This window comes from Suncus etruscus, chromosome 2 (assembly GCF_024139225.1).
Source record: "Suncus etruscus isolate mSunEtr1 chromosome 2, mSunEtr1.pri.cur, whole genome shotgun sequence".
Lineage (NCBI taxonomy): Eukaryota > Metazoa > Chordata > Mammalia > Eulipotyphla > Soricidae > Suncus > Suncus etruscus.
This window is the reverse complement of record NC_064849.1, coordinates 165433347-166010062: the sequence shown is the minus strand read 5'-3', so window position 1 is coordinate 166010062 and position 576716 is coordinate 165433347. Positions and strand designations below refer to the sequence as shown.

At 36.9% G+C, this 576716-nt stretch overlaps 1 protein-coding gene and 5 non-coding genes across 6 annotated transcripts; 2 read left to right on the top strand and 4 right to left on the bottom strand.

Moving 5' to 3' along the window:
* Positions 1–118014: 118014 nt before the first annotated feature.
* Positions 118015–548637, bottom strand: FER (FER tyrosine kinase). The gene is made up of 20 exons (XM_049769126.1): positions 548575–548637; positions 515956–516094; positions 482524–482790; positions 456914–457089; positions 448168–448265; positions 420724–420907; positions 418603–418740; positions 417808–417927; positions 404045–404167; positions 402239–402428; positions 339127–339219; positions 313868–314071; positions 302631–302753; positions 264374–264430; positions 250470–250585; positions 231932–232026; positions 207911–208034; positions 136812–136966; positions 120940–121062; positions 118015–118364 (listed from the first exon to the last, which is right to left on the bottom strand). Exons 3-20 carry the CDS (start codon positions 482728–482730, stop codon positions 118222–118224), a joined length of 2469 nt encoding a protein of 822 aa, XP_049625083.1. The 5' UTR covers positions 482731–482790; positions 515956–516094; positions 548575–548637; the 3' UTR covers positions 118015–118221.
* On the top strand, positions 154824–154929 carry LOC126002316 (U6 spliceosomal RNA). Its single transcript, XR_007493060.1, has one exon. It is a non-coding gene; the product is annotated as a U6 spliceosomal RNA (small nuclear RNA).
* On the bottom strand, positions 215569–215701 carry LOC126002644 (small nucleolar RNA SNORA51). The gene has a single exon (XR_007493325.1). It is a non-coding gene; the product is annotated as a small nucleolar RNA SNORA51 (small nucleolar RNA).
* On the top strand, positions 362682–362814 carry LOC126002639 (small nucleolar RNA SNORA51). The gene has a single exon (XR_007493321.1). It is a non-coding gene; the product is annotated as a small nucleolar RNA SNORA51 (small nucleolar RNA).
* Positions 442802–443014, bottom strand: LOC126002961 (small nucleolar RNA U3). The gene has a single exon (XR_007493531.1). It is a non-coding gene; the product is annotated as a small nucleolar RNA U3 (small nucleolar RNA).
* LOC126002150 (U6 spliceosomal RNA) lies at positions 453557–453662 on the bottom strand. Its single transcript, XR_007492925.1, has one exon. It is a non-coding gene; the product is annotated as a U6 spliceosomal RNA (small nuclear RNA).
* Positions 548638–576716: the final 28079 nt, after the last annotated feature.

Sequence of the window (576716 nt, the reverse complement as noted above, 5' to 3'; positions counted from 1 at the left end):
TCCCCAATCCAGAAACAGGATGTCACTGTGCTTTGACTGAACTACCAGTGCCTGATATTGCCCAGTCTCCTGAATAGTGAGATGCAGATGCCTCTTGTTTATAAGCCACTCAGTTTATGGTATTTTGGTAGCACAACCCAAACAACTAAGATAAGCTTTCTGGTTTTAAATCATAGCCTCATAACCATACCCTTAGGTAACAGAGAAAGATATGGACTGCAACTTTATGTTAACTCTTTACAGAACAGCATTAGTCTAAAGTAGTTGTGCAATAATATAATCTTTGACTAGCTAAAAAGTGTCTTCTATTTTTTACCAAAAGCAAAAGAAATAAAAGCATCTGTCACTCTACCTGTTATTAATATCAGATGTACGTCTCAGCCTGGGATACATAGAAGAAACAGAACATGTCAATATAAGTCAGGAGACAGATGGTCAGCTTCTTCAACATGTTTTCTTGTCAACTTTGGTAGAACAAATGCTCTTGCTATACTCGAATTTGTAAAGTATATATTTATTTTTGAAGTGAGAATGTCTACTACATAAAGAAAAAAATTTAATAGCAGCTCAATGTTTCTTTAAAATGATATATCTCTAGTGTAGTACTTTTCGAACCTAGCAACCAATTTTATTTGGAAATTGAAAAATGACAGAGGATTATTTTTAGAGCAATATTTCCATTCATGCCCCATAACCTCTGAAGAAGTCAGGCCTGTGATCACATACACAGAGTGCAACAAAATTGTCAACATCTATATTTATTTCTCAAAAAGGAGCATCTAATCAGACATTAGATGATGCCTTTGTGACCACAGCTCTCAAATGGATGAGATTATTCCATCTTACTTCTTTGGGAAATATGATTTACAGCTCCCTTCTGCTTATTTTTCATTCTGAATGTCTATTATGCTGCCTTTTAAAGGTTGTATTAAAATTTTTTTGACTTAATGCAAAGTCAGAAAAAGAAGTTGTTGAGCTGGCAGAAACAATTTGAGGTAGAAAAATCTACTCAGAGAACACACATTTTCAAGATAGGACTGTTTTTCTCTTGGGCCAAATACTTTCTTTGCCTCTCTGGCCTGAGGCTGCCTGCTTTTGGGATGCCAGAGAGGGTCATGACCCAGGGCTAGAACAGAGGGAACAGTCACCTGGGATTCTGGGATTTTTCATGTGCCTTTCATGTCGATTATCTATAAAGATAACTGAATTAGAAAATTATTAGAAATAGTGATTTCCTTCCCAAAGAGCTCCTTTTACTTTGTTTCTCAATATCTGCATTCCAATTCATGTAAATGCTTGCCCACATTTGTCTAGTAACTTTTCACTCTGACCATAGTAGTGCTTATATCCCTCAGGCTGGACTAAGACTAGATCCTTTCCATTTTAAACACAACTTTCCTCCCTGTTATTTTCTCACCTCCAACTGCTTATAAAGTGCACTCTGTATTTTACTAAACAAAAATGTACTATTTCTCTTTTTCAACATTTCCATGTCTTTTCTCTTGCAGTTCTCTATGCCAGGAATGAATCTAATATATCCCATCTACCTATTTCACTTCCGCTTACTCTCCACTCATTCTGTTCAAGCTTTCTCAAACTCTCAAATCGTAGACTTTTCACTAATTCCTTTAGCTGCCTTGTATAAACACTATGTGCTTATGTCTGTTTTCTCCTAGATGAGAAGCTCTTTGGGGACAGTTACAACTTCTATTTTATTTCTCAAGTCTCACACAAAACAGGGCAGGCTCAGAGAAATGGCCCTGAAAAGGCAACTCAGTCCTCTTAGTCGAACTCTTGTTTCTGATCCAGGATAGAGTGAGAATGACAAACACAGAGAAAGTGAGAAGCCTTGGCAAGCCCTGAAGAAGTCATTGCCAACAAATAACATAGCACAAAATTGTCTCCAGTGTCCACTATGGTGTCAGCAGCTACACAACCTTGCAATAGTCCTGAGCATTTTCCTATTTCTGAAGAAAGGCTGATTTTCCTGAAGTATGCTCTTCTATGAACCTTAACCTTTTTGCTGTGGAGAGTGGGTCACCCAAAGGTGTTCTAGGGCTACTTTGATGGATGCCACTTCCAGCAGTGAAGGACTATGTGGTCACCATGTGGTACAAGGGATCAATTCAGGACTCTCCTGCATGCAAGATTTCTCCTTTATTTCCTGGCCACAGTGCAGGCATGCAGACATAGACCTTCCCTAAATCTTCTGAAATTCTTGTCCGGCTCAACTAGGGAAGTTCAAGTCTTTTACAACTTATAAAAAACTCAGCAGCTCTGACTTGAATCTTTTCAAGCAAGAATTATAAATTCATCTTTATAAAGAGTAAATACAAATTTTATTTTAAGCACCATGATTTACATTACCGCTGATAATAGGATTTTATTATGTAATGTTCCAACACCACACTTTCCACAAGAGTGTTCTCCTGCCTTAACTTACTCTCCACCAATCTCCAACCTTCGCCATCTTGGTAAATTTGTTTTAGAGCAGTTCTCAGGCATTGTTGCCTTTATCTATTTGTTATTTTCTTACTATTTCTTTATATTCCACATTAGAGGAAAAAATCTATTTTATTTATCACTCTCTGATTTCAAAAATTCAAAAATCACTCTGATGGGTACTGGGTTGCCAGGATCAATCTGGGGCTAGACAAATACATGGCAAGCATACTAGCCACTGTACTATATATCTGGCCTCTGAATCAGTTTTATGCAACTCTGCTGCTTTTCAGACTCTTTTCTAATAACTCCTGGCTCTATATATCTCAACTCATGCTTTATTCTGGAGCACTCTCCTTACCAAATTCATCTCACCTCATGACCTTTTGTCAAAATTATGGTTTATGGCAGTTAAGCTTATTTAACTTTTTACCCCACTGTCCAAATTTCTAGCAAGCAGTAAAAAAGCATGAAGATATAAAAACAATTGGGAACTTTTATTCAGGAAAATAGGACAACTAGTTAAAATATATTTTTTCATTAATGTATTTCCCATGCACTCATACAATAGTGAGTAAATTTTACACCTACTATGGACCTGATACTTTTCTTAGTACTTAGCAAGGTGCTAAGAATACAGGCAACATACATTGAACTTAGACAAAAGAATTGAGCAAGAAATCAGGAGAATGGGAATTATTTTTAAATAAATTATTTAATGCCATATATAACATACTTGCTCATAATAAAAATTTTTACAGGTAAATGGTAATGAAATTATGTTTTAACTGTACAAAACCAAGAAAATTTGTGAGAATTATTGTATCTTACAATGAAGTTATTGAGTCATTGTCAGAAGGTTTATTAAGCTCTTGTTGCTAGTTGATATTTGTTACTTGTTTTATTTATGAACATCAGGTGGCTTCAAATCCACATAGATGTCTAAACTGTTCTATTTCTAGGAGCATGACAGTATTAAAAGATTTGGAATTGTGGCCATGAGCTAAAGGAGAAACCTTGTATCAGGAACCCTGACTTTGATCTTTTGTACCATATAGTTTCCACATGGTCCACAGCAGAAGAGATTGGAAAAAAGCCTGAAAGCACATGATCAGACAATGGAAAAATTACTCAAAGAATATGAACAGATGAAAATAGAAGTCTTTGATAAGCTCAACAGAAATAATTTAAGAATCATAGATCCAAGAAGAAAATCTCCAGGAAGAAACAACAGTCAAGAACATCATCACAGAGAAACTACGAGAGCTAAAGAATACATGTGACCAAATCCTGCATGCCTTAAGAGTACCAGCTAAAAGAAACCCCAGGAAAAACACCCCAAGACACATCCTAGTCACAATGATGATGGGAGGCATCACTTTCCCCAACTTTAAACTGTATTACAAAGCAATAGTTATCAAAAACAGCATGGTATTGGAATAAAAACAGACCCTCAGATCAGTGGGATAGACTTGAGTACTCAGAGAATGTTCCCCAGACATACAATCATCTAATCTTTGATAAAGGTGCAAGAAGTCCTAAATAGAGCAAAGAAGGCCTCTTCAACAAGTGGTGTTCGCACAATTGGCTAGCCACTAGCAAAAAAGCGAACTTCGACCCCCAGCTAACATCATGTATAAAGATAAAATCCAAATGGATCAAAGACCTCAATATCAGACCTGAAACCATAAGGTATATAGAACAACACGTAGGTAAAACACTCCATGACACTGAGACTAAAGGCATCTTCAAGGAAGAAATTGCACTCTCCAAACAAGTGAGAGCAGTGATTAACAAATGGGAATATATTAAGCTGAGAAGCTTCTGAACCTCAAAGGAAATAGTGCCCAGGATACAAGAGCCACCCATTGAGTGGGAGAAATTATTCACCCAATACCCATCAGATAAGGGGCTAATATCAAAATATACAGGGCACTAACAGTACTCTACAAGAAAAAAACATCTAATCCCATCAAAAATTGGGGAGAAGAAATGGACAGACACTTTGATAAAGAAGAAATACAAATGGACAAAAAGCACATGAAAAATGCTCCACATCACTAATGATCAGGGAGATGCAAATCAAAACAACTATGAGGTACCACCTCACACCACAGAGATTGGCACACATCACAAAGAATGAGAACAAGCAGTGTTGGTGGGGATGTGGTGAGACAAAAAATCTTATCCACTGCTGGTGGGAATGCCAACTAGTTCAACCTTTCTGGGCAGCAATATGGAGATTCCTCCAAAAACTGGAAAATAAGCTCCATATAATCCAGCTATACCACTCCTAAGAATATGCCCTAGGAACACAAAAATACAATACAAAAACCCCTTCCTTACACCTATATTTATTGCAGCACTATTTACCATAGCAAGACACTGGAAACAACCAAGATGCCCTTCAACAGATGAATGGCTAAAGAAACTGTGGAACATATACACAATGGAATATTACGCAGCCATCAGGAGAGATGAAGTCATAAAATTTTCCTATACATGGATGTACATGGAATCTATTATGCTGAGTGAAATAAGTTAGAGAGAGAGAGAAAGACAGAGAATGGTCTCACTGATCTATGGGTTTTAAGAAAAATGAAAGATATTTCTCAACAATTTTCAGAGCCAAAAAGAGAGAAGAGCTGGACGTTACAGCCCAAATTAAGGACCTCACCACCAAGAGTGATGAGTTTAGTTAGAGAAATAACTACATTGAGAACTACCCTAAAAATGAGAATATATGAGAGAAATAGAAAGCCTGTCTAGAGTACAGGTGGGGGCGGGGAGGGGAGGAGGGATATTTGGGACATTGGTGATGGGAATGTTACACTAGTGATGGGGGGTGTCATCATGTTGGTAACCAAGGTGTTTAAATAAAAATATTAATTAAAAAAAAGCTGGAGTGTCCATACTAATATCAGATGACACAAACTTTATACTCAGAAAAGTTTTAAGGGACAAATATGGATAATATGTACTAATCAAGGGATATGTACTGCGGGAAGAAATCACTCTTCTAAACATATATGCACCCAACTAGGGACCAGCAAAGATTTTAATACAATTGTTGACAAATATGAAAAAGGATATAAATAATAACACAATAATTGTGGGAGACCTCAACATGGGAGACCTTTCAACACTTGTAGGTCAATCAGGTTGAAACTCAACAAAATATACTAGACCTGAAAAGAGAAATGCAAGAAGGAGGCTAGTATATATATATATATATATATATATATATATATATATATATATATATATATATATATATATATATATAGAGGACACTCCATCCCCAGAAACCTGGATACACATTCTTTCCAACGTACATGGGTCATTCTCCAGAATAGACCACATGCTGGTACATAAAACATACCTCCATAAAATCAATAAGATAGAAATTTTGCAGGCTAACTTTGCTGACCACAAGTCTCTGAAGTTAGATGTGAACTACAAAGGGACACACACACAAAAAAAAACTTTTAACAGCTGGAAATTAAACAGTCTACTACAACCAGAGGGTCCATGATAAAATCAAAGAGGAAATCAAGACTTTCCTGGAAACAAATGACAATGAAAACACAAACTATTAGAACCTATGGGATACAGCAAAAGCAGTACTGAGAAGAAAATTTATACCTTTGCAAAATTTATACCTAACTTTGCTGACTACAAGTCTCTGAAGTTAGATGTGAACTACAAAGGGACACACACACACAAAAAAACTTTTAACAGCTGGAAATTAAACAGTCTACTACAACCAGAGGGTCCATGATAAAATCAAAGAGGAAATCAAGACTTTCCTGGAAACAAATGACAATGAAAACACAAACTATTAGAACCTATGGGATACAGCAAAAGCAGTACTGTGAAGAAAATTTATACCTTTGCAAGGACACATCAGGAAGGAAGAAGGAACATACATGAATAGCTTAATGATGTAGCTTGTAGAATTAGAAAATGATCAACAAAAGAAATGAATAATGGGGAGACAGAAGGAAAAAACAAAGCTGAGAGCAGAAATCAATGAAATGAAAATCCAGAAAACAATCTGAAAGATCAAAAAAAGTAGAAGTTGGTTCTTTGAAAAAATAAACAAAATTGATAGACCATTGGCAAAACTCACAAATAAAGAGAGGGAGAAAAACCTGATAACGCATATTAGAAATGAAAAAGGGGGAGATCACGACAGATACTGCAGAGATTCAAAGGGTATTCAGAGACTACTGAGAAACTCTATGCCACTAAATATGAGAACCTGGAAGAAATGAATAAATTCTTGAACTCATATAACCTTCCATGGTTGAATAAAGAAGATGTAGTATATCTAAACACCCCCATCACTACTGAGGAAATTAAAACTGTAATCAAAAATTTGCCTCAAAACAAGAGCACAGGCCCTGATGAATTCACGAATGAATTCTTTCAAATGTTTAAAGAGGAACTACTACCAAACCTGGCAGGCTCTTTCATAAAATTTAAAAAACAGGAATACTTCCAAATAGCTTTTATGAAGCTAATATCATCTTGATACCAAAACCAGATAGAGATGCTGCCAAAAAATAAAATTACAGACCAATATCCCTGATAAATACAGATGCAAAGATCCTCAACAAAATCCTGGCAAACAGGATCCAATGGTCATCAAGAAGATCATTCACTATGATCAAGTAGGTTTCATCCCAGAAATGCAAGGATAATTTAACAACCATAAATCTATCAACATTATACACAACATCAACAACAAGAAAAATAAGAAAATCACATGATCATATCAATAGACTGGGAGAAAGCATTTGAGAAGATCCAACACCCATTCTTGATGAAAACTCTCAGCAAGATGGGAATGAAAGGAACCTTTCTCAATATAGTTAAGGCCATCTACCACAAGCCAGTGGCAAATATTATCCTCAATGGAGAAAACCTGAAAGCATTCCCTCTAAATTCTGATACAAGACAGAGCTGTACTCTCTCACCACTCCTATTCACATAGTACTGGAAATCTTTGCTATAGCAATTAGGCAAGAAAAAATATCAAGGGAATTCATATATGAAAGGAAGAAGTCAAGCTCTCACTGTTTGCAGATGACATGATACCCTACTTAGAAAACCCTAAAGACTCTACTAAAAAGCTTCTAGAAATAATAGATTCATGTAGCAAAGTGGCTGGCTATAAAATTAACACACAAAAATCAATGGCCTTTTTATACACCAATAATGATAGGGAAGAAATGGACGTTAAGAAAACAACCCTATTCACATTAGTGCCACACAAACTCAAATATCTTGGAGTCAACCTGACTAAAGATGTGAAGGATCTATACAAAGAAAACTATAAAATTATGCTCCAAGAAATAAGAGAGGGCACACGGGTAATGAAAAAACATACCCTGCTCATGGATTGGCAGGATCAACATCATTAAAATGGCAATACTTCCAAAAGCATTGTACATATTTAACATGATTCCTCTAAAGATACCCATGGCATTCTTCAAAGAAGTGGATCAAACACTCCTAAAATTTATTGGAACAATAAACACCCTCAAATGGCTAAAGCACTCCTTGGGAGAAGGAATATGGGAGGCATTACTTTCCCCAATTTAAAGCTGTATTAAAAGTAATAGTTATTAAAACAGCATGGTTTTGGAATAAAGACAGACCCTCAGATCAGTGGAATAGGCTTGAGTACTCAGAGAAAGTTCCCCAGACATATAACCACCTAGTTTTTGATAAAGGAGCAAGAAATCTTAAGCAGAGCAATGAAAGCCAATTCAACAAGTGGTGTTGACACAACTGGCTAGCCACTAGCAAAAAAGCGAACTCAGACCCCAACCTAACACCATGTATGAAGGTAAAATCCAAATGGATCAAAGACCTCAATATCAGACCTGAAACCATAAGGTATAGAGAATAACACATAGGTAAAACACTCCATGACATTGAGACTAAAAGCATCTTTAAGGAGGAAACAGCACTCTCCAAACAAGTGGATGAAGAGATAAACAGATGGGACTATATTAAGCTGAGAAGCTTCTGCACCTCAAAGGAGATAGTGCCCAGAATACAAAAGTCACCCACTGAGTGGGAGAAATTATTCACCCAATACCCATCAGATAAAGGACTAATATCCAAAATATACAAGGTACTGACAGAACTATACAAGAAAAAAACATCTAACCCCATCAAAAAATGGGGAGAAGAAGTGAACAGACACTTTGTAAAAGAAGAAATGCAAATGGCCAAAAGGTACATGAAAAGATGCTCAACATCACTGATCATCAGGGAGATGCAAATCAAAACTACTATGAGGTACTACCTCACGCCACTGAGATTGGCACACATCACAAAGAAGGAAAACAAGCGGTGCTGGCATGGATGTGGAGAGAAAGGAACTCTTTTTCACTGCTGGTGGGAATGCCGTCTAGTCCAACCTTTATGGAAAGCAATATTGAGTCTAGGAGGATTGAAAATTTAAGACAAGAGAGCATCAAGCCTATCTAAATGTTAAATTGAAATGGAAAGAAATCTGTACCAAAAAGTATAATGAGGACACAGAGGAGGAAAGGAACAAATCAATAGCACAAGGCCATGAAGCCGGCTGGGATTTTATGTAAGATGGCAAATGATTCTGGCCTAGCCTTTGACCTGTTGCTGAGATTCAGCAAAGTGGAGGGGAACGTTCTTGTCTTCTCTGTCACGTTCAAGAAGCTTAAGCATTTCCCTTGTGTGGGCTTTTGAGCACAGGAGCCATTAAACAATTCTAAAAGAAATGACAGTCCACCCGTGTCTGAAGTTATATGATGGAACAGAGACTCCCTGTACTCTAACAAATGAATAACATTTTCTTACTGTTCTCTGAGGTCTCATATTATGACTCATATTATGACACTCTATCCATTTCTGAAAGTCATTTCCACATTAATATCATGCAATTGATTTTCTTTATCCTGTGAACTCCCCCCACCCCACCCCATCTGTCTTTAATTGATTTGGAGACAAACATTATCCCCAGAAAGATATTTACCGAAACGCAAACCCAGAGCTCTATGTGCTCATCCACTTTGACCAAAAAGGTCAAAACTGTATTGGTCAATTCTATGATTAAATTATCTCGGTGCTCATGGTTCAGTTTTCAAAGAAAAGGCCACAGAATGCAGAAGTCAAAAAGTCACTCTGAACTATTTAGACTGAATTATAATTAAGCATAAAATTTCTACACCATTACTTGATTTCATTCTTGTGCTCTTTATACCCCAAAGCACGGATGTATATTAAAAAGTTCCCCCATCCCCCAGCAGGGGCTCATTACAATGAGGTAAGAATTGTTATTCAAAGCAACCAGTCTCCAGCAAATTTCAGGCATGGTGATGGCCCAGCAGTTATGCTGAATGGGGGAAGGATATACCCAATGGTGCTCAGGACTTACTTCTGGCTGTCTACTTAAGGTCAGATTATTCCTGGCAGATTCAGGATACCATATGGGATATAAGGGTCAGTCCTAGGTGTGCTTCAAGCAATGCAATCAATCACCTTACCAACTATTTTGTCTCTTTGACCCCACAGCATATACTCTTAGCAATTAAGCCAAGAATCTGTACTAAACAACTGTATATGCAGAAATTAGAGTTTGCTCAAATAAGTACAGTTTGCTAATAAATATGAACTGGAAAACCTTGATGGCACATAAATAACAGTAACAGACCTTGACAACCTTAAAAGATTCCTCTGCCCAGGGGTGTGGGGGAAAAGGGATGCTGGGCATAATAAAATAGAAGACACTCTCTCTCCCTTCTCTCTCTCCCTCCCTTGTTCTCCTCCTCTCTCTCTGTCTCTCTCTGTCTCTCTCTGTCTCTCTCTGTCTCTCTCTTTCTCTCTCTCTCTCTCTCTCTCTCTCTCTCTCTCTCTCTCTCTCTCTCTCTCTCACACACACACACACACGTGAGCTCATGCTTCCAGATTTCTATCCTTAAGGAACAGATCAGTAAAAGACCAAGATTCTAGTCACTGGAGTGCTCAGGATAATCCCTTAGAATGACACATTGACATGGGACTCATCTGTATGTGCCAGGATTGCTGACACTGTCCCTGAGTATTTTATCTATGTTTCTCCTGGCTCCATGAATCAAGCATGGTCAATTCTTCCTGCTAAGCTACAAGCTTCAGCTACTGGTAGCAATAACAACAGTGACTACATTGAATCTCTCAAGCCTATTGTTTCAGGCTGATAGACCATCACTTGTTTAGAAGCTGCCTGATTTCTAGAGTGCTACATATTACACTAGACATTGATTTTCATTTTCCAATGGAAGACTTTCCTACTAAAGCTCAGTGAAGCATTTATAATTTGTTACAAAACACCATGTTTTTATTCCCAGAGATAAAGCTGGGTCAGGTTTCTTTATGGATTAAAACATGCTGCAGGGCAGTAAAGAAGGAAAAAGAAATGTTACAGTATTGAAAGTGGGCTGACAAAATAAATACTTCAAATATAGATTTGGTCTTATATTACTACACAGATTTAAAATTAAATTTAATATTTAAGAATCTTAAAATATTTTTAGATAATTCTAAAAATCTGTTGGGAAAATATTGTTGAAAAATGAAGTATGTGGGTCAAATCTCACATATGTAAACAATTAATTGCGTTTTTTTATTGTGGTGATGGTCATTAAAATTTTATCTAAATCTGTTCTCTTTTTCTGTGAAAAGCTGCCAGTTTTTTTGTGTAGTAAGCATAAAATATACCAATGATATATAATCTGCATTACAATTTGTTTATTATTGTTATTATTACTTGTTTGGGCACCAACCCAGTAGTGCTCTTGGCTCTGTGCTCAGGGACCACTATATTTTTTATATCACCATGAGATACAGTTACAAAGCTGTTTATAATTGAGTTCAATTATACAATGTCCAACACCCATCCCTTCACCAGTGCATATTTTTGGTCACCAACACCCTCAGTTTGCTTCCTGTCCTCCCTGGGCCTCTTCCCTGCCTGCTTCTATGATTCTCTCTCTCTCTCTCTCTCTCTCTCTCTCTCTCTCTCTCTCTCTCTTTCTCTCTCTTTCTTTCTCAGTCTTGCACTATCTCTCTTGTTCTTTCTCCCTATCTTTCCTTTTCTTTCTCACACTTACTCCCTTTTTTTAATATAATTTTTATTTTGATAGTAATGGCTTACATATTCTTGACAATAATATTTTAGGTACATATTTACATAAAATCAGGGGGGATTTCCATCACCAATTTGTCCTCCCTACACCTCCATTTTCGTCCTACCTCCCATATTCTCTTCCCTCACCCCTGGGGCTGCTAGAATATGTGGTCCGCTCTGTACCTCGCCTACTACTTAGTAGTCTTGCACCTGTTTGGTCTTGGTGCCTCCCTTATTTTCCCCTCTAACTGGGAGGCAGGACTAGCTAGTTCGTTACGTGGTTTTGTTTGAAGAAGAGAAAAGTAATAAACTGGAGTAAAAGTCTAAAATGCCGAAAATGGGCAGAATCATTCTAGAGGCTCTCATTATTGGCTTGAGAGACAAAGGAGAAAAAGGTGAAATACTCCACCAGTACAAAAAGAAGTGTCAAATATCCAGTGAGGACTCCAACAATAACTATAAGCACCAAAAAAAAAAAAAAAAAAAAAAAGCCATGGTCTTGAGATAAGAAACATGGCAGAGCACATAAAGAAAGAAAAGAAGAGAAAAAAAATAAGTATAAATGGGGGCAACAACTTCAATAACCACACCAAAACAAAATAATCGACCAAAAATAGATAGGTAAATAAAAATAATAATAATAATAATAATAATAAATGAAGATAAAAAATAATATATAAAAACAAACAATGTTTTGTGCTTTTTGCTTTTTTTTCCCCCTCCTGCCCCGACACAGTAAATATTGGGGTCATTCAAAAAGAAATTCAGTTGGCCTAAGAGATATGGGGTTTCTCCATCCTTGGAGTATATTGTCATGGGATTAACTATAGACTCTGTTCAGGATCATTTACTTTCCCGGTGGTGCTTTTGTGATGTTTGGAAGACTTCTGCTTCTTCCTGGGTGATAAAATCAGACCTCTGTGTCTAGAGATCTCAGTATTTGCACAGGTCCAGGAGTGGGACTTATGATGAAGTCTTTCTTTGTAGTTCTAGAAGTTTTGTTCCCTTAGTGTCATTTTAATCCATCTTCTGTGGTTGGTGATCTTGGTCTTTGCACTGAACTTAGGATGGCACCTAGGTTAGCGTCTTTCTTTGTGTTTTCAGAGGCCCCATTCCATTGCAATAGTCTCTGCCAGACCTTTGGAACTGGGAATTATGGTTACTGTACAGGTCATAGTTCAAACCCTAGACTAGACTTTTTTATTGGTCCCAAGATACATACAGACTGGTCATGGTTCTAGCAGGCAGTCATCTGTAAATCGCAATCTTGGCTTTTGGACCTACCAAAGGGTGACAAGTCTTCTGATTTTGTCTTATCGTTAGCTGGTAAGGTAGGATAACCTGCTCCTAGGTCAAGTTGTTCCCATTTTCCTCATTGTAAGGATATCATATTAGAGCTGGCATGTGTTGGTGACCCAGCAGTATTAAGGCTGTCCCGGATGGGATTTGTTTCCTGCAGCTGTTGTGAAGAACTGTGCCGTTTCTATGTCTGGGATCCAGGGTTCAAGGCTGGACGGATGATGTCTAATCACCTGAGGTCTAAGTTGAGTCCACGTGACATATTTTCAAGGTAGGAGATATCCCTGTATTGTAAATAACTATGAGTTCCTATCCCTAGTAGATAAGAGCTCTTTTTCATATGTAAGATTTCCCCTTTTTTTAGTGTGCCTTTGCAGGGAGAAATGGTGCTACATTATATTGTCGGTGTATTTGGGGGTGGACAGAGAGGAAAACAGAAACAGGTCATACACCCAAAAAAGATAAAAATAGGAATAAAAATGTATGTGCTCACATATGTATATGTAGAATAAACATTTTTTAAAAAATGAATTAACAAAGTATTTAAAGGACCAACGTGATGCAAAAGACTACCTTACATTTGGGGAAAAGCAGGTAAAGAGGTGGTGTAATACAGGTCTTATACTTACGTTGGAAGTACAGGTTTTCTCATTGTCTTTTGGATTTTTCTTGTGGTGTGTGGGTTCCCAGGCATCTTTCCATCACACACCCCCTGACTCTGCGGCAGGGAGGTCTTGGAAAAGTTCTTGCATTGGGGATACTTTTGAAACTAAGTCTGGTTTCAAGTAACAGTCCACTTTAGGGGGAGTTGGTAGGGAGGGCCACGCAGCATGAGTCTGCAGGGGAGTTGGCTGCCTTTTCTTGCAGGGGGCGAGGTGTGGGTTTGACTGGGTGTCCCTTTGCTTGGATGCTGGGTACTGGTTTGTTGGGGTAGGAGGTCAATCTTGATGCCTAATAGATTAAGGACTAAGGGTGAAGAATTTTAATATGGTAGGAGGTCTGGATGGGATTGAGGGGTGAAGGGATAGTTGGATTTCCAAAGAGGGGAAAGGGGAAGGTATATGGAAGGGGTAGGAAGGGAGAAAAGAGAAAATACATTAGAAAGAAAGGGAGAAGAGAAAAGGAAAAAAGAAAGAGAAGGAAAAAAAAGAAAGAAAAAATAAAAAAGAAAGTAGTGAGAAGAGAGGAGAAAATAGCAAGGGAATGCTAGTTTGCTTGAATGTGTTTGATGAGTAGAGCCTGTAGTTTAAGTCTGTATGTTGCAGTTGCTGCTTTGGTGGTCTGATTGGTCACGTGCTTCAATTCCTAAAAGAAGGTATAACCTAGAGATAAAGTGTATGTTAAAGAGTTTTCTCGGGACCATCTCGTAATGCAAGCTGGGTATGGTATTTCGTGTGACTGAGCCCCAAGCTGCCATCTTAGTTTGTCCACCCTTTTTATCCAAGATTGCCTGTGGACAGAAAAGCTGAGAGGTTATTTTAAATATATTAAGATAAAGGCATTAAAACATAGTGTTATAGGATGTTTCCATTGGAGTCAGTGATTTCTCGTGGTATTCTTTTCCTGTAATGCTGTATATGATCTCTAAGGGATTATTATGGGCCTTTGTTGTAGAAGGCTGATTACATACCTGTTCTCTCTATGCTGCTGTTTCTGGTGTTGCTGGTTTCTTTGTGGTATAATGTGTAGTCAAAAGTTTGTGTTGTTCCTTTTTCATGTATTTTGGGCACTGCTCCTGAGTATATTTTGATTATTACAGTGTTTGGAGTTTCTACCCTGTTAAACCCTGTTATTTGATTGTTGAGTATTAATTGTGTATAAGATGTGTGTTCTAGGTGCTTCAGAATAGTGCTATCATTCTGTGTTTATCTTTTATCTTCTGACTTACTTTGTTTAACATGTTCTAGGTCCATCCACATTGCTGCAAAGTCTGTGCTTGTATCGTTTCTGACTGCCATGTAGCATTCCATTGTGTATAGATACCACATCTTAATGATCCATTCATCTGTTGTTGGACATCAAGGTTGGTTCCAAGATTTGGCTATTATACTGAGTGCTGCGATAAATAGTGGGGTGCACACATATTTTGGAATGAATGTCCTTCCAACTTGGGGGTATATACCTAGGAGAGCAATTGCTGGGTCAAATGGAAGCTCAATTCTGAGTTCTTTGAGCACTCTCCAGACAATTCTCCATAGGTGTTGGACTAGGGGGCATTCCCACCTGCAGTGGATGAGAGTTTCTTTTATACCGCATCCCCGCCAACAGAGATTGTTCCCATTATTTTTGATGTGAGCCATCCTCACTGGTGTAAGGTGGTATCTCATTGTTGTCTTGATTTGGATCTCCCTGATAATGAGTGAAGGTGAGCATGTTTTCATGCTCATGTTGGCCATCCTTCCGTCTTCCTCAGAGAAGTGTCTATTCATTTCATCTCCCCATTTTTATGGCTTTATTTGGTTTTGGGGGGCTCAGCTTTCTAAGTGCTTTGTATGTTCTAGATATCAGCCCTTTATCTGATATGTCTAGTGAAAAGATTTTTTCCCATTCTGTTAACTGTCTTCTTGCATTAAGTAAGGTTTATTAGAAGGAAAAGCTGACAGTTTTTATGTGACTCATCATGCTAAAACTTAAGAATTTATAGTTTTAGATATTGTTATGTAGATTCTGAATTTTTTGGTTTATATGTGGTGTCAGAAATCAAGCCCGAGTCAGCAACATGCAAGGCATACATCTTTCCTGATTATACTGTTTCTACTTAGCCTACTATGCAGACTTCTGAATTTTAGAGATGAGCAAAATTGGAATCTACTGGAAGACCATTGGGTGAGTGGCAGCTTAGTATGCCAATGGAACATTCAGAAAAGTTTTATACTGAGGCCAACATCAATCTTCATGACTGTTTTTGCACTGCTCAAGGCTTTCTCTGGAAAGGATTTGGCTTGTGCTTTAGATGTATGGCTGCAGATATCTAGTAGAATGCAAAGAAAATTGTCTTTATTTGGATTCTTCAAAAGCCAAACCTGAGAGAAAGATTTAAGTATAAATAAGTGGCTGACCATAGAGAGTTCTGGGAGGGAAGTGGGAAGTAAGATAGAAGTAGGAAGTCAGTAAAGAAAGTGCCTAAGGTACATGGTCATGGTGGGAAATTGGGATTTAGTCCTGCCAAGAATCTAAGGGTACAATCATTTAACCTTGATTGGGATGGGCAAAAGCTGGCTTACAGCTCATTGTTCCTCATCTCTTACTCATTGGAGGCTGCTACCACAAACATTAATTTAAGTCCACTTTATACTTATTGATACACAAGATCTTAAAACAAAGAGACAGTCAGGCAGTGTGGCAGATAACAAAATGCAAGCAGTTTGGTGTGCTGAAGTGAGATAAGGAGATACAGATGAAGACTGCACCTGTATCCTGCCATCAAATGATGGGCACCAGGTTTGTGAGTAAGAGAAAAGACATTGTTTCTGTCCATACATCCTTTGCATATAAGCAAATAAACATTTCTTTCAGTTCTTGAATCTGAGATCATATATAACAGCATTGACACTGTTTGGTTCTGTGAGAGGGTTCGTTTGGACTGCAGACCTCCCACTTTTTGCTGTGTCTTCACACTGAGGGGGATGACCCAGGGTGTGTTGGATGAAGCAAGATAAGGTATAGGATGGACCCAAGATGCTCACACAGAAATGAAAGTTGAAACTAAAAGACACTTGTGAGATCACCTTTGATATGGTATGGACCATAGAGAGCTGTTCTGGTCAGTATAGCTGGCTAGTACCAGTGAGTTCCATCAAGAGTCCTCACAGAAGTCAGATATTCTGCATCTAAGACTAACATTCAGGGGTGGCAGTGGAGGAGCCTAAAGCCCAAAGCTAGTATCCCAAAGATCAGACAATGACAGAAGAATCATGAACTTCAGGCGAAGTGGTTTTACTACTCTCTGGAACTAAGAGTTTAGACGTTCCTTCTTATTTCCTATAATCTTGGAACACTATTCAAGAACTAAACTTTAAAATAATTAAAAAGAAAACTGGAAAACTCAAAAGTAAAATTAATAATCCAATAATGTACACAAAATATGAGAACACAAATTTGACAAAAGAAGATATATGGAAAGTGAACATGTACATGAAGAGATTGTTTAGAAGGAAATACAAAATAAAACAGCGACAAGATGACATTATACTAACTCACTGAGATGGATAAACACATTTGTTTTGGGTGGCCTGAAAGTTACAGATTACTTCAAGTAGGTTTGGGGTAACTAAGGGGTCCTGGGGGTTGAACCTGGCTTGATTGCATGCATAACAAACACTATATCTGCTATACTATATCTCTGAACTCTGATGAATAAAAAATTTGAGACAATTTATGCAGAGCAATCAGAACTCTTTTACTAGTAAGAATTGCTATTAAGAATGCAAAATAGTACAGCCACTTTGGAAGATAATTAGCATGGTTCTGTAAAAATTAGCACTTGACTCAACCATTCCATTCTTAAATATCATCCAGGAAAAATAGCTGAAGATGGTAGAGTAGGTCAACTATATTTTTATTTTTTGTACCTTGTCTTTTTTAAAATACTTTTTATTGAAACCATTGTAATTTATAAAGTTCTTCACAGTTGAGATTCAGTCATGCAATCCCACCATCAGTGTCAAACTCTCTTGACCAATGTCCCTAGAGTGCATTCCATGCCACCACCACCGTGTCCCCCAGCCTGCCAACATAACAGGCCTGTTCTTAATTCTGGTTATTAAAATTTTGGCCCCATAATTTCATTGTTCTTGACTCTGGCATGAATATTTAGTTCTATCTTTTCTCAACACCACCAGTGCAAAAAGGAACAACTTTAAAGTTATAAAGTCAGAGAATGATTTATGCATTCAGTAGCATGACTATTCTAGTTAATAAATTGAAAAGTGGTTGTACATTGTATAACTGTAACTAAATCATGAGCAACTTTATCTGTGAAAAAAAAGTAGTATGAACAACCTTGTCGCTATGGTGTTTAAATAAAAAAATAATTTAAAAAGACAGAAAAATATTAAAAGTTGTTAAGAGAGTAAACCTAAAATAATCTTAAAAAGAAGAAAAAGCTCCAGAGTGGTAGCACAGTGGTAGAGCATTTGCCTTGTATAAGGCTGACCCAGGATGGATGCAGGTTCCACCCCCAAGAATCTGATATGGTCCCCCTAGCCAGGAGTGATTTCTGAGTGCAGAGCCAGGAGTAACCCCTGAGTGCTGCCAGGTATGGCCCCCAATAAACCAAAACAGAACAAAACAAACAAAAAAAGAGAAGCAGAAGATCTGTAACTGTTTAAGGGTATATAGTAATAATACACTTGTAAATACAAAGATATATCCACAGAAAGTTCTTTATAACTTCATTAGTTATAATTTTTCCCAAGGAAGAATCAACATGTTTGTTAACTGCAAATGGACAAATTGTGAGACATTTAAACAATAAAATATTATTCAGCAATAAGGAAAAATGTGAGGCTGATGTGTAAAACTTAATGCATAAATCTTAAATGTGTTCTTTAACATGAAAATAAATGCAAAGTGCTGCATTTCAGATGATTCATTCATTATTTTAAAATAATTTTTATTTTGACCAAAGAGTATTACAAGTCTTTCACAGTAGTATTTTAGGTACATAGTGACATTGAATCAGGGTCATTCCCACAACCAATGTTGTCCTCTCTCCACCCCTGTTCCCAGCATGCTTTCCATATCCCCCTCCTTTGACCCCCTCCCTGGTTGTTAGGATAAATGGTCCCCTCTGCGTCTAGCTTGTTGTAGATTGAGTATCAATTTTGTTGTAGTTAGCTTTGGATTTGGTGTTCAAGTCTGATCATTTTTTTATTTCTACTCGATGTTCATATGACTGTTTGGTCTTGGTGCCTTCCATTATTTCCTCCTCAATTTGTAAGGCAGAACAATATGGTTCAAGTTATGTGTTTCTGTTTGAAGGTGAAGAAAAAAAAGAAAGAAAAGAATAAAGGAGAAGGCAAACATTCAAACAAGCAAAAAACGGAAGGAGTCCTTCTAGAGACTATAAATATCAGTTTAAGAAAAGAAAGGGGAAAAGAAGGGAAAACCTAAAAATAATACAAAAATATCAAAGAAAGAAACCCAAAAAACACCACAAAAATAAAGATGACAACCAAATAATAACCACGGTCTACGAATAAAAACAAAACAAAGCAAAAAAAAAAAAGCAACAACAACAATAACAAAAATATTAATTTGTGCTAATTCTTTTTTATAGGAACATTAAATATTGGGGAGATTAGAAAGGAAATTTTCTTGGCCTAAGAGATACGTACAGGGTTTCTCTGCCCTTGAAGTATACTGTCATGGGTATAACTACAGGCTCCGTACATGCTCTTTTTCTCTTCCCTAGGTCCTTTTGTGATGTCGGGAAACTTTATGCTCAGTCGTGGATGATAAAATTAGGCCTTTGTAACTAGAGATCTTGGTATTTGTACAGATCATAATGGAGCCTAGGATGGAGTCTTTTTTATGGTTCTAGAAGTTCTGTTCATCACTGTTGTTTTAATCAGTCTTTTGTACTTGGTGGTCTTGGTTTTTGCACCGATCCTAGGATGAAGCCTAGGATAGAGTCTTTCATTATGCTTCCAGAAGTTCTGCTCAGTTGTAGTTGTCTCAATAAGAGCTCTGAAATTAGAGATCTTGGTTATTTGTACACATTGTAGGCCAAAGCCTATCTTAGGGTTTTTTTTATTGGACCCAGGGTAAGTTCTGCCCAGTCGTGATTGTCACAATCAGTCTTCTCTAGTTAGCAATCTTGGCTTTTGCACAGATAAAAGGATGACAAGTCTTCTGATTTAATCTTATAGTTAGGTGGTGATGTCAGACGAACTGCTCTTAGTCCAAGTTGTTACCATTTTCTCATTGTCAGGATGTCATATCAAAACTGGCACATGTTAGTGTCAGAGCAGTATTAAGAATGTTCCAGAGGGAGTTTGGTTTCTGGGGAGAACTGTGTCAGTTTTATGTCTGAGATCTAGGGTTCGGGGTTGGATGGTTACTCTCTGATCACATGGAGTCTAAGTTGGGGCCACATGATATATGTTCAAGGTGGGAGGTGCCCCTGCATTGTAAAATGTATAAGTTCTTATCCCTAGTAGATAAGAGCTTGTTTCTATACATAAAATTTATCCTTTTTTTAGTATGCCTTTGCAAAAGGAAAAATATCAAATAGTGCTATATTTATATTGCTGGTGCATTTGGGAATGAGAGTGTCAGGCTCCATCATTTCTGTGCCTTGGTTTTGACCTGAGCTTTTCTCCTAGGCAAGACTTTTTCTTGTAGGTTTCTTGTCGCAAAACCAAAACAGGTGAAGTTAGGAATGAGAAGAAAACAAAAACAAGACAAATATACACTCACTCATACACACACACACACACACACATATATAGGGAAAAATAAATAAAAATGAGTTTAAAAAAAGTAATTAATAAACAAAATGATGCAGGAGAGACTACCTTACATTTGGGGATAAACAGGTTAAGAGGTAGTGTTACAGAGGTCTTAAAGTTATAAAGAAAATCTAGGCTTCCCCATTGTCTTTTGAGATATTCTTGTGGGGGTTGGGATACAGGGCACATTTTCATCACACACCCTGGTCTTGTCGAGTTTGAAAAATGATTTGAGGCAGAAAGGGCTTGGGTAGAGTTCTTGCACTGGTGGTCTTCTGGAGCTGGGTTTTAGTCATTTTATGTGGCATTTACTATAGCTGAAGAAAGAGGATAGAAAGAAATAGAGAAACCAATTAAGAGTTTGCCATGACTGAGAATGGACGATAAGATAATTACAAAAGAACAGGAAGCTCTATATGGAGTAAAAGGATCTATCTTCATATTTGTTATTGTAGTCGTTACACAGCTATGTTTTACAGTGTGAATCAATTTACTTAAAAGCAGTGGGAATCTTGTCCCATTTGCCATTAAATAAAGTTCTTTCAAGATGATTACTGGTTAGCCAAATGAGGTTTAACTTATTTTGGTTTATTCGTTAGTGATTTTAGCTTTCTCATGACAGTTTGTGTCACAGAATGAAAAGCCTGGGGAGAAAAACAAAACAAAAAAATTAGAAGTGAGTCAAATATAAAGGGTCACTTGTTATTTTTGTTTGTTTTGGGGCCACATCCATTGATGCTCAGGGGTTACTCCTGGCTGGGCGCTCAGAAATTGCTCCTGGCTTGGGAGACCATATGGGATGCTGGGGGATCGAACCGTGGTTGATCCTAGGTTAGTGTGTACAAGGCAGACCTTCTACCGAATGTGCCACCGCTCCAGCCCCAGGGTCACTTTTTAAGTTTGCAGGTATCTTACTTTGCCATCAGCCAGACAATTCAATAAGAAAGTTCTGTCTTGAATGGGTGTGTCTTTTATTTCCATCTTGTCTCTGACCTAAACTTGAGTTGAGGGGGAAAAACGTAATATTCTGTGACAGTGATTGCCAACAAGGAGATGTCAGAGAAGCAAGGAGAACACATAAAAACAGCAACATGGTTTTATCAGAGAGAAGATAATTTGAGATAATTTAGTAGAATTCCAAACAAATGAGTGGGTGTAAACATGAATATGGCCCTGAGCATTGCATTTCTTATTCATACCTTCGTGTTATCTCTGTATAACATACAGAGAATATAACTATAATCTAATGTATTACAATTTCGTGTTTTGTTGCCCTCTGTTAGATGCTGAAACTTACCCTTTAGCCTAAATTTAATTTTGTTGGTTATATTTGTGAATGGCATGCTACTGAAATGCAAAGAAGCTTTTCCAAATATATATTGCTCTGTAGTGACTTATATTTTCTTCTTTATTTGATAGAAACCTATTTTCTCTATAGAATTTGGGCTTTAGTTTTTCTTTATATTTTTCCTTGTGTCTTTCATGAAGGTGAAAACCCAAGATATTTAAGTCAGAGCACATTGAAAATTCAGAATCATGGGTCTGGCAACATGCTCGCTCATTGTGTTCACACATCTGACAATTATTTCATTTTACAGATTAGAAAGTAAAATGGTATCATTCTGACTTGATTTAAACAGCAAGAAGAGAGTAAGAGAAAGAGAAAAGGAGATAGCAAAAGTAAGTGAGATGAGACCCAAACATTTAATGTACGCCTAAAAGTAAAATCTTAATTTTTGCTTGGTTACAGTTTTTCATTATAGCCTTCTAAACTTGAGTACATGCATAAAATATTCTAAATGTATTTAATGTGTTGATATAAGTACAAAAAAACTTTCTTCTTTCTTCCTTTCTTTTTTATTTCCTTTTTCTTTCTTTTTTCTTTTCTTTCTTTTTTCTTTCTCTTTTTCTTTCTCTTTTTCTTTCCTTCTTTCTTTCTTTCTTTCTTTCTTTCTTTCTTTCTTTCTTGTTTCTTTCTTTCTTTCTTTCTTTCTTTCTTTCTCTCTCTCTTTCTTTCTTTATTTCTTTTTCTTTCTTTCTTTTTCTTTCTTTCTTTCTCTTTCTTTTTCTTTCTTTCTTTCTTCTTGCTTGCTTTCCAAACCTGGTAGTGCTCAGGGGTTACTCCTGACTTTATGCTCAGAAAACCCCTGGGTCCCATATGGTCAGGAGTAACCCCTGAGCATTCCAGGTGTAGCCCCCCTCCCAAAAAATAAGAAATAAATTACTCCTGATTCCAGATATCAAAACTGGGTCAGGGTACGCAAAGCAAAAGCTCTACCAACTATGATATCTCTCCAGCCCCAAATTCCCACATTTTATATAATGAGAGAAGTTAATTAAAAGTTAAGATCTTTTTGGCAATAGTTAGTTCTTCAGAGAGGAGCATACTGACTTCAGAGTTAGATACTGAAAAATTACAATTAGAGACTTAAAATGATGCAAGTTTCGCAAAGTACGGCCACTGACAAATTTGTTGCAAGCAGGTTGTTGCTTTGCATCTTTCTCTCTTAATGTGACAATTAACAGACTTACTCACAAAATTGTGAGTGAATTAATAGAAAGAATGACACTAATGTTTGCAGTTTTAAGCACCCAAAACTACAAAGCTGCCTCAAAGGAGAAAATGTTTTCTAGAGAACATGCTTCCAAATTTTGGCTTATTTAGTGTGTTAAACATCATGAAAGGCTGAGCTCACATAAATTTTACAAAGATCTCATTGTGTTAAAAAAATAACAAGGGTCAGAGTCGTCCTGCCTACAGACAGTGGAACGGGAAGATTTCTGCTGTGTGTCAGAAGCAGGGCACATCTTGTGACTTTTCTCTGCTCTGCTTTGACCTGGTATCTTGAGTTTTGGCATCCTTCACTGAGGGCTCATCTTCTTCAGAGGTGAGTCATCCCTCCTACAAGGGGTGGAACCAGAGGAGCACGGCCACTCAGCTTTACTTTGCAGCCATGAACATCATCTAGCCAATGAATACCACAGCATGTAGAAAAAATCCACAATACAAGTGTGACAATGGGAAAACAATGCAGGCCAACACCAGGCATAGAGAATGAAGATGCAACTCTGATGTGCCTAAAATGGCCAATCACTTAGTTAATCTCTCAGTTATGGAGTTTAAAGAAGAAATATGAAGAATGCTCATAGGAATAAAAGAAATCATAGATCGAGTTGAAAGAAACACTAATAAGAATCAAGAGGATATAAAGATAGAAATTAGAAAACTCCAAACTAAAATAACAGGTCTGAAAAACTCAGTACACAAATTGAAAACCTCAATGGAAAGCCTCTCCAACAGGGCAAAACCAGCTGAGGATAGAATCGGTGAGCTGGAAGGTGAGATGCATAACAACTCTATACAGCAGAAGAGATTGGAAAAAAGCCTTAAAGGAAATAACCAGACAATGGAAAAATTACTAAAAAATGTGTACAGATGAAAATAGTCTTAGGACTGGAGAGATAGCATGGAGGTAAAGTGTTTGCCTTGCATGCAGAAGGTAGGTGGTTTGAGTCCCGTCATCCCATGTAGTCCCCCTGAGCCTGCCAGGAGAGATTTCTGAGAATAAAGCTAGGAGTAACCTCTGAGCTCTGCCGGGTGCGACCCAAAAGCCAAAAACAAAACAAAACAAAACAAAAACAAAAACAAAAAAAAAAACAGAAAACAATAGAAGTCTTTGATAAGCTCAACAGTAACAATTTAAGAATCATTGGAGTCCCAGAGACTCAGGAAGAAAATCCCCAGGAAAAATCAATTGTCCAGGACATCATCACAGAGAAACTACCAGAGCTAAGGACTACATGCATCCAAATCCTGCATGCCCAAAGAGAACCAGCTAAAACAGACCCAAGGAATAGCACCCTCAGGCACATCTTAGTCACAATGACGAATCCCACAAAAAAGGAATAGAATACTAGAAGCAGCAAGATCAAAAAGGGAAGTTACATTCATGGGAGCATCCTTAAGATTTACAGCAGACCTGTCACAAGAAACCCTCAAAGCCAGAAGGCAGTGGTGGGACATAGTGACAAAACTCAATGAAATAAATGCTTTGCCTAGAATCCTAGAATGCCTAGAATCCAGCCAGAGTCACTTTCAGGTTTGAAGGAAGCATATATAACTTCATGGATATACAACAGCTCAGAAACTTTGCAGACTCAAAACCAGCCTTAAAAGAAAAACTGAAAAGTCTGCATTAAGATAAGACTGACCAACAGACACACCAAATTTCTACACAAAGATGGCACTATGTCCATTACAATTATCTCTCTCAATGTCAATAGACTAAATACACCACTTAAGAGACACAGAGTGACTAAATGAATCAAAAAACTGAAATCAACCTTCTGCTGCCTACAAGAAACACACCTGAATAATCAGAACAAACATAGACTCAAAATCAAAGGCTGAAGGAAAATCATCCAAGCAAACAACACCCTTATAAAAGCTGGAGTGGCCATACAATATCAGATGGCATAAACTTTAGACTCAGAAAAGTTGTAAGGGACAAAAATGGATATTTTGTACTAATCAAGAGATATGTACAACAGGAAGAAATCTCACTCCTAAACATATACACACCCAATGAGGAACCAGCAAATTATTAATACAATTGTTGACAAATCTGAAAAAAGATATTAATAGCAACATAATAATTCTGGGAGACCTCAACACTGCCTTGTCACCCCTTGATAGGTCAACCAGACTAAAACCCAACAAAAAATACTAGCTCTGAAAAGAGATGTGGTAGAAAGATATATATATATATATATATAGCACATATATATGGCACACATATATATGGCACTCCATCCCCAGAAACATGGATAAACATTCTTCTCCAATGCACATGAGTCATTCTCCAGGATATGCTAATCCATAAAACACATCTCCATAAAATCAAGAAAATAGAAATTTTGCAGTCTACCTTCACTGACCATTGTGGTCACCGAAATTAGATGTAAACTACAAAGGGACACAGAAGAAAAATTTAACACCTGGAAATTAAACAGCTTACTACTGAACAACCAGTGGGTCAGAGAGATCAAATCAAAGAGGAAATCAAAACACTTTTGGAAACAAATGACAATGAAGACACAAATTATCAGAATTTTTAGGACACAGCAAAATCAGTACTAAGAGGATAATTTATAGCTTTTGCAAGCACACATCAGGAAGGAATAATGGGCCTACATGGATAGCTTAATGACACAGCTTATAAAATTAGAAAATGATCAACAAATGAAATAAAAAATAGGTAGACAGAAGGAAATAATAAAGCTTAGAGCAGAGATCAATGAGGTGGAAATTCAGAAAACAACCGAAAGATCAATGAAAGCAAAAATTGTTTCTTTGAAACAATAAACAAGATTGATAAGCCACTGGAAAAGCTCACAAAAAATCTAGTGAGAGAAACTTGATAAACTGGATTAGAAATGAAAAGGGGGAAGTAGGGGCCGGGCGGTGGCGCTAAAGGTAAGGTGCCTGCCTTGCCTGCGCTAACCTTGGACGGACCACGGTTCGATCCCCCGGTGTCCCATATGGTCCCCCAAGCCAGGAGCAACTTCTGAGCACATAGCCAGGAGTAGCCCCTGAGCATTACCGGGTGTGGCCCAAAAATCAAAAAAAAAAAAAAGAAAAAAGAAAAGGGGGAGGTCACAATATATATTTCAGAGATTTAAAGGATAATCAGAAACTACTTTGAGAAACTCTATGTCACAAAACATGAAAATCTGTCAGAAATGGACAAATTCTTGGACTCTTATGATCTTCCACAGTTAAATAAGGATGAGGTGGCATATCTAAACAACCCATGAGGAAATGAAAATGGTGATCAAAAATCTTCCCCAAAACAAAATCCCAGGCCCATAATGAATTCATTTAAACCTTTCAAGAGGAACTTCTACCAATACTTTTTAAGGCTCTTTTGTAGAGTTGAAGAAACAGGAACACTTCCAAATAGTTCTCTGAAGCTACCATCACCTGATACCAAAACCAGACAGAGATGCTGCCAAAAATAATTTACAAACCAATATCCCTAATGAACACAGATGCAAAGATCCTCAACAAAATTCTGACAAATAGAATTCAATGCATCATCAAGAGGGTCATTCACCAAACCAAGTAGGTTTTATTCCAGGAATGCAAGGATGGTTTAACATTCGTAAATCAATCAACATAATACACCATATCAACAAAATAAAAACAAAAATTATATGATCATATCAATAGATGCAGAGAAAGCATTTGATAAGGTCCAACACCCATTCTTGATCAAAAAAAACTTATCAAGATCAGAATGAAAGGAACTCTTCTTAATATAGTCAAGGCCATTACCACAAACCAACCGCAAATATTATTATCAATGAAGATAAACTAAAAGCCTTTCCCCTAAAATCCAGTACAAAACAAGGCTCTCTCATCACTCTCACCACACCTATTCAACATAGTACTCTAGTTGACAGTTTTTTTTTGGGTGTGCGCTCCCTAAGCCTCTGAGGAGACCTTCAGGTATTCAGAAACACAGACAGGCACAGGATAAGTTTCCCTTGAAGTCCTCAGAGTGATCAAAGGCACGGCAGAGCGGAGCCTTCGCAGGTCAGAGAGCTCAGCTTATTGGACAGCGACCCCCCACAGCCAGAATTTACTCACTGGGCAGCTTCAAAATGAAGTTTTTTGGGGGTGCGCTCCCTAGGCCTCTGAGGAGACCTTCAGGTATTCAGAAACACAGACAGGCACAAGAGAGGTTTCCCTTGAAGTCCTCAGAGATATTTAAAAAATCTTAAAGACTCTGCCAAAAATATCTCCTAGAAACCATAGATTTATATAGGAAAGTGGCAGGCTACAAAATTAATGGGCAACTGTTAATGGCCTTCTTCTGATTTTTTTTTTTTTGGTTTTTCGGGTCACACCCTTTTGATGCTCAGGGGTTACTCCTGGCTAAGCGCTCAGAAATTATCCCTCGCTTGGGGGGACCATATAGGACGCTGGGTGATCAAACCGCGGTCCTTCCTTGGCTAGCGCTTGCAAGGCAGACACCTTACCTCTAGTGCCACCTCGCCGGCCCCGTTAATGGCCTTCTTATACACTGATAATGATAGAGAAGAAATGGACATTAAGAAAACAACCCCATTCACATTAGTGCCCCACAAACTAAAATATCTTGGGGTCAACTTAATAAAAGAGGTAAAGGACCTATACAAAAAAAAAAAAACTACAGAATCCTCCTTCACGAAATAATAAGAGGACACAAGAAAATGGAGACACATATCCTGCTCATGGATTGGCAGGATTAATATCATTAAATGACAATACTCCTCAAAGCATTGTACAGATACCCATGACAGTTTTTAAAGAAGTGGATCAAAAACACCTGAAATTTATTTGGTTATCCAAAAATTATTAATTTTATATGTTTAGGGTTTTTCAATTTTCTAAATTTTGTGGATCAGTAGTAAGTCAAAAGATGGTTTTGTTATGATCTCAGTCTTTGTAAATTTATTGGTGATTGTTTTGAGAATGTTCCTATGCACTAAAGCAAAATTTAAGCAGGGCTGTCTTATTTTCTGATTGAGCTGTTTATGATTGTAAGTGGGGGTATTAAAATTATTACCACTATGTTACAGTCAAAATCACCCTAGGGTTTTTGTTTTGTTTTGTTTTATTAATATCTTTATTTAAACACCTTGAATACAAACATAATTGTGTTGGGTTTCGGTCATATAAAGAACACCCCCCCTTCACCGGTGCAACATTCCCATCACCAATGTCCCAAATCTCCCTCCTACCCTAGAGTTTTATGTAAAAAGTTAAAAATGAATTAAGGGGCCGAAGAGATAGCATGAAGGAAAGACATTTGCCTTGCATGCAGAAGGTTGGTAGTTCGAATCCTGAAATCCCATATGATCCACGAGCCTGCCAGGAGTGATTTCTGAGCTTAGAGACAGGAGTAACCCCTGAGCGCTGCCAGGTGTGACCCAAAAACCAAAAAAAAATTTTAAATGAATTAAAACTAAAAAAGTAAAATAATTAACGAATACATAATTATTCATAATTATATTATTAATAATCATTATTAATATTTAGTAAGAGGTGTGGGGTCTCTGAATTAGGGAAATGCCTGAAGAGAAAAAGGAGAAAGGGGAAGAACAACAGCTGGTGGAAAAGACAATAGTTTAGCATTTTTTCAACCTCTGGCAGCAAAGTTCTGCCAAATTCAAAAAACCCAAAGAATACCAAAGAGGAATTGACTCAAAAAGACCAACACCAAGACACATGAAATCACCAGGAAGTAGAAATCCTGAACAGACCAATTTAAAGCAAAAAAAATTGAAGCATTAATAATAAAAAAGTCTCCCTAGAAACCTGTGTCCAGATGATTTCTAGCAAACCTTCAAAGGAGATTTTCTTTGCAGGGCACTTGAAAGACATTTGGGCTGTTTCAATTTTTGCTAGTTGTGAATAAATCTCTAAACAATTTATAGAAATAATCTTCCTGAAATGTAAAACTTATGGATTTCTTTTCATTCAAGGTCACAGAAGCTTTAAAGATTCTCCAACTCTTTTTTGTTCCGTTGTTTGTTTACATGTCTGTTCGTGTATTTGGGACACACCTCACAGTGCTCACTACTTGCTTTTGGGTCTGCATCCAGGAATCCTGGAGGTTAAGGTGACTGTCAGGGATGTGGAGGATCAAACCCAGGTCAGCCACATGCAAGGCAAGCACCCAAACAAAGCCAGTTTCTCTAAACTGTTATCATTCATATACTTTGCGTATTTCTTGAAAAGTTCACAAAAAGAACCCAACTTAAGTGATAACTGCTGTTATTTCCATTTTAAATATAGACTAGTTTTAATATATATTTAATGCCTTGTTTCTTGAAAGTGTTAATTCTCAGTAAAAATTGTGAAATTTCATAAATATCTTTTGTTTACAAGTTACCTGTAAGCTCAGTTTAACAAATAATTGAAAATAACAAAGAAATGTTAAAAAAAAAAACCTTAATTTAGGCAGTGAATTTCTTTTCCAGCATGGCTAATAATTCAGTGTTTTGTGTTTTAGATTTGAGACCATGTTTTGCCAAACTACCCAACTTGTCAGAATCACAGTTTTATGACTGGCAGAACTGTCCTTACTTTTAAGTAAATCAAATAAAAAACAACCCAGTGATTTTTCTGCTAGTGAATTATTGTTTATAATGTTAGAAATCACAAATAGAAATTCCTCTGTGGGTATAAAGACAAAGTAGCTAATGTTTATAATGGAAACAGTTGACAAAACAGTTAAAATCATTGGCAATTTATCACTGCTAATACACAACAAAGTGCTCTTGTAAGAAAATAAACACCCTGAGTTAGAAGATCAGCAATATCTTTTTGTTCATTTGTGGTCTGGCAGGCAGCAGCAAATATAATCCAGGCTTTGAAATCAGAAATGCTTTGCTATTATTTTTTGCTGTCACCTTGGACAAATTGTATTTCTACATTCCAGCTACCATGCTTATAAAATGGACATTTTTAATATATCTGTTCACAGTCTATTGAATTTTCATAGTATATCAGAGAAACAAAAACAGTAAGAAACTTATTCTGTGGAATTTGATTTACACAATTACAGAGGTTAGCTTAGCATTTCAGAATCCACAGGACAGAACCTTAAACTGTAATTACTTCCTTTTCCACATAGAATCATAAAAGAGTTTATTGTTAAAAGTATACAGACTATCCAGAAGACTATTTCAAACCAACTCACTGTAAAATTTAACTCTATCTACAAAACATCATTATATTTTATACCACAATTAACATCTTGCTATTTTCTTGTATAACTAGTAACTGTCGTCTAACCAAATGATACATCTCAAGCACCAATGTCACAGGTGTCTATAAGGATAAGGGAAATCATTTTAGCACTTTTTACCACTCAAGAATTAGGTATAAATTAGAATTTTACCACTCAAGAATTAGGTATAAATTGGCATCTGTGTGGCTTTGAGAAAATCATGTATTTCAGATTTCTTCATGAGTAAAATGAAAGTACTCAAGACGAAAATCACCAGTACTTTTTTTTATTTTATAAAATATATGATTACTAGCAGCATTAAAGGAAAGTGTTGGAGCCCAACACAACCAACTGTGAAGAGAAAAGAAAACCACTGATAGTGATAAGAAAATGTGACTGACACACACCTTTTCATTGGAAAGTAGACTGAGGCCCACAAATCCCAAATATTTATGGATCTGGATTTTCTCTCCAGCACAGTTGAGCCTCTGAGCACTGCCAAGGATAGCTCTGGTGGAACCAAAGCACTACAAGGATTTATCCCCAAATTTAAGAGCAAACAACTGTGAAAATGCCTGAATCAGAACTAATATGCAAAATTCAAGAGAACCTAAATCAACCTTTTAAATCCCCCAAACACTCATTTTATTTGCATAAGATAAAAAAATTTGGTGTTCATTTCTTAAAATATATCTTTGATCTCTGGAGTCACTAATTTGTAGATTAAGTAACAGATTGCTAATGAACATGGTTCATGTAGATAATTTTCCTCTTAGTCTTACTCTCCTTCCATTTTTATACCCTTCCTTTCTCCTTTTCTTTAACTACACAGATTGTCAGTTAACCAGTAATTGACTAAACCTAATACAATGGCAAAATTTTATTTTGTGGAAAGTGAAAGAGAATGAAGTAAGTATTCCAAGATTAGAATGAGAAGCAAGCTGGATAAAGAAATAGAAAGGGGTTTGTAACTGAAGAGCAAGATAATTTCTTACCCCCACTGGAAGTCATGTCTACAAGTCTGTTCCCAAAAATTAAGTTTTAAAGTCGAGCCCAACCCCTCTGTCTTCCTAGGGTTTTATATTCAGGGATTCTTATGAGAAGTAGTAATAAAAGTCTAACCCTTGAACGTTAGATGTTTTTATGGAACACTACTGTAACACGTATTCTATGCTATGATAGAGTTGAGAGTCATTGGCTCCAGTTCCTCATTCGCAGGTAGCAGTTTAGTGTTTACTTTTATTCATGCTCACTATAATCTAAACAAGATAGTCTTCTTTCTATCTAAATCTGAAGGGACAATCTGGGGATAATTTAGGTTACCACCCAATGTTTCCATTATCTGCTCAAAGGTTCTAGCCTCCTTGGAACACAGAATTTTGAAAAGGCATCGTTTTTGACATTTACTAAGAACAAAAAATGGAAATATTCTGCTGTGACAGGAAGCAAATTAAAGCAGGGAGACCTGCCTATTTCCCCGAGGAAAACTGAAGTGCTTGGCCTACTGATCGCAATCCTTCCTTCACACAAGAAGAAGAAATGAGGGCGAACTCCCTTGGAAACTTCTGAGAAGTTTGCTCCAAAACACTTCCATACCAGCATGCAAGAGCACTGTGTCACACAGTCACAGTGCTCCCAAGCCACATCTAGCTTCACCCAGCTTCACCTAGCTCAGGGGTCTCAAACTCACGGCCTGCGGGCCGTTTGCGGCCCTCCGTACAACATTTTCTGGCCTGCGGCTGGCCTTCAAATATTGCAGTATTTGCGAGTATTCGCTTACCAAATAAACGCAAAAAAATCGCATTAGTAAGAAAAATATCGCATTAAACATTCGCATACCCCGAGCAGTTCCGTTCAGGGTATGCAAATGTTTAATGAGATTTTTTTTGCGACTTTTTATTGCAAATATTCGGTAAGCGAATAATCATTAATACTTTCCGCCTAGTGCAGACGTCATTTCCATTGCTCCTGCCTGATGTTCCTTGCATTATTGGAGGCCTAAGGGACAGAAGGGAGAGAAGTTTATTACAGAATTAGATTTTGTCATACCTTCATCTTGACTTCATCAAAGCCTGCAGTGAAGAGAAAGATTGATGACAGCACAGACAATTTCAGGAAAAGTGGGAGAGGCAGTATTTCTTTGTTGAGCACAGGGGCATCCCCACATGTCTTATTTGCTCAGAGAAAGTTGCAGTGCACAAGGAATACAACCTGAAACACCATTATTCAACTAAACATGCTGAGGAATGTGCAAAATATCAAGGAAATGAGAGAGCCAAGTGGGTTGCCAGTCTTAAAGCATGTCTAATGAGGCAACAAGATTTCTTCAAGAAAGCAACCAAAGAGAATGTTGCATCAGTCGAAGCTAGTTACATGGTTAGTGAGATGATTGCTAAGGCAGGGAAACCATTCACAGAAGGAGAGTTTGTTAAATGCATGTTACAGGCTGCAAGTATTATCTGTCCAGAAAAGAAAGGTCAATTTAGCAAAAATCATTCTTTCTGCCAACACTGTGGCAGAGCGCATTTCTGACATGTCAAATGACATTTATCATCAACTGTGTGAGAAAGCCAAATGTTTTGATGCATACTCAGCTGCTCTTGACAAGGGCACAGATATAACAGACACTGTGCAGCTCACAATTTATGTCTGTGGTGTTGATTGCAATTCTGAATTGACAGAGGAGCTGCTCACAATAATTCTAATGCATGGCCAGACCACCGCTAATGAGATATTTCAGCATCTGTGTGATGCAGGCTAACCATGGAAGAGGTTTGTTGGAATAATAACTGATGGAGCGCCATTGATGACAGGGAGGAAAAATGGACTGGTGGCACTTGTTCAAAAAAAAAAACTTGAAGAGGAGGGTGTAGAGAAGGCCATTGCTCTTCACTGCATTATCCATCAGCAGACACTTTGCAGTAAATGCCTGCCGTGTGACAATATGATGTCTGTTGTTGTGAAATGCATCAACCAAATCATATCCAGAGGCTTAAAGCACAGGAGGATTCGTGCTTTTTTAGAGAATATGGAGTCAGAATATGGAGATGTGCTCTATTTCACGGAGATACGTTGGCTCAGCAGGGGAAATGTCCTGAAAAGATTTTTTTCAGTTGAGAGAAGTGAAAACCTTCATGGAGATAGATGGGAATGCTGTTTCTGAGTTGAGTGATCACAAATGGCTCATAGATTTAGTTTTTCTTGTTGACATCACACATAAGCTGAATGTACTAAACAAGATGTTACAAGGCCCAGGGCAGCTTATCAGTGCTGCCTATGACAACATGAGTGCATTCTCCACAAAACTTGTGTTATGGAAATCCCAGCTCTCTCAGATAAACCTTTGCCATTTCCCAGCATGCAAGGAACTTGTGGATGCAGGCATACCATTCAGTGGTGAGAAATACGTTGGTGCTATTTTTAAGCTAGAGAAGGAATTTGATCACACATTTGTAGACTTCAAAAAGCACAGAGCCACTTTCCAAATTTTTGTGGACCCATTTTCCTTTGATGTGCAAGATGCCCCTCCTGTGCTTCAAATGGAGCTCATTGACCTGCAATGCAACTCTGAAACTCAAAGCCAAGTTCAGGGAGATTAGAGGAAAAGCAGACATGCACGGGCAATTTTTGAGAGAGTTGCCCCCCAGCTTCCCTGAGCTTTGCCAAATGTTCAAGCGCACCATGTGCCTTTTTGGGAGCACATATTTGTGTGAAAAGTTATTCTCCACATTGAACTTCAATAAGTCAAAGTACAGATCTAGACTTACTGATCATCTTCAAGCCATACTGAGGGTCTCAACTGCTTCTTCTCTAAAGCCAAATGTGGTTCAGATTTGTGAGAAGAAGCGCTGTCAAGTCTCTGGCAGCAAGGAATAGGCAAAAGATGCCATGTTCAGAAGAACTGTTTATGATCCTCACTCAATGTTCTATTCATGTTCAGAAGAAATAATTAAAGCTGTTAATAATGACGTTTGAGGACTTTTTTTGTGTGAAATCCCTTATGCGGCCCTGCCTCACCCTGACTTTGTCTCCTGCGGCCCCCAGGTAAATTGAGTTTGAGACCCCTGATCTAGCTCTATCCATCTGGGTAAAGTGTGATTCCGGACTCTGGATTCAGCAATAGGAAGATTTTCTATTTCAGAATCTATTTTGTGACATGTGGCTACCAATGTCAATTGGGTTTTGTTTGTTTGTTTTTGTTTTGGAGCAACACCCAGTGACGCTGAGGGGTTACTCCTGGCTATGCGCTGAGAAATAGCTCTGATTTGGGGGATCATATGGAACACCAGGGAATCCTAGGTTAGCCGAGTGCAAGGCAAACGCCCTACCACTCTCCCCCCCAATGTCAATTGTTTTAAGGGTAGCTTTTTGTTTTTCAGAGGAGTATGACTGATTTAGAGTAAAATTGGAAGACTCTACGATTGGTTACACTTATGTAGGGTCCTTGCATAAGATCATTTAATAAAAATGTTGGTGGAGAGAAAAGAATTCTGATCAACTAGTCTTGATATCTATCCTTTTCTTTAACGTTGCAGTTTTCAAAAAACCATCGACAGTGAGGACTTACTGTATTCCTTTTATCTGTTGCCCTTTATTGCCCTCTGCCATATTCTATAGTTATGATTTATAGAAGAGCCATCTGTTCTGCTTTGCAAATTCACTTGGCTAGAATGCATTATTATTGTAATCATTGTTTCAAACAATACTATAAGCACTGTGTCATAAAATGGTCTTTCTTCTCTCACATGTATTTTTGAGGAAGGAGTTATGGTCTGGGCCTTTTTGTACATTTTTTCTGGATATTACATGTTAAGTAGTAAGAATTCTCACTGTAACTCCTCCTTTCCCATGGCTTGAAACTGAATTCCCTTGTTTCCTATTTGCATTATACCAAACAAGAAATTACTATTCCTCTTTTGCAAAACTAATTCAACCCATTTATAAATAATTTATATTTATATAACACATTACTTACATACTATGAAATGTTGACTATATTTTGATTTTCTACTTACAATTTTAGAATTAAAATTACAAATAAATTAATTGCATTTTATCTTTTTGCAAGGCTGAGGTAAAAACTAATGACATACATAACAGAATTTTCCCCATGGTAATTAGAAACACTATAGCTTCATTATTTAATCCCCAAGGACAGAGTAAGTAATTACGCTGTATGAGTGAGTTGTAGTATAAAGCTCATTTTAATTTTAAAAAATCACATATGAGAAATTCATTAAATAAATTTTAACAATATATGTGCTTAAAAGTATAGAACAATATTTTAAAGGTCTTCAAGATCACACTAGTTTTCAGTAAGTGTATTTTTTGTTCATTCCATTTACAAAGGGGACACTGTTTTTTCATAGTTATTATATGTTGGTGGCATTTACATTGTGCACTGTTGTTCTGAAGGTAGTGGATCATTTTGTAAATTAGAAAGCCATCCCCTACTCATGGGGAATTTTGTTTGTAGGAATTTATTTTGAGAGGATGATAAATAGGAATTTGGTGTTTGTCCTACAGATGTATCCTGCTATACACTTGGAATTGGCTGAGGATTGGTGCACAGATATATAACTTTATTTTCAACACATTGCTCCCCATGTGGAACTTGTTGTATGTTGTATTGTGACAACTGTAAAATGTGATACAACTGCATCTAGCACTGGTTTTAGTGAAGTATTTTAATCAAATTCAGGGTAGACTCAATCTGTTTTGCAAGAGAATGGATGCCAGTGTAGGTGTTACCAGATCAATGAAACAAGCTGCAAGTTTAAATGATGTGCAGGTTGCAATAAGTGTGAAGGGAATTGGGCAACCCACTATGAACAGAACAAGTCAGGAAAAGTTCATCTGATTAACACACCTGGACAGCATCAGTAAATTAATGGTTGGCTTTAAAAACAGAATTTTGAAGCTTTTCTTTAGGAAGGGGGTCAAAGAGTTTTATAAATAAGAAATCTGGTCATCAGAAAGTAAAAGAAATTATGTCAGGCACAAAGTATCTGTACTCTTTGAACATTACATAATACAATTTGATACAGTTTGAGCTGAAGTTACAACATGTCTTAACATTCTGCTCTAATGAATTGTTAGAAACAAATATTCAAGGAATACTTATTCCTTGAATCTAGAGGCTTCTGGTTCATGCTCTGTCACAGAGAACTCTGAAAAGAATTTCTCTATGGATCTTTAGACTCCAGGCACATCACATGATATTGAGGGGTTGATATTTGGAAACTCTCTCAATACCATGGGATCACGTTTCTGCTTCCTTGAAGAAAGCCTAGCTTGCTGCAAAATGTGTAAAGTGCAGGTATCATCTGAAAATCCCCTTCTTATACCTTGGGATTAAAAATTGTATGATGGAGAAAACATAAGTTGGAATTACATGTGAATATACTTGTATAGATTATTTTTTCATTGTTGGGTTAAACCATCTTGGAATAAGCAAATTATAGATTTCTATTGGTTGATTTCCAACTTTCAGAACTTACGATATGAAAAGGGACTTGATTTTGATATGGTAAATGTACTATAATTAATACTTCCCACAGAGGTCAATGGAAGCCAAGGGGTGACTGTAGTTAAAATTTGGAAATGTTAAAGTCAGAGAATAACAGTCTTTGCTATTTCTCAGTCTGCCCACGCGGTACTTTGGGGCGCAAGGACCATTCCAGGTGATATTCATTCAATAAAACTGGCAGTTCCATGATTAGGCCTGAGGATATGGCGCTCCTCAAGTTCTGAACTGCCAGGAGCTACCAGGTCTACATCAGGTGTGACTCACGAGGCGTGTGGTTCTGGAAATTGAACTCACAGGTCTTGCTTATGTTCTTACCCTCTCTTATGTCTTCAGACCCCGTGGGAGAAGTTTTTCCATTTTTAGTGAAACAAGATAGTTTTTATTAAAACTTAGACATTAGGAGAGAGAAAAAGAGAAAATACATGTTCAAGAGAGTACATGGGCTTCTCTAGACTGGAAAAATGTCATAAAGCATGAGGCATAGAGAAAAGTAAGCAACGTACATACTCAAGGGAGAACATGAGCTTGACGAGCAGGCCTGTAAAGAGAATTTTTAATGATGTTAAATGCCCTAATGTCCCACACTGGACAATGTGTTAATTAAAAAAATAAGAAAAAATCCTCAATATCATTTCCCAAAGATTTAAGTTGTGGAGATAGGTGAAAGGACTGGAGAACATGCTAATTATGTGAAAAGTTGGGTTTAGTCTATAGCACTCATTATGTGGTCCCCAAGCACAACTGGTACTGACCTTCAAAACAACCTACGAGAATTACCTCTTGAACATGATTAGGTATGGATTTTGCAAAAAAAAAATATAGAGTTGAGATTGGATATAATCTAAGTGAAAATATATGTTGGTCTCTTCACTTTCTACCTGGGACAAAGCATCAGTAGCCTTTGAAGACACTGTCCTTGGACATTCTCCCTTAGCAACTTTCATCTGATGTGTGTGGTCCTTTATTCTACGCACAAAGAGAAGAAGGTCCATAGAAGAGGCCGGATTAGGGCTACAGAGCTTGTAATACTTCCTTATACCTTCATTCATTCAGAAAAAAAGTATTATGTTACTCTCTAGAAGTATGTAACTCAGGTAGGTAAAGCTTTAGACTTGGGGGTAGGACACAGTCTAACACTAATACAAATTCTGAATCACTTACCTAACTTCTTTAAGCTTTTAAATTTAGCACCTCTGTCTAGAAAATGGCATAATGATGATGATGATGATGATGATGATGATTCATTTTATTCTCTTTCGGGGCTAAGCAAATAGTAGTTGGCTTAACTTCAATGAGGATTATAATGATGATCATGAATATAGGGGTTGCTTACATAATCCTTACCATGTCCAGACACTTTTCAAAGGCCAAGGCATCTACTAGTTCATTTAATTCCCATATTCCAATAAAATCTTTGTTTTACAGAGAAAATAACAGGCTAAATGGTGTCTTGCTGACCTAAAGATAGCAGTGGTAGAAGAATAGAAGAGAACTCTGGGTAGCATCTCCTAACCTCCAAACACTCTCTTCTCTGAGATGATCTATAAAATCTTCTACCTTCAGAGTAGATGTTCAGTACATATTTCATTATGGGAAGACTGGAAAATGTGATGGATGCTTGCAGTATAAAACACATACTGATTCTTTCTCTGAAAAGTAGGATTATCTGCATTACAAATAGAAGTTCAACCTTATAATGAAGATCAAATCTGAATTCTGTTAAGTTACCTAAGTCTTGAGGTAAAAAGTTAATTGTTTGGACCAGAAATCTCAAGCAGGACTGTTATGTGTACGTGTACGTGTACGTGTTCGTGTGTGTGCGTGAGTGCGTGCGTGCGTGCGTGTGTGTGTGTGTGTGTGTGTGTGTTAAAAAGGAGGAACAGAGGGAGAAAACAGGGAGAGGGCTGAGAGGTGACAGTCTAGAGGTCTAGAGATGGGAGTGGGAGCAAATATGGTAAATTACAGGTGTTCAGACTAAACCCCTTTTTCAACTGGCTGGAAAGGGGAATTTTTCTTTCCAACAGACCATTGGTTCTGATTGATGATCAGAATAGCTTCTGCTAGGAGAAGTTGACAAAGACAATTTAGAGGGTAGAGAGAAAGAGAAATTGAGCCGTGAACTGCCACACTCACATCTGCGACGGAGTTTCATGGGCCTCGGCTTGCCTCGCAGACACGTGTCAGTGCTTGATGTAAATGCAGCGACCACCACTGTTTTACTCTTCGGTGACGACCAGATCAATGGCAGCTTTTCTGACCCCATCCGTCACCCCTGGAGCAGTCTGTGAGTTATGAGGCTAAAATCCTAGCCCTGAATCTGGTGATGGGTGAGTAGACACAGCAGCTGAGCCTCATTGTACTTACGAGGGAAGGGTCAAAGCCCTATTCTTAATTCTTTCGCAAAGCCTGGAAGCTCCCGATACTTTCTCTGAAAAGCAGGAAATTCTATCCTACAGCTACTTTAATTCACAAACAGGAGGCCTCTGAGTGGAGCACCAAGTCCACTTTTCATGCCTACAACAGGCATGATGCTTTTATTACACCACCTAAAATGAGAAGGGGGACACTGTTCACCTCTGTAGCTTTCATATACAATCCAACAAATCCTGACCCTCCTCATTTATTACCCACAGTCTACCTTCCAGATGCAAAGCTCTCAGGCAATGCATATTTACTTGCTTTTCACCAAAGCAAGGCAAGTCGAGCCAAATTCCTAGTAAGGAGAATACACTGTTCCTGAAGATAAATAAATAAACAACCCGTGAGAAACAGTGACTCAGACTCCATTTTGTCTCGGTTAAAATGAATGGCCAGCCTGTCTCCACTACCAGAAACTATAAAAGAGAATCCAACTCACTAATTCCTTCTTATTAAAAGAACATCTTTTCAATGATTTCACCAATATACTCTGTTTTCTCCTTATTGATGATTTGGGAAGAAATAAGCTATTTGCTGAGCACAGCATTGTAAGGCGATCCCTGTTAAACAGCGCCAAATCTTAAATATATGACCTAAGTTTTATCTTAATAACTCTGATATATCTCATATATGGGATGGAAATTAACAGGGTAAAGGAATAAGAAATGGCCAAAGGGCAGCAGAACCTGAGAACCAAGTGTACAGAAAAGCATGGAGGATGAGGGAATGAGGTGGGTGCTGTGGGGACTTGATAATAGTGGAGAGAAGCAGACTATCTGTTGGTGGGGTACTGAAAAATTGTATGAACAAAAGCTTATAATTATAAAACCTAAGACAAACTTGTGAATTATAAATTACAATGCCTCAGATAATTTTTTTAAAAAATAAAAAGAACAAAACTTCTGAACTTTGAAAAATCAAAACTTTCCTCCTTTCTTGACCCAAATCAAAAGTCATATACTCAAACACATTTTTTTTGTTGTTGTTATTGGTTTGTTATTTTATTTTGGAGCTGGTGGTATTAAGAGGTTACTCCTGGCTCTGCACTCAGAAATAGCTTCTGGCAGGGCTAGGGACCATATGGGATGCCGAGGATCAAACCTAGTAGGCTGCATGCAAGGCTATATGCCCTATCTGCTGTGCTATTGCTTCGCCCCCCCCCCCAAATACTTGTTTTATTGATTATATTAGAGTCTTATTATTTCTTAGCTGTTATGTTCCATATACTTCATTTGAAAGGAACAATCCCTTGAATTACTTCCTTTCCTCCATCACCCTTGCTTTCTCCTATGTCTAAGTCCCTTTTGTTGCACATATGACTATTTAAGCCTCCAAATTTTATGTCCTTTGATTGCTCTTAATCTCATCCAGATTTTTCCCTGTCTTGACAGAACCAGAGTGTAATTTTTGAGGATTAAATGTGATTACGGTGTTTTTATAGTCATAACTCATGAATGACTTCATGCTGCTTCTCTGAAATCCAACTTTTTACTATGATTCCAATCTCCATTCTATGTGTTCTTTATTCTTCTCTAGATGGTTCTACTGAACTTTTAACAGGTTTTGGACTTGCCATACTCCATATTGCATATAAGTTAATTTTATTATTATAGTTTAGGTACATTGTCACAGTGGTATAAAAACAGATATGATTTATGAACTCTATCACCCAAGGAAGGGTCAACACCCTCCACCACTATTCTTATGTCACCTTTATTTCTCTTCCTCCTATTGCTTAATAATCTGTCATCTTGTGATTGAAGATCAGGATTTTTCATCATTAGACACTGTCTATTAATTTAATTTGTCTCTCTCTATCTCTCACATGAATTATATAATCTGGATTTTTTTTCTGCCTCTAACTTATTTCACTTAAGGAAATAACCTCATACCTCTAGCTGTTGCAGCAAACTGTAGGATTTTTTCGTTCAGACCAATGGAACAGAATTGAGAGCCCAAAGATAAACCAAGGTTTATGGAAAATTGATAGATGACAAAAGAGATTGGTGCATGAAGTGGCTGAAGGAAATCTTTAACAGATGATATTGAGAAAACTTGTGTCAAGTTGTATGTAGGCTGCATGTGTTTATGTGTTGGGACATGCATACCGTGTGGTCCCAAGACCTGTAGAGAAAATCTACAGAAATATTAAATTTTTTTCTCACTTATTGAGTTCCCAGAGTCCTGAATGTGAGTATTGCTGGAGTTCAGAAAAAATATGCAAACAATTTTCTTTAGAAATTGACATCTAATTGCTATAGCAAATACTTCCAGTACTATGTTGAATAGGAGAGGTGAGATGGAGCAACCTTGTCTTGTACCAGAATTTAGAGGGAAGGCTTTTAGTTTTTCTCCATTGAGGATAATATTTGCCTTTGGCTTGTGGTAGATGGCCTTGACTAGATTGAGAAAGGTTCCTTTCATTCCCATATTGCTGAGAGTATTTTTTTTATCAAGAAAGGGTGTTGGACCTTAACAAATGCTTTCTCTGTGCCTATTGATATGATCATGTGATTTTTATTTTTCTTGTTGTTGATGTTTTGTATTATGTTGATGAATTTATGAATGTTAAACCATCCTTGCATTCCTGGGATGAAACCTACTTGATCGTAGTGAATGATCTTCTTGATGAGGCATTGGATTCTATTTGCCAGAATTTTATTGAGGATCTTTACATCTGTGTTCATTAGGAATATTGGTCTGTAATTTTCTTTTTTGGCAGCATCTCTGTATGATTTGGGTATCAAGGTGATGTTGGCTTCATAAGAGTTATTTGGAAGTGTACCGTTTTTTTAATTTCATGAAAGAGCCTGGCCAGGATTGGTAGTAGTTCCTGTTGCAAAGTTTGAAAGAATTCAGTAGTGAATCCATCAGGGCCTGGGCTTTTGTTTTTGTACAGACATTCGATGACCATTTTAATTTCCTCAATGGTAATGGGGATGTTTAGATATGCTACATCTTACTTATTCAACCATGGAAGGTTGTAGGAGTCAAAGAACTTATTTATTTCTTCCAGGTTCTCATATTTTGTGGCATAGAGTTTCTCAAAGTAGTCTCTGATTATCCTTTGAATCTCTGCCATATCAGTAGTGATCTACCCTTTTCATTTCTAATATGAGTTATCAGGTTTCTCTCTTTCTTTGTGAGTTTTGCCAATGGTCTATTAATCTTGTTTATTTTTGCAAAGAACCAACTTCTGCTTTTGTTGATCTTTCAGATTGTTTTTTGGGTTTCCACTTCATTGATTTCTTCTCTAAGCTTTGTTATTTCGTTCTGTCTCCCTATTTTTGGTTCCTTTTGTTGATCATTTTCTAGTTTTATGAGCTGCATCATTAAGCTATTGAGGTATGCCCCTTCTTCCTTCCTGATGTGTGCTTGCAAAGCTATATATTTTCCTCTCAGGACCGCTTTTGCTGTGTCCATAGATTCTGATAATTTGTGTCTTTTTTGTCATTTGTTTCTGGGAAAGTTTTGATTTCCTCTTTGATTTTATCTCTGCCCCACTGGTTGTTCAATAGCAGGCTCTTTAATGTCTAGTTGTTAAAGATTTTCTTCTGTGTGCCTTTGTAGCTCACATCTAATTTCAGAGCTGTATGGTCAGCGAAGGTAGCCTGCAAAATCTCTATCCTCTTTATTTTATGGAGGTATGTTTTATGTGTTAACATGTGGTCTATCCTAGAGAATGACTCATGTGCACCAGAGAAGAATGTGTATCCAGGTTTCTGGGGATATATTGTCCCATATATATCTTCTATGACTCTTTCTTTCAGTTATCTTCTCAGGGCTAGTATATTTTGTTGGGTTTCAGTCTGGTTGACCTATCAAGTGTTGACAGGGTCATTTTGAGGTCTCCCACAATTGTGCTATTATTGATGTCCTCCCACATTATTATTGTGTTATTATTGATGTCCTTGCTATAGAGATTAGGCAAGAAAAAGATATCAAGGAATATCAAGGAATAGGAAAGGAAGAAGTTAAGCTTTCATTGTTTGCACTGTTTACTATACTTAGAAAACCCTAAAGACTCTACCAAAAAGCTTTTAGAAACAATAGATGCATATAGCAATGTGGCAGGCTATAAAATTAGCACACAGAAATCAATGGCCTTTTAATACACCAATAATTATAGGGAAGAAATGGACATTAAGTAAACAACCCCATTCACATTAATGCCACACAAGCTCAAATATCTTGGAGTCAACTTGACCAAAGACATGAAGGGCCTATACAAAGAAAACTATAAAATTCTGCTCCAAGAAATAAGAGAGGACACAAGGAAATGGAAACACATACCCTGCTCATGGATTGGCAGGATTAATATCATTAAAAGGGCAATATTCCCCAAAGCATTATACAGATTTAATGTGATCCCTCTAAAGATACCCATGACATTCTTCAAAGAAGTGGATCAAACACTTTTGAAATTCATTTGGAACAATAGAAACCCTTGAATAGCTAAAGTAATCCTTGGGAAAAGGAATATGGGAGGTATTCTTTCCCCAACTTTAAACTGCATTGTAATGCAGTTCACTGTAATAAGAAATAGTTAGCAAAACAGCATGGTATTAGAATAAAGATGGACCCTCAGATCAGTGGAATAGGCTTGAGTACTCGGAGAATGTTCCCAGACATACCATCACCTAATTTTTGATAAAGAAGCAAGAATTCCTAAATGGATCAAGGAAAGCCTCTTCAATAAGTGGTGTTGTCACAACTGGTTAGCCACTTGCAAAAAAGAAAACTTAGACCCCCAGCTATTTTCATGTAAGAAGGTAAAATCCAAATGGATTAAAGATTTTTATATCAGACCTGAAACCATAAGGTATATAGAACAACATGTAGGTAAAACACTCCATGGCATTGAGAAAAAAGGCTTCTTTAAGGAGGAAAAAGCACTCTCCAAACAAATGGAAGCACAAATAAACAGATGGGACTATATTAAGCTGAGAAGCTTCTGCACCTCAAAGGAAATAGTGCCCAGGATATAAGAGCCACTCACTGAGTGGGAGAAACTATTAAGCCAATACCCATCAGATAAGGGGCTAAGATCCAAAATATACAAGGCACTGACAGAACTTTCCAAGAAAAAAATAATCTAATCCGGGGTCGATGTGGTGGTGCTAGAGGTAAGGTGTCTGCCTTGATAGCGCTAGTCTAGGACGGACCACGGTTCAATCCCCCAACGTCCCATATGGTCCCCCAAGCCAGGAGTGACGTCTTAGCGCATAGCCAGGAGTAACCCCTGAGCGTTACCGGGTGTGGCCCAAAAACCAACCCCCCCCCCAAAATAGGGAGAAGAAATGAACAGACACTTTGACAAAAAAGAAATACAAATGGGCAAAAGGCACATGAAATAATGCTCCACATCACTAATCATCAGGGAGATGCAAATCAAAACAACTATGAGGTACCATCTCACACCACAGAGATTGACACAAGAGATTGAGAACAAGCAGTGCTGGCAGGGATGTAGAGTGAAAGGAACTCTTATTCATCACTGGTGGAAATTCCATCTAGTCCAACCTTTATGAAAAGTGATGTGGAGATTCCTCCAAAAGCTGGAAATCAAGCTCCCATATGATTCAGCTATACCACTGCTAGGAGTATACCCTAGGAACACAAAAATACAATACAAAAATTCCTTCCTTACACCTATAGTCATTGCAGCACTATATACCATAGCAAGACTCTGGAAACAACAAAGATGCCCTTCAACAGACGAATGGCTAAAGAAACTGTGGTACATATACACAATGGAGTATTATGCAGCTGTCAGGAGAGATGAAATTGTGAAATTTTCCTATACATGGATTTACATGGAATCTATCATGCTGAGTGAAATAAGTCAGAGGGAGAGAGAGAGAGAAAGAGAGAGATGCAGAAATAGTCTCCCTCATCTATGGGTTCTAAGAAAAATGAAAGATATTCTTGCAATAACTTTCAGAGACAAAAGAGAGGAGGGCTGGAAGGTCCAGCTCACGACATGAAGCTCACCACAAATAGTGGTGAGTGTAGTTAGAGAACTAATTATATTGATGTAACTATCATAAGAAAATGTGATTGAAAGAGGAAAGTAGAAAGCCTGTCTAGGGTACAGACTGGGTGGGGTGGGGAGGAGGGACACTTGGGACATTGGTGATGGGAATGTTGCACTGGTGAAGGGTTTTTTTTATATAAAATATATCACAAATAAATATCCTTTACAAAAAAAAGAAATTGACATCTATACAAGAAATGCTGATGAGAGGAGTCCATCAGTATCCTACTATAAATCAAGGTGATTAGATTTCATTTAGTCATAGGAGAAAATCGCATTAGCATTACACAATGTGACATTCAGTCACCACATAAAAACCACATTTGTTTCCTAACCTATGAGTCACCCAAAGGACTATATATTAATCCACAACTGGAAGAAGCAAGTGAGAGAAAAATCTCAGTGCTACCTGGAAAAATGGATTTATCTGTTAGTACTTTCTGGAATAAAGCTGAGTTGAGTTACAGGTAGCTGAATTGTACTGTAGCCTTCTGCGCTCCCTGTAAAGTCACTGTCCAAGTGGGTCTTCAAAACTGTTAGAAGAACAGCTAGTGGCTGCAGCAAAATTTTAGACTCTCTTGGAGGTTTGCCATGATATTTATTTTCTCCTAACATTCTTGTTTGAAGAACCACTATTCTACTTCAAAATTACCTTGTTATTTTTTTTTTATTTGACATTGTTTAGAGGCTGTGAGACCATCCTAGAGGTACTGAATCAGCACTGAGGAAACAAACCAGAGAGAGTATGGAAATGGAACTCCAGAGAACTGAATTTTCCCAGTTTTCCTTCCCAGAACTACACCATTCACTAAAATATTGCCAAAGAAAGGAGGAAGAAGAAGCAAGAGATAATTTCCCATGGACCATAATGCCAGCAACAGAAGCTCAACTCTGCTACATACTCAAAGTTGCATTTACACAAATAATCTGCATTTCAAGCCTAGGGAGAATCTCATCCCATCCTGCTTCATATTGGGACTGCAGAGCCAAAACTCAATCCTGAGTCTTGGTAGGTGTTCAAAGAAGGCAGGATGTTTTGCAGGTCCCACTTTTCTGCCTTGACTCTCTGATGATCTCACACCATCCACTGCTCAATTGGTTGAGTCATTTCAAAGCATTCTGGAACCAATCCTTTGAGTCCTAATTTATGCCAAATTAATCAGCAACACATAGTGTTTCATTCAGTGATCTTGTTTTTCATGGCCTCTGTCCTTTCCTCATCTGCAATTGTAAGCAAGAGCAGCACTTGAAATCATTGTTTCAAGAAAGAAATTTAAATTATTTGTTAAGTTATTTATTATTTGAATTATTATTTAAATTATGCTTGTATTTTGGAAGCAATAACTTCCATTTGCTGCTTATTTCAACTCTGCTGGTTGTGAGCCTCAGATGAGGGACATTGGGGTATGAGGAACAAATAGTAAAGTTCGTCTCTTTGATGTACAAGGGTCTCAGAGCAATTTTAACCTCCCTGCTCCCTAGACATAATACTTATTTTATATTCTATATATCACTCCTTCCTTCTCAAACTTACAAAATGATGCAGTCATTTCCAGGAGGAGTAACTTGATTTTCGGAAAGAAAGGCTATAAATTGTTGGCAGCCTGAGTAAAGTGGCATTCCAGTATTACACAAAAATGTCTTGATTCCTTTCTGACTGATGTAGTACCATGGTGTGAAAAACAGTAAGAGAGAAATCTTGTATGAATTGTTGTGATTACCTTGGATGAGGAAACCATCATCAGTGGTAGCTACCACAATGGGTGGGTATGAACAGAAATACATGTAGGAAAAGGATAAGTGTGAGACACCCCAAATCCTGATCCCATGAATCTTAAGTGGAAATACTGTATTCACAAACGAAGTCTTTGAGAAGAGGTACTTTGGCCAGCACGACCCAGGATTGCTCCTGAAGCAAAACTTCAGGGACCAAACAAGGTTTGTTTTCCAGCTAAGCATTGGATTGTGATTTCATTCCAAAAGAAGCCAAATGACATTAACAAGCTAATGCACTCAGCAAGATCAATTGGGTTTCATTCATCTTGAGATGGGTAGTTTCCTCTGGGCTTTGTTCAGATTCATTTAGCCAGTCCACATAAGAACTTGAGCCCAGAATTTAGTGATAATTATACAAGATGGATGCACAAGTCAGAAAAGCTGGAGGCAGCACCAGAGCAGATAAAAGAAGAGTGTCTAGGCTATTCTGTATTGTAGAGTTCTGTAGTGTTGTCAACCTCTTGTGCAGAAAAACTAGGAAGCCCCAGGCAGAGAAGGAAGGTAAAGAATGAGGGGGAAAGATAGGTAGCTATAAGAGGCAGCTATGATGATAGGAGAATTAAAAAATAATTTGGTCTGAAAAGAACTTGAGGAGGGGGCTAAAGAGGACTCTAGAATCAAGACAGCTGTCAGATATCAGGAATTGTGTCATGTGGGTGGATATTTGGAGATCTAATAACAAAATAAAATGAAATATTTTGAAGCTGATGGACAGATAGTACAGTAGTAAGGCACTTTTCTAGCACATGAGATATGTGGATTCAATCCCTGTCACCACATATGGTCCTCTAAAGCCTACTGTTATATGAGCACATAGCTAGGTGTAAGCCCCAAGTACAACTGGGTGTGGACCAAAACAAACAAAAAATTTACTTCATAGTAGTTGGCATCCGCTCCAGTACTTTCTTTTCCCAGGCACCCATTTCAGACAACAACTATATCACATGGTATTCCATCTCAGAGAAGGGTTGTTATTATAGTAGATATGTAAGGAGGAAAACACTTCAAAAACTTGAGCCCTGAAGTTTTCCTTACCTCTCTTTTTCGGAGAGACTTTTTAATGTGTGAAAAGAAAGTCCTCTGCTTGCCAACCCTATGCTTATGAAGATGGAGCACCCCAAAGAACAGGGATAGATAGAAAAATGCTGGTGGGCATGTCTACAGCCTAAATGGAACCTGGTCCTCTCTGGTACCCAGGGGAGCTACAAGCCACATAAACAATTTCCAATGCAGCTTTAGTGGTTTTGTGTGACCCAACAGGGGAAGCAACAGATGGATACAGCAGAGAACTGAGGACCTCTAGCCTTGCAAGTATCTTCCAGGATGGAAGGAGAGACAGGTTGCAGCATATTCCAAGTGGAATTCTAGAGAATGCAAAGTTTGTGTTTAGGGCTAAGAATCAATGCTGTCAAATGATTATATTATGACATAGCTTTGAGTCCTCGCTTCAGTCTCCAGATTCATCTGCCTTATGTTGGACCTGGAATATTGCCCCATTCCATTTACTTTCCTCTCAATATATTTCCTTTTTTAGCTCTAAGTTTCCACCATGGTATCTTTATCAACCAAGGAGTATTTAAATTGATTCTATATACTAGTTTTTGTAAGTAATGCTGCAATTTTTTTTAATTTTGTGTTTTTATTTCCCTTAGACAAATTACTAAAAATGAATCTTTTGTAAGGACTTCATATTGCTTTCCATGACTATACCAGTCTACATTTACACCAAATGTTTCATTTCTTCATAACCTCACCAATACTTGTTATATTTTGCCCTTTGTTTTGTTTTCTTTGGGGGGGGTGTACACTGATAGTGCTTTGGGTTTATGCCTAGGTCTGGGCTGAGATATTAGTCATGGCAGTGTTAGATGACCATATGCAGTTTGAAGGAATGAACTGGGTGGGATGTCCACTTTCAGGACACATGCCTTATATTTTGTAATAACTCTCTGTCCTATGTATTGTCTTTTGAAAATGATATCCATATTCAGGTAATTTGTGCATACTTAATTGCATTATTTTGGGGGGACAGTAGTCTCACTTATTTGTTTTTTATTTGTTGCCATCAGGTTCAGTGCCAAATTAAAAATAATTATCCCAAGACTAATTTCTAGGAGCTTACTACTTACATTTTTTCCCAAGGAGTTTCATAACTTTAAATTTTATGTTGAGGTTTGTAATTAGTTTTTAATTTAGTGCAATAAAAGATAAAGTGGATCAGAGATAGTACAGCAGATGAGGCATTTTAATTGCACGTGGCTGACTAGGGTTCCATGCCCAGTCCAACATCTGATCCTCAGAGCCCTGCCAGAAGTCCTTGAGCATAGAGCCAGGAGTATAAGCTGAGCAATGCCAGGTGTAGCTACCTAAAACAAAAAGCATAAAGGTATACTTTCATAACTGTTTTTTCTATGTCTGTGGAAAATGTATTTAGTTGGAATTTTGGTCAGAAAAGGATGTACTAGTGCAGAAAATCATGCTGTTTCCATAGATGGGATCCAAAGTTCAAGGGTTAATAACCCATGTCTGATGGTCTAAAGCCTAAGCCAAGTCACTATAACAAATGTTCAGGGTGTAAGGCCCTACTGCAATATAAGATTTATGAATTCCTATCTCTATTAGATAAGAACTTGTTTTCACACATAAGATTTCCCCCATTTTACTGTGCCTATGAAAAAAGGAACAAGCCACATGATACTACTGGAGCATATGGGGTAAAAATAATAAGCTAAACAATCCCTATAACCTGGTTCTAACATGAACTCAGAACCCAAGAGAAACTCATCTATTAGAATTTTGTACTACATGCCACCCTCAAAAAAAAGGAGTGGGGAAAACTATACAAGGAAATAGACAATAAGAAATATACCTATTGAGGAAATACACCTAAAGAGATATATGAAGGAGATATACATATCCCCTTTAAGTCTTCTGAGATAATCTGAGAGTAGGGGTAAAAATCCAGAGCACAGCTTCAGCCTTTGACTTGATCTTGTAGAATCTGAAAAATGGCTCCCAGTAGCCTCATGTCAGGAAATGTCCTCAAGCTGGGGATTTCTCAAAAAACAAACATGGTGCTAATATGGTAGCAAGCAATTGTCTACAGTGAAGGGAGGTGGGAGATAAGGGGCCGCCCAGAGCAAATTGGTAGCAAATTGATAGCAAATTGGTAGCAGTGGTGGAGGCAGCTTCTTCTCAGGCTGAGGCAAGGTGGGCTGGGAATCTGTCTGTTTGCTTTGGGAGCTGGTTGGAAGCAGTTTGGGGTGGAGGGAATGTTGTGGTTCCTGAGGAGTTAAGAACTGAGGGTAAAAAGAGTTACCTAGGGAGAAATAACAGATGGGGGTTATATAGTGAAGGGCTAGAAAAGGAATTATAAAGTGGCAGGTGGTGGGGGATGTAGGAAGGGTTCTATATAATAGAGAAAAGACAATACACAACATAGACAGACATTATGTCTATTACAGACAGACATTAGACAGGCATTGAGATGACCAACACATACACTCAGTACATACATCAACAGACACTGAGGAGAAATACTTTTTTCTTTCAACTATATATTTATGCATTGTAAATTCAAAATAACATATTTTAAAATTAGTTTATTTGATCTTAATTTACAATATTATAGAAGTCAGGGGTTTAGCTTTACTCTTTCATAACTTGCATAGTTCTTAACATTCCCAACACCAAAGCTACAGTACCATACCACCATCAAAATTATTTCTTTAGCTTCCTTATTCTTCCCACCTGGAATCCACAATTGTTTTTCTTATTTAATTTAAGTAAAACTCAATTTATTCAGTATCACAATTGTGTCTCAGAAAGTTAAGTACCTCAGAATCAACTTAACTAAGGAGTGACTTATATGAAGAAAATTACAATACACTGCTTCAAGAAATAAAAGAGGTCTTGAGGAAATAGAAACACATCATCTGTTCATGGATTAATGTCATTAAAATGGCAACACTCTCTAAGTATTGTACAGATTCATTGTGGTTCCTATAAGGATTCCCATGACATTTCTCAAAGAAATAGATCAAATTCTTCTGAAATGTATATGATACAATAAGCTTCTATAAAAATATAAAGCAAACCATGAGAAAAAGGAGATAGGAAGCATAATCTTTCCACAACCTTAAATTGTACTGCTAATGGTAATAATTAAAACAGCAGGGATTTAAATACAGACAGACTCCCAGATCAGTGGAATAGAACTGAACATCCTGAAACAAATGCTTAGGAATATGATAAATTAAGTTTTATAAAGGAGCAAAAAATATGAACTGGAGTATGGAAAACCTCTTCAACATGCGATGCTAGGAAAACTGGTCAGCTATTCACAAGGAAACAAACGCAGACTGCTTTCTAACTCCACATACAAAAGTCAAATCAAAGTGGATTAGAAACCTTGATATTAAATCTAAAATAATAAGATACATACATAATAAGGAAAATGTGGGAAGAACTTTCAATAACATTGAAACTAAAGGCATCTTCAAGGTTGAAACTCCACTGACCAAGCAAGTGGAATCAATTATAAACAAATGGGACTGCATTAAATTAAGAAGCTTTTGTGGGCCCAGAGATAGCACAGCGGCGTTTGCCTTGCAAGTAGCCGATCCAGGACCAAAGGTGGTTGGTTCGAATCCTGGTGTCCCATATGGTCCCCCGTGCCTGCCGGGAGCTATTTCTGAGCAGACAGCCAGGAGTAAGCCCTGAGCACTGCCGGGTGTGGCCCAAAAACCAAAAAAAAAAAAAAAAAAAAGAAAAGAAAGAAAGAAGAAGAAGCTTTTGTATCTCAAGAGAAATGATGACCGGGACACAAAGATCACTTATGAAATAAGAAAAATTATTCACCCAATATCATCTGATATAGGGTTAATATCTAAGTAATGTAAGACATTGCGAGGGCCTAACTAGAAAAGCAACATCCATCCCCATCATAAAATTGGGTGGGGGAAGATGAAGAGGAATTCTTCAAAGAAATATAGATGGCCAAAATGCACATGAAAAATTTCTCCACATCATTAGTAGTAAGGGAGATATTAATCAAAACAATGAGACACTATATCACACCAGAGATTGGCACACATAAAACCGAGAACAACCAGTGCTGGCATAGAGATGTGGGAAGAAAGACTCTTATCTGCTGCTAGGAATGTAGACTGGTCCACTTTTTTTGGAAAACAATATAGATATTCCTCAAAACCTAGAAATTGAGCTTCCATTTGACTCAGCAATATTGCTCATGGAAATATATTCAAGGGGCTCAAAAGCATAATTTGGAAAAGACATCTGCACTCTTCTTTTCATAGCAGCACTGTTTACAGTAGCCAAAACATAAAAACAGCTGAAGTGTCTAAGAACAGATTAGTGGATAAAGTAGGTATAGCATATACACAATAATGGTATACAATGCAACTGTTGAAAAGATGAAGTCATGAAATTTGCTTGTACCTGGATAGACATGGAGAGTGTCATGCTGCGTGAAATGAGTCAGTGGAAGAGACAAACATAGAATGACTGTAGTCATCTGAGTGATATTAAAAAAACATAGTATAAGAATAATATTCAAATATAATGGAAATGATGGGAGTGTGAGAAGTGCAGTTAGGACAGAAAAGGGACCACAGTAGCAAGGATGGCTGTTAGTGATCATTCTGGACAGAACCTGGGAACTGAGAAAAACTAAAGGGAGATGTCTGATAACCTCCTTCAGTATGGAATTGTAAACAATAGTGCCTAAAAGGAAAAAAGTAAAGTGGAGAGGGACAGAGGGAAGGAAAGTGTTGCCATAGAGGCAGGATGGAGCTGGAGGTGGGGAGACGGGAGGGTAACTGGGGAAATTGGTGGAGGGAAATGAACTTTGGCGAAAGGATGGGTGTTGAAACATTATATAACAAAATATCAACTATCGTCAGCTTTTAACGTATCTCATAGTGATTTTATCATGTTTTTAAGTAAAGTTAATTTATTGCAGAAAAGGATCTCTGGATGGGTCAGTCTAGAAAACATGGTCTAGCAGGACCCAGTACCTTCTCAAAGACTCCATCTCCAAACCAGCCTGTGAGAGCTCTGTGGTTCCAGCTTAGTCCTTTTTTTAAATTTATTTATTTAAGCATGTGATTATAAAAATGTTCATAGGTGGAGTTCAGTACATCACCCTTCCATCAGTGTAACATTTTCCCGCCACCATAAGAACACCCGCTTTCACTCTCATGGCCATCACACCAATTGTTATGACCTTCACCCATTCATTTTCCCAGCCCTACATTGACATCTATTATATAATGAGCTAAAGGTATTGCTTTATTCTGTGGACATGGAGATTGTAACCCCACCCCTCCCTTTCCTCCTGTGTAACCTTACCTACAAGAGAGACCTGCCCATTTCTGGTCGGGGTCTTTAGTAGGTAACAAAAAGGTTTGGCCTCAGGGGCAAAAGGGGATTTGCATGGACAGAGGATGGAGAAGTAGCAGGAGAGGAGATGGCCGAAAGACAAGTTAGAATGCAGGGCTGAATAAGGATCCAGCATAAATGGTTATAGTAGGCCACACATGTTGACCAGGGCCTGAATAAAGCTGATATTTCTTGGAACCTGTCTGTGGATGATTTCCTCGCCTCTTCCTGAACCTGCTAGAGGGGGTTGCAGACACAAGTGGCCTGGGTTGGAGAAGAAAGGCCCCTCCATCACCATCCATCACCATCCACCACCATCCAAGCCCATCCAAAGGGCACTAATGAAATGGGAGATAAACTAATTTGTGTGACTTTTGTGAGCATTACTTCCTTCTATAAGTACAATCAAGGTATGTGTTAGATTTGCTTGGAGGCAATGGATATAGTTGTCCCCTGAAATTTTGCACAGAGTATACTTATACAACATATTTCAATTACTTTTATTGTCATGATTGACATAAAAGGACTTAACATATTTGCTCCCCAAATTTCAACAGTACTATAAATCAAAGAATAATAGCTTAATGAAGGGGGAAAAAGTGTCAATTGCTTTATACTCCAATTTCTCCATCCTCCCTCTTTTTAGCATTTGAAGACTATTTCCAGGTGCACCTTCTATGCATTGCAAGGATTGTGAAAACCATTGGGGGGAGGAAGAAAGAACGAGGAGACACAGATCAGAGTAGAGTCTGCATGCCACGTTAGACTGGAGGCTGACTGAAAATAGATATTAGACTAGAAGCAGGGGAAAATGGGTAATAGACTTGCTGCATTAAGTAGACAAGTTCAAAATCTTTTTCAAGCTAGTTGGGATTTCTATAATGTATTCTATTTTTTCTTAAACCAGAAACAACTTACTTTTGTTGTACATAGGCCAATGTCAACTGTCATTATCTTATAAGCCATCAATAATGCTGTTGCTTTCTACAAGACAATTTTCTCTCATTGCCTTATTTTTCACACAGAAGCTAACTTTGCTTTGACAAGACTTGATCCGTTTCTTCTTTGTACCTTCCCGACTCATGGAGGGGTACATACAACAGAGGTGTAGGTTTCCACCATAGGATGTTTTGTCTCTGCTGACTGACCTATCTTTGGCAATCACTCATTCTTCCCTCCAAGGGAACTCCAAGGTATAAAGCAAGATTTATTCTTTATCTCGCCATCTGGGTTTCTAAAAATCATTTTCAAACTATTACAAAGAGTAAGAAAGTTTATCATTAATAAAAGAGACAAAACAGCAACTCCTCTATCAATAATATGCTTCAGGGGAATAATGAGAGCACAGCTTAATCATGAGTGTGTAGCATGTGTCTCAGTCTACAGTGGAGAGTCAGGGAGAGAGCAGGGAGTTGTGAGGGCCTAACAAAGGGACAGAGCTCTTAATCTGCTAGTAATCTTCAGCTTCAAGTCACCTACCTTGCATCTTTTGTGGTCAACTTCTTGCCCCCAAATGCTGGGGAGTTAGAAGGAAATAAAAATAGCAAAGCAATTTTTCATTCTGCGTCCTGAACTGTCTCCAGAGGAAGGGTCAAAATGAACATATGGAGCACAAGCAGACAATTTCTGATATGTATCTGAGAAAACAGCCCTGTTTCAGCTGTTAGTGAGACAGATCATTTTTTAAATTTCCAGACAAACCATTCTGACCGTTGTCATGTTTTGATGTATAGTTGATACTTGAAAACATTATAGGCGTGAGAAAGCTAGAACTCTTGTAAATAGCTTATCAGCAATTCAAAGCATAGAAATAAGATTGCTGGTTAGGCCACCCTAAGGTTCTGCATGCTGGATTTTTTTTTCAGTGTGTAACAGTCCTATTCATTGCAGAATTTCTGAGCAGAATTGCAGTGGTATGAGTAGGGTATTGAGGGGGGGGTGGCTGGAAAAGGGCAATATATTTTTATAGCAGTGCAGAAAACAGGGTGAAGAATCCTTTGGGGTGGGGGAAGCCAAAGTTTCCCAAAAGCCAATTATTTGCACATGACACTTGACAGTTACTATGACTACACATCCCCTGGATTAGTATTTATTTACTCCTTAAATTCTTTTATTCAGTTCATTTTAAGTGGATATTATCTCATTGGTTTGATGGGATGGATATAATTTTTATTATAGATATTAAAAGTATATATACCTATAAAAATGACGTATCACCTAAATCTTCTCTGGGATTACCTAGCATGCTTAGAAAGCTGTGGAGTTTCTTTGGGTGCAATGAGCCATTTTAAGTTTCTAAATATCTTGCTTTTAATTCTTATAAGCCCCTTGGGTGTCTGTCAAAGACATTCAATATCTGTATATGACTCGAATGATAGCTATGCAGGTGCAAAACTGCTGATTTCATAGAAAAACCAATTCACTATTTTTAATGTGTGAGACTGATTTATAGTACTTTTAAATTTGTTTTATGAGGGTATAAGTAGGTTTTCTTCAGATTCCATCTGACCCAGAAATACTGCTTCTGGGAATATATTCTAATGGTCCAAAACATAATGCAGATAAGACATGACATTCCTATGTTCATTGTAGAATTATTCCCAATAGCCAAAATCTTAAAACAACCCAAGTGCTTAAGGACATAGAGTTCATAAAAATGGTATAACTACACAATGAAATCCTATTCAGTCTTTTGGAAAAAATGAGCTTATGAAATTTGCTTATAAGGTATGGACATGTAGAGTATTATGCTGAGTGAAATGAGCCAGAGGGAAAAGGACAGACAGAATGATTGCAATCATTTGTGGAATATTAAAAACACCAACAGAATGTGGATATCCAAGAACAATAGAAGCATGGACTAGGAGAATTGGTTCATGGTAAGAAGCCTGCTATGAGGAGTGTTGGGAGGGCAATTAGGACAAGAAGAGACACTATGACAATGATATTTGGAATTATCAATCCGGACAAGAACTAGGTGCTGAAAGGAGGTAAAGTCATATGCATAATACTCTTTCAGCACCACAGTGCCTAAAATAAACAAAAAGGAATAAAGAAAAGGGTCAGGTTGTGGGGTGAGTGAAAGGAAAAACTGAGGATATTGATGGCAGAAAATGTGCACTTGTGAAGGGATGGTTGTTGGAACATTGTTAACTGAATCAATTTTTAAAAGTGTTTAAATAAGGTTTTAGTGGTAAAAAGTTTAGTATTCTTTGGTACATGACACTCCTCTATAAGCTGAAGAAAGTAAACCATCTCACTGATTTGTAAGTACTATACAATATAGTTCTATTCTATTATCTATGTGAATAAATACAGAACTATTAATTTGAAACATGTACCCCATGTCTATTGTAGTACTATTTATAATAGTGAAGAACTATAAACAACACAAGTATTCATTAACAGCATGATACTAAAATAAAGACAAATCCCCAGATCTATGAAATAGGGTGAATGTCCTGCGACAGATCTTCAAGTATATGATCTTCAATAAAATAGAAACAAATATGAAGTGGAGTAAAGAAATTTGTAGCCAAGCTGAGTAGGGCAGCACTGAGAGGTGCTTCAGGGTGACTCCAGAGGAGGCTGGGAACTAGGAATCAGTGAAGAGTGGGGACTCAGAGACCGAACACACTCGAGTTATAGAAACTCAATCCGCTTTATTTGGGTTTCTGCTTTATATTTAATTAAAAATGATCAATAGTATGAACTTGGGTAGGTCAAGCATGACATATTTGTTAGCATAAGATTAACTATTATGTGCCAGCACAATCATTAGACAGCCATCTAAAATTACATGTATTTTATAAACTCTTTGTCATCAGTTTCATTTACCCTAAACAAAAATCAGAAAAATACTATTCTTTCCTCTTGGATATCATTTTTACTAGTCAACTATTAAACAACAACTATTAAACAAACCCATTGTCTATTAATGCTAAACCAAGAAACTATTGTAAAAAGAGGGCAGATGTAATTAAAAGACCAAACATTCTCATAACCTACACATTACTAAGTAACTGGCCAAAAACTGTTATAGTTGATTCTACCAGCTTGGAAAAAATATTATTGTAGATTCTTCCATCAGCTTAGGGTAAGAAGAGTGTTTTTTTTTTAACAATTCTTGTTTTTATGCAAAGGGCAAAGGCACACCGTTTTTTTTTTTTTTATCTACTAGGCATTGTTAGTTCTCATTATGCAATAATGTTTAATAAGCTCATTGTTGCTATTCTGTCAAGTGCTAACCTAGGGCACAAGTGGTCTTTTCTCCGCAGTGTCTGCCAGGACTGCACTTGTCCAGAGGGGAGACTAGGCCTACAGCATAGCAGTCCTACTGGTATTCAGCCATCATGCCTGTAGGCCTGGTGCAAGGAAAGCCTCTTCAACAAGTGGTGTTGTGAAAACTGGTCAAATACATGCAAGAACATGAACTAAGACCTTTTTTTAGTACCCTTCCCAAAATCAAAATGACTTAAAGATCTTTATATCAGACCTGAATCCATTAAGTATACAGAGGAAATATAGTCAAAAATCTCTGTGACATTAAAGTTGAAGGAACCTTTAAGAATAAAACTCCCTGACCAAGAAAATAGAAGAAAGATGACTTACAGCCTTATTTTAAACTAAGAAGCTTCTCAAAGGAAATGAAGACCAGAATACAAAAGCAGCCCACAGAATCAGGGAGACTGTCCATCACTCCTCTGATAAGGGGTTAATATCAAAGATATCAATTATATGGGGTAGATATAAAAAATAAAATAGTAAAGATATCAAATGGTATCAAAGTTTTATCAGGCATGGTAGGGCATCAAGAAGAATAGTGCTGGCATGGATATGGGGAGAAAGATTTTCATTTTATCTTGGTAGGAATATTGACTGGTCCAGTTTTTCTGAAAAAAAAATCACAATATGTACATTTTTTAAAAAAGCTAGGAATTGAACTTTCCACTTCTTAGAGTCTAGAAATTTTTGGAATCCAGCAATTTTACTTCTTGAAATATACTCTACGCCCAAAAACAAAATGGAGAAAAGCCATTGCATCTCTATGTGATTTGAAGTGCTATCTATATTAGGAAAAACCTGAAAACCTAAATGTCTAAGAAAAGACAAATAAAAAAACTAAGGTATGGCACTAACCACTTACCTACAGAAAAAACAGTCAAGCTCCTTTACCAAGCTCCAAAAGTAAATTATGGCTGGTGAGTATTTTCATATATTATGGTCTGGGTTGATACTTCTGGGCATTCTAGAATGGGTGATAGTATATTCCTTCTTCTGTATGAAACCACTTCTGTATGAAGCAGCCCAGTGTCACACCCTTTATGATTTTTTTACAGCAATGGCCCAGATCTACAACTTAATCTTATCAAACTCCGAGTCACTAAATTTGTTTCAGAAGTGTATATCCTGCACTGCACAGCCACAGGTTTTGACAGCTTAGAATTTTTTAGTAGTATCAACCTAGTAGTATCACAAGAAATTTGATGGGAAAGTTCCATAGTAATCTCGCAAGCTCAGTGAGCCAAAACAAGAACTCAGAGGGCTCAGCTAGAATCAACCAGATCCCAATAAATCCTCAGACACTCACTTTTGTAACACCATGAAGAGATATAATAGTGAACAAAAGGGTTGACTATTTTGATCTAAGTTTTATTAATATCATTTGCCTTTGTGCTTTAATAAACAATATGAACCAAATTAGTGTCTACAAGAAAGCAGGCTAGGTGTGGGTGGGAAAGTGGGATATTGAGGAGGAATGGTTACACTGATTGTGGAAATGATGTTTGAGCACTTAATGCCTGAAATGATTGTATTATAACGATTTGGTAAGTACAATGTTCTAATAAAAATTTAAATAAAAAAGAAATGATGGTATGTATACAATGGAAGATTAATTAGCCATAAGTAAAGAGAATTGTGCATTTGCTGCTACATGGAAAGACCTGGAGAAAATCATGCTGAGTAAAGTTAATCAGAGGTAGAGGGAAAAAGAGAGAATGATGGCTCTCATAAAGAATCATAGTGGTGGAATAATGAATGCCCAAAAATAGTGAAAATAAAGGGTATGAGAACTAGTATTTTGTATGGAACATGCCTGTTCAGGGCACTGGGAAATAAGATGGAGTGGGAAGGCAATGAGTAATTGAGGAAAGTCATCAACTGGGAGGAAGAGCTGGTGCTGAAAAGTTAGGTATACAACACTGTCAGCAGCAGTACTATAAACCGCAGTGCAAAAATAAGTCTGTTTCTTTAAAAATCACCATTTCTAAAGTGACACTGGTGGAGAGGAGGTAAATGGGAACAAGAGACATTGATGGATGGAAGTAAACACCAGTGAAAGGACCAGCATTGAAATATGGTATATCTGAAACCTAATCATGAATAACTTTGTAATAAAAATAAATAAATAAATAAATAAATAAATAAATAAATAAATAAATAAATAAATAAAAATAAATAGAAAATATCTTCAATGTTAAGGTGAGAGAGAGTATAGCATGTAAAATGGTTGTCTTATACGTGGCCGATCCTGGCTAGATCTCTGGTACCATACGTGGTTCCCTGAGCACCACCAGGAATAATCCCTAGCACGGAGCCAGGACTCAGCCCAGAGCACAGTTGGGATGGTTCCCAATACAAAAAAAAATCAATAAAACTCCCAAGATTATGGTGATTTATTATTCAACCATAAAAATTAACCTGAAGATTATTTTCAGATACTCTTTTAGATATTAGCAAATGCATAATCTCATTTACTTTTAACAAAGCATATATGAATAAATAATCTTATGCATTAGTAGAAAGAAGAATTAGTGAAAGAAGAATCAGCTTGCTGGCTTCCAGCAAGAGAAATGATGAGGATTCAAGAATTCTAAAAGCTGGCAATTGGCTAAAATTCAGACTCATTTGAATTTGCAGGTTGGCGTGGGGGACAAAATTCAATCCGCAAAAAGTGCTGAGGATAGTTCTCAGCCTTCTACGTGGGCCAAGGTCCATAGAGTGTATGGAATATAGTGATCACAGAGCAAAGTTTGAGATGGGGAAAGTAGAGGCAGGGAACAATCACCTATGGCTTCTTGGGTATTCTAACCTTAGGTTCCACAAGGGGGCTTATGGATATTATTAACTACAGTCTGACTGTGTACAGGCCACTGAAAGTTATTCAAGCCTGGGAATCTTTCGTCGGAATCCGAGGCTCCTTGTTTGAAAGTCATCATTTGATTGCAGTCATTTTGAAAGAGATCTCTGGAGAAAGCCAATGGGTGGGGGGAGAGAGCACACTTCACCTTTATGTGATGCCCCTGATTACTACACACACCAACAGTCTGGGCATTCTATGCTTTGGTTTGCAGATGGAGGATCAAGGCTGAGAGTCATTTGCTCACCCTTCATGGCAGTGCTTGAGCCATATTTGGAAGCCTGCTCAGTTGGGTGCTGCCGTTCACCTATTTTTTTTTTTTTTACACCATCTTACTGTCTTATGTCAGTCGAGTGAAAATAGCAGCATGACTTCCCTGATAGGAGACATTGCCAAAGTGAAAGAAGAATCAGCTTGCTGGCTTCCAGCAAGAGAAATGATGAGGATTCAAGAATTCTAAAAGCTGGCAAGAGTTGCTGAAAGCCCCCTCCTGACCTCCATAATTAATAGAGCACATCAGAAACCACCTGCTTGGGAGCTAGAAAAGGTTGACTCCAACAAGCCCCTAGATTTCTTTCACACTCTTTGTTCCTTTGGGTTGTTTTCCAGTTATTAGGGACGACACAGGAATCACTTGCAAAGCCAGCTTGAGGTTCCCAAGCCCCCGCACCAGAAATATAACCTCTGAGAACATGAGGTTGCCGCGTTTTCTTCCCAACAGTCTGAGTCTAGCTGTGCCTTTTGCTCTGGGGCCGAAGGGGAAAGAACGTTCCTATTTCCTCTCCTGACCTGAGAGGAAGTTGCTAGGAGAATCGGCCTTGCTTTCTTGACAGCCCGACTTCTGACCAGGACAATGTACCCTCCACTGGTGAGCCACCGGCTGTCTCCAGAGGAGCCAAACGCGGGAGCCCCTCAGAGTGTGTGGGAGCTGGTGTGCGATCCCAACACTGCAATGAGTAGCTTGTCTCAGGCAGCCCACTTCTGGGACGTGTGTGGAGTGATCGGCAGAGCTGCTCTGCGCAGTTTTGTTGGTGTTCTCGGATTCCCGAATTTCCGACCTTCCTCCCCTAGATCTAGATATGAGGTTAGTTCCGGCAAGGCTCACTGATTAATTTTCGACATCTCTGCTCTCCCAGGACGCTCATTTCTCAAGCCAGCCTCTTCCTGACATTTTTTCCCTCTTTCTGTATTATCCTCCCTGCTTTCCTCTGAGGTTCAGATTTCATTAGTGATGTGAGTTGATAAAGACGGACAAGCCATCTCCGATTCCATGTATGATTTAAAATTCACGGCTCTAATTTAATCTCTCCTTTGATGTTTCTCCTTGAGAGGCTATGTAATCAGTTGGGTTTTCTTGGCTGCTGTTCAAAACTCTAATTTTTAGCTATGGGGTCACCATCTTTGCCCTTCTCCAGGCTTTCCCCAGAGCAATCAGTCTTAACAAGCATTCCATCTACCTGAGAAAAATGTCTTTTTTCTTATTTTTATTGCAGCATAAATTTCTGGTTCCTCTGGTGCATTGATCTACTGCCAGCATGTGGTAGACTAGAAGGCCCTGATTGCAGGCTGGCTGCCCAGTACTGGCTGTTGGCATGTGCTTATCATAGGACTAGTGAGAGTCTGTGGCAGTAGTGTGGGCAGCTACTAGGCCTGGTGCTTGTTTCTGAGGGGTTGGGGAAATGAGTTCTAAGATACTAAAGGAAACTCATTTCAGGAAATTTCCCAGAGGAGCTGGTTTCACTGCTTCACTTATATTCAGTCATTTCTGAGCAAAAGATAATCATATGGTAGCATATTTTTGAGAGGTTCCTTGCTTAAAAATCTGGATGGAGGGGGACTGGGGAGGGTAGTCCTGTCTCTCAAAGATGTATGCTTCCCATTGCCATCCTTTGTAACTGACTGAAAAATCTTGTTCTGAGGAGAAGAGGCTGGTTGGAAGAGAGAACCTAGTGTTCGTTGGAGATGGGGTGGGTCTGCAGGCAGGTTCAAGAACACGTGAAATGGCTGCTTGGGAGTCTTTGAACAGTCTAAATGCATACACACAAGGGTCAATAGGGCTGGAGTGTAGGGCGTTTTCTTGTAACGTGGCTGATCCAGGATGGACCTAGATTCAATCCCTGGTGTCTCACATGGTCCCCCAAGCTAGGAGAGATTTCTGAATGCATAGCCAGGAGTAACCCACCCCTGAATGTCACTAAATGTGGCTCCAAAACAAAAAAGAAGAGTCAGTAGATGTGGATATATGTGTGTTTGGGTAAAGATAAGTGAGTGTGTTTATGTGTAAGATAAGAGGGGTGAAAAAGATATAGATGGGACACAAATATTTCTAGGTTCCGTGGAAGACTATGGAGAAAATCAATATGTCTTCTTTCCTCACAAAGATTTTAGTATGAATAGATTTCAACTTCAAGAGCAGGGCAGTAGAAGTAATTGGTCAACTGGAATCTCTAAACAATTTTCCAGGAAAAGCTATTGTAAATTTTTAAAAAGATAAAATTTTTGAATAGGTTATATCTTAAAATGATACAGAAAATAAGCCACATTAAAAGACAACTGTGCCGAAGCCCATGTATTCACTCCCTACTTCTTTCCCCATTTATTTTCTGGAGTTTATCTGGAGACAATTACAAGAAAATGATGTCGATATATTTCAGTTTTATAAGTGAAAGGAGGGTCAGAGTGATAATATAATGAATAGGACACCTGTCTTGCATGCTGCCAGCATGGGTTGATTCCATACACTCCTTTTCTCTGCACCCCACCAGGAATGATCCCTGAATGCGTCGCCAGTAGTAATTCTTGAGCACCACTCTGTGAGCCCCTGGGAAAACCCACTATGGACACATTTCTTCATCTTTCTTTTTTTAAATAAAAATATTTATTTCAGAAATAGTTGTGTAAACTAATTTTATCTTGATAAGTAAATAAATACATACATAAAACCATTCAGGCCAACAGCTTTGTTGGAAGTTCTTTTTGTTATTGTTTTCAGTTTGGGGCATCCCCAGAGGTGGTCAGGCATTGTTCTCGGCTTTGTGTTCACGAATCACTCCTGGCAGGCTTGGGAGACCATATGAGATGCCAGGGATTGAACCCAGAGCACAAGTCCTACCTACAAGTACCTACAAGTACTATCACTGTGGTCCCCAAAGTTGAAGGTTTAAACAGCAGAAAGACCATAGTTTGTAGAAATATCACCTATTTAACTATATTCTACAATGAATATTTATTTATTTATTGGGGGGGCACATTCGGTGGTGCTTAGGGCATAACTCCTGGCCCTGTGCTCAGGATTCATTCATGCAGGCTTGGGATCAGATGGGATGCTGGGGATGGAACCAAGGTCAGCTGTGTGTAAGGCAAATGCCCTACCTGATGTGCTATTGCACAGGTCCCAACAATGAATATTTATTTATACTTTCATTCTCATATGCTGATGTATTCTTCTACCATTATACCCTTACATGATTTTGTGTTTTAAAAATATAATGCAAAATAAATTCTATTTATCATAAAACTTAACTGCTGTACAGTCATCTTCTATATTCATGGGTTAATATATCTTTAGATTCAACCAACAGAGAACAGAAAATTAGGGCAGTAATTACACATATAGCATATGATGGTAATATGCCTCACCCAAATATGTAGGCATTTTATAGTTATTATTTTCATAATAATACTGTATAATAGAAACAATTAACTAATTACTTTTATAAACAATATATAAATGGTATAAGTATTTCAGCAAAAAATTGTAGGCTGCATGCAAATATTCAGCAAATATGAATACAGTATATAAGAAACTTGAGCATCTATTTATTTTGGTATGGGTGGTTCTAAAACAAATACCTCCTTACTAAGGTAATGTTCACTTCACAGAAGCTATTACGGAGCTTATGTTTCTTGGATCTCTGAGAAGAGGCACTAAGATGCTTATTTCTTCTAAGGGTTTTTTGTGAATTGTGTCCTTTGTGTTTCGATGTAAATCATCAAATCATCTGCAAATAGATACACTTATTTTTCAATCTAAATTATTTTTATTTTTTATGATTTATTACTGTGACAAGGACTTTCAGAACTGTTTTCGGGGGGGGGGCGCACTCAGTGATGCTCACCCAGGGGTTACTCCTAGCTATGTGCTCAGAAATCACTCCTGGATTGGGGAACCATATGAGACACCAGGGGATTGAACCACTTACCAGTTGAGACACCACTCCGGCCCCATCTTTCTAACTTTTGAAATAAAAATATATAAAAGATGGATATCCTTATTTTGTGTGTGGCTATTAGATTTTTTTTTTTGGCATTAGTGTGATGTTGGTTGTGATTTTGTTATAGATTGCCATTACATCTTAGGATGTGTTCCTTTTTATTAATTTGTTAAAGTTTTTCTTTTATCATGAATGGATGAAAAGAATATTCTCTGTATCTATTGGTATAATCACATGATATTTTCCCCCTTTTTGAGGGCGAATATAACATTAGTTTATTTGCATATTTTCATCCAACTGGATCTTTCTTTCCATTTATGTATGAACCAGATGTCTTGGCTTATAATTTTCTTTGTCAATATTTCTGTCAACTTTGGGCATTAAGAGAATATTTTCTTCACAGAAGCTATTTCTTGGGTCTATTGGAGAGGCACTAAATCTTTGAAATTTTGGTAGAAATCATTAACGAATCTGTTTGCTTCACATGAACAATGGTTCACATCAAACCATTACTGCTTCAATGTCCTTATTTGGGATTTATCTGGTCAATTTTTCTACTTCCTCTTGATTCAACCTTGAATGAATAAAAATTAATCCATTTATTCTACGTTCTCTACTGGAGCAGAGTTGTTCATAATAACCTCTTTTGATCTTTGGTGTTACTTTGGTATTTGTTGTAAATTCTTTTTTATCTCTGATATTTGTGTTTTCTCTCTCGTTTATTCCTCATGAGTTTTGCTAAGGGTTTGTCAATATTATTTATTCTTTAAAAAAACTGCTTTCATTGATTCTTTGTCGTGTTTCTTGATTTTTATTATTGATTTCACTCTTATTTTTATTAGTCTTTCTATTTACTTTGAGATTACTTTGTTCTTTCTTCTAATTTCTTTGCTTATTGTTTGTTTTGTTTTGTTTTGGGCCACACCCAGCAACTTTCAGGAATTACTCCTCTCTCTGCACTCAGAAACCACTCCTGGCAGGCTCGGGTGTACATATAAGATTCTAGGAATTGAACCACAATCGGCCATGTGCAAGGCAAATGCCCTACTTGCTGTGCTCACTCAGGCCCCTTTTCTAGTTTCATACACTGTGAGAATAAATTATTAATTTAAGGCTTTTATTTATTCCTAATGTAAACTATGATATATTACTATGAATTTACCCTCTCATTCTACTTTTGCAATCATTTCTTTATTAAACTTTCTTCCCCTATCTTCTTCTGAAATTTTTATTCTAAAGTAGTTCTTCCCATTATTGTTAATAATATACTTTACATTCTCTATATTATTTTTCCATTGTTTCTTTCCCCCTCTTTCTCTCTCTTGTTTTTACCACACATGGCAGTGCCTTTTTCCTGGCTCTGTACTAAGATAAATCATGGTGGTGCATATACTGTGCAGAGATCTAATTATAATTAATCATGGGCAAACAAAATAACATTGTTTCCTAACTATCTCTCCAGCTCTCCCTCCCTCCCTCCCTCCCTCCTTCTCTCTCTCTCTCTCTCTCTCTCTCTCTCTCTCTCTCTCTCTCTCTCTCTCTCGTCACACCTGGCAGAACTCAGGGGTTACTCCTGGCTTTATGCTCAGAAATTGCTCCTGGCAGGCTCGGGGGATCATATGGGATGCCAGGATTCGAACCACTGTTCTTGTGCATGCAAAGCAAATGCCCTACCTCCATGCTATCTCTTCAGCCCGTCTCTTCTTTCTTACTGAAGCTATTTCTCATATATTTGTATCACTTATTTAACTTTCAACTTCATTCTTTCTGCTGTGAAACTTGCTATTACATTTGCTACTTTCTTAATCTTTATTTTAATGAGTTCTTTCATTTCTTTTCTCCATTAGGCTCTTTTAAAGTTCATTGACTACCTGTTCAACTCTTTTCAGCTCTTTTCATATTTATACATATATGTTACTATATAAATATGAATATATATATAACTACATATCTGACTATGAATATATGACTATATCTACACATATGACTGCTGACTAAAGGTAGATTAAAATGAGCAAATATAGTTGGGAAGTTTTCTGGACTTTTGTCACCCTCTGTTATACCTAAGTCCCTTGGCACTATATAATCAGAGAAGTATGACTGTTGCTGTTTACCACTATTTTGGGGCTTCCGTCAACAGTATGTGTGGTTTGATGTTTTTCTCCAGTCTCTAGTGGGAGGCAGTTGGCATGAAGGCACTCACTCATACCTGTAACAATTCTTATTTATCCTGGACAAACAGCAGTGCTACAGAGTCTGGGGACTTTGTATTTGTCTCTGTGCAGGAATGTGACTGTACCTGGGAACATATACTGACATCTAGGCCTCCTCCTTTATGGCAGGATCTGTGCCATTGTCCTTTTGAAAACATAAGCCTTTCAGCAATTGAGGATATTTCCTATTATTTCTAGTGTGTGGAAAGTTTCATCATTGGAATCTTTTATAAATTATATTCTCTAAGATGATTGAATAGATTTTTAGTCTATTGACATAATTAACTACCTTTTTGTTTTAATGACTGAGACAACTTTGCAATCCTGCAATAAAATCTATTTAAAAAATCCATGACATATTTGTAGATTCAATTTGCCACTTATTTATTAAAGAATTTTAAAATCTTTTTTATATTTTATTTAAACACCTTGACTACATACATGATTGCGTTTGGGTTTCAGTCATGTAAAGAACACCACCATCACCAGTGCAACATTCCCATCACCAATGTCCCAAATATCTCCCTCCTCCCCACCCAACCCCCGCCTGTACTCTAGACAGGCTTTCTATTTCCCTCGTACATTCTCATTATTAGGACAGTTCAGAATATAGTTATTTCTCTAACTAAACTCATCCCTCTTTGCGGTGAGCTTCATGAGGTAAGCAAACTGGAAATCAAGCTCCCATATGACCCAGCTATCCCACTCCTAGGAATATACCCTAGGAACACAAAAATATAATACAAAAATACCTTCCTTACACCTATATTCATTGCAGCACTATTTACCTTAGCAAGACTCTGAAAACAACCAAGATGCCCTTCAACAAACGAGTAGCTAAAGAAACTGTGGTACATATACACAATGGAATAGTATGCAGCCGTCAGGAGAGAGGAAGTCATGAAATTTTCCTATACATGGAAAATCTACATTCTTGAGAAATATTGAGTGAGAATTTTTCTTTTCTTAAAATATAATTATATTTATTTGATATTAGTCTTATGATGGTCACAAAATAACCCGAGATAAGAAGGTTGTTATATATGCCATCAATGTTTGCTAGAGTTCAGCTAGAGTTCTGGGTCTGCAGTTTTCTTAAAGAGTACACATTCTAATTCAATATATCTAATACTTAATTTTAAATACAAAAATAGTTCAGACCTTAAAAATGACTTACTGCTAGTCCTTCTCAGGCTGTTTTAGGATATCTAAGAAACAGATATACTCTTACAGTTTCTATAGGGCAAATATACCCTGAGTCCATTAGCAGACAGAGACAGCACACACATGTAGAATACAGACTAATATTTCAAAGGAACACAAATGTAAAGATCCTTAACAAAATACTAGCACGTCTATTCCAACAACTTAACAAAAAGAAAATACTCTAAGACCACGTTGTATTGATTTCAGGAATGCAAGGATGGTTTAACATGTGCAAATCAATCAGCATAATACAAATATAAACAACATGGTCATATCAATAGATACAGAGAAGCCATTACAAGATATAGCACCATATCTTAATAAAATCTTAACAAAATGAGATTGAAGAAACTTACCTTAACATAGTGAAAGCCATTCACCACAAGCCCACAATACATCTTTTTGTTTTGTTTTTAAGGAGATATCTTTTTATAATTTTTATTGTGGCCATAGTGAATTACAAATCTTTCACAGTAATATTTAAGGTACATAGTGACAATGAATCAGGGATATTCTCACCACCGGTAATGTCCTCCTCCACTCCTGTTCCCAGCATACATCCCATATCTCCCTTCTTTACACCCCCCCCCCCCAGAATACTAGTGTAACTGGTCCTCACTTCTACAGCTTGCTTTGGATTAGATATAGATTCTGTTGTCATTGACTTTGGGTTTGATGTTCAGGTCTGATCACTTTATATTTCCAAATAAATGTTCATGAGTGTCTGGACTTGGTACCATCCATTTTCCCCCCTCAGTTTATGAGGCTGAACAAGATGATTTAAGCAATGTGGTTCTGTTGGAGATATAGAAAAAGAAAAAGGGAAAGAAGAAAGAAAAAAAACTAGGTGTTATAAATACTAATTTAGAAGAGGGAAGAGAAAAAAAGAAGAAAAGGGTAACAAAACAAAAAGACAATAACAAACAAAAAACAACAAAGCAATAACAAGAAAAATACAAAAACAAAAACAAAAAGAACAAATAAAAATAAAGCCAGCAACTAAAAAAAGAGACAAAAACAAACAAAACAAAACAAAACAATGACAAAAAATAGTCAAAAAACCCCCAACCAACAACTACATAAAAGGTTCTTCTTCTTCTTCTTCTTCTTCTTCTTCTTCTTCTTCTTCTTCTTCTTCTTCTTCTTCTTCTTCTTCTTCTTCTTCTTCTCCTCCTCCTCCTCCTCCTCCTCCTTCTTCTTCTTCTTCTTCTTCTTCTACCTCCTCTTCCTCTTCCTCCTCCTCTTCTCTTCCTTCTTCTTTCTTTTCTTCTTTTCTTCTTCTTCTTCTTCTTCTTCTTCTTCTTCTTCTTCTTCTCCTCCTCCTCCTCCTCCTCCTCCTTCTTCTTCTTCTTCTTCTTCTTCTACCTCCTCTTCCTCTTCCTCCTCCTCTTCTCTTCCTTCTTCTTTCTTTTCTTCTTTTCTTCTTCTTCTTCTTCTTCTTCTTCTTCTTCTTCTTCTTCTTCTTCTTCTTCTTCTTCTTCTTCTCTTCTTCCTTCTTTTTATTCTTTGCAGTTGTTACAGTCAAACCTCTGAGATTGGAGATCTTGGTTTTTGTACAGATCCTAGGCCAAAGCCTTGGCTAGAGTCTTTTTTATTGATCCCAGGGTAAGTACTGCCCAGTCTTGGCTGTCAATGTCAGTCTTCGGTCGTTGGTAATTTTGGTTTTTGCACAGTGTCTTCTGATTTTATCTTACCATTAGGATGTTCTGCTCTTAGATCAAATTATTGCTGTTTCCTCTTTGTCAGGATGTCATATCAAACCTAGCGTAAGTTGGTGCTAGAGAGGTATTAGGAATTTCCCAGGGGGAATTTGGTTCCTTGTACTGTTGTGTAGGAACTGTGTTGGTTCTATGTTTGAGGACTAGGTCTCAGGATTGGACGATCACTGCCAGTCACATGGAGTCTAAGTTGGGTCCACATGACACATGTTCAGGATGGGAGGCGCCCTTGTATTATAACATTTATGGGTTCTTATCTCTAGTAGATAAGAATTGGTTTCTATACATAAAATCCCCCCCCACACTTTTTAGTAAGCCTTTGCAAAAAGGAATGGTGTCATATTATATTGCTGGTGCATTTGGTGTAAGAATGTCAGGCTACATAATCTTTATGCCCTGGTTTTGGCCTGAGCTTTCATCTGAGGCAAGATTTTTTTTTGTATGTTTTCATACCAACAGAGCCAAAGCAGGTGAAGTTAAAGAGAAAAAACAATCTATGAATATATACTAAAATAAATAAATAAAAATGAATTTAAAAAAAGAATTAAAGGAAAGAAGGTGTTTAAGGGGCTGCTTTACATTTGGGAATATACAGAATAGGAGGTATTGGTATAGAGGTATTAAACTTACAAAGAAAATATAGACTTCCCCAGTAAGTCTTTTGAGATATTCCTGTGGTGGGGTGAAATTCATGACACATTTTCATCACACATAATGGTCTTGTTGAGTTTAAGAAGTGATTTGCATCCATTGAGCTGGGGGTCCTTCTGGAGCTGTATCAATAGTATGCAACAGTCCACATTCGGGAGAGGGAAAAGAAGGGCCACAAAGCTTGAGAGAGTAGGATTGTTGATTGTAGTTTCTTGCCAAGGCACAAGATGTGGGGCTGAGGGGGTGCTCTTTCTATTTGGGAGCTGGGTGGTGGTTTATTGGGGCAGGAGGTTGGTCTCAGTACCTAATGGGTTAAGAACTGAGGGTAGGAACTTCAAGGGAAATTTTTCCTGCCTGTGCCTGACTGCCTGTGTTTCTGAATCCCTGAAGGTCTCCTCAGAGGCCTAGGGAGTGCACCCCAAAAAAACTGCATTTTGAAGCTGCCCAGTGAGTAAATTCTGGCTATGGAGGTCGCCGTCCAATAAGCTGAGCACTCTGGCCTGTGGAGGGTCCACCCTGCTGTGCCTTTGTTCACTCTGAGGACTTCAAGGGAAACTTCTCCTGCCTGTGCCTGTCTGCCTGTGTTTCTAAATCCCTGAAGTCTCCTCAGAGGCCTAGAGGGCACACCCCCAAAAAACTGCATTTTGAAGCTGCCCAGTGAGTAAATTCTGGCTGTGGAGGTCGCCGTCCAATAAGCTGAGCACTCTGGCCTGTGGAGGGTCCACCCTGCTGTGCCTTTGTTCACTCTGAGGACTTCAAGGGAAACTTCTCCTGCCTGTGCCTGTCTGCCTGTGTTTCTAAATCCCTGAAGTCTCCTCAGAGGCCTAGAGGGCACACCCCCAAAAAACTGCAGTTTGAAGCTGCCCAGTGAGTAAATTCTGACTGTGGAGGTCGCCGTCCAATAAGCTGAACTCTCTGGCCTGCAGGGGCTCCACCCTGCGTGCCTTTGTTTACTCTAAGGACTTTAAGAGAAACTTCTCCTACCTGTGCCTGTCTGCCTGTGTTTCTGAATCCCTGAAGGTATCCTCAGAGGCCTAGGGAGTGCACCCCCAAAAAACTGTTAACTAGAGGCAGCAGAAGAGCGCAGCTGCTTTGCTTCGCAGCTGCACACTCTTCTAACCAATGAACCCCACCACAACACGCAGGAAAAACCACACTACAAGCGTGACAATGGGGAAAACCTCGCAGGCAAACACCATGCACAAAAAATGAAGACAAAAGCTTGGATGACCTAATAAATTCCAACCACCTGATTAACCTCTTGGATAAGGAACTTAAAATAGCAATATGGAAGATGTTTGAAGAACTCAAAGCAAGCATAGATCGATCTGAATAGAACACAAAGACAGAAATCAGAAAACTCCAAAATAAAATAACAGATCTGAAAAACACGGTAGCTCAACTGAAAACCTCAATGGATGGCCTCACCAGCAGGGTATCAACAGCTGAGGAGAGAATCGAAGTATTGGAAGATGTGATGCAGAAAAACTCAACACAACAGAAGAAATTGGAAAAGAACCTTAAGACAAATGAAAAGGCAATGGAAAAAGTACTCAAGGCATACGAACAGATGAAAATAGAAGTCTTTGATAAACTCAACAAAAACAACATAAGAATCATTGGAGTCCCAGAGACCCAGGTAGGAGATCTCCAGGAAGAATCATCCCAGATGGATTTACTAATAAATTTTTTTCAAATCATTCAAGAGGAGCTACTACCAATCCTAGCCAGGCTCTTCCATGAAATTGAAAAAACGGGAACACTCCCAAACAGCTTTTATAAAGCCATCATCACCTTGATACCAAAACCAGACAGAGATGCTGCCAAAAAAGAAAAGTACAGGCCAATATCCCTGATGAATGCTGATGCAAAGATCTTCAACAAAATCCTGGCAAATAGGATCAAATGCATCATCAAGAAGATCATACATTACGACCAAGTAGGTTTCATCCCAGGAATGCAAGGATGGTTTAACATTCGTAAATCTATCAACATCATACACATCATCAACAAGAAGAAAAATAAAAATCACATGATCATATCAATAGATGCAGAGAAAGCATTTGTTAAGGTCCAATACCCATTTTTTTATTTATCAAAACTCTCAGCAAGATGGGACTGGAAGGAACCTTTCTCAATCTAGTTGAAGCCACCTACCACAAGCCAATGTCAAATATTATCCTCAATGGAGAAAAACTAAAAGCCTTTCCTCTAAATTCTGGTACAAGACAAGGCTGTCCGCTCTCACCACTCCTCTTCAACATTGTACTAGAAGTTCTTGCTATAGCGATCAGGCAAGAAAAAAATATCAAGGGAATCCAGATAGGAAAGGAAGAAGTCAAGCTCTTATTGTTTGCAGACAACATGATACTCTACTTAGAAACCCTAAAGACTCTACCAAAAAGCTTCTAGAAACAACAGACTCATATAGCAAGGTGGCAGGCTACAAAATTAACACACAGAAATCAATGGCCTTTTTATACACCAAGAATGATAAGGAAGAGAAGGAAGTCATGAAGGCAATCCCATTCACAATATTGCCACACAAACTCAAATATATTGGAGTCAACTTGACCAAAGATGTGAAGGACCTATACAAATAAAACTATAAGCCCTGCTCCAAGAAATAAGAGAGGACACACGGAAATGGAAACACATACCCTGCTCATGGATTGGCAGGATTAACATCATTAAAATGGCAATACTCCCCAAAGCATTATACAGATTTAATGCGATCCCCTTAAAAATACCCATGACATTCTTCAAAGAAGTGGATCAAACACTTATGAAGTTCATCTGGAACAATAAACACCCTCGAATATCTATAGCACTCCTAGGGAAAAGGAAAATGTGAGGCATTACTTTCCCCAACTTTCTACTGTACTACAAAGCAATACTTATCAAAACTGCATGGTATTGGAATAAAGACAGACCCTCAGATCAGTGGAATAGGCTTGAGTTCTCAGACATTGTCCCCCAGACATACAAGTACCTAATTTTTGACAAAGGAGCAAGAAATCCTAAGTGGAGCAGGGAAAACCTTTTCAACAAGTGGTGCTGGCAGAACTGGTTAGCCACTTGCAAAAAAGTGAATATAGACCCCCAGTTAACATCAAGTACGAAGGTACTTTCCAAATGGATTAAAGACCTTGATATCAGACCCAATACTATAAGGTATATAGAACAACATGTCGGTAAAACACTCCATTACATTGAGACTAAAGGCATCTTCAACAAGAAAACTGCACTTTCCAAACAAGTGAAAGCAGAGATCAACAAATGGGAGCACATTAAACTGAGAAGCTTCTGCAATAGTGCCCAGGATACAAGAGTCACCTACCGAGTGGGAGAAACTATTCACACAACACCCATCAGATAAGGGGATAATATCCAAAATATACAGGGCACTGACAGAACTTTACAAAAAAAAATCTAATCCCATCAAAAAAAGGGGAGAAGAAATAAACAGAAACTTTGATAAAAAAAGAAATACAAATGGACAAAAGGTACATGAAAAAATGCTCCTCATCACTAATCATCAGGGAGATGCAAATGAAAACAATGATGAGATACCACCTCACACCACAGAGATTGGCGCACATCACAAAGTATGAGAACCATCAGTGCTGACGGGGATGTGGAGAGAAAGGAACTCTTATCCACTACTGGTGGGAATGCTGTCTAGTCCAACCTCTATGGAAAGCAATATGAGGATTCCTCCAAAATCTGGAAATTGAGCTCCCATTTGACCCAACTATTCCACTCCTAGGGATATACCCTTAGAACACAAGAATACAATACAAAAACCCCTTCCTCACACCTATACTTATTGCCGCACTATTCACAATAGCCAGGCTCTGGAAACAACCAAGATGCCCTTCAACAGACAAATGGCTAAAGAAACGGTGGTACATATACACAATGGAATATTATGCAGCCATCAGGAGAGATGAAGTCATGAAATTTTTCTATACATTAATGTACATGGAATCTATCATGCAGTGTGAAATAAGTCAGAAGGAGAGAGAGAGACGCAGAATAGTCTCACTCATCTATGGGTATAACTGCACTTTGTGGTGAGTGCAGTTATAGAAATAACTACACATAGAACTACCATAATCATGTGAATGAATGAGGTAACTGGAGAGCCTGTTTGGTGTAAGGTGGGGGTGGGGTGGGATAAATGGAGATTTTGGACATTGGTGGTGGGAATGTTGCTCTGGTGAAGGGGGTGTTCTTTACATGACTGAAACCTAATTACAATCATATTTGTAATCAAGATGTTTAAATAAAGAAAAAAAATTAACAATATTCAAAAGAAAAAAACTGAGGGTAAAGAGAGTAAAGAATGATAATAGATCAGGATTTGGGGATGAGTGGATAGAAGGATTTCTGAAGGGAGGAGGGAGAATATATAAAAGGGGTTATATACACCTTGGGCATGGATTGTTTACATTTTAGGTTTGGCAATCAGAGAGAAGTCCACTGTCTACAAACTCATGCCCATGTAAAGACAAATATTAATGATCTATTCCTAGCTTGTTGTTGGACGACTGACCCTCATAGGCTGGGTCTGAGCTCTTAAGAAATAATTGAGTTAAGAAAAGATAATTAGGGGCCAGAGAGATACATGGAGGTAAGGCATTTGCCTTTCATGCAGGAGGTCATCGGTTCAAATCCCAGCGTCCCATATGGTCCTCCATGACTGCCAGGAACAATTTCTGAGCCTGGAGCTAGGAATAACCCCTGAGCACTGCCAGTTGTGATCCAAAAACCACATAAAAAAAGAAAACATAATTAGTTGATATATGGATTAGGAGAGAAAGGAGGGGAAAACAAAAGATAATAGAGAAGAGAAAAAAAGAATAATTAAATACTGTAAAAATAAGTTAAAAAATATTGGGCTGGTTGGAGTGTTGGAGGATTTTCTACTTTCAAAGCTTTTTCTCACCGACGAGGGTGGGCTTTGCTAAACAAAGGTTTCAGGGTTACATAGTGGCTGAGGATCAACTCAGTTTTTACATCTAGAATACTAAGCAGTGTGGTATTGAGGACTATAAGATGTGACTATCCTAAGTGGTATCATTCGCTGCATCTTAAGTATAGAGGTACTTTTCCTATGGAGCAACTGACAGAGAGGGCAATATTAAACATAGATTGAATTGACAAAGAAGGTGGAGCCCGACTGAAAAACTGTGAGTGCTGCCTGTGCGTCTGTCTACTATCCTCTTGCGTGAACCTCTTGGGAGTGGGCTGAAAAGAGGCGCAAGAAAACTCGCTCTCCCAGAGGCCATTTCCAGGGTGGGACTTCAGAACATAAAAACCAGCTAGGCTTTGCAGAAGCTGGGTCCCCTGTTTCTGACATCAGGCTGGGAAAATCCACGAAACTATGCCTGCCGAGTGGAGCCCGACTGTGAAAAACTGTGAGTGCTACCTGTGTATGTCTGTCTACTGTCTTCTTGCATGAACCTCTTGGGAGTGGGCTGAAAAGAGGCTCCAGCAGAGCATGACTGCTTCGCCTCGCTACGCGGCCATGCGCTCTTTCTAAGAAAAGAACACCATCGCAACAAGAAGAAAAAAATCACACTAAAAACTGTGCTGGATCACAGAAGCAAGCATTTCTCTCCGGACTGTCTTCTCTGCTGCGTGCTCAGGCCTAAGATTTGATCCAGTGTGAGGCTTCATCCATGGAGGACTCCGCTCCCTTAGAGGCAAGTCAGCCCTTCCAGAAAGGGCAGAGCCAGAGGAGTGTGCTGCCTGCATCATATAGCCTATGAATACCACCACAACACGTAGAAAAACCCACAATACAAGTGTGACAATGGGGAAACAATGCAGGCCAGCATCAGACATAAAGAATGAAGATGAAAATTCTGATGACCAGATAATGACCAACCAACTAATCAACCTCTCAGATAAGGACTTTAGATTAGCAATATGGAAGATCCTCAATGAACTCAAAGAAACCATGGATCGAGTTGAACAGAACACTAATATGGAAGATCCTCAATGAACTCAAAGAAACCATGGATCGAGTTGAACAGAACACTAATAAGAACCAAGAAAATATGAAGACAGAAATCACAAAACTCCAAACTGAAATAACATGTCAACTAACAGGCCTGAAAAAGTCAGTAAACGAAGTGAATGACAAAATGCATAAGCTCTGGGACTGAGAATAGACTTGGTGCTCTGGAAGATGAGATACATAACAATTCCATACAGCAGGAGAGATTGGAAAAAAAAACTTAAAGCAAATGAACAGACAATGGAAAAAGTAGTCAAAGAATGGGAACAGATGAAAATAGAAGTCTATGATAAGATCAACAGAAACAACTTAAGAATCATTAAAGTCCCAGAGACCCAGGAAGAAAATTTCCAGGAAGAATCAATGGTCAAGAACATCATAAAAGAGAAACTTCCAGAGCTAAAGAATATATGTGATCAAATCCTGCATGCTCAAAGAATACCAACCAAAAGAGACCCCAGAAAAAACACCCCAAGACATATCCTAGTCACAATGACAAATCCCACAAAAAGAGACAGAATTCTGAAAACAGCAAGATCAAAAGGGGAAATTACATTCAAGCAAGCATCCTTGAGATTTACAGCAGACCTGTCACCTGTTCAATGCCAGAAAGCAGTGGTGGGATATTGTGACAAGACTGAATGAAATGAATGCTTCACCTAGAATACTATACCCAGCAAAACTCACTTTCCGGTTTGACGGAAGAATACATGGATTCACAGACAAAAAAACACCTCAGAAACATTACAGACACAAAACCAGTATTAAGAGAAAAACTTAAAGACCTAATTTAAGACAAGACTAACCAAAAGACACACCAAATTTCAATATAAAGATGGCATTAAACCCCAGGACAATTCTTTCTCTCAATGTCAATAGACTAAATGCACCAGTCATTTTCTTTTTCTCTTTCTTTTATTTTTTTTTATTTTTTTATTTTTCTTAACACCACCCATCACCAGTGCAACATTCCCATCACCAATGTCCCAAGTCTCCCTCCTCCCCACCCGACCCCCGCCTGTACTCTAAACAGGTTCTCAATTTCCCTCATACATTCTCATTATTAGGACAGTTCAAAATGTAGTTATTTATCCAACTAAACTCATCACTCTTTGTGATGAGCTTCCTGAGGTGAGCTGGAACTTCCAGCTCTTTTCTCTTTTGTGTCTGAAAGTTATTATTGCAAGAATGTCTTTCATTTTTCTTAAAACCCATAAATGTGTGAGACCATTCTGCGTTTTTCTCTCTCTCTCTCTGACTTATTTCACTCAGCATAATAGATTCCGTGTACATCCATGTATAGGAAAATTTCATGACTTCATCTCTCCTGACAGCTGCATAATATTCCATTGTGTATATGTACCACAGTTTCTTTAGCCATTCGTCTGTTGAAGGGCATCTGGGTTGTTTCCAGAGTCTTGCTATGGTAAATAGTGCTGCAATGAATATAGGTGTAAGGAAGGGGTTTTTGTATTGTATTTTTGTGTTCCTAGGGTATATTCCTAGGAGTGGTATAGCTGGATCGTATGGGAGCTCGATTTCCAGTTTTTGGAGGAATCTCCATATCGCTTTCCATAAAGGTTGAACTAGACGGCATTCCCACCAGCAGTGGATAAGAGTTCCTTTCTCCCCACATCCCCGCCAACACTATTTATTCTCATTCTTTGTGATGTGTGCCATTCTCTGTGGTGTGAGGTGGTATCTCATCGTTGTTTTGATTTGCATCTCCCTGATGATTAGTGATGTGGAGCACTTTTTCATGTGTCTTTTGGCCATCTGTATTTCTTCTTTGTCAAAGTGTCTGTTCATTTCTTCTCCCCATTTTTTGATGGGATTAGATGTTTTTTTCTTGTAAAGTTCTGTCAGTGCCTTGTATATTTTGGAGATTAGCCCCTTATCTGATGGGTATTGGGTGAATAGTTTCTCCCACTCAGTGGGTGGCTCTTGTATCTTGGGCACTATTTCCTTTGAGGTGCAGAAGCTTCTCAGCTTAATATATTCCCATCTGTTAATTTCTGCTTTCACTTGCTTGGAGAGTGCAGTTTCTTCCTTGACGATGCCTTTAGCCTCAATGTCCTGGAGTGTTTTACCTACGTATTGTTCTATATATCTTATGGTTTTGGGGCTGATATCGAGGTCTTTAATCCATTTGGATTTTACCTTCATACATGATGTTAGCTGGGGGTCTAAGTTCAATTTTTTGCAAGTGGCTACCCAGTTGTGCCAACACCACTTGTTGAAGAGGCTTTCTTTGTTCCATTTAGGATTTTTTGCTCCTTTATAAAAAATTAGGTGATTGTATGTCTGGGGAACATTCTCTGAGTATTCAAGCTTATTCCACTGATCTGAGGGCCTGTCCTTATTCCAATACCATGCTGTTTTGATAACTATTGCTTTGTAGTAAAGTTTAAAGTTGGGGAAAGTAATTCCTCCCATATTCTTTTTCCCAATGATTGCTTTAGCTATTCGAGGGTGTTTATTGTTCCAAATAAATTTCAAAAGTGCCTGGTCCATTTCTTTGAAGAATGTCATGGGTATCTTTAGGGGGATCGCATTAAATCTGTACAGTGCTTTGGGGAGTATTGCCATTTTAATGATGTTAATCCTGCCAATCCATGAGCAGGGTATGTGCTTCCATTTCCGTGTGTCCTCTCTTATTTCTTGGAGCAGAGTTTTATAGTTTTCCTTGTATAGGTCCTTCACATTTTTAGTCAAGTTGATTCCAAGATATTTGAGTTTGTGTGACACTATAGTGAATGGAGTTGTTTTCTTAATGTCCATTTCTTCCTTATTAGTATTGGTGTATAGAAAGGCCATTGATTTTTGTGTGTTAATTTTGTAGCCTGCCACCTTGCTATATGAGTCTATTGTTTCTAGAAGCTTTTTGGTAGAGTCTTTGGGGTTTTCTAAGTAGAGTATCATGTCATCTGCAAACAGTGAGAGCTTGACTTCTTCCTTTCCTATCTGGATTCCCTTGATATCCTTTTCTTGCCTAATCGCTATAGCGAGTACTTCCAGTGCTATGTTGAATAGGAGTGGTGAGAGAGGACAGCCTTGTCTTGTGCCAGAATTTAGAGGAAAGGCTTTCAGTTTTTCTCCATTGAGGACTATATTTGCCTCTGGCTTGTGGTAGATGGCCTTAACTATATTGAGAAAGGTTCCTTCCATTCCCATCTTGCTGAGAGTTTTGATCAAGAATGGGTGTTGGACCTTGTCAAATGCTTTCTCTGCGTCGATTGATATGATCATGTGATTTTTATTTTTCTTGCTGTTGATGTTGTGTATTATGTTGATAGATTTATGGATGTTAAACCAGCCTTGCATTCCTGGAATGAAACCTACTTGATCATAGTGGATGGGGGTGGGGAGGACATTGGTGATGGGAACGTTGCACTGGTGGTGGGTGGTTTTCTTTACATGACTGAAACCCAAACACAATCATGTATGTAATCAAGGTGTTTAAATAAAAAAAGTTACCCAATCTACAAAAAAAAAAGAATTGACAAAGAAGAGTAAAGAAGAGAGGGAAAGAAGAAGTAGAAGGAAAAAAGAGGAGAGAGAAAGAAGAAAACAAAAAGGAAGTAGTAATTTTCAAAAAGATGTTTGATGATTGGGACCTGTAACATAGGACTGTGGTGCACCATTGACTGTTTCTGTGGTCTGAATGATCATATGCTTTGTGTCCTAATAGAACTCATAAACAAAAGGAAGTGGTTAAATTATTTTATTTTTATTTTATCGAGAGTATTTTATCAAGACATTGTCAAAATGAGCACTGTATATGGTATCCAGTATGATTGAATACTGAGATTTAAAATTAGGGTGTCTATACTTTGTTTCTAAGGATCACTGTGGACAAAGAAGCTAAAGGGTTATTTTATACCTAGTAAAATTAAGGCATTAAAACATACTGTTAGTATTCACTATAGTGGGTGTCCTAGGGTTCCAATCATATTCTGCACCTGGTTTAGTGAATAAATACATTAGGGCATCATTATAGATCTTTGTAGTTAGAGGTTAATTAAACCACTGTTTCCATCATTGCTGGTCTGTTATAATTGATATCCGCAATTTTGTGTTGCCCCCCCCCCTTCCATTTCATTTGAACAATTCTCCTTCTTATATGGCATCTATGGTGTGTGGAGTTTTTACACTTCTGACCCTTGAATCTTTTCATGGAGTACTATATGTAAATGTGATATATATTCTAAATACCTCAAAGAAGTTCTATCAATTCTGTATTTATCCTTCTTCTTCTGGCTTACTTCATTTAACATAATATTTTCTAGGTCCATCCATGTTGCTGCAAAATCCATGATTGTATTATTTCTATGCTATGTAGTATTTCTACTGCTATGTAGTATTCCATCGTGTATAAGTACATCTTCATGATCCACTCATCTGTTGTTGGTCATTGAGGTTAGTTCCAATTCTTGGCTATTGTGCTGATTGCCAATATAAAAAGTGAGTGTATTACATACTTTGGAATGAATATCCTTCCATTTTGGGGATAGATACCCAGCAGTGCAATTGCAATTCTGAGTTTACTAAGCACCCTCAATACTGTTTTCCATAGGGGTTGGACCAAGGCTGCATTTCCACCAGCAGTTCCTTTCTTACCACATCCCCACCAACAAAGATTGAGCAGTTATTTTTGATGTGTGCCACCCTCACTGGTGTAAGGTGATACCTCATTGTTTTCTTGATTTAGATTTCCCTAATGATGAGTGATGGTAAACATGTTTTCATGTGCCTCTTGGCCATCTGTTGGTCTTCCTTGGAAAAGTGTCTATTCATTTTATCTCCCATTTTTCTATGGCTTTATTAGGTTTTGTGGAGCTCATAGTTCAGAGTGCTTTGTATATCCTAGATATCAACCCCTTTATCTGATGTGTTGAGTGTAAAATTTTATCCCATTCCATTAGCTGTCTTCTAGTTTTAGCCAGTGTTTCTTTTGCCATGCAGAAACTCTTTAGTTTGATATAGTCCCATTTATTTAGGTTTGATGCTAAAATTCCTGCCATTGACAATCCATCATCAAAGACTTTTTTAAGGTATATGTTTGAAGTGTTCTTCCTATTTTTTTTCTCAATGAACTTTATAGGGTCACGTTTGATTTCAAGGTCTTTAATCCATTTTGAGTTGATTTTTGTGTGAAAATCTTTATTTTCTAACAGGTGGTTATCAAGTTGTTCTAACACCATCTGATGAAGAGATTGTCTTTGTTTCATCTCAGGTTCTTGGATCCTTTGTCAAATATTAGTTGGCTGTATATTTGAGGGTATATCTCTGGATATTCTGTTCTAACCCACTGGTAGTATCATGTTTTATAATAAAGCTTCAGGTTAAGTAAAAAAATGTCACCCAGTTTCTTGTTTTTCAGTATAAATTTGGCTAATCTAGGTCTTTTTTGGTTCCAGATAAACTTTATAATTGATTGTCCTAATTCCTTGAAAAATGATGTCTGAATTTAGGATAGGTTTTGCATTGAATCGATATAGTAATTTAGGTAAGATAGTCATTTTGATTATATTGATTCTTCCGACCCATGAGCAGGGGATGGTCTTCATTTTCCTTAGATCCTCTTCAATTTCTTTCTGTAGCATTTTGAAGTTTTCATGGCATAGGTCTTTCAATTCCCTTGTAAGGTTGATTCCTAGGTACTTGATATTTTTTGATACTATTTTAAATGGGATTGACTCCTTAATGTCTTTCTCCTCTGTATAGAGGAATGCTATTGTCTTTTGTGTATTGATTTTGTAGCCAGCCACTTTAATGTTATGGCCTATTGTTTCTAGGAGTTTTCCTGTGGATTCTTTAGGATTTTCTATGTATATCATCACATCATCTGCAAAAAGAGATAGTTTGACTTCCTCTTTCCCTTCTCTTGTCTGATTCCTATTGCTTGGACTTCTAAAACTATGTTGAATAAGAAAGTGGGCAGCCTTGCCCAGTTCCTGACCTTAGGGGAAAAGCTTTTCAGTTGGTTGTGGTTTTTTTTTTTTTATAGATAGCTGTAACTATTTTGAGGAAGGATCCTTTCAACCCTATTTTGCTGAGTGTTTTCAGCATGAAATGGTATTATATTTTGTCAAATACCTTCAGCGTTTTGATTGATATGATGTGGTTTTTGTCTTTTTTCTTGTTGAAGTGATGTATGATGTTGATTGATTTGCCTATGTTGAACCATTCTTGCATTCCTGAGATGAAACCCACTTATATAAAAATCTTTTTGATGTATTGTTGGATTCAGTTTGTTAAGATTTTGTTGAGGATTTTTGCATATATATATTCATTAGTAAGATTGGTCTGTAGTTTTCTTTCTTGGTGGTGTCTTTGCCATCTTTGGGAATGAGTGTGATATTCTCTTTATAGAAGGAGTTAGTAAGGATTCCTGTCTTTTCAATTTTTTTGGAAGAGCCTAAGAATCAGTGGTTGTAATTCTCGGAATGTTTGATAAAATTCACCTGTAAAACCATTTTGGACCTGGACGTTTGTTCTTGAGGTGTTTCTTAATTACTGTCTCAATTTCCTTAGATGTGATTGGACTGTTTAGTCTTTCTACATCCTCCTTATCAAGTCTTGGAAGGTGATATTTTTCCAGAAATCTATCAGTTGTTCAGGGTTCTCTAGCCTAACTGAGTACAGTTGTTCATAATACTCCCTCATGATGGCTTGGATATCTTGGGGTTTTGTTGTGATCTCTCCCCTTTCATTTGTGATCCTATTTACTTGGTTGCTTCCCCCCTTTTTGGGTGAGTTTTGTCAGTGGTTTGTCTATCTTGTTTATTCTTTCGAAAAACCAACTCCTGGTTTCATTAATTTTTTTGTATTGTTTTCTTTGTTTCTATGTTGTTTATTTCTGCTCTGGTTTTTATTATTTCTTTTCTTCTGTGTTTGGGTTCCTTTGCTGCTGTTTTTCCAGATTCTTATGATGCCCTTGTAGACTGTTAATTTTGTCATTTTCTTCTTTTCTGTATTGCTATGAATTTCCCCTAATTACTGCTTTTGAATGTCCCACATATTTTGACAATTTGTTTCTTCATTGCCATTCGTCTAAAGGAATCTTTTAATATTTTTCCTTGATTTCCTCTTTGATCCAACTGTTGTTGAGTAGCATGTTGTTTAATCTCTAGGTGTTAGATTTTCTCCACAGTTTCTTTTTACAGTCAATCTTGATCTCTGGTAGAGTTCTTCTATTAAACCTTATATTTGTGGCATTGTATAAATTAGATTTATAAATTAGATTTATAAGGTATGGTCTATTCTAGATATTCTGCACTTGAGCAGAATGTGTATTCTACTTTCTTGGGGTGGAGTGACCTGTATCCAGCCATTAGACCTATTTTCTCTAATTTCTCGTTTAGGGCTTTTATATCTTTGCAAGTTTTTTGCCTGGTGGATCTGTCTAGAGGTGATAGTGGATTATTGAAATCTCCTATTACTATCACGTTTTCTTCCCTATGTATTTGTAGGTTTGTGAGCAAATGCCTTACATATTTTGTTGGCTCTACAGTCCGCACATAAATATTGAACAGTCAGTACTTCCAAGTCTAATGTTCCCCTGATGAGTAAGTAGTGACTTTGTTGATCTCTGAGCACTTTCTTGATGTTGAGTGCAATTTGACCCGATCTAACAGTGGCCGTCCCAGAATTTTTTTGTTTTCTGCTGGCTTAAATAATTGATTTCATCCTTTTATTCTAAGCCTGTGTCTATCCTATTCTTTTAGGTGTATTTCTTGCAGGCAGCAGATTTCTGGTTTTTGTTTTCTAATCCAAACCACTACTTTGTGCCTTTTACTTAGGGAATTTAGCCCATTGACATTTAAAGAGATTATTGATAGAGTGGGTTGTTGAGCTATTGTATTGAGTAGAGTGGTTGTTGTTACAATTGGGGGTTTGGATTGTGTAATACATCTTTGAGCGTTTCATTTAGAGTTGGTCTGGTTAGCACAAATAGTGTGAGTTCTTTCTTGTCTGAGAATGTTTTTAATTCTCCCTCCAATATGAATGAGAATTTTGCGGGATTGTGGACTCTAGGTTGGAAGTTTCTTTCATTCAGTAGTTTAAATATTTTACTCCACTGTCTTCTTGCTTGAATTGTTTCAAATGGGAGGTCTGGTTTGAGTCTTATTTTCTTCCTTTTTTTGAGGGTTTTTCTCCCTCTTACTGCTTTAAATAATTCATCTTTCTCTCTCTCTCTCTCTCTCTCTCTCTCTCTCTTTTGCCAATTTGATTACCATATGTCTTGGTGTTGATCTTTTAGGGTCTATTTTTATTAGGGACTCTTTTTGCCTCCTGGATTTGTTTGGGTTATTTTTCCCAGAGGGTGAGAAAATTCTCTGCTATTATTTCCCTCACTACTTGTTTTACTCCTTTCCCTTTTTTCTCCCCTTCTGGTATTCCTACAATTTGTAGGTTATATCTTTTATCTTTGTTTATTAGGTACCTAACTTTTTCCTCCAATGTTTTGTCTCCTGCTTTCTTATTGACTTCTTTGTCATTGTTGTTTTGCTGTTTTTCTTTAAGTTCCTCTATACGTTCTTCTAACTGTGTGATTCTGCTATTATTGGATTGCTAACATGTTTTTTAAGTTCCTTAGTTCCCTTAGTTCCAGTTGTATGTATTCTTTCATATTTTGTAAAAGTTCTTCTTTGAGTTGGTTGAATTGTTTATCTATAGATTTCTTAATTTCAGAGGCTATTGATTCCTTGATTTCCATTGCTAAGACATTCATTTTCACTTTTGGTTCTCATCTATTGGGCACACGTGCTTTGGTGGACTTTGAAACTCGATAGGGGTTCTCTCCATTTCCCCAGCTGTTAGTGTCTTCCTTAGTTTGCCCATATTTCTTTGCATCTGGTGGTTTTAAATGTTGAGTTTTCGGGTTGTTTAATAAAGTGGTCTGCTGTACTGATTGTATTAGAGGTGCTTGGGATATATTCGATTTAGAGTTTATTTTTCTATCCATGTTTCTTGTCTAAGTATGATAGGGGCATTACAAGCTGCTTCAATGTTTTTCTATCCTGTTTTATGGGCTGTGGATTATCTGAGGAAATTGGATGTGGGGTCTGGGCTGACTAGACCTATATGGTGTAAGTTAGGCAAGTCTGAGAGTTTTGAGGGTTCAGCGGGAAGGGGCAGGGTGTTCCCAGACCTGGAAGTGTGATTCTTGTCTGTTCCCTGGTTCCCACACTCAGTGTCCCCAGAGCTGCCTGGGAAGAGGCGGTGAGATGGCATCTCCCACGTGCTTTCTTCCAGCCTTCCTGGGCGGCGAGATGGCTATTCCCCCCACAATAAATCTACTCTATTGGAAAACTGAAAGACTTCCCTGTCAGATCAAGCACAAGAGAATTTTATCTACTCTAACAGGAAGAACATACCATAGCAATTAAGCAATATATCTATCTATCTATCTATCTATCTATCTATCTATCTATATATATATAGAGAGAGAGAGAGAGAGACATTCAGATAGGAAAGGAAGAAGTCAAGCTTTGGCTCTTTCTGGATGAAATTATACTATATTTAGAAAATCCTAAATTCTAAATCTCCTAGAAACAATACACTTTTATAATGAAGTGGCAAGCTAAAAAATTAAAATGTACAAGTAAAAGTTTATGATTTTTCTGCATTCAAATAATGAAATAGAAGAGAACAAAATTAAAAAAATATTCCATTCTCAACAGTGCCTTAGAAAATTAGGCACCTTAGAAAAAAATAGGTAAAATATGTACACAAGGAAAACCACAAAGCACTACTTCAAGAAATAAAAAGGACATGAGGAAAGGCAATTTGTCTCACATTCATAAATTGAGAAGATATAGCAAAAATAAACCCTTATTCATAATTGACTTTCTGGTATAGCTGGTATAGCTGCTATGGAGACAGTATGAAAATTTCTTAAAAACCTAACCTAATAGATTTTACATAATTTTCAGTGTTCTCACTTCTCAGAATCAATCCCAAGAACATAAACACTTTAGTTCAAACAGATACATCAATATTCTTGATCACTGCAGTATTTAGTTAAATAGCTAAGCCATGAAAGCCAGCCATAGGTCAAGTGACTGATAGATAAGGATAGATAGAAGGAATCATCCTTAATATAGTTAAATCTATTTACCCAAAGCAATAACTAACGTCATACTCAAAGGATTACTTTAACATTAGCCATAAGAAAAGATTTTCAATGTCATTTTACATTTACAGAGTAAACTACACATTACTATTAATAAAATATAGAAGACTGAAGAAAATGTAAGCACATCAACTGTTACAGATAATACAGTGGATCATACAGCAAGATAAATATTTACAAAATGTCGGTACTTCCCAGATTCATCATAGTTTCTATTGAAATGCTTATGAAATTCTTTAGAGATATAAACCAATTGTTGTTCAAATTTATGTGGACTAATGATCCCTCACACGTAAATATATAAAACAAGCTTAGGAAAATGATGGAAGGCTTTTCTTCTCTTAACTTCAAATGATACTACACAAGTATAGTAATAAAGATAGTGTGATTCAGTAAATAGAGGAGAATTGAAAGTTCAAAGACAGCCTCTCAGCTGTTGGGGTCAGCTAATGTTTTGAAAGTTGCTGGGAGTGTAAAATGGAGCAAGGAAAACATCTTCAACAGATAGTGTTGAGAAAACTGGTCAGCTGTGTATAAAATTAAATGCAGGACCATATATCTCACCAGGAACAAAATCAACAACAATGTTGAAGACTTTGATATCAGGCATGAATACATAAGCATGAAAAATATGAGGAGAACCCTTCATGATATTGAATATAGAGGCATCTTAAATCATCTTCCATGATTCCACATTATTGGCCAAGTACATGGAGACACAGATAACAAATGGGACATCAAATTAAGAAACTTCTGCACTGTGAAAGAAAAGATGACTAGAATAAAGAGACACCCTACATACTTGCAGAAAGCTAAGCTTACTTAAGCTTACTGCTAAGCTATAAAAAATGAAATGCAATTGCTGTTATATGGATGGAAGTATAGTAAACCATGCTGAATGAAGTTAGTAAGAAGGATATACAATTATCACTTTCATATATAGGCTATAAAGAAATATAGTAAGAGGCCAACAAATTGCCAAAAGAAATAAAACCAGAGCATTAATCTACAGAACTGAGTTTATGAAGAAGGTTAGTAGGGGGAGTTTTTGGGAAACTGGTGAAGGAAAATGGACATCTTGGTGGAAAATTTAGGATGACTGGCCAGAGAAAGAACAGGTGTTTTGAGCCTGGATGCAATTCTGAGACAAGTGCTGCCATCTTGCTAGCACAGGCAGGCTGACTGGTGCTTTCCCACTGTCACTGGAAGACCAGTCATTCTGTATCAAGTCATCTAACTCCCAAGACCAGGCAACTGTGGTGGGCAGAGTCTTACTCTATCCAGTCAAAGACCCCACTTCCTTAATTGTGGCTTCTCATCAATCTTTCCTATCCAGCTTGAATTGTCTCTTGGGTTTTTTTAGAACCACAAATATCTTTTTACTTCAGACCTCACAACACATACCTGTGATTGAAGTGAACTCCCAGTCTTTGGCATGGTTCTGGCTGTATCCAGGCACATCATGCTAATAATAATCCTAGCTTCATCACCTATCTATACCACATAAAAATTCACAAGGCAGTGATACTAAGATATCATAGAATCCTAAATAATAGCCAGAATATAGGCAAGGTCAATGACATTGCAAGTCATGACACTGAGTTCTATAGATGGGTTACAAGAGGATAACCACTGAGTTTACAAGAGTTTTTTTTTTAAATAAGATTTATTATAACCACGGAGTTTACCCATCTAAAGATGGGTTACAAGATTACAATTCTGAGTTCTATAGATGTTCTATTGTGATCTATCTGTAGAATTTAAAACAATTAACCAGAAACAGCAAAAGTTTTCTGGAATAGCTCTGGCATAGAAAAAAAGAGCAACACTCATCTCAGAGCTCCCCCAGAAAGCTCCTTCAGGGTGTGGGATGTTGAGCTACAAAGATGTACCCTCTCTCCCAGACAGCAACAGATAGAATTGGAAAGCAGTGTAGAAACAGAAAAAAGTAAAGATAATGGTCTGAGGGCACAACCAGGACTGGTTAGCTCCATAACATCTCAGATAACGACTTTAGAGATACTCTGATGAGGATGTTTAATGAGTTCAAAGAAACAATGGCACAGGTACAACAAAGTATGAGTCCAGAAATGAGAAATCCATCATCAAAAATGGGAGAACTGATCTCCAGCTCCGTATATGGTCTCTGGAGACCTGCTAGTGAGTGCAGAGTCAGCAGCAAGACTCTGCACAGCGAGGTGTGGTCCTAAAATGAAACAATATAAATGAAGTGATAGAACTCAAGTTTGATAGGCTTAATAATAAATTCTGTGGAAAACTTTAGGAACAGTGTAGTAGCAACTGAGGATAATTTCACTGAGCTTCAAAATGGGATTCAGAAACCAACCAAAGATTTAAAATAATCATAATATAAATGAACAGCACATCAGATAATGATGAAATGACAATAAAATCATTGGAGTCTCTGAGAACAGAAAGGAAAATTCAAAGAATCATTAGTCAAAGAAATCATAATTGAAAGATTCAGAGTTAAGGAGTGGATGCATCCAGATTTAGGAGGCCTGAAAACTGCCAAAGTAGGTCCAAGTAAAAATACTCCAAGACACATTTTAATTAGGATGACAGAAACCAAACACAGGAATAAAAAATTGAAGCAGTTAGATCAAAGATGAAACTTACATACTAAGAGCTTCCTCAAGGCAGCAGATTTTTCACACTGGACTCTAGAGCCAGAAGGAAGGGAAGAAATACAGTAAAAGTAGGACAAAAATAACAAATCCCAAACCATCAAATCATCAACGAAATAAGATAAATATCTCACCAAGAATACACTATCCAGCTAGATTAGAAGGAAGGGCACAAAGTTTATAGATAAGCAACAGCTCAGGAACTTTATAGCTTTGAAACCAACTTTGCAAGAAGTGTTTTCAGGGTGCAGAGTCTTTAAAGACAAGACAAACTTTATAAACATTCATAACCACGACAGGAAAATTAGAAATTTCACTCAATGTTAATTACCTAAGCTTGCCAATCAAGAGACTCAGAGTAGTAGGATGGATCAGAAAACTGGACCCAATTTTCTACTGCATACAAGAGAATCAGTTTAGTAACCAGGTTAAACACACTCATTGCAAGCAAATAATTCCTTTGAAAAGTAACAATTGGGGCGTGAGCGGTGGCTCAGCGGCAGGGCATTTGCCTGGCACGCGGCTGACCTAGGATGACCGCGGTTCAATCCCCGGAGTCCCATATGGTTCCCCAAGCCAGGAGCTGCTTCTGAGCGCAGAGCCAGTAGTAACCCCTGAGTGTTACCGGGTGTGGCTCAAACCCCCAAATAATAATAATAAAAAAGAAATAAAAAATGTAACAATCTAAACGTTAAGAGGGTCTGTTATATCAGCAGGCTGTGGGGCAAAGGGATGATCTCCGGGAACATGGTGGAGTGAGTTCTGAGGCGGGAGTCTCCATGCCCCAAATCCAGGGCACTGGAGAGACGTGGGTCTGGAAGCAAACACCAATGCAGGAAAGAAACCACTCACGGTTGAGATAAAACAAATCAGGAACTTCCACGCTCAAGCCTTCTGCTCCTAAGAAGCAGAGAGCTCAGTGGTGGACAACCGAATCGCAAATGGTTTTCTCCTGAGATCAAGGGTCTTTACTGAAAGGATGGTCTAAGGCACCAAGCCAAAGGAAGCTTCCGTCCAAAGTGCTTCTGAACAGTGAGTAGTAACAAGCGCATCCTGAGTAGGATGGAGCCGGTCCAGCCAACGGAGGTCGACACTGGTGGTGATATTGGCCCCGATTCATCCGTAGAAAGAACCGAACTGTGAAGGAGTTTGTAAATCCAATGGTTTCAGTAAAAGAAAATAAAGTCTGGTAACTGTTCTTCTATCAGACATTATAGACTTCAAGTTTAAAAAGGTTATAAGCCACAGAGATAATCATTTGTTAATGATCAAGGGTGTAGGATGCTATGAAGAACTTATATCCTTAAACATTTTTAAACATGATGATCGAATATAAAAATATTTAAATCAACTGCTAAAGGAGATGCAGAGCCTCAGTGAAAGAAAATCTGACATCTTGGGTTCTGAGTCGGACTCTCGTGGTGCAATGTGGCCTCCACACCAAGGTGCAGAGGCATCTTAGGGCCTCCTGTCTTCTTGTGCTCGTGCTCTCAGAGTGTGGGGACTGCTGTGCTGTGGAGATCTTCCCCAGACCTGCGGAGAGTAGTAACACGTCTCCCCTAACCAAGGGGCTCTGCTGTGATCCTCAAGCTCTTCAATTTTACAGTTTTCTAAATCTATGTTCCCTTTATCAAAGTTGGATTCCAATTTAGTATAACTTTTCAGCAGAAACCTGCTTGCCTTTCCATTGGCAGCTACCACCCTCTTCCGTTTCCAGTTCTCTTTCCAGGGGCTGGGACACCCAGTAAAGGTCAAGCCCAGTGGATTGCACAGGGGAGTATTGGGATTACAGGTTCCAGGATGTCTGGTAACCGGTTCTTCCACTCTTTCCTGCTTTAGCACCGGTCCCCAAATTCTTCATCTCTCCTAAAAAGATAGCAAGTGAATAAAGACGCAAATTGTTGTATCTCTACTGGGAAGATTCCAGAATACTTCTTCCTGATTTGGAAGCTTATGGAAGATTATGGCAAGCTTCTAATGTTTCACAATGTCTTTTATAGAAGTGTGTGTGTGTGTGTGTTGCTCTAGGATTGTAAAAATAAAATTTTCTCCTCTTTACTAAGAATTTTTGGTGAAATTTTATGTATTTTTAATGCTATTTTTCTCAGTTGTTATAATAATGCACATTGATAGATATCACACAACCCGTCATTCTTTCTTGGAATTAATAGAAATCATAATGAATATTTTGTAATATTATTCAGTGCTGAATTGAATTTTTGTTTACTTTGATAAAGAATTGGTTTGTATTTTTTTTCAGTTTTTGTTTTGTATGGCTCAGGGGCTATTTCTGTCTCTACATGTAGGTAGAGGATTATATTTGTTTCTGAGTATTCAAACCGGGTCATGGCTGTCATAACTGCATATAAAGCAAGTGATTTAGCTATTGTGCAATCTCTTTAACCCCTTTAATTTTTTGTATATCGTTTTGATTTGTTTGAAAAAATTATATGAAAAGAAGTGAAGAACTATTTTTTATTTCTCTGAATACGTTTGTAAGGGTTTATTGCCCTTGAAATCTAGGAGGATTCTCACTCAGTCCCCTACTTTTAGGCCTGCTGTTCTCTCTTACTTTTCTGTTTTTGGGTCACACCTGGTGATGCTCAGTGGTTACTCCTGGCTATGTGCTCAGAAATCGCTCCTGGGGACCATATGGGACACGGAGGGCCGTGTTCCATCCTAAGTCAGCCATGTGCAAGGCAAATACCCTACCACTGCGCCACCACTCCAGCCCCTGCTATTGTCTTTGTGCTTAGGTTTTTATTTAACGTTTTGCCTTTTTTAGAACTTATTTTAATAAATTATGTTTATCAGTGGTAATGAAATGTATGAATTCTGTGTCCTCCAGTCTTGCACAATAATTTGACTTTGGTATAACCCAATATGCCCTAATTGTGTTCTTATGAGTGCCATTCAGTGCAATTGGAGTAGGTGTACGCTCTTGTGAAACTACTACTGTAGCTATAACAGTGAACTGGCCACCACTATGAAGCATCATAACATTAGTCCTGTCTACCTGAACTTTGCTTATGACTACTCATAGCTTCTGACAATCACTAGTTTTTCCCATTTCTATTGTATTATTAAATAAATATTACCTAAATAAAGCATTCAGTGACTATCCTTTTGAAATTTTCTTTTCTATAAGGGGATTTTCCTGAATTTCATTTGAGTTATTTGGCTCAATGATGCACTCTTTTATATTGTTAATAGCATTTCATGGCATGAAATTGCTGACTTACCTGTCCAACATCTGGGGTAGTTTCATCTTAAGTTTAATTAAAATATAATTAACAAATTATATTTTTCCTGGTTAGAAGTTATATTTAAATTCCTGTGCTATTGCATGATTTAAAGTAAATGGAATATTTAAAAGTTGTAGTACTACAACTTGCTAATATAGTTCTAGCATTTCTCTCCAAATCCTACAAACTTCATTTCTGATTTTCCAGAAGATTTGCTGTGAATTTAGCCATAGTAAAGGTAAAATTAAATTCTCCCATCTTTAAAATATCAAAAAATACAACTATGAATATTTAGGTATAGAATTATGAATGAAATAAGTTTTTGATTTTCTGGAATAAGTGCTCTGAGAAAATTTTAAACTGATTTAAATTTATTGTGCAAGAGAGAAACGTGGGTAAGGTAGAAAAGTGGATGCTGAGTTAAATTCTTTGCTCTGAAGAGATAGTAAACATTTCAAAAAGCTGATCCAGGTATAAATCCACAGCACTGTTATAGACCCCATCCTCCATTAGAAGTGGCGCCTGAGCACAGAGCTAGGAGTCAGCAACCTCAAACTTCAAAATGTATGCACATTTAAATGCATAAATATGTTACTGATCACAGAACTAAGTTTCTAGTTCTATAGGGTGTCTAATTCTCCTTGAATTAGTTTTTTCAAATTGTATTTCCCCCCACAAAGTTGTTAAATTTAAGTTGGGTTTAGCTTTGCTTTTCAAATTTATAAGCATAAAGTTCATGACATTTGCTTATTACCTTTTCAATTCCTGTTATTTCTATTACTTTTACAGCTATACTTCCAAAGATTCTTAATTTTTTTCTTAATGAATATCATAAGCTTGTTTCAAAAGAATCAACTCTTTGTTAACCCCCAAGATTTTTTAATATAAATAATATAGCAAGAATGACAATTTATAGAAATAAGAATATTTTTGTAATTATTTCCAATTACAGAAAAACACTACTGCCCAGACAAGATTCATGATTCAGGGTATCCAAACAATAGAACTATTGCTATACTGAATAGAGAATGTGTTTATATAAGGGTTGATGCTGTACACTGAAGGATGGCTGGCTGTATCTGTTCTCTGCCTAGAACATTCCAGTAACAGTTATTAACAGTGGTCCTAAACATATGAAGGCATCGTTAACAGTCCCTGGATCAAGGGGGACAAAGTCTCTCCCAAAGGAGAATCACATGTATCTATGTCTTCTATGTTCAATCATAGAAACATAAAATTCAAGAATCTTTTGTTTTCTACTTTACAGTTAATTCTTTCTCCTTTACATTTAATACATGAATTTTTAGTCTTTTAATTTTGAATATATGTATTCCATTTTCTTTTATTCTTTTTGCTTTGCATGTCAAGAAACAGTGAAATTTGGGGCCGGCTTGATAGCACAGCAGTAGGGCATTTGCCTTGAATGCAGCAGAACCAGGATGAATCTGGTTTGATCCCGTGTCCCATGTGGACCCTCAAGCCAGGAGCGATTTCTGAGCGCATAGCCAGGAGTAACTCTTGAGCATCACTGGGTGTGGCCCCAAAACAAACAAAACAAAGCCATAGTGAAATTTACTGCCTGATGGCTATAATTAACATATTTTAGATGTGGTTTCCTTTATTTGCTCTTCATAAAATCGTGAGAAATGTGTAAGAAAGGTGTGAAAAAGGTGGAAGAGCAACGAAGTAAAGGTAAGTAGAGTGCTTTTATTCTGTTGATTTTCATTTTTGTTTTCTCTGTGTATCAAATCTTCATAGGCGAGAAGTTGATTTAGCTTGACATGAAAATAAATTTTGACACCAATACTTGTCTCCTTATTTGATTGAGATGAAGCATACTAGTCAGAAAGATAGTGTAGGAGTCTAGACCCCTGCCTTACATGTGTCCACCTCTGATTGAACCCCTAGGGGCATATGATCTCCTAAGGACAAATGAATGTATCCTTGGAGGAGGCCCTTGTGACTTGAGAACTCCTTGGCTTCATCAGGCCTGAGTAGCAACATATCCATGGCCTTGATTTGAATTTCTAGTAATCACCTGAGTATTGTTTATGTGATAAGAAGACATTTCCATCTCTGACTGGTATTCCCTGGATGACTAAAGAAAGGAAGAGTTTTGAAAAAGAAATGTCTGAGCTTTCAATAAGACAACATGACAGGGCTTCATTTCTGTGTTCAGAGATATAAGGAGCAATGGCAGACCTCACTGCCTCCCCCTACTCCCTCTCACAAGACTCAGACACAGTAAGTGTATTCCTTCAAGATTCACTGTGCCAGAATTGTCCTTTTATATTTGAAAGGGATGAGGCAAAACTGCAGGCAGAGGGGAGGCCTCTGGGAACTGGCAGCTTGGCATGAAAACCCAACAGACTTATTCTTTGGCTTTTCTCAATTTAAGAAGGGAGTGCACATGCTCGCGTGCGTGTGTGTAAAAATGACGTTTCTATGTATGGAATAAGATGAAGCTATAGTGAGAGCTGAGAAAAGGAAGCCAGAAGAGAATAGCTTCTAAACTTGTCAATACCTTTGCTTCCTCTGACATTTATTTTTCTATTAATTTTTGGCATTTTTATTATTGTGATAGATCAATTAGCTCCTCACAATGTTCTAGTCCATTGACCTTATCATTTAGCTATCCTATGAGGCCACTGTCTCCACAGGGATACTGCAAAAGAAACATTTGTAATTTTGAATTACCTAAGTCTAGAGCTGGGGAAACATTAAAAGGCTTAGTTTGGATAATAACCAGCACATTAGATCACTGAACCTTTGGGGAGATTTTTTTTTTTAACCTCATCACTCATGAATTCTGACCGCTATGGTGTAAAAGTCAAAAGAACAGACCTCACCCTACACAAGTTAAGGGACTCCAACCTCACTAGGCAATCACAAAAATCTTAGCACTGTCTTGTAAAGATTGTTGGACCAGATTTGTTGGTGGCAGCCACAAAACTGGACTGTGAATGACTCTGGGAGACGTAGCTAAAAATTATCAGAGCCTCCACAGTTAAAGACTAGAAAATAAAGCTGAGGAATGGAAGGAAACCATTGTCTTTGTCATGCTCATATTGCCCTACAGCAGGATAGGAAGGGCAATAGAACCTTTGTTCTTCCAAGCAATAGATTACAGACCACCTGTACTTGTGCCATCATGTACCTACCCACTAAGTACCATGGTTCAGACCAGTGTTTCACAAGTCTGATATGGTCGAAAGTTCTTCATCTCTGGCTTGGGGCAAATGCTCTCCAGATTTCCTTTCTGATCTTTCAGTCAGTCTTGGGAGAATGGATTCAACCGAATAAAGGACACAGATCCTTGTATTCTGTAGAAGGGCACTTGGAATTATTTAGCAAATAAGACTTCAATAGATCCTAAAATATTACAAGGTCCAGATTTATTTAGAGTGAAGGAACAATGTTTCTTGGTGTAAATAAAGATGATAACACAGAAAAGAAAAAATAAGCTAGGCTGGGAGAGAGAGCAAGAATTTACAGCAGACTCCAATTCTTGTGCATTGCCTGAAAGATTAGCACTCCAAACACCAGACTTCCTCTGTAAGCATATTTATGCAAGTTGAATGGCGTTGATTCCCAGCCACAGAAAACATCCACTTCTGAGGCAGAGACCTCAATGCTGTTTCTCTTTTGTCCTCATTACTCTCTCTTCACCAACTTTGCCATCTCTTCCTTGCCACTTACCTGCCCTCTGTGCTGTCTCTATCTTCACCCCATCTGTCTGTTCTCTGATAGCGACCTGTCTACATGTGTGTATGTGTGTGAATTTATAAAAACCACAAACTTTCCCTTAGCTGTTTTGGGATTTATGCCCTATTCAAGTGAAGTTTTGTGAAATGATAGATTGGATTATGTATGCCCTATACAAATAAATTTTGTGAGAGGGCCAAGGAAGGACTTGATTATATGACCCCTGCTCCACACTTGCTTCATGCAATCAGAATGAAAAGAAAAAAATTTAAACTAAGAAATTATTTAGTTCTTCCTCACTTTACTGGTATGAACTGTGGTCTGGTAGTGATTTGGTTTGTTTAAGTTTAAAACTGATAGTCCAACAAATTATTATCCCCTGGTCCTCTGGGTTTCTACTTCCTAGACTGATTTTTTTTTTTTTGACATTATATGCATTTAGAACTACTGGTAGCATCCTCCCTTCATCATAATCACAGTGTTTGGCCTAAGTGTGCTGTGAAATCAGATTTAGAAAGTTTGAAAAGACCATAGATTCAACCTGTTTTGTTTTCCTTAGTTTTTGTAGTTACTATTGAAATGACTAGGGCTTATATATTTGGTTGAGGTACACCAGAGATTGTATCTGTTGTATAAAGGCTCCTAGCATCAGGGAATGCACTGAATAATATAGTGCGGCTCTGGGAATTGAACACTAGGCCTTTTGTATGCAAGGCATACATAGCACTAAGACAGACTTAGATTTTTTTTTAAATGTTCCTAGATTAAAAAAAGTTTTTAATTGAATACGAAAGCATCAATGCCTTTCAATGAAACTAGTTATGAGGACAGAAACAGTATATCAAGAAGGGTACTTGCATGAGGCTGACCTGGGTCTCTTTGCTATCCTATACAGTCACCAGAGTACTGCCAGGAGAAATCCCTGCATATAGACCAGAAGTGGATACCTGCACACTGCTGGATAAAGTCCTCTCTACCCCCAAGTCCAAGATAAACTACATCTACATCTACATTTTTTTTTTTGCAAGCAACATCAGAAATCAGCTTCAGGGTAGTATACAGTAAAGTGTAGAACTTTAACTAGGATAATGGCAAGGTATTTTAGAAGTGCTGTTCATCTATTATGAGGACTAAGATTTTAGTCATATGGCACACTTTCTTGTTAATTTCTACTTCTTGTGTACCTTGGTCCTAACGAATTAAATAAAATAATAATTGTCTAGGTGCTGTCAGAAATAAACTTGCAACACATGCAACTAAGAGCTATAGGACAAATAAAATCCCATGGGCCCAGAGACACTCATGGTAAGCATACTACAACAGCAGGGAAGAGAAAGAGAATGGTAGTCATTGACACGAAAATGAATAGGGTCATCTTACAACAGGGGTCTCAAACTCGCGGCCCTCGGTACAACATTTTGTGGCCCGCGGCCGGCCTTCAAATATCACAGTATTCACGATTATTCGCTTACTGAATAATCACAATAAAAATCGCATTAGTAAGAAAAATATCGCATTAAACATTCGCATACCCTGAGCAGTTCCGTTTGGGGTATGCAAATGTTTAATGCGATTTTTTTGCGATATTTTTTTCTTATTAATGTGATTTTTTATTGTGAATATTCGATAAGCGAAACCTTATGCAGCCCTGCCTCACCCTGACTTTGACTCCTGTGGCCCCAGGTAAATTGAGTTTGAGACCCCTGTCTTACAATAAAACACAGGTTTTTTTTGAGGCGGGGTTTGACTTTTTAAATCCAAACTCAGGGATAAGGAGCCTGGTCTTGGAATCTGATGGCTATTATTTATTTATTTATTTATTTATTTTTGAAAAAATAAAATTTGAATTAAAAATATTAAAATTGAATTACCCTGAGATATGCAGTTACGAAGTTGTTGATGGTTGAGTTTCAGACTTGCAATGTTCTAACACCCATCCCGTCCTTCACCAGTGTACACTACCTGCCACCAATGTCCCTAGTTTTCTGGCTTCTCCTTTTGCACCTTACCAGTTATTTTAGAAAACCTTTCTATTGCCTGATGAAAAGTTAGACTCTTGGCTCTGTGATCATTCATTTAGGTACCAGGCCAGGTGAGGGTGCACACCTATAACTCGTGCATCCAACTTTTCTTTCCAAATATTCTTCTGAGTCATGTTTCTCCCCGTAAGTCATCCAGTTATATCTAAATAGTTTTGTTAGGAAACAACAGAGGTAGAACTTGAACCACATCTCGGTTTTGATTTCTAAATAGAGGGAGCAATGGTTGGACTGTAAGCAAGACATAGCCATTATCATCAGGAATCATAAGCTTAATTACAGAGAAGCTAATAATTTTTATGCAATGTTACATCCCTATGAGGCCAGTTTCTATGGAAACCTCTCCTCTTTTTCCTTCACCTAGAACAGTTATATGAAAGATAAAGAGAAATGTAAACACATTGGAAAGATAAAACAAGACAAGGCAGATAGGCTGTTTTACATTTATTAGAAGAATACAGTAAAAAAAGATTCTGCAGACCTATGAATGGTAATTGATCTATTGGTAAAAAAAGCTATTTGAAAAATGATTTAAGTTTACAAAGATGATGAAACCATGTTTTTAAAAAAGTAAAAATCAATGAAAAAACTTACAATGTTAGCCAAAGTTAGCATATTTCTTCTGACCATAACAACTAACAAATAAATAAGTGTTAAATACAGATCTGAGTGAAAAATGTCAGACAGACAAGTTTCATATATTTAGCTCTCATTCATTTTTAGACTTGTTCACAAAGCCAGATAAACTCACCAAAGGCCTTACTTGCATGTTTTACATGTGACCTTTTTATAATAAGCAGCCTATTTCCAGTGTTTTCTTTGTCTACTTCAAAATATATTATTTTAAAACAACAACATAAAAGATTAAAAGGTGCTTAACCTGACATTAACCTGTCCATATATTGGCACTAAAAGGAAATTTTGTAAACTATGGGAATTCTTTGATCAAAATAATGCTTACAAATGGGTTTTAATGGAGGACTACCTGGGGGCAGGCTCCTGGAAGAGGGCACCAACCAGAGTTACATTCTTACAACTACTGGTGGGCCTGGAAGGCAGTGCTTATAGCTATGAGTTGTCCACAGTCAAATGAGTCAGGCACCATTTGTGCATTTCACCTTTGCTCTCAATGAGATTATATCTCTGAAGAAATGCTAGTAGGGGAAATTGGAAAGCTAACTTTTATTTTTTATGAATTTATTTAACTATCCCTACGTATTAAATAGGTTGACTATAAGGGTTTCAATTTGATAGGAGTCTTGAGCCACACCTGGCAGTGCTCAGGGATTACTCTTGGCTGGCTCAAAGAATCAAGTTCAGAGACTGAAGTTGGGTGGCTCTATGCACAGCAAGTGTCCTACCCATTGTACCATAAATTTCAATATTTGAAGGTACTCAACCAATCAAAACAAGTAAAACAGACACAAAACTGTCATCAAATAAAATGAGCAGAATTCACACATTACCACCATCTCCAATTATATTCAGGTTGCTTAATGGGCTAGCTAATTTAAATAAACATAAGTTAAACATATAATCTATAGATGCCTAATTAATAAAGACATTTCGGTGAAAAATCTTAATATTAAATGATATAACATGAAAGACAAATCATTCTTAGGCAGTACACACTGATTACTGGACTATGGTGAGATCACAGAGTGGTAATGGGTTACTGACTCTATGTTGAATAAAGCATTCAAATGACTCTACATTGGGCACTTGGACCATGAATGTGAAACAACCAAGATTCCCATGCCACTAGTTCTTTTCTCTTTGTCTTGATTTTGACTGGATGTTCACGATTTATATCTGATACTGGATTTAAAACCATAAGGTTATAAAATATACTTGTTCTGTGCAATCTGGTGAATCTGTGGAAATTATCTGCTTGACAATAAAGTCACAAAAGAAAAACCATTAAAACATGTATTTTTATGCATTATGAATATAAAAGTTCTCTAGCATCGAAGAAAAAGTTATGACACATTTTTGTTTCTGCATGCAATGGAAACAAAGCAATTCAGATAGGCAGGAAATGGACCTCCATAGTAACCTATAATCTAGATACAAGAACCCCTGCTCTTTGGATTAGAACATATTCACAGTTTATAGTGAGCATAGTTCTGGGCACTATGTCCTCTGCATTTTCTTGCAACAGGGCACCATTTTACAAGTTGAAGACAAGTTTATTTCTTACCAGTTAAATTTGTAAATAAAATATTTATATGTAATTATGTATAATTTTTTGCTTTTGCAATTTCCCCGCCTCCCTTCTGTATTTAAAAACTATTAAAAGCACAAAATGATGAGCCGGGAAAGCCGGTAAAGCCTGCTATAATTGTCTATATGAATAGAACCCAATAATGACAGATCCCAGACCCTTAGTCCTTAAGGTGTTGAATTAAGGGCACCAAGAAATTTCAGGCCCCAATTTTAGGAAGGATTTAGCTTTTTTTTTTTTTTTTTTTGGCTTTGTCAAGAAGTCCTCAGATGATATAAAAGACCACAAGGATAAACAACTTTGTAAGAACTATATGAATAAATCTTAATACTGAGAGTTGGGGCTTATATACAACTTTACTTCTCATACTCAGAGTTTTATTGTTCCACTGTGGAACTAAGATTTATTACCAACTATACTTGTTCTGTTTTTGGTTAGAATATTGACATTTCCAAGTGATATATATCCTATGTTTTCAAAATAAAGTATTATATCCTTTGACTAGATAATTGCCTAGATGTTACATTTTTTGAAAGAATGTTTTCACTGAACACAACGGGGTGAAGTATTTGAGTTGGTTTAGATACCTCAAATATGGCTTCTGACTACAGCTAGCATCTAGAATATGCTATTCTAGTCTGATACTAAAGTCATTTTTAGGTGACAGGTGTGATGCTTGGCTGTATAGAAGGTTGCTGCTCTGTGGGACTTAAAAAGGCAAAGCTGATTATTTAGCACTATGGTCTGTGGGGTACATGTGTCTCCATAGACTGGTGGAATTTGAATTAAGGCTATTCATTGGCTTCTTTTCTGAAGTGATGGAATAACTTTTTTCCCCTCTCATTTTGGCTTTGGGACCATACCCTGCTGTGCTCTAGAAATTAATTCTGTTCAGCACTCAGGAATTACACCTGACAGTACTGTTAGACATTTATGAACAAAAGGATGTGAAAAAAGCAACAAAACTCACCAGTATAGAAGCAACAAAACCAACCAATATAAAAAAGTAGGTTCAAGTGTTTAAGGTAAATACCAGTGTTCCTTCGGAGCTAAATCACCAAGGAGTTTACTAACCCAAGTCAATAGGTTGCTTCTTTTGACACTCTGCTCACAGTGCTCTTCCTGTCCTGGAGAAAAACCCCAGAATCCTTTACTGTTAAATGTCAACTGTGTTAACTGAGCAGTTTAATTGTCCTATAGTGAACGGCTGGTGACAGCCAGCAAGCATCCTTTCTATGCTAAGCTGCCTCCTGGACTGAGTGTGCAGCTGATCTGGGGCACGGCTGAGAGGTGGGTGATCCAAATAGCAGGGTCTCCTATTGCTTAAGGAGGGAATCATGTGCCCAGGCCAATTTCTATCCATGTATCTAGGACATGCATCAAGAAAACCTCATGATAGAATCTATTTTGATAAAGCAGAGATCAAAAACTGAAAAAAATGCTAACCTAAAAACCAAACATAAACAAAGTGAAAAAAATCAAACATACCCCCAACAACTGGCACTCAGCATAGTTCCTTGCATCTGTCACGGCAGATGTTCAAGAAAAACTACCCGTGCGAAAAGAAAGAGGGAAGGCATGTCACAAAAGTATTAAATAATTCTGCTACCTGTCAGGGTCATAACATAGAACATTTTATTACTTTATGAAACAGTACATCTGTCTGTGTCGTAATGCTTGGGGAGAGAGCTTAGAAATGGAAGATTTGACTTTGTTTTAGAGAGAGACCTCAACATGCTTGTACACATTTTCTGGCAGAGAAGAGACTAAATCTGCCTTTATGTTGCAAGCATAGACACCTGTAAGGTACTTTTTTTTTCTTTAGCAACAACAAAAACATCAGAGCTTTCCATTTTCTGTGGTGCTAGCTGCTCAAAGGTGCCATTGCTCAACCTCCTGTGGGGAGGAGTGAGTCCACCTACACCACATGTGTTGCCTTCCAGAGAAACAGGAAGACAGATTCTTGCTGGTTCCTTCCTGAGGTTCCAGGAAGCATCAAGAAAACAAACTCATTATTAACGTTAGTGCCCTTTAAAACATGTTGTAGAGACTAAAGAAGCGTGCAGTATTTAATAACATGCAGGGTTAAGTCCTGAAAGCATCCACTTTTAAGTATTAAGTTTCCTTTGTTGATACTGGGTTTCTGCTCTGGTCAGTTTTTTGTTTTTGTTTAGATGACAATAGGCAGAGCTCAGGTCTTATTCCTGGCTCAGCACTCAGGAATCACTCCTAGAGGGCTTAGGGAACCATACTGGTTTACGGTGATTGAATTCAGGTTGGCTGTGCAAGGCAAGATGCCCACTGGACTATCTAACGCCCGTGGGCTGGTCAGCTTGAATCACTTCATATACCCTCATTGAGATTGTCCTTAATCTCTTCTAATTATCCTTCCCCCATCTCTTTTTTCTGCCTTCTGTATATTATTTTAGGGTTATGAGATATTCAAGTCATTTCTGAGATTTACTTTCTGAAATTCCTTTCCCTCAGATATCCTAGGGTAAGGTCACTGAACATAGGTATTAATTGCTATTTTCTTACCCCCCTGCTGAATTATCTACTTTCCCAGTGTATTAAGGTCCTTCCTGAGAACAACTATTACCTGTGGGTGAAAAGGTAAAGCAGGGATGATTGAAACATGCTGTCAGTTAGACCAGATTGGGTTAAGCCTCACTGCAAAGATTTCTAATAAAGTATGAATCATCTGTGATCTGAGCTTAAGAAAAATTTAATGTAACTAAATATAAAAGAGATATTATGTTCTTTTTTAAAAGTCCAAATATTGGGGACTGGAGAGATAGCATGGAGATAGAGCATTTGCCTTGCATGTAGAAGGATAGTGGTTCAAATCCCGGCATCCCATATGGTTCCCTGAGCCTGCCAGGAGCGATTTCTGAGCATAGAGCCAGAAGTAACCCCTGAGAGCTGCTGGGTGTGACCCCCCCCAAAAAAAGTCCAAATATTGTACTTCTAAAACTTAATCAAACAAAAAAGACCAAGAGGCATAGTCATGCCCAGGAGTTGCCAGAACAATGAATAAGTGTTTAGTTTGTTCACAAGGTTCACACAGTTAGGGCACTTCTTTTTATGCATTTTCTTTTGACTCCAATATCTCTCAAATTTCCAGTAGGAAATAGTCTGGTATCAAGGCATTTTTCTTAGGCTTTCCAGTGATATGACCTAAGTCTGCTGCACTGCAATTGTTCCACTCTGTAAGAGATCTATCATCCTACCTTCGAATAATGGGTTCTTTCCTCTGACTTTGGAGGTGCTTGCTTCAGCAACTTCTTTAAGTACTGATAGCTGAAACCTCTGCTTGTAACTTTTGTGTAGGTGAGACTCACTATATGTTTAGTATACTGAGAATCGCAGTTCTTTTACTAGGCAGCTAAATGAGCTTTAATGTCTGTACTTAACAATTGAGTAAGTAGTTTTTGAATCTATATGAGGCAGTAGAATAGATGAAATATCATCCATATAGCATGTATGTGTTCTATTACTGCATTATTTTTAAAAGGGAATTTTATAGGACCCTAAGAATATATCAATATCTCCTCTTTTTTAGGTTCTTGGACATGAAATCTTAACTTTAAAATAAAATAATTTGAAATATAGTTCTGGATTCTTCCAAATAATAATAATGATAATCACAATTGAAAATAAAACTAATCAAAAAGGGGCTGGAGCAATAGCGCAACGGTAGGGCATTTGCCATGTACGCAGCTGACCCAGAATGGAATTGGGTTCGATTCCTGACACCCATATGGTCCTACAAGCCAGGAGAAATTTCTGAGTGCACAGCCAGGAGTAACCCCTGAGCGTTACTGGGTGTGGTCCCGCTCCCCCTCAAAAAAAACTCAATCAAAAATACTTCATAAATTCTGGTATATATAAGCAAGTAAAAATAAAAGTGAATACTTTATTTTTCTGACAAACTTACATGCTGACTTGACAGTATAATGAAAATATAACAAACTTATTTTTATATAAATTTCTTTCCATGAAAGAAATGAAAAAATAATGAAAACATGGATATTTTATAATTTTTATAATCTGTACCTGACTGCTCTTTTAATTTATTTTTTGAGCCATGCCCTAAATTGTAATAAAAATATTATATCAGAACTTTCCAAATTTATTTGTCCTACTTTTCAGAAAAAAAAATTACTGAGTGGCCAGAGACCCTCTAGAAAACTACTTTCTCTAAATGAACAAAACAAATTGCCTCCCACTAATGTACCTGAGGCTTCTCCAGCCACCTGTGTCATTCTAATTTTTCCTGGGGGGGAGGGTGACATTGCCCAAGTGAGAATCACTGCTTAATTATATGAGTAAGAGAAATTTTAATAGAAATCAGTTCTGTGGATAGAAGTATCTGAAATATTACTGGTGGTGTGATTAAGAGGCAGACTATGCACAAAATGAAAGGGTTGTATTAACAATCTCTTCTCAGTTAAAACACAGCAATCTCCTTTTGAAAACAAATGGCTACAAAATCCTGAAATAAAGTATGTAAAAATCTTGGTTTTCAGGGACTTTAGACATGGAGAGTTGTAAGAATCCAAAAGAGAAGTTGGCTGAAATAGGGCTATGGTGACAGATGACCTAGACCTGTATTTCTTCCTGCTAATATCTGTTCATCTCATGACAAGTTGCTCATGTGTAACATCCATTATAATTAAAACACTTGTCTGAAAACAATCTTACACAGTATTGGAAAGTCGTAGTTATTTTATTTTGAATTTTGAGTCACACCTGATCAGGGCCTACTTCTGACTCTGCACTCAGGAATCAGTTCTGGGAAGGCTTGGGGGAGCATATGGGGTGCTGGAAAGTGAATCTTGGTGGGCCACATGCAAAGCAAGTGTCCTACTCATCTATCTTGTCCCAAGTCATAGTGGTATGTGTATATATATATCAGAATGGCAAGACTGAAATGTGACTATGACATAGACAAGAAAAATATGCACTATATACACAGTGGCTCTTAAAGAACATTAAGATGACCTTAATACCTAAACTTTTTGTTTTCTTTTAAAAATAATTCCCGAATGAAAAATAATTGTTATATGCAAGGAACAGAAGCTACAGAATTAGGCTCATGCTCTGATCACATGGTAAGATGCTTAAATAATACTGTCTGTATGTAACTTGATATCCAATAGAAAAAACCTTCATAGCATATACTAAATCTAGGAAATAAAGAAATGATCACCTAACACCTTTTATAGTACCTAGGAGGAGAATGGGCTGAAATAAAGCTCTGGTTTTGAACTTTTAACAGAACCTGTTAATCTTTATTATTATTTTCCTGAAAAAAAAATAGGTTAGTTTGTGTGAAGGAATTTTAGATAACACAAAATTAATTTTAGGTTTCACATGCTGGTAACAAACTGAAAGCTTTCTTTCCTTGAAAAATGACTAGCTGCCTAAATATTTCCTCATAAAAGCTCCTTGGTGACTCAAGACAGAAAAATGCAGGTAAAAAGCATCCTGCCTAGACTTATGCACACTTTGCCCCATTCATAAATTTAGTAATTATGACAAGAACTATACCAAAATGTTGTCTACAAGTCTTGGAAACCATCAACACCAAGATTGTGGTCTGGGTTAGATTCAGACCAGTGGTAATTTGAATTACGAGTGTTTTCATACTGAACAATCCATAGGATGCTGTGCATTTCTGAAGACTTTCTTTCTCAACATCAACTTGTAAACTCAGAAGAGTATTTCTGTGTGCTCTGGGAGATGGATTAGCTTCCTAAAGTACATAATTCTAATAATTATCAGCAACAGAAGGAATGAATAAATTATGCTTTAAGCACAACAAAATTAACAGTAAAATTGCTTGACTAACTTTTTCTTTTTTTTTTTTTTAATATAATTTTTATTTTGATCATAGTGGCTTACATATTGTTGACAATAATATTTTAGGTACATATTTACATAAAATCAGGGGGGATTCCCATCCCCAAATTGTCCTCCCTACTCCCCCGTTTCTGTCTTACCTCCCATTTCCTCTTCCCTCACCCCCAGGGCGGCTAGAATATGTGGTCCCCTCTGTCTCTAACCAACTACTTAGTAGTCTTGCATCAGTTTGGTCTTGATGCCTCCCTTATTTCCCCCTCTAAGTAGGGGCAGGGGTAGCTAGTTCAAGTTGCGTGGTTTTGCCTGAAAAAGAGAAAATAAATAAACCGGGGTAAGAGTTTAATACCCCGAAAATGGGCAGAATCCTTCTAGAGGTTCTCATCATCGATTTGGGAAATGAAGGAGAAAAAGAAGTTGAAACACTCCACCAGTACCAAAAGAAGTGTCAAATATCCAGTGAGGACTCCAGCTATAACGATAAGCACCACAAAAAAACAGATAAAAAATAAACCAAAACAAACTAAAAACAAACACAAACAAACAAAAAACACGCCGTGGTCTTGAAATAAGAAACATGGCGTAGCACATAACGAAAGAAAAGAAAGGAAGAGAAAGAAAAGAAAGAAAAAAAAAAAAAGAATAATTGGGGCCAACAATTTCAATAATCACATCCAAACTGAGGAATCGACCAAAATAGCTAGGTAAATAAAAATAATAATAACAATAATAAATGAAGGTAAGATATATATATATATATATACATAACCAAGGTTTTGTGTTTTTTGTATTTTTTTTTTCCCTCCTGCCCTGGCACAGTAAATATTGGGGTCATTCGAAAAGGAATTCACTTGCCCTATAAGATATGGGGTTTCTACGTCCTTGGAGTATACTGTCATGGAATCAGCTCTAGTCTTTGCTCAGGATCATTACTCTCCAGGTTGTGGTTTTTTTTTTTTTTTTTTTTTTTTTTTTTTTTTTTTTTTTTTGGTGTGTGGAAAGCTTCTGCTCTGTCCAGTGTGATACCGTCAGAGCTCTGTGTTTAGCAGTCCCAGTATCTGTACATATCCTGAGGTGGGACTTATGGTGAAGTCAGTCTTTGTGAATCTGGAGGTTCTGTTACCTCAGTGCCATTTTAATCCATCTTCTGTGGTTGGTGATCTTGGTCTTTGCGCTGAACCTAGGAAGGCATCTAGGATAGCGTCTTTCTTTGTTCTTCCAGAAGCCCCTTTCCGTTACAATTGTCTCTGCCGGACCTTTGGGACTGGGGATCATGCTTATTGTGCAGGTCTTAGTTCAAACCCTAGACTAGGGCTTTTTTATTGGTCCCAATATGTATACAGTCTGGTCGTGGTTCTAGTATCCAGTCATCTGTAAATCACGATCTTGGCTTTTGGACCTACCAAAGGGTGCCACGTCTTCTGGTTTTGTCTTGTCGTTAGCTGGTGAGGTAGGCTAAACTGCTCTAAGGTCAAGTTGTTCACATTTTCCTCATTGTCGAGATATCATGTTAGAGCTGGCCCTTGTTGTTGACCCTGCAGTAATAAGGCTGTCCCAGATGGAGATTGTTTCTTACAGCTGTTGTGAGGAGCTGTGCCATTTCTATGTCTGGGATCCAGGGTTCAAGGCTGGTTGAATGGTATCTAATCACCTGAGGTCTAAGTTGATTCCACATGACATATTTTCAAGGTAGGAGATAACCCTGTATTGTAAACAACTATGAGTTCCTATCTCTAGTAGATAAGAGCTCTTTTTTTTTACTATGTAAGATTTCCCCTTTATTTAGTGTGCCTTTGCAGGGGGAAGTGGTGCTCCATTATATGTCGGAGTATTTGGGGTGGACAGAGTGAGTAACAGAGATAGGTCACATACCCAAAGACGATTAAGAAAAAAAAAAGGAAATAAAAGTGTATGTGCCCACAAATGTATATGTAAGGCAAACATTTAAATAAATAAGTTAATTAAAAAAATATAAAAAAATTAAAATGAGTTAGCGAAGTTTTTAAAGGACCAATGTGGTGCAAAAGACTACTTTGCATTTGGGAGAGAACAGGTAAAGAGTTGGTGTATTACAGGTCTTATGCCTATGTTGGAAGTACAGTTTTCCCATTGTCTTTTGGATTTTTCTTGTGGTGTGTGGGTTCCCAGGCATCTTCCAATCACACCCCCTGCCCCCCTTCAGATTGGTAAAAATTTGCAGCTGGGAGGTCTTGGAAGAGTTCTTGCATTGGGGATACTATTGGACCTAAGTCCGGTTTCAAGAAACAGTCCATGTTAGGGGGAGTTGGTAGGGAGGGTCTCGCAGCATGTGTCCACAGGGGAGTTGGCTGTCTTTTCTTGCAGGAGACGATGTGTGGGTTTGGTTGGGTGTCCCCTCGCCTGGGTGCTGGGTACTGGTTCATTGGGTAGGAGGTCGATCTTGATGCCTAAAAGATTAAGGACTGAGGGTGGAGAGTTTTAATATGGTGGGAGATCTGGATGGGATTGAGGGGTGAAGGGATAGTTGGATTTCCGGGGGGGAGAAAGGGGAAGATATATGGGAGGGGTATGAAGGAAGAGAAAAGAGAAAATACCGTAGAAAGGGAGAAGAGAAAGGGAAAAAAGTAAAGAGAAGAGTAGAAGAGAAAAAGAAAAGAGAAAAAAAAATAGAGAGAAGAAAGGAGAGAATAGCAAGGGAATGCTGGTTTGGTTGAATGTGTTCGATGACTAGAGCCTGTAGTTTAGGTCTGTACATCGCAGGTACTGCTTTGGTGGTCTGACTGGTCACGTGCTTCGATTCCTAAAAGAAGGTTTAACCTAGAGATAAAGTGAATGTTAAAGAGTTTTCTCGTGGCCGTCTCATAGTGCAAGCAAGGTATGGTATCTCGTGTGGTATCCCGAGTTGCCATCTTAGTTTGTCCGCCCTTTGTATCTAAGGGCGCCTGTGGAAAGAAAAGCTGAGAGGTTATTTTTAAAATATAGTAAGGTAAAGGGATTAAAACGTAGTGTTATGGTATGTTGCCATTGCATTACGTGATTTCCCGCGGTGTTCTATACTTGTGTTCCTGTTTACGATCTCTAAGGGATTATTGTGGGCCTTTGTTGTAGGAGTCTGGTTACATACCTGTTCTCTCCATGTTGCTGTTTCTGTTGTTGCTGTTTTCTTTGTGGTATAATGTGCAGTCAAGAGTTTGCATTGTTCCTTTTTCATGTATTTTGGACACTGCTCCCACGTATATGTTGACTATTACAGTGATCGGAGTTTCTACCCTGTTAAACCCTGTTATATGATTGTTAGGTATTAGTTGTGTATAAAATATATGTTCTAGGTGTTTCAGAATAGTGCTACCATTCTGTGTTTATCTTTTGTCTTCTGGCTTACTTCGTTTAACATAACATGATCTAGGTCCATCCACGTTGCTGCAAAGTCTGTGATTGTATCATTTCTAACTGCCATGTAATATTCCATTGTGTATATGTACCACATCTTAATGATCCATTCGTCCGTTGTTGGACACCTAGGTTGGTTCCAAGATTTGGCTATTATACTGAGTGCTGCGATAAATAGTGGGGTGCATATGTGTTTTGGAATGAATGTCCTTCCATCTTGTGGGTATATGCCTAGGAGGGCAATTGCTGGGTCAAATGGCAGCTCAATTCTGAGTTCTTTGAGCACTCTCCAGACTTTCCTCCATAGGTGTTGGACTAGGGGACATTCCCACCAGCAGTGGATGAGAGTTCCTTTCATACCGCATCCCCGCCAACAAAGGTTGTTTCCATTATTTTTGATGTGGGCCATCCTCACTGGTGTAAGGTGGTATCTCATTGTTGTCTTGATTTGGATCTCCCTGATGATGAGTGAAGGTGAGCATGTTTTCATGTGTTTGTTGGCCATCCTTCTGTCTTCCTCAGAGAAGTGTCTATTCATTTCATCTCCCCATTTTTTTATAGCTTTGTTTGCTTTTGGGGGGCTCAGCTTTCTAAGTGCTTTGTATGTTCTAGATATCAGCCCTTTATCTGATATGTCGAGTGAAAAGATTTTTTCCCATTCTGTTAGCTGTCTTCTTGCGTTAAGCAGGGTTTCTTTTGCCATGCAGAAGCTTTTTAGTTTGATGTAGTCCCATTTGTTTATATTTGATGCTAACGTTCTTGCCATTAGTGCTCCATTCTCAAAGACCTTTTTGATATATAGGTCTTTGAGTGTTCTGCCTATTTTATTCTCAATAAACTTTATGGATTCGGGTCTGATTTCAAGGTCTTTGATCCACTTTGAGTTGATTTTTGTATAAGGAGTAAGGTATGGGTTGATTTTCACTTTCGTACATGTGGTTTTCCAGTTGTACCAACACCATTTGTTGAATAGGCTTTCTTTGTTCCATTTCAGATTCTTGCCTCTTTTATCAAATATTAGTTGGCTATATACCTGGGGGTTTATGTCTGGGAATTCTGTTCTGACCCACTGGTCTGATGTCCTGTCTCTGTTCCAGTACCATGCTGTTTTGATTACTATGGCTTTATAGTATAGTTTCAAGTTAGGTAAGGAGATGCCTCCCAGCTTCTTGTTTTTCAGTATTTGTTTGGCTATCCTGGGTCTTTTGTGGTTCCAGATGAATTTTGTGAATGCTTGTTCTAATTCTTTAAAGAATTGTGTCTGGATTTGGATAGGGATTGCATTAAATCTATATAGGAGTTTGGGTAGGATAGTCATTTTGATTATGTTAATTCTACCTATCCATGAGCATGGGATGTTCTTCCATTTCTTTAGATCATCTTCAATTTCTTTCTGGAGTGTTTTGAAGTTTCCCTGGTATAGGTCTTTCACTTCTCTTGTAAGGTTGATTCCTAGATACTTGATATTTTTTGATACTATCTTAAATGGAATTGTATTTTTAATCTCTCTCTCCTCAACTTCATTGTTTGTATATAGAAACGCTACTGTCTTTTGTGTATTGACTTTGTAACCAGCCACTTTGCTGTATTGGTTAATTGTTTCTAGGAGTTTTACTGTGGACTCTTTAGGTTTTTCTATGTATATCATCATATCGTCGGCAAAGAGAGATAGCTTGTGTTCCTCTTTCCCAATTTGAATTCCTTTGATTTCCTTCTCTTGTCGGATTGCTATTGCTAGGACTTCTAAGGTTATATTGAATAAGAGTGGAGAGAGTGGGCAGCCTTGCCTAGTTCCTGATCTTAGTGGGAATGCTTCTAGTTTCTCACCATTGAGTATAATGTTGGCTGTAGGCTTTTCATAGATAGCTGTAACTATCTTGAGGAAGGTTCCTTCTAACCCTATTTTGCTGAGTGTCTTTAACATGAAAGGATGTTGGATTTTGTCAAATGCCTTCTCTGCATCGATTGATATGATCATGTGGTTTTTGTCTTTCATGTTGTTGATGTGGTGTATAATGTTGATTGATTTGCGTATGTTGAACCAACCTTGCATTCCTGGGATGAATCCCACTTGATCGTGATGTATGATCTTTTTGATGAAGTGCTGGATTCGGTTTGCTAATATTTTATTGAGTATCTTTGCATCTATGTTCATTAGTGAGATTGGTCTGTAGTTTTCTTTTTTGGTAGTGTCTTTGCCTTCTTTGGGAATGAGTGTGATATTAGCCTCATAAAAGGAGTTGGGGAGGATTCCTGTTTTTTCTATGGTTTGGAAGAGCCTATGGAAAAGTGGTAGTAACTCTTCTTGAAATGTTTGATAGAATTCACCTGTAAATCCATCTGGGCCTGGGCTTTTGTTCTTAGGGAGTTTTTTAATTACATCTTCAATTTCCTCTGAGGTGATTGGTCTGTTTAGGATTTCTAGATCTTCCTTTTCCAGTCTTGGCAGAGGGTGTTTTTCCAAGAATCTATCGATTTCTACTGGGTTCTCTAGCCTAGTTGAGTATAGTTGTTCATAATATGATCTCATGATATGTTGTATTTCTTGGGGTTCTGTTGTAATCTCTCCCCTTTCATTTGTGATCCTATTGATTTGGGTGTTTTCTCTCTTTTTTTTGGTGAGTTTTGCCAGTGGTTTGTCTATCTTGTTTATTTTTTCGAAAAACCAACTCCTGGTCTCATTGATTTTTTGTATTGTTTTCTTGGTTTCTATGTTGTTTATTTCTGCTCTGGTTTTTATTATTTCTTGCCTTCTGGATGTGGTTGGACTTCTCTGTTGCTGATGTTCCAATTCTTTGAGGTGATCTTTTAAACTGTTGGTTTTGTTATTTTCCTGATTCTTGACATAGGCCTGAATTGCTATGAGTTTCCCCCTAATTACTGCTTTTGCTGTGTCCCATAAATTTTGACATGTTGTCTCTTCATTGTCATTTGTCTCAAGGAATCTTTTTATTTCTTCCTTGAGTTGTTCTTTGATCCAGCTGTTGTTGAGCAGCATGTTGTTTAATCTCCAGGTATTAGTTTTTCTCCATTGCTTCTTCTTGACCTCAATTTTGAGCTCTGTGGCATAGTGATCTGAGAGGGTACTTCTAATGATCCTTACCTTTGTGGTCTTATATAGGTTGGCTTTGTATCCTAATATATGGTCTATTCTGGAGAAGGTTCCATGTGGGCTTGAGAAGAATGTGTATTCTGCTTTCTGGGGGTGGAGGGCTCTATATAAGTCTATTAGCCCTAAATCTTCTAATTTTTCATTCAGAGCTCTTATTTCTTTGCTATTTTTCTGTTTGGTGGATCTGTCCAGTGGTGATAGTGGAGTATTGAGGTCCCCTGCTATTATCACATTTCCCTTCATGTGTTTCTCCAGGTTTGCCAGTAGTTGCCTCACATATTTTGCTGGCTCTACATTAGGTGCATAGATATTGACCAGGGTTAGTGTTTCTTGATCTAATGTTCCCCTGATCAGTAAGTAGTGACCCTCTTTGTCTCTGATCACTTTCTTGAGGTTGAATGCAATTTGGTCTGATATAAGAATTGCTGTCCCTGCTCTTTTTTGTTTTCCATTGGCCTGAATAATCACTTTCCATCCTTTTATTCTAAGCCTGTCCTTATCCTGCATCTGTAGGTGTGTTTCTTGCAGACAGCAGAAGTCCGGATTATTTTTCCTAATCCAGTTCTCTACTATGTGTCTTTTAATTGGAGAGTTTAGTCCGTTAACATTTAGGGAGATTATTGAGAGAGAGGATTGTTGTGTAGTTGTGTTGTGTAGGGTGGTTTTTGTTACAATCGGGGGTTTGGATTGTGTAATTCGTCTTTGAGTAAGTCGTTTAGGATCGGTTTTGTTTGCACAAATAGTTCAAATTCGTTCTTGTTTGAGAATGTTTTTAGTCTATCCTCCCATATGAATGTAAGTTTTGCTGGGTATTGGACCCTAGGTTGGAAATTTCTTTCATTCAGTCGTTTAAATATGTCATTCCATTGTCTTCTTGCTTGAATTATTTCAAATGGGAGATCTGGTTTGATTCTTATGTCCCTACCTTGGTACTGGAGGTTTCTTTTCTTCCTTATTGCTTTAAGGAGTTCTTCTTTCTCTTTGTTTTTTGCCAATTGGATTACCATGTGTCTTGGTGTTTGTTTATTGGGGTCTATCTTATTGGGAACTCTTTTTATTTCCTGTATTGGCATTGCAGTATCCTTCCAGAGGGTGGGGAAGTTCTCCGCTATTATCTCTCTGACTACTTGTTCTTCCCCTTTCCCTACTTCCTCCCCTTCTGGTATACCCACAATTCTTAGGTTGTTTCTTTTGTCCTTTTTCATTAGATACTGGACCTTTCCTTCCAGTGCTTTGCCTTTCATTTCTTTGTTGGTTTCTTGATCATTTTTTGTTTGCAGTTTTCCTTCGAGTTCTTCAATGTGTTTCTCCAATTCTGTGTTTCTGCTTGTAAGGCTTGTTACTTTGTCTGTTAATTCCTTCACTTCTTTTTGTATGGAATCTCTCATGTTCTTTAACATTTCTTCTTTAATTTGGCTGATTTGTTCATCCATAGATTTCTTATACTCGATAGCTAGGGTTTCTCTAATTCCTTTTATTAATTCTTGCATTTCCTTCCTCATGGCTGCTTTTAGGTCTTCATCGCGTGTATCTGTGTATTTTGGTGGACTTGGAAGCTTGCAAGAGTTTGTCACCATATCTCCAGATATTAGTGATTTCCTTGATTTACGCATATTGTTTTGTATTTAATGGTGTGTTTTAGAGTGCTGTGCTTCTAATTTTCACCTGTTTTGATCCCCTGTGGTGTGGGAGTTGGTTCCCTCCCTGAGGGTGGTTCTAGAGGGACTTTTGGGTGAACTCACTGAGGTTTTGATCCTCCTGTACTCTTTATGTGGCCTGGTTAGTTGTTTTCCTCTTTTGTTGGCAGCTAGTACTGGCCCTTTCCTGACCACAGTGGTGGGGGGCACTGTTTCTCCTCTCCTTTTTCTCCTCTCCTCTACTAGTTGGAAGTCAGTCTTCCTCTTTATTCCTGTCAGCAGGTGTAGTTCCGCTTCTGGCCACACTGGTTGCGGGCGCTGTTGAGCCTGACTCTCTGTTCCCTCCCTTATCTGGGGGTCAATGAAGCTCTGCTCCTCCGAGTTTCCGCGGAAGAAATTCCCCCAGTCAAGCCCTCCCGGTAGCTGCTCTCAGCCCTAGGGGGGGTCTCAGGTCCACTCTGGGGCTCGGGGCTAGGTTGCTCTAGGTTACCTAAAGGTCCAGGGGGCAGGCCCAAGCTCACCTAGTCTATTCGTCCCACCTGTCCCAGCTGGGCAGGTGACTCCGGCCCACTAGGTACTAAGGAATGTCCTCCCCAGTCTATGCTCGGGTCAGGTGGGATGAACTCTGGGGCCTGGAAGTTGAGGCAACGGGTGGTGTGGTCTCTGTGCCAACAAGCTGGCCTCTGCAGTCTATGGGGGGGGGGGGGGGTCGCGCGCAGGGTGGCTGGCGGCTGCGGGTCGTCCACGTGTGAGCGCCCTAAAACAGTGCACTCACCATGGACGCCGGGGTTCCCTACTCCCCGTTGGCGCGGCTGGCCTCTGCAGTCTATGAGGGGGGGGGGTCGCACGCAGGGTGGCTGGCGGCCGCGGGTCGTCCACGTGTGAGCGCCCTAAAACAGTGCACTCACCATGGACGCCGGGGTTCGCTATTCCCCGTTGGCGCGGCTGGCCTCTGCAGTCTATGAGGGGGGGGGTCGCGCAGGGTGGCTGGCGGCTGCGGGTAGTCCACGTGTGAGCGCCCTAAAACAGTGCACTCACCATGGACGCCGGGGTTCCCTACTCCCCGTTGGCGCGGCTGGCCTCTGCAGTCTATGAGGGGGGGGGTCGCACGCAGGGTGGCTGGCGGCTGCGGGTCGTCCACGTGTGAGCGCCCTAAAACAGTGCACTCACCATGGACGCCGGGGTTCGCTATTCCCCGTTGGCGCGGCTGGCCTCTGCAGTCTATGGGGGGGGGGTCACGCGCAGGGTGACTAACTTTTTCTTAATGCATGTGCCTATGCTAAATTTAATATTCAATACAACTGATATAATCTTGAAAGACTCCCTATGAGTTATTAATCCTGAACTGTACCACTGCCTGCTTTGGGATAAAGAATAAAATAGAATTTAAATGCTGCAGATGTCACAGTGTTTTGAAAAGCTTCTTTAATTTAAGCACAGAATTATGGTGTGAATTCCAAATTCTAACAGCATGGATGAGTGAATAAATATCAATGACAGATTCATACTTGATACCAGAATGAAAATATTAAGCTTCAGATTCACAAAATGAAAACCAAAACTATTTCATTCTCACTCCTTGTAAAGAGTATAATATTAAAACTGTTAAGTGAAGAAAAGGTATTTTCTCTATACAAAAAATATTATAGAAAAATTAACTTGGAAATTCTAAGAAAGAAATCTCATTTTATATTATTTTTCCCCCCGGTTTTTGGACTACACATGGTGACACTCAGAGGTTACTCTTCGCTCTGCACTCAGAAATCGCTTCTGGAAGGTTTGGGGGACCATATGGGATGCCAAGGATTGAACCTAATTCCGTCCCAGGTCGTCTGCATGCAAGTCAAATGCCCTACCACTATGCTATTGCTCCAGCCTCATATAATTTCATTTGGAGGCTAACAAGTACCTGAAATCACAGCATTTAATTTTAAGAGTTGAAAATACTTTGATTTATCATAGTATAGACCATTAGAAGAAGTTTCTATTTAATTATAGCATTTGACTGATGGGAAAATATGATTTTTAAAAAGAAAAGCTCCATCTATTGAAATATAATTTTGAGAACAAGTTTATTACATCTTTTCACAGCCTGAATGTAGTACTCTTTAAGTGTGAATAAAATTTGCAAGGAGGTTGAAATGATAGACACAAGCCGTTTTTCTCTTCAGTATTATCTTTTATCCCTTTGAAGTGCTGGGTGTAAGGTCTGCACAATGAATTTATAGGCATCGAACTGTGGAATAGGGCAGAGGGAATTTCTATCTCACAAACTCTTTGGATAAATGTCGACCAAATAATCACACAGTGCTACTTATCTGGGCACAGGCCATAGCGCTTACAGGAAGCTCCTATTTACCCCTGAGCATGACCATTTCCTATACACACGCATTTATCCTGAGAAGCGAATATATACAGAATATAGGGTAAGTTCCTTGAATGCAACTGACTTAGGTCAAGAGAACATATTTTTACTTCTTCACACAGTTTTCATATGAGACAATTCCAAAACTCTGCACACATGACAGCTAAGAGTAAGAGTCTTCAGGTAGCAGTAGAAGAGTAATTTGAGGGAGAAAGTTGGACTAGGGGAATTCTTTTAGATCAACAAGGTTCATTTGACTTATTAACTATTCATCACTCACACATTTAATGGTAGTTTGTATACAGGTATAACTATGAAAGTGTATTCACACAGATGTGTCTAAGATTTAGGATCATGGAATTCTAATAGCTGGTACATATGAGGCACTATGTACATATGGTACATAGTGAGTTAAATTCTTGGTTGTCTCATTTGAGGTGAAGGTACTAAACCAAAATGATGTTATTTTTATGGACCTATATGTTTTTTCATTTCTTTAGTAAAATTTTTTGTTGCTCTATCAACAAACTCCTGAAAACACTCCACAGACCCTTCTCACAAAATCTGAGCATAAAATTAGGATATCTCTCTTGAGGGTATTTCTAAGGCATAACTGGTAAGAGGCAGATTTTGTACTTTCATTTCTTTAGAATACTACTCTAGATGTTTTATACTAGACCACCAGCTCAGACATACTTCTTGTTATATCTTTTTTGAGTGTACCTCTAAAGCTTCTGCCTTCACTCCTAGTAAGTTCTAAGTATGCTCGATGCACTATTTTCTGATGCTTAGATAAGGAAGAAGGAAACAACCATCTTATTACTAACATTGGAACGTGCTAGTTTATATACTATGTTTATTTCTGGCAAGAACAAAATAAAAAAAAACTTCCAGAGATCAGGTCCCCAGTATAAATTGATGTTCACAAGTATAATCTTGCTTTGGCTAATTTTGGTTGGAATGTGTCTTTCTAACATGACACTGCAGTATAGCTGATAGCACCACTGAATATGGTCTGCGGGTGACATTGGAGAGCAGCAGTCCATGAACTGTGTCTAAAGTAGAAAACCTTCAAAAAGCATCATTGTCTTAGTGTGAAAAGATAGGCTTGGCTGCCTGTGCTTTTACTCTATTTACAATGGCCAGAAATGGCAGGATTGCTGTGGAGATCCATCCTTGGCCCTTAGTAATAGGCCTTTGGTAGGATTGCCTCCTATTTGAATGCATTTGCCTTAATTGTTTTCTTTCCCTTCAAGTGACACAAACTTCTTTAAAAAATAGTTATTAAAAATTAACCTTAGCAGACTGTTGCAGGTAATGTGGTACAAATTCACTGTGAATGAGAAGAACATCCCTGTGCTGAAGGACAGAGTTTGGGAGGCTGAGGCTGCAGCTGCTCCAGCTCTAGGAGAATTTCTTCTTGATGACAGTGAGTTCTTTCTGAAGGTCACTGAACTTGGGGCGTTTGTCAGGGTTATAATCCCAACACCTTAACATAATTTTAGAAATATCCTCCGGACAATTCAAAGGGGCTGACATTCGGTAACCTGCAGACCCAAAAAGAGGAGAAATTTAGAACGGAGAAAATGCTCACATTATGCCATTTGTAAATTTTTGAGCCTTATATTACAGAAATAAAAGAAACCAAATTCCATTACAAGGCCAACTGATATTTTTTCCTCCAAAGGTGATTCTGAATTCAAAGTTATAGGATTATAGAATTACCTTTAAATTCACAAAATCCATTTTATGTATGTTCATTTTTCAAAAAACAAAGGTCAGTTTTAGAACAGGAAAGTACTTATTTTAGTTGCTCTAAGTATTAGCATTTAAGATTTACTTTTAGCATCTGTAGGCAGTTTGAAAAATTCATCTCTAGCCTAGGTTATAAAGTGAGAAAGAGTTAAATGAATCAACATGAGATAGTTAAAAAGTTGTTCATAACTGAGTTTCAGTCATAAACTGTACAATACCTTTCACCAGTGGACATTTCCCATCACCAATGGCCCCAGTTTCGCTTTTACTCTCCCCACTGCCCTCTTCCCTGTCTGCCTGCCTTTATCTTTTCTTTTTCTTTTTTTTTTAACTTTTAGACACTGTGGTTGCAATATTTGCACTTTCCCTCTTCTCAGCACCCAGTTCTGTCCAGAGTGATTAGTTCCAACTTTGACTGTCACTTTGATTCTCTCCCCTCACTGTACTCTCTCCTTTTTGTCCCCTATTTGTCCTAGGTCCTCCTGACCCTCATCTGTAATGTGGATGTTATAACCATACTATTTCTTTATTTTTATACCCAGAAATGAGTGCAATCATTCTATGTCTATCCCTCTACTTCTGATTCATTTCGCTTAGTGTAATACTCTCCATATCCGTTCATGTATAAGCAAATTTCATGACTACATTTTTTCCTAACAGGGGTGTATCTTTCATTGGGTCAAGGTACCAATTCTGGCCTCTAGAGTATATTCTTAAGAGTAATATTTCTGGGTCATATGGAAGTTTACTTTACATTCTTTGAGAGATATTCACATTGTTTTCCAAAAAGGCTGGACCAACATTCTTATTCCCAATGAGAAACCCATTCTCCCTACATCTGCACCAGCACTGGATGTTCTTGTTCTTTGATGTGTGCTAGTTTCTGTGATGTGATATGATACCAACATTGTTGTCTGGATTTGCATCTCCCTGATTATGGAGATATATATGTGGAGCTCCATATATATATATATATATATATATATATATATATATATATATATATATATATATATATATATATATATATATATATATATGGAGCATTTTTCATATGCTTTTTGGCCATCTGTATTTCTTCTTTGAGAATATACAGAATTTCTCTTCCCTTTTTTGACAGAATTAGATTATTTTTCCTAGTTAAACTCTACTAGTGCCTTATATATCTTAGATATTAACCCTTTATCACATGTATATTGAGTGAATAGTTTCTCCCTCTCTGTGGGCAGTCTTTGTATACTAGTCACTATTTCCTTCAAGGTGCAGAGGTTTCTTAGTTTTACAAAGTCCCATTTATCTTTGTTTCCACTTGCTTGATCAGTAGTGTTTCAACCTTGAAGATGCCTTTATCTTCAATGTAATGGAGAGTTCTACCTATGTTTTATTCTATATACCTATAGTTTCAGGCCAAGAAGATCTTTTTCAATCTTTTTCAATGGTACTGTGTGTTGGGTAGTGAATATGGACCTATCAGCTATGGAAAGTTTGAAGTCCATGGAGGTAAAAGGTATAACAGAAACCAGAAATTCTTTCTTCTCAACCCTGTCCTAGTCCAGGCTACATCTAAGAGAACAAATACAAGGGCATTTCCATGTGGTCAAAAGCACATTTCTACTGACAGCTAAGATACAGGCATGTGCGAGAAACAATGTTCACATGTCTGATGCGGTACTGCCATCAAGCTTACTTCAAGTTACACACTTCTCAACAATGGAATTGCCTCTTTCACATTACTCTCACTGATGCATTATTGCTAAATAGTCCTGAAGTGGTTGTTTTATAGTTGTGGTGCTGCTACATCAGTGTGCCAAGATCCTCTCACTATTGTCATTGTGTTTCATTATTACTTCTTCCCTTAGCCTCCAAAGCTCTAGTGGCCATGTCTATCAGCGGTTGTCTAGTTCCTTTCTTTCTTTATATTCTGCATCTGAGTGACATCATCTGGCATTTCTCTTTTATTTTATGACACTCCTTTTAGAGTGTGTAATACCCATACAATTTCTTCTTGAGGGCTACAGTCCACTTTAAAGTAATATTAACAGTGTCTGTTTGGCATAGATTCAAGTAGAGGAGGGACCCTCAAACTCCTGTTTCCCTTGAAAATGGTGAAGAATAGAACCTTGTACATTTCATCCTAGGCAAACAAACAAACAAACAAACAAAAACAGAAAAGAAACTTGTGGCTGTCTAAAGTGATGGGATGGTTGAAAGCTTGTTTGTTTTACTGTATGAGAGTCATGCCACCCTTGGATTCTAGGAAGATTTTTCAATTCTCAGCTCTCTATGTACTTCAATAGTGTGTGCCTTCCCCATCAGGATACCACTATGGATGGATGTCAAGACAACTGACCCTTGTCGTAAACTCACCTCTTTCCACTTGCTCCCTTGCTTGCTGATTTGTCATTCCGGGATATGGGCAGACTCCCAAGCTGAAAGTCTCCCAGAGGAGGATGCCAAAGCTCCATACATCACTTTCAGAACTGTATCTCCCTGTGAGGTAGACAAAACCATTACCAGGTGAGTGGAGACAGAGGAAAACATTTTCTGACTATACATCAGTCACAAATGAGCACATTTAAACTTAACCTCCTCACTACTTTTTAGTGAAGTAACTAATCATCTTACCCACTCCACTACTTTCACTTTTTAGGACTTGCATTATTACTTATTTAATAAATAATTTTAGGCTTCTAACTTATCCAAACCACTTTCCAGATCAGTTTTCTGTATCAAGAACTTTTACCCATTCATTCACAGCCAGCAAGGTGGATGCTCACTTTTCTGTGGGATCTTAATGAGATGGATGGTTTACATAAAGAAGATTTTTAAGTTTGTCTATGTGAAAGCCTAGAAGATTAAATAAGTAGGATTTCTGTAATTTTATCTACTGATAGCATCATTTTCTTTCTATTAAACCACAAACTTAAAGCAATAAGGAATTTCTTAACTTCCATTTTTTTATTTAAAGATATATTTACAGATATTCTTACATGCTTAAAGGTCTAATTTTCTCCACTGGTGGTTTCATTTATGGAAAATACACTTTTCTGTGTGTTTAGAATAGAGTTAGAACTAACATAGCTGTTTGAAAAAACATCTCTAAATTACATGCTGCCCGTTTCCTGACAATATCTTGGTTGCACCTGCCAGGCTGAAGTGAGAACAGTGGATAGGGTGCTTGTCTTGCATATGGCTGACTGGTGTTCAATTCCTGGTATCCCATATGGTCCCATGAGCCCAACCAGGAGTAATCCCTGAACACCATGAAGTATAGCCCCAAAACAAAAAATAAAAAATAAATAAGGTATGAGCCAGGATAACTCTCCTGAGGTGAATTCACACAACCTAACTCCAAAATGCTGACCCCCTGAATTTCATTTTGTGGAAGAATTTAAATAGGCTAGAAATAACTTACAAAGGTACAGAGACCATTTTGCTTCATCTCTACCTCACAGTTGATCTTCACAATAACCTTGCAGCCTTATGAATTAGAAAATGTAGGCACAGAAAGAAGTAATGGCTTGCCAACGTGATGCAGCTAATGAAACAATGGCTTGAGAAGGATGATAGTGAACAATCAAGGACTTCTCTCATTAGAAATCCTGTCTTCCTCGGTTTTCAGAGGACTTAATTACAGCAGACTGACTAAACCAAAGACTGCATCAGTACCAAAACCTCAAGAGAAATATGAACATTTCATTTTTATAAATTACAGATGATTTTACCCTTCACAAAATACTTTTAGGTGACAGCATTCTGAGGAGGATCATAGTACATGCTGATGAGGGTAGAAAGCAAGTAAGCATGTAAGCATTCTGTGTATAGAAAATAGGGGAGTCGATGTAAACATATGTAACAGATGGGTAGGGTCTCCCTGTTTTTAGGCCAACGGTTTTTCCTTTCTAGTTTCCCCAACTTTTGCTGCATCTAGGCAAAAATCCTGCCAATCCCCCTTTTTCTTCTTTTATAATCTTTTAAATAGGGGCTCCTGCCTTTTTCATAGAAGCTTAGAACATGGATTACTTTGTTTTACCTCATATTTCTGCATTTTTTAAATAAAATTACAAAATGGAAGAAAGAAAGAATGGGGGCAGGGGCCAAGTGGTCTCAGGTGCATTGGTGGAGAAAAAAAGGACAAAACTGTATATCCAAGTCAAAGTCAACAACAATAGAATCAAGTCTTAAACTTAACAATCTAAACTTAAACCGACCTGTTGTACAGGCAGGCCTGAGCATAAGGGTGGTGGTACAGAAGCTCTCTGGGATGACTGGTGGAGGGAGGTCGACACTGGTGGTGGGACTGGCCCTGATACACTGTCTGTCTGAAATTCAACTATGAAAGACTTTGTAGATCACAATGGTTTCCATAAAATAAAGTAAGAACTGAGAGTGTGGTTGAAGCCACAAAACACTATGCCCATTTAAGGAATCAATGAAAGGACTCAGACCTGTGATAGAAAAGAATTATGAAATTAAAATATTTCTCTTAAAAATTAAGATAAAAGTATGTGTTTGGGCAGTATAAAGTCAGAATGCATGCTTAGCATGAGTGGGATCTGGATTCAATCACCAGCAAGACATGCTTTAGCAGCATTGCACTCAGAGTGAATCATCAGCCTGATTTACACAATACCACTGGAAGTGGATCCTGGACCTCTGAAAACCCAAAGGAGTATTTGTCTTGGGAAGAGGTGAATTAAATGGCTAGAGTCAGGGCAGGAGAAGAAATAAATCTATTCCATTTCATGGACAAATAAAACTATGTCCATTTCATTGCTATTACGGTACTATCCTTCCTTCCTTCTTCCTTCCTTCCTTCCTTCCTTCCTTCCTTCCTTCCTTCTTCCCTCCCACCCTCCCTCTTTCTCCTTCCTTCCTTCCTTTCCTTCCTTCCTTCTTCCCTCCCACCCTCCCTCTTCCTTCCTTCCTTCCCTTCTTCCTTCCTTCCTCCCTCCCTTCCTCCCTTTCTTCCTTTCTTCCTCCCTCCCTCCCTTTTTCTTTCTTTCTTTCTTTCTTTCTTTCTTTCTTTCTTTCTTTCTTTCTTTCTTTCTTTCTTTCTTTCTTTCTTTCTTTCTTTCTTTCTTTCTTTCTCTCTCTCTCTTTCTCTCTCTCTTTCTTTCTTTCTTTCTTTCTTTCTTTCTTTCTTTCTTTCTTTCTTTCTTTCTTTCTTTCTTTCTCTTTCTTTCTTTCTTTCTTTCTTTCTTTCTTTCTTTCTTTCTTTCTCTCTCTCTCTCTCTTTCTTTCTTGCCACACCTGGTGGTGCTTAGGGCTTATTTATAACTTTGTGCTCAGGCACCATTCCTATCAGTGTTCAGGGGACCATATGGGATAGAACATGGGTTGGCTGTGTATAATACAAGCACTCTACCTGTCATTCTATTGCTATGCCTCCCTATTGCTTTACTTTTAAAAATCAATCCAAGTAAAACAGTAGAGAGATGGCTCAGTGGGCTGAAAAGCAAGTTTTGTATACAGCAAGCCTAGGTTTGATCTCAGTACTATATGATTCCCCAGAGCACTAAAAATCTAGGGGTGGCTTGAGTACTGCTAGGTTAGGTCCTCAAACCAAAACAATCAAAGCAAAATAAATCTAAACATATGTATCATCTTTAAAAATAAAACTATTATTCTATTGTCATTAAATTGATTATAAACTAATAAAATAACAATAAAGTTTAAGTGAAATTGCTCAAAGTGAAAGTTTTATTTTTCTTTATATTTTTAGATTGCACATTTCAGAGATTTGGGCAAAATTTCATGTCTTCTGAGACAAGACTCAAGAAACTGGGGAAAAGAAAACCCTTGGTCATAACACCTATCAAAAACCAGTAAAATATCTAAGGGTAAGAAGTATAAAAAAAGAAATGGGACCTTAGGCTGGAGAGATAGGGAAGTAGGTAGGATGCTTGCCTTGCATGCTGCTGACTAGGCTCTATCTCTGGCATCCTATAAAGTCCTCCAATACCCCCAGGAGTGATTCTTGTGTGTAGAGCCAGGAGTAACCCCTGAACTGTGCTGAATGTGGTCCAAAAACAAGAAATGGGACATTCTAAATATACCTGCACATTATAATTATAAATTATAGAATAAATCATATAAAAATATAAAAATTTGAATCACTTTTTATTTATTGCAGCCTGTATGAACAGAAATAAACTTCTCAAAGGTTCCCTGACTCCTGTATGGCTCACAGGAAATACCACATTGGATTGGTAATCGATATTCCAACTTCTTCCACACCTACCACTAAAATCCTCATCACTTTCTCATCCAGGTTGTTTCCATTATAAAAAATGAGCGATGAGGGGCTGGAGCAAAAGCACTGCTGTAGGGAGTTTGCCTTGCACGCGGCTGACCCAGAATGGACCTTGGTTCTATCCCTGGCATCCTATGAAGTTCCCAAGTCAGGAGTGATTGCTGAGTGCATAGCCAGGAGTTAGTAACCCCTGAGCATCACTGGATGTGGCCCAAAAATTAAAACAAAAAAATTAGTCATTAAAGACTCTATGACTTTACACCTGTCTTTATTACTTAAAAGCATTTATTATGGTTATCAAAGAGATTTAGATTTAAGTTTGGTTTGTAATTTTTTTGTTTTTGTTTTTGGGTCACACCTGGCAGCACTCAGGAGTTCCTCCTGGCTCAATGCTCAGAAATCGCCCCCGGCAGGCTCGGGCGACCATATGGGATGCCGGGATTTGAACCACTGTCCTTCTGCATGAAAGGCAAACACCTTACCTCCATGCTATCGCTCCGGCCCCATGGTTTGTAAATATTTTTATTTGTAAATACCTATGATTAAAAATATAGTTTTTTTAACCTTTTCATAACTACTCAACAGTAAGAGGACTTAAAATATATTATCATAAAGATAATCTGGAAAACATGGTGACGAATAAATTTTAGATAGCTGACTTTTACTGGTAAGCCCTGAGGAATCTCTGGAGTCCAGTTACAGCTCTCCTTGCAGGAATGCTTCACTAACAATATCCTCATCCTCACTCTCACCCCCCCCCCCATCATCATAATGATCTTGAACAGTGGTCTGTAATCTAAAGGAAACCTCTGTGAAAATCCAAGACTATCATCCTGTCTTTTAATAGTTTGTCCTTCATAGGAATACACCCTAGAGTAATGGGGAACACATATCACACCACATTAGACTAATGAAAAACAGGACTCCAATATTTGTAGAGGAATGTTTTTCCTTCTTTAACTTTCTTAAATTCATAGAGGGAGGGCAAAGGGGAGACCACTGGCAGTGTGTTGAAGGGCAAGGGGTGAAGCACTCTGCTTTGGGTATTTGTCTATCTTCTTAGAGTTCCAGTCCAGTATTCTACCACTAATCTCTTGTGAGGTTAGATGGTACCTATGCTTGAGAAAATTAAAATGAGTAAAAACATGTATGAGGGTTCCAGTTTCCAACTTCAGACTGCCAAGTGGCAAAATGCAGCCAGACCATGGTAAATACCAATGGATTGTAAGGTAAGTGATAAACTGAAAAGTATTTTGATACCTCTTATTTAATAATTAGCCGAGTCAGTTTTGGAAGCAGTACTACCCTGCTCCCTTTCTCCCTTACTTTCTTGGGCTTTCAGCTTTTAAAAATCAAACACTGCACATATCTTATTTATTTATTTATTTATTTATTTATTTATTTATTTATGATCTTTATTTAAACACCGTGATTACAAATATAATTGTAGCTGTATGATTACAGTCATGTAAAGAACACCCCCTTCACCAGTGCAGGATTCCCACCACCAATTTCTCAGATCTACCTACTCCCCACCCCACCCACACCTGTACTTGAGACAGGCTTTCTTTTTCCCTCATTCATTCACATTGTTATGATAACTTTCAGTGTAGTTATTTCTCTAACTGCACTTATCACTCTGTGTGGTGAGCTTCATGTCATTAGCTGCACCTACATGGGAGGATGGGGGGAAGTAAGGGTTGGGACTGAGGCAGTAAAATATTAGAAATGAGCTTTGTAGGGCAGAATCAAGGTCCCAATACAAGATGGATATTTTGGATATATAGAATCTATGCACACAATACTATCAATATGAAAACAAAGAGAAAAAATTTCCACTGACTGTCCCAACATAAACCAGTGCTAGAACAGCTTGCCCTCCTCCCAGAGCGCATTCCCATTAGTGTAGGGAGAGATAGGGGGAAAGCCTGTTGACCCCTATAGAGTCCACCTAGACCGGTGCCCAGGGAAAGACTGAAGTCCAGGGGAGAAAAACCCTATACCTGGCAAGAGCTGGTCTCCAGAATCAAAGAGGAAACCGGAAGCCAGATGTCTGCCCGCCCTCCTCCCCATGCACCTCCCCCCTGGAGTACAGAGGGAGGGGGGAACCTGAGGACCACTAAGAGTCCACCTGAACCCACTTCTGGCCATCTGAGCTGGCACCCAGGGAAGTCAGGGGAAAAAGACAAGGACGACTGGGGGCCTCACATATCTAAATTGTAGTCAGTCACTGTGGGAAAAATTTGGGCCATGGAAGTTTGTTCACAGTTAAGTCAAAGCCTTGGGAACATCTGTAGAGCTAACAGTAAGGCCCTTAGAAATGGGTTTATCTGTTTATTCCCTTGTACTAGCACCTGGTACTAGCTCTCTATTTAGTAACTGCTCAATTAAATGGATGGAAGTATCTGGAACAAGGCACTAAGAGAATCTGTTTCTAGTAAACTGCAAGTATTTTATGCATGTACCGATACATCTGTGTATCTACCAGACACAAATCTACATTAAGGCCATTTTCTATGGGTCCCTTTCTGGCAAGAGTTTCATTGACAGGAACAGGAACATAAGGCCATATCCCCTTGGTCATACTGCAAGGTTAAGCCTTTTGGCTGGGCTTTCCTATGGACGAAGTGGGTAGTGTCTAAGAATTCTGGACCACATGGTTGTCCAAATATATATAGATTTCTAGGGCCTTCAGATGCTAATAAGAGGGGGGAAGAAATTATTTTTGAGAGAATGTAAAATTAGTTCTTGCTAGTACATTTGCCTTGAAGGTGGCTTCATTTAACTTCACTTGAAAGTGGACCATTAGTATCACTAAGATTCTTTTTTTTGTTTTTTGGCCACATCCGGTGACGTCCGGAGTTACTCCTGGCTATGCGCTCAGAAATTGCTTTTGGCTTGGGGGACCATATGGGATGCTGGGGGATTGAACCACAGCCTGTCCTAGGCTGGCACATGCAAGGCAGATGCCTTATTGCTTGTACCACTGCTCAGGCCACAGTATCACTAAGATTCTAAGGTAAATATTTTCAAGAGAGAAATAATTTGTCTTTTTGTAAAAGGCTGGGTTTCTTTGGGAGTGAATACATCTAGCTGTGCTTAGGACTTATTCCTTGTTCTGTGCTCATGAATCACACTCCTCGTAGGGTTTGGGGGAACATATGGGGTGCCAGGGATCAAATCTGGGTCTGAGTCTGGCTTATACAAGCATGCCCTACATGCTAGTGTCACTTGTAGAGGAATTTTAGTTTATGATTATAAGAAAGCACACAATGCTTCTCTGGCTAGCACATGGGAAAACAAAGTTAAGGCTGAGGATTCAATTCATTCTTGCAGGAGGGAGAGATAGTTCAGGTGGCAAGGCACTTGCCTTGATGTGGCTGACCAGGATCAATCCTGGCATACCATAAGGTTCCCCTAGGACCAGCAGAAGTAACCCCTGAGCATGGCTGGGTGTGACACCACCAAAAAAACAAACAAAAAAAGCCCAAAATAATCTTCATTGTTAGAAAGTACAATGTCTATTCCATATCTCATCATGATAACTACTGGCATTCAGAATATAACTACATAATGGTATCATTATGTAAAATGGTAAATGCTACAACATGAACAAATATAAAATATTATTCTAAGGGGCCGGGCGGTGGCGCAAGAGGTAAGGTGCCTGCCTTGCCTGCGCTAGCCTTGGACGGACCACAGTTCGATCCCCCGGCGTCCCATATGGTCCCCCAAGCCAGGAGCAACTTCTGAGCGCATAGCCAGGAGTAACCCCTGAGCGTTACCCGGTGTGGCTCAAAAAACCAAAAAAAAAAAAAATATGAGACGCCATTTTCAGGGAGGGACTTCAGAGCATAAAAACCGGCTAACCTTTGCAAAAGCTGGCTCCCTGTGTGTGACACCAGGCGGGGAAAATCCGCAAAAGTACACCGGCCCAGTGGGGCTTCAGCTGTGAAAGACTGTGAGTGTGACCTGTCTATGTCTGTCTACTGTCCTCTTAGCGTGAAACTCTCTTGCGAGTGGGGCAAAAAGAGCCTCCAGAAACCTCGCTCGCCTAGACGCCATTTCAGGGAGGGACTTCAGAGCATAAAAACCCCGGCTAACCTTTGCAAAAGCTGGCTCCTGTGTGTGACACCAGGCGGGGAAACTCCGCAAAAGTACACCGGCCCAGTGGGCTCAGCTGTGAAAGACTGTGAGTGTGACCTGTCTATGTCTGTCTACTGTCCTCTTGCGTTGAAACTCTTGCGTGTGGGCAAAAAGAGCCTCCAGAAACCTCGCTTGCCCAGACGCCATTTTCAGGGAGGGGACTTCAGAGCATAAAAACCGGCTAACCTTGCAAAAGCTGGCTCCCTGTGTGTGACACCAGGCGGGAAAAATCGCAAAAGTACACCCGGCCCAGTGGGGCTCAGCTGTGAAAGACTGTGAGTGTGACCTGTCTATGTCTGTCTACTGTCCTCTTCGCGTGAAACTCTTGCGAGTGGGGCAAAAAAGAGCCTCCAGAACTCCTCGCTTGCCCAGACGCCATTTTCAGGGAGGGACTTCAGAGCATAAAAACCGGCTAACCTTTGCAAAAGCTGGCTCCCTGTGTGTGACACCAGGCGGGGAAAATCCGCAAAAGTACACCGGCCCAGTGGGGCTCAGCTGTGAAAGACTGTGAGTGTGACCTGTCTATGTCTGTCTACTGTCCTCTTGCGTGAAACTCTTGCGAGTGGGGCAAAAGAGCCTCCAGAAACCTCGCTTGCCCAGACGCCATTTTCAGGGAGGGACTTCAGAGCATAAAAACCGGCTAACCTTTGCAAAAGCTGGCTCCCTGTGTGTGACACCAGGCGGGGAAAATCCGCAAAAGTACACCGGCCCAGTGGGGCTCAGCTGTGAAAGACTGTGAGTGTGACCTGTCTATGTCTGTCTACTGTCCTCTTGCGTGAAACTCTTGCGAGTGGGGCAAAAAGAGCCTCCAGAAACCTCGCTTGCCCAGACGCCATTTTCAGGGAGGGACTTCAGAGCATAAAAACCGGCTAACCTTTGCAAAAGCTGGCTCCCTGTGTGTGACACCAGGCGGGGAAAATCCGCAAAAGTACACCGGCCCAGTGGGGCTCAGCTGTGAAAGACTGTGAGTGTGACCTGTCTATGTCTGTCTACTGTCCTCTTGCGTGAAACTCTTGCGAGTGGGGCAAAAAGAGCTCAGAGGAGCACGGCCGCTCCGCTTCGCTACGCGGCCGTGCACTCTTTCTAAGGAAAGAACTCCATTGCAACAAGAAGGAAAAATCACACTAAGAACGGTGCTATATCACAGAAGCAAACATTTCTCTCTGGACTGTCTTCTCTGTTGCATGCTCGGGCCTAAGATTTGTCCCAGTGTGAGGCTTCATCCACGGAGGACTCCCCTCCCTTAGAGGCAAGTCAGCCCATCCAGAAAGGGAGGAGCCAGAGGAGTGTGCTGCCTACATCATATAGACAATGAATACCACTACAACACGTAGAAAAACCCACAATACAAGTGTGACAATGGGGAAACAATGCAGGCCAGCATCAGACATAGAATGAAGATGACAATTCTGAGGACCAGATAATGACTGAACAACTAATCAACCTCTCAGATAAGGACTTTAGACTAGCAATATGGAAGGTGCTCAACAGACTCCAAGAAACCATGGATCGAGTTGAACAGAACACTAATAAGAACCAAGAAAATATGAAGGCAGAAATGACAAAACTCCAAACTGAAATAACATGTCAACTAACAGGACTGAAAAAGTCAGTAAACGAAGTGAATGACAAAATGGATAAGCTCTGGGACAGGGTATCAGAAGCTGAGAATAGACTTGGTGCTGTGGAAGATGAGATACATAACAATTCCATACAGCAGGAGAGATTGGACAAAAAACTTAAAGCAAATGAGCAGACAATGGAAAAATTAGTCAAAGAATGGGAACAGACGAAAATAGAAGTCTATGATAAGATCAACAGAAACAACTTAAGAATCATTGGAGTCCCAGAGACCCAGGAAGAAAATTTCCAGGAAGAATCAATGGTCAAGAACATCATTAAAGAGAAACTTCCAGAGATAAAGAATATATGTGATCAAATCCTGCATGCCCGAAGAGTACCAACCAAAAGAGACCCCAGAAAAACCACCCCAAGACACATCCTAGTCACAATGACAAATCCCACAGATAGAGACAGAATTCTGAAAACAGCAAGATCAAAAGGGGAAATCATGTTCAAGCAAGCTTCCCTGAGATTTACAGCAGACCTGTCACCAGAAACGCTCAATGCCAGAAAGCAGTGGTGGGATATTGTGACAAGACTGAATGAAATGAATGCTTCACCCAGAATACTATACCCAGCAAAACTCACTTTCCGGTTTGATGGAAGAATACATGGTTTCACAGACAAAAAACAGCTCAGAAACTTCAGAGACACAAAACCAGTCTTAAGAGAAAAACTGAAAGACCTAATCTAAGACAAGACTACCCAAAAGACACACCAAATTTTGAAATAAAGATGGTGTTAAATCCCAGGACAATTCTTTCTCTCAACGTCAATGGACTAAATGCACCAGTTAAGAGACACAGAGTGGCTAAATGGATCAAAAAACTCAATCCAACCTTCTGCTGCCTACAAGAAACGCACCTGAATAGTCAGAACAAACATAGACTCAAAATAAAAGGCTGGAGAAAAGTTATCCAAGCAAACAACACCCATAAAAAAGCTGGAGTGGCCATACTAATATCAGATAATGCAAACTTTATACTCAGGAAGATTGTAAGGGACAAAGACGGACATTTTATATTAATCAAGGGGTACGTAGAGCAGGAAGAATTCACTCTCCTAAACATATATGCACCGAATGAGGGGCCAGCAAAATATTTAATACAACTGTTGACAAATCTGAAAAATAATATCAACAACAACACAATAATTGTGGGGGACCTTAACACGGCTTTGTCAACACTGGACAGGTCAACCAGACTGAAACCCAACAAGAATATACTAGACCTGAGGAGAGAAATGGAAGAAAGAGGCCTAGTGGATATATATAGGACTCTCCATCCCCAGAAACCTGGATACACATTCTTCTCCAATGTACATGGGACATTCTCCAGGATAGACTACATGCTGGCACATAAAACATACCTCCATAAGATCAAGAGGATAGAAATTTTGCAGACTACCTTCGCTGACCACAAGGCTCTGAAATTATTTGTGAACTCCAAAGGGACTCAGAAGAAACACTTTAACACCTGGAAGTTAAACAGCCTCATGCTCAATAACCAGTGGGTCCGAGATGAAATCAAGGAGGAAATCAAAAGGTTCCTGGAAACAAATGACAATAAAGACACAAACTCTCAGAACTTATGGGACACAGCAAAAGCAGTACTGAGAGGAAAATTTATAGCTTTGCAAGCACACATCAGGAAGGAAGAAGGAGCTTACCTGAGTAGCTTAATGACACAGCTAATAGAACTAGAAAATGCTCAACAAAAGGACCCAAGAATAGGAAGACAGAAGGAAATAACAAAGCTGAGAGCAGAAATCAACGAAGTGGAAACACAAAAAACAATTCGAAAGATCAACGAAAGCAGAAGTTGGTTCTTTGAAAAAATAAACAAGATTGATAGACCACTGGCAAACCTAACAAAGAAAGAGAGGGAGAGAAATTTGATAACTCGTATCAGGAATGAAAAAGGAGAGATCACTACTGATATGACAGAGATTCAAAGGGTAATCAGAAACTACTTTGAAAAACTCTACGCCACTAAAAATGAGAACCTGGAAGAAATGGATAAATTCTTGGACTCTTATAATCTTCCACGGTTGAAGGAAGAGGATGTAGCATATCTAAACACCCCCATCACCATTGATGAAATTAAAACAGTAATCAAATGTCTGCCGAAAAACAAAAGCCCAGGTCCAGATGGATTCACTAATGAATTCTATCAAACTTTCCAAGAGGAATTACTGCCAATCTTGGCAAGACTCTTTCATGAAATTGAACAAACAGAAACACTTCCAAATAGCTTTTATGAAGCCAACATCACCTTGATACCTAAACCAGACAGAGACGCTACCAAAAAAGAAAATTACAGACCAATATCACTGATGAATGCAGATGCAAAGATCCTCAACAAAATCCTGGCAAATAGGATTCAATGCCTCGTTAAGAAGATCATCCACTACGATCAAGTAGGTTTCATCCCAGGAATGCAAGGCTGGTTTAACATCCGTAAATCTATCAACATAATACACAACATCAATAACAAGAAAAATAAAAACCACATGATCATATCAATAGATGCAGAGAAAGCATTTGATAAGGTCCAACACCCATTCTTGATCAAAACTCTCAGCAAGATGGGAATGGAGGGAACCTTTCTCAATATAGTGAAGGCCATCTACCACAAGCCAGTGGCAAATATTATCCTCAATGGAGAAAAACTGAAAGCCTTCCCTCTAAATTCTGGCACAAGACAAGGCTGTCCTCTCTCACCACTCCTATTCAACATAGCACTGGAAGTACTTGCTATAGCGATTAGGCAAGAAAAGGATATCAAGGGAATCCAGATAGGAAAGGAAGAAGTCAAGCTCTCACTGTTTGCAGATGACATGATACTCTACTTAGAAAACCCTAAAGACTCTATCAAAAAGCTTCTAGAAACAATAGACTCATATAGCAAGGTGGCAGGCTAGAAAATTAACACACAAAAATCAATGGCCTTTCTATATACCAATAGTAATAAGGATGAAATGGACATTAAGAAAACAACCCCATTCACAATAGTACCACACAAACTCAAATATCTTGGAATCAACTTGACTAAATATGTGAAGGACCTATACAAAGAAAACTATAAAACTCTGCTCCAAGAAATAAGAGAGGACACACGGAAATGGAAACACATACCTGCTCATGGATTGGCAGGATTAACATCATCAAAATGTCAATACTCCCCAAGGCATTATAGATTTAATGCCATCCCTCTAAAGATACCCATGACATTCTTCAAAGAAGTGGATCAGACACTTTTGAAATTCATTTGGAACAATAAACACCCTCGAATAGCTAAAGCAATCATTGGGAAAAAGAATATGGGAGGAATTACTTTTCCCAACTTTAAACTGTACTACAAAGCAACAATTATCAAAACAGCATGGTATTGGAATAAGGATAGGTCCTCAGATCAGTGGAATAGGCTTGAATACTCAGAAAATGTTCCCCAGAGATACAACCATCTAATTTTTGATAAAGGAGCAGGAAATCCTAAATGGAGCAAAGAAAGCCTCTTCAACAAGTGGTGTTGGCACAATTGGATAGCCACTTGCAAAAAATTAAACTTAGACCCCCAGCTAACATCATGTACAAAGGTAAAATCCAAATGGATTAAAGACCTCGATATCAGCCCCAAAACCATAAGATATATAGAACAGCACATAGGCAAAACACTACAGGACATTACAGGCATCTTCAAGGAGGAAACTGCACTCTCCAAGCAAGTGAAAGCAGAGATTAACAGATGGGAATATATTAAGCTGAGAAGCTTCTGCACCTCAAAGGAAATAGTGCCCAGGATACAAGAGCCACCCACTGAGTGGGAGAAACTATTCACCCAATACCCATCAGATAAGGGGCTAATCTCCAAAATATACAAGGCACTGACAGAACTTTACAAGAAAAAAACATCTAACCCCATCAAAAAATGGGGAGAAGAAATGAACAGACACTTTGACAAAGAAGAAATACGCATGGCCAAAAGACACATGAAAAAATGTTCCACATCACTAATCATCAGGGAGATGCAAATCGAAACAACGATGAGATACCACCTCACACCCCAGAGAATGGCACACATCACAAAGAATGAGAATAAACAGTGTTGGCGGGGATGTGGAGAGAAAGGAACTCTTATCCACTGCTGGTGGGAATGCTGTCTAGTTCAACCTTTATGGAAAGCGATATGGAGATTCCTCCAAAAACTGGAAATCGAGCTCCCATATGATCCAGCTATACCACTCCTAGGAATATACCCTAGGAACACAAAAATACAATACAAAAAACCCCTTCCTTACACCTATATTCATGCAGCTCTATTTACCATAGCAAGACTCTGGAAACACAAGATGCCCTTCAACAGACGAATGGCTAAAGAAACTGTGGTACATATACACAATGGAATATTATGCAGCTGTCAGGAGAGATGAAGTCATGAAATTTTCCTATACTGGATGTACATGGAACTCTATTATGCTGAGTGAAATAAGTCCAGAGAAGAGGAGGAAAAATGCAGAATGGTCTCACTCATCTATGGGTTTTAAGAAAAATGAAAGACACCCTTGTAATAATAATTTTCAGACACAAAGAGAAAAGAGCTGGAAGTTCCAGCTCACCTCAGGAAGCTCACCACAAAGAGTGATGAGTTTAGTTATAGCAAATAACTACATTTTGAACTGTCCCTAATATTGAGAATGTAATGAGGAAGGAAATGTAGAGCCTGTTTAGGTACAGGTGGGGGTTGGGGGGGGAGCGAGTGGAGATTTGGGACTTGGGTGATGGGAATGTTGCACTGGAGATGGGTGGTGTTCCTTTTATGACTGAAACCCAAACACAATCATGTATGTAATCAAGGTGTTTAAATAAAAAAAATATATATATATATATATATATTATTCTAGGAGACACACACCAAAGACCATGATTCTATTTGTGTATACTTAATATAGCACAGGTTGTGGATATGAATTAGGCTCATTTTGCCTCCAAACAAATATTCTTAAAGCTTTACCTGGAAACATTTAGAGTTCCTCCAAATGGTAAACATTTTCTAAATGATATCTAAGTGATATCAAATACCTGCACAGAATAACTAAAAACAGATATTTAAACAAATCCATGGACAGCATGCATAACAGCACTACTCACATAACTGTACTACTCACAATGTCCAAAAGGTAAAAGTGTCCAATTATAACATTAATGGATCACTGAAAAGACTGTAATAAATTCATAAAATGGAATATTATTTGGCCATGAATAATGGTAAACGCTACAACATGCAAGAATATAAAATGTTATGCTAGGAAGCACACAGTGAAGATCATAATTCTATTCATGTGAAATATTTAAAATGCGTAAATTCATGGCAACAGAAAGAACATATGTGAATGCCAAAGGAGCTCGTCGGGTAGTAGGCAGGGGTGTCCTGCTAAGCTAAAATTCTCTTTCTAATTCTCTACAAATTACTTTTATGAATTTAATATTTTTGAGCATGTTCTCACTATTACCCATTTAAACATAACTTAAAGACTGTATTGTGTTTATATTGAATATGTGCTTTATAGTTTTCTTTTATTGAACATTTATTTATGCTATTCTGAGTGTTTAACAATGTAAGTATACTTTATTTTATATAAAGTAAATATGGTATATATCATATCATATATCACCAATATACATGAAATTGAAGAATGAGTCCCAAAGCCGAAGCAACACTTTAGCATGACTATTAAGATCATCACTTTGTAACTAGAAAGAAAAGTTCTTCGGCTCCACAGTCATATCTAAAGTGCAAATGAATGTGTGTATATGTTAAATAGAGACTCTGCTCAGTACATTCAGTGAAATTTGCGCTCAAATTCACAAGCATGAACATTATACAGTGAGTGTGGCTCCTTGGAAATTTTTGTATTGTGTTTGTTTTGGGGCCACACCCAATGATGCTTAGGGGTTACTCCTGGCTCTGCACATGGGAACTATTCCTGTTGATTCTCAGGGGACCAGATGGCAGGCATATCAGGGATCAAACTGGGGTATGCCACATGCAAGATGAATGTTCTTTCCACTGTATTATTGCTCTGGTCCTGAATCCTTAAATGTTTTTCAATTCAGTTCTCCTCCCTGTAATTTGCCTGTTAGTATTTTGAGCTGATGAAATACTTTCTAAATCTCTTTTTTTAACCACCAAAAAGAAAAATAAATGATTCTTACCATAATTAAGAGCTTCTGGTGCAGTCCATTTAATGGGAATCTGCTTTAAGCCAGAGGATGAATACACACCACCATCCTCCTGACGAGACATTCCAAAGTCACTGATTTTTAAAACATTATTTTCACCTACCAAGCAGTTTCTTGCAGCCAGATCCCTAGGTTACAATAAGAAATAGAAAACACCCATTAACACAAATTGAAAGCTGCTTTCACATTTATGACTTCCACACTTTGCATTTCTGCATTTGCAATGTATTTGTAATGAGGTTAAAAATGCTTGTGATTTGCCAGTCCTTCCCATCTTTTCTGTCATGGGTAAAACCATCCACAAGAATATTTGCATATTGAGCAGGTCACATGCTAATTTTCTAGGAACCAGATAGATTTCCATTTAAATAGAAAAATACTGATTCTGGGGTTAAGAACAAAACTCAGAGGAGCAGCTGAGCAAATCTGGCATCATGCTGTCAGCATCACTTTCCAAGAGTAGCACTTCTCAACAAGACCTTCTGGATGACAGAGTATTCTCCCTCTGTACTGCAGTGTCCACAGGGAGCCAAGGGCCTTATGTTGGAAGCAGACACTCACACACAACTTGTATCACAGGGAAATAACTCTTAATTGTGTTTACATTTGGTTGACTTAAATAACTGTAAATAATCTTTGGCAGTGAAATCCTAGCGCTACCGGGCCTGCCCGTTGCATTGGGGACAGGCAAAATTCTGCCTGCTCTCCAACTGCATCTTTTGTATATCTCCATAGTTTGTCGCATAGTCCAGAGTATATCAAGGAAGTGAGTAGAGAGCCACAGGGAACCAGAGAAAGAGAACAGTTAGTTAACTCATAGAGAAAGCAAGGAGCAAACGATAATTGCCTTTAATTAGCAAAGGCTTTAGATTTCATTCAAAGTGAGCTGAGAGGCACTAGTAAAGTTCTGCCTTGTGAAATGTCATGATCTGACTCAGATTTGGAAGGACGCTGGGGTGGAAATGGATTGACAGAACCAGATAGACTCCTTAGAAGACTATTTCTGAAGTGCAGGAGAAAAGGTCCTGCACTAAGAAGACAGTGGTCAGCTATCAGATTCAGACAATATTTTACAAGCACAATCAGAATTTCCTGGTAGGTTTGATGTGGAATAAGAGAAAAGAAAAATGGTAGATGACCGTGAAGATATTTTGAACTTAAGCAGCAGAAAGAATTTAACTAACATTTACTAAAATGGGATAGACAAGGGAGTTATTTTATGTAGTTATATTATTCTGCTCTTATAGACTATTGTACAGAGTATGAAAATAATTGTGAGATTACAGGTATGAAAAGAATGCAGGGTAGTTTTAAACCTAAATATTTTATAAATATTGCTCAAGGACTTTATCACTGTACTCCTCAAAACTTTGATATTCTGCATGCATAACACATCCTAGTTTTTCTAAGACCTTTCTCACTTCATAACTTTGAATAGAAATATTCTAAACATCATGTCACAGGCTTCACTGAATCCACAGCTTGTAAGATTTATGATTTTGTCTTATAATCAATTTGCAATACATTATCTTCAAATATATAAAAGGTATTTCAAAGAGAAAATCTAAGCAATAACACAATTGAGATTACAAATATCTTCAGGATCTGAAGCATTGCTTTTTCTATACATTTTATAACTCTATAAATACACACAAAATTGGAGATAAATATCCAATGCTTCTCATTAGACCAGAATGGCTATACCAGAGTTGGTAGAAATAAGTTAGCATCATTCAGGGGTCCTCAAGCTTTTTAAACAGGGGGCCAGTTCACTGTCCTCAGACCATTGGAGGGTCTGACTATAGTAAAAACAAAACTTATGAACAAATTCTTATGCACATTGCATATATCTTATTTTGCAATGAAGAAACAAAACAGATACAAATACAATATGTGGCCCGCGGGCCATAGTTTGAGGACCACAGGTATGACCCCACTTTCAATTATTCCTTATAACTGAGTAACAATCACTAGTTTCACTTTCAACTTTAGAAGACATTTCTGAATATAAAACATGATTCATGACTTGCAAAAAATTAAAAGTCTAATGATATGACTGCCTTATTACATAGGAGGTAGGCTAAGAAACTGAAATATATGAATATCCGATTGGTGCTAATGATATTTCCTAAGGATATTGAATTAACTTTGATATCATTGAATATAATATCAAAGAAATTATTGCTTTATATTTCAGCAGAGATCTTGGAGGTATTAGTAAGCTGACATTTTCTCTTCTAAATCTGCTAAGATTTACTTTCTTTTTCATAATAAAGAACCTTGGGAAAAAATCCAAGGCTAAAATTAAATCTGTAATTCATTCCCAGTCTTCATATGTTGCATGAACATCCATTGAAAGAGTGAGATAATAGTAACTGCTAGACAAAATAAGTGACAGTGATAAGCTACCTCATTTATCTACTTAGCTTCATCTCCAAGAAGGAAATAACAAGTTTTACAGAACATAAGTTCCACTTATGGGACAACTGGCCACAATAATTCCTAGCTCTGCCACTTTTTCTTTGTGTAGCATTGATTTATTAAGTTACACTATACTCATCTACAAAATACAGCCAAGGCCCAGGGAAATAGCTACAAGGGATACAGTGCATGCTCATCCAAGTTTGGTACTTAGGACCACATGGTCCCTGGAATACCACTGGTAGACCCCGGTAGCTACTGGTAGTTAACTGGTAATAACTGGTAGTCTTAGTAGCCCCTGAATACAATTAGGGTAGTTCTGATAGCTACAGCACCATTAGACCATTAGATAGGCTCTAGAAATATAACAACAAGTGAGTAGAGCTGGGAAAAACAAAACTAAAATAACTGCTCGGGTCTCCAATCACTGTTTGAGATAATAATCTCTGAAATAAATAGTAGGGTTATGAGATAATGTTTGTAAAGTACAAATGTATGACTTAAAAGAAGTCTTAATAAGCTATCATTATCATGTTGTAAGTTCTGTGGTTTATATATTTTTACCAGCATCGCTGGTGCTATAAAATGCCCTGAAATACTTAAAAATAGACATTCTTGCAATAATAATTTTCAGACACAAAAGAGAAAAGAGCTGGAAGTTCCAGCTCACCTCATAAAGCTACCCAAAGAGTGATGAGTTTAGTTAGAGAAATAACTACATTCTGAATTGTCCTAATAATGAGAATGTATGAGGGAAATGGAAAGCCTGTCTAGAGGACAGGCAGGGGTTGGGTGGGGAGGAGGGAGATTTGGGACATTGGTGATGGGAATGTTGCACTGGTGATGGGTAGTGTTCTTTACATGACTGAAACCCAAACACAATCATATATGTAATCAAGGTGTTTAAATAAAATAAAATATATTAAAAAGAATATAAAAATAAAATAGCAATAGTTACCAAAGCATTGTACAGATTTAATGATATCTCTCTAAGTATACCCATTACATTTTTCAAAGAAGGGGATCAAAGACTCCTAAAATTATTCTGGAACAATAATTGTCCTCAGGGTAGCTAAATAAATCCTTGGAACAAAGATGGAAGGCATCACTTTTCCCAACTTTAAATTGAACTATAAAGAATAGTCTTTAAAACAGCATGGTATTGGAACAAAGACAGACCCCCTGATCAATGGAATAGATTTGAGTATTCTGAGACTGACCTCCGGGTATATTACCAATTACTCTTTGTTAAAGGGGCAAAAAATAACAAAGTAGAGCAAAGAAAGCCTGTTCAACAAGTGGTGTTGGGAAAACTGATCAAATACATGCAAAAAAGTAAACTCAGAACTCTTTTATACCATACACAAAGGTCAAATTCAAAATGGATTAAAGACTTTTATACTAGACCTGAAACTATAAGGAAAACATAAGCAAAACACTTCATGACATTGAGACTAAAGGCATCTTTAAGGAGGAAACATCATTGTCCAAGCAAGTGGAATAAGAGATAAACAAATAGCATTACATTAAAATGAAAAGCATCTGCACTTCAAAGGAAACAGTGACAAGAATATAAAGGATACCAAGGAATGGGAGAAACTATTCACTTTAAACCCATCTGATAAAGGGTTAATGTCTAAGCTATATAAGCTATAGACAGAACTTAACAAGGAAAATAATCTAACCCATCAAAAAAATGGGAAGAAGATATGAAAGACATTTTCTCAAAAAGAGACACAGATGGCCAAAAGCACATGAAAAAATGCTCCACTTTACTAATAATCAGATACATGCAAATTAAAAGACAATAATAAGGAATTTTATTCACATCACAGAAGTGAAACACATCACAAAGAACAGAAACAACCCGTGCTGGTGTGGATTCGAGAAGAAAGGGACTGTCACTGATTGCTGGTGTGTATGCTGTCTGTCCATCTTTTCTGGAAAAACAATTAGACATTCTTCAATATCCTGGAAATTAAGCTTTCTTATGAACCAGCAATACCACTCCCTAGGAACACACATAACACAATACAAAAATGACCCTCTGCACTCCTATACCATCACAGCACTATTACAATAGCAAGAATCTGGAAAGCAGCCCAGATGCCCAACAACAGATGAATGGCTAAAGGAAACTGTGATACATCTACACATGGATATATGCAGCTGTTAGGAAAAATGAAATCGTGAAATTGTCTATACATGGAAGGACATAGAGATTATTATGCTAAATAAAATGAATCGAGTTAGAGGGATAAACACAGAATAAGCTCACTCATTGTGGGATATAAGGAAAATAATAAAAGACCGCGTGATGATGATATTCAGAGACAATAGAGATGAGGATTCTAGGAGGACCAGTTCATGGCATATAAAATTCATAGAATAATACGCAGACACTAAATAAAAAGTGGTACCACTTTGAGTACAATGGATGATCTTGAGATAATCATACTAAAAGAAATGAGTTAAAATTATATAATGGGTTTGACTTATTTTTAAATATGAGCAACAAAGTAAACAAATTAACAAAACGCAAAACATTCCAAGATTCAATGAAAACTACAGTGGTTATTAAACAGGATAGTGAGAGAGGTATAAGAAAGAATATATAATGAAGTTTCTTTTTTGTGGTGGACTATTCACACTAAACCCCTTAAAACTCTACAAAATTATAACCAATAATAAGATAACAAAAATTATAATTAAGAGATAGAGATGTTTTATGTTCATAGAGGTTCCTCTAAAATTCTTAGGATAACAATTATTCTCTAATAAGTTTAATACACTTCCAATTTATTAAGCATAAGTCTTTAGAATATTAGACAAGCTGACTCTAAAGTGGGTATGGAAATGAAAAGATTCTAAAATAACTGAAATAATTTTAATTAAGGAGTACAAAGTTGAGAGATTTAACCTAACTTTTTTAAACTTCACAGGAAATTTAGATATCAATGCAGTTCAGTGGAACAGAAGTTTCAGAAACAGATCTTATTTTAATGGTAGTACAATAGCAGCCCAGGGCACATCTTCCAGTCCTGGTTAATGCAACATGACTCTCTTGGGGTTAAAGACAGTGCTCTTTGACAGAGGAGCTTTAATTTACTTAATAAAGGCTTACTTCTTTATTTCACTGCAGCACCTGTGGCCATTTGCAAAATATTAGGGTTAATACTTTCCTTGGAATAACATCTCTGGTTTAAAACTATCTATGTGCCCTTTGCCGTAATTGTCTTCAGAGGTTCACCTTCTCAAGATACAGGGTTATAGTTCCAGAAGGAACCAATGCAAAGCTAATTCACAGATAACTCTAATGTAATAAAAGTAGCATTCCAATCACATCGACTAAAAAGTTTCTTCTTTTAATAACGTTAAGTAAAAGGAAATGGTATCTTTTGGGCTTGTTTTATGAAATTAAAGTAAAAAAAGTAGGCCTCGGGCAAACTAAGTGTACTGCATGCTTTTGCCTAAAACTCCAATAATCATTAAAGGTGTGAGAAAAAAACAGATATAATTCTCTGACTGGGAAATGAGGCAGACATACATCTCTCTTTTCTTCTTAGGTGACTTTTCCCAATTCTATTCACCTATATCCAAAAGACACAAGCAACTGCGAATCAGTGTTAGAATGCACATACTAGAGCAATTCAAGTGAAAAGTTCTCATATGGGCGATGTCCTTCCTTGGAGGTGACAGTGATAGCTGCAGCTGCCACATGCTGAGGAATCTAACAGCAAATAGTGCTGTCTGCCGAAAGGAGATGGAAATAGCTTGGTTATATCTTCCAGGTAATCTTATATGAAGATTCAAAGTCAGATTTCTCAGTGTGTAGCAGAGGTGTTTTATAAGTCAAACATTCGATAAGGCAGCCTAATTAAGGTCAAAATGAGTCCAGAGAGAAGTTGCAAGAAATCCTCGGCCAGCAGGCAATGATGTGTGTAAATTTTCTTTGCTCAGCATCCCGTTTGGCATCGTGCTTGTGGTCAGCATTGTCTCTCAGAGGAAATATCAAGGTAAATCAAGAGGTGGGAGGCCACCCTAGTGTTTTCTTTGCTAGGTTGCTTTACCAGAATAATGTTTACTTCTTATGGCTATGATGCCATAAGTACTTATGTGGAACAAAGAAAAGAATTTTAAATAATCAATTTTTTTGGCAGAAGAACTATTCCTGCTGTGTCTGGCTAATACACATCGATACGTATCAATGCTTAGAACACTTAAGGGACAACATCCTCCTTCGTGTCTTAAGGCTTCCTCATTCTGACTAGATGTGAAATGAAAACGAAGCCCAGAGGGATGGGAATAACTGAAACTAATTTCATGTGTCTATTTCAAGTTCTCATCAAACAAGCAGAATTGCATTCCTTTAATGTGCAATATATTTCTATTTCGATGTTTGGAAATTTTCTGAGGATATTATAGAGGTATAAAGTAGCACTACTGAAATATTCCATCGTTTATTAGTTCTTTGATCTTTAGAAGTATACCTACTCCAAATTTCAGTGTTCCGATCTGTAAAATGGGGATAAAAGTAGTTTCTACTTTATAAGGTTGTCAAAGAATTAAGTCATATATGTAATTGGAAAACAGTGAGGGCTCCACAAATGTTACTGAGGAACAGATATAAAACTGCATATTTATCACAATAAAACTTGAATTTTTATCCTCAAAAACTACATGCTGGGAAAAATCACTATCTTCCCTTCCCCCTTGAAATTAGGCAAAATTTTAATATAAATATAATTTGTTTTCTTTTAATACAAACATAAATTCTATATTTGATTCTCCAAATGGAAAATGTAGCCCTATACCACTCTTTTAATGTAAATTATTAGAACACATAATTGAGAGATATACAGTGCATAGCCTCCAGAGAGTAAAATATAGAGAGAAGTGTTTTGAAGGAAAAAAACTCAGAAAAACAGAAACTTGGCTGAGGAGAGCAGACTTTGGTAGAGTATGAGGGAGTTCTCATGAAAAAAAATTTCTTTGGGCACTGGGTAAATTTTGTTTTGTTTTGGGGACCACTCCTGGTGATGCTCAGAGTAAAAAAGCCCTGGCTTTGTATTCAGGAATGACTCCTGGCAGTGCTCACGGAACCACATAGAACGCAGGAGATTCAACCTAGGCCAGTTGCATGCCTGTCAAGCACCTACCTTTTGTATTATGATTCCTATCCATTGGGGAAGGGGGCACTAGAAGAATCTGAAATCCTTGGTACACCCTATGTTAACCTCTCAACTTTAACATTTTGCAGTGCTCTGGGTTATCGGCACTGCCTTTTTGAAACTATACTTTGAGCTATTGCTTTGGGAAAAGGGGCTGATGAAGAGTTTTTCAGTTGGCACAAAAGTACTACTGCTAACGAATAAAAGTAAAACCAGGAGGCTGGTTCAATTGTGCCACAGGATGTGGTCAATTTTCTACATGCTCCAGCACTCAATGCAGACTAAACCCACTTTACTAAATTGGGTTATAACTAAGAAAAATGTCTCCCAACCCAAGCTAGAATAAAAGAAATCATTTATTAAGCACATACTGTGTGTCAGGCATGGTACCAAAAGTTTTAGTTATTGCTGCTAATTCCTATTTGAATGTCTCTGTTGCGTAAAGAAACACAGATTAAAAAACCTGCCCATGAAAACACAGCAAATAAATGGCTGAGTAAGAAATGGAACCTGCCTGGCTCCAAAGACACTGTTCTTTCAACCTCCTTTAGTGCTCTGTGTTCTTTTGGCTTCTTTGGAATATTTTTCATTTTATACTGTCAAAAACTATACTTTGTACCTCTCAGGAGATAGATTTTTGCTTTTTTGACTTCTTTCCTATATAACTTCATGAAACAGAATGACTGACTCAGTTTTTAGATTGTGGAATACAGAATATATTGAGAAGACTAAAATATGCATTGTTTTTTATTTTATTTGCTGCTTTATTTTTTATTTCCATAGAAAGACACATAAACAATTTCTCAAAATCATTTGCTATCACTCCCACTTCCACAGTGTGCCATACATACTCACACTGGGACTAAAATTAAGATCTAAAGGTACATAAAAAAAGAGAGCAACGGTGTAATCTGTGATGCACATGGTGCCATAATGAGCTCCAGGATCATTTAAATCTTTATAGTCTGCAAAATGTTCAGGTACTAATGAGCAAACACTGATTATGATGCAATGCACCTACATTTAGAGCCTGGATCATCTGCAGGTGGTTAACTCCTTATAAGATTATCTTCACTGTGCCAAGGAAGCCACCAACTCTGCACATTGCTAAGAGGATCACTTATGGACTACGCACCACAGATGCTCTGCTTGTCTTATCTCACAGTAAGACACAGTTACAATACTTGCACTCTGTCCTAGGGTTTAATGAATCCTAATAGACTCAGGCCACCTATTAAGCATCTGGGAAGTAGTCTTCCACTTATTACACTGGCACAGAAAGTGTACTTAGAACAACTCGAGTTCAGCACAAAGAGAAAAATACCTAATCATATTTGCTCTGACACAAACATCCTGTTAATGGAAAACAGTCTTCAGTGTTTATAGGAATTCAAGGTAAGATGACTGCCTTTTATGTAGCTCAGCAAGTCTTTCCTTGTAGCCATTTACATTCTTTTAAAATAAAAATTTTTATCATTAGCATTTCAATTTCTAATGCTGCTTTATGTTTATGAAGTGATATCCCAGGTGAGTTGATAATAAATTTCCCTTCAGACTTGTGATTGCTTTCTGTGTATGTAATTTAAATAGGAGAGTCTAAAATATGAATACAGGTCTATTTTATAATAATTCATTTTTATCTTGAAACAATGATCTAAAATTCAATTGCTTTCCTGTCTCTCTATTTTCTTTCCTTAGTCAGGAAAATTTGCTTTATCTTTGTTCAATTTTAATTTTATATTATGTTTGATAAGACCTTATTTTTGTGGTACTATATTAAGACTTGAGTTTATATATGTAGTTATTTTTCTCTTCAGGTAGTTCTATCAAACTTTTAAAAATATTCAACAAATGCTCTTTTAGAAAAGCTATTATTTATTTTGTGATAGTTTGATATGATCAAAACAAAATCCACAGTTTGTATTCATGGAAGAACAATGTCCATGCAAATATCAATTTTGCATATACATGAGTTTTTTGACTACCTAATAAAATCTGTCTTAGCAATTTATAGGCCACAGTTATTTCAAATAAAAGGTGTCTGAAAGGCTCAAGAAGAACAAAAGAGTGACTTAAACACATTTAAAATCTATTTTCCAAAGACTTCTGGCAATCTTTAAACCAGAAGAGAAAAAAATATGGTAACTTCTTATTAAAGTTCAGTAAAAGTATATGGCCATGAGGTAAAATTTTTATCACAGGATCTTGATGAGATTACATGCGGAATAGTTACCTATGTGGGAACTTACCAGTATATAAAATGTTATATTTTCATGAGACAGCAAGTATTTTAATGTCATCAATAGAATTTTAGGTAAAAACTTTTAAATATTACAATGCATTTTAAATTTAATTTTATTAACTTATCTTTGATTTACAATAATACAAGATTTTGGGAGAATAACTTCATCCCTTTATATGTATACAACTCTCACCACAAGCAGAGTTAAATATCCAATCCCATTACATTATTCAAAATGAGCCTATCTATCCATACCTTGTTCCTTACCCCTTTATGTCTGCTAACCACCATTTTTCTTCTAATTAATCTATGGGTTAATTCCATTATAATTTTGCTGCTTGTTTACTTTTTATTTATATTTTATATAGGCTAAGCCATCTGGAAACTTTTGCTTCATAACTTATCTTGTTTTCTGGAGAGTAAAAAACTACCTGAGTAGTTTTTCATTTAGTGTACAAACTATATATATATTTTTATCTAACACAAAGTTTCTGCCCTTTCTTCTGCAATATTAGCTTTAATATCCTTTTATTGTGAATCTATGTTTCATACTGTTTAAATATCTAATATGTTTTTCTATAGAAATATAGATGAATCATTTTCCCCCATTCAGCCACTGTGCTTTTGTTTTAGGAGTTCTGATCATTCATATTTTGAAATATTACCGATATATGGGACTTTATTAGTTCTACAATTATGGCTTGTCTTATATTTTGGGTATTTTTGGTATACATGAGCTTCTGTCTACATTTTCCTTTGGCTGTTTTTCATTCATAACTATCTCACTGCTTCCGTTTTCTTCCAAATTTTTGCTTCAGTCTTTTGCTTTGATTCAAGATCTGAATCAGAATCTCTGTAGACGAGGTGTTTTTTTTCCCCTGCGTATAGTGACTCAACTATAGTCTAAACAGTTTCTGTCTTCTTCTGTAACTTGTGCCACAATGGTTCAGTTTCCTTCTCTCATCTGGTCCAAACCATGAGCTATTAGGCATCCACCTTAAAAAATGCAGGTACTTGGATAATTCAGACATCTCTTAGTGGTAAATGATATGAATTGTATGAAGCAGTTAATTGAATTCAGGTTGTGTTTAAGTGGTCTTCCTCAAATTTTGTCTATTCTTCCAAGCTTTATGGGCATGCCCAATTAAAAGTATTTATAAAATAAAGTAATAGCTATATTGGAAGTTTTCTTATTAAGATATATTTAGGTATAAACAGTCATTAATTTGATTCTGTTATGTGTTGCAGATAAAGATAACCAAATTTCTTTAAACATGGTCCATTTTTATAAGAATTGACAGTTATGTAAGGACATAAATTACAATATTGAAAACAGACTTAAAGGGTTATCAGTAAGTTCTTAGAAATATGTATAGTATAAAAATATTTACATGAAAGTTTGTACATCTCCATTCTTTGTAGCTATGCTAATCAAATGACATTGAAGAACAGAATGTGCTAGAACTAATTTGATGAAGATCTATAATGTTAACCTCAAATACTTTGGAAGACTCTTGGTACCTGGTAAAGAAGACTGTTCACTCAGGCTTTTTCACAATAGCTAAGACTTAGAAACAATCTAAGTGTCCAAGAACAGATGAAAAGATTAATAAGCTAGTTTATACCCACAAAGTAATACTATGCAGCTATATGAAAAGATGATATTTGGGGCCAGAGTGATAATGCAGCGGTAGGGCATTTGCCTTGCATGAGGCTGACCCAGGATGGACCTGAGTTCTATCCCAGGCATCCCATATGGTTTCCTCAAGCCAGGAGTGATTTCTGAGCACATAGCCAGGAGTAATCCCTGAGTATCACTGGGTGTGGCCCCCCCCCAAAAAAGATGGTTGACATGCAATTTTCCAATATATGAATGGAACTGGAGAGTTATATTGAATGAAGGCAGCTGGAAGGAGAATGCTTTTGGGCATGTTATTCCACTACTAGAAATATCGTGATCTGTTTCATATGTGGGCTATGAAAGCATACATTGTAGAAAAATAACTATACCCCAAAGCAAAAGAACCTGAGAATTTGTCTACAGAACTGAGTTTACAAAGATAGGAGAGTTGAGGGGTGAGCAGGAAGAGACAATTGACAATGATGGAGTGTCACAGATACATCTCTAGTAGAAGGTATGGTGGTTCAAATATTAAATACACTGTAACCCTGTAACCCTGCCATTAACACTGTATTAAAGTAATATTGTAAATCACTGTGCTTAAATAAAATTGGGTGGTAATTGATGTAAAAGAGATCAATTGATATAACAAAAGGCTGGCCTCCGGAAGGCAGGAAGGCTATGAGAGACCCTCCAGGCCTGGTCAAGCTACCAGATGAGGGAAGTAAATAATGTGACCTTAATTCGAGAATAATATAAAGTAAAAAAAAAACCCCAAACATTCCACTGATTCCAATTTAAAATGTACAACCAAACTGACAGAACAAAAAAAATAAAAATGGCATTATTGCTGGGTCCTATAGTGTATATATATATATATATATATATATATGTGTGTGTGTGTGTGTGTGTGTGTGTATGTGTGTGTGTGTGTGAATACATATATAATTGAATACTAAGCATCTCTACGAAAGAAAAAAATCATACAATTTGCTGCAGTGAATGGAACTAGAGGATATCTGTTTTTTTTTAATAATATTTTTTATTTAAACACCTTGGTTACAACTAGAGGATATCTTGCTGAATTAAATCAGTCAGAAAGAAAGGGTTAGATACAGAATATTCTATCTCATATGTGAGACCTAAAGATATATTGCAAGATAGCAACAATGGGTCAATGGCAATGCAATGGGAGAGCTGATCATAGACTGAGTTGGTTATAGAGAGGGGGTTGAATGGGAGGGACACTGGGATCCTTCGGGGAGAAGATAGGTATTTGGAGAGGAGTCTGATATTAGAGTTATATGCATGAGAAACCATTATTAATAGCACTGTAAAATCACAGAATACCATTTAAATAATGAAAATAAAAAAGAAGCTCAACAAGGTGATGGCTGTTTTAAACTATGATTGAGATTTTATGTAGCAATAGAATACTGGCTATGTGCTCAGAAGTCGCTCCTGGCTTGGGGGACCATAGAGGATGCCAGGGGATTGAACCATGGTCCGTCCTAGGCTAGCGCAGGCAAGGCAGACACCTTACCGCTTGTGCCACTACTCTAGCTCTGATAGCTAATGTTTTAACAATAAATAACATTGTGCTGCATTAAGATGAGAAGGGCACAGTTGGGAATATTACTGGTTCATAGGCCTGAATCAGTGATTTGTATCTTTCTCATCCATATGCAAGAGAAAAGGATCATAGGTCCTTCTTCCTACTGCTTGAATTTCCTGGCTCAGCTTCTAAACTTCAGCTAAACTATTTCCTTTAACTAGCCTTCATTACACTACAAAACTGAATTTTCCCTCTTTCAAAGTTTTAGGCATTAACAACTGCCAGGTTATTTGATTGGAATATCTTCTAGAACTGCTACTTCAGCTTTCCCTCCAGAAATTAATATTCCCGGGGGACTCCACCAGCACCAAAGTTATAAATTTATGAGAAGAAAAATAAATTGGAGTACCAGACAGATGAAAGCTAGCTAGTTTCGAGGTAAACTTCCCCAAGATATTTTTAGAAAGATTTGTGTTACATTAGACAAATCACAGTGACTTATGTGACCCAAATCATCAATAAATGAAGTATCCTGAGGTTATGTGGTATCCCAAAACAGACAGTTGTGATACAAAATTTGTAATTACTTCCATTAAAATGATGTATGTATTTAGCATGTATTTAGCATGATTAGTTTGGTGCTGTTCACGGCAAACCAGTGGTGATAATTTGTTACTACGGAAGTGACATTCTTATGATAAATGATTTATTGGTAATATGACATATCAAATATAATTAGTTCAGGTAACATTCCATACATTTGAAAAAGCTTATTGACTTGGAAATTTAGCTCACAGGGCTGAGTGCTTTCTTTGCATGTGTGAGGCTGGGATTAATTCCTAATAATGCATGGGATCCTGAAGACTACGAGGGCTGTTTGTAAGTATCACCAGGTGTGACCTAAGTCCCCGACCCTTTCCCCCAAGGAGATTATATAAAAGGGAAAGAGATGGAGAGCAGCAAACAATAAGAGTAAAGCAATAATTATATCATTCTGTTTAAATAATTGTTGATTCATTTTTTTAAATACAAAGGAATCAAAATCTTAGGTTTCAAAATCCTACAGGAGGGAGGAGGTAAGAAGGAATAAGAAAAAGAAAATAGGGCTGGGAAGGTGGCGCTAGAGGTAAGGTGTCTGCCTTACAAGCGCTAGCCAAGGAACGGACCGCGGTTCGATCCCCCGGCGTCCCATATGGTCCCCCCAAGCCAGGGGCGATTTCTGAGCACATAGCCAGGAGTAACCCCTGAGTGTCAAACGGGTGTGGCCCAAAAAAAAAAACCAAAAAAAAAAAAAAAAAGAAAAAGAAAATATACTGAAGTCATTATACCGCTCACATAAGAGAACAAGATTAAATTGTAAAAAAAAAACTAATAGAATCCATATCAGAGATGTCTCTGTCGATATATTTCCAATGGCAAGAGAACAAAAGAGAAAAAATACGTAACCATTCAAACTAAAGAGCTTCTGTACAGTGAAAGAAAAACTAAAATGAAAATGGAAACTACTGAATGGGAAAAGGTATATGCAAATCACATGCATTAATGTCCAAATACTTATAAATTATATACTATATGTACTCATGATATGACAACAAAAGCACTCCAATTATAAAGTGAATACATGATTTATTTAAATAGACATACAGAAGGTCAACAGACCTATGAAAAGATATTCTACTTCTTATTAGGGAAATGAAAATGGAAGACCACAATGAATGAACACCACTAGTGGTAGGATTGATGCTTGAACATTTAATACTTAAAATGACTGAAAGAATTCCTGAAAGAACAATCATTTAATAAATCACAGTGTCATAATAAACATGCTATAAAAAAGAAAAAGTATTGCTATATGTAGCAGGATAAATAAATTTTGAGTATATTACATTAAGTGAAATAAATAAGCCCAACAAAGGAAAATACCATATTACTTCAAACAGAAACCTCACAAACAAACGTAAAGGAAACAAAAGCAAGTCAAATAAAATCTAAGATTCTGATAACAGAATGATAGTTACAGAAAACAAGAGTATATAGCTGGGGATAGACAGTCACTCTATCTAGTATAGTGGCTACTGGATATAGCTTTTGGTGGTGTATCTAGTGTGGCATGTACATTGATCAAGGTATGAAATTAAACCTTAAACGCATATAACTACATAAATAACCTCATTTTAAAGATGATCTGATATAATGAGCATATGCTACTTTTATACACTCTTGCATTTGAGTAAATCAAATGCAGTAGTGACAATATTTCTAGCAGTAAGTAGAATTCAGGGAAGGGAAGATCAGCTAGAATTAAAACAAACAAACAAACAAACAAACTATTCTATACGTATAAAAATAGATCCCACCTACAAGGTAATTAATGATATTCAATGGGAGATGCAGCAAAGTGAGAAGACAAAGGAAATTATACTGAGTTAAAGAAAAACACCCTCACAGTTCAAAACAGGTACAGAACTGATTCAGATGGGGCATCAGATCAAACAAAATAGCAGTATCAGCATGGATTTGTTGAGAAAGCATTAGAAGCAATATTGCACAAAAACCAGAGTAGCTGTCTTTTCTAAGAAAATAGCAACTTAACTAAGAGTCATAAAGAAATATGGAGGCCACATTTGAGTATTTTGCTAACTCTATTACTAATAGAGAGGGTTGTAAAACTTTCATTTGTTGTAAACAGATGATTTCTTTATTTGTTTTTTATATTAATATCTTTATTTAAACACCTTGATTACAAAGATGATTGTAGTTATGTAAAGAACACCCCCCTTCACCGGTGCATATTCCCATACCCAATGTCCCAAATTTCCCTCCTCCCCACCCACCCCCGCCTGTACTCGAGACAGGCTATTTCCCTCATTCATTCGCATTGTTATTTCTCTAACTACACTCATCAATCTTTGTGGTGAGCTTGTGGTGAGCTTCATGTCGTGAGCTGAACCTTCCAGCCCTCCTCTCTCTGTCTCTGAGGATTATTGCAAAATTATTGCAAAAATGTCCTTTATTTTTCTTAAAACCCATAGATGAGTGAGACTGTGTCTATCTCTCTCCCTCTGACTTATTTCACTCAGCACAATAGTTTCCATGTACATTCATGTATAGGAAAATTTCATGACTTCATCTCTCCTGACGGCTGCATAATATTCCACTGTATATTTGTGCCACAGTTTCTTTAGCCATTCATCTGTTGAAGGGCATCTTGGTTGTTTCCAGAGTCTGGATATTGTAAATAGCACAGCAATTTGGAACAATAAACACCCTCGAACAGCTAAAGCACTCCTTGGGAAAAGAAATATGGAAGGCATTACTTGCTCCAACTTTAAACTGTACTACAAAGCAATATTTATCAAAACAGCATGGTATTGCAATAAAGACAGACCCTCATATCAGTGGAATAGGCTTGAGTACTCAGAGAATGTTCCCCAGACATACAGTCACCTAATTTTTGATATAGGGCATGAAATCCTAAGTGGAGCAAGGAAAGCCTTCAAAAGGTGGTGCTGGCACAACTGGTTAGCCACTTGCAAAAAAAGGTGAACTCAGATCCCCAGCTAACACTATGTACGAAGGTAAAATCCAAATGTATTAAAGACCTTGATATCAGATCTGAAACAATAAGGTATATAGAAAACACATAGGTAAAACACTCCATGTATTGAGACTAAAGGCTTCTTTAAGGGGGAAAAGCACTCTCCAAACAAGTGGAAGCAGAGATAAACAGATGGGAATATATTAAGCTGGAAAGCTTCTGCACCTCAAAGGAAATCGTGCCCAGGATACAACAAATGATTATTAAGTAGGCAATGATGTTATTCCATGTAAAGTTGTGTTTATCCCACTGCTTAGTTAATAGAAATGAAGCTAATCAGGTGCTGAGAACAAATGATTTTGCTTGTTTAGTTTTGGTTTTAGGATACAGCTGTCAGTACTTGAGGTTACTCCTGCTTTGTGTTTAGGAATCATTTCAATGATGAACAGGGGACTATATGTCACATTCATACCTTGGTCACATTCAAGGTATGCACCTTATCTGCTATACTCCAGTATAAAAAATGTACTGAGAAAAAAAGGAGCTGGAGTGATAGTACAGAGATTAAGAGGACTGAATTGTACTTGGTTGATCCCAATGTAGATCCGTGGCATTGCATATTGCCCTATGAGTATTGTCAATGAGTGATCCTGGGCTACATAGGTAGTAGTAAGCCCTGAGCACTGCTGAGTACAGACTATACCAAAAAACAAACAAAAACAAAACAAAACAAAACAAAACAAAAACAAAACAAAAACAAAAACAAAACAAAAACAAAAACTTGTTTTAATTTTAGAACAAATATGTTATACTTGGTTTTCTGCTGTTTAGTTATTTTAGTTAGCATATTCTCTTAATAGGATATTATATTAGGCAAAACAACCATTGTGTAGACAAGAAATGTTTTGCATTTGAAGTTTTTCTATATTCCCTTACATTGCATACAGAATAGACATTGCAATCTCATCCACTAGCCAAGTGATGAACAATAAAGTTATTTTCAAAACCTATACCGGTATATTATTCTTAAAATTTCTCTTTATATTTTAAATAATACTTCTATTTGATTAAAAAACAAGACACTAAGCTTTGCAGTTTTAAAGTGTTCAACATTTTCTTTAAAATGAAACTGAATGATAGGTAATAAAAATGATCTTATTCTTTTTCTGAGGTAGAAGATGAGCACAAGCATATTTTTATACTGATATCCATTTTCCCACAAAAATTGTCTTGCTGCATTCTTTCCAGTAATAATAATAAGAATTCCACTCATGCTGAACTATTAGTTCAGAAAGATTATTTCAGGGGGAATAAAACTCTTTCTGATCTCAATATATGTGGCAGAAAGATAAAAAAGCAAAACCTAAAAAGGGGTCACTGTCCACTAAAAACATCTATTTGTTTTACTAACTTGCTAAGAATAAGAATGCTCAACACGTGCTCACTTCAGCAGCACATATACTAAAATTGGAATGATATAAAGAAGATTAGAATGGCCCCTGTGCAGGTTAACATGGAAATTCGTGAAGGTTCCATATTTTTTTTTAAAAAGAATGCTCAACACAGTGTCAGTAAATAGGGGATAATATAATTACAAGAAATAAAGCAAAGCTAGAGTTTGTAAGTCTACATTTATAGAGTAGATGAACAACAAACTTCCTACCCATAGAAATTTTAAGTTTTTAGCATAGATAGATAGATGACAGAAGTTCTTTGAGAATGTTAAAAAATGGGTAAGATAATTGATAAACAAACATTTTTGGGTAGCTAATATGTAGCAAGCATCAGGGATCAAACATGATTCATAATCACCCTTTGTTAGTACTGTAAAAGCTCCTAAGGAATACGCTCCTAAGGACAGGCTCTTGCCTCTAAAAAGCTTTAGTAATAGCAATGAATAATTGGGAAGAATGCAAGGAAAGGTTGTAATGATAAATGCTCCAGTGATTAACACTAAATGATCGTGTATTTTTTGAGCAATTACCCAGATATGGAAACCATATTTGACATTATGTATGAAAATAAAAACTTTTCAATCACATAATGTTATTTCTAAACTTTTAAATTAAGTTCTAGTTAAAATTAAATGTGTGTTGCTTCAAAGCCAAAAGTTGGGGTAGGGCAGAGAGCTAAAAGAGTTGGAGGGCATGCTCTTCTTGCATGGGGCCCATGTTTGATCCCTGAAAAGCATCGTCTCTCAAGCACCACCAGAAGTGACGCTGCTATAAATCAGGACTAGCCCCTAAGTAATGATGAGTATGACCTCAAGCCCTAAAAGATAGTAAAAGATTTCAACCATAAAAAAATTTGAATTCAAAGGGTTATGTATTTTAATCCTATGTACTTCTGAGTTTTCACCAGGAAAAATACTTTATATTTTTTAAATACAGACATGAGAAATATATGCATCCATTGACTAAATAAATGCTCTTAGTTAAAAGTTTATGAAAAGAGGAATGACAAAGGTAGATCATTTAAAAGGGTTTCACAGTGTATACTATTCTTCAGGAAGAAAGGAATAGAAATGAAAAGGATGTTCTCAAAAATAGGCAACAGGAAGTATTCTAAACAGGAGGTATGTACAGCATGAAATAAAGCAGAAAAATAAGCCAAGATACAAAGGATAGACTCAGAAAGAACCTCAACTCGCTGAAAGAAGAGTCAAGTACTGTGTGGGCTTTAGATCTGATAGCAAAAACAAAACTACAGAAGTGAAAAACAAAACTTAGGAGAATATCTTTGTGATTTTTTTCATCAATGAAAAGCATGTTCTATATGAGAAAAAAACCTGATAAATTAAGACTCCAGTAAAAGAAATACTTTTTCTTTAGAAAATAAAAACTACATAAAATATTTGCAAAATAACTATATAATTAAGGAAACCCAAAATTACATATAACAAATATTTAGAACTTAAGAAAACAGCCTGTGTTAACAAAATAAGCAGAATTAGTCACTAGGAAATAAAAATTAAATAGAAATTAAAACTAGAAGAGATAATGTGACACATACACTATTGTGAATAATAATCAAAAGACAAACAGTAATTAACAGTGTTGGTAAAAATCTGAAGGATATGCAATTGTTATATGTGGTTGCTGGGCATACCAAATGAGTTATCACTTTAGAGACACTTAGTAGCTTTTTTTTGGACCTGCCAATTGTGCACAGAGGGCCAGAAAGACAGTATTTGGCTAAGGGGCCTGATGGTTCAATGCTAGGGCTATTGGTACTGCTGAGTCAAGTAGTATAATATTTGTGTAAATAAACAATAATTGTGTAAATAATTTGTGCAAATAATTCTAAACAAGTCACTTCCAGCAATGGCCCAAACCAGGTAGTCCTCAAAATCAGGGGTCACATAGTGCTAGGATCAAACTAGGAGTCCTGCACAAACAATTAATTTACTTGTTAACCCTAAGCAGTCTACCTAGGTGCTGGGTAGATTTATAAACCAAAAATATCCCATGTGGAGCAAGAGCAATATAACAGTGGGCAAGGCACTTGCCTTGTATATGATCAATTGGGCTCAATCCCTGGCATCCCATCAGTAATTCCTGAGAGCAGAGATAGGAGTAACCCCTGAGCATTGCTAGGTGTGTCCAAACAATAAACACAATTTTTTCCTATGGAATTCACTTATTAGTTTATAGACATACACCCAATCAAAAATATAGTCATGTAGATAGACAGATGAATCTTCATAGCACCTTTGTTTATAGTAGCGCCAAACTAAATAATCCACATATATAAACTGGTGATTGGAAAACTATGAGTACATCTGTAGAATGGAATACTACTCAGTTAAGAGACTTACATTATCAATACATGCAAGAATTATTTTTAATGGAAAAACTACAACAAAACATTATAAACACTTCTCAAAAGCTAAAAGAAAGGAATTGAGCTTTCATATGACATGGATATTCCACTTCTTAGAATCAGCCTCAAGGGCCAAACTATTCAGAAGGCCTTTTGTGTTCCTATGTTCATTGCAGTGCTAGTCACAATAGCCCCAAACTGGAATAATTCAAGTGTCCCGGAACAGATGAAGTAACTATGTCCATATACACAATGGAACAATTCATCTATAATACTATTCATCTATAAGAAAAGATAAACTCATGCAATTTACTGTTACATGGATATATCTGGAGAGTATCATGATGAGTGAACATAATCAGAAAGAGAGGGACAGGGACAGGATGATTTCTCATATGTGGGATATAAAAGAATAGTAGAGAAATAATAAATGCACAAAGGAGACAGAAATTGAGAACTAGTTTTTGGAGGAAACTATCCTGGAGCGGGGATTGGGAAAGGAACTCTGGGATGATGATAGAGGAAGTTGAGCATTTTAGTGGAGAGTGTATTCTGAAATGTTTCATGTGATAAAACCTACTAATAATGTATTTTAATCCATTTGACTAAAAGAATGTAAAAATGGAAAAAATACACATTGATTACATTTAAATTAGATATTTAAAAATCTACTCCATAGAAATAAAAAATAGTTTTGTCATTCTTTTTTTTTTTAATTATTTTTTTATTGTTGATTTTTTGGGCCACACCTGGAGGTGCTCAGGGGTTACTCCTGGCTGTCTGCTCAGAAATAGCTCCTGGCAGGCACGGGGGACCATGTGAGACGCCAGCATTCAAACCAACCACCTTAGGTCCTGGATTGGCTGCTTGCAAGGTAAATGCCGCTGTACTATCTCTCCGACCTCTAGGTTTATCATTTTTAAAGCCAGAAATAATAGGAATCTTAACTGTAAAGCCAGCTCAAGAAAAGTTTTTGGAGAAAATGGGAATATAATCTTGGTTATATGATATAGATTTTTGCTAAAACTCATCAAACTATACCTGAAAGTTGATTTTTTCAGTTGAATTTCACCTATATTGCAGTAAACAAACAAAAATACCCCTCCTATCATTATAAAACTAATAGCTTTTACGTTAAATAAAGAACTTGAATTTACTTGTTACTATGGGATTTCTGTACATGTAATTTCAAAATAATATAATTATTTCATAGTCAAGTAACTTACTACATTTTATAGTGTACAAAGAAAATAAAAGTACTAAAGTATGACTTCTCTTCAATATACTAAAGTGCTCCCCAAAAGAAACTTCCTTCCTTATTATCCTAAAAAGTTTTATTAGGGGGGCCAGAGTGGTGGTGCAGGGTGTAAGGCATATGCTTAGGAGGCACCGCTGTTGGATCCCGATCCCCCGGCGTCCCATGTGGTCCCCCAAGACAGGAGCAATTTCTGAGCGCATAGGCAGAAGTAACCCCTGAGTGTCACTCGTGTGGCCAAAAACAAAACAAAACAAAACAAAACAAAACAAAACAAAACAAAAAAGGGAAGTTTTATTAGGATATTTCCATGTCTGGCGCTCTTAGAGGAAAGGAGACAGGAGGTGCGTGCGTGCACGTGAGTGTGTGTGGTGTGGTGTGGTGTGGTGTGGTGTGGTGTGGTGTGGTGTGGTGTGGTGTGTGTGTGTGTGTGTGTGTGTGTGTGTGTGTGTGTGTGTGTAGCTTTATGGGCCACACCGGGTGATGATCAAGGGTTACTCCTAGCTATATGTTCAGATATCGCTCCTGGGTTGGGGGACCAGGGGACCATAAGGGAGAAATCGCTCCTGGGTTGGGGGACCATACGGGACACTGGGGGATCGAACCATGGTCTGTCCTAAGTTAGCGCATGCAAGGCAAATGCCCAACCACTTGCGCCACTGCTTCGGTCCCTACAGTAGCTTTTTTCTAACACTGTTTAGTTAAGTGGGATATAAGTATTTATCTCTTCATCCCATTTTTTCTTTTAAATAAAAATCAAACTAAAATCCAACAAACTATATTTGTATTACTTAACATTAAGATTATAATTCCATTAGAAGCTGTGATTTGCACCAATACCTGAATAAAGATAGAGATGTTCTTATTTTCTTTGAAATTAAAAAAATAAACAATTGGTGACCTTCTCTAACAGTGGTATTCATGGGCACAGCAGTCACGCCCAAGGACTGGGCATGAGATGTAGTGCTACTCAGACAGAGGCACTGGAGGTGACCAAGAAAAAAAAAAAAAAGAAAAAGAAAGTCAAAACCTGGGAAATGCATGGAGGGGGTCCGGTGGTGAAAGGAATCACAACTGGGTCTTGTGTGTGCAAAGCATCTGCTCCCACCTGAGCTGCTGTCCTGGCCCTCTCTAGTGACACTGATGCTCAAAACAGAGATTTGAATTCATGTCATTTAATGTTTAATAACTCATTATTTATATTTCTTATAAAATTTCAGATTTTAAAAAATACTAATAGAACAAAAATGTCTTGTGAGGGCTGTATTTCTGAAAAAGAACATATTTCTTCTTAGATGACTAATAAATTACTGCTAGATTTTCATGGCCTTAACATATAAAAGAACTGCAAAAGGGCCAGAGAGATAGCATGGAGGTAAGGCGTTTGCCTTTCATGCAGGAGGTCACTGGTTCGAATCCCAGAGTCCCATATGGTCCCAGGTGCCTGCCAGGAGCAATTTCTGAGCCTGGAGACAGGAATAAACCCTGAGCACTGCCAGGTGCGACCCAAAAACCACACACACACACACACACACACACACACACACACACACACACACACACACACACACACACAGAACTGCAAAAATGTTAATTATGAAAGTATTATAAAGAAACTATTAGAAAGTACAAATAAAGAACCTTTAATAAACAATGAAACTGGATTCAGAACTTCATTATAACTCAGTGTTACTGAATATATGAGATCCAAACAACTACCAACCTTTAAAATGTGCTTGTCAAGATGGCAGAGAATGGGGTGGGAGGGAATCTGGGAACACTGGAGGAAGTTGATACTGGAGGTGGAATTGCTGCCAGAACATATGTCTAAAACTCAACTCTTAATTAATTGGTAAATCATGGGTCTTTAAATTAAAAAAAGAAAACATCAATGTAAAACAATAAATGAAGCAATAAATCTCATTTTACTCCTATATATATATATATATATATATATATGATTGAAATTCAATCATGTCCAGTTGATTTGCAATGTTATTTGTAGCCATGAGGGAGTGTCCTTGGGCTGGGGTCCTTCTGGGCCTGAATAGATAGCATTCCACAGTCCATGATTAGGAGGGTAAGAGGAAGAACCATAAAGCATGATTCAGCAGGTGTATTGGCTGTAGTTTCTTGCTGAGGCATGTGATGTGGGGCTGGGAGGGTTACTTCCGATTTGGGAGTTTGGTGGTGGTTTATTGGAGCAGGAGGTTGGTCTCAGTACCTAATGAATTAATAACTGAGGGTAAAGAGGGTTAAATAAGGAAGTGTGATGGATCAGGATTGGGAGATGAGAGGATAGATAGATTTCTGAAGGGGAGAGGAGGAATAATACATAAGAGAGGATATATACAGTTTAAGCATAACTTGTTTACATTTTAGGTTTGGCAACCAGAGAGGAGTCCACTGCCTACAAACTCATGCCCACATAAAGACAGACATTAGTGTTCTATTCCTAGGTTGTTGTTGGAGGCCTGACCCTCATAGGCTGGGTCTGAACTTTTGAGATATGATTGAGTTAAGGAAAGATAAAAAAAATTGGTTAAGATATGGCCTAGGAGAGAAAGGGGTGGGAAACAAAGGATAAGAAAGAAGAGAAAAGAAGAATAAGTAAATATGGTAAAAATAAGTTAAAGAGAATTGGGCCAGTGTGTTGGTACTGGAGGATTGTCCTCTTTGGAGGCTCTTCATCACTGACAGGGGTGGGCTTTGATAAATAAAGGTTTCAGGATAATATAGTGGCTGGAGCTTTTTAGAATAAGCACAGGTTTCACATCTAGAATATTAAGCAATGTGGTGGTGAGGACTATAGCATGTAGTTATCTTATGTAGAATTGTCTGCTGCATCTTAAGTATAGAGTTACCTTTCCTAAGGAGCAATTGATAGCGAGAGCTTTTTCTTTTCTTTTCTTTTTTTTTTTAATAGATTGAACTGATGAGACTTCCTTTTTCCCTCTCTCCTTATTCTTCCTCACCAGCAGACACTTTTATAAGATTCCAGTTAGGACAAAAAAAAAAGAAAAGAAAAAAAAAAAGGAGGGAGGCAGTTAGATTACTTGTCCCTCTAATAATTATCACTAGAAAAAAACCTTCCATAGCAGGTAAATTAAAATTATTCAATGGCCTGTTATCAGCACAGATGATCTACTTTTTAGATTATTGCAGTTACATTCTGTTTTTGTTCAGAGGCAGTATGAGAAGTTTGAAGAGGGTAGGTTGGTACTATTCATAGACTGTAGTTCATGACTGCATTCATAATTTGACCTTCAAACGTCACTGAATGAAGTATGTTTTCAAGTAAAAGCACTTTCCTTTGGCACCTGTCTATCGAGGCTACAACTCCTGAAAAGAAATGGGACATAAGATACATTTGACACTGCTTCTAGAATGCTGCCACTCACGACTATCACACACTCCACAATTTTCACTTTAAGATAATTATTATACCATAGTCTTATACACTGACTTATGTTTTTCTTGACTACACATATTGTCTTTCCTGTAAAATTTTAATTTTTTCAAAGTCCTATTCTAGTGTAAAATCTGATAAGCATTTGTTCACCCATCCATTAGTTCATTTAAATCAGGGGTCCTCAAACTTTTTAAACAGGGGGCCAGTTCACTGTCCCTCAGACCATTGGAGGGTCTGACTATAGTAAAAACAAAACTTAGGAACGAATTCTTATGCACACTGCATATATCTTATTTTGCAATGAAGAAACAAAACAGATACAAATACAATATGTGGCCCACGGGCCATAGTTTGAGGACCACTGATTTAAATGATGATATAAGGGAAGAAGAAAGATCACTGAGGAAAAGTAAAGATTATTTCTGATTAGTAAAACTGAAAAAGGAAATAAAAGATATAACCCCCTTGGAGAACGAGTAATAATTTACAATTTTTGAAATTTAAAAGTATATATATATATGTATACTTATATATTTCCACTATAAGAGCACTCCTATATACTTTTAGGAAAAAAAATAAAAGAAAATATAGAGCAGGTCAAAATGGAGGGAGTGGGGGAAAACTGCCATTATTTAACTGGCTAGTCCGCTTTTCTTCAACTAGGTAGAGATACATACTATTCATTCTATACTGAAATACTTAGTAGTTTGCATGCATGTTTTAAAACACTGATATATTAAAATATCTAATAAGAATTATTCATACCATAAATTATTTTGATAATCTAAAACTTTTATGACAATTACTTGAAGTTTTCACCACATGGAATACAGTTTTACTCCAGATATTTTAATTTTTAGGATGAATAATGTTTTAATGAAGTAAACTATGAAAGAAAGGGAAAGAGAAGGCCAAGAGATCAATTAAGTCCAGGGTGAGGTGGGAAATGCCTTATGTTCAGATAGTAAGATCTCTCTTCTCAGGATAGTCAGTGGATCCTATTTCTATGAAAGTCAGTTTTAGACTGATTGCATATTATCAAAAGGAAATGTTGAGCCATTAAAGATTTCTTGGGAGAGGTATTAAGAGGAGAGCTGCAATTTAGAATATAATTCAAGCAAAAAATAGATGAATTGAAGGGACCATAATTCTAGGTGCTTTTAGTGAAGTTTTCTTGCTATTTTTTCCAATTAATTTGTTTCATACACTCCCTGGCTTCTTTAAAGAAAATACAACCTATTATTAAAATAGAATTATTTTTTTCTAACCCAACTTTTCCCATTATTATTCATCCACCTACATCCTATTCACTCTTTAAAATATAACTCAAGCATCATTACCTAGACAACGTGCTTTTTCTTGGTGTTACCAGAGTACAACTTGGCATGTATCTGTCTGAATAGTACAGCTCTGTAAAGAAACATGTCTGGGGCCTTGCTACCAGAATGAACACCAGGCATATGCTATATAGTGGTCTGTAAAAACTGAATAAATGAAAGCTCCCAAGTCTCTGATATTCAAATGTTACTTAAATGGAGAAGCAAAATTTATACTAGATTGTGAACAGACAAACTAAAACCTACAACTTAAGAAAGAATGAAAATCCATAAAATAGAAAATCACTAAGGAAAATAAGTCTATTTTTGAAACGTTCTCACAATAGGAAATCTATCAAAGCTAACAGCATTGGAGCACAGAGGCAGACTCATTAGAGAACCGCTTGAAATGCTCAATATTAAAAAAAATCAGAACTCACTGCCAGTGATCAAATAAAAATCACTAGCAATGTACACTCCAGAAGAAAAGTCCAATAAGATGAATGCTTTTAAAAATTACAGTCCAGGCACGGCAGATAAAGGGAAACAGAATTTAGAACGGTGGAGATTTTACAGCTTTCTATTGCTGTCAGCAGTAAATTACATTTTAAAGTGTTTCGGTAGAAATAGTCACTAAGAAAAACTGTGTAACACTGAACTGATAGCATATTTTAAAACATAATAGTGTGTCTCAGAAGATAATAAAGACTTGATTCAATCTAATTTTGTATATATTTTCAATTCATTGAAAAATAGTAAGTACACAAGCTTGACTAGTTTGTGGAGATAAAAAGGAGACTCTGCTCAGCTTCATCACAACGTAACCAGCACAGAATTCGTATAGCTTAGCACTTTTCGAAAACTAGCCTATCTTGCATTAAATGGCTTATGAGAAATAAATGGCTGGGTTTCAGTTTATATTCTTGTCAATGATAAAACTATATTAATATAGGGCCCGGAGAGATAGCACAGCGGCGTTTGCCTTGCAAGCAGCCGATCCAGGACCAAAGGTGGTTGGTTCGAAATCCAGCGTCCCATATGGTCCCTCATGCCTACCAGGAGCTATTTCTGAGCAGACAGCAGGAGTAACCCCTGAGCATCGCCGGGTGTGGCCCAAAAACAAAAACAAAACAAAAACAAAAAACAAACTATATTAAGATAGCTTACATAATTAAAAAGCATAGCCCACTTCCTCCTCTCTACCAATCCTTCTACCAGCAAGTAAACAAAGAATTTGTCTTAGATACTACTTTTTTTTTCTCAAGATATCAACTATCTATCCTCTTGGTCTCTATCCTTCATCTCCTTTGAGAGATAGGACGGAGGTAGGGCGTTTGCCTTGCATGCAGAAGGATGGTGGTTTGAATCCTGGCTGGCCGGAAAGGCGGCCGCCCCCTCGCCCGTCGCGCATCACATGTTCGTGGGGCACCTGGAGCTACACCACTGCAGACGACCTTTCTGGGTCAGGGTTTCCCTGCGTAGCAGAGCAGCTCCCTCGCTGCGATCTATTGAAAGTCAGCCCTGGACACAGGGTTTGTTAAAAAGAATAAAACAAAACAAAACAGAATCCTGGCATCCCATATGGTCCCCGGAGCCCGCCAGAAGCGATTTCTGAGCATAGAGCCAGAAATAACCCCTGAGCACTTCCGGGTGTGATCCAAACACAAAACAAAAGTCCTTTATCTCCTTTGCTATTTCTTTCCCCTGGTTTTTGTACCACATCTGCCAGTGCTCAGGGCTGACTCCTGGCTCTGTGTTCTGGGATCTATACTGTTGGGCTCAGGGAACCAGACAGAGCTGTCAGTGATCAAACCTGGGCTGATCACATGGAAGGCAAGCATCCTACCTGCTGTAGATTATTCCAGCCCCTGGCCTATCTCCTTGCTTAACCCACTGTAATTTGATGTCACTCCTGGCACATTATTCATGTGCTCCTCCTTCCCTATGGTCACATGTAATAGTCACTCGAGAATTACTTTTCTTCATTTTTTAGGAGGGTTGTAGACTATTGATGAACAACTCTTGAGAATCCTTTAACTTCTATGACATCTTTAGCTATAACCTCTTGATATCTTATCATAAAATTCTTAAACGTGAAATTTCTTCAAACTGAATCCCAGATGCTCTTTTTAGTTCAATCTTCAGTCTCTGTCCATATGATTTCATTATGCTTCTATTGCCACCTGTGTGCTTATTGTGCTGTTGGTTGTAAAACAAATCCCCCATGTTGTGAGATCACCCCAGGCACCGTATTTCTAACCCCCACACAGATGGGTCTGAAGAAGCATTGTAGTAATGAAGGATTAATAAACCAAGCCAGTCAGTAGAGAGTCATGGAGCCAGCCTGCTTTTCACCTTGGGGTCTCTGTCTGACCCCAAAGCCAGAACTATTCTTTCTTTATTAAACCCAGTACAAAATTCAAAGAGGCAGGGTAGGGTGGACCCAGGTGGACTTCTAAATATATATCAAAGGAAGAGGTTTATGTATAAGAGGAAGATGGGGGGATGCCTTTGTTTTGGGTTAATAGTCGGGTGTCATCTTCTAGTTGGTGACGGAGTAGTGAGCATAGGTACCTTTTGTTTATAATTCCTAGATATTTATCTCTTTAGATCCTTTAGTTCCAAGGCTTAATCTGTTTGCCTCAAGACATCAGTGTTTAACTCTTCTACATCATCTTGCTTCATTTTCTATTTTCTTTTAAACATTTTATTGAGATCCTGTGGTTTACAATACCATTAATAATGGTTTTCTTTTTTTTTTTTTTTTCTTTTTTGGTTTTGGGGCCACACCCGGCGGTGCTCAGGGGTTACTCCTGGCTATCTGCTCAGAAATAGCTCCTGGCAGGCACGGGGGACTATATGGGACACTGGGATTCGAACCAACCACCTTGGGTCCTGGATCGGCTGCTTGCAAGGCAAACACCGCTGTGCTATCTCTCCGGGCCCTAATAATGGTTTTCATTTAGATGATTCCTATACCACACCCATCACCAGTGTACTCACCCCCTCAAGGACTCCACTACTTTTCCCCTCAGCCCTCCCCCAATTCAATTATGTAGATTGGTTCTTCCCATTGTGTCGCCTTTGTCCCTTTAAGTTCCACATATGAGAGAGATCATTCTGTAATAATTCTTTTCGTTTTGGCTGTCTTTAATTAGTATCTTCTAGTTCCATTGATGTTGCTGCAAATTGCATGACTTAATTCTTTGTTAGAGCTGGCCAGCTCATGGTAAATACAGAAAAGTTCTCATTAATTGCCACCTCTGCCATGTTGCTATTACAAAAAAATGGTATCATCCCTCAGTTGCTGAGTTCATACTACTGACTAAGATTTCAATATATTTCTACCTTTATTTTCTATTCATGAAAAACACTGTTTATCCTGCCAAGTTTTTTCTTTTTACAAATTCAACTAGTTTTTATTCATAAAGTGATTCCATCCACTGTCACCTCAATTTCTAGCTTGTCTCTGATACCAATGCATTACATTGAGGAGTTTAATTCTACAAGATAAATTGATATTTCATCACTTTTTGTTAGGATTCCATTTGGTCTCCAGAAAAAAGTTCAAATTGCAGTAGTTTTCAGGGATTTTCATGATTTGGCTTTTGTTCTTCATTCTTTTGGTAATCTCTTTTATTTAATAATTATTACAATCTATTTTTTTATATTTTAAATTAGAACTGTTTTCTTACCTGATTCAAAGTGAAAATACCTTGGTGAAATAAAGATATAATCACCTATCTAATCTACCAGCATAGTTTATAGTTTGTGCCATAAAAGGGCAGATTCTTAAAAGTTCATGTTGATTTGTATAGCCTATCACTTTCTATAATACATTTATAATAATATTTAATATGTTTTAAAATTTTGACAAAGTATCAAGCTCAATGGTATAAAAGTCTCAGAATTTGTTTTTAGTTATATGAAAAAATCAAGACAATAGTTTCTGACAGCTGTTTTGCTCATGTATTTTCAAAAATCGTTAGATCTTCTTGCAGGGTTTCTTTGTACTTTTGGCTACAATTAACTTATTGAAAGCAAACTATTCCAAACAGTTGCATTATAGGACCATTTAGCAATGTATACTCTACTGTTCTCTTTTTAATTTCTTTTTTAGGAGGAGTGAGAGTCACATCCAGAGGTACTCAGAAACTACACCCTGCTCATTGCTCAGGAAAACAGGTGGGCTTTCTTCCTTACTTGGCTTAATACTTGCTAAAATGACAAAATATTTCTAAATTTTGGCTTTGGTCTTTGTAGCCTAAATATGATTCTCCATTAAAGAATTTGCATCTCCTTTTAAATTTTGAGAATTCTTCATATTTTTCAATGGGTTCATATTAACCTTGAACCTACATATGCTGTTTTTACAGTTTCTCACATTAATCACATCTTCAGCAGTGACACCAGTTACTGAAGATACATTAACACCTTTCATTTCTGAGCACATGTACCAGTTAGCCTTTATAGAATTATGTGGACGATATAGCAAGAGAATGTGATGAATGCCATTTTTAAGTGAAAACTCCTATGTGGTGAAATGAGTCAAAGGGAGAGGGACAGAGACAGAATGACCACTCTCATTTGCAGGATATAAAATAAAAGAGTATAATAATAATACCCAATGTCAATAGAGGTGAGAAGGAGTGCAGTTAGAGCAGAAAGGGGACCACTATGGCAATAGTAGTTGGAAATTAAATGATCAGTGGATAAGAACTGGTGCTGAAAGGAGGGAAAGTGATATCCATGATACCCCTTCAGTAAAATATTGAAGCCACTTTCTAAAAGGAGAAAAAAGGAAGAGAGAGTAAAAGAGAGAAAGAGAGAGAGACAGAGAGAGATCAGCTAGAGCAAAGGGGTAACTGGGGGCATGGGTGGTGGGAAATGTGCACTGGTGAAGTAAATGGGTGTACGTTTTATGACTGAAACTCAATCATTAACTTTGTAACTCTATTTTACATGATTTGATACAGATTTTATTTAATTAAAAATATAAATGTTCCTATGTAACTTTCTAGTTCCCTTCTGCCATGTCATGCTTAGTAGACTAGGTGAGCTGGTAGATTCCCAAGATGGAATCTCCCTGTATTTTTCAGTAACTGTTTGGAAGAGAATTGCTCTACAGAATTATAGGACTTATAGCATATTTTCTATTACCCAGGTTACAGTGTTTATTATTATATGATTATAAACTTTCTTAGCTAACAGAGGAACTCACCATTATTTCTGATAGCTGGTTTTGAAGGGCTCCCATTTAAATTTTTTTCATTTCAGATCTTTAAAATGCTATGACAGGTTGAATATTTTTTGCCACCTTTCATCCCAAGAGATGTCTACATATTAATCAGGCTCAATCAGAAAAAGAAAATATGACAATAAAAGCAAGATTGAGTCACATCAAGACTTCACTTTTTAACAGAGCAAAGATAAAGTAGTACATGCCTTTATTTTAAACCTTGCTTACATATATATCAGGAGTAACTATAGTCATAATGGCTTCTCCAAACCTAGAAACAAAGAAAACACATGGACTAGAAAAATCATGTGTTAAAAATCATAGGAAAAATTACTGAAAAGAGAGGAATAATGAATTGCTTCTCAGACTTGTAATTCTATTGTCTCTAGCAAAGAGTCCGTAATGTTTTGAATCCAATTCATTAATTTTTGCAATGAGTAAACAGAGCCTGAAAACGAAAGTGATATTCCTAAGTGAGATGCGACATAATGCAACGGCAAAGACAAGGAATCTTGAATTCAGGTGCTGATTCAGACTTATACACTAGTACCTGTATTGCTATGCACCTCATTTTCTTTCTCTGTAAAACTGGGACAATAACATGACCCACTTTATAATGGAACTGAAGTAAGCACGTGTAAAACATTTCAGAAACATAGTAAGTGCTATCCAAATGTTTAAAAACTAGTTTGTTATGCAACAGTAAATGAGTGGGTATTAGAAGTCAATTATGGTGGGGCCGGGCGGTGGCGCTAAAGGTAAGGTGCCTGCCTTGCCTGCGCTAGCCTTGGACGGACCGAGGTTCGATCCCCCGGTGTCCCATATGGTCCCCCAAGCCAGGAGCAACTTCTGAGCACATAGCCAGGAGTAACCCCTGAGCGTTACCGGGTGTGGCCCAAAAACAAAAAACAAAAAACAAAAAACAAAAAAAAAAAAAAAGAAGTCAATTATGGTATTGACCTAATCCCTTTCCCCTACTGGATCCTTAAGGCCAGAAATTAAATACTTACTTGGTAGCATGCTTTATTAGTAAAAATGGAATCATAAGAAATTTAAGTATTTTAGAAATACTTTGTTGGAATTTTTTAAAGAATAAGGAACTGAAACAGTTATAGAAAACTTCAAAAAAAAATCACCTAAAGTTTCTTCACTTGAAATACCTTCCTATTTAGTTCTGAGAAGGAACTAAATCAATGGATTGGTAATTTTATTAGTTATGTTGTAATGGTACTTTTTCACTGGAAATGCAAATACATGTCTGATTATATTGTCCTTTAATGTAAAATACGAGGCTAATAGTTCAATCTCCAGAAATAGCACAACACACTATAATGGAATTTTATTTGCTTCATTACATCATAAATGAAGACTTTATGCACAATTTCACTTGTGCATAAAGGTCCCCTTGCTACCTAATGAATTCAGCTAATTCTAAAAACTATGCTTCTCAAAGTTAGCTGTGTAAAAATACAAAGCTATGGATCCTTTCCCCTGTAGTTCTGCTACTGTTTTAAACCTCTATTTTATTAGGTCAGTTAATCTCTTATTTTTTGAAGACAAAAATAAGTTTTATTATATAATTTTTATTTTGACCATATTGGCTTACATATCTTTCACAGTAGTATTTTAGGTACATATTAACATTGAATCAGGGGAATTCCTATCACCAAATTTGTCCTCCCTCCACCCCTGTTCCCATCTTGTGTCCCATATCCCCCACCCTCACCCCCTGGGCTGCTAGAATAAGTGGTCCCCTCTGTATCTAGTTTACTACTTAGTGATCTGTTTGGTCCTGACACACTCCCTTATTTCCCCCTCTATTTGAGAGGTGAATTAGATAGTTGAAGACAAAAATATTTTAAAGATAAAAATATAGACAAATATTTGTATTTAATATTTAATATTTGCTTCCTCTTTCTTTAGAGATATTCTGCATAAGTGTTTATGCATATAAAAGAAGACATGAAGTTCTTCCTTTTGTTTTTAAGGTTAGAGGATAGTGTGCTTGTTTCATCCTACCAGCAAATATTCTAGCATCATAGGATTTACACTGATGCATCTATGATCCACTAATAGGTAGTATCATAATTTATATAACTAATGCTTAACTGTTGGATGTTACACTTTATTTTTTTGCAATCTGTTCCTTTATGAGGCACTATTATGAATACATTAAGCACTTGATTATACATCAATTTGCAAATCTATAGTTAGTTTTAGAAAATATATTCTTAGAAGAGAAATTTCTGGGATAAAACAAATGAAAATTTGCAATGTTCTGGAGGTATTACTTGATGATAAAGTAAGCCCTCAGTTGAGTGATCTTAAACTATTTCTCAGAGAATTTCTACAGTTCTCACATCCACTAACATCACAAGCATGTCTGCTTTCTCATTTACTTTGACTCATCTAATTTTTTTTAAATTATAACATAACTGCAAAAGAAAAATAGTATACATTATTTTATTTCTGAATTTCTTCCACAACAACTGTTCAATATTTTCAAATATGTTTACTATATACTTAAATACAAGTAGACTGAATTTTATTGTTTGTCTTTGATTCATTTTCCTGTTAATTGTTTTTTAGACTTCCTTTATGAATTTTATTCCACAAAGTTGATTTTTATTTCCTTATTTCAAAAATCATTATTACTGAACTCCGTAATTTGTGATATCTACTACACTCCCCATCATTTTGTCCTTTCATTTTGTTCTTGATCTTCTCCCTTTAAAAAAAAAATCTCCTTTCGAGTTCCTTCCAAAACATTATTTCTGAGATAGTGACACATACAGCATGGTAACTGAAGTCTTGCCAAATATATATTTGCCATATGGGGTGACATTTTAAACCCTGACACTACTAATCAAATACTTCATCTATCACTTATAAATTGGAAAAGATTTTGTATCTTGGAGATAGACAAATAAGTGATGTATATTATGTTTTTATAATTCAAAGGCTGTTGAATATGTGGCTACTTGCACAAAATTGTTATTTTGGATGTGGCTAAATGTCACAAAACCATAATTTGGACTTTCTGGCATAAGTAAAAGATACTGAATGTAGAAAAAATGAATAAGACAACTTAGATAATTAAAATAATTAAGAGAATAAAAAGGAATAAATATTGATATAGACAGACACCTAACTGTTTCTAAGATTACTCAAGTCAGTATCGTGTACATTTACATATGTATATATAGTACATATACATATAGTATATACATAGTTAATTTCCTTATGCTTCAAGTGAGTAAGAAAGGAGTTTTCTTCTGGAATAGCAAGGGGTTAGACCTGAATCTTACTTCATGGTTAAATAATAACTATCCTTGCACATGGCTGACCCAGGATGTACCAAGGTTCAATTCCCAGTGTCCCATATGGTCAACCTCGCCAGGAGTGATTTCTGAGCACACCTGAGTGTCACCGGGTGACAAAAACCAGAAAAAAAAAGAATTTTAGGTTTCTTTAGTATTGACTACTAGAATATAATTTGATTATTTATTTATTTATTTATTTATTTATTTATTTATTTATTTATTTATTTATTTTGTAGTCACAAGCAGCTGTGCACAGAGCTCACTCCTGACTGTACTTAGAGATCATCCATTAAAGGCTTGGAAGAACTTGTCAGGGCTTGAACCCAGTTAACAGCATGCAAGGCAAGCACCCTACCCACTCTACTATTGCTTCACCGAATAAACAATTTTAAAGCTCTGTATTTGCCATATCTTTCTACAAAACACTAGATTTCACATAAAGTTGAAAAGAAGCTTAAAAGCTATATTTATTAGTCACTGAAAGGTCTTCTGCTAAATTGCTTCCCATTCTCTAGTACTGGGACTCTTATCTTTATTTAAAATTTCTTTTGTGTTTATACATTGTTTTGCTATTTTGTTATATAAAATAGATATTAAAAAGCAATTATATATTGATAATATAGCCTATAATAAGACAAAATTATTGAGACTTCTATGTTCTATGATGGGTCATAACCAACAATTTGAATTATGCTTGAGTCTATATGCTCTTCTTTCATTAACTGAATCATTCTTTGAAGTCATTGGATAAATATGCCCTAATATGTCCTATAATACCATACCATATACTGAATGTTCTTTATATTCCTTCCAAAGAAATACTGGGGGGGGGGTGTTAGATTCAGTGGTGCTCAGGACTTACTCCTGGCTCTGCTCTCAGTGATTACTTGTGGCAGTGCTTGGGGTATCATATGGAATGCTGGGGATAGAACTGAGGTCTAAGGTGTAAGGAAAGCACCATATCTCCTGAATTATTGCTCTAGTCTTTCCAAAGGAAAGATGAATTCTTAATACATGAGACAAGAAAGGATGCTATTCTTTTATTTTTCTGAAGTAGAGTTCATATTTTAATTAAAAAATAATTGTAGAGTCCCTAACATTCTACCTCTTCTATCAAAACAACTCAGATTAAATCCTTTCATGTAATTTCCACATCTACATAGGAGCTCAGCCTCAAACAAGGTAATTACATTTGCAATTCATAAAATAAGAATGTTAGAAAGGGATGTTGGGTCAGACACAAACAAATGAAGAAGCATACCTTGAGCTTTTAAATGCTCTGATATAGATCATTGGCAACTTACTTTTAAATCTTGTTGCTAATTTAAGCAAAAAGAAATTTGCAGCAATAACCCTACTAACTGTAAAATAGAAAGTAAATACAATTTTAGAAAATTTCTCCTTCTAATGTTCAGTTTCCTAACATGGATGATATTTTCTCTGCTCAGTTATTCTTTAAAATATGAATTCAAAAGGGATCACTTTAGAAGATGACTCATTAGGGCTAACTAGGTGAAACAGTCTAGAAGCTCTAGTGGGAAGAATATGGAAGGAATTGCAAGATGTCTCCCATGCTGTATGCCTATCTTAACCCTGGTGACTCTTCTAGACCAGGGGTCTTCAAACTTTTTAAAGTGGGGGCCGGATTATGGTCCCTTAGAGAGCTGGAGGGCCAGACTATGTGAGCTACTAATTCCTGCTCACACTGCACATATCTTATATAAATAAAATGAAAACCATTTATAAATAAACAGATCACGCACCAGTATTTCAATGGGAACTGTGGGCCTGCTTTTGGCTAATGAGATGATCAATGTCCGGTTCCATATTTGTCACTGCTAGCCGTATCAAGTGATGCAAGTGGGCATCACTTAATCTTGATCTGGTTGGAGATTTCAGATGTTTCATTCTTGAAAAAGTCTGTTCACAGGCATAAGTGCTACCAAAGATGGTTACCATTTTGAGTGCATGGTTCCTGATATTTGGATATGTCTCAGAGGGGAGAGATGCATAGAAATTCAAAAGGTTACTTGACTTAAATGCGTCTTTCAGAGAGTCACAATTCTGCAGTTCAGCCAGTTTCATTTGGTAAATTGTAAGGACATTTTCAATCTCAACAGAAAATGGGTTACGAAAAAGCTGTATGTCCTGTTCATGGAGATGAAGCTCTTTGAATCTAAATTGAAACTCCTTTTGCAACAATTCTAGTGAAGCCGGACATGTTTCCTTTGGGAATGCAACCAATGGGTAGTCCGCTGACAGGTTTTGAGTTGTTGGGAGATGACTGAAGTTTTCCTCCTGTACTTGTTTGATGAGAAGGCCTAATTTTACTTCAAATACTTTCACATGCGATGCCATATCACAGATTAGCTTCCCCTTGCCTTGAAGTTGCAGATTGAAACTTTTGAGTAGCTCTGTTATAGCTGTCAGAAAGGCAAGGTGCCATTTCCATTCTGCATCACTGAGCTCTGGTACTTCTTGGTTTTTTGAAAGTAGAAAAGCTTTAATCTGTGGAAGTAAGTCATAGAAACGTTTCAAAACTCTCCCTCTACTAAGCTAACGGACTTCTGTGGGCGGAGGCGGTTGACGTCATCCCTGAGAAACAGTGACACTGAGTGTATATGCTGGCAGGTATCTTGGCAACCAAACAGCGCTCACTGGTGGTGGGCCGGATCAGACTCCTCTGCGGGCCGCATGTGGCCCGCGGGCCGTAGTTTGAAGACCCCTGTTCTAGACTAAGGAATCTATTCTGGTCCATTGAAACAGCAGATGAAACTGTTAATGTGTTAGCTACATGAATGGACACAATATATGGTGCATATGCCTATAGGAAAATTACAATTATATGTCTTTCCTACCTGGAACTCAAATATAGCTATATAACTTCATAAAATTTGAAAGTAAAAGTTACCATGTGTAGGAAATTTATCCTAAGATAACCTCATGATTTGGTGCATGCTTTGACAATTTTTCTGTCTCTATGATTATGGAAGCAATAGATTATCTTCCTGTGTTCCTAAATAAATATTGTGAGACCCTCTGAAGTTCCTAAGATTCTCATGTTGTCTATTACTGCACTATATGGCTTGTTCTAAGTAAAACAGAAAGCAAAGCTTTTCTATCCGGTCATTGCTGCAGCATGGGTGACACTTGTAGTCAATTAGTCTGTAATAGCCCTATAATCCTATAAACCTTCAATCGGTTCAATGCAGAGAAAACACAAAGATGTTGATTATTTAGGTTTTTCATTAACACTTGAAACTCTTGGGTTTTTCTCATTACTAAAAAATATTTGAAATACTTTCGATAAAACAGGATGTTGTTAACATGGCTTTTGGAAAAATGAAGACAAATAGCTGAAGCTATATTTCAAAGATATCAACTTTTTATTTTATAGCGACATACATAATTGATTATTTTAGGTATATAGAGGGGGGTCACTCTTATGATCCTGACCTAATTAGGTCTCCATAACTCTTTATTTTAACATTTTTTTATTTTTATACTATTTTTTATTTAAACACCTTGGTTACAAACATGATTGTGGTTATGTTTCAGTCATATAAGATGACATGCCCCATCACCAGTGCAACATTCCCACCACCAATGTCCCAAATATCCCTCCTTCCCTCCCCACCCCCCACCTGTACTCAGACAGGCTTTCTATTTCCCTCATACATTCTCATTACTAGGATAGTTCGCAATGTAGTTATTTCTCTAACTAAACTCATCACTCTTTGTGATGAGGTTCATGAGGTGGGCTGTAACGTCCAGCCCTCCTCTCTTTTGTCTCTGAAAATTGTTGAGAAATGTCTTTTATTTTTCCTAAAACCCATAGATGAGTGAGACCATTCTGCGTCTTTCTCTCTCTCTCTGACTTATTTCACTCAGCATTATGTAGCTCCTTATCGTTGCTCTTAAGAAGGTACGAGTTGTGGGCCCGGAGAGATAGCACAGCGGTGTTTGCCTTGCAAGCGGCCAATCCAGGACCAAAGGTGGTTGGTTCGAATCCCGGTGTCCCATATGGTCCTCTGTGCCTGCCAGGAGCAATTTCTGAGCAGACAGCCAGGAGTAACCCCTGAGCACCGACGGGTGTGACCCAAAAACCAAAAACCAAAAAAAAAAAAAAAAAAAAAAGAAGGTACGAGTTGTATAATGTCACCAAGTTTCTAAATAAAGTATGCTATGAAAAGAGGGGATTTGGAGTTTTCCTGAGTATGGATCTAGAGTTCAAAGTGTGGCACTAAATGTGAGTTAAACAGAAGCAATGAGTTAAAGATACAGGACTATTCTGCAACTGTCCATTCACAGAAATGATAAACATTTTTATAACTACAACATAAGAACCCCAGTCCCCAATTTGTTATATATACTATATTATTAGATGATTCATAATATGAAAGGCACTTTCTGGGAACCCTGAAATATTTCCAGGTATAGGAGATTTCAGCACTTTTCTGTCAAAAAAAAAACACAACAAAAAACAAAACTAAACAACAACAACAACTCCAAAATGTTAAAAGAAGTATTTTAATATTTTAAGTCCAAGATTTTAATAAAAGACAAAATTAAAACCTAAATAGTTCAATTAGCTTTGATATTTATTAATCTTTTCCATTTGTTCTAAAAGTAATCTATTGCTATGGATGACAATTTGGGGGTGGTGGTTTGGGTCACATCCGGCAGTGCTGAGGGGTTACTCCTGGCTCTGTGCTCATATTAAATCCTTTCATATAATTTCCATACCTACATAGGAGCTCAGCCTCAAACAAGGTAATTACATTTGCAATTCATAAAATAAGAATGTTAGAATGGGAAGGCAGGCAGAGGGGACCATTTGGGATGCTGGGATTCGGACCACCATCCTTCTGCATGCAAGGCAAATGCCCTACCTCCATGCTATCTCGCCATCCCCATATGGATGAAAATTTTAAGAAATTTTCTCATGTAGATCTTTAATAAAACTGTTTTTCTACATTTGTAAACTCTAAGATAAACTCTACTGATACTCTCTGCCATGAAATTTAGATGAAAATTTGCTCAATATATGCATGAAATTAACCAAATTTAGGATTTATAGTCTGATAAATTTATTTATTTATTTATTTATCTATTTTTTTGGGCAATACCTGGTGGCGTTCAGGGGTTACTCCTGGCTTTGTGCGCAGAAATCATTCTTTGTAGGCTTGGGGGACAATGTGGGATGCCGGGAATTGAACCTGGGTCCGCCCTGGGTCTGCCATGTGCAAGGAAAATACCCTACTGCTGTGCTATCATTTTGACCCCTAGAGTCCGATAAATTTAAAATGTTTTTATTATTTCATAAAAGATGTTTTATACTATTTTATATGATTTATAACTTAATATAATGGAAATATACCTTTATTTTATTAAAATACTTCTTATATAGCCCCCACTTTTTCTTCCTAAAGCATTATTTGAATCACTATTAAACCACTAGTACATTACTCTTCTTTTATATAGTTTTGGGGTTCACAGAGTAATAGGTTTAAATTATGAATAACAAAAACGAAATAGTCTATAATAATATTTCATGTTACATAAGTAGCATTGTTTTGCTTACTAGGCATGAAATATATCTGCAATTTGAACTTTGGAAGAAGTCAGAGAAAAAGCTTTAGTCTTTATTTCTGATATGATTCAATAACATTGTCACCAGTCAGCTGGTAATTTATAGTTGTGCTTCCCTTAATTCAATTTTTTTTTATTGCAATCCATCTAGCACTGTGTAGATCCTGTCAGCTAATTGGCTGCCCATCTTTCTACCTTATATTTTAGCCATTGTGAAACTGAGAAATTTCTGATCAATTTTTATCCTCAGGTCAATTTATCAAAATGCTAAGCTAAGCTTCAGAATATGTCAGCAAAATGTGTGTTCCCAAATCAACCCATCATTTCAGAAAAAAAATGGGGGCTTGCCCATAACAGGACATACAGTTACAGCAATTTTTATGCTGATTTAAGCAGAAAACCTCTAAATTTTAGTGGGGAAAAATGAAATAAAAACCAATTCTGACATCTAAAAATGAAATGGGAGTCAAGCTATATTTCCTTAAAATGTTTCCTTGGTAATGCTCAATAAGAACAATTTTCCTGTCTTTTATAAGTTATGAGGATTAAGAGGTAAAGGCAGAGTTTCTGTCCTTCAGGGACTCAGGACACAAGGGTGAGGGGTTGTGCAGTACTGGTATTCAGAAAGACAACTGTGGGAGGTAAGGAAAACATTTTGATGGATAACATAAAATAAAATTTTGAAAGCTCTTCTATATATTTCTTTATTCACTGTTTCCTCTGTCGTCCCACTGCATCTATCTCTTCGATAACTGTTACTTAAATGCTATTCTAGTTTATTCCCACTTCTCTCCAAACTTTATAGACAATTTTATTATTTCCTTTGACTTTTTTTTGGGGGGGGGTCACATAGGCATCTGGAGAGCACAGCTTTACATCTTTCAACTCCATAATCCAACTAGTTCTCAGAGCTTTTTTTCCCCCAAGAACCACATGTATCTTGGACTCAATTCCAAAACAAATGTAAAAAAATAAATCCCTTAAACTTTTTTGTTTGTTTTTGGGCCACTCCCAGTTGTGCTTAGGGTTTACTCTTGGCTTAAGGTTCGCTTCTGCTGGTATTCTGGGGACCATAAGTGATATGGGGAGATTGAACTAGAGTCAGTGACAAGGCAATGATCCACCTCCTACATTATTTCACCTGCCTACAACTATCAAATCTTTCCTTCTTCATAAAACCATTTCTGAATAGTTTCCTATGGTACTTTATTCCACGTACTGACTTGGGCCCTTACTTGGAAACCTACTATCAAAATCCATGACTTTCCTTTCTTTTAGCACATAACCATTCTACCTTTGAATAATTGAATCCAAGCTCCTGAATCCAACCCTTCTTTGGCATTTGCATTTGATGTGTCATTGCAGGCACTCATTTCTTGCTGAGACAGCTGTGATAGCCTAACTACTCATAGAGTAGCTGACTTCACAGCACCCAATCTGTGAAATATCAGATGGGAACTCAGGGACAGTGACTAAAAGACTGTGGGAGTAAGTGAAAAAAAAATGGGAAGAAATTTTTGGTGCAATAACACTGCTTTAAACAACAAAAAATAGCAGAAGTTTTGGTGACATAGCTAATATTAAATTATTTTAAATGGGGCCGGAGATAGCATGGAGGTAGGGCATTTGCCTTGCATGCAGAAGGACGGCATCCCATATGGTCCCCCATACCTGGCAGGAGCAATTTCTGAGTGTAGAGCCAGGAGTAACACTGTGCGCTGCAGGGTGTGACCCCCACAAAATTATTTTAAATATCTTCTCATAGTTCTTGATAATACTATAAGAAGCATTTGAGATGATAGTGAATGAAAAAATTATAAAAGAACTCACAGACCTTGGGGCCGGGCGGTGGCGCTAAAGGTAAGGTGCCTGCCTTGCCTGCGCTAACCTTGGATGGACCGTGGTTCGATCCCCCGGTGTCCCATATGGTCCCCCAAGCCAGGAGCAACTTCTGAGCACATAGCCAGGAGTAACCCCTGAGCGTTACTGGGTGTGGCCCAAAAACCAAAAAAAAAAAAAAAAAAGAACTCACAGACCTGAAAGTATCTTATGGAGATAGATTTTGTTTTTGCTTTGTTACCATATCTAGCAGTGTTCAGGGCTACTCCTGGCTCAGTACTCCCGTACCAATCCTGGTGGGGGTTCGGGAACCATATGGGATGCCAGAGATTGAACCTGGCTGGGACTGTGCCAGATAAGTGTCTTATCTGCTGTACTCTCTCTCCAGCATATGGAGATGAAGTACTAGGAGATGAGTTAATATCTTGTGTTAGTCAGAAAAAACAGCTCTTCCTCTTCCTTTTCTATATGTACAGCCCTATTCAGCTCATCTGACCAACTTTCTGCTTCTTCTCAAAGCAATTCTCTCCAGTTAATTTTCTGGAGACTAAAGTCTTCTGGCTTTGAGGTATTATATGGGAAACTTGGAAGACTCAACCACTTAATCAGATTAAAGAAATTGGGCTGTAGGATAGGCCCAAAAGACCTTGAGAAGAAATGAGGGCAGGATCTCCTTCAAATCACTGAATTAATCTTTTGTTTTGGGGCCATATCCAGTGGTGCTTAGGGCTTACTCCTGGCTCTGTGCTTAGAGATCACTCTTGATGAAGATCAGGGGACAATATGGAATGCTAGGGATCAAATCTGGGTTGGCCATGTGCAAGATAAGTACCCTACCCACTGTACTATCACTTCAGTATCTGAACCAATCCTTTGGCTAGTGGGTCAAGTTTATAAGGAAAAGTCTAGAATAAAATGTGGCAGAAATATCAAGCCCAAAGATTGGACGAGAAGTAAAAGCAGTTCTTAATCATTTTTATTTTCTCCAAGGGCTTAAGCCACTAGTGTACCACAAAAGGTGCTGATTTTTTGGTGTGTTTTTGCCATTTTTTGACCTTTGACTGTTACCTGGTGTCAGACTCTTTCCCACTGGCTAATTGTTTACTTTCTGTTGCCTCTGAATGGGAAGCTTGCCCTACACTTCTATTAAACCAAATTCCTAAAAGCCTGATCAAACCTATTTTAGAGATCTTTGAACAGAGAAAAAAATGTAAGTTGTCGACAAATATGATAGGGAAACCAATAAGATATCCACTTCTATTTATCAGAAAATCCAAAGAGACAATCAATGACTACATAATACATGGGAACATTGGTTTAACTTCAAATAAAGATTAAAAAAGCCTCTGGGAAAAATAGTCTTACTAGCCAAAACAGAACATTGAAACTCTTCTTGACTTTCTCTTAGAACTTTCCTTCTCTAAGAGATTTTTCCTTATTAGCTCTCAACTAGGAAAGACAATTCACTTATTAAAAAATAACCCACTGTGGTAAAACATAATAAAATTATATTTTTGAGGGGCTGGCGAGGTGGCGCTAGAGGTAAGGTGTCTGCCTTGCAAGCGCTAGCCAAGGAAGGACCGCAGTTCGATCCCCTGGCGTCCCATATGGTCCCCCCAAGCCAGGGGCAATTTCTGAGCGCTTAGCCAGAACTAACCCCTGAGCATCAAACAGGTGTGGCCCCCAAAAAACCCCAAAAACAAAAACAAACAAAAAATACTTTTTTGAATAAAGAGAATGTAGAAAATACTAATTTAGTTATTGCATTAGATGCATCAGATGTATGGTCTGTATTACTTGAAAGTCACCTTAGGATGTGATTTCTTAAATTCATATTGACAAGACTAAAGTACTATTATGACCATAAAATATTCTATGCTACACCTCAGCAATTATTATAGAGTTGAGGGTAACTTGTTTAGACAAATAAAAAAGAGGTAATTAAATCTTTGCCCAGTGATCCTTATGTTTCTAGTCTTAAACAGTACTAAAAAAACTATTTGGCTTATTAAATTTATAAATGTAGACAAACTTGGGAAGGCATGGATGCCAAAAAGCTTAGGAAGCCTAAAGTACTGAAAATATATGCATACTCATTAAACCTTTGTTCTTTCACCTATAAAATGATACATATCATCCTTAGTTACAATCAACAGCAAATAAGATTGTGCTTGTTTTAAAACAACTATGAGGTACCATCTCACATCACAGAGATTGGTGCACATCACAAAGAACGAGAACAAGCAGTGCTAGCAGGGATGTGGAAAGAAAGGAACCCTCTTTCACTGCTGGTGGGAATGCTGTCTAGTTCAGCCTTTATGGAAAACAATATGGAGATTCCTCAAAAAAGTGGAAATTGAGCTCTCAAATAATCCAGCTATACCACTTCTAGGGATATACCCTAGGAACACAAAAATACAATACAAAAACCCTTTCCTTACACCTATATATATTTATTGCAGTGATATTTACAATAGCCAGACTCTGGAAATAACCAAGATGCCCTTCAACAGATGAATGGCTAAAGAAACTGTGGTACATATATACAATGGAATATTATGCAGCTGCCGGGAGAGATGAAGTCATGAAATTTCCCTATACATGGAAGTACATGAAATCTATTATGCTGAGTGAAATAAGTCAGAGGGAGAGAGATATAGAAGAGTCTTACTTATCTATGGATTTTAGGAAAAGTAAAAGACATTTTTGCAATAATTCTCAGAGACAAAAGAGATGAGGGCTGGAAGGTCCAGCTCACAATATGAAGCTCACTACAGTAAGTGGTGAGTGCAGTTAAAGAAATAACTACTCTGACAACTATAACAATGTGAATGAATGACGGAAGTAGAAAGTCTGTCTACAGTACAGGCTGGGTGGGGAGGAGGGATATTTGGGACATTGGTGATGAAAATGTTGCACTGGTGAAGGATGGAATTCTTTACATGACTGAAACCCAACTACAATCATATTTGTAATCAAGGTATTTAAATAAAGATATTAAAAATGATTGTGTTTGTTAAAGTAATTTCTAAGCTATATGTAGCTACTAAATGTAAGTGCTGCCGATATTCTCAGGACTGTCTTTAAAACAGTATAATTTAGATGATAATTCATGAAAAATATTCTAGTTTTGTATGTTTTATATGTGCTAGCTAACCTTGCATATATTTTCAAAACACAAAACTAGAGAAAAACTAACTAAAACTCTTAACAAAAAAAATTAGAAATTTTTTTGCCTATTAGTGATTAAAATTAACTTTTATCCACTTTTTGTCCCTGGGGGCAGAAGTGATAGCATAGCAGTTAGGAAGTTTATTCTGCAAGGGGCTGACCCGGGACAAACCCAGGTTCAATTCTGGACATCCAATATAGTCCCCTAAGCCTGCCAGGAGCAATTTCTGAGTACAGAGCCAGGAGAAACCCCTGAGTGCTTGCCAGTGTGACCCCAACATAAAAACATAACAAAACAGAATTAACTTTTATCCAGTATTATAGGCTAAGGAATCAGGTTGTACAAGAGAAATTTACAAACTGGCCTTCGTTTTTTATTTTTGAGGGCATATAATCATATAACTTAGTAATATAATTATAAATTGACCATGCTGTGACAAAAATAATCAGAAATAGCAAGATGTCAGTTAAAGTGTATCTCAAGGAGTGTGGTCAAATGGGTGAAGACTCAAAACAAGCTACAAATTAATGGAAATAAATAAGGACTGGAATGCAGAATCCTAGAGATATTTGTCAGATAACTTTCATGTGTTCTCTGTCAAAAACATATTGCATCAGGGAATCCATAACTGCTAAAAATTACATCTCATTTCCCTTGCTTAATGCCTGTCAAGATTTTAATCTATAGCTAAAATATCCAAGCATTTCTCCTTGACAGCCAGTTGAACCACTTGAAATTATTTATTTGATAAATTATATAAAAATACCAAATGCATATGTATCAACTAAATAAAGGAAACCAACAGCATAAAAGTAGAAAACTATATGTTCTGTACTAAAAGTCACTTTACACTCTAGAATAGTCCAAATCTAAAACAGCCCAAGTATCCAATGACAAATGAGTAGATAGAGAAGATAACAGAATGCTATGCAGACCTGGAAAAAAAGATACAATCTTGCACTCTAGTAAAATGTAGATGGAATTATCAGGTGTCATTCTGAAATCCAATAAATGCAAAGGAGAAAGAAATATACATACCACTGATAAGAAAGAATAAGCTAAGTTCAATGTACATAAACCCTTTAACTTTGACCACTTAACTATTGTTAACCAGTCAATAGGAATGGTGGACTAGGAAGAACCTATGGAAAGGGGTAGAAATTGGCACGTTAGTGGTGGGTGTGTGGCAACATTACAAATCTAAAATATAAACATTTACACTTTTATAAACTAATGCTACCTTAATAAATGAAAAATAAAAGACAACATTAAAATTAGCTATACAATCTGGGGAGTTGCCTGCTTCTCTAGGTATAAAAATAGAGTAAGAATAGTTCACATATCAAGATTTTTGTAAGCATTATGCCTACAGTGCTTAAAATACTGTGCTTTACCATAAGCATTACAGAGGTATTATCCCTCATCTCATTATTATCTCTCCAGCTTTTAGCTTTAGACATTTTCCCACCTAGCTTGATTTCTTGTTTCAGCTTCAACTACTTAACAGTGTCTTTGGTAGCTAATGAGATGATGACCTTTCTGGCTGTCATTCATACTATAGTTTATTGAGCAGCTCCATTCAGCAATGCCTTCCTGATTGACTACTGAGGTAGGACCTGAAAAGTGACAAATAAATTATATGTGATCTTTGTTCTTAAGTAGTTCATAATCTAATGAGAGAAACACTTTTGTTTAAAGATAGCCGGTAAGATCCCTTTGAATATTAAGACTGAGCTATTTGTCAAAAACATTCTAATATCCCCCCTAGACAGTATGACTCATTCTTCCTGGGTTTTAGTCTTATTTCTAGAAATATATCATTGTAGTATAATTATATTTGTTTGCCTATGTGTGATTATGTGGCTTTTTCTAGAACAGACTGTGAACTGCCAGAACAGAGACTGTAAGTTCCTCTTCTCAGCAATTACAGAACTGGATAGATTTCCTGACTCAATTGCATATAATGAAAACATCATTACTCAACTCACTATTACTTGATAAATATATTGGTCAAACAATCTAGTTTAAATCTGTGTGAAAGCCAATTCTCAAACTTAAAAGCAAAAATATAAATTTAGTTCCCTAATTTGAGACTGACATCTAACTAGCTAGGATGGGGAGAACTGTATAATCCTTAAGCATTCCAGTTTTATAAATGACAAGAAATATTTATGATTGTAAAATCTCCCTTCCTTGATGTTTTTATTTTCCACATAAATCTGATAAATTTTATAAAAATTCAGTTTCTTTATTTTTATTTGAATGTGATTACTTTTTACAAATATATTTTTAAAATATAAATATCAACATTGATTTATTTGGGTCTATCAGTGTCTAATATTTAATTCCAAAGATTAATAAAGAAAATGCCACATGTAAAACTTTTATTTAGGTATCTGACATTATTTCTTATTATAACAACACAATGTAATATTTAAAATATTTTAATTAATTTTATGGCTTAAAATACTATTAATAATGGTTCCTCATGCACAACACACATCTTTCAGTAGTGTACGTACTTCCCTCTCCCAAGGACCCCAACACATTCCCTCTCAACACATCCCACTCCAAATCAGCTGTTTATCAGTTGTTCCATTAGTTAACTTTGAACTTTTATTGTTTCCTTGCTCCCTTGTTGTGTACCTTTAAGTCTCACTCTTTCTCTTCACTCAGCTGATGGACCTCCTGAAGCTCCAGCTATGTTCTACACACTGCATGATTCTGTTCTTTCTTAGAGCTGCATAGCACTTCATAGCATATAACAACTTCTTTATCCATTCATTTATCTATAGTTGAGCATTTAGGTTGAGTCCATATCTCAGCTATTGCACTAAGTACACCAATCAATATAAGTGTGTCTATATTTATGTTTGAATACATTTTCTATTTTGTGAAATTTATCAGTTCATTTCTTTCATTTGAAAAATATTCCATTTTCTATAGTGATTTCAGTTTCTTGTAAAATTCAGATTTGGAAAAATAACAAAATAAAAAAATTATGTTATGCTTACAACTCACCCCACCCCCATTGATTAAATGCTGCTGGTTTAGAAAAAAAGCTTTTGTGTTCTAGGGAGGCAGAGAGAATGGAAAAAATCCTGCAGACTCATTTCCTATGTCCCCCAGGTGGCAATTCACATGCCAATCCCTGATTCCACCACCCCTGGGCAACACTTCTGTGCTCCAGTAGGCTGCTGTAGTGAAAAGCCCCACACCCTGCAGCCAGAAAGACCAAAAGATACGAGCTGTGGAAGCAAAGGTGTCAGAATATTCCAGACACCCACCCACTCTCAAACTTCAAGCAAAAGGCATAAACCACATAATGAAAGTCAACAGCATCACTAAACACCAATCTGATCTGATCCTCTTTTAGGTTAAATGTAAATCTAAGACAATGAAAAAAAATGGAGATTAGCAGTGCCATCAGACCTCTGTAATACGCTTGATGAAGAATTTAGGAAAACAATCATAACAATGTTCAACAGTCTGCAAATGATATTCAAGCAAAAAAAAAAAAGACTTGAAGAGAGTTTGTTGGGAAAAATATTGAAGACATCATCCAAATTGTTCAAACAACTTAAAATGCAACAGGAAACCTTAGATGTGATAAAGATGAAGATGAAAAGTGAACAGGTACACTTGAAGATAACATAAATAACTATACTAAAAAAGAAAGGAAAATAAAAAAGAGGCAGGAATATGAAATGACTGTAAAAGAAAGTATGGGCAATGACAAGAGGAACAATTTATGAATTAGGAATGCCAGATGAGAATAGGGAAGAGAAGAAAGGCTAGTGTAAGATACATTGGAAAGAAATAATTTTGTATTGATGTTATAATAAATTTTCTATTTTGAAAATTATATAATCTTTTCCTTTTCATTTAAAAATGTATTATTTTATATAGTGATTTCAGTTTCTTATGAAGTTCAAATTGGAAAATTACTAAAGTATTAAAAATTTTACATTATTCTCATATACTACCTCCTAACCATATTCCCATTGACGAGGTACTAATGGTTCAGAAAGAACCTTTTGTTTTCTAGTGGGCAGCCATAGTGGAAAAATCTCACAGACTCAATTTGCAGGTACCCATGCCAATACCTGACCCACATACCACTCTAATATAGAGATCAAAAATATTGAGAATAAAGGATCATGAACAGAGTCTATAGTTGATCCCAAGACAATATACTCCAAGGGTGGAGGAACCCCATATCTCTTAGGCCATGTGAATCCCTTTTCGAATGACCCCAATATTTACTGTGCCTGGGCAGGAGGGGAAAAAAAAACACAAAACATTGTTTATTTTTCATATATTACTTTTTATCTTCATGTACTACTATTATTATTTTTATTTACCTATCTATTTTTGGTTGATTTCTTTGTTTTGGTGTGGTTATTGAAGTTGTTGCCCCCACTTATACTTATCTTTTTTTCTCCTCTTTTTTTTTTTTTTCCTTCAGGTTTTTGGGTAGCACCTGGTAGTGCTCAGGGGTTATGCCTGGTTCCAGGCTCAGAGATTGCTCCTGGCAGGCATGAGGGACCATATGGGGCGCCGAGATTCGAGCCGATGACCTCCTGCATGAAAGGCAGACAACTTGCCTCCATGCTATCTCTCCGGCCCCTTCTTTTCCCTCTTTATGTGCTCTGCCATGGTGCTTATCTCAAGACCACGGCGTTTTTTTGTTTGTTTGTTTGTTTTGTTTTGTTTTTGTGGTGCTTAGCGTTATTGTTGGAATCCTTAATAGATATTTGACACTTCTTTTCGTAGTGGTGGAGTGTTTCACCTTCTTTTTCTCCTTCGTCTCTCAAACCGAAGACGAGAGCCTCTAGAAGAATTCTGCTTATTTTCGGCGTATTAGACTTTTATCCCAGTTTATTACTTTTCTCCTCTTCAAACAAAACCACATAACTTGAACTACCTACTCCTGCATCCCAATTAGAGGGGGAAATAAGGGAGGCATCAGGACCAAACAGGTGTAAGACTACGAAATAATAGGATAGGTACAGAGGGGACCACATATTCTAGCAGCCCTGGGGGTGAGGGAAGAGGATATGGGAGGTAGGACAAAAATGGAGGAGTAGGGAAGACAAACCGGTGATGGGAATCCCCCCCTGATTTTATGTAAATATGTACCTAAAATATTATTGTCAACAATATGTAAGCCACTATGATCAAAATAAAAATTATGTTAATATAAAAATATTTTGAATGTTTTAGTCAATTCTATAGTTTAATTATGAATCATGGGTCTACTTACTAACTAGAGGAAAACTAACATCTGTGATTAAAATCCTCATCTTTAAAAATGTATCAGTAGAAATAAATTTTAAAGACTGACTATAAGCTACATTTTATGCAATTTATATACCAAAATTTATTCATGTAATTCTTGCAACAATATAAATAGATAAATAAAATATGGATGATACTTAGAGACACTGGACCAGCAGCAGCAAGCCAAGAATTAAACAGTGTCTGAGAACAAATCTAATTTAGTTCTCATGTCTCGGTACTTTAATTAACAATATGCATGATGTTAACTAACTAGTTCAATGATAATTTGGAGGCCCTGAGCCAAAATAAAAGAAATATATGAAAATACATAGAAAAGCAGATACAGATTATTTCTTGGTTTTAGCAACTAACACTATATTGGCATATTGTAATATTCAATTTTTATTACTGACAAACTAAAATTACTCTCAGAAGTGTCACTAATAAGAGAAAAGATGTAGGGGCCAGAGAGATAGCACAGTGGTAAGGCGTTTGCCTTAGACACAGAAGGACGGTGGTTCAAATCCCGGCATCCCTTATGGTCCCCGAGCCTGCCAGGAGCGATTTCTGAGCCCTGGAGCCAGGAGTAACCCCTGAGCACTGCTGGGTGTGATCCAAAAAACCAAAAACCAAAAAAAAAAAAAAGAGAGAGAGAGAGAAAGATGTATAACAAACCCAATAAACACATCATCTTTTATATTAGATAGAAAAACTTATTCTATGTTGTAAAGAGTTTTTAACTGATTTTTATTTTTTTGTATCATACCAGGCATTATTACATAGGGAATACTCCAGGCTTAATGCTCAGGGTCAGTTCTGGTAGTGCTTGGGAAATCATGATGTACTAGTGATTTAAATCAGGGCTCCTGTATAGAAAGCATACACTCAATTTTTTTTTAACTATCACCCACCGTTTTTAAAAATAAGAGTTCTATATGTGTAAATAAAGTAGCTGAAGGAAAACATAATAAGTAGTATTGCTCATGTCAAAGCTCATTACATGCTTAATAGTTATCAACGCTTCTCTGTTGCCTTTAGGGATTACAGGGGGAAAGTCTTATGTTAAGGCATGAGATTCTTGGGGTTGATGGGAAAACACACTCTATCTGTGGAAATATATTAGCATGGAACAAGATAATATTCAGTAAAGTGTCTCAATCTTTAATCCTTGAGGATTTTTAAAATCAAAGTAAGCAACTAACGCTTTTGGATGGCTCAATTTAAAAACAAAATCAAGAGTTTCGGTTCTTCAATTTCTGCTGCTTACTAGTAGATAATTATGTAACCTTGTGTTCAGTAAAAATATTACATACACTAGCACATGAATACATATAATAAATGTAAAAGAACCATAAAATAAAAATCAGTTTTCTACAACTTTCTCCTGTAACAGACATATATTATTGACTATTTGGGAATACAGAATTGAATAGAACAGTTGCTACATAGAAAAACACTCAGTGGGTGTTGGATATAGAGAAGAAAAATACAACAGAGCAAGTGATACTTAGGAGAAGCAAAGAAACACCTCTAGGTAAGTACACTCAAATGTCAGAAATTCTAACTTTATTCCATACACAGACAGTATCAGGCACTGGGAATTTTAAGTAAAGAGATCCCCTCATTCTCAGAGAGTCTAGTAGAGCTGAGCAGTCTACTGCTATGAATTCATTGTGGCTGCTACTATCACATGTGACATCTTAAGTTCTATTAATTCATAAAAAGAGGGCCTATCATCGTGATGTATACGCTAGAGTATTAAAAATATCAGAGGTGGATTATATTAATTTTTACTTGAAAATTTATGTTAATATATCAATATCATTCAATAGAGATGTGAGATGTTTCCCCAAAAGTGACACTATTGAGAGGTCACTCATGTTTAGATGAAAACACATACAATAAGTATAAAAATAATATTTTCTCTTGGAGAAAATTTTAGGTCCACATTGAATAGTACTCAGGACTCACTCCTGCTCTGTGAGAAAGATTTATCTCTGATAAAATATGTGGGACTGTGTAGAGATCTGGGGATCAAAGTATCATGTACATGTAATATACCTGCTGCATTATCGCTCCATATCCCTCTCCTTCAACACATATATTAAAATATGTAAAAAGTAATCTTGGAAATATCCCAAATAATAATAAAATAATTATACACAGGTTTCTGTGTATTGAGAGATGTGATTTCCAGAAAAGAATTAAGAAATCAGGAACTTTATTGCTGGCTGATGAACTCATTCATCACTTTTCAAACAGAACCTGAAAACTTTTTTCCCTCAATCCTTATGTTGCTGTTTTCATAGTTCCTATAAAAATGCAGAATCATGAACCTTATGTAAAGGAATTTTCCCTTCCCAATTACATACAATTTCTTCATATCACTGAATTCTTTTTGCCTTCAAAACAGCCTTTCTAACCAGTGAATACTAGTTTTTTGTATTTTTCCCCCAATTAGCCTTGTTTAATTATAAACAATTAAAAACTATATGATTACAAGACTGAACTAGCACAAAACACAATGTTTGGCAAGAAATTAATAACCCAGTAGTATCTGCCATATGAATAAAACAGAGTAGGTCTGAAGAGGCTTATTTATTACATTTTTAGACACACCTGGTAGTGCTCAGTGCTTACACCAGGCTCTGAACTCAGGGATTACACCTGGTAGGTCTCATGTTACTATATGGAATACCAGAGATAGAACCCTGGTGAATGACTTTGCAAAACAAAGCAAGTGCCCTGTCCATTATGCTATCTCTCCAGCTGTAAAAGCTTATTCTAGTTACTCAATCTCTTAAAAAAAAAAAAAAAAAGGAACCAAAGAGATAACATGGAGGTAAGACATTTGCCTTTCATGCAGAAGGTCATCAGTTCGAATCCTGGCATCCCATATAGTCCCTCGTGTCTGCCAGGAGCAATTTCTGAGCATGGAGCCAGGAGTAAACCCTGAGCACTACCGGTGTGACCCACCAAAAAAAAAAAAAAAACACAAAATAAAAAAAATAAAAAAGTATAATGCCTTAAAGAAAAGTAATCAAATTTACTTAAATTAAAATTTTTCCTGGTACCCAGACTTGAATTGTGAAACAAAGGCCTCAAATTTTATTGTTTTCCAAATACCTTTGTCAGTAATGGAAAAGATAAGGAAACAGGGAAAAAGCAAGAAGAACATCACCTGCATTGCTTCTTCTGAAGGCCAGAGAAGGGACTCCCCTTCAGTGCTGCCAGCAAGGCCGATAGCTGCAAACTTACCTTTTCTATAAAGCAATAAAATGGGGAAATGGGGCTCAGATTCAGGTGCCTGAGTGAAAATGCAGGGGAGAAGAAAGTGTATTTTGGACTCGGGTAGTGATCCTACACCACAAACTATTATTTCTCTACTGTAGTTTCTCTATCATTCATTCATTCATTCATTGCGCCACAATCTACAGTGCTCAGGGCTCACAATTCCTGGCTCTGCACTCAGAAATAGCTCCAGGTAGGCTCGGCATCTGTTAATCTCTGCTGTCACTTGCTTGGAGAGTGCAGTTTCCTCCTTGAAGATGCCTGTAGTCTCAATGTCCTGGAGTGTTTTTACCTACGTGTTGTTCTATGTATCTTATGGTTTCGGGTCTGATATCAAAGTCTTTCATCCATTTGGATTTAACCTTCGTACATGATGTTAGCTGGGGGTCTAAGTTGAATTTTTTGCAAGTGGCTAGCCAGTTGTGCCAACGCCACTTGTTGAAGAGGCTTTCTTTGCTCCATTTAGGATTTCTTGCTCCTTTATCAAAAATTAGATGATTGTATGTTTCCGGAACATTCTCTGAGTACTCAAGCCTATTCCACTGATCTGAGGATCTGTCCTTATTCCAATACCATGCTGTTTTGATAACTATTGCTTTGTAATACAGTTTAAAGTTGGGGAAAGTAACTCCTCCCATATTCTTTTCCCAATGATTGCTTTAGCTATTCTAGGGTGTTTATTGTTCCAAACGAATTTCAAAAGTGCCTGATCCACTTCTTTGAAGAATGTCATGGGTATCTTTAGAGGGATAGCATTAAATCTGTATAATGCCTTGGGGAGTATTGCCATTTTGATGATGTTAATCCTGCCAATCCACGAGCAGGGTATGCATTTCCATTTCCGCGTGTCCTCTCTTATTTCTTGGAGCAGAGTTTTATAGTTTTCTTTGTATAGGTTCTTCACATTTTTAGTCAAGTTGATTCCAAGATATTTGAGTTTGTGTGGCACTATTGTGAATGGGGTTGTTTTCTTAATGTCCATTTCTTCCTTATTACTATAGGTGTAAAGAAAGGCCATTGATTTTTGTGTGTTAATTTTGTAGCCTGCCACCTTGCTATATGAGTCTATTGTTTCTAGAAGCTTTTTCATAGAGACTTTAGGGTTTTCTAGGTAGAGTATCATGTCATCTGCAAACAGCGAGAGCTTGACTTCTTCCTTTCCTATCTGGATTCCCTTGATATCTTTTTCTTGCCTAATCACTATAGCAAGTACTTCCAGTTCTACGTTGAATAGGAGTGGTGAGAGAGGACAGCCTTGTCTTGTGCCAGAATTTAGAGGGAAGGCTTTCAATTTTTCTCCATTGAGGACAATATTTGCCTCTGGTTGTGGTAGATGGCCTTAACTATATTGAGAAAGTTTCCTTCCATTCCCATCTTGCCGAGAGTTTTGATCAAGAATGGGTGTTGGACCTTATCAAATGCTTTCTCTGCGTCTATTGATATGATCATGTAAATTTTTATTTTTCTTGTTATTGATGTTGTGTATTATATTGATAGATTTACGGATGTTAAACCAGCCTTGCATTTCTGGGATGAAACCTACTTGGTAATAGTGTATGATCTTCTTAATGAGGCATTGAATCCTATTTGCCAGGATTTTGTTGAGGATCTTTGCATCTGCATTCATCAGCGATATTGGTCTGTAATTTTCTTCTTTCGTAGCATCTCTGTCTGGTTTAGGTATCAAGGTGATGTTGGCTTCATAAAAACTATTTGGAAGTGTTCCCATTTTTTCAGTTTCATGAAAGAGTTCTACCAGGATTGGTAGTAGTTCCTCTTGGAAAGTTTGAAAGAATTCATTAGTGAGTCCATCTGGGCCTGGTTTTTGTTTTTGGGTAGATACTTGATTACCGTTTTAATTTCATCTGTAGTGATGGGCGTATTTAGATATGCTACATCCTCTTCATTCCACTGTGGAACACTGTAAAAGTCCAAGAATTTATCCATTTCTTCCAGGTTCTCATTTTTAGTGGCATAGAGTTTCTCAAAGTAGTTTCTGAATACCCTTTGAATCTCTGCCATATCAGTAGTGATCTCTCCTTTTTCATTCCTAATACAAGTTATCAAGTTTCTCTCTCTCTCTCTCTCTCTCTCTCTCTCTCTCTCTCTCTCTCTCTCTCTCTGTTAGTTTTGCCAGTGGTCTATCAAATTTGTTCTGCATTCGTTGATCTTTTGGATTGTTTTTTAGGTTTCCACTTCGTTGTATTCTGCTCTTAGCTTTGTTATTTCCTTCTGTCTCCCTATTTTTGGGTCCTTTTGTTGAGCACTTTCTAATGAGCTGTGTCATTAAGCTATTCTGGTAGGCTCCTTCTTCCTTCCTAATGTGTGCTTGCAAAGCTATAAACTTTCCTCTCAGTTCTGCTTTTGCTGTGTCCCATAAGTTTGTGTCTTTATTATCATTTGTTTCCAGGAAAATTTTGATTTCCTCCTTGATTTCATCTCGGACCCACTGGTTATTCAGTATGAGTCTGTTTAATTTTCAGGTGTTAAAGTTTTTCTTTTGTGTGGCTTTGTAGTTAACATATAATTTCAGAGCCTTGTGGTCAGCAAAGGTAGCCTGCAAAATTTCTATATTCTTGATATTATGGAGGTATGTTTTATGTGCCAGCAGTAGTCTATCCTGGAGAATGTCCCATGTACATTGGAGAAGAATGTGTACCCAGGTTTCTGGGGATGGAGTGTCCTATATATATCCACTAGGCCTCTTTCTTCCATTTCTCTCCTCAGGTCTAGTATATTCTTGTTGGGTTTCAGTCTGGTTGACCTATCCAGTGTTGATAAAGCTGTGTTGAGGTCCCCCACAATGATTGTGTTGTTATTTATATTATTTTTCAGATTTGTCAACAGTTGTATTAAATATTTTGCTGGCCCCTCATTCAGTGCATATATGTTTAGGAGAGTGGTTTCTTCCTGCTGTACATATCCCTTGATTAATACAAAATGTCCATCTTTACCCCTTACAACTTTCCTGAGTATAAAGTTTGCATCATCTGATATTAGTATGGCCACTCCACCCTTTTTATGGGTGTTGTTTGCTTGGATAATTTTTCTCCAGCCTTTTTTTTTTTTTTGAGTCTATATTTGTTCTGACTATTCAGGTGCATTTCTTGTAGGTAGCAGAAGGTTGGATTGAGTTTTTTGATCCATTTAGCCACTCTGTGTCTCTTAACTAGTGCATTTAGTCCATTGACATTGAGAGAAAGAATTGTCCTGCGATTTAATGCCATCTTTATATTGAAATTTGGTGTGTCTTTTTGTCAGTCTTGACTTAAAGTAGGTCTTTCAGTTTTTCTCTTAAGATTGGTTTTGAGACTGTAAAATTTCTGAGCTGTTTTTTATCTGTGAAACCATGTATTTTTTTCATCAAACATGAAAGTGAGTTTTGTTGGGTACAATATTCTATGTGAGGCATTCATTTCATTGAGTTTTGTCACTATGTCCCAGCACTGCTTTCTGGTCTTGAGTGTTTCTGGTGACAGGTCTGCTGTAAATCTCAAGCATGTTCCCTTGAATGTAATTTCCCTTTTTGATCTTGCTGCTTTCAGAATTCTGTCTCTATCTGTGGGATTCGTCATTGGACTAGGATGTGTCTTGGGGTATTTTTCCTGGGGTCTCTTTTGGTTGGTACTCTTCAGGCATGCAGGATTTGATCACATATATTCTTTAACTCTGGAAGTTTCTCTCTCTCTCTCTCTCCTGTCTGGAAGTTTCTCTCTCTCCTCTCTCTCCTGTCTCCTCTCCTCTCTCTCTCTCTCTCTCTCTCTCTCTCTCTCTCTCTCTCTCTCTCGTGGTTTTTGCGTCACATCCGGCAGTGCTCAGGGGTTACTCCTGGCTCCATGCTCAGAAATTGCTCCTGGCAGGCACGGAGGACCATATGAGATGCTGGGATTTGAACCGATGACCTCTTGCATGAAAAGCAAATGCCTTACCTCCATGCTATCTCTCCAGCCCCTGAAGTTTATCTTTAATGATGTTCTTGACTGTTGATTCTTCCTGGAAATTTTCTTCCTGGGTCTCTGGGACTCCAATGATTCTTAAGTTGTTTCTGTTGAGCTTATCATAGACTTCCATTTTCATCTGTTCCCATTCTTTGACAAATTTTTCCATTGTCTGTTCATTTGCTTTAAGTTTTTTTTCTATTCTCTCCCACTGTTTGGAGTTGTTATTTATCTCATCTTCCACAGCACTAATTCTATTCTCAGCTTCTATTACCCTGTTGGAGAGCTCATTGATTTTGTCCTTCAATTCGTTTACTGAGTTTTTCAGGCATGTTATTTGACCTGTTATTTCAGTTTGGAGTTTTGTGATTTCTGTCTTCATATATTAGTGTTCTGTTCAACTTGATGCATGGTTTCTTTGAGTTCTTTGAGAATCTTCCATATTTCTTGTCTAAACTCCTTATCTGAGAGATTGATTATTTGCTTGGCCGTTTTCTGGTCATCAGTTTTGACATCTTCATTCTCTATGTCTGATGCTGGCCTGCGTTGCTTCCCCATTGTCACACTGTATTGTGGACTTTTCTACGTGTTGTGGTGGTATTCATTGGCTAAATGTTGTGCGTAGCCAAGGTCCTCTGGCTCCGCCCTTTCTAGGTGGGCCTACTTGCCTCCAAGGAAGGGGAGCTCTCCGTGGATGAAGCCTCACATAGGATCAAATGTTAGGCCTGAGCACGCAGCAGAGAAGACAGTCCAGGGAGAAATGCTGGGCTTCAGTGATCCAGCTCAGTTCTTAGTGTGATTTTTTTCTTCTTGTTGCAGTGGCGTTCGTTCCTTAGAAGGAGCGCACGGCCGTGTAGCGAAGCGGAGCTGCTCTTCTGGAGCCTCTGTGAGAGCGAATTTTCTGGGCCCTTTTTGGCCTACTCCCAAGATATGTAGGAGACAGGACAGGAGACAAACACACACAGGAGCACTCACAGTTTCTCACAGTCGGGCCCCACTGGGCTGGCGTAGATTTTCCCAGCCTGAGGTCACAAACAGGGGACCTGCCTTCTGTGAAGTAATGCTTATCATCTGTTTTTACTTTAGGAAGCAGTTCCTTGGTGCTCTGGCCCCTTGAATGAGCCTCTGGAAGAGCAGATTTTCTGGGCCCTTTTTGTCCCACTCCCAAGAGGTTTAGGAGATAGGACAGGAGACAAACACACATAGGCAGCAATCACAGTTTCTCAGTCAGGCCTGTTTATACTCTTAACAGCAGCTCACATTTATGGAGTCATTAAAATGTTCCAGGCGCTGTGCTAAGTGTAACCTCTAAGAAAACTCTCTAAGTGCTATCATTGTACTATTTTGCAAATTGTATTAGGTATGAATTTTGAGAAAGCAGGAATGGACTGAAATTATATTATTTAAAAAGTCTAACAGGAAGAAATCCTGAAACATAATTGCAGATTTTTAAAGCCTTTAAATATAATTACTCTCTAAGAAAAACAGTAAACTTTTATGTAAGTAAGTCATTTGTAGAACTGTATGAGATGTTTAAATCATAGTTTTCATAGTGACTATTACATTATGGCTATATTATTATTCAAACAATAGTTCACAAATAATTTGAATCTACCTTATTATATACAGAATTCCATCTATTGTATATAAGAGTAAAAAGTACATCCAATAATTTAGTCTTTCTCTAATGTCTTTTTCTAGGACCTTGGGGACAGAAAAATTGATTAAAGAAATAAAAACATTATTGCTTTAAAACTTCCTTCTGATTAGCAGTCAACTTCTGTCTTGAAAGAAAAGCTGCTGTTTCTAATCTTGCATTTTTATGTTATTAAATACTTTTTCTTCCAAAGAAGTTTAAGTAATGAATTCGATGTCCCTTATCTGAGATCTTATTAGAAGGCTGCATCTCTTAGGAAAGGTACGAAAAAAATCCATTTAAAATACCTGAAGTTGGGGCTGTAGCGGTGGCGCAAGCAATAGGGTGTTTGCTTTGCACATGCTAACCCTAGGACAAACTGCAGTTCAATCTCCCATCGTCCCATATGGTCCCCCAAGCCAGGAGAGATTTCTGAGTGCATAGCCAGGACATAGCCAGGAGTAAGCCCTGAGCGTCACTGGGTGTGACGCAAAACCCAAAAACCAACCCCCCCCAAAACAAAACCCAAAACAAAACCCAATAAACTGAAGTTGGAGTGATAATACAGCTAGTAGGGCACTTGCTTTGCACATGGTCAACCTGGGTTTGATGCCCAGCTCCCTTATGTTTCCTGAGCACAGAGTCAGGAAGCAGCCCTCGAGGACCTCTTCATGTACTATCTGGCCCTGTTCTCTGGATGTTTTAAAAAGCCTATTAATTTCTATATAAATTTTTATAAATTGTCACTTTCACTTTACTCTTCTCTGTACTTCTGAATAATTTTTATTTACATAAGGCAAAGAAGTAGAAATAATAGTATTCTTAAAAGTGCAACTTGTCTTTACTTAAGCCATGTACTTGTTTTTACTTAGGAAGATTGACATCCCAATAACAGCATGCCAGGCAAATGTTTTATGTGAATGAAACAGTAACAATTATCTTGAAATAGTGTGGCAATCTGCAATCAGGACATCAGTTAAGATAGGATATAAATATCCATTTGTTTCCAGAAAAGGCAAAAATGCAGCAACCTAAACAAATAATTTGAGGTAAATTGGTTCAATTCATCATATATAGGTAGACTATATAATTGAGTGATTCATTCTTTGATACTTTTTATCGTGTACACTAAATTATACTTGCAAACAGAAATAAAACAAATATTAATACTGTTATTTTAGTTTTTGATCATCTTCCAGTGCTTTCTCCTTAAAATGGGAAAAGAAAATATATGCAGCAACAGTAAAAGTCAAAGCTTTTACCAAAACAATAGCAAAAACAATTCCATTATAATCTTAATTTATAATTAGTAGAATTACATTACCATCATCTATCCGTAAAGAAAGCCAGCCAAAAAGATAACCTCACAGGTATCTGCTAGCTAGTTTAAGTTGAACATTTTTGGAGGTGTGGTGACCGCTTCAGGACACCAATTTCATAGTCCTCAGTGCTTAGAAGAATAGATTCTTCCTACTAGAGGAAGAACACTACTGTTCTTCATTTGATGGCTTTATCTGAATTCTTTCATAATTATCATTGTCAAGATTATATTCTAATTGCATTCATATGTGCTTCATTTAATTTTAAATAAAATAGCCTTAAATGGGAGTTTTGTATTTGTTTTAGAATTCTGAGAACAGCATCTTTTGAATAGAACAGACCAGCAAAGAATGGCTTGAGTAAGGATTAAAAAAGCAAAGGATTTATAGCAATATTTTAATAAGATATTTTTATATAATCATGGATTATAAAAATAGTTACCACAAAATGTAAGAAAAATATTACAAACCCTATAAAGTCACTGGAAGCTGAAAATTATATTCCTTCTGAAAGAACAGAAGTTTTTCCTGTCAAAACACCACTAAATCTTGTCTGGCAGAGTACTAAAATAAAGTTTACTAATAAAGAGGTCTAAAAATAGCTTGAGCTATTTTCACAATTTTAAGTTGAACAGCCTCAGGATAAGGGAACCGTTATTATCAATGAATTTCAAAAAAGTGTGAGATAGAAAGGTAACTTATTAATAAGCCACTTAAAATCTGCCTAGGCAATTTGCTACAACGTGGATGGAACTGGAAGATGCTATGTTAAATGAAGTGAACCAGAAAAAGGACAAACAAAATGATATCACTTATGTGAGGTATTTAGAATAACTGGATGAAAGAATGCAATGGTTTAAAAGAGTCAAGTATTACCTAGATCACCACTGGCTCCACAGAAGGGAGAAGGAAAGAAATAGACTGGAGGAGAAGGAAAGAAAGACACATGAAAAATAGTAGGGTTGGTTTAGGTGTCAAAGGGACATAGATTACATCAGTGGTGTTAAGGAATGAGACACCTAAATATCCAAACCACAGACTCAACAACACTGAAATCAGGAGATCTAAACAAACCTAAACAACAGAGAACATTGGAACATTGGTGGTGGGAAGTTAACACTGGTGGTGGGATTGGTGCTGGGACCACTGTATGTATAAAACTCAACTATGAACAACTTTAGAAAATGGTGTTCTAATAAAATAAAAAATGAAAAAAAAAAACTACCTACGTAGGGTTTAAGTATGTCTGTACTATTTGCAATTTCCTATTATTTTTATATTTCCACTATAGTTTAAAGAATATTTTGCCTAACCAATGGACTATTTCTAAAATTTCTTTTGTCCTGATAAGTGAAAATTTTATTATTCATTTACGTATTTTAGCTTTGATGTTGGTATACCTATCTTAAAGGGATTACTCTGGATCCAGGAACCATTTCTAGCAGGGTTTAGGGGACCATATTTGCTGGCGGGTGTGTGTGTGTGTGTGTGTGTGTGTAGAATCCCAGTAGACTGCATGCAAGGAACACTCTTTAACTCCAGTACTATTCTCCTTCCCTGGAAAATTTTTAACTGGGCAAATCTCCACTATCAAAGCTCTACAGAAATGAATGCCTAGTAAATGGCACCAACTACTGTTCTCTGTTGATTGCTCTAATCCAGTCTCAGAGGACAGAGCGTGGAAAACAGAAGGTTAAGTACATTTCTAAGTCAACTGTATTCTTTTTATTTTATTTTTATTAAAATTAATGTATTTACAAAGTCTTTCATAATTGGGTTTCAGACATAATGAATCAATGCCAATCCCACCACCAATATCAACCTTCTTTCATCAATGTTCCCCGAGTGCATCCCATACCCTTTACCTTCCCACCTCCCAAATGTCAGTATAATAGACACATTTAAAGTTTAGATGGTAGGTCTCTTGATTCCATTTTTGTTTACTTTGGCTTGGGTATTTAAATCTGTCCTTTTTTTTTTTTTTAAATCTCCACCAATGCACCAGAGATTGCTTGGCCCTTGGCACCCCATCTTTGCATATTTGTATTTCTCTTCCCCCAATCAGTTTCTTTCCTTCTACTTGTTATACTCTAGGATCAAGGGTGTTCAAGACAACTCCCATTTAGACCATTGCATTTCTTCATGCAGTTATTCTAAACACTACATATAAGTTAATAGTGTTCTAATGATCTGTTCACAGGCCAGAATTTCCAGTGGACCAAGAGTAATTAGAAAAATCTAAATATTCCATCTAGATTTGACTTAAAAATCCACAGTTTCCTAAATATATAAGATAATTATTAATCCACCTTCACTGTTTGGAACTTAATCCTTTGCTGCTTTATGGAATTGTTCTGAGCTGGGATTCAAGGATGCCGTACACAGCAATTGCAGGACAGAGGCAACTGGCCAGCCCTATACTATGGAATTGTGTGGGAAAGGAGATAAAGATAAGAACAGTAAAAGAGGGGGCCAGAGAGATAGCATGAAGGTAGGGTGTTTGCCTTGCCTGTAGAAGAATGGTGGTTCGAATCCTGGTCCCCAGAGCCTGCCAGGAGCAATTTCTGAGCATAGAGCCAGAAGTAACCCCTGAGCTCTGCCAAGTGTGACCCCCTACCCTCCCCCAAAGAACAGTAAAAGAGTCTTATCTCTACAATAAACAATCCCTCAAAATCAGCATTCATTACATGGTTTAATTTTTGCTTCAGAAAGACATAGAAAATAGAAAGTTAGTTGGTCATAAGCAATAAAATAGGGAAGATGGAATAGTAAAATTTTAGCTTTAATGCTTTTGTTTAGTTTCACAGATTTTACCATTAATTTGATCTAGGTTTGACTTAGCCTCTTACAAGTTATATAGCTTGTTCTAGAATAAAATGAAGGTAAATAACATCATTCTTAAATGCTTAGATGTCAGAGGTACATACCAAATAATAAGTGTTCAAGAAACCTCTCTGAGGAGAATGCTGGTACATTATCAGAAATGATATATCTATCAGAAATTATCAGAATTATCTATCAGAAATGATATAACTATGCTGTTGATTAAAACAGGGGCAGGTACTTAAATAATACAGCAGCACAAGAACAAATAATGAGAGCAAGTAAATATAGGAGGAAAGACAAAGGCTCTGGTATGGGTATCTGGAACTGACTCCATTTCCTTATTACATTAATGCACATCTGTCTAAACTTCTAGACAATGAATTTTGTGTGATAATTCTTTTACAATAAATCTCCTGTTACTCAAGTTAACAGGCAGGTTTTGTTTTTATATAATTCAATAGGCATTAAAAGAATAATGGTAGCAAATACTTTATATTCTTTACCATAAAATGTTTTTTGACCTTCTAAACTATAAATGTATCTACTGGAGCCGGAAAAAATATTATAGGAAAAATAAATAGGTAAATTTTCTTTTATAGTTCCTTTTTTACTTTTTCTCTTTTGTGGGAGGTTATATGCCATACTCAGTGATGCTCAGGGGAATCACTTTTGAGAGGGCATGAGGGACCACATGGAGTACCAGGATTAAGACAAACTGAGTGCATGCAAGGCAAGTACCTTACCCGTTAGGTCTGCAGCCTCAGTTTCTACGTAATATATGTTCAACATACAAGTCATAATCAAATAGCAAAGTAGCTTTAATGTATCAAATTTAATTGCCTGTTTTTGGTCTCCTCATTTCAAAGGACTTCATTCTGTATATTGAACAGTTTCAATTTTCTGAATGGAGTTTTATATAAGAGGAAACTTTTCTATCTGTAACTATAAATCATCTGTTTGCTGACCCTTGATACCAAATCTCTTACTTTTGTTTTCAAGGAGGAAGTTAGATACTTTGGTACTTTAACACAAGCTAAGATGCCAATTCTTAACAGGAGTTAAGAGATAAAAGATCTTTTCCATTACTGAAAATATTCATGTGACTAAGAAAAAGTCTCTTAAATAAAATGAATGCCAATCACATACTAGTAGGCAAACACTAAACTTTAATGAAAACACAAAAAGTTAATGTAGAAAAGAACCATATAATTTAAACATTTACTGACAAGCTGAGGAGATAATTCAGGGATTAAAGCTCAAGATGCTGATACAAGTTTGATTACTGGTACCAGAGTACCCCAAGAATTTCTGAGTGAGTTCTGATGGGCCCTGAATACTTCTATGATGAGCCAGGTATCAGCATCATGGCATCTTTGAGTCCTTGCATTTAACAGTCTGACTTGGTGGCAGATTTTTTTTCCAACAGTGGCCCCTAGCCTACCTAAGTCTTTAACTGACGCCAGTGTGTAGGCATAGGTAGGTATAGAAAGGCTGAAAATCACTGATGTACTTCCATGGTTATAATTCTGGATCATAAATCACTAACTGAGGTTTCAGTCCACAGACAAAAAGGTTGAGGAATGAAGTCCTAAGCAATGTATGGGACCCTACTCCAAAGAAATATCTAAACTAAAGTTATTGAGCAGTCATTGCTGTACTAGAGCAAAATTTGTTTAAGAGCTAAAAATAAAGTACAGCTTAACATACTCAAAATTGTAATCAAATGCTGAAACAAGAAAATCAGTATAAATGCTTAGTCAACTGAATTGATCACATTTATATGCTAATCTTGTGTTTTTAATTAACAGATAAAGCAGAAGGGGTATCTAAACAATAGTGTACAAAAATAGAAAAATAAATTTTCCACCTCTAATTAAATGGAGAAGCAATAACAAAGCATTGCTGCATTCAGCAACTACTCATTAAAAAGGCAACAGAAACACCTTTATAAAACTATATTTCACAGGGTTCAGCATCTTCTTCTGGTTTTACTCATAAAGAGTCCAAATGCTGAATGTAAGGTGAGCCATCACTCCATCTACCAACTGACCTCCTGTCCTGAATTTCCTAAAAGATCAGAAAAGGAGTATTTCTAAGGAAAGCAGTAGAATCCAATGGAGGTATCTGACAAGAAGATGCTAGAACAGAGGTCTCCCAATTTATTTAGCTTACTATCCAAACTTCCTCTTTTCATTTTTTTTATTTTTTTATTTGTAATCAGGGTTTCTGGGAGGGCTTGGAGACCACAGGGGTGAACTGGGGTTTGAATCCTTGTCAGAATCATGAAAAGCAAGAGCCTAATCCATTATATCACCTCTCTAGTTCCTTAAAGAACAACAAAAACAGATATCAGTTATGGTCCTCCTCCACCCCATATAGAAATTTCCCTCCTTTAAGCAAACACAAAAAGTGAATCCCAGTGATACTTGAAGCCACTACTACACTTCTTTTGATGCCAATCCCCACTTTGAAGTGTTATCTACTTTGAATACTATAATAATAATAATAATAATAATGTTGAATAATACTGCTCTAGATCTACACCAATGTACTTAAATTAAAAATAAAAGTCAAGTTTCATAGTATTCTAACAGTAACAATTAGCTATATTAAGTATTTTGTTGGGTTTACAACTCAATAGTATTTAGGGCTTAATTCTACATCTGCTTTAAGGGATCACTTCAGGCACTCTTGAGGGATCATATTGGGTACAGGAGAGTAAACTCAGATCAGCAGTGTGCAAGACCCAACTTACCTGCTGTACAATTGCTCTGTATTGTAAATAAAAATAGAGACCCCCAAACTTTATCAATGTACTTGACATACTATATAAAATACAAAGAAATTTCACATTATCTATAGAATAATCATAAAGAAAATACAATAGACTGTAAAAGTGAAATGCAAAATAACTAGTAATTCTCATTATAACAAGAAATAATTTAAGATGGAAATTTACCAAGTGTCAAGAGAAATCTCTTAAAAGAAAATTCAAGTACATTTTACAAAAGCAGGTTTTTTAAAAGCAATTACTTGTTTTCTTTTTATAGCTTTCATTTTATAGCTGTCAAACTTTTTCTGTAATGATATATTATATCTGCTACCTTAAAATAATTAAAATAACAAAAGTTAAAAACTTATCTCTCAAAAGTTAGGAGACTATTTTGAGGATAGCTAATTCTAAATATTTTCAAGTATGAAATTCCAGTGACATATAATGAGTAAGACAAAGAATAAAAAAGAGATAAAACTAAGAAGTTCCTATAGATTTAAAACAATAAAAATTGGTACTTTGATTTATAGTTCGTAAATGTACACGTATATATGAGAAATATCTTTGATATAAAATGGAAATGGATGCATTTATAACTTGAAAAACGAAAGAAAAATTTGATCACATTTTAGGTTATTTTAATTATTTTTCAAAAATATGGGCTTTACATGTATATTCTATAAACATAAGAGCACATAAATTGCAATTACTATATACATAGCTATAAATCAACTAACTCAATTGCAATTATGACTACTACCATAGAAATGTTTCCACAGGGGGGCCAGCGAGGTGGTGCTAGAGGTAAGGTAGCGCTTGCAAGCGCTAGCCAAGGAAAGATCGTGACTGCGGTTCGATCCCCCAGCGTCCCATATGGTCCCCCCAAGCCAGGGGCAATTTCTGAGCGCTTAGCCAGGAGTAACCACTGAGCATCAAATGGGTATGACCCGAAAAACTAAAGAAAACAAAAGAAAACAAAAAAAGAAATGTTTCCACAGAAAGAAATATGAGAACAATTTACATCTATAAAAAATTCAGTGCAAAGAATGACTTATTCTCTCAATATAATGTCATGTATAAGTCAGGTTCTCAAAAGTGTATTTGTGTAAGTTTCCAAAGGCTAGAAACAAAGAAATACAAATTCAGTCAGTATTCATGATGTACAAAGAAAACAGAGAATAGCATATCGTTAAGAAGTCAAGGGAAACTAGGTAGAAAAAAAGCTATGTTATTGCTAGAATATGGTTAGTAAGTAATGTCCATGTCAAAACAAAAGTATTTATGGAAATAGAGATGAAAAGAAAATATCCTATGCCATGTATGAGAATAAATTTGAAACTTGTGTATTAAATGTTTGTCTCAATATCATGGAAATATAAATAATGGATCACTAAATTTTGTCACTGATTCAGAAATTTTTCTAAAAAACATGACACTGAAAATCACTATTAGCTGCAACAAGATGATAATAAAGCATATTTATTTTATGTATTCTCAGTGATACTCACAAGAGGTTTAATTAGGAAACCTCATCATGAAAAATATAGACGTTTTGCCAGCACTATTTATTAACAATAACCAGAGTCTGGAAACAATCCAAGTACCTGAGACCAGATGAGGGAATAAAGAAACTATGGAATATTTATACAGGGGAATACTACAAAACTGCTAGGAAAAATGAAGTCAGGAATTTGCTAAAACATGAATGAACATGGGGAATATCATGCTGAGTACAAATCAGAGGCAAGGTACATAAAATGATCACACTCACTTGCAGACTATAAAAAAATAACATTAGAATTATACCCAAAGACAATAGAAATGAGACTGGTCTATGGTAGGAAGCTTGTCTCAAATGGTGGGGGTTTGGAGAGAGTTCAGTTGGGATAGAGAAGGAATTGCTATAATAAAATAAATATTCTGGAATGATCACTTTGGAGAAGAACTGAGTGCTGAAGGAAAGTAAAGTGCTATGTATGATACCCATCTCAATAACAGTATTACAAACCATGGTGCCTAAAAGGAGAAAAGGGGAGGGAGAAAAGTGAATGGTATAGATGTAGACTGGGGTGGGTGTGGGTGGAAAATTGGAAACACTGGTGACAGAAAATGAACACTGGTCAAGGGATGAATGCAGGAATTTTGTATCAAAATCAACCATCAACAACTTTTAAACTCTATCTCATGGTGATTCAATTAAAAATAAAAAGATGACCAGAAAATGGTGAAATATGTGATCAGGAAGGGATAACTTCCATAATATTTGTTTTGTTTTTGCCCTACAACAGGCTGTTCTCAGTGTTTACTCTTTACTCTTCCCAGGGATCACTCTGGCAGGATTTGCGGTATTATCTGTGGTACTGGGACTCAAACTCAAGTTTTTTAATGTGTAAGATCACAATGAGAAAATAACATTTCAAAATATAATTTTATGATCTGGCGATTGGGATAATTTTTGTTTGTTTTGGAGCCACAGCTGTTGAGGGTCAGGGTACCAAGGAGTGTACTAACATTAAATCCAGCTGGCCTAATGCCAGAAAAACATCCTACTTGCCAAGTAATTTCTCTCTGGTTCCTAAGATAAACATTTAAAACATACCTGCTATCTCTTATTTCGAATGGCATGATTTAGCTGATATGACTATTTTTTGTTTTGGGAACACACATGGATGTGCTGAGGCTTACTCTTTACTCTGAATTCAGGGGTCACCCCTGGTAGACTTTGGTGCTGGGGATTACACTTACAATTATTTAAAAAATGTTCATTTTCAAGAAAACAGTTATTATAAAAGAAGAAATTAAAATCTTTCCCAGATAGGATCAAAAGGAATCCCTGTCAAAATCTATTATGTCATTTGTTATTCATACAAAATAAAACAAAGATAATGGCAGTAGTTGTTCTATCTTAATAGTCAGAACGATTATCTAATGAATTATAAAATTTATAACTAAAGGATATGCAACTATTAATCATAATTTTGGCCACACCCTGTGACGCTCAGGTTTTTTTCTGGCTATGCACTCACAAATATCTTCTGGCTTGGGTGACCATATGGGACAAGGGGATCGAACCACAGTCAGTCCTGAGCTAGCATGTGCAAGGCAGATGCGGTATGTTTTGCACCGCTGCACTGGCCCCTACTAAATCATATTTAAAATGTAAGCTATAATTTTAATTCCAGAATAAAACTGAGTACTCAGTAAAGAAATTTTTGAGGATAAGTAAAATGTTTATTGCAATAAAATTCCAGGAATATTTGTAATGAAAGTAAATTTGTTCTAGTATAGCTACACTTTATACCACTGCACTAGAATCTTAAATCAAATACTTCAGGAAAAATATTAATTTAATATGAGGATAAATTTTGCCTCATATTAAAATCAACCATGTACAATGACTCTGCATCAACTTCCCACTTCATTTTACTTATATCTTTGTTATTATTTGGCAAAACCCCCGTCAATTCTGCATAGTATTATGAATTTCTATCGACAGCAGTGAAGAATACTCTCAGCTCCAAGTCACCAAAACCACAATCTAAAACATTAAGAGCAATTTAACACTCCTATTTGAATTTTTTTTAACTTTCATACATGTTTAGATCAAGTACATTTCTCTAAACTGATTCCTATAGCCAAGACTAGCTTAGTTAAGAGAGCTTCAGAAATCTCATGCAGGCAGCCTGACGCCCAGATAAGACTCCCTCACAATCAAAACCCCACTGAGGCTGAAAGGACTTAAACTCTGGGTGGGGTTCTTAGAAGATTCTAAGAGCGCTTAAAATAGATGTATGCAGGCCTTCGGATTCTTCCTCCGCAGTGGGGATACCTGCTGCATTTATGAATTGGTTATTCTGTAACATAGGTTTTGAAATAGCTAGTCATTCTTGACCAAAGCACTGCCATCAAATGTTTTGCTTTCTTGTTCTTTTCTTTATGCAATTGATTTGGAAAATGTATTGGAGTAGCACATAAAACCACCTTACTTGCCTATAAAACTAGCTGCGGAGATGACTAATTGTGATACTAATTGTATCATGTTACACTGTTAGTCATAATTATAATAAAACAAATTCTAACTAGTGGCTAAATCTTTTAACTGTATCTAGAGAGAAAACTAGAGTTATTATAAACCAAAGAGCTTCATAAGCTTTTCCCAGGCAAGCTCCCTTTTGTCCAAGAAGTGACTAAGAAATCGTACTATCAGGAATGCTACAGACTCATGTAAGTCACTCAAACATTTTACTTTTGCCAAATTGCTCAGAATCTTTACATTCAGTTATGTTATTACTTCTGTGGTAGAGTTTAAGAAGCAAGTCTGATAAATAAATAAATATAAATACCTAGAATACTTTTATATAAAATATGGAAACAAGCAAAACCCCTACAGTTTTATGAATAAAATTTATTTCTACATTATAGCAAAAAAATTAGTTCTCTAAAAGCCTATTCATACAACCAAAATGTGCTTTAAAAAATTCTACTTACCGGTGAATGCAATTTTTACTCTCGAGATATTCCATACCAGACACAGCATCTAATGAAAATTTCACCAGTTGTTTGAGTTTTATTTCATCCTTTTTTCTTCTCAGAAAAGAGAGAAAATCACCTCCTAATGAAATGAAAAGATGAACAATGATACATAAACATGATGAAAGTCTCATATAGAGCCTGCTAGAAACATGTGGCAAAAGGAACAGCATGGCATACTTATTGTTTAAATATATTTTTGAGGTAAGGATAAAAAAAATTAAAAAAGGATCACATTTTACTAGAAAGAAGAAATTATAAGCTTTCACATATATAGTTTAAGTACTTTTAGACCTTCCATAATATGAAAACTAAATAAATATTATGTGACTATCTCTAACAAATTTGTCTACCTAAATTTTTCCAAGAAATTTTATTCCTCTAATATAAAATATTATAGTTATAACATAATTTTATAAGTCTAATATAAAATGTTATATTTTTATATATACTTATATAAATTTACTTATAAAATTTATATAAATCTACACAATTATACATTATAAATAAAAATTTTAGAAAATTTTAAAAAAACTTGATATCTGATCAATAAGTCTATAAATAAATCTATACCATTGCCTTCCTTTTAAAATCACTATGTATTAATGTATTAATGTAACATTAAAGAATGTAATGGATATATATATAGCCTAATACCTCTACATGTAATTAGGATTCATTACAACCATCACCAGTTTCCATGTCAGGACATCACAGGAAGATTCCTCTATCGCTGCTGCCCTTTCCCTCCAGGAACCACCATAGTTTTCACAAAATTTAGGGATTGTTTTTGTATGTAGTGCCCACACACACATACATATATTTAATTTTGGCTTTGAGGCCAAATCCATTTATGCTCAGGGTTTGCTCTTGGCTCTACAATCAGGGAGGCTCAGGGGACTGTGTCTGATGCCAGGAATCAGACTCTAATGAGGCACATGAAACACAAGCACTCTACCTGCTGAACTATCATTCTGGCCCATGTGGGGCTCTTTTGAGATGCAATTGTAAGTATGGGTATTTCTTTTATTTACTTTCATGATTGTTTATCTAAGGAAATGAACAAGTTTTATGTGTACCAACTTGGTTTCCTGTCATTTCTAATATTTTTAGTGGTCTTTATCACAACAGTAATCAAAGCTTTTATAAAACATGTGCCCCTTTTCTTTTACCACTAAACTTAAAAGAATTCTCTGGGGTTGAGAGAGCTTAAACAGATTTCCCCCCAGATTTTCTCCATTCTTTGGAGGATGTGATAGTCCTCTCAGGAAGACTATGTATTTTGCCTTTGATTGTATCAATTCAGACTTTATAAGTATCTACCCTGGCCAAACCCCTGGTTGTACAATGCTCGTAAGTGAAGATTACATAGAAGTTTTGTCCTTTATTTACTGTGAATCTTTCTTTTCTCACTACTATGCTAAAAGCAGTAACAGCAGCAGCAGCAACAACAACAAAACCCTTGATAATGTTTCTCTTCTATCCACTGTATCTGTGATGTTGGTCTATTATATATTCCTCCACAGCATATGCTCATCATCCTTCCTCATACATATGCAGGAGTTTCCTGAAAAAACTACTAAATAAGTGTAGACTGCTATGTTAGTCTAATTCTACAAGGTACCAAATCAGATTCCCATTTTCTCGCTATTAAGTTTGCTCTCTAGGCCAGTGGTGGGCAACCTTTTTTTTTCAACTGAGCCAAATCTTGCCAAAATCACGATTCAATTTTATTTTGAGAGCCACATTTTTAAAACCGAAAATACATAGGATGGTACACTGTTTTTAGTTTCAATAAGTTTTTATTGAGAATATTCGCATGCAAGTATTCACATAGGTCAGGATAATACAAATAACACAACTAATAAAACAAAAACCTTACAATGATATTATTTATCAATAACATTAAATTCCGTAAAATTTGCCTTACAATGTGGAGAAAATTACATCCTGACAATGACTGACAAAGTCACAAACACTAATGTGAACATTGGCCTTGCATTTCCTTGGATAGTTTGAGTAAGTCAGGTTTGTATGTTATTGTTTTTAATTTTAGGCACGATTCCAGGTTCTCATTGATGAGACAATTTTTCAATTTACTCTTGATAAGATTCATGCTTGAAAATGATTGTTTGCATAAATATGTAGACCCGAACAAAGAAAGAACAGCAAACGCTAGCTTTTTTAGTTGATTATATAAGTCAGGAATACTATTCCAGGTGTTAACAATCAACATATCTTCCTTCTGCAGGTCTTTCAAAGCAGACCACTTGTGCTGTGAACTAAGTTCACATTTGTTTTTCTCCAATCTTCCTAAATTAGCACTAAGACGTTCAAATTTTGAGCTCCACAGTTCTTTGATTTTTAAATCCAGCAATTGCATTTCAAAGTTGTCAATGTCGATATTAAAGGGAGAAAAATTTAATTCCGTTACAGTGGCATCCAGAGGTTTTTTAACAAAGGCCAAGGTCACTTTGCTGTTTCAGAAGTCCTGAGACCTCTTGAGAAAAGCTTCCCTCATGTTTAAAAGTGCTGTTTTAGGGGCCGGGCGGTGGCGCTAGAGATAAGGTGCCTGCCTTGCCTGAGCTAGCCTAGGATGGACCGCGGTTCGATCCCCTGGCGTCCCGTATGGTCCCCCAAGCCAGGAGCGACTTCTGAGCGCATAGCCAGGAGTAACCCCTGAGCATTACCGGGTGTAGCCCAAAAACAAAAACAACAACAACAACAAAAAAAAACAACAAAAGTGCTGTTTTAAAATAGGTAATGTCAATGTCAGAATTATTTTCTTGGCGATGTTTCAACAGGCTTGGAAAGTGAATCAAAGTTTCTCTGTCAATATCATGAACAGAAACAGATCATTTGTTTTCAAACAAAATAACTTCTTCTAACATCGAAAAAATTGTGTTTCTTTTCCCCTTTGTTTATGATTAAGCTGATTTAGATATGAAGTAACATCCACCATGAAATAGAGTTTTGAATCCACTGATCGTTTGTTAATTCTGGATAGTGAACATCCTTCTCGAGGAAATATGCTTTGATTTCTGATAATAAGGAAGCAAAATGCTTCAAAATGTTTACTCTTGATAACCAAAGTGTGCTAAAAATTTGAAACCCTACAATATGGAGATGAAATAGGTAAAAGAGAAAAACCTTTTTAACAATCTTTAAAAGCAATAACAGTATTCCAGAGAAAAGTAGTGATTTCACTGAAAGGAAAAAAAAGATTATTGACACTTTAGTGTGTGCTGCAATAAACCAAACTAAAATACACACAAAAACAGCACTTTGTTAAAGGCATATGATATCATATTATAAAGGAATTATGATAGAGTGCCTGAAACATTTTAAAAATAATTTTTATTTAAGCATATTTGTTAGAAAATTATCCATACTTGAGTTTCAATCATAGAATGTACATCAACCTTCACCAGTGCACTTTCCCCACCACCATTGTCCCTTGTTTCCTTCCCCTTCACCCTCCTCTGCCTATGTCAAGGGCAGGCATTTTGCTATTTTCTCTCTAGCTCTCTTTTCTTTTATGACACTGAGGTTTGCAAAATTTCCTCTATGACACCGTGGTTTGCAATATTGTAAATTAAAGGGTACCATGCATGCCACTTATCCATTTTCAGCATCCAGTTCTTGTCCAGAGTGATAAGTTCTAACCATCAATGTCATAATGTACCTTTCTCTATTCTTACTGAACTCACCACTTTTTATGGCAAGCTTCCTATCATTAACTAGTCCTCCTGTCCCTCATCCCTATTTTCACTAGATATTATTACCATATTGCCATTTATTATTCTTATATGCCACAAATGATTATTCTGTGTCTACACCTTTCCTTCTCACTCATTTCACTCAGAATAAGAATCTGATGTGTTGATGTATGTATAGATGATGCACTGTGCATGGCTCAGTGTTTTTGTGTAGTCACAAAAAACAGAAGTTGCACACCCGTACATTGTATCCACGCATTGTATAATAGACTGAATTAAAAAAAACTCCCTGTTGAACTAAACTCTGTGACAGATGACACAGTAAAGGTAATTTGTGAAATTCACAATTGTGATCAAACCCAGGCTATTCACCACCCTGGGTGAGAGTGTGGATGCCCACTACTAGCATCTTCTCCATGAGGAAGTGAAGTGGCTGTTCAGGGGAAGGGTGCTCTCTCACCTTGTTGGCAAGAGGGAAGAAGTAGTGCAGTTCCTGTGAGAGCAGAACTCTGACTTTGTACAGCCCCAGTTGGACAAGGAATGGGTAGCTAAGCTTGTGTATTTGGCAGACATACTCTGCAGGGGAGTTTCACAAGTAGTTTTTACAGTGAGACATAAGATGGATATGCTCAAAAAAGAATCTGATTCTGGGATAGCTGTTTCTGAGGAGATATTGAAATGTTTCCACTGTTGCAAAAAATTTTCTGATTGCCACTTATATTATGCAGAAAGTCATAATCAATATGAAAAATAGCATTTTAGGGCATTACCTCACATCTTTAATCATGAGTACTCTGAACATGAGAATCCACAGAAAAGAAAACTCTGGGTTGAGAATTCCTTCATGGAAGATGCCCACTCTTGTGCAAAATAAAATATGTCTTTTAAGATCACTCCAGGCACTGTATTTCTAAACCCCACCCAACCTGGTCTGAAGAAGCAGGGTAGCAGAAAAGAAATTATAAACCAAGATAGCTAGGAAAGGATGATCAGGTTTCCATGGCCTTTTACCTAGTACTCTCTGCCTCAAGCCCAAAAAGCTAGAACACCTCTTTCTTTATTTAAACCAATTCCCAATACCAGGAGGCTTCAGGTCAAGAGAAAGAGACAAAAGTACATATTCAGTGGGCTTTTACATATCAAAGGAAGAGGTTTAAGAAAGGATGACCTTGAGGGAACACCTTTGTTTGGGGTTGATACTAGGTATCATATTACTCTTGGAGCCACTGCTGGGGCTGCACACAGGGTATGAACTGACAGAGGCTAGGAGCAGAGAGTCCTGACTCCTGGAGCAGCTGTCTGGCACACAGAAGAGCCACATTAAAAAGTGTAAAGAGCCACAGGTGGTTCAGGAGCCCAGGCTTGCGGACCACTGCTATAGGCTGTTGAGATATTTCCCAAGTCTGCTTGGCAATATGGCTCCAGGAATGATGTAATTCAGTGGTAGAGCACTTGCCTCACACATATGAAGTTTGGGGGAGGGGTTTAATCTCCCACAACTTCAAGTTAAATAAATGAAATAAAATTCAATGTTTAAGAAAAACTAGCTACATGTCAAGAGCTTAAAAGCCACATATTGGCAGTGACTACCATGTTAAACAGCATTCTTCTGAACTTGAATTATTCATTAAAAGTTATGATTTGGTTATTTTTGATAGTATAGATATCTCAAAAGCATGAATTTTAGATTAGATTAGAATGAATGTACTATAAAACAGTCTGGAAACACCTATTAGTATACTAGTATTTTCTCTTTCTATCAGGTAACAGACTTTAGAAGCCAGAATTCTGAAAGCAGAAACTGCATTTCACTTCTTTATATGCTTTCTATTTAAGGCTAACTTAAATAAAAAACTTCTAGAGGCGAAGACTTACATATTTTTCTTGAATTAGAATACTTATAAAATAAAAACCTATCTACCTTTTAATGTTCTTTTTTCATCTAAATCATTTTCCCTTATCCATAAATCACATGTCACACAAACATGTGTAGATCATTTATAAAAATATGTAAGACAGACTTAATATGTTAATATCACAAAATTTAACTTGATATATTATTTTAGCAAGAATACAAAATATATTCAATTGCTTAGCAACAATATTAAAATAGTTCCAATCAAGGTAAATTGTCCAAAGAAAATATTTTGTAAACAACAAAATGATCTACTTATCAACTCTGTAGTACTAAAAAAGCCTATTAAAATAGATTTCAAATCAATATTTAGTTCAATTTATTACATGGATCATTCACATAGATGATATTCAGTAGAACTCTTAAATTATCTATCTCAGAACATGTATTTTACTTTTGAAACTACATTTTTTTTGAAACTACATATTTTTAAATAGTAAAGTTAAAGTATATAATAAGAAACTTAAATGTTCTGTGGAATCCTGATATTAATTCCTTCCCATTCTAAATTCACACTCAGGACGTTTTAACCTGTTATTGCTTTTAAAGAACATATTCTTTTATAGATTTTTTTTTTACGTTACCTACTCTTACCTGGCCTGACTCTAAAATCTGTTAGAAGTCAGTATATGTTGTCCAGTCCTGTGATTTTATTAACCACAATAATGTACTAAATTGTGCATACAGTTAAGTAGGAAGCAGCGGTGCCATGATAATGTTCTGGCTGAATGAGTGAACATTATCCTATTTACCTGTTTCGGCAGGAGACCACACTCCCTCATGGATTCTATGGGTAACAGGGCCTAAGATCCATAAGGCAAGAGAACTACCAAATGAGCCACATTCCAAACCCCTCTCCTTCTTATAACTAGCCAATGAACACACTTTCATTTTCCATTTATTGTTTGTGAGCTCACTTTCTTAAGAACTACACTTTTCATGTTATTAAATGCTAAATTCATGTGTAGAAAAATATGGCATTGCAGCTCTTATGAACTGCATCTAAAAGATAACACAAAATTATTAATATCTTTATTTAAACACCTTGATTACAAATATGATTTCAGTTGTGTTTCATTCAAGTAAGAACACCTTCCTTCACAGGGCAGCATTCCCATCATCAATGTCCCTAATCTCCCTCCTCCCCACCCCACCCCCACCTATTCTCTAGACAGACTTTCTGCTTCCCTCATTCATTCACATTGCTATGATAGTTCTCAATGTAGTTACTTCTCTAACAGCACTCACCACTCTTTGTGGTGAGCTTCATGTTGTGAGCTGGACCTTCCAGCCCTCCTTTCTTTTGTTTCTAAGAATTATTGCAAAAATGTTTTTATTTTTTTTAAAACCCATAGATGAGACTATGCTGCGTCTATCTCCCTCTGGCTTAATTCACTCAGCATAATAGATTATTTGTACATCTATGTATAGGAAAATTTCATGACTTCACCTCTCCTGACGATTGCATAATATTCCATTGTGTATATGTACCACCTTTTCTTTAGCCATTCATCTGTTGAAGGGCATATTGGTTGTTTCCAGAGTCTGGCTATGGTAAATAGTGCTGCAATAAATATAGGTGTGAGGAAGTGATTTTTGTATAGTATTTTTAAGTTCCTAGGGTACATCCCTAGGAGTGGTATAGCTGGATCATATTGGAGCTCAATTTCCAGGCTTTGGAGGAATCTTCATATCGCTTTCCATAAAGGTTGGACAAGACAGCATTCCCACCAGTGTGAATAATAGTTATTATTTGTACAGGTCCTTAACATCTTTGGTCAAGTTGACTCCAAAATATTTGAGTTTATGTGACAGTAATGTGGATTGGGTTGTTTTCATAAAGTCCATTCTTCCCTATCTTTATTGATGTACAAAAAGGCCACTGATTTATGCTTGTTAATTTTGTAGCCTGCCACATTGCTATATGAATCTATTGTCTCAAGAAGCTTTTTGGTAGAGTCTTTAGGGTTTTCTTTTTTTAATTTTGTGCCCCCATTCACAATACAAACTAGGCAAAGGGCCTGGTATGAGGTGTATATGGGGAGCATTTACTGTACTTCCTCTTTCTATAAAGTCAGTGTAAAGAACATAGCCTGTGGTAAGTATTGGGAGGCCTTATCTTTTCTCTTTTTTTTTGATTTATATATATATATTTATATATATAAACCCTTCACCAGTACAACATTCCCATCACCAATATCCCAAGTGTCCTTCCTCCCCACCCCACACTGGCCTGTACTACAGACAGATTTCCTTTAGGGTTTTCTAGGTAGAGTATCATGTCATCTGCAAACAGGAGAGCTTGACTTCTTCATTTCCTATCTGGATTCCCTTGATATCCTTTTCTTGCCTAATCACTATAGCAAGTACTTCCAGTACTATGTTGAATACGAGTGGCGAGAGACGACAGCCTTGTCTTGTACCAGAATTTTAGAGGGAAGCCTTTTAGTTTTTCTCCATTGAGGATAATATTTTCCACTGGCTTGTGGTAGATGACCTTGACTAGATTGAGAAAGTTTCTTTCATTCCTGAGAGATTTATCAAGAATGAGTGTTGGACTTTCTCAAATGCTTTCTCCCAGTCTATTGATATGATCATGTGCTTTTCTTATTTTTCTTGTTGTTGATGTTGTGCATTATGTTGATAGATTTATGGATGTTAAACCATCCTTGCATTCCTGTGATGAAACCTGCTTGATCATAGTGAATGATCTTCTTGATGGGTACTGAAAAATTATTCGCCAGGATTTTGTTGAGGATCTTTGAATCTGTGTTCATCAGGGATATTGGCCTATAATTTTCTTTTTTGGCAGCATCTCTGTGTGGTTTTGTTATCACGGTGATGTTGGCTTCAAAAAAGCTTTTTGGAAGTGTTCCTGTTTTTTCAATAGTGAATGATCTTCTTGATGAGGCATTGGAACCTATTCACCAGGATTTTGTTGAGAATCTGTGCATCTGGGGTCATCAGGAATACTGGCCTATAATAATTCTTTTTTTGGCAGCATCTCTGTCTGGTTTTGGTATCAGGGTGATGTTGGCTTCATAAAAGCTATTTGAAAGTGTTCCTGTTTTTTCAATTTCATGGAAGAACCTAGCAGGATTGGTAGTAATTCCTCTTGAAAGCTTTGAAATAATTCATTAGTAAATCCATCAGGGCCTGGGCTTTTGTTTTGGGGCAGACATTTGATTACCATTTTAATTTCCGTAATAGTGATGGGGATGTTTAAATATGCTATATCCTCCTTATTCAACCATGGAGGTTATAAGAGTCCAAGAATTTATCCATTTCTTTAAGGTTCTCATGTTTAGTGGCATAGAATTTCTCAACATAGTCTGTGATTACCCTTTGAATCTCTGCAATTTCTGTAGTGATCTCCCCCTTTTCTTTTTTCTTTTTTATTATTAGGTCACACCCAGCAGCGCTCAGGCAGAGCTCATTGCTCTGGCTCTATGCTCAGAAATCGCTCCTGGCAGGCTTGGGGAACCATATGTACAGGATGCCGGGATTGGAACCACAGTCCTTCTGCATGCAAGGCAAACACATTACCTCCATGTTATCTCTCCGGCCCCAACACTTTTTCATTTCTGATATGGGTTATCAAGTTTCTCTGTCTTTCATTCATTGTTAGTTTTGCCAATGGTTTATCCATCTTGTTTTTTTCTTCAAAGAACCATCTTTTGCTTTCATTGCTCTTTTGGATCAATTTTGGGTTTCCACTTCATTGATTTCCACTGTAAGCTTTGAAATTTCCTTCTGTATACCTATTTTTGATTCCTTTTGTTGATTATTTTTTTTAATTTTATAAGCTGCATTATTAAACTATTTTGGTATGCCCCTCTTCCTTCCTGATGTGTGCTTGCAAAGCTATAAATTTTTGTTTCAGTACCACTTTTGCTGTGTCCTATAGATTCTGATAGTTTGTGTCTTCATTGTCATTTGTTTGCAGGAAAATTAAGCTTTCCTCTTTGATTTCATTTCAGTAATAGGCTGTTTAATATCCAATAGCTAAAGTTTTTCTTCTGTGTCCCTTTGTAGCTCACATGTAATTTCACAGCCTGTGGTCAGCGAAGGTAGCCTGCAAAATTTCTATGCTCTTGATTTTATGGAGGTATGTTTTATGTGTTAGCATGTGGTCTATCCTGGAGAATGACTCATGTACATTGGAGAAGACTGTGTATCCAGGTTTCTGAGGATGGAGTGTCCTATATATATCTACTAGGCCTCTATCTTCCATTTCTCTTTTCAAGGCTAGTATATTTTTGTTGGGTTTCAGTCTGGTTGACCTATCAAGTGTTGACAGGGCCATGTTGAGGTCTTCCAAAATTATTGTGTTATTACTGATGTCCTCTTTCAAATTTGTCAATAATTGTATTAGATATTTTGCTGGTCTCTCATTGAATGCATATATGTTTAGTAGTGTTAGTAGTTTGATGCTCCTTTGAATGTAATTTCCCATGTTGATCTTGCTGCCTTCAGTATTCTATCTCTATCTGTGGAATTCATCATTGTGACCAGGCTGTGTCTTGGGGTGTTTTTCTTTGGGTCTCTTTTAGCTGGTACTCTTCGGGAATGCAGGATTTGATTGCATGCAATCTTTAGTTCTGGGAGCTTCTATGTGATGATGTCTTTGCCTGTTCCTTCTTCCTGGGGATCCCCTTCCTGGGCCTCTAGGACTACAATGATTCTTATGTTGCTTCTGTTGAGTTTATCAAAGATGCTGTAGGGAAGTGAGGCCTTTAATAAGAACTAATTAAGATTACGTACAGAACTAGAACTAGCTGTAACCTGGGACAAGAACAAGTATAAAAAATCCTGAAGCAATACTCTCCAGAGTATAGCACACAGAACTAAAGTTATTATACTTAAACACACAAACAAAAAAACCAATTCAGACTGGTACAGAAACATTCCCATGGGCACAACATTGATAATTATCATTATGTAAATCATTGAAGAATGGAACACCAATCAATAAAATATTCTTGGGGCAGAAGTGATATCACAGCGGTAGGGTTTTTGCCTTGCACATGGCTGATCCTGGATGGACCTGGGTTCAATCTCCAGCATCCCTTATGATCCCCTAAGTTAGAAGCAATTTCTGAGCACATAGCTAGGAGTAACCCCTGAGAGTCACTCAGTGTGGCCCCAAAATCTTAAATATTCAATGTGAAGTTACATAAAATATATGACTTTCTTCTTTTAATTGCCTTGTAATTTTATTAAGTATTAATTTAAAGAGCCACTTAGAAGTATGCTATACACAATAATCATGTACTTGGCAGATATATGATTAAATTTACAAATATATATGTGTACATACAGCTTAAAGTCCTTGATATGACTTTAATATTAAAGTTATTAATATTAAATTAATAATATTAAATTAGGGATCTTGGTGCTCAAAGAGAACAAAATAAGTTAATAAGTTTCCTATTATAATTCTACTTTGATATGACATTTCTGTCTGGGTAGAATGGAACTAAAACCAAGATAAGATATATTACTTTCTAGAATTATTTAACAGTGATGAAAAAATTAATGTTTTCTTTCAGGTTTGGTTTAATGGAAACGTGAGCATAACATGAAGAAAATAACCTAAATATGAAGAAAGACTGATCTAGCTTTAATAACTAAGTGGTCTTTGGTAAACTTCGTAATTTATATGAACTCTAAAGAAATAGTTACTTTGTTCTCAAAATGGATTTGAGATCTAAAATACACCCCTATGTAGGATGAAGAGATAAAAAAGTGGGTAGAAAGTTTACCTTGCAAGTAGCCAACTAGGGTCCAATCCCCAGTACCTTATATGGCCCCCTGAGTCCCACAAGGAGTGATCCCCCAGTATAGACCCAGGAGTAAGTCGTGAGTACTGCCAGGTATGGCCACAAAACGAACTAAATAAAATGATAAGATATGTCTCTAGGCATGTACCTCGCACATAACACATATAATCACATTGCTTGCAATAACATTGATGTTATTTTTTATTTTTTGGGTCATAGCTTGTGGAGCTGAGATATGACTCCAAATTCATACTGGGCTTGGAGCACCATGTAGGAAACCAGAAATACAACTCTGGCTAACTGTGTGCAAGGCAAGTGCCCTTCCTGCTGTACTTTAATCCACACCCTGTTTATGTTATTTTATAATAAGAAAGCGTTCGTGTAGGAATTGCTGTTTATTTCTTAATATCCATCTCCTTTATTGACATAAAATATCTAAAGAAGACAGAAATCCCAGTTGAAAAAGCTTTCACTTCACTATGAAAACAAGTGGTTCTAGGTTGGTTTAATCCAAACTGAAGTCTAGTAACTTACCCAAGTTATTCAGGGATAGGCAATAGCTTTCTTCAGAATACTGACACAGAAAATGCAAAAAGAATGAAAGAAACTTTGATTTTGGTAAAAAAGTATCAGGAAAGAAATTTTCTCTGCAGTACAAAATATAGAAAAGAGCATATGGGCCAGAGAGATAGTATGGAGGTAATGTATTTGCCTTGCATGCAGAAGGACGGTGGTTCAAATCCTGGCATCTCATATGGTCCCCTGAGCCTGCTAGGAGCGATTTCTGAGAATAGAACCAGGAGCAACCCCTGAGTGTTGTTAGGTATGACCCAGAAACCAAAAATAAAAAAGAGCACATATCACTGATGTACATTGATCATGAAGATATAGTTACAGAAAGTGGAAAATAATGAAGGCACATAATATGATCACAGAAAGTGATCACAAAAAGACGAGTTTTCAGTGACTGAATCAATGAAGAGTATTTTCCTGCTACATGTTTTAGGTAAGCAATCAAATAAAATCTCCATAATACATCTCAATATTAGCATTCTGATGATATCTAGTGGATAAAATAGTACCTATATCAGAATATTACATGATTAGTTAAAAATACATGTTAAATTCCAGATCTAATAGAAATAAATAAAAGTTCTAGTTATTGTTTGCACTCAATAGTTAGAGAAAATAGACTCAAGTTTTGGCAGCTCTTTCTCTAAGGTTTCTATTACTTCATAAAGTGGATATTTGATCTTACTTGTTCTTTCAATATTAATGGGATTCTAAAGAACTGATCACATTAAGCATAAACTCAAGAGAAATCATTATGTAAACAAGAATATTAAACTATCAATTTGTTGTTGGAAAAAAGGGATTATGAAGGCGATATAACTAAAGACTGCTCATCATTAAATTATGTCAGTATCTTAATTTATCTTTTTATAATTTCAAAGTTCATTAAATTAAATGATAAAAGTCCCTAGGGATGTATAAAACATGTAATTTATTACTCTTGTATTTATGATATTAATTTGTGGCTTGTAAGCTTGTTTCCACATGTTAACCTATATATAAAACTAGGGCAGTAACCAAAACAATGATAAAATTTTAGGCTTCCTTAAGTCACAGTTCAAAGCTTTTATTTAAAAAACATTGGGCTGGAGAGATAGTATGCAGGTAGGGCCTTTGCCTTGTATGCAGAAGGACAGTGGTTCGAATCCCAGCATCCCATATGGTCCCTTGAGCCTGCCAGGAGCGATTTCTGAGCGTAGAGCCAGGAGTAACCCCTGAGCACAGTCGGGTGTGACCCCAAAATAAAAAAAAATAAAAAAAAATCACGCGTGTTCTTTAACCTGCAGTTATGAATTAATATGGTTAGAAACCCAATAAAAATGAGGAACTTTTTTTCCATTTTTATCATATACTGAATACTGATTCAATTTATTCCACTAAATAAAAACTGGAAACAAGAGATAAGCCAAGATAGTGAAAAAAGGATCAATGAGAACAACAAAGCGGGGAATACCATTAGAAGTCTGACACTAGAGTATATTGTTACACAGCAAAGATAGATCGTACAAAGAAGATCAGGCAAGAGAATGCTCTACTTGTCAATCTAGGTGATGGAGGCTTTTATTAAACATTCATAGAAATCCTGATTGCATTTCCTTCGTTTTAAAGAAGCACTTACCTCAATAGCTTGCTAACCGATATAATGGGATTCAAGTTGGCCAAATGAAAGCTGAGTGTGTGGTTTTCCCAATTTGACTTCATTCCTGACATTATCTTTTCAGATGAGGCTCTGTCATACCTATGTCATACCTACACTAACACTGCCTAATACTAGGAGTCTTTTACATTTTCCCTTGTAGATGATCTTTAAGACCCTAACTCTATAGCAGGTATGCTTATAGAAGTATAAACATACTTCTGATGCTTATAGAAAAAAAAGTACTTTTTAGTACTTTTTGCAGTATTTTTTGTAGTACTTTTAACTTACTAGACTAAGTCAGGAGTCTTAGCTACAATTTTGCCAAACATTTTAATAAATATTTATGTACTGTACATTGCTACTACCTATAATCTTGAATGCACACAATAAAACTGTAAATTGCACAATGCTGTTCAACATATTTATAGACATGTTTAAACTTGCACAACAAAAAATACACTCAATGGAACATATTTTTCTTTTCTAAATCTAGCCTCATTATATGATAGTAAGGATATATGGGTTAGCCTCTACAAAAAATAATATGTAAGAACTCTCAAGAAATTAATAGAATTGGTATATAATCCAGAAATTCCACCATTATGTATCCAAGGACCACAAAAACACTGATTTATCTGTTTATTGTCAGCAGGTCAAGGATTGATCCCTGGAACCACATGGCTCTCTGAGAAACACTGGGATAATCTCCTAACATAAGGACAAGAGTATCCCTGAGCAATGCTGGGTATTAAACCCCAAACTAAAGCTAAACTAAAACAAAGCTGCTCACTACAATATATTATACAATATATTCCTGGTAAATACAGGTCAGGGCATGGAATTCTTAGCATATTAAGTAAAAGTAAGAAAGTTGGGGCCTGTGAGGTGGCGCTAGAGGTAAGGTGTCTGCCTTGCAAGCGCTAGCCAAGAAAGGACCACTGTTCGATCCCCTGGCGTCCCATATGGTCCCCCCAAGCCAGGAGCAATTTCTGAGCGCTTAGCCAGGAGTAACCCTTGAGCATCAAATGGGTGTGGCCGAAAAAAACAAAACAAAAAAAAAAAAAGAAAGAAAGCAAGAGAGCAGGCCAGAGTGATAGCACAGAGATAAGGCTTTTGCCTTGCACTTCGCCAACACAGGACAGACCCTGTTTTGAATCCTGGCATCCTATATAGTTCTCTGAGCCTGCCAGGAGTGACTTCTGAGCACCGTGGGGTGTGACCCAAAAAACCAAAAACAAACAAACAAAAAAAGGAAAGCAAAGCAAAGCAAAGCAAGAGATCAAAGGAAGACTACACCTTACACCTTTCTTTTTTGAACAGAATTTCAGAATCAAATTACACAAAAACATTTACTGCAATTTCCTAGTCCAGCAGGCCATAAAAATCTGAAGTAAATAATATCAAGTGCAAGAATATAAAGGGTTAATAGAAATTCTAAGATAATATACATTTTAAATAGCAAATGCACAAGTTAATTGATACTAACTGCTCTTCATCTGATAAACTTAATGGAGTCTTCAAATTACAAAAAGCAATTAATATGGTTATATGATTATTCGTGTGTACTGAAACTGTGGCAGGGTTTGTATGTGAATGGCATGTGTACACAACATTATTTCTGAAAAAATCATAAGAGAAATTTTTATAATATAAAGAAATAGATAATTATGTTCATTGGGTTAAAATGGAGATAAGGTGAATTAAATAGAATTATGTATAGTAAGTGAACCTGATGAACAATTATAGCCATAAAGTCTTGATTTAAGGTAGAGATCTGTCAGGAAATCAACAGTAGTGTGACTTTACTACTTTTCAACATTTTACAAAAAATTGGAAGAATTAAAAGGCATAATATATACTATATAAATAATAAGATAAAATTTTTTCTTGTAGAACCAAGAGATATAGCATGAAGGTCAGGCGTTTGCCTTGCTTGCAAAAGGATAGTGGTTCTATCCCAGCATCCCAGATGGTCCCCTGAGCCTGCCAGGAGTGATTTCTGAGGGTAGAGCCAGGAATAACCCCTGAACGATGCTGGGTGTGACCCAAAAACATACAAAAAAATTGTAATCCTAGAGCAGTGGAACAAAATAATACAAAGTTGTATGAAGATTTTTAAAATATGTAATAAGATATTGAACATTTTAAATATAATTTCAGTTTCAAATAAGACTGTTTCAGAAAAGTATGCCAAATGCTTAGTCTACATTATTTTATCAAACATCTAAGAGAAATTATGAGGTATGGGCAAACTATATTACCTAGTTTCTCATATTATATAAAAAGATTTTCCTAAGATGGATAACTTTAAGCCAATTAAATACTTAACTTTAATCTATTCTAAGCCTATATATATATAAACAAAAAAGTATAATAATTAAAAAGAATGGGATGTACTATCTATGAAAATTATCTTGATTTATTTATTGTTTTTGGCTTTTGAGCCACACCCAGTGACACTCAGGTTACTCCTGGCTATGTGCTTAAAAATTGCTCCTGGCTTAGGGGACCATATGGGATGCTGGGAGATAGAACCAGGTCCATCCTAGATTAGCGCATGCAAGGCAAATGCCCTACCACTTGACCACTGCTCTGGGTCCCTATCTATGTAAATTATTAAAGAAAATATATGTTTTTTCACATACAAAAATCACATAATAAAGCAGTACATTTCCAATAAAAACTCTGTTGGAGATAATATTAATTAAAACTGCGTTAAAGTACTGGAATTTAAAAAATCTTCAAAATTCACTGTTCACTGGATTTAAAATTATAGAGGCTCAGACTGTAAAAACAAACTAGAGATATCACCAAGTTTTTTTTAAAGACACTAATCTAAAAACATATGCACATTTTTGCTTATTTCAGTGTTGATTATAAAAGTTGTCTATGGAAATAATCCAAATGTCCAACAACTGATAAACATATAATTAAGTTGTTAAATGTATTTATGTGTATATATGATAGACACCAAATTAAAGATGTTTAATAAACAGAACTGAATGAGACAATCTTACTCTTTCTAGCAACGGTTACATATTCCAGGTATATCTTTTAGATTTAAAGCAAAAACTGGGCCAGTTATAGAACCATTTTCATGGGTGTTGAAATTTCTGCACATAAATAGGCATTAATGACAGTCTATCACAACTTTACAGTAGGACATACTGAGGAAAATAAAAAACACCAAAGTTCCTGAACAGAACTGTTTTTTTTTTTTGTTTGTTTTTTGTTTTTTGTTTTTTTTGAGCCACACCCAGCAGTCAGTGCTCAGGGGTTACTCAGAAATCATTCCTGGCAGGCATGAGGGACCACATGAGATGACAAGATTCGAACCACCATCGGGTCCTGGGTTGGCTGCTTGTAAAGCAAACACCCTCCTGCTGTGCTATCTCTCCAGTCCCTATAATGACATTCTAAGAATATATTTTCAATAACTCAAGGTAATACAATGCATTACACAAAGTGTAATCTCTCAAATTAAATTTGTGGAGATGGTTAATGGTATGTAGTATATGAAGTTCTATAAATTAAAGTACCTAAATAACAAGAGAGATATTAAATATGACTTGAAAATTCGAGAAGAAATGAGAAGTCAAAATTGCATAATGAGGTTTCAGAAATAATTAGTTAGGCTGGTCATAAAATGAGCATCTATCAGGAAGACATTTATCCCAATATACTTATTTAAATTTATGACACAAAAGAAGAATTGAAAATACTAGAGAGGTTCTCATTGAGAACATGGACTCTTAGACCTGGGAGGGACTAACAGACCCTCCCAGATTATTTATGATATTTAACATATATATGAAATTTTTTATAAAATATAAATATAAACTTTATATTATTTGTTCTTAAAAGCTTTAAAACATTCAGAAATCTATTATATTTATTATAGAATTATCACAAGATAAAATTTATAGTGAAATACATTCTTATTATGCCTCTTTTTTGTTGACAACTTTTATTGTGACCAATGTGAATTTCAAATCTTTCAAAGTAATATTTGAGGTACATAGTGGCATTGAATCAGGGGTATTTCCACCAGCAGTATTGTCTTCCTTTCACCCCAGTTCCCAGCATCCACTTCCTTTGTCCCCTGGACTGTTAGGATAACTGGTCCCTCTCTGCATAGCTTGTTGAAGATTGGCTATTGATTCTGTTGTCATTGACTTTGGTGTTTAAGTCTGATCCTTTTTCATATCTACTCTATGTTCCTATGACTGTTTGGTTCTGGTACCATCTATTTTTACCCCTCAATTCATGAGGCAGAACAAGATGATTCAAGTCCAAAACCCACCCCCCCAAAAAAGGGAAAAATCTATCAACATCGTCAAACAAAATAATATATAGTAAAACTAGTTGTTTAGTAATTAAATAGCAAACATAATAATAAATAGCTAAAATGGCATTATATATTTGGTACTAATTATTAATTTAAGAATTACTAATTATTAATGCAATTCATTATCTGGAGCTCAAAATACATCACTGTAAAATGGTATTATTCTGTAATGAGTGATGAGTTAAATTTATGTAAGACTAAGTGCCAGTTCCACTTTTGATGTGTTTTTTTTTCACTGAATGCCAGAACCCATATTCCTTATTATTTAATTGAAACAATTTACCTTTTACACATTTGTAATGAAATAAAGAAATGTTAGGCAAATATCCAGAGCAAAAACACTGGAACCTTGCTATCAAAGAAACAAGGACTACTATTTCCAGTGACTATCATAGTCTTCTAAATGCTTGATAACTGAACTTAATTATATAATATCAAGTAACATAAAACTTCACTATGAACTGAAAGTAAAATATTTATATTTAAAAATATCTGAAAATAATTATTATAGTTATCTACAAACTATAAACAAAATTAATAAAAATATTTTACAAGAGAAAAAAGAAGCTGGGCCATTTCCCTCTAGGTTAATATTTATGTGTGCAGAAAACTCCAAGCTGAGACTATTTGGAGCAATCGTGTATAATTCTCTCCAAATCTACTGTCTGTCTTTTTATTTTAACCTACTATGGAGAAGCCTGTGTTCTCTCTTAAACATGTATCTATCTTTTTTTTTTTTTCTTAAATGAATCTTATTAAAATAAACTACTTTGCTGGGAAAAAAAAAAGAAATGTTTCTGCTGGAGGGGCCAGAGCAATAGAGCAGTGGTAGGGCTTTTTCCTTGCATGCTGCTGACACAGGACCGACCTCAGTTTGATCCCAGGTGTCCCATAGCCAGGAGCGATTTCTGATCAGACAGCCAAGAGTTATTCCTGAGTGTTGCTGTGTGGTGGCCCCAAGCCAAAAATATAGGCAAATTCGTGAAGCACTCCATATTTAATATATATATATATATGTATGTATGTGTATATATATATGTATGTATGTATATATATATATAAAATAAAAATCACACCCCTACTTAAGTGTACAATTGATGTTCAGACAGGGTTAAGATCAAACAAGTGAGACTGCTCTATTTATGAGATCTTTCCCCCAAAAGCAGCATATTCTCTAGTTGGTCTTTTTCTTTTTTTTTGGCTTATGAGTCACACCCGGCAGCGCTCAGGTGTTATACTCCTGCTCAGAAATCGCTCCTGGTAGGCTCGGGAGACACTCTAACACCGTTTTTACTGTGATCTTTTGACTAACCCTTGAAAAAAAAAACCTCTTAAACTTTTGATGTTAACTTAAACTAATATGCATGTGCATGAAAATATAAAAAAATACTATGTCTTCAATGTTTAAGGAGTCACATAAATCTCATGGGTTTAGATTGCTTTGTGTACTGCTAAGAAATGTTATAATGTACTACAATCTGGGGACTTGTGGACAAAGTAATTGTACATGGGTTCTGCCTTATTTTTCTTAATGTTCTTTGACTGTAAGTTTAATATTTAGGCGTCAGCAAGGGGATTTCTTCTGAGAACTCTGTTTATGGACGATTGTCCTTTCACTGTAACTTTACCTTGTCCTCTTTGCATCATTGTTCTCATAATTAAAAAAATAAAACACTTGAAGGTTAAAAACACAATGAAAAAGTTAAAAACACAATGAAACAAAAACAAAAATAAGGACTTGAAGTGACTGAAAGGAATGAGGAAAATCTCAAGGAGCTAACAGATGGATCTGACAAAGATCAAGTCAACAAAGATAATCTTAAACCATTTAAAAAAATTTTTGTTTGTTTGTTTGTTTTGGGCCACACTCGTTTGACACTCAGGGCTTACTGTTGGCTATGCTGTCCAAAATCGCTCCTGCTTGGGGGGACCATATGAAACGCTGGGGGATCAATGGGAGGTCCGTCCTAGCACTTGCAAGGCAGACGCCTTAACTCTAGTGCCACTGCTTGGGCCCCTTTCTCAGACCATTTTTAAGGTGCAAGAAATGAAATTGCTTTCACACATAAGGAGTTGGTCAGTAGATTTTTCCTCTTTACTTTTAGAGTTCAGCTAGAATTCTGATTTTGGGCATGGGGAAGTAGGTGGGTGTAAGCTTTAAAGAACTTGAGCAAAGAATATGATCAAGTCTAATTTAAAGACTATAAGATCTTGACATCAGAAAAATCACTGATGGTACAATTCCCACTGGTACAATAAAGCAAAATAGACATGAATACATGAAACTACATCAAAATAAAAAGCTTCTTTACTGTGATAGAAATTAGATCAATAAAATATTTCAAACTTTTGTGTTTGTATTCAAACTGTATTTTGTTTCTTCAACACAGTTTGCATTCAATTGTGTTGAATATAGGTCACCTATATTCATTGCTTACAAAGGTAAGCCCTGCCCAGCAATAGATGAGTGGTTAAAGAAACTTGCACGGGGCCAGAGAGGTGGCGCTAGAGGTAAGGTGTCTGCCTTGCAAGTGCTAGCTTAGGACAGACCGCGGTTTGATCCCCCGGGGTCCCATATGGGCCCCCCAAGCCAGGAGCTATTTCTGAGCGCATAGCCAGGAGTAACTCCTGAGCATCAAAAGGGTGTGGCCCAAAAAGCAAAAAAAAAAAAAAAAAAAAAGAAACTTTCACAATGGTCTACAAGGACTACTACAAAATCATGTTGTTTGCTGTAATATGGGTGGAATTAGAAGGTATGATGCTAAGTGAAGTGAATCATAAAAGAAAAGATAAACATCAGATGATGTCACTCATTTATGGAGTCAAGGGATGAAATAATTTTCATTGTAAACAACCCTGATCACAGTCAATAGAACTGTGATTTGAGGGAATGGGAGAAAGCATGGAATGAGAAAATCATGCGATCAATATAAAAAGACCAATATAATCTGATGGTATGCATTGTGTGGCAGCACTGCATGCAAATAACAATAACAATAATATAATGGTATTGCTAGTAAAACAAAATAAGAATCATTTTAAAAGTGGAAAAGTCTACTTTGATCTCAAATTTAGGATGGAATAAATATGTTAAATTAGCTGCTGTGATAATCTTTATATAGCAAAAGCTAATACATTCACCAGGAATCAAAATGTGCATTTTCCCATAAGTAACAATATCAGTTCTATAAAATTTACTCTGCAAAAGCTTATGAGTATAAAGTTGCTTACTAAGAATTATTTGTTAGAAAAGTAGAAACATAAATATTGACAGAGGACGTTAGATAAATTATATATGTATAATCTATATAAATATATACATGTGTATATTTTTATAATATATCGATAACTAATAATTACATGGATGAGTATAAAATAAAAGAATGATTTATAATAATGTGATATGTAAGAATTTATGATAGTATGAATTTTTATAAATTGAAAATATGTTCCTAAAATCAAGGTATCAATACTAGATAGTACCTACTGGCATAAGGAATATTCTCTAATGGGATCAAGTGAAAAGCAAATATCTAGCAAATGCAAGACCTTGAGTTCTAGCCGTTGCACTATTGGATTTAGCCCTGATAAGTTCTCAGTATTACTAGTATGTTGCCCACGCACCATGTCATGGAGAAGGTGGTGCAGGGAGGGAATCAGTGAATTGCTCAGAGTGACTACGATAAAAATAATTATATATTATTTTAAAAAAATAGAAATTTGCCTTGTGATCAGATAAGATTGCTGAGTGATAGATTATAATTTTTAAATTTGCATTGTTAACTGTACTTAGACTTTCTAATAGTTACGTATTCTTATTTTAATACACAGACATTATGAGTGATTGTTCACATAAGTACTTTAGTGACCCTTTTGTAAAATTATTTTCAATTAGGGTTTGTAGTCCACTCTCCCATTCTCATCAACTACAGTAAAACCAAATCATTTCATACAACAAGTGTGCCCTGCCTCTCAAATTTAAATTTGTAAGTAACATTTCCAATTAAGTAGGGACTTCATTTGTCTCGATGTGAATGGTCTGATGAACATAAACACAGTATCCTCAAATTTATACTTAATTAAAATTATGTACTATTGGGGCTGGAGTGATAGCACAGCAGAAGGACGTTTGCCTTGCATGCAGCAAATCCAGGAAGAACCTGGTTCTATCCCTGGTATCCCAGATGGTCCCCCTAGCCAGGAGTGATTCTGAGCTCATATACAGGAGTAACCCTGAGAATTATCAGGGGTGGTCCCCCAAAAGAGCAAACAAATAAAATTATATACTATTTATTTGACTTTAGAGTTTACAACTATGTTTTTATAGATAATAAATAGTATAAGCCCTGAAAACAAACAATACCAAATACCGATAATCCTATCCAATTAAGAATGATTATATTAGATTATATTATGCAGTGGTCCTCAAACTATGACCCGCGGGTCACAAATTGTATTTGTATCTGTTTTGTTTCTTCATTGCAAAATAAGATATATGCAGTGTGCATAAGAATTTGTTCATAAGTTTTGTTTTTACTATAGTCAGACCCTCCAATGGTCTGAGGGACAGTGAACTGGCCCCGTTTAAAAAGTTTGAGGACCCCTGATTCTAGAGTCTTAACATGGCAATTTCAAAAATATTTCAAACTATAAAGCAAACAAACCAGTGTGATATACTGTAAAAAACTTAATATCCATAAATAAAGTTTAAGTACATAAAAATATATTAATAAAATAAAGTTTAAGAATTTACAAAGGCTATATATAAATCCCATAGGATTTTGGTGTAAAATCAACCATATCATTTTTTCTCAATGTATTTTTTACTAGAGTTAAGAAACATATTTATTAAATTTTTCTTTAAAATGAAATATTGCATTCCATTCTGCATTCAGGTAAAACAGAAAATTCATTTCAAATTTAAGCATAATGTATAAATTTTATAAAGAATAAAATTTTCTTTCAAAAATGAAACAAAACTAAAAATTTAAATATAGCAGGGTGATAAACAATAAAATATAAATTTTAAACATAAACATTTTATCATCAAAAATGTCCGATGTAGGGGCCGGAGAGATAGCATGGAGTTAAGGTGTTTGCCATGCATGCAGAAGGTCAGTGGTCCAAATCCTGGCATCTCATATGGTCCCCTGAGCCTGCCAGGAGCAATTTCTGAGTGTAGAGCCAGGAGGAACCCCTGAGCTTTGCTGGGTGTGATCCAAAAACCAAAAAAAAAAAAAAAAAAATTCTGATGTATATTTCTACAGTTGGAAGAAAGACAGTAAAAATAATTTTAAACATTACTCCATAAGCTCGAGATTATGCTTTTTTCTCTTTTAGCAAAAATTATTAAATAAAAGACCCGAAATATTTATAATTGTCAAAAAGAAATAAAAAACAAAGTCCTAGAAAGACTAATTTTCCTTTGTCCACATATGAAAGATATTCATAGTTAATAAGTGATCCCAAAACTTATTATAGTCTTTATATAAAGCCAAAATAGGGAATGTGGTTATATAGTTTAAAAATTATATAGGGATTAAATTTAAGAAAGTACTTTCTTTTTTAAATATTTTTTCCTATGATACTTTTCTTATTTTTATAGTATTATTTATTTATTTAAACATCTTGATTACAAATATGATTGTGATTAGGTTTCAGTCATAAGATAGTACTTTCTTATAAAGTAAACTTAAGTAAACTATTCATTGAAATATCTTATATCAAATAAACACTATGTAAAGATAAATTCTGTATGTGGTATCTGTAAAAATATAACTTTTAGTTTGAGAAAAAGAGTCTGACATTTTCTAGAACATAACAAAGTATCATTAACAAAGTATCATCAACCATAAAATATCAAATACATGAATAAGCTTGCTGTCATAAAAAAAAAAACATTAAAACCCTTAGTAAATTTAGAGGAGAAATCAGAGATTTAGACAAGAATGTAACAAAACATAACATTGAAATAAGTCAATGAGTAAAACTTTAAAAATTACCTGGAATTAGTTCCATAATAATGTAAATAGGCTGTCTTTGTGTGCAAACTCCTATAAGCTTGACAATATTAGGATGGTCATATTGCTTGAGAATTCTGCATGAGAGAAAGTATAATACTTAACATTTAAAAAATGAAACACTGATTTCTGATTAATAATAGTGAGAATGTAAAACACACTTTAATCAATTCAATTTTTAAAAGAACTACAGGCCAAAATTTTGGTCAAATGGGACGAATGCAAATTTTGATGAATAGAAGTATTACAATATACTTCTATTATATATAAATTATTCAATTCTTAATTCAATTCATTTAAAATTTAATAAATTATTGCATGCTAACAATTACAATCTAAATAACAACCATGCTAAAAAAGATATTTTATTCTAAAACATACTAAACCTCTTTAAAAGTATTACACATAAAACATAGTTGAAAAGTATTAGAAAAGTAAAAATTACAAGATACTAGATTTCCATCCTTTTAAATGCACATATAACTTAACTGCACAAAGATAAATAATTCACATTGCTACTTCATTATATTCAATAATAACTTGATTATGATCAACTTCAAAATTATAAGAGTCAAATTAAGCTGGAGAAAGATTAAATAATAAGTAACAATTTCTTAAGTATTAGTTTTAAGTATTTTTTAAGTAACTTTTTTTTTGTTTTTTTTTTGTTTGTTTGTTTGTTTTTGGGCCACACCCGGTGACACTCAGGGGTTAATTCTGGCTATGTGCTCAGAAATCACTCCTGTCTTGGGAGACCATCTGGGATGCTGGGGGATTGAACTGAGGTCATTCCTATAGGCCTTGTCAGCCACATACAAGGCAAATGCCCTACCACTGCACCACTGCTCTGGTCCCTTAAGTAACCATTTCTATACAAAAAAGCTTAAAGAGGTTTGGGCTGGCCGCATTAAGGCAAAAAAAAAAAATCATTGAATGAGTATAAAGATAAAATAGATTACCAGAAGAATCCAAATATGAGTTAAAAATAAAATTTGTTCCCTCAGATGTCTATCTACTTGATAAATTTTGTTCCATATTATCCTAATGACAGTTAAAGTTTCACTCATATTTAAAAACTGTAGGTTTAAGAGAATTAAATAATAATTTTATTGACAGAGATGGAACATTTACATGATTTGTACCTATAAAGCTTTAAGAAAGATGAAATTCAAAAATATAATTTATAAAAAGAATAGGATTAATTCAGATAAAAAGAAAATAATCTATTCATAAGTGAGTTTGAAAGATAGTACAATTTATAGGGCACTTGCCTTGCATGCCAGCTGATTCAGGTTCAATCCTTGGCACTTCCTTATGATTTCCCCAACTCCACAAGAAGTGATCCCTAAGCACAGAGTGAGAGTAAGCCCAGAGTTTCCCTAATGTCCTTGAGGGATATTAGTCTACAGGTTTCTTTATTAATAATGTTTTGGGAATGAGGAAAATATCTTAGAAACTGAGAGGATTCCTGTTCTTTGATTTTCTTAAACTGAGGATAAAAGAAGTTGCTTTTAGAGGATTCAGAGGAACTTAATATTAGTAAGTATATCTGGGCATAGACAGCTTTACTATTACATCTTCCAAACCTAGCAAGAGTTTTAATATTTGCTTTCATTTTTTACTAGGGCTTTTGTCTTGCAAAAGAATTCTGATAGCCATTTCCTATGTCCCTGTTTTAATAAGTGGTCTGTTTTGGCATTCTATCTCCTCCTGACTCAGTCCTTTTTTTCCCCTGACTTTACAGGACTTAAAAAATTATTCATTGCTTCTAAGTTCTCCAATTTCAAAACATAAAATTTCTCATAGCAGTATCAGATAAGTGTTTAAATTTCTTTACTAATGTTGCTGCTTTTTATTTCCAATCTGGTTTATTATTATTATTATTATTATTATTATTATTATCATTATCATTATTTTTGGTTTTTGGGTCATATCCAGTGGCGCTCAGGGATTTACTCCTGGCTCTGAACTCAGAAATCACTCCTAGCAGGCTCGGGAGACCATATAGGATGCCAGGAATCAAACTATCAACAGCCCAGTATTGGTTACATGCAAGAAAAATGCCCTACTACTGGGCTATCTCTCCAGCCCCATATTATTTCATTTTTTATATTATATTATTTCATTTTGTTTATTACTTATATACTTTAATTACTTATGCTTATTATTTATCTTATTTCCTTTTATATTTTGTGGGATTAACTAATGGCTTATTATTTATTATTTTTTATATCTTTATTTAAACATCATGATAACAAACATAATTGTAGTTGGGTTTCAGTCATAAAAGAAAACCCCCTTCACCAGTGCAACCCTCCCACCACCAATGCCTACATCTCCTTCCTCCCCCACTCCCCGCCAGTATTTGAGACAGGCTTTCTATATCCCTCACTCAATGACATTGTTATGATAGTTCTCAGCGTAGATATTTCTCTAACTGAATTCAAGACTGTGGTGAGCTTCCTATCTTGAGCCAGTCTTTTCGGCCCTAATCTCTGGGAATTATTTCAATGTCTTTAATTTTTCTTAAAACTCATAGATGAGTGAGATATTCTATGTCTATCTCCCTCTGACTTATTTCACTCAGCATAATCGATTCCATGTACATCCATGTATAGGAGAATTTCATGACTTCGTCTCTCTGATGGCTGCATAATATTCCATTGTGTATATGTACCAGAGTTTCTTTAGCCATTCATCTGTTGAAGGGCATCTTGGTGGTTTCCAGAGTCTGGCTATTGTAAATAGTACTGCAATAAATATAGGTGTGAGGAATGGATTTTTGTATTGAGTTTTTGAGTGCCTAGTGTATATCTCTAGAAGTGGTATATCTGGATCAAATGGGAGCTCAATTTCCAGTATTCTGAGGAATCTCCATATTGTTTGCCATAAGGGCTGGACAAGAGGGCATTCCAACCAGCAATTAATGAGAGTTCCTTTCTCCCCACATCCCCACAAGCACTGACTGTTCATGTTCTTTGTGATGTGTGCCAATCTCAGTGCTGTAAGATGGTACTCTTAAGAGCTATTACTGTGTTCCATATCTTTTGATAACTTGTGTATTCATTCTCATTTGTTTCTAGGGCTTTTTTTTTTTTTAATCCTATTTGGTTTCTGGTTTTCAAGTTTCTGAGTTTTTCTCCACTTTCTCTTTGTGATTAGTTTCCACTTACAAAACAATGTAGTCTGAGCAGATGATTATCAGGGGTCCACAAACTACAGCCAGCAGCCACATGAGGCCCTCTGAGAACATTTATCTGGCCTGTTTTTTTGTTTGTTTGTTTGTTTGTTTTCAGAAGGACAGTCATGGGTGGGAGGGGGGACATGGAATTATGGGAATCGATGTCCAAACTTCAGGCGTTGAGAGGATTTGAACATCACAGCTGGACTACAATTAGCCAGGATTCAGAGGAATCATTTGGGAGGGCCTCCATCACCGTGGCTTGTGGGCAATGAAGGCCAGAGAGTGGGAGAGAGAGGCATGTTCAGAGACAGCTTGGAGAAGTTGGCAGCATTATTAAGAGGTGAACCCCATGGTCACTACCAGAAGGAATAGAAGGAATTGTGGATTAGAAATGTAGTTAGGGGCCGGTGAGGTGGCACTAGAGGTAAGGTGTCTGCCTTGCAAGCGCTAGCCAAGGAAGGACCACGGTTCCATCACCGGGCATCCCCTATATTTCCCCCAAGCCAGGGGCAATTTCTGAACACTTAGCCAGGAGTAACCCCTGAGCATCAAACGGGTGTGGCCAAAAAAGAAAAAGAAAAAAGAAATGTACTTAAGGGTGAAAAGAAGTAAACACTGAAAGCTGGACAGAGGAAAGGTAGAAAGGAGGAAAGAAGTTATGATGTGAATAAGGAAAGAAGTAAGGTGGAACATAAGGAAAGGGGAAAAAAGGAAAGGAGGAAAAGTGGAAAGGAGAGAAGGAAAGATATTAAGCTGATGGGTTGTAATAGAGTGACCTCTTATCTTTGGATGGGCTGCCTGCTCTTCTTCCCTGCTGGTCAGTGACAAACAGCTGAGGAGTAGCAAAAACCAATTTAAAATACAATGAGTACATTTTTATTCAGTTGTATATTATATGTTGTATGCTGTGTAAACCTCAGTTTATACTGTTGTAATCTATGAACAATACTGCAGGTGTAATTAAAATTTTTTACTGCTTAGGGACCACCATATTGTAAAAAATGATAATCTAAATTAACATTAACTATACATTTTTTGTTAATTTACAAAACAATAAAGAAGTTGAAGAAGCAATCAAACAGTCTTAAACGAAAGCTTGTATTATGTGGTATGTCTGTGCAATAAAGTTTCAGAACGCAAAATTTCTTAAAGGGGCCTAGTTATTAAGGAGGAAAAACACTGCAGATGTCAAGTGGTTAATAGCACCTGCACCAGTGTGAGCCTGAGGTAAAAACAGAGTTTCTCTGCAATGCAGTCTCTATGTCTCTGTGGTATTATAGTTATTGGTGGTATATTGTTTTTGTATACACACACATAAACACACAAATATATATGTATTTTACTAATAGTAATTTGGAATCCCTAGGAAACAATGATGATAAGAAAGAGAAAAATTGACTCAGAATATAGGTTATTTAAAAATAATGGACTTTTGATTACTTTTCCATACAGTACAAGGAAAGAGCTGTGTGTCTGATATGCCAGAAAAAAAATCTGTGTTCAAAATACAATTTGCGCCAACACTATGAAATTCAACATAAAGATAAATATGATTGGTCAGAAGTGAGAAAAGATAAAATATTAAAACTGAAAACTACATTGACAACTCAGCAAAATACTTTTGTGAAGCAAAAGCAACTAAATATATCATCACTATGAGCAAGTTTTCAAGTTGTCAAGTTAATAACATGCACTGGCAGACCATTTGTGGAGGGAGAATTTATTAAAGATGCTTTCTTTCTGTTGTCCAGAGGAGGCTAATTTATTTACAGTGAGTCTTTCAGGACCTACAATTACACCTCCATGCAATTGAAGAAATGGGAAATAATTTGCATTAGCATTTGCAAAACTCCACCAAAAATCTTTCATATTTTTCCTTGCTTGGCACTTGACTAAAGCAATGGTATTTGTGATTCTGCATAACTATTAATTTTTATTAGTGGAATGAATAATTATTTCAAAGTCACAGAAGAGCTTGCTGCTCTGCAAAGCATCAAAGGAAAAACTAAAGGTGAGGATATCTATGAAAACGTTTGCCAAACTGTGAATGGTTTGGGGCTGGACTGGGCTAAACTAGCCAGAGTGACAACTGATGGTGCTCCTAGCATGGTGAGGCCTAAGAAAGAAGTAATTTCTCACATTAACCAAGAGATGGACAAAAATAACCATCCTCATCCAATAGCCATACACTGCCTCAGCCACCAACAAAGCTCAGTGTCGTAAATCACTGAAGTGGGAACTCTGTTATGAAAATTGTGGTATCTTGTATTGACTTTATTAGAGCTAATGAACTAAATCACAGATAAGTTCAGGAATTTTTGTCTGAGCTAAATGCTGACTATGAAGATGTTCTGTATCATAGAGAAGTCCATTGGCTGAGTCAAGGGAGAGTTTTAAAATGTTTCTATGAGTTACTTCCACAGATTACAACTTTTCTGCTTTCAATAAACAAAGGAGTATCAGAGTTCAATGCTGCAGATCGGAAATGGCACCTTGCCTTTCTAACAGATGTAACAGAACTATTCAACAAGTTCAATGTGCAGTTACAAGGCAAGGGGAAGCTCATCTGTAAAAGCAATCACATGTCAAAGCTTTGGAAGTAAAATTGGCCTCTTTATCAAACAAGTGAAGGAGGAAAACTGCCATTTCTCCGCAACTCAAAATCTGTTAGCAGAAATACCACTGGTTGCATTCCCAAAGGAAACATGTAGATTCACTGAAAATATTGGGAATAAAGTTCCAAGTTAGATTTAAAGGGCTTCATCTCTACCAACACTACAAACAGCTTTTCCGTAACCCATTTTCTATTGACATTCAAAATGTGTGTACAATTTACCAAACAGAACTGGCTGAATTGCAGTATTGTGACTCTGAAAGACGCATTCAGGTCAAGCAGCCTTCTTAATTTTACGCATCTCTCTCCTCTTAGACACATCCTCATCTCAGGAACAATGCACTCAAAATGGCAACCATTTGGCAGCAATTATGTCCGTGAACAGACTTTTTTAGAAATAACATTTGAAATCTCCCACCAGATCAAGAATAACAGATGCATACCTGCATCCTGTGTTATGACTAATATATGGAAATGGACATTGACCTTCTCATTAGCCAAAAGCAGGCCCATAAATACCATTGAAATACTGGTAAGTTTGTTGATTTAATTTTACTTCATTTTAAAGGTTGTATTTTTTTCCCGTTTCCTTTCTTCACTTCAATATAAGATATATGCAGTGTGCATAGAAATTTGTTCATAATTTTTTTTTACTACAGTCCATCAGAGGCACAGAGAAAGGGCTCTCTGTTTAAAAAGTTTGAGGACTCCTGGATTATCATAATTTCTATTTTCTCATTTTCATGGAGATATATTTTGAGACCCAGAATGTGCCCTATATTTATTGTAGAACATCCTATGTGAGTCAGAAAAAATGTCTACTGACTTAGTTTAGCATATATACATGTCAATTAGGCCCATCTCTCCGATTTCTGTCTTTAGAGCCAATGTTTCCTTGTTGATTGTCTACTTGACATAACCAAAGGTTAAGAAGGATCTTAAAATCTCCTAATACAATGTTATGGTTTTAGTTTTATGTTTATATTTTGTGGGTTTAACTACTGACTTCTTATTTAGTCTTAAAAAATAGTGCTCAGTTTCATTTTACTTTTTAGGTTTTTTTGCTTGTTTCTATTTCACTAATTTCCACTCTAAACATAACTATTCTTTCATCTTTATTACTTTGGCTCCATATATTGATCTTTTTATGGTAACTCAAGATTTTTATTTAGGTTATTCATCTGACAGAAAATCTTTGTAGTTAGCCCTTTGTGGTGAGTTAGCACTCAGTGTAGGACATTGAGTGATTTTGTTGGGTATTGTTCTTTTCCTTCTTTGCCTGTCTTTACTCAAAGTCTTCACATTCATTAACTATGAGTAAAGTAAAATTTGATGAGTAGAGCTGTCACATGGTAGCTCAGAAGATATGGCTTAGGGTCTGTTATTAATTTGGAGACAGGTGTGAAAGATGTCAGGATCTACCTTGGAGGAAAAGCTACCTCTGTTCCGAAAAGACCAGATGAGTCTCACCAGGAAGGGTAGAAAAGCAGATAGTGCAGAAAATATGTTGCTGGGTCTATTGATATGGCTGGTGTTGGACATGGAGGCGAATATATATATTTGAATATAAAGCCTTATTGGTGTTTAGATCACTTGATCATGAACAGTAACCCTTCTTTCCCCTTAAAATTTTTAATCTAAATTTACGTCTAGGACCGAGGTTATCTTATCTAATTATGGTCATTTGGCCATTTCTGGGCCTTTGCCAGTAAGCCTGCTTTCCACCCTTTGTGTTTGAATCTGTAATTATTATGACTTTTCAGGTGTCTCTTGTAAGCAGAAGAAAGTTGGGTTTAGACTTTTGATGCATTCAGCCATTGTCTGTTTTTTGATTTTTAAAACTAAGCCACTGTTAAATGAGATTACTGAGATGAAAGAATTTATTAGCATTATTTTGTAGAAAACAAGACTTTTTGTGAATCTAGTTGTCTTTTAAAGAGTATCATTTAATGAATTGCAAATATGATTTAATAGATATAAGTTTCTTAAGCTGTTGCTTTTTCATAGAGCTTTGTGCAATTCTTTTGAAGTTGAATGACATCCTAATGGGAAACTTCTTTGAGAAGTTTATTTCATGTGGCTTCTTGCTCCATCCCATGTTATGTTCCCCTGGCCTCTACAATTTGACAGCTCTGAGTTTTGTGGGGGAGTCATTTCATAGAAAAGCCTTCTTTAATCTAACTTTTCTCAGAGAAGCCTATTCTATTTGGGACTTTTGTTGTTTTGATTACAATGTTTTTCTTTTTCTTTCTATTTGCATTTATTTATTTATTTATTTATTTATTTACTTACTTATTTATTTATTTTTTGGGTGGTTTTTGGGTCACACCTGGCAGTACTCAGGGGTTACTCCTGGCTCCATGCTCAGAAATTGCTCCTGGCAGGCACGGGGGACCATATGGGACGCCAGGATTCGAACCGATAACCTTCTGCGTGCAAGGCAAAAGCCTTACCTCCATGCTACCTCTCCGGCCCCTATTTGCATTTATTTTAACTAGAATTCTCTGAGCTTCATGTATCGGGTCTAAGACTGAATTCTAAAGTTGGGGAAATTACCTGATATAATTTCTTTGGCCAAGAGATCTCCATCAATCTTTTCCTATACGTTGGGGACTCCTATAATTCACATCATACTATTTCTTCTGAACTTATTTAATAATTCTATAGTATTTTCTTCATCTCCTAACAATATTTTATTCATCTTTTTTTAAAATAATATTTTATTTAAACACCTTGATTACAAACATGATTGTGGTTGCGTTTCCGTCATGTAAAGAAGAGCCCCCATCACCAGTGCAGCATTCCCATCACCAATGTCCCAATACACCCCACCCCTGCCTGTACTCTCCACAGGCTTTCTAATTCCCTCATACATTCTCATTGTTAGGATAGTTCTCAATGTAGTTATTTCTCTAACTAAACTCACCACTCTTTGTGGTGAGGTTTATGAGGTGGGCTGTAACGTCCATCCCTCCTCTCTTTTGTCTCTGAAAATTATTGAGAAATGTCTTTCATTTTTCTTAAAACCCATAGGTGAGTGAGACTATTCTGCGTCTTTCTGTCTCTGACTTATTTCACTCAGCATAATAGATTCCATCTTATTCATTTATTTCCTATAACTTGTATTAAAGCTTAACAATTTGCTCCCTAGCTTCTACTACATTCTACTACATAATCCATCAAATGTGGTTTTTTTGGGGGGGAGGGGTTGGTTGGCTCACACCTGGCAGTGTTCAGGGGTTACTCCTGGCTCTACGCTCAGAAATTGCTCCTGGCAGGCTCGGGGGACCATATGGAATGCCAAGATTCGAACCACCGTCCTGCATGCAAGGCAAATGCCCTACCTCCATGCTATCTCTCTGGCCCGAGTTTACTTTTTTATTCACCTACCAAGCCCTCGAGTTCTGTGACTTCTGACTGAAGTTTTTTTCGTATTCTCTCTCATACTTTATTTCTTTTGGAGATTTGTTTGTTTATTGAACCATGATAATTCAGAAATAATCATGAGAGTTTCCAGATCTGGTGTTCTAGATCTGTGTTCTAGAAGGCAGTCCAGACTAAATACCCATGATTTTTGATGAGCTCCTACACTACTTTATTGCACCTATTTTGAAATCAGGCTTATGGAGCAGGATTTGGTTTTTCCCGGAAGAGCAATCAAAGGCTCACATCCATCAATTTTATACCCAGAGCCCCCCAAATGATTATGGTGCTGAGAGAAACTGCCGAGCTAATGCAGCATAGATCTGCACTTACTCCCTGTACACACATTTAACTGGGACTCAAATTGCTTATTGCTTCAGTCCTCAGGTTTGGGCTTCAGTATTCACAGGCCTATGATAGTAGATGATAACTCTGAGATGGTAATTTGAGGGAATGTATTATCATTTGCCTTTGCCTGGTACTGCCTAAGGTAGAATTTTATTCCTGAAGTGCTGGCAGAAAAAGATTCTGCGCCTGTGACTGCAGAAAATCTATTTGCCTGTCCGGGAGTCATCAAGTCTCTAGAAGCATCCTCTTTACTCCTTGGACAGAGATTGAAAAGACCATGGATGAATTTGCAGCACACACACTGGACTTCCTGCACAGCATCACCAGCTTGAAGCACTTCTGTTTGGCTTCTCTGCCCTTCCCCAAGCCTATACCAGCACAGAAGGTCAGCTAACCATAAATCAGCTCATCAGGTGCAGACATTATCTCAGGCTTCTTAGCTGCCTTCTCAGAGCATCCATCATCATCTTGTCCCACCTTCTCCATTGCCCCTCACTTACATTCTTTATCCCCAAATGCTGTAATTTTGGTTGGAAACTGTGAATAAAGAAGTTCCGCAAAACAGGGTTGGAGAGATGGCACAAAGTTAAGATATACCCCCTGGGAAGCAGCAGATTAGGCACTGAAAACCCCTGAGGACTGATGAGAGTGATCCCCAAGCACAGAGAAAGGAGTCTCTCATTGCCCTCCAGAAAAAAGAACACACAACATGAACTCAAAATGTATTGTCTATTAAGGTGTATTTGGGAACTTGCATGTTAATAAATTTTGGTTTAAACATATATTTTTTAAAATAAAATTAGAGTAGTTTGCAAAAAGTCAATCACAAATGGAAATTATATTTGCTGTAACTTTGTACCTTAAGAATATTGAAAAATAGCTATAATACAACTATTAATTTCTCTTCATTTTGGCTTTTGAGTCACAACAAGCAATGCTCAGGATTTATGATGGGCTCTAGGTCATGCACAACCAGAAGTAGTTGGAGATCACATGTCTGTCATACTTGAGTTTTAAATGGGGTTTAAAGCAAGTCCCTTAACCTCTGCACTATCTTGTCAGCCTCAAAACTATGAATTTAACTGAGATAGCATGCTTGTTTATATATTTTTATGGAACATTTTTTTTCTGAATTTCCAACTTTATGAGAAAGGCTGACAACTTTCTTTTATAAGCTTTTTGGTAGCAGAAGGTTTCCTTAGAAGTGTTTATGAATTCAGGAGCCTCTGCCTATATTTAAATCTCTTATTGTTTCAATGTTGATTCTGATTTCAGTGTTGTGGACTATCAGGAGTCATATCCAGGGTTACTCAGGACCATATAATATTGAAAGTTAAATTTTTGATATCCAGTGTGCAAGGCATGGCCTCTACATACTTGAAATACTACTATGGCCCTATACAAATAAACTTTAATAAATTCACCGAAGTAGTTTAATAAATTTTTATAAATATTAATATCAATTTATGAAGAATGATAAATGCACATTAAAATGTTCCATGCCAAGAGATTTAGTTCTTTCATTCTGTTCTTGAAGACAGTGTGGAAATTTAAATATTGCACACTATGTCATAAATGAGAATAGATTCATATCCTTTTCCTTCTCTTCTAAATAAATATTTATGAACCTCTGCATCCATATATCCAGCCTGTCAGCCAGACAGCCATCTCACATATTCATATTCACTTTGTCCAAAATTTTTTTCAAATAGTTCTTTCTGTATAAATGATTTTACTACCTATACAACACTTTTAACTATATGCAACAAAGTGGCTGCAATTTGGAATATTACATTTTAAGCAATAATAGGAAAAAAAAAGAAAAAAATCATTCTAGGAAATCAATTAGGAAAGAAATAATATGAGAATTTTAAGTAAATGCCAGGTAAGTTGAAAAAGAAATAGGATTTTCCAGGGCGGGTCTCCAGAACGTGAAAACCGGTGGGCTTTCGCAGAAGCCAGCTGCCCTGTTTGGGACATCAGGCAGGGAAAAGCCACGAATCTGCGCCCGCCCAGTGGAGCCTAACTGTGAGTGCTCCTTGTAAATGTTTCTCTACTGTCCTCTTGCGTGAAACTCTTGGGAGTGGGGCAAAAGAGGCTCCAGAAATCTGCTCTCCCAGACGCCATTTCCAGGGCGGGTCTCCAGAACGTGAAAACCAGCGGGCTTTCGCAGAAGCCAGCTGCCCTGTTTGGGACATCAGGCAGGGAAAAGCCACGAATCAGCGCCCGCCCAGTGGACCCTAACTGTGAGTGCTCCTTGTAAATGTTTCTCTACAGTCCTCTTGCGTGAAACTCTTGGGAGTGGGGCAAAAGAGGCTCCAGAAATCTGCTCTCCCAGACGCCATTTCCAGGGCGGGTCTCCAGAACGTGAAAACCGGCGGGCTTTCGCAGAAGCCAGCTGCCCTGTTTGGGACATCAGGCAGGGAAAAGCCACGAATCAGCACCCGCCCAGTGGAGCCTAACTGTGAGTGCTCCTTGTAAATGTTTCTCTACCGTCCTCTTGCGTGAAACTCTTGGGAGTGGGCAAAAGAGGCTCCAGCAGAGCACGGCTCCGCTTCGCTACGCGGCCGTGCGCTCTTTCTAAGAAAAGAACACCATCGTAACAAGAAGAAAAAATTACACTAAGAACTGAGCTATAACACAGAAGCAAGCATTCCTCTTCGAACTGTCTTCTCCGTTGAATGCTTGGGCCTAAGATTTGATCCAGTGTGAGGCTTCACCCACAGAGGACTCCCCTCCCTTAGAGACAAGTCAGCCCATCCAGAAAGGGCGGAGCCAGAGAAGTGTGCTGCCTACATCATATAGCCAATGAATACCACCACAACACGTAGAAAAACCCAAAATACAAGTGTGACAATGGGGAAACAACGCAGGCCAGCATCAGACATAGAGAATGAAGAGGACAATTCTGATGACCAGATAATGGCCAACCAACTAATCAACCTCTCAGATAAGGACTTTAGACTAGCAATATGGAATATGTTCAAAGAACTCAAAGAAAACATGAATCGAGTTGAACAGAACACTAATAAGAACCAAGAAAATATGAAGACAGAAATCACAAAACTCCAAACTGAAATAACATATCAATTAACAAGCCAGAAAAAGTCAGTAAACAAAGTGAATGACAAAATGGATAAGCTCTGGGACAGGGTATCAGAAGCTGAGAATAGACTTGGTGCTGTGGAAGATGAGATACATAACAATTCCATACAGCAGGAGAGATTGGACAAAAAACTTAAAGCAAATGAGCAGACAACGGAAAAATTAGTCAAAGAATGGGAACAGATGAAAATAGAAGTCTATGATAAGATCAACAAAAACAACTTAAGAATCACTGGAGTCCCAGAGACCCAGGAAGAAAATTCCCAGGAAGAATCAATGGTCAAGAACATCATTAAAGAGAAACTTCCAGAGCTAAAGAATATAGGTGATCAAATCCTACATGCTCGAAGAGTACCAACCAAAAGAGACCCCAGAAAAAACACCCCAAGACACATCCTAGTCACAATGACAAATCCCACAGATAGAGACAGAATTCTGAAAACAGCAAGATCAGAAGGGGAAATTACATTCAAGCAAGCTTCCCTGAGATTTATAGCAGACCTGTCACCAGAAACGCTCAATGCCAGAAAGCAGTGGTGGGATATTGTGACAACACTGAATGAAATGAATGCTTCACCCAGAATACTATACCCAGCAAAACTCACTTTCCGGTTTAACGCAAGAATACATGGTTTCACAGACAAAAAACAGCTCAGAAACTTCACAGACACAAAACCAGTCTTAAGAGAAAAACTGAAAGACCTAATCTAAGACAAGACTACCCAAAAGACACACCAAATTTTGAAATAAAGATGGCGTTAAATCCCAGGACAATTCTTTCTCTCAACGTCAATGGACTAAATGCACCAGTTAAGAGACACAGAGTGGCTAAATGGATCAAAAAACTCAATCCAACCTTCTGCTGCCTACAAGAAACGCACCTGAATAGTCAGAACAAACATAGACTCAAAATAAAAGGCTGGAGAAAAATTATCCAAGCAAACAACACCCATAAAAAAGCTGGAGTGGCCATACTAATATCAGATAATGCAAACTTTATACTCAGGAAGGTTGTAAGGGACAAAGATGGACATTTTATATTAATCAAGGGGTATGTAGAGCAGGAAGAAATAACTCTCCTAAACATATATGCACCGAATGAGGGGCCAGCAAAATATTTAATACAAGTGTTGACAAATCTGAAAAATAATATAAATAACAACACAATAATTGTGGGGGACCTTAACACGGCTTTGTCAACACTGGATAGGTCAACCAGACTGAAACCCAACAAGAATATACTAGACCTGAGGAGAGAAATGGAAGAAAGAGGCTTAGTGGATATATATAGGACACTCCATCCACAGAAACCTGGATACACATTCTTCTCCAATGTACATGGGACATTCTCCAGGATAGACTACATGCTGGCACATAAAACATACCTCCATAAGATCAAGAAGATAGAAATTTTGTAGACTGCCTTTGCTGACCACAAGGCTCTGAAATTATTTGTGAACTCCAAAGGGACTCAGAAGAAAAACCTTAACACCTGGAAGTTAAACAGCCTCATACTCAATAACCAGTGGGTCCGAGATGAAATCAAGGAGGAAATCAAAAGGTTCCTGGAAACAAATGACAATCAAGACACAAACTCTCAGAACTTATGGGACACAGCAAGAGCAGTACTGAGAGGAAAATTTATAGCTTTGCAAGCACACATCAGGAAGGAAGAAGGAGCTTACCTGAGTAGCCGAATGACACATCTAATAGAACTAGAAAATGCTCAACAAAAGGACCCAAAAATAGGAAGACAGAAGGAAATAACAAAGCTGAGAGCAGAAATCAATGAAGTGGAAACCCAATAAACAATCCGAAAGATCAACGAAAGCAGAAGTTGGTTCTTTGAAAAAATAAACAAGATTGATAGACCACTGGCAAACCTAACAAAGAAAGAGAGAGAGAGAAAATTGATAACTCGTATTAGGAATGAAAAAGGAGAGATCACTACTGATATGAGAGAGATTCAAAGGGTAATCAGAAACTACTTTGAGAAACTCTACGCCACTAAAAATGAGAACCTGGAAGAAATGGATAAATTCTTGGACTCTTATAATCTTCCACGGTTGAAGGAAGAGGATGTAGCATATCTAAACACCCCCATCACCATAGATGAAATTAGAATGGTAATCAAATGTCTGCCGAAAAACAAAAGCCCAGGCCCAGATGGATTCACTAATGAATTCTTTCAAACTTTCCAAGAGGAACTACTACCAATCCTGGCAAGACTCTTTCATGAAATTGAACAAACGGAAACACTTCCAAATAGCTTTTATGAAGCCAACATCACCTTGATACCTAAACCAGACAGAGATGCTACAAAAAAAGAAAATTACAGACCAATATCGCTGATGAATGCAGATGCAAAGATCCTCAACAAAATCCTGGCAAATAGGATTCAATGCCTCATTAAGAAGATCATCCACTATGATCAAGTAGGTTTCATCCCAGGAATGCAAGGCTGGTTTAACATCCGTAAATCTATCAACATCATACACAACATCAATAACAAGAAAAATAAAAACCACATGATCATATCAATAGATGCAGAGAAAGCATTTGATAAGGTCCAACACCCATTCTTGATCAGAACTCTCAGCAAGATGGGAATGGAAGGAACCTTTCTCAATCTAGTTGAAGCCATCTACCCCAAGCCAACGGCAAATATTATCCTCAATGGAGAAAAACTAAAAGCCTTCCCTCTAAATTCTGGTACAAGACAAGGCTGTCCTCTCTCACCACTCCTACTCAACATAGCACTGGAAGTACTTGCTATAGCGATTAGGCAAGAAAAAGATATCAAGGGAATCCAGATAGGAAAGGAAGAAGTCAAGCTCTCACTGTTTGCAGATGACATGATACTCTACTTAGAAAACCCTAAAGCCTAAGAAAAAGCTTCTAGAAACAATAGACTCATATAGCAAGGTGGCAGGCTACAAAATTAACACACAAAAATCAATGGCCTTTTTATACACCAACAGTAATAAGGAAGAAATGGACATTAAGAAAACAACCCCATTCACAATAGTGCCACACAAACTCAAATATCTTGGAATCAACTTGACTAAAAATGTGAAGGACCTATACAGAGAAAACTATAAAACTCTGCTCCAAGAAATAAGAGAGGACACGCGGAAATGGAAATGCATACCCTGCTCGTGGATTGGCAGGATTAACATCATCAAAATGGCAATACTCCCCAAGGCATTATACAGATTTAATGCTATCCCTCTAAAGATACCCATGACATTCTTCAAAGAAGTGGATCAGACACTTTTGAAATTCATTTGGAACAATAAACACCCTCGAATAGCCAAAGCAATTATAGGGAAAAAGAATATGGTAGGAATTACTTTCCCCAACTTTAAACTGTACTACAAAGCAATAGTTATCAAAACAGCATGGTATTGGAATAAGGACAGGCCCTCAGATCAGTGGAATAGGCTTGAATACTCAGAAAATTTTCCCCAGACATACAATCAACTAATTTTTGATAAAGGAGCAGGAAACCCTAAATGGAGCAGGGAAAGCCTCTTCAACAAGTGGTGTTGGCACAATTGGATAGCTGCTTGCAAAAAATTGAACTTAGACCCCCAGCTATCATCATGTACGAAGGTAAAATCCAAATGGATGAAAGACCTCGATATCAGCCCCCAAACCATAAGATATATAGAACAGCACATAGGCAAGACACTCCAGGACATTACAGGCATCTTCAAGGAGGAAACTGCACTCTCCAAGCAAGTAAAAGCAGAGATTAACAGATGGGAATATATTAAGCTGAGAAGCTTCTGCACCTCAAAGGAAATAGTGCCCAGGATACAAGAGCCATCCACTGAGTGGGAGAAACTATTCACCCAATACCCATCAGATAAGGGGCTAATCTCCAAAATATACAAGGCACTGACAGAACTTTACAAGAAAAAAACATCTAATCCCATCAAAAAATGGGGAGAAGAAATGAACAGACACTTTGACAAAAAAGAAATACAAATGGCCAAAAGACACATGAAAAAGTGCTCCACATCACTAATCATCAGGGAGATGCAAATCAAAACAACGATGAGATACCACCTCACACCACAGAGAATGGCACACATCACAAAGAATGAGAATAAACAGTGTTGCCGGGGATGTGGAGAGAAAGGAACTCTTATCCACTGCTGGTGGGAATGCCGTCTAGTTCAACCTTTATGGAAAGCGATATGGAGATTCCTCTAAAAACTTGAAATCGAGCTCCCATATGATCCAGCTATACCACTCCTAGGAATATACCCTAAGAACACAAAAATACAGTACAAAAACCCCTTCCTTACACCCATATTCATTGCAGTACTATTTACCATAGCAAGACTCTGGAAACAACCAAGATGCCCTTCAACAGATGAATGGCTAAAGAAACTGTGGTACATATACACAATGGAATATTATGCAGCTGTCAGGAGAGATGAAGTCATGAAATTTTCCTATACATGGATGTACACGGAATCTATTATGCTGAGTGAAATAAGCCAGAGAGAGAGAGAAAAACACAGAATGGTCTCACTCATCTATGGGTTTTAAGAAAAATGAAAGACATTCTTGCAATAATAATTTTTAGACACAAAAGAGAAAAGAGCTGGAAGTTCCAGCTCACCACAGGAAGCTCACCACAAAAAGTGATGAGTTTAACTAGAGAAATAACTACATTCTGATCTTTCCTAATAATGAGAATGTATGAGGGAAATGGAGAGCCTGTTTAGAGTACAGGCAGGGGTTAGGTGGGGAGGAGGGAGACTTGGGACATTGGTGGTGGGAATGTTGCACTGGTGATGGGTGGCGTTCTTTACATGACTGAAACCCAAACACAATCATGTATGTAATCAAGGTGTTTAAATAAAAAAAAGAAAAGAAAAAAAAAAAAAAGAAAAAGAAATAGGAATTTCCCAGAAAAAAAACCTAACAGTTACAAGAAGACAATCAAGTAACAATGCCCACAGGCTAAATGTGACAATATTTAAAGAAGATATATATATATATATATCTTAAAATATACTTAAAATCATGTTTAAATTTTATATAGATAGATAGAAAATCATATTACTTTAAACATGATTTTAATTATATTTTAATATGCATGAGTGATAAAAGCCAAATATAAAAATACATTTTAAAAACTGACTAAAATTTTGCTTTTGCTATTTAGTATCTGGACTTTTATTGTTAGTCAAACTCAAAACAAAGAAAATGTTTCTATACTGAGTAAGCGCTTAGTCATAAAGATTATAAAAGTACAAATCACAGTTTATGGTATCTTCAAACAATATTTTTAAAGGTATGAAAAAATTTATTTAGTTTGTAAAACTTTACTTTCGTAATATTATATGCCCTTGGAACAGGAAGAAATTGTTAGTTCCAAAAGTAAATATTTAAGTTAAATTTATAATGCTTTCAAACATCAGATATGAGAAAAGTAACTTATCAGATTTTTCATACATCATAATAGAAATGGTAAAATAAAGGAATAAACAGAAACAACCCTCAAAACAGAACTAAAATATAATCTGATAGTTAACATTTATTCCTATGATATATTCATATATATGATATATATCTCACCTTATACTGCTTTTTGCAGATTAAAATTTACACATAACTATTAGTTTTAACTCCAGTTCTTAATGCCAGTCCCGTTTTACTTCAGCTGTATTTTTATAATTTACAGTACTTATACACATATTAAGTCAATTTTATTTGAGTAACTTTGTGAAAGAAACAAATATGAGGTCATTATAAATTATCAAACATATGTTTTAATAATTGCATAGGTTATTGATAGATATGTTCCATTATTTTACAAAACTCACTTGGCTTCTTGTAGAAATTTTATTTTCAGTTCCTGAGGAAGATCTTCCTTGCATGTTTTAACAGCAACAGGAGTTTTATCCTTTAATATGCCCTTAAAGACTTCTCCAAAATTACCCTAAAAAATACAAATATATTATTTGGGATATGCAAATTAGTTGGGATATAAAGCACCTTATACAATTTTGAAAAGACAAAGAGAGAACATAACAATTATTTTTATTTAGAAAGCTAAGTGAAAATAAAGTTGGAAATATAGCTATTATAAAAATATTTTTGAAGGATGAGAATAGGGTAAAGAAGAAATTCGAATAGTGTTAGAAGAAAAAAGTTTTCCTGCTTTTTATTGTCCTTCACAACTTTACAATTCTCTTTATGCAATTGATCCATAAATAGTAATTAAAATAGTGATGATCATACACTGTTTCTTTACTCTTATTATTCTAGATGATTCCCTTGCCAAATCCACAACCTTGATTAAATATTCTGCACGTATACAGAGGCAATTGTGGTTTGAGAAAATTCACACTCATGTCAACTGTTTTCATTTATGATCACTCCCATGAACACTTCTGGATGTGGTTTGAACCCCAACTCCACGCATCAAAATTATGAACACAACCTTTAAAGGACTCACTAATACATTTACAGCAGTACAAATTTCAAGACAATTTATAAATTCAATAGTAACAAAGATCTTATATTTCAAAAATTCAGGTTAATTCTCTACTCAATATTACCATAAGTTGTTATTTCTTGTTTATTTTTTATTTTTAATGTGAACAAAGTGGATTAAGAATTTTTCACAGTATTTTTTAAGGTACATAGTGACAATGAATAGGGCCATTCCCACCACCAGTGTTGTCCTTCCTCCATCCCTGTTCCCAGCATACATCCCATATCTCCCTCCCTTGCTCCCTGGTATGCGAGTGTAACTGGTCCCTCTATGTATAGCTTGTTGTAGATTGGGTATTGATTCTGTTGTTGTTGACTTTGGTTTTGGTGTTTAAGTCTGATACTTTTTTATTTCTCCTCAATGTTCATACAATTGTTTAGTCCTGGTACCATTCATTTCCTCAACCCACTCATTTATGAAAACAAGATGATTCAAATTATGTGGTTCTCTTGGAAAAAAGAATAAAACTGGGAGGAGTCTGTCCAGAGAGTATAAATATCAATTTAAAGGAAGAAAGGGAAAAAAGAAGAAAAAACATAACTAAAACCAAAAACAAACAAACAAACAAAAAACTAACAAAAAACCAAAACCAGCAACTACAAAAAGCACAACATCAACAACAACAAAAAAATACAACAATCAAATAATAACCACAAGAATGAAAAAGAAAAAGGAAGAAGGGCTGGTGTGGCAAGGTTTTGTGCTTCTTTTTTATTTTTTATTATTTTTTTTGCAAAGGCACAGTAAGTATTGGGGCAATTAGGGAATTCCCTTGGCCTAAGAGATACAGAGTTTCTCTGCCCATGAAGCATACTGTCACGGGAACAACTACAGGCTTCATACACGCTTATATTTACACACCAAGGTCTTTTTTTGGTGCCAGAAAACTTTTTGCTCAGTTGTGGATGATAAAATCAAGCCTAGAGATCTTGGTATTTTCACAGGTCAAAGAATGAAGCCTGGGATAGAGTCTTTCTTTATGGTTCTAGAAGTTCTGTTTAATCACTGTTGTTGTAATCAGTCTTCTGTTATTAGTGGTCTTGTAGTTTTTTTTTTTTTTTTTGCAGATTCTAGGTTGAAGCTTGCTGTAGATTGCATATTGATTCTGTGGATGACTTTGGGTCTGGTGTTTAAGTCTGATAATTTTTTATTTCTACTCAATGTTCATACGACTGTTTGGTCCTGGTACTATCCATTTTCCTCCCCCACTCAATTTATGAGGCAGGACAAGATGATTAATGTATTTCTGTTTGACAAAAGAAAAGAAAAAAAAAACCCTGAGAAGAGTCCATCTAGAAGTTATACATATCAATTCAAAAAAATGAAGGGAAAAAAGAAAACAAAAACAAAAACAAACAAAAACAAACAAAAACAGCAACAAAAAAGCAACAACCAAATAATAACCATGAGAATAAAAGAAAAAATTAAAAAATAAAAAGGAAGGAGGGCTGGTATGGCAAGGTTTTGAACTTTTTTTTTCATAGGCACAGTATGTATTCCAGAAATTAGAACAACTACAGGCTTCGTACATGCTCATTTTCACACCCCAAAGTCTTTTTATGGTACCAGGAAACTTTTTGCTCAGTAGAGGATGATAAAATCTTTCTTCACGGTTCTAGAAGTTCTGTTCCATCACTGTTGTTGTAATCAGTTTTCTGTAATTAGTGAACTTGGTTTTGCACAAATCCTTGGATAAAGCCTAGAATAGAGTATTTGATTATGGTTCCAGACGTTCTGCTCAGTCAACAGTTGTCAAAGTCAAACCTCTGGAATTAGAGATCTTGGTTATTCTACAAATCCTAGGCTGAAGGCTCGGCTAGGGTCTTTCTTATTGGTCCTAGGGTAAGTTCTGCCCAGTCATGGTTGCAAAGTCAGTCCTCTATAGTTAATGATCTTGGTTTTGCACAGATCAAAGGACAGCATGTCTTCTGATTTCATCTTAAAGTTAGGTAATGGATAAGACAATCTGCTCTTAGATCAAGTTGTTGCCATTTCCTCATTGTCAGGATTTCATATCAAAACTAGCGCAAGTTGGTGCCAGAGCAGTATTCGGAATTTCCCAGGGGGAGTATGGTTCCTGGTGCTGTTGTAGGGAACTATGTAAGTTCTCTGGCTCCGCCCTTTCTGGATGGGCCGACTTGCCTCTAAGGGAGGGGAGTCCTCCGTGGATGAAGCCTCACACAGGATCAAATCTTAGGCCCGAGCATGCAGCAGAGAAAACAGTCCGGAGAGAAATGCTTGCTTCTGTGATCCAGCACAGTTCTTAGTGTGATTTTTTCTTCTTGTTGCGATGGTGTTCTTTTCTTAGAAAGAGCGCATGGCCGCCTTACGAAGCAGAGCCAAATTGCTCTGCTGGAGCCTCATTTCGGCCCACTCCCAAGAGGTTTACGCAACAGGATAGTAGACACACACACACAGGCAGCACTCACAGTTTTTCACAGTCGGGCCCCACTGGGCAAGCGTAGTTCTCATTCGATCGCTGGGCAGCTTCAGAATGCAGTATTTTGGGGGTTCGCTTCCCAGGACTCTGAGGAGAGCTTCAAGAATTCAAGAAAGACAGAGAAGCACAGGACAGGGCTCCCTTCAGGTTCTCAGTTTCCTCAGAAGAAGCACAGCAGGGCAGAGACTCAGCAGGTAGAGCAATTAGCACTCTGCCTGGCAACTCCCACGGCCAGCCATTTCTAATTCACTCACTTGCTCGCTGGGTAGCTTCAGAATGTAGTTTTTTTTGGGTTCGCTTCCCAGGACTCTGAGGAGAGCTTCAAGAATTCAGGAAAGAGGGGCCGGGAAGGTGGCGCTAGAGGTAAGGTGTCTGCCTTGCAAGCGGATGGACAGCGGTTCGATCCCCCCGGCGTCCCATATGGTCCCCCCAAGCCAGGGGCGGTTTCTGAGCTCATAGCCAGGAGTAACCCCTGAGCGTCAAACGGGTGTGGCCCAAAAACCAAAAAAAAAAAAAAAAAGAATTCAGGAAAGACAGAGAAGCACAGGACAGGGCTCCCTTCAGGTCCTCAGTTTCCTCAGAAGAAAAACCTATGTAAGTTCTATGTCTGGAATCTAGGCTTCAGGATTGTACAGTCGCTTTCTGATCACATGGAATCTAAATTGGTCCACATGATCAATTCTTTAAGGTGGAAATGCTCCTATTTTATAAAATCTATGAGTTCTTATCACTAGTAGATAAGAACTTGTTTAAATATATATATATATATAATTTCCTCCTTTTTAGTATGCCTTTGCAAAAAGAAATGGTACCATATTAATTTGCTGGTGCATTTGAGGGTAAGAATGTAAGGCTACGCAATCTCTGTGCCCTGGTTTTGACCTGAGCTTTAATCTGAGGCAAAACTTTTTCTTGTAGGTTTTCATACCAAGCAGAACCAACACAAGTGAAACAATCGCACTCCTGGTATCTATCCCCAAGACAGGAGGACATTCTTCATAAACTATGTATGCACTCTACTATTTATCCCAGAGCTCAGCACAATAGCCAAGATTTTAAACCAACCTTGATGTCCAACAACAGATGACTGGATCATGAAGATGTGGTACTTATACACAATGGAATACTACATAGCAGTTAGAAAAGATACTATCATGTAATTTACAGCAATATGGATGGATTTACAAAATACTATGTTAAATGAAGTAATCCAAAAGAAGGATAAATACAGAATGATAGCATTTATCTGAGGTATTTAGAATATAAACCACATATACATATAATACTCCATGAATGGTGTAAAAGGCAAAAACCCTTAATCCCCTGGCTTCCGGGTTTATCTACCTATTCCAAGACCCCTCCCAGGAATGGGCCGGGTCTTGCAGGTAAGATCACACCTATTATCCGGTTCCCAAGACCCCTCCCAGAAATACGTGGGTCTCAGATAGGTACCCTACAGGGTAGAATCTCCAAGCACTGTAGATGTCAGCATATAGCAGGGAATAGTGTTCAAATCAAGTGGAAGAGGGACAACACAAAGCCTCGACTATCCATTATGCTATAAAGAAACCAGCAAAAAATAGAGACAGTGGTTAGGAGTGAACAGGTTTGTAATCAACCTCTACCTATAAAGGCCTATAATAATGTCCTAATGTATTAACCCATAAAACTAGGTGCAGAATGATACCAGGACCAGTCATGTGAACATGTAGTGTAAATAAAAAATGACCAAACTGGAACACCAAACAGAATAAATACCCAACCTATAACAAGCTGTAAGGTGGCGACCAGTTGCACTAGGATTCTGAGGAATAAAGGAGGGATACGTGGGAGACATGCTGGGAACAGGAGTGGAGGGAGGACAACACTGGTGGTGGGAATGCCCTTCATTCATTGTCACTATGTACCGTAAATAATTCTGTGTAATAAACTTCAGTCACAATAAAAAAAAGAAATATTAAAAAAAATACTCCAAATTACCCATTTCCTTTTGTTTATGTTTACTAGTAGGACCTAAAGCATATGACCATTCAGACCACTGATGCAGTCAAAGGCGCACCATAGACTTATATGTTATAGGTTCACTCATGGAATATGTTTTTGAAAATTACAATTTACTGTTTTTCTCTTTTATTCTACTTCCTCCTTCCTTCTCTCCTTTCTTCCTCTTCTTCATCAATTCAATCTATGTTAAATAAAGCCCACACTAACAATTTCTCTTTAGGAAAGGAACCCCGATACATAAGATACTACAGAGAGTAGCCACCTCTTATAGTCCTCACATTGCTTAGTACTCTATATGACATAACTATGCTTATCCTAAAATGTTCCAGCCACTCCACTAACTTCATTTAGCAAAGTCCACCCAATCAGGGATGAAATGCCTAAAAATTGGAAAACCTTGCAACTCTATTGTAAGGCCCAATTTACTTTTTATTATTATTATTATTATTATTATTATTATTATTATTATTATTATTATTATTATTATTATTATTTTTGGTTTACTTTGGGTCACACCCGGCAGCTTTCTTGGGTTACTTCTGGCTCTATGCTCAGAAATCGTCCAAGCAGGCTCGGGGGACCACATGGGATCCTGGAATTCCAACCACCGTCCTTCTGCATGCAAGGCAAAAATGCCTTGCCGCTGTGCTATCTCTATAGCCAATTAACTTTTTTTTTTTTTTTACCAAATTTACTTATTTTTTTCTCTTCTATCTTATCTTTTGTTTCTCTTTCTTTCTCTCCTAATCTATATATTAACTAATCATTTATCTTTTCTTAATTTAATTATTTCTTAAGAGCTCAGACCCATCCTATGAGGGTCAGGACTTCAACAACAACTTAAGAAAAGATCTCTAATATCTGACTATATGTGGGCATGACTTTGTAGACAGTACACTCCTGACTGCCAAACATAAATTATAAACAATCTATGCCTATAGAGTATATAGCCCTTATTATATATTATTCCTCCTCTCCCCTTGAGAAATCCTTCTATCCTTTCATCCTCTGATACTGATCAGATATCCATCTTTATTTAACCCTTTCTACCTTCAATTCTTAACTCTTTAGGTACTGAGACCAACCTCCTGCCCCAATAAGCCTCCACCCAGCTACCAAAGAAAAGGACACTGTCTCAGTCCCACATCTTGTGCACCCTAGCAAGAAACTGCAACCAACACTTCTGCAGATTCATGCTATGTAGCCCTTGTTCTTCTCAGCTCCCCCTCCAAATGTGGACTGTTGTATTCTACTGGACTCAACTCCAAAATGACCCTCAGCTCAAAGACATTACCTGATCCCTTACCGCTGTAAATCATTTCTCAAACTCAAAAAGACCAAGGTGTGAGATGAAGATGTGCTCTGGATTTTCCCCCCAACAAGAACTTAAAAGACTTAAATGGGGGTGGCTATATTTCCTTTGAATGTTTAATACCTCTATAATAATACCTCTTACTGTGTTTATTGCAATATGTAAAATTAGCCTCCTCCATCACTTCTTTTTCTTTACTTTTTTAATTTATTTTATTTATTTTCTTTCTTTATGTTTTATTAATAATTTTTATTTTGACCAAAATGGATTACAAATAATTCACAGTAGTATTTTAGGTACATAGAGACATTGAATCAGGGGCATTCCCACCACCAATGTTGTCCTCCCTCCACCCCTGTTCCCAGCATGCATCCCATATTGTCCCTCTTTTACCCCCGGACTGCTAGGATAAGTGGTCCCTTCTGTGTCTACCTTGTTGTAGATTGGGTATCAATTCTGTTGTAGTTGGCTTTGCGTTTAGTCATTTTTATTTCTACTCAATGATCATACAACTGTTTGGTTTTGGTGTATTTTTTCATCAGTTGTTTCTTTTATATAATCAAATAATCAAAGTAATCCAAATGTAATACAAGTAATACAAGTCTCTACTTAAGTTTTACCCTCATCATCTTACACATTTCTTCCTATTATAGTCCTGATTGCTTATTAACATATTATGAAATTATCAACTTTGTCTTCAAATAAAATTTGCATTTAGTTAATACCTGTCTCATATCTATCTGGTAAATTCCTCCTTTAAATATCTTTGAAAAACAGTATTTAAAAATATTTACCAATTAAAAGCTATTAAAAACTAAAATACTGATGAATTTGCTTCCAAATTCCCTTTATTCTTCATATTACTTAACACTCTAACATATACCCCTTTGCAATGCTTATTATGATCTGTCTCTTTATTTAGAGTATTTTTTTTCCACACCTGGGTGCTCAGGGATTACTCTTGTATCTGTATTCTAAGATCAGTCTAGTGAGTGCTGAGGGCCCATACACAGTGCCAGGAATCAAAACAGGACTGTTTGCATGTAAGGCAAAAGACTTATTTCTCTGGTCCCAAAGGAATTCTGTTTAAATTGAACGTCTAGGAATATCTACGCCCGCCCAGTTTTCCAGACTGTGAGAAACTGTGAGTATTGCCTGTGCGTGTTTTTCCACTGTCCTGTCTCCTGAACCTCTTGGGAGTGGGCCGAGAAGGGCCCAAAAAATAGCTCTCCCAGAGGCTCAACCAAGGGCTGGAATGCCAAGGAACTGTGTCCGACCATGAAAACAGGCTATCCGCAGTATTCTGCACAAAGGCAAGTCCCCTGTTTGTGATGTCAGGCTGGGAATATCTAAGCCCACTCAGTGGTTCCCAACTGTGAGAAACTGCGAGTGTTGCCTGTGCGTGTTTTTCCACTGTCCTGTCTCCTGAACCTCTTGGAAGTGGCCGAAAAGGGCCCAGAAAAAATAGCTCTCCCAGAGGCTCCAGAAGAGCACTGCCACTCTGCTTTGCTTCGCTTCGTGGCTGCGCACTCTTTCTAACCAATGAACCCCACCACAACATGCAGAAAAAAAATCACATTACAAGCGTCATAATAGGGAAACCTCGCAGGCAAACACCATGCACAGATAATGAAGACAAGAGCGCCATACCCTAAAAAATTCCAACCATCTGATTAACCTCTCGGATAAGGACTTTAGAATAGAAATATGGAAGATGTTTACAGAACTCAAAGAAAACATAAATTGACCTGAACAGAACACAAAGACAGAAATCAGAAAACTCCAAACTGATATAACAGATCTGAAAAACACGGTAGCTCAACTGAAAAACTCATTGGATGGCCTCTCCAGCAGGGTAACACCAGCTTAGGACAGAATCGGAGTGCTGGAAGATGAGATGCAGAAAAATTCAACACAGCAGAAGAAATTGTAAAAAACCTTAAGGCAAACAATCAGGCAATGGAAAAAGTACTCAAGGAATGTGAACAGATGAAAATAAAAGTCTTGATAAACTCAACAGAAACAACATAAGAATCATTGGAGTCCCAGAGACCCAGGTAGGAGATCTCCAGGAAGAATCAACTGTCAAAGACATCACCAAAGAGATACTCCCAGAGTTAAAGACTATATGCAATCAAATCCTGCATACCTTACGAGTACCAGCTAAAAGAGACCCGAAGAAAAACACCCCAAGACACATCCTCGATACAATGACAAATCCCACAGATAGAATACTGAAAGCAGCAAGATCAAAAAGGGAAATTACATTCAAAGGAGCATCCCTAAGACTTACAGCAGACATGCCACAAGAAACTATGGTGGGATATTGTGACAAGACTGAATGAAATGGATGCCTCACCAAGAATACTGCACCCAGCCAAACTCATGTTCAGGTTTGAAGGAAGGATACATAGCTTCATGGATAAACAACAGCTCAGAAACTTCACAGATGAAAAACCAGTCTTAAAGGAAAACTGAAAGGTCTACTTTAAGACAAGAGAGACCAACAAACACAGCAAACTTATCTACAAAGATGACATTAAATCCTATGACAATTATCTCTCTCAATGTCAATGGACTCAATTCACCAACTAAAAAACACAGAGTGGCAAAATGTGTCAAAAAGATGAATCCAACCTTTTGCTGCCTACAAGAAACACATCTGAATAGTCAGAACAAACATAGACTCAAAACTAAAGGCTGGAGGAAAATCATCCAATCAAACAACACCCTTAAAAAAGCTGAGGTGGCCATATTAATATCTGATGACACCAACTTTATACTCAGAAAAGTAGTAAGGGACAAAATGGACACTATGTACTATCAAAGGATATGTGCAACAGGAAGAAATCAGACTTTTAAACATATATGCACCCAATGAGAGATGAGCAAATTATCTAATACAATTACTGACAAATCTGAAAGAAGATATCAATAATAACACAATAATTGTGGGATACCTCAACATGGCCCTGTCAACACTTAATAGGTCAACCAGACTGAAACCCAACAAAAACATACTAGCCCTGACAAGAGTAATGGAAGAAAGAGGACGTGTGTGTGTGTGTGTGTGTGTGTGTATGTGTGTGTGTGTGTGTATAAAATATATAGGACACTCTACCCCCCAAAAACCTGGATATACATTCTTCTCCAATGTACATGGGTCATTCTTCAGGATAGACTACATGCTGACACATAAAACATACCTTCATAAAATCAAGAGTATAGAAATCTTGCAGACTACCTTTGCTGACCACAAGGCTCTGAAATTAGATATGAACTAAAAAGGCAGAGAGAAGAAAATCTTTAACAATTGGAAATTAAACAGCCAGGTATTGAACAACCAGTGGGCCGAGATGTAATCAAAGAGCAAATCAAAACTTTCCTGGAAACAAATGATAATGAAGAAACAAATTGCCAGAATCTATGGGACACAGCAAAAGCGGTCCTGAGAGGAAACTTTATAGCTTTACAAGCACACATCAGGAAGAAAGAAGGGGCATACCTGAATAGCTTAATGATGCAACTCATAGAATTAGAAAGTGCTCAACAAAAGGACCCAAAAATAGAAAGATAGAAGGAAATAACAAAGTTGAGAGCAGAAATCAACAAAGTGGAAACCCCAAAAACAATCCAAAAGATCAACGAAAGCAGAAGTTAGTTCTTTGAAAAAATAAACAAAATTGATAGACCATTGGCAAAACTCACAAAGAGAGAGAAACCTGATAACTTGTATTCGAAATGAAAACGGGGAGATCACGACAGATATTGCAGAGATACAAAGGATAATCAGAGCCTACTTTGAGAAACTTTATGCTACTGAACATGAGAATCTAGAAGAAATAGATAAATTCTTGGACACTTATAACCTTCCACAGTTCTGTAAGGAAGATGAAGCATATCTAAACACCCCCATCAATACTGAGGAAAATGAAACTGTTATCAAACATCTGCCCAAAAAGAAAAGCCCAGGCCCAGATGGATTTACTAAAGAATTCTTCAAAACTTTTCAAGAGGAGCTACTACCAATCCTAGGCAGACTCTTCCATGAAATTGAAAAAATGGGAACAATCCCAAACGGCTTTTATGAAGACAACATCACCTTGATACCAAAACCAGACAGAGATGGTGCCAAAAAAGAAACTTACAGACCAATATCACTGATGAATGCAGATGCAATGATCTTCAACAAAATCGTGTCAAATAGGATCCAATGCATTATCAAGAAGATCATACAGTATGACCAAGTAGATTTCATCCCAGGAATGCAAGGATGGTTTAACATCTGTAAGTCTATCAGCATCACACACAACATCAACAACAAGAAAAATAAAAATCACATGATCATATCAATAGATGCAGACAAAGCATTTGATAAGGTCCAACAGCCATTTTTGATAAAACTCTCAGCAAATGAGGAGAAGAAATGAACAGACACTTTGATAAAAAAAAAAGGAATACAAATGGACAAAATGTTCATGAAAAAATACTCCTTATCACTAATCATCAGGGAGATGCAAATCAAAACAACAATGAGATACCATGTCACACCACAGAGATTGGCACATGTCACAAAGAATGAGAACGATCAGTGCTGGCGGGTATGTAGAGAGAAAGGAACTCTTATCCACTGCTGGTGGGAATTTCGTCTAGTCCAACCTCTATGGAAAATGATATGGAGATTCCTCCAGAAATTGGAAATTGAGGTCCCATTCGACCAAGCTATTCCACTCCTAGGGATATACCCTAGGAACACAAGAATACAATGAAAAAAAAAAAAACCCTTCCTCACATCTATATTTATTGCAGCTCTATTCACAATAGCCAGGCTCTGGAAACAACCAAGATGCCCTTCAACAGACGAATGGCTAAAGAAACTGTGATACATATGCATAATGGAATATTATGCAGCCGTCAAGAGAGATGAAGTCATGAAATTTTCCTATACATGGATATACATGGAGTCTATCATGCTGAGTGAAATAACTCAGAGGGGGAGAGAGAGAGAGAGAGAGAGAGAGAGAGAGAGAGAGAGAGACAAAATAGTCTCGCTTATGTATGTGTTTTAAGAAAAATAAAAATCATTTTTGCAACAATCCTCAGAGACAATGAGAGGAGGGCTGGAATTTCCAGCTTACTCCATGAAGCTCACCACAAAGAGTGGTGAGTGCAGTTATAGAAATAACTACACTGAGAACTACCATAATCATGTGAATGAATGAGGGAACTGGAAAGCCTGTCTAGAGTACAGGTGGCGGTGGGGTGGGATGGAGGGAGATTTGAGACACTGGTGGTGGGAATGTTCCACCGGTGAAGAGGGGTGTTCTTTACATAATAGAAATGTAATCACAATCATATTTGTAATCAAGATGTTTAAATAAAGAAAAAAATTGGACCTCTTAATTAGTAAGGAAAGGATTGTTAGAAATTCTCCACCAACTGCTCTGGGCTAGTGTTTCAGGGCCAAATATGTTTCTGTTTGGACCCTACAGTGTTAGGATACCCAACCCAGGCTAAGATGATGGGCTCTGAGGTCTCCTGGGGCTGGACTATGTTATTTCAGAGGCTCAAGTAATGCCAGGAAGCAAGACAAATAAATACAGTGGCCTATGGAAATAGTTCAGTCCAACACTTTAATAACTAACACTCCCCGACATGATGGCACATCTCTTTGATGTACCTCATACTAAAAAAATATGAGAACTCCAGCTCACTAAAACTAGTGTGTATAAACACCAAAAAAGAGTTCAACTGCAGGCAAATACCACCTGAAATGCGCAAAAGCATTAGAAACCATGAGTATGCAAACCTAGTCACTGTAAAAAGAACAAAGGGAAGATGAGCACAATCTTCATCAGCTATTGCATTTATTAAGAATTTTTATCCAATTCACTTACTAAATAAATATTAACAATAGAAACATCTTCCTAAGGCAATTTAATGCTTTCACCTGTAAGACACGTTTTAAAATAATAAATTTGATTTCAAGAGGCATTTACTTTCTCTAACATGTATAGGAATAAAAAAGTTAATCTGGCAATTTTTATCTAATTAAAAATAATGAATAGTCGCTAATATCTATTAAAATGCTAAGCCAGAGGTTTAACTGATCACTGAAAATATGTGATGGTTTAACCCTAAATATTTGAACTGTATTTGAGTATATACATCTCATCAAAATGTGCAAATGTTATATGTAAATGTACATATTTATATGTAAAAATCCCAAATCTATGATGATAAAGCTCCTAATTTACCAGGAATCTACTGTAAACAAAAACTGATAAATTTTTGTAAAAATTTCATGTGACTATTAAAGGCCTTCCATTTGTGTTAGCACACCTTCATATACCTATGAGTTGAAAGAAAATTCCAAATAAATGTAAAGGTAAATATCTACCTTTTAGCAAAGATTTGGAGGACACTCCCAGTGAGAAACAACTTGGCTGTGTGGGTTCAACATTCAATGTCCAGGACCTATAATGCTTTGTGACTGGCCCAGTATTTCTGTGAGTCACAAGAGCTACAAACAAAAATGCTCAGAGTAATGCTGTGTGACTGAACCCAGCATTTCTTGGAGTCACCAGAGCCATAAACAGAAATGCTCAGAGTATAAGAGGGCTAGGCATATTAGTGTCCAGGGAACCATGCAGTGCAAGGAAGCAAACTCAAGCACTCTAGTCCTTTGAGTTACCTCTCAGGTACAAGACAAATATTTGAACTTATATATCTGCCCTCTCTGACCATTATGACCATCAGGAAAGCTAAATTTACAAAACAAAAATATTGAAATGTGCCTAAAATACTCTTATAGAAATATTGTTGTTAGAAACAATAATTCTATATACAATTCTGAAATCTCAAATAGTATTTCTTTTGAGTTCATATGTATAAACAGAAGTAAATATACACTAGTTTCTTTCACAAATCTCAGCTCATTAGTTTTAACTTTCTAGACTCTAATAAAACTTTTCCTGTATATATATATATATATATATATACAGGAAGATCTAAAAGCCACAAAACTTAAAGCCATATGTATATACACACATTCATATTTATAAATATTCTTCTTTCTTTAAATCAAGAATCATTTTTAAGCCTCTCAATAGTAGGCATCCATTTATTTCAGTGGCCATCACATAATTTACATGTACATGTGTGGAATTGTGCTTTTAGTTGCTAACAGATATGTGATCCAGGGCTGGAGAAATAGCACAGTGGTATGGCATATTCCTTGCATGCGGCTGACCCAGAAAGAACCAGGATTTGATCCCCAGCATTTCATATGGTTCCCTGAGTGAGGAGCAATTTCTGAGCTCAGAGCCAGGAATAAACTCTGAGTGCTGCCAGATGTGACCCAAAAACCAAAAACCAAAACAAAACAGAAATGTGCTCCTTTTTGCACAACAGAATATAAGAAAAGGATAAAGTATCTTTCTTATCAATACAACAAAGTCTACTTATTACTTACCTTGCCAATTAATTCTCCCAATGTGACATCCTCATGATTGAGAACCCACTTTTTATCCTATGAAAAGAAAAATCACAAGCTTCTTTATAAGTTCGAGGAGATGCATTTCATGTAACATGAATCTAAGACAGTAGAAACAAACAGACAGTAGAACAAACAGATACTACATTCAGAACTTTCATCAACAGAACAAAATAATGTTACATAAAGAGGCATTAAAACACATGTCAAAATTATTATCACAAGGAAAGACGAAGGGGATGATAGAAAGACAGGAATGTGTGGTAACTGTATGAAGATCATAGCCTTGAGGCATATGCATATATATATATATATATATATATATATATATATATATATATATATAAACCACAGGGCCAACAATATAGGATAAGTACAAAATCCAAAAGACAAAAATCAAATGTTAAATGTGCCTGTTGAAGATGTAGACTAGGAGTGGTAGGGAACCTGGGGATATTGGGGGAGGGAAGTTGACAATGGTGGTAGGACTGGTAAAGAACATTGTGTACCTGAAACCCAGCTAAGAATAACTTTGCAAATCACAGTATTCTAATATTGTATAAAAATAATTAAAAACTAAAAATATACAGCAACTTAGCACAACACATAAAGTAAAATTTAAAAATGTTACTATGCTTGCCTTGCATGGTTTCATCTCTAGCACTTCCAGGAAAAAACCCTATACACAGTGCTAAGAGTGTATGCCTCCAAACCAAAAATAATCATACAAAAGGTCAGACTTTGAAATAATCATATATATATAACCCGAAAAAAAGTCATGTACTCTTCAGTAAAACAAAGGTTCTACTATTAAAAATCATTTTTAAGTTTTACCATTAAGACATAAAATTTTCATTTTGCAAAAGTTCCAGTTTTTCTTGATCAAAGGAAATAATTTTCTACACAAATCACATTATTAAAAATTAACCTTTCTACATATAAACTAGCCATAAGTTATACATGTTTATAACGTCATAAGTAGTTCAAGACCTTTTTCAAGTAATTTCTAGCACATATGCAACAAACATGATTTATAATTAGGTATACAAACAAGACCAGAGATGAGAACAATTCATTATAAAAGAGCATTGCATAATCTAATCTCAGAAGCTAATATTTCAGAAACTATTTTATCATCTTTTAAAATATATAGTACTGTAACATTAGTAGGAAGACTTTAAAAACCACGAGTAAGAGCGCCAGTGTGATAGCACAGCAGTAGGCATTTGTCTTGCACGCTGCTGACCCAAGACAGACCTGGGTTCGATGCCTAGCATCCCCTATGGTACCCCAAGCCAGGAGCGATTTCTGAGCACAAAGCCAAGAGCAACTCCTCAGCATCACCAGGTGTGGCCCCAAAACAAACAAACAAAAAACAATCAAAAAGAATAGGAAAGGTAATAAATCAAGAGAAAGATGAAAAGAAAGAAATGAATATTCTTAAAATAGCCAGTCCAGATGTAAATGTGGTGAGAAAGGAGACCTCACTTACTATGGGTGAAAATATCATCTGATTAAATCTCTATGGAAACCAAATATGGAGATTTCTCAAAAAAAATTTAGAACTTCTCGTTGACTCAGTAAAACCATGGTCTTTCTGGCATCCCTTCAAACACAAACACATTCATTTGAAAGGTTATATGCACAATTTTGTTCATTAAAGCACTGAATAGGCAAGATATGGAAACAATCCAGAATGTCCAACCATAGATAAATAAAACAACCCAAATGCCCAATTATGGAAGAACGAATCAAGAATATGTGGTATCCATAAACAATGAAATACTATATAGCTATAAGGTTCAAATCATTCAATTTGCCAAGACATGAAGTGGTAGTTTTCATACATAATGGAACATTATGCAGCTTCAAGAAAAGATAGTCATTAATTCATATCATGACATGGAGCAAGTAAGCAAGAATTTCTTAGACAGCACATGAAAAGCACTAATTTAAATGCAATAGCATTTAAAATTCATAAATCTTTAAAATATTTTATATTCCAAAGACATTATTAAGAGAAGACAAGCCTCCATACCTGACCATATTGATATCTACTGTATCTTTTTTAGAATCAGAAACAGAGTTTCCTTTCTTCTGGCTAAGTCCTGGCAGCCTCCACACCGGACTTCTGTCATATCAGCAAACTCCGTTCCAATCTACTCACCCGTGTAGGTGCCTATGAGTAGAAAGCTTTACTCGTATAATCTAAAAGTACTCATAATTATGTTACTTTAAACTGGTTGAAGACAGGAAGAAAAGGAAAAAGAGCAACTCAGAGAGTTCTGGAACAGATAGCTAAAAAGATTCCCCCTATGCATAGCAGGAGCACAGCAAATTCATTAAGAAAGATATGAGAAAACCAAACAAGTTCAATGAATGAAAATAATAACATAAGAGGCTCAACCAGTCATAGTCAGCTTTACAAAATCTCAAGAGAATGACTTTCGCAACAGGATGTTGAGAATGGTTAATGAGCTTAAAGAAACAATGGCACAGGAATTAACAAAAAAAAACAAGAGAACTAAGAGAGTTAAAATGAGAAAACTACAGTAAGAAATGATAGGAATGAGGGGCCAGAGCAGTGGCGCAAGTGATAGGGCATTTGCCTACATGTGCTACCCAGGACCATGGTTTGATCCCCCAGAGTCCCATATGGTCCTGCAAGCCAGGAACGATTTCTTAGTGCACTGCTAGGAGTAACCCCTGAGCATCAACAAGTGTGGCCCAAAAACAAAAACAAACAAAAAATTTCACACACAACAGAGACTGGCACACATAACAAAGAATAAGAAAGAAAACCATTTCTCTACTGCTGGTGGAAATGTAAAATGATCCAGCCCTGTTCTGGAAAATATGGACTACTCAAAAAACTTGAAGATAGCTTCCATAGCAGTCAACAATATTACTTATAGGAATTTAACCTAGTAGCCCAAAAACAATGCAGAATTCCTATTTTCATCGCAACTCTATTCACAACCAGAGTATGGAAACAACCAAGTGCCAAGAACAGATGAGTGACTAAGGAAACTGTAGTACATCTACAAATAGAATACTACACAACTTTAGTAAAGATAAAATCATAAATATTGCTTTTACATGAATAGGTATGTAGAATATTATGCTGTGCATAATGAGTCAATTAAGAGAGTAGATATAGAATGAATGTATTCATATGTGCGAAATAAAAAATAAAGACAGTATGGTAATGATATCCAAAGGCAATAGAGATGAGGACCAACAGGACCAATTCATGATAGAAAGTTTGTCACAAATAGTGGATAGTGTAATTAGGGGAGAGAAGGAACCACTTTGACAATGATAGTTGGAAATGATCACTCTGGACAAGAATTGGGTGTTGAAAGAAGATAATGTAATATTCCCCTCAGTAAAAATATTGCAAACCACCATATCTAAAATGGTTTTTCTTATAATTATTACTTTAATGATAATAATTTTGAGGGGCTACATCTGGTTCAAGGTTGACTAATGGTTCTGTACTCAGTAATTAATCCTAGTAGTGCTCGGTGGACCATATTGATTGTTAGGGATCAAACCCAGGTCAGTTGCATGCAAAGCAAGTGCCATACATGCTGCACTACAGTATCACTCTGGCCCCAGGAAATGCAAAAATGTTGCTAACATATAGGCATAATGATTTGAGCATTAGATTTTAGTGTTTCATGAATTACTTAGTTTTTAAACTGTACACAAAAGTTAAAGAACTCTTTGACAAATTTGAAAGGTAATTGAGGATAATATCATGATCTATGACAATATTAATAATGAAAAGGAAAAGATTTGGGGACAGTTATTGGATAGAAATTAGGTAACTCATTACCAGATTAGGAGTCTGTTCATCATATAAACCACCGGATCACATTTTACCTACTAATGCAAATAATATTTAGTCTTATTAGTCTGATTGTATATATGCATAAAATTTAGAAATAAAAATATTAATAAGTTGATTTCATTGATCTCCAGGGGATTGAAGCTTTTGAATTAGGCTTTTAGAGCTTCTGGAAACAAAGATGTTCTGTCCATTACAGTCCAGTCTCAATGCCCTCAGATCACAACCATCACCCTACTGCAAAAAAACTTGAGACAAAGATTCAAATGCATATAGTTAATTTGGGAAATGAAAGTAACTAAATCAGTAAGTAAAAAAGTGATAAAAAAATGGAAGGAGTTAATGATATAGGTCCTTTGCCTCAGAATTAGCTCATTTATAGATATTTACATGATAAATCTTTGAATTCAAACTGTGAAGGTTAATTCCCGGCAGCTTCAGCAACATATATGAAGAGGAGACATAGTAGTAAAGAATATAAATATTAAATAAGAGACTTGCATCTGAGAGTCCCAAAAAGTAAATCCAAATAGTAAGTTCATCACAATCATAGCATCTATTGCCATCCCTTGACTATCTGTGCTTTACCTTTGCTAAGTTGAAGAATCCTAAAGGATCCTTTCCAAACATTTTAATCCTTCATATACAAATTCTATCTTTAGCTGAGCACAAATCTGCCTGACTTCATTTCTATCTTTATTCCAAACCTCCCACTTGCATACTATTTTTCCCCCCACAATGACTAAACTACTTAAATTTATGTAGAAAAAAATTGTTTAAATGCTAAAGTTCAGAGGCTAGAGAGAATTACAAGGATTAAAGTGCACATGTCATGTACATGCTTATTCCTCGTTTGACTGCCTCCTTGCACCAACACCATATAGCCCCCAGCACCACTACTGAGGTCCTGGGTGGGTCTCCAGCAACTAAGGCAGCACCACATTCTCATGCATTCACCTCTCACAATAAACCATAGACTGAGAGTCAATGAAGGGGAGGGGAGCAGGGCCTCCCTAGCACTGCTTATCAGCCCATCCCCCAAAATGTTAAAGTACAACCAAGAGTTAGTTATACATATTTTAATAAAAATGAGAAGTAATGGGACCAGAGCAACAGCACAGGAGGTAGGGTACTCGTCTTGCCTGCAGCTGACCTGGGTTGGAACCACAGCATCCCAAATGGTACTCTAGGTCTACCGGGTCCTCTAGGCCTAATGAGTACAGAGCTATGAATAAGTACTGTGAAACTATGAATAAGTATAAATGAGTACTGCCAGGTTGGCCCACCCCCACCCCCGCAAAAAAAGTAATGTATGATTCTAAACAAGGTAAACTATAGATAACTATCAGATAATTGCAATGAATAATAAAACATTTTTTAGGTAAAGACACTTTGAAATTCATTTTACAAAGTACCAGATTTACTGACCATATGCTGGATTTCTTACATAATAAATTGGAGGGTAGGAATGATAGTACAGTGGATAGGGCATTTACCTAGTACTTGGCCCACTCTGGGTTCAATCCCCGCCATCCCATTTGGTACACCAAGCCTGCCAGGAGTAATTTCTGAGTGCAGAGCCACCTGAGCACCACTGGTTGTGCTGGATGTGGCCCTCAAACCAAAACAAATAAAATACATTGAAGTACATACTGGTGGTTCTATTTTCTCTAATTATGATGTTTCTAAATTATACTTGCTAGAATTGGCCGTTGTATTTAAGAAACAGCAATAAGTACATCTACCAATACAGACTAGCAAGTAGTAGCCATAGTATACTGACACTTTAGTATTAGCATGATTTTTTTTATTAATTCTTCAAAATGGTTATTTCTAAATAAATGAGGACTCAATTTTACAAATGGCAATACATATTTTTTGTTGTTTGTTTTGTTTTGGGGCCACATATAGCTATGTTCAAAGCTTATTCCAGAATCTTCAGTCAGGGATCATTTCTGATGAGCTGAGGACAATACAGGTTGCCATGAATTGAATCAATGAGTTGTAATTTTTAAATAATAAAAGAAGCCTCTATCATAGGCTTGTCATTTTAAATAATTTAATTAATTTAAATAATTTAATTAATTCTATGTTCTTATGGGTGACATAATTCTATAATACCTTCATGTCAAGTATCCCATTTTGAATGATATATCTTTATAAACCATCTGCTTTGAGGAAAACGGCAATGTAATTTTAAAAATTACATTTACTTAAAGTCAGTTTGAGAAATAAATTCAACCAGCAAGCTTATTTTTATGTCTTACATTAAATTTAAAGAAAAATATTCAAGTAATAAATTAATCAAGTAACATAAATCAATTAATATAAAAATTAAGTAATATATCTTAGAATATTCTTTAGTAGATTATTCAAAATTAGTGTTATATTCTACAGCAAAATGCAAAGAAAATTATATTTTCTAACTCAAACCTTGTTTCTTATATTTTTTAAAATATTTTCGTGTACAGATATTAATAGTAATTTGAAGAGAAAGTAGAAGAGGTTGTGATAACATATATTCTATCTATTAAAATGCTTTATGAAGTAAATTCTGAGGTAAAACTGAGGTTAAAATTGATAACTAATTTCATAAATAAATCTAAACAATAAAACACATTATAAGGAGTGATATCATAGAGAAAATGTTAAATTCAGAAATCTATGTAGTAGGATCTTAAAAGTTTAATATAATTTTATAACTTACAACCTCAAATTCAAGTCTATTCTAATATCAGATTTGTTTTGTTTTTGTTTTTAGGGCCACACCCATTTGATGCTCAGGGGTTACTCCTGGCTAAGTGCTCAAAAATTGCCCCTGGCTTGGGGGGACCATATGGGATTCCGTGGATCGATCTGCGGTCATGATCTTTCCTTGGCTAGTGCTTGCAAGGCAGACACCTTACCTCTAGTGCACCTCGCCGGCCCCTAATATCAGATTTTTAAATAAAGTGAACTAAATTTAGATAATTCTGTTTTTCTTTCATGAGAGGGATAGAAATAACAGATGGCAAACAACTCTGTTTATCTCTCTATTCACAATCGTCAAAATCTAGAAACAACACAAGTGTCCTTGAACAGATGACTGGAGATTACCATACTAGATTGTTAATTGGAAGCAAAGGGCAAATACAAAATAACCTTCTTTTTATGTGGAATAGTAAGAAAACAAAAGATGCTCATAGGCAATAGAAACAGAGAACTGGTATTTTGTAGGAAACATCACTGCAGTGAAAATACAGAAGAGACCATGATGGGGCATGTGAAAGGAAGCACACTTTGGTGGAAGATGTGGTGTTGGGACATTTTATTCATGGAACACTGTCATTAAAATACAGTATAAGTCATGGCATCTAAAATAAAGTTACAAAAAAGAAATGGCATGTAGAAAAACAAAAGCAAAAATACATACCTGAGATATACCTTCCAAACCCAATTTTTACCAGTAAAACAAGGAAATGCAGATATGCTATTTTGTAAGTGGAATTCTAGAAAAGTCAAGATATATGTCTCAGTCCTATTTTATATATAAATAGACTCTCTATACTTAAATAAACAATTAGAAAGTATTTTCCCATAATTTTTATTTTCCCATAGAGGCATAAAATAAAGACAAAACTATGTTGAATATACCAAATTATGCCAATTTACTGAAAGAAGGCTTAAGTAGTTAGATGGTATTTTGGGTTAGGAATGGAAGCTCAGAGAGAAAGCTCAGAGCCCAGCTTTAAATGCATTCTTCTAAAAATATATGTTGAATTCTACTGGATATCCAAAAGTACATTATTTTAAAGTTCAACTTCAATGTAGTCCATATTCTCAAAAGAACATGAAGCACATGAGGAGTGAGTTTCTATGAAAGAAGTATGAGAAGAAGTATGTCATTAAGTACCTGATATACAAAATAAAAAAAAATAACCAGCAAAACCATAGTAAGAATGGGAATTTTTTAAAGTAAGTACACGAAAGCAAAACTACAAAAGAGAGCATCATTGGTAAAGGATGGCAATGTGATTTCTAAAAACAACACAAAACTTTGAATGCGAACTAAGTTAGTATTCACTTAATTTTGTAAACCAGGTCTCAAAACTCTATACCGTACAACACAGTGATATTTTTCTACTAGACCAATTTATACAGTATCATTAAGGTGAAATTAGAATGATGTGACTGGGGAGAAGCAAGGGGAAAAAAAAGAATAAATGTGACTATTAGAAAACAATGTGAACTAGTGTAAAAATAATTCTCTCCATTTCTTTTCAGTAAGGTCAACCAAGGAACTCTGAAAGGTGATAAGAACAAAACAAACAGTATTGGAGCATGGAAAAACCAGCAGGATGTCACACACATGGTCAATTCTCAACCTTGCAACAGAGAGTGGCCCAAACAGACATGTCCTTCATAGATTAAATGGAGAATCCAGTATCTTCCAAAAGGGGATGACTTGACAACCTAGCTAACAATAATCTACCAGGGAAAGTGCTCTTTTCTACTGAGCAGTAAAATATACCTGCTCTGCTAAGAAATACTAGTGTAGACCAGAACTTTGAGAAAGCAGAAACTTAATACAATAATTAACTGAGCTGAGGAAACTCTTCCCTCAAATGGGGCCTTTTCGGTATCTTACACTTTCAAAAATTACCAATGTAATTGTGTCTCAAAGGAAAGGAAATAATGCCACCTAAAAACCTAAACTGAGAAACCTTATCTCCTACCCACCCCCAGTTTCCAGACCTTATCTATTGTCCAGACATAGGGAATACTGGCAAAAGGTCCCACATTAAGCACCCAGCCCAGGGAATGGTCATTGTTTCCTATAAGTAGGGCAAGGGATTTTCAAAATAAATACAATGGCCCAGGAGCTTGAGACTCTTCTCCCACAATTAAAGAGCTAGCAGTTATCTCAAAGAACACAATCCATTCCAAATTAAACAGCAGTCACCAGATAGACCAGCAAATCACAATACCACAAGGGCTTTTGAAAATCAAACCTCTTTGAAACAGAAAATTAGGACAGGAAGTCCATATCAAACCCAAATAAGAGGTGAATGAGATGAGAAGCACTCAAATATGACCCAGAAACTAATAATATTTTTTTTTAATCTTCTCAATAAAGATCATCACAACCTAAATGAGAACAGTCAGCTAATACAAATTCTTATAGATATAGATGAGATGTTGCGATTTTAAGACAAGGATGTTAAAGCAGTCAAGAAAATTCTTCAGTCACAATTTTCTTCAAACAAAAAGATGACCTCAACAATGGAAATGGAAGTCATCAAAACTAAGTAAAAACTATAGAACTAATAAACAACAAAAATAAAAAATAAAATGACAGTTGTGTCCTCTTGAACAAATTACACTGAATTTGAAAATAAAATAATTTATTTAGAGCAAAGAAATGAGTCTTTTAAGTCCAGAAATTAACTATTATGCAATTATAATTTCATTAACAAAAATACCATGTATTATAGTTATTTCATTTCAATTATCAAGTTTTAGATCTATAGACTTTTTAATTTGGGGGTTTATATGTTGTTTTCAGGAAGCAATATTTTGTAAAACTAATTATAGATTGTTCTCCATTCAGTGGATTTATTAGATTACAATCTATTTAAGTTTTCATGTTATAATACACAACCTTGACTTAAAATAATAAATGAAGGTTAAATCATAACAAGACTTAGAAGATGAAATCAAATAAAATGGCAATGTATAGTTATAAGAATTATGAATTAATTTTAGATAACCTTTATTTTATGTAGAGCCTAAAAACCTGATTCATAGCTATCTCATGTCATTTATTTATCATACATACTATACTAAAATTTCATCTTCCATCATAAAAACTATCAATTTTTCTAAACACTAAAAACCATTATAAATTTAAGGAATCAACAAAATTAAGCTATTATTATAGCATTTTCCTTTTTCAGGAAAACATAATATCCTTATAATTTTTTGTCTCTTCACATGAGAATATAATAGTAGGCAAGAGTGATGAAAATAATGGAAAATAGAACCTAATTACAGCTTTTAAATGTTAAAAGCTAAATCTTAGAATTACCTGGACCTCACAAAAGTAGCTATTTTATGTGAAGCAAACAAAGTAGCAAATAAGCCGCTTCTCCTTTGTTCTCCTGTGGAAGCCAACCAGCCAGTCTGCCCATGCTGCAGGGGACTAATGAGACTTCTTGGTGGACTGCCACAGGTGCAGATGGGCATTATTCATTATGCCAATCAATCTTTGCCAAAACAGATGACTATACATTTTTTCCTAAAGTTAAATATCTAAAGTACTTTATAGGAGTATAGGGACATATTTCAATGCGATCTCATAGAGAAATATCAGTGATTAGGTTTGAGAGCTAAATAATTTCTTCAAAAGAAAATATGTTTTATGTAGTTTAGAATAAAATACTTCTATCCGTAAACTCTCCATTATATTCAAAACTCAAATTAAAAAAAGCTATATATCAGTGAAGGTTAATGTATTATGTTTTCTGATATTAGGTTTAGGGATATACTCATTAGTACTCAGAGGTTATTCCTGCATTTTTATATATTTATATGTATATTGGATTATATATATATTGGATTTTGAGCCACACCTGCTATGTGCTCAGAAATCAATCCTGGCTTGGGATGCCAAGGATTGAACCCAGGTCTGTCCTGGGTTAGCCGCATGCAAGGCAAACGTCTTACCACTGTGCTATCACTCTGGCCCCTGCATTTATATATATATATTTTTTTTTGGTTTTTGGGCCACACCCGGTGACGCTCAGGGGTTACTCCTGGCTATGCGCTCAGAAGTCGCTCCTGGCTTGGGGGACCATATGGGACGCCGGGGGATCGAACCGCGGTCCGTCCTAGGCTAGCGCAGGTAAGGCAGGCACCTTACCTCCAGCGCCACCGCCCGGCCCCGGCATTTATATTTTAATACAACATTTACACTTTTAAATAATTTATTTAAAAATTACTTTTGCCTTAGAACAAATACAAGAAAACTCATTAATAGAATAGCACAAACTTTTTCCAAATAAAATATAATGAAAATAAAAATATAAGATATATAAGATAGATGTCCACCAATATCAAACAGGAAAAATAAACCCATATAGAATAATTTTGAATAAAAATGAAAGATTTAAATATAGATTTTCAAATATTGATCTTATAAAATTTAATACATCAAGTTAATAAATTTTCATACACATTGACAAGGCATTTCAAAGCTTTAACTTTGAAGTCACAGGCCCAAAATATAATTCTTAGAAGAAATGATTAACAAAATGCTACAACTGAGAACATAAAATGATTGTCAGGGACTATAATTTTTCTACTACCACACTGAGAAATAATTGCTATCTCTATTTGTCTTTTATACAGCTTTTCATTGCCAGTCAGATTTATTAGCTTCTTAGCCTGCTTAGTATATTTCTTCCATTCAAATTCACAGTCATAGCATATTTTTAGGATCCAAAGTATATTCAGAATTTGATCAGTTTTGTCATTAGTTAGCAGGGTTACTTTGCAAGTGAAACTACTTATTGACAAGAATAGTCCTATATGGATCTATTCCAATCCATTTGAAAATTTATAACAATTGAATATTTTAATGCTATTCAAAAGAATTTTAATAAATCTGAGAACCAGAGCAATAGTACAGCAAGTAGTGATTTGCCTTAGAGCAGACTCAGGTTTCATCTTTGGCAAACCATATTTTACCTCAAGCCCGCCAAATATTACCCCTTGGCACAGAGCAATGAGTAAACCCTAAACACTGCCAGATGTGCCCCCAAACCAAATAAAAATGTTTAACATAAGAACTCTTTTCCTCTTATTAAGAAAGAAGTTAACTATATCACCTTAGAAAATGTTTCATCATAGTAGCAAGCTACACAAAATAGTTACCGTCTTAGGAGAGGATTTCAATTCCTAATTAAAGTTCATGTCTACTCAATTTGCTATATATGTAAAATATAAGCATAAAAATAATTGAAATAAGAAATTTTATAAGTCTCTGCATATACTAGTATTTAAACACATTTCAATTTATTTCAACTTTAGATTGTGTAGTTTTTATTATATAAAATATTTCGGAGTTAACAATGATTACCTACAAAAGTGCAGCTGATATAAATGTTAAAAAGCTGTTATAGACACTTTTCTAGGTTCAGAAAACTAAGTGGCTAAAAATAACCAGCTAAGAATTAGGCAGGATCATCACAGTCTAACAAAATCCTCTAAGAAACATCTTTTTGGAACAATAGACCTAGAAGTACTAATTATGATCAACATTTATGCACCAAATATAGAGTCAGGAAAGTATGTAAGGCTTTTGCTGAGAAACCTATAAGCATATGGAGGGTAAAGTGATAGTAATGGGAGATTTCAAAATGCCACTATCGCTACTGGATAGATCCACTAGGCAGAACATTAGTAAAGACATAAGAGCCCTAAATGAGAAACTAGTAGAGGTAGGACTAATGGACCTACACAAAGACTTTCATACTGAAAAAGTTGAATGCACATTCATCTCAAGTTCACATAGAACCTTCTCTAGGACACACATCTCATTTAGAAAAAATTAACAAATATAAGAATTGTTCCAAGTAGCCTATCAGACCACAAAGGCAAAGATACCAAGATTGTAAAAAGAAGACAGAGAAAATCTACCACCTGGAGACTAAACCACATGCTACTCAACAACAGCTGGATTAAAAAAAAAAAAAATCAAGCGGGCCCGGAGAGATAGCACAGCGGTGTTTGCCTTGCAAGCAGCCGATCCAGGACCAAAGGTGGTTGGTTCAAATCCCGGTGTCCCATATGGTCCCCCGTGCCTGCCAGGAGCTATTTCTGAGCAGACAGCCAGGAGTAACCCCTGAGCACCACTGGGTGTGACCCAAAAAGCTTAAAAAAAAAAAAAATCAAGGAAGGAAAAAGAGATTTCTTGGGGCCGGAGAGGTGGTGCAGGCGGTAGGGCATTTGTCTTGCACACACTAACCTAGGATAGACAATGGTTTGACCCCCGGTGTCCCATATGGTCCCCCCAAGCCAGGAACGATTTCTGAGCATATAGCCAGGAGTAACCCCTAAGCGTCATCAGGTGTGGCCCCCCAAAATAAAAAAAAAACTACCAAAAAGCAAAACAACAACAACAACAAAAAACTAATGATAATGAAGAAACAGATTGCCAAATGGACACAGCAAAAGCACTAATTAGGGTAAACTCAGTAATACAGGAGGTCTACATAAGGAAAGAAGAAAAATATCAAATCAACAACCTAAAGGCACAATTTAAAAATCAGGAAAACTAACAGCAAAGGAAAACCAAACACAAGCAGAGAAAAATAATAAAAATCAGAGCAGAAATTAACAATATAGAAACAAGGAAAACAATACAAAGAATTGATGAAATCAGGAGCTGGTTTTGGAAAGAATAAACAATAAAGGCAAACCATTGACAATGCTCACAAGCAAAAAAAAAAGAAAGAAAGAAAAATGCTCAAATAAATTTATCAGAAATGAAAGGTGAGAGATTACAACAGAACTCCAAGACATCATGAGAGCTTATTATAAACAAATGTACTCTCTTAATGTGGAGAACCTAGAAGAAATGGACAGATTTTGGAAACTCATTATCTCCCAATACTAAAAGAAGAGGAAGTATAAAGCCCAACCAGGCCATTCACAAGTAAGGAAATTGAAACATTAACTAAGAAATTCCCCAAGAATAAAAGTCCAGAATCAAGCAGGTTTGTGGGTAAATTTTATCAAACATTCAGAGAAGAGTTATTACCATTGAACCTTCAACTTCTGAACTATTAAAGAAACAGGAATCCTCCCCAATCCCTTCTATGAAGCCATTACATGCTCATTCCCAAACCAAGAAAAAAAAATAACTTCAGACCAATCTCAATGATCAACACTGATTCCAAAACACCTTAAAAAAATCTTAGCAAACTGAATTCAACATCATAAAAGATTACATCATGACCATCTCAGGGATACAAGGATGGTTCATATATGTAAAACAATCAACATCATAACCACATAAGTAAAAGGAAGGATAAAAACCACATGATCATATCAATTGATGCAGAGAAAACATCTGACAAAATCTAACACACATTCACAATGAAAATTCTCAGTAAAATAGGCGTGGAAGGAACCTTTCTCAAGATAGTAACAACTACCTATAAAAGTCAATAGTCAATATTATTCTTAATGGCAAAAAAACTGAAAGCATTTCCACTAAAGTAGGGCACTAGGCAAGGGTGTCTGTCCACTGTTTCCACTCAGATCCAACATAGCATTAGAAGTCCTAGCAATAGCAATCAGGCAAGAGAAGAAATCAAAGGAATCCAAATCAGAAAAGATGAAGTCAAACTATCTCTATTGCAGATAACATGATGCTATACATAGAAAAATCCTAGAGTCCACAAAAAAGCTCCTAAAGTAGCTGTCTACAAACTCAATACAGAAAAGAAAATTGCATTTATTTATACAAATAATGACTCAGAGTCTATCCCATTTAAAATAGTGTCACAAACTATCAAGTATCTAGAATCAACCTAACAAGAAAGATGAGAGACCTATACCATGAAAACTTCAAAACACTTGTGAAATTGAAGACCATAGAAATGAAAGAACATTCCATACTCATGGGTTGGTAGAATTAATATCATTTAATATTTACCTAGTAAACCATATAGATTCAATGCAATCCCTTTTCAAATTCAGATAACATTCTTAATGAACATAGAACTTTATTTTAAAATATTTGTGGAACCATAAAAAACCTAAGAGAGCCAAATCCATATTCAAAAACAAAGAACTGGGAGGCATCTCATTACCTAATTTAAAGCTCTACTACAAAGCCATAGTGATCAAAATAGCATGATTTTAGGGAAAAAAAATAAAGAAGACTTTCAGACCATAGGGTCAGAAAAGAACGTCCAGTGACAAACCCCATAGTATATGGTCAAACCCAAAGGAGCCAAGAATTTGAAATGAAATAAAGTCATTCTCTTGAACAAATTGTCTTGAAAACAATTGGATAACCCTGTACATGAAATTAAGGAATGATTCATATCTCAAACATTAAAAAAGTCAATTGAAACTAGATTAAAGACCAATAGATTATACTCAAATCTATAAAATTAATTGAGAAAAACATGTGCAAGACACTCCAGGACTTAGACCTCAGAGAAGTCTTTGATGATAGGATGCCAATGGCAAGGCTCTAACATCAAATCTGAATGAATGGGACTACATCAAATTAAAATGTTTCTGTATGATGAAAGAAACATGGGCTAAAATTAGAAGACATCTAACTAAATGGAAGAAAATTTTTGCACTTAACACATCAGATAAAGATTTAATATCTAGGATATAAAATGTACCCACAAATGTTAACTCCACGAAAATCTAAACACCCCATCAAAAATGGGGAGAGAAAAAGAACAGACACATCTCTGAAGAAGACTGACAGATGGCCAACAGACACATGAGAAAAATGCTCATCATCACTTATGAGAGAAATTCAAATCAAGACAACAGTGAAGATTGCACATATCAAAAATACAAGGAATAATCTCTGTTGGCAGGTATGTGCTGAGAAAGGAGCTCATCAACAGCTGATGGGAATGCTGCCTGGTCCAAGCCCCATAGAAAAAATGTTGTAGGGTTCTCATTAAATTCAAAATAGAGCTACCATATGACCCAGCAATCCTTCTTTGGGGTATCTATCCCAAGGACATAAAAACATTCATTCAAAACAATGTATTCACATTGCTATTCACTGCAACACAGTACAATAGCTAAAACTTGAAATCAACCTAGATGTCCAACAACAAGATGTGGTACATAGATAAAATAGAATACTACATAGAGTAAGGAATGATGCAACCATGTAATCTGCAGCAACATGGATGAAAATGGAAGAAATTTGTTAAATGAAATATTCCAGAAGAAGGATAAATACAGAATTATATAATTTATATGTGGTATTTAGAATAAGTGCATGAAGAAATTCAAGGGTCTAAGTAGGACTTGTCTCTAACACACTTGGCCCCATTAGAAAAGCAAGATGAAGGAAAGAAACTGAGTGGAAGAGCAGAAACACAAATATGAAAGGATGAGAGCCAGTCTCTCTTACATTGGTAAAGTTAAAAAAAAAAAAGAACAGATTTAAATATCCAAACCAAAGGCTACAACCATGGAATCAAGAGAGCCAAATTTTAATTATCTAAACTTAAAAATGGGCCTGTTATACTGGCAGGCTGGGGGAGAAGGAGGGTGGTATGGGATGCACTTGAGGAACACTGGTGGAGGGAGGTCGACACTATTGGTAGGATTCACTGTATGTTTCAAACACAGCTATGAAGCACTTTGTAAAGCACAATGGTTTCAATAAAATAAAATAAAAAAATGAGACATTTTTATTCATCATCAATTAATATTATTTATCCCTATTACTTATAGGACTCAGTTTAACAAAAATACTTTAAAGAATAAGTTAATTAAATATTAGTAAATACAAATTTTGATCCCTGCAGTTTATCATCAGTGATGATACTGATTAGAAAGGACATCAGGCAGTACTTTTATCTCCACAGTATAAAAAATTAGACTTGTAGTTTCTTCCTTTTGATTTGATCATTCATTTTCTTTCTTTCTTCCCCCCCCCCCATCACTATTTAGCCATTAAGAAAATGGTTCCCTCCAGGGAGGTTTGTTTTTGTCCCCCAGTAGCTAATTGGAAAGAAAAAAGCCTACATGTGAATTGAGGCTTGTCAGTACTATGGTCCTTAGAATCTACTGAGAGAAATTTTACTTATCTTACTTAAAATGGATTTCAAAATTTCTCCATTTCATATAAAGTCATTAACAATGAGGGTCCAATACTACATGATTTAAATATATAAAAATGCATGTAAAGATTTAAGAATTAAAATATTCAATACAACATGTTCTGTTATAAAATAATAAATGTTCTTCCGTAATAACTTGTAAAGTCCTGTATTTAAGGGGTTCCTGCTATCACACTTTAAGCCTGTCACTTTACCATACTTGACTATCATAAACCTCATGAAGCCTAACGTGTATTTCTACAGGCTCCAATCACATCTAACCTGTATTTATACATCCCTTAAACGACTACCTTGTGACATCCTGCAGAGGGTCAACCCTTGGAAATCCAACTCTACTCTGGGTTAGTGGGGTTAATAGTGTGGGCTGGCCACTGAAGTAGGTTTGGGGTTGCTAGAGGAAGGCCTATGATAATCTGAGAAATACCGATGTAAGCTACACAAGAGTACATATTCAGGGTCTCCAACTCCTCAGTAGAGCACCAAAATGGAGGGAGAGCAGAAACACTTTGGAAACTCCTTTTGAGCCTAAGTATATCACCAACTTGCTTGTTTCCTAGTAGTGGCATACTACCAGGTATTAGATTCTCAATGACTACATATACACAGAAGATGCTTACCATGTATTTGTAAAAAGAAAACATGCAGGAGATGTCAACATATTGTGTAAGGCCACTTTTTCTATAAATATGATTTAATAAAGCTAATTATTTACATTCCAAATAATATTAATAAGTTATCTATAAAATATGTTTATTCTAAACTTTTTATCTTTAAAGTCAAGGAAAACACTGAAAATTTTTCATTAAAAACTGAAGGTTAGTAGGTAAGAATACATGGTCCACATTTTAAGATCTTATTTTAGTAGAAAAATAATCTTGACTTCGAATGCCCCTTGTTTTTGACACTGTAAGTTTGTTAAACAATACTTGTTTTATATTTCCATATTTCACTATCCATTGCTCTCTATATTTTTTCAGTATTTGCTCTTACTACTATTGATTTTACCTTTTTTTAATTTTCTTAATGAGGTCTTTATTTAACATGATTACAAACATGTTTGTAGTTGGGTTTCAGTCATGAAAAGAACATTCCCCCTCTTCACCAGTGCAACATTCCCACCACCAATGCCCCTGATCTCTCTGATTTTACCTTTTTAGTAAAGCAAAAAAGAACGGGAAAAACTTCATAATTTATAGAAAATTATAATTAGTATTTGTCTTCCACTTCCCTACATACATCCAATTTCTTTGTTTTGTTTTGTTCTCTTTTTCTTTATTAATATCTTTATTTAAACACGTTGATTACAAATTTGATTGTAGTTGAAAAAAAACATTTGTAATATCTAATTCTATATAGACTGTTAATACACAGCAATCAAAGTACCATACTACTCAAGTTTCAAAGGGAGTGACATTTGGATGGACTTTATCACGTGAAATCTTATTCAAGAAAGAAAATTACTGCCTTCAAAATGAAAGCTTAACTTTGAAACAAGCAATTAAAAAGGAGGGAAGGGGGCCCGGAGAGATAGCACAGCGGCGTTTGCCTTGCAAGCAGCCGATCCAGGACCAAAGGTGGTTGGTTCGAATCCCGGTGTCCCATATGGTCCCCCATGCCTGCCAGGAGCTATTTCTGAGCAGACAGCCAGGAGTAACCCCTGAGCAACGCCGGGTGTGACCCAAAAACCAAAAAAAAAAAAAATATATAAAAAAAAAATAAAAAAAAAATAAAAAAAAAAGGAGGGAAGGATACAAGTGCCTACTGAAAAGTGCTACAATTAATACTGAGGTTTCAGAGTTAGTCTCTAAGCCAGTAAAACAAAATTTTAATTGACAAATATAAAACCTATGAGGAAGCATAAGGCAATACTGTTACCCCTGCTGTTGAAAAACCAAATAATCAGCAGCTCTCCAAGTCTCCAAAGATATCCTGTCTACATTTAATTATGAACGCACCTAAGCTACTGATTTACGCAAATATTCATGATCTTTATTAGCCTAATTTACAAAACATTTTTAACAAACTGATAACATGACTTCCTGGTCTGTACATTCAAGAGACTTAAAATCACATGAATCTTCACACACACACACACACACACACACACACACAAACTGATAACATAACTTCCTGATCTGTACATTCAAGAGACTTATTATAATCACATGAATTTTCACACACACACATACACACTCTCTCTTCTCTCTCCTCTCCTTTTCTCTCTCTTCTTTCTTTCTTTCTTTTTTCTTCTTTCTTTCTTTCTTTCTTTCTTTCTTTCTTTCTTTCTTTCTTTCTTTCTTTCTTTCTTTCTTTCTTTCTTTCTTTCTTTCTTTCTTTCTTTCTTTCTTTCTTTCTTTCTTTCTTTCTTTCTTTTCTTTCTCTCTCTCTCTCTCTCTCTCTCTCTCTCTCTCTCTCTCTCTCTCTCTCTCTCCCCCCCTCCCTCTCCCCCCCTCCCTCTCCCCCCCCCCTTCTCTCTCCTCTCCAGGCCAGATCACAACAGGTAAGGTGCTTGCCTTGCATATACCCAATCTGGCTTCCATTTCTGGCACTCCACATTGTCCTCAAGCACCAGTAGGAGAGAGGCCTTAAAGCAGAGACGGGAATAACCTCTCAGTATCACCAGGTGTGACCAAAAAGAAACATAATAAATAAACAAACAAACAAATAAAATAAAATTATTATATTAGCACGATGGAGCAAATGGTAATAACTGATACTATTGATTTCTATTATTAGGTATTTGCATTGTCTTTTTAAACTAAATAATTTGTACAAGAAATAAACACTAAAATTTCAAATGTCATAATAAAGATCATAATGGTAAACTGAATGATACTTTAATAATTGAGAGAGGTAAATGTTTCAGATTTATACTCAATAGAAGTGCACTAACAACTGGATGTGGAAAATAAGGGAATATACAGCAAAAGAGCAGCAGAAACTTCAAGATAAAGTTTTATTTTTAGGCCAATTGATAACAAAATAATTTGTTGAATTTGAAAGAGAAACGTTCAGTAAATTTTGTGTATTCCCTCTTCCTAACACAACGTTAAGAAACATTTATCCATTGCATTTATATTCCACAAGAATTTTAGAAAAAGCCTTGGCAAACAGACTTGGCCTTTCCCATGGATTTATAAGCAATATAGTTCATTCAACAATTTGATACAAAACAAATATCTTCATCTTGAATATGAGATATATGTAGAAAAAGGAACTAATACTTATACATAGGAGGAGAAAACTGACATGACTTTTTACATGTTTCTAAAATTAAGCTATTCCTCAGGGACTTACAATTGCTTATAATTGTCCCTGAGTGGGGCTGGAGCAATAGCAAAGCAGTAGGACATTTGACGTGCACACAGCTGATCCGGACGGACGCGGGTTCAATCCCCAGCATCCCATATGATCCCCAGCTTGCCCAGAAGAGTGATTTTTGAGCACAGAGCCAAAAGTAACCCCAGAGCGTCTCCAGGTGTGGCCCCAAAACAAATAAACACACAAAAACAAAATTGTCCCTGAGTACTAGGTGCTAAAAAAATCCAGCAGTTAATAAAAGCTTATTGAATGAATATATAAATGTCAATAAATGGTTTTTGTTTTTTGTTACTATTTTGCCTACACACATCTGTACTCAGAACAGGAGACCTCCTGTTGGATCAGCAGTATGCAAACCAAGCACCTTAAACACTGTACTATCTGTTTGGCTGTTTCAATTGATTTTTTTTTTAAATAAATCCATTGTTTACATATGTCTTCCCACATAAATAGAAAGTGCTCCATCTGTGTTTTTATGTATAATAAGAAAGCATTAATAAAACACCTAATAAAATACTGCTATGTAGACAGTACAACCAATAACAACTAACTGGCATTGACTTAGCATTTGATATTACATCTCAGGTAAGAAGAACAATTTATATACTAGATTTATTTTATATTTTCAAATATAATTAGTATTTAAATTTTCACTGTGCATACACTTAAATATTTTGGGTAAGACATTTTATAGAACTACTATAATTCTATCTTCTAAATTAATAATAAGTTAGTTTCCATGAATATGGACAATATATTCTTATTTATTTCTTATTTTTTGTCTAGTTTTCTTCTGTTTTGGTATGGTGTTGAATGGGAATATTTTGAAGGGGAACACACAACAGGATTTACTCCTGACACTTGATCCCTGGCACTACAACTGGGTCGACTGTACAGGAAAGTGTCTTACCTACTGTAATAGGTCTCTAGTTCATCTCACCTCTGCATTATATTCCTTTAGATCATTTAGATCTTTACTAAATTTAATTCTCCCAAAGAGAATTTTATTTTATTTATTTATTTATTTATTTTGGGTTTTGGGTCACAACTGGCAGTACTCAGGGTTTACTCCTGGCTCTACACTCAGAAATTGTTCCTGGCAGGCTCGGGGGACCATATGGGGTGCCGGGGATTCGAACCACAGTCCTTGAGCATCTAAGGCAAATGCCCTACCACTTCACTATCTCTCCGGCCCCCAAAAGAGAATTTTAATTAAAAATAAGGAAAAATGAGATTTTGCAGAGCATTCTAAAAACCTTTTACTCCTGGAAATTATTTTAGAGTAAAGCAAATTAAAGGAAAGACATAAAAGTATTGGCAGATTTAGGTAACCTAACAAAATCTTTGTTAAATACTGTCTAAAAGTAGAGTATATTTTTCAAAAGTAGGCTCTGTGTCTATTTTTTGTTAGCTTTATCACCAGCACTAGGTACACAGTAGATGTTTAAAATGTATTTTTTTCTCTTTTATGAATAAAAGAACATTGAGAAAGAATCAAGAGTACGTGGGTCGGAGGGATGTGTGAGTGCAACGAGGTTATCAGGCCTTGAGTAAATTTCTTAAATTATCTCAATCTTCATCTCTTTCTCAGTAGAATCTCACACTTTTACAGTCATAGGTGGAATTGAAACTTTTTGGGGGGACGTACCTTGCAGCACTCAGGGGTTACTCCTGGCTCTGCACTTAAAAATTGCTCCTGGCAGGCTAAGAGGACTATACGGGATGCCAGGCATCAAACCTGAGTCCATCCTGGGTTGTCCACATGCAAGGCAAATACCCTACTGCTGGGCTATTACTCAAGTCCTAAAACTTCTTAACATATTACTTACCTCTCCTTTGACCTTGACTTATTAAAATTCTCAAGTGCCTAAAATCAAATTTTCTGATACATTCCAGGTGAGTAATTCTATCATACCCTCTGCTGTAATCTGAGGTGTCTCATATGGATTAGAAATACTCAAATCTTTGATGTGTTGATATAGCTGCTAAGAATGACTATCATGTCAAAAAATTCACTGTCATAAAATGACAAGTCAATTTACTACTTTTCATATAGTTCATACCTAGAAAAATACTATAAATCATTTGTCCAAATTTCTGCCAAAATTCAACTTAATTTTAAAATACAACTAGAATTGGACTGATATAGAACACAAACACTGAGACATTAAGGAAGCATAGAGTAAACTAAGAGAATAGGAACACTGAGATAAAATTAGGGGAATGTGTGATAAATTATATGGTCTAAGTGTAAACCTTACACTTGGTCAGGTATGCTGCTTGTCTTGTAATTCCACAATAGCAGCTTCTCCCTGATAAATAATTTAATGTAGTTTCTGGACCTACATATGCTCCCATGCTGCTACTTCATCTCATCAAGAATAAAATCACTACATTCATTCTCTTGATAAACATCAAGCATGTACTTACGAGGTAGATAAACAATGGCACAAAATATATACTATCGTGCTCTCAGAGGGCTAACTACACTTGTATATATTATATTATTATGTATTAGATAATATGTAAGTATATTTAATTATTATATATTATATATTTATATATAGTAATTATATAATACACCATATATTTTATTATGTAATATATAATTACTGACTATAATCACAAATCAATAACTATATTAATATTATCATATCAGTGGAATTATAAATCAAATATAGGGCCTGGAACAGTAGTGCAGCAGTAGTGTGTCTGCTTGCACACACTAACCTAGGACTGACCAGTTTGATCCCCTGGCATCCCATATGTTCCCTCAAGCCAGGAGCAATTTCTGAGCGCATAGCCAGGAGTAACTCCTGAGCATCACCAGGGGTGGCCCAAAAGAGCAAAAAAAAAAATTAAATATAGAAACAACATATTTTCTATGTATGAGCCATTCAAGATAACATAAATGATAAAGTAATACTACCAAGTCAAGTAAATACTACCAAGGTCAAGTAAATGAGAGTTAAATAGACTTACACAAATGAATATAATCACAAAATCAGAAAAAAGATATAGAAAATGGAAAATCCATAATAGGGAATCTGATTTTGCTCTGAACTCAGGAAGAAGTATTTAAAGCAAAGTACCTAAAGTAATGCCCACTTTACTGCTCAATATAAAATATGATTCACCAAACACAGACTTAAAAAACCTATAATTTCTGTTGCTGAAAGACAGTGAAGGAATTAAGGTGTGTGCCATGCACATGTTAGACCCTATCATATTCCCATATATATATATATATGGTGCCCTGAGTGAGCCCTATCAGCAGTAATCTCTGAGCACAGCCAAAAGAAATACCAGAGAACATCCAAGTATGACACCAAATTCCCCACAATTATAATAATTAATAATATATAAATATGTGAACTTAAGTTATTTGTTTCTTTGTTTGGAGACCATACCCGAAGACACTCAGGAGTTCTGTATTCCAGAATTACTATTGGCTGTGTTTAGGGGTGCCATGGGTCAAACCTGGGTTGGCCACATGCAAGGCAAATAATGCTCTATGTGCTCAACTATATATATATATATATATATATATATATATATATATATATATATATATAACTATACTACTACTTCATGAACTAATATTATATGTTTTTTATCGCTTCACAATGATTGCAGTGATCATAAAGCTCATGAAAGAGAAACAAAAATAGATTGTCACTTTGGATAACAGTTTTCAAAATTCTGACAAGACTAAAAACAATTTCACAACATCAACTTATCAAAAAAGCCATAAAATGGCATTTCTGTATCACTGATTCTTGATCATTAGAATGCTTTGAGATGACTAAAGTTTAAAAATGACATTCTTAACTTCAAATGACTACTTGTATATTCTCTGACAAATGGGATTTCTTCTCTTATTTCCAAGAGCAAAGTCACTTTCATTGCAAATCCCTCATAATACTCTCTGTCTAGTTTATAGAAATCAGTAATTAAGAATTTACAGGTTCAGGATCTCTCTCTTGTCCAACAATATTAGTGATTATCAGATATTAAGGAACATCAGAATTATAAAAAAGACACATAGTTAGCTTTAATTTTAGTGTTTTTGATTGCATATGCCAGTAAGTTAATTTTAAGAATACATTTTTTATTTTCAGTTGTAGACCACCTAGAATAGTGGTTTTGAAACGCCTACTTTCTAGTGACATTTGAAAATGGATTGTAATCGCAGCTGTAGTAAAACCCCCAATTCAAGGACACTACAGGACTCTGAAATGCTGCAAATTATATCTTAAACTCTAGACCAAAGTCTGTGATACGAAAAAGTACCTTGGCTTTCACTCCCCACAAGAATATCTCAGAAGACCTAATTGGGAGGACTATATTGCCTACATAAGCTTAATACCTTTATAGCAATGTATCTTAAGATATGTATTCCTAAACATACAGATAACCTCCCCCATTACTTTCTTCAAATACTTTTTTTCCTTCTTTTTCTCAATTTCCTTTCTTTTTTTATATCTCAATTTCATCTATATATTCTACTTTTATATATACATATATATATATATATATATATATATATATATATATATATATATATATATATACATATTTTCTCTACCCTCACCAGTTTTGGTGCTGCTTTGTACAAAATCTAAGAAAACATCTTGCCTGGGACAAAAGCTCAGACCATACCACAGATACTGTGTGTTTAGCCTATTATCCTTACCCGGAATAGCACCAGCAATACAAAAGGACACCATATGTTTTTGTATAGGCACAGTAAATAAGGGGAAATCATGGACTCAAACACAAGATCTTATCTTCTAAGGATAAGAACTCACATTTTTTTATTCAAGGATTTCTCCCATCCTGGACATATGTCATGTGGATACAACTCAGTCTCCACGAGATTGGACAGTGTTAGTTCATTCTCAAATCCCAGATCCCAGATGTAGAACTGAAACAACCCCCTGCAACAACACCAGGAACTAAGCTCCGTTGGGAGATATACTTGTGCCAGTGTTATTATGACAATGAGGACAGCGAGGAAATGACAACTTGACCTAAGACCAAGAGGTCCTGTCACATCACCTAATACTAAGTGGAAATCAGAAGATGTATCATCCTTTGAACTATGAAAAATAAGAGCGCTAACTACAGAAAACTGACTTTGATAACCTTGACTGGGCATAACGTACCTGGAGACCATTAAAGAAAACACTACCCTAGGCTATAGCCCAGATCTCCTACAAAAATCAAGATTTCTTAGTGCAGAGGCCGAATTCTGACAACAGAGACTGAGCAGAACCTTTAGAACCATAATTTCCTAGACTTCGGCTTAGGGAATGAGCAAAAACATGGAGCGCATGATACAAAAAATGGAACACACCAACAATGTTGGAACAGTACCTAGTCTAGAACCTTAAAGACTCTATCCTAGGCTTTGTCCTAGGACCTGCGCAAATACCAAGATTGCTTGTTACAGTGGCCTTATTTCTCATCCACAACCGAGAGGAAAGGTTCCTGACACCACAAAAAACAAACAAACAAACAAACAAACAAAAACATACCCTGGGATATGACAATGAGAAGGTATGGAGCCAGTGGTTGTTCCCACTACAATATGCTTCAAGAGTGGAGAAACCCTGAATCTCTTAGGCCATGGGAATTTCCTTCCTTCCCCAATACTTACTGTGCCTATACAAAAAAAAAAAAAAAAAGGTGGGGGTAACACCAAGCCCTGCCACAGCAGCACTTTTTCTGGTTTTGTTTTGCTTTATTTTTTTTTATTTTTTTTATTTTTTTGTTTTTTGGGCCACACCCGTTTGACGCTCAGGGGTTACTCCTGGCTATGTGCTCAGAAATCGCCCCTGGCTTGGGGGGGACCATATGGGACGCCGGGGGATCGAACCGCGGTCCTTCCTTGGCTAGCGCTTGCAAGGCAGACACCTTACCTCCAGCGCCACCTACCCGGCCCCTGCTTTATTTTTTGTTTGTTTTTTTGATATTATCTCACTTCTCTTTTTTCTTCCACTTTTTTCTTTCTTTTTCACTTTTGTGGATATTATTCGGTGATTTTTTTTCTTTCTATTTTAGTAGTTGATACCAAGTTTTTTGTTCTCTTTTCCCTAACCTTTTATCTCCAACAGAATAGCATAACCTGAATCATTCAGCCTCATAAATTGAGGGGGGGAAAGAATGATACCAGGACCAGTCATATGAACACGTAGTGTAAATAAAAAATGACCAGACTGGAACACGAAAAAGAATAGATACCCAAACTATAACAAGCTGTAAGGTGGAGACCAGTTACACTAGGATTCTGGGGGGTAAAGGAGGGATATATGGGAGACAAGGTGAGAACAGGAGTGGATGGAGGACAACATTGGTGGTGGGAATGCCCTTCATTCATTGTCACTATGTACTGTAAATAATTCTGTGTAATGAACTTCAGTCACAATTTAAAAAAAAAGCAAATATAAGTGGGCATACAAAAATAAAAACAAATAAAAAAGAATGCGATCACTTTATATCATAGCTAATTATACAGTTAAAAAGACAAGGAATCTTTCAATATTAATTTTTAATGTTTATTATCTCTATTTGGGGTCATATAATAGTACAAGTGAGTAGGCACTTGACTTGATTCTCATATCTTTCCATATGAACCATATCTTCACATATTATTACCTGATTCTGCCAGGAGTAATCCCTGAGAACAAAGCCAGAAATAGTCCCTGAGCACCACCAAGTGTGGTTCAGCCTCCCAATTATATTCCCCCAATTGTAACTCCCTCAATTTTTCTCAGTTTGAAGTCATACTACATTTCTTGAATGCTTGAATTTGAATTATTAAACATGAAATATAATTCTCATGTACACGTCTACCTTCTTGTTTTAATAAATTTGACATCTATTTCCCTTATTTAATTTTTTCAGTATTTTATTTTATTTATTTTATTTTATTTTTTAATTTATTTTTGGTTTTTGGGTCACACCCAGCTGCGCTCAGGGCTTACTCCTGGCTCTGTCTTCAGAAATTGCTCCTGGAAGGCTTGAGAGACGATATGGGATTCTGAGATTCGAACCAGCTTCTGTCCTGGATCGCTGTGTGCAAGGCAAATGTCCTATCTCTGTGCTATCTCTCCGGCCCTATTTCCCTTATTTTCTTAAAGTCAATTAAATTTCAGAGTTCAGCACCAAAATATACCTTACTTCTATTTTTGAATAAATTTAGTGTAAATTATTAGTTCAATTTATAATGTGCCCACTGATGTAGTATCAACCCTATCTTGTCCAAAATTGCAAACATCTGTATGTACAATAAAAAAATCTAAATGATACTTCTATAACAGGACTCTAATAAAAATCAGAAAATGAATGCATAATAAAAAAGATAATCTAGGGGCCGGGCGGTGGCGCTGGAGATAAGGTGCCTGCCTTGCTTGCGCTAGCCTAGGACGGACCACGGTTCGATCCCCTGGCGTCCCATATGGTCCCCCAAGAAGCCAGGAGCAACTTCTGAGCGCATAGCAAGGAGTAACCCCTGAGTGTCACAGGGTGTGGCCCAAAAACAAAAACAAAACAAAACAAAACAAAACAAAACAAAACAAAAAGATAATCTAGCATCCTAATATCCTTTTTTTTTTTTTTTTTTTTTTTGGTTTTTGGGCCACACCCTGTGAGGCTCAGGGGTTACTCCTGGCTATGCGCTCAGAAGTTGCTCCTGGCTTCTTGGGGGACCATATGGGACGCCGGGGGATCGAACCGCGGTCCGTCCTAGGTTAGCGCAGGCAAGGCAGGCACCTTACCTCCAGCGCCACCGCCCGGCCCCACATCCTAATATCTTTATGTCAAGATATACTATTACACTCTACAACCAAGTTACCCATAATTTCCTGCATACTAAATGACAAGCAATATTTTAAAAGCATATGAGTTTAAAAATGCTTTCACTACCTCTACAGCATATTGTAAAGTAGGTCCAGAAAAGGAAATTGGGTTTCAAAGAGATAAACTCTAAGTTCTATATGAAAAAATAATCTAGCAATAATATATTCGGTGAAACAGATGTCAAGCTAAATCAGCTTCTGAAAAGCTTTTCCTGACACTTCAGACCCAGGAAATTGTAGAGGAAAGCCTTCATGAAAAAAACACTGTATAATTTACAATTTGTTTCTAAAGTTCATAAAGGAAACACAACTTGACATCAACAAATCAGCACTTTAAATGTCTAAATACCTAAGAAATTACTTTCATAAACAACATCTATCATATTTAGGGGTATTTTCACTTTCTTCTAGCTTAAAATATATTTAATCACCTACAATTAAGCTATGAAATAATGACATTCTCAAGAAATCATAAAACCACTAAATAATATCAATTTCCTTCATTTTGGTAGCTATATAACATTTCTAAATTAGAATTCCTACATTTCTCCCAATTTGAATCTTTAAAATTTCTGCTCAAACTAATTCTTTCCTGAGATGACTACTAAAATAGTCTAAAAATTAAAATGCTATTATATACATATGATAAAGACCAAACAACCGTGTCTTTTATACTAATTAGAACACTATTATCAATATCTAGAATATTTTGATTTCTATACAATTCCATCTTTGAGTTCATATCATCTTATGTTCATTATTTCTTGTTTTGGAGACCACACCCAGCAAAGTTCAGGGCTAACTCCTGGTTCTGCACCCAAGAATTATACATGGTGATGCTTGGGCTACCATGTGGGATACCAGGGTTCAATCCTGAGTTGGCCTCATGAAACGTTATCACCCTATCCACTATACTATAACTGTAGATCTCTTATGTTCTTTGAAGCAACTTTTGACTAACATTTACTATGCAAACTTTGTGTATCATTACTAAATTAGGTTCAAAAGAGACAAAGTGAAAATCAACTTGACTTCAATCTCTGGCACCACAATATTCCCTGGTGGTATTGAAGGATTCTGGGAATTGAACTTGGGTCAGTCACAAGTAAAGCAAAAGCCTTACTTTTTAATCTAGATTCTTATAAATATTTGTTGGTTCTGTACCATTTTGCAGGTTCTGTGAAAGTGAATTTGTTAATTAAAATGTGTATTTAATTTTTTTAATTCAGAAATTAATGGGGTGAGTGTGCGTGTGTGTATATATGTGTGCGCCCTTGCCTGCAACGTCGGCAGTTATGTCTGGGAAAGGTAGAGGGAAATGGGTTAGAATTGAGGAGCTTTGGTTCCAATTCCAGTTGACCAGAAGGAAGAAATTGGAGGAACTAGGACACATGCAGCTTAGAGATCATCATAGACTATACTAAAGGGGACACAGTAAAACAGTCTTCACTAGGCTGCAATGTGTGGACAGAAAAACAAAGAGTCTGTGGTAGAGGGTGTAGTGATAAAGATGGAAAGGCAACCTGTCCAGTCAGGGGGCAGGGTGTGAACAGCTTGCAGGTACATGTCCTGAAACCACAGGCTGGAAACACAGCAACGTAGATAACAGAAAATAAAAAACCACTCTAGATCAAGACTTCTTAAAACGTTTTCCATTCATCACCCCTTTTTTGTGTGAACAAATGTTTATATTGACCTGAGTATACAAGTATAAAATAGATATTCAAGTAAAATATTCATTATGATAATTAGTAAATTAGTTTATTTAAAAAAGACTGTGGAGGCGGGGGAGATAGCACAGTGGTAGTATATTTGCCTTGCACAAAGTCCATCCAGGATGGAAGGTGGTTCAAATCCTGGCATCCCATATGGTCCCCTGTGCCTGCCAGGAGCGATTTCTAAGTGCAGAGCCTGGAGTAACTCCTGACCAGATGTGATCCAAAAAATAAATTAAAAAAAAAAAAAAAAGTAGACTGAATGGGCTGAGTACATGCCTTGCACCATGGAGTTCCAGGTTTAAACTCGGGCACTCCAGGGATACCCAAGTATCACTGAGAGCAGCTTTCACTGAGTACTTCTGGATGGGGCCCCCAAACAAGAAAATAAAATAAATTGCTGCATGATTCCATTAGTGAGAGATAGTTTTAAGAAACTAAGCTCTAGACTACTTTCCACCTTAGAATCTATTGAGATCAGTGAGATTAGCTCAAGAAATGCTGTGACACCAAATTGTCAAGTCTCAGAAAGAAGACATCAGTGATGTCACTAACATGGGTTAGCCATGCTCCAAGCAGCACATTCTCAAGAATAACTGACCCATTTGTGTGGGAGACCGAGCACCCCACATATCAAAGGAACTCTGAATGAATTTTCCACCGCCTGCCTGATTCAAGCCATAAAGTTTGCATAGCCCCGAACCAACAGAAAACTCTGCAAATAAATTTAGCTCAGCACAAAGAATCTGGCTTAACCAGATTCCTTAACCTTTCCATGGAACCTGTTTTTGTGCCTGCTCTCAAGCAGATATGTTTTTGTAAATTATGATCCTTATTGCTTACACAAAAGAAAGATTTAAATGGAAAATAGGCTAAACAAATAATTGTATTTGCGTAAATATCAATTAGCTATTTGTTTAAAAATTTGCTTCCCCTCCCCTCATCCTGCCAGGTTCCTTCTTATCCTTCCCGCCATCAAAATGTGCTCCCATTGGTTAAAATTGTTGTACTTGTACAAATTTGATTGGTTTATGTTTCAATCCTATGCTACTACTCCTCCCACTGGAGCAGGGCATAAAAACCCTGCTCTCCCCTCAATAAAGCCCCTCTTGACTGGCAATGTCACCTTGAGCGTTTTACTAATTTCTGCAGCTTAATTTTTTAGGTGTTCACAAAAGAGCTTAACACTCGCGAATTATTTGTAGCTGCCTTCTGCCTTCTGTCCTGGTTGAGAGAAAGCTGCTGGCCGGAATTCTCTCCCAGTAAAGGGCAGGAGCAGAGGCAGTTACACATTTGCTCTATTCAAATGCTGCTGCAGACATATCATTTGCAAATACAAACTTCAGTACCTACAGCAGCAAGTCAGCTGAACCCAAGAAAACAAAGCAAATGAAATCAAGCACCATTTGCTGGAAAGTAAACACAGTATGACTCCTTAGAATATAAATCCAGGTACAGGGAAAAACACTAAGTTAAAGTAACAAGATGACCACAAACACAATTCTAACACTCTACAACATGAGGGTACTTAAGGGATATGACATCACAAAAAAGTATTAATTTCAGAATCTAATTACAAGCACTGTGTCTTTTAGTTAGACAATGAGAATAAACTTAGATACTTATAGAGGAGAAAAATAACAGTTATCAAGCAAATGACGTTGCTATTCTTGACCTGAATAGAAAGTACAGAGGCCATAGCAACATTCTTTTTATAGGCTAAAATATCTGGTAACACATATTAAATATTTTATAGCACTTTATAGTGAGATATTAACTTTATATATAAATCAAATAAAAAACTGAGGCCAGAGTGATAGTATAGTGGCTATGGTGTTTGTCTTGAATGTGGCTGAGGCAGGCTCATCTTCAACACCCCAAATGGTCCCCCAAGTCTAATAGGAGTGATCCCTTAGCACAGTCAGGTATGGTCCAAAACCAAACAACAAAAAATACAGTCCAGTTATAAGTAACTTCTCAAAGGAAGCTAATACCATCAAAATAAAATCTATTACTATTCTCCTCTTCATAATTGAAGTGCTAATTTCCATATACTCTGTTTTGTGAATACTTTTAAAAGATTAACATCGGGGGCCGGACCAATAGCACAGTGGTAGGTTGTTTGTCTTGCACATGGCAGACCTGAGACAGACCCAAGTTCATTCCCAGCATTCCATATAATCCCCAAGCTTGCCAAGAATAATTTTGAACACAGAACCAGGAGTGTTGTATGACAGAGCCTGAATGCTACTGGGTGTGGCCGCAAAACCAAAAGATAAATAAATAAAAGGCTAACATGATTTCTAAAATCAGATATATTATAATACTTAAAAATAATTTTATCTTTCAAGTATCAGTGTTTTAGGTTAATAAACATGTAGAAAACTTTACTCAATTGATCATAAAGTTTCCCTTATTATTCTATAATTTTCAGTTCACAATATTTTCTTAGCTAGTGCTAAAATGATGAGAAAATGAGGCCAGAGTGATAGCACGTGGTTGATCTACGAAGTACCTTGATTTGATCAATGGTTCTCATATGGTTCCCCAAAGTCAGAGACGGTTTCTGAGTGCATAGCCAGGAGTGTCACACCTCTGAGTGCACAGCCAAGTGTCACCTGATATGCTCCCCCAAATAAAAAACAAACAAAAAAATAAATCAAATGATGAGAAAATAAACTGCACAGCCCTGGTTGGGAGTCTGGAATACAGAATAACTAGCTCAGAGTCAGAGATTCTGTTTTGGACTCATTTTATAGAGAATTTTATACTGATAATGCTTTAACTTTTCTTTGTAATTAAATAATCCTAAATTAGAGCAGAACTTCATTTTCATCTATCTCATTTTAGCTTTAGGCTTCTTAATCTAGACCAAAGTTTATAAACTGAGAGTGAAAAAACATTTATCTGTTAAAGGTCATTTGGATATTTATAACTTTACTTCATGCAATGAAGGCAGATGGGCTAGTACATGACAATTACATTATGTCTGTCTCATCAAGTATCACAGCCAGATAACATGATTTCACAGGCCTTTAATACAATTTAGACAAGATTTCAACCCCTAGTATAAAGACACATACAATGCAAATATTGGGTGTTGTATGACAAGGGCTATCAATATCTCTTAAAGACCTTTTACATTAATCATTAAACTTACATGAATATAAAGCATTTTCTCTGCACGACTTTTATAACACACTGGAATATACTGGGAATATATTCATACTTTCACATGGGTAACTATTTATATAAAATTCCTATTAAAGTTTTAGAGCGAAGGCAATGCTAAAGAGGTATAAAAGATGAGCTCCAGGTTTATGATTTGAAAACTTGAGCATTTGACTATATCAATTATTTAAAAAACGGGAATAATTATAAAGTCAAAGAATAAGCTCAGTTTAAAGTGGAAAATAGCCTTAGCTTTACGAAAGATATATAGTTAATCCAATATATAAATTTTCATTGTAAAAAATGCATAAAAATGAAACTAAAAATATATCACACAGTAAAGAAAATAACTCAGAATTCTGTAAAAATAATTGTACCTATAAGTGTTTAGAATAGAAGTTTAGACTTTTTTGACTAGGAAAAAATATGGCAACCTTTTCTAAATTAAAGAAAATTATAGGATTCTCTGCAATTATAATGGGGTGGAGAGAGACTTAATTATAAAAAATACTAATAAAGGATGTGCCAATATCAAAGTATTAAATATCAATACAATAAAAAACTTCCTTACCCACACAATTAGAATGTTATATTTTTTTGTGAAAGGAAAATTAGAGATCAAAGCCTTAGTAAAGTATGATTAATATGAAGTAAATTTTAGAAATTAAATTTTAGATTAATGAATAAAACTTTTTTAAAACTCCTTAGTTAAATCTAAATTATAAAATAGCATTCCCTAGACCAGTGGTGGGCAACCTTTTTTTTCATCTGAGCCAAAACTCGCCAAAACCACGATTGAAATTTATTTTGAGAGCTACATTTTGTTTGTTTGTTTGTTTTTGGGTCACACCCAGCAGCGCTCAGGGAACCTGGCTCTACACTCAGAAATCGCCCCTGGCAGGCTCTGGGGACCATATGGGATGCAAAGATATTGAGCCAATGTCCTTCTGCATGCAAGGCAAATAAATGCCTTGTCACTGTGCTATCTATCTCTCTGGCCCCTGAGAGCCACATTTTTAAAATCGAAAATACATAGGATGGTACACTGTTTTTAGTTTCAATAAGTTTTTATTGACAATATTCTGCATGCAAGTATCCACATAGGCCGGGATGATACAAATAACACAACTAATAAAACAAAAACTTTAGAACGATATTATTTATCAATAATGTTAAATTCCATAAAATTTGCCTTACAATGTAGAGAAAATTACATCCTGACAATCACTAAGTCACAAACACTAATGTGAACATTGGCCTGGCATTTCCTTGGATAGTTTGAGTAAGTCAGGTTTGTATGTTTGTTTGTTTGTTTGTTTTTAATTTTAGGCACAATTTCAGGTTCTCATCGATAGACGATTTCTCAATTTATTCTTGATAAGATTCATGCTTAAAAATGATTGTTTGCATAAATATGTAGACCCAAACAAGGAAAGAACGGCAAACGCTAGCTTTTTTAGTTGATTATATGAGTCAGGAATACTATTCCAGGTGTTAAAAATCAACGTTTCTTCCTTCTCCAGGTCTTTCAAAGCAGACCACTTGTGCTGTGAACTAAGTTCACATTTGTGTTTCTCCAATCTTTCTAAATTAGCACAAAGACGTTCAAATTTTGAGCTCCACAGTTCTTTGTTTTTTAAATCCAGCAATTGCATTTCAAATTTGCCAATGTCTTTATTAAAGGGACAAAAATTTAATTCCGTTACAGTGGCATCCAGAGGTTTTTTTAAAAAAAAGGCCAAAGTCGCTTTGCTGTTTCTGAAATTCTGGAGCTGAGTGGAGCCGGCTGCCTGGGCTGCACACAGGGCGAGCACTGACAGACTAGGAGCAGAGTCCTGACTCCTGGAGTGGCAGCCCGGCACACAGAGGAGCCGCATTAAAAAGTGGAAAGAGGGCCCGGAGAGATAGCACAGCGGCGTTTGCCTTGCAAGCAGCCGATCCAGGACCAAAGGTGGTTGGTTCGAATCCCGGTGTCCCATATGGTCCACTGTGCCTGCCAGGAGCTATTTCTGAGCAGACAGCCAGGAGTAACCCCTGAGCATCTCCGGGTGTGACCCAAACCCCCCCCAAAAAGTGGAAAGAGCCTTAGCATCGCCTGGTGTGACCCAAAAACCAAAAAAAAAAAAAAAAAAAAAAGTGGAAAGAGCCGTATGTGGCTTGCGAGCTGTGGCTTGCTGACTATTGCCCTAGACTTTGTCCTAGGATTTGTCTAAAACCCAGATCTCTAATTACAGAGAACTGACTGTGACTACCACAACTGTGCAGAACATTTCCTGGCACCATAAAGAAAGACCTTGGGGCTCAACAATGAACATGTCCGGAGTCTCATAGGAGTCTCGAACTCGCGGCCTGCGGGCTGTTTGCAGCACTCCGCACAACATTTTGTGGCCCTGCCCTAGAGGAATCATTTTCTGTTTTGTTTTAGTTGTTTGGGTCATCCCCCCCCCCCCCCCGCCAATGTTCAAGGCTTACTACTGACTTTGCACTCAAGGATCACCCCGACTTTGCCTCCTGCAGCCTGCAGGTAAATTGAGTTAGTTGGTCTCATGAAAGTATGCTTCAATGGTAGAGATACCATATATCTATCTCTTAAGCCATGGGAATTTCTTTTCTAATTTCCCCAATACTTACTCTGCCTATGAAAAACAAACAAACAAACAAAAAAAAAACCAATAACAACAACAAAACTTTGCCACACCAGTATCCCCCTTTTTTTTCCTTTTTTTTTTCTTCATCTAAATTTATATTCATAGCTTCTAGACAGGTGCTCCGACCCGCTTTGTTGTTGTTGTTCTTGAAACAACCATAGAACATGGATCATTTTGTTCTGCCTCATATTTCTGTCTTCCTACAAATTGAGAAAAAAAAAAGTGGATGGTACCAGGGGCAAAGCAGTCTTATGAACACTGAGTGAAAATAAAAAATGTTCAAACCTAAATACCCAACCCAAAGTCAATGAAAATATAATCAAGAGACCCAAATTATAACAAACTATATACAAGAGACCTTTTACACAAGCATTCCAGGGAGCTACGGTGGAGGCACGAGATGCATCATGCTGGGAATAGTGGTGCAGGGAGGTCAACACTGCTGGTGGGAATTGCCCGATTCACTGTCACTATGTACTTTAAATATGATTGTGAAAGTCTTGTAATTAAAAAAAAAAGTGAAGCAAATTTAAAAAACTAAAAACAGCTTTTATGGGAATAATACTTTCTTTAACAATAAGAAACATTCCAGATATCTAAATTTGAAGGAGAAAATATTAGCATAAGAGGTTTTATAGCTTTCTTATTTCTAAACTGTGCTTCAAGATAAATGCTACACTTATGAAAAAACTCTTACCAATAACAAACTAATACAGAAAAGAGCCATCTCCATTGTTCATCCTTACTCTAGATCTCTCTACATTTTACCTTCACAAAACAAATTTCATGCTGATGCACCACTGGTCAGCAGGTATCACTCGAGAGGTTCCTGTATATGCAAGGCAGCTCTGGTGACCTCAACACTGGAGGGTCCAAGACCACTACTCCGAACTTTACTACTTGGGAAATACCCCACAACTAATTTTTAAAAAGCACAAAGCCTACCTTTTATCCATTCATTACCTCCCAAGTCTTTAAAAGAACATTAAATAAAATAAAGTATTGTATAACATAGGATAATATTTTATCTTGTCATTTGGCACTAAAGAGACAAGTTATTAATTGCTCTTGAGAAGAGTAGTGTATATTTTAAGTTCCAATGTCATAGACTTGAAGCTTAATATCTCAATGGAAAATTCTAATGTTCTCAGGCCAGAGAAATAATGGCTCAATGGTCTGAGTTCATATTCTGCATGCATGAGGACCAACTTGATACCTAGCACTTGAAGATACTGCTAGCACTGCCAAGAGTGACCAACTAGCACAGAACAGGAGTAGATCCTGACAACACAGCATGTTTTCTTCAAACAAAAACAATAAATAAAATAAATTTCATTTCTTCAAAATGCTGGACATTTAAAAATATCTTGAAATATTTTATAAGTTGAATTTTTAAAAATCTTATAAAGTAAAGCCTCCAATATTTAAAAAATTAAGAAGGCAAAAAAACTCATTATTTGTAAGTTAATAAATGCAAGTAATAAGGCAAACCATCTTGATAAAATAAAGGGTATTCCATAAATTACTGGCTATTACTAGAATAGCAAAGCCTTTTGGTTTTCAAACTTCTATAAATAATTTAAGAACTTCACCATGGAGAAAGTTAATGCTCAAAGAAAGTAGTGTGAGAAAGTTAGCATAAAAAACTATTACAGGAAACAAAAAAGACTATCTCATTTGTCTTAACGAAAACAAAGAGGCCCTAAGACCACACAGTCAGATAGCAGTATAACTATTTTCTCAATAAAGAAAAGACTTTGAAAAATCAGTTCCAGCAAGTTTCTGGAGTATACAATAAAAGAACCCTGTTCCTATTATATACTTCTCATTAAGCCACAAATACACATAAACTCATGTTCTCCTAGCTGTATTGTATTAATGATATATGTGATGTATGAGCAAGCATGTAGTCTTTTTTTTTTTTTTTTTTTTTTGCTTTTTGATCACACCCGGTAGTGCTCAGGGGTCACTCCTGGCTCTCTGCTCAGAAATCGTTCCCGGCATGAGCGGTGAACCATATGGGATGCCGGGATTAGAACCACCATCCTTCTGCAAATGCCGTACTTCCATGCTATCTCTCCGGCCCCAAACATGTAGTCTTGATACACACGCACTTTAGCACCAACTAAGCCTCTTGTATATCCTCTCCCTTAGTTAACTCACCCCTTTAAAACTTTTGTACCAAAAGTAGTGTGCAGCACCATATCTCAGACATAAGCTATTGCTTTAATAAAATTTTGTGCTTTTATCTATATTCCATGGTGTCTTTGACTTCTTTTACTGAGCAAGATAAAAACCTGGGATTTTGGTGAAGGCTGATTATTCTGACATTTCTTATTGGGATGCAAAAGAGTTACAGTCATTGCAGCCTAGGTTCTGTGGCTTCCTTGAAATAGGGATTAATGCTCATCAATTATAAACTGTGAGAAATTGGGAAATTGACCCAATCCTCCTTTTTTTGGTCATTTTTCTTTTCTTTTTTAATTTAGCCACTAAAAAATGATAAAATTACTTATTATTGGGTTTCAGGCATACAATATTTCAACAGCAATCTCTTTATCAGTGTCCAGTGCCCCAACATTTGTCTCCAAACCAGCATTTTGCTTCTAGGAGTCCTTCCGTATTTCCCTAGACCTAGAGGCTCTGAGGTTAAAGGATCACCAAGGATTTTTCTTATTTTTGTAAACTAAATCTAATTTCTAGAAACAAAAGCATTCTCTAAAATAAAGATGATTATAGTAAACACAAGTAACCATACGTACAAGTACAAAAGCATATAAGTACCTACCTTAGGAATTGGATTCAACAGAACTACTCCTGATTTCTTAGTGATGACCTGCTTTGTGGTATAGTGATGATCTATAAGCTGAGGGATGTTTATAAACCCAGTGCCTTCAAACCGATACATATTCTGGAAAAAAAATAAACTGAAATAAATAGGCATTCCTTCATCAATAACTACATTAAAAATCATAAACTAGTTATGTTTAACAATGTGAATGCACTCATAATTACTGAACAACATATATACTTGGAAATAGTTAAGATTGCAAAATGAACTGGAAGAGGGACCAATGAGACAGTACAGGGGTTAAGGCACATGACATGCGGTGAAGGTGACAAGCAACATCAACTTGATCTCCAGATCCACATGGTCATCCGAATTTCTCTGGTATTGCCAGAGAGACAAATCCTACCATTAACTCTGAGTAACACCCTCTCCTCCTCAGACCATAGCACTAAATCACCACTGAATACTAGTTGAATAGCCAGCTGAATAACAATCGCATGTAAGCAGGTCTCCTGATTCAGAAGCACTGCTATGGAAGCCTTTCCAAAATGAATACTAGAAACTGCAAAAAGATGACTGTGCCACATAAAAGAAAAGCCTCAAAGTTCCTTTTCCATGGTATGAAAAATATACAATTTACCGGGCCGGGCGGTGGCGCTCGAGGTAAGGTGCCTGCCTTACCTGCGCTAGCCTAGGAGACGGACCGCGGTTCGATCCCCCGGCGTCCCATATGGTCCCCCAAGCCAGGAGCGACTTCTGAGCGCATAGCCAGGAGTAACCCCTGAGCGTCACCGGGTGTGGCCCAAAAACCAAAAAAAAAAAAAAATATATACAATTTACCAGTTTAATTTATATGAAGCCTTTTCAATGAGTATTTGTGTTTCATCAATGAGGAATATGTATGCATTATATGCATTCTTAAACCTGAATTATAGAGTATAATTCAATTTTTTGGCATTTATGTTAGAGTCAGTTCAGGAAGAAAGAATAAATTACCTAGAAAATTTTGTGCATCACAGATCTGCTATGATAAACAATAATGATTAAGTGTATTTCATTTTGCAGACATTACAGTATTTCCATTTATTTGTTAGTGAAATAATATTTGAACATTCTCAACAAGTAAGTGTAAGGGGCCGGAGTGGTGGTGGAGCAGGAGGGCGTTTGCCTTGCATGCTGCTGACCTAGGATGGACCAGGGTTCAATCCCTGTATCCCATATGGTTCCCCAAGCCAGGAGCGATTTCTGAGCAAAAAGCCAGGAATAACCCCTGAGCATCATCGAGTGTGGCCCCCAAAAAACAAACAACAACAAAAACAAATGTTTAAGCCCTATCTAAATATTAATATGCAAACCAATCTTTCTAATACACTAGTATAAATACTCATTAAAATTCAGCATAAAAATATTGAACCTTGATTATAAAAGTAATTTCAAATATAGGTAAGTGAAAAGAATCACTTTCAAAGAAATAATCATTTTCAAACTAGATAGGGGTGATAGAGATAGTATGCAGGGTTCTTGCCTTGCACATGCTGACAGGGGTTCAAACACTGGCACCCAAAATGGTCTCCCAAGACTGCTAACAGTAATACCTGATCACAGAGCCAGGTATAAGCCCTGAACACTGCCAGGTTTGTGGCCCAGAAAAAAAAAGAAAAAAGAAAATATTTCAATCAAATACATAACTTTGAAAACCTGAAACACGTAAACTCTAAAATTGAGAATCGTAAGCATGTTAATGCATTAAAAGGTAGGAAGAGGGACCGGAGAGATAGCATGAAGGTAAGGCGTTTGCCTTTCATGCAGAAGGTCATTGGTTCGAATCCCGGCATCCCATATGGTCCCCGAGCCTGCCAGGAGTGATTTCTGAGCGTGGAGCCAGGATTAACCCATGAGCACTGCCGGGTGTGACCCAAAAAACAAAAGCAAAACAAAAACAAAAACAAAAACAAGGTAGGAAAAACACAAGAAGATTATAAACTAAAGATATGTTAATACAGTAATTTTTATTATCATTAACAATGTATATCAAATTCTCATTCAGTAAAGTTTAAATATAGATAATTAAAATTATTCCTCAGTAAAGACACATACACAGCTTATTCTACTCTTAGTAAGCAGCCCAAAGACTATAAATCTGACCTTACATTCTCACTTACCACTGCTCCATTCCCTCCAATCATATTTATTTCCTCCATGTTTTATATATTTACATAATATTATAATATATATAAATACATACACATAGGCACACACATTCTTTCCTAGGGATGTTTAATTTTGCTGCTTTAAATAGTTCTTCAGATGGAAATATTGGTATTGGCTATCTTACTTTCTTTGATTAAATGTGACCTTTCTAGAGTTCTATGCAATATTCCTATCCAGATGTTCACTACAGTTAAAAAAGTTACTTTCTTTTCCTATTGAATTTCTGTCCTTAGAACTTCACTGATATATGTGTTTTACATGTTGTTTTACTTATTGTCTATGTCTTCTCTAGCATGTAAGATCAAAGAGGTGTTAAAGTTCTATAATTAATCAGTTCATCAATATCTCCCTTGTTTAGAACAGTGCCTGACATATACTGCATAGATAACTAAACATTTGTAAATATATATGTTTGTAAAATGTAAAGTTAAAGAGACAGAATGACCTAATTTAAAAATTAGAAAATTCATGTATTTATATGAATTTAAGAAACCAAAGCATAATATTTGATAAATAAGTACTGACAAGATATTCACATAAATGAAATTTCAAAATAGTCACTAGTATCAGGTTGTTACATGTAATTTCTTTTTTTATATATAAAATCTTTTTTTAAGCACCATGATTACAAGCATGATTGTAGTTGGGTTTCAGTCATAAAGAGAACACCCCGCTCCTACACCAGTGCAACCTTTGCACCACTAGGGTCTCCCTCAATGCTCCCCCACCCCTACTGTATTCAAGAGAGGCATTCTACTTCTCTTACTCATTAACACTGTCATGATAGATGTAGTAGTACTTATTTCCCTAACAGCATTCACTACTCTTTGTTGTGAGCTTCACATTGTGAGCCAGTCTTACTGGCCCTTAAACTCTAATATCTCTGACATTACAATAATGTCATTAATTTTTTTTTAAAACTTGCAGATGAATGAGACTATTCTGTGTCTCTCTCCCTCTGACGTATTTCACTCAGTATAATAGATTCCATATACATCCATGTATAGGAACATTTCATAACTTCATCTCTCCTGATGGCTGCATAATATTCCATTGTGTGTATGTACCACAGTTTCTCTAGCCATTTATCTGTTGAAGGGCATCATGGTTGTTTCCAGAGTCTGGCTATTGTAAATCAGGCAGCAATGAGTATATGTGTGAGGAAGGGATTTTTGAATTGTATTTTTGTGTTCCTAGGGTATATCCCTAGGAGTGATATAAATGGATCACAAGGGAGCTCAATTTCCAGTTTTTTGAGGAATTTCTATATTGTTTTCCATAAATGTTGGACTAGATGGCATTCCCACCAGCAGTGAATAAGAGTTCCTTTCTCTCTACATCCCCGCCTGCATTGATTGTTCTTGCTCTTTGTGATGTGCAACAGTCTTGCTACACGTAAGTTCTAATAAAACCAGAAAAATATTGAATAAGAGCAAATATATATATTTTAATTTAAAGACAATTTCCTGCCATTGAAATAGTCGATACAAAGAGTGTTCTAAAAAACATTTACTTTATGAACTAAACTTTACAATATAATGATTTTTTTGTTTGGAGGCTACAGCATGTGGTGCTCAGGGACCACAGGATGAACCAGGAATCAAACTCAAGTCAGGTTTGTGCAAGGCAAGTACCTTACCTAACCCACTACAATGCCCATGAAATTTACTTTTTGATAGCAATCACTTTAACATCAATGCAATTTTAAGAGACCTAAACAGAAATTCACTTTCTTAAATATGGAGTTAGTGAATCTTTTATTTATTTATTTATTCATTTATTTATTCATTCATTTATTTATGTATTTGGTGTTTCAGGAGTAACCTCTGACTCTGAACTCAGTAGTTATTTCTTATGAGTTCGGGAACCATATAGTCTGCTGAAGATTGAAATGGGATCAGGCAAATGCAGGGCAAATGACCCTATACACTGTACTACTTTTCCAGCCTGGGTTAGTAAATATTAAAATGTTGTACACTTACAAACTTCCTTTAAAAAGCTAAAGGCAGAGGTTCAGGCACTTGGTTCACTGTTGGAATGCCGATCTTAAAGGTATGAAGTCACAAGTCCTGGGTGCACTACCACTGGGATCCCCTCCCCAGCACTGCAAGTAGGGGTTTTATATTTCAACACTGCAACTAAGTATGTAAGTCCTGGAGAATACCAAGGTATACAAGTATTGCAACCCAAGCATGTAAGCCCCAGTGAACAACACAATATAACAGACCAGTGCATTACATCCAGAAAGACAGAGACAAAGTTGCAAGCACTGTGACCCATTATATAATCCCAGAAATCATGGGGACAAGGAGCTGGAGGTGATAACACTAAAGTCAAAAAAGTGTATATTTACTAAAACTTACTGTTTGATACACTCAAAATAAATATTTCTCTCTATGGCATATATATTCATATACATGTTTACATGTATATATGTAAACTTGCTTGTAGTCCAGATGAACTGGGCTGGGCTTACACATAGATGGATTCTTTTTAAATATATTAACAATATAACAGAGAGAATAGTGGGCCCAGACTAATTTTTGGTGATATGGAAAGGGCTGTATATAAAGTGTCACTGTACTAGTGATCATTGAAGACTGTGCTAATGAGTGGTTCCTGTGGATGCTCAGGGAACCATACATAGTACTGGAGATCAGTCAAGGATCAGCAATGTAGCCCAAGGAGATGCATACTGAACTGCCTCTCCAGTCACAGGCTCACTATTAAATAGAAATTTCTCTTTAAAGGCTTGGGACATTTCACAGTGGGTAAGGTGTTGTCTGGCACATGGTCAATCCAAGATTCAACTGAACAACACATTATGATCCCCTGTGTGCCATCAAAGTAACTCTGAGAACAGACCCAGGAGTAAGCCCTGAACACAACTGGGTGTGCATCATCCCCCAAAAAGAAAAAAATTATCTTTAGACATAAGACTGCTTCTAATGCTCTCAATAAAATCTAAAAGAAGAAAATCATAGTATATAATCAATCATACCAGTTTATGACAGCTTACAGTACTAAGCTGTCATGATCATGATCCTTACATTAATTATTAAACATATGTTACAAAATAATAAGTAAAATATTATATCACTCATTTTAATTAAAATTATCTAGTTATATTAATCAAAATATACTTTTTAAATCCCAAGAAAATACACTAAACTCATAAGGGTCTAATATGAAGAATATATTACATAATATCTCTCTAAATTTTATTAAGAACATGGATTATTTCTGTTTTTCTTTTGAGGCCACACCTTGTGAAACTCAGGGGTTACTCCTGGTTATGCGCTCAGAAATCAATACCAGCCTGGGGGACCATATGGGATACCCAAATAGCAGTCCTTCCTAGGTTAGCATGTGCAAGGCAAACGCCCTACCACCTGTGCCACCCCTCTGACCCCAAACAATTTCTGTTTTAAAGACATTTATTAAACCTAAATTTGCTTACAGATAACTATGCTTGTTAAAAATCGATCATACATTCAGATGAAAAAGCTGGTCAAACATACATAGGCATAAATACAAAAAGCTGAATGAGATTTGTTTCAATAAAAATTCCCAGGAGGCCAATGGCAAATATCATCAATTGGGAAAAATAAAAGCCTTCCCTCTAAATTCTGGTACCAGACAAGGCTGTCCTCTCTCATCACTCCTATTCAACATAGTACTGGAAGTAATTGCTATAGCATTTAGGCAAGAAAAAGATATCAAGGGAATGCAGATAGGAAAGGAAGTAGTCAAGCTCTCACTGTTTGCAGATGACATAATCTTCTTAGAAAACCCTGAAGACTCTACCAAAAAGCTTTTAGAAACAATAGATGCATATAGCAATGTGGCAGGCTACAAAATTAACACGCAAAAAGCAATGGACTTTTATTAGACTAATAAAGGTAGGAAAGAAATGAACATTAAGAACATTAAGAAAATAACCTCATTCACATTAGTGTCACACAAATTCAAATATCTTGGAGTCAACCTGACCAAAGACATGAAGGACCTATACAAAGAAAACTATAAAACCCTGCTCCTAGAAATAAGAGAGGATACACGGAAATGGAAACACATACTCTGCTCATGGACTGGCAGGATCAACATCATTAAAATGGCAATACTTCCCAAAGCATTGTACATATTTAATGTGATCCCTCTAAAAATACTCATGACATACTTCAAAGAAGTGGATAAAATACTGTTGAAATTCATTTGGAACAATAAACACCCTCGAATAGCTAAAGCACTTCTTGGGAAAAGGAATATGGGAGGCATTACTTTCCCCAACTTTAAACTGTATCACAAAGAAATAGTTATCAAAACAGCATGGTATTGGAATAAAGACAGACCCTCAGAATAGTGGAATACGCTTGAGTACTCGGAGAATGTTCCCCAGATATACCATCAATTAATTTTCGATAAAGGAGCATGAAATTCTAAATGGAGCAAGGAAAGCCTATTCAACAAAGTGGTGTTGGCACAACTGGTTAGCCACTTGCAAAAAAAAGTGAACTTAGATCCCCAGCTAACATCATGTACGAAGTAAAATCCAAATGAATTAAAAACTTTGATATCAGACATAAAACCATAAGGTATATAGAACAACACGTAGGTAAGACATTGAGACTAAAGGCATCTTCCAGGAGAAAAGTGCACTCTCCAAACAAGTAGAAGCAGAAATAAACAGATGGGAATATATTAAGCTGCGAAGCTTCTGCACCTCAAAAGAAAAAGTGCCCAGGATACAAGAGCCACCCACGGAGTGGGAAAAACTGTTCATCCAATACCCATCAGATAAGGGGTTAATATCCAAAATGTACAAAGCATTGACAAAACTCTACAAAAAGACATCTAATCCTATAAAAAAAAATGGGGAGAAGAAATGGACAGATGCTTTGTCAAAAAAGAAATACAAATGGCCAAAAGGCACATTAAAAAATGCTCTACATCACTAATCATCAGAGAGATGCAAAAAAAAAAAATCTATGAAGTACCAGCTCACACCAGAGACTGCTGCACATCACAAGAATGAGAACAAGCAGTGCTGGCGGGTATATGGAAAGAAAGGAACTCTGATTCACTGCTGGTGGGAATGCTGTCTAGTTCAACTTTATGGAAAGTGATATGGAGATTCCTCCAAAAAGTGGAAATTGAGTTCCCATGTGATCCAGCTATACCACTCCTAGGGATATACCCTAGGAACACAAAAATACAATACAAAAATCCCTTCCTCACACCTATATTCATTGCTGACCTATTTACAATAGCCAGACTCTGGAAACCACCAAGATGCCCTTCAACAGATGAATGGCTAAAGAAACTGTGGTACATATACACAATGGAATATTATGCAGCCCTCAGAAGAGATGAAGTCATGAAATGTTCCTATACATGTATGTACATGGAATCTATTATGCTGAGTGAAATAAATCAGAAGGACAGAGAAAGACGTAGAATAGTCTCACTCATCTATGGTTTTAAGAAAATAAAAGACATTCTTGCAATAATTTTCGTAGACAAATGAGAGGAGGGCTGGAAGTTCCAGGTCACTACATGAAGCTCACCACAAAGAGTGATGAGTGCAGTTAGAGAAATAACTACATTGAATACTATAACAGAGTGAATAAATGAGGGAAGTAGAAAGCCTGTCTAGAGTACAGGCGGGGGTGGGGTAGGGAGGAGGGAGTTTTGGGACTGGTGATGGGAATGTTGCACTGGTGAAGCAGGTTGTTCTTTTCATGACTGAAACCCAACTACAATCATCTTTGTAATCAAGATAAATAAATATATTAATAAAAAATTAAATAGAAGAATCTGGGTGGGTAGCATATGGCAAGCATTTTACTCAGTTTACTTATCTCTCTGGACTAAAACCTCTATTTTTGTATTCTTTTTCTCTCCCTGTATTAATCTTTAATTATCTTATATGCCTGGGTCCTACATAGTTCTCACTCATTTAGAATTCCCGAGATGAATTAATGAATTATGATTTAATTATAATATGCCATTATTCAGTGAATTTCTCCATTTTATTTTAATATTATATTGTTATTTAAAATTTTTCACCTATTGATTCATATTTTATGACCCATACATACCAAATTCTAAAATTTGAATAACTTTCACAAATTCTATTAATATCCCATTTACTAGCTTTTAAAAGTTCACTAAAATAGAGTTCTAGGTATGAACTCTCTCTGAAATTTTACATTAAAGCATGATATAGAAGCTCATAACTCTTGGATTTGTCATCAAAAAATAATACTGAAATGCAGGCAGATGTAAGTATGCATAATACTTGTAGCTTTATAAAGTCAATGCTATTAGAGTTTAATAAAAATATAGTTATCTTTGCTTGAAGCAATTAAAATATCAAATGGATATTCTCAAGTAGCGAAAACTATAGAAATAGAATATATTTATACTCATTTTGAGTATTCACGACATACAGAATTTCACAACATATTAAATAAACTGAAAAAAAAAAAACAAAGTTAAATAAGTGTCATCCAAGGCTCTAGTTAAAAAAAAAAAAGTCCTAGAGGTCAGCAAAATAGTACAGTGGACAGTAACCTTGAATGCAAGTAACCTGGGTTCATTCCCTGATATCCCATATGGTTTTGAAGCCCCACCAGGAATAGTGATCCTTGATGTCAGAGCCAGAAGTAATCCCTGAAGACTCCTAAGTGTAGCACACAAATAAATTAATTAATTAAATAAATATATAAGAGGAGGGGGAGAAAAAACAGGAGGAAGAGGAGGAAGAGAAAAAGAAGAACAATTTGCTAACAATCTTACCAGTTTTGATAAATATCTTATAATATATGCACCCAAATATTTCCTTGTTAAAGTCACAAGTTCCTAAAAACAAAAAAGAAAGGGGGGCCTGGAGAGATAGCACAGTGGCATTTGCTTGTAAGCAGCTGATCCAGGACCAAAGGTGGTTGGTTCGAATCTCGGTGTCCCATATGGTCCCCCGTGTCTGCCAGGAGCTATTTCTGAGCAGACAGCTAGGAGTAACCCCTGAGCACCGCTGGATGTGGCCCAAAAACCAAAAAAAAAAAAAAAAAAAAAAAAAAGAAAGAAAGAAAGGGAGTGGGTAAGGAGCTAGATGGGGAGCATTGGTGGTGGGAAGGTTGCATTGGTGAAGAAGGTGTTCTTTTTTTATGACTGTGAATCCCAACTACAAACATGTTTAAAATCATGGTGCTTAAAAAAAGATATTATTATGAGGCCAGAGAGGTGGCACAAGAGGTAGGGCATCTGTCTTGCATGCACTAGCTTAGGAGAAACCAAGGTTCATTCCCCCAATGTCCCAAATGGTCCCCAAAGCCAGGAGTGATTTCTGAGAACATAGCCAGGAGTAACTTCTGATCACTGGGTGTGGCCCAAAAACAGACAAACAAAATGGTTAACAAAATAATTACAAATTAATAATTTCTTAATGTGCAATAAATATTGGGAATTTTCAGTGAATTCTTAATCACTATATTCAGTGATAAAAGTGTATGCCTAGCATGCGAGAGACTTGATTCTTTTTTAGCCCCCCCCCCCACTCAGAGTATTTGTTATATAAACTCATACACACACTGGAGAGTATCCTGTATTTAGTTAATACCATTCAATAGTATATTAAATAAGTTTAAAAGCAAAACTATCTTTAGATATACTCTTTAAATCTTAATTAAAAATTAATGTTAATGCCAGCAAACAATTTCTATTAATAAGGATATAATCGTAAAATAATTACTAAATCAATTCAACTAATAATATCCCATTTATTAAGAATTTTTATTCACTAATAAAATAATCTTTCTTTTGGGGCAGGGGGGTTGGTCCACACCCGTTGATGCCGGGGTTTACTCCTGGTTATACACTCAGAAATAGATCCTGGCTTGGGGGACCATATAGGACACTGGGATTCAAACCGAGGTTTGCCCTAGATCAGCTGAATGCAAGGCAAATGCCCTACCATTGCGCTATTGCTCTGCCCAGTAACAAAATATTTCTTAAAAATATTTTGTGATACTGTCATTGATGTTTCAGTTTTTGTTTCCCCTTTCCCTGCTCTTTGCTGTGGCTATGAGCACACCTGGCTGTGGCCACAGTACACTGGCTATTGAATGACCTATATGATTGTCACACACTTTCAGTTGGTGATGGTACATGAAAAAAAAAATCATACATTTAACTATGGCACTAGAGGCTTATGGGATCACAACATGTGAGCACTGCCTGGGATCAAATGCAGTTGCACTACCACAATGCCATATCCCTCCTGCAGAGGTAGTTTAAAGGCTAACTTCAAAAGCATAAATTCATTATTAAATTTATATTCAGATAAAGGAGAACAAATAATGATTACATTCTTTGTCTTCATTTTAACTAGATTTTAATGTTAAAATTTAGGTGAGTGTATTTTTTGTTTTGTTGTGTTTTGTTTTTGGGTCACACTTGGCTCAGCACTCCTGGCTCTCTGCTCAGAAATCCCTTCTGGCAGTCAAGGGGACTATATGGGATGTCAGGATTTGAACCACTGTCTGTCCTGGAATGACTGCTGCAGGCCAAATGCCCTTCTGCTGTGCTATCTCTCCAGCCCCTAGCTGAGGGTATTTTAAATACTTATAATTAAAATGCAAATTTTATAAAATACTTAAATTAATAATCATTTTGTGCTAAGAAGTGCTAAGATCTTACTCTACCTGACTTTGTGCTAAGTAAACACTCCTAATAGAGCTCTAGAGATTTTGTGCCCTGCTAGGGAGCAAATTCAGTTTGGTGACATGCTAGGCAAGTGCCTTAGCTGCTATACAATCTCTTCAGTCCAATATTTTAAAACAAATACGATTATATTAACATTTTAGTAAATTTTGGATCCCTATATTTAAGGAACTATATATTCATTAGTCAGAAAACTTTAAGAGGCCAACTAACATTATGGTATTATAAACTAACCATCATGTCCTTACAAATACAATAAGCTACACCAATTAAATATAAATACTAAATGGAAAACGTACATCAGCAAACTGTATGATAAAGTGTCTCCTTTGTCCATCAGCATATACAGAAAGGACATATTCACCAGGTTTCCCATGGCTTTCTCGCACCAAGAAGTCCCCTTGTTGCTTTAATAGATCTTGTGCTTCTATTCTGGGAATTGCACCATGGTACCAGTCTTGCTCTGCCAGGGGCTTCTCACTTGCTGGGTTTATATCACAAAACTTGAACAAATATTAGAAAACAGAAAAATCACGTTAGAGAAAAGGTCATTTTTTCTTATGAAAAAATTCATTAAAATATTTGCATATTCTCTCTTTTAATTAACCAAAGAAAAGATGTATGATGAAACTGAACTTTTTACAATTTCAATGAAAAACTTATTGCACGGCTCTGATGCTTAAAAATGAACATAAATACATCTTCCTTAATAATTGAGATTTGTTTCAATCGAGTAGACATAGATACGTAATATTATCTAGCACACATAATAGAGGATATTAAGATTTAGAGTTAGCATTTAGGGCTTTATTCACCAGATTACTAAATAAATTCATACAACTGGGCTGGAGTGATAGCAAAGCCATAGGGCATTTGCCCTCGGACGGACTCCAGTTTGATTCCTGGCATCCCATATGGTCCCCTAAGCCTGCTGGAGCAATTTTTGAGCACAGAGCCAGGAGTAACCCCTGAGCGCTGCCAGGTGAGGTCCAAAAACAAAACCATAACCAAAATAAATTTATACAATTTACAAGTTAAAATGCCTAAGAATTTTTCACTAGTTGTTCAATGGATTAGGGGCTATATGGAAGCTTAGGTTTAATTGCTACATTGTTGTGCCTTCTAATTCTCATTCTAATTATTCAGGCTTCCTTAAGTTGATTAGTTGATATTGTTGTTTTTTAACTTTATGGCATATTGCTTTATATTTCGATATATATGAACCAAATTATAGTCATTACTGTGATACCAGTTTTTATCAAACACCAAATAAGAAATCTTATCTGTTTTCTCCACACTTGGTATAATTTCCTCAGGGTTCATGAAGTTAAGAATGGGAAGATTTCAGCATAGGAGAGATAGCACATCAGCTAAGTAAATTGCCTTAGAGAGAGCTGCACAAGCTTGATCCCAGCACCCCACATAGTTCCTGAGCATGACCAAGTGATCTGAGTGCACTAGGAGTAGGTCCTGAGCACCATCAGGTGAAACACAAAAACAAAAAATGAAAGATTTTATAATTTAAATAGCTGAATAATATTCTATTGTGTATACATATCATATCCTCTTTATGTAACATATCCTCTATGTATGCCTGTATCATACCCTCTTTATGTATGGTCATTTAGATTGTTCCTATGTCTTGGCTTTTTATAACAAAGAAGAATGACTTTCTGAAGATTGGTAAGATGCTGAATGTGGAATAGGCTTCAGAGCCCTAAGTTATTAATAATATAACTGCTATTATACTTCGAGAAGAAAACAAAAGAACATATAATTAAGGCCTATGTACTTATCAAAATGCAATGCTGATTACAATGATACATACTAAAAATCTATTATCAGAGCCTATGTTCTGTAAAAAAACTTCATTTTCAGCTAGTTTTCATATTTTATTGCTCAAAGTAAGTAATGATTGCTTTCAAAGGTGAAATTTAAACACTTTGCTAAAATTCTTGTATAGAATGAAAAGAGGGCCAATACCACCAATTATTAGGAAATAAAAAATACACTGATTCATATTCACAAGGATGCCTATGGTTTTTTAAAAATGGAAAATAACAAGTGCTGATGAGATTGTACTAAAATTGAAACATTGTTTGCAGGATCGTAAATAGTGCAAGCACTGAAAAAGCAATATGGTAGTTTCTCAGAAACAGAAACATAGAATTACATATGGTCTAAAAATCCTAAGGGAAATAACTGAGGAAACTGAAAATATATGTTTAGATAAAACCTTTTTTAAGAATGCTGACTGCAGTATTTATCATAATAGACAAAAAGTGAATATAACCCCAAAAGATATAAATAATATGATTATACCACACTAAGAGAAATCATAAAAACCATATGCCCATTTCTATAAATGCAGAAAAACTATTTGTCAGGTTGATATTCATTAACAACCCCCCCAAATTATAACCAAATAAATTTATGCCAATATCATAAATGCCACATACAAGTACACAATTATTATTCTCAATAATGAGGAAAACTGAAAGTCTTTCCACTAAGATCAGGTATCAGAACAAGAAGTTCTATTTTTACAATAAAGATAAAACCCAATACTCTGTCAAAACAATGCTAGATTTTAAAAGCCTCTACAAAGAGTAGCACACTACCAAATCAATGCAGGGAAATCTTTGCATTCCTAAAGGCAAACACTAATTTAAAAGGGAAAAAAAATTTTGGATTATGTCACTTATGATGATATCAAAGAAATATCAATTATTTTAGGAATCAATTCAACTACAGGATAAGAAACAACCTAGTGAAAATTATAATTCATATCTGAAAGTAACAAGAGACAAGGAAATGAAAATCAGTGGTAGTGAACCACTGATTAGGTAGGATTCCTCCTTTGGCCTGAGCCTACAGTTCTAGATTCCTTAGTCACAGAGTTGTAGTATCATCTATTTGTACAGTAGATACGATAACACTTGGATCTGAAGAGAAGGGCATGTGGACAGACAGAAAATACAGTCCTACTAGTCTGCCATACTCTGTGGTATTGGAATGAAAATTCATAATTCTTCAAAGTTTAGCTGTTTAATAATACCTAATCCTATTTAAACAAAGAAGGTTTCATTTCAAGTCATGAAATAGTTAACTTCTGTAGTATAAAGCATTTATCCTCATATTCAATTCAAACAGTATTTATAAACAATTTTCTATACAATTGAGGCAAATACATCAAATATATTAATAATGAAAAGAATTTTTATCAAAGGTATACTTAATTATATATCAGTTTTCATTGTTGCTGTGTCAACTGTGAATATGAAAGAATTCTATGGGGTACAGTGGGTGGTTTAGAGCAATGCATGTCATTTCAGGTGACAAATAGCAAATGACAATATAATAGTTGTATGGAAAAAAAGCATGACGAAGCAATTTTTTTCAAGACCTATCTACTCAATTTAAAACTTGCCCTTTTCCTCCCTCCCTCTTTCCCTCCCTCCCTCCCTCCCTTCCTTCCTTCCTTTTTCCCTCCCTCCCTCCTTCCTTCCTTCTTCCATCTTTCTTTTTCTTTCTTTCTTCTTCTTCTTCTTCTTCTTTTTTTTTTTTTGGTTTATAAGTCACACTTGAAAGTTACCCTGGCTCTGTACTCTGGAATTACTCCCGGCAGGCGCAGGAGACCATGTGTTGTGCCAGGAATTGAAGCTCTGTTGACCATGTGCAAGGCAAGTGCCCTACTAACTGTACTATGGCTCTAGCTCCTCAATAAAAATATTTAATAAAACAAAGAATTTCTAATGTGTGAAGTGGGGCTGGAGCGGTGGCACAAACGGGAGGGCATTTGCCATGCATGAGCTAACCTAGAATGTCAGTGGTTAGATCTCCAGGCATCCCATATGGTCCCCTCAGCCAAGAGCGATTTCTGAGTGCATAGCCAGGAGTAACCTCTGAGTCACCAGGTGTGGCCCCAAAACTAACAAACAAAAAAGAATTTTTAATGTGTGAGACCATCCAATTCCCTTTACAGTCAAAGTTTTCTGAGGATGGATGCATTCGTTTCCCACATTTTAATCTTTACTACAAAGCTATAGTAATTAAAACTACATGATGCTGGAACACATAAAAACTCAATAATAAAATACAATTGAGATTTCAGTGAAAATTTCTCAAATGTAATGACATCTAATTTATACAAAGGGGAAAAGTGTATAATGCCTGGAAAACAAGTTATCCACAAGCATAAAAAATGATTTTGGGCACTGTCTCATCATATCCAAAAATGTGAATTAAAATGAATTAAGAACCATTAAGTTTTGATATACAAAACTGCCTTCATAAATTAAATCAAGAAAAGCATAGGCAGCAACCTTCAGATTTCTAACTCAGAGAAATCTTCAATGGTAAAGAAAATACAACCAGAAATAGACAAATGGGACTCTATCAAACCAAGAAGCATTTGCACTGAAAAAGAAATAAAACTTAAAATAAAGCCAACCAGATGATTCATAACACATTTTCACACCATATATCAAAGGGTTATAAATAATATATCTAACTTTTAGATATATAAACCACAACAATAAACTCAAAACATTACACCAAAATATGGGGAAAGAAGAGGAACAGAACAGTCATTTCCTCAAGGGACAAAATTATAGCCAATAGGCACATGAAAAAAATATTCATCAGTACTTATTTTCAGGGAGATCCAAATAAAAATAACAACATAACATTATGCACCAGTGACAATGATTTATATTAGATAAGGGTGGAGCTGGACCTGGGCAGGAGTGATACACAAGTGGCTACAATGTTTGTCTTTTATGGGGAAGACTGAATTCATTTCCTGGTACCTCATGATCCCTTGAGGCTACCAAGAATGATTTCTGAACTCATAACCAGGAGCACACCTGACAGGTCTGATCACTACAAACACAAACAGAAGAAAAAATTGGGAACAATCTGTGCTGAAGAGGATATGATAAAAAGGAAGGCGCATCTACATTGATGGGAATATTCAACCATTCTGGAACATGATATGAAGAGTTTTCAACAAAGTAAAAATAGAGCAGCCATATGATCAAGAAATTCCACTTCTTGGGACTACTCCCAAAGGAAAAAAAATTCATTCAACAAGACACACACATTATTTACAATACACATTATTCACTACAACACATTATTCACTATAGCACTTAGTTTAATAACTGCAATATGGATTCAACACGTGTTTCCAAAGACAAATGAGTTTTCTAGAGACAAATATATACATACAATGTATACATACGATCACACACAATGAAATACTATTCAATTGCAAGGAATGATTAAATCATAAAATTTTCTACTAATTGGATTGAAACAAACAACATGTTAAGTAAGTCAAAAGAAGAAGAACAAATACTGAATAGTCTCACTTATCTGTGATGTAAAGAATAATACAACAAGAGAATACAAGATATCAAAGGGGTATATCTATATAACTTTTAACACTAGCATATAAAATGAGAAAATTAGATTTTTTTTTTAAATAAGGAAAGAAAAACAGGCGTGAGACGTAAAAGGTAGACAGAAGCTAAGAGGGTAGGGCTCAAAGACTCCCGACAATATAAAGGCGTGGTTTGTCCATATATTTTAATTACAGAGCCAACAATACTGAAAGCATGAGATTGAGATAACAAACAGACATAAAAATGGCATATCAAAAAGGCAGGCTACAGGGTTGGGAGGATTGGTATGCTAGTTGATATATAAAAAAATAAAATCTCAATGGAATCTCTGAACAGCAGATTAACAGCAGTTGAGCAAGAGAAAATAGAAATCAGTAGAAAATAGCACATGGTGTAAAATAGTCTGAAAAGGAATAAACAACACGCCAGAGAACTATGGGGTGGCTTCAAACAGAGCAAAATAAAAGCATCAGAATTCCCTAGGGACGATAGACTGCAGAGGCCAGCCGCGCCAACGGGGAATAGCGAACCCCGGCGTCCATGGTGAGTGCACTGTTTTAGGGCGCTCACACGTGGACGACCCGCAGCCGCCAGCCACCCTGCGCGCGACCCTCCCCCCCATAGACTGCAGAGGCCAGCTTGTTGGCACAGAGACCACACTACCCGTTGCCTCAACTTCCAGGCCCCAGAGTTCATCCCACCTGACCCGAGCGTAGACTGGGGAGGACATTCCCTAGTACCTAGTGGGCCGGAGTCACCTGCCCAGCTGGGACAGGTGGGACGAATAGACTAGGTGAGCTTGGGCCTGCCCCCTGGACCTTTAGGTAACCTAGAGCAACCTAGCCCCGAGCCCCAGAGTGGACCTGAGACCCCCCCTAGGGCTGAGAGCAGCTACCGGGAGGGCTTGACTGGGGGAATTTCTTCCGCGGTAACTCGGAGGAGCAGAGCTTCATTGACCCCCAGATAAGGGAGGGAACAGAGAGTCAGGCTCAACAGCGCCCGCAACCAGTGTGGCCAGAAGCGGAACTACACCTGCTGACAGGAATAAAGAGGAAGACTGACTTCCAACTAGTAGAGGAGAGGAGAAAAAGGAGAGGAGAAACAGTGCCCCCCACCACTGTGGTCAGGAAAGGGCCAGTACTAGCTGCCAACAAAAGAGGAAAACAACTAACCAGGCCACATAAAGAGTACAGGAGGATCAAAACCTCAGCGAGTTCACCCAAAAGTCCCTCTAGAACCACCCTCAGGGAGGGAACCAACTCCCACACCACAGGGGATCAAAACAGGTGAAAATTAGAAGCACAGCACTCTAAAACACACCATTAAATACAAAGAAATATGCGTAAATCAAGGAAATCACTAATATCTGGAGATATGGTGACAAACTCTTGCAAGCTTCCAAGTCCACCAAAATACACAGATACACGCGATGAAGACCTAAAAGCAGCCATGAGGAAGGAAATGCAAGAATTAATAAAAGGAATTAGAGAAACCCTAGCTATCGAGTATAAGAAATCTATGGATGAACAAATCAGCCAAATTAAAGAAGAAATGTTAAAGAACATGAGAGATTCCATACAAAAAGAAGTGAAGGAATTAACAGACAAAGTAACAAGCCTTACAAGCAGAAACACAGAATTGGAGAAACACATTGAAGAACTCGAAGGAAAACTGCAAACAAAAAATGATCAAGAAACCAACAAAGAAATAAAAGGCAAAGCACTGGAAGGAAAGGTCCAGTATCTAATGAAAAAGGACAAAAGAAACAACCTAAGAATTGTGGGTATACCAGAAGGGGAGGAAGTAGGGAAAAGGGAAGAACAAGTAGTCAGAGAGATAATAGCGGAGAACTTCCCCACCCTCTGGAAGGATACTGCAATGCCAATACAGGAAATAAAAAGAGTTCCCAATAAGATAGACCCCAATAAACAAACACCAAGACACATGGTAATCCAATTGGCAAAAAACAAAGAGAAAGAAGAACTCCTTAAAGCAATAAGGAAGAAAAGAAACCTCAAGTACCAAGGTAGGGACATAAGAATCAAACCAGATCTCCCATTTGAAATAATTCAAGCAAGAAGACAATGGAATGACATATTTAAACGACTGAATGAAAGAAATTTCCAACCTAGGGTCCAATACCCAGCAAAACTTACATTCATATGGGAGGATAGACTAAAAACATTCTCAAACAAGAACGAATTTGAACTATTTGTGCAAACAAAACCGATCCTAAACGACTTACTCAAAGACGAATTACACAATCCAAACCCCTGATTGTAACAAAAACCACCCTACACAACACAACTACACAACAATCCTCTCTCTCAATAATCTCCCTAAATGTTAACGGACTAAACTCTCCAATTAAAAGACACATAGTAGAGAACTGGATTAGGAAAAATAAACCGGACTTCTGCTGTCTGCAAGAAACACACCTACAGATGCAGGATAAGCACAGGCTTAGAATAAAAGGATGGAAAGTGATTATTCAGGCCAATGGAAAACAAAAAAGAGCAGGGACAGCAATTCTTATATCAGACCAAATTGCATTCAACCTCAAGAAAGTGATCAGAGACAAAGAGGGTCACTACTTACTGATCAGGGGAACATTAGATCAAGAAACACTAACCCTGGTCAATATCTATGCACCTAATGTAGAGCCAGCAAAATATGTGAGGCAACTACTGGCAAACCTGGAGAAACACATGAAGGGAAATGTGATAATAGCAGGGGACCTCAATACTCCACTATCACCACTGGACAGATCCACCAAACAGAAAAATAGCAAAGAAATAAGAGCTCTGAATGAAAAATTAGAAGATTTAGGGCTAATAGACTTATATAGAGCCCTCCACCCCCAGAAAGCAGAATACACATTCTTCTCAAGCCCACATGGAACCTTCTCCAGAATAGACCATATATTAGGATACAAAGCCAACCTATATAAGACCACAAAGGTAAGGATCATTAGAAGTACCCTCTCAGATCACTATGCCACAGAGCTCAAAATTGAGGTCAAGAAGAAGCAATGGAGAAAAACTAATACCTGGAGATTAAACAACATGCTGCTCAACAACATTGGATCAAAGAACAACTCAAGGAAGAAATAAAAAGATTCCTTGAGACAAATGACAATGAAGAGACAACATGTCAAAATTTATGGGACACAGCAAAAGCAGTAATTAGGGGGAAACTCATAGCAATACAGGCCTATGTCAAGAATCAGGAAAATAACAAAACCAACAGTTTAAAAGATCACCTCAAAGAATTGGAACATCAGCAACAGAGAAGTCCAACCACATCCAGAAGGCAAGAAATAATAAAAACCAGAGCAGAAATAAACAACATAGAAACCAAGAAAACAATACAAAAAATCAATGAGACCAGGAGTTGGTTTTTCGAAAAAATAAACAAGATAGACAAACCACTGGCAAAACTCACCAAAAAAAAGAGAGAAAACACCCAAATCAGTAGGATCACAAATGAAAGGGGAGAGATTACAACAGAACCCCAAGAAATACAACATATCATGAGATCATATTATGAACAACTATACTCAACTAGGCTAGAGAACCCAGTAGAAATCGATAGATTCTTGGAAAAACACCCTCTTCCAAGACTGGAAAAGGAAGATCTAGAAATCCTAAACAGACCAATCACCTCAGAGGAAATTGAAGATGTAATTAAAAAACTCCCTAAGAACAAAAGCCCAGGCCCAGATGGATTTACAGGTGAATTCTATCAAACATTTCAAGAAGAGTTACTACCACTTTTCCATAGGCTCTTCCAAACCATAGAAAAAACAGGAATCCTCCCCAACTCCTTTTATGAGGCTAATATCACACTCATTCCCAAAGAAGGCAAAGACACCACCAAAAAAGAAAACTACAGACCAATCTCACTAATGAACATTGATGCAAAGATACTCAATAAAATATTAGCAAACCGAATCCAGCACTTCATCAAAAAGATCATACATCACGATCAAGTGGGATTCATCCCAGGAATGCAAGGTTGGTTCAACATACGCAAATCAATCAACATTATACACCACATCAACAACATGAAAGACAAAAACCACATGATCATATCAATCGATGCAGAGAAGGCATTTGACAAAATCCAACATCCTTTCATGTTAAAGACACTCAGCAAAATAGGGTTAGAAGGAACCTTCCTCAAGATAGTTACAGCTATCTATGAAAAGCCTACAGCCAACATTATACTCAATGGTGAGAAACTAGAAGCATTCCCACTAAGATCAGGAACTAGGCAAGGCTGTCCACTCTCTCCACTCTTATTCAATATAACCTTAGAAGTCCTAGCAATAGCAATCCGACAAGAGAAGGAAATCAAAGGAATTCAAATTGGGAAAGAGGAACACAAGCTATCTCTCTTTGCCGACGATATGATGATATACATCGAAAAACCTAAAGAGTCCACAGTAAAACTCCTAGAAACAATTAACCAATACAGCAAAGTGGCTGGTTACAAAGTCAATACACAAAAGACAGTAGCGTTTCTATATACAAACAATGAAGTTGAGGAGAGAGAGATTAAAAATACAATTCCATTTAAGATAGTATCAAAAAATATCAAGTATCTAGGAATCAACCTTACAAGAGAAGTGAAAGACCTATACCAGGGAAACTTCAAAACACTCCAGAAAGAAATTGAAGATGATCTAAAGAAATGGAAGAACATCCCGTGCTCATGGATAGGTAGAATTAACATAATCAAAATGACTATCCTACCCAAACTCCTATATAGATTTAATGCAATCCCTATCCAAATCCAGACACAATTCTTTAAAGAATTAGAACAAGCATTCACAAAATTCATCTGGAACCACAAAAGACCCAGGATAGCCAAACAAATACTGAAAAACAAGAAGCTGGGAGGCATCTCCTTACCTAACTTGAAACTATACTATAAAGCCATAGTAATCAAAACAGCATGGTACTGGAACAGAGACAGGACATCAGACCAGTGGGTCAGAACAGAATTCCCAGACATAAACCCCCAGGTATATAGCCAACTAATATTTGATAAAAGAGGCAAGAATCTGAAATGGAACAAAGAAAGCCTATTCAACAAATGGTGTTGGTACAACTGGAAAACCACATGTACGAAAGTGAAAATCAACCCATACCTTACTCCTTATACAAAAATCAACTCAAAGTGGATCAAAGACCTTGAAATCAGACCCGAATCCATAAAGTTTATTGAGAATAAAATAGGCAGAACACTCAAAGACCTATATATCAAAAAGGTCTTTGAGAATGGAGCACCAATGGCAAGAACGTTAGCATCAAATATAAACAAATGGGACTACATCAAACTAAAAAGCTTCTGCATGGCAAAAGAAACCCTGCTTAACGCAAGAAGACAGCTAACAGAATGGGAAAAAATCTTTTCACTCGACATATCAGATAAAGGGCTGATATCTAGAACATACAAAGCACTCAGAAAGCTGAGCCCCCCAAAAGCAAACAAAGCTATAAAAAAATGGGGAGATGAAATGAATAGACACTTCTCTGAGGAAGACAGAAGGATGGCCAACAAACACATGAAAACATGCTCACCTTCACTCATCATCAGGGAGATCCAAATCAAGACAACAATGAGATACCACCTTACACCAGTGAGGATGGCCCACATCAAAAATAATGGAAACAACCTTTGTTGGCGGGGATGCGGTATGAAAGGAACTCTCATCCACTGCTGGTGGGAATGTCCCCTAGTCCAACACCTATGGAGGAAAGTCTGGAGAGTGCTCAAAGAACTCAGAATTGAGCTGCCATTTGACCCAGCAATTGCCCTCCTAGGCATATACCCACAAGATGGAAGGACATTCATTCCAAAATACATATGCACCCCACTATTTATCGCAGCACTCAGTATAATAGCCAAATCTTGGAACCAACCTAGGTGTCCAACAACGGATGAATGGATCATTAAGATGTGGTACATATACACAATGGAATATTACATGGCAGTTAGAAATGATACAATCACAGACTTTGCAGCAACGTGGATGGACCTAGATCATGTTATGTTAAACGAAGTAAGCCAGAAGACAAAAGATAAACACAGAATGGTAGCACTATTCTGAAACACCTAGAACATATATTTTATACACAACTAATACCTAACAATCATATAACAGGGTTTAACAGGGTAGAAACTCCGATCACTGTAATAGTCAACATATACGTGGGAGCAGTGTCCAAAATACATGAAAAAGGAACAATGCAAACTCTTGACTGCACATTATACCACAAAGAAAACAGCAACAACAGAAACAGCAACATGGAGAGAACAGGTATGTAACCAGACTCCTACAACAAAGGCCCACAATAATCCCTTAGAGATCGTAAACAGGAACACAAGTATAGAACACCGCGGGAAATCACGTAATGCAATGGCAACATACCATAACACTACGTTTTAATCCCTTTACCTCACTATATTTTAAAAATAACCTCTCAGCTTTTCTTTCCACAGGCGCCCTTAGATACAAAGTGCGGACAAACTAAGATGGCAACTCGGGATACCACACGAGATACTATACCTTGCTTGCACTATGAGACGGCCACGAGAAAACTCTTTAACATTCACTTTATCTCTAGGTTAAACCTTCTTTTAGGAATCGAAGCACGTGACCAGTCAGACCACCAAAGCAGTACCTGCGATGTACAGACCTAAACTACAGGCTCTAGTCATCGAACACATTCAACCAAACCAGCATTCCCTTGCTATTCTCTCCTTTCTTCTCTCTATTTTTTTTTCTCTTTTCTTTTTCTCTTCTACTCTTCTCTTTACTTTTTTCCCTTTCTCTTCTCCCTTTCTACGGTATTTTCTCTTTTCTCTTCCTTCATACCCCTCCCATATATCTTCCCCTTTCTCCCCCCCGGAAATCCAACTATCCCTTCACCCCTCAATCCCATCCAGATCTCCCACCATATTAAAACTCTCCACCCTCAGTCCTTAATCTTTTAGGCATCAAGATCGACCTCCTACCCAATGAACCAGTACCCAGCACCCAGGCGAGGGGACACCCAACCGAACCCACACATCGTCTCCTGCAAGAAAAGACAGCCAACTCCCCTGTGGACACATGCTGCGAGACCCTCCCTACCAACTCCCCCTAACATGGACTGTTTCTTGAAACCGGACTTAGGTCCAATAGTATCCCCAATGCAAGAACTCTTCCAAGACCTCCCAGCTGCAAATTTTTACCAATCTGAAGGGGGGCAGGGGGTGTGATTGGAAGATGCCTGGGAACCCACACACCACAAGAAAAATCCAAAAGACAATGGGAAAACTGTACTTCCAACATAGGCATAAGACCTGTAATACACCAACTCTTTACCTGTTCTCTCCCAAATGCAAAGTAGTCTTTTGCACCACATTGGTCCTTTAAAAACTTCGCTAACTCATTTTAATTTTTTTATATTTTTTTAATTAACTTATTTATTTAAATGTTTGCCTTACATATACATTTGTGGGCACATACACTTTTATTTCCTTTTTTTTTTTTTTAATTGTCTTTGGGTATGTGACCTATCTCTGTTACTCACTCTGTCCACCCCAAATACTCCGACATATAATGGAGCACCACTTCCCCCTGCAAAGGCACACTAAATAAAGGGGAAATCTTACATAGTAAAAAAAAAAAAAAAAAAAAAAGAGCTCTTATCTACTAGAGATAGGAACTCATAGTTGTTTACAATACAGGGTTATCTCCTACCTTGAAAATATGTCATGTGGAATCAACTTAGACCTCAGGTGATTAGATACCATTCAACCAGCCTTGAACCCTGGATCCCAGACATAGAAACGGCACAGCTCCTCACAACAGCTGTAAGAAACAATCTCCATCTGGGACAGCCTTATTACTGCAGGGTCAACAACAAGGGCCAGCTCTAACATGATATCTCGACAATGAGGAAAATGTGAACAACTTGACCTTAGAGCAGTTTAGCCTACCTCACCAGCTAACGACAAGACAAAACCAGAAGACGTGGCACCCTTTGGTAGGTCCAAAAGCCAAGATCGTGATTTACAGATGACTGGATACTAGAACCACGACCAGACTGTATACATCTTGGGACCAATAAAAAAGCCCTAGTCTAGGGTTTGAACTAAGACCTGCACAATAAGCATGATCCCCAGTCCCAAAGGTCCGGCAGAGACAATTGTAACGGAAAGGGGCTTCTGGAAGAACAAAGAAAGATGCTATCCTAGATGCCTTCCTAGGTTCAGCGCAAAGACCAAGATCACCAACCACAGAAGATGGATTTAAATGGCACTGAGGTAACAGAACCTCCAGATTCACAAAGACTGACTTCACCATAAGTCCCACCTCAGGATATGTACAGATACTGGGACTGCTAAACACAGAGCTCTGACGGTATCACACTGGACAGAGCAGAAGCTTTCCACACACCAAAAAAAAAAAAAAAAAAAAAAAAAAAACCACAACCTGGAGAGTAATGATCCTGAGCAAAGACTAGAGCTGATTCCATGACAGTATACTCCAAGGACGGAGAAACCCCATATCTTATAGGGCAAGTGAATTCCTTTTCGAATGACCCCAATATTTACTGTGCCAGGGCAGGAGGGAAAAAAAAATACAAAAAACACAAAACCTTGGTTATATATATATATATATATATATATATATATATATATATATATATATATATATATATATATATATCTTACCTTCATTTATTATTGTTATTATTATTTTTATTTACCTAGCTATTTTGGTCGATTCCTCAGTTTGGATGTGATTATTGAAATTGTTGGCCCCAATTATTCTTTTTTTTCTTTTTCTTTCTTTTCTTTCTCTTCCTTTCTTTTCTTTCGTTATGTGCTACGCCATGTTTCTTATTTCAAGACCACAGCGTGTTTTTTGTTTGTTTGTGTTTGTTTTTAGTTTGTTTTGGTTTATTTTTTATCTGTTTTTTTGTGGTGCTTATCGTTATAGCTGGAGTCCTCACTGGATATTTGACACTTCTTTTGGTACTGGTGGAGTGTTTCAACTTCTTTTTCTCCTTCATTTCCCAAATCGATGATGAGAACCTCTAGAAGGATTCTGCCCATTTTCGGGGTATTAAACTCTTACCCCGGTTTATTTATTTTCTCTTTTTCAGGCAAAACCACGCAACTTGAACTAGCTACCCCTGCCCCTACTTAGAGGGGGAAATAAGGGAGGCATCAAGACCAAACTGATGCAAGACTACTAAGTAGTTGGTTAGAGACAGAGGGGACCACATATTCTAGCCGCCCTGGGGGTGAGGGAAGAGGAAATGGGAGGTAAGACAGAAACGGGGGAGTAGGGAGGACAATTTGGGGATGGGAATCCCCCCTGATTTTATGTAAATATGTACCTAAAATATTATTGTCAACAATATGTAAGCCACTATGATCAAAATAAAAATTATATTAAAAAAAAAAAGAATTCCCTAGGGACAGAAATAATATTTAAACAAATAATAGAGAAGAAATGCTCTATAAGAGGCTCACAGGCACCAAGATCAAGAAGCTTGAAGGTTCCTAATGAAAATAAACTCAACTAGAAAAACTCCAGAACACACTGAACTCAAAAGACAAATTCCAAAGATTGTTAAGCAGCAAGACAAAAAAATTACATAAAAGCTCATAAGATATAAAGCAAATTTATTAAATGAGACTCTATGAGACAGAAGAGAAGTGATATGATTAAAAAGATCCTCAATGACATGAATACTCACCAAGAATGCTCTAGCCAGATAAATCATGACTAAGATCTGATGGAACTATACAGTTGCATGGACAGGCAACTTATAAATTAACAGTTTTGAAACCAGATTTCTAAGAAGCATTAAAGGAATTTCTTTAATAGAACAATGACAGAACAATGGCACATGGCACTGAGCATGGCTTTATTCTCGGTGCTTACAGTTGTCATCTATCAGATTAAGGAAAGCATTGATGCCTAGCTTAAGGATGTTTATCGGCTTCAGTTACTGAATGTACATCTCAAATATATGGAATATTCTATCTTATCAGTAATTTTATACTCATACATATATGAATCACAATCTCTTATATGCACTGAAGGCACTTAAGTCATATCTATACAAATAGTCCTCGCTTAACCACCTACTTGTTTAGCGACTGCTGGCACTTATGACCATCTCTTCACAGTACTGTACCTACTTTACTAACTTTATATTCTGTAATGCATCGCAGAACTGTGTGTAAATTACACAACCTATGCAAATTAAAACAAGTGGAAGTTTTCAGTTTGATCTTTCTCCTTATTTTACTTATTCAGAATACTATATTGTCAAGTGCTATGTATATACTGTACTACTACTGTATACAGTATATGCAGTTCCTCACTTAACGACCAATTCGCTTAAAGACCAAGTCTTTGAAACGGAGCTTGGCCGTTAAGCGAGGAGTATCTGTAATGTAATGTTTTCTAATATATAACCAATATCTCTTTCTTAAAAGTTTTATAGTCCTATTCAGATTTTCCTACTTTTAATTTTCTTAATTCTTTTCATTCTTACCATTACAGTTATATGAAGTTTTTAGTTCATGTAAACTCCAAAATAGATTAGCAAAACATTTTTAAAAGTTGCTCTATTAGTGACAGGGAAGACATGATATTGGCCTCAACTTAAAGAAGGGGCCAGCCCCAGGTCTCATAAGCTCTGGGTAAATACTTTAGTGGCTGTGAGTTGGAGCATTCCTGCAGGGAATGCAGAACCCCTCTTAGCCTGTGCCCTGAGAATGCCACCCAATAATATTGTCTTGGGAAGCTGGAGAAAGAGCCAGTCCCAGAATCCACAGATTCAGGAACAATCATGGCAGCACCCACTCAAACCTGAGCTTCTAGAGCTATGATCAATAGGTTCACTGCAACATGCCACAGAAGGAGTAGTCCAATTTGGATATCCCTGCCCTAATATTGTTATGATGGCACCAGCCCAGTGACCATGTAAATTAAAATCTAACAGTAAAGGTCCAATTCTGCCAGGCATTGTAGGCTTGCTCCTAGATAGAACCAGTCTGACTCTATGGGAATCACTGTCAATGTTGAAGTAATTGAATCTGATATACTGAGGAAATAGCAATTGTCATTCAGGTACCAAATGTTTGGAAATTTGAAAAGGGAAAGTGAACTGCCAAACTGGCCAGTCCACTTGCCCCAGGACTGGAGGTTTTGGTAGCACTAATCTCTTAGTGGCCTCTGTTGCTGATATTATAAAGAAAGCACAGCTACTATTAGTTTCTGAGATTCATGGGAAGGAGATTAAGGGCATGATTGACAGAGGAGCCAATATTTCTACCATCTCTTCCCAATACTGGTCCTGCTACTGGACCTTGAAAGCAATACCTTATGAACTGCAAGAAGTAGCACAATATCTTCTTCCTCTGTCTGACAGAGTACCAGATGGCTAACATGCTTTGAACCAGAGGTGATGATAGCCATCTCAAAACTATATGTAGCTCTATGCCCCTGAATCTTTAGGTTTGAGATTTATACCAACAGTGGCACAATCAGTTTACAGTTCCTCCTCCAGCCCCTTCCATGACCCCTAATTCAGAGTCCAGGCCTATTGAATTGAGGATGCTGTGGCTCAGTACTCACCACCCCTCTATATTCAATGGAAATCTTATAATGCTGTGTGGACACTGCAGTGGTCCCTTAACAACATAAAGTTATTGGTAAGATTGGTAATGGTAAACTTAGTAAAGGAACAGCTTAAATTAGGACATACTAAAATTTTATTTTCTGAATGGAATTTTCCTGTCTTTGTTATAAAAAAGAAATAGGGCAAGAGACAGCTGTTAAATGACTTCTACCATGGTTTCCAAAGGAACCCTTCAACCCGATTTTCACTCCCCTGCAGTAATTCCTAAAGACTTTTCAGTGGACTAAAACATTTTACTCCAAGGAATGAACCAATAGTTTGTTGATGTGGTTTTATATTCTTCTCATGTAAGGTCTCCCCATCTTATGTTATGCACTATAGTGATGATATCTTGCTTGCATGTTCTAGTGACAGGGAGCTTCAGTGATAACATAAAAATATAGCTTACTTGCCAGTAGCTGGATTATAGGTTACCACAAAGAAAATTAAGATGCTGCACCTGTAGGTATACTTCGGTTACGTTCTTGAATGTGCTACAGCAAGTACCCCCCAAATTACATCCACCAGAAAGACATCAAAACCCTTAATAAAAATAGAAAAATACAGTAATTGAATCCACCCCTCTCTCAGCATTCTCTATTCAGAGCTTAGTATCTTGTTCCTTGCCCTTCAAGAGGATTCTGCCCTGGAAAGCCCGAGACAGTTAACCTCTGAGCTCAGAAGGAATTAGAATTTTAAAAGGACCAACTACAGAAGTCCTATCTTTCCTGGTTTGCTCCTGAAGAAAAATTATGGTAATTTATCTCTGATACCCCCTCAGTTACCCACCACAGCGATTGTGTAGCTATCAGGCTCACTAGAATGGTTCTATTTCCATAATAAACAGCCTATTTTCTCATGCTATATTTGGTGAGAGTGCCTTCTAAAACAACAAACTGTTAAGTCCTCCCAAGGATAAAGAGGATCCTTTGCTGCTCCAGAATCTGATCATTTTAAATACCATTCTTCTGTCTAATTGATAAGATCGTTTACAACATCAGGCCCTTGAAGCTGGATTGACAGCACAGTGGGTAGGTCAGGTGCCTTGCACATAGCCAAACTGGGTTCAATCCCCAGTGTTCCATATCATCCCCCAAGCCAGCCAGTAGTGCTTTCTGAATGCAGAGCCAGAAGCAACCCATGTGTGTTGCTGGGTGTGCCCCCCCCCCAAATAAAACAAAACAAGAAACAAAAAACTTCTGGCTCAAATTAATTAGCTAGACCCCCAGTAAAATTAAGGAAGCATGAGAATATTAACTGGAGTTTACAGTCACTATGGCTCCTAAACTCATATACTTGGTATGGAATCAAGTCAGAACATCTGGGTGGGACAATGGCCCTTATTGTTTGGCACTGGTACCCCTGTCTTATTTAAGGTAAATGCCTCAGTAAACTAGTGAAAAAAATTACAAAAAGTTGGGTGAGTTAAAAGAGCTTAAACTGGGGTCGGAGAGATAGCATGAAGGTAAGGCGTTTGCCTTGCATGCAGAGGTCGGTGGTTCGAATCCTGGTATCCCATATGGTCCCCTGAGCCTGCCAGGAGTAACCCCTGAGTGCTTCTAGGTGAGACCCCCCCACAAAAAAAAAAAAACAAAACAATAAAAGAGCTTAAAGGGGGCCGGAGAGATAGCATGGAGGCAAGGGTGTTTGCCTTGCATGCAGAAGGGCAATGGCTTGTATCCCAGCATCCCATACACTCCCCTGCTAGGAGCAATTTCTGAGCATAGAGCCAGGAGTAACCCCTGAGCGCTGCCAGGGGTGACCCAAAAACAAACAAACAAAACAAAACAAAACAAAAAAACAAAAAAACTTTTCCAAGTCTATGGAACTCCTTAGCTTTAGTGCTATGTATAAAAACTAGAATATGGAAAAGGCTGACTGTTTTAAGAATGATGAATGCACAATTTCACCTATGATATACATTTACAGCCACTTATATCTCTGCAATCAGTGGTTCCTAGAAATTAGAAATTACAGTAACTGGTTTAAATTTTCCTTACTATCTCTTTGGCAGAGGCCACTAGGGCAGGCTCTCCCTATGTCTAAGAGAATAATAATTCCCTCACTAAGAGCAGCAGAACTGATAATTGTAACTTCTTTCTTAGATTCACATACTAGACCAGTGATGGCAAACCTAGGGCACACGTGCCAGCTGTGGCATGTAAAGGCATTGCAGCTGGCATGCAGAAAGGTCCGCAATTAAGGTGTGCAGCGTGGTGGGAGGCGAGTGTTTAGGTGTCTGCCTTGCAGCTCACCTGGCAACAGGGCCGGACTGGCTGTTGGGAGGACCAGGCATTGTCCTGGTGAGCCGTGGCCCATCCTCCTGTGTTGGCTGCAGTCCTGCGAGTGGAAATTTAGCCTGCCTGTCTTTCCTTTAGTAGCCTATGATCCAGGCAGTGTGTGAGGGGGCTCTGGGGAGAGGAAGACAAGCTTCACACTGAGTCTGTCACAGGAATTCAGTGAGGCTGTAGTGTGATTCCACATGTGACATCTGTAATCAGGAACAGTTCCTAGTGCTCTCATGTTAGAGAGGTGAGAATAGGGGGGAGGGGGATATTAATGTGTCTAATAATGTGCTCCTCTGTAAAAACATCTGTATCTTCCATGGGGTACATGCTAAATTTGAGGAAATAAAAAAGCTGCTTATGATGATTGCATGGAGAAGTTCAGTAAGCTGAGAGGAGGGCTGGGCTCTCTGTGAACAACCAATACACATATCCTCTGCGCTGTACCTTATGGAAAACTTATGGAACTTATGGAACTCAATATAGCAAAAAACAGTAGAGTGTGTATGTGGCCTTTCACAGTGCTTTTGTAAACATCATAATAAAATACAAAGGCTCCAATAATGAAAAATAAAAGTACTTTTCCCATACACTCAGTCACCTCTTGTTACTGTGATGAATCCAATGCTGTATAGTCATTAATGTGATTAATCCAGTTTGCAGGTCATTTTATTTGGGGAATCGCAGTCACTTCTCCAATACATCATGACTACAAATAAAACATGTCTTCTTATTCTCTGCTGTCACATAAACCTCCAGCTCACTAAGGTAGGATATTGCTGAGCTGCCTCTTGTTATCCGAATTTTTCATTTTAAAAAGCACGGACCCCGTGGTTTGGTTTAATTGATAAGCGCTTGTCATTTTTGTTTCAAAGGTGAGAGTTTGTCATTGCTTTTATAGAAATTAAAGTTTGAACATATTGCACGATTGTCTTTCCTGTGCATCTTCCTTTAAATTACATTGTTTTCTGGAGGATCTTTGGGTGTTCAGCGTTCCTTTGGGAGCTTTGTGTGACATCAGAAGATTAAGAGATGTTTTAGTCGTAGTCTTTTATGGATCTTCTCTCCCCCCCTCCTCCATGTCCCATCTTCTCTCTTTCCCCTCCCTCAAGTCACATCTTCTTGTGTGTTGGCTGTTGCACTCCTTACTTATTAGTGGCTAGCCCTGCCTCTTAATTGTGCTACTGCATTTTAGCCCTGCCCCTGGTCTTCAATGCGTGGGTCCTACATGAGGCTACTCAACCTAAAATGCCTGGGCCTATTTTTAGTCCCAGTCCGGCCTTGCCCGGCAATCTGTTCCTCTCAGCTGGCTGAACCGTCCCGGCTGTGAGAAGCTAGGTCTCACTTCCGCCTCGGTCTCTAAACCTGCCAAAGTACTTGCCTCCAGCACCAAGAGTTATTCTGTCATGCCCTCCCACCCTGGCGGGAGACTTGAGGAGAACAGGAGACGCAATCTGCATTCTACATAATTTATTCTTAGGTAAACTTCTACTTTGCCCTACCTATGCTGCTTAAGTTTAATTGGACCAATAATACTAATGTTATTATAAACTTACCTGGGCTCTTTTTCAAAAACCTATTAAATTATCTGGCTATTTGTCTAGGTGTCCAGTTTAGGGTTGCACAAATATGATTTTCACCCGGACAGTATATTTTTTGACTAAAACGGATGTCTACAATTAGTAAAATTCCCCAATCACATATTTTTTATGGGGATGGATTTGTATACAGCACTTCATTAGATATATTTTTATTATATAAATTTTATCTTTTTGTAGATTGGAAGTCTTGAACAAAGAAAATGAGTACAGCAGAAAAAGCAATAACAGATAGTGGAAGACCATTCCAAGAGGCCTGGACAAAAACATATGAAGTGATTAAACTCAGTGAGAAAGCACTGTGTATTATGTGTAATGAAAGTGTTGTGTCTCGCACATCAAGTGTCAAACGTCACTTTGACATCAACCATAACAATGTTGCTGAACTTGGTTTAGCTCAAAGATAAAAGTTCTTTGTAGAAAAATTAAAGAAGTATCACTCCCAGCCTCTTAGTTTTAGCAACTATCTTTCAAAAACTAATCATCTTACAGTTGGCAGCTTTCAAATTTCACTGTGCATGGCTACACATGGTAAGCCCCTCTCTGATGGAAATTTTATCAAAAAGGCAATTTTGGCTGGGAGTAATTCTCTCTTCCATGATTTCCAAAACAAGGATAAAATTGTGCAGCGCATCTCTGATATGCCACTAAGCAGAATTACTGCAAAAGATAGGGTTCTGCAAATGGCTGCTGATGTTAGTCAACAGCTTACTTGTGACTTACAAAAAGCACCCTTCTACTCCATGTGCTTGGATAAAAGTACAGATATTACTAACCATGTAAGACTAGCACTCATTTGGATTATGCTACTGGTCACATCATGAGAGAAGAGCTGATAAAAAATGCTGTCTTTGCCTGGAAGAACACAGGGATAGATATCCACAATGCTATGATGGAGGCTTTTTCATCACTACTAGACATAAGTCCAGGATTCATTTATTTCTTTTCTAAGGAAGCAAAACATCCACTGATTCAATTTCACTGCATAATACATCTAGAGGCTCTCTGTACCAAACAAAGCAGCAAAAAACTTGACGATGTCCTCAAAGATGTAATAAAAATGGTGAACTTCATCATGCGCATGCTCTTAATTTTCGACAATTTCAAGCCCTTCTTGATGAGGTTCAGGCACAATATAACACTTTACTGATGTACGATAATGTCATGTGGCTGAGCAGAGGACTGGTGTTTGAGAGATTTGTGGCAGCTTGGAAGAAGTTAGGCTATTTATGAACAAAAAATGGGAAGGCTATCTTCAACTCAACAAAATGGCCTGGCTTACCAACCTCATGTTCTTTACATATTTTACTAACCACTTTAATGTACTAAACAAAAAATTACAAGGCATGGGAAAAACAGCAGAAAGCATGTGACATCAATGCTTTTGAGAGAAAATTGCATGTTTTTGAAAAAGACCTTGAGAGTGGACAGCTAAAATATTTCCCAAACTAAAAATACATTTGGATAACTCTACAACATTTGTGGACAGTCATAAAAATACACCAGGAAATCTACAAGGCATATTCCACCATTGTAGCTGAAGCAAAGGAGAATTTTAGTAACAGATTTCCTAGTTTCGTAAGATGGAGACAACCCTTTCAATTTATAGCTTCCCCAGAAAAGTCCACATTTGAAGATCTTGATCTTTCCTGCTTACAGTGGTTGGATATTCAAAATTTGGAAATGGAGCTACTGGAATGTCAAGAAAGCTCTATCTGGAAAAGTAAATTCAATGACCTTCGTGCGGCTCTTGAACGTATTGACTGTGAAAGGGTGATAAATGAAATCACTGCTAGCAGTTCTGAAAATGAAATCCTAAAAGCACGGAATTCTCTGCCAGACAATTTTAAGTCTGTGAAAGCACTTGGGATTGCTCTTCTTATTTTGTTGGGTCATCCTATGCTGTGAGCAGCTTTTCGGCTTTGAATCATATAAAATCTGATGTTAGAAAAAGGTTAACGGATGACAGGAGTGCTGCATGTGTTGCTCTGAAATTAACGCACTATGAGCCAAATTGACAAGTTCTCAGCATGTATGCAACAACAAAAATCACATTAATTTTTTTCAGAGCATGCCCAATGCATATGTTTACATGAAGCACTGTTTTGAGTTTTCAGTTAAGACACTTTCTAAGTTATTGAAATATCATTTAAAGATGTTATTTAAAAAAGGGACTTTACATGTCCCTGTTTTATTCCAATCTGGAATTTCCAATCAAAAGGTTGGTTTAATTGAAAGCTCTTTTGTTTCCTTACATCATATTATTAGTAATGTAATGATCTTCAAGTTTGATTGTAAGTTTTACAAAGAAACATCTATAGACTCTTTGGGAATACACACCGAACCTTGACAAAGTTAACAGTTTTAAGAAGTTTATCTTTTGTTTTTACTCAGAATACATTTGACATGTTATGTGAATAATACATTTAAAATATATTGTGTAACTGAATCAAATTCTTCCTAAATTCATTAAATTGAATGGAATCATTAAAACATTATAAATTGCCAATAAATTGAAATGAAAATCAAAGGATTGTGAATCAAATTGATTCTATGACAATACAAATATTCCAACCTTTAAAAATGATGTTACATAGATGAGGCAACTCTATAAAGAGTTTTTAGATACTAAAGTCTTGTTATTAAGGTTTAATTAACATGCTGACACTTTCTTTGATTTTGTGCAGCAGTGTAGGCACTCGGGCTTAAAAATGGTTAGCCACCACTGTACTAGACCATACTTGCCTGCTTTATGTTAATGAAGCACTTTGACCCATTTCCATATGAAACAAGCTGTTGTCGTTGGCATTAGATTTGGTGCTTAAGTTTGAACCTTTTTTTATTTCTACTTAATGTTCATGTAACTGTTTGGTCTTAAGAACATACATTAAAAAAAAAGAAGTAATTGTGGTATAAATATCCAATAGAATACCAATTAGCTATGAGAAGAAATAAATTGTATTATATACTAAAACTTGGAGGAACTGGATGGTGTTAAGCTAAGTGAAGAGAATTAAAAAGTAAAAAAAAATTATCAGATGATCTCAGACATATCAAAAGCATGAGAAAACAAAGGAAGAATTAGATGATCACAAATAGAAATGAATTCAGAAAAAAAAAATGAGAGAAATGAATTCAGAGACCACCTGGTCAAGGGAACCTGGAACTGATGATGAGGAAGGATTAAGAGAACATGGGAAAATGATGGAGAGATCTGAAATCACTGGTGAAGGAAAACATTATACTCTGCAACTAGAAAATATATAAACAATGATAGCTCAATAAAAATTTAAAAAGAAGTAAGAATTAACATTATATATTTAATGTAAATTTTTAAAAAATCTAGGGATGGAGTGATAGCACAGTAAGCAATGTGTTTGCCTTCCCTTGCAACTGACCTGGGTTTGGTCCACAGCACCCCATGTGGTCCCCCAAGCCTGTGAGGAGTGATTTATGAGCACAAAGTCAAGAGTAACCCCTGACTGCCAGCAAGTGTGGCCCAAACACACAAAAACAAATAAACAAACAAACAAATAAGGGCCAGAGTGATAGCACAGAAGTAGAGCATTTGCCTTGCATATGGCCAACATAGAACAGACCCCAGTTCAAATTCTGGCATCCCAAATGCTCCCCTGAGCCTGCCAGGAGCACAGAGCCAGGAATAACTCCTGAGTGCTGCCGGGTGTGACCCCAAAACCAAAAGTAAGTAAGTAAATAAATAAATAAATAAATAAGTAAATAAATAATAGATATTTCATGTAAAATCTTAACAAATTGGAGAAACACGTGTGACAAAGTTTGAACATTTTCTTTTACCAGTCAATATTTTATAAATTATTTTTATAACAAGCATCAAAAATAAAATAACTAATGATATGAGAAAACAGTATTTTACTATAATTTAGTAAGATTTGCTTTCACCTTAGTTACCAAAGTTTCTGTTAAAAGAGATAACCAATATTCCTTGTACCACTGTAATATACCAAATTCTTATTTAATGATATACTAGGCTTTAATTTTATAATCCAAATGTTCTAAATTATAAAAATATATAAATGAATAAACTTTAAATATACATATGCTGGACTAGAGTGATGTACAACAGCTAGAGCACTTGCCTTCTATGAATGAGACCTCCATTTAATCCATGACATCCCACATTATCCCTAGAGAACCACCAGAAATAAATCCTGAGCTCAGTGCCAGGAATAATGTGAGAACTGCTAAACATGACCAAAAAACCAAACGAAAAATATGTTACAATAATCCTTATCATCAATTTTGTCACTAGAATAAATGATAGGCTATAGTATTCTGTGGACCCTAAATATAAAAAAGCATTACTTATATGCATAGTCAGAAGTATTATATACTTGGGATATATTTCTATTCATCCTTTATCAGTGTGACATGGTTTTAATACATACATACTTATTACATGTATATAATATACATGAGTAGTTAAATTCTATGCTTTTTCCATCATTCCACATGATATTCACTGCAATGAAAGATAGAGGTTAGCAGTGACTATTTTAGTAACACACTCAATTAATATTACTTACTGTTGGAGAGCCAAGGGAAGTTTTTGGAGTTCTAATTAATCCAGCAATTGAGTGACGAATAGACTCAAATCTGGATAGCCTCTCTTTTCTTTCCTGAACAGATTAAAAAAGAAATATTCAGCAATAAATAATAGACAATCATGCAAGATACTTAGTTATCTATCCATTGCTCACACAGCTAGTCTTTCAACTAAATAAAACGTAAACTTATTGACAGTAAAAACAACAAATAACCAAATCTACATAAAAGTTCCAGTATTTTGATTTCCTAGTTCCACAAGAACTCTCTATTTGAAAAAGAGAAAATAATTAAAATTCAATATAAAAGAAAACAAGACCTTTAAGAAAAACTAAGAAAATGTGCAAAAAATATTTACAAAAGAGAAAAGTTATAAGGAATAATCTAAAATAGAATTTACAAAGCATTGTACTCCCAAGATTTATAAAATAAACCTAGAGAAGCGGTAAAGGGTGGGTAAAAAAAATAAACCTAGAGAAAAATAAAGAGGAAAAATAATGGTATATTAATCTTTAAAAAGTTAAATTCAATTTAAGTAGCAAGAAAGTTTCCCAAAGATTCATATTAAAAGAAGGGAGACAAGAGATAAAAACTTACAAATGGATAAAAAAAAAAAAAGGAGGGATGTTGGGGGAAAGAAGACAGAGCATAATGGCAATAAGGAAAGTCAATTCTAGATTATTATTTGTTATAAACGATGTATATACCCTATATTATATACCATGATAAACATATTGATGCCAGTGTGTGTTGCCAGTGGCTCACAAGTGGAAGAATTAACACATATTGTACCATGAAACTCGATGTGTTAAAGGAAACTTTATCTTAAAATATTTATACATGTGCCAGAGTGGTGGCGTAGTGGTAAGGCATTTTTGCCTTGCATGAGGCTGACCTAGGACGCACCTTGGTTCCATCTCCTGGCGTCCCATATCGTACCCCAAGCCAGGAGCGACTTCTGAGCACATAGCCAGGAGTAACCCCTTGCCAGGGGCCTTGAAACAAGCAGAAAAATTAGATAAAAATTAGATTAAAAAAATTAGATAAAAACAAGGCCCTTGTGACAAGCACAGAACTTTGCTAATAGCAGGCCTTTGCAAGAAGCATGGAGTCCTGAGAATAAATGTAACCATTTAAGGCTTGCATAGAGACAATGAAAGCATAGAATTTTAACCCTGGGAAACTGAGTCTTACTTCTCTGAAGTTCCCGTTATCTGCACAATCCGGCCTGCCCGAGATGGGTCCGATTCTCAGTACACCCCGGCCCGATGGAGATGGGTCCCTTTATCTGGACATTCCGACCCACTTGACCATGGGTCCTGTTATCTGGGCATTCTGGCATGTTTAATGTATCTATCCCCTATCGACTTCTGTACGTGCAGAACTGTGCAAGCAAAAAGTATATAAACTGGGCCTTGTGTTTCAATAAATGGTTTTGGATTTGGATCTGGAATCCTTTTCCCACTCTTGTCTGTCTCCGTGTCTGTTATTGTGTCTTTGTGTATGCGCGAGCTCCCTCCGAGAAAGAATAACCCACATCTTGACTGGTGTCCCCCGCAGGCAGGGGCACCAACAACCCCTGAGAGTCACCGGGTGTGGCCCAAAAACAAATAAAAACAATAAAAAACTATACATTTTATAGATGCAAGAGAATAGAAATAGAATCATGAAGAAGAAATGATGGCAAATAATCTGTGAGGGTTTTAAAATTACATTAATTTTCAATAATCACTATATTGTGACTGTTATGTCAGAAGAAAAAACAAATACTATTAGAAAAATCTATTTCAATATGTCTTCTTTAACTTGTCACTCTAAATTTTACTTGACAGTGGAAATAAACTAAAACAAAAATAAATTTTACTTCCTTTATGTCTAACACAATATCTGGGGTTTATCTATGAATAGAAGTGCAAATTATTAGCTGTATACTTTCTGATAAACAGTATGTGAAATTAAAATATTGTCTATAAACTTGACCATGTCCATTTCACTCTATAGTAGTTACATTGTAAATAGTTATTCTTTTACCAGTATCTACATCTTAGCATTTTAAGTGATCTAATAGTCTTCAAATAGAATAGAGAATCTCAATTTATCTTCATCAGAGTCATTAGTTACAAAGCTGTTTGTTTCTAGTTTTGAGTCACACCCTGTGGCACTCAGGATTTACTCCTGGTTCTGTGAAATTACTTCTGGCAGACTCAGGGGACTATATGGGACACCAGGGATTGAACTAGGTTGGATATGTGCAAGGCAAATGCCCTACCCATTGTGCTATCTCTTCGGCCTCCAAACTAACTTTTTTTTATAGTGCTCTACAAAATTACATTTTAAAATGATGCACATATTTAATAAATATTTTAAAAATAACTCTTTTCCATATAAATATATAGATTCAATATCCTTAATCCTAGATATGACTCACTTTTACATTTTAATAAAACCAGACACTTATTTATATAAAATTAAAGAAAAATTTATTTATATAGACAGAGAAATAGTTCAGTGGTCTTCTAAACACATGCTTTGCATGCAGAAGACCTGAGTTAGATAACATCACTAGAACCAACCCCCCAACCAATGAGTCAGGAGTAAATTCTGAAAATGACTAGGTTTGGCTCACAAACCAAATAATGAGAAACTTTTTAGTAAAATATATTTTAAAAACTTTAAAATATATATTAAAAACTTCATAAGTTTTTATAAATAAAATATTTGGTAAATAAATATCTTACATATAGCCAGACTATACGAAAATAAAAGAGAAATATAATACATTACCATTTAAAAAATTAAATTTATTAATAAATACAAGAGTGCACACATATATTCTAAAAAGTGCTATAGTGCCTCTAGTTTTTCTGTATCTTAGAACACTTTGCCCCTTTTCTCTCTCTCTCTGTCTCTCTCTCTCTACATATATACATATATTTATTTTTTGGAGATGCCTCTGTGTTTGTGTTTTGGAAGTAGCAATGCTATTAGTAGTAGCACCCCTAAATGATTGTTCTACTGCTGTTATAAATGAAATGTTGAGATGAAACTGCTAAAGTCACCTGTTTGACAAAGAAATCTTAATAAGAAAATAGCAGGTTGCTCGCTATGAGTCTTTTGTGTAAACATTCTTAAAGTACTAATACATCTCTGCATAAGAACAAAACTGAAAATTACATGGAAGTATATATATTTAAAAATTAATAAATACAAAGGTTAATTAAGTCCACAATGCATTATATTTGTATATATCATTAATATTCAAATAGAAATAGGGTAAAAATTGTTCATGACAAACATACCCAAGAAGAACTAAATGGTATCATTCTAACTCTTAAACTATACTATATTTCAGTAAAATAGCATGATATGAAAATAAAAATAAAAGTATAAATCAATGGAACAGACTTGAGACCTCAGAAGAAAGACCATGATACATGGTCTTTATTTATTTATTTATTTATTTATTTATTTATAATTTATTATAAAAAGAGTCAAGTACCTAAAGGAAGTAAGAAAATCTATTTAATAAATGGTTTTAGTAAAACTTGACAGTCAATTTAAGACAATGAAATCAGACCTCTAACCAAAATCATATTCCCACATGAGGTTAAAGTCAACTAAATATTTTGGTTAATGCCTAAATTATAGAATAAAAATTAAATAAACCAAACCATATACAGGAAATACACTCCTTAAAATTATCCTGAATCATGTTTAGGGACCCAATTCTAGTGGCAAGGGAAACAAATTTATAATAAATGAATATATTGGATCACATTAAACTAAAATCCTGCATGATAAAAGATTTACTCTAAATGAAAATACATTTTTACTAAGTCAGAGAAGATATCTGCACAAAGTATGTCTTAACGTATTTTGTTAAGGGGTTAAATACAAAAAGATTTTATGAATGCCAATATTTTTAAAATTCAATTTTAAATGGACAGATCTGTATAAACACTTTCCCAAGAAGAGAGACAGATAATCATTATGTACATGTAAAGATGAGCATCATCATTTATCATTAGGGAAATTCAAATCAAAAGAGTGTCTCTCACACTGTAAGACTGATCACTATCTGTAAGACAAGTACAAAGTATTTGAAAGGTATATGATGAGAAGGGAAATAGATACTTTCTGGGAGTATGAAACAGAATCACCATTATAAAAAGCAATATGAATAATGTTAAAATATTAAAATATGTGTTATAATATTAATCCTAATTCTTGACAACCATACAAAATACAAAGACAAGCATGATCCCTGAGTGGAGAGCCAGAGGAATTTGTGAAAATAGTTGGGTGCAATACTCCTTAAATAATTTGTTTTCAGATTCTAAAGAGATAGTACAGGGTTAAGGGCCAAGACATATTATGCACTTGGCCTATTGATTTGATTCTCCCGCCCACATATGGTTCTTTGCGTACCACTGAGTATAATCCCTGCATACAGAGAGATGAGTAAGGTTTGCACACTGCTGGATGTTGAAAGGGAAGGGAGGATGGGAGGAAGGGAGGGAGGAAGGGAAGAAGGGAAAGAGGGAAGGAAAAAAAGGAGTAGGGAAGGAGGAAGAAAAGGAAGGAAGGAAGGAGGGAAGGAGGAAGGAAAGAAAGGAAGGAGAGGAGGGAAGAAAGAAAGGAAGAAAGGAGGGAGAGAAGACGGAAGGGAGGGAGGGGGAAGGGAGGGAGAAGGGAAGGAAAAAGGGAGAGGAATTAGGGAATGAATGAAAAAGGGAGAGAGGAAGGAAGAAGTGAGGTAGGGAAGGATAGGATTAGTAAAGGGAGGAAGATGTAAAGATAGAGGAAGATGGAGAAAACAAGAAAGGAAGAGGGAGGGAGGGAAGGAGGGAAGATAAAAGAGAAGGAGGAAGGGAAGAACAGAGGGATGGACAGAGGGACAAAGGGAGAGAGTGAGTGAGTGAGGGAGGGAGGAGGAAAGGAAAGTAGGGAGAAAGTAAAGGATAAAGAAAGGGAGAGAGGAAGGGAGGAAGGAAGGGAGCAAGAGAGGGAGGTGTGGGATTAATCGAATGCCATCCCTCTCAGTATAAGCCTTGTTACTCATTGGTTGGAAACATCTTTTGAATGGAGTATCTTAGGTTGGTGTTTAGACCACTTACACATTCCTGGGTGTGCTCTGATTCTTCATAATAAATATCTCAGTTTTCAGGAAAACACTGTCTTTAGTTTCCAGACTTCCTACTGAGCTTTTGCTTATTAGGAATGGAAAGCTTAAGTGTTGGAACTCCTAAACCCAACTGGCCCTATTTTGTGTGTGGGAATTATTTCCTACATAGATATTTCCTTCTAAACCGCATCTCTCCAGTATCCTGGCTTTGGAACTTGAGGACTGATTTAAAAGGGAAGGACAGAAGAATGGAGAGATGGAGGGGAGGAGGAAAAATTTGACCTAATATAATATAAGCAATAATAAAAAGAGCACCAGAATACTTTTTTAACTCATAATAGATCATTTAAATTCTAACAAAATGTTATTTCTCAGACTTCTGTAAATAAATCCAACCTAAAAACATTTAAAAAAATTGAAACTGATGATTTTGTCTTTAAGGTATAATCGGAGCTTATTTCAAATCCAGAAGCTTTAAGAAAAAAAAGGATACCAATATAACAATATGTACATTCAAATCTCAATGTACATTCAAAATTCACACAGAATTTCAAGTACTGTTTGAAACTTAAATAAAAGAGCCATAAAATATGAAGATTTTATCAGAAATAATTGGAAGAAATTTATGACCTCAACAAATTCTCTTGAAATTATTACACTATTGATTCTATAACACAAATGAAATATGATAAATAGAAATAGGTACTTCACAAAAGATTTATTTTTGCAGATAAATAACTAAGTCTTTTGCAGATGTTCATTTGCTTGGGGAAATGAAAGATTCAGTGTATTTCCCATCAGAATAGAGGAATTAAATAATATACAACTTTTCTTTTGCTGTTATTTGGATTTGGAGTTTTAGGCAACACTCAGTATTCCTCAAGTGCTACTTTCAGATTAGTTCTCAGGGGTCATTTTGACAGTGTTTGAGGTGTCATAGGATGCTGGGGAAAGAGCATGTGCTAAGTTAATCTCTCTGGTACTCAAAATATTTTGTATAAGGCTAATTTTACATAATAGCTTCTGACTGAAAACAAAGAAAGACCCTTTGCTGAGTCAAGTACCTTCATATACTAAAATAATGGAATTAAAAGGCAGAAAGATAGAGAATAACAGCACTCATTCTTGGGCTTTAAAAAAATAAAATAGCGGAGACTTGAGTGAGTCCCTGTTCCCTTGCGCGGGCGTCCGGTCCGGCTCCTCCCCCAGGGACCCACGAGCGCCGGCCTAAGAGACTTGAATGAGTCCCTGTTCCCTTGCGCGGGGGTCCGGTCTGGCTCATCCCCAAGGGACCCCCAAGCGCCAGCCTGAGAGACTTCAGTGAGTCCCTTCCCCTGGTGGGCGCCTGGAAAGGCAAGTTGAGCAACCCGAATAGATGTGGGAGATAGGGCCAGCCATCTGGACTCTCAGGTGACCTAGAGCAGTCCAACACCTTGGGCCCAGGAGCGGACCAGGGACTGCCCAAGGGCGAGGGGAGAGCCTGCAGGGTTGGACTGAGGGAACTCCTTCAAGGGAAGCTTGGAGGGGGTGGAGCTCCATTGACTCCCAGAGAAAGGAGGGGGGATAGAGAGCTAGGCTCAACAGTGCAAGCAACCATTGTGGCCAGGAGCTGAACTGCACAGCAGATAGAAATAAGGAGTAGAAAAGCAACAATACCCACTGCAGGAAGGCTGAACTCTAGGTAGCAAAGGGGAGGAGAAAGAGCTAGGTTCAACAAGCTCACCCAACAGCCCCCTCTAGAAACACCTTCAGGAATGGGACCAAAGCAGGCCGAAATTAGAAGCCACAGCACTCCAAAACACACCATTAAATACAAAGAATTATGCGTAAATCAAAGAGATCCCTAATAACTGGAGACACCATGACAAACCCTATCAAGTTTCCAAGTCCGCCAAAACGCACAGATCCATGGGAAGAAGACCTAAAAGCGGTCATGAGGAAGGAAATGCAAGAATTACTAAAAGAAATGAAAGAAACCCTAGCAACCGAGTATAAGAAATCCATGGAAGAACGAATCAACCAAATTAAAGAAGAAATGTCAAAGAACTTGAGAGATTCCATACAAAAAGAAGTGAAGGATTTAAAAGACAAAGTAAAAAGCCTTACGAGCAGAAACACAGAGTTGGAGAAGCACATCGAAGAACTAGAAGAAAAACTGCAATCAAAAAATGATCAAGAAACCAACAAAGAAATAAAAGGCAAAACACTGGAAGGAAAAATCCAATATCTAATGAACAAGGACAAAAGAAACAATCTAAGAATTGTGGGTATACCAGAAGGGAAGGAAATAGGGAAGGGAGAAGAACAGGTAGTCAGGGAGATAATAACAGAGAACTTTCCCACCCTCTGGAAAGATACTTCAGGACAAATCCAGGAAGTCAAGAGAGTCCCTAATAAAATAGACCCTAATAAACGAACACCAAGACATATAATAATCCAAATGGCAAAAAACAAAGAGAAAGAGGAACTCCTGAAAGCAATAAGGGAGAAAAAAAAACCTCAAGTACAAAGGAAAGGACATAAGAATCAAACCAGATCTCCCATTTGAAATAATTCAAGCAAGAAGAGAGTGGAATGACATATTTAAACGACTGAAAGAAATACCCAGCAAAACTATGATTCATATGGGAGGGCAGACTAAAAACATTCTCAAACATGAACGAACTTGAACTATTTGTGCAAACTAAGCTGATCCTAAGCGACTTACTCAGAGACGAATTACACAATCCAAACCCCCAATTGTAACAACAACCACCCCACACAACACAACTGCACAACAGTCCTCTCTATCAATAATTTCCCTAAATGTTAACGGACTAAACTCTCCAATTAAAAGACACATAGTAGAGAACTGGGTTAGGAAAAATAAACCGGACTTCTGCTGTCTGCAAGAAACACACCTACAGTTACAGGATAAGCACAGGCTTAGAATAAAAGGATGGAAAGTAATTATTCAGGCCAATGGAAAACAAAAAAGAGCAGGGACAGCCATTCTTATATCAGACCAAATTGTATTCAACCTGAAGAAAATGATCAGAGACAAAGAGGGTCACTACTTACTGATCAGGGGAACATTAGATCAAGAAACACTAACACTGGTCAATATCTATGCACCTAATGTAGAGTCAGAAAAATATGTGAGGCAACTACTGGCAAACCTAGAGAAACACATGAAGGGAAATGTGATAATAGTAGGGGACCTCAATACTCCACTTTCACCACTGGAAAGATCCACCAAACAGAAAAATAGCAAAAAAATAAGAGCTCTAAATGAAAAATTAGAAGATTTGGGGCTAATAGACTTATATAAAGCCCTCCATCCCCAGAAAGCAGAATACACATTCTTCTCAAGCCCACATGGAACCGTCTCCAGAATAGACCATGTCTTAGGATACAAAGCCAACCTATATAAGACCACAAAGGTAAGGATCATTAGAAGTACCCTTTCAGATCACTATGCAACAGAGGTCAAAATTGATGTCAACAAGAAGCATTGGAGAAAAACTAATACCTGGGGATTAAACAACATGCTGCTCAACAACAGCTGGATCAAATAACAACTCAAGGAAGAAATAAAAAGATTCCTTGAGACAGATGACAATGAAGAGACAACATGTCAAAATTTATGGGACACAGCAAAAGCAGTAATTAGGGTGAAACTCATAGCAATACAGGCCTATGTCAAGAAACAGGAAAATAACAAAACCAACATTTTAAAAGATCACCTCAAAGAATTGGAACAACAGCAACAGAGAAATCCAACCACAACCAGAAGGCAAGAAATAATAAAAACCAGATCAGAAATAAACAACATCGAAACTAAGAAAACAATACAAAAAATCAATGAGACCAGGAGTTGGTTTTTCAAAAAAATAAACAAGATAGACAAACCATTGGCAAAACTCACCAAAAAAAAGAGGGAAAAGACCCAAATCAGTAGTATCACAAATGAAAGGGGAGAGATTACAACAGAACCCCAAGAAATACAATATATCATGAGATCATATTATGAAAAACTATACTCAACTAGGCTAGAGAACCCAGTAGAAATCGACAGATTCTTGGAAAAACACCCTCTTCCAAGACTGGAAAAGGAAGATCTAGAAAGCCTAAATAGACCAATCACCTCAGAGGAAATCGAAGATGTAATTAAAAAACTCCCTAAGAACAAAAACCTAGGCCCAGATGGATTTACAGGTGAATTCTATCAAACATTTCAAGAAGACTTACTACCACTTTTCCATAGGGCTTTTCCAAACCATAGAAAAAACAGGAATCCTCCCAACTCCTTTTATGAGGCTAATATCACACTCATTCCCAAAGAAGGCAAACACACTACCAAAAAGGAAAACTACAGACCAATCTCAATAATGAACATAGATGCAAATATACTCAACAAAATCTTAGCAAACCGAATGCAGCACTTCATCAAAAAGATCATACATCACGACCAAGTGGGATTCATACCAGGAATGCAAGGTTGGTTCAACATACGCAAATCAATCAACATTAAACATCACATCAACATGAAAGACAAAAACCACATGATCATATCAATCGATGTAGAGAAGGCGTTTGACAAAATCCAACATCCTTTCATGTTAAAGACACTCAGAAAAATAGGGTTAGAAGGAACCTTCCTCAAGATAGTTACAGCTATATATGAAAAGCCTACACCCAACATTATACTTAATGGCAAGAAACTAGAAGCATTCCCACTAAGGTCAGGAACTAGGCAAGCTGTCTACTCTCTCCACTCTTATTCAATATAACCTTAGAAGTCCTAGCAATAGCAATCTGACAAGAGAAGGGAATCAAAGGAATTAAAATAGGGAAAGAGGAACACAAGCTATCTCTATTTGCCGACAATATGATGATATACATCAAAAACCCTAAAGAGTCCACAGTAAAACTCCTAGAAACAATCAACCAATACAGCAAAGTGGCTGGATACAAAGTCAATACACAAAAGACAGTAGTGTTTCTATATACAAACAATGAAGTTGAGGAGAGAGAGATTAAAAATACAATTCCATTTAAGATAGTATCAAAAAATATCAAGTATCTAGGAATCAACCTTACAAGAGAAGTGAAAGACCTATACCAGGGAAACTTCAAAACACTTCAGAAAGAAATTGAAGACGATCTAAAGAAATGGAAGAACATCCCATGGTCATGGAAAGGTAGAATTAACATAGTCAGAATGACTATCTTACCCAAACTTCTATATAGATTTAATGCAATCCCTATCCAAATCCAGACACAATTCTTTAAAGAAATAGATCAATCACAAAATTCATCTGGAACCACAAAGGAGCCAGGATAGCCAAACACATACTGAAAAACAAGAAGCTGGGTGGAATCTCCTTACCTAACTTGAAACTATACTATAAAGCCATAGTAATCAAAACAGCATGGTACTGGAACAGAGACAGGACCTCAGACCAGTGGGTCAGAACAGAATTCCCAGACATAAACCCCCAGATATACAGCCAACTAATATTTGACAAAAGAGGCAAGAATCTGAAATGGAACAAAGAAAGCCTATTCAACAAATGGTGTTGGTACAACTGGAAAACCACATGTACGAAAGTGAAAATCGACCCATACCTCAGTCCTTATACAAAAGTCAACTCAAAATGGATCAAAGACCTTGAAATCAGACCCGAATCTATAATGTTTATCGAGAATAAAATAGGCAGAACACTCGAAGACCTATATATCAAAAAGGTCTTCGAGAATGGAGCACCAATGGCAAGAACCTTAGCAGTAAACATAAACAAATGGGACTACATCAAACTAAAAAGCTTCTGCATGGTGAAAGAAACCTTACTTAATACAAGAAGACAGTTAACAGAATGGGAAAAAATCTTTTCACTAGACATATCAGATAAAGGGCTGATATCTAGAACTTACAAAACACTCAGAAAGCTGAGCCCCCCAAAACCAAATAAAGCCATAAAAAATGGGGAGAAGAAATGAATAGACAATTCTCTAAGACTGAAGGATGGCCAACAAACACATGAAAACATGCTCACCTTCACTCATCATCAGAGAGATCCAAATCAAGACAACAATGAGATACCACCTTACACCAGTGAGGATGGCTCACATCAAAAATACTGAGAACAATCTTTGTTGGCGGGGATGCGGTATGAAGGGAACTCTCATCCACTGCTGGTGAGAATGCCCCTTAGTCCAACATCTATGGAGAACAGTCTGGAGAGTGCTCAAAGAACTCAGAATTGAGCTCCCTTTTGACCCAGCAATTGCACTCCTAGGTATATACCCCCAAGTTGGAAGAACATTCATTCCAAAATACGTGTGCACCCCACTATTTATCGCAGCACTCAGTATAATAGCCAAATCTTGGAACCAACCGCGATGTCCAACAACAGATAAATGGATCACTAAGATGTGGTATCTATACACAATGGAATATTACATGGCAGTCAGAAATGATACAATCACAGATTTTGCAGCAACGTGGATGGACCTAGATCATGTTATGTTAAACGAAGTAAGTCAGAAGACAAAAGATAAACACAGAATGGTAGCACTATTCTGAAGCACATGGAACATACATCTCAATCACAACTAATACTTAACAATCAAATGACAGGGTCTAACAGGGTAGAAACTCCAAACACTGGAATAGTCAACATATACCTGGGAACAGTGCCCAAAATACATGAAAAAGGAACAACGCAAACTCTTGACTACACATTATACCACAAAAAAAACAGCAACACCAGAACAACAGCATAGAGAGAACAAGTATGTAATCAACCTTCTATAACAATGGCCCACAATAATCCTTTAGAGATCGCATACAGGAACACAGGTAAAGAATACCACGGCAAACCACTGACTTCAATGGAAACATCCCATAACACTACCTATTAATGCCTCTATCTTACTATATTTAAAATAACCTCTCAGCTTTTCTGTCCACAGGCGTTCTTGTATACAAAGGGCGGACAAGCTAAGATGGCAGCTCGGGATACCACACGAGATACCATACCTAGTTTGCACTACGAGATGGCCCCGAGAAAACTCTTTAACATACACTTTATCTCTAGGTTATACCTTCTTTTAGGGATTGAAGCACATGACCAGTCAGACCACTGAAGCAGTAACAGCGAAGTACAGACTCAAACTACATGCTCTGTTCATCGAACACATTCAAGCAAGCTAGCATTCCCTTGCTATTCTCTCCTTTCTTCTCACCACTTTCTTTTTGATTTTTTTCTTTTCTATTCTTTTCTTTACTTTCTATCCTTTCTCTTCTCCCTTTCTTTCTAATGTATTTTTCTCTTTTCTCCTTTCCTACCCCTTCCATATACCTTACCCTTTCCCCCCTTTGGAAATCCAACTAACCCTCCACCCCTCAATCCCATCCAGACCTCCCACTATATTAAAACTCTTCACCCTCAGTCCTTAATCTATTAGGCAAAAAGATCGACCTCCTACCCCAACGAACCAGTACCCAGCACCCAGGCGAAGGGACACCCAGTCAAACCCACACCTTGTCTCCGGCAAGAAAAGGCAGCCAACTCCCCTGCGGACTCATGCTGCGTGCCCCTCCCTATCAACTCCCCCTAACGTGGACTGTTACTTGAAACTCCTCTTACTCCCAAAAGTAGCCCCAATGCAAGATCTCTTCCAGGACCTCCCTGCGGCAAACCTTTTGCCAATCTGAAGAAGGTCAGGGGGCGTGATCGAAAGGTGCCTGGGAACCCACACACCACAAGAAAAACCCAAAAGACAATGGGAAAAACTGTACTTCCAACATAAGCATAAGGCCTGTATTACACCACCTCTTTACTTGCTTTTCCCCAAATGTAGTCTATTGCATCACTTTGGTCCTTTAAATACTTCTTTACTTTGTTTTTTTGTTTGTTTGTTTTTATTTGTTTGTTTTGTTTTTTACTATATTTTTAATGTGTCTGTCCTACATATACATATGTGAACACATATATTTTTATTCCTATATAGATACACACACACACACACACACACACACACATATATATATATATATATATATATATATATATATATATATATATATATATATATATATATATATACATACATTTTTTTTACCTTCTCTGGGTATGTGACCTGTTTTTGTTTTCCCCTTTGTCCACCCCCAAATACACTGACAATATAATGTAGTGCCATTTCCCCCTGCAAAGGCACATTAAAAAAGGGGAAATCTTACATACAAAAAAACAGCTCCTATCTACTAGAGATGGGAACCCATAGTTGTTTACAGTACAGGGATATCTCCTACCTTGAAAAAATGTCATGTGGAATCAACTTAGACCTCAGGAGATTAGATACCATTCGTCCAGCCTTGAACCCTGGATCCCAGACATAGAAACACAACTACAGGAAACAGATCCCAGCCAGAACAGCCTTAATACGGCAGGGTCACCAACAAGTCCCAGCTCCAATATGATTCCTGACAACGAGAAAATTGGGAACAACTTGACCTAAGAGCAGATTACCCAACCTTACCAGCTAACAATAAGACAAAATCAGAAGACTTGTCACCCTTGGTAGATCCAAAAGCCAAGATCGCGATTAACAGATGACTGGCTGCTTTAACCAGGACCAGATGGTATACACCGTGGGACCAATAAAAAAGCCCTAGTCTAGGGTTTGAACTACGACCTGCACAACAACCATGAACCTCACTTCCAAAGGTCTAGCAGAGACAATTGTAATGGAATCTGGCTTCTGGAAGCACAAAGAAAGATGCTTCCTAAGTGCCATCCTAAGTACAGTGCAAAGACCAAGACCACCAACCACAGAAGATGGATAAAAATGACACTGAGGGAACAGAACTCCTGAACCACAAAGACTGACGTCATCATAAGTCCCAACCCTGAATCTGTGCAGACACTGAGATCTCTAGACACAGAGGTCTGATTGTACCACCCAGAACAGAACAGAAGTCTCCCAAACACGACAAAAGACCACCGGGAGAGTAAATGATCCTGAACAGAGTCTATAGTTGATCCCATGACAATATACTCCTAGGACGGAGAAACCCATAACTCTTAGGCCAAGTGAATTCCTTCTTGAATGACCCCAATATTTACTGTGCCAGGGCAGGAGGGAACAATAATAGCACAAAACATTGTTTACTTTTTATATATTATTTTTTACCTTTATTTATTATTATTATTTTTTTTTGTTTACTTACCTATTTTTGGTCGATTTCTCTGTTTGGGTGTGATTATTGAAGCTGTTGTCCCAGATATACCTATTTTTTTCTCTTCTTTTCTTTTCTTTCTTTATGGGCTATGTCATGTTTCTTATCTCAAGACCATGGCGGTTTTTGGTTTATTTTTTGTTTTTTTTTTGTTTTTTTTGTTTGTTTTGTTTGTTCTGGTTTTTTTTTTATTGTACTGATGGAATGTTTCATTTTCTTTTTCCTCCTTCACCCCTCCAATCGATGATAAGAGCCTCTAGAAGGACTCTGCCCACTTTCGGAGTATTAGACTTTTACCCCAGTTTACTACTTTTCTCTTCTTCAAACCAAACCACGCAAATTTAACTAGTTAGGCCTGCCTCCCAGTTAGAGGGGGAAATTAGGGAGGCACCTAGACCAATCAGATGCAAGACTACTATGTAGTAGGATAGGTACATAGGGGACCACATATTCTAGCAGCCCTGGGGGTGAGGGAAGAGGATACGGGAGCTAGGACAAAAACGGAGGTGTAGGGAGTAAAATTTGGTGATGGGAATCCCCCCAGATGTTATGTAAATATTCAACTAAAATATTATTGTCAACAACATGTAAACCACTATGATCAAAATAAAAATTATATTAAAAAATAAATAAAATAGCATGGTATATCTTTAAATATCTCCAAATATATCTACAAATAATATGCGAAGACAATATAGAAGGAAGGATGAAACCTGCCATAAACAGTGCGGGAGTGCATTTAAGGCAGAGAAGGGATGACTATGACAGTGATAAAAATGACGTTGGAAATGATCACTCTGAACTAGAACTGGGTTCTGAAAGGAGATTAAAGTAATATGCAGGATACCCTTTCAGTAACAATATTATAAAACATAGTGTCTAAAAGGAAAAACAGTAAAGAAAAATATCTACCATAGAAGCAGGCAGGGGGACAGCTGAGAGGAGAAGAAAAGAAAACAGGGAACATGGGCAGCACTGGTGAAGGGCGAGCTACATTGTGTGACTGAAAGTCAATCCTGAATAACTTTGTAACTGGGTATCTCATAGTTATCCAATTAAAGCATTTATTTATAAATAAAAATACCTGAGAGTAATGGAATTATAAATTAGATGTTCAAGAACATTAACAATAATTATTAATTTGGGGTGGGGGGTTGGGTCACACCCTGCAGCGCTCAGGGTTTACTCCTGGCTCTACATTCAGAAATCACTCCTGGCAGGCTTGGGGGACCATATGGGATGCCGGGATTTGAACCACCGACCTACTACTGCATGAAAGGCAACCACCTTACTTCCATGCTATCTCTCTGGCCTAAATATGATTATTAATATTTTATCGTAAAAAAAGTGTTATTTTAAGTTGGGGAAAGTTTAAGCTGTAAAGCATGTTATTCTTGACTATGGTTCATGATGCTCTTCTCAAAATTACAATCAAACTGGCTAAAGCTATTGTTTTATAAATCATTCAACATGATTCAATTGCATATGTTTCGATTCAATCATACAATAATGCAAGAAGCACATCAACCAATTTCCTAATGAATACTTGGCTGATCAATTTCACATCTGATATAAAGGATTAGTAAATAACTGTGCATTTTAGTTTTGTAAACAATTATGCTATAAAAGTAAACTATGATGACTACTCAGATATTGCATTTCTGAAACAAGGGAGGGACATATTACTATAGCAATAAATTTATCTTCTTAAACTAGAACATTTTATACAATAAAGAATATATTAGAATGAGGGTGAAAGAATACTAACTACATAGAATTCTTTATTTTTATTATCAAAACACTTGAACTACTTCAGCCACACTTTCAAAAAGTCTCAAATTCATTACTCTCTTTAACAAAGTACTTTGATCTTGTAAAAATGATCTCTTTACCATTTCCTGAATTTGCCACATATATATTTTTCATAGAAATCTCCAAGGTTCTCTCCCGCTTGTCTGGTAGGGTTCAGGGGACTATATGGAATGGCAGAGGTTGAATTCTGTGGCCATATGCAAGGAATATGCAAGGAAAGTTTACTATTCTCTGAACTCTCCCCAGGCGTATTACTTAAATAATATAAATAAATAATTGTTAAAAATTTATGAATTTAATGAGTTCATATTCTATTGCAAGAATGGAAGGGATCCAACTCAGGTCCAGCTACATGCAAGGCAAATATCATATACTTGACTTCTACTACTACTGTTCAGGATAATGACATGGATATTTTTATACAGACTCATTTGAAAATGTTTATCCATGAACAGGGGTATGTTTCTATTTCTTTGTGTTCACTTTTGTTTTTTGTTTTCTGTTGTCTTATAGTTTTCTTTGTATAGGTCTTTCAGCTTTTTTGTTAAACTGATTTCTAGGCAATGATTATCTGGGACACAACTGAATGAGATTTTTTTTTTTTAGTTCTCTCTCTTCTACTTCATTATTTGCACATAGAAAAATCAGATATTTCTGTGCATTCATTTTCTAGTCTGACAATTTACTAAACAACATGATTGTCGCTAGGTCCTATCTGAGGATTCTTTAGTGTTTTCTAAATATAGTATATCATCTATAAAAATTGAGAACTTGACTTATTTTCCATATGGATCCCCATATTATCACATTTTTGCCTAACCATTATGGCAATGACTTCCAATACTATACTGAATAGAAGTGGTATGAGTTAGTAACCTCATTTTAAGTCTATAAAGTTAGAGGGAAAGCTTTCAGTTTTTAAACATTGAGTATAATGTTTTCTGTAGACTTGCTTAAGTGGCAAGCCTCCATTTTATAAAAATTGTTTATTGAGTGGTGGATCTTGTCAAATGCTTCCTCTGCATTAATTAGGCAGAGACAAGTGTGTACTCCTTAATCTGGAGTCTTAGGATAAAATGGCCAATGGTATATTGGCTATTTGCAGGGCATGGGCAAGTCCAAATCTCAATGAGCACAGTTATACTTATGGTTATGGTTCTTTCTGAGGGGCATGCCTGGTGCTGGGATTACTTCTTCCTTTCTGCTCAGGGATCACATCTGGTGGGATCATGGATCAAAGGAGAAGCCAGAGATTGAGTCCAGGTAAGCTGCACACAAGACAAGCATTCTACCTGCTCTACTATATCTCTCAGGCCCCAATGTTCTGTGGTTCAAGAATGCTAAGTAAAATCTTAAATATACTTATTAATATATAATGATAATAGATACAAAATAACCAGATAATGCTATATAATGAACTTATTAAAAAGTATTCTACATACATATACAACAGACTGAAATATTTTCCATGATCAATTTGGATTTGCCCTCTACAAATAAGAAGACTGAATTAAGGAAATGTTCAATACTTCCTTCTTTCTCTTAGCTTGTTCAAATTTCTAATATAAGTTTAATATGCCTAAGTTAGGTTTTGCCTCAAAGCAAAGCAATACTTGTTTTTAAACAAGTATTTAAAGAAAACTAATAAATTATGTATTCTTATTGCTCTAACACAAATTACTAACAATATTACAAAACATAAGATAAATTATAAATTATAAAAAATAAATTATAAATTTACAAAGGTAACTTGTCTCTAAAGTCTTTCACTGAATGAAGATTCTAAATGTCCAGGGAAGTTCCAGTCCTATTATATAGGATATAATATAAAATAAACTATATATTAATTATATCTTTTGTAGTGTATATTTTATATTATACATCTATATTTTATATAAAATAATTACAGATTATAAATATATAATACTATATAAAATTATATGACCATAATTTATTATATATTAATATAATGTATATGTTATTATATAGTATGTTATATATCATTCTATTATATAGGATAACTTCTATATCAGAACGAAATAGTGAAATTTTATCATTTAAGATTCTTATTTACTTACCTACCCACTGGACTATTTCTGGCCCCTAAAATGTAATTTTATATTAAAATAAAAAAATACTACATAGCCAGGAAAATGGTGCAGATGATTAGAATGCATACTTGACTTTGGAGAAGGTTCCATGTGGGTTTGAGAAGAATGTGTATTCTACTTTCTGGGGATGGAGGGCTCTATATAAGTCTATTAGCCCTAATTCTTCTAATTTTTCATTTAGAGCTCTTATTTCTTTACTATTTTTCTGTTTGGAGGATCTGTCCAGTGGTGATAGTGGAGTATTGAGGTCCCCTACTATTATCACAATTCCCTTCATGTGTTTCTCCAGGTTTGTCAGTAGTTGCCTCACATATTTTGGTGACTTTACATTAGGTGCATAGATATTGACCAGGGTTAGCACTTCTTGATCTAATGTTCCCCTGATCAGTAAGTAGTGCCCCTCTTTGTCTCTGATCACTTTCTTGAGGTTGAATACAATTTGGTCTGATATAAGAATGGCTGTCCCTGCTCTTTTTTGTTTTCCATTGGCCTGAATAATTACTTTCCATCCTTTAATTCTAAGCCTGTGCTTATCCTGTTAACTGTAGGTGTGTTTCTTGCAGACAGCAGAAGTCCGGTTTATTTTTCCTAACCCAGTTCTCTACTATGTGTCTTTTAATTGGAGAGTTTAGTCCATTAACATTTAGGGAAATTATTGATAGAGAGGACTGTTGTGCAGTTGTATTGTGTGGCGTGGTTGTTGTTACAATCGGGGGTTTGGATTGTGTAATTCGTCTCTGAGTAAGTCGCTTAGGATCGGCTTAGTTTGCACAAATAGTTCAAGTTCGTTCATATTTGTGAATGTTTTTAGTCTGCCCTCCATATGAATGATAGTTTTGCTGGGTATTGGACCCTGGGTTGGAAATTTCTTTCACTCAGTCGTTTAAATACGTCATTCCACTGTCTTCTTGCTTGAATTATTTCAAATGGGAGATCTGGTTTGATTCTTATGTCCTTTCCTTTGTACTTGAGGTTTTTTTTCTCCCTTATTGCTTTCAGGAGTTCCTCTTTCTCTTTGTTTTTCGCCATCTGGATTATTATGTGTCTTGGTGTGGGTTTATTAGGGTCTATTTTATTAGGGACTCTCTTGACTTCTTGGATTTGTCCTAAATTGTCTTTCCAGAGGGTGGGAAAGTTCTCTGTTATTATCTCCCTGACTACTTGTTCTTCCCCCTTCCCTATTTCTTCCCCTTCTGGTATACCCAGAAGGTATACTTTGTATCCAGCCACTTTACTGTATTGGTTGATTGTTTCTAGGAGTTTTTCTGTGGATTCTTTAGGGTTTTTGATGTATATCATCATATCATCAGCAAATAGAGCTAGCTTGTGTTCCTCTTTCCCTACTTGAATTCCTTTGATTCCCTTCTCTTGTCGGATTGCTATTGCTAGGACTTCTAAGGTTATATTGAATAAGAGTGGAGAGAGTGGACAGCCTTGCCTAGTTCCTGACCTTAGTGGGAATGCTTCTAGTTTCTCGCCATTAAGTATAATGTTGGCTGTAGGCTTTTCATAAGTAGCTGTAACTATCTTAAGGAAGGTGCCTTCTAACCCTATTTTGCTGACTGTCTTTAACATGAACGGATGTTGGATTTTGTCAAACGCCTTCTCTGCATCGATTGATATGATCATGTGGTTTTTGTCCTACATGTTGTTGATTTGGTGTATAATGTTGATTGATTTGCGTATGTTGAACCAACCTTGCATTCCTGGGATGAATCCCACTTGATCATGATGTATGATCTTTTTGATGAGGTGTTGGATTCGGTTTGCTAAGATTTTGTTGAGTATCTTTGCATCAATGTTCATTAGTGAGATTGGTCTGTAGTTTTCTTTTTTGGTGGTGTCTTTGCCTTCTTTAGGAATGAGTGTGATATTAGCCTCATAAAAGGAGTTAGGGAGGATTCCTGTTTTTTCTATGGTTTTGAAAAGCCTATGGAACAGTGGTAATAAGTCTTCTTGAAATGTTTGATAGAATTCACCTGTAAATCCATCTGGGCCTGGGCATTTGTTCTTAGGGAGTCTTTTAATTACGTCTTCAATTTCCTCTGAAGTGATTGGACTGTTTAGAGTTTCTAGGTCTTCCTTTTCCAGTCTTGGAAGAGAGTGTTTGTCCAAGAATCTGTCGATTTCTGGTGGGTTCTCTAGCCTAGTTGAATATAGTTGTTCATAATATGATCTCATGATATGTTGTATTTCTTGGGGTTCTGTTGTAATCTCTCCCCTTTCATTGGTGATCCTAGTGATTTGGGTGTTTTCCCTCTTTTTTTTGGTAAGTTTTGCCAATGGTTTGTCTATCTTATTTATTTTTTCGAAAAACCAACTCCTGGTCTCATTGATTTTTTGTATTGTTTTCTTAGTCTCTATGTTGTTTATTTCTGCTCTGGTTTTTATGATTTCTTGCCTTCTGGTTGTGGTTGGATTTCTCTGTTGCTGTTGTTCCAATTCTTTGAGGTGATCTTTTAAACTGTTGGTTTTGTTATTTTCCTGTTTCTTAACATAGGCCTGTAATGCTATGAGTTTCCCCCTAAGTACTGCTTTTGCTGTATCCCATAAATTCTGACATGTTGTCTCTTCATTGTCATTCGTCTCAAGGAATCTTTTTATTTCCTCCTTGAGTTGTTCTTTGATCCAGCTGTTGTTAAGCAGTATGTTGTTCAATCTCCAGGTATTAGTTTTCCTCCATTGCTTCTTCTTGACATCAATTATAAGCTCTGTTGCATAGTGATCTGAAAGGGTACTTCTAATGATCCTTACCTTTGTGGTCTTATATAGGTTGGCTTTGTATCCTAAGACATGATCTATTCTGGAGAAGTCAATACACAAAAGACAGTAGCGTTTTTATATACAAACAATGAAGTTGAGGAGAGAGAGATTAAAAATACAATTCCATTTAAGATAGTATCAAAAAATATCAAATACCTAGGAATTAACCTTACAAGAGAAGTGAAAGATCTATACCAGGGAAACTTCAAAACACTTCAGAAAGAAATTGAAGACGATCTAAAGAAATGGAAGAACATCCCATCCTCATGGATAGGTAGAATTAACATAGTCAAAATGACTATTTTACCCAAATTGCTATATAGATTTAATGCAATCCCTATCCAAATCCAGACACAATTCTTTAAAGAAATAGAACAATCAATTATAAAATTCATTTGGAACCATAGAAGACCCAGGATAGCTAAACACATTCTGAAAAATGAGAAGTTGGGAGGTATCTCCTTACCTAACTTGAAACTATACTATAAAGCCATAGTAATAAAAACAGCATGGTACTGGAACAGAGACAGGACCTCAGATCAGTGGATTAGAACAGAATTCCCAGACATAAACCCCCAGATATATAGCCAACTAATATTTGATAAAAGAGGCAAGAATATGAAATGGAACAAAGAAAGCCTATTCAACAAATGGTGTTGGTACAACTGGAAACTCATATGCACGAAAGTGAAAATCGACCCATATCTCACTCCTTATACAAAAGTCAACTCAAAATGGATCAAAGATCTGGAAATCAGACCTGAATCTATAAAGTTTATCGAGAATAAAATAGGCAGAACACTCGAAGACCTTTATATTAAAAGGGTCTTTGAGAATGGAGCACCAATGGCAAAAACGTTAGCATCAACTATAAACAAACGGGACTATATCAAACTAAAAAGCTTCTGCATGGCAAAAGAAACCCTACTTAATGCAAGAAGTCAGCTAACAGAATGGGAAAAAATCTTTTCACTTGATATATCAGATAAAGGGCTGATATCTAGAACATACAAAGCGCTCAGAAACCTGAGTCCTTCAAAACCAAACGAAGCCATAAAAAAATGGGGAGATGAAATAATAGACATTTCTCTGAGGAAGAGAGAAGGATGGCCAACAAACACATGAAAACATGCTCACCTTCACTCATCATCAGGGAGATCCAAATCAAGACAACAATGAGATACCACCTCACACCAGTGAGGTTGGCTCACATCAAAAATAATGGGAACAACCTTTGTTGGAGAGGATGTGGTATGAAAGGAACTCTCATTCATTGCTGGTGGGAATGTCCCTTGGTCCAACATCTATGGAGAAAAGTCTGGAGAGTGCTCAAAGAACTCAGAATTGAGCTGCCATTTGACCCAGCAATTGCTCTCCTAGGCATATATCCCCAAGATGGAAGGACATTCATTCCAAAATACGTATGCATCCCACTATTTATTGCAGCACTCAGTATAATAGCCAAATCTTGGAACCAACCTCGATGTCCAACAACAGATGAATGGATCATTAAGATGTGGTACATATATACGATGGAATATTACATGGCAGTTAGAAATGATACAATCACAGACTTTGCAGCAACGTGGATGGACCTAGATCATTTATGTTAAACGAAGTAAGTCAGAAGACAAAAGAAAAACACAGAATGGTAGCACTATTCTGAAACACCTAGAACACATAAAAAACAAAAAAAGGACATTGAAGAAGCATAACTGCTAGAACCACAAAGAAAGACTTCATAAACTCCATTCCCTGATCTGCACAGCCACTAAGACCTCTAGAAACAGGTCTGATTTTACCATCCAAGATAAAGTAGAAGTCTTCCACATACCACGAAAGCAGCAAGAGGAGAATAAATGATCTATTTTTTTTGACGTCTTTATTTTGGTGTGGAGATTACGGTTGATGTCTCCAATATTATTTTATTTTATTTTGTTTTGTCTTTCTTTTTTTTGTCTTTCTCTTTCTTTTTGCACTTGAGTATGATTTGATTTCAGAACCGAGATTATTGTGTGGTGCCTGTCTTTATTGTTGTGGTGCTTATCGGTTATTTAATTCGATATTTTTTTTGTGTGTGTGTGTATTGTTGTGGTATTTTAATTACTTTTTTCACATCCTCTCTCAAACTGAGGTTGGAAGCCTCTAGACAGGACTCTGCCTATTTTCAGTATATTTGATTTTTGATTGAGAAGAGGACATATTAGGTGATGGGTATTCCCCTGATTCAATATGAATATGTACCCAAAATACTACAGTGAAAGATATGTAAGCCATTATGGAAAAAAAAATTGTGTTTTTAATCAGAAACTTTCTTTGACTTACATGTATTATTATTATATCAATTATATTATATGTTATGTCACTATATTATGTTATATTAGTTTACCTCATTATGTTAATCAATTTTGTCCTTTAAATGAATTCTTACTTAAAAAAAAAAACTTTAGTTTGCCCTGAAGAAAAAAAAAATAATAAAATAAATAAAAGATAAAATAAGGCCTCCCAATTCTTACCACAGTCTGTGTTCTTTACACTGGCTGTATAGAAAGAGGAGGTACAGTAAAGGCACCCCATATACACCTCAACACAGGACCCTTGCCGGGTATGTATTGTGAATTGGGGGACAAAAAAAAAAAAAAAGAATGCATACTTGACATGTAGAGGTTCCATGTTCAATCCTTGGTACTAACACAATCCAACCATGGAAAGAATTCCTGAACAATCACTAGAAGTAGCCTCTGAGCACCAACAGGTGTAGTCTAAACTCCAAATATACAAAAAAAAAAAAAAAAAAGTAACTACATTAATAAAAACTCCCCTTTGTAAAAAAAAAAAAAAAAGAACAATATAAATATTAAAATAGCATTATCTGCAGTACTGCATTGGTTGGCACCTTTTCTCTGTAAATGAAAAGTCTATATTTTAGGCTTGTAGGCCGTATGGTATCTGCCACCACAATTCAGTCTGCTCTTGCAGTGTGGCAACATGATAGCTGCAGATGTTACATCAACAAATAAGTGTGGCTGTGTTCCAATGATTTGTTTTTGAAAAAATTTCACAGAATTTTTGGTCACAAATAACACTTTTATATTTTCTTTTTTTTTTTTTTTTTTTTTTTGGTTTTTCGGGCCACGCCCGTTTGAAGCTCAGGGGTTAATCCTAGCTAAGCGCTCAGAAATCACCCCTGGCTTGAGGGGACCATATGGGAAGCTGGGGGATCGAAGCGAGGTCCTTCCTTGGCTAGCGCTTGCAAGGCAGCAAGGCAGACACCTTACCTCTAGCGCCTCCTTGCCGGCCCCACTTTTATATTTTCTAACATTTAAAATTGCAAAAAAAATTATCTAGGATATTACAGAAAAATAAGAAACCATGCAGATTTTTGTTGAGGTTGTTTGTTTCTTTTGAGCTTTGTCTTGTTTTTATCTTGGGACCATGGTTATTGTTTGGTTGTTGTCTTTATTGCTGTGGTGCTTTGCAGGTATTTTTTGTTATTGTTTTGTTTTGTTTTTCCTTTTTTGTAATCTTATTATGTTTTTCTTCCTTTTCCCCTTTCTTCTCTTAAATTGACACTTATAAGCTCTAGAAGAACTCCTCCCATTTTTTGCTTGTTTGATTTTTGCCCCCACCCCCATTTTTTTTTCTTCTTTCCTTCTAACAGAACCACATAACTTGAACCACCTTGTTCTACCTTACAAATTGGAGGAGAAATAAGGGAGGGTACCAAGTCCAAACAGTCTTATGAACATCAAGTAGAAATAAAAATCGATCAGACTTAAACACAAAATCCAAAGCAAACAACGACAGAATCAAGACTCAATCTACAACAAGCTAGACACAGAGGGGACCATTTATACCAGCAGCCTACGGAGCAAAGGAGGGGATATGGGGTGCATGCTGGGAATAGGGGTGGAGGGAGGACAACATTGGTGATGGAATACCCCTGATTAATGTCACTATGTACCTAATATATTATTGTGAAAGAATCTTAACCCACTGTTTTAAAAATAAAAATATTTACCACAGCAAGACTCTGGAAACAGCCAAGATACCCTTCAACAGATGAATGGCTAAAGAAACTGTGGTATATATACACAATGGAATATTATGCAGCTGTCAGGAGAGATGAAGTCATGAAATTTTCCTATACATGGATGTACATGGAATCTATCATGCTGAGTGAAATAAGTCAGAAAGAGAGAGAGAAAGATGCAGAATGGTCTCACTCATCTATGGGTTTTAAGATAAATGAAAGGCATTCTTGCAATAATAATTTTCAGACACAAAAGAGAAAAGATCTGCAAGTTACAGCTCACTTCATGAAGCTCACCGCAAACAGGGGTGAGTTTAGTTAGAAAAATAACTACGTTTTAAACTATCTTAATAATGAGAATGTATGAGAGAAATAGAAAGCCTGTCTAGAGTACAGGCGGGGGTCGGGTGGGGAGGAGGGAGACTTGGGACATTGATGATTGGAATGTTGCACTGGTGATAGGTAGTGTTCTCTACATGACTGAAACCCAAATACAATCATGTATGTAATAAAGTTGGTTAAATAAAAAATATCTACTGCCAAAAAATATATATATACAATTCATAACATTTATTGTGATACCTTTTAATGTCATTCCCATAAAGTACCTAGCAAAATACAAAAAAAGAGAAAAAATATTTCTCAAAAAAATCCTATGCAAATTTGTCCCATTTGCAGATGATATGCAATCATCGTTGTATTTTATCACTTAAATTATAGAGACTACAAATGCAGGTTATATAAGCAATGGTTAAAAAGACAGATTCTATAATTAAATGAAGAGAAGTGATATCCTGACTCTACAACTTCTAACCATTTTCTTTTTTTGTTTGTTTTTTTGGGAGTCACACCCGGCAGTGCTCAGGGGTTACTCCTGGCTCTAGGCTCAGAAATCACCCCTGGCAGGCACAGGGAACCATATGTGATGTTGGGATTCGAACCACCGTCCTTCTGCATGAAAGGCAAACACCTTACCTCCATGCTATCTCTCCAGCCCCTATTTCTAATTTTTGATCTTCTTAAATCAATTTTCTTCTCTGTAAATTGGTAAAAATAATAATATTGACTATGAGGAATGATGAGAGCTCTTTGGAATATAGGCGCCATACAGAATTAGACAGGTTTTAGTAAATTCCCTTGCACTCAATCATTAGTAAGCTCTCTCTAAATATGCTGCTTCTGCCATACTATAAATACAGGAGAAAACTCTATCTTATATATGTGTATATCTAATATGCAAAATATATTTTGCTTCCAAATTGCTATGAGACAAAGTAGAAAAAATATTATTTCTAAAATGTCATAATATTTGGGGCTGAAGCGATAGTATAGGAAGGTATTTGCCTTGCACACTGGGTTATCCGGGTTTGATCCTTGGCATCCCTACAGTCCCCAAGCACCACAGAAAATATACCTGAGACCATAGTCAAGAGTAATTTCTGAGTACTACCAGGTATGGTCCCCAAACAAAACAAAACAAAACAAAAAATCAATCATAAAATTTCAGAGCTGAGTGATACTGTTAAAAGAAATAATAAAAAATTACTTTGACAAAATAAGCATACATCACAGCATTTAGTATGCTTCACAAGATATGGAAACAACCTAAATTCCCAAATATGCATATATGAATCAAGAAGTTGTGGTATATGGGGCCGGAGCAGTGGTGCAGCAGTGGGGCATTTGCCTTGAACACGATAACCTAGGATGGATCAAACCATATGGGTTTGATCCTCATATGGTGTCCCATATGGTCCCCCAAGCCAGGAGCCATTTCTGAGCACGTAGCCAGGAGTAACACCACGTACCACCAGGTGTGCTCCCAAAACAAACAAATGAAAAAAAAGAAGTTGTGGTATATATGCATAATGAAATACTATGTGGCTCTAAGAACAAACAAAATTATGCAATTTTCCACAATATAGATGCTGCTTGAGGATATCATAATAAGTGAAATCAGTCAGAAGGAAAGGGGTTAAGTACACAATGATAATTCTCATATGTGGGACTTAAACATTCACAGCAAAGAAACAACATGCCCATGGCAACAAATTTTCACAAAGAGTGGTAAGTACAGTTAAAGAAACAACTACACTAACAGCTACTATGACAATGATAAAGAAATACAATACATATCTTGAAGACAAGCAGGGGGAAAGAGACCGGAAGGGTCACTAGTACATAAAGATTTTCTTCAGAATCACCAGCAAACTCCAAAGTGGATCCTTGATGTTGGACAGCTGTCTTCCAAACAGTGACAGTAAAATACTATTGTTTCTGTAACCTGTAATGACAGTCTAGCAAACTATTAACAGCTAACAAAGAAAAATTGGATATTTATATTTTATCCTAAATTATCCTCTATTGAATAAAAAGATCTTCTATTAAATCAGGTAAAATGTTACTTTTATATCATTACATTTGCATTACAGTTTTTAAAAAACAATCTGCCTAGAGTAATACCTTGCCCCAAACCGAATTATAAGTATGGCTTCAGTTCCATACACCATTTTCTCAGCTGAATCCAGTTTCAAATTACAGAAACCGTATAGCAGGATTTATAGCTCAGCAGTAACAAGGACACATGGTTTTCTCCCTCTGGCATTTCATTCACCCACAGTGCTATAGCTGAATCATCAGCTACTTTTGCCTGGTTTGGTAGGATAGTTTTCACATTAACATGTGTTCTGTGCCTTCTTTTCATATTTTAGGGAATCAATGTTAGCTTCTGACAAGATGTTAGCAAAGAATATGGGACTTTTTGTTACCACCACACTGGAAAAATCTAACTTGCCATTAGGAGAAGTAATAACAAATCGTATAAAAATAAATCATATAACAAGAATCTGTAAACAAGTAAAAAGGGCCCCTAAGGCCTGATGTAGTACATGGCTGACCCGAGTTCAATCCACAGCCTGGTCTTTGGTCACTTGAACAAAGAACCAAAGAATAGGCCCTGAGTATAGCTGAATAAAAGCCCAAAACAAACAAACAAACAAACAAACAAAAATCAACAAAAAAAGTACATTCTTTACATTTTTAATTTAATATTTACTATTAAGCCTCTGAATCTGTTTTGCTTCTAGAGCCACAACTACTTGAAGTCCGGTCACTCTCTGAGTTGTTCAAGATAATATGTGGTACAAAGGACTGAATTCAGAATTCTTATATGCTTCAACTTTTGAGCGATCTCCCCAATATATTCTGTATATTTTGTAAATTCTGTGTATTTTGGTTATTTAAGGAAAAGAGGAACTTTAATCAGTCAATGTTTCCTTGGAATCTAAAGCAAAGAGCAGGTTTTTACTAATTTCTGCATGAGGAATGCAAAAATACCTTACAAGTTACGATTGAGGACAAAACCTTAAAAATATGATGCCCTTTCTCGTTTCACAGATCTCTCACAGAAACGAGAGTTTATATTTGGGAGTTAAATGATCATACTCAGTATTCTCATATGTTCTTAATCAGAATAAACTATATGATCCAGGATTATACCCTAGAACCAAAAACACCATGTGGCACTATATACAATTGCCAGAATCTGTAAACAATCAATGTGCCCAAGAATTTTATGCAGCTGTTAGGAAAAATGAAATCATGACATTTGCTTAAACATGGTTGGATAGAGAGAGCATTATGCTAATGAAATGAGTCAGAAGAATAGACATAGAAAAATCTCATTCATTTGTGAGATAGAAGAAAAAGAAAAGACTCAACAATTGCTCTCCTAGGTATCTACCCCCAACCAGGAAGGCCATTCATCCCAAAATATGTGTGCACCCCACTATTTATCGCAGCACTCAGTATAATAGCCAAGTCTTGGAACCAACCTCGATGCCCAACAACAGATGAGTGGATCATTAAGATGTGGTATCTATACACAATGAAATACTACATGGCAGTAAGAAATGATTCAATCACAGACTTTGCAGCAACATGGATGGACCTTGAACATATTATGTTAAACTAAGTAAGTCAAAACATGAAAGATAAACACAGAATGATAGCACTATTCTGAAACACCTAGAAACTATACCATATATACAACTAATATTCAAAGATCAACAGGACTTAACAGGGTAGGAACTCCAAACACTGTAATACCACACATATACTGGGCAGAAGTGCCCAAAACACATGAAAGAGGATCATCATAAACTCTCAACCACACATTAAATCATAAAGAAACCAGCAACTGCAGAAACAGCAGCATAGAGTGAACAGGTATGTAATCAATCTGTTACTGCAAAGGCTTGTAATAATCTCTTAGGATCTCATACACGATTACAGTAAAGAATACCACGGGAAATCACTGACTACAATCGAAGTATTTAAAAATAATAGGTGTTAATGCCTTAAGCTTAATATACTTAAACTTACCTCTCAGCTTTTCTGTCCACAGGCGTTCTTGGATACAAAGGATGGACAACCTAAGATGGCATCTCAGAGCTAAGCCACATGAGATGCCATACCCAGGTTGCATTACAAAATGATCTGGACAAAACTTTTTAACACACCCCTTATCTCTAGGGCATACCTTCTTTTAGAACCTGAAGCATATGACCAGCCAGACCACCAAAGTAGCAACAGTGACCTGCAGACTTATACTATGGGGCCTACTCATCGAACATATTCAAGCAAAATGACGTGCTGCCGCTCTTTTCACCTCTCTTCTCACTACTCCCTCTTCCTTTTTTTTTTCTTTCCCTATTTAATCTTATTTTCCTCTTTCTTCCCCTTCCAAATACTCTCCCCTATCCCCCTTCCAGGAATCCGACTACCCCTTCACCCCTCAATCCCATCCAGATTTCCCAACTTATTAAAACCCTTCACCCTCAGTTATTAATCTATTAGGCATCAAGACTGACCTCCTACCCCCAACAAACCAGTACCCAGCACCCGAGTGAAGGAACCTCCACTCAAACCCACACCTGGTCCCCAGAAGAAAAGACAACCAACACTCCTTCTGACTCATGCTATGTGGCTCTCCCTACCAACTTATCCTAACGTGGACTGTTGCTGGATACCGGACTTAGCCATAAAAGGACTCCCAATACAAGAACTTTACACAAGATCCCCCCTCAAATCTTTTACCAATCTCAGGAAGGGCAGGGTGTGTGATGAAAAGGTGCCTGGGAACCCAAACCCCACAAGAAAATCTCAAAAGGCAATGGGGAAACCTATACTTCCATCATAAGTATAAGAACTGCATAACACTACCTCTTTATTTTTTATTTTCATTTTACTTAAAATCATTTTCCACTATACATATGTGAGCAAATATATATTTTTTTATTTCTATTTTTTTTTTTTTTGTTTATGGGCCACACCCGGGTTTGCTCAGGGGTTACTCCTGGCTGTCTGCTCAGAAATAGCTCCTGGCAGGCACAGGGGACCGTGTGGGACACCGGGATCTGAACCAACCACCTTTGGTCCTGGATCGGCTGCTTGCAAGGCAAACGCCGCTGTGCTATCTCTCCAGACCCTTATTTCTATTTTTATGTTTTTGGGTATGCGACTTGTTTCTCTGTTCTTTTCACCCCCAAATGCAACAGCAATATAATGAAGCACCATTTCTTCCTGCAAAGGCACACTAAAAAGGGGGGAAATCCCACATATATAAATAAGCTCTTATCTACTAGGGATAAGAACTCATACTTATTTACAATACAGGGGAATCTTCCACCTTGAAAATATTTCATGTGAATCCATCTTAGACACCAGAAGATTATACACCGACTGTCCAGACTTGAATCCTGAACCCCAGACATAGAATCAACACAGTTCTTCACAACAGCTACAGGAATCAAAGCCCACCTGGGACATCCTAAATACTACTCGATCTCCAACATGTGCCAGTTCTAATTTGATATCCTGACAACGAGGAAATTGGGAACAAATGAATATAAGAATAGGTTATCCTACCTTACTAGCTAATGATAAAACAAAATCGGAAGACCTACCACACTATGGGCTGTGCAAAGAACAAGATCTACAGATGCCCAGCTGATAGAACCATGACCGGGCAGTATGTATTCTGGGACCAACAAGAAAGCCCTAGTCTAGGGTTTGGTCTACGTCCTGCATAACAATCATGACCTCAATTCCAGTGTCCTGACTGAGGCAACTGCAACTGGAAACATAACGAAAGACGATATCCCAGGCTCCATCCGAGGTTCAGCGCAAGGGCGAAGACCACTAACCACAAAAGACAGATTAAAATGACATAGAGGGAGTCAGGCAGGAGGAGGTTTGGCAGGCCCACGCCATGCCGGTGGCCTGCTTGGCCAGGCCTAGGGGGGGTGCGGGATTTGGGTAACCCCAGCACCCCTCTGCCGCCTTGCTCCAGATCTCCAGGGCTTCCCCGGGCCACACCCCTGGGCAAGCCGGTGAGTTGGGTCCCTTGGTGGAGCTTGAAGTCCCTAGGCCTTCCCCCACTATCCATGCGGCTCCTTAGGGAGGGTCTGGGTGGGGCTCTGAACTTCTGTTCTCCCAGCTTCTTGAAGGATCTCTCCTTCCTGGGAGCCGGGAGTCAGGCAGGAGGAGGTTTGGCAGGCCCACGCCATGCCGGAGGCCTGCTTGGCCAGGCCTAGGGGGGGTGCGGGATTTGGGTAACCCCAGCACCCCTCTGCCGCCTTGCTCCAGATCTCCAGGGCTTCCCCGGGCCACACCCCTGGGCAAGCCGGTGAGTTGGGTCCCTTGGTGGAGCTTGAAGGACCCTAGGCCTTCCCCCACTATCCATGCGGCTCCTTTGGGAGGGTCTGGGTGGGGCTCTGAACTTCTGTTCTCCCAGCTTCTTGAAGGATCTCTCCTTCCTGGGAGCCGGGAGTCAGGCAGGAGGAGGTTTGGCAGGCCCACGCCATGCCGGAGGCCTGCTTGGCCAGGCCTAGGGGGGGTGCGGGAGTTGGGTAACCCCAGCACCCCTCTGCCGCCTTGCTCCAGATCTCCAGGGCTTCCCCGGGCCACACCCCTGGGCAAGCCGGTGAGTTGGGTCCCTTGGTGGAGCTTGAAGGACCCTAGGCCTTCCCCCACTATCCATGCGGCTCCTTAGGGAGGGTCTGGGTGGGGCTCTGAACTTCTGTTCTCCCAGCTTCTTGAAGGATCTCTCCTTCCTGGGAGCCGGGAGTCAGGCAGGAGGAGGTTTGGCAGGCCCACGCCATGCCGGAGGCCTGCTTGGCCAGGCCTAGGGGGGGTGCGGGATTTGGGTAACCCCAGCACCCCTCTGCCGCCTTGCTCCAGATCTCCAGGGCTTCCCCGGGCCACACCCCTGGGCAAGCCGGTGAGTTGGGTCCCTTGGTGGAGCTTGAAGGACCCTAGGCCTTCCCCCACTATCCATGCGGCTCCTTAGGGAGGGTCTGGGTGGGGCTCTGAACTTCTGTTCTCCCAGCTTCTTGAAGGATCTCTCCTTCCTGGGAGCCGGGAGTCAGGCAGGAGGAGGTTTGGCAGGCCCACGCCATGCCGGAGGCCTGCTTGGCCAGGCCTAGGGGGGGTGCGGGATTTGGGTAACCCCAGCACCCCTCTGCCGCCTTGCTCCAGATCTCCAGGGCTTCCCCGGGCCACACCCCTGGGCAAGCCGGTGAGTTGGGTCCCTTGGTGGAGCTTGAAGGACCCTAGGCCTTCCCCCACTATCCATGCGGCTCCTTAGGGAGGGTCTGGGTGGGGCTCTGAACTTCTGTTCTCCCAGCTTCTTGAAGGATCTCTCCTTCCTGGGAGCCGGGAGTCAGGCAGGAGGAGGTTTGGCAGGCCCACGCCATGCCGGAGGCCTGCTTGGCCAGGCCTAGGGGGGGGTGCGGGATGTGGGTAACCCCAGCACCCCTCTGCCGCCTTGCTCCAGATCTCCAGGGCTTCCCCGGGCCACACCCCTGGGCAAGCCGGTGAGTTGGGTCCCTTGGTGGAGCTTGAAGGACCCTAGGCCTTCCCCCACTATCCATGCGGCTCCTTAGGGAGGGTCTGGGTGGGGCTCTGAACTTCTGTTCTCCCAGCTTCTTGAAGGATCTCTCCTTCCTGGGAGCCGGGAGTCAGGCAGGAGGAGGTTTGGCAGGCCCACGCCATGCCGGAGGCCTGCTTGGCCAGGCCTAGGGGGGGGTGCGGGATTTGGGTAACCCCAGCACCCCTCTGCCGCCTTGCTCCAGATCTCCAGGGCTTCCCCGGGCCACACCCCTGGGCAAGCCGGTGAGTTGGGTCCCTTGGTGGAGTTTGAAGGACCCTAGGCCTTCCCCCACTATCCATGCGGCTCCTTAGGGAGGGTCTGGGTGGGGCTCTGAACTTCTGTTCTCCCAGCTTCTTGAAGGATCTCTCCTTCCTGGGAGCCGGGAGTCAGGCAGGAGGAGGTTTGGCAGGCCCACGCCATGCCGGAGGCCTGCTTGGCCAGGCCTAGGGGGGGTGCGGGATTTGGGTAACCCCAGCACCCCTCTGCCGCCTTGCTCCAGATCTCCAGGGCTTCCCCGGGCCACACCCCTGGGCAAGCCGGTGAGTTGGGTCCCTTGGTGGAGCTTGAAGGACCCTAGGCCTTCCCCCACTATCCATGCGGCTCCTTAGGGAGGGTCTGGGTGGGGCTCTGAACTTCTGTTCTCCCAGCTTCTTGAAGGATCTCTCCTTCCTGGGAGCCGGGAGTCAGGCAGGAGGAGGTTTGGCAGGCCCACGCCATGCCGGAGGCCTGCTTGGCCAGGCCTAGGGGGGGTGCGGGATTTGGGTAACCCCAGCACCCCTCTGCCGCCTTGCTCCAGATCTCCAGGGCTTCCCCGGGCCACACCCCTGGGCAAGCCGGTGAGTTGGGTCCCTTGGTGGAGCTTGAAGGACCCTAGGCCTTCCCCCACTATCCATGCGGCTCCTTAGGGAGGGTCTGGGTGGGGCTCTGAACTTCTGTTCTCCCAGCTTCTTGAAGGATCTCTCCTTCCTGGGAGCCGGGAGTCAGGCAGGAGGAGGTTTGGCAGGCCCACGCCATGCCGGTGGCCTGCTTGGCCAGGCCTAGGGGGGGTGCGGGATTTGGGTAACCCCAGCACCCCTCTGCCGCCTTGCTCCAGATCTCCAGGGCTTCCCCGGGCCACACCCCTGGGCAAGCCGGTGAGTTGGGTCCCTTGGTGGAGCTTGAAGGACCCTAGGCCTTCCCCCACTATCCATGCGGCTCCTTAGGGAGGGTCTGGGTGGGGCTCTGAACTTCTGTTCTCCCAGCTTCTTGAAGGATCTCTCCTTCCTGGGAGCCGGGAGTCAGGCAGGAGGAGGTTTGGCAGGCCCACGCCATGCCGGTGGCCTGCTTGGCCAGGCCTAGGGGGGGTGCGGGATTTGGGTAACCCCAGCACCCCTCTGCCGCCTTGCTCCAGATCTCCAGGGCTTCCCCGGGCCACACCCCTGGGCAAGCCGGTGAGTTGGGTCCCTTGGTGGAGCTTGAAGTCCCTAGGCCTTCCCCCACTATCCATGCGGCTCCTTAGGGAGGGTCTGGGTGGGGCTCTGAACTTCTGTTCTCCCAGCTTCTTGAAGGATCTCTCCTTCCTGGGAGCCGGGAGTCAGGCAGGAGGAGGTTTGGCAGGCCCACGCCATGCCGGAGGCCTGCTTGGCCAGGCCTAGGGGGGGTGCGGGATTTGGGTAACCCCAGCACCCCTCTGCCGCCTTGCTCCAGATCTCCAGGGCTTCCCCGGGCCACACCCCTGGGCAAGCCGGTGAGTTGGGTCCCTTGGTGGAGCTTGAAGGACCCTAGGCCTTCCCCCACTATCCATGCGGCTCCTTAGGGAGGGTCTGGGTGGGGCTCTGAACTTCTGTTCTCCCAGCTTCTTGAAGGATCTCTCCTTCCTGGGAGCCGGGAGTCAGGCAGGAGGAGGTTTGGCAGGCCCACGCCATGCCGGAGGCCTGCTTGGCCAGGCCTAGGGGGGGTGCGGGATTTGGGTAACCCCAGCACCCCTCTGCCGCCTTGCTCCAGATCTCCAGGGCTTCCCCGGGCCACACCCCTGGGCAAGCCGGTGAGTTGGGTCCCTTGGTGGAGCTTGAAGGACCCTAGGCCTTCCCCCACTATCCATGCGGCTCCTTAGGGAGGGTCTGGGTGGGGCTCTGAACTTCTGTTCTCCCAGCTTCTTGAAGGATCTCTCCTTCCTGGGAGCCGGGAGTCAGGCAGGAGGAGGTTTGGCAGGCCCACGCCATGCCGGAGGCCTGCTTGGCCAGGCCTAGGGGGGGTGCGGGATGTGGGTAACCCCAGCACCCCTCTGCCGCCTTGCTCCAGATCTCCAGGGCTTCCCCGGGCCACACCCCTGGGCAAGCCGGTGAGTTGGGTCCCTTGGTGGAGCTTGAAGGACCCTAGGCCTTCCCCCACTATCCATGCGGCTCCTTAGGGAGGGTCTGGGTGGGGCTCTGAACTTCTGTTCTCCCAGCTTCTTGAAGGATCTCTCCTTCCTGGGAGCCGGGAGTCAGGCAGGAGGAGGTTTGGCAGGCCCACGCCATGCCGGAGGCCTGCTTGGCCAGGCCTAGGGGGGGTGCGGGATTTGGGTAACCCCAGCACCCCTCTGCCGCCTTGCTCCAGATCTCCAGGGCTTCCCCGGGCCACACCCCTGGGCAAGCCGGTGAGTTGGGTCCCTTGGTGGAGCTTGAAGGACCCTAGGCCTTCCCCCACTATCCATGCGGCTCCTTAGGGAGGGTCTGGGTGGGGCTCTGAACTTCTGTTCTCCCAGCTTCTTGAAGGATCTCTCCTTCCTGGGAGCCGGGAGTCAGGCAGGAGGAGGTTTGGCTGGCACTGGTAATCTCTGTCCAGTCTACATTTTCAAAATCGCGTGGGGGCTATTGCCCCCGCGCGCACAAGAAACATTAATAGTACTCTCACAAGAAACATTACTAGTACTCACTATCATTGAATTATGTTTTTATGTATGCAGAATGTCCATTTTGTACTCTGCCCTTTTGCATACCCCTTCATAAGTTCATATTTCTCTTTAACTTCTTTAACTCCTATCATCATTACTCCTTTTTTACCCTTTCTAACTTAAGTACTCTTGAGTCCTAATTCACAGACCAAAGTGGTGCCCTAGAGTTAACACCCACACAACTATTTTAAAAGGCATAAAAAGGACACATATCTTTTCAACATTTTATGCGTGTTTTCTTTGACGGCTATAACTTTTGCTAAATACTTTCTTATACAGTGATGATCCCCCCCCATTTTTTTTTATCTTCTCTTTGTGAACTACTCAATATGGAATTTGGTGTGAAAGAATCCCTCAGTTTAATACTTATGTTTGAACCAAGTCATGGGTCTTGTTGGAAATGTTCTTATGCCCCCATATATCTGATAGCACCACGTGGCTTTATATCTTGTTTGCGTAGGCACACTGACATGGGAAAATACTATACATACCAATAAGTTCTTTTTTTTTTTTTTTTTTTTTTTTTTTTTTTTTATTTTTTTATAATTTTTTATTATGAATTATGAGAACAAAAGATGCAAAGAAAGAGGATAAGGTAAAGTTACAGTGGAAGGACAATCACCCATAACATAATTATCAGAAGAAGTCCCCTTGCTGATATCTTAACTTTGAATTTTCACCAAAAAAAGTTAAGATAAATAAAACAGAATCCATGTGCAATTACTTTTTCCCTCAAGTCCCCAGATTGTAGCACATTATAATATTTCTTAACAGCACACAAGGCAATCTAAAGCCATCAAGCTTACGTAACTCCTTAAACATTAGAGGCATAGTGTTTTTTACATTTCCATGTACATGCATATTAGCTTAAGTTAACCTCAAATTTTAAGTGGGTGTGTTTTAAGGATTAGAGTCAAAGGAGCACAGTAAAAACGGTGTTAGAGTGGCAATTGTTGTTTGCATAGGCCCACCAAAATATGAGAGGCATGGAAAGGAATAGCCTTGGCCTAAATACAAAGAGATCCTACCCCTGAAGTTTCCTGGCATAAGACCAGCTCTAGGCCTCAGGAAAGTTATCGTTCGCTCCAAGACATTGTCCGTAGCGCCAACACACTTATCACAGAGTCTCTGTTGTTGGTCTCATGTTTCTGTATTAAAGATTCTGGAATCTGCATGTCCTACATTGAAGTCATGATGAGGAGTGCCTTCTCGTTTCACTTCACCATGAAAGGGGAATGCAGGAAGCCCTGTCCTATAAGCAGGTTGTTGTTGTTGTTAAGTCTTCTCAGTGTTAAAGGAAGTCTCTTTTGAGCAGGACGATGTCTGAGCAGTGGTAGGGTCTTCCGTGGTAGAGGATTGCTTCCAGGTGATGTTATAGACAAACCTCACCATAAATGGGCAATACAGCAAGCCCTGTCCAGTAAACAGGTCATTGTTCTTGTTGTCTTCTCAGTGCTAAGGGATGTCTCTTTTGAGTAGATCGATGTCAGAGCAGCTGTAGGGTCGTCCCTGGTACAGGAATGCCTCCGGGTGATGTTATATACAACCTTGGATGTTTTGTAAATGTCTTCTGTAGATCAAGGGGTAAATGGAGAATGTCCATTCTTCTGAGGCCTGTGCCAGGTCTTTATGTCAATGTTCAGGGTGTAAGGTCTCATTGTACTACAAGATTTGTGTGTTCCCCTTTCTATTAGATAAGAACTTATTGGTATGTATAGTATTTTCCCATGTCAGTGTGCCTACGCAAACAAGATATAAAGCCACGTGGTGCTATCAGATATATGGGGGCATAAGAACATTTCCAACAAGACCCATGACTTGGTTCAAACATAAGTATTAAACTGAGGGATTCTTTCACACCAAATTCCATATTGAGCAGTTCACAAAGAGAAGATAAAAAAAAATGGGGGGGATCATCACTGTATAAGAAAGTATTTAGCAAAAGTTATAGCCGTCAAAGAAAACACGCATAAAATGTTGAAAAGATATGTGTCCTTTTTATGCCTTTTAAAATAGTTGTGTGGGGTGTTAACTCTAGGGCACCACTTTGGTCTGTGAATTAGGACTCAAGAGTACTTAAGTTAGAAAGGGTAAAAAAGGAGTAATGATGATAGGAGTTAAAGAAGTTAAAGAGAAATATGAACTTATGAAGGGGTATGCAAAAGGGCAGAGTACAAAATGGACATTCTGCATACATAAAAACATAATTCAATGATAGTGAGTACTAGTAATGTTTCTTGTGAGAGTACTATTAATGTTTCTTGTGCGCGCGGGGGCAATAGCCCCCGCGCGATTTTGAAAATGTAGACTGGACAGAGATTACCAGTGCCAGCCAAACCTCCTCCTGCCTGACTCCCGGCTCCCAGGAAGGAGAAATCCTTCAAGAAGCTGGGAGAACAGAAGTTCAGAGCCCCACCCAGACCCTCCCTAAGGAGCCGCATGGATAGTGGGGGAAGGCCTAGGGTCCTTCAAGCTCCACCAAGGGACCCAACTCACCGGCTTGCCCAGGGGTGTGGCCCGGGGAAGCCCTGGAGATCTGGAGCAAGGCGGCAGAGGGGTGCTGGGGTTACCCAAATCCCGCACCCCCCCTAGGCCTGGCCAAGCAGGCCACCGGCATGGCGTGGGCCTGCCAAACCTCCTCCTGCCTGACTCCCGGCTCCCAGGAAGGAGAGATCCTTCAAGAAGCTGGGAGAACAGAAGTTCAGAGCCCCACCCAGACCCTCCCTAAGGAGCCGCATGGATAGTGGGGGAAGGCCTAGGGTCCTTCAAGCTCCACCAAGGGACCCAACTCACCGGCTTGCCCAGGGGTGTGGCCCGGGGAAGCCCTGGAGATCTGGAGCAAGGCGGCAGAGGGGTGCTGGGGTTACCCAAATCCCGCACCCCCCCTAGGCCTGGCCAAGCAGGCCTCCGGCATGGCGTGGGCCTGCCAAACCTCCTCCTGCCTGACTCCCGGCTCCCAGGAAGGAGAGATCCTTCAAGAAGCTGGGAGAACAGAAGTTCAGAGCCCCACCCAGACCCTCCCTAAGGAGCCGCATGGATAGTGGGGGAAGGCCTAGGGTCCTTCAAGCTCCACCAAGGGACCCAACTCACCGGCTTGCCCAGGGGTGTGGCCCGGGGAAGCCCTGGAGATCTGGAGCAAGGCGGCAGAGGGGTGCTGGGGTTACCCAAATCCCGCACCCCCCCTAGGCCTGGCCAAGCAGGCCACCGGCATGGCGTGGGCCTGCCAAACCTCCTCCTGCCTGACTCCCGGCTCCCAGGAAGGAGAGATCCTTCAAGAAGCTGGGAGAACAGAAGTTCAGAGCCCCACCCAGACCCACCCTAAGGAGCCGCATGGATAGTGGGGGAAGGCCTAGGGTCCTTCAAGCTCCACCAAGGGACCCAACTCACCGGCTTGCCCAGGGGTGTGGCCCGGGGAAGCCCTGGAGATCTGGAGCAAGGCGGCAGAGGGGTGCTGGGGTTACCCAAATCCCGCACCCCCCCTAGGCCTGGCCAAGCAGGCCTCCGGCATGGCGTGGGCCTGCCAAACCTCCTCCTGCCTGACTCCCGGCTCCCAGGAAGGAGAGATCCTTCAAGAAGCTGGGAGAACAGAAGTTCAGAGCCCCACCCAGACCCTCCCTAAGGAGCCGCATGGATAGTGGGGGAAGGCCTAGGGTCCTTCAAGCTCCACCAAGGGACCCAACTCACCGGCTTGCCCAGGGGTGTGGCCCGGGGAAGCCCTGGAGATCTGGAGCAAGGCGGCAGAGGGGTGCTGGGGTTACCCAAATCCCGCACCCCCCCTAGGCCTGGCCAAGCAGGCCACCGGCATGGCGTGGGCCTGCCAAACCTCCTCCTGCCTGACTCCCGGCTCCCAGGAAGGAGAGATCCTTCAAGAAGCTGGGAGAACAGAAGTTCAGAGCCCCACCCAGACCCTCCCTAAGGAGCCGCATGGATAGTGGGGGAAGGCCTAGGGTCCTTCAAGCTCCACCAAGGGACCCAACTCACCGGCTTGCCCAGGGGTGTGGCCCGGGGAAGCCCTGGAGATCTGGAGCAAGGCGGCAGAGGGGTGCTGGGGTTACCCAAATCCCGCACCCCCCCTAGGCCTGGCCAAGCAGGCCTCCGGCATGGCGTGGGCCTGCCAAACCTCCTCCTGCCTGACTCCCGGCTCCCAGGAAGGAGAGATCCTTCAAGAAGCTGGGAGAACAGAAGTTCAGAGCCCCACCCAGACCCTCCCTAAGGAGCCGCATGGATAGTGGGGGAAGGCCTAGGGTCCTTCAAGCTCCACCAAGGGACCCAACTCACCGGCTTGCCCAGGGGTGTGGCCCGGGGAAGCCCTGGAGATCTGGAGCAAGGCGGCAGAGGGGTGCTGGGGTTACCCAAATCCCGCACCCCCCCTAGGCCTGGCCAAGCAGGCCACCGGCATGGCGTGGGCCTGCCAAACCTCCTCCTGCCTGACTCCCGGCTCCCAGGAAGGAGAGATCCTTCAAGAAGCTGGGAGAACAGAAGTTCAGAGCCCCACCCAGACCCTCCCTAAGGAGCCGCATGGATAGTGGGGGAAGGCCTAGGGTCCTTCAAGCTCCACCAAGGGACCCAACTCACCGGCTTGCCCAGGGGTGTGGCCCGGGGAAGCCCTGGAGATCTGGAGCAAGGCGGCAGAGGGGTGCTGGGGTTACCCAAATCCCGCACCCCCCCTAGGCCTGGCCAAGCAGGCCTCCGGCATGGCGTGGGCCTGCCAAACCTCCTCCTGCCTGACTCCCGGCTCCCAGGAAGGAGAGATCCTTCAAGAAGCTGGGAGAACAGAAGTTCAGAGCCCCACCCAGACCCTCCCTAAGGAGCCGCATGGATAGTGGGGGAAGGCCTAGGGTCCTTCAAGCTCCACCAAGGGACCCAACTCACCGGCTTGCCCAGGGGTGTGGCCCGGGGAAGCCCTGGAGATCTGGAGCAAGGCGGCAGAGGGGTGCTGGGGTTACCCAAATCCCGCACCCCCCCTAGGCCTGGCCAAGCAGGCCACCGGCATGGCGTGGGCCTGCCAAACCTCCTCCTGCCTGACTCCACCAATAAGTTCTTATCTAATAGAAAGGGGAACACACAAATCTTGTAGTACAATGAGACCTTACACCCTGAACATTGACATAAAGACCTGGCACAGGCCTCAGAAGAATGGACATTCTCCATTTACCCCTTGATCTACAGAAGACATTTACAAAACATCCAAGGTTGTATATAACATCACCCGGAGGCATTCCTGTACCAGGGACGACCCTACAGCTGCTCTGACATCGATCTACTCAAAAGAGACATCCCTTAGCACTGAGAAGACAACAAGAACAATGACCTGTTTACTGGACAGGGCTTGCTGTATTGCCCATTTATGGTGAGGTTTGTCTATAACATCACCTGGAAGCAATCCTCTACCACGGAAGACCCTACCACTGCTCAGACATCGTCCTGCTCAAAAGAGACTTCCTTTAACACTGAGAAGACTTAACAACAACAACAACCTGCTTATAGGACAGGGCTTCCTGCATTCCCCTTTCATGGTGAAGTGAAACGAGAAGGCACTCCTCATCATGACTTCAATGTAGGACATGCAGATTCCAGAATCTTTAATACAGAAACATGAGACCAACAACAGAGACTCTGTGATAAGTGTGTTGGCGCTACGGACAATGTCTTGGAGCGAACGATAACTTTCCTGAGGCCTAGAGCTGGTCTTATGCCAGGAAACTTCAGGGGTAGGATCTCTTTGTATTTAGGCCAAGGCTATTCCTTTCCATGCCTCTCATATTTTGGTGGGCCTATGCAAACAACAATTGCCACTCTAACACCGTTTTTACTGTGCTCCTTTGACTCTAATCCTTAAAACACACCCACTTAAAATTTGAGGTTAACTTAAGCTAATATGCATGTACATGGAAATGTAAAAAACACTATGCCTCTAATGTTTAAGGAGTTACGTAAGCTTGATGGCTTTAGATTGCCTTGTGTGCTGTTAAGAAATATTATAATGTGCTACAATCTGGGGACTTGAGGGAAAAAGTAATTGCACATGGATTCTGTTTTATTTATCTTAACTTTTTTTGGTGAAAATTCAAAGTTAAGATATCAGCAAGGGGACTTCTTCTGATAATTATGTTATGGGTGATTGTCCTTCCACTGTAACTTTACCTTATCCTCTTTCTTTGCATCTTTTGTTCTCATAATTCATAATAAAAAATTATAAAAAAAAAAAAAAAAAAAAAAAAAAAAAAAAAATAAAATGACATAGAGGAAACAGAACTTCTAAAATCACAAAGAAAGTCTTCATCATAAGTTCCACTCCTTGACCTAGGTTCAGCGCAAGGGCGAAGACCACTAACCACAAAAGACAGATTAAAATGACATAGAGGAAACAGAACTTCTAAAATCACAAAGAAAGTCTTCATCATAAGTTCCACTCCTTGACCTGTGCACAGATTGAGACCTCTAGATTTAGAGGTCTGTCTTTATCATCCAGATTGGAGCAGAATTCTTCCATAGGGCACAAAAACACCAAGGGGAAAGTAAATGAACGTGAAAGGAGTCTACAGATAATCCCATGACAATATATTCCAAGGGTAGAGAAACCCTGTATCTCTTAGGCCAAGGGGATTCCCCTTATGGATGACCCGAATATTTACTGTGCCTATGAGGGGGTGGGGTGGGGTGGGGGGAGAGGGACAAAAAACACTAAATATTCCCTCTTTTTTATTTTTTTTTATTTTTTATTATTTTTATATCTAGTTTTTGTCGATTTCTTTGTTTTGGGGTAGATATTGAAGTAGTTATCCATTTTTTTTTCAATTATATATTTACTTTTTCTTTCTTCTCTTCTCTTCTTCCTCTTTGTGCCTTGTCATATTTCCTATCTCAAGACCATGGCAACTATGTGGTGCATATTTTTAGTGCTGTAGTGCTCACTGGATATCTTATTTGATTCCTCTTTTTGAACTGTTGTGGTGTTTCACCTTCTTCTTTTCCCCATCGTCCCTCAAACCAAGGATGAGAGCCTCTAGAATGACTCTGCTCATAGTCGGCGTAGTCGATTTTTACCCCATCATATTACCTTTCTCTTCCTCAAACAAAACCACATAACTTGAGCTTTCTAGTCCCGCCTCCCAATTAGAGGGGGCAGTAATGGAGGCACCAAGACCAAACAGTTATGAGACCACTAAGTAATACTAAACACAGAAGGGACCAAGCATTCTAGCAGCGCCTGGGGTGGGGTGGGGGGGAGAGTGGAGGATATGGGAGGCAGGATGGGAGCAGTTGTGGGAGGACAATTCGGTGGTGGGAATTCCCCTGATTCAATGTAAATATGTACCTGGAATATTACTGTGAACGATATGCAAGCCACTATAATTAAAATAAAAATTATATTAAAAATGCATACTATAAAGAACTTCATATAATTATGGCTAATTACCTAGGAGTACAGATTAAAAAATCATATAAAAATTATCAATTGGAAACTGAAGAGACACTAAGCCAAAAAAGTCCAGGGAACCCAGTCTTCAGGCTGAAAACTCTGCATACATAACTTGAAATCTCCTGACATGCTCACAATTGGTAAGACAGTTAAGTCTTCCTACAAATTCAGCCAACAAGCTATAGGTAAGGTGTCTGCCTTACAAGCGCTAGCCAAGGAACGGACCGCAGTTCCATCCCCCGGCGTCCCATATGGTCCCCCCAAGCCAGGGACGATATCTGAGCACATAGCCAGGAGTAACCCCTGAGCATCAAACGGGTGTGGCCCAAAAACAAACAAACAAAAAAAACAACAAAAAAAAATTCAGCCAACAGAAACTACAATGATGAAAGTTTAAAACTATATTTACAGCTTCCTAATATGTCCAAATATTTCACTATATTTACATGTGTATTAGCTAATAAACAAAGGTAAATCAACATATGTTACAGGTTTAAGTATGAGTTATTAAGTATTTACTTGATGAATAATTTAAAATTATTTCCGGACAGAGAAGTTCTGTGTTTAATGTTTTCCAATAAAAAAGACCCCAGAGGTACCAATGCAAAATTTTTCCTTTTTCTTTAGACTGACAAAAGGAATAATTAACAAATTCAAATTTAAATAGTAAAATTTTAATCCACTTTATTTTGAAAAAGTGTAATAGAACTATTACATAGGAAAGCTGATTATTTTTAAAGCATAAAAATTCTTGAAAAAATATATAAAAATGAATTATAAAAAATTATAAATCAATATATCAAATAATTCATGTCACTAAACAAAGAGTGGGAAGAAAATAGAAGTTTTCAGAAGCTACAGAAAAATTAAAATGTGGAACCCATGAACAGAACAAAAATAATGCTTATTAAAATCCCTTCAAATATAGGAAGGAAAATTATTAGTACTCTTTTTTAAACATCTTCCATCTTTACTTGAAGCTCAGAATTTGTTTTTCCTAATCTAATTAAATTAAAAATGAAAGTCTTAAATATACATATATTGATCATGAAATTTGGAGATATAGAAAACAAGAACTAAAATGCAAAATAATATATTTAGTAATAATAAATGTAATACAACTACATTATAATTTCCATAATTATATTTTATACATAAAGAAATTTATTTTCTTGGGTATTGAATTAAAGCTTGGTATATGACATTGATTACTATATAGTTATATATCATAATTAAATATTTTTGAGGGAGTTTGGGCCACACCCGGTGACTCTCAGGGGTTACTCCTGGCTATGTGCTCAGAAATCGCTCCTGGCTTGGGTCACGGCATATGGGGAGCTGGGGGATCTAACCGTGATCCATCCTAGGTTAGTGTGTGCAAGGCAGAAGCCCTACTGCTTGCGCCACCACTCCGGCCCATCTTCACAAGTTTTAAAATTAATGCTGCTCCCCAAATAGCAAACAAAACCTTTTCCTTTTCTGTTTTGTTTTAACAGTAGATAATACATATATTCCTCAAATCTGAGAGGTAAATAAAAAACTAAAATGGAAGAAGGAAACCAACCCATTTCTAATTATCTCAAGGGTTTTTTCCTGTCCTATGAACAATAATATTTATTCAAAAGATTTTGTCTCCTATTTCTACTAGAATCAAAGTCTCAGGTAAATTTCCATTTGAAGCAGCACAAAAGTAATAGACTCTGAGATAATTTCTGGACCCTACTAAAGAAGATTTCAGGCAGTCTTTTCTCTTACCTGATCTCTTATCATTTCTGATGTGGCAGAAGAGGAGGCATCTGTGATTTGCATTGAAAGAAGTGCTTGACCAAGACTGAACTCAGAATCAGGCTCCTGCCTACACTCACACTCATTCTGTTCCTCCATCACAAATCTTAAGCAAAAGCTGGTGATTGTGGACCACAATATTCAATTTGCCACAAACCTTGTCTCAGCCAAAAATCAAGACAGAAAAGACATGAATCTGGCTCTCCTATTTGATACTCTAGCACCCTGTTGGCATGGAAGAAAAATAGTCAGTTCTTGATTAAAAAAAGGGATATGTCCATAAATACTACTGGTTTACTGGTTTACTAGACAATAAAGAGGACATTTTTGTGTATGAAGTGAAGATGTATTACTTAAGAAATAAAACTGTTTTCTCATCCATTTTTTAAATAAAATATTTTTTTTTTTACTAACACAACCTTTATTTCAAGGGTATGAATACTGAAATCAGCAGAAACAGAATAACTTTCAATCACTTCTTGAAACGCTTATAAACAGACAACAACTAACTAACTTTTTGTTTGAGGGTGTTTTTTTCTTTTGTTTTGTTTCGTTTTGCTTTGAATTTGAACCATACTCTACTCTTAAGCATTAGTTCTGGTGAACTCGCTATTTCTTAATGCAGTGATTCTTATTTTTTACTGAGGCAGAGTGCGTTATATTCTCTAGATTCAAAGAGAAAAAACGATTATGCATACATAATCTGTAAGATCTCAATAAAATATAAACTTCTTGTCAGGAACAACACAGTGAAATAACAGGACTTTGAGAATCTGTTAGGTACTTGGAGTCATTATAAGCCATAAAACGTTTAACATAATACCATGAACTGCTCTATCAAAGCTTAGTTTTGCCATACTATCCTCATTTAACTTTCATTGCTGTGTGTATGCTTATATGTAAAACGATGGAGGTTAAACCCAGAGCCTTCCACAGGCAAGGCATGCGCTCTACCAGAGCACACAGGCGCCCATTCCGATCTTTTGGAGGATAGGTGCCTCCTAGTGGTGTGTCCGTGGCCCATACTTAAATTTATGTGGCTACTTGGCAAGACAGCGAGGCCTTTTCTGCGGGCCTGATTTTTCTGTGTTCTGATAAGAGATGCAGTTATTGTTCAGATCCAGAAGTGCTGAGGTCCATCAGGGTACCCGAGAGAAGCTCCCTCTATAGTAACTTTTTTAAAATATAAAATTAGCATGGGCAGGGGAGATGTCAAGGACCCCACATTCAATCCTTGAACAAAAAGCGTCCCTGGGCCCCACCACCAGGAGGCACCTATCCTCCAAAAGATCGTGTCCAGTCAACCCGGGGCACCTGAGCATCCAAAAGGCCAAGCCCAGCAAGGAAATGGTCAGGTCCACACCAGGCCGAGTCCAGCCAGCACCAGTACAGCCGGAAATGGCCCCTCCTCTGCGCCAGTACAACAGGAAGCGGCCCCGCCCCGCCCCGCCCCCACGGCCCACTGCAACTAGAAGTGCCCAGAGCTGTTAAGTCACAGGACTATTTCCTGAAGATGAGCGAAAATTTAAGGCCTTTTATGGAAAAAATTAAAAAGTTTTAAATAATGAAGACTACTTGATACAAAATCTTTATTCAGTACAACTGTCCTGAGTCACGACTTTAACAAAATGTCTTCTGTTTTAAAAGGTGTTTTTTTTTTTTTTTTTTTTTTGGATTTTGGGCCAACCCGGTTCTGAAGCTCAGGGGTTACCCCTGGCTCTGTGCTCAGAAATCGCTCCAGGCTTGGGCAATCAGATGGGATGCCAGGGGATTGAACCGAGGTCCATCATAGGCTAGTGCTTGCAAGGCAGACGCCTTACTGCTAGCACCACTCCTCTGGCCCCCTCCTTTAAAACTTTTTTAAATCAAAAATACTTCAAGTACTTTAAAACGTTTTTTTAATCTAAATTCCCTTTTAATCCAAAATACTTCAATAATTTAAAAGGTTTTAACTTTTTATGTAATTCTGTTTTTAAGATGTACACTGTAATTTTGCCATTTGTAATCATCACTTACCTTTATTTTATGTCCATTAGGAAAGAGTTCAATATTATATGGAGTAATTTTACAGAATTTTATATTTAACAAATAATAATAAAAAAAACTTTGAGAAAAACTTTTGAGGTAGGTGTTGCCCTACACATTTTAACCAGATTATCTCATTCAAATCCCTATAATAGCCCTGATAGGTTCTTTCTAGGTCCATATTTACAGTTGAGAATACTAAAACACAGAAAGGATACTAATTTGCCAAGTAACCCAAACCTAAAAAAGACTGACCTACAATTAAAGGACAAACAAGTAAGTAACAAAATTAATCCAACTAAAAATAATACTTTTGGATCCCTAATTCAGGGATGTCCTATTGCTCAAATCAAAGTATTGTTTCCAAAAAGGAATCATAAAAAATGTACAATAATTTGTTAATTTAGTTTGCATTTTTGTTTTGTTATAAACCAGTATACTCAAGAAACAAAGCAAATTCCTATTATTTGATTTCCTTTCCCCCTCCACTATTCTACTTTCTGTTTTATGTCTTTTATTCTTCTACTTTACTTTTAATGTTGAGATTAGAAACCAGTTAGACGTGAAACATGGAACTTATTTTAAATAAAAATATACTTATATTTTCCTACCTATATATCCCTTATTCCTATTTGGTTTTATTTTTTATTTTCACTACTCAGTGAAAATCCAAATTCTTATTAAATCTAAAAACAACTATGGGACAATCTTCAGGTAAAAACTTTATAGTAAAGTGATATAAAATCTAGAAATGTTACATTTAGTCCTTCTAGTTCTAGTCCAGAGTAAAAGTAAAACAGAAATACTATGTAACCTTTATAATTATTGATTTTTTTTATCACAACAAGAAAAACTTAAAATTAGAGGATATCTTACTCATCTTTCCACTCACTCCCAGGCATTTTGTTTTGGTTTTTGAGCCACACTTAGTGATGGTCAAGAGTTACTCCTGCCTCTGCACTCAGGAATCACTCCTAATAGGTTAAGAGGAACAAATGGGATACAGGGACTTGAACAAGGATCAACCATAAGCAAGGCAAGCACCTTAATAGCCGTACTATATCTCCATTTGTAAAATAGAGGTTATTGTTACCCTAAAACAACTGCAATAAAGGAGCATAAAATGAGGGCTAAAAACAACAGAAACTGTTTTCTTCAGTTGTAGATATCTATAATCAAGGTGTTGCACAGAACTATTCTCCTGTTTAATCCAAGTAAATAGTAATAAAATGAAAAGTGTTTTTTTAGAAGTTGTTGGTAGGGAGAGCAGAACGTATAGTAAAAATTTACTAATATTTACATAAATGTTGTTAAATGAATCAATGCATATGAATGCACATAGTAAAGTATTTAATACATTTAATATATAGAAAAAAATCTACACATAGTAAAAAGGACATACAACAAAAGCAGCAGTAGCATTAATAGAAATGGTAGCAATGTTAGTAGTAGTTATTGAAAGTAGGATCTTATAAGAAGTAAAAAGGGGTAATAGGCTAAATACTGATGGCAGAGAATTGAAATATTCTAGGAAATACCACAGTCAAGGGAATGACATTTGAGCTAAGATGATAAAAAGAAAGCAGCTAGTAATATGAAGAACCAAGGAAAGAGAAAGAAATAAGTCACGAGGCAAGAAATAGCTGGAGGTATTAAAAAGGCAATTAGATGAGGCTGTTCAGAGGATGAAAGTGTGAAAGAAGAGGGAGACGTCAAGAGGAATGAAATTGGGAAGAAATAAGAGCATGTAATTTTGTTGTTGTTTTTTTTTTCTATCTAGATAAGGAGTGATACTAATGGCTATAAGTCAAAGTGGGGGATATATGAAACTGATGAGATAGAATAAAATAAGATAGAAAGGTCAAACAGGAGTTCTGTCCAAACAGTCCAAGCCACAAAGGTAGAATTATTAAGGACTTTAACAGCAGAGATGCTGACAACATATGACCTTTGGTATATATTTTGGAGACAGTCCAACATAAATTATTGATGGAGTAGATGTGAGATTTGAGAAAGTATGAATATATGGGATACTTCTTTTTTTTTTAGTTTTAGGACCACACCCAGTGTTGTTCAGGGTGTGAGCACTGGCTTTACACTTAAAATTACTCTTGGCAGGCTACGTGGAAGGCACAGACATAATGCGAGAGATCTAACCCAGGTTGGTTGGCCACATGCAAAGCATATGGCTTACCTGCTGTGCTCCTGGTTCCAGCCCCAGATTTCAATATTTTGAACTAAAGCACTTGTTTACAAATATCATTCACCAAAAAGTAGAATTCTATGAGAAGACAGGCAAACTTGAGGATCATGACAAGTTAAATTTAAGATTATAAATTCAATAAATGTATGAAATCATCAAATTATCAGTTTTTATAGAGTAATCTCCTTTTAAACATTTTAATTATAAAAATAAACTTCCAAATTTACATAAGGTAGTTTACCAATGCATTATTCTTACATACTGGGATGAAGAAATGCATTTATATATTGGAAAGAAGAAGAAAAAACTTCCTCAAAAAAGATAGAGATGGCCAAAAGATACATTTATAAAAAATGCTCAACATCATTAAGCATCAAGGAGATGCAAATCAAAGCCAACAATGAGATAACATCTAACACTACAGAAAATGGTCCACATCAATAAAAACAAGAACCACCAGTTCTGATATGGATGCAGGGAGAAAGGTATGCTCATTTCACTGATGGTGGGAATGTAGACTGGTCCAGCCTTTTTGAAAAACAATAGGGACTAGTCCTCAAAAAGAAGTTTACATATGCTTTAGCAATACCATTCCTAGGTGCCCAAAAATACAATGCAGAAAAGTCCTCTGCACTCCTGTATTCACTGCAACACTATTTACAATACCCAGAATCTGGAAAGAATCTAAGTTCCCAAAATCAGATGAGGAGCCAGAGTGATAACAAAGCGGTAGGGAATTTGCCTTGTATGCTGCCAACCCAGGACAAACCCAGTTTCGGTTACTGAAAACTATCTACACAATAGGATACTTACACAGTTGTTGAGAGAAATGAAGTCATAAAATTTGCTTATATATGAACAGATATGGAGAGTATTAAATAAACAAACTGAGTCAGAGGGTAGACATTGAATGATAACTCAATTGTAGGATATTAAAGAAAAATAGTATGATAATAATATCCAAAGACAATAGAGACAATGGTCAGAGAACTAGTCCACGGTAGGAATCTATCCACAATAGCTAGGGAATGCAGTTAGGGCAGAGAAGACACTACTAAGGTGATCCTAGTTAGAAATGATCATTCTGGACAAGAAAGGAGATAATGTGATATGCATACCATGTCAGTTGTTACTGACAATCCAGAATGTCTAAAAGGAAAAGAGAGGAGAAGGAGAAATGGGGTGTGCGAATATCTCCACAGAAGAAGACACAGTTGGGGCAAAAATGTGGAAGCAGAAGAAAAACGGAAGACATTGGTGGTAGGAAATGTGCACTGAAGAGTATTGTACATTTTATGATTAAAACACAATCATAAACAACTTTTAAGCATATATTTCATATTGATTCAATTAATTTATGTATAAAAAGCTAATATAAATAAAAGTTTGATAAATAAAAATGAGTGTTTTGTACACTTACATAATTTTATACATTATAACAAAATATGATAATTTTCCCAACTTGAGAAATTTGGTTTCTCTGATACTGAGCTCCACCTGCTGGTATTTCTATCTTTATTATTTATTTAAAATATAAATCTTGTGACATCAGAACAATATGCTATTTCAATAACTAAGTTCAGAGAAGATTTATAACTTTAGCAATCACATATGTTAGTCATATATTGAGCAGTATATAAGGTTTTTTTTTTGGGGGGGGGGATTGGGCCACACATGGAGACACTCGGGTTACTCCTGGCTAAGTGCTCAGAAAACGCTCCTGGCTTGGGGGACCATATGGGACTCTGGGAATCGAACTGAGGTTTGTCCTGGATCAGTGCTTGCAAGGCAAACACCTTACCACTGTGCTATTGCTCCAGCCCCTGAACATTAGGCAAGTTTTAAACTGGTATTTCCATTTAGTTTAGCAAACTACTTAAATAAAATATAAACTTTTGTTTCAGAAAATTTTGACTTTTGACTCTATCGAATATCTTAATTTCTTTAAATTTCAATATTCCTATCTAAAAAGACTGTCTTTATGTTTAAAACTAAAAATAATTAGATCTTTATTTACAGTATCGTTTAGCTATATGTCTAGGTCACAGTTATTTCCTTTTGGAGATTTTCTTAAATGTCATGTTAAAGCAAACTGCCATCAAAAGCTCTGTATTTCCAAATGTAAATGAACCAATTGTCTCTCAAAAATAATCATTTGGAGAAAATCTGATATTTCAATTGTAATCAAAACTACATAATCTTGTTGATAAAGTTACTCTTTTCCAAAATGGAAGTTACATACAATAGTGAACTTTTAATAACTTTAAAAATCTAAGATCTGTATAGATGGTACAAATGTTAGCACACTTGCATTATATATTCCCAACCCAACACCACACACTTTCAGATCCCTGCATAGAGTGATCTCTGAGCACAGCGCTGAGAGCAGCATCCAAATACCAAAGGGTATAACACAATAAATATAGAGTTGAGTACACATACATTCAAATATTTACTAAGTCAAATTTAAAAAATAATAGTAAGATTATCAGTAAGTACAAAAATAAAAATCACAAGTCTAACAATGTCAATAAAATCATAAATAATATTTTAAAAACCAAACAATAAATAAGCTTTAAATAATTTCATTAGAATCATGTATTAAGTAACACATAAGAAGTATTTTAAGTATAAATATTTCAAATAACTTTTAAATACAGGTCTTCAGATTTTCAGCTACTAAATTTTCTATGCTGTTGAATACCTGCAATTGTATAGAATACCTGCAACTGAAAGCTCTTTCCAGAAAATGCAATTATCCATTGCATATCTAAACTGCAGCTGTGAGAATTAATACTGTAAGAATCATTAAAACATGCCCAGTACTTCTATTTTTCCAATTCTAGATTGTATTTTTAGATAATGTCAACTTAGAGGTATTTGCATTATTACAACTGAAGAGAATTCATTTCTGTATTATGGCCTCCACTTCCAAAAAGAGACTCTAGACTTTCCAAGAGATAGCCTAAATGAATACACTCTGCATTAACTCTAGTATATATCATCAAAGGCATTGCCACAGCAAAAATCAATGTTAAAGCCTACAGTAAGAAATCCTATTAGATCTAAATGTAATGAAAATTGTTGTTGTCCCTGCTATGTGACATGCTATCTTTTATTTAATAATGTTATATAACTTTTTCAATTTTAGCTATTGGAAAGCTTAGACACAAAAGAATAGTGCAAGATAATAACTATACATGCTACAATTACATATTTTTCTGCCAGTCTTTATATCCTATCTCAATTTCTGATTTTCTTGTTCAAACTTTATTTTCTTTTTATATTTTGCTGAATTTTTATAGAAGATATTTCACACTCTGTAGATTAAGGATATAGTTAAGTGGGTAAAAGAATAGACACAAGCATATTTAAAAAAACAAATACTAAATATATATACATACATATGTATATAATATATATGTAAAACACTGTCTGTGAAGCTTATAAATTCCCAGAGTGAAACCTTTGTGTTAACATTTTACTCTTGGTTTCTTTCTTTGATTTGAATTATTAGTGCACTGCCTCATAAATTCATAGCATTTCAACTACCACTGTCTAATTTGTCAACTCTCTCTCTTAATAACTAAAAGCAATTATTGCCTCATGTTGGTACTATCATATTCCCTTCCAATTTAGAATCCCAAATGGTCATTCTTCTGGGTGATCCTTTTTTTATAAGTGAAAATAGCAAAAGTTTAACGTGTCAACTATTTTCCACTTCTATAATCCTTTGATGGTTCAAAGGAAAACTGAAGAAACACTCAGGAATATTCCTTTCAGTTCTTGATTTGTAGCATTCTAAATTCAAATTACATGAAACATATTCTAAGCAACAAATGAAAAGTATTCTAATATATTTAAATTTTATATTTTTATAGAAGCACAATTTTTATGTGCATACTGCTACAATCAGATGCAACATGAGAGTGCCTAGATCCCTCCACTACTATCCCTATGTCCCTTCAGAGATCCCAGCAATCTCTGTTCACAGTTCTTTGAACCTAACCTAAGTATTTGTTTCCTTACAAGATAATCTTAATACCTTGCTTTGATTCTTTGTTCTTTACATAGAAATGTAAACATCTGGGCTCTGACTTTTTTTTAGTTTGACTCACTCCACTTTGCATGACTTCTCAAGTTCATTGCAGTTGTAGTAAATATTTAGATTTTATGTCTTCTCACAGCTGAATAGTATTCCATTGCATGTACATATCATAATTTATTTATCTACTTATCTGTTGCTGGACACCTGGGTTGTTTCCAGACATTGGTGATAATGTAGTGATAAAAATGTGTATATTTGGGCCCGGAGAGATAGCACAGCGGCGTTTGCCTTGCAAGCAGCCGATCCAGGACCAAAGGTGGTTGGTTCGATTCCCGGGGTCCCATATGGTCCCCTGTGCCTGCCAGGAGCTATTTCTGAGCAGACAGCCAGGAGTAACCCCTGAGCAATGCCGGTGTGGCCCAAAAACCAAAAAAAAAAAAGTGCATCTATATGTATATACATGTGTGTATATACACATATATGTGTGTATATATATATATGAGCATATATATGTATGTATATATCCTTTAGAGCTAAACTTTTTTTGAGTTCTTGGGGTAAAGGACTTGATATAAATCCCAGGAGTAGAAATGTACAGTACTAGGAAAGCTCTATTCTTATTTTTTTTTAAAAAACTCCAAAGTATTTTCCAAATAGAATGAAGCATGCAACAATTCCACCAATTCTTATAAATAAAACTCTACATCTTTAACATTCTCACTATTTCCGAAGTTTCTCATATAAATCACTCCTACTGGTGTGAGGTGGTATCTCACTGTTGTTTTTATTTGCATTTTCCTGAAAATTGGTGATGAAGATCACTTTTTCCTATTTCTGTTGACACCATTACATCATCCTTGAGGAATTTTCTGCTTACCACTGTTTCCCATTTTAAAAAATTGGGCAATGTTTTGACATTGTTTAGTTTTGAGTACTTTGCATATCTTGGATATGTTAATCCCTTTGTCTGATGTGTAATGTTTAAAAATTTTCTTCCAATCAAGTGGTATCTTTATTTTAAGCAATTCTTTCAAGTGCAAAAGCTAAAGCTCAATTTGTTTACCACATGCTTATCATTTAAAAGTTTATCATTTCTTTCTTCTTTTCTTTTCTAATATTTTTCTTTAATAATTTCACTCCCACTTACCTAGAAACAATTATATTATGATCAGTAAATCAAATCATCTTCAAATAAATTAATTTTTATTTGTTTAAAATGTTTATCATTAAAATTTCTTTGAGCTCAACATCTAGAGCCTTATGCTTACTTTTACTTAAGTATTTTATAATAATAGGTTTGACTTTACAGTTTTTTATCCAGTTTAAATAAGCATTTGCATACTGTATAAGAGAGGGTAAAATTTCATTAATTTTTAATCTGGCTATATAGTTTTGCAGTATTATTTGTTAAATCAGCTCTCCTCAAATTTACTCAATTTGTCCCCTTTGTTCTCTCCTTGTATCTGAGGATTTACCTTATACTCTCAATTCTATTCTACTAGTGAAATAACTCCACAGACTGTATTTCTAACCTTGGGAAAACAGGTCTGAAGCAGATTAGCTGCAAAGAATTAATAAAACAAGCCAGTCAGGAGAGAATCATGGACTCAGTTGGCTCCTGGCCTTGTGGTCCAACTCCACACCTGCCAAAACCAAAACCTCTTTTTATTCTACCAGTACAAATTCAATCACAAAGGGTAAGGTGGAAAGAGAGATAGAAAGTATCTACCCAGGTGGACCTTTTTATTTTTTATTTTTGTTTTCTTTTGGGGGGGCACACCTGTTGACGCTCAGGAGTTACTCCTAGCTATGCGCTCAGGAATCACTCCTGGCTTGGGGGACCATATGGGAATCCGGGGGATCAAACCGCAGTCTGTCCTAGGCTAGCACAGGTAAAGCAGATGCTTTACTGCTTGCACCACTGCTCCAGCCCCAGGTGGACTTTTAAAAGTCAAAAGATGTTGTGAAAAGAAAAGTAGGGGGAACACCTTTGTTTTGGTTAAAAGCAGGGTGTGACCTAATACAACTGACCTGAGAGTATGACTTTGTTCCATCCAATGTCATGAAATTTTGAGTACAACAGTATTATTTAAAATTTCAAGTATGGGAATATATCTCCAATCTTTGTTTTTATTAGGAGTGCTTTAGCTATTCTAGGAATTTATGGTTCCACACAATTTTAGAAGTATGTTCCTATGTCTTAAAAATGCCAAGAGAATTTGTTAAAACTACAAATTAATTTGGTTTAAGATGGATATTCTATTAATGTTGATTATTCCAGGCCAGGAGCAATAGCATAGCAGTAGAAAATTTTCTTTGCATGCAGCTGACCAAGGAGACCCTGGCTTGATCCCCACATCTCATATGGTCCCCTAGCCTAACAGGAGTGATTCCTGAGTAAAGAACCAGGAGTAAAGTCTGAGCACTGCCGGTGTGCCCCCCTCCAAAAAACAACAAACAATGTTGATTATTCCTACCCGTGAACAAGGAATGTTTCCATTTCCTTATGTCATATTTTCTTTTGCATAAATTACTTATAAATTTCCCTAAATAGATCATTGCCACCCTTGTTAATTTTTAGATATTCTTAAGATGATTGTAATAATTAATGTCTAGATAAGTTTTAGAAATAATTGTAAATATAATTTTTTCAGGTCAAAGTGATATTATAGGTAGGGGTGTTTGCCTTGCACATGGCTGACGCGGGAAAAACCCAGGTTCGATCCTCAGCAACCCATACGGTTCCCTGAGCCTGCCAGGAGCAATTTCTGAGTGCAGAGTCAAGAGTAACCTGATCACTGCAGGGTATGACCCAAAAACAAACAAACAAACAAAAAAAAACAAAAATAGAAGTTTGTTCAATAATTTTAGAGGATGCTACTTTATTGTGTATGTCTATTGTTTCTAGGTTATTCTCCCATTTTAGTTACTATGATTTAGATCATGATATATCATGACATAGTTCATGATAGTTTCATGCATACAATATTCCAGCATCCACAAGACCCACCAAAGTAGTTCTTCTATGACTTAATGAGGGCCCCTTCTCCTTGTCTAATCAACCTCTCTGTAGACCAATTCTCAAGTTCATTGCCTTTGGTCATCTGTTATTCTGTTACTCTATTTCTTTATATTTCACATATCAGAGATATCACTCTGTGTCTCTCTCCTTCTATATAACTAGATTCAGCTTGATACCCCTGTGAGTTCAGAGACTGTTACATAGTGCTGTTTGATGCCACACAAATTCATATTGGCCCAACAGGACTGTACAGTGATGCGTGCAGAACTTTATAGCGCCCTTGATGATCAAACTTAGGGCTTCTGAATGCCAGTCTAGTTCTTTAGGTTCATTTTAAACTATCTTCCTGGACTAAGCCAGGAATTTTCTTTGTTATTTTCTATTCTAAATTGTTGTGAGATAATACCATATTAAGTATTGCAAAATATTGTTATATAATGTAAATATAAGTGGAGAGGGTGCCTGAAAACTGAGTGTGAAATAACCCTGAAAGATGGTGATGCAAGTGTGTTAAAAGATTCTTTAAATGGCAGTCCTGATTCAGAGTGCATAGTGAGTGAGTGTGCTATGAGAGGCCAAAGTAATAGTACAGTGGATAGAGCAATTGTTTTACAATAGCTGAGCCAGGTTCAATCTCCTGCAACCCCTTAGTACCTTCTCCCTAAACATCATATATTACTTTGCTTCCTTTTTAATTTTATATAAATGCGCTTTGAAAACTGCACATTATCTTTCATACAACATTATCATGGCAAGATTTATTGACTGGATTCAGTTGTAATTTGTGCTCAAATCACTGCAGAGTCATTATGGGTAATACTCCACAATTATTCTGTTGACTGAGATTTGGCAACCTACAATTTGAGTGTATTAGAAAGAGTATTTCAGGAACTATAAATAGTGGTCCAATATTCTTATACATGTCTTTTGCATAGTCCATGTACCAGTAATTGTTTTTCTAAAATTTGAATCAAGTCACTTAGATTTTTACAAAAGAACAACATTGGTACCCACATCACAAACCAAGAAATTAGGAACGATTTTTACTTTGTGACAAAAGGGAGGGGGGAAGGGAAATTGGAAGAGGAGGAAGAGAAAGAGGAGGAGGAGGAAGAGAACAAAGAGGAAGAAGAAGTGATGGAGGAAGTCATTCTTGGCTTAGCTATATATAGCATATTTTGATCTGAAATTTAAAGGATACTTTGGCTAAAATTTCAAAAGCATATTGGAAGCAGGCCACTATAAATGATAACAGATTGGGCAAGTTGTTTTTCAAATTCCATTTCTTAATATTATTCTCTTTATTAGTAAGACTGAATTTGTTTTTGGTTTGATTTGGTTTTGGAGCCACACGGAGGTATGCTCAGAATTCTCCTGGCTCTGCACTTAGGAATCACACCTGGCAGTACTAAGGGGACCATAAGGAATGTTGGGAATTGAAACTGGGTCAGCCATGTGCAAGGCAAATACCCTTATCGCTCACTGTCCACTCTCACTGACCCAACTTTTTTCATATTTCCTTTAGGCTTTATATTTCATCTAATGCACTCTTATTCAGGATCTTTGATCAATTTTAATTTGAAATTTTCATAAATCAATTCAGATTATTTATATTCTAGAAATATTAATCTGTTTTATTTACTTGAAGGTAAGTATTTTTTTAATTTTTTAAAATTTATTTAAAGAAAATACCTCATATAGTTGACACAAATGATCATAATACATTTGTTTCAGGAAGAACAAAGGCAAAGTTATTTAAAAAATAGAAAGAAAAACTAAATAGATGGAAGAGAAATGAAAGAAGACAAAGTTCGGTGGCAAGTGTATTTTTGAAAATTATTGAATCACCGATGTACTCATTAAAGCCCTAGCAGAAGGTTTAGTAAGCTCTTCTACTTTTTTTTTTTTTAAGGATAAAAGTTAAAGAAATACAGTAATAAAAATAGAGTGGCAATTGTTGTTTGCATAGTCCCAGCAAAATATGGGGAAATGGAAAAGCCTTGGTCTAAATACAAGGAGACCTTACCCTGAAGTTTTCTGGCATCTCTGGGCTCCAGACAAAAGTCAATACCATGCATATAAGATCTCTCAGCTTTATTGGCCCGGAGAGATAGCACAGCGGCGTTTGCCTTGCAAGCAGCCCATTCAGGACCAAAGGTGGTTGGTTCGAATCCTGGTGTCCCATATGGTCCCCCGTGCCTGCCAGGAGCTATTTCTGAGCAGACAGCCAGGAGTAACCCCTGAGCACCGCCAGGTGTGGCCCCCCCCAAAAAAAAATCTCTCAGTTTTCTACCAATAAAAAGTATTTTTCACACATGAAGAGATTTCATGATTATATTTATGAATATCATGCATTTTGTTCACTTCTGATATACTTATATTGCTTCTTTTTATCTTCATATATCCATTCAATATTGTGTTTTAAGATAACTCTTAATTGGTTAGATTTGACGTATTAATATTTCCTTAAAAGGCAAAGGTCTGATATTATATTTTATATTTATCTAGTTTTATTATCAGATAATACCATCCAATAAAATAATTTGGAAGAAATGAATATAAATTTTATTAGGTAACAAAAGAAGACATGAATCATAATATCCACATATTTACATTATGAAAACATTCAAAAATAAAATAAATCCCTAATTTTAAAAAAGACAAAAATAGCCCAATTAAATGCATCTACATACATGTTCAATAGATAAAAAAAATCCTAAAACATAATTAAATTCTTAATACCTTCAAATATTTAATCTTTGCTTATATAAAATTTCATAAACTGCTTATTTTTTCATCTTTATCTTGAATGATGAGCTAGGACTCCCAATTTCTTTAGAAAGATAAATTTGGAAATCAGCAACTGAAGTACATTTGGAGAAGGAAGGCATTCGAGGACAGAAGGGGGCCATATCAGGCAGTGCTCAGAGGATAATCCTGGCTCTGAGCTCAGGGTTCATATGTGGTTCCAGGGGTTTGAACCAGGACAATGGGTGCTATCTAAGCATGCAAAACAAGTTCATTACTTTCTGTATTTTCTCTTTAAAAATGTCCTGTCACCTGCCCAGCAGGTGCTCATTTCTTATTCCTGTCTTTGTCCTCAAGAATCATTCCTCATATTATTCAGGGTCACAATTGGTGTAATGCAGGTAATGAAACAAGATGACCACATTCAAGGAAAGAAACTTACTGTGAATACAATCTTTTCAACCCTCACCAAATTATATTCAAATAATGATAGAAGTGGGGGGAGAATGTTAATAACCTGGTGTTGTGCATGTTGTAGTAACATTTATGCCTGAAGCACTGCTATTAAGAGCACTGTAATTCAAAATGTCCAAATTTAAAATGATTTTAATGTATAAGTACAAGATGATGAAAGGAGGAGTGACTTCTAAATATTGGCAATAAACAAAAGAAATTTAAAAAATGGCAAAAAAAAAAAGGGAGGGATTTGAAGTAAAGCCTGAGCATTGAGCAGTATTAATGATCAGTGTTATTATGGAATGAAGTACTGATATGTTCTTGTTAATCAATGTTTAAGTTCTGACTGCTGAGCACAGAAATGAGTGTGAGACTGACCCTTATTTGGGAATGTTCCCACCTCTGCTGCACATAACAAATGACAAAAGAAAATTAACTATATCTGAGTTAAAAAATTAAAATAAATAGGAAAAATAGAAAAAGATATAAATGAAAGCAGAGGATAAGAAACAAAATTGAAAAAGAAAAGAAAAAGGACAAAAACTGAATGTGTTAACTACCTTCCTATGTCTCAGACTTTGCAAAATAAACCTTTGCTTTTATTCCTTTAGTCCTCTAGATTTTTTGAGATTCACATAATTAAGCATTTTTAGCAAGTAAAAAAAAGAGATGTAGAGAGATAAAAATTCATCTAATGTAAGTATACCAACTCAATTTGAATCTAATGCCTATTTTCTTTATCTTGCCTTGCTACTAGAGTCTTTAAATAATTGTGAGAAAGGGATAAAGCCTGTTTCAGCTGATGCATAAACAAATTTTATAATGGCATCAAATAAGCTGTCAACAAGGAAAGTTACTTTTAAAATTCATATATTTCTTCCGTTATTATAAAACAATCTTTAAAGCTATATGGGAAAACATTTTTAAGCTTAAAATTTAATGTTTTTAATAAATTAAAATGTAATATTTTAATACTTACATTTATGTATTATGCAAAACCACTGATTTAGATGCAGTACTATTAAATTTTAGAAAACATTGCAACTATCTGTTTTATAAAATTATAATTATTGGCAGAAATTTGGAGATGCTGTATGATATTCTTTGAAAATTATATAGACTTATTAAGCATATTGCTTTAATAAGTGCCTAAGTTACATTTATGATCAGCATTTCAACTAAGAATAAATTTGATAAAATGAATTATACTATTTTAAAATTTTCAAAATATCTATTATAACATCTGCCAGAGCGCAGTTTGTTCCCTAAGACTGCACTATATCCTCTGTAAAAAGGTATTCATTCACTCATTGTCTAACAATTATTAACAAAGATAAAATTAAATGCCAAAATCTAAATAAAATATATATTAACATAATTATAGTCAAAAGACTAGTTTAAAAACACAATTATCAAATGGAGATATGCTATCATCTTATGACTTGAATAACACTGTTATTTAACCACACACTCTTGAGAACAAAAAATTAACTAGCTATGGTAAAGTTTTTATAACATACAAAAAAAAAGCATTTTCAGAAGTTCTTCTGAAAAAATTTCACGTGCTAGATATCTAATCAAAGAATACAAAAGAAAATCTAGCAGAATCCTTGATTCAAGGAATAAGATAATTATTATCCAATAGTGCACAAGAAACAAGAAATTATAATTCTTTATTGAATATAATATTATAATATAATATAATATAATATAATATAATATAATATAATATAATATAATATAATATAATATAATATAATATAATATAATATAATATAATATAAAGGTTAGAATATTTCAAATAAAAATATACCAAAAGCCACATTAAAATACTTAATGCTTATATTTGTACTCATATTTTCAAATGCAGTTTTCCTATATAGTTTTATCCATATAACAACTTGGGGCCAGAGTGGTGGCAAAGGCCATAAGGCAGTGCTAGCCTAGGACAAACCAATCCCCTGGCATCCCATATGGTCCCCCAAGCCAGGAAGAGATTTCTGAGAGCATAGCCAGAAGTAACCCCTGAGTGTCACTGGGTGTGGCCAAAAAAAATCAACTTGTATTATTTTCCACCAACTGCACTTTGCATTGTATCATTTTTTATGAATTAGATTAAGGGCAGAACTATCTTGTGCTTTTTAAGATGTTCATCAGTATTCTAGGTATCTAACCCACTAGGTAACAATAGCATCTGTAGCGTCCCTGGCCTGCGGGGACATCACAAACGTGGGTTACTTTCTCAGAGGGAGTGTGGGTTTAAAACATAAAGACAAAGAACACACAAGACACAGTGACAAAGAAAATGGGAAACCAATAAGAGCCAGCTAGCTTCCATTTTTTGCAAAGGGGGCAGATGATTATATATCATACATGGCGGGAAAGCAAACAATGAGAAGTGTAGAGTAAGCACTTTGAGCAACTTCTCAAGGCCTTTTGTTACACAGATAACAGCATAAGTTTTTCCCCAAGACTCCCCAAGTCATCTAGCTACATAATTAACAATGGTCCCCTAACAACTCCCTCTAGCACCTGGCCACATGGACAATAAAAATTGCTTCTCCCTACCCACGGGATATGTCCAAAATATGTCCTGCCAAGTAAATATGTTTCCTCCCAAGGTTACTGGCGTCAGTGTTCCCTTTGGCTTGTCACAATGCCTCATTTATTGATGTGAGACATAACCTTTCAGATTGACCTTAGTAAAGGCAGGCTGCATCCTTGTTCAGGTATCTTGAGAGACTGCTAGAGACTGTTAGGCCTCAGCTCCCCAAAAGCATCCACTAACCATGACAAAAAAAATGTCTGAAAACATTAACAAAAGTCTCTTGGTGACAAAATTGCTCTTAAAGAAAACCACCAAGATAAGATAAAAAGAAGAGGAAGGGAGGGATTGAAAAAATAAAGAAAGGTAGAAGGGAAGAGGAAATGAAGAGGGGCAGATAAGAAAATTAGGCTCTGTTACACTGTTAAAGTAGATGTTTAGGTGGTGGATTTTCATGTGTTTTATTATTATATATTTTAAGATAATGGAGATTTTTTAATTTTTTAATGAAATTACTATTTTGTATTATGAAAATACATTTACTGACTTAGGTAAACAAAATTTTAATGTTGTTAAAAAATTGAAAAAAAAATAGCTTTCTCCTTATTTTTTTTACTTCTAACTTAAGAATAATACCCTACCTTCCTGCTGTCTCCCAGGAATAAAAATAATTGCAGTCTGTTTTCAGTTCTGAAGGCAAGAGAAGAGCTTTTTCCTTTGACTCTACAGATGCTTCCTGAAAGTGTTCTCCAGGTGACCTGAGGTGACTGACAAGTCTATTTTGCATTTACAAACAAGTTTAATAGGACCTGCATATTGACAAGAGCAATAGTTTGTTATAGAAAACCAGAATTAATTGTAGTCACTAATTACCTAGATACTACTCTTTCACGTTTCTCATTTGTATACTCCTTAGCTTACCAGAGATGTAACTGATCGTGCATCTTCTTCATAATTTACTACTGGAGGTGGCTCTTTTCCATCATTTTCTTTAACTTTTTGTTCTAGCAGTTCTTTCTGTGCCATATATTTTGCTTCAGTGCATCTCAACTGCTGGACTGACTGTTTCAGTTCTTCAAGTGTCTGTTTTTGGCTTAGCAGAAGAACAATACTAAAAGAAAACATTAAATATGCATTAATTCAAAGACTTAACTAATTTTAAAAGAATCAATTCTATGTATATTTCTTTGAGTTTCCTATTTCTGAGTCCTTACTGATCCTAAGAATTATGATAATAAAAAGATTTGCAGCATTACAATAATTATTAAAGAATGGTGTTAACAAAAATGAAAGGAAGTCTTTGGAAGCAAAATTCTAATGCAAAATACTACAAATATAGTATGTTCTGCAGAATTCACTTAAATTCACAACTAAAACATCTATCTATCTTAGATAATACAGGCATTTTGGCATAGAAGTATAGGACCTCAAATGAATTAAAAAGTCTGCCATTGAATCTTGATTTATTTTAATTTTTAAATGGAGTATTGCTAGAGCAGATCTCTTAGGTAAAATAAATCAAGATGATCTGGCACCAAGCTATATGTATATTGTGAGTCGTATGTGTTTAGAATGGGTCAGGTAAGTCACTGACAAGAAGTATTATCTGATCTGTGATTGGGAAAATGAGCATAACAAAATACCCATTTTCTCTAGTATCTAATACAAACTCCTTAGAAATTTTCATCTCTCCCTCAGGAACCATGCATGTTTCATGTTGCCTCACTGTGATGTTTTATCCCTGGGAAGATTCCTGTAATGAGAAATTCAAACTACTTACCCATGATGAAGCCACAAGAAAACAGCTAGTGATGGCAGGGAATACTTAAGGGAGCACTCTTATACAGAATAATGATAGGCCTCCCCAAGATGATATCATGTCTTACCAAAATATGACATTTAAACATATTTCCGGCCCTGGAAATATATATTTCTATTTGAATAAATATGCTTTAGAAGTAATGAGCAGAGTCAAGAATGTAGCTAAGTGATAAAGCGCTGCCTTGAATATTTGAGATGCTAGATTAAATCCTCTAAACGGAAAAAGAGGGCGAGGGGAACGGGGACAGAGGTTTAGTACCAATAGGTAAGATGTAATTGTCTTGCATGTGGCAGACCCGGGACGAACCTGGGTTCGATCCCCAGCATCCCATATGGTTCCGTGAGCCGGACAGGAGTAATTTCTGAGTGTAGTGCCAGGAGTAACCCTTGAACACAGCTGGATATGACCCCAAACCAAAAAGTAAATAATAAACAAACAAATAAATAAAAATAAAGTAAGTTAACATAAACAACCTCAGAACAATCATAAATGGAGACTAGATATTTATAATCAGTTTTTTTAGATAAAACTACTGAATAATTTTTAAAAAGGTCTACCATTTAACAAAAAGATTGCAGATAATCTGGTAGACACTGATCAGATGAAGTAAAAATAGCTTTTCAGAAACTAATTTAAACCATTAAATCACTGATATATAGCAGTGGTCAGGGGACCATAGGAGATGGAACTGAAAACCAGGTCAAAAAATATGCAAAGCCAGCACTCCAATCCTGAGGTATCTCATCAGTCCCAGAGTTACATTTTAGAGTAAGTCAAATGCGTAGTTTAACACTTAAAGATAAAATTATAGTCTCTAGGTATTTTATGTTTATAATAATGTTATAAAGTAATTTAGTAAAACTACATCAATAAAACTCTATGTTCAAATAGTGTTTGTTACTTACTCAGACTTCCTTTCATATGTCTTTGAAGACTCCTCAATTCTCTTCTCTAGCTCCAAGACAGCCTCCTCTTTTTGTAATAGCAGTTGCTGTGTCTGCACAAGTTCTTCTCCTAAAGTTTTCAACCTAGGATAAAATTTCCTTATTATAAATCAATAATTTGATTCTCAAATTAGAATGAAGTTACACTCATTTTATACACACAACCAAAAGCATTCAGCATCTAAGATACTTCAGCTTCTAAGGCTGAAGTATCCCCGAACAAAAGCAATATGTAAAGTAATCTAAATTAGTATATATTAAATAAAAGTAAAACTTCAATTTCTTGGTTAAATGAATCATATAACATGTAGCAAATCTCACTTGAGAGAACAGAAAAAGACATTTCAATGATCAGAGTATTTCTAAGTTGCACTGTTTAGAGAAAAAGAAGCAGAAACAAAATATTGTGAGTAGGGAGAGGAAGGTAAAACTAAAGTAAATAAATACACATCATATCCCAGGAAAAATAATTATACAGTAGGATGCCTTTTATCTTCACACAATCAGGTGTTAACATTACTGTTATGATTTTTATCAGGTTGTTTGTATTCACTGAATTTGCTCAGATGTAATACAGGTATGGTATCACTGCTTCAATAGCTGGTTTGTATTTATAGGAGTTGCCCCAGCAGTACTTGAGAGGCCAAGAGCAACTCCAGTCGATATTATGCCAAAGGTGAGAAACTGATGGTCAGGTGACAAACAGTTGCTACAAGAGGAAAGGTGAACAAGGCTACAGCAGGAAGTGCTAGGGAAGAGTAAACTGTGAGTTAAAAGAACTATTATTCATTCTTACTTTAAGGCAAAAGAAAAAATGCTCAATTGTACAGTAATAGTAATTTAAATGTACCATAAGTTATTTTAAGTTGGAAGACAGTATTTCAAACAAACAACCCCCACAACATGCTAGTGACCATACTTCTACATAAGAATAGAGAGGGTCATTATATTGTTTGTTCTTTGGGCCACATCTGGGGCACTTAGGTGTGGCTACTAATGATTCTGCACTCAGAAATCACTCCTAACAGGTTTGGGGAATCGTTTGGGATGGCAGAGATGGAGTAGCCAAGTTCAAGGCAACACCTCATCCACAATTTGATCCATCTGGCCAAAGAGATTTATTTCTTAATATTCATGTTCATGAAGAAGAACTTGGACTCCTAAAGATATATGAACCCTATGAGTAAGTAAAGAAATATTTAAAACAACTAATAGGCTTCAAGGATGACATCAATAGAAACACAATAATAGTTGCAGAATTCAACACAGCTCTCTGTCATCACTTGATAAATTAACTAAACTAAAACTCAGTAAGAAATTACTAAGTTTGAAGAAAGTAATGGAAGAGAGAAACTTTTCACCCCTAGAAAGTCAAATATACACATTCTCCAGAGTACTTGGGGCATTTTCCAAGATAGACCACATCCTGGGCCATAAAATATACCTTCTCAAAATCAATTAAATACGGCCTATTATGCTGGTAGGCTGGAGTGGCAGGTGGTGGTGTGGGATGGACTATGGGAACACTGATATAGGGAAGTTAAACAGGTGGTGGAAAGTTACACTGGTGTGGTATTGGTCCTGAAACACTGTGTCTAAAATCCAACTATGAATAACTTTGAAAATCACAATGACTTAAATAAAAATTTTAAATGCCACTGAATAATTTAAGTTCAGTAGCAGTCATACTAATCATGACAAATAAAAAAGAAAGTATACAATTTGTTTTGTTTTGGTTTTTGTTTTGGGGTCAGACCTAGAAGAACTCAGAACTTATTCCTGGCTCTGTGTTCAGAAATTATTCTTCACAAGGGATAGTAGAACCAAAAAGGAATCCCTGCCAGAGATCAAACCCAAATCAGCTGCATGCAAAGCAAACACCCTACCTGTTGGAGTATCCAATCCCAAAAGTATACAATTTGAAAATCATTATTGATTTCTTCATATTTATCAATTGGAAAAATTCAAGAAAGGCATTATAATGGTTACCCCTTAGTTACTTATATCCTCTGGTTATTTTTATTCAAAAACAGGGAGGATAAAAAGAATGAATAAATAGCAAAGCTCTAATTCACTGCAATTAAACTTGAAAGGCAAGTTTAAATTATCCTACATCATCTAATCCCATTTATCATAAATTATTTCCATATGTAAATTCTGCATATGTATATTAAATTAAAAATCTGGAAATACTTTTGACCCCCTTCAGTAATCATTTGTCACCTGAAAAATATCATTTAGAATTTAATGAAGATTTAGATTTGATCCTTTATACATGCTAATTTTTTTAATAACACACTGATGTTCATTTAGAAAATGAGTCAGGTGGTACTTATTCATTCATTCACTGAAATTCTGATTTCTATTAAAACTACTTTAACCCAAAAAAAAAAAAAAAAAAAAGAGTAAAGCTCCAGTTTACTAGATTCCTTAAAACTCTGAAAAGACAAGTTCAACAATGTCCTTGAAAAGTTAATAGTACTTCTGGTACCTAATAGGTCTGTTCTGTCAACTAAAAGTTATTGTTAACTTCAGCAATGAACAGAAAAGAGAAAACATTAAATAAAACTAAAAGAAAGAGACAAAGAATTAATTTTATTTCTTCTTTCTCCAGCTCTAGATCATGTATGTCAACAGTACTTATTTCTTACCTTAGCAAAAGCAATGAATAACTTACTTTGGTACAAAATCATCTTAAAATTTAAAAATAATGTGTATTGGTAATAAAAAAGTAAATGATTCCAAATCCCTACAGGTTATTGATTTCTACAGAGTTATAAATTCAAAGTAGAAAATACAAATGGTTGATATAATGATATTATATTAAGAATGTGTTACTGAGCCTGAGCACAGTGGATAGGGCATTTGCCTTGTACATGGCCTACCGGGATTCGATCTCCAGCATCCCATATGGTCCCCCAGGAGCAATTTCTGAGCACAGAGCCAGCAATAACCACTGAATACTGCCGGGTGTGGCCCCTCAAAAATATATTACCTCTTTTTATTATTATCCCCTGAAAAAAAAGACTGAGTGGGGCCAAAAATTCATTTATGTATAAATGATATAGTTAATACAAGCACATTCTTTTAATTCCAGCATGATGTCATTGTAATATATGGTTTTATATACAAATATAACAGTAATACTTTAAACGACTAATTCTTTTGTTTGTTTTTATTTTTTTCATCACTCCTGGCAGCGCTCAGATGGCTCTCTGCTCAGATTCGCTTCTGCAGGCTCAGAGGGCCATATGGGATGACAGGATTCGAACTACTGTCCTTCTGCATGCAAGGCAAACACCTTACCTCCAAGCTATCTCTCCGGCCCCAAATGACTAATTCTTTAAAAATTTAAATATCATGGTATACTTAGATAATGAAAAAAATACTTGAAAGTTATTAAAAATGATACAAACTTAAAAATAAAAATTATAAAACTAAACAATATTTAATTTACAAGTGTGGGGAAGTTTTAAGTACTATAAAATTCACTTTTTTCTCTACATATGAAGAACTCAAGACAAAAAATTATGGATCATGTTTTAACATTATGCCTATTAGTATCTAAACAATTACGAGTTCATGATATTAACAACTAATATATTCTGTCTTAGTAATGCCATCTTAGTATTCCTCGAGTGGTCAAGGGTAATTCCGAATCTGTGCTCAGAGATCACTCCTGAAAGGGCTTGGGACACCATATGTAGTACTGGCAATGAGCCCAGGTCTGCTGTACACAAGGCAAGCTCTCTAATCTATGTACTATCTCTTTAGGACTAATCACTTTATAGAACTTATCCACTATGCATGCAACTGTAAATAGTAGCTAACATTATGAGGACTACACTGTCATTGCAATTCTGCTGATCATTGTGTGAGTATTATGGAGTACAATTACACAGAACAAGATGATAAAGCCTACTATATAATTAGTCTCTAATTATTATACATTATTGGAACCATCGTTATATATGCAGTCTAGCATTGGAAAAAATGTAAACTAGTGATATATAACTGTATATGTTCAACTTTATATTCTCAAATAGTTTACAAATTCACAGATTCATACTGGAACAATTTAATAAACAAAGGTACACTATATTTTGTGGTATAACTAAATCTTTATGTATATCAATCGCAGGATTCTTTCTAAGGTTCTGGTGGGAAGGAAAATTAATGTGAAAGTCATAATTGGTAGTGCTGTCATGGTATGGTGAGAGGCATGTATGCTCAGGGTGAAACCTAGATATTTGTATTTGCAAAGCATGTACTTAAGTTACATCCCTGATTCCCTAAATTCACTTATACTTTTTTTTGTTTTTTTGGGGGGGTCCATACCCGATGGCGCTGTAGGGTTACTACTCCTGGCTATATGCTCAGAAATCACTCCTAACTTGGGGGATCGTATGGGACGCTGGGGGACTGAAAAATGGTCCGCCCTAGGCTTGCTCTGGCAAGGCAGATGCCTTACCGCTCCGTGCCAATGCTCTGGGCTTATTTTTATACTTATAAATTCAACATAATCTTTCTTAATGCTTAAAATATACTTTATAATTTCCAATAATGATGTTAATTATGACTTTGAGGTTAATTTTAAAAATGGAATAAGGCTACAATCATCTTAAGTGAAATTTTTTTTGGTGGTGCCAAGGATTGAATCAACATCCCCATGCATGCAAAGTGAAGATTCTATAAGGTGTCCCTCTGATCCTGAAATAGCATTTTGTTTGATATTTATTTTAATGTTAAACCTCATGTTTTACACATTGCTGCTGGCAGGGTACAATGTCACAAAATCACATCTCCACCACCATTATGCTAATTGTCTCCCCTCACCTTCCTCCAACTTGCATGTTCAGCTAATTTTTCAAGTTTCTGTTGTATGTGAATATTAGCTATTTCCTTACTCTGTTTCTGTATATCCCACATATAAGAGGAATCATTCTGCATCTGTCCCTCTCCTTCTGGTTAACTTTGCTTAGCTTAATACTGAATTCCATGAAATTTATGGTTCCATAGAAAAATTATTTCATCTATAGCCAAGAAATATTCTATTAGATATCATATATATCATATATAGATATCATATATATAGATATCATTTATATAATAGATAGGAATAATAGATATATAATCAAGATAGATATAATAGATAGAAAATAATAGATAGTAGATATACTATAATCTATTATATATGTGTATATATACATATATCATAGCTTCTTTATCCAGTCATCAGTTCCTAAATACTTGGATTGTTTCAAGATTTTAGATATGAATAATGCTACAATAAACATAGGAGTACAGATACCTTTTCTGAAGGGCTTTAGGACCCCTTGCTGAGTCATTCAAAAGCTCATTTCATAGTATTTTGCAAAGTTAATATGAACTTTATGAAACAGAAAGTGTTAATAAGGTCATATGAACACAAAATCTATTGAAAGTCAATTGTATAAGAAAAAATAAGTTCACTACATATTGATTTAATAATAAATTATTGAATTCAAGTTTTATCTATATAGTGCCTGCTGATAAACATATAAGAAACATGGTATGTAAACACCTCACATTTTTATAAGCTTTATGATTTTTCCCATGTATATATCTTTTGTGTTGACACAGAAATATCATTTTTCTTGGTTTCTGGATTACTCCAGTCATGCTCAGGGTTTACACCTAATTCTGTGATCAGGGATCAATCATAGAAGGCTCAGGAGACACAGACGGTACCAGGGATTAAATTCAAGTTGGGTCCATCAAAGTTAAGTACCTTACAAACTGCTATCTCTCTGACTATATATATTTTTAAAATCACCATTTTTCATGCATTTTAATAGATAACCCTTTAATGTTGGTGACTTATGTGCTTTCTTAATTTCTCTAAAAATTATCTTGTATGCACTTAGTCCACAGTGGTTGTTTTTAGAAAGTGATTCTCCAATCACTTAAACATTTGATGGGACAGTTACAGTTACGTAGAACATTAACAATCTCAATGAGCAAAATGATTGGTATTGAATGAAACAACTAAGCATTTTTGGAAAGATTGGATAATTCATCAAGAGCCATAGAAAACTGGTTAACATATTGTTTTGACTAATGATACGGTTTCTAACACTTTCCATTTGTCAACCAAATGATAATTTATTTTCTCTGCACAGTAACTGCAATGATACACTAGTTAATTAATTTACGGTTAGTAAATTGCTTTCTTTTTGCTTAGATAGCAAACCAATTACCAGGTATTCATTTTGGTTCATTCTTATTTTCATTTTTTTACTTGCCAGGGTAAAGACAGCTTTTATATGATATTCCATTTGAAATTTTCTAATATTTATATTACTCTTCTGTGAATAAGTAATAATGAAATGTGTTGAGTTTGTTAAACTCAATACATGTTGTTATTTAGCACAGCTATAGTGTCACTGTATAATAAATGCAGTTTTGCCATCTAAATGTATAATAAAATAAACCACATTTACTTGTAACTTAACAGTGTAACATATGTTTTCTATTATTTATCTTGTTTGGGATTGAAAACAAGAAGAAAATAATGTTGTAATATATCAGTATGAGTAGCATTCAAAATATTGTGTTCTGATTTTCCAGCACAGAAACAGCTCAGCTTCATAATAATGTAGGAAATTATCACTCTGGACAAGACCTGGGTGCTGAAAGGTTAATGATATGTATAAATACCCTTCAGTGACAATATTTCAAATGACAGTGTCCAAAAGGGAAAAAAGAAAAAGTGCAAGTGTCTGCAATACATGTGAACATGAGAGAGAGATGAAGAGAAGAAAAATGTGTTCCATACAGGCAGGCAAAGGGGAGGGCAGGGAAGAGAGCCAGAGAGGAAATGGGGACATTGGCAGAAAATGTACAGTGGTAAAGGGGTGGAATTGGAAATTGTGTGAATGACACTCGATGAAGAACAACTTTGTAGCTGTATCTCAGGTTGATTCAATTTAAAAATGTTTTAGAAAAAAATTCCACCCCATCAAATTGCCAGATAGACTAGTATGGTCTAAGAACTCTGTAGTCTTTTCAGAATGAAGGCAAATAAGTCCTCCCAGCCCACCAGGAACAACCACAGCCACCATCTGGCATAGAACTGGTCCAGTTTCACAACTAAACTTCATCATACTGACAAACCACCAAACAATTCTAGGCCTTGGAGTGTGTGGCTCCAACACCTCCAGATTTCATAGTTCTGATGGTTGAGTAGGACCATAGCAAACTTGATGGAAAAGTTACAGAGAACATTACCAAGCTTAATGAGCAAACACAATAACACAGAATACTCAATTAATGTCAACCAGGTCAATACACCCTGATGACTTTAGTGAAATATAATAATTCTCATTGAATAATTATAAAATATCATTGTGAAATGTAATAAATACTACATATTTCTTATTATAGCTCTATTTTCAGATAAGTTCTTGTTGTAATAGGCAATATATTTTCTGCCTACTAAGAGTCAGGGTCAAGTTGTCTGGCAAATGCCATTGTGTGATAACCAAAATAATGAGAAGTACAGCCAAGTGTTGTAGCATCACAGATAACAAACCCATAGATCAGCATTGCATAGATTGCATATGTGACCTCAGAAAGTCAGAATGACTATGCAACCTAAGAGAATCAACACTCAAGTATAACCTCAGAAAATCATCACAGATCTGAGAGCACCAGCATGCATAGCGACATCAGAGAGCCACCATGCATGTGCAACCTCAAAACGAGCACACGTGCAGCCTCAGATAATCAATAACACAGGTGCAACCTCGACAGCCAGAACACATGTAACACTATTAATCCTTGCAACAGCTACATCCCCAAAGAGAACGATTAATACAAGAGCAATATTTTTTAGTGTGGACTAAATATTTAGTGTATTTTTAGTGTTCCAACCAACATAAAGATAGTTTTATCTTGAGCCTGAGAAGAGAGCCAGTTGAAGAGGGAAACAAATGAAGACACTGATGGAAGATTAAACTGGTAGTAGAATTGGTGTTGAAACACTGAACGTCTCAAACAAGTGTATTATAAACAGCATCATATATCATAGTATTTAAATAATATCAAATGGTATATGGTATAATAAAGCTATAGATAAGAAATTCATTATTTTTAAAATGTTAGTTGTAACTGTCGCTTATGATATTTGGTGGAAAGTAGCAGTGCAGAATAACGCTACTATAATAACTGCTTAAATCTACAAGTGAACCCAGCAATCATCCAATGACTACAGGTAAATAAATGAATGAATGAATATGGGAGTGTTCCAAAGAAACTTGTTCACTCTTAATTTGACAAAAATTCCATATCACAGAAATTGAATTTTTGAAATTTTTAACTACTTGAAAATGTAAACATTTTTAGCTCATAAATTGTACAAAAATAAATGTCAAGCTGAACTACACAGAGTGGATGATGTTCTCAGGCTCCGATCCTACAAAATGCAAGAGAAATAAAAATTACCATCCTCTTAAGTGTATTTCCTTAACAGCTATAATTCTTATTGAATATTCTTATTTAGAGACAATTTCACCCATTAGTTTTTTTTTGTTTTGTTCTGTTTTTGCAATTTGTTCAATAGGGAATTCTGTCAGAAGAGCCCTCTAGAGTTAGAGCCAACTTATCAGAATTGTTTGACTTGTTCCCTCAGCCCCCATATGCACCAATAATACCTTGTGGCATTGCCCCCCTTTTGCATAGGCACATTAAAATGAGAAAATATTACATGTAAAAACAAGTTCTTACTTAATAGAGATGGGAACAGAAATTTTCTAATGCAGTGGGGCCTTTCACCCTGAACATGGTCATAATGACTTGGCTCAGGACTCATAGGAACAGGTATTGCCCATACACCTAAACCATGGACACCATCTATTGAAACATTCACAATTGACTATATAACATCACCAGGAAGAAAACCTCTACCAAGGAAGACCCTAATGCTATCCTGGCTTGGACTTAATCCAAAGAGGGTTCTCTTAACAACCACATGACTTAAATAACAGCAACAACCTGCTTGCAGAGAGGGCTCTCCACATTGCCTGCTAAATCGAATTTGCGAAAAAATTTTACCAGAACCACAGAGAATGAATCGAGTTGGACAGCCTAGTATCCTGGAGCCGAGTCGATTTTGTACCAGAAAATTTCACGGGTAAGCTCTCCTTATACTTAGACCAAGGCTTTTCCCTTTCATTTCCCGCCCTTTTTTATTGGGCCTATGCAAACAACAATTGCCACCCACACCGTTTTTACTGTAGTTATTTAACTCTCATCCTTTAAAAAAAAAAAAAAGAGCTTACTAAACTTTCTGCTAGTGCTTTAATGAGTTCATTAGTGATTCAATAATTTTCAAAAATGTACTTGCCACTGAACATTTTCTTTCCTTTCTCTCCCATCTCTTTAGTCTTTCTTTCAATTTTCTATTTCTTTTATAATCATGTTACTTTTGGTCTTCCTGAAACAATTGTATTATGATCAGTTATGTCAATTATGCGATGCATTTTCATCAATAAAAAATATTAAAAGAAATTAACATTTTCTGAGGAAGGAGCAATAGGAGAATGGAGAGGATGTTTGCCTTGTACTTGGCTGGCCTGAGCTTTCTCCCTGACACCCTATGCACTAAGAAATCACACTTGGTGGAATTGCTAAGCACATCCTTCTGGGTCCCAAACATGAAAAAAAAAATCTTTCAACAATAATAAGGCAATCCTTGGGGCCAGAAAGATTGCACAGTGGTTAGGGCATTTGTCTTGCATGCAGCCAACCCAAGTTTGATCCCCAATGTCTCATATGGTCCCCTGAGACTACAAGGATTGATTTCTGAGTGCAGAGCCAAGAATAATCACTGAGCACTGCTGGGTGTAGCCAAGGACACAAAAAATAAAAAAATCCTTTAATAGACAATCCTATTTATATTTTATAAGAAAAGCTAAATAAGTTGACTTTAAATATGTACTGGAAGGAGCCAGAGAGCTAGCAAGGAGGTAAGACATTTGCCTTGCATGCAGAAGGATGGTGGTTTGAATCCTGGCATCCCATATAGTCTCCCGCACCTGCCAGGAGTGATTTCTGAGCAAAGAACTAGGAGTAATCCCTGAACACTGCCAGGTGTGACCCCAAAACAAAAGAACCAGAAAAAAAAATGTGTACTGGAAGGGCTGAGTGATAGTATAAGTGGGTAGGTCATTTGTCTTGCATGGAGCCAACCCAAGTTTGATTACTGGCACTTCATATGGTTTCCTGAGGACTACCAGATGTAATTTTTAAGAGTAGAGTCAGAGTAACTTCTGAGCATCACCAACTATGCCTCTCCCAAAATTGCACTAGAATAAATGAGCCTATGGTTGGGAATTTAGAGTATAATATTATACAGTATAAGAATCTAGAGTATAAGATTATACATTCTACACTATCTTCTAGAATTCAATTCTATTTCCATTTATAATAAAGTGGCATCATTTAGTATTGATTGAAAAACTGAGCCAACAAGAGATATAAATACAATTCAGTTTTTTTTAAAATATCAACAATTCACATTTAGAATACACTTAAATTATTTGTGGACAATTTATAATATGTAATTTTCCTATGTAGATGCTAATTCACATCTCCATTTCTGCTTTGAGTTTTGAAAGCTAACAAATGAAAGCTTTATCTACCCAAAATGCCAAAAATCTCTGACACTTAAGTGTTCTTTTTATTGAGCTAATTTATTCATGTTATTTTGATGAAGTAAAATTAAATAAAAAAAACTAAGTCTAAAATTTTGAATGAAATGGCATTTAGATAAGAGTAAATAGTTTTGTATGCAATGTTAATAAAGTTCAATTTGAAAATCAATAAAATATAGTATTACTTCCAGCATTTATTTTTGTAAATGTAGCTGATAAGTAATAAGTATCACAAAAATACTTTCTGGTATATATTTAGATATATATGTACTAACTTTATTATTTACAAACAGAATTAGAATTTCATCAAATCTGAAAAGAAGCAAGCAGTAACAATGTATAACCTTGTTATGTATTTAAATACTGGTGATGTAATAAACCCTAGAGCCTCTTATATTTATTTAAAAACTTTACACAATTCAACAAAGACCAAAAATAAAAGTTATTACATTTTGATAACATGGTACTAATAAAACAATATTTACTATTCCATATAGGAAATACTTTCTGACTAGCCAAGTAAACGAAGGGACATGTATTCATACTTCAAATATCTTACAAGGAAGAAGTATGATAAACATTATATAAAACAGAGTACAAAAGAAATCCCAGGGATGGAGAAGCTACAGTGAAAGGATACAAATTGACACAATAAAATTGCTGAGATCATCCATTTGGACATTATAGTGCTTAGTTATTATCTAAGTAATGTAACAGATAATAGCAAATAATTGAAATGCTATTTCAAAGCAACTTCATATACAGATATAAGAGAAAATCTTGAATATCTGCATTTTGCATTTATTTCTTTTTATTGAGATTACAATAGTATACAAGACTGTCTAATTCTATATATTTTGGAAATAGAATACTACCACTCTAAAAGTGATACCAAAGCATTCCCTAGGCCCTTGTCAGATATTTTTTAATTTATATTTTATGGAGGCCATACCAAACAGTGCTCAGGATTCTAACTCTTGGCTCTAAATTCAAGGATCAATCCTGGAGGTGCTCAGGGGACCTTACAGGATACCAACAATCAGTCTCAGGTCAGCAGATTGCAAGGCAAATACCCTACCCACTGTATTATGGCTCCAGCCAATGATCACAATTTTAAATTATTGGAGATAAAGTCAAACTATCATAGATACAACAGAAGACAATATTATATGAGGTTTTAACTATTTTCCTTCAATTATTTAAAAATTGTCTATAACACACAGCCTTTAAACACATTTAGTTATATTTTGTATGTGGGGGGTCAGAGATATACAGCATGTAACAGACTTAGCTTTCACCTTTTCTACAAAGATTCAATCCAAAGCATACTAGACAGTACCCCACACATCACAAAGAGTGATTCCTGATCACAAAGTTCAGGAGTAAACCCCACTGGTGTGGCAAAAACAAACAAAAATTTACACATAGTGTTAGATAATGACTCAATTTTAGCTTTGGCATCTGACTGTCCAGCTTTCTCAAGATCATTTGTTGAAGAGGGCTTACTCTTCTTCATCTCATGTTCCTGGTCCCCTTATTAATAGTCCATATTCAAGAGAATTTATTTCTTTTTTTTTTTTTTTTTTTTGGTTTTTGGGCCACACCCGTTTGACACTCAGGGGTTACTCCTGGCTATGTGCTCAGAAATCGCCCCTGGCTTGGGGGGACCATATGGGACGCCGGGGGATCGAACCGCGGTCCTTTCTTGGCTAGCGCTTGCAAGGCAGACAGCTTACCTCCAGCGCCACCTACCCGGCCCCGAGAATTTATTTCTGAACTCTCAATTCCATTCCACTGATGCACATTTCTGCTTTTATTCCAATACCACAGTTTGGGATCATTATATTTTTTGCAAAATAGCATAAAGTTGGGGGATGACCATTAGTATTATTTGTGGTTCCATATTAATTACTGTAATGTTTATTTCATTTTCTTTCAGAAATGATGTTAGAACTTTCAGAGAGATTCTATATAATTCTTAACAATTTTAATTCAATTGGCATAGAAAAATATTTTATTTTTCTTTAGTCCCCTAATTTTTAAATAACAACTCATAATATTTGATCCTATTGTCTTTCAACTTCTTTGTAAAACTAATTCCTATTTTATTTTATGGTATTATCCTCTTGATTTTTTTCTTCAGTTTAGTGTTTGCATATGAAAATGCAACAATATTTTGTATACTTAAATGTTCCTGACTATTTTTTCTAATAATTTTATAATTATTTCAAACTTTCTATGTATATCATCATGTCATTTGCAAAATATAAATATTATAGTTCTTTTTTTTTCCAATTATATCCCTTTTTTCTTTTTTCTTGCATAACTTGTTTCTAAAACTTCTAGTATTATACTGAATTGGGAATAGACATAAATACCTTAGTGTCCATTCTCAGAGAAAAGCTTTCAGTTTTTTGTAATGAGTATGATTTAAGTGGTAATTTCATCAAGTATGGACATTACTATGTTAAAGAATGTTCTTTCTATCCAATTTTGTTGAGTTTGAAATATGAGAATTTCATCAAAATCACTGTACAACTATTAATATAATATTTTCTTCAGTTTGGGGACCACAATTGGCAATTGCTCAGGGGTTCAGGGATCACTCCTGGCAAGCTCATAAGACTTAAAAGGATGCAAGAGCTGAACCCAAGTTGAACACATACAAGGTAAACACCCTATGCACTGTACGAGCACTCTAGTATCAATAGAATATGTATTTTATCTCTCATATTGATGATGTGGTATATTATAATCAATCTCTCTTAACTAAGTCTTCCTAAAAAAGAGCATTAGCAAAGCCACTGTCAGTTCTTTAATTCCATATAGTCAAGTTTAAAGATATTAAACTACTTTCTAAGAGTTATATCCAAACCCTATCATTTAGATATAATAACATTAAATGTTACCAAAGAATACAAAAAATATTTAATTATATTGAAAGATAACTTTAGGCTGCGTCAGCTGAGACAAAATTCCAATCAGATATAGATTATGTACAATAAGGAAAACTATTTTCTAAGTACTTACATTACTTGCAAACTGTCTGCTGTTAAATTATTCCACATAATCTCATTTGCCTGAAGATTATCATTTTCTTCTAGCAAGGAAGTATCGAATTCAATTTCTTGGTCTTTAGCAACTGTTGTTCTAGTAAACAATGACAATTTTAACAACATATATATAAACAAAAATAACATATCTTAGGCTACACCAAAAGAAGGCTATTGTTCTAGGTGTATATGTGTTTTGTTTTCACAATGCTAAATACTGAGTCTGAGTCTTACACATCTAAGTCATGTGGTCTCAATAATGAGCCACATTCTCACCAACTGTTTACCCACCAGGGTAATTGTTTCTATTCAAAAATTGCATTAACAAGGTGAACACAAACAGAATAAAATTAAACCCTACCATCAACTCATGTAATTTGAATATGAGTTTAGATATTTGAAGAACATAAGTAAAAATCATTTCAATTTCTGCCACAATTGTAAGGTTATAAAATGATGCTTCGATAAAAAAGTAATTGAATCAAAGGTTTAGATCATATATAGAGCTATAGTATGAATGTGAAAAGAAATACAAATCATGTACTTTAAGCAATGGTGTATTAATAACTGAAAACTTGTTAAAAATAAAATTAATAAAAATTTTATTTAATAAATAAATTATTTAAGTTAATTAAAATAATTAAAAGCATAGAAATTAATGTAAAATATACTATTTCTCAATAAATTTAGGTATATTTTCATTAATTTGACAAAAAATCAGTAGAAAAATAATACTATAACACTTCAAGAAAAATGAAAATATTATACGTACCTGTAAACATCTATAAAATTATTGTATTCTGTGCTAGGGTCTATCTGTTCAACTGATGTTTGAATCTCTTTATGAACATTCACTATTTCATCTGTAACAAGACTGGTTATCTGGCTGTATTCATCAAATATACATTTTCTGAAAACAAAATAAAATTTTACAACATTTTAAAGTTTCACCAAGAGAAATAGACCCCTAAAGGCTTCTGAGAAATAAGAAATATATTATCAGTATTTATTGATGATGGTTTTATGAAACACTTTGCTTCCAACAAACAAATGGCAGATACACAGATTAACAATTAAATTTTATATATAATTACATATAATCTAGCATATGGTACTATGTACCTGATGTTCCCATATGTAAGGCAAATAAATATTTATCTATTTTTATATATGAACTTCAGACAAATTTTTCCAAAACGAATACTGGTGGACCATATACAAGGCAAGCATCCTACCCACTGTACTATCACTCCAACTCCGTATTTCTCTATATTTTAAGTAACCTGTTTTAGATGCAGAAATGTTTTTTCTTATTTTCATCTCATAAATTTTTCCCAACTATTTACACAGATCTTAAATAACAGTATCTTCAATTTCACTGTAATCTTTTGAAATATGTTTACAAAAGTATAGGTTTTTTTCTTGTTAAATATATTCTATTATTTTAATCTAGCCATTAGAATGTTCAAGCATAGTTATATAGATATGGATTTTTTTTTGCGGTAACTCATTCTTACAGCATTAAAAAATTTAGGTCCTTACTCAGTTTTATTATAGAAGTAAATTTATATACACCAAGAACACTAATTGTTTGCTTTAATATAATTTGGATAAAGAAATTACCATAGTTACTAGCATTAAAAAATTACCTACCATCTCCCTTTACTAAAAATCTACCTTCTTAATAAAAAAATAAATTTAAACATCCCACCCTAATCGTGGGTCCTAGCCTCTCCTACATGGTTCTAGCTGCTATCCTCTCTACCCTCAGGAAGGCATTTAACCCACTGTGGGAAACACTGAAATAGGTAGGCTTATTTGTATTTAAGATCATTTAGTACTTTAACTTATGAGGTAAAAACCTGAAGTATTTATAAATGGTATTAAGTTCCCTATATTTGCTTTCTGTAAGAAACCTTTAAAAACTTATTTCTTTGGGTTTCAAAGTTGATTAAGATTTTAAACACAAAATCCCCACAAAGACTGATGGACATGGATATTACTATGCATGAAATGAGAAAGAGGGAAATGGGTAGATATAGAATAATCTGACTCATTTGTGGGAAATAAGCAAAAAAATGACATGGTGGTACCCCTTCATTAACAATATCGCAAACCTTTCCAATAAAGGAAAGAGAAAGAGAGAGAAGTAAAATGCCTCCCCCAGCAGGTGATGGGTGGTTGGGCGGAGGGAAACTAAGGACATTGGTAGCAGAAAAAGTGCACTAGTGGAGAATGGTGTACATTCTATGACAGAAACTCAATCATGAACAATTTTGTAACCATGGTGTTTAAATAAAATAGTCATAAAAATAATTTAAAAAATGTAAACTAAAATAAGGGAAAAATACCCATTTAATGCTCATCAAAAATTAATTTTCTTTATGTTGTCAGCTATTGTAACAAAACAAACCCAAAGAGCATATAGAAGGAAAGGCCATTCAGTGCGTAGGTAGATTGGGTTAAACATAAACTCAAGGATTATCAGAAATAAAACCTAAAAGAACCACAATAAAACTGGTCATAAATTGGGGCTGGAGAGATAGCATGGAGGTAAGGCGTTTGCCTTTCATGCAGGAGGTCATCGGTTTGAATCCCAGCGTCCCATATGGTCCCCCGTGCCTGCCAGGAGCAATTTCTGAGCCTGGAGCCAGGAATAACCCCTGAGCACTGCCGGGTGTGACCCAAAAACCACAAAAAAAACCAAAAAAAAAAAACAAAAAAAAAAAAAAAAAAAAAACTGGTCATAAATTCTCAATGAGCTGTTAATAATAAATCTAAAATTATTTTAGCTAATGTTTACACAAAAGCTTAACTAAGAATATGACATTTTTAAATAATGTTAAAATAATTTCATGAAAGAATTTTATTTCAAATAACACATTTCTCTTACAGAGCTTTTATCATTTCTTCTTGCATCTTCTGTAATGAGTCAAGCAGCAAGGGAAGTGTGGCATCATAGTATTGATTCTGATGAAGCTGAGCTCCTTTCAGTGCCAGTACATACTGATTATGTAGCATATGAAGCTTCATTGTGGCTTTATCATAACGCTCCTTGGCCTTTTCAGTTTCTTTCCCTAAAGAAAATATTCAGGAATGTTAACAAGTAGTAAATAATGTTTTACCTTCAATGCAGACAAACCAAACGATCTCTATTATATAATGTTTCACTTATTAAAATGAAAGTTAACAAGCAGAGTATAATATGTATACATATATAGTATAATAAACCTACAATAAGTAGATTATCAATTTTCTAGCACTTTATACAGAGGTTACTATGAAGTAAGCATGCAATGCAGGGAACAGTGAATTATGTAAATATCCATATTTATTTGTAAAATTGTATAGCATAGCTCTATGAATGTGCTATTCTTCAAAGTTTGACAAAACAGAGTTGAAACAATGCGATAAAAGTCTAAAAACAAGAAAAAATTTTAAATTTTGAGCTCTATATTTCAAATGACAACAGATATACACAAAAGATAAGTGGATCATTAAGATGTGGTATGTACACACACACACACACACACACACACACAAAATGGACCACTACACAGCTGTAAAGAATGATAAAATATACAAATGGCCACACCATGGATGGGACTGAAAAGATTATTAAATTAAATAATGCAGAAGAAAAAGGATAATGCCACTTTTATTTAGATTAACTTGATGATAAATACAACTGTTTATGGGTGGTGGGGGAACCTAGATAACCGATAACCGGTGGCGCCACAGAATAGGAAAAAGGAAAAAAAAAGAATGGAAGACAGACAGAAGAAGACAGATGTGAGATATCCAGGGGGCGGGGAGATTTCAAGAGGAGTCAGGTACATTAGTCGTATTAAAGTGGTATTAAAGAGTGAAAGAACAGGATGAAAAAGTGAGAAGTTCACTTCATGTCACGTGCAACAAAGGAGAAATTCTATGATATGATATTGAGATATGATATTAAAATATTGAGATATGATATTGAGAAAGGCAGAATGATTTTTCTCCAGAAGTGTGTTCAGTGTCACACTATGAGAAGGGAGGCAAGCACAGACTGGGCCAGATCTCCAAGGTTGTTTGGACAAGAAATGGGTGAGTTCCCTGAATTCTTTTTACTGATTCTAACAAAAACAAAGGCATTGCCTGGGGGAGATAACATGCTGATGAATTATTTAGAGAATTCCAAGAAGTGGAACTCTAGAACAAAAATAGTCTTCACAGGTCAGAGCTATAGTACAGCAATAAGATGTTTGCCTTGCAGGTAACCAACACAGTAGAAACCCCAGTTCGAATCCCCGCATACTATATGGTCCTATATGGTCCCCTGAGCCTGCCAGGAGCAACTTCTGAGCAGAGCCAGGAGTAACTCCTGAATGGGGACAGGTGTGACCCAAAAAACAAAAACAAAAACAAAAACAAAAAAGGTCTTCATTGCCATTAAGAAGAGTATGAAAGAATTGATAGCTTGCCTCATAAACGCTACGAATGAATAACTGACACCATCTTTATTCATTAAAAAAAACTCTTGAGTTTTTTATGTATCAGATTTAAATTCAACTTGTTCCTCAGATTTCAAATCATGAGTAGCTGGTAATGTATTTTTGTTGGAAAAAAAATTGGCTTGTATTTAAATAAGTATGGTCAGCTTTTTAATTTTGATAATCCCAGGTCAGCAAGAGCAAATACACTGTTGTCCCCGGCTTATGATTGAACTGTTTTGTCACATTCATCTTTCTAAGAAATGGGATTGCTATCTCATACCAGTTAGACAATAGTTTTTCTATCCAGCTTCGTATATTTGCCTATTATAAATACTTATATACATAAACACTGAAAATCACTATCTCCTAAAACAGAAAAAAACTCTTTTGTGTTTTAGATTGTGTTCATTAGCCTAGCAAAGAAAGAAACTGAGGATAAGTTGGCAGTGATCACTATATCATTTTGTTTTTAATTATGCCAAATTAATTGCAAATTAACCTAAAAGAAAAAAAACAGGAATAATAGAGCTAAATATCTAAAGCAAAGAATCAGTAAAACTGTAATCATGAAATCCAAACTTTATCAACAGAACTTAAAAAAGTGCCTGTTTTTTTGAGATGGCAAGCTCAGAACCAGAAAGCTAGTATAATGGGCAGGGCGCTTGCTGACCCATGTTCAACCTCCACTATCCCATGTTGTCTCCCAAGTACCACCATGGGTACTTCCTGAGTGAAGGGCCAGGAGTAATCCCCTGTACATCACTGGGTATAACCTAAAAAACAATAATAAAGATAGCAGGTTGGGGAGAGAGGAAGTATAGGGGAAGGAATCTGGAACATTGGTAGGAGAAAGTTGACATCAGTACTGGAATCAGTACTAGAACACTGTATAATCTGAAACTCAACTATGAATAACTGAAAGTCAAGGTTCTTTAATAAAAAATTTTAATATAAAGAAAGTTATGTGGAGAGAGTGTCTCCAAAGACAGAACATGTATGAAAGTCATATAAAACACAGAATAAATAATATACCATCCTTTCCCTCTCTTTGATCTTTCATTCATTCAATCTATATTATTGGCTGATTACCACCTAACATTGCACTAAATTTAATAGCTGATAATATACTGGCCTTAACACTCTTAGTCTAGTAGAACAATAATACTGAGTAACATTAATAATAGTAGTAGTAATAATAACATTATTGTAATATAATATTACATATATTTTAATAATCATGTTAATTATATTGATGTTATATGCTAATAATAAGTAATAATATTGATACAATATTCCTGGTATCATTGACAAAGAGATGTTAAGAGACCAAGTTTTTAGAAGACTAAAAAAAGTGTCTAAATAGGAAGAGCAACTTTAAGCTATAAATGACTTGACAATTCAGCAGAGATTTTTAGATTTTTAGATTTCTTATTAAAATCTAGGAAACTCTGATAATGCCATGCATTTTTCGTGGTTTCTTTAGATGAATTAAAATGTAATCATTCATAAAATAGAAACAGACTGAATATCTGAATAGGAGATATAGTACAGCAGGTAGGGATGCTTCATTTGCATGCAGCCAGTCTAGGTTTGATCTCGGGCCCCACTATGAAAGAGCGCTGAGTGCAGAGCCAAGATTATGCCCTAAGTACTAGAGTATGGCCCCAAAACAAAACTAGATTATCAGTTCATGACATAAAAAAGTAAAATTTTAAGCACTTCCTCAATTTCGGATGCATATACGTCTTAACTGTTTATGTAATGAACTTTCAAATATACACTTTCCATTTTTCCCTTAAACAAGGTGTTGAGAATTTCTGACACTAGATGGTGTCCTCTGCTGCCACTCTGATCCACATTATCTGAGTATATCCTATTTTAGAAATATCAATTTTAGAAAATTATTCCAAGAAAAATCTCTTATGCCAAGGGACAAAGCAGAGGAAAGTTCAGAGGTTTTGGTTAAATAAAAAAAGGTTGAGCCAGGGTCAAAGCAGTGGCACAAGCGGTAAGGACGAGCCACGGTTTGATCCCCCAGAGTCCCATGTGGTTCCCACAAGCCAGGAGTGATTTCTGAGTGCATAGCCAGGAGTAACCCCTGAGTGTCACCCTGTGTGCCCCCCACCACAAAAAAGGTAGAGCCAGAGGTAGAGCCCAGAAAGTAACAAAAAGTAAGAACAACTTTTTGCCATTCTTATGGCTTGTCTAATAAACAAGCAGTTATCAGAAAAGGAAACAAGCTCGAATCAGCAGACTGATATTTCTCTACTAGCAACAAATTATAATGATTTCAAATTAGTAAAAGAGAGAATTCTATATGTGATTATTTTATCAAGCATATGTCTTTTGTCATGATCCATTAGATGGTTTATACTAATAATCAATAAATATTCATAGTGTACATACAATGTAGCAGTTTCTTTATCCAGTCATCTATTCACAGATACATATTGTTTTTAGATTTTAGCTACAATAGAAATAAACAGTGCAAATGTCTTTTCTTCATTTTGTTTTTAGACAGTTTGGGGATATATTCCAGTGGAGTTGCTGGGTGAAATGGAAGTTCAATTCCTAGATTTTCTTTTAAGTAATGACCTTATTGTTTTCCAGAAAGGCTGTACAGTTGACATTCTCACAAGCAGAATAGATAAAGAAAAAAAATAAAGAAACTATGGTACAGATATAGAATGGGAACATTCTCGGACATCAGAAAAGATAAAGTCATAAATTTGCTGCTACATAGAGAGACCTACAGAGTATCATGCTGAGTAAAGTTAGTAAGAGAAAGATAGACTCAGAATGATCTCGCTCATTTTCAGGGAATAATCAGACAAAATAGGGGAGTGAACAGTACTCAAAGAATGGGGGGGGGGGGACCATGAGAACTGGTATTCAGTAGGAAACATGCCATTTGAGGGTGTTACGGAATAGCAGGAAAGGTGCAAGGACTACGGCGGAGGAAAGTGTTCACTGGGAATAGAGGTGATGCTAAAAGGTCGTAAAGTGTCGTTATATATAAAACCCTATCAGAAATAGTACTGTAAACCACAGTACAAAGAATTTAAAAAGTCCTTCTCTTACCAGCAGACTGGTAAATAGATGGCAAATGTCAATGGGGGCCATTGGTGGAAGGAAAATTGAAGGAATCACTGAAACCCAACCAAAATTTTATAATTTCAGAGAAACTAAATATTTTTAAAGTACATAGAAAATGACATGTCACATATGTGATTTCACTTTATAACATAAAGAATTCATAGTGAGAAAACAATTTAATCACCAAAGCATCTATCCTCCACCCTATCACTGCAGAATAGGAACAGATTCTAGTGGAAAAATGGGAGAAAACATATTAATTCAGTCCAGACCTGAAGGTAATGTAAAATGTAGTGTCATAATAACCTGAACAACTTGGTGACAGCAACAATTTGCTTTCAGGGCAGGGTTCCCTGCACTGCTGCCTAACAGTGAGATAAAACCAGAAGGCGCTCTACATCATCCTGACTACAACATAGGATCTGTACAAAAACCAGGATTTTTAAATACAGAAACTTGACAGTGACAACCATGATTGTGAAAACCCTTTACTGGGGCCACAAAGAAAGACTTTGGGGTAAGACAACTTAGTATCCCTGGAGCCTGTAGTTCGTTTTATGCCAGGATGCTCATGGCCTATTTTTAGGCCAAAGGTTTTTCCTTTCTACTTTTCCCATCTTTTGCTGTACCTATGTAAAACAAACAAACAAAAACCTGCCACACCCACACCCTTTTTTTTCTTTTCTTTTGTTTTCTTTTTTTAATTCTTATCTTTAAATAGGGCTCCTGCCTTTTTCATAGAACCTTGGGACACAGATTACTTTGTTTTACCACATATTTCCACATTTTTCTATAAAACTAAGAAGAAAGGAATAAAGAAAGCCTGGAGTACAGAGACCAAGTGGTCTCAGAAGCATTGGTAGGGGACAAAAATAAGGACAGAACTAAATATGCAAGCCAAAGTCAAAAACCATAGAATCAAGGGACTTAAACTTTAACAATCTAAACTTAAATGAGCCTGTTATACTGGCAAGGCCATGGGGCAAAGGGTGGTGGTATAGGATGAATTCTGGGTTCATTGGTGGAGGAAAGTTGACACTGGTGATGGGAATGACCCTGACTAGCACTGTATATCTGAAATTCAACTATGAAGGACTTTGTAGATCACAATGGTCTCAATAAAATAATTTTCTAAAAAAATGTAGTGTCATAAAAGAAACCAGACAATAACTCAAGCTCTTTCAGGAAATCAAAGAAACAAGAATTTTTCCTAAAAGTCTCAAAGTATTAGTATTATCTTAATGGCAAATGCAGACAAAGCAGCACAGAAAAGCAAACCAGTATATCTGAGAGACAAACTCAACAAAATGCCAGCAAATTTAAAGCAACAATATATTAAAAGAACCATGTGCAGTGACCAATTGTGATTCATTCCTGGAGTGCAACCATAAATGAATAACACAAGATAATTAATTTGATATAACATATAAACCAAAGGAAAGATTAAGATATTGTAATTATATCAACAGATACAGAGAAATCTTTTGACAAGGTTAAATCCACATTTTGGATTAAAAAATATCACACACTAAAACTGAAGAAATTTATCTCAATATAAAGAAGGCCATAATATAATAAATCCATAGGTATCGTAACATTGTACACAATGATTTAAAGAAAAACTGAAGAAATATATCTTCTAAAATCAGGCCCAACACAAACTTGTCAAATTTCACCACAATTAATAAACTAATTTTGAAGTTCAAGATAATTGTCAAAACATGTATATATGTTATAAAGTTATAAGAAGAGTAAATAAATTCTAAACACATTACTTGTTTATGTATTAGAAGAACAAATATCTTTAAAAATGGACATTCTCAAAGGAGCAAACTCTACACCGTTCAATGCCATCACCATCAACATTTCCAAGGCAGTCTCCAACAACATAGAACAAATACTATAAAAATTATATACTGTACAAGGATACAACCCCAAGATTAAGTACCAGTGCTCTGCATGTGGGAAGCCCATGTTCAGACACCATAACCACACAGTATCGTGAGCACTACTAGAACCAATCCTTAAGGAGTATCCAAGAATAACCTGTTAGCTTCAAAAGCAAGCAAACAACAACAAAAACATTGCATGAAGTCATAAACTATTTGAATAGCCAAAGCAATATGAGGTAAAAAGTTGTTGGGAGACATTGCATCCCCAAACTATGAATAATACTATCAAGCTACAGTAATCAAAAATATGCAATACATAAAGGCAGACTCTTACACTAATTAAACAGAATTAATAGTTCACAGATATTTCCTCCAGGTAAATTAATATGGGCAGTTAATTTAGAACAAAGGAGCTATGTGTATAGAGAGATTAAGGAAAGCTTACTAAATAGTGCTATAGGGGCTGGAGTGATAGCACAAGCGGTAAGGCATCTGCCATGCCCGCGCTAGCCTAGATGGACTGGGTTCGATCCCCTGGCATCCCATGTGGCCCCCCAAGCCAGAAGCAATTTCTGAACGCATAGCCAGGAGTAACCCCTGAACGTCACCAGGTGTGGCCCAAAATCCAAAAAATATAAAGAAATAAATAGTACTGTAAAACTATTTAGTAACAAAGAAACAAAAATTTATCTGAATCCTTATTTCTCCATGAATAGAAATTAACTTAAAATGGAATAAAATATCTCAAGATTAGACAAGAATTCATAAAATACATAAAGGAAACTACAGGTGAACTATCCATGATATTGACTTTAGAGCAACTTTCAATTGGAAGGAAGGAAGGAAGGAAGGAAGGAAGGAAGGAAGGAAGGAAGGAAGGAAGGAAGGAAGGAAGGAAGGAAGGAAGGAAGGAAGGAAGGAAGGAAGGGAGGGAGGGAGGGAGGGAGGGAGGGAGGGAGGGAGGGAGGGAGGAAGGGAGGAAGGGAGGAAGGGAGGAAGGGAGGAAGGGAGGAAGGGAGGAAAGGAGGAAGGGAGGAAAGGAGGAAGGGAGGAAGGGAGGAAGGGAGGGAGGGGAGGGAGGGAGGGAGGGAGGGAGGGAGGGAGGGAGGGAGGGAGGGAGGGAGGGAGGGGAGGGAGGGGAGGGAGGGAGGGGAGGGACGGAGGGAGGGAAGGGAGGGAGGGAAGGGAGGGAGGGAGGGAGGGAGGGAAGGGAGGGAGGGAGGGAAGGAGGGAAGGAAGGAAGGAGGGAAGGAAGGAGGGAAGGAAGGAGGGAAGGAAGGAGGGAAGGAAGGAAGGAGGGAAGGAAGGAGGGAAGGAAGGAGGGAAGGAAGGAAGGAAGGAAGGAAGGAGGGAAGGAAGGAAGGAAGGAGGGAAGGAAGGAAGGAAGGAAGGAAGGAGGGAAGGAAGGAAGGAAGGAAGGAAGGAAGGAAGGAAGGAAGGAGGGAAGGAAGGAAGGAAGGAAGGAAGGAAGGAAGGAAGGAAGGAAGGAAGGAGGGAAGGAAGGAGGGAAGGAAGGAGGGAAGGAAGGAGGGAAGGAAGGAAGGAAGGAAGGAAGGAAGGAAGGAAGGAAGGAAGGAAGGAAGGAAGGAAGGAAGGAAGGAAGGAAGGAAGGAAGGAAGGAAGGAAGGGAAGGAGGGAAGGAAGGAAGGAAGGAAGAAGGAAGGAAGGAAGGAAGGAGGGAGGGAAGGAAGGAAGGAGGGAGGGAAGGAAGGAAGGAGGGAAGGAAGGAAGGAGGGAGGGAAGGAAGGAAGGAGGGAAGGAGGGAGGGAAGGAGGGAGGGAGGGAAGGAGGGAGGGAAGGAGAAGGTAAGGTATTTGCTTTGCATGCAACTGCTACAGCCCAAACCTAGTTCAAATCTACACCAGCAGCAGATACATATGGTTACCTGAACAATACCAAGTCACTCTTGATCATAAAATAAGGAATAGACCCTGAATACCACTGAGTGTGTTCCCACCACACCTCCCAAAAAATGATAATAAAAAAAGCAAGCAGGACTACATAAAACAAAACACTCTGCACTACTATCATAAACTATATAACATACTATCATACTGAATGGGATGAGATATTTTCATACTACATTTCTAACAAAAGTTTACTACACATGATATATAAGAAATTTATAAAACTTACTGAATAGATGTTCCCCCAAGAAAACCTAAGGATGAAAATCAGGCATATTATATATTAAAGAATAGTGCTATAACTCATTCTAAAGAATAAATGTCAAAAGACAATGAATTAACACCTCACAGTAATGAAAATGGCCTATTTGAAATATGGCCCAGTAATTACATCCATAGCAATATATCTCAAGTATACAAAAACATTAATTCAAAAACATGTCCAGGACATATGTTCCCCCAAGAAAACCTAAGGATGAAAATCAGGCATATTATATATTAAAGAATAGTGCTATAACTCATTATAAAGAATAAATGTCAAAAGACAATGAATTAACACCTCACAGTAATGAAAATGGCCTATTTGAAATATGGCCCAGTAATTACATCCATAGCAATATATCTCAAGTATACAAAAACATTAATTCAAAAACATGTCCAGGACATATGTTAACCCATAACACATTCTTGAAAAATTAAAGCCTTTTTTCTTTACACCCATGCAAATTCTATGATTTTGATATGAAACTGACATATAAAATTCAAAGTGCCTACCTGACCAAAAAGGAAGCACTCTCAGAAAGTAATGTATGAATGAGAGTGGGAAGCTCTTTCTAACTTAGGTAATGGGGAAATCTGGAAAAAGCACTTTCCATTGTTTTATGATTATTTCATACTGGTATTTTTGATTAGTTTTGGTGCCACACCCACAGTATTCAGGGCTTAATCTGAATCTGCACTTGGGAATCACTCTAGGCATGCTTGAAGAATCATAAGGATAGCCAGAAACCAAACCTGATTTGGCTAATTTCAAGGCAAATACCTTACTCGATTTACTACCTCTCTGACCCCTATTTCATATACTTTAAGTATACTAGTATACTTCTTGAAATTCAGAAAATTCTGACACCATTGCAAAAGGTCAAAAATTTGAACCAATATTCCAACACTGTTGCCTGATAAATGGCTATTAGAAGTCTACTATTCCCCAATAATTATTGGAATATTTCAGTATAACTTACTAAGTATTCAAGCTTTCCACAAATTATTTTCATGAAGATACTTAAAACACTAAATCACTCACCTGTACTCTATTCGCATAGACCTTTGAATGCCTAATAAAAAACTACTACTCCTTAGTGATATTGGAATATTTCAATGTAGCTTGAGGAGTCGATTTCCAGAAGACTATTTTCACAAAGACACAAACACTCCACTCATCTATACTCTATTTTCTTAGATCTTTAAACTCCACACTACCAATCAAGATAGTTCTCTAGGAGATTCTTAACTTCTCTCTCTCTCTCTCTCTCTCTCTCTATATATATATATATATATATATATATATATATATATATATATATATATATATATATATATATACACCAAATCTGATAGTCAATAATCATTAATATGATTTAGAAAATAAATTGAACTTGAAAGTTACTAAGGAAAATCCATCATCTTAAAATAATAAAGATAACAAAAAAAAAAAGATATTCAGACAGTAAGACATTTGTCTTGCATAAGACCACTTCAGTTGTAACAATAACAATAGTTCAGTCTTGATCCACCGCCACATATAGTCCATTTAGTAACTAACCAAGAGGAGCTCCTAAACACCACTAACTACGGTCTAAAATGAAAGAAAAAAAAAAAGAAGAAGAAAAATAAGTAAGATATATAGTCTCATCCTGGAAGTAGCCTACATCTCAATGTGAAATGTGTACTCTCTACTCTCTCCCCTCTGGAGAAGCATGCATTCTTTTTTGTTTGTTTTGTTTGTTTTGCTTTGTTTTGTTTGGGGGCCAAACCCAGCAGCACTCAGAAGTTTCTCCTGACTGCACTCAGAAATTACTCCTGGAACACCATATGAGATGTAAGGGATAGAACCTGGGTCAGCTACAAATGCCCTACATGTCGTGCTATTGTTCTGGTCCCTCTTTCCTGAACTCTGAATACCATACTCTTTCATAGTTTCCTAAGAAAACAAATTATACTCACTATTTCTCTCCTGAAATTCTTCTCTATAAGGATGAAAAACAAACCTTGGAATCTGGACAGATGTTGGGACAGATTTCCTTTCCTATAACAAACAGTCGCTAGCTTCCTGAGTACAAGAGGGGTGGAAACTAGTTTTCATGCTGTATCAATAAAATGAACTTCAGGAGCAGCTCGCAAGCTATATACCCTGGGCCTGGATCAATAGCACAGCAGGTAAGGTTTTTGCCTTGCATCAGCTGACCCAGGTTTGATTCCCAGCATCCCACATGGATAGAGCCTGCTAGGAGCAATTGTCAAGTGCAGAGCCAGGAATGCTCTGGCATACCCCGAGTGCTGCCAGGTATGGCCTAAAAACAAACAAAAAAGAAAGATACACTGGGCTTGAGATTATTAACTCTATTAACTATATTTTATATTTATATTTTGAAAAGATCTAGGTATCATAATCATATCTTTTTATTGCTATTTTAAAAATTAAACTGTTAGATAAAAATCTACTTCTCTAGATTTGGGTAAAGAGGTGTAGACCACACCTGGCAGTGCTCCAAGGTCACACTTGGTGAAATTCACAATACCAAAATAGATCAGCAGTAAGATAAATGACTTAACCTATGTACCATTTTTCTGGAACCACAAACATTTTTTACTGCCATATATATTAAATATTCTATTGGAATAAATAAATAAAAGGTGTATTTTGAAGTTTTTAAAAGTTATATTTAAGAATTGGTGGCTGTTGGGCCGGAGTGATAGCACAGCAGTTAGACATTTGCCCTACAAACAGAAGACCCAGGTTTGATCCCCAGAATCCCATATGGTCTTCAGAGCCTCCCAGGAGCGATTTTTGAGCAGAGAGCCAGGAATAACCCCTGAGAACCAGTGGATGTGGCCAAAAAAAAAAGACAAGAAAAGAATTGATAGCTGTGACTTTGAACAAGTTATATTAGAACATTAAATTTCTGTTTCTCCCCTTTTTAAATAACGACTTCATAGGATAATTGTTAAAATAAAAAAGAATATACAAATTGGGCTACAAAGCTAGTAAAGCTGATACGATTGTTGCCATTTACTGAGTCAATCCTTTCAATCCTGGCACTACATGTGGTCCCTAGAGCCTCTTCATAGTGATTCATTCTTTCTTTCTTTCTCTTTCTCTCTCTCTCTCTCTCTCCTCTCTCTCTCCCCTCTCTCTCTCTCTCTCTCTCTCTCTCTCTCTCTCTCTCTCTCTCTCTCTCTCTCTCTCTCTCTCCGCCCCCCTCTCCCTCTCCCTCTCCCTCTCCCTCTCTCCCTCTCTCTGTCCCCCTCCCCTCTCTCTCTCTCCCTCCCTCCCTCCCCTCTCTCTCTTCCTCTCTCCCTCCCCTCCCCCCTCTCCTTCTCTCTCTTCCACAGAGACACACATATACTCACAAATTATCTGAATCTCATAAGCAGTAAAACCAATAAGTATTCTATCTTTTTTGCTCTAAATTTTTTTGTTTCTCAACTTTTCCAATGATAAAATTTTAATTGCTTATTGAAATTAACTGTTAAAAATACCATGAATGCTTCCCACATTGTTCTCCCAGAGTTGAGTCCTAAAACTGATGTTAAGGATTTGAGCTGTGTTGGGAAAAAAATCATTCATTTCACTTTCTAAAGAAATTTATAAATCTGTAGCATTCCCTCAAATAGTCATAAGGGTGTTTTGAGAAGTTGTATAAATAGAATTTCTTTATAGTTCAAAGGAGTGTGATTGAAGGCATTACAAAGGTAGACTATTTTAAGCAATTACTACCTTCCATTATGGGAAGATTGGTGGGTTTGATAAGTTAAAACTGAAGGAAAACTAAATGAATAACAATAGTTTTTAAGTGCTTCCACAATAAAACTTCTTTTAGAAAGAATATTATTAATAAAACATTAGGGGTTCTTTTTGTACTACAGAGTTTACATGCATTTGACTATAAGATAGATTGATCTATTCATATTTCCTTCCTAATTTCTTTCCCTTATTAACACGAATATTGATTTCAAAATCAAGCATACACTTCCATTATTTATTTTAAAATAATTATGTGGGATCTTCTATAAATCATATAAGTATATCTTAGAAATAGTAATACTCTTTTGAAAATTACAGTTATAATTTTATAATCTTTCACTCATATATTAACAAAACATATTGAAGAAAGTACAAAATACAATTTTTTTTTTTTTTTTTTTTTTGGTTTTTGGGCCACACCGGTGCGCTCAGGGATTACTGCTGGCTCTACGCTCCTGGCAGGTTCAGGGGACCTTATAGGATGCTGAAATTCAAACCACGGTCCTTCTACGTGCAAGGCAAATGCCCTACCTCCATGCTGTATCTCTGGCTCCTACAATTCTTGCTAAAAACTTTTTTGATTCAGATAATCTCAAATCAATATTAAACTTTAAAATATTTATGACTGTTTGAGATTAAAATTAATGTGAAGTACAAAGAGATATAAATATTTATTGGTAGACACCTGTTTCCATATATTTGTTCTTGATGGTTAGAGGCAGTAAAGCAGGGCATAAAATGTTCCATATGTCTGCTAAGGGAGGAACATCCACTTTTTTCTCTTTTACATAAAAAATTTCACAAAGAAACTGAATTATATATATTTTGCCAATACATATAGACAAATTTGTTTAGTATTTGTAATACCAACTTCGACACACTGGCCCAATCTCTTAGTTGATTTTTTAGTTTCTTTACCTTACTTGTACTATTTACTTGTACTATATTTACCTAGTTTTCTGTTCTCATCTTATTTCCTGCTCTCCCCTCCTCTTCATCTTAAGCTATACCTAAGCTAACTATTGTATGTTTCTATGTGGGCATGAGCACATAGAGATAGGGCTCCTCTATGAGTGCCAAACCTAAACTGCAAACAACCCATGCATATAGTGTATATACCCCTCCCATATACTATCCCCTCTCCCCCACTTCAGATATCCGACTATCCCTTCACCCACAATCCCAACCCAATCTCCCATCTTATTAAAACTCTTTACCCTCAGTTCTTAATCCATTAGGCATCAAGACCGACCTCCTGCCCCAATAAGCAACAGCACTCATCCTGTGTGGCCCTCCTTCTCACCTCTCCCTAATGGGGACTGTTGTTTGATATCGGACTCAGCTCCAAAAGGATCCCCACCACCACATCTCTACCCAAGACCTCTCTGCCACAAATCTTTTCTCAATCTCAAGAAGACCAAGGTGTGTGATGAAAATGTGCCCTGGACCCCACACCCCACAAGAAAATCTCAAAAGACAAAAGGGGAAGCCTATATTTCCTTTATATGTTTAAGACCTATATAATACTACCTCTTAACCTGCTTATTCCCAAATGTAAGGTAGTCTCCTGCATCACTTTTTCCCCTAAATTACTTTTTAACTCATTTTTTAAATTTATATTATATATATATGTGTGACAATATATATAAATACATATATATATACATATAAATTGTATTGTTTCTCTTCCTTAATTTCACCTCTTCTGGTGCTGCTTGGTACAAAAACCTATAATAAAAAGGCTCGTTTGAGATAATAGCTCAGGTCAAAAACTGGGCACAGAGAGGATGGAGCCTGACACTCCCACCCCCAAATGTACCAACAATGTAATATAGCACCATTTCTTCCTGCAAAGGTATACAAAAAAAAGGGGAATTTCTACGTATAGAAACAAGCTCTTACCTACTATGGATAAGAACTCATACTTTTTTACAATACAGGGGCACTTTCCAACTTGAACATATGTCATGCGGACCTAGCTTAGACTCCAGGTGATTAGACAGCAACCGTCCAACCCAAAGCCCTAGATCCCAGACATAGAACTGACACAATTTTCCGCAACAGCTCCAGGAACCAAATTCCCTCTGGATCATTATTAATAATACTCTGACACCAAACGTGCACCAGTTTTGGCATGATATCCTGACAATGAGGAAATGGCTTCAACTTGATCTAAGAACAGGTTGTCCTACAACAGTATCTAGTGACAGAATGAAGGCAGAAGACTTATCATCCTTTGATCTGTGCAAAAGCCAGGATCGTTATCTACAGAAGACTGACTGTGACAACCATGACAGGACAGAGCTTCTCCTGGGACCGTGGGTATTGTGTGGTGGTTGTCTTTATTGCTTAGGAGCTTTTTGGATTTTTTTTTCCTACTGTATTGTAGTTGTGTTTCTCTTCCTTTTTCCCATTCTTCTCTTAAATTAATATTTATAGCCTCTCGAAGGACTCCGCCCATTTTCTGCTTGTATGATTTTTACCCCATTTTATTTCTTTTTTCTTTTTCTTATTCTCTTCTTCACACAGAACCCCATACCTGGAGCCATCTTATTCCTCCTCTCTAATTGAGGGGGAAATACTGGAGGGTACACCAAGACCAAATAGTTGTAAGACCACTAAGTGGTAATAAAAATAATCGGACCTAGGCACCAAATCCTAAGCCTGTGACAGCAGAATAGAGGTCCAATCTACAACAAGATAGGCACGGAGGGGAACACTTATACTAGCAGCCCAAGGGTCAAGGGAGGGGGAAAGGGGATGCATGCTGGGAACAGGGGTGGAGGGAGGATAACTCTGGTGGTGTGAATTCCCCTGATTTAATGTCAATATGTACCTAAAATATTACTCTGAAAATTTGTAATCTGCATTAGTCAAAATAAAAATTATTATTAAAAAAAAAAAAGGACAGAACTAAATACCCAAGCCAAAGTCAACAACCATACAATTAAGAGGCCCAAACTATAACAATCTAAACTTAAAATGGGCAACAGCAAAGGGTCATGTTCTAGCATGTACTCTGGGAACATTGGCGGAAAGAGGTAGACATTGATGGTGGGAATGCAATTGATACATTGCATGTCTAAAAACCAACTAGGAAGGACTTTGAAAATCACAACTCTTTCAATAAAATAAAATTGAAAGAATAAAATTAGAAAATTACTAATTAGAAACTATAATTAACAATGATCCATTTATAAAGAATCTACAGATGTGAAACTGGTAGGTAAAATTTAATGAGTAAAACTGTATATCAGTATTGAATAATTTCCAGACAAAATACTTATGAAAAAGAAAAATTATATCATAACTTTATTATGAAGAAAACAGTATATCAACTTAATTAAGTGATCAAATTAATATCCAATAATGTTAATTAGAGACAGCAGAAAGCCAATATAATGCTAACATAGTAACAGAATATCATTTTCATGGTATAAATCTGAATAATACATAGTCTGAATAAAATGAATGCATAAATAAAATCAAGGAATTTTCAAAGTATCTCCCTATATACTATTCAAAATTATCACTGCTATGAATCATTAAAAATACCTTGACTATTCCAGGAAAAAGGAGACTAAAAGATATACTGAATATATATGTACATGATGTACACATACATATAAGAGTCAATCATAAGCATATATACAAATACATCATATACAGAGAAAGAAAAAATAAACAAATGCAGAAAAATAATCATACTGGGAACATATGAGCATATACTGTTAACATTAGTCTTTTAAAATAAATATTGTTGCCAGAATCTTTCATGAAATTGAAAAAATGGATACACTTCCAAATAGCCTTTTTTTTTTCCAATTAGCTTTTATGAAGCCAACAATAGCATGATACCAAAACCAGACAGAGATGCTGCCAAAAAAGAAAATTACAGACCAATATCCCTGATGAACAAAGATGCAAAGATCCTCAACAAAATCCTGGCAAATAGGATCCAATGCCTCATCAAGTAAATCAATCAATACGATCAAGTAGATTTCATCCCAGGAATGAAAGGATGGTTTACCATCCGTAAATCTATCAACATAATATACAACATCAATAACAAGAAAAATAAAAATTACGTGATCATATCTATAGATGCAGAAAAAGCATTTGATAAGGTCCATTCTTGATAATAACTCTCAGCAAGATAAGAATGAAAGGAACATTTCTCAATATACTCAAAGCCATCTATTAAAAGCTAATGGCAAATATCCTCAATGGAAAAAAGTAAAAGCCTTTACTCTAAATTCTGGTAGAATACAAGACTATCCTCTCTTACCACTGCTACTCAACATAGTACTGGAAGTACTAGCTATAGTGATTAGGCAAGAAAAAGATATCAAGGGAATCCAGATAGGAAAGGAAGAAGTCAAACTCTCACTGTTTGCAGATGACATGATACTCTACTTAGAAAACCCTAAAGACTCTACCAATAGAAACTCTATTGTTTCTACTAGAAACAATAAATTTATATAGCAAGGTGGCAGGCTACAAAATTAACAGGCAAAAATCAATAGCCTTTTTATATACCAATAATGATAGCGACTAAGCATATATTAAGAAAACAACCACATTGACATTAGTGCCACACAAACTCAAATACTTTGGAGTCAAATTGAATAAAGATGTGAATGACCTATACAAAGAAAACTATAAAACACGCTTCGAGAAATAAGAGAGGACACACGGAAATGGAAACTCATACCCTGCTCATGGATTGGCAGGATTAACATTAAAATGGCAATACTCACCAAAGCATTATACAGATTGTTTTTGTTTTGTTTTCTTTTTGTTTGTATTTGGGGTCACACCTGCAGCACTCAGGGGTTAGTTCTGGCTCTACACTCAGAAATTGCTCCTGGCAAGCTCGGGGGACTATATGGGATGCAGGGATTAAAACCACCATCCTTTTGCATGCAAGACAAATGTCCTACCTCCATGCTATAACTCTGGCCCCAGCATTGTACAGATCTAATGAAATCTTTCTAAAGATACCCATGACATTCTTCAAAGAAGTATATCAAACACTTATGAAATTAATCTGGAACAAAAACACCCTCAAAGAAATATGTATGGGGGGCATCACTTTCCCCAACTTTAAACTGTATAATAAAGCAATAGTTATCAAAATAGCATGGTATTAGAATAAAGACAGATCTTCAGATCAGTGGAACAGGCTTGAGTACTCAGAGAATGTTCCCCAGACATACAATCACCTAATTTTTGATAAAGGAGCAAGAAAACATAAATGGAGCAGGGAAAGCCTCTTCAAAGTGGTGTTGACACAATTGGTTAGCCACTTGCAAAAAAAGCAAACTTAGACCCTCAGCTAACATCATGTACAAAGGTAAAATCCAAATGGATTAAAGACCTTGATATCAGACCTGAAACCATAAGAGACATAGAACAACATATAGGTAAAACACTCCAGGACATTGAGACTACAGGCATCTTCAAGGAGGAAACTGAACTCTCTAAACAAGGGGAAGCAGAGATAAACAAATAGAAATATATTAAGCTGAGAAGCTTCTGCACCTCAAAGGAAATAGCACCCAGGATACAAGAGTCACCCACTGAGTGGGAGAAACTATTCACTCAATACCCATTCAGATAAGAGGTTAATATCGAAATTATACAAGACAATGACAGAACTTTACCAGAAAAAAATCTAACCCCATCAAAAAATGGGGAGAAGAAATGAAGAGACACTTTGATAAAGAAGAAATACAAATGGCCAAAAGATACATGAAAAAATGCTCCACACCATTAATCATCAGGGAGATGCAAATCAAAACAACTATGAGGTACCATCTCATATCACAGAGATTGGCACACATCACAAAGAATGAGAACAAGCAGTGCTGGCGGGGATGTGGAGAGAAAGGAACTCTTATTCCCTGCTAATGAGAATGCAGTCTAGTCCAAACCTTTATGAAAAGCAATACAGAGATTCCTCCAAAAACTGGAAATTGAAATCCCATACGATCCAGCTATACCACTCCAAGGGATATACCCAAGGAACACAAAAATACAATACAAAAATCCCTTCCTCACACCTAGATTCATTGCAGTACTATTTACAATAACTAGACTCTGGAAACAACTAAGAACCCCTCAACAGATGAATGGCTAAAGAAACTGTGATTCATATACACAATGGAATATTATGCAGCCGTCAAGAGAGATAAATTCATGAAACTTTCCTATACATAGATGTACATGAATCTATTATGCTGAGTGAAATAAAGTCAGAGGGCGAGAGATAGAAGCAGAACAGTCTCACTCATCTATGGTTTTAAGAAAAATAAAAGATTATTTTGCAATAATCCTCAGAGACAAAGAGAGGAGGGCTGGAAGGTCCAGCTCACGACAAGAAACACAGAGTGGTGCATGCAGTTAGAGAAATAAGTACACTGAGAACTATCATAACCATGTGAATGAATGAGGGAAGTGAACAGCCTGTCTAGAGTACAGGTGGACGTAGGGTGGAGAAAAGGGAGATTTGGGACATTGGTGGTGGGAATATTGCACCGGTGAAGGGAGAATTCTTTACATGACTGAAATCCACCTACAATCATATTTGTCATCAAGGTGTTTAAGTAAAGATATAATTTAAAAAAAAACCCTTGTCAGCAAGCAGTGTATGATTCTGCTGTGGTAAATTCAGGTAGCTTAATGTAAATAAAGTTGATGAAAGGTCAAAAACAAATAAATATTGTCATACTAAAATAAAATGTAAAACTGCCAAAAAAAACCTTTAAAAAATCAAATAATTTAAATATAAATTAATTATACAAAGCAAGTGTTATTTGAATCAGAGATTAAAAATTCCGAAGATCTGTTCTTAAATATAAAAATGCATCTTTTATAAAAGAAAATGTTGCATTAAAATATATATATGTTTAAAAGCAGGTATGTACCCATTGTAAATATTAACTAATAGGATGCTAAATTAAAATAACATTATAGATGAGGCAGGGACAGATAGATATGTCACAGGGCTGGCAAATGCTTCGCATCTATAGTACTCTGGGTGCTGTGCAAAAAGACACTTTTTTCAATTCTGGCACCTTGATTCCTGGGACAATGTGAAAATAAAACCCAAGGACCAAGCTTTAAAGTATCGAGTGTTTTTAGGGATATAAAAATAAAAGGCATTCATATTTTAAATCTTTACCCCCTATTTTTCTGAGTTTTTCCATAAGAGATTTATAGATTTTCATAAAGGATATTTGATAAAAAAATTTCCTTTTTAAATCTCGGAAAAGATCAGGTAAAAATGGCAAAAACAGGGAGGGGGACAGTTCAGTGAGCTCTTCTGCTGCACAAACACAAAGAACACATCGAACTGAATGGAGCAGGGCCGGAGAGATAGTATGGAGGTGAGGCATTTGTCTTGCATGCAGAAGGTCGGTAGTTCGTATCCCGATATCCCATATGGTCCCCTGAGCACTGCCTGGTGTGATACAAAAAAAAGAAAAGAAAGAACAAAAAGAAAGGAAAAGAAAAAGAAAGAAAGAAAGAAAGAAAGAAGGAAGGAAGGAGGAGGGAGGGAGGAGGGAGGGAGGGAGGGAGGGAGGGAGGGAGGGAGGGAGGGAGGGAGGGGGGAGGAAAGAAAGAAAGAAAGAAAGAAAGAAAGAAGAAAGAAAGAAAAGAGAAGAAAGAAAGAAAGAAAGAAAGAAAGAAAGAAAAAGAAAGAAAGAAAGAAAGAAAGAAAGAGAAAGAGAAAGAAAGAAAGAAAGAAGAAAGAAAGAAAAAGAAAGAAGAAGAAAGAAAGAAAAAAGAAAGAAAGAAAGAAAGAAAGAAAGAAAGAAAGAAAGAAAAGAAAGAAAGAAAGAAGAAAGAAAGAGAAAGAAACTGAATGGAGCTTAGCATCCTATGAGGTGACAAGCAGGAAAATTCAACTGGAGAAACCAGGAAGACTAAAATCTGTAGGAGAACTACAGATATTCAGAGGTAATAAGTGATTGCCCTAGATATGCGAAGGAAAATTGTAGAGGCTGAAGAAAAAAAGGAAGCTGACAAAAATTGGTAGTATAGGGTGGAAAGTAACCAATATAGAGTTCTATAGAACATGAATCTTATATAGCATTAGCTAAGGGAAATATAGTCTTAGAAGCACAGGGACTCATGTCCCAACATAAGTAATGAATACCATTCCCAAGGTGAGCCATGCCCAACAGGGCAGAAGTCTTTGCATTGCCCCATCAGGCTGGCATCCTGAGTTGATTTTGCATGTTCCTACCCTCTACCCCACATTCCTGACTTTTCACAGAATTAATTTTTGCATTGGATGTCACACATTGCAGGACCTTATGGTTTCATAAGCTCAAAAGAAGACAGTGAGGTCAATACTGGCCCTAACTGGAAGCAGCCATCGCATAGATGAGCACTGCCATCAAGATACCACACTTGGTTTTATGAATGTAGTTTCTATCCCACCCTGTCACTCTTATAGCCTAACAGGTTACATTCTTCAGTTCCAACTGTAGAAAAATCCCAGATACGTAGGTACAGAGAAACCTTCTCCCCCCAAAGTTTGCCCCATCTGACTTAATCTCCAACCTAAGTCAAAAAATATTGGGCGCAAAGGATCCAAAATTGTTTGGTTTGGAGATTGTATCCATGATGTCAGAAAGAGACTCAGAGATGGTAGTACACCAAACCAATAGGGTAAAATTATGCTCAGGCCACAGCTGAGAGAACAGTAAAGAGCTGTAAAAAGGACTGAAAAGTGAATAGACACCCTAAGGAAAGTCCAGCCAACAGAAACATGCAAACAAAATTCTCACAGAAAGATTATCATTAAGATTTGAAGCACACCCAAAAAAAAAAAAAAAACAAGGGCCGGGCGGTGGCGCTAGAGGTAAGGTGCCTGCCTTGCCTGCGCTAGCCTAGGACGGACAGCGGTTCGATCCCCCGGCGTCCCATATGGTCCCCCAAGCCAGGAGCGACTTCTGAGCGCATAGCCAGGAGTAACCCCTGAGCGTTACCGGGTGTGGCCCCAAAAAAAAAAAAAAAAAAAAGATTTGAAGCACTGAAAAAACATCATTAGCAAACAACAAAAACAGAGGACATCTGTTACATTCATGAGCATCCTTCAACCTTTTTCCACCTGAGCATCATATGATCAGCCTCCCTGTCCAACAACTAGTACTTATAACCACTATGGCAGACCACTGGTTTACTTTTCTACATCTGTGAACCAGCACCACCCATTGAATGATGGGTCTAGATCTGATCTAAATCTAAACTAGTCTAAATCATCTTTACAAGAAACATTAAATGGCTTCCTAAAAAAAACATATGCTAAATGAAAAAAAGGACCAAAAACTTCATAGAAAAATGGGGGAAATCCACACACATTAATAATTTATATATCAACTTTGAAAAGACATGTGCACTCCTATATTCATTGTAGCACTTAGTACAATACCCATAATATGAAAACACCCCAAGTGTCCAATGACAGATGGATAAAACTGTGGCAAATATGCTGAATGATATAATATGCAGATATAAGAATAAAATAAAATAAAATAAAATTATTTGGTTGGTTTTTTTTATTACCACTCAGACTGCATCCTTTCCCTCTACCCTTTTCAGAGAAAAGGGAGAACGATCATCAATGGCAAGAGGCAGTCGCAGAAGCAACACCTAGAGCTGACTTCATGCTCAAGAGAAAATGCTTGGCTCCTCCTCGTGGCATCGGGTGCTCTACACTATCAGAGAAACTTCTCTTGTCACATACTATAGAAACGATCCCTGAAAGTATAGTCTTAAATTATTTGGTATTATGTTAAGCAAATTAGTCAGAAAAAAAAATATATATATATACCAGGTAATATTACTCATCTGCGGTATACAGACAAAACAAGGAAATAATAAGTATAGAAAGTCCAAGACACTTGTCTTGGACTATGAAATTCAAATTACCATGCACAAAGGTAGCATAGAGAAGAATGAAAAGATAGTCTAGCTGAGACTTTGGGAATGGGTAATGAATCTTGTACACTTTGGTGGTGGGCAGGTGTATTAACTTTATATATCTATACATAGAGATACAATGTTAACACTATTATAATTATATCTACATTTTTATATTAATAATTGTTATTTTGACCAAAGTGGTTTACAAATTATTTACAGTAGTATTTCAGGTACACAGTGACATTGAATCAGGGGCATTCCCACCACCAATGCTGTTCCTCACCGCTATCTACATTTTTAAAAGTATATGAAATAAAATTTAAATGATTCTAAATATAATAATTAAAAAGAAACAATCATAAACTATTGAACTATAATACCAATTTATTTTATTCTACTTTTAGTTTTTGGTTTATGGTTTTTTGAGCCATACCCGGTGACCCATCAGGGGTTACTCCTGGCTATGCACTCAGAAATCACTCTGGTTTGGGGGACCATATGGGACACCTTGGTGGATCAAACCGCCACGGTCTATCATAGGTTAGTCTCTTGCAAGGCAAACGCCTTATCACTTGTGCCACCCACTCCAGCCCCTATAATACCAATATAAATTATTTCAAATGGGGAGTATACAAGTCATAGTTTACTATGTATGAATAACCCAAAGCCTGCCCTCAAATTCCCAATAAAATTCAATAATATACTATATTATGTCATAAGTTGAATACTCTCAACAAAATGACTTTAAAGCTATGTGAATATTTAATCTGTTCCTTAAAAGATATTTTTCATTCTGGAGAAAAATATATGGGATACTTGGTACTAATAAAAACATTTTCTATATATCGACTGGTTTGTAACTTGAGGTTCTCTACTTGAAAACAAGTAAGCAGGAAGATGAAGTCCATAAATCCCAAAAAGACAAAAAATAATGTACTTGGTTTTTTGTGTTTTTTTTTTAAGACTTTCTTTGGACTCCCTGAATCAAGAAAGCCCGCCCATCTCTCCAACACAGGACGTACCCTGATGGACTAATAATGCATGATAGCTGGCCCTCTTATGTCATCTAGATATATCTAGAATTCTGCTCCTACTCCTACACTATTGCCCCTGCACCTTTTGTGACTCTTCCTTGGGTCCACTGGACTGAGGAATTTTTCCATGCCACCACCCACCTCTCTAACTCAGAAGACCTTCACCCTTTCAACACTAACAAAACTCTACATGTTGCTGTCTTTTTTTATATCTTGCCCTCAAATACTTCCATGATTACCCACTATGGAAATGAATTATTAGATATTCACTTGTACGAATACTGAAATAGCATCTTACATGCATAGAGCATTGTTAAATTTACAGATTATAAGGGAGTGGAACATTTTGCTGAAAAATAAATATATGATCCAAATTTCAGACAATTATGAATCTAAAGCTAACATCACTATGCCCATAAATCTTTTTAGAACAATGAGCAAAACTATGCAATCCACATGCTGTGGCATGACAGGGACATAGTCCTAATTAATCATTGAGCTCATTTCAAATAAAGCCACAATAGTCTACAATGAGCAACTTAAATCAATGTTCTATGGAATAAGCATAAAAATAAAACAATCAGTAGAAAAAGAATTCAACCAATTGAAAAATGAACTCTCACAGGGTATCAAAAAAAAAAAATACAAATAGAGTTGAAGGATTTAAAACTCCAGTAGCAAACTCTAGCCACCAAAATTCAATGTGCAGAAAACAGTGGATACTGGAAAATAAAATACTACCAAATTATCACCAATAATAAAGTGGTTAAGAGAGAAGCCCAAGTGAATGGGAGAGAATTATACTCTTGGAATTATAGAAAAACTAAGAGAAGAGGAAAAAGAAAAAGGCAAAGAATGGCTAAAAGAAGAAATAATCACCAGGAACATTCCTAATCTTGAGAAAGGTACCTGCACAGATACAAGAGTCCCAAAGAGTGCTTAAACAAAACAGAATAAAACAAAAATGTTAAGACACATTGCAATCAAAATGGTAAAATCATAAGACAAAGACAGGGCAAGAGAAATAGCACAGATAGGGCATTTGCCTTGCACATGTTCAACATGGAACAGACCAGGTCTAATTCCCAACATCCCATATGGTCCCTGGAGCCTTCCAGGAGTGATTTCTGAGTGCAGAGCTAGGCGTAATCCATGAGCGAAATCCATGAGCACCACTGGGTGTGGCCCAAAAATAAAAACTGGGAAAAAAAAACAAAAACAAAACAAAAAACAAAGACAGACTATATAAGTCATCAAGAGAGGATGAAAAAAAACCTCAAATATAAGGCAAACAATGTAAGAACCACCAGCCTTCCATATGATAACTTACAAACCAGGAAAGAGTGAAATAACATTGAAAATATTGAATGTAAAAATTCTTGCAGCCTACTAAAATCCAGTTCACTACCCTGCAAACCTATCGTTTAGACTTGAAGGAGGGATAAGAACATTTTCAGATAAAACAAGAATAAGAAGCATTTGTTAAATTAAAATCAATCCTCCAAGAATTGAAGATCGCCAATATAAAAAAAATAGAACACTCTTGGGCTGGAGTCATAGCACAGCAGTAGGGCATTTGCCTTGCAAAGCGGCTGATCCAGGATAGAGCCAGGTTTGATTCCCCAGCATTCCATAGGTCCCCCCCAGCCAGCATCAATCTCTCTCAATGTCAATGGGCAAAAACTCACCCCAATAAAAAAGCATCACTGGATAAGGAAAGAAAATCATCTGCTGTACAGAAAATACATCTAAATTCACAGAATAATAAAAAGATTCAGAGTGAAAAATAGAAAACAATCATACAAACCAATAGAAGGGAAAAAATAATATATCTGATAAAAGCTAGAAAGGGGAGATAAAAAGGGAGAGGGGAAAGACAGAAAGGGGAAATGGAGGATGAAAAGAGAAGGAGGATGAGGATGAGGAAGCATCATCCAGACTGTAAAGGAAAAGTAAATATCATCTGATAGACAAGATGATCCTATAAGTGTTCATTTGTAAGAACATATTTACTTTAAAAATAAACTTTTTCTAGGACATAATCAGCAACAACTACAAACTGTTATTCACAGTCTGTTTAGCCCAAGTCAGCCTAAAAAAAAAAAAGCTCTACATATATTTTAGTCCCTCAACCCCTCAACAGAGCACAAAACAAAATGGATTTAATATTTAAATAATGTTACCTAAAAATTAGCAAAATTATTCTGCATTCATATTGCAAAAGTTATATATTGTAGGCATGTTCATGTTGCTAAAAACTGCCATTCAAAATCACAAGGATCTTGTTTTAATCATTTGTCTTTAGTCAGAACTTCTGGTTAGCTACTGCTGAGGAACCTCCAGTTGTAATCCTGCGCTTTTCATTAAAAACCATTTCTTCTCAATCAAATGAGAAGTGAAACTAACTACCAGACTTGTCTATAGGCCTTATCTTTCTATAAGGCATTGTTTTCTCCAGCTGAGTAATTACGATCATTTTAAATAGCTTTCTAAGACTTCTCAAGTCAAACTGTGGATGCCAGAAAATATCTTGTATATCTGAACCAATGACGAGCAATCCTTGACTCCCATCAACAATTGCTCTAGTCTAGTCTATATAGATAATGAAGGCCTGGCTTCCTAAACGCAAGTCAGGTCACAACTTGAAAGGTTCCTGAACTATACATTTCGGGGTTACAAAAAATTGGCAGCAGTGAACACAAATGGATGGACACAAACTGACTCAAAAAGCAAATGCATATAAATCAAAAATAATTTTGTAATGCTCACCCATGCTGCACTTATTAGGTGAAAAGAGGTCTTGAATACAAAAATTTAAGAGATTATTAGTAGCAAAAAATCCTACCAGGTCCTATCAAGAATAACATGAACCCCCAAAGATTCCCCCATAACCCTGTAGACTCCCCAGCATCCTAGAGAGTCCCAGAATACCACAAGATCACTCAGGGGCTCCCTGGCACTTCAGGGTCCAAGTAGTACTATACTGTGTGACCCTAGCACTAAATCGACAGTGTAAGTGTCCAAGAAACAAGTGATCGTTGGGTCCCTGAGCACCACTTGAGAACCCTCCATCCCCTTAAAAAACAATAAAAACAATAATTTCTATATTAAAGTTCCTAACATGCATTTTGTAAATGTGGAAAAATATGCTGTCACATTGACCTGTTACAGAAGCAAAATAATTTTACAAAAGAAAATCTATTTCCATGTTATTTTTTTAAAAAGTGGCCTAGAAAACAGAAAATTTTTCAAAAATAAAATGTTGCATTTTCATATATAGTTTGTATAAAGCTTAAATTATACATAAGAAACAAATCACAAAGAATATGCAACTTTAAAACTACTCAGTGTATAGATTACAGAAAGCAAATATAAATTAATTCCACATTTCAACATCATAGATTAAACCAAAATAATATATTCTTAAAATAAAACTACTGCATTCTTTCAATTTTTTGCCTACTATTAATAAAAAACTAAATGGTGTTTTACCATGAGATACATTGCAGAAAACATAGGGAAAAATCTATTATATTTGCTTCAGTGTATCTCTTGTGATTTGATTCACTGTCAAAGAAAACAAAAATAAAAATACAGAATTACATCAAAATTAAAAGTATCTGCATAGCAGAAAAATATCATTAACACAAGATATTCTAGTTAATGGAGGAAATATTTTATACAGAAACCATCCACCAAAGGGAAGGAGGAGGAGAAAATAATACGAAAGAAGAAAAGAAAAATGTAAAGAAGAAGAATATAATGATGACAATGACAATACAAAACAACCTGAAGAATAGCTCTAACAGTTTAAAACAAGTTTTCTTTGACAGAGGGAAGGCTACACTTAACTTTACCTCGCACAGCACAGTCCCTTAAACACCACAAGGGACTGATCCAAAGCAGTGACAAAAGAGTGGTCCAAAAAACAAAAAAAGCAATCCATACATAGTTTATCATTTTACCATACCTTTAGCTAAAGCTTCTTTGTATTTCTCTTTAGCAGAATTCATTTCTTTTATTAATTGTCTGTAGCTAGATTTTAATTTCTCTAATTCTGTCTTTGTACCTGTCAAAAAATGAGGAGGAAATAGAGATGTTTACATTAAATTGCTCAAGAAGTCAAATTCCAGCACAACTGGTATGTGCTTTACACTTATGGGAAATAAATAAGATTAGCTTAACAAGATGATTCACTCTAAGGCACCAATCTGGAAGTGTTAAGACTCAATTCCACTTGAAAGGGGACAAAATTTAGGCAAAAAATAAACCAGATGCCAATATATCAAATTTTAAAGCTCTTATACAGCAAAAGTAACTACCATGAAAGCAAAACACAACAAGAAAATTGAATAAAATATATTTTTTACATAATACATCGAGAAATTCTACCAAGGGGTTAGAAGCTTTTTCCCGATTTTGATGCATTTCCCTTCTTTTACTTGTCCAACAACTGTGGTAAGGACTTTCAAACTTTTAATCATAATATTGGAAAACATGGGCAAATTTGCCTTATCCGCCTAAATTCAGTGAGAAAGTTCTCAGTTTTTTGCATATGTTCGCTCCTAAATTATAACATTTAATGCTGTAATTGTTTTAAAAACATTTAAATTACAACATTTAAGGCTGTAAATGTTGTTATAAATGGGACATTACTACGTTGAGGCACATAATTTATATCCCTGTTTTTCTAAGGGATTTTTCTTTGATAGATGCTGAATCTTCCCAAGAGCTGTTTCTGGATCTCTTAATATGGTTGGTTTGTATCTTTCCATATGCCAATATGGTGTACATAACAGTGGTTCTCAAATTATGGCCTGAGGGCCACATATTGTATTTGTTCCCATTTTGTTTCTTCACTTCACAGTAAGATATATGCAGTGTGCATAAGAATCTGTTAAGTTTTTGTTTTTACTATCATCTGGCCTTCCAACACTTTAAGGGACCCCTGTTTAAAAAGTTTGAGGACCACTGTACTATATATACTAAATTCATTTGTGTATACTGACCATATAAAATACCTAAAAGAATCCCATTTGATCATGGTATATGATCATTTGGGAATTTTTTTATTTAAACAAATTTATTACATACATGATTGTATTTGGATGTCAGTCATGTAAAGAATACCACCATTCACCAGTGTAACAGTCCCATTACCAATGTCCCAAATCTCCCTCCTCCCCACCCAACCCTCCGCCCCGTACTCTAGACAAGCTTTCTATTTCCCTCGTATATTCTTTTTATTAGGATAGTTCAAAACGTAGTTATTTCTCTAACTACATACAACCCAGTTTGCAGTGAGCTTCATGAGGTGAGCTGTTACTTCCAGCTCTTTTCTCTTTTATGATTGAAAGTTATTATGGCAAGAATGTCTTTCATTTTTCTTAAAACCCATAGAGATGAAATGAGTGAGGCCATTCTGCGTCTCTCTCTCTCTCTTTCTCTCTCTCTCTCCCTCTCTCTGACTTATTTCTCTCAGCAAAATAAATTCCATGTACATCAATGTATAGGAAAATTTCATGACTTCATCTCTCCTGACGGCTGCATAATATTCCATTGTGTATATGTACCACAGTTTCTTTAGCCATTCATATGTTGAAGGGTATCTTGGCTGTTTCCCAGAGTCTTGCGTATGGTAAATAGTACTGCAATGAATATACGTGAAAGGAATGGATTTTTGTATTGTATTTTTGTGTTCCTAGGATATATTCCTAGGGAAGTGGTATAGCTGGGTGATATGGGAGCTCGATTTTCCAGTTTTTGGAGAAATCTCCATCATTGCTTTCCATAAAAGCTTGAACTAGACAGCTATTCCATCAGCAGTGGATAAGAGTTCCTTTCTCTCCACATCCTCGCCAACACTGCTTGTTCTCATTCTTTGTGATGTGTACAATCTCTGGGATGTGAGGTGGTACCTCATAGTTGTTTTGATTTGCATCTCCCTGATGATTAGTGATGTGGAGCATTTTTTCATGTGTCTTTTTGGCCATCTGTATTTCTTCTTTGGCCAAAGTGTCAGGTCCATTTCTTCTCCCCATTTTTTGATGGGATTAGACAGTTTTTTCTTGTAATGTTCTGTCAGTGCCTTGTATATTTTGAAGATATAGCCCATTATCTGATGGGTATTGGGTGTAATAGTTCTCTCCCACTCAGTGGGGGGGCTCGTGTATCCTGGGCACTATTTCTTTTGAGGTGCAGAAGCTTCTTAATTTAATATATTCCCATCTGTTATCTCTGCTTTCACTTGTTTGGAGAGTGCAGTTTCCTCTATGAAGATGCCTTTAGTCTCAATGTCCTGGAGTGTTTTACCTATGTGTTGTTCTATATTATCTTATGGTTTCGGGTCTGATATCGAGGTCTTTCATCCATTTGGATTTAAACCTTCGAACATGATGTTAGCTGGGGGTCTAAGTTCAATTTTTTTGCAAGTGGCTAGCCAGTTGTGCCAACACCACTTGTGGAAGAGGCTTTCTATGCTCCATTTAGGAATTCTTGGTCCTTTATCAAAAATTAGGTGATTGTATGCCTGGGGAACATTCTCTGAGTATTCAAGCCTATTCCACTGATCTGAGGGCTTATCTTTATACCAATACCATGCTGTTTTGGTAACTATTGCTTTGTAGTACAGTTTAAAGTTGGGGAAAGTAATTCCTCCCATATTCTTTTTCCCAATAATTGCTTTAGCTATTCTATGGTGTTTATTGTTGCAAATAAATTTCAAAAGTGCCTGATCAACTTCTTTGAAGAATGTCATGGGTATCTTTAGTGCAGGGGTCTTCAAGCTATGGCCTACAGGACACGTATTTATTCCCATTTTGTTTCTTCACTTCTAAATAAGATATATGCAGCATGCATAGAAATTTGTTCATAATTTTTGTTTTTACTATAATCTGAAGGACAGTGAACTGGCCCCCTGTTTAAAAAGTTTGAGGACCCCTGCTTTAGAAGGGATCGCATGTAAATTCTTTACAATGCTTATGGGAAGTATTGCCATTTTAATGATTGTTAATCCTGTCCAAATATATGAATAAGGTTATGTGCTATCCATTTCCTCATTTCCTCTCTTAATTCTTGAGAGCAGAGTTTTTATAGGTTTCTTTGTATAGGTCCTTCACATTTTTAGGTCAAGTTTGATTCCAAGGATATCCTCAGTTTGTGTGGCACTAATTTGTAAATGGGGTTGATTTCTTAATGTCCATTTCATCCTTATTACTATTGGTGTATAGAAAGGCATTGATTTTTGTGTGCTAATTTATGTAGCCTGCCACCTTGCTATATGAGTCTATTGTTTCTAGAAGCTTTTTAGTAGAGACTTTAGGGTTTTCTAGGTTTAGTATCATGTTCATCTGCAAACAGTGAGAGCTTGACTTCTTCCTTTCCTATCTGGATTCCCTTGATATCTTATTCTTGCCTAATCGCTATAGCAAGTACTTCCAGTGCTATGTTGAATAGGAATGGTGAGAGAGGACAGCCTTGTCTTGTGCCAGAATTTAGAGGAAAGGCTTTCAGTTTTTCTCCATTTAGGACAATATTTGCCTCTGGCTTGTGGTAGATGGCCTTAACTATATTGAGAAAGGTTCCTTTCCATTCCCATCCTTGCTGAGTTTTGATCAAGAATGGGTGTTGACCTTCTCAAATGCTTCTCTCTGCGTCTATTGATATGATCATGTGATTTCCATTTTTCTTGTTGTTGATGTTGTGTATTATGTTGATAGATTTACGGATGTTAAACCAGCCTTGCATTCCTGGGATGAAACCTACCTGATTGTAGTGGATGATTTTCTTAATTATGCATTAAATCCTATTTGACAGGATTTTGTTAAGGATCTTTGCATCTGTATTGATTAGCTATATTGGTTTGTAATTTTCTTTTTTGGTAGCATCTCTGTCTGGTTTAGGTATCAAGGTGATGTTGGGCTTCATAAAGCTATTTGGAAGTGTTCCTGTTGTTTTCAATTTCATGAAGAGTCTTGCCAGGATTGGTAAGAAAGTTCCTCTTGAAAGGTTTGTAAAGAATTCATTAGTAAATCCAATGCTGGGCCTGGACTTTTGTTTTTGGGCAGACATTTGATTACTGTCTTAATTTCCTCAATAGTATGGTGTATGGGATGTGTTTAGATATGCTACATCCTCTTCCTTCAACCCGTGGAAGATTATACGAGTCCAAGAATTTATTCATTCTCTTCCAGGTTTTCATTTTTAGTGGCGTAGAGTTTCTCAAAGTAGTTTCTGATTACCCCCTTGGATCTCTACCATATCAGTAGTGATTCTCCTTTTTCATTCCTAATATGAGTTATCGAGTTTCTCTCTCTCTCTTTCTTTGTTAATTTTGACAGTGGTCTATCAACCTTGTTTATTTTTTCAAAGAACCAACTTCTGCTTCTCGTTTGATCTTTTTGGATTGTGTTTTCAGGTTCCACTTCATTGATTTCTGCTCTCAGCTTTGTTATTTCCTTCTGTCTCCCTATTTTTGGGTCCTTTGTTGAGTACTTTCTAATTCTATGAGCTGCGTGATTAAGCTATTCAGGTGTGCCCTTCTTCTTTCCTGATGTGTGCTTGCAAATCTATAAATTTTCCTCTCAGTACTGCTTTTGCTGTGTCCCATAAGTTCTGATAGTTTGTGTCTCCATTGTCATTTGTTTCTAGGAAGGCTCTGATTTCCTCTTTGATTTCATCTCGGACCCACTGGTTATTCAGTATTAGGCTGTTTAACTTCCAGGTATTAAAGTTTTTCTTCTGTGTCCCTTTGTGGTTCACATATAATTTCAGGGCCTTGTGGTCAGCGAAGGTAGCCTGAAAAATTTCTATCCTCTTGATATTATGGAGGTATGTTTTATGTGATAGGATGTAGTCTGTCCTAGAGAATGTCCCATGTATATTAGAGAAGAAAGTGTATCCGGGCTTCTGGGGGTGGAGTGTCCTGTATATATCTATAGGCCTCTTTCTTCCATTTCTCTTTTCAGGTCTAGTATATTCTTGTTGGGTTTCAGTCTGGTTGACCTGTCAAGTGTTGACAATGCCGTGTTGGGGAATTTTTTTTACTTGGTTCACTAAGACCTTGTGGGGCTTAAAGAATAGTAGAGTTTCAAAGAAATTTGAGGGTTTAGTACAATTCACTAGTAAACACACTCAGAACTGAACCTCTGTTATTGAAGAGGTCTGTTTGAATTTCCAAAATTATTCCATTTTCTACCTTCCCCTAAATTAATCTAGGAATTGTACTTGCCTGGCACAAGGCCAAACCAGATTCATTTTCCATAATCTCCTATGGTTCCTCAAAGCTCCACCAGGACTGATTGCCCTCAACACCATATTGCATTAAAAAAAATAACAAACAAAAATTCCATTAATTTTCTTTAAATATGGAATGTTTCACAAATTTGCGTGTCATCCTTGCGTAGGACCATGCTAATCTTCTCTGTATCATTCCAATTTTAGTATATGTGCTGCCAAAGCAAGCACAAATTCCACTAATTTTATTAAAACTATTCCAAGAATGTATTCATTCAGGTGACTAATCTGAAGATTACTGTAACCCTCAGGCAACACTTATTTTTCTGTGAACTTGACAACTTACTTTCCTGAAATTCTGACAACCATCTGTTGAAACAGCTGAATTCCTTTGTTTTGTTATTTTTAAATATTTGTGTTTCTTTGCAAGAACTAAGGGTAAAGTGCTGAGTTTCAGATATCTGAGAAGTCATCTAGTGTTGTATTAAATAATTAATTATGGCGAAGGATGGCGATGGATGGAGGCTTTTGTCCTTAGGCCCCAGCCACGTGGCTTCATCCCCCAGCAACCGGCGGGTCTGGGGTCCAGGAAAGCAACGGGTATTGAACTCCCTCACAGGCCAGGCATCAGGAAGCATCAGCTTTATTCATAACCTTTTAAGCAACTCAGCCATTCTTAAGCTACCCTGCATCTTAACTCCTTTTAGCCATCTTCCCTTTGGGCTCCATGCTGCCCAAAGACCAGAAGCTGAGGAGGCCAGCCAAGAGCCAAAGGGCAAAAGACCCTAATTCCCTGGATCAAAGGCTTTTATATAACCTTCAAGACCACTCCCCAGAATGGGAGAGGTCTTGCAGGTAAGGTTACACCTAATATCCAGTTCCCAAGACCCCCTCCCCAGGAAAGGGGGGGGGGGGTCTCAGGAAGTAGGTACACCTAAATCCAGGGTGGAGTTACAATCCAGTACTCCATTTCATAAGATCAGGCTAGTATCCTGATTTCTGGTAGCCACCACAGGCTTTTGGAAAGTTTTTCTTAACATTCTCATGATCAAATTTTGTCCAACTGAATAACAAAGGATATGTGTACCAATACTCTAGAGTGGCTACCAAGATCTAGCTGGCCTAAACTTTAGCTCGAAATTCTCATTGGCTGTTGCCTGGCAATTGCGAAGAATTCACAGTACACCTGACATGGACTGTTGCTAAGAGAATGTCTAGAACGTTGATCTTTGTATCAGGGGTTAGGAGTGAAGTCTGAATTTGCCAGTATCGGTTTGGGGAGGGCTTCTCTGAACCACAACCTAACTGTAGAAAGGGGAATGTTCTTTTTCTCCTTCATCTCCCAAACCGATGATGAGAGCCTCTAGAAGGATTCCACCCATTTTTGGGGTATTAGACTCTTACCCCAGTTTATTTAGCTTCTCTTCTTCAGGCAAAACCACGCAACTTGAACTAGCTAGTCCTGCCTACAGTTAGAGGGGGAGATAAGGGAGGCATCAAGACCAAACAGGTGCAAGACTACTAAGTAGTGGGTTGGATACAGAGGGGACCACATATTCTAGCCGCCCTGGGGGTGAGGGAAGAGGAAATGGGAGGTAGGACAAAAACGGAGGTGTAGGGAGGACAATTTGGTGATGGGAATCCCCCCTGATTTTATGTAAATATGTACCTAAAATGTTATTGTCAACAATATGTAAGCCACTATGATCAAAATAAAAATTATATTAAAAAAAAACGAAAGGGGAATGTTACCTGGGTGTCTGCTACCTGTTGCCAATTATAGGATGGCAACCCAAGTACAGTGATAGCAGCTGTGGCCTAGGAACAAACAGCACTTTGTCTGCTCGATATTGCCCAACCTCTCTCTCTTACGGGTGAATCTGTGGATCTTTCCTGTTCAGTGTCCTTGTCCTTCAGACTGTCTGGTGTGCCCACATTAAAGCTGCTCTTGCTACTAATGGCCCAGAGTGAATGGCAGAGAGACACTGTCCATCAGCATGGCCATGCTTAAATTCTGCTAAGTGGGAATGGGTCTGTGTGACCTGCTAGGCATGCTCACCTTGGTAATAGTAGCTGTTAGTCAAGGTCAGGTGTAATCGCAATTTTGCTCCATTTAACAAGTCTAATTCATGGGTAAGCTCTGAGGAGTTTAAGAGAAAGAATAGCAGACTGAAAGCATGTTTTACATGCACGAGGCCCTGGTTGGAACCCCAGAATTAGATGCTCCTATCCCCAACCCAGCACCACTGGGACAAACACTCAAACATAGAACACTACTGCTGTGGCATCCTTAGAAAACATTAAGCCAATAGCAAAATTGGATGCTGTTAGGTAGGGTGGGGCCATGTTATCTCAGAGCCTCCACATAAGAATACAAGGCTGCAACTCTACTGGGCATGGATCACCTCAATAATGACTGCACCCCTCACAGGCTGATAACAGTAGGACTCTGGTCTGGATTATTAAGCCCAACCACTGTTTTCAATGTAGTGAGTGCTCATATATAACTAAGGTTCTAGGAAGGGAGTTATACCATACTACTTACTTGGTTTGATCCCTAGCAGCTCAAGGTCCCCTGAGCATCACCAGGTGCCCTAAAGGCCTCTATACCATCAAGTATGGATCAAAATATAAAATAAAATAAATATGACCTGAAATAGTTTTTATAGATCTTTATGTTGATGCCACAGAACCAATCATAGAACTTTTTCTTTAAGGACACTGTGAACACAACTCTCTATAAAATGTCAATGCCTACAAGAGCTAGATCTTGTAAATAAAAAATGTAAAAAGAATTATAACCAGTTTATTTTTTATTTTTCAGGAGTACAGAAATTAATAGTTTATTTTATAAAAAATTATTTTCTATTAATAAAAATAAGATGATACATATTAAAGGGACAAAAACCTACGTAAGGGGTATCTCCAATTATTATTCAGGAGACCAAGGCAACACAGTGATTCAGTGACATGAGAAATAAGCAGGATGAGATAAAAAGGAATAAAAGTGACCCTAAAGAAATACTAGGTATGGAATATCACAAGGATAAGAGGAGAGTCACCAAGATAGGCAGATGCTAATCTCAAAAATCTGCACTTCCTCCTTTCTCTCCTTCTTATCACATTGCAAACCTTAAACCCAATGCAGCATACTCACTCATCCCTTCTGATTAAAAAGTTCCTACTGAATTTGATTACTCGATCTCTGGTCCCGGTTTTAATTCCAGACAAGAGTCTAGACATACTGGAACTTTGGGACTTCTTTAGGGCTATTCAGCCTAGCAGGGCTGGATGTTTCAGTATTTAGACCTGGCAAAGAGATGTTGTTGAGGACTAGAATTGGTAGGGGCAATCAGGAATACCTTGGAAATGCTCAGGAGATAAAATCTATTTATTTTCCAAAAAGGTTTTAAGTCAAACAATAAAAATTATTACATCAAATTTTTGGGTCGAATTAAAGAAAATTCCAGAATAAGAAACAAACCTTCATCATCTCTGCCTCTATCTGCTGATGAACACCTACATAACTTTTCTTCACCTGCTGCTTGTCTTTAATCATCATGGTGAGTCTATGTAGAGGTCCAGAATTTAGGTCCTCTGCATGTGTCTTCATTATCCTGCTAAGCTGTTCCGTCTGCTCAATCATAAGTAGCCATGACTTTAAAAGAGAAAATAAAATTAACTCATGCTAGAGGTTTCACTTAGTTGTACTTTAAACTGTTCAAAAACTTCAAGTATATAGTTTTATATAATTTATTACATTAATTAAAATGACTGTTCCAAACAAACTGTTACATAAAATAAATGATTCATATTTAATATATTCAATATCAAGTACAAATGCTTCATACTTCAGTAATCAAAACCTTTAAAGAATACTAGAACAGGGACTAAGTTATTCTCTGAAGTTAACATTCGCATTCTTTCGTATTTCTTTGTTTTCAACACACTGACATGTTCCTTCAGCCATACCACTATAATTCCTTGGTAAGTTCACCACTTACTAATGGTCAAATACAATACAAATTTATTCATCTTTATTATTTTTTCCTTGTGTGATTTCCTCCAGCTAAAAGTTCATATAATTATAAAATAGAATATCATATATCAATGAAACACAACAGTAGAATTAAGCTTACAAATACAAGTTAACAAAAATAAGAGTAAATAATACATAGTACACTATCAAAATGAATCATTTTAAATTTTCAAAAACTAAAAATATATAAAGGCAAAAGAATACTTTAGTACATGTGCTATCAAAGCCAAAACCAAAATAGCATTATACATGTGCTTCCTATTTTTTTAATATTATGAAAAATTAAAATCAATTTTCATTCATTTGTAAATGACTGTTTTTAGATTGAACTCAGTGATGCTCAGGCTACACTTGGTATAGAAAAGGTATTTCATATTATTACTTCTGGTTCTGTGTTCAGGGATCCCTTCTGGCAGTGCGAAATGATCCTAAAAGGTGCCAGGGATCAAACCTGGGTGGACTGTGAACAAGGCAATTGTTTTATCTGTTGTACTATATCTCTAATCCCCTTATTCTTTTTTAACTTGTCTCTCTTGGCAACAGCTCTGATACTTACCGAATTTTGAAGTACCTATTTTGGGTTTTTTTGTTGTATTTTTTGTTTTTGTTTTTGTTTTTTTAATTTAAACACCTTGATTACACACGATTGTGTTTGGGTTTCAGTCATGTAAAGAACACCACCCATCACCAGTGCAACATTCCCATCACCAATGTCCCAAATCTCCCTCCTCCCCACCAGACCCCCACCTGTACTCTAAACAGGCTCTCCATTTCCCTCATACATTCTCATTATTAGGACAGTTCAAAATGTAGTTATTTCTCTAACTAAACTCATCACTTTTTGTGGTGAGCTTCCTGAGGTGAGCTGGAACTTCCAGCTCTTTTCTCTTTTGTGTCTGAAAATTATTATTGCAAGAATGTCTTTCATTTTTCTTAAAACCCATAGATGAGTGAGACCATTCTGCATTTTTCTCTCTCTCTCTGACTTATTTCACTCAACATAATAGATTCCGTGTACATCCATGTATAGGAAAATTTCATGATGAAGTACCTATTTTGTTAAGCCTTTCTTTTTTCTTTCCTTTTTACTCTAAAGAGGGATGCCTTAAACTGTGTCCTATATTCCAAAATACTGAACTGCCTTCTTACCTTCCTAAAACACTCTTCAATTTTTGTACCTGATCTTTTGTTGTGTATGTCTTAAAAACTTAAATATTAGCATTCTCTGGATTTCTACATATTCTCCTTAATGATAAATAAGCTCTGGTAATTCTTAACAAGTTTTATAACACAAATACATTGCCTCAATAACAGAAAAGCATGGTGACTTTAAAACAAGCATCATATAAAAAATTGCTGAAAGAACGGTCATTTGCTATTAGACTTCTAACTTGTAAATACTAAAAGCAACAGAGGATTATTCTTCACTATAGGTCATCAAAATTCTATTCATAAACAATTACTAGAGAGTACTGAAAGCAAAGATAGGAAAAATAGATAAGGTAAAGTATCATATTTTCTTATTTGTCAGTTACTTTTAATCTGTGATTTAACATAATTCTTTGATTAGTATTCTACTACAATAAATTATCATAGTAAAGCATAAATCAAAGTATAATAGATGAATAAATAAAAATTATATTTGAAAGTAAACAAATTCTTAGTCACAAAAAGATAATACCAGCATCTAATTTTATAATTCTGATTATCATATACTCAATTTACTTTTTAAAAGTAATCTTTGAAAATTTTTAAAGAAATCATTTTTAATTCTGAAATTCTATGATAAATATGAAACAAGTGATCGGTATATGAACTCACTATACTTATTTTAAAATTAAAAATATAACTAACAAAATAACTAAATATAATATAGAAGTACTAACATACTTTTAATATCAAGAAGCAATTAAAGTTGACATAACTCATCCATTAAAGTATAAAATATCCTAAATATCTAATTAAATAAATTAATCAAATATATATTTAAAGCATAAATTTGCCTTCTCTTTAAGATTTTTACTATAAAAGTACAATGTTGAGGAAAAAAAATCCATACATGTGTATAATATTAAGGATGCCAAAATCAAAAATAACTAATCCATTTTTCTCCTTAACAAAAAACAGTTTCTAGCCATAAATTTTTGCAACTCCATTCAGAATGCCTACAGCCTGGAGACTCCTAAATATCTCTGTAAAAGTCAACATCAAAGATCATATATCTATGTCAAATTGCCCTTTTTCTCTTCAAAGAGCACATTTCATATTCCTTAAAAACCCTGTACACTGTATAAAGTATGAAAAAGTCTAAGCTTTCCAGGGTACTTCAACTGTCAACACATATTTCCCTCAATATCTTTTAATATGACTAAAGCACTAAAGAATATTGTATTCTTTCATGATCTCCTGCTCTGATAAGAGAAAATCCCTTTGCCTCTTATCAGAAATTCCCATTTTCCCTTGCATTAATAAAGCTCTGGCTCTACCCTACCCCAACTTCCCAATGCTACAAGTAGTATACCTTCTCTAAAAAGAAAAAACTTGGGCCCGGAGAGATAGCACAGTGGCGTTTGCCTTGCAAGCAGCCGATCTAGGACCAAAGGTGGTTGGTTCGAATCCCGGTGTCCCATATGGTCCCTCATGCCTGCCAGGAGCTATTTCTGAGCAGACAGCCAGGAGTAACCCCTGAGCACCGCCGGGTGTGACCCAAAAACTAAAAAAATAAAATAAAATAAAATAAAATAAAATAAAATAAAATAAAATAAAATAAAATAAAATAAAACTTGCTCCTTTGAAGCTCGAGTCACCTTTTCCATAATACCCACCAGAAAATTTAATTCTCCCTCCAAAGCATATATTCCAGATGTATTTACTTCAATTTAACTTCACTTCCACCTCTACTGAAGGTTTTGATTAGCTCTAATTTGGACTATTAAAACAACCTCTTAAGTTCTTTCTCGTACTCATGCTGCATTTGCTGTGTCACACACACACCATTCCTGTCGCTGCTGCAGTATTAGAAACCTTGCACAAACATCACAAATTTTATTGTGGTAGAGCTTGCCAGGGGTCAGAGAGGTTTCAATACTCAAGTATTCTGCCATGATTCTCTCCAAGTATTGTACTCCATTAGTGCCGATGTTATTGCAACATCCTGGAGTTGCAGTACAACCAGAGGTCACATTTCCTGGCCATGATGCTAGCACACAATTTAGTTGTGATGCTCACCAAGAGCATCCTTAAGAGTCCTCACAAAGAGAAATCGCTAGTGTCAGTGAGGATGACAGAAAGCAGAGGTCCATAATCTCACTCAGCACAAACAGCAACATCAGGGATAGAACTGGCAACCTTAACTATGCATGCCAGACAAGAGTCCTACCAAGACCCTCCCACTCCTGTCCAAACCATTAAAATAGAAAATGAAATTGCTGTTCTCCAGAGTAAAATGCTACATTGACTTCCCTTTCCATAAGTAGCACTGTAAACCTCTTAAAATCAATAGTTTCTCAATTTATCTGTCCTATCAATCCTTCTAAGTGTGCCATTCTCTGTATATCTAAGTATGCTTTCCAGCTCTCCACTCCTATCTCTCTCACTACCTAATTTGAGTATGTCCTCCATTTCCTTTTGAAGGTTCTAAACTTAATTCTTCCATTAAATATTATTTGCTGTCTGATTAAATATTATCTAATACAGACAGTAAATTCAATGAAACCAGTAATAATGAGATATAGTTATTTTAATAATATAAATTATCTCTATTAAACCATTTTTTTCATTTTCAGTAATAAAATTTTAAATTTTTAATGATCAAGCAACTATATTACCGAGTAAATAAAGTAAACTTATACATAATTTTTGACAAGACAAGCAACTATGCACAAAAAATTTTCCCCTAGACATCTTGCTTCCTACTTTTCAACAAAATCATAGTTATGTAAATCAGTTTTCCATAAACAATAATTTAAGCGCTTCAAATTCATTATACTCAAAGTCTGGGTCACTTACTTAAAGAACAAATACTTCTAGAACTATAATCATAGTAAAGTATTGAAAAAAATCAACAAAGATGACTCAAACTTGAAAATTACCTAAATAACAGTTATCATAAATAACTTCTCTTTGAACTTGTATCTTTCAACTATTTGCTTTCCTGCTTTTTGCTTTAATATTTGTTAAATATGACACAAAATTTCAAAAATGCATAGTTTCAATACAGCCCAATATTCTAAATAATTCTAAAACAACAGTATTTATTTAGATTTCTAATCACATGTAAAAAGATGCTTTTGTAGTTCCTTGTGAAATATAAAATTCAAGAAAAAACAAATCTCTAAATTTTCCTTAAAAGCCTTTAAGTTTGTCCAAAATTAGCTGAAAGTTCAAAGGAAACCTAAGAACTGTCTTCTATTTTCATTAAAGCTTCCAAGGAGCCTAAGGTCACAACTCTATGGACAATAAAAATTTACCTTTGCGAATTACCAATTCTTGAACCCAATACAAATCTACTGTGATTCAGTAGGCTTTGGATGAAATCCAGGCATCAATGTATTTAAGATCCTAAATAAATTCTAATATACATTTGTATTCCTAACAATCACTGTCAAGAGAACTCATACAATAAAAATAAGAGATCTTATGAGAGAAATTAGAAAGACGCATAAATTTCTAAACATTTCTCAATAAAATAAACACTAATAGGAACTTTTTAAAAACTTTGTGATTTCACTTAAATGATTAAAAATGCATATTTGAGGTCAACAGTAAGGCATTTGCCTTGCAATAGCTGATCTGGGAAGGACTCTGGTTTAATCCCTGGCATCCCATATGGTTCCCCAAACCTACCAGAAGTGATTTCTGAGCACAGAGCCAGGAGTAAATCCCTGAGTGTTGTTGCTGGGAGTACCTCCACCAAAAAAAAAAACAAAAAACAAACCACTAAAACAAAAACCAACAAGCAAACACACACACACACACACACACACACACACACACACACACTGGGGGGGGGGGGGCGGGGAACAAAAGCACAGCAGGAGGGCATTTGCCTTGGACACAGCCAACCTGGGATGGATCCAGGTTGGATTAACAGCATCCCACATTGTCCCTGAGCCTGTCAGAAGATGGAGTATCCTATGAGCGCCTCCAATTTTAGGGGAAAAAAAAAAAATACACATTGAGGAAGAAGGGCACTTTACCTTGAAAAGACTGTCAAAGTATGTATCTGAAGGATAAAAACCAAGAATTTTGTAAAGCAGCCAAAAAAAATATCTGAATTCAGACACAAAGCTGTGATATCATAGTTGGATAGACAGTTCATAACATCAGATGAAAGTGAAAGATGCAATGGTAAATGATGCAACTGTGGGAATGTGGGGGTTTATGTATTTCTAAGTAGTTCAGTTTAGCTCAGACATCTTCTGCATTCAGACTGTATTCTTTCAGGTTTGTGCATAAGCAAATACAATTCATATTATGAGCAAATTGTTCCCTAATATAGCAGCTGCATTAGAACAAATTCATGTCTTTAAATAAAGCGTTAGAGTAGAACTAACTCTGCAGTCCAGCTTCACTACTACAATGAAAATACTTAAGAGTTGAATTTTACAGATTCGTTTCATTATATGAGTCCTAAATAACAAGTTGGTTCATAAAAAAGCATTTTTCATTACTATGTGTTATATGAAAATCTGTCACTATTACAATCCAGTTTATGATAAAAGAGCAAGCCAATCTCTCCATTCAAGTAAATGGTACTTTTTGTATCATGATGTTATTTCTGAAAGGGTTGACTATATCTGAAAGGTGTAAATTTGCTTTTATCTATTGTCAGTTCTAAGATATTGCCATAAATATGTAAATTTAAGGTATGCAATATTATGACTTATACACATACTGTAAAATGATTACTTACATTAAACTTATATTCATTTCCATTTTCCTTTAGAGAGATGACATTTAAGATCTACTTTCTTTTTTTGGTTGTTTTGTTTTGGGTCACACCTAGCAGTGCTCAGGGGTTACTCCTGGCTCTATGCTCCGTAATCGCTCCTGGGAGGCTCAGGGGACCATATGGGATGCCTGGATTCGATCCACTGTCCTTCTGCATGCAAGGCAAACACCTTACCTCCATGCTATAAGATCTACTTTCTTAGGCTGGAATGATAGTTCAGAAGATAGGATGCTTGTCTTTCCTGCACTTCTCTCCACCTCTTGCATTTTGGGACATACCAATGCAGGGGTAACTCCTGGCTGTGTACTCAGAAATTATTCATGGCAGTGTTCATGCAGCCAATCCTGGCATACATAAGCCTCCCAGGAACATACCCTGACTGCAAAGTTAGGAGTGAGCCTCCAGCATTGGCAGGTATGGCACAAAGACAAAAAACAAACAAATAAGAAAAGAAACTACTTATCTTATAATACAGTACTGCTTATAGAATAACTATGCTATTAGAGTCTCAGAATGTATTCACCTTATTAACTAAGGTTTGTACCCTCTGATTGACATCTGTTCACTTCTCTTCAGCTACAGTTTCTCCATTCTTTCTATTTCTATGACTTCATAATTTTTAGACCCTATATTAGTACTCGTCATTTTCTCTGACATGTTTCACTTAGCATAATGCATCTGAACTTGACTTATGTTGTATTTACTACCTTCCTTCAGGTCAAATATAAACATTTGTGTGCACATGTATGCATGCACACACATCCCCAGAAGAGGATTTGCCCACTCATGTTGGAGTTCAACGTTTACAATTTTGTTTTATTTTATTTGGGTTATTTTGGGAAAGGAGGGGAACAAAAGTGCTTGGAGTTACTCTCTATAATGCTTAATGGAGTGAGGTGCGAAAGAGTCTAAGGCTCCCACATACAAGCCATGTGCTCCAGTTCCTTGAACTACCTCCTTCAGCACCTACTTTTGGAAAAAGTTCCATCATGTTTCCAAAGTAGGGAGACTTTGTAAAATAGTTACAACCCACCAATGGTATACAGGTTAAATCCTTTATTCCACTGCCTCAGCACCACTTTTTATCTCTTTTGTTCTTTATAATAGTTATACTAAAAGGCATAATATGGTATCTTGTGGTTATTTTCATTTCCTTATTGACTAAAGATATTGCACATATTTTTCATATATTTTCTGTCTTTTTTTCGAAAATGCTTATTAAGATCCTCTGCCCAAGGAATATAGCATGTAGAATAGAATAGCATGTAGGGTGCCTGACTCACACAAAGCCAAGCCAGCTTCAGTCCCTAGTACCGCAGTCCCTCAAACCCACCAGGAATGATTTCTAAGTACAGAGACAATGGTAAGCCCTGGGCACTGCCAGATATGGGCCCCAAATAACAAAAATAAAAACAAAACAAAAATAAGATTCACTGGCAATTTTAATCTGTTGGATCTTCTTATTTGATTGTGGTTATAGGTATTTAGATATACAAGTTCATGATGTATGGGATCCTAACCTCTCAGAAGATATCGGTACCTTGCATATATTTTCAGACTCCATTATTCTGTGCAGAATCTTTTTTTTTTCTTTCTGCTTGTTGACTTTTTCATTACTTGTTACTTGCTACTTTTAATGTTATACACAAAATAACTCATGCCAAGATATATGTCAAACATCTTCTAAAAACGATTTAGATTTTTTCAGTGTATAAATCTCTCATTTTCTAAGCAATTTATTTCCTAGGATTTTCAATTTTGTTTTTATTTCTGGCCAAGTTGCTCTTGGGGTTGCTCCAGAAATTATTTGGAAAACTATATAGTACCAGGGACCAAACTCATCTCCTAAATATAAAACAGGCATTTAAGAATCTGCTTGTGCTGTTTCTCCACATAGAACTTGACTTTCTTTGACATAATTATATGAAAATTTTTAATTTATTTATCTTGTCTTCAAGTTTCACATAAAAAGACAAGATGCTTTTATGTATTAATTTTATGGCCTGCCACGTTACTTAAGTTTATTTCTAAAAGTTTGATGTCATACTCTTTAGAACTTTATGCGTGTTTGTATATGTATTAATATTATACATACATATATTGTGTACATATATACATATATATCATATACAAACACATATAATAATTATGGGATATGTAAAAAGTGTTAGTTTTACTTTCTTTACTAGTATGAATCTTTTGTCTAACTTTAATTTTTCAAATGTTGTGGCTAAACTTCCAATACTATGTTGTAAAATTGGACATCTTTGCCTTGTGTCAAAAAATTAAAGGAAAACTATTCAGTTTTCACCACTCTGAAATTCTAACAGCTATGTGTTTATAGCATAAGGCTTTAACTATAAGGTAAGTTCTTTTTTATCTCCATTGTATTGAAAAGGGTTGTTTTTTCTATAATAAACAGATGTTGAAACTTACTTTTCCTTTGCTTGATGAGTTATACTGATTGATTTCCATGTATTGACCTATCTTTGCATCTCTGGAATAAGCCCTACATGGTCATCCACAGTTCTTTTTATGTATTGTTCAAATTGGTGCACTGAATAAGATTTTCTTGAGGATATTTTTCAGATACTGGGCTGTAATTTTCTATTTTATTGATCTGTTTGTTAGCCTTTGATATCCCCATATATATATATATATAGAAGTTGTTAGGAAGAATAGGTAATAGGTCTCTGATGGTTTATTGGTAAAATTCAGTGATAAACTAATATGGTTTTGGGCTTTTGTTTGGGAAGACTTTTGATAATTTCTATTTCTTTGCATGTTGTAAGCCTACCAAGTTTTTGTATTACCTCTTGATTCAGTCAAAGCAGGATTATAAAAAAAAATATATCTTAAATTTATTCCAGGTTCTTCTATTCAAAATGCAGCTATTCTCTAGGCTATGTGTTTTATGTATTTGTTGTAAAGAGTTTCCTTTCAGAGCCTACTAATTAACACTTTCTTTGTTTTCTTCACACAAGGAGTTGCCAATTTTCTTTTAGTTGTTACTGTTTTTGTTTTGGGGCCACACCCTTTGACTCTCAAGGGTTACTCCTGGCTATGCACTTAGAAATAGCTCCTTGCTTGGGGGGACCATAAGGACGCCAGGGGATAGAACCATGGTCTGTCCTAGGCTAGTGCTTGCAAGGCAGACACCTCATCTCTAGTGCTACCGCTATGGCCCCACAATTTTCTTATTCTCTAAAAAATAAGCTGTTATTTTATAGGACTTTTTTACTTAGATTTTATTTCCCATCTAATTTTTAGTACTTCCTTCCTTCAACTGACTTGAGTTAAATTTGTTATTCTTTTGCTAGTGCTTAAGATGTGAGATTAGGATGTTTATTTGAGCCTTTTATTTTTTCCTGTTATAAGCTTGCATTTAATTTAATTTTCCTCTTAGTACAACTTCTGCTGTTTCCAATATATCTGATAACTTAGGTTTTTACTTCATTAAGGAAGAAATAAATTTATGCAAACAAAAAATATTTTCATTTCTTCCTTGATTTCATGACTGACATAATAATTATTCAATATAATTTTGTTTTGTCCTCAACTGTTTTATGACCAGGAATTTAGGAATTGTGAGTGCTCAATAGTAGTTGTATGACAAGATAAATTCAGTCATAGAGTGGTGAATTATACTTAAATAATTGGTAGCTTTGGGTAATATAAATATTTTTTTTTTTTGGTTTTTGGGCCACACCCGTTTGACGCTCAGGGGTTACTCCTGGCTAAGTGCTCAGAAATTGCCCCTGGCTTGGGGGGACCATATGGGACGCTGGGGGATCGAACCGCAGTCCGTTCCCTGGCTAGCGCTTACAAGGCAGACACCTTATCTCTAGCGCCACCTTCCCAGCCCCAAAAATTATTTTATCTGGGCCAGAAAAATAGTACAGTGGGTAAGGCACTTCTGAGCATCTGGCCAACCATCCTGGATCAATACTTGCATCCTATATGGTCCTTCAAGTACTGTCAGGAGTAATTAATAAATGCAGACTCAAAAATAAACCCAAGTATCACCTGGTTTGCCACCCGAAAATAAAATTATTAATCAGTCAATTCATGAACACAGATTATTTTTCCATTTATTTGTGTCTTCTTTAAATTTAGTGCACAGATCTTTCATTACTTGCAACTCTGAATTGAGTTTATTCTTATGCATTTATTATAACAAAATTCTGATGTTTAAAAACATTCATTTTAAGGGACCTGAGTTGATAGCACAGTGGTCAGTGGTTTGCCTTGCACACAGCTGGCCTGGAACAGACCCACGTTTGATTCCTATTATTCTATATGGTCCACCACACCTGCCAACACTGATTTCTGTGCGCAGACTCAAAAGGAGTAACCCCTGAATACTGCTGGGTGTGGACCAAAAACAAAGCAAAACAAAAATCAATTTTTTGATGTTTCATTGTAAGTGTGTTGACTTTTACACAATTTTATTAAATTTATTTATTAGTACTAATAGATATATTTGTAATATCATCTAGAGTTATCTATATATAAATTATAACAATATAACAATAAAGATAATATTGCCACTTTGCCAATTTGGGTGCCTTTTAAATGACAGTTTTTAAGTGACCAAGAAAACACAAAATAACCTCTCATTAAGAATACAGTGTGGGGCCGGGCAGTGGCGCTAAAGGTAAGGTGCCTGCCTTGCCTGCGCTAGCCTTGGACGGACCGCGGTTCGATCCCACGGTGTCCCATATGGTCCCCCAAGCCAGGAGCAACTTCTGAGCACATAGCCAGGAGTAACCCCTGAGCATTACCGGGTGTGGCCCAAAAACCAAAAAAAAAAAAAGAATACAGTGTTAGGGGCCGGAGAGATGAAGACATTTGCCTTTCATGCAGAAGGACGGTGGTTCGAATCCTGGCATCCCATATGGTCTCCTGTACCTGCCAGGCGTGATTTCTGAGCACAGAGCCAGGAGTAGCCCCTGAGTGCTGCCGGGTATGACCCAAAAACCAAAACCAAAAAAAAAAAAGTTTAATTTATGAAAATATTTTGTCAAATAATACAAAAGATAAAGAAAAGAATTTCATGATGGAAGAAAAAGTCAATTTATATGAAGGAAATAAAAATCTTAAAAATTTACCATCAAATAAGCAAGTTAAATCATTTACTTTAAAAAATTATAATCCAGGGGTCGGAGAGATAGCAGAGCGGTGTTTGCCTTGCAAGCAACCGATCTAGGACCCAAGATCGTTGGTTCGAATCCCGGCGTCCCATATGGTCCCCCATGCCTGCCAGGAGCTATTTCTGAGCAGATAGCCAGGAGTAACTTCTGAGCACCACCGGTGTACCACCCCAAAATTATAATCCAAACATATTTATAGATTTACAGATCTATAACTTTTATAGATTTTAAGTAATAGCAAATATACAAAATACACAATGTAAAAGCTGATTAAGTGCACGAACTGGAACAAATTTATTACTAGAATCAAACATTTCATATCTCCTCTCAAAAAATAAAGAGGTTTATAAAAGAGATGAACATCACGAATAACCATCTTAGACTAACCGTCACTTATAGAACACACCAGCCAATAAGAATGAACTATCAAGTGTGTCAAAAAACAGTTATCATAACAGCATATTTTAAATATCTGCAAATTTTATGGAACTCAATCATACATACACTGGAAAATAGTACAAAATATTTGAAATAGAAATATTTGTGGAGGAATAGAATAAATATATTTAAAAATTAAATAATAAACATTTAATATATAATAAAAGAAAAATCAAATAGGAAAGTAAAATTTATTCTAGCATGTATAAAAAAAGACTGGATGTAGTCAAAATGTTAGAGAAGACAGTCCAAGAAAAAGGGGGGAAAAGAACTCTAAGCATTATTCAAGAGAATAATGACCTTAACTTAATAAATAACCTGATCTTCCATTTCAGTATATAAAGAGGAGAGCAGAAAAAATGAAATTTAAATTATGTCAGAAAATTATAGATTTGAGAGTGGAAAACAATATAATATAAAACAGAAAAATCAATAGATTGTTCAATTGAGATAGTATTAGTAAATTCAGAAAATATTAGTAAACTCAGAAATTAGTAAAATCATAAAATGTTATTAAAATTGATAAACTTTTACCCAATCTGATGAGGGAAAAAAGAAAGGGAGCAAAAAGGAAGATCAATAATTTAAGTTTTAAAAAGTAAAAAGGTTCAATAGATACTAAAGCATTGACGGGATCAGAAAGAACATATCAAGAGTATATCAATATAGCAACTATCCCTATATATGGTTAATCCAAGCACATCTCAAGCACCCCCACATGATCCCTTAAATGAGTGTGAGTGCATCAAGAGTAAATCCCAAGTTCATCCAGGTGTAACCCACCAAAAAAAATAAAATAAAAATATTAATAATATAAAAAGATAATAACTTTGATGACTCAAAAAAGTGAAAAAATAAATACCTGTATATTTACATATATATATATAAAATAAATTTTGTCTTGGGACTAGAGCAGTGTCACAAGTGGTAGGTTGTTTGCCCTGTACGTGCTGATCTAGGATGGACTGCGGTTTGATCCCCCAGTGTCCCATATGTTCCCCTAAGCCAGGAGCAATTTCTGAGTCCATAGTCATTAGTAACCCCTCAGTGTCACCGGGTGTGGTCCAAAAACAAAAAAATAAATAAATAAAAACAAACTTTTCTCTTAGCTAAAACCAAGTTTGGGGGAGCAAGGGGATGAGTTAAAGTGGATGCCAAAGCATGCCTGGATTAGGAATAGATCATCTCAATTCAGTAAAGGAGATGCCTTTCTGGAAGGTTTAAGTGTAAATATATGTTTAAAGTTAATTCCATCCTGCCTTCAGGACCTCACCCATAAAATTAAACTTTTGCAAAAAGAAATAATAAAATTAGTGAGTAAGACTTCTACTTCCTTACACAAGGAAAACTGTAGACAAATCTTCCTCAGGATCACTGATCTTAAAATTTTAAGTTTTGAAAATAAAATTTAATTTAATAAAATAAAAAAATAAAATAAAATTTATATTTTTAAAAGTACTACATTAAGACTAAGAGATTTAATCTAGAAAACCATAAATATTTAAACATTTGAAAGCCTGAATAAATTTCAACATATTAAGAAACTGAAAAGAAATAATTACACAAGAAAAAAAAAAAATCTAACACTTATTCCTGAAAATAACAACTCTCTTAAACCTGGATAGGAATTTCCACATGTTTACAAGAAATAGCTACAAAAAAAACCCTTATAGCTAATATCAGACTTAATGATATAAACAATATTTTTCTATAAGCATGGAATAAAACATGAATGTCTGATGTCAATTCTTATATTCAGCTTATACCTAAGTTTTTAATAGAGAAAAAAAGATTAAAGAAAATAATATGGAACCAAAATTGGTAAAGAAATAATAAAATTATCTTTGCAAATAAAGTTATCAGTTCTGTGGAATACAGAATATTAAGCTATAAAAGATAAAGATAAATCATGCAAAGTTGAGTTTATGAGATTCATATATGGTAATAATGAACAACAGAGAAATAAAATTTAGGGGGAAAAGTACTTAAATACCATAAAAAATATAAACACAAGAAAATTGGAAAGAACTATAAACCAAATAGTATTAAAAATCAAAAAGAAAAATAAACTGGCAATAGTATCATAGTCAATGAGATTTATCCAAGGCACAATTGTTAGCAATAAAAACATTTAAATAAGCAATATTCCTAGATATAAAACATAAAAGTAAATGATGTAAACAGAGGAGACATTTTACAACTTTGGATCAGATAGAGACATCTTTTCAGAAAAAAAAATCAAGAAAACAATAGATATCATTTTAGGTAAAATAAATGAAATGGCTTTTGTCTCAAAATCAGTTTTGGGGGCCGAAGAGATAGCATGCACAAGGAGTGTTGTTCAAATCCTGGCATCCCCTATGGTCCCCCGAGCCTGCCAGGAGCATTTTCTGAGAGTAGAGTCAGGAGGAACCCCTGAGCATTGCCGGGTATGACAACAACAACAACAAAAAAATCAGTTTTGCAAAAATTAAAAGCACTTCTTCAAAAGGCAAGATAAAACTCATAAACATATATAACTTCTTCTCTTTTTTTGACAGATGAGCTGTTACACACTCCTTGGCAGATTCCGACTTCCATAGCCCCCATCCTGCTAACATATATAACTTCTGCAAAATCTTGGCAATATCTTCTTTCATCTCAAATCTTATGCAGTCAACAGATGAAAAAAGAAATTTAGTGACATATGGAACAGAAAACTGAGCCTAACTTTCTGAAAGAGACACACCTGAACAATCAGGATCAACATAGTCATTTTGCTCAAAGTAAAAGGCTATAAAACAATCTTAGAGGTTAATAATTTTATTTAAAAGTTGAGTGAATATATATATATATATATATATATATATATATATATATATATATATAAGATGACATAGACTTCAAGTTTTTAAAAGGCAAGAATGGCGAGTTCTAAACTATGACGGGCCAGAGCAATAGCACAGCGGTAAGGGGTTTGTCTTCCAAGCAACCAACACAGGACAAATGGTGGTTCGAATCCCTGCATCCCATATGGTCCCTGAGCCTGCCAGGGGTTATTTTTGAGCACGGAGCCAGGAGTAACCCTTGTTGCACCGCTGGATGTGACCCAAAAAACAAAATAAATAAAATAAAAATAAATTATGAAGGGATAGGTACATCAAAACTCACATTCCGCCCTCAGCCTTCAGAAATCCCTCTATCCTCTTATCCCCCAATCCTGATCCATCACACTTCCTTATTTAACCCTATTACCCTCAGTTATTAACCCATTAGGTACCAAGACCAACCTCCTGCTCCAATAAACCACCACCAGGCTCCCAAATCGAAAGTAACCCTCCCAGCCTCACATCACATGCCTTGGCAAGAAACTACAGTCAACACACCTGCTGACTCATGCTTTATGGCTCTTCTTCTCACCCTCCTAATCATGGACTGTTGAATGCTATGGTTTCAGGCCCAGAAGGACCCCAGCCCAAGGACATTCCCTCATGGCTACAAAAAACTTCACAAACCCAAAAAGACACAATGTGTGATGAAAAACTGCCCTGGATTCTACTTCCCACAAGAATATCTCAAAAGACTCAATGGGGAAGCTTATATTTCCTTTATGTGTTTAATACCATCATAATAATGCCTCTTAGTCTGTTTATTCCCAAAAGTAAGTTAGCCTTGTAAACAGTATTTTTTCTTTAATGCCTTTTATAAATGTATTTGTTTCTTCTATTTTATACACACACACACATACCTTTTTTCTTTTTCTCTTTCTCTCTCCAACCTCACCTGTTTTGATTCTTGGTTCAAAAACAAGGAAAGTCTACAAGAAAAGTCTTGCCTGGGATAAAAGCTCAGGTCAAAACCAGGGCACAGAGATTGTGCAGACTATCATTCTCACCTCCAAATCCACCAGCACAAAACTTTTTTAAGAAGTTGTTGGACTGGTTTTTTCCTTTTTGTTTCTTTCTTTCTTTGTTTCTTTCTAGCTGATGGTTTTGAATTCTGGTTTATTCTTTTTTTTAATTTTCTTGTACTTTTGTTGTTACTCCCTTATTGTTTTTTGGGTCTTTTTTTGTCTTTGTTTTGTTTCATTACCTTTTTCTTCTTTTTTTCCCTTTCTTCTTCCAAATGGATATTTACAACACCTAGAGGGACCCTTCCCATATCTATTCATATATCTTCAATAGAGCCACATTACTGGAATCACCTTGATCAGGTGGAGGGGGGAAAATAGATGGTACCAAAACCAGACAGTCATATGTTCATTTGGTGGAAATAAAATAATGATCATACTTGAATACCAAATCCAAAGTCAATGACAACGAATCAATACCCAATCTACAAGCTGTACAAGGGGGGAACAGTTGCACTAGCATTATGGAGGGTAAAGGAGGGTGATGTGGGATGCATGCTGGGAACTGGGGAGAAGGAGGACAACTGGTGGTGGGAATGTCCCTCATTCATTATCACTATGTGCCTTAAATATTACTGAGAAAGATTTGTGATTCACTTTGACCACAAAAAATTTAAAAAAAATAAAAGTAAAAAAAAAGTCTTGCCTGGGATAAAAACTCAGGTCACAACCAGGGAACAGAGATTGTGTAGACTATCATTCTTACACCCAAATCCACCAGCAATATAATATGGCACCATCCCTTTTTGCATAGGCACTCTAAATAAGGGGAAATCTTATACATAGAAACAATCTCTTATCTACTAGGGATAAGAACCAATACATTTCATAATACAGGGAAGCCTCCCACTTGAACATGTGTCATGTGGACCCAACTTGGTCTCCATGTAATTGAACAGCGACCGTCCAACCCAGAACCCCAGATCCGAGATGTGGAACCGACACAGATCCCAGCAACAGCACCAGGAACCAAATTCCTCCCTAGGAAATATATAATACCACTCTGGCACCACTTGCAACAGTTTTGATATGACACCCTGACATGAAAAAAGGCAATAACTTGATCTAAGAGAGGGTTGCCCTAGCTCATCACCTAATAGTATGATGTAATCAGAAGACATGTCATCCTTTGCTCTAAGGAAAAACCAAAATCACTAACTACAGAAGACTGACCTTGACAAAAATGGGCTGGGCAGAACCTATCGAGGAACCAATGAGAAAGATCCTAGCTTAGGCTTTGTACAAAAACAAAGATAACTAATTCCAGATGTCTGACTTTGAAAACTGTGACTGAGCAGAACTTCTGGAACCATACTGAAAGACTCTATCCTAGGCTCTGTCCCAGGATCTGAGCAAAAACCAAAACCACTAATTACAGAAGACTGATTACAACAGTGATGGAACAGAACTGCTAGAACCGTAAAGAATAACTCTCTCCTAGCCTTTGTCCTATGACCTACACAAATAACAAGATATCTAGCTACAGAGGCATGATGTCATCATCCACAATAAAGCAGAAATTTTCCTGGCACCATAAAAAGACCTTGGGTGTGAAAATGATTGTGTATGGAGTCTGTAGTGGTCACCATGGCAGTATGCTATAAGGATGAAGAAACCCTGTATCTCTTAGGCCAAGGGAATTCCCACTCTAATTTCCCCAATATTTACTGTGCCTTTGCAAAAAAGGAGGGGGGGTGGAGAAGGAGGAGGAGGAAGAAGAGGACGAGGAGGAAGAGGAGGAGGAGGAGGAGGAGGAGGAGAAACACAAACCTTTTTAAGTAGTAGTTGGTTTGGGGGGTTTTGACTGTTTTTGGGTTTTTTGTTTTGTTTTTATTTATTTATTTTGCTTTTGTTTTTTTGTTGTTTGTTTTGTTTTTTGTTTGTTTTTTCATAGGTGATGGTTTTGGTTTTTATTTTTTATTTTTTGTTCTTCTTGTACTTTTGTTGTTACTGCCTTATTGGTTTTTTATTCTTTTTTTTTTTGTCTTGTTTTGTTACCTTTTTCTTCTTTTTTCCCTTTCTTCTTCTAAATGGTTTTATAACACCTAGACAGACTCCTCCTAGTTCTTTTTTGTTTTCTTTTAGTTTTTCTTTTTTTGTTGTTTTTGTTTTTATTTTCTTTTTTTATTTCTTATTTATTTTATTTTCTTCTCCCTTATCTTTGCATATATCGTCAACAAAACCATATTACTGGGATCATCTTTTTCAGTATCATAATTTCAGGGGGGAAATGGATGGTACCAAGACCAGATAGTCATATGAACATTCAGTGCAAATTAAAAATGATCAGATTTGAACAGCAAACCCAAAGTCAATGACAAGAGAATTGATACCCAATTTACAACAAGCTTTACAAGTGGGGAACAATTACACTAGCATTACGGGGGTGGGGGGGGGGGGAAGGAGGGAGATCTGGAATGCATGCTGGGAACAGGGATGATGGGAGGACAACACTGGTGGTGGGAATGTCCCTCATTCATTGTCACTATGTGCCTTAAATATTACTGTGAAAGATTTGTAATTCACTTTGACCACAATAAAAATTTAAAAAAATATGTGCCCACCATAGAGGCAGGCTGAAATAGGGTAGGGAGTGGTACTAAAAGCATTGGTGGAAGAAAATGAACACTGGTGATGAGATTGGTGTTGAACTCCTATATTAATGGAAGCATTGTTAACAATAGCAAAAATCTGAAAAACAACCCAAGTATCCAAGAACTTATGAAATAATAAAGAAACTGGCATATATACACAATGGAATACTACTGGTTTTAGGAAAAAAATAAATTCATGCAAGTTGCTTCTGTGTGAATAAATCAAAAGATATTGGAAACAAAGGAGAAACAACACACGAGTTATTAGAATTCATGGGAAACTTCAAAAGCAGTATATTAGGAAAATTATAGCCTTGCAAGCATTCATCAGAAAGAAAGAGCCTAATTAAATAAATGAATGTAACAACTTAGAAAATCAGAAAAGGATCAACAACAGTGAACAAAAAAATAGGCAGATGGAAGAAAATAATGAAGTTAAGGCAGAGATTAATAAACTGGAACCCAAAAAACAATCCAAAAGAAAATGCAAGCAAGCATTGGTTTTCTAAAAAAATTAAAAAACCATTAGCAAAACTCACAAAGAAAGAGAAAGAAAATTAATAAATTGAGTTAGAAATGAAAAGGGGATATTACTACAGAACCTACAGAAAATCAAAGAGTAATCAGTGATTACATTGAGAAACTCTATGCCAAAAACAAAAGAACCTGGAAAAAAACGAATAAATTCTTGGAATCCTATAAACTCCCAAGGTTGAACCACAGTAATCGGGCATATCTGCACAGACATATCACTATTGAGAAAATTAAAACAGTAATCAAAAATCTTCCTAATACCAAAAGCCCTGGCCAAAATTGATTCACTGCAAATTCTTTCAAACATTTCAAGAGGACCTACTACCAACACTTCCCAGGCACTTCCAGGAACTTAAAGAAAGAGAAACACTCCCATATAGTTTTTACAAAACTAACATCAAACTGATACCAAAAGCAGACAGAGATACCACAAAAAAAGAGAACTACAGACCAATATCCTTGATGAACACAGATATAAAGATCAACAAAAATTGTAGCAAATAGGATCCAATGCCTCATCAAAAAGATCATACACCATGACCAAGTAGGATTCATCCCAGACATGCAAGGATGGTTTAACATATGCAAGTCAATTAGCATAATACATCATAGCAATGAAAGAAAAAATAAAAACCATCTGATCATATCAATAGATGCATTGACCTATTGCATCCATAGAATAGATTGCATCAATAGATCAAGAATTCAAGAGAAGGGGCCGTTGAGGTGGCACTAGAGGTAAGGTGTCTGCCTTGCAAGTGCTAGCCAAGGAAGGACCGTGGTTCGATCTCCTGGCGTCTCATCTGGTGCCCCCAAGCCAGGGGCAATTTCAGAGCGCTTAGCCAGGAGTAACCCCGAGCATCAAACGGGTCTGGCCGAAAAACTAAAAAAAAAAAAAAAAAAAAAAAAACAATGCAAGAGAAAGCATTTGATAAGGTCCAACACCTATTCATGATAAAAACTCTCAGCAAGATAGGAATTAAACAAACTTTTCTAAATATAATCAATATAATCTACCACAAGCCCACAGAAAATAAAAAAGGTTGCCCATTCTCACTACTTTTATCTAACATAGTCCTGAAGTATTTATCATAATAATTAGTCAAGAAAAAGATATCAAGGGCACCTAGCTAAGAAAGGAAGAAATCAATCTATAATTGTTTGCCGATACCATAATACTATATTTAGAAAATCCTAAAGACACTAACAAAAGGCTTCTATAGACAACAGATTTATATAGTAAAGTGGCAAGCTACAAAATTAACACTTAAAAAGCCATAGCATTTTTATACAGAAGTAATAAAAAAGAAGAAAAAGACATTACAAAAACAACCCCATTCACAATTGTGCCTCAGAAAATCTAGTACCTTGGAATCAATTTAACTAAAGAGTTGAAAGACCTATACAAAGTAACCTATAAAACACTGTTTCAAGAAATAAAGGAGGACACAAGAAAATGGAAACATATACCCTGCTCCTGGATTGGGAGGATTAACATCAGTGAAATGGCAACATTTCCCAAAGCACTGTAGAGATTTAATGTAATCCTTCTAAATAACACCCATGACATTTTTTTTTAAAAAGTGGATCACCCACTCCTGAAATTCAATGGAAATGATTTGGAGAAAAAAGATGGGAGAATCACTTTACGCAACTTTAAATTGTACTATAAAGCAATAATATTTTCAACAGCTTGGTATTGGAATAAAGACAGACCATCAAAACAATTGAATAGACTTGAGTATTCTGAGACTGACCCCCAGGTATAGAACCAATTATTCTTTGATAAAGGGGTAACAAATACAAGATGGGGCAAGGAAAGCCTCATCAAAAAGTGGTTTTGGAAAATTGGTCAATTAAGTGCAAAAAGGTGAATTCAGATCTCTCTTTAACACTATGCACAAAGATCAAATTAAAATGGATTAAAGATCTTGATATCAGGCCTGAAACCATAAGGTACATAGGTGAAAATATGGACAAACTACTCCATGACATTGAGGCTAAAGGATCTTAAAGGAGGAATCACCACTGTCCAAGCAAGTAGAAGCAAAAATAAAAAATGGAACTACTGCCTGCTTTTAGGGCAGGATTCTCTGCAGTGCTAACTGATGGTAAGATGGAACCAGAAGACACTACACACCACCCAGACTTTGACATAGAACCTATACAGAAACCAGGATCTATAACTACAGTTATCTAACAGCAACATCTGTGATGGTGACCACAGAGAATGACTATGGAGTTGGACAACCTAGTATGCCTGGAGCCTGGAATGTAAGTTGCCAAAATACTTAGGGAGTAAGATCTCCCTGTTTTTTAGGCCAAAAGTCTTTCTTTCCAATTCCTTCCATATTTTGCTATGCCTATGCAAAGGACATCTGCCACACACACACACACACACACACACACACACACACACACACACATCTTTTTTTTTTTTTTACTTTATCTCCCATCTCTAAAGAAAAAAAAAGAAGTGTACTAAATCTTTGAGTATTGTATTAACAACTTTATTGGTGATACAATAATTTTCACAAATATAACTGCTAATAAACTCTCTTCCCTTCTTTTTTCATCTTTTTTTAAATTCACTATTTTTTTTCAATTTTTAATGACTTCACTTTCTGTCATCCTGAAACAAATGTATTATGATCAGTTATGTCAAATATGTGATACATTTTCTTTTAATAAATTTAAAAAACCTGGGAGGGGGCAGAGAGAGCATGGAGGTAGAGCATTTGCCTTGCATGCAGAAGGACAGTGGTTCAAATTCCGGCATGCCATATGGTCCCCGAGCCTGCCAGGAGCAATTTCTGAGTGTAGAGCCAGGAGTAACACCTGAGCGCTGCCAGTGGAACCCAAAAAAATAACAACCCAAAAAAAAAAAAAAAACGTGGAAATTAAACTTCCTCATGATCCAGCAATACCACTACTACAGATATACCTTAAGAACAAAAAAAAAACACAAGATAAAAATGACCTCCACATTCTTATATTCATTGCAGCACTATTTACAATAGGCAGAATCTGGATACAACCCAGATGCCCAACAAGAGATGAGTGGCTAAAAAACTTTAATATATCTATACAATGGAATACTATGAAGCTGTTAGAAAAATAAAATCATAAATTTTGCTTAGACAAGGATGGACATGAGAGTATTATGCTGAGCAAAATGAGTAAGAGCAAAAGGGATAAACAGAATAACCTCACTCATCACTGGAATGTAAGGAAAATAAAAGATAGTATGGGGATGATATTCAGAGACAATAGAGATGTAAATCAGGAGGACCATTTTATGGTAGGTAGCTTGTCACAAAGAGTGAAGAGTGCAGTTAGAATAAAGGTCTAATATAAAAGGACATTAATGGCACCCCTTCATTTGCAGTATTACAATGTCACAAAAAAAGAGAGAGAAAGAGATAGAAAGAAATAGAGAGTGAGTGAAGTAAAATGCCTGTCTTAGAGGCAGGTGGAAGAGGGTGGCTAAAAGGGAGGAGGGCATGAAGGAGGGTGAGAGGGAAACTGTCGACATTGGTGGCAGAAATATGCACTGTTGAAGGTTCTTATACATTGTGTGACTGTAACTCAATAATGAACAACTTTATCTGTAAAAAAAAATCTATTATGAACAACCTTGTAACCATGATGTTTAAATTTAAAAAAATGACAGAACAATATATCCAAGCCTAAAGCATCAACAATGGAATCAAGTGACCCAAACTTTAACAATCTAAGCTTAAAATGGACCTGCTATATAGGTAGGCTGGGGGCAGGCAGGTGGTATGGGATGCACTTGGGGAACATTAGTGGAGGGAGGTTGACACTGGTGGTGGAACTGGCCCTGATTCATTGTATATCTGAAATCCAACTATGAAGGACTTTGTAAAACACGATGGTTTCAATAAAATACAATTTAAAATAATAAAATAAAATTAGGTTAAAAAAAAGAGAAAGAAAAGAAACTCGTATACAATAGTAATTTTTTTAAATAATGTTTTTGGTACTATGAAAAAGGTTGATATACTCCTTGTTTTCTTTTGTTTTCAGGAGCGACTTCTGAGCGCATAGCCAGGAGTAACCCCTGAGCATCACCAGGTGTGACCCAAACAATTTTTAATTGTTACTGTCCAATACTCCCCTGTAAGCTCCTACAATACATTTAGTAAACTATTCCTTGCCATCTTTATTAATACTCTCATCCACACATTCCTGCCTCCTTCACCATCTTAGCAGGTCTCCATTCATAACTCCCCAAAATATTCACTAGTGTTTACAACCATGACCTCTGCCTGCTTACCCTCACAAGTCGTTTGTCTTCTTACTGATTAATTCTATTAATACTTCCTTTCATTACTTTTCTATGTAGTAAGATTTCAGTTAAACATTGCAAATAAAACACAGGACCATTTTTACTCCTTCCCCTAACCACAGTAAACTACAGTACATTTATGTTAGTTCAAATTTACAACAACAAAAGAACATTTACAATAAAAAAGGGAGCATCCTTACAGACAAGATATTAAACAGAATATTTGTAAATGTAAAGTAGATAACTGTGCTGAAACCCTAAGTGTCCTACAAAAGGGAAATAAAGAAGAACGGGCCAATTTATGGAGTCAGATAACTCTATGCTCAGGTACTAGAAATACATAAAATGGAGGTAAATTGAAAGTGCTGGCATAGGAGTATTAATTCAAAATCTATGAAAGGAGCAAACAGACCTTACTTGATACTGCTCAGTCCAAACATGCATGCAACTATTCTTGCTTCAGTGCAGAATAAAAGAAAAAATATAAACCAAAGAATTACTCATACCAAGCAAATTGCCAGAAAAAAAGGAGATTATCAGCTAAAATATGACTTTAGAATATTCAATCTGTTTTCTCTACCAATTCCTGTTTCATATAAAATTCATATAAAATTCCTGTTTTCATATAAAATGACAGCCATTTAAATTTGAATTTCAGGTAAACAACCATTTTGAATGGATTATGTGAGAGATAGGACATGCAGATTAAATGTCTTAGATTTATATTTGCATTTGCTTTATCTGGCAACCCTGTCTTCAAACTAGAGATTAGAAAATTCTTTGGGGGGGGGGGGGGCAACTAACTATGACAGTAGAAGAAGTTTAACCTATTACATTAAGAAGTTTTAAACAAAATTCTTAACAGATAGCAACAGCATATATACATTCTGCACAGAAAACAAAGTTTTCTCTAAAATTTATTCAGATCCTAAAAGCTCAATATTGAAAGAAACACATTATTTTTATCTTTTAAAAATGAAAATGCAAATATTTTTCTAACTTTAAGCAATTTTTATTTGTAATTATACAGTACTGAACTTCATGCAAGGTGTATCCTGATCGCTGCCATATTTCCACTACCCATATTTTTAAGTGTATAAAAATTTTGTGAACTGTGATATTGAAGTCAGATAATGAAAATAATAGATTAAAATTAATGAATTACCAGGTACATTATTATTTCATATTCAGTGCCTTCCATGAAAAACTAATAGTACATTTTCACCTTTATTTACCATATTCTTAAATTTATATCATATTTTTATAACCAGTATGCACCATGGTTACAGTAATGTTCAGGATTGAGTTCCAGTCATACAATGTACACCTCCATTCACCAGTGCAAGTCCCCTCCCCCCCACCAATGTCCCCAGTTTCTCATCCTCTCCCCACCTTCTCCCTGCCCGGTTCTTGGCAGACATTTTACTTCTCTCTGCTGTGGTTTGCACTATTATTAATGAAGAAGTATGTATCATGCATATCACTTTAGCACCCCATTTATGTCCAACTATCATTATCATAGGGATCCCTTCTTACCCTAACTGCACTATTCCACTATTTGTGGCAAGCTACCTACCATGAACAGGTCCTTCTAGCCTTGAGACAAAGCACATATCATATTTTTATATTAGAATTTTAGAAAACATATAAATATACATATTATCTATTATATGTAGTGTATAGCATACATAATTTATATGCATGTAATCATTTATATTACACATATTTATACCCTTATAGATATTTAAGTATGACTCATCAATATACCAAAACTGTAGTAATGAAATTATAGCAAAGAACAGCCACATCAAAACAGTCTATTTGATTCAATTTACTAATGATTCAGAGAATTCCAAGAAGACAGATTGTAATAATAAAGAAAATCAAAATTTTAACTATGGCTCTTAAAGTTGACTAATCATTACTAAAATCTAGAAACCTATTTCATAGAAAGTGAGGAGTTCACAAATTTGATACCTACCGATTTTGAATATCAGAAAATATCAGAACTCAAAATTTTTAATATTTGAACTTTCCTCAGAAGATTGACAATCAGAATGATTCTGGAACACTTTTGAACTTATAATTTAGAGTATTTGAAGACCTAGTTATACTTGTTAAACAGTATGATCTATTCCCTTAAATAAAATAATAATGCATAATGATAAGTATTTTTTTACCTTGGATACGTTGCTGACATAATTCATTTGTACAGTACTTTCCTTATCAACTTGATTACAAAGGTTCTGTAAAGTAGATGCATATTCTTTATCACTTTTTATTCGTAGAGCCATAAATTTCTTCACTGTTTCCAGCAACCGTAATTCCCAGTCTTGTAATTTTAACACAGCTTCATGTGAATTCTTCAGGTCACTCCCAAACCCCATTTTGTTAAGGCACTGTCTTATCCTCCACACTGCACAAGTGAGCTTCTAGTCAGCACATATCTGTATATGTAAACAGGGAGAGGGAAAGTTCATAAATCAGTAGGAAATTAGTCTTCATAGCAAAGGTTTTCACATTTTATATTGAATTTAAATTTAAAAAAAATACTATTAGTTCTTGGTTTTCTCCCAAAGATCAGGAACAAAATAAGGGTGTCCACCATCACCGATATTAATCAATACTGTACTATAACTGGTATAAAAATAATAAAATGAAAGAGACTGATATTGGAAAAGAAGTAAATTATCTTCGCTTGCATATGCTGTGATATTTTATTACAGTAGAGTTAGAAAGATGAAAGGAATGCCATATATTCTAGTAAAATACAATGGGTGGTTTTAATTTCACCTAACAAGTGATAACCAGAAAGATCATGGAAGTGGACAGGGAACAAGAATAAGAACAGCCAAAGGGTGACACATGGAGGAGATGATTCACTCTTTATATGGATAACAGTAGCTCTCTTAATTGTATAGGCTAACAAACAGCAAGATGGCAAGGGATGGAAGCAAAAGTACTTCTCATCCATCAGGATATGACCAGAGAACCAAAAAAAGCCAAAGGGACAAAGAACAGCAAACTGGCAAGGTACAGCAGATCACAAACCATCAGCAACTGAGCAGAAAGACAACCAAGGACTAGGAGGAACAGAACCAGTAAGAAACCAGCATGAACCAAAGCCAGTGTGTGTGTGGAAAGCATGAGGAATCAGCATGAGGCCTGGATATAAAATATCAGGGGACCTAAAACTATCTTCTTTTAGAGGTAAATAACTGTAAGTTCATAAATATCTAGAGTTTCATACACTAATTTTCAGTATAAGAACTCAAGGAATCACTTATGAGCTAGACTAGAGGCTGAAGAGATAGCACAGTGGCGTTTGCCTTGCAAGCAGCCGACCCAGGACCTAAGGTGGTTGGCTCGAATCCCAGTGTCCCGTATGGTCCCCCGTGCCTGCCAGGAGCTATTTCTGAGCAGACAGCCAGGAGTAACCCCTGAGCACCGATGGGTGTGGCCCAAAAAATAAAACAAAACAAAAAATTCATGATAACATAATTTTTCAGTCCAAAGGAGATTTTAGAGATTGCACAAAGTAGTCAGTGGGCAAAAAAAAAAAATGTCATTTTTCAGAGGGCAGAGGTGTTTTACTGTTTGGAGGGGTGGGTGTGTGTGTGTGTGTGTGTGTGTGTGTGTGTGTGTGTGTGTGTGTGTGTGTGTGTGTGTGTGTGTGTGTGTGTGTGTGTATTTTACTATCCTCTCCAAGGAAAAATCTTGTAAGAATCTTGGATTGGGTCAGTAAAACTAGTATGAAAAACGTTTCCAGAGTGTGTGTGTGTGTGTGTGTGTGTGTGTGTGTGTGTGTGTGTGTGTATTTTACTATCCTCTCCAAGGAAAAATCTTGTAAGAATCTTGGATTGGGTCAGTAAAACTAGTATGAAAAACTTTTCCAGATTTTGAAGACACATAGAGCACCAAATGGGATGTTAGAAAATCGAGAACTATAGTGGGATCTCTCAGTTCTCTCTTCAGTTAGTTTTAGGAAATGCATCATGCTGTTTGTCATGGTTTTCCTTGGAGATGCAAGTTCTTGCTTAAAAGGAAATCGCCATTTACAGCACTGAGTAGGTAGTAGGTACAGATAATCAGAAAATAGCTTTGTCCCTTCTGAGCTGCAACTTCCCATTCAATCGTCACTCGTGTAGACAGTTCCACCTCAGACAGAACTTCTATAATGGTCAAGAATTCTTTACCCACTTCCCATGGGAAAAAGTGGAAAAGGAGTGGGGGAGGAGAGGGCAAAAACGTAACTCCATAGGATCATGGTAGGAAATGGCTCTTATTGCAAAATGCCACAATTCTAAATTCTGAGTTCAGGAATTATGCTAAGCCACTAGGAAGGAGAACATGTACATTTAATTCAGTAAGTGAAGAAAATGCTTTACACAGAGAATTAAGGCCCTTGTGGTTAAAAGCCAACTTCACAAAGGTGGGGGTCATGAAAAAAAAATTTCAAAGACGTTTCTTTCAAAAGAATTTCAGGAGCCGGAGAGATAGCACAGCAGTACAATGTTTTCCTTACATGCAGCCAACCCCGGATGAATGGTGGTTCGAATCCCAACATTCCATATGGTCCCCCGTGGCTACTAGGAGGGATTTCTAAGTGCAGAGCCAGGTGTGGCCCAAAAACAACAACAACAACAACAACAACAACAAAAAGAATTTCAAAATTGATTCTTTCAAAAGCTTATTCTGAAAACTCCTCTGCTCTAACAGATAAAGTTAGTAATTTCAGGTTTTACTCTGAGAGAGTAGACAACAAATTTAACTCCAATTTTCCAAAAACTGCAAAGATATGATGTATTCTGCGACAAAAGGTAAAAACTTTTGGGTCTGCTCTGACATGAGAAATGATTTCACAAAGCAAAGTTTATGTTATGAAGCTTGGTTTTGGTTTTGGGCAAGGAGCTAGTCTCACTTAGGAAGTTTCTAGGACACTCGTGTTTTAAAAATGGTGTTTCTCACCCTGCCTTCACAAAAGTAGGAACCATATAAAACAGGTTTCAAGGTTTCACTTCCTTCCCTGAAAGAAAAGTTGAAATCTTCAGATTCTTCTGTCAAAGAGTAAAAAATCTGCCTCCATTTGTGCATAAACACAACAAAGTATCTGTTCTAGTAGGAAAAATGAGTACTTATGCAAGAGTTCCAGAGTTTCCATGCAGGGAACTGGAAACTGATGCAGGCAGCTCTTTGATAACTCTAAAAAAATATTAATAGTCAAGAAGCTTCAGAATACAAACCTTTATCCCTTGACCTAAAAGGTGCCAATGGGGAGTGTAACCATGAAGGTGGAAGCAGGAGGTCATATACAATAGGTCATTTAAAATAATGCCTACATAAAGAAAAGCCAGTCAGTAGGATTAAAAATGGCTAAAGGGGAAAAATATGAAACAAAATGGGAAGCACACACGTCAGGTAAAATCTATCTTTGACTTACATAGGTGGCAGTCTCCCTCTTGGACCCCACATTCACAACAGGAATGAAAATCAAGTACCTGGAAGTTAGCTTTACAGCAGAGATAAAAGCTTTATAAACAAAAAACTATAAATCACTACTAAAAGAAGTAACATGAGGATTTAAAAACATACTCCCCTATTCATAATTTTGAAGGCTTGATTTTATCAAAATGACAATTGCTTTATATTCATTATATTGATTCAATGCAGTTTTTATATCTTTTCAAAGTCTTCATTTAAAGATAGAGACCTAAGGTCTTGGGATAACAAGTTAGTCACATATAAAAATATGAAGTCAGACCCCTTTCCAACACCATGCACAAAAGTTAAATCATAAATGGATTAACTATCTCAGGAAAACATAGGTAGAATCTTTCATGTCACTTAAGCCAGAAATACCTTCAACAATTCAATACCATTGGCCAAGTAAATGAAGTCAAAAATTCAAAAATGGGGCTACATCAAACTAATAATCTTCTGCACTGAAAAGTAAATTAGAAACATAATAAAAAAATATCTTACAGACTGAGAGAAACTTTTTATTAAGTACTCATCTGTTAGCAGGTTAATACAAGATTTATAAAGCACTTTACCAAAAAAAATCTCATTCAAAAAATGGATGCAGAAGGAGAGTTAGGAGAGATAACTTTCTCAAAGAAGATCTACAAGACAAAAGTGATATTTAAAAATGCTCTAGCCACTTACTATCAAGAATGTGCAAATCAAAACAATGAAATATAATCTCTCATTTGGTAGACTGACAAAGAACAAAAACAACTGGGTCATGTGAGCACGAATGTGGGGAAAAAGAAACCCTCATTCACTAAAGGTGAGAATGTCAACTGGATCAATACTTTTTGGGGAAAAAAATCAATGGAGACTTCTCAAATCTTCCATATGACCCAGCAATTTCATTTGTTCACATCTAATCCAAGAGTCAAAAATATTTATTCAGGGGTTGGAGTGATTGCACAGCAGTTAGGGTGTTGGCATTGCATACAGCCAACCCAGTACTGGCCCAGGTTCAATTCCCAGCATCCCATATGGTTCTCTGAGCCTGCCAGGAGTGATTTCTGAACACAGAGCCAAGAGGAATCCCTGAGCAATGCTGGATGAAGCCCAAACACCCCCAAAAATATTTATTCAAAAAGTCAGCTGCATTCCTGTGTTCACTGCAGCACTATTCACAATAGTCTCAATCTGGGAACGACACAATTGTCCAAGAAAAGGTTACTGAATTCAAAACCTATGTACAAATACACAATGGATACTACTTAGCTATAGGAAAAGGTGAAATTAGGCAATTTGTTGCTAAGTGTATGAATCTGAAAGTTAGTCATAAAGAGTAGAATGAGCAGAATTAGCAGTCTCATATGTGATAATTAATGAAACAAAGTAGAGATAGAACCAGAGAACCGGTCTTTAGTAGAAAATTTACCATATTTTGGAGAGTTCTGTCAGTGCCTTGTATATCGCCAAAATATACAAGGCACTGACAGAACTTTATAAGAAAAAAAACATCTAATCCCATCAAAAAATGGGGAGAAGTGGACAGACACTTTGACAAAGAAGAAATACAAATGGCCAAAAGGCACATGAAAAAATGCTCCACATCACTAATCATCAGGGACATGCAAATCAAAACAACTATGAGGTAACACCTCGCACCCCAGAGATTGGCACACATCACAAAGAATGAGAACAAGCAGTGTTGGCGGGGATGTGGAGAGAAAGGAACTCTTATCCACTGCTGGTGGAAATGCCGTCTAGTTCAACTTTTATGGAAAGCGATATGGAGATTCCTCCAAAAACTGGAAATCGAGCTGCCCTACTCCTAGGAATACACCCTAAGAACACAAAAATACAATATAAACATCCCTTCCTTACACCTATATTCATTGCAGCACTATTTACCATAGCAAGACTCTGGAAACATCCAAGATACCCTTCATCAGATGAATGGCTAAAGAACTGTGGTACATATACACAATGGAATATTATACAGCTGTCAGGAGAGATGAAGTCATGAAATTTTCCTATACATGGATGTTCATGGAATCTATTATGCTGAGTGAAGTAAGTCAGAGAGAGAGAGAAAAACGCAGAATGGTCTCACTCACCTACGGGTTTTAAGAAAAATGAAAGACATTCTTGCAATAACAATTTTCAGACACGAAAGGAAAAGAGCTGGAAGTAACAGCTCACCTCATGAAGCTCACCACAAAGAGTGATGAGTTTAGTTAGAGAAATAACTACATTTTGAAGTATCCTAATAATGAGAATGTATAAAGGAAATAGAAAGCCTGTCTAGACTACAGGCGGGGGTTGGGTGGAGAGCAGGGAGACTTGGGACATTGGTGATGGGAATGTTGCACTGGTGATGGGTGATGTTCTTTACATGACTGAAACCCAAACAACACAATCATGTATTAATCAAGGTGTTTAAATAAAAAATATATTAAAAAAAAGAAAATTTACCATAGAAGTGAATAGGGCTGAAGGGGGAGAATGGGAGATGACACAAGGAAAATAGTTGAGATATTTTATTCCTAAAACTCTATTATTAATAGTATTATAAATCAACATTATGAAACAAATATTTGTTTAACTTTGAAAATAATTTTATGCCAATACTATCTCAGCAAGTCTACCTCCACATCACAGAACCTCTGCTTGGATCTCAAACTTTCCAGGTGATATTAACCTTCCAGTTTAAATCACTGGAGACTTTTGGAAACTGGAAACAGAATCCCCTCTCTTCAAGCTGGATCTCAGCTGTCTCCATATTTGACCTCCACTTTATTAGCTGGAAACTTCCACATACCCTGAACCATGCAGTATAGTTACACTTATACTACCTGTCACTGAATGTAGATGGCTAGGAAGGAAAAGAATATAATCCTTCATAGATTGCCAGATGTGGAGGAGGCTAACTAAAATGATCACACTCGGCATAGCAGGAGTTTAGCAAAACATTGGGGATGATGAATAGAAGTCCAACAATCTACAAATGGAAATATTAACATGGAAGGCTCAACCAGTAAAAGTATCAACCAGCTCTGTAAACTCTCAGAGTGACTTCAGTGGCAAAAATTTGAGAGTGTTTAATGAGCTCAAAGTAATAATGGCACAAATAGTTGACAGGGCTCAAGAAAGTATGAGAGAAGAAATGAAAAAACTATAATCTTAAGTGATAAAATGAAAGAATATGACATAAAATGTGGTAAGTAATATAAACACAAAAGAATGTCTCAGCAGAATAAACAACTGAAGAAAATGATCATTGAGTTACAAGAAGAGATCTATAAATAATAATAATAATAATAATACAAGAGGAGATCTATAAAATAATATCTAGAAATTTCTTGAGAACAACAGAAGATTGAAAAGAGTCTGAAAAGAAATGGACAGGTCACAGAGAACTATAAGAGTCAGCAGAGTCCACAAAGAACAGGAAGGAAAATTTGTTGAAGAATCATGACTTGAATAAATTATATATAAGAATTTGACATAGTTAAAGAATACAAGGTCCAAAGGGTCCCAGGGAAATCAGTACAAAACAGAAAAACTCCACAACAGGGCCAGAGTGGTGGTGCAGCAGTAGGGCATTTGCCTTGCATGCAGCTGACCTAGGATGGACCATGGTTCTAAACCCCGGGTCCCATATGGTCCAACAGGCCAGAAGCAATTTCTGAGTGTAGAATCAGGAGTAATCCCTGAGTATTACCAAGTGTAGCCCAAAAACCTAAGAAAAAAGAAAAACTCCATAACACAAAATAACCAGAATGGCAAAGCAAAAGACAGAGTTAAAACTCAAAGAAATGAATATCTCACCAAGAATTATATAGCTAGATTATAATTAATATTTAAAGAAGCAATATAGACCTTCATGGAGAAACAAAAACTTTAGAGCAACAATAGACTTGAAATCACTTTTGTAAGAAGTGTTAAATGAGCTTATTGAAAATATAAGATAAACTTTATCACTGAGTATGGTATTAACTGGTGTCACTTATGGTTGTCCCCTATTATAGATTAAGGAAGGCCTGTTCAAAATGGGAGAATTCACCCAATACCCATCAGAGAAGGGCCTAATATCCAAAATATACAAGGTACTAACAGAACTTAACAAGAAAAGAAATCTAATTCCATTAAAAAATGGGAAGAAGAAATGAATAGACACTTTTTGAAGAAGAAATACAAATGGCCAAGGTACATTAAAAAAATGCTCCACGTCGCTAATCATCAGGGACATGCAAATCAAAACAACTATGAGGTACCATCTCATGCCACAGAGATTGGTGCACATCACAAAGAATGAGAACAAGCAATGCTGGTGGGGATTGGAGAGAAAGGAGCTCTCATTCACTGCTGGTGAGAATGCCATCTAGTCCAGCCTTTATGGAAAACAACATGGAGGTTCCTCAAAAAACTGGAAACTGAACTCCCATATGATCCAGCTATACCACTCCTAGGGATATGCCATACGAACACAAAAATACAATTCAAAACTCCCTTCCTCCCACCTATATTCATTGCAGCCAGACTCTGGAAACAACCAAGATGTCCTTGAACAGATGAATGGCTAAAGAAATTCTGGTACATATACACAATGGAATATTGTGCAGTCGTCAGGAGAGATGAAGTTATGAACTTTTACTATACATGGATGTACATGGAATCTATTATGCTGAATGAAATAAGTCAGTAAGTCAGAGTGAGAGAGATAGACACAGAATTGCCTGACTCATTTATGGGTTTTAAGAAAAAATAAGGACATGATTGTATTAATCCCCAGAGACAATAGAGATGAGGGCAAGAAGGACCAGCTCACAATATGAAGCTCATCACAAAGAGTAGTGGTGCAGTTAGGGAAATAACTACACTAACAATTATCATGACAATCTTAGTAAGTGAGAGAAGTAGAATGCCTGTCTCAAAAACAGGCAGGGGTTGTGGGAAAATGGAAATGGGGAACACTGGTGGAGGGAATATTGCACTGGTGAAGGGGGTTGTTCAATTTGTGATTGAAATCCAACTATAGTCATGTTTGTACTCACGATGTTTAAATAAAGATATTATTTTAAAAAAGTACTGTTCAATCTTAGCTTGCTAAAGAATTTTATACATTTTCAATTATAAATTAATGTTTTATTTACATTGAATGTTCTCTTGTGATCAGTGATCTATTAATCTATAGAGGTGTTTTGGTATAATCTTTCACTTATTAAGCATTAGTTATATTTCTAACAAGTCAATAATCCCGTTCTAGAATAAAATATACTTTTTATGACTATTCATATTTTCCCATAATTTTCTTATTCCTTTTCAAAGTAAGACTGAAATATATAAGTCATATAATTTTTGTAGAATTTATCTATGCCATATAAATGTTAATATGTATATCATGGAATATTCATACTATTAATCTTTTCAATTACATCTCTATAAAATATAATCGTTAAGTTTTTTAAAAATTAAAAAAGAAATCACTATTCTATTTTATCTACAGATATAACTCAGTCTGTGCTCACATAGCTGCATTTTGCAACATTTAGAGTAACCCCAATACTTATGTATTATATGCTTAATTATATATTGTATGTTTTATCTTAAACTTATATATTTAAATACAGTGAAGTAAAAATATACATATATTAAAGAAAATGAAGCTGAAGAAATAATAATTCTTTATTTCAAAACTTACTAAAAAGCTGTATCATTAAGACAATGTGGCACTACGATATAAGAAGACACAGATGTAAATGAAATACAGAGTTCAGATGAAGTTTTCATATTCATGTTATAACATTTTCTTTTTTTCCCTCATGTTATAAGAATTTCTAGAAAGATGTCTGGTACTTTCAATAGGGAACCAAGGAAAAGGGAATCTTTTCAAACAATGGATTATAAGAAATTGATTATCACATGTAAAACTATAGAGCAGAATACTTTCTTCCACCAAATATAAAATAATAATTCTAAAAGGATCATATGCTAAATATCATTGTTAACCCTATGGAATTCTCAGAAAAAAAATTCAATGGTAATACTAAGCCCAGAAAAAAAAGAAATAAGCCCAGGCAATAATTTTTAATAGTTTCTTAAATCTGACACACACCCAAAAAGGGAACAAAATCAGAATATAAAATCTTCAAGTATACCATCAAAAGTGAAATGAGGCCATCACAACATGAGAAAATATTTTTCAAATCATTTATCTAATAAAGATGTCTACATGTAATGTATATAATTGAGTCTTAATAATAAAAATAATCTATCAGAAAATGAGCAATATAGGACAGTAACAAGCTTAATGGTTCAAGAGCCTTCTCATGCAGGATGTTATGAGTTTGATCTTTGGTGCTGCCTATAGATACCAAGTGAAATACTAATGACTTTTATGATCCTAGGCATTGCAGTCAGTTGTATGAGAGCACCACAACTAAAATGTGAAGAATCAGCAAAAATCAGGTGGAGGTATGGTGCTGGAAAGTTTGATGCATAAAACTCTACCATTATCAATACTGTAAAATACTGTGCCAAAAATAATTTAAAAAATAGAATAACAGGAAGCAGTGAGTTGGGGTCTGAGTGGCAGGAACTGGGGTGGAAAATGGGCAGGGGAAGCAGTGAGTTGGGGTTCCAGCGGCCAGGAGCTGGGTGAAACACCACAGGCTCCAGGCGAGGGAAGGGGTGAGTGATGGACCAACCAGCCAAGACGTGAGAGAGGCCTATCCTTAGTGACCTCAACCAACATACCCAAACTAGAGCTACACTCTAGAGAGGGACTATCATGTGGGGGAGGGGTGAGTGATCTAGGCTCAACTGCTCTCTCTACCATTGTGGCCAGGAGCAGAATTGCACTGTCTGGCAGGAAGGGGGGTGGGGGATTGACCAGGCTTGACTGGAGGGCGTGGGAGGGCCCAAACCTCAGCAACCTCAGGCAACATACCCACATAGAGCTGCAGTGCAGAGAAGGGACACAGCCCCACACCACAAGTGGCAAAAGCGAGCTGAAATCTGAAGGCACAGCACTCCAAGCCAAACTATTAAATGAAAGAAATATGGGTAAACTAAGGAAGACACTAACTATTAGGGATATGGAGAGAAATCCTACAAAGTTTCCAAGTCCAACAAAACACACAGACCCAATAGATGAAGATCTAAAAGGAGCCATCAGTAAAGAAATGCAAGCCATGATTAAAAAAAATGAAAGAATCATTAGCCAGTGAGTACAAGAAACCCATGGATGAACAAATCAACCAACTTAAAGAAGACCTGTTAGAGAACATGAGAGAATCCACACAAATGGAATTAAAGGAAATAAAAAAACACCGAAAAAAAGCCATACAAGCAGAATCACACAGTTGGAGAAGCACATAGAATAACTCAAAGAAAAACTGCAAGCAAAAAATGACAAAGAAGCCAACAAGGAAATAAAAGGTAAACCAATGGAATAAAAAGTCCAGTATTTAATCAACAAAGACAAAATAAATAATCTAAAAATTCTAGGTATATCAGAATGGGAGGAAATAGGGAAAGGGGAAGAACAAGTAGTCAGGGAAATAACAACAGAAAACTTTCCCACCCTCGGGAAAGAGGCTTCTCTACAAATCCAGGAGGTTAAGAGTCCCTAACAAAATATACCCTAAGAAACAAAAAACACCAAGACATATAGTAATCCAAATGGCAAAAGAGAGAGAGAGAGAGAGAGAGAGAGAGAGAAAGATGAACTCCTTAAAGCAATAAGGGAGAAAAAAAACTCAAGTACAAAGGAAGAAAAATAAGAATAAAACCAGATCTCCCATTTGAAACAATTCAAGCAAGAAAACAATACTCCACTATCACCACAGATCCACCAACAGAAAACTAGCAAAGAAATAAGAGCCCTAAAGGAGAAATTAGAAGAACTAGGGCTAATAGACTTACATAGAACCCTCCACCCCAGAGAGCAGAATACACATTCTTCTCAAGTCCACATGGAACCTTCTTCAGAATAGACCATGCCTTATGCTATAAATCAAAATTGTATAAAGTCACAAATATAAGGATAATTAGAAGCACCCTGTCAGATCACTATGCAATGGAGGTCAATATTGACTGTAAAAAGAAGCTATGGAGAAAATCCAACTCCTGGAGATTAAACAACATGCTGCTCAACAACAAATGGATCAAAGAGGAACTCAAGGAAGAAATTAAAAGATTCCTTGAGACAAACGATAATGAAGAGACAATATCAAAATCTGTGGGACACAGCAAAAGTAGTAATTGGGGGAAACTCATAGTGATACAGGTGTATGTAAGGAAAGAGGAAAATGACAAAATCAGCAGTTTAAAGAGACACCTTAAGGAGCTGGAACAACAACAGCAGCAAAAAAAACCCAAACACAACCAGAAGAAATAATAAAAACCAGAGCAAAAATAAATAGCATAGAAACTAAGAAAACAATACAGAAAATCAATGAAACCAGGAGTTGGTTTTTTACCTAAACTTCTGTATAGGTGTAATGCAATCCCTGTCCAAATTTAGACATCATTTTTTAAAGACTTAGATCAATCATAAAATTCATCTGGAATCACCAAAGATCAAGGATAGCCAAATATATACTGAAAAACAAGAAGCTGACTGGCATTTCTCTTAACCTAAAGCTATACTATAAACCAGGGGTCTCAAACTCACTGTCTGTGGGCTGCAAACAGCCCTCGTACATTTTGTTGCCCTGCCCTAGATGAATCTTTTTTATTTTGTTTTGTTTTAGTTGTTTGGGTCACACACCCCAATGTTCAAAGCTTACTACTGACTTTGTACTCAAGGATCACCCCGACTTTGCTTCCTGCGGCCTACAGGTAAATTGAATTTGAGAACCCTGCTATAAACCCATAGTGATAAAAAAAAAAAAAGGCATGGTACTGGAACAAAGATGGAGCCACAGACCAGTGGATTAGAACAAAATGAGACCAATCTCATTAATGAACAAGGTTGCAAAAATACTCAACAAAATCTTAGCAAATCGAATCCAGCACTACATCAAAAAGATTATACACCAAGTGGGTTCATCAACATCATACACCATATCAACAATAAAAATGACAAAAACCACATGATTACTTCAATCAACGCAGAGAAAGCATTTGACATAATCCAACACCCATTCATGTTGAAAACACTCGGCAAAATAGGACTGAAAGGAATCTTCTCATAGTTACAGCTATCTATGAAAAGCCCTCAACCAACATTATCCTTAATGGCAAAAAACTAAAAGCATTTCCACTAAGATCAGGAACTGGGCTAGGTTGTCCACTCTCTCCATTCTTATTCAATATAGTCCTAGAAGTCCTAGCAATAGCAATCATACAAGAGAAGAGAATCAAAGAAATTCAAATAGGGAAAGAGGAACTCAAACTATCTCTTTTTGCAGATACGATAATATGCATGGAAAACCCTAAAGAGTCCACAGTAAAACTCCTAGAAATAATTAACTAATACAGCAAAGTGGCTGGTTACAAAGTCAATACACAAAAGACAGTAGCATTCCTCTATACAAATAGCGAAGTAGAGGAGAACGAGATTAAGGAGACAATCCCATTTAAAATAGTATCAAAAAATATAAAGTACCTAGAAATTAACCTTACAAGGGAAGTGAAGGACCTATACCAGGAAAACAAGGATGAGATACCATCTCACACCACAGATTGGCACACATCACAAATAATGACAATAATCAGTGTTGGCGGGGATGTGGAGAGAAAGGAACTCTATCCACTGCTGGTGGGAATGCTGTCTAGTCCAGCGTGGTCCTCAAACTATGGCCCGCGGTCCACATATTGTATTTGTTTTGTTTCTTCATTGCAAAATAAAACATATGCAGTGTGATAAGAATTCGTTTATAAGTTTTGTTTTTACTATAATCAGACCCTCCAATGGCCTGAGGGACAGTGAACTGACCCCCTGTTTAAAAAGTTTGAGGACCCCTATTCTATGGAAAACAGTACGGAGATTCCTCCAAAATCTGGAAACTGAGCTCCCATTCGACCCAGCTATTCCACTCCTAGGAATATACCCTAAGAACACAAGAATACAACACAAAAACCCCTTCCTCACACCTATATTTATTGCAGCACTATTCACAATAGCCAGGCTCTGGAAACAACCAAGATGCCCTTCAATAGACGAATATACACGAATATACACAACAAAATATTATGCAGCCATCAGGAGAGATGAGGTCATGAAATTTTCCTATAAATGGATGTACATGGAGTCTATCATGCTAAGTGAAATAAGTCAGAGGGCGAGAGAGAGAGAGAGACGCAGAATAGTCTCACTCATCTATGGGTTTTAAGAAAAATAAAAGTCATTTTTGCAACAATCCTTAGAGACAATGAGAGGAGGGCTGGAACTTCCAGCTCACTTCATGAAGCTCACCACAAAGAGTGGTGAGTGCAGTTATAGAAATAACTACACTGAGAACTACCATAATCATATGAATGAGTGAGGAAACTGGAAAGCATGTCTAGAGTACAGGAAGGGGTGGGGTGGATGGAGGGAGATTTGGGACATTGGTGGTGGGAATGTTGCACTGGTGAAGGGTGGTGTTCTTTACATGACTGAAACCTAATCACAATCGTATTTGTAATCAAGATGTTTAAAGAAAAAAAGATATTGAAAAAATATTTTAAAAGCATACTATAATAAAAAATGGGATACATTATATTCAGAACAGTAAAAATAAAGAATAATAATGAAAATAAAAGAAATGGAAGAACATCCAATGCTCATGGGTAGGTAGAATCAACATAGTCAAAATGACTATCTTACCTAAACTTCAGTATAGATGTAATGCAATCCCTATCCAAATTTAGACATCATTTTTTAAAGACTAAGATCAATCAATCATAAAATTTATCTGGAATCACCAAAGAGCAAGGATAGCCAAATACATACTGAAAAACAAGAAGCTGAGTGGCATTTCTTTACCTAACCTAAAGCTATACTATAAAGCCATAGTGATAAAAAAAAAAAAAAGGCATGGTACTGGAACAAAGATGGAGTCTCAGACCAGTGGATTAGAACAAAATTTCAGAGATAAACCCCCAGATATACAGTCAACTAGTATTCTACAAAAGAGCCAAGAACTTGAAATGAAACAAAGAAAGTCTCTTCAACAAATGGTGTTGGTACAGCTGGAAAACCACCTGTAAGAAAGTGAAAATTGATCCATATCTCACTCATTATACAAAAGTCACTCAAAATGAATTAAAGACCTTGAAATCAGACCTGAATCTATAAAGTTTATTGAGAAAAGAATAGGCAGAACACTCAAAGATCTATATATCAAAAAAGTCTTTGAGGATAGAACGCCAATGGCAAGAACTTTAGCATCAAACATAAACAAATGGGACTATATCAAACTAAAAAGCTTCTGCATGGTGAAAGAAACCCTACTTAATAGTAGAAGACAGTTAACGGAATGAGGAAAAAATCTTTGCACTCAACACATCAGATAAAGGTCTGATATCTAGAATATACAAAACACTAAAAAAACTGAGCCCCCAAAAAACTAATAAAGCCATAGAAAATGGGCAGAAGAAATGAATAGACACTTTTCTGAGGAAGATCGAAAGAGAGCCAACAGACACATGAAAACATACTCACCTTCACTCATTAGGGAAATCCAAATCAAGAAAACAATGAGATACCACCTTATACCAGTGAGGATGGCTCACATAAAAAATAACAGGAACAATCTCTGTTGGCAGGGATGCGGTGTGAAAGGAACTCTCATCCACTGCTGATGGGAATGCCCCTTAGTCCAACCTCTATGGAAAACAGTCTGGAGAGTGCTTAGTAAACTCACAGCTGAGCTATCATATGACCCAGCAATTGCTCTCCCTGTGTATCTATCCCCAATTTGAAAGGACATTCACCCCAAAGTATGTATGCACCCCACTATTTATCACAGCACTCAGTATAACAGCCAAGATTTGGAACCAACCTCAATGTCCAACAACAGACTATTGAATCATGAAGATGTGGTATTTATACACAATAGAATACTACATAGCAGTTATAAATGATATAATCATTTAGACTTTGCAGCAACATGGGTGGATCTACAAAATATAATGTCAAATGAAGTAAGCCAGAAGATGAAAGATAAACACGCAATGACAGCACTATTCTTAAGTACCTAGAATATATACCACATATACAGGTATTACTCCATGAACAAATACAACGATTTAACAGGGTAGAAACTCCAAACACTGTAATTGTCAACATTTACTGGAAAGTAATGTACAAAACAAGTGGAAGAAGAAAAACACAAAGACTCGGACTACACATTATAGCATAAAGAAACCTGCAACAGCACAAACAACAGTGTAGAGAGAACAAGTATGTAATCAGCCTTTTACTACAAAGGCCCATAATAATGTCTTAGGGATCTTATACAGGAATACAATAAAAAAAAATACAATGGGGAGTCACTGACTTCAGTGTAAGCATTTCATAACTGTATGTTTTAATACCTTAATCTTACTATATTTAAAAATAACCTCCCAGCTTTTCTACCCACAGGGGTTCTTGGATACAAAGGGAGGACAACCTAAGGTGGCAACTCGGTGCACAGTCACTCTAGATACCGTACTCAGTGTGCATTATGAAAATGTCTTGATAAAACACTTTAATATACCCTTCATCTCTAGGTTATACCCTCTATTAGGACCTGAAGCATGTGACCAGCCAGACCACTGAAGCAGGCAACTGCGACCCACAGACTTATATTATAGGACCTACTCATGGAACACGTTCAAGAAAACTAACATTCCCTTTCTTTTTTCTTCTCTCTTTTCACTACTTCTTTCTTTCTTTCTCCCTTTCCTTCTTCTACCTTTTCCTCTTCATTATCATCGATTCAATCCATGTCAAATAAAAACCACACTGTTACTTCCTCTTTAAGAAAGGAAATTTGATACATAAAATGCTGCGGACAATACTACATAGGGTAACATCTCTATAGATAGACCTCACTAACACAATGGTTAGTATTCGAGACTTGAAACCTATGTGTATCCAAAATTTACTCTAGTCATCACCTAATCCTGAAATCCCTCATTCAGGGAGGCCCAACCTCATCACTAACTAAATCACCAGAAATTGAAAAAATCTCCCAACTTCGATACACCGGCCCAATCTCTCTTAGTTGATTTATTAGTTTCTTTACCTTACTTGTACTATACTTACCTAGTTTTCTGTTCTCATCTTATTTCCTGCTCTCCCCTCCTCTTCATCTTAAGCTATACCTAAGCTAACTATTGTATGTTTCTATGTGGGCATGAGCACATAGAGATAGGGCTCCTCTATGAGAGCCAAACCTAAATTGCAAACAACCCATGCATATAGTGTATATACCCCTCCCATATACTATCCCCTCTCCCCCACTTCAGATATCCGACTATCCCTTCACCCACAATCCCAACCCAATCTCCCATCTTATTAAAACTCTTTACCCTCAGTTCTTAATCCATTAGGCATCAAGACCAGCCTCCTACCCCAATAAGCAGCAGCACTCATCCTGTGTGGCCCTCCGTCTCACCTCTCCCTAATGGGGACTGTTGTTTGATATCGGACTCAGCTCCAAAAGGATCCCCACTGCCACAACTCTACCCAAGACCTCTCTGCCACAAATCTTTTCTCAATCTCAAGAAGACCAAGGTGTGTGATGAAAATGTGCCCTGGACCCCACACCCCACAAGAAAATCTCAAAAGACAAAGGGGAAGCCTATACTTCCTTCATAAGTTTAAGACCTATATAATACTACCTCTTAACCTGTTTTTCCTCAAATGAAAGGTGGTCTTCTGCATTACTTTGTTCCTTGATCTAAGAGCAGGTTGTCTTACCTCACCATCTAATGATAAGACAAAATCAGAAGACTCATCATCCTTTGATCTGTGCAAAAGCAAAGATCATTATCTACAGATGACATCCATATTGGGCAGAACGTATCCTGGGACCAATAAAAATCCCTCGCCTAAGTTTTAGCCTATGATCTGTACAACAACCAAGATCTCTAATGCCAGAGGCCTGACTGAGACAACTGCAACTGAACAGGTCTTCTGGGAACATAACAAAAGACTCTATCCCAGGTTTCATCCTAGGATCAGCGCAATGACCAAGACCACCAACTACTGAAGACTGATTAAAACAACTGTGAAGGAACAGAACTTCTAGAACCGTAAAGGAAGACTTCAACATAAGCATCATTCCTTGACCTGTGCAGATACCAAGATCTCTAGATACAGAGGTCTGATTTCATCACCCATGACGGAGCAGAAGTCTTCCATACACCACAAAAGGACCTAGGGGAGAGTAAATAAACACACAAGGAGTCTGTAGTTATTCCCCATGACAATATACTTCAAGGGGGGTGAGGGAGGAAACCCTGTATCTCTTAGGCCAAGGGATTTCCCTTTCTAATTTCCCCATTATTAACTCTGCCTATGAAGGAGGAAAAAAAAAAAAAACCATAAAAAAGCAGCACAAAATAATTTTTTTCATTTATTTACTTAATTTTTGTTTGTTGGGTTTTTTTGTTTGTTTGTTTTTGGGGGGGCCACACCCAGTGGTGCTCAGGGGTTACTCCTGGCTGTCTGCTCAGAAATAGCTCCTGGCAGGCACGGGGGACCATATGGGACACCGGGATTCGAACCAACCACCTTTGGTCCTGGATCGGCTGTTTGCAAGGCAAACGCTGCTGTGCTATCTCTCCGGGCCCTATTTACTTAATTTTTATTATTTTTTGGGGGGGTTTTGTTATTGTTGTTGTCCTTATTTTTTTCTCTTTTTTTTTTTTTTTGTGTGCTCTGTTTTGTTTATATTTCAGGACTGTGGTTATTATGTGGTGCTTATCTTTATTGCTGTAGTGCTCATTGTATTTTTTGTTTAATTTTTCTTTTTGTATTGTTGTGGTGTTTCTCTTCCTTTTTCCCTTTCTTCTCTCAAACTGATGTTGAGAGCCTCTATCAACTCCGCCTATTTTCGGCTTATTTGATTTTTACCCCATTTTATTGCTTTTCTTTTCTTCAAACAGAACCTCATAACTTGAACCATCTTGTTCCACCTCTCCAATTGAGGGGAAAAAAATGGAGGGTACCACGACCAAACAGTTGTTTGTGCACTAAGTAGTAGCAAAAATGATTGGACTTAAACACCAAATTCAAAGCCAATGACATCAGAATCGATACCCAACCTAAAACAACCTAGATACAGGTTGTTGTACTAGCAACAACTTATACTAGCAGCCCAGGGGTTAAGGGTGGGGAATATGGGATGCAAGCTAGGAACAGGGGTAGTGGGAGGACAGTTTTGGTGATGGGAATTCCCCCGATTTTATGTTAATATGTAACTAAAATATTACTGTGAAAGAAATGTAATCCACTTTGGTCAAAATAAAAATTATTATTATAAAAAAATAGAATAACAGCCTAAAATGATGATTTGGCACCAGGTATGTATTACCCACTTCATGCCAGCAAGCACATTTGTGAAAAACAAAAGTAAATTGTGGAACTCCAGTGAGCACTACAATCAGAATGCACATAAGCAAGATAGCGAACAAGTACAAAACCAGTAAGCATATGGACAAGCATTAAAACCAAAGGACTGAATCTTTCACAAGCCCCTAAGTGGAGAGTGTAAGAACTGCAACCTATTAAGCAAACCTAGTGAATACTACAACCAAACGCACAAGCACCACAACCATGAGTGAGTTGTATCATACCAATAACACAGAAGGGGGAATATTAACAATGAAAAAGGGATCTAAGTAAACAAGGATTTACATATGTTGAATGTTTATATAAGATGTTTAATATTAGCCATGAGAATAATCAAAACACAATTAGAACAAATCAAACTACAGTGAGATAGTCCTTGACATCATAGGCTGCAGAAATAGGACAGCAGATAGGGCATGCAACCATAAGCAGCAGACCCCAGTTTGATTGTGGGCATCAAAATGATCCCTCAAGCCCCACCAGAAGTAATTCATAAGCACAAAGCCAGGAATAAGTCCTGAGCACCACTGCACCTAACCCACACACACAAAAAAATGTATATGAGATACATGTGTATATCTTTATATACACATAAAAAAGTCAATAAAGAATGCAATTATAGGGCCAGAGCGATAACTCAGCAGTAGAGTGTTTGCCTTGCACATAGCTGACCCAGTAAGAACCTGGATTCAATCCCCAGTGATTCAGATGGTCCCCGAGCCAGAAGTGATTTCTGAGCGCATCACCAGGAGTAATCCCTGAGCATCACAGGGTGTGCAGCCCAAAAAAAATAAAACAATTCCAGTTTTTTAACTTGTGTGTGTAATAAGTCAAAAATTTTGCATCAATATACAGTATCTGTATGGACACAAAATTTTACAATGAACATTTTGAGTAATTTTATCAATATCTCATCTATGTCTCAGTAAAGATAAGCTCTATCTAATTCAATCCATGTTTTCAATTAAAGAATAGGAATACTTTTTGAGGCCAAAGTAAGGTCAATCTACTTTTGTAAATATATCTTAGATTAGGAGAGATAGCATGGAGGTAAGGTGTTTGTCTTTCATGCAGGAGGTCATCGGTTTGAATCCAGATGTCCCATATGGTCCCCCGTGCCTGCCAGGAGCAATTTCTGAGCCTGGAGCCAGGAATAACCCCTGAGAACTGCCAGGTGTGACCCAAAAACCAAAAAAAAAAAAAAAAAATCTTAGATTGTGGTTCATTTATTTAGTAACTGGAAGATAAGTAATGCTTCTGTTTCCAAATACCTCTAACTCTGAGCTAAGCTTTCTTTTACCTTATAATTAACTGCACATGCATTATAAGAGCAAAGAATAAAAAGAGAAACCATCTGAAAGCTAAGGAATATTCTAGACTGGATAGTGAGAGAGACAGAGAGAGAGAGAGTGAGAGAGAGGGAAAGAGAGATATACAATTCTTTGTCATCAATCCTATGTGAGTAAAAACATTAATTAATTAGATGTGAATTTTTAAAGAAATAACAAATAGAAATATTTTTGGTTGTTGAGTCACTCATCAGTGCTTCAAGACTTACTACTGGCTCTGCACTCAAGAATCACTGCTGGCAGAACCATATGGCATGTGTGCAAGGCAAACTCTCTATCCACTATCATTCTGGCCCATATTTTAAAGTAACTCTATAAGAAATTAGAACTATGCTTAATTGTTAAATTGTTTAAGAATACAAATTTTTTTTTCGAACCTACCTCCAAGAATACAAAATTTTTATTAATTCAGAAAATTATATTCTGGCCGGAGAGATAGCATGGAGGTAAGGCATTTGCCTTGCATACAGAAGGACAGTGGTTTGAATCCGGCATCCCATATGGTCCCCCAAGCCTGCCAGGACCAATTTCTGAACATAGAGCCAGGAGTAACCCCTGAGCACTGCCAGATGTGACCCCCCCCAAAAAAAAGAAAAAGAAAAAGAAAAAGAAAATTGTATTCTTCAAATAATTGTTGCATATTTGTCATATACATATGACTAACCATTTATTTCAGTCATGTTTGAAAGACAATAAAAATTAGATATATTCAACGAAAAAAGCTAATAAGGTAAATTAAGATTGATGCATTTGATTGTAACTGAGTAATTATAAGGACATAGTCTGCTAGTTTTCTGTGTCCAAGTTTCAAAATTATATGCAAAGATATGATAATAATTGATTCAACAGAATATCATTCAATACTGATAAAAAAGGAGATCTTATGCATATATCTAAGACTATATTTAATAACCATTAAATGAAAAATGATAGTATTTAGTATGGTTATATTATATAAAAGGAGAAAGAAGAATAGAAACTCATATTCCTAGTGCTATGAGATTAGAGGGAGAGGTGGTTTTCACTGTTAACCATTTAATAATGGTTCTAAATAAATGGTACATATTTTATTCTAAATGAAAAAATTAATACATTTGAAAAGAAATACAAATTAATGAGGTGCCAAGAGATATTGCAATGGCTCCAATCAGGATTCAATCTCTGGTACAACATATGACCCCGAAGCTCCTCAATGATCCCATCAGGAGTGATCCCTGAGCTAAGAGCCAGGATTAAGCAGGAGTATTACTGAGTGTGGCCCCAGAAACAAAACAAAAATATAATAAAAAATGATTTTGCTTAAAGAAATTTCCTAGTAAGATATAAGCTAGGTCTATAACAATTGCCATGCTTCAGATTTTTAAGTCAAACAAGAAAGGTGAAGGGCGAGAATGAAGCATAGCAGTTAGGGCATTTGTATTGGACATGGCCAACCTAGGTGATCTGCAGCATATCATATAGTCTCCGGAGCCTGCCGGGAGTGATTTATTAGCGCAGAGCCAGGAGTAAACCCTGAGTGCCACCAAGTGTGACCCAAAAACAAAGCAAAAAAAAAAAAAAAAGTGAGAGATAGAAATACAGAAAGTAAGTTGCTTGTCTTGGGCCTGGCCAGTCGAGGTTCGACTGCTATCATCCCCATGAACAAAGAGCCAGAAGAAAACCCTGAGTAATACTGGGCATAAACCAAAAACAAAACACAGCAATAAGAGTTTTAAAAAAAATATGGGAACTAAAAATAATATTGTATGTAATGTATGTACTTTGAACACAGCTGACCAGGATTTGTATTAGTTGCTGAATATGGTCTTTAAGCCCCATCAAGAATAATCTCTACGTATAGTACCAGAAGCCCTGAGCACAGAATTTTAAACTCTGGGCATCTATTTGTACATCCTTACTAGCATCAAAAAACAAAGGAAAGAAAGAAAGTATATTTCAAGAAGTAGGAGAAGTATGGATCAAAAACATAATAAGTAAATGCCTCCCATCTACAAAGCATCACTGGATGTATCCATGTAAGGCACTCAGACACTGCCAGGTATTGAACCCAAAGGTCCCAGCACTGTTGGGTAGCATTAAACTATCTAGCTCAGTAGTTCACTAAAAGTAAGACTCCAGAAAATTTGAGCATTGTCGGGTCCCACCAGTAAAATAAAGAATGTTTCCCTAATCAAAGTTCAGTGAGAAATGCTATGCCAATTTATCTCCCATTGTGTACTGGTTAGAGAACCTAAAAGGCTAAACCTCTTGAACTTAGTGGATTTTTTTTTTTGAACTTACTGGATTTTAAGATCATTAACATGAGTCTTCTGAGGAGGACATTGGGGAACCTACATCCTGCTGTACTAAGTAAGGCTTTACCTCTAGCTCTGTGGTAGGAACCACTTCTGGCTGGGCTTGAGAGACCATATGTAGTGCCAGGGATTGAAACGCAATACAAGGCAAGAGTTCTGACTTCTGTCCTGTCTCCAGCCCTAAAGTAAGTTTTTAACTGACTGGTTTGCTAGTGGTAGTTACACAAATATATTCATTCAGCTGCAATTTTTTTCTTAAATACTTTTCTATAGGTATTCAGTAAGAGAGAGATTGTCATGGAGGCCAGGGATAGAGTAGCTCAAAGAAGAGTCCCTAGAGTAGTTTGAAAAGGTGTCTGCTTCTGCAAATATGGCGTTTACACTTCAGTTCCAAGCATAACTGAATTTGTGCAAAGAGCAATACCAGAAGCACTGCCATCTAGAATCCCCTGCACCAAAACAAAATATATGATATAACATACATTACACGAAATATATTGAAGGATGACAGCTAAAGAATGCACTACAAACAAATGTGCTCCTCCCATCAAGAATAAGTGAAGTAGTGAATTGCAATCAAGTGTATAAAACCCCCAGTCTTTTTAACAATAATTAAAAATGCAAGAAGGGCTGGAGAGATAGCATGGAGGTAGTGCATTTGCCTTGCATGCAGAAAGACGGTGATTCGAATCCCAGTATCCCATATGGTCCCCCGAGCCTGCCAGGAGCGATTTCTGAGCATAGAGCCAGGAGTAACCCCTGAGCACTGCCAGGTGTGACCCAAAAAAAAAGAAAAATGCAAGAAGAGCAAGAGAAGAAAAACATAACTTTTAGCTCAAATGATTAGTGTACAATCACAATCCCCAAATTTCTCAGCAAGCCTCGAAGGGAATAAGAAAATTCTGCTGTTCAAGGCAATATAGAAATATACTATAATAGTATTTTTATATATAATAGTTCCCTCAATACAATAATATCCAAATCCCCATAAATGCTGTGGAAAGGGAGGTAACATAATCCTAGTTCTTGTCTGATCAATCCAATGTGAAGAATCAAGAAACTAGAGTGATAGTACAGTGGTAAGAAGGTCTCTTGCCTTGCACACAGAGCTGACTGGGTTCAATCCCTGGCAACTTTCAGGGACTGAACCCAGGTGTCTGAGCCACGCCAGGAGTTGTCTGAGAGCAGAGTCAGAAGCAAGCACAAACAGTTGTGCCCGACCCCCACAACCCCAATAAAAAGAAAAGTAGAAGAATCAAGCAAGGAGTGTGTAGGCTAATAAAGAGTGAATAAAAATACAAGTCTGGGGCTGGAGCGTAAGCCTGGGGCAGAGCGGTAAGGCATTTGCCTTATACACAAAAAGACGGTGGTTCGAACCCCGGCATCTCATATGGTCCCACAAGCCTGCCAGGAGCGATTTCTGAGTGTAGAGTCAGTAGTAACCCCTGAGCGCTGCCAGGTGTGACCCAAAAACCAAAAAAAAAAAAAAAAAAAAATACAAGTCTATCTAGGAGTCTTTATAAGTAAGACTTTGGTTTAGGAAACTCACTATGGCTCCTCATAATTTCCAGTGCCTTGCAAATAATTAGTAAATAAAACTAAAATCTGGAGTGCATGATACCAAGGTTTTCATAGGAATGAGTAAATCTAAAGCCAGAAAGATAGTATACAGCTAAATACAGTCAATATAAGTTTGATCTCAGGCATTCTATATGGTCCCACAATCTCATTAGAAAGTGATCCCTGAGCCAGGAGGCAGGAGGTAGTCCTGAGGCCCACTGGGTATAACCCCACCTCACCTCCCCATAAAAAAGGACTTCAGCAAGGTGCAATAATCCCAATTACTTTCTACATTTTGTCTCCTCCTCAACCTTCATGCTTATTTGACAAAGAAATCAAAATTAAAATGAAACCTAGGCCCCCAAGGAACAGTACAGTGGTTACAGCACCTGCCTTTCAGGCACATGGTCATGAGTGCAAACCCTCAATGCCCTGCATATTCTGAGTGTGATCCTGGCAGCATGCCATCTGAGAGTCATGGCACCTATAGCAATTTCTAGCTACACTACAACCAAGAACACATATGCACTACATGTGCTAGGCCCCCTAATTTGAGGGCCTCAACTCAAAGTATGACCCATAGCAAAACATATGTGCAAGCAATGCAAGTAAAAGAGTAGAAAGCTCTATGAGCACTGTGGCCATATATGTGAGCTTTGCAAGCTGCTCTGTGACCTGTCAGGCTGCACAGCTAAAATTAATCCAAGTACTATAACCAAACACTTATGTAACCCTCAGTCAATGCAATAATGAAGGAAGGAATCATTTTATTCTTTTTTAGGAAAACCCAAATTGTGTTCTAAATAAGATTCATCTGTCACCTCCTCTCATTAAACACTAGAAATAGCACAAGATGTAGCTAAGAGATTTGCAGAGGAAATTTGCAGAGTATCCCTCAGATATCAGGCACATTCAAGAGAAACTGAATATGACTCTTACCAAAAAATAAGCAGTCAGAGGAGTCACTGTCCTTCCCCTTAAAATTGATACCTTTTCCACCATAGGATCGGAATAAGGTAGAAGAACCAACAAGAGGGGCTCAGCTAAAGCACAGGGCCAGAGTGCCCTTTCCCCCTACAACTCTGTCGATCTCCTTCCCCACCTAATGACAGAACTAGCAAGACTCAGTCTTAGCAAAAGGTCCAGCCTACAATGTTCTTCACCACAAGTCCAAATCTTCACCAAGATTGATAGGTCAGCAGCAGAACAGTCACTCATCCCTCTCCCCTCACCTATGAAAAGACCCTGAGTAGCTCAGTTAAGAAAACATTCTGTACTCCCTCGAGCAGCACCAAGGGGAATAAGTGGGGGCCTAGTAGTAGCAAAACAAAACAAGCCAAAATAACAGCATAAAGGCTGAGAACTAAACGAGCACCACAGGCCACTGAAATAGGACAAAATAGGCAGGCATTTTCTGAGCAGAGGGAAGCTAGAAGGAAAAGCAATCAAAGCTTTGAACTTTATCATTCTTAACTATACAAGCTTTCAAAATTAGTTTGTGGCTCAAGTAACTGTATGTACAAAAATGCTTTCCATTGAATAATGCTTTAGTTAGCCAGCTAAAGTATAAAAATAATTAGCTAACAATATCTTACCTTTTACATGCTCAATACTGACAGAAGAAATAATGACTCAAACTACAAGCTGTCTTCAGACAGAAATAAAGTCAGAAAAAGCCACTGATAAGCAAGTAATAACCATATGTACAAACCAAAGACTGACCTCATAAATACAAAGCGAGGCACTTTTTGCAAAAGTGGTTTAATAGGCAGAAATAAAATGAGGATGAACGTTTAACTAAGTTTAACTATGAAAGACATCTTTCACTCCCAGTTAATATATGCTGACCAGACCTTCCTTACATACATACAGTCATGTTAAGCTCTTTCTCTCTTTACTTTATTTGAAAGTAATGCTTCAAGGTTAACTAAACATAAAAGATAAACTCAAATAAAATAGCACTTGTTTGCACAATCAATTAGAGAAGGATTTATGGATAATGACATTCTATTATGAGGAAACACTGACTAAAAACAATGAGTCTATATGCAAATTAACTAATAAATTTTTATAACTATTCTTTATTTTTAACTGTATTTACAATAATTACATTAAAAAGTATTTAGATATATTTGAATTATTCCTCCAAATTTTTTGCTTTATAGTATCCATAAATTAGCATAAATCAATATATAATTTATTGGGAACCATGAGAGAAATACTATTAGGTATACAAAAATAAAATCTAGATTAATGCCTTCAAATAACATAGTATATTTATTATGAGTAAAGAGAAAATCTGAGGTAACAGAAATAATACAGCCTTGAATGTGGCAGACATGGGTTTGATAGCTAATACCCCATTATGGTTCCCCAGCCCTGCCAGGAGTGATCCCTGAGTGTAGAGCGAGGAGTAAGCCCTGAGCAGGGCTGGATGTGGTAAAAATAAATAAATAAGTAAATAAGTAAGTGGGTAGGTGGATGGAGGAAGGATGAATGAAGGGATGGATGGAGGGATGGGTGGAGGGAGATGATAGATGGATGGATGGATGGATGGATGGATGGATGGATGGATGGATGGATGGATGGATGGATGGATGGATGGATGGATGGATGGATGGATGGATGGATGGGTGGGTGGGTAGATAGATAGATAGATAGATAGATAGATAGATAGATAGATAGATAGATAGATAGATAGATAGATAGATAGATAGATAGATAGATAGATGATAAACAGATAGATTATAGATGATTAATAGATAGATAGATAGATAGATGATAGATAGATAGATAGATAGATAGATAGATAGATAGATAGATAGATAGATAGATAGATAGATAGATAGATAGATAGATGATAGATAGATGATGGATAGAGAAGATGATAGATAGATAGCTAGATGAATGATAGATGATAGAGATAGATAGATGATAGATAGATATAGATATAGATAGATAGATGATAGATAGATAGATGAATAATAGAGAGATAGATAGATAGATGATAGATAGATAGATAGATAGATAGATAGATAGATAGATAGATAGATAGATAGATAGATAGATAGATAGATAGATAGATTGATAGATAGATGATTGATAGATAGATGATTGATAGATAGATGATTGATAGATAGATAGATAGATGATGGATAGAGAAGATGATAGATAGATAGCTAGATGAATGATAGATGATAGAGATAGATAGATATAGATATAGATAGATAAATAGATGATAGATAGATGAATGATAGAGAGATAGATAGATAGATGATAGAGAGATAGATGATTGATAGATAGATGATTGATAGATAGATGATAGATAGATAGATAGATAGATAGATAGATAGATAGATAGATAGATAGATAGATAGATAGATAGATAGATAGATGATAGATAGATAGATAGATAGATAGATAGATAGATAGATAGATAGATAGATAGATAGATAGATAGATAGATAGATAAAAAGAAAGAAAAGATGGCATGCAAACAAAAGAGAGAGTATAAGAGCTAAAGTACTTGCCTTGGTTTCAACTAATTTCAGTTCAAACCCCTAGTATTGCATATGGTTGGACTCCTGATGCCAGAAATCACCCGAGAATAGATCTAGGATAGCCCTTTAATCAATGGGTATCTCAAAAGCAAAAACAAAATTCAAATAAAAAATAAAGAGGTAACAAATGATACAATTCATTCAAAATGAATATGGTTAGCTAGGAATATTTCCCAATACATGACATACTTATTCCATAAAATTATATACCAATTGATTAAGATTAAGGCAAGAAAATCATTGAAAACAAATGTTTCTTCATAAGCAAGACATAAAACAATTATTTCTAAGCTTAGAGTAGATATAGAAGTTTGCACAAGCTTTGTAGAAAAGATCAGGGAAGGCTGCATAGAATATAAAAGTATTATATATAAAGTAAGATACAAAGTTCTACAAAAACTGAGAAAGGAAACAGCATAGCTGAGACTCAAAAAGCCTTTATTAAGAAGTAGATCTTTATGACATGTCCAAGCTAAATATACCATCATATTTAGCTTAAAATAGAAGGTCATATAGACAGGCTATAATATATGAGTCACACTATAACCACTAAATAAGAACCCAATGTAGATAGATAAAATTCTGAGAAAATAATTGAAACATAACACCAGAGGCCGGAGAGATAGCACAGAGGTAGGATGTTTGACTTGCACACAGAAGCACGGTGGTTCGAATCCTGGCATCCCATATCCTGAGCCTGCCAGGAGTGATTTCTGAGCATAGAACCAGGAGTAACCCCTGAGCGCTGCCGGGTGTGACTCAAAAATAAAACGTAACACTAAAGAAAATCACCACCACCTCCACATCCCCCAAAAAAATCAAGAAAACACAGAAGTACAAATACAAGCAGAAAAGAACAAAAGGAAAATTAAGAACATGTCACATAATAATTAAGCATAGAGGAACTACTACTATCTAATGTCCATAATAGCAAGACACATTTTCAATACATAAACCACAGGTAAAAAAAAGGTGGAGTAGGCAATGGTGAGTAATACTTCCTATAAATCCTACAGACTCTGTTAGCTTAAAGGAATTTCATTTGCTTATAATGCCAATATATAGTATGAATATCCTAGGGGTATTACTTTTTATCTTTAACTTAACTTCAATAAAATGTAAAAATTTCAGTCATATATTAATTGTTGGGTTTTGTTTTAAAAATTGAAATATCACCAACAACTTCAGAGATTTAGATGGAGAAAAGTTGCAAACAAGTTTGGGATAAAGAATGGTCTAAGTAACTGAGTAACTCCAAAAGATATTAAAATTACAGAATATATATGTATAATTAAACTTTGTATCTTTAAACAGGTCATGGAAAAAAATTCAGAAACACAAAGAAACAATAAAATAAAATGCCACGCATTAAAATAAGCTGAATCCTAGATACAAACTTCAAAAATTGGCCATAGCAATAGTACAATGTGTAGGACACTAACCTTGAACAGAGTCAACACAGGTTCAATCCCTGGCATCCCTTAATGTCCCCCTGTGCTACGAGGAATGATCTCTGGGCATAAGTCAGGAATCATCCCAGAGTAATACTCGGTGTGACCACACCCCCTGCCAAAAGAAACTTCAAAGAAGTTTAGGGATGACTAGGGATATCTAAATTTGGACCACATGTTTAATATTTTCCTAAATTAATTCTCTTATACATCATTTTATATTATTTCATATAAGAAAGCATATTCTCCAGATATGCATCTTAAAATTATAAATATATCTCGAACACAGTCACAAGTTTTTACAGAACATTAAAAATGTTACATTTTAACATTGTAAAATGTGGCAAATGTTTCCAATAAGTAAATACAAATAAAAATAAATGCATTTTCCAATTTCTTTCATTTTTCTAGAGCAGAAAACATTAGAAAATAAAATACTGACAATATAGGAATATAGAAAACCTAAAGGAAACTCACTAGAAAAAAGTAAAAGCAACATCAGTCTCATCAAATGAGAATGCCAAGCTGTGTGTTTATGGACAGGGCATAAAACCTTTCTGAGTCTCAGCTGAAATAAGAAGTAAAAGTCTAGACTTAATTCCAAATATAAAATCCCAAGGATCAGAGAGATAGTACAGGGTAAAGCACTGGCCTTGCACACAGTAGACTTAGGTTCAATTCCAGGTACTGCATAAGGTTCTCCAAGTTCCACCAGATTTGATCCTCCAGCACAGAGCTAGGAATAAGTCCTGAGCATTACTTTGTCCCAAAAAACAAAGACAGAAACAAACAAAAAAATCTCTTTAGTCTACTGTTTCTTCTAAGAGCTGAAACTCAAAGTAGAAAAACTCATAGGACTGTTGTAAACAGTATATAATAGAAATCTTTAAAGTAGCTAATCTAATTAATGTCTATCTTCAGAAAAAAACAATAAATAACTCCTTTTGAAGAAAACATCAAAATCCTTCAGGAAAATTAAAAGGAAAGAGATATGAATACTAACTTGCCTAGAAGAGAAAGTAACACAGATTTGGAATGATTTTAATATTTTTTATTTTAGTTAGCACCTAAAATAATAACCCTAGGAGGTTAGAGACATATGTGTGTATATAAGTATATACATATATGTTCCAGATTTATAAAAAATAATAAAATTATAAAGTTGAACTTTAGGAAGATGTCACACTTGCTTAAAAATTGCGAAATTATGGAGCCGGAGCTATAGCACAGCAGTAGGACCTTTGCCTTGCATAAGGCCGAGCCGACCTGGGAAAGACCAGGGTTCAATCCCCACCATTCCATACTGTTTCTCTAGCCTGCCAGGAGTGATTTCTGAGCACAGAACAAGGAACTTGAGTGCCACCGGGTATGGCCCAAAAGCAAACAAACAAAATGAAAGTAAGATTTATCACTTTTTTTTTTTTTTTGCTTTTTGGGTCACACCCCGTGACGCTCAGATGCCACTCCTGGGTATGCACTCAGAAATCACTTCTGTTTGGGGGACCACATGAGACGTCAAGGGATTGAACCGCAGTCTGTCCTAAATTAGTGTGTGCAAGGCAAACCTCTTGTGCCACTGCTCCAGTCCCAAGATTTTTTAATTTGTATCTAATAGTATCATATTGTTTTATCTTGGGTTACCCTGCTGTTAATAAAGCATTTATTATTTTCCAACTTACTGTTTTGAAAAATTGGTATTATGTAACCTTTGAGCAGCCACCTAACATTGTGTTATATAAACAACTAAAGCACATACTTTTTTTTCATCTTTATTTTTATTTTTTAAGTTGTTTTTATTCTTTATTTAAACACCATGATTACAAACATAATTGTAGTTGGGTTTCAGTCATAACAAGAACACCCCCCTTCACCAGTGCAACCTTCCCATCACCAATGCCCCATCTCTTCCCTCCCCCACCCCCACCTGTACTTGAGACAGCTTTCTACATCCCTCACTCACTGACACTGTTACAACAGTTCTCAATGTAGTTATTTCTCTAACTGCACTCACCACTCTTTGTGGTGAGCTTCATATCCTGAGCTGGTCCTTTCGGCCCTCATCTCTGAGAATTATTTCAATGTCTTTAATTTTTCTTAAAATTTATAGATGAGTGACACTATGCTGTGTCTCTCTCTCTCACCCTTTGACTAATTTCACTCAGCACAATAAATTCCATATACATTCATGTATAGGAAAATTTCTTGACTTCATCACTCCAACACCAAGATTTATCACTTTAAAAAAAAAAGTGAGAGGGATTATTGGGCGATGGTACAGCAGGAAAGATGTTTTCCTTGTGCTGAGTTCACTGGGATGCAAACCCTAACACATACATGGATCCCTGAGTCCCTCTAAGTGTGATTCCTGTGCTCAGAGCCAGAACTAAGACTTGAATATAATTCGCTACCCAGAATAGAGAGAGACAGAGAGAGAGAGACAGAGACAGAGACAGAGAGACAGAGAGAGAGAGAGAGAGAGACAGAGAGAGAGAGACAGAGAGAGAGAGAGAGAAGAAAGTCTGGAGATAGGAGAAGAGCTTAATGTTTAATGGCTAGCTCAATCCTGTTGTTTTTGGGGGATTTTAGGGTTTTTTGTTTTGTTTTGTTTTGTTTTTTGGGTCACACCAGCAGCGCTCAGGGGTTACTCCTGGCTCTATGCTCAGAAATCGCTCCTGGCAGGCTCGGGGGACCATATAGGATGCCGGGATTCCAACCACTGTCCTTCTGCATGCAAGGCAAATGCTTTACCTCCATGCTATTTCAGCATTGTGTGGAAAACAATGTGGAGAACGCCAGTTAATTTAGACTTGAGCTGCATATGAAGATGCAATTTCACTTTGGGGTATTTACCACCAGGCCAGAAATATATTCACTCAAAAATATCATTGCTACACTTTGTACAAAGGTTCAGATATGAAATCAACCTAGGTGTCCAACTACAGATTTTGAGGATATGTGCACATGAAATACTATACAGCTGCAAGGAAAGATAAAATCATGATATTTGTTACAACTTGATGCAAACTAGAACATATGTTGAGTGAAATAAGCCAAAAAAAGAAAGACAAACATGGAATGATCTCATTTATCTGTGGTATATAGAGTAACTGGAAAAGGAAATACAATGTAGTAAAGGGGGAAATGTCTAGGTCACACTTGGTTCCAGGGCTTAGAGAAGAGAGGACAGAGGAGAAAATAAATCAAGGCAAGAAAGAAGAGAATGAGAAAGGGAAATAATGGGCAGACAGGGTAGGTTTTGGTTATACTGGTGATATGAGAGAGCAGTATAATTATATGTCCAAAACACAAAATCAACAGTCCTAAAAACAAGAGATCTAAACTACAACATCACATGTGCATGTCATGGTAGAAGATAGAAGATTGGGATGGGGACATGTTGGGATGACAGAGTAGAATATGTGAACACTAGTGGAAAAAAGTTGAGCTGGTGGTGGAATTGGTGTTGAAATATTAAATGCCTAGAACTCCACTATCAATAACTTTAAGTCATAGATATTTAATTAAATAAAAATTATTTCAAATTCTGATGTTATACTGAGGATGCAATGCTCAAAAGTAGAACCTTACAAGTGTAAGGGCTGAGGTCAAATACCAGTAAAACACTTACATACACACACACCTGAACACATTTGAACACACAATTCCTAGTATCTGTTTAGGCTGATTCTTTCCATATGAATTACTCACAATTCCAAGAAGTTTTGACTCAATAAAATGCACCTTAAATAAATAAATTCAGATCTCTCATCTTATAGCACCATACAGAGACCCCACTATTTCTCACTTCAGCAGGTTTTCCATTTTACCCATCAGTTCATTCTTCCCAAAACCTAAAATATTAAAATCAATTGAGAGAAAACCATTTTCTCACCAACCCTTTCAAAGTTCTGAATATTCCTACAACTTAATCACTAACCAACAGAAGAGAATAAATATGTTTCTCTAACTTACTTCATGCCTGTATTACTTATAATGACTAGGATTTTCCCACTGCATATACTACTATTGAAATAGCACCTTCTTATATACACCATTTCTTTTTTGTTTGTTTGTTTGTTTTTGGGGGGTCACACCCGGCAGTGCTCAGGGGTTACTCCTGGCTCTGCGCTCAGAGATCACCCCTGGCAGGAATGGGGGACCATATGGGATGCCAGGATTTGAACCACCAACCTTCTGCATGAAAGGCAAATGCCTTACCTTCATTTCTATATCTCCGGCCCCTTATACCATTTCTTAAATATCAACTAGGCAAAATGATCTGACATTTACTTAAAAAGTACTTCACAATCAAGAAAAGTCAGAATTTTAAATTAAAATAGCATGTTATGTAATTTACTAAAAGAAAGTAATCCTACCTTACTACTATTCATTGCTGGTCATGTTTTAGCTAACGTAGCAGATCCATGTTGAAGAATTACACAGAGCAGATGAGGAAGATACTTGAGAAAATGTGCAATGAGCTCTCACAGGAGTGATCAAGGCCTAAAACATGAGCTGCAAGAAGAAATTTGAAGAGTCAGAACTGGTTTTTTTCTAACATAGTAAAAATAGGTTAAAAAAATGTATAGGTGGAATACAGTAGGCTACTAATGGTATTCAGTAGTTTACTATGTTTGTTATATTAAGAATAAGAATGCTATACAGATTTCATCTGTTTATGGTATGGTACATCCCAATAAAATCATCATAAGTTGAAAATATCATGTCAGGGGCCGGAGAGATAGCATGGAGGTAAGGCGTTTGCCTTTCATGCAGGAGGTCATCGGTTCGAATCCCGGCGTCCCATATGGTCCCCCGTGCCTGCCAGGAACAATTTCTGAGCCTGGAGCCAGGAATAATCCCTGAGCACTGCCGGGTGTGACCCAAAAAAAAAAAAAAAGAAAGAAAAGAAAATATCATGTCAAATGTATTTAAATAGGCCTGAGAGATAATACATTGGGAAAAGCATTTTACCTCTGCAAATGGCCTGGATCCAATCTCCAACACCCAATATGGTCTGTCAAGCCCAACAGGAGTGATCCCTGAGCAGACACAGCCAGGAGTTAGCACTGAGCACCACTGGATCTGGCTCCAAAAAATACATTTAAGAAAGCCTACCTTACAAGCATGATCATGAGTAAGAATCCCAGCATTCCACATGTAAGATCATGATCCAATCAACAATCTAATACTGACTGAGCCTAGCAGCTCTGCATCCTACCTATTTCATAAGTGATTTCTAGATTACAGCAGCCAAGTATGTCTAAACACCACAAAAATAAATTAACTCCTAATGAGCACCAGAGTTAGAAAGATATGTCAGCACCAGGCAAGCAGAAGTGTGAAAAAAGCACTGCAGCAAGCCCAGGTGAACATCAGAACCATAGCTTGTCTGCTCATATACCAAAATATGTTTACAAGCACAACTAAAAGAGTGCAAACAAGCAACATGAGGGATCATCAAACTGCATTATCTAGTGTCCATAACAGGTTTAAAATTCAAAATTTGGACAATAGTTTATAATTAATTTATATCACTTCCATAAAGACAAAAAAACTTTAACTGTAAGCCAGCTACCACTTGTACAATCAAATCTATCTATATCCTACTAATTCTTTCCACTCACTTTATACAATTTATTGAATAAACAAAGTACATTACCTTCTCCCCTAATTTAATACCTTAGTTTGAATTAACACATGATTTCATCTTTTTTCAAAGATAGAACTAAAATTTTCATGCTATCAAAGGAAAAGGAAAAAAGGCATGTGAATACAGTTATTTAAGTAATAGGGTAGCATTAGAAGCAAATAATAATGTAAGAAAATTTTTGTCAAAAACAGAAAAGTGGAAACGATGCTACTTTCTCTAACATGCTGAAGATATGCTAAAGCTAAAGCCTGACTTACTGTCCTTATGCATCCTTATTGGGACTTTTATAAAATATTTCTTATAATCACTATAATCACTAGCTCTCTATCACTAAAAAAAAAGTACTTTTTAGTGTACTCCATTTATAGCTTTGGCTCAATTCCTCATCTTTTTTCTTCATATGCTCTCTACTAATCTGGAATTCTTTAAATCAACTATTTCAGATTTCTCTAGTTTTGTTTGCCTATTGTGTTTTCTGTTATTTCCTCCTACCTCCTTAACTTTCACAGAGGAAATTTCACAGATGTTACCAGTAAGATTCATCTTCCTTCTGATCAGGAAACAGTTCCATGTACCAAGACTATCTTCCTACTTAGCCAACCTTTTCACAAAGCATTTATACCAGATTTCATAAGGTTCTCAATTATAGAATTTGTTGGAAATTTAGTATGCATTTAATTAAAGTTATTATATTTATTTTATTCCACTGAACTATGACAGGTTGAAAAGATGGATTATTATCTTGATAAAGACTTCCCCCACATTCCAAAAGTAGAACATTCCTAGAACACTTGGAATAAAACAGTAGGTTATTTTTGGAGTCTGGAATGCTATTTACATGGAATTCATTTACATGGGAAAAATTCTTGGAATTATAAGACTTCCCGCCACAAAATATATATATATATGTATATGTATATATATGTGTGTCCTATCAAATAATATGTATGGTAATACAGTGATAGGAACCAGCACAAAGCTGAATAGAGTGTCTTGAAAAATAACTGGAAAATCCTTTTGATGTGTTCACTGCATAAAATTTCAAGATAAATTATAGCTTTGGTAACTTGTAGTACACATTGGCATAATGTAATATTTGATAAGAGTTGCCAATATTCATGTATAAGACTAATTACTTAAAATTATATTTAAATATAAAAACTGTATTCATGATGCTATTTTTGATAATAAACCTACGTGTCTTCAATTAAATCCTCAATATAGTTCAATGGATATTAGTACTCAGAAAGATTTCCAAGGGAAAAAAATATACCTGAGTATCTGAAATGCCTAAATGTAAACAAGATATATGGTACTTAATGCCACCTTAAAGATAAATCCAAAACAAATCAATAGTCTATTAATTTCAAACATTTATAGCATTCTTCTATCAACAAACACTTCTGAGAGTTATCTAGAACTCCATATTCTGGTACAGAAAATTATTTTCAAAGATTGGAAAGATAAAGACAATGATTAAACTAAATTTCCATCCATAACCAAAAACTATCAAGTATCTTGCTTATGAAAGCTCATCCCATGCTGAAAATGAGTGAATAGAAATTTCGGTACTTCTACATAATGGAATACTATTCAGCTATTAGGAAAAATGAAGTCATGAAATGCACTTATACCTAAAAGAATTATGAAAAATATTTTGCTGAGCTAAATGAGTCAAGGGAAGAGGGATAGACCTAGAACAACCCCACTCATTTGAGGAATATATATATATCCTGGGTATTAATATCCAGGGACAATAGAGACAAGGGCCAGGAAAACCAGTCCATGTTAGGAGACTTCTATAAATACTGTGAGAGTGCAGTTAGGGAAGAAAAGAGACAAATATGACAATGATAATTGGAAATAATAATTCTGGACAAGAACTGGGTGAGAAAGATCACGAAACAAACTATAGTGTCTAAAAGGGGCAGAGGGAAGAGATATAAAGAGAGAGAGAGAGACAGAGAGAGAGAAAGAGAGAAAGAGACAGAGAGAAAGAGAGAGAGAGAGAGCAGAAAAATATCTTCCCCAGAGGCAGGCAGCGGAGAGGAAAATGGGGGACATTGGTAACAAGAAATGTGCACTAGTAAAGAGTATTATACATTGTATAACTAAAATGCAATCTTGAATAATTTGTTATCTATTAAAATAACTATTATAAACAGCCTTGTAACCAGTGTATAAATAAAGTAATTCTTAAAAAGTTCATCATAAATTACCCCTATGCTATCTCTCTCCAACTCAAGACTTTTCTGTCATTTCATAGAGAGATAGAATAGTAGGTAAGGCACTGAACTTGTGCTTGCCCAACCTGGGTTTTATCTCCTGCACACAATAAGGATCCCTAAGCCCACCAGTGATCCTTGAGTACAGAGCCAGGAGTAAGTTCTAGCACAGCCAGGTATGGCCCAAAAACAAAACAAAATAGTATTTTTCATCACTATTTAAAAGGTATTTTAAATAGGTATTTTAAAAGGTATTAAAGGTATTTTAAAAGTATTAATTAAAAGATATTTATAGTAAAAGGTTTTTAAATGAAAATTATTTTTCATTTACTATTTAAAACATATGAGTTAAAAATAAGTAACAACTGTGGCCAGAGCTATAACACAGCAGTAGGACATTTGCCTTGCACTCACTAAACATACATTTCCTCAAGACCTAGGATACAAGCATGATAACCTTAACTCTTAATATGCATTGTAGAAATGCCAACCTACAATACATAACATCAACAATAAGTACATATTAAATTCTGCATCCTACAGGAAGGCAAATCTCTTGGCCCTACTTTTCTTTCCCACCTCAACTCCACATCTCTACTATGTATGATTTGTTTTGAGTGGTTTTCTTTTTTTTGGGGTGGGGGCACAGCCAGTGACTCTCAGAAGTTACTCCTGGTTATGCGCGCAGAAATCTCTCCTGGCTTGGGGGACCATATGGGATGCTGGGGATCGAACTGAGGTCCTGGATCAGCCACATGCAAGGCAAACACCCTACCACTGCGCTATCACTCTGCCCCAACATATGAGTTTTGGGAGGTAAACTGACCCCTTGATGAATGGCGGTGCCTGATCCCTGATGGGCTCATTTGCATATAGAGACCATCTTAAACTGCCACAGTTGCTGCCATGAAACACCCTGTCCAGAAAAGATCCTGACAGCATGTCAACAAAGGTGAGCTGACCCCACCCACAAAGGACAGACATAAATGAGTCTGCCAATCCACTTAGCCCCGCACACATCTCCTAGGCAATGAACCAAAGTACAACATGTAAAAACACTACACAACAAGCAAGACAAGCAAGACAATGAACAAAGAATGCAGGCTTTCCACCTGCATGGAAAATGAAGATGGCAGCTCTGATGACCTGAAAAGTGCCTCTCAGACAAGAAGTTTATAGAAGCAAAATAGAAGATCCTCATAGAACTCAAAGGAAAAATGGAACAAGCTTAACGAACCACAAATAAGAATCAAGAGTATATGAAAATAGAAATAAAAAATCTCCAAACTGAAATAACAGAACTGAAAAACATGGTAGGCGAAATGAAAACCTCATTGGAAAGTGACTCCAACAAAGTAACAGCGGCAAAATACAGAATCAGTGAGCAGAAAAATTAGATGCATAACAACTCCATATAACAGAAGAGAGAGAAAAGAGCCTTAAAACAAATAATCAAACAATGGAGATATCATTAAAGATGTGAACAGATGAAAAGAGAAGTCTTTCATAAACTCAATAGAAACAACGTAAGAATCATTGGCATCCCAGAGACACAGGAAGAAAATGCCCAGGAAGAATCAACAGTCAAAGACAATATTGCAGAGAAACTCCCAGAGCTAAAGACTACATGAAACCAAATCCTATATGCCCAAAGAGTACCAGCTAAAAGAGATCCCAAAAAAGGCATTACAAGACACATTGTAGTCACAATGTGTAGTCACAAACCCACAGATAGGAGTAGAATACTGAAACCAACAAGATCAAAAAGGGAAATTACATTCAAAGGAGCATCCTTAAGATTTATAGCAGACCTGTCACAAGAAATCCACAAGGCCAAAAGGCAGTGGTGGCAAAACTCAACAAAGTGAATGCTGCACCAAGAATGAGCCCAGCCAGACCCACATTCAGGTTTAAAGGAAGTATTGATAGCTTCATGGATAAACAACAGCTTAGAAACTTTACAGTTTCAAAACCAGCTTTAAAAGAAAAACTGAAAGGTCTACTTGAAGACAAGACAGACCAACAGACACACCAAATGCCAACACAAAGATGACCCAAAATCTCATGACAAGCATCTCTCTCAACATTAATAGCCTAAATGTCCAAGTTAAAAGACACAGAGTGACAAAATGTATCAAAAAGCTGAATCCAAATTTCTGCTACCTAAAACAAAACAAACCTACCTGAAGAGTCAAAAAAAAAAAAAATAGACTCAAAATAAAAGGGAGGAAAATCATCCAAGTAAATAACTCCCTTTAAAAAAAGCTGAAGTGGCCATATTAATATTATATATAATACAAATTTTAGACTTAAAGTTATAAGGGGAAAGATGGAGTTTCATAATAATAATGGGATACAACAGGAAGAAAACATACTCCTAAACATATATGCACCCAATGAGGAACTAGCAAAATATTTAATACAGTTGACAAATCTGGAAGAAGACATCAATAACAACACAATAATAGCAGGAGACCTCACTGTCCTGTCAACCCTTGACAAACCAAAGTAAAATCCAACAAGAATATACTTGCTCTGAAAAGAGAAATGGAAGAAAAAGGCCTCATAGATATATATAGATATATAAATACATATACACAGACATAGATATAGATATAGATATATTCGGTTTCCATCTCGGAAAACTGAATACACATTTTTCTCCAGTGCACATGGGCCATTCCCCAGAATAGACCACAATCTGACCCATAAAACATACCTCTATAAAATCAAGAGATAGAAATTGTACAGATTACCTTCTCCGATCATAATGCACTAAAATTAAAAGTCAACTACAAAGGGACACAGAGGAAAATCTTTTAACACTTAGAAATTCAAATGTTCAAGTATTGAAAAAAAAGTGGTCAGAGAAAAAAGTCAAAGAGGAAATCAGAAGATTCCTGGAAACAAATGCAAAAGAAGACACAGATTATCAGAATTTTGGAACACAGCAAAAGCAGTACTAAGAGGAAAATTTATAACTTTGCAATCATCCATCAAGAAGGAAAAAGGGAGGGGCCGGGCGGTGGCGCTAGAGGTAAGGTGCCTGCCTCGCCTGCGCTAGCCTTGGACGGACCATGGTTCGATCCCCCGGTGTCCCATATGGTCCCCCAAGCCAGGAGCAACTTCTGAGCACATAGCCAGGAGTAACCCCTGAGCGTTACCGGGTGTGGCCCAAAAACCAAAAAAAAAAAAAAAAAAAAAAAAAAAGAAGGAAAAAGGGGCTTACATAAAAAACTTACTGACACAGCTTATAAAATTAAAAATTAATCAAAAAAACAACCAAAAATAGGTAGGCAGAAGAAAATAACAAAGCTTAAAGCAGAAATTAACAAAGTATAAATCAAAATAATAATCCAAAAGATCAATGAAAGCAAGAGTTGATTTTTTGAAAAATAAACAAGATCGATAAACCACTAGCAAAACTCACAAAGAGTGGGACAAAGAGAAACTTAATAAACCAGATTAGACATAAAAAGTGAGAGATACACTACATATACTACAGAGATTCAAAAGTAATCAGATACTAATTTGAGAAACTCTGTGTCACAAAACATGAGAACTGGAAGAAATGGATAAATTATTTGACTCATAATATTCCACTGCCTCCCCCTTTTTTCTTTTTTCTTTTCTTTTTTTTTCCTTATCTTCAAACAGAACCACATAACTTGAACCATCCTGTTCTGCCTCACAAATTGAGGGGGAAATAATGGAGGGCATCAAGACCAAACAGTCATATGAACATTGAGTAGAAAATAAAAAGGATCGGGCCCGGAGAGATAGCACAGCAGCGTTTGCCTTGCAAGCAGCCGATCCAGGACCAAAGGTGGTTGGTTCAAATCCCGGTGTCCCATATGGTCCCCCGTGCCTGCCAGGAGCTATTTCTGAGCAGACAGCCAGGAGTCACCCCTGAGCACCCATTAGATAAGGGGCTAACATCTAAAATATACAAGAACTCAACAACAACAAAAATCTAGCCCCATCAAAAAAAAAATGAGAAGACATGAACAGACACTTCCTTAAAGAAGAAATACAGGTGGCCAAAAGGCACATGAAAAAATTGTTCCACATCACTAATCATCAGAGAGATGAAAATCAAAACAAAAATGAGGTACCATCTCATGCCACAGAGACTGGCACACATCACAAAGAACAAGAACAATTAGAGCTGGAGGGGATATTGGGAGAAAGGAAGTCTCATTCACTATTGGTAGGAATGCAGTCTAGCCCAGTCTTTATGGAAAACAATATAGAGACTCCTCAAAAAAAACAAAAACAAAAACAAAAAAAATCTGGAAATTGAGCTCCCATATGATCCAACTATATCACTCCTAGGGACATACCTAGGAACAAAAATCATAATACAAAAATAACAAAAATGCCCTCTGCATGCCTATGCCTATGTTCATTGCAACTCTATTTACAATAGCCTGAATCTGAAAACAACCCAGATGCCCAACAACAGATGAGTGACTAAAGAAACTGAGGCCAGAGAGATAGCATGAAGATAAGGTGTTTGCCTTGCATGCAGAAAGCCAGTGGTTCGAATACCGACATTCCATAGAGTCCCCCAAGCCTGTCAGGAGCGATTTCTGAGCATAGAGCCAGGAGTAACTCCTGAGTGCTGCAGGTGTGACCCAAAAACAAACAAACAAAAAAATTTAAAAAAGATTCTAAGTATATTTTAATGCAAATATATTTTGGATGTGCTTGTAAATGACAGATGTGTTTTTTCTTCTTTTTAAACTGTTGGGAGTAGGAGCCTAAGGTGCTCAAGGACTATTTTGGATTGTGTTCATGAGATCATTTAGTGCCAGTGATTGAACCCGGGATACCTGAATGTAAAACATCATATTCTGCCACAGATCTGTGCTATCAATTCCTACTCTCCTTCTTATGGTAGTAGCACCTCTGTTTTCTTCATTGAAGACCTTTCTCTTATTCTCAATGTAGTTTAGGTGGTATTAATCATTCTCATTCTCAAGTTCATAAAATAGATTAACTGCCTAGACCTAAATCACTATATATCTCCACCAAACAGTACTTCAGGAATTGGCATGTAACCCATTAAAATTGATAAGATTCAATCCCAACATTTTTTCAGAAATTAAGCAGAAAATTCTTACTGCAGCATAACTAACTGAACAAACATAATTTGAATGTCTACTTGACACTAAGTCAAACAAGATCTAAACTATGAGGAAGAAATAAAGAAAAATTGAAAATATTTTGACCTTAGATCTAATCACACCTAGCCACCTAACTTTAGGTGATTCAAGTAGGAGTAATTTTAGTTCTTGCAACATATAATTACTATTGGGAAATTTTTCTCTCTGGATTTTCCACATTACTCCAGTCTTCTGTACAAAAAAGTACCATACTATTAGTTGCATAATAAGACTTGATAGCCAAACACTCCAATGAGATTAAAAACCCCAGTGAATGAACCAGAAAAATAAAGTGGACAGGGCACTTGCCTTGCATGAAGCCAAACCAGTTCAATTCCCAGCCATCACATTTAATTCCCTGAATACCATCAGGAGTGATTCCTAAGTGCAGAGATGGGAGCCTTCCTGAGCATCACTGGGTGCGGCAAAAAAAAAAAAAAATTATATATATACACATAAAATGTTTTAAAGTGAGATTTGGTGACATACAAGTATTTTCCTGCCACAGAGGATATTAACATAGTTTTTTTTTTGGGGGGGGGGAAGGGGACAAATTACATATCTTGTTACTGAATGGGATTCGCTTACATTATTTATATTTTAGGTTACTAAGATTACCTGGATTTAAATAGCAAAGCTGCAAGTTCATATTCTGTGAATGTGACTGAAACCAGAAACAAAGACCAAAGAAAACCAGATACAAACAACATAGGAAAAGCAAACTTCTCTAGAATAAGAGCACTTGTGCTTGCCTCACCCACACTAAAGATAATGCCTCAGTTTACCCTTCCCAAAAATATCTAATACTTTGTTTAGATTAACAGAGTATGCTTCAGATGCCAGCCTAGGAGAGGATTTTGTTGTTGTTGTTGTTGTTGTTGTTGTTTTTCATTCAGGTACCAATCATTCCTTCAGGTCAGCAATCCACTTTCTCTAAAAGCTTCACTACTTTTTCCTCTATAAAAACTCTATTGGGGCCAGAGCAATAGCTCAGTGGTAGGGCATCTGCTTTTCACGTGGCCAATCTGAAACCAACTCTGGTTCGATCCCAGGCATCCAGTTTGCTCCCCAAGCCTGCCAAGAGTGATTTCTCAGCAGAGTAAGGAGTAACCCCTGAGCAGATGTTTCCCGCACCCCCAAAAAAATCTCTTATGATCAAACCAACAAGATTCTTATTTTGAGGACATGAGTCTGCTTCTCCCAGCCTGTCAGACTGTATGTAGCTAATAAAGTTCTTTCTCTATCCATCACAGAGTATCTCAATTCACGCTCTCAAGTGAATGAACAGAATTTGGCAAAACCATCTAGGAGTGGGGTTCTACTCTGGCAAGTCAGGAAATTTTCAGGTAAGTCCCTCTACTGATAGAGCCCTCTCTGCCTTTGAAACTGTCTTCTCATTTTCTTGACCCTTTGCAGGCTGTCTCCTATCATCCCTGTAGGGTCAGAGAAATAACTGTGGGTAAACTCATGAAGTGAGTGAGTGATGAGTGTGTGTGTGTGTGTGTGTGTGTGTGTGTGTGTGTGTGTGTGTCCACTTCTGTGTCCAAAAATGAGAAATAATTGTGGGTAAACTCATAAAGTGAGAGAGAGAGAAAGAAAGAGAGAGAGAGAGAGAGAGGGAGGGAGGGAGGGAGGGAGGGAGGGAGGGAGGGAGGGAGGGAGGGAGGGAGGGAGGGAGGGAGGGAGGGAGGGAGGGAGAGGGAGAGAAAGAGAAAAAGAGAGAGAGAGAGAGAGGGAGGGAGGGAGGGAGGGAGGGAGAGGGAGAGAAAGAGAAAGAGAGAGAGAGAGAGAGAGAGTGTGTGTGTGTGTGTGTGTGTGTGTGTGTGTGTGTGTGTGTGTGCGTGTGTGTTGTGCCTGTCCGTCCACTTCTGTGTCCAAAAATGAGGAAAATAGCCTTGGATGCATATTTAGGAACTCTCTTCTCGTCCTTCATGATGGAATCCTATCCCTGTGATATTGGACCAAGACTTCAAGTGCTCTCTAGAACTGATAATAGTACTTAAAGATTTTTACCTAGAACCCATGCATCAATTCATCTAATTGTGGCCACTTCTGTGTGTTATTTCCTAAAAGAGCATGATGAGTAAGAGAAAAACTAATCAGAAAATCTGGCTATTCTGTGAGAACTCTAGAAATTTAAGTCAAATTAGCAAACCAAGATAATTATGTGACCTTATTTAATAAGACAAGCCAAATTATTGATGAACACCAAAAACAGCAAATTGTGGTAATTACTCCTAGCCACTTTGGGAAAATTATCTGAATATTTTATTATTATGCCATGTTTTGCTTGTGTTATGTGGTACATGCTTTGATTTGGGGAGTTTTCTGTAAAACTGGTGTTTGGAAAAGCTGCCTCAGTTTCATGAGTTGGGGGATCCTGGCTACAATTTCTATTGGTATAGTTTTGAAACACAAAAAGCTAAAAATCTCAGTAAAGCAGTGGTCACTAAGGACTTTTAAATTTCAAAATCATGTAAATACTTTAAAAAATTTTTAGAGTCTAGGAACTGCTAGAGTGAGATAAGCCTTATCTACTTTTTGTGCCAGTACTGCTATATCTGAGACCTTCAAGATGGGAAAATTATGAGTAAGATGTAAGAGGAAGGGGCCAGAGAGATAGCACAGAGGTAAGGCGTTTGCCTTCCATGCTGAGGTTCGAATCCCATATAGTCCCAGCATCCCAAATGGTCCCGGAGCCTGCCAGGAGCGATTTCTGAGCATAAAGTCAGGAGGAATCCCTGAGCACTGCCGGGTGTGACCCAACACAAAAATCAACAATAACAACAAAAAAAAAAGATGTAAGAGAGAGGTAAAGAGAGATTATTTTTTGTTTCTTTTGTTTTGTTCTATTTAATCTTAGTTAAGGAATCTGAACTTAATCTTTTTATCACAAAATAGGAGAATCACTGTAGGGTTTATTCTACAAGTCAAGACCCACATTCAACTGGAAATTAGGTTCCTTTGTCTTACAAATGAATGTTTGATTTCAGAAGCATCAAGAAAAAACTATTAAGTAAAAGTACAGAACTATGGAAATTAAATCAAGAAAAGTTCCTGTGTTTTCACAAACATTGACAGTTTAAATAATTTCTTGTATAAGTATCTGAAGCTTTAATAAAACCTGAGACTCTTTGGTTTCTGAATGTATGCAAATTTCCAACATTCATTTTGTTACTGGTGTATTTCATTTAGTTATATTTTCAAGCATCAAAATACTTATGATCTAAGGTAATTCCAGCAAATGAAAACTGAAATGTAATAGTGGTAGGGGAGGCAGCGGAGGGAGGGGACTGGAGAAATAGTACTATATAGGGTAAATATAAAGTTGAAAATGGATTATGGGGGCCAGCGCCGTGGAATAAGAGGTATGGCGTCTGTCTTGCCTGTGCTAACCTACGCTAACCTACGACTAACCAGGGTTCGATCCCCAGGCATCCCATATGGTTCCCCAAGCCAGGAGCAATTTCTGAGACATAGCCAGGAGTAGCCCCTGATTGTCACCGAGTGTACCCCCCCAAAAAAAACGGATTATAAAATCATTATGTTGATTAATCAAAACTAGTGTTATCTAAACAGGGAAGAAAGTGGCTTGGTCTATTTTAAAGGGCTTTTGACTAATATGGAGTCATAAATGGAGGAGTCACATATACTAATGCCTGTAAAATTTACATACAGGTCAGGTAAATTTCAAAGGAAATGTTCATAATAAATCAAAAATCTATAGGAATTTATGGTCTCTGGGATTTTGGTAATATAGTTTACAAGCTACCTAATGAAAGCAAAGAAAGGATTATTTCAGGAAAGATAATGATTTCAGTTTTACTAAATTAAGATTCCACCTCTGATAAAACTAAAGTCACAGTTCTTCAAAATAGACTATTTCGAAGGTGCATCTTAAAATATTTTCCAAATCTCTTGAGAAAATCGAATTGTATGAAGTCTAGTAAAGGAAGATCACTGAGTAGGCTATTTTATTCAAATATTAACAACTAAATTTAATTTACATTTAAAATTAAGGGTTAGACATATAGGACTATAGGTTTGTTTTAAGTAAGAAATATAATGGGGACAATTTATTGGAAAAAAGACAAGTCTATCATAGGATAGAATGTGAGTGTGAAAGATATGTAGGAGGTTTGAAAATTTAATTTTAATAAAACTGATTTTAATAAATTTGATTATTTTAATAAATTGATTATTCAATCTGCCCATAAATAAAAATGCTAATAAAATAATATATATTTCCTATCAATTTTCCTTCATTTTTAATGAAATATCTAGTCTGTTTTAAAAGAACCAACGTGCATTTACAGATTTGAAATATCTACAGTTAAAAAAAAATGGGCCACTGAGGATTGCTTCATGGTAAATTGTGCAAGTATTTTAAACCTTTTAACACATTCCTAAAAATTCAACATTCTCAGGAAAGAATAAAATCTTGGCTAGTGTTCAAAGGAAAAGTAACCCCTTATTAAATAGGGGTTCCTAAATCATCCCATAATAAATTATTTCTCTTCGCTGGAAAGAGACATACATATAGATTAAACCTAATCTAAATTGACTGAGAAGCATTTGGGAAGGGGGGCTGGGGCCACACCTGGTAGCGCTCAGGGTTTCTCCTGGTTCTGTGCTCAGAAATCACTCCTGGCAGGCTCGGGGACCATATGGGATGCTGAGGATCGAACCTGGACCAGCCAAGTGCCAGGCAAATGCCCTTCCTGCTGTTATCACTCCAGCCCTAAGAAATATTTTCTATGCTTCATGAGAAATATAAGACAAAATTTTTATCCATTTCAATACAGATAAACTTAACAGTAGAACTGAAACATCCATTTTTCTCTCTTTAACACTTCAGTATTTTTTTTAATACTTCACGGCAATCCACTTGTATAAATTATTTGAGAAATGGCTAAATTTCTGCGACTTTGGAATGTCAGAGACATTCTACTTTAAAAATGAAGATTAACCTAAATAAAGAGAAAAAGAGTTTGGTTTGGTTTGGGTTTGGTTTGGGAACCACTAGGCAATGTTCAGAGTTTACTCCTTGCTCTGCTCTCAGGGCTTCCTGGGGTGCTTGAGAGAAAGTGTGTACATGTATAGATGTGTGCGCGTGCACACACACACACACACACAATATATATATATATATATATATATATATATATATATATATATATATATACATAGACATCTATCAGAGAGAAACAGGTTAATGTTTTGTAAAGTCTCCAATTTCACTAGCATGATGACAGTGTAGTCCTACTGAATGTCTCAGAACACTTCCTAACCTCGAGGATTACAATTAACCTCAATTACGAGTGTTAAAGTTGGATCTTGATGGTAAACAACTCTTCTGTATAAAGTCATGATCCTGTATCATACTAGTTTAATTTAAGCCTAACATTTCATCATATTCCTTAACTTCTAGATATGAGTTCTACTATCAGATCAGGGGTCTTCAAACTTTTTAAAGTGGGGGCCGGATTACGGTCCCTTAGAAAGATGGAGGGCCGGACTATATGAGCTACTAATTCCTACTCACACTGCACATATCTTATATAAATAAAATGAAAACCATTTATAAATAAACAGATCATGCACCAGTATTTCAATGGGAACTGTGGGCCTGCTTTTGGCTAATGAGATGGTCAATGTCCGGTTCCATATTTGTCACTGCCAGCTGTAACAAGTGATTCAAGTGGGCATCAGTTAATCTTGATCTGGTTGGAGATTTCAGATGTTTTATTCTTTTTTTTTTTTAATTTTTCTTTTTTTTTGTTTTTGTTTTTGGGCCACACCCGGTAACGCTCAGGGGTTACTCCTGGCTATGTGCTCAGAAGTTGCTCCTGGCTTGGGGGACCATATGGGACACCGGGGGATCGAACCACGGTCCGTCCAAGGCTAGCGCAGGCAAGGCAGGCACCTTACCTTTAGCGCCACCGCCCGGCCCCCAGATGTTTCATTCTTAAAAAGTCTGTTCACAGGCATAAGTGCTACCAAAGATGGTTACCATTTTGAGTGCATGGTTCCTGATATTTGGATATACATTGAGTGTATATGCTGGCAGGTATCTTGGCAACCAAACAGCGCTCACTGCTGGCTGGCCGGATCAGACTTCTCTGCGGGCCACATGTGGCCCGCGGGCCGTAGTTTGAAGACCCCTGGCCTAGATAGATCTGGAACAGGCTGGCTTGCCATTCTGGCTACAACGGCAGGAGAGTCCAAAGACTAGAAGTATACTTGGTTAAAGTACAATGTCTTAATCAAAAGAATCTATGATTCTCTGGAATTAGAAAATTAAAAAGACTTGCTGAGGCATTTAGTTTGGAAAATAAGATCAGCATTCTCTAGGAGAAGCAACCTTGTTCTAATTTGATTGCTATGTGCTGCTAAGAATGCAGACTTCTAATCTAGGTCGTACTTGATCAATAGAAACTAACTCATGTGAAATAAAAATATCAAACAAATTCTGAGCCTAGGTGATCACGTAAACGCAACTTGAAGTTGCAAGTATAAGAAATGTATTTATCTGGGGCCAGATATATATATAAATCTAACCCAGGCCCGGAGAGATAGCACAGTGGCGTTTGCCTTGCAAGCAGCCGATCCAGGACCAAAGGTGGTTGGTTCGAATCCCGGTGTCCCATATGATCCCCCGTGCCTGCCAGGAGCTATTTCTGAGCAGACAGCCAGGAGTAACCCCTGAGCATCGCCAGGTGTGGCCCAAAGACAAAAAAAAAAAAAAAAAATCTAACCCCATCAAAAAATGGGGAGAAAAAATGTCCTGAAAGAAATACAGATGGCCAAAAAGCACATGAAAAATGCAACTCATCACTAATAATCAGGGAGATGCAAATAAAACAACAATCTCACACCACAAAGACTAGCATGCATCACAAAAAAAAAAAAAAAAAAAGAACAACCAGTCCTGCATGGATGTGGAGAGAAAGGAACTCTCACTCACTGCTAGTGCTAATGAAAACTGGTCCAGATTTTCTGAAAAGCAATATAGATATTCCTCAAAAAGCTAGAAATTGAGCTTCCATATGATCCAATAATACCACTTGTAGAGATATATCTCAGGAACCCAAAAACAAAATACAAAAATGCTCTCTGCATTCCTATGTTCAGCACAGTACTATTTATGATATCCAGAATCTGGAAACAACCCAAGTAATCTGTCAGCAACAGATTAGAAGCTAAAGAAACTGTGCTATATCTATACAATGGAATACTATGCAGCCATTAGGAAAAATGAAGTCATAAAATTTGTGTATAGATGGATGGACTTGGAGACTATAATCCTGAGTGAAATTAGCCAGAGGGAAAGGGCTATATAGCATAGAATAATCTCACTCTTTGTATGACATAAGAAAAATAAAAGACAATATGGTAATAATATCCAAAGACAATAGAACTAAGGGTCAGGAGGTCCAGCCCAGGGTAGGAAGCTCACCACAAAGAGAGGTGAATGTAGTTAAGAGTAAAGAAGAATCTTCTAGGACAATGATAGCTGGAACTGAATTCTCTGAACAAGAACTCGGTGCTGAAAGGGGAGAAAGTGACACACAAGGCAGTCCTCATTGACAATGGTGCAGACCACAGTATCAGACCACAGTGTCAAAAGGGAGAGGGAAAAAAAGGGAGAATAAAATAAAGAGCAAATTGCCTGCTCTAGAGACAGGTGGGGGATGGAGGAACAGACTGGAAGCAGGATATCGGTGGCAGAAGTGTGCAATAATGAAACATGATGTACATTATATGACTGAAATGCAACAATAAAAAATTTTGTAACCACAGAGCTTAAATAAAGCAACTTATAAAATAATAACACCATTATGAAATATAAACAATTTTCACAAATTTTCTTTTACTGAACTTTTTTTTAAATAATTCCACTTGCCATCTTGTTATAACAAGTAATATAAAATACATTACTTTGTACCTGCGAATGGGTCAGGCTTGGTGGTGGGGTTAAGAAACTGGGGACAATGATGGAGGTAAGGTCACAAAGATGGTGGGATTTGGTGTAAAATTAAATGCCAGAAACTGTATTGTGAACAACTTTGTAGAAAATGATGTTTAAATAAAGTTTAGAGGAAAAAAAAATACCAAAAGTAAGTGTAAAATACCAAAATCTATCACTCAAAAACATGTCTACCCTCCCACAAAAAAAATTGCTTATTTAAAAGATATATGTGCATCTATATTCATTGTAGCACTTAGTACAAAAGCTTTAGATTGTTTTCAACTTAAAGTTTAAGTAACTGATGAGTAAATTTAAAAAAACTGTGGTGTATATATACACAATGGAACAGTATGCAGATGTAAAAAAGGTTAAATCATACAGTGTGCTACAACATGGATGGAATTGGAGGGTATCACATTAAGCAAAATAAGTCAGAAGTAGGACAAATACTGGATGATGTCACTCAATTGTAGTAAAGAGACCAAGCTGAAATAGTACCAGACAATGACTTACCCTTGGCTTTGAATATAAAACTGATTACCATGCAAAGCAATGGGAGAAAATGGAGTGGTCTAAAGACCAGATTAGAGGTGATATTGGGACAATGGTAGAGGGGAGTAATTTTGTACATCAACACCATACATTTTAACATAATTGTAATCATGTGTCCTAAACTATAATTGAAAATTAATAAAAAGTAAATTCACACCACCACCACCACCCACCCCTCCACCACCACCACCACCACATACTACCACCAGAAAAAAAAACACACAAAAATACCAGAGAAAAAAGAAAAAACAAAAATAAATAAATTCAAAGCTACTCTCATAGGAGTAACCTTGAAGCTATAATGTAGTTCACTTTTGTAAGGATATCTTTCCTATAAGATAAATTTATTGTTTTTAAACCTTCCCCATCAAAATAACCCTGTTCAACACTGAAAAGTGAGATTTGAGTCAATATCCCTTTTCTAAAATGAACTGACAGTGAGGACAAAAACAACTCTTATAAAATTCCTAGCTATAAAATAGTTTTTCCATAAATTAAATTCCCCAAAGAAAGGGATAATTGGTTGTTTTCTCTTAATGTAGGTCTCCTCACTGCTTCATTCCATGATGCTTTATCCAGCAGAGCATATTGGCTCAATCCTCCAAGTTCTAAAGAAATGCAAGGAAATACCTTTAGGAGGAGCTGGAACTGTCCAAAGAAATTAGGAACATCAACCCAATAGAACAGAACTTCTTAAATTTGTACCACTGTGACCCTGAGTACATAGTGTATAAAATATTAATAAATAACTAATGTATTTTGAAACATATTTTTAAGATGATTTAAAGATTTTCCACAATATTACATGATGTTACATGACCCGATATGGAATCACAATCCCCATTATAACAATGACTCTAGATAAGGATGCTTGAACTTGCCTTGCCCTTTTCCCAAAGCGTAAGTCTACTTTGTGTAGTTTCCTAGATTAGACCAGACTGCCTCATTGAATCATCACAACATTTTATTTTTTCATTCTGGCAACTACTGGTCTGCAATCCACCTTTATTAAAAAAAAAAAAAAAAAATGTCCTTCCCAGTTCTCTTTCTCTATAAAAATCAACTGCTGTGACTGAGCCTGCCATCTTCCAATCTGCGGGCCAGTTGTCAATAATATAGGTCTTTCTCTATCGTTTACTATGTATCTCAATTGATGCTTAAGTGCCCTTGGTACTGGACCTTCACAGTTACATGTTACATCAGGAATTTGACTTTGTCATCATGATTACAAAGTTGGCATTCTATGTTAATGGATTAAGCACATGCCTGAATCTGTAGCATATATACTCAATGGAATAGTTCTCTGCTACTTTAAAAAAATTGGGAGGGAAAATCCAAAAATGATCAGGACTCTCTGATCCTGACTCTATGTTTAGAGATCATTACTAGAGGTGCTTAGAAAACTATATACGGTGTCAAGGATAGAGCCTAGGTTGGGAAGGCAAGTCCTTCAAGCCCTATACAATCTCTCCGAATGCAAAAAAAGATGAATTTTTAAATAAAGAAAATGGACCTTGAGGTTATGCTAAAAGAAATAAAGACATAAAAGAATAATTCAATGACTATTCACAGAGAATATAATTAAAAACATAAACATAAAACTAAATTCTAGACTCAATAAAACTATTATAATTACTATAAAGAAAGGGGAGAGAAGGTAAAAGGAATAGACAGAGTGGTAATTTTGGTGATTGACTAGCACTGAAATTTGATGATAAAAGTGGTGGCAATTACATACATTTAAGGATTTAAAGCCAAAGCCCTAAAACTCCATAATAGTGCAAGACAATAATTTTTTAAAAAAAGCATTTTTAAATAAGGCATATTAGAGAATAGCTCCATGACTAAAGGTACCTTTCAAGCAAGAGTATTATATTTCAGATGTGTGGAGTATATTACACAGGTGTGGAGTAGCATCAAACTACCATGACTTTGTCACCATTAGTGCCCCCATTCTAGTCAATGGTATGTGATCCTGGAACATGGCCACATGTGTTCAAACATAATAATTAAAGAGGTGTGGAGGGACTAGACTGATACTAAAGAGGGTAGGGTGCTGACTTGCACACACATGGCTGACCAGGTTCAATTCCCAACACCTTATGGTCTCACAAGCCCACTAAGACTGATCCCTAACCACAGAACCAAAAGTAAGCCATTAATACTGCCAGTTATGGTCCCCACACTTCCCCCCCAAAAAATGTGTGGGCACTGCAACTCAAGTGGCAAAGAACACATTTATGAATACCACAGAGATGGCCAATGACTATTATATCCAGAATACATACAAGCATCACAACTGAAAGTGTGAAACCCTTATTCATGCACATGAATACGGACCATATATGATGTCTAATCATATTTTTTTATCACCATAACCCTTAAATATCACAAGAGCAGCTATACAAGAAAGGGAATGAGATAACGGGAAAGATGTCTAGCTATTATCCTTTTAAAACTAATTGTAAAGTCTCAAAAGTATAATCACATTATCCTACAAATAGGGAAATTATATATAATTCACAACATTTAAGAATCACATAATCTAATAGTCAAAATGTCTTTAAAATATTACTGCTAAATGTGGGAGAAGTTGGATAGAATTTATGAATATAAGACTTCTGACATGTCAAGAAATCAATCTAAAAGCCATGAGAATTTTTATAGCACTCCATAATAATTTCATAAGTCATATTTTGTTTCCCTAGGTGTGGCAGATTGACTCAAATCCAGATCAAAGAATCATCAGACTGAACATTCCATTTTTAAAGCTTATTTAAAAATGTCTACTTTCTGGCTAAAATCCACCATTCTTGGGCCTACCATTTTTTTCCTAGAAGCTGGCTTTTTTCAAGAAAATTTATTCAATGAAAATCTTATCATTTGACAAAATTATAAGATAGTACAAATTCAAACAGAAAACAAGGCTGAGGCAAGACACATCTCCAGAAAATTAGCTGGGTCATGCATAGCTTAGGGTTTCACTTCTAATAAAAGGAATTTACTTCATCTGAAGTGCAAGTATTTCAACGTGGACCTTTAGTATCACTTTCAAGCAGCTGCAACTATTTAAACTATTTAAATAATTAAGTCAAACTGGTGATGGTTTACTATATTTGGACATTTGCATTTATTTCAAATTTATCATGCCTATCATACTTAAATACAAACCCCAGATATCCCTTTATAGCTGGATCTCCTTAAACACATTATTTATACTAAAATTGGTTTCAAATTACAAAAAAAGAGAAAAAGAAAATCACAAAATCTATCAAGATAAAAGTATTATGAAATGTAGAACAAATGTCCAAAATACTAAACAGTTTAACAGGCACTAAACAAAGATTAATAAACCTTTTTCATAACAAAATCTAAATCCTTGTAATTTTCTTAGAGTTTTGGGCTGGAGGGAGAGCATGGAAGTAGGACATTTGCCTTGCATGCAGAAGGACAATGATTCGAATCCCAGCATCCCATATGGTCCCCCGAGCCTGCCAGGAGCGATTTCTGAGCATAGAGCCAGTAGTAACTGAGCACTGCCGGTGTGACCCAAAAACCAAAAAAAAAAAAAAGTTTTACTCAACTGGGATCTGGAATAATATAGCAAGTAAGGCATTTGCCTTGCATGCAGTCTGACCAGGTTTTGATCCCCTGCATCCCATATGGGCCCTGAGCACTACTGCTAAGAGTAATTCCTGAACATAGAGTCAGGAGTAACCACTAAATATTGCCCAAAAACAGAAAAACAAAAACAAAAAGTAAAGTTTTACTCAAAGAAACTGCTTCTACTTTAGAGGTTAAAATTTGAAGTTAGGAGGTATTTATGTAAGTTTTTTAAAAGCTTCATTTTGTAAAATGTTTCTACTATATATAAATGTAATATTCTTTGTAATTTTTCTTTTTACATAAGCAACAAATGTTTGTAAATAATTGCATGCTATTTGATATTAATAATTGTTGAGACAATGGTATTTTGTTTGATTCCCCTTAATTATTAAACTGCTGTCAATATATTATACAAGAAGTTTGACTAAGATAGAATGGCTATGAAATGTGACAGTGACTAGATCTTCATTCATTATTGGAGAGTTCATCACATACCACAGATTCTCTAAAGCAATCAAAAGGTGAAGCTTAAAATTTTCCCTTTCAATGGCTAAAAAAGGTGGTATAGTGGGTAGGACACTTGTCTTTCTCACAGCCAAACCAAGTTCAATCCCAACAAATAATATGGTCTCCAGAACCCACTAGAATTAATATCTGAGTTTAGAGTCAGCAATAACCCCTGCGCATGGCCAGGTGTGGCCCAAAACAAAACAAAAAACATGTTCCTTGCTGGTCTCTAGGGGTTGTACTACAAGCTTTAACTATAAGAGCTCCTGGGTTTCATTTCTGGCACTATGTGCCCCCCCCCCAACACCATTGGGAGCAATCCAGAGTACAAAGCTAGAAAAAGCTACTGAGCACCTCAAGGCATGGATCCAAATCCAAAAATAAATTAAATAATTATATTAAAATATTTCCTTTCCAGGGTTAGAGTGATAACACAGAGGGTAGAATGTTTGCTTGCACATCAAACCCCAGTTCGATCCCTGGCATCCCATATGGTCCCTCATTCTATTTGATTTCTGAGTGCAGAGGCAAGAACAAATAACCCCCGAGTGCAAGGGGTATAGCCCAACACACACACACACACACACACACACACACACACACACACACACACACATACACACACACAATAGAAACAAAAATGTTTCCTTTCCTCCTTCCTAATAAAGAAAAATTTGTAGAAATGTTAGTGAAAGTTAAAATAATTAACATACGTAAAAACGTAGCTAGAAAGTGTGTGATTTTGAAGGAAATCAAGACAAAATCAAAACACTGTAAATATTTTTCATGAAGAGATGTGAGAGCTAGTATGACTAACCATTAACCCATTTGGTACCAAATATTGGTCAATATTCGGAGAAGATTCAGCTGTATTTTCTTTACATATAGAAGTTGGGGGGGGGGGCCGGAGAGATAGCATGGAGGTAAGGCGTTTGCCTTTCATGCAGGAGGTCATCGGTTCAAATCCCGTCGCCCCATATGGTCCCCTGTGCCTGCCAGGAGCAATTTCTGAGCCTGGAGCCAGAAATAACCCCTGAGCACTGCTGGGTGTGACCCAAAAACCACAAAAAAAAAAAAAAAAGAAGTTGGGAAAAAGGTCCAAGTGACAGATGTAACTTGAGACATCCAGAGACAAACTGGCCATTCAGAGAACAGAAAAGTACACAAACTACAAAAATGTTCAACTCCAAAGAGAAATCTACTTAAGAAACAGCAGCATACTATAACCAAGTACGAACTCTTCAACCTTGTGACAATGCAGTAGGCTTTACGATAAGCCAGAAATACTCTTTTGTTCTGCAAATTCTAGGATACAGAGTCAAGAATAAGAACCTCTGTGTTATACTAAGAATGTAAAAGAAAAATAGAAGCTCTTCATATTGGAATTTAAAAGAAAACAACTTTAATGATTCAAATCCTGTGTAAATAATAGTTAAGAGTGTAAAAGAATGGATCACTTAAACTTCTCAATTAAATCGGACTGGATGTGGCCAGAGTGGTGATGCAAGTGGTAGGGCGTCTGCCTTGCACACGCTAACCTAGAACAGACAGCGGTTTGATCCCCCAGAGTTCCTAATGATCGCCCAAGCCAGGATCAATTTCTGAGTTCACAGCCAGGAGAAACCCCTGAATCTCACCAGGTGTGGCCCAAAACCAAATGAAACCAAAAAAATCTGACTGTATTTTTTTCTAGGTAGTTTCATCCAAGGGGGGTGTGGATTTTATGGCTGAAACCCAATTATGATCATGTTTGTAACCATGGTGCTTAAATAAGGAAATTATTTAAAAAAAATAAATTCACAAAAGCTGGAGATCTTCAACATGCTAATGTGAAAGATCAATGAACTTGGGTTTTCCAAGTAGTCAACTCTACTATATACCATAACTATTATATCCAGGCTGGAGAGGTATTTGAAAACATCTCATTCATAGCAATGAATATCTCAAAGATATTTTGTTGAGTCAGTATAAGAGCAATTTTTAAAGAGGAAACTAACATTTATTAAGCACCTACCATGTAAGTCTAGAGCTTTCATCTATAACATTGCGTAAAGAGCATTTTTATGTATTATCTATTTAGAATGCTTTCAATATTGAGTTGCCTTCTAAAATCATTACAGAAATATTTAGTGTCAGTGTAATGATCTTACATAGCTCAATGAGCAGAAGTGCATGCTATGCATGCAGGAAGCCCTGGTTCATAGAAAATAAAGTCTATGTTCTTTAAGAATCGAATTCTATCTAGAACCCAAATTCTAAAATAGAAATATTCATAAAATATTGCTGACTAAAAATAACGATAGATTAGTAGGAGAAATTAACATTCAATATAAGTTTTATTTTATCTAAAGATGAATTCAAGTTCTGTTTGCAAACCCAATTAGCGGGGATCGGATTTGGAGGGCGGGCACACCACACAATGCTCACCTCTGTTTGGGGGTCGATCCTGGCAGTAATCGAGTCATTCTGCAATGTGGAATATCAGCAGATCATGTGCAAGGCAAGCACCTTAGCCCTGTACTATTTTCCCATTTAAAGTTTAAGGTTGGGGGTGGGGAAAAAAAATAAATAAAGTTTAAGGTTATTGTTGTTGTCTTTTTTTTTTTTAACAAATTCTGTAAATGTTGTATAAGTGGGAAGAATTTTTATTTATTTTTTATTTCCTTTTGTTTGGGGGCCACACCCAGCCGTGCTCAGGGCACCATATAAATGCCAGCGGCAAACATGGGTCAGCCATGTGCAAGGCAAGCACCCTTCCTGCTATAATATTACTCTGGTCCCAGTGAAGAAAATCTTTCGTGTGTGTGTGGGGGGGGGGGGTTGGGTCACACCCGGCAGCGTTACTCCTGGCTCTATGCTCAGAAATCGCCCCTGGCTGGCACGGGGGCCCATATGGGATGCCGGGATTAGAAACCACAGACCTTGTGCATCTGTGGTCGGCAACCTGCAGCTCGCGAGCCACATGCGGCTCTTCTGTGTGCAGGGCGGCCGCTCCAGGAGTCAGGACTCTGCTCCCTAGTCTCTGTCGGTGCCCGCCCTTGTGCAGCCCCGGCGGCCGGCTCCACACAGCTCCAGTCAGGTCATGTGGTATCGGGGGCAGGACTTTCTGTGTGGCGCCATGTGGTATCGGGGGCAGGACTGTCTGTGTGGCGCCACACTCTGCTCCAGTCAGGTCATGTGGTATGAGGGCCGTGACTTTCTGTCCGGAGCTGCGGCGTTGAGGCAGCATCCTCTCTGCACTACAGACTGAGGAGCAACAGAGGAGAGAGCCGTGTGTGGGTCAGTGGCTGCATCGTGGTGCCTGATGAGCCACTGTCCAGCCTGGACCCCCATCCTCTCCCCTGGGGGACAATATATGTATCGGGGCCCTGTGAGTCAGAGCTTCACGCATGTTTTTAATCTAGGAGCCAGCAAAATAAGTTAGTGGTTCCGAGGTCAATATATAACAGTACCACTGAGGACTATTTGAGTGAACCCTGCTTAAAATATCCATGATGAGCCCCACTAATTTTATAATACTATTTACACACACATAAGATGCCATATATGCGTCATCCACAGATCCCCCCATAACAGTGCATCATCCACAGATCCCTCCATAACAGTGCATCATTCTCAGTTCCGCCATGACAGGGCATCATCCACAAATAACAGTGCGTCATCCACCGATAAATACCAGTGCATCTTCCACAAATAAATAACAAGAGGAAACTTTTTGAAATGTTTTGCTTCCTTATTATCAGAAATCAAAGCATTTTTCCTTGAGAAGGGTATTCACTATCCAGAATTAACAATCAGTGGATTCAAAAACCGCATTTCATGGTGGATGTTACTTCACATCTAAATCAGCTTAATCATAAACTACAGGGGAAATAAAACACAATTTTTTCTATGTTAGAAGTTATTTCGTTTGAAAACAAATTATCTGTTTTTGCTCAAGATTTGGACAGAGAAACTTTGATTCACCTTCCAAGCCTGTTGAAACATCGCCAAGAAAATAATTCTGATATTGACATTACCTATTTTAAAACAGCACTTTTAAATATGAGGGAAGCTTTTCTCAAGAGGTTTCAGGATTTCAGAAACAACAAAGTGACTTTGGCCTTTGTTAAAAAAAAAAAAAACCCTGGATGCCACTGTAACGGAATTAAAATTTTTCTCCCTTTAATATCGACATTGGCAACTTTGAAATGCAATTGCTGGATTTAAAAAGCAAAGAACTGTGGAGCTCAAAATTTGAACGTCTTTGTGCTAATTTAGAAAGATTGGAGAAACACAAATGTGAACTTAGTTCACAGCACAAGTGGTCTGCTTTGAAAGACCTGCAGAAGGAAGAAACGTTGATTTTTAACACCTGGAATAGTATTCCTGACTTATATAATCAACTAAAAAAGCTAGCGTTTGCCGTTCTTTTCTTGTTCGGATCTACATATTTATGCGAACAATCATTTTTAAGCATGAATCTTATCAAGAATAAATTGTGAAATCGTCTATCGATGAGAACCTGGAATTGTGCCTAAAATTAAAAAAAAAAAAAACCAGCATACAAACCTAACTTACTCAAACTATCCAAGGAAATGCAAGGCCAATGTTCACATTAGTGTTTGTGACTTAGTGATTGTCAGGATGTAATTTTCTCTACATTGTAAGGCAAATTTTATGGAATGTAATGTTATCGATAAATAATATCGTTCTAAAGTTTTTGTTTTATTAGTTGTGTTATTTGTATCCTCCCGACCTATGTGGATATTTGCATGCAGAATATTCTCAATAAAAACTTATTGAAACTAAAAACAGTGTACCATCCTATGTATTTTCGGTTTTAAACATGTGGCTCTTGGGGCCGGAGAGATAGCATGGAGGTAAGGCGTTTGCCTCTCATGCAGAAGGTTGGTGGTTCGAATCCCGGCATCCCATATGGTCCCCTGAGCCTGCCAGGAGTTATTTCTGAGCACAGAGCCAGGAGTAACCCCTGAGCACTGCCAAAAGCAACAAAAACAAAAAATAACAAAAAAACAAACAAACAAAAAAAAACATGTGGCACTCAAAATAAATTTCAATCGTGGTTTGGCGCGATTTGGCTCCATTGAAAAAAAAAGGTTGCCTTAACTCCATGCTATCTTGCTGGCCCCTGGAAATCTTAACAGAGATTTAACAAATTTAAAATGTAATCATTAGTTTCTGTTCCTCTTTTAAGTAGTAATTTGTGGTTAACAGAAAAGAAAATTAGGGCAGCAATTAAGAGCAAGTGAAGCCACAGAAGCCACAGAAGTCCACCCTACACTCTCCAACAGAAATAGCCTGGCTTCAAGAATGAATTCAAACAATATGACCTAAAACTTCTTAGGTGGGACCAGAGTACAGGGTGAAAATTGTAATATTCTCTGGGACCGGAGATATAGCATGGAGGTAAGGCGCTTGCCTTTCGTGCACAAGGTCGGTGGTTTTAATCCCAGCATCCCATATGGTCCCCAGAGCCAGCCAGGAGCAAGTTCGGAGCATAGAGCCAGGAGTAACCCCTGAGCGCTGTAGGGGTTACCAAAAAAAAAAAAAAAAAAATTGGAATAGTCTAAAAATGGAGGTAGGACAAGCTCCCCAACATCCATCCCACTATTAGAAAATCAAGTAGCCTCTGCCCACACCCACCACCTTCCTAGCAGAAAAATGACCCAGCTCTTCTACCAACCTTGAAGAGAAAATAAAGACTGGTATGTAGACTCTTCCCAGGTAATCTGGTCTAGGCTAGTAACACCTTTAAGGCATTCTATAAATGGTTGGGAGCAAATTCCTCTTTCTGACTTAGGCCACAGCAGCCACTGCCACACAAATACACTCTCACAGAAATGGCCCAAATCGTAACTTAACTGCCAAACCACCAGATCTATACATTCTGAATTGCTTGAGATTGTGTGACACCTAAAAATGTCATCCTACTGTCATCCCAGTAGTATCACAGAAAAACTGATGGGAAAGTTACATAGAAATCCATTGAGCTCAGTGAGATGAAGGCTTAGCTAACACCAACCACAGCCCAATAAATAAATCCTTAGATACTGACTTGAGTAGCAATATGGAGAGATATAACAATTATTTCAAATTGACCCTTGTTGATTTATATTTTGATAATTCCATTTGCCTCTGTATATTAACAAATAATCTGAAGTAAATGTTTGTGCCTGCAAGGCAGCAGGTTAGGATTGTACGTTAAAAGCTATGGGCACCGGTGAAGGAAAGGTCACACTGGTGGTGGGATTCATGTTTAAACATTTAACTCCTAAAATGACTCTACTATGAACAACTTTAAATCATGGTGTTATATAAAAAAATTTTAAAGAAAAATAATTTATAAATTTAGACAAACATATTAAGAATTAGAACACAGGGGCCGGGTAGGTGGCGCTGGAGGTAAGGTGTCTGCCTTGCAAGCGCTAGCCAAGGAAGGACCGCGGTTCGATCCCCCGGTGTCCCATATGGTCCCCCCAAGCCAGGGGCGATTTCTGAGCACATAGCCAGGAGTAACCCCTGAGCGTCAAACGGGTGTGGCCCAAAAACCAAAAAAAAAAAAAAAAAAAAGAATTAGAAAACATTCCAAGTATATTTCCAATTATCACTGGAAAAACAATTTAAAAAATTTTTTTATTTAAATTTTAACAATTTGAAAAAAACATTGAGCTGAAATATTTCTGATTATTTGCTCTGTACAAATGAAAAAAAAGCCATTCAATTTAAGTAAACTCACTCTTTTAATATCCTAATCTAAAACTTAAGTTTAAGTCTAAGACTTTTAGAATAATGGGATAAGCACAGCAATACACAGAAACAATATTAAAGCTATAATGTAAAGAACTAAATGTGGAAGTTGGAAGTAGTGTATTTGCATAAATTCCACAGGTTGTCTGGTCTCTTTTTCCTAATAATCTTTATGAGGCAACTTTAACAGTCTCACTTTATTGTGGTTTAAAAAAATTTTTTTTAATTAAGCTACTATCTAACATCCCATAAGATAAAATCCTAAGCTCTAACTAAAACTCAGATCACCTGGCTCCAAATTTGTGTGACTCAAGAAAAACCTACATTAAAATTTTGTCTTTTAATTCAACCCCTCAAAATGATGGGAAATATCATGTTTATAATAAGTGATGACTAAAAATTAATCAATTTGCTAAGTTTGTGTGACAATTTAAGAAATAAATCCATGTCTAACATTTAATTTTGAAATTGAATGTATACTATCCCCTCTAATGGAAAATATGAAAATTTTGTATAAAGGTATTAAGTAAATATAATCTTAGCTATTCTGAATTCTAAAGAATTTGAGTGGCCTCTAATTTGTCAGTCAAAATTAGTTCATATAGATAGGGTTATATTTGTACTTATGAAAATAAGTATAAGCAGGGGTCAGAGCGGTGGCGCGGAGCGGTAAGGTGTCTGCCTTGCTGGCGCTAGCCTAGGAAAGACTGTGGTTCAATCCCCCAGCATCCCATATGGTCCCCCAAGCCAGGAGCAATTTCTGAGCACATAGCGAGGAATAACCCCTAAGTGTCACAGGGTGTAGCCAAAAAATAAACAAAACAAAAAGTATAAGCAGATAGCTACTTGTGTTTGATTCTTTCCTACTAACTATAATTTGTTTGTTTCATTCTTCCTCCAGAGCCCTCTTCTAATTTAGAAGAACTAAACTCAATCATGTGAGTTTAGATGCAAGTGTAGATAGATACACTACAATAAAGATCATAAAATTGCAATGACTGGTATGTTACAGAAGCAGAAGTTTCAGTTATTCTTAGAAACATTAACTATATTGTCAACTCCTTTCTCTAGTTTTCCAAATTTACCTTAAGGCATTTAGCTTTTATAATTATAGGAAAGGAAAATGAAAGGAAAGTTGGAGGGAGGCAAGGAGGTGTATAAAAACTCAGAACTTTGATTAAAAATAACCAGTAGGGTACTTGCTTTGCACATGGACAACCCAGGTTTAATCCCCAGAATCTCATATGATCCCTGAGCCCTGCGAGGAGTGATTCCTGAGTGTAGAACCAAAAGTAAAACCTGAGCATCACTAGGAGAAAAAAAAAAGTGGGAGGGGGGAGGAAAGGTGAAAGAGAGGACTGGAGGGGTGGGGAGATGAGGGGAGAGTAGAAGAAAGGAGAGGGGAGAGGGGAATAAAAGGGAGGGGAAGAAAGCTGAGGGCTGAGGATGCCCTGAGTATTATTGGAAGTGCCACCTGAAAAAAAAAAATCTAAGCATAATACTCTTTCTAGACTTCCAAAATATAACGATATTCCTTCTAATTTCCTAATGATGTGATAAACTAATAAGCATGCATAAGTCAACTGAGATGTGAAAAAACAGTGAGGCAATCCAAACACTTTAAATTCAGAGACACAGTCCTTAAGTTCAATATTTAATAAATTAAGTTTAGGGCAGGAGAAATAGTGTAGTGGGTAGGGTACTGGACTTGCCAATAGCCAATGAGAGTTCCATCCCAGCATTCCCTTTGCCCCACCAGGAATGATCTCTGAGAACAGAGCTAGGAGAATGCCCTGAAAACCACTAGTGTGGTCCAAGAAAACAAAAGTGGCTCAGAGGTTGAGTACATTATACCTTACATGTATACATTATGCCTTGCTTTCAATCCCCAGGACAATATGTAAAGTCATACTAATGAGGTAAATATGAAAAACAAAATTTTGATATACTAGGTCAAAAATAAGATTTCAATACTCAAAGAAAAGGGTGTTTTTTAAGTTGGGAAAAACTATAAATATAGTACCCAAACATATGAAAATGTATAATGTTTGAGTAAAAGTGGTGGTGATGGAACCCAAACTCAGGGTCTCAGCCCTGTGAAACATGTCCTGAATTACCTCTTCAGTCCTTTACTCATTTATATTCTTATTATAATCTGAAGCTCTGTATTAAATAGTCATTAAGCTACAACATATATCATTAACTATACCTGAGTGTGCAGTACTATCAATATGCTTCCTCTAATTTATTTCCTATTTCAGTGCCAGAGAGTACAGAAGGAAAGTAAGGGGCTGCCTTACATGCAGCAGATCCTGGTTCAATCCCTGGCACTACCCAGAGAGATCCCAAGTAAACAGCAGAGAATAAGCCCATAAGCACCACTAGGTTTTCTCCCAAAACTCTCCAAATTTTTATTGCATTTTTCATAAAATTTTACATTTGAAAGCTTCCATTTTCCATTACAAAGCTTCTATTTCCCATGATTGAACAATTAAGTATGTAACTAAAATTCTGCATAATTTCGTCTAGTCCTCAAAGTGTGCTTCAAACAAAGACATTGATTTTAAAAATAAAATGTTGAGAAACAACACAACAGATAAGGTGCGTACTGTGCACACAGCTGACCCAAATTCAGTCCCCAGTACCACATACAGACTCCTACAGCCTTACCAAAAATTATCCATGAGCACAGAGCTAGGAGTAAGCTCTGAGCACTGCCAATGTGAAAACAAAAAGTATGAAGCCATACTTCAAAAGGAGTCTAAATATTATCTGTAAAATAAGTTCAGTAGGGGCCGGAGAGATAGCACAGCGGCGTTTGCCTTGCAAGCAACCGATCCAGGACCAAAGGTGGTTGGTCCGTCCCATAGGGTCCCCTGTGCCTGCCAGGAGCTATTTCTGAGCAGACAGCCAAGAGTAACCCTTGAACACTGCCGGGTGTGGCCCAAAAAACAAATTAATAATAATAATAATAATAATAATAATAATAATTTCAGTAAATTTTCTTTCATTCCTAAATTAACAAAATGCAACCTGAGCCTTGATGAGAAGGAACAAAACTCATCTGAGTCTTGGTATAAAAAAAAAATGAGTTCCAACTCACCAGACTATATAACATTCTCATGGAATTGAGTTTTTAAAAGTATTATTTCTCGTCTCCCAACATGTTAAAAATGTCTCACAATATTTTGCCATAATAGTCTTGTTTAAAAAGCAATAGTACTGCATTCATTTTTAATATTTACTTGCAATAACTATTTAAAAATTTTGTCTGCATAGATGAAAGGTATTCACCATGCAACTTTTTCTGCACTGAAAAGAGTTGTATAATGAAATAGTGGAAGGAAGGTAATGACCATCTGAGATGTTCAGAGAGCAGATATCAATTCAAAATGACATGAAAGAGATATGACTACCGAGAGCATCAAACATTCCCAGGCTACTGACATCAATCTTTGAAGTAGTCACAAATTAGGTCCATGAGATCCTAAATAATTTTTACAATCTACAGATTGAAAAGTACATTCTGGTCGTTAAATTTAAAATTGGTCTGTTTATATTGTTACTCACTGCTTACTGTAAATACATACTTTATATATTCACAATATTGACTGTTCCCACTATTCTTTTAGAGGGAGTAACTCGTCTTGAGATTCTGATTTCAGAATAACTAGATAGAAAAAGAGGGTGCTGGGGCCCGAGACCTACAGGAGTGAAGATTCTTGGCAGGCAAGCAGCTGTCACCTGTTGTATGCCCAACACCAAGCATGCCGCCCAGAGCCCCGAGCACACAGCCGGGAGCAGCCCCTGAGCGCCCTGGGCTGCGGTCCCCCAAAGGGCAGAGGCAGTGGCTGGTTTGTGGGGCGTCTGGACGCAGGGGACTGTGCTCAGGGAAGCCCCTGGGGTGCCGACTTAGCCCCGTGCCAGGCAGGACCCACTTGCGGCTCTGGCCCCCCAACCTTCCGCCGCCGTACGCAACTGGCGGGTCCCTGCACGTGCCGTGGTTTCGGGGTCCTCGGGACCCCGGGGCGGGAAGGTGGGAAGGCGGGCGGGGGCCCCGGCGCACAGCGCAGGAAAGTGACAGCTGCCGAGCGCCCGCGAGACGCCCCAGGGCTGCCCCAAGCGGCCCGGCCTAGGGGGCCCGGGCCCACAGGGGAGGCCCGCAGACGCCCCTTCCCGGCCCCACACCCCGAGCCCGAGGCGGAGGGCGGGGCGCGGCCGGGCCCGAGTTCCCGGGGCCGGGCGGAGGGGACCGGCGCGCGACCGGCGCAGGTCGGGCCCGGGATGGGCGGGCGGGCGGGCGGGCGGGGGGCACCTTGCCGCCTGCCGCCCGCCTCCCAGCCCAGCCCAGCGCAGCGCAGCGCAGCGCAGCCCAGCCCGGCCCAGGCCGGCCCGGAGGGAGAGGCAGGCCGGGCGGGCCGCGGCAGGGCGGGGGTCGGGGTGCGGGCGGGCAGCGCGGCCCCCCGAGGGGCAGCGGCGTCCCCCGCTCGCGGCCGCTCCCCGCCCGGCCCGGCGTCGCCCCGGGCAACGGCGCCCGCCGCGCGCGGGCCGCACGCACCTACCTAGGACCTGACAAGCCGGCGCCCCTCGGACACTGGGCCCGTCGCCACCCGCGTCACGGGGCCGGCGCGGCCAATCGGCGCCCCCGGCCGCGCCCCCGCCGGCCAATCCGCGCGCGCTGCGGGCTCGGGCTCCCGGCCGCCGCGGCCAATCGGCGCGCGCGGGGGGCGGGCGCGGCCGAGGCCACGCCCCTCGCCCTGCCCCGCCCGCCCCGCCCGCCCCGCCCGCCCCGCCCCTGCGCGGCGCGGCGCGGCGCGGCGCGGCGCGGCGCGGCGCGGCGCTCCCCTCCGCTCCGCTCCCGGACCCGAGCCGCGCGCCTCCGCCCGAGCGTCCCAGGAAACGCGGCGCGGCGCGGCGCGGCGCGGCCGGGAAGAGCCGGCTGCGGAGCTTTTCCTCTTTGTGTCCTCCTGTGTTTGGCTCCGGTGGACGGTCTGGACGTGGAAAAGCACAGAGGCGCGACTCGGACCAGTCTGCTTTGAAAGCGGACTCTTGGGACGAGTAATGGGCTCGGCTGTTGGGAAGAGACTTCGCCTCAGGAAGCGCGGAGGGCTCGGCGCTCGGAGCACCGACGCGTCCGACGAAGCCCGCGAGCCTCGCACTCCGCCGCCGAACACCGCGCAGGCGGGGCCGGAGCTCCGGAGCCTGCAAGAAGGACCTGACACTTGGCAGCAGGACCTGTCAGCCCCGCAGTCTGGCTGGGTGTGGCCCGAGACCAGCCAAAACCAAAAACAAACATGTCTATATATTTATCTGTATAGATGTACAGGGTTGTACATATATATGTGTGTATACATGTGGTATATACGCACACGCGCGCACGCACGCACGCACACACACACACACACACACACACACACACACACACACGCAAATCCTGTCAACTAAGACTTGGTATACGGACTTCCTCCAGGTTCTGGGGATTTGGTCCGTATCACGTCCCATGAGACCTTGCCCCTATCACCCTGCGTTTGTTTAGAAAAGGCTCCTAGCGTTGCAAATGTTCTCCCAAGTTGCAGAACTCCTTCCTGTCATAAAAGCACTGAAGGAACTTTTCCCCCTTCTGGCCATTCCCAACGACTAAGTAAAAAGATGAATCGATGTGTGCAATATGTCTTATCGAACTCCCATCTTTAAGAACTATTGTTCACCTTGAAAACATATAAAGAAAGGGTGCTTATCTTGGCTGCTAAAAAGGGCGTCATCTTTTTCCTTTAAGGACCATACCTCCCAGTACTCAGGGTATTCTTATACCTTGGAAACCATATTTGATGCGAGGGATGAAACCAATTGAATCTCATACTCACTGCATTCTGGTTGCATTTCTTCACTGCCTTTAGAAAGACAAATTATAATATTGAAAGAAAAATTTATTTTTAATTATATTTCCCCAACGGTGCCTATATCCCAAATTAGGCAACTAGGAAATTAAAGAATTACTTTTCAGCTTTTTATTTATTTTAAACCAAAGATAATCTGGCATAAAGTGATACCTTATCACTTAACCACAAATAAACTCAATAGGCACACTAATGTAATGTTCAGTATGTATTTTGTAGTAATTATTAACTTCACCAATAAGTTAATAGTTACTTATCTAAATAAATTTCTTTAAAAATGTTTTAAATAGAAGCAGGATCAGAGTGGACTCTTGTGGCCAGTCACACCAAGAAAATGCCCATAAACAAATTGCAGTTTCAGCCTTTCCTTGGAGCCACACCTGGCCATATTTATGTTTATGCTCAGGAATTACTCCTAAAGTGCCATATAGGATGCCTGGGACAGAGCCCTGGTTGGCTACATTGAGAGGAAGTGCCTTACCCTTTGTACTATCTATCCAGTTCCTGTTTTTTCTTTAGCTAGTATTATAAAGAGCAAAATACCATTTAATTAACTGATAAGCTTTCTTTTTTTTTTTTTTTTTGCTAATAAATTTAGCCTCATCTGTTTCTTCATATAAAAATGTCTCATTTGCAGGGCCCGGAGAGAGAGCACAGCGGCATTTGCCTTGCAAGCAGCCGATCCAGGACCAAAGGTGGTTGGTTCCAATCCAGGTGTCCCATATGGTCCCCCGTGCCTGCCAGGAGCTATTTCTGAGCAGACAGCCAGGAGTAACCCCTGAGCACCGCCAGGTGTGGCTCAAAAACCAAAAAAAAGTCTCATTTTCTATAGCCCTTCATTTGGCCTACCAGGTGGGATATTATATGATTCATAAATAATAATGCTGATTAGAGCTCAATTAATTTAGATGGTATTTTGTCTTTGTAGCAAGAGCCATTTTCTTTGATCTTTAGATGTAGTAGTATACATCAGAGCAATATAAATAAAAGCTATGAATGTTTGTGCTAATGTCCATGAATTGGTTACCTAAGGTGAAAATACAGCCTCGGATATTATTTTACCAAAGCACATATTTGTCAGGAAACTTAAAGGGGATCTTAATCTTAAAATTTTAGTGATGGTTTTGGTATAACAAGCAAAGTGAAGTAAATTTGTAGGAGTAGGAAACTGAGAACATTGGTGGAGGGAAGATCACACTGGTGGTGGGATTAGTGTTGGAATATTATATGCCTAAAATTTTGAACAACTTTGTAAATCCATAATGTGATAAAAATAATTTTTAAAATATCTTGGTTGATGAATTATGTACTTGCATAAAAGTTGTTGAAATAAGGCATGTTGGCAAAAATAGAACTATTCGATGTCTGTGTACTTAAGAAACTCAAATCTTCTTTTTAAAACAATCTTTCTAATATTTTAACAACTCTCTTGATTCTTGCCATTTCACTCAGTAAGCTTGAATTGTCTATTTTCAGTACAGGAATCAAACCCAGGGCTTCAGTAAATAAATAGCTTTTTCTCTATCAGTGTGTGATCCATGTATTATTTAATAATGTTGATTAGATTGACATTCACTCAAGAAACAGCAGACTATCACATCTCAGTCATTGGGCTAGGAAGTGCAATTTGTTCTGTTGTTTTGCTTTGTTTTTATTTGGTTTCTATGCCAAACCAAATATGCAATATGGCAATACTCAGGGCTTAACTGTGGCACTGTATTCAGGGATCGCTCTTGGTAGTGCTCCCCCAACATGGGGAGCACCAATTCAGATCTGCTGGATGCAAGGTAAGCATTCTATTTACTGTACTACAGGCCAGATATGCAGTTTGAATGTGTCTACTTGAAGTGAATGAATGTGGCAGAAAACTACTGCATTTTGAAACAAAAAACTAATGGCAAAACCAGTTTAAATGTTTCTTTTATTATTTCCCATTTGTTTCATTGGTTTTAGTTATACTATTCAACATTCCTTATATCTTATAAATGTAAAGAAAATGTGGAGAAGTAAAAAATAATTTCCTGTCTAGGTGATCTATGGGATTCATAAAATACTAAATACCACCCCCAATACCAGAGCCTGGAAGGATATATTGCTCAGCTGAAGTTCTAAAAATAGGATTTAAGGTGTCTTTTGTTAAAATTGACTTCTGTACCATGCACTACCATGTCAAAATACTGTCTAGATACAATAAATCCATAGAACGTAGTCCAATTTAAGAATATCAGTCTACCTTTTTAGTAATATAATATACATGAACAAATAAACTCAAAAATATGGACATCAGGTTTTAAACAATTAATGAAAAATAATTTTGAAACATAAGAGGAATCTTATGCCTTTATTTTTTCTGTTTAATAGTGTCTCTTGGGGCCGAGAGATAGCATGGAGGTATGGTGTTTGCCTTGCAGGCAGAAGGTCGTTGGTTGGAATCCCAGAATCTCATATGGTCCCCCAAGCCTTCCAGGAGCAATTTCTGAGCACAGAGCACAACGCTGCTGGTTGTGACCCAAAAAACAAAAACAAAAGAAAACTAGTGTCTCTTCTGCGCTAGAGAAATCTTGACTGTGTGCTAACTAAGTAACACCCATATCTTCACCTACCTCTTCAGTTGATATTTCTCTTCCTCTTTTCTGCCAACTCAATAATTTTGTTTTATTCTGCTCTCTCCAACCTACAACTTCACACCTACCTACACTCTGCTCCTAAAATGTAGTTTGTGGTAAGGTATTACAACATGGAAATCATACCTAGTTTTACTTAAATTATAAGCGTTATTTTCAGTGGCTCTGAATTTCTTTGATTTTGAAAATTCTCTTGATTTACAAAAAGTCACATTTGCAAGATATTTATAACTTTTGAATTTTCAAATTTAAAATATTTTAAGCTTTTGTGTCTGAAAATTATTATTGCAAGAATGTCTTTCATTTTTCTTAAGACCCATAGATGAGTGAGACCATTCTGCGTTTCTCTCTCTCTCTCTCTCTCTCTCTCTCTCTCTCTCTCTCTCTCTCTCTCTCTCTCTGACTTATTTCACTCAGCATAATAGATTCCGTGTACATCCAGGTATAGGAAAATTTCATGATATGGGACACCGGGATTTGAACCAATGACCTTCTGCATGAAAGGCAAACGCCTTACCTCCATGCTATCTCACCGGCCCCAACTATCATTATTCTACCTTCAACTGTTTACTGGATATAGAAAGTAAAACTAGGAATGATTTTATTTCAAAAGTTCAAGACATTTAATTTATTTGTTTTTGCTTTTGAGTTATACCTTGTGGTACTCAGAGATTACTCCTAGCTTTCACTTAAGAATCACTCCCACTCTCCTCAGAGCCCTGGGAAGCGAACCCAAAAAAAACTACATTCGGAAGCTAGCCAGCGAGCCAGTGAGTGAGTAAGAAATGGCTGCATGTGGGGGTTTCCAGGCAGAGTGCTGATTGCTCTACCTGCAGAGTCTCCACCCGGCTGTGCTTCTTCTGAGGAAACTGAGGACCTGAAGGGAGACCTGTCCTACTCTTCTCTGTCTTTCCTGAACTTTGGAAGCTCACCTCAGAGCCCTGGGAAGCAAACCCCCCAAAAACTGAAGCTACCCAGCAACTCTCCTCAGAGTCTTGGGAAGCGACCCCAAAAATACAGCATTCTGAAGCTGCCAAGCAAGCGAGTGAAAACTACGCCTGTCCAGTGGGGCCCGACTGTGAAAAACTGTGAGTGCTGCCTGTGTGTGTCTCTCTACTATCCTGCTGCGTGAACCTCCTGAGAGTGGGCTGAAAAGAGGCTCCAGAAGGCACTTAGCTCCACTTCGCTACGCAGCCGTGCGCTCTTTCTAAAAAAATAACACCATCACAAGAAGGAAAAAAAAACACACTAAGAACTGTGTTGGATCACAGAAGCAAGAACTTCTCTCCAGACTGTCTTCTCAGCTGCGTGCTCGGGCCAAAGATTTGATCCTGTGTGAGGCTTCATCCACGGAGGACTCCCCTATCTTGGAGGCAAGCAGGCCCATCCAGAAAGGGCGGAGCCAGAGAAGTGTGCTGCCTGCATCATATAGACAATGAATACCACCACAACACGTAGAAAAACCCACAATACAAATGTGACAATGGGGAAACAACGCAGGCCAGCATCAGATATAGAGAATGAAGATGACAATTCTGATGACCAGTTAATGACCAACCAACTAATCAACCTCTCAGATAAGGACTTTAGACTAGCAATATGGAAGATGCTCAAAGACCTCCAAAAAACCATGGATAGAGTGGAACAGAACACTAATAATAATCAAGAAAATATGAAGACAGAAATCACAAAACTCCAAACTGAAATAACATGTCAACTAACAGGCCTGAAAAAAATCAGTAAACGAAGTGAATGACAAAATGGATAAGCTCTGGGACAGGGTATCAGAAGCTGAGAATAGACTTGGTGCTGTGGAAGATGAGATACATAACAATTCCATACAGCAGGAGAGATTGGAAAAAAAACTTAAAGCAAATGAACAGACAATGGAAAAATTAGTCAAAGAATGGGAACAGATAAAAATAGAAGTCTATGATAAGATCAACAGAAACAACTTAAGAATCATTGGAGTCCCAGAGACCCAGGAAGAAAATTTCCAGGAAGAATCAACGGTCAAGAACATCATTAAAGAGAAACTTCCAGAGCTAAAGAATATATGTGATCAAATCCTGCATGCTCGAAGAGTACCAACCAAAAGAGACCCCAGAAAAACTACCCCAAGACACATCCTAGTCACAATGATGAATCCCACAGATAGAGACAGAATTCTGAAAACAGCAAGATCAAAAGGGGAAATTACATTCAAGCAAGCATCCTTGAGATTTACAGCAGACCTGTCACCAGAAACACTCAATGCCAGAAAGCAGTGGTGGGATATTGTGACAAGACTGAATGAAATGAATGCTTCACCTAGAATACTGTACCCAGCAAAACTCACTTTCCGGTTTGACGGAAGAATACATGGTTTCACAGACAAAAAACAGCTCAGAAACTTTATAGACTCTTAAGAGAAAAACTGAAAGACCTAATTTAAAACAAGACTAACCAAAAGACACACCAAATTTCGATATAAAGATGGCATTAAATCCCAGGACAATTCTTTCTCTCAACGTCAATGGACTAAATGCACCAGTCAAGAGACACAGGGTGGCTAAATGGATCAAAAAACTCAATCCAACCTTCTGCTACAAGAAACGCACCTGAATAGTCAGAACAAACATAGACTCAAAATAAAAGCCTGAAGGAAAGTTATCCAAGCAAACAATACCCATATAAAACCTGGAGTGGCCATACTAATATCAGATAATGCAAACTTTATACTCAGGAAGGTTGTAAGGGACAAAGATGGACATTTTATATTAATCAAGGGGTATGTAGAGCAGGAAGAAATAACTCTCCTAAACATATATGCACCAAATGAGGGGCCAGAAAAATATTTAAAACAACTGTTGACAAATCTGAAAAACAATATCAATAACAACACAATAATTGTGGGGGACCTCAACACTGCTTTGTCAACACTGGTTAGGTCAACCAGACTGAAACCCAACAAGAATATACTAGACCTGAGGAGAGAAATGGAAGAAAGAGGCCTAGTGGATATATATAGGACACTCCATCCACAGAAACCTGGATACACATTCTTCTCCAATGTACATGGACATTCTCCAGGATAGACTACATGCTGGCACATAAAACATACCTCCATAAGATCAAGAGGATAGAAATTTTGCAGACTACCTTCGCTGACCACAAGGCTCTGAAATTATTTGTGAATTCCAAAGGGACTCAGAAGAAAAACTTTAACACCTGGAAGTTAAACAACCTCATACTCAATAACCAGTGGGTCTGAGATGAAATCAAGGAGGAAATCAAAAGGTTCCTGGAAACAAATGACAATAAAGACACAAACTATCAGAACTTATGGGACACAGCAAAAGCAGTACTGAGAGGAAAATGTATAGCTTTGCAAGCACACATCAGGAAGGAAGAAGGAGCTTACCTGAGTAGCTTAATGACACAGCTAATAGAACAAGAAAGTGCTCAACAAAAGGACCCAAAAATAGGAAGACAGAGGAAATAACAAAGCTGAGAGCAGAAATCAACGAAGTGGAAACCCAAAAAACAGTCCGAAAGATCAACGAAAGAAGAAGTTGGTTCTTTGAAAAAATAAACAAGATTGATAGACCACTGGCAAACCTAACAAAGAAAGAGAGAGAGAGAGAAACTTGATAACTCATATCAGGAATGAAAAAGGAGAGATCATTACTGATATGGCAGAGATTCAAAGGGTAATCAGAAACTACTTTGAAAAACTCTACGCCACTAAAAATGAGAACCTGGAAGAAATGGATAAATTCTTGGACTCTTATAATCTTCCACGGTTGAAAGAAGAAGATGTAGCATATCTAAACACCCCCATCACCATTGATGAAATAAAAATGGTAATCAAAAGTCTGCCCAAAAACAAAAGCCCAGGCCCAGATGGATTCACTAATGAATTCTATCAAACTTTCCAAGAGGAACTACTACCAATCCTGGCAAGACTCTTTCATGAAATTGAACAAGTGGAAACACTCCCAAATAGCTTTTATGAAGCCAACATCACCTTGGTACCTAAACCAGACAGAGATGCTACGAAAAAAGAAAATTACAGACCAATATCGCTGATGAATGCAGATGCAAAGATCCTCAACAAAATCTTGGCAAATAGGATTCAATGCCTCATTAAGAAGATCATCCACTACGATCAAGTAGGTTTCATCCCAGGAATACAAAGATGGTTTAACATCCGTAAGTCTATCAACATAATACACAACATCAACAACAAGAAAAATAAAAACCACATGATCATATCAATAGATGCAGAGAAAACATTTGATAAGGTCCAACACCCATTCTTGATCAAAACTCTCAGCAAGATGGGAATGGAAGGAAACTTTCTCAATATAGTTAAGGCCATCTACCACAAGCCAGTGGCAAATATTATCCTCAATGGAGAAAAACTAAAAGCCTTCCCTCTAAATTCTGGCACAAGACAAGGTTGTCCTCTCTCACCACTGCTATTCAACATAGCACTGGAAGTACTTGCTATAGCGATTAGGCAAGGAAAAGATATCAAGGGAATCCAGATAGGAAAGGAAGAAGTCAAGCTCTCACTGTTTGCAGATGACATGATGCTCTACTTAGAAAACCCTAAAGACTCTACCAAAAAGCTTCTAGAAACAATAGACTCATATAGCAAGGTGGCAGGCTACAAAATCAACGCACAAAAATCAATGGCCTTTCTCTACACCGATAGTAATAAGGAAGAAATGGACATTAAGAAAACAACCCCATTCACAATAGTGCCACACAAACTCAAATATCTTGGAATCAACTTGACTAAAAATGTGAAGGACCTATACAAAGAAAACTATAAAACTCTGCTCCAAGAAATAAGAGAGGACACGCGGAAATGGAAACACATACCCTGCTCATGGATAGGCAGGATTAACATCATCAAAATGGCAATACTCCCCAAGGCATTATACAGATTCAACGCTATCCCTCTAAAGATACCCATGACATTCTTCAAAGAAGTGGATCAGGCACTTTTGAAATTTGTTTGGAACAATAAACACCCTAGAATAGCTAAAGCAATCATTGGGAAAAAGAATATGGGAGGAATTACTTTCCCCAACTTTAAACTTTACTACAAAGCAATAGTTATCAAAACAGCATGGTATTGGAATAAGGACAGGCCCTCAGATCAGTTGAATAGGCTTGAATACTCAGAAAATGTTCCCCAGACATACAATCACCTAATTTTTGATAAAGGAGCAGGAAATCCTAAATGGAGCAAAGAAAGCCTCTTCAACAAGTGGTGTTGGCACAACTGGCTAGCCACTTGCAAAAAAATTAAACTTAGACCCCCAGCTAACATCATGTACAAAGGTAAAATCCAAATGGATTAAAGACCTCGATATCAGACCCCAAACCATAAGATATATAGAACAACACATAGGCAAAACTCTCCAGGACATTGAGACTACAGGCATCTTCAAGGAGGAAACTGCACTCTCCAAGCAAGTGAAAGCAGAGATTAACAGATGGGAATATATTAAGTTGAGAAGCTTCTGCACCTCAAAGGAAATAGTGCCCAGGATACAAGAGCCACCCACTGAGTGGGAGAAACTATTCACCCAATACCCATCAGATAAGGGGCTAATCTCTAAAATATACAAGGCACTGACAGAAATTTACAAGAAAAAAACATCTAATCCCATCAAAAATGGGGAGAAGAAATGAACAGACACTTTGACAAAGAAGAAATACAAATGGCCAAAAGACACATGAAGAAATGCTCCACATCACTAATCATCAGGGAGATGCAAATCAAAACAACAGTGAGATACCACCTCACACCACAGAGAATGGCACACATCACAAAGAATGAGAACAAACAGTGTTGGCGGGGATGTGGAGAGAAAGGATCTCTTATCCACTGCTGGTGGGAATGCCGTCTAGTTCAACCTTTATGGAAAGCAATATGGAGATTCCTCCAAAAACTGGAAATCGAGCTCCCATACGATCCAGCTATACCACTCCTAGGAATATACCCTAAGAACACAAAAATACAATACAAAAACCCCTTCCTTACACCTATATTCATTGCAGCACTATTTACCATAGCAAGATTCTGGAAACAACCCAGATGCCCTTCAACAGACGAATGGCTAAAGAAACTCTGGTACATATACACAATGGAATATTATGCAGCTGTCAGGAGAGATGAAGTCATGAAATTTTCCTATACATGGATGTACACAGAATCTATTATGCTGAGTGAAATAAGTCAGAGAGAGAGAGAAAAACGCAGAATGGTGTCACTCATCTATGGGTTTTAAGAAAATTGAAAGACATTCTTGCAATAATAAATTTCAGACACAAAAGAGAAAAGAGCTGGAAGTTCCAGTTCACCACAGGAAGCTCACCACAAAGAGTGATGAGTTTAGTTAGAGAAATAACTACATTTTGAACTTTCCTAATAATGAGAATGTATGAGGGAAATGGAGAGCCTGTTTAGAGTACAGGCGGGGGGTCGGGTGGGGAGGAGGGAGACTTGGGACATTGGTGATGGAAATGTTGCACTGGTGATGGGTGGTGTTCTTTACATGACTGAAACCCAAACACAATCATGTATGTAATCAAGGTGTTTACATAAAAAAAGATCAAAAAATATTTTAAGCTATGTGAATTCTCTTTTTTCATAAATTTGTGAAAATAAAGGGAAATATGAAACAGATGGAAGTAAAGAAGATGGAGAGAACCCCAGAATTACTTAGTGGTAAAAATGCAAGCTTGAGTCTGTCTCTTTTTTTTTTTTTTCAATCCCTGGTTCTGACTCCATAAACCATGGTCAATATTCCTGCAAATTTACTATTTGCCATCTCCAGAGGTGGAAAAGAGTGTGTGATATCTGGTGCATCATAGCCAGGCATATAAAAGAACTACTGTGCTCCAAAAAACACCACAACCAGTGTGTGAGCAACCCTCAATCATCACTTAACAACAATGGTGAAGTTTAAAACAATTAACAAAACATACAGTAGAAAAAGAAAACTTCTAATTGAACTTAAGTAGATATCAAATCTAAAACTATCTCACAACCATTTATCTCAGTAAGAGATTGGTTGTCCTCCTAGAATTCATTATCGCTTTTTCAGTTTCCCTGCTCTTCATTAGAAATACATTAACTGGGCCCGGAGAGATAGCACAGCGGCATTTGCCTTGCAATCAGCCAATCCAGGACCAAAGGTGGTTGGTTCGAATCCCGGTGACCCATATGGTCCCCCGTGCCTGCCAGGAGCTATTTCTGAGCAGACAGCCAGGAGTAACACCTGAGCACCGCCGGGTGTGGCCAAAAAAAAAAACAAAAGACAAACAAAAAACAAAAACAAAAACAAAAAAACAAAACAAAAATACATTAACTATGTAGCAACAATAATCTTTTCTATCTTTTCATTAGAAATGCATCAACATTAGTATGCGTCAACCCAGTGGGACACACCCTGTTCAGGATGTCCTGGATCACTCATGTCTGCAAGTTATTGTTTTCTCAGAATATTTGTCCTCTCCCTTATTCTTGGTTTATTGGCTCCTCATAAATATCAAATACTCTCCAGCAGGAGAGAACTGAATTAATTTATTTACAAACTTGAGTTTTCCCACTAATAACAAAATCACCTTACAAGTATTTTTTGAAAATACAACAATTTAGATTTATCCCAAATAAGAGATGAAGTAAAAAATGAAACCATCAGGACAAACCCTAATCCAACCTGATGTTTGCACAAAGAAACATTGGGCATGTATACAAACAGAGAAAACTTTGAGCAAATAACAAGAAAGAGGCCATATGCAAGCAAGAGTCCATATAAGAAACCAAACCTGTTAAACTTTGATCGAGGACTTATAGACTCCAGAAATGTGAAACATTAAATTTTTATTATTTCGATTTTTATTTACAGACTATAACAATAATAGAAAACTAACACATGTGCCAAGGAATTGACTCATCCTGTATTCAGTAAGGTTTTAATATAAAGTGAATAATATCTTTCAAAATTTATAACTAGTAAAACAAAATAAAATAGCAAGAAAAATGAATACAGAGATATATCTAGAAGTATTAAAAACATCAAACTGTAGAGGTGTGTTGCCCACAATAGGCAATATCAAGGAATAATAATTTTATGTCACAAGATTAAAAACAACTTAGAGGCTTAGTGTATGATAGCTTCTAATGGAATCATAATTTGAGTGTGATAAACATGGTAGTCAAAAAAAGAGATGAGGGAGCAGAGCAATAGGGGAGGGATTTTACCTTGCATGTGGCCAGTTTGAGTTTGATCCCCAGTATCCCATATGGTTTCCCAAGTAGAACCAGAGGTTCTACTTGAGTGTAGAACCAGGAGTAACCCCTGTGTATAACCAGGTGTGTTCCAAGAAGAACAACAAGTAGAACAACAACAACAAAATAGGGATGAGAACAAACAACTATATCTGGTGCATGTTACAAAAGGACTTTTTATGTTGCAGTGACAGATACCATGAAAATTATATAGGTGCATTCTATTTCAAAATACAATGGTTTATGATTCATTTCTGTAAAAGAAAAGAATGATTCTTTTATTTTATACATAAAATTATTTCCTAATTAATTTTAATCAATATACATGTTTAATTACAAATCAGATAGTCATTATTTGTGGTAGGTTTTAACACATGGTTCATATTTGGACTTAAGGGAGACTATACATCCTAAACATGCTAGGAAAATTGTGTGAGAAGGATACATACACATTTCTGGTTTAGAACTAAAGTTCTAAGGGATCAAGACAGTCAAATAAGGACAACTGATATTTAAATGTACTATAGTCAGTGCAAATCTACCAAAATTTGGAGAAATCTACATAGAAATTGACCTGAAACCCCATTCAAGATTTTACAGGAAAAGAAAGTAAAATAACACAAATGAATTCAAGAAAGATTCCCTTGCCAAGAAAAAATGTCACAAGACCAACTGGGTAGACATTTCTAAGGTGTGAACTTTTATCCTGGAAAGAGAGCCAAACGCCTACCACCACAATCAAATGATTTTTATCCTGAAAATATTAATGGAAGGTGAAAAACCATATCCTATGGTAGACCAAACTACTGGCAGGCATCACTTTGCTAGTTTCACAGGACTTTGTTGATGACACTGCTGATAGATATCATATTGGTTCTGATTCTTTGCAGCAATAGACCCATAGCAAGTTTTTAAGAATAATTCTACCAAGTCCTAGAAAATAGCAGATCTACTAAAGAAAAATAAATCATCAAGTTTTTCTCTTGACAGACCCACTTCCTACCTGTTTACACATGATGAAGCCAAGCAAGTCTACTTTGCAGACATCCAAAGCACAGACAGCTTTTGGTCCACCATAGACCATATGGTCACAGTGGAGACAAATATCTAGTTCTATTTAAATACTCTCATGGTATAAATCCTTAGCTCCATCCAGGTTTTCAGGACTACGGAAGCTTGATAGCTGTTAGGTAATGGAAACCTTGAAACCCTGGTCACCTCTTAAACAACAGTCCCTTCCCTGCATTCACTCCAGACATAATGGAGAGATTGATGAATCAAGACAAAAACCTGAAAATAGTTCCTAATAAATAGGTCTATGCAAATTACCTAAAAATTATTTCAAAATGATACCAATAATTCTCACTAAAACAAGGAGATCAATGAGAGAAAACATCAGCAATGAAAAAGATAAGTATGAAAAAATTCCCATTAGAACACAAAGTTAATGAAACTAATAGCTAATTGAAGATGATGATAGGTAAACAAAACGATAGGCTCAACTGAAAAATGGAAGAAAAAAATTGTGTGAGCTCAAAAGTAAAATGGAAACCATAAAGCAAAAATTAAGGAATTAAAATCAATGAAGATGAGAATTATAGGGAACAGCATCAAGAATATCATTTCACTGTAATGCAGCGAATGGGGAAAATTATTATTTAAAGAAAGCTAGACAAGAAATTTCTAAGCTGAGAAATGAGATTGACACCCAAATCGAATAACCTTAAAGAATGCCAGGTGAATAAAAGCCTAGTAGAAATTAAAATGTCAAAGAAGGGGCCAGTAACACAGTGGTAGGGCAAGCCAGGACAAATCTAGGTTCGAATCCAGATATTTTATATGGTCCTCTGAGTCTGCCAGGAGTGATTTCTGAGCTCAGAGCCAGGAGTAATCCCAGAGTGCAGCTGGGTGTGGTCCAAAAACAAAACATATAGACAATAAAAGCCAAATAATATCAGATAGAGTCTTAACAAAATAAGAAAATTCAAAAATCATATCTAGGGAAACTCCTTAAGATTATCAGCAGGTTTCTCTGCAGAAACTTTACAGGCAAAAAGAAAGAAGCATAATGGAAACAAAGTGTGGAATGGAAAAGACTTCCAACCAAAAATAATGATTTTTCCTCACTAGCTTATCCATTCAAATTTAAAGACTGAATAAGAACTTTAAAGATAAACAAAAGTTAAAAATAAATCAAAATTTTGGTTTCCAAGAAATATTTATTAGGCATATAAAAATAAAAGATCTCTTATTTGGGATTAGTAATATACCTAAACATATTAATGTGGATGAAAGATTATGATAATAGGGTCTCTTCATTTTCAAGATTATCAAGTCTTTTCTTGCTATTTCTATTATTTTAAGTTTAGACCATTTCAAATTTCAGATACTGTACTTTTCAGTTCTAAATTTGGCATCAATTTTCCCAACTTTAAATTGTACTACAAAGCAATAGTCATTAAAACAGTGTGGTATTGCAATAAAACAGACTCTCAGATAAATGGAATAAACTTGAGTATCGAGATTGACCTTCATACAAAATCAATTAATCTTTGATGAATGGACAAGAAACACAAAGTGCAGCAAGGAAAGCCTCTTCAACAAGTGGTGTTAGGACAACTGGTCATTCACCTGCAAAAAGGTGAACTCAGACATTTATCTATGATTAATTGGTTAGTTGGTCTTTGGGCAAAACCAGGCAGCGCTCAGGTCCTGGTTCTGTACTCAGAAATCACCCTTGGCAGGCTGGAGGATGGGATGCTGGGAATTGAACTGGGTTTCTCCGGGGTTGGCCACATGCATAACAAATGCCCTACAGCTGTGCTATCTCTCTGGCTCCTAGCCTCGCAATTTTTTTAAGTGCTCTGACCCATTTCATCTGGGTCAGTACTTCACCTGCAACCTATGGATGGATGGATGGATGGATGGATGGATGGATGGATAGATCTTCTTTGTCTGTCTATGAATGTGTGTGAGTGTATATGTGGTGGAAATCTCTATGTCTGTCTAATCTGTACTGTCCATAATGCCTGTCTATGTTGTATATAGGCCTTCTTATATATATAACACTCCTGTTTCCCTCTCACCTCTTACCACTTTATAAATCTTTTCTATCCTCTCACCCCTGATCTCCTTACTTAGCTCTTTTTTACCCTCAGTTCTTAACTACTCAGGAACCAGAAACTTCCCCCTTCCCCAGCAAGATGCCAGCCAGCTCCCTAAATGAAAAGATAACCTCCCAGCCCACCTTCCTTCACCCAGAAGAAGCTACCACCACCACTGCTGCTGACTCACTCTATGAAGCCTCTTTTCTCCCACCTTTCAATTTGGACTGTTATTCGCTACTAGATTCAGCTCTTGAGATGCTCAGATTGAGGAAATTACCTGATCCCTGAATTCTGTAAACCATTTTTTAGACTCCACAAGACCAGGTAACAGGTTAAAATTATGCTCTGGATTTTATCTCTCCCTCAAAAAACTATTTCAAAAGACTTAGAGGGGCTGGGGAGATAGTATGAAAGTAGAACATTTGCCTTGCATGCAGAAGGATGGTGGTTTGAAACCCAGCATCAGTTATGGTCCCCCTAGCCTGCCAGGAGCAATTTCTGAGTAGAGCCAGGAGTACCCCTGAACACTGTCAGGTGTGACCCAATAACCAAAAAAAAAAAAAAAAAAAAACCACTTAGAGAGGATATGTATATTTCTATTTCTTTTGATGTATTTTCTTAATAGGTATAATTCTTAGTGTGTATTTCTTATGTAGAGGTAGCTTTCCCCATCTCTTTTCTGATCTGCTTAGTAGGAAATTCTAGTATATAAGTTTCTCTTGGGATCTGAGTTCAATTTAGAAACAAGTTATAGAGATTATTTTTAGCTTGCTATTTTTACCCCTATATGCATCAGTAGTACCATGTGGCATTGTTCCTTTTTGCATAAGCACATTAAAATGGTAAAATCTTACATATAGAAAGAAGTTTTATCTAATAAGGATAGGAACTCATAAATTTTATAGTGTAGGGGTGCCTTTCACCCTGAACGTTTGATTTAGTGACTCAATTGACCTCAATTGATCAGACATCTACCATCCAACCCTGAACCTTAGAGCCCATCCCTGGAATTGTCATGGTTTTCTGCACTCGCACCAAGAACCCAACTTCTGAAGCTCTAATCCTGCTATGGCACCACCATGCTTCAGGATACTTTCATATGACACCTGATGAGTCGGAAGCAGCAACAACTTGCTTTCAGAGCAGGTTTCCCTGCCTTGCACATAATGATGAAATGAAATCAAAAGATGCTCCATGATATCCCAGCTTTAACATAGGTAGGATATGTGTAGAAGACTAAAAATCTCTAATTACCAGATAGCCTGACAGCGACAACTGCAATTGAAGTAGAACTTTTCCTGGGACCATAACTTGGGGATTGGATAATTAGTATGTCCAGAGCCTGTAGTCATTCGTATGACAATGTGCTTCATGGGTAGAGACACCCTGTTTTTTATTTTTTAGGCCAAATGTATTTCCTTTCTAATTTCACCAAATTTGGTTGTGTCTATGCAAAAATAAATAAATAAACAAACAAACAAACAAAAAACCCTGTCATTCCCCTTATTTATTTTTAATATTTTATTTGTATCTTCTAGATAAGGGCTCCTGCCTTTTTCATATAACCTTAGGACATGAATTACTTTTTTTAACCTTATTTTCTTCATTATTTTTATAAAATTAAAAAAAATATATGCCAAGTATCTAGGGTGTAAGGTCCCACTGCAGTATAAAAAATTTGTGTTCCCATCTCTATTAGATAAGGGCTTATTTGCAACTGTTAACTTTTCCCATTTTGATGTGCCTATGCAAAACGGACAATGTCAATGTCACAGGGAGTTACTGGTGCATGTGGGGGACCAAGGTGTCAAGACCGACAGACCCCAGAGCATTTTGTTTACATGAACTCTGAACAGAGATCTGTCTATTATATATAGTAAATTGGTATATATAGTATACATAGTGTAGTATATAGTATACCAGTATACTACTAGTATATTAAATGGAACCCAAGGATAGGGTAAGTTGCTGTTATATGAGAATAATGGTTTTGTGTATTAAAGGAGTGTATCAAAAATAAATATTCAAAGGAAACATATGTCCTCTTAACTCTTTTGAAATAGACAGGGAAGGGGTAAGATCCAGTTTTGTGCATTCTAGGTATGATGGCTCCCAACAGTACCATAACAGAAAATGTCCTCAATCGGGGATTTCACAGGAACCAACTTTGGTAGCAAGCAAAAGTTCATGGTGCTGGGAGGTAAAGGCAAGAGCAAATCAATATCAGCAGACTGTCGGTTTCTTTTCATGCTGAGGGTCTGTCTTTTCACTTTGGGGTTGGCATATGGCTGGGCTGGGGAAAATGTTTTGCTTCATGAGAAGTTAAGGAATGAGTAAAAAATAGGTTAATATGGAGAATTAACATGAAGGGCTTGAAGAGGGTTTTAAGGTGTTAAGAAAGAAAAAAGGTGGGGAAGGGTATTTATGATAGAAGGGACAACACTATACAACATAGATATTATATCTATTACAGATGGAAATTAGACTGACAATAATATGGCTTGCACACTTGTGCGCCTACATCGGCAGCCCGATAGGTTCTTGGATTACTTTTGAAAAGCTTTGCTAGGGGCCAGAGAGATAGCATGGAGGTACAGCGTTTACCTTTCATGCAGGACAGTGGTTTGAATCCCAGCATCCCATATGGTCCCCTGTGCCTGCCAGGGGCAATTTCTGAGCATAGAGCCAGGAGTAACCCCTAAGCACTGCCAGGTGTGACCCAAAAACCAAAAAAAAAAAAAAAAAGAAAGAAAGAAAAGAAAAGCTTTCCTAGGTGATGTATTATGATCAGTTATGTCAACAATGTGATACATTTCTTTAAATAAATATTTTTAATATATTAATAATTTTTATTTTGACCAAAATGGATTACAAATCATTCACAGTAGTATGTTAGGTACATAGTGACATTGAATCAGGGCCATTCCCACCACCAATGTTGTCCTCCCTCCACCCCTGTTCCCAGCATGCATCCATATTGCCCCTCCTTTGCCCCCCAGGCTGCTAGTATAAGTGGTCCCTTCTGTGTCTAGTATCAATTCTGTTGTAGTTGGGTTTGGTTTTGGTGTTCAAGTCTGATCATTTTTTATTTCTACTCAATGTTCATATGACTGTTTGGTCTTGGTGTCCTCCATTATTTCCTCCTCAATTTGTGATGCAGAACAAGATAGTTCAAGTTATGAGGTTCTGTTTGAAGGTAAGGAAAAAAATAAGGGGAGGGGCAAAAATTCAAACAGGCAAAAAATGGGATAAGTCCTTCTAGAGACTTTAAATATTCATTTAAGGAAAGAAAGGGAGGGGCCAGAGAGGTGGCACTAGAGGTAAGGTGTCTGCCTTTCAAGCGCTAGCCAAGGAAGGACCATGGTTCGATCCTCCGGCGTCCCATATGGCCCCCCCAAGCCAGGGGCAATTTCTGAGTGCTTAGGAGTAATCCCTGAGCATCAAATGGGTGTGGCCCAAAAAAACAAAAAAAAAAAAAAAAGAAGAAGAAGAAAAAAAAAGAAAGAAAGAAAAGAAAGGGAAAAAGGAAAGTAAACATAAAAATAATACAAGAAAAATCAACCCCCCTAAAAAACCAAAACCAAAACAAATGAAAGACGTGAAAAGCACCACAGCAATAAAGACAACAACCAAACACTAACCACGGTTCTGAAATAAAGACGAATCAAAGCACAGAAAAACGAAAAAAGGAAAAGGAAAAGAAAAAACAAACAAAAAGCAAACAAAAAACCAACCAACAAAACAACAAACAAACAAAAAACCAAGCAACAACATTTACAAAAAACAATTTTTAAATAAAAAAATTGAGCATAGAACCAGGAGGAACCACTGAGCGCTGCCAGGTGTGACCCAAAAACCAAAAATAAAATAAAATAAATAAAAAAATTTTAATTTAATTTGTGCTATTTTTTTTTTGCATAGGCACAGTGAAAATTGGGGGAGATTAGAAAGGGAATTCCCCTGGCCTAAGAGATACAGGGTTTCTCCACCCTTGAAGTATACTGTCATGGGTATAACTACAGGCTCCGTACAAGCTCTTTTACGCTCCCTTAGGTCCTTTTGTGATGTCTGGAAGTTTTCCTCTTTGTCGTGGATGATAAAATCAGGTCTCTGTAGCTAGTGATCTTAGTATTTGCACATGTCATAGGATGGAGTCTTTCTTTCTCAGTCAGACCTCTGGAATTAGAGATCTTGATTGTTGTACAGATCGTAGGCCAAAGCCTAGACTAGGATCTTTTCTATATATATACAACACTCCAGGAACAAATAAATGTCTAATAGAATACAAACTCCAAGCACTATAGTTGGCAGCATCTACTGGGAAGAAGTATTTAAAACAAGAGGAAGAGGAACAAGTCATTACCCCATAAAGAAACCAACAACAACAGAAACAATGGATTAGTGAACAGGTATGTAATCTGCCTTTTTCAGCAATGGCCTATAAGAATATCTCAGGGAGCTTATACACAGATACAGTTGAAGAATATGATTGGGTGTCAGAGACTCAAGTGGCAGTGTTTCCTAACAATATGTTTTAGTGCCTCAATCTTACTTGGTATAAAATAACCTCTCAGCTTCTCTATCCACAGAGATTCTTGGATATGAAGGGCAGACACCCTAATTTGACACCTTGGTGCTCAGATATACTAGATACCATATTCAGTTTGCATTACAAAAATGACTGGATAAAACACTCCAATATACACTCTTTCTCTGGTATATGTCCTCTATTAGGACTCGAAGCATATGACCAGTAAGACCACTAAAACAGCCAGTTGTGAATCAGAGACTTATATTACAGGATTTACTCATCAAACACATTCGGGCAAATTAACATTTCCTTTCTCTTTCTTTTCCCTACTTCTTTACTTTGCCCCCTTTTTCTCCTTCCTCTTCTTCCTCATCATCAATGCAATCTATGTCAAATAAAACCCACAGATCGTTTCTTTTTAGGAAAGGAACATTGATACATAAGATGCAGTGGACAAATACTACATAAGGTAGCCACTTACATAGGTAGGCCTCATTAACACATTGTTTAGTACTCAAGATGTGAAACCTATGGATATCCTAAACTGCTCCAGCCATTATCTAACCCTGAAATCTGCATTTAGCAAGGCCCAAACTCATCACTGATGAAATGTCTGGAAACTGGAAAAAAAAAAAAAAAACCAACTTCATTGCAAGGACCCAAACTCTTTTATTTGATTGATTAAATTTATGATTAATTTATTTTTACTATATTTACCTATTTTTCTGTTCTCCTGTCTCTTATCTTTGGCTCTCCCTTCCACTCTTTCCTAAGTTATACCTAAGCTAATTATCCTTCTTAACTCAACCAGTCCTTTGAGCTCAGACCCATCCTATTAGGGTCAGACCTCTAACAACACCTTAAGAATAGATTACTAATGTGTGTCTATATGTAGACATGAATACATAGAGATAGGTCTCTTCTAAGAGACTCAAACCTAAATTTGTAAACAATCCATGTCTATAGTGTATATAGCCCCTCCCATATACTATCCCTCCTTCTCCTCCTCAGAAATCCTACTTTCCCTTCACCCCCCCAATCCCAACCTGATATCCCACCTTATTAACACTCGTTACCCTCAGTTCTTAAGCCATTAGGTATCAAGACTGACCTCCTGCCCCAACAAGCCATCACCCAGCTACCAAGTGGAGGGACACCCACTCAGCCCCACATCTCTCCCCCCAGCAAGAAACTACCAACACTCCTGCTGACTCAGGCTCTGTGGCCCTCCCTCTCACCCCTTCCCCAGTTGTGGACTGTTGCTTGTTACTGGAACCAACTCCAGAAGGACCTCCAGTGAAAGAACTCTATCCAAGCCCTTTCTGCCGCAAATCACTTCCCCAACTCAACAAGACCAGGGTGTGGGATGAAAATATGCCCTGGATTCCACCCCCCACAAGAATATCCTAAAAGAGAATGGGGAAGCCTATATTTTCTTTATAACTTTAAGACCTTTATAATGCTACCTCTTAACCTGTTTATCTTCAAATGTAAAGTAGTATCCTGCAACACTTGGTTCCCTTGATTACTTCTTTTTTTTTTGTTTTTGTTTTTGGGTCACACCCGACTATGCTCAGGGGTTACTCCTGGCTGTCTGCTCAGAAATAGCTCCTGGCAGGCACGGGGGACCATATGGGGCACCGGGATTTGAACCAACCACCTTTGGTCCTGGATCGGCTGCTTGCCAGGCAAATGCCGCTGTGCTATCTCTCCGGGCCCTAATTACTTCTTTAAGCTCATTTTTGTTTATTTTTTTCCTTTATATATATATGTGATATATATCTTTTCCTTTCTATCTATATGTGAGTATATATATACTTGATCCTGCTTTGGTTTTCCTCACTTCCTTAACTTCACCTGTTTTGGTGTACAAAAACCTACAAGAAAAAGTCTTGCCTGGGATTAAAGCTTAGGTCAAAACCAGAGCACAGAGAAGATGGAGCCTGACACTCTCACCAGCAATATAAGATAGCACCATTTCTTTTTGCATAGGCACACTAAAAAAGGGGAAAATTTTACATATAGAAACAAATTCTTATCTATTAGGGATAAGAAATTTAATTAAAAACATTTTTTTAAAGATAAAGAAAAAATTTAATGCTCTGTAAGTCAGTAAACATAAGTTGGAGAACCTACTCCACAATTTCCCAGCCTGCTGGTCTTGTTAACTATTTTAGTTAACAAAATATTTTAATTCATTTTATTTTTATTTTTATTTTCATTAGGGTCACAGGTAATGGAGTTTCAGAGTTCTGTCTCTGTAATTGCAGGTTGCTCCCAGTGGCAGTCAGGGGATCAGGTGGTGCAGGGATCAAATACAGACCTCCTTCACTTAACACGTACTCAGTCACTGAACTGTCACTCCAAAACTTCAACTAATTCTTAACTCTTTCATTTGTGAAATGAAGATAATAATAACACTAACTATATGTTGTTATTGAGTAGATTAGATGGCATAATACACATAAAATTATTACAATTGTGCCAAAAATTAAAAGCTCCATAAATATGAATACCTTTACTATTACTTATAGTATCTTATTCTTTCAAGCTTCCCATCATCAAAACCCCTTTTCCTTTTGTCTTATGATCTCAGTAATTCTTTCTGCAATTTTGAACTGGCTTTCTTACTATAAAAGCTGAAAACAACGTGTGATCTTCACTCTTTCTCTAATTCTATCACTCATCATGTCTCAACTCGTTTAGTACCAGATTATACATTTCATTCACACATTTTAATTTAAAGCTTTTTCTTATATCTGGCTTAGAAGTATATTGTGTTAAATTCCCAAATTATACTTTTAGAAATAGCTGCAAAATCCTTATCATCATTCTCAGACAATTTAAAAGTTGTTCTTAGGGGAACGGTGGATGTTTTGCATTTCATTATTGAATAGAAAATCTAGAAGAACAATACCTACTTTAAAATAAAATTATATACCTGGAGGGGAGAATAAATGTAAAAAGGAGAGTGCCTCATTATTACTTTTTCAAGCTACTAGAGTGAAACTTGAATCATTATATATTCCAATTTAAAAAACCTCTTGGTTGTACTAAAGAACATTATCACGCACACAGTCATAAAATGACAAAGTTATTAGAGGGAGCCACAAAGAATAAAAGACTGCCAAGACATATTGCTAAATTTGTTAATATAATAAGCTCATTAATAAATATTCTGAAATAGCTCTAATATTTTTCAAGTGAAACTGAATTCTCTGGGATTCTTAACTCATTAGGACATCAACTTACTTTTTTGTTAGTTAAATTACTCAACAGTTTTTGTTGATCCACATAAGAGTATTTTACTTCTATATATCTCAAAACAAAAACATACTTCATTTTGGTATTGATATTTATCAAAGTATTTAAATAAAAATTACAGAAGTTAGATACCTATTTAAGGACCTGAGAAAATTGACAGAAGCATTTTGAATGAGGAATGAGCATATATAACAGTCATGTTTCCCAACTTGCTGTAATCATCTAAATTACCTTTAAAATAGAAAAACTCTTAATTACAGAATATTTAAGAATCATCAGGTGCCAAAAAAAAAAAAAAAGAATTATCAGGTGCCATGTCAATAAAACCAGTCATGAGTATTTACTTAGTTGGTAGTAATACCCATTACAATTCATTTTCTATTGCTGTTTCCTTTTACCTTAGGCAGAGTAACTTAAGTCTCAAGTGGGATACGTCACATTTATATTCAATGCTTTACTCTTTCTTAATCATAAGATCATTTGGGGGAGGTTGGCCATATCCGGTAATGATCAGGGGTTACTCCTGGCTATGTGCTCAGAAATCCCTACTGGCTTGTGGGACCATATGGGACTCCGGGAATTGAACCACAGTCGGTCCTAGGCTGGCACAGGCAAGGCAGATGCCTTACCACTTGCGCCACAGCTTTGGCTCCATAAGATCATTTTTTAATACTTTTTAACTTTTATGACAAATGGTTTAACATATTTCGCTCCTTTGTCACTGTGTAATAATAACTATTAACTGTGTTCTATGTAATCATGGTGCTTAAATAAAGATTTTTTTTTTAAAAAAAGAATTGAGGTTAGAGCAATAGCACAGTGGTAGGGCATTTGCCAAGCATGCAGCAGACCCAAGACAAATCTGGTTTTGAACACCAGCATCCCATATGGTCCCCTGAGTCAGGAAAGATTTCTGAGTGCATAACCAGGAGTAACCCCTGAGCGTCACCAGATGTGGGCCATAAAACAAAAATAAATAAATAAAATAAATAGAAAGAATTAATTGAGTTCACTACAAAGGTAGTGGAAGAGCAAATGTTTGATCCCTTTATAAATGACTTAAGCACTATTCTATAATTTTAGGGTGTATTTATTTCCCCTCAAAAAACACACATATATATAACAGTAGTCTTTCCCTATTCACTGGATTTTCTTAATTTATTTAATTCATTTAATTCTATTTACTTATTTTTGCACGTTGATTTGTTTTCTCTCTTACATAGCCTACTTTTACTTTATAATTTGTTAAAAAATATTCTAGCTACAAAACAGTTTTTGAAATCTAAAAAGAAATAAGTCTGCACTCCAGAGATACTTATGGCAGAGGCTCCAGTCTGTTGTGTGCAAAACAATTGCCTTACTATACTGTCTCTCCAACGCTTCTTTCAAATTTTTTATAGTTTAAGTAACATTTTTATAAATGTTAACATTTGTGATGTACAAAATCACTGCTCCAAATCACCATCAAACTGCCTCAGATATATATTGCTGTCCCTGTGCCACCACTAATCTGATTTCTATTTCCTACTTCCCTTGCCCTTTTTGCTGCCACTGCTACTGCCACCAACTCCCACACCTCCACTCTCCCACACACACTCCCAAACTGCCTGGCAATCAGCTTATACTCCCAAATCAAGAGTCTGTCTTGTCATTGGTTAATCCTTTCTATTCCCTTGTTTTGTCTCTGTAACACAAATAGATGAGTTTCATCCAGTATTTGTTTTCCATATGACCTAACTTCACTAAAATGATACCTTTCAGGTCTATCTGCCTTGCTTTGGACTGCATTATTTCATCTTTTTAAAACCCATACTGTATTCTATTGTGTATACATACTATTACTTTATTCATCTTGTACTGGAAATCTGTGTTGTTCCCCTATCCTGGTTATCGTATTATGTGATGCAATGAACTTATTAGGTATAAATATATCTTTTCAAATCAATTTTTGTGCTATTGGGGTAGGTACTATAAGTAGTGCTGTAGAAGCACTATCCAATTCTTTTGAGGTATCTCCATACTGTATTTCATAGAGGTTGAACTAGACCACATTCCCACCAACAGTGAATGAAAGTTCCTATTCACACCACAACTTTACTAAAATCCATGTTTTACTAAAATCTAACTTTTGTAAATGGTATGAGTTTATAATTTGAGTTTTCTTTGTTGTTGTTGTTGTTGTTTTGTTTTTATTTTTCAGCCACACTGGGTGACGCTCAGGGGTTACTCCTGGCTATGCACTCAGTTGCCAACCAGCTTCCAAAATGAAAAGATGGATTCTTCAAGAAACTGACACTCTGCAACTACTGATTTGCTCTAGGTGGTTCCTTCTCCTTCACCTGTCTTCACTGTGAACTTTTGCTCACCACCAGATTTGGTTGCTCAGATATCCCCCACCTGAGAACATTTCCTTATAGTTGACTGCAGGGAGCCATTTTCCTTAGACTCCACAAAGCCAAACCACAGGTTGAAGCTGCGCTCTTGCCCATCCCCCCACACTACTTCAAAAGACTTAAAGGGGACACATACATCCCTTTTGAATATTTCTTTAGATATATTCCTTTAATAGGCATAACCTTAATTGAATATCTTCTTGTGTGTGTGTGTGTGTGTGTGTGTGTGTGTGTGTGTGTGTGTGTGTGTGTGTTTTTGGGTCACACCCGACAGTGCTCAGGGGTTACTCCTGGCTCCAGGCTCAGAAATTGCTCCTGGCAGGCATGGGGACCATATGGAACACAGGGATTCAAACCAATGACCTCCTGCATGAAAGGCAAATGCCTTACCTCCATGTATCTTTCCGCCCCGAATGTCTTCTTATGTAGTGGCAATTTCCCCCACCCTCGGTATCTGTTTAGTTTGGAATTCTAGAAGATAACTCTCTATTTAAAACTCACGCCAGAAATTGGTTAAGGGATTGTTGGGCTTGTTACCTTGGCCCCCACATACACCAGTAATACCTTGTGGCATTGCTCCTCTCTGCACAGGCACATTAAAATGGGGGTAAGTTCACATATGCAAACAAGTTCTTATTTAATAGAGATAGGAACACACAAATTTTATACTGCAGTGGGGCCTTACACGGTGAACATTTGGCATGGTGTCTTGCCTGAGATTTCAGTAGATCAGACATTGACCATTTGTACATGATGTTAACTGTAGGTCTAAGTTCACTTTTTTACAAGTGGCTAGCCAGTTGTGCCAACACCACTTATTGAAGAGGCTTTTCCTGTTTCATTTAGGATTTCTTGCACCTTTATCAAAACTTAGGTGATGGTATATCTGGGGAACATTCTCTGAGTACTCAAGCCTGTTCCACTGATCGGAGAATCTGTCTTTATTCCAATACCATGCTGTTTTGATAACTATTGCTTTGTAATACAGTTTAAAGTTGGGGTAAGTAATACCTCCCATATTGTTTTTCCCAAGGAATTTAATAACTTCACTTTTTGTCATCCTGAAACAAATATATTATGATCAATTATGTCAACTATGTGATACATTTTGTTTAAATAAATTAATTTAAAAGAAAAAATTCATGGTATCACATGAGGTGCCAGGATTCCAGGTTGTCTCACACAGCTGTTAGGTAAAATTTCCATTTCTTCAACATTTGGAAGAGTAAAGGAGTAGGGATTTGAAGATTTGGTATAACACACTAGTAAATTTGCCTGGACATGGGCTTTTATTTCTGAGTTTTATACCATTTATACTATTTCACCTTCCATACTTATAATTGTTATATTCAGATTGTGTCCTTTCATCTCTTCAAAATTTGGGAGACTGTGTGATTCTAAGAATTATTATTTAAAAAAAGAATTATTATTTTTAGATTTCTCAATTTAGTGGCACCAAGTGCTTCATAGTAATTCCTTATGATCTTTTTAACTTCTTAGCTTTTGCTTTTTGTATTTTCTTGCTATTTATTTCTGATTTGATTTATTTATGCATTCTCTCTCTAATTTTCTACTCACAGTCATGCTAAGGGCTTGTAAATATTTATTATTTTGAAAAGCCAGCTCATAGTTTCATTGTCTTTATTATTTACCTGATTTCTATGTCATTGCTATTTTTAATTTATATTTATTTATCTATTTATATTATTTCCTTCCATTTTTTCCCTAGTTTCTTAAGTTGGGTGCTATGTCACTGACTCCTCTCTCTTTTTTTTTTTTTACCAATGTAAATTTGCATTGCTAAAAACTTCCCCCATAGTATTGCTTTTGCAGCATCTCATATGTTCTGCTAGTTTGTGTCTTCCTTCTAGTTTTTTTTTTTTTTTTTTTTGGTTTTTGGGCCACACCCGGTAACGCTCAGGGGTTACTCCTGGCTATGCGCTCAGAAGTTGCTCCTGGCTTGAGGGACCATATGGGACACCGGGGGATCGAACCGCGGTCCGTCCAAGGCTACCGCAGGCAAGGCAGGCGCACCTTACCTTTAGCGCCACCGCCCGGCCCCCTTCTAGTTTGTTTTTAGGAAACTTTTTGCTTCTTCTTTGATTCGTTCCAATGGTTATTTTATAGTATATTTTTGAGTTTTAAATGTTAGCACTTTTTACAACTTTCTTTTTATTTTTACCTTCATGGCATTACAGTCTAAGAAGATAGTTAATATGATTTTTATTTTTAGAACTTTACAGACACCTGGATTGCTACCACAGCATGTCACATAACCTGAAGAATGCTCCACATGCATGTAATAGAATGTATACTCATGCTTTGTGGGCCATTGAAGTCTTGGTATGGCCCAAGCCTAAAATTCCTAGTATGGCCATCTGTGAATACTCTGGAATATAAGGCAATGGCCTTAGAAACAGCATGCATAAATTAACATGGAGTGTGGCACACATGCCCTTTGGACAGAATCATTCCAAATATAATGGTTAAAATTAGACCAAGCTGCAGGCAAAAACTCTTGTTTTTGTTTTGTTTTGTTTTGTTTTATGTAGTATCTGGCTTCTATCTCTTTACAACTAATATCTGGCTTCT

Excerpts from the sequence above, each read along its gene's own strand:
- FER (XM_049769126.1), bottom strand. The coding sequence starts at position 482,730 with ATGGGGTTTGGGAGTGACCTGAAGAATTCACATGAAGCTGTGTTAAAA. Across the intron at positions 418,741-420,723 it reads GAAGAAATGATAAAAGCTCT|AAAATGTATATTTGATGAAT; the intron begins GTAAGAGAAATG and ends TTTTGTTTTCAG. Across the intron at positions 118,365-120,939 it reads AAGGGAGCAAGTGGAAAGAG|GTTACCGAATGTCAGCCCCT; the intron begins GTGAGTTTACGA and ends TTGGGTCTGCAG.